Source organism: Monodelphis domestica, chromosome 7 (assembly GCF_027887165.1).
Source record: "Monodelphis domestica isolate mMonDom1 chromosome 7, mMonDom1.pri, whole genome shotgun sequence".
Lineage (NCBI taxonomy): Eukaryota > Metazoa > Chordata > Mammalia > Didelphimorphia > Didelphidae > Monodelphis > Monodelphis domestica.
Window position 1 is genome coordinate 55,419,747 of NC_077233.1, and position 482,468 is coordinate 55,902,214.

At 39.3% G+C, this 482,468-nt stretch overlaps 5 protein-coding genes and 1 long non-coding RNA gene across 23 annotated transcripts; 3 read left to right on the forward strand and 3 right to left on the reverse strand.

Moving 5' to 3' along the window:
- Positions 1-33,834: 33,834 nt before the first annotated feature.
- On the forward strand, positions 33,835-224,550 carry PPARG (peroxisome proliferator activated receptor gamma). 2 transcript variants are annotated; one of them, XM_007500246.3, is made up of 8 exons: positions 33,835-34,146; positions 74,143-74,216; positions 147,197-147,424; positions 149,364-149,533; positions 156,954-157,092; positions 181,789-181,988; positions 201,966-202,416; positions 221,929-224,550. In XM_007500246.3, the coding sequence occupies exons 3-8, from the start codon at positions 147,205-147,207 to the stop codon at positions 222,174-222,176; spliced, it is 1,428 nt and encodes a 475-aa protein (XP_007500308.1). In that variant the 5' UTR covers positions 33,835-34,146; positions 74,143-74,216; positions 147,197-147,204; the 3' UTR covers positions 222,177-224,550. The 2 variants fall into 2 exon arrangements, with proteins under 2 accessions (XP_007500308.1, XP_001376147.2); XM_001376110.5 differs by lacking the exon at positions 33,835-34,146 and adding an exon at positions 34,208-35,401.
- On the reverse strand, positions 208,187-305,267 carry LOC103094911 (uncharacterized). Of its 2 annotated transcripts, none has more exons than XR_001623860.2 (5): positions 305,135-305,267; positions 291,341-291,422; positions 277,288-277,434; positions 253,065-253,156; positions 208,187-211,319 (listed from the first exon to the last, which is right to left on the reverse strand). It is a non-coding gene; the product is annotated as an uncharacterized LOC103094911 (long non-coding RNA). The 2 variants fall into 2 exon arrangements; XR_470786.3 differs by lacking the exon at positions 208,187-211,319 and adding an exon at positions 247,397-249,991.
- A 59-nt stretch (positions 305,268-305,326) lies between these two features.
- Positions 305,327-339,547, forward strand: TSEN2 (tRNA splicing endonuclease subunit 2). Of its 5 annotated transcripts, none has more exons than XM_007500244.2 (13): positions 305,328-305,455; positions 306,100-306,236; positions 310,948-311,164; positions 312,235-312,316; positions 315,081-315,117; positions 319,924-320,452; positions 322,039-322,116; positions 325,931-325,981; positions 326,939-327,077; positions 334,206-334,242; positions 334,799-334,910; positions 336,944-337,033; positions 339,360-339,547. In XM_007500244.2, the coding sequence occupies exons 3-13, from the start codon at positions 310,976-310,978 to the stop codon at positions 339,417-339,419; spliced, it is 1,404 nt and encodes a 467-aa protein (XP_007500306.2). In that variant the 5' UTR covers positions 305,328-305,455; positions 306,100-306,236; positions 310,948-310,975; the 3' UTR covers positions 339,420-339,547. The 5 variants fall into 5 exon arrangements, 4 of the variants coding, with proteins under 4 accessions (XP_001365981.3, XP_007500306.2, XP_056660651.1 ...); XM_056804673.1 differs by having other exon boundaries at positions 305,407-305,478; XM_016424494.2 differs by lacking the exon at positions 305,328-305,455 and adding an exon at positions 305,590-305,799.
- A 3,626-nt stretch (positions 339,548-343,173) lies between these two features.
- Positions 343,174-352,872, reverse strand: MKRN2OS (MKRN2 opposite strand). Its single transcript, XM_003341739.4, has 4 exons — positions 351,107-352,872; positions 349,420-349,469; positions 345,742-345,904; positions 343,174-343,967 (listed from the first exon to the last, which is right to left on the reverse strand). The coding sequence occupies exons 1-4, from the start codon at positions 351,322-351,324 to the stop codon at positions 343,745-343,747; spliced, it is 654 nt and encodes a 217-aa protein (XP_003341787.1). The 5' UTR covers positions 351,325-352,872; the 3' UTR covers positions 343,174-343,744.
- A 10,505-nt stretch (positions 352,873-363,377) lies between these two features.
- MKRN2 (makorin ring finger protein 2) lies at positions 363,378-401,924 on the forward strand. Of its 8 annotated transcripts, none has more exons than XM_007500248.2 (9): positions 363,407-366,243; positions 374,006-374,085; positions 379,482-379,610; positions 382,153-382,337; positions 383,227-383,531; positions 384,254-384,468; positions 386,187-386,297; positions 387,637-387,781; positions 388,061-389,124. In XM_007500248.2, the coding sequence occupies exons 3-9, from the start codon at positions 379,489-379,491 to the stop codon at positions 388,202-388,204; spliced, it is 1,227 nt and encodes a 408-aa protein (XP_007500310.1). In that variant the 5' UTR covers positions 363,407-366,243; positions 374,006-374,085; positions 379,482-379,488; the 3' UTR covers positions 388,205-389,124. The 8 variants fall into 8 exon arrangements, 7 of the variants coding, with proteins under 7 accessions (XP_056660652.1, XP_007500309.1, XP_007500310.1 ...); XM_007500249.3 differs by lacking the exon at positions 363,407-366,243 and adding an exon at positions 366,754-366,887; XM_007500247.3 differs by lacking the exon at positions 374,006-374,085 and having other exon boundaries at positions 363,406-366,243.
- Positions 390,509-456,017, reverse strand: RAF1 (Raf-1 proto-oncogene, serine/threonine kinase). 5 transcript variants are annotated; one of them, XM_056804678.1, is made up of 17 exons: positions 455,789-456,017; positions 420,509-420,741; positions 418,951-419,063; positions 413,724-413,826; positions 413,268-413,425; positions 411,896-411,994; positions 408,950-409,103; positions 405,891-405,918; positions 405,660-405,787; positions 405,058-405,175; positions 401,755-401,839; positions 401,123-401,299; positions 399,463-399,509; positions 393,264-393,382; positions 392,242-392,373; positions 391,978-392,112; positions 390,509-391,721 (listed from the first exon to the last, which is right to left on the reverse strand). In XM_056804678.1, the coding sequence occupies exons 2-17, from the start codon at positions 420,713-420,715 to the stop codon at positions 391,581-391,583; spliced, it is 1,944 nt and encodes a 647-aa protein (XP_056660656.1). In that variant the 5' UTR covers positions 420,716-420,741; positions 455,789-456,017; the 3' UTR covers positions 390,509-391,580. The 5 variants fall into 5 exon arrangements, with proteins under 5 accessions (XP_056660656.1, XP_001366041.2, XP_056660655.1 ...); XM_001366004.5 differs by lacking the exon at positions 455,789-456,017 and adding an exon at positions 455,356-455,492; XM_056804677.1 differs by lacking the exon at positions 455,789-456,017 and adding an exon at positions 454,591-454,989.
- Positions 456,018-482,468: the final 26,451 nt, after the last annotated feature.

The following is a 482,468-nucleotide window of genomic DNA, read 5'->3' on the forward strand; positions in this document are numbered from 1 at the left end:
CCTACACAAGGAAATCACAGCTCCAGACCTAGTTTGAAAAGGATCATTAGTGGATAATTAGCAGTAAGGAATGATTCCTTGTTGTTCCTCTCACAAAACAAGGATTCCTTTGCTGTTGTTCCTCTCCCCACTCTCATGTAATGTATTCACTGGCTGGCTCACTGGCTATCCTACATGCCTGGAATGTTCTTCCCTCATCTCCACTTCCTGACTTCTTTGACTTCCTTCAAATCTCAACTAAAATCCTACTTTCTACAGGAAGCCTTTCCTGATTCCCCCTTAATGCTAGTGCTTTCCTTCTGTTAATTATCTCCAATTCATCCTGTATGTGCATTTGGTTTATTCATAGTCATTTGAAAGTTGGCTTTTTCATTTTTCTTCCAGATCTCTCACTGGTGACTGTGAACTACTTGAGAGCAGGAACTGGTTTGCTTTTTTCTATTTTCTGTGTTTGTTGCACTTGTTGCTATTGTTTTGTGTCTTTGGATCCCCAGTGCTCATCATAGTGCCTTGTACATTTAATAAATAAATGCTTATTGATTTATTGAGTTGAGTAAAATAATCTTAATAATTTTCTGATGTTTTTATCCATCGTTTTCTATTATTTCATTGTTTTGCAAGTAGAAATAAATTGTGCATCTGATTACAAGGATGACCTAATCCACATGGCATTACCAATTTTGAAAACTAACAACAAAGCTGTTGCTCACATATAGCATGGGGGGAGGAGGGACAAAGTGTGGTCCAAAGGGGGCAGAATTGACATCTCTAGCCTCTTGCTCTCATATTCTTCTCCAAGGAAGACTTTATTTCCTCCAGAGAAGGCAAGCAGGAGTTTGGGACCAGTCTGCTCTTCTCAGAGAGAGTGGGTACCAGACTAGAATTTTACCTATCTATTCCCTGAAACGCTGTTAGTTTAGGAGATATGGTTTTCAGTTCCAAATTAAACCTCTGATCGTTGTTTATTAAATGGAAAAGGAAGAGTCAAGCTTCAATCTAAGTCAATCTAAGGTTTGACCCCATTCCCACCAAATACTAGTTCCACAATGAACATGCATAGCCAGTAACAAAGAAACACATTCATCCAAGTCAACAGCAAAATAGAAATCAGGGAGAGTATACCTAGAAGAATACATACCCAACAGTATAGAATGAAGGAGTATCCCGATGGGAGCAAGGCCACTGAGCTCAACCAAGGGAGAGTCCCAGATCTAACCCAAGGAGAAATTTCCCAGTCTCTAGAGAAGCAAACTGGGGATAGAGACATGATAGAGACCATTAGCTCTTCTTGTATCAGCTTATTCGCAGTCTTCCCTTCCCTTTAGCAATCTGAAGAGAGATTGGCATCAATCCATCTTCTCTCTCAAAGATGGAAGTGAGACGGACCTGAAAGTAACTACAGAACTCGAAGAGACTCAAACATGAAGAAAACTGGAGAGGTCTCCCATGTCCTGCTCTCATCAGCTCCATCCTGTGAGGGATATTCAGCTCCAAGAGTCTATCAGTGATTCCTGTGGTCAGTATAGCCCCCACCTCAACCAAGTTACTTGGTATTTATTTCTATTTGTTCATCTGTAGAACTTTTGTTTTTACTTTTGTATTTATTCATCAGTTTAACTTTCCTTTCTATTTACTCATCCATCTAACTTTTGTTTCCACAAAGTAGAATGTAAATCCCTTCATAAGAGGTTATTTCTTATGAGGTTTGGGGGTTTTGTTGTTGTTGTTGTTTTTTGCCTTTTTATTTTCACTGTCCAGCAAACAGTGCCTGATACCTAGAAGATACTTGGATATCTGAACTTGAACATTGAATATGAAGTTGGGTAGAACTGAGTTCAAATCCTGACTCAGTTATCTTTATAACTCTCAGCCTCAGTTTCCTTATCTGTAAAATGAGGATAATCATTGCATCTGTCTCACAGTCATTGTGAAGATCAAAATAATCCGCATATAAAATGTCTTGCAAACTGTAAAGTTAATTCATTACTCTAAAGCCACCCCTCCATCCACATGACCTATCTGCTCTACCTCCTGCTACTACACTACTCTGCCTAATCAACTTTCTTAAAGCACCTTCCCAACTGGAAAAGAGACAGATTTACCAGTGCAAAGCATGCTGACAACATGTAGGAGCGTGTAAGGAACCTAGATAATGACTCTTCTGGTCCTTGCCCTGACATTGACTACCATTGTGATTAGAGTCATTTCTCCCTAAGCCTTGGGTTTTTTTTTTCCTTTGGCAAAATGCCTGTAAAAACCAGATGATCTCTAAACTCTGTGATTCTGTGACTCTCAGGGTCAGAAATTCCAGATTTTAATTTTAGCACTGATATAGAGAAGCTATATAACTTTACTAACTTAATAATATTTTGGTTTCATCCAAAATTTTACAACAGAATATATCACCTACCTTATGTCAAATATCATAGATTACATTCTTCTTTTTTAAACCCTTATCTTCTGTCTTAGAATTGATATCAATTAATTAATCAATTTTAGAATTGGTATAAATTCCAAGGCAGAAAAGTAGTAAGTACTCAAGCAGGTAAGAGTTAGGTGACTTGCCCAGGGTCTCAAAGCCAGGAAGTATCTGAGGCCAAAATTTGAATCCAGGATCTCCTACCTCCAGGTTTAGCTCTATCCACTGAGCACCTAGCTGCCCCTCATAGACTACTTTCTCTGAAAAATAAAAAGTATACATATAACATACTCTTAAATTTAATCTGCATTGTAACAATGATCAATTCTGAAAGACTTAGCTACATTGATCAATTTAGTGATCCAAGACCAGTCTGATGGGTTTATGATAAGAACGCTATCCACCAGGGGCAACCGGGTTGCTCAGTGGTTTGAGAGCTAAGTCAGAGATGGGAGGTCCTAGGTTCAAGTCACTTAATCCCCACTGCTTAGCCCTTATTGCTTTTCTGCCTTAGAACCAGTACATAGTAGTGATTCTAAGACAGAAGGTAAGGATTTTTTTAATGCTATCCACCACCAGAGAGAGAACTGATAAACTTGTTCTGCAAATTGAAGTGTATTTTTTCACTTTTTAAATTTTTCTTGCCTTTTTTTTGGCCATATAACTAGTACAGAGATACGTCTTGCATGATTTCACATGTATAATGGGTATCATACTGCTTTACCTTCTCAAAAGGTAGGGGTGGGGCTGGAGGGAGGGAGAGAATTTGGAATTTGAAATTTTTACAAAATGAAAGTTAAAAAAAGAAATGTAACCAAAATGTCAGGGCAATTAAAAAAAAAAAAACATTCATCCCCATTATTAATGTTTGCCTTCGTCACTTTCTTAAGTCTAGGCAATCAATAGAACAATAAATCACACCCTGATTTGTGAATTTTTGAGGCAGAAAAGCTCACCCAGAAAATTTAACAATCAGTTTTTGGAAAGGAGGTAGGGACAGCTCCATCACATTTCTCTCTTTCCTCCAAGAATGGCCAAGTCAATTTTCTGCATCTATATAGTGAAGGGATTGGACACAATAATCTCTAAAGTCCCAGCTAGCACTAAAGGCAGGATCCTCAGGTCCCTTCCAACTCCAAAGCACAGGAGCCTCTAAAATCTTTACACATTCTAATGTATATGTTCTAGCCATGATTCATGGTTAGTCTCTAACCATAAAGAAATCTACAACTACTGTGTGTGTTGTGGATATCTTTATAATGCCTGGGACTTTTCGCAATGAAGTTGTGGAAAAGGTTGCCCTGACCTTTGCTGAAATGAATAGATTACTGCCTGAATGACTGCTTGGCTGACCCAGACAAATCCTCCCAACTACCCAGAAGTTCCCTAGTCCAGGTCTTTCCTGCAAAGACAGAATAAATAAAATCCACATAACATGAAGAAAATTCAAGATAAGACAATTCTGATTTTTAAAAATAAACTAAGGGGGATTTACAGGGAATAATAGAAAGTTGCCATTTATGGAATAAATTTAAACTCAAATTATTGAGAGATCATTAAAACTTTTCTATATAATTTACTACATAATCCATTATGATAATCTCTGAAATATATTGATCATTTTTTTAAAGGATCTGATTCCCATAATAATGATTTCAAGTTTTTGTTTGAATCAGGACCACTTTTTGTTGCTTGGGTGATTTTTGTAATGGTTTCTCCTGTCATGATTTTGTCCATTTTAAAAATTTAGCATCATTTTTAAATCCCATTAATTTTCATTTGGAATATACTTGAGAAGATGACTACTTCCCTTGAAATCACTTGAATTACTTTGAGATGCTGAAAAATCATGGTAGGGAGTGACTATTCCAGGTAATTAGTGTAAGTAATGGAATAGCTTTGAAAAGAAAGTAATTTCTATACCATGACTACAACAATGTAAATGGAAGTATGTTGTTATTTTTCAGTGCTATCTGACTTTGCCTCTCCCCATTTGGGGTTCTTCTTGTCAAAGATACTGACGCAGTTTGCCATTTCCTTTTCCAGTTCATTTTCTAGATGAGGAAAATTAGGTAAAGAGGTCTTCCTGACTCCTGTCCTGTGTTCTAGTCACTATACTGCCTAGCTGCTCCAAAGACATGAAAGTGAATACTAATCATAATGGCCAACCTTGACTTTGGAGAAGAGATAAATAAATGTACCTCCCTGCCTTCAAGGTGTGCAGCTAGGTGGTATAGTAGATAGAGAGTCTGACCTGAATTCAAATCCAGCCTTGGATGCTTCTTAGCTCTGTGACCTTGAGCAAGTCACTTAACCCTGCTTGCCTCAGTTTCCTTATCTGTAAAATGGGCTAAAGAAGGAAATGACAAACAAGCCAGTATCTTTGCCAAGAAAACCAGAAATGGGGCCACAAGAGTTGAACATTATTGGGAAAAAAATCTGAACAACAAACAACAAAGCCTTCATGGCCAAGGTTGGGAACTCTGGCTATAGAACATTGTGTGTACAAATAGATGCAGTCAGTGTGTTGGTTAATTTTGCTGAAGTTTTTTTTCCTTTTCCTTTTTTAACTTTTGTTATAAGGGAAGATTCAGGAGGTGTGTGCGGTAGAGCTGGAGAGTCCATTTCCAAAGATGTACCCATTTAGGTTATGGGAATTCGAGTTTCATTTGAGAGTTTGACTGTAACCTGTGGGTTGTTTTGTGAGTTTGCCAAGGCTGTTTCCCATCACTTTTGTAGAGGCAGCTGAGCCCTGCAGAAGCTGAGCTGAAGCGACTCCATCCTGTTCTTCTCTCAGGGCCCTGCTGGGTTGCTCGTTTCCAACAGGGCTCATCACCACACCTTGCTCCCTGAGATGGAGAAAGTAGTCCAGTGCATGTGCTCCCAGGCTCCCTCACCTCATCTGCTGCCTTTCCACAGAACCTTAACTTGTTTGGCCAGTTCCATCATTCTGATTGTTTTCCTGGCTTTCTTTTGCCTTTGTTGTTATGACTTTGTTTTTAATGAATGAAGAAAAAGTCTCAATTAAGCACTAGGGAAATGTTGAGGATGCAAACAAAAAGAGCAAAGGCAGGCCCTGCCCTCAAGGAGCTTTATAATGGACTTGGGAGACAGATCTCTGGGAGTGGTGGCCAGGGAGCCATTGGGGAGTTGAGATTGCTACTGGCCAAGGAGTGGAGCCATAGAGGCACTGCCACTCCTTTTCCCAAAGCTAAGAGAGTCAATCTACTAACTTTTTTAGACCCTTACTTTCAGTCTTAGAATCAATATTATGTAGTTGTTTAAGGCAGAAAATCAGTAAAGGCTGAGCAATCAGAGTTAAGTGACTTGTCCAGGGTCAGATCTAATCATTTTTTACAGGTTAATAGTTCAATTACATTCATGGTATTAATAAATGCTTTATCTATCAATCTACTAAGTGTCTGTAGCTATTCATTTTAAACCTCAGGATGCATAACACCTGTCTAATTTAAATGAAGGGTAATTGCATTTTTTATTAGCAAAAATTCATTCCATGAGGATTTTTTCAGGAAGGATTTTACTCTGTAAGGTGGGAAAGACTGTCTTGGAGATGAATGTGATGCAAAAAGAGAAAGGAAGGGAGAGAGAAAATGAGGAAATAAAGGAAGGAGGGAAGGAACAAGGAGGGGAGAGAGGAAGGAAGGAAGGAAGGAAGGAAGGAAGGAAGGAAGGAAGGAAGGAAGGAAGGAAGGAAGGAAGGAAGGAAGGAAGGAAGGAAGGAAGGAAGGAAGGAAGGAAGGAAGGAGAGGAAGGAGAGGAAGGAAGGAAGGAAGGAAATAAGGAGAGGAAGGAGAGGAAGAGAATCAGTTGCTTTTTATATCTGATTGTGTATTCAATACATTCATCATACTGTCCTTTAGGGAATGAAGTTAAACCAGAAATCCATGTAATGGTGGCAAAAAGGAGATATTGCCAAGGCATGCTAGCAATAAAGAATCTTCATTACTCTTCCTTTTCCCTGGCCTCTACTGCTACTAGCAGTCACACAATATTTTACATAAATACATCAATAATAATATAGCTAAAATTTCTATAGTACCAACTCTGTGCCAGGCAATTATTACTTCATCTGATCCTCACAACCCTGGATGGTAGGTGTTATTATTATCTATATTTTAAACATGAGGAAACTGAGGCAAACAAAGCCTAAATAACTTGGATAGAGTCATACAGTTAGTAAGTGTCTGAGGCCAGATTTGAACTCAGTGTGTCTGACTCCAGATATTGTGTCTTCTAGTTCCCCCAAGACAATTTACATTCAATTTACCAGCAGCCCTAATGTTAAAAATAAAGAGGAAAAGTTTTGTGGTTAAATAACAATAACAAAAAATTGACCCCAAGTGCAAAGTGCCAGTCCCTTTGAAAAATTCCAAGTAAGAACTCCATCCTAGACTCCAGGACAATTTTACCCTCAAGAGTCAAGTTCTGGTAAACTGAATGTTGAGAATAAACATGTTCGAGTGACCATGGAGGAAGTCTGCTTCCAATTTTGTTCACTTTCTTTATTGAGTTCTCTCTCTCTCTCTTTTTTAATCCTTACCTTCTGTCTTGAAATCATTACTAAGTAACAGTTCCAAGGCAGAAGAAAAGCAAGGGCTAGGCAATGAGGGTTCAGTGAGTTGCCCAGGGCCATACAGCTAAGAAGTGTCTGAGCCTAGATTTGAATCCAGGACCTCCTGTCTCTCTCTGGGTATGTATCTCTATCCACTAATCAACCTAACAGCCTCTTTCCACCAAATTCTTAACATGGAGTCCATGGATAGATTTCAGGAGGATTGGAATGGGAACAAAAATTACATAATTGTTTTTATTAATTTTTGAAATCTAGCTTTCCTTTTAATTAATAATTTAAAAAACATTATTCTGAGAAGTGGCCCTTAGGCTTTATCAGACTGTCAAAGGGGTCCCATGTCCTAAACTACTCAAAAAATAAACACTCAAAAGCCTAAAAGATTCTTAGATATACTCAAGAGAGAGAACAGCTAGGTGGTTCAGTGGATTGAGAGCCAGACTTAGAGATAAGAGATCCTGGGTTCAAATGTGGCCTCAGACACTTCTAGTTGTGTGACCTTAGGCAAGTCACTTAACTCTCATTGTCTATTCCCATTGCCCTTGCCATTCTTCTGCCTTAGAACAAATAAAAAGTATTGATTCTAAGATGGAAGTAAGGGTTTTTAAAAAATAAAAAAAGCTAGTTGAGACAGAGGGAAGAGAACAAAAAAGTAAAACTAAATTTGGAATCTTGGAAACAAGAGGTCCAAGGTTCAAATTTGGCCTTAGGTACTTCCTAGATGTGTAATGTAAGGCCAGTCGCTTCTCCTTTGCTTAGCCCTTACCTCTCTTCTACCTTGGAACCAATACTTAGTATTGATTCTAAGACAGATTCTAAGGTTTGATTTGTTTGTTTGTTTGTTTGTTTTAAGTAAATTGGGGATAAAGAGGAATTGGCAAATTTCCTTAATCATACTGGTGAAAAACTCAGCTCCCAAGATTCCTCAAACTCAGTCTTCTCAACCTATAAAACCTCCTACATGGAGAGAGTGCATATTCATCTATAATTGTTTGATGTAGCAAGAGCAAGGTTACCACATTGAGCTAAATGTTCCCAAGCACAATTGTGGCCAGGGAAACGTGGATATAATTGCTTTGAGTCACAAGTTAGAGCCTGTGGCTACCTGAGTGTGGCTCCAGTCAGCAGGTGAGCCTGGGAATAAGTATCAAACATGTCTGTGAGTATAAAGGATTGGAAGCCCAACACACATCTGGGGAAGACAGAGGTTATAGTGCTGGATTATCACTTTAGTTTTAGCTATAAGTTTCCATCAGAAGCTATTCTATTTGTAAGTGAGCAATGGTAACTTGGTTTTGTTGGGTTGTTAGGGTTGGAAGGAAGGGTTAAACAAGATATATGTAAAATAAAAGTTTATTTACCTAAAGTGAGAAAGGAATGGAAGGGGATGAGGGAGTAACTTATTTCTAACCCACCCAGTTAGAAATCTTAAACTTTTCTAACTAACTTAACCTAACTAATTAAATAAGTGATTAAAGATAAAAAGGGATTTGTAAAGTCAATAGGGCCCAAGATCCTCATGACACCAGAGTCCTCCACTGAGTCACACAGCAGTCTCAAGTTGAAAGTCCTCACAGGATTTTAGGACGGGAAGGAGTATTAATACACACACTGTCCACCAGTGTGGGGTAATCTCTTACTCAACCACTCCTTGAAGATGGTCCAATTCCCTGGCAGCTCCAAAGTTGTTTTTCCTCCAGAGAGAGATACCTCCACTCCTCTGTCTTCTTCCAGAGAGGCAATGTCAGTTAGTTCTCAACTGCCTCTCAATGCCTTAGAATGTTGACCCAGTCCTTGCAAGCTCTGTGGAATCTTGGTTTTGCACCATCCCGTGCTGCTAGCTTTCCCTGCTAAAAATCCCTTACTATAGTCCCCCCTTTGCACAAAGCCAAAATTGTGTTGAGAACACTATTTTGGCATTTGTGCACTAGCATACTTACATATTCCTTAAACTAAAATAATAAACAACCTACACTCAACTATCTTATCCTATCTTTAGAAGTATTCTCTCGGTATCCAAGAATGACAATTGTCTTTGTGCGTTTTCATCTACAGTGTACCCTCATATGGCTTTGAAGTCCAAAGACTGAGGCGCAAAGATTGTGGCACATGGGGCATGGAATGCCAGTTGTTACAGGAGGTGCAGTTGTTGCCTGGTGTCGGCGTTCATGTGCAGCGGCAAGACGTCGGCGTCGTTCATCTTCAAAGGTGGTGGTGGCATGGTTAATGGGTTCACCAGCTGCTTCTGACAGAGGCAGCAAGTTCTAGTTGCTTTGGTGTAATGCCAGCCCACTTCAAGTTTGACTTTGGCTGATCCTTGAATCTTTTCTTTGGTCGATCTTATTTCCTGAGTCCAGCTGACAGTTCACCATAGAATACCTGTCTTGGTATTCACTGTGGGTCCATGCAGATGACGTGTCCAGACCATCATAGCTGAGTTTTGAGGACCATGACTTCGTTGCTGGTGGAGTTGGCTCTGTCAAGGACTTCCTGGTTGGTGATATGGTCCTGCCATCAGATCCTCATCATTGACCGGAGGGAGCGTTGGTGGAATTTCTCCAGCTGTTTCATGTGCTTCCAGTACAGTGTCCATGTCTCACAACCGTACAGGAGCGAGCTGAGGACCACTGCGTTATACATTTTGAGCTTCGTCGCAGTGCTTACACTGCTGTGTTGGAGGACTTTGGAGCGCAGTTGCCCGAGTGCCTGGCTGGCCTTTTGGATCCTGGCATTGATCTCCTGGTCTAGGGACCCGTGTGCTGCCCAGGTACTTGAAAGTGTTGACATTAGAAAGCTGCGTGCCATCAATTTAAATGCACGGCTGGTTAGTTGGCCTCCCTGGTGCAGGTTGGAACAGCACCTCTGTTTTGCTGAGGCTGATAGTCAGGCCAAACAGTTTTGTTGCTGTAGAGAACCTGTCCACAATGGTTTGGAGATGATTTTCTTGGTGGGCAATGAGAGCACAGTCATCTGCGAAGAGAGCTTCCAGGATGAGTCTCTCTGTTGTCTTTGTTTTTGCAGTTAGGCGGCAAAGGTCGAATAGTGAGCCATCTAGTCGGTATTTGATGTAGACGCCCAGGTCTAGATCCATCACAGCATGTCGTAATACTTGGGTGAAGTATAGGTTGAATAGTACCGGAGCGAGGACACAACCTTGTTTCACGCCATTGGAGATGTTGAAGTGATCAGAAGTCTCTCCACCAGATAGGACTTCCCCTATCATGTTGACATGAAAGAGCTGGATCAGTTTGACGAATTTTGCTGGGCAACCGAGCTTGCTAAGGATCACCCACAATGCGTCCGTGTTCACTGTGTCGAACGCCTTTGTCAGGTCTATGAAGACAATGTAGAGACTCAGGTTCTGCTCAAGGCATTTTTCCTGTATTTGCCTCACCGTGAAGACCATGTCGATGGTGCTGCAATCTGGTTGGAAGCCACATTGTGATTCGGGCCGGTTCTGCTCTGAAACAGATGACAGGAGTCTGTCTGTTGAGTATAACACGGGTGAGGATCTTTCCAGCAGTGGAGAGCAGTGAGATGCCTCTGTAATTGTCACAGGCTGCTCGTGTGCCTTTCTACTTAAATAGGGCTACGATGGAGGCATCTCTGAGTTCTGGGGTCATGTCTTCCTTTTCCCATATGCTGGTCAGCACTATGTGGAATGCCTGGAGCACCTTTCCATTTAAGGCCTTGTACACCTCGGTTGGGATCCTGTCTTTACCGGGTGCCTTGCCTGCACTCATTTGTTTAATGGCTTTTTGGACTTCCTCTATTGAAGGAGGGACGTCAAGTTGTTCAATGGTGCGGTTTTGGGGTATCTGGTCAAGGCGCTTTGGTCGACTGAAGAAGGTCGGTTGAGAAGCTGACTGAAGTGTTCTTTCCACCTTTTGTTGATGCCTTTTTTTTTGACATTTGAACTGCAACTTTATTTTTTAATTATTTAATTAATTAATTAAGAATATTTTTCCATGTTACATGATTCACGTTCTTTCCCTCCTCTCCTCCCTCCCCACTCCCAGAGCCAGTGAGCAATTCCACTGGGTTTTCCATGTATCATTGTTTTTTTTTAATTTTATAATATTTTATTTGATCATTTCCAAGCATTATTCATTAAAGACAAAGATCATTTTCTTTTCCTCCCCTCCACCCCCCATAGCCAACGCGTGATTCCACTGGGTATCACATGTGTTCTTGATTCAAACCCATTGCCATGTTATTAATATTTGCATTAGAGTGTTCGTTTAGAGTCTCTCCTCTGTCATGTCCCCTCAACCACTGTCGTCAGGCAGTTACTGCTTTTCTTCGGTGTTTCTACTCCCACAGTTTATCCTCTGCTTATGAATAGCATTTTTTCTCCTAGATCCCTGTAGATTGTTCAGGGACATTAAACAGCCACTAATGGAGAAGTCCATTACATTCGATTATACCACAGTGTATTCGTCTCTGTGTACAATGTTCTCCTGGTTCTGTTCTTCTCGCTCTGCATGCTGATGCCTTTTTTATCTTTTATGAGAGTGTCACCGTCAGAGGATAGCAAGGGCGTGGTAGTGGGTTTTAATGGCCCATAGACCGTCTTGAGGGCACTGAAAAATTGTTTGTAGTTTTTCGTATCAGCAAAGCGCTGGATTTCTCCTGCCTTTTTTCCCCACCATCGGTCTTGCATTTTCCTGATCTCACACTGTGCCGTGGCTTGGAGAGATTTGAATCTGTTCTTTTCTAGGAGCAGAGTTTGGGTTATTTTGCCACTCCATAAAGGCTTTGTTCTTTTTGCCCAATAGGTCTTCAATAGCAGTGTTGTTCTCATCAAACCAGTCCTGGTGGTTGCGTTGTTTGGGGCCTAGGACTGCCTTTGATGTTTCCTTCACTGCGTCTCTGAACTGGTTCCATTTCTCGGTTGAGCTTCCAGTGAGTGGTCCCTTGACAGACAGCTTGTCGTCCAGGCAGAACTGGAATGTTTACAAATAAGATGGATCTCTGAGATGACTCACGTTGTAAAATGCACGAACTGTCTGGGCACGTTTTGGATGGCGAGGCGCAATATGCATTTGAAGAGTCGCTCTAACCAATCGGTGGTCTGTCCAGCATTCAGCTCCTCTCATGGCTCTGGTGATTTGTACATCCTGGATGTCTCGCCAGCATACAATGATGTAGTCAATGAGATGCCACTGTTTTGATCGTGGGTGCATCCATGTTGTTTTATATTTGTTCACCATTCTGAACACTGTTCATGATGGTGAGTTCGAACTCTGAGCATTTGCTGAGTAGCAGTAGGCCATTGCTCATTTTGCCCACACCGTGTTTGCCAAGCACTCCTTTCCATCTTTCATGGTCCTGGCCAATGCGGGCATTGAAGTCTCCCAGTAGTATCAGCTTGTCATTTGTGGGCACTGAATGCAGGACGGCACTCAGGGCACAGTAGAACTGCTCGATGGTCTCCTCTGTGCTGGTCAGTGTAGGGGCATATGCGCTGATGATTGTGGCATTTTGATTTTTATGTTGCTTGTTTGTTTTGCTTTTGCAAATGAACAATTTCAAAGTTCAAAATACAGATCAAACATGCAAAAGCAAAACAAGAAAGCAACATAAAAATCAAAAGACAAACACAAATGCATGCAAAACATTAAAATAAAATCATAAAGTACTACTCTTATCAACTAATACAGAAAATTCTACTACTTTTACAATGCATAAACAGCAGAGAAAATTTTTGAAAATTACAATAAACACAACATTGCATAAGTTTTACAAAAAATTAAACCAAACCATCAAACTCACTTATGAAAATATATTTAACAATAGATAAAATTAAACATAAGTGATCTACTTACATAAGTTTTACATATAATACATATATACAATGTATACACAAATGCTATATACATATACACCTCCTATTTACATGTATGTTACATATATACATACACTGTAATACAGTTAATTTTACAATCTTAACTATAATGCACACTATTTACATATATTTACATTTTTTGATATGTGATGTTATATGTCATGTGTGCTATGTGTAAATCTTGAAATCTCTCAGACTTGTGAATGTTAAAAATTTCCCCATTGGGGAATTCTTAATTGGAACAAATTCCCTACTGAGAAACATTCCCCATTTTGATGTGAGAACTCGCCAGGATCAGAAATGGGAGAACCTCTACTCTACCCATACTTAAGACTGCTTTAGGAGGGAAAACTCCTTGCTAAACAATGAAAGTACTTAGACCCATGCTTATAATAAGGCAAGGAGTTCTTTGAGCCAGGCCTGTTTTTAGAATTCATACAATGGGATGCTAGGTACCTAAAAGGGTCAGGCAAGTTTTCTCTTGATGAGATTAGTTGACTCAGCTGTGTTTTCTCTCGTTCAGACTTACTGAGGAGATTGGCCGACTTAGCAGGAATTTAGATGGGCAGTCCTTTGGAAAGCATCTACAGTGATTGGTAGATGTAGGGACTTAGCGGAGGTGACATGGGAGAAAAACCCCTATATAAGAAAAAGCAGAATCTCTTGAGGAGATATCCTTTTGGAGAAATCCTTTTGGAGGATCTCTGATGAGAATCGCTTGGGAAGAATCTCTTGAGAGAGGCTCTGGAGAAGGGAAGCTCTTGGAGGACAATCTCTAAGGAGGTCTCGCTGGAGCTCCTCTAAGGGGACTCTGTCCCTCTGGAGGCTCTGGAGAGAGGCCCTTTGGAACAGTCTCTGGCTGGAAGGCTCTCTGGTGAAGTCAGCTGAGATGGAGCTGGCCTGGTGTCACTAGAATCCTTGTTTAGGCAGACCTTGTGATGACTGTTAAAAGACTGACTGACTGATTCTCTCTCTTAAGACTCAGGTCTAGGCCATATTGGCTTGAGGCCCTTCATAATTATTCCTTTCCTACTCTTTCTCTAATTCCTCATTATATTATTAATTAAAATCTCTATAAAACCCAGTTGACTTGGGTATTTGAATAATTGGGAATATTTCCCTGGCGACCACCTTATATTTGATTTAAAACCAAGACACTGTAGTGAAACATATTTTCTGCGGTCAAATTTACTCACCCTCTCTTATATCTATCACAATTTATATCTTCCACCATTTTAACTCACTACAGTTTAAGACATCAACCATTTTAAATCTTACATATGTAATGTATGTTATGTATGTTACAATGTATTTTGTAGTGTAAGTCAGTATCTTACCTTATCTTATTAATCTTAAACTCTAATCTAGCTATCTAATAACAGCCTTATTTCCTAAAATATCCTAAAACTAATCTCACCTACCTATATATTCCTATACTAAATCTTATACTTAGTAGCTAACTATTTTTGTTAATAACTAACTACTTTATAGCTAATTATAACATTGTTAGTATCTAACTATACATTGTTTCACTCATTCAACTAGTGATTCAATGTATCCTAACCACGTTTATATTTTTGTGTTTATGTTTTTGTTATGTTGTTATTCATGCTATGTTTTGTTATTTTGTTAATGTTATGTCTGTGTTACTGTTGTTAGTGTTGTGTTATTGTTGCATGCAATATACTTAACCAAAACTTCAGATTATTATTCCCTTTCTTTTCAATTTGATTGAAGAATTCTTCCTCTCCAAAATTCATGGTAGTAAAATGTATTTATGAATGCTTATGTGAATATATGTTATGTTGTTATGTTATGTTATGTTATGTTATGTTATGTTATGTTATGTTATGTTATCTAGCATTACCCAAATTCCTTTAAACCATTAATCCATTAATCACTTGATCTTCTTTGTTGAAAATTCCCTTCAAAGTCTTTATCTTCTTAATATTTATAATTCTTTCAGTCTTTTTACAATGTCCATCAATTTTCTGAATCCTCCTCTTCATCTGCAATGTCATCTTCCATCTAAATGTCCTCTTCGACCTCCTTACTGATCTTTTTGACTGCAGACTCTATTTGACTGATGAATCTCAACTTTCCACGATCTCTTCTTCTTCATTTTCTTCTTCTACAATTTGTAAATTTTCATTATTAATTCCAAGAGCTAATTTTATATGTGAACAATGATACCATGAATCTCTCCCTAATGCTTTCATTTACCACAGTTTGGACATCTGATTAACTCAAATGCTTTGATAATCAATTATCCTTACAAGATTCAATAAGCCAAACATCTGAATACAGTTTCTGTTCAGTGCTTAGGTGTCTCTAAAGAAGAAGAGGATAGCATCTCTACCTCTCCCCCATTTACAGTCTAAAAGGTGGTCTAGGGGACAGACACACTTAATTCACAGCAGATCCAGCAACTCATCATTGTGAGTATTCATTGCCTGCAATGATGCATATCTCCAGCTCTCCATCATTTTTCATCCCACAATTATTATCCATTTCTTCCCCTGAGTTTTAATGGGGATTCCACCCACCATGTTAAAGGCATTACAAGAGTATCAGTGCAGTGCTCAGGGTTGTCCATCCTTTACTCTGTAAGAGTTAAAATTAGTTTCTCTCTGTCAAGGAGTATTATATTTTATGAGGTTTATTAAAGGTTAAGGATTAAAGAAAATACAGAATAAGAAAGCATGTGTCTAGGCCCAGAGAGGCCTATTCAATTTCACCTACATCATGAGAGACACTTCTGCTGGAAAGCAGAAGTAGGAAAGAGACCTCAGTAGGCAGAGAACTCCTTTAAATAATATTTTGTGATCTCACCCAAATGAGAATTCAGTGTGATTACAAAGCATTCTGGGAAGTGAGCAAGGAATTCTGGGGACTGGAGTCCTGGGTTCAAGTCTCCATTTTTTACAACTCTCACAATTTCCTTCTCTGTTCATGTATCACCTAGTTGATATCTTTTCTGAGGCTCATTATATTTGCCATCCTTTATATTATGTTGTACCCTATTTATGCTCACCATACATCTTGCATTGCCTTCTGGGTTGTCTAAAATTTAAATTCCTTAGAAATTGTGATTTAGAGACAGTAAAATGCTTGTTGGTCTTGGCATTCCATGTTTTTCTGCAATATAGAACATCACTAGGAAAGTATGGTGTTTAAAAGATGGGAATTTCAGGGAACAGATTGGGATCACTGAAGGCACTATACAACTTCTTAAATAAAATCCACCCTTCTCCCACTTTTTAAACTAACCCTAGTTCTTTGTCCATCTTCAGTATCTATGTGACATAAATGTTGAACTGAGGAATCACTCACTGGGCTGTTGACCATACTTGAGAATCTATACAATAGGTATTCTTCATCCTTTTGGTTTTTTCCTATACATACAGATAACTGTAATTATAAGGTATAATAGGAAGGCGTGTTAAGAGATACAAAGTGTTATGGCAGGACAGAGAGTGGGGAGAGGGAGAAGAAGTAGAAAGAAAGGAAAAGGGAAAGAAAAGGAGAGTGGGACAGGGGGACAGGAAGAGAAGGAGAGAGAGAGAGAGAGAGAGAGAGAGAGAGAGAAACTTATAGCTGAGAATATCAGGGAGGAAATGGAATTTGAACAGGGAATTTAAGAATGGTTAGAAATTGGGAATATATACCTTGGTGAAAAACTGTCCAGAGAGAAAGAATAGATAGCACTAAGGCACAAAGATAGGAAAAAGGAAGAAGAGAAAGGAGTATGTTCAGGGGAAAACAAGTAGTACAATTTAACTATATTGTAGGATTTTGATAGGAGAAAAAGACTAGAAAAGCATACACTAAAGTCAAATCAAGAAGAACTTAAACAGATACAAGAGATCAGATTTTATCTGGTAAGACAAAGTCATTGTAGGTTTCTGAGTTGAGGGAGTCATACAATCTTAAATATGATCCAGGAAGATGTAAAAAGAGTGTATAGGAGAGATTAGAAAAAAGAGAAATTAAATGTATGGAAGCTAGTAAAGACAAAGTAAGGATTATTTTTTAAAGATTTTGGGAAGATAAGTGACATGGTCAGGGCTATTTTTTAGAAAGATTCATTTGTAGCAATGAAACTTTTCCCCAAGAAAATTATAGTATTGTGTTTTCCCTCCTATATTTTTAATAGTTTCATCTTCCTCTTCCCACCTTGTAAATATTGGCATTCCCCAGAATTCTATTTTTTGCTCTCTTCTTTTCTTTTTCTAAAGTCGTTTTCCTTGGCTATCATGTAGATTCCCAGTATTCAACTCTCACCTCTCCACAAAAGATTTATGTCTTATAGATCCTGATCAAGAAAGACTGGCTGAAAATGGAGAGGGATAGAGAAAACCACCAAGAGATTTCTACTAAATCAAATACGGAAGAGAGTAAGAAGTATAACATTAGTAGAATGGTAGTAGAGAGGTCCTTTAATTCATAAAAATGATATCCAACAAGATAGACAGTAATAACATTAATAGCTTTAGCTCACAAAAGCCCAAGATGTGTTTTTGTTTGGTTTTTGATTTATTTGTTTGCTTTTTTTTTTTAGTAAAGCAGACATCTTAACCCAAGGAAGTAAATTCTGCCTCAAAAATGTGACTGAGAATTAAGATTATGAGATATAGAGATGAAGAAACTTCAGAGATCTAGTATAACTCCTTTACAAGGGATATGACTCATTACCTGACTAGAGTGAAGAAGCATATATCTTAATCAAAAGGGAAAATTAGATTTTAAAAAATAGTAGACTGGTATATTGTCCTGTGAACAAAAGAGTGGTAGAATTTGGTTGAGATTATTTTGGTGATGGCTAATGAAGTGATAGTTTGATGGAAGTATACTAGAGACTACTTTGTCAGATGGAGGAATTGGATGATGATTCCATTAAAGGTATAACAAGAAATAGGAGAGATCTACTAATTTAATATTTGCTAGAGTGCTATGATCACAGCAGGGGAGTTGATAAATTCTTGATTGTCCTTAATGATAATTTTATTCTTCAAAACATAAATAGTTAGAGAAAATGCTATTCTTTTTTTAAAAGATTTGATTTTTTTGGATCACTTTCATTTTCAAATATATTCCTCCCCCTTCTTCTACCCAGAATACTATCCCTGATGATAAGGAATAAAAAAAAAGGAAGAGGAAACAAAAGCAGTTTAGCAAAACTTAAGCAACAAAACAGCTGGGTCTGGCAGTATAAACAATATTCCACACTCTTAATCCCCCACCACTGTAAAGAAAGAGGAAGGTACATTTTCTCATCTCCCCTTCAGGGTCAAACTTAGTCAATATTTTACACTGCATTCACTTTATTTGCTCTGTTTTGTTGTACATCTATGTTATTGTAATCATGTGCATTGCTTTTCTGGCTCTGCTAACTTCCCTTTGCATTAGTCCACACAAGTTTTTTTTATGCTTCTTTGAAATTCACATATTTGTTATTTCTGATGACACAGTAATATTCCATTATATTCTTGGAACTGCTGTTCTAGATCTAATCCTGACCAATAAGGAGGATCTGATTGTCCATGAAGAAATGTCTGATTTCCTTTTGAGGAAACACTATCTTAAGAGTTCCTGACAGATAAGGAGAGGAAAGCTGAGCATAGCTTAATATGTAATATCCTTGCTTTTATGAAAGTGGATCTCAAAAAGGTCAGAGGAAGTATAAATAGGATGCCATAGCTTAATATTCCAAAGGAGGAATCAGTCTAAAGTTAATTGGATACTCTACAGAACAAGTAATTCCAATTCCCATGCCAATGCTACCACTTCTTCAAGGCTTCTTCTATGTCTACTCCTCAGGCCTGGAATATGCTCCCTCCTCATCTCTGCTTTTTAAAATCTCTATGTTCCTCCAAAGTATAATGGGGGGAGGGGAAGGGAGAAGGGGAAGGGGGGAGCGGGGCAGGGACAGAGATAGGATGTTCAGTGGATAGAGAGTCAGGACTAAAGATGGGAGATCCTGTTCAAATGTGACCTCATAAACTTCCTAGCTGTGTGGCTCTAAGCAAGTGTCTTAACCTCCATTGACTAGTCCTTACCGCTCTTCTGCCTTGGAACCAATTAATAGTATCGATTCTAAGACACAAGGTAAGACTTTACATATATTTCAGGTGCCACTTCTTGAACCCTCTCTCAATAAGTAACTAGTACTTTCTTTCTTTCTTTTAAACTATTAATTTTATTTCCTAAAGTGATCAAGGTAAAAAAGAAAAGAGTCTGTGTTCTAAAATATTTATACCAGCTCTCTTTGTTGTGGGAAAAAAAATAGAAACTGAAAAGATTTCCCTCAATGGGGAAATCGTTAAACAAGTTGTGACATGATTGTAATAGAATATAACTATGGTGTAAGAAATGAAAAACAGGTTAATTTTATAAAAACATGGAAAACTTATATGAAATTATGAAATAAACAGAACCAAAAGAACATTATACACAGACACATAAATATAGTTTGAAGAATGACTTCTGTATATGCATCTCTTTAAATAATTTGAATTATTGGAACACTAATGCATTGCTGGTGGAATTATGAATTAATCTAGCCATTCTGGAAGGCAATATGGAATTATGTGCAAAGGACTTTAAAATAATACATACCCTTTGATCTAGCAATACCACTACTAGGTTTAGACCCCAAAAAGATAATAAGGAAAAATTCTTGTACAAAAATATTCATAGCTGCACTCTTTGTGGTGGCAAAAAACTGGAAAATGAAGGGTTGTCGCTCAATTGGGGAATGGCTGAACAAATTGTGGTATATAATGGTAATGGAATACTATTGTGCTGTAAGGATTGATGATCTGGAGGATTTCTACATGAACTGGGAAAACTTCAATGAACTGATACAGAGTGAAATGAGCAGAACCAGGGGAACATTGTACACAGAAAGCGAAACATTGTGGAACAATCCAATATAATGGACTTTGCTCCTAGTAGCAATGCAATAAGCCAGGACACTCCTGAAGGACTTATGGGAAAGAACACTATCCACATTGAGAGAAAGAACTGTGGGAGCAGACATTCAAAAGCAAAACATATGACATCACTTATCACATGAATATATGGATATGTGATTTGGGGTTTAGACTTTACAAAATCACTCTATAGCAAAAACGAATAATATGGAAATAGGTATCAAGTGAAAACATTTGTATAAACTAGTAGAATTGCTTATTGGCTCTGGAAGGGTAGAGAGAAGAGGGGAGAGAAAGAAAATGAATCATGTAAATATGGAAAAAATTAAAAATTAAAATTAAAAGTAATAATAATAAAATAATTTTTAAAAGAAATAATTTTAATTGAGGGCAGAGCCAAGATGGCAAAGCAGAGAAAACTAAGCTCTCCCATATTCCTTTCTGAATACTTTAAAATAATGCCTCAAATTAAATTCTAGACTGGCGGGGCCAAAAAAAGTTCAGAGTGAGACATTCTCCTAGCTGAAAACAATACAGAAGATCAGAAAGAAATATTTTTGACATGAGGGTAGAGGGGAAGGCTGGCCTGGAGCCCATGAGGATGGAATACCAGTTGATGGAACTGGGGAGTGGTAACAGAAGCAGCAGTAGCTTCCAGAGCTCTCAAGCCAGAGATGGTAAGGGGACCTGGCAATCTGTCAGAAAGAGATTATAGAAGCCCCTTGTGCTAGCACTGAGAGAGAATCCAAATGCCATTTGGCAACTCATTTCCCTATTCCTACTTCTGGGTGATAGGTCAAGGAGGAAGTGGCAACCCTGGGGGCACCTGTTTGGCAACTCCATTACTTATACCCACTTCTATATGTTAAGAGTAAAGATTATCACTTTCAATCAAGAGGGAGTGGGAACCCTGAAAGACAGTACATTCAGTGCCAAGGAATCTTGGGTAAGGACCAGAGTGCAATTCAAGAGAACAGTGACCCTACCTCTTCCCAGATCACATCACCTTGGAAGCACCCAAAACTTCCAAACTTCCAGAATGGTTCTGAAAATAGCAGTGCAAAAAAGCCTGGTGCTTCAGACAGAGTCTTTCCCCACCCATATACTGGGAATAGAGCCCAACTTTAACATAAACTTTTAAATCAAGGGTAGAAACGTGAGTAGACAAAGAAAAAAGAACCTGACCATAAAAAAAAAATACAAACTCGGAAGCACAGGAGAAGTCAAAACATCCATAAGCAAATCTTTATCATGTTGGGGCGGGAGAGGGGGGATGTGAATTGGACACCAGATCAACAAGAATTCTTGGAAGAGTTAAAAAATTATTTTCAAAATCAAATAAAGTGGCAGAGGAAAAATTAGGTAAAGAATTGAAAGCAAAGGGAGACAGTCATGAAAAGATAATAGCTTGATGAAGAAGGCACAAAAATACTGAAGAAAACAATATGCTAAAAAACAGAATTGGTCAAAAGGGAAAAGAGATACAAAAGCTCCCTGAAGAAAATAATTTCTTAAAAATTAGAATTGGGCAAGTGGAAACTAATGACTCCATGAGACATCAAGGAACAATAAAACAAAGTCAAAATAATGAAAATGGGGGGGGGGGGGGGATGTAGAGTATCTCCTTGGAAAAAACAACTGACCTGGAAAATAGATCTATGAGAGATAATTTTTTTTCTAATTAAATTTTATTTTATTTTTCCCCAATTACATGTAAAAATAGTTTCTAACATCTTTCAAAGAATATTGAGTCTCAAATTCTCTCCCTCCTTCCCTTCCAAATACCTCCCCATACCTATTGTGATGGTAAGCAATTGGTGAGAGAGAACTTAAGAATTATTGGATTACATAAAAACCATAATAGAAGAAAGAACCTAGATATACTATTCCAAGAAATTATCAAGGAAAACTGCCCTGGTATCCTAGAACCAGGTGGCAAAATAGAAATTTATAGAATTCACTAATCACCTCCTGAAAAAAGATCCCAAAATGAAAACTCTCAGGAAACTCCAAATTCCAGAGTTCCCAAGTCAAAGAGAAAATGTTTCAAGCAAGAATAAAGAGATCATTTAAATACCATGGAGGCTCTGTCAGAATCATCCAACATCTAACAACTACCACATTAAAGGAAATGAAGACTTAGAATTTGATATTCAGAAAGCCAAAGGAGCTAAGGTAAAAACCAATAATAAACTACTCAGCAAAACTGAGTATAATTCTGTAAGAGAAAAAAATTGATATTTAATGAAATAAAGGACTTTCAAACATTCCTGAAGAAAAGACCAGAGCTGAATATAAACTCTGGCTTTCAAATACAAGACTCAAGAGAAGCATAAAAAGGTAAACAAGAAAAAGAAATTATAAGAAACTCAATAAGGTTAAACTCTTTACTTTTTCTTAAGGAAGATGATACATGTATCTTCTAAAAACTTTTATCATTATTAGGGCAGTTAGAAGCTTTCTCTGTGTAAAGACAGTGTGGAAATGAGTTAATTTTGTTGGAATGATATAAAAAATGGGTAAACAATAAAGTAGGATGCTCTAGGGGGGAAGGGAAGGGAAGAATGAGGAAAATTATCTCACATAAAAGATGTAAGGAAGAGCTTTTATAGTGTGACCTTGGACAAGTCATTTACCCTTGGTCTGATTCGGTTTTCTCAAATGAAAAATGGGGATCATAACAACACCTACCTCCAAGGATTGTTGTTAGGATTAAATGAAATAATGTTTTTAAAGCACTTAGAACAGTACCAGGCACCAAATAGGAGATTAATAAATGTTTATTTCTTTCCTTCTTTCTAACTCTGATAGTTACTGTCCTATATCTCTCCTCTTTTTTCCCAACTATATTTCTTGAGAAAGTTGTCTACACTTACTCACTTCTCACTGAATTCTAAAGTTAAATGGCTTGTCCAAGGTCATACTATGAGGAAGTATCTAAGGCAGTGTTTGAACACAGGTTCTTTCTCAGTCCAAGCCCAGAACTCTATCTACTATATCACTTAGCTGCCCAGTAGTATCCTAGTAGGATCCAGTTAGGGATTTTCAAAGATAAGGGAGACAAAGGCATGTTTTTAAGTAGCAGGGAAGGAGCCAGTAGATAGAAAGAGATTTAAGATAAAAGTGAAAAGGATTGTAGAGGCAATTCACTAAGGAAGTGAGGAAGGGATGATGAGATCAGTGGCATATTTAAAACAGTTAGACTTAGAAAGAAGAACAACTTCTTTATCCTAGACCAGTGTGAAGAGAGAAAATGGTTGGGGAAGATAGTCAAATGATTTGAAATGAGGAGGCAGGAAGGCAGAGCTCTCCGCAAATGTCTTCTATTTTTTCAATGTAGTTTGAGGTAGAGTCCTCAGCTGAGAGTCAGGGGAAAGCTACTATTGAAAGAAGAGACAAGATCTGGAATAGCTGTTGTGTAAAGCGGGATAGTGAAAGAATTCAGGAGGAATAGAAGATTCACCTTGCTTCAGTGAAGACCTAATTGAGATTATGTAACATACATTTATAGTAAAACTAGTTGGCAAGGTTTTGTGACTGTCCCCAGCTACATTGAATAGGTCTGAAGGAAGCAGAGATTGGGGAAGGATGCAGGTTTGGGTTTGGTAAAGCATAACCAGTAATAACACAAGGAGGAAAGAGATTCTAGGATAGAGAATAGTGTCGAGTTGAGTTGGATCACCCAACAGATCAAAATAGGAAAGGGATGACCATGCAACCAGTGCAGCAGGGATGGCTTTGCTATGTTGGATTTGCTTCTGCTTCTTTACTCTGTATAAAATGGAATTCATCCCCTTTCTGTCTAGCTTTACCTCTCTCAAAATTCCATATTTTTATTGAAGACACTACCATCCTGCCAGTTGTCCAAGGTCTCAAATTTGGAGTCCTTTTAGATTTTTCTATTTCCTTCCCCCATCTTCACTCTACCATACAAATCAGATGATAGTACTTTCTTTTGATTGGAACATTGAGTGCACAGGTGGGAGTAATATGAAATAAAACTGGGAAGTTGTTGCTCCCAAATTACAAAACACCCTCAATTCTGAGTTTGTATTGTATTTTGAAGGCAAAGGATAGCTCCTAACACTTTTGAGAAGGGGAATGTATTATCAGATAATATGGCAAGTGCATATCCAATATAAGGACAACTTTCAGTGCCCCAGGAATCACTCTGAGACTTTAAATTGTTGAGGATAACTACATCACTTTGCAGATTGTAAATGCTTTTGGGCAGTGACCATGTATTCTTCATCTGTGAATAGTCTGTATTTTTAGTGCCATTTCTTTGTTTGTTTATTTAGTTTTAAGTATTTTTCTAAGGTTACATGATCCATGTTCTTTTCTTCCCCTCTTCCCTCCCAGAGCCAATAAGCAATTCCACTGGGTTATACATGTATTATTGCTCAATACTTATTTCCATATTCATTTTTGTAATAGAGTGATCTTTTAAAAACCACAACTCCATATCCTATACCCATACAAACCAATGATAAATCATGTTTTTCTTCTGTGTTTCTACTCCCACAGTTCTTCCTCTGAAGGTGTATGGCTTTCTTTCTCACAAGTCCCTCAGAATTGTCCTGGATCATTGCATTGCTGCTAGTAGAGAAGTCCATTACATTTGATCCTTCCACAATGTTTCAGTTTCTGTGTACAATGTTCTCTAGACTCTGCTCATTTTGCTCAATATCAGTTTGTGGAAGTCTTTCCAGTTCATATAGAAATCAAGCAGTTCATCATTTCTTAAAGCGCAATAGTATGCCATTACCATCATATGCCACAATTTGTCCAGCCATTCCCCTATCAAGGGACACCTCCCCCTCCCCCATTTCCCAATTTTTTGCCACCACAGAGTATGGCTATGAATATTTTTGTACAAACATTTTTCATTATTGTCTCTTTGGGGTACAAACATAGTAGCTGGTATTGCTGGATCAAAGGATATACATTCTTTTAGCACCCTTTGGGCATAATTCCAAATTACCTTCCAGAATGGTTGGATCAATTCACAACTCCACCACGCAATGCATTAGTGTCCCAATTTTGCCATGTCCCCTCCAACATTTATTTTCTTTTAACTGTCATATTGGTCAATCTTCTAGGTATGAGGTGGTACCTCAGAATTGTTCTGATTTTCATTTCTTTAATCAGGAGGTATTTAGAATACTTTTTCATGTGTTTATTAAATAGTTTTTATTTTTTCATCTGAAAATTGCCTATCTTATCCCTTGACCACCTGTCAGTTGGGGGAATGGCTTGATTTCTTATAAATTTAACTTGGTTCCTTATAAATTTGAGAAATTAGACCTTTGCCAGAGATAGTGCCATTTCTTACACATAGAAGGTGCTCAGGAAATTTTTAAAAAATTAAAATCATGAAGAAAACTTTAAAGTAGAAATTTAAAATAGGTTAATGCCAAAGTCTGAGAGTTACAAAGTCACACCAGTAAATACTGATGTAGTGGGTGTACTTAGGCATCTTCATCTCCTCACCAAAAAGGAATTTGTTCTAGCTTTGTTGATGTTTCCCTATGAAGAGGTGATACTATCTGGAAGTGGTTAACTCCTTGATAAAGTGATAATTCCTTTTCTAGTCCAGGGTCTTCAGGACACTACATTGTTAATGAGTTTTACATTATTCATACCCAATTCATCTCCTCTCCTCCAGTCACACCCACAGGCTTGGCCTTTGAGAGGGATCACAGAAAGAAAAGAAGAACTAGATAGGAAATATCCTAGAGAAAGATACTTGTCAGATATGAATGGACTTGTTCCCCTGGGGTTACGCCTTTGCATCCATGAAGCTCCTCTAGGGAATCATAAGTTCTGGAGAGCAATGTATATCAGGGAATCACATGGTCTCTCAGAAGAAGGAAACCAGGTAACCTAGAGATTGCAGCTGATGGAGAGAAGAGTAGAAAAGTAAGAAGTTTATGAACCAAGAAAAAGCTACAGGCCAGGAGCAGCAAATAACAATTATAAAAAAGAAAAAAAAAACAGACCTTGCATTTTAATTGTACTGTGAGTCATGTGGACTGTGTAGATATAGAGTAAAATAGTAGACTATCTATCAAACTCATATGATTCATAGATCACCCAGGAAAATACCATAAGTCCAGAGAATTATATGGATCCTGAGAAGGTAGTTGTCACTGAAAGGAAGGAATGCTTTACTCTCTAGTAACCTAGAGTATTTCCCTTTGTTAGAAACCAAAGGAGGAAGGTATTTAGTGCATTATTATAAGAAATAAACTTTTTACCATTTGTTTTAATATTAGATTAGACACATATTTCAAAATTGTGGAAAGTATAATTAAAATGAGTAAATAAGAAAACCATAAAAGACACCATCTACTTCAATATCAAAGAAATAACATTAAAGAAATAATATTTAAATAGTCATTTTATATTACTTCCAAAAGCCTAGGGTAGTAAGGAGGACATCTGTGATCAGCTGATTTTCCTTCTTCAGCCCAGAGCCCAATTGATAAAATCACAGAAGATAAAGAAAAACTAACCAAGACTCCAAGGTGTTAAGGTATTAAATTAAGTACAAAGAGGAATTTACAGTTTGTCACCCCTTTAACAGAGGTGTGATCAAAATTGTTGAAATTCCAGAGTGATAGCCAATTGAAAAGCTAGACATTCTCTACGAATCCAAAGTCCCTAGACAGAAGATAGTTTTAAGGAGTGACCTGAGGTCACTCACAAATAAGTGAGTCAGCCATGGCTGTGGATAAGGTAGAGAGAAACAGGTATAAGGATCTCATTTGAATGACCTGCCCCAGAAAAGAAGCTGAGCCTAGGGTGAGCAGCACTGTCACACCCAGAGATAGAGGGAGAAAGGAAGGAAGAAGGAAGGAAGGAAGGAAGGAAGGAAGGAAGGAAGGAAGGAAGGAAGGAAGGAAGGAAGGAAGGAAGGAAGGAAGGAAGGAAGGAAGGAAGGAAGGAACGAACAAACGAACGAAGGAACGAGGGAAGGAACAAAGGAAGGAATGAAGGAATGAAGGAAGGTACGAAGGAACGAAGGAAGGAGGGAAAGTTGAAATATTGTGAGAATTACTAAAATGTTACACAGAGACTCATCTTGTGAGCATATCTCACTGGAGAAATGGTACCAATAGACTTGCTCAAAGCAAGGTTGCCACAAACCTTCAATTTGGGGGAAAAAACAACTCACAATATCTGCAAAGTGTAATAAAGCAAAATGCAACAAAATGAGGCATGCCTGTAGTCAGAAATAGAACTAAAAGGGGAATAATTTGAGTTCTGAGTTGCCTCCACCAAATAGATTCTCTCTGTGTGCCCAGTCTTCCCACTAACATTGTGTGTGGCTATGAGAGAAGGTGCTAAAGGGTTTTGAGAGAAATATTTTCTAGCTACTACCCTTATGATGACATCTTAGCTTGATTCAAACTAATTGTGTCTCCTAGCTTGAGAATTTAAGGTAGCCATACTGAAAGGGTCAAATAAACTCTAGTTTTCAGATTGTGAACCCCATGGTACCTTATGAGAAAGATTCTTCTAATCCAGAAAGCAGGGGTCTTATGGAGCATTCGAGTTATTTTATGAGTCAAACAAAATCTTAATTTTACTCTATCTTGTCAGGCTCTTTTGGAACAGCTATATATTTATAGTGTTATTCTCATATGATGATTATATTTAATGCAAATCACAACATTGCAATGTTCTAGAAATGCCTTATTATTTATTGGTAACTGTTAGGCACATGTAAAAACTCACAATTGGGAACAATGAAGTGACTCAGTGAACTGAGAGCCAGGTCAACTGAGAGGGAGGTCCTGGGTTCAAATGTGATCTCAGATTCATTCTAGCTTTGTGACTCTGGGCAAGTCACTTAACCTCCATTCCCTAGCCCTTAGTGCTCTTCTGCCTTGGAACCAATACTTAGTATTGATTCTAAGTCAGAAGTTGAAGTTTGTAAGGAGTAAAAAAACAGAGGGTGAAATATAAAGGGAGAAACCTTCATATGAAAAATAAAGATTTTGCACATTACTCTAGAACATGGATTGCATTTAGATATTTGTCACTAGCCTCTCATCTGCATAAATTTCCCTAAAGAGGCTGAAAATGTAACTGACTAGATTACAACTGATCATAAACCAAGAGGCAGTTTAATAGTTCAGTAAATAGTGCTGGGCCTGGAGGTAGAAAGACTTGAATTCAAATCCAGCCCCAGATACTTACTAATTGTGTGCCCCTGGGCAAATCACAATCTCTCTTTGCCTCAATTCATTGGAGAAGGAAATGATAGCAAATTACTCCAGAACATTTGCCAAGAAAACCCCAGGACACATACTCCATGGGGTCAAAAAGAGGCAGAAATGACTGAACAATAACAATGACCAACATAAGCCAATGGGAGTACTTTATGGAAGGAACTGGCTTTGGATGAGGAAAGGCTGTTAAATGAGAAGAGTTATCTCTCCTGCCTAGAGTTAACCTATCTCTGCTCTGAGGGAATCAAAAAGGAGAGATTTCTTCCAATTCCAGCTGAAAGTCATTGACCTAGCTGAAAGATCATGGTAATATGCAGTTGGTGAATTAAAAATTCATAAGAGAGGTCATGTTCGATTATATAGTTTGGGGAGTCATCTATAAATGAAAGGGCGTTGAGTCAATGGGATCTGATGAGGTTATGAAAGCTAAGAATGTAGAAGATAGCAAACTCCAGGAAAAAGCACTGGGGGATGCTCCTTTTAGGGGGTAGAGGGATATGATGATCTAGCAAAGGAGGCTGAGAAAGAGCAATCATACAAGAGAAGAAAGAAAAAGATGTGTCACGACAGCCAACAGACCTTGGGGGGCTGAGAAGGGAAGGAGAGCATCAAAAACATAAGATGTCAGAAAACAATTGTCAAAAATTGTTTCTACATGTAATTGAGGGAGGAAAAAAAAGCTAAAGGAGGCCAAGGGATCTAGAAAGAAGACTCTGAACTGCCTCAGAAGCTGAAGAGAGGCTAAGATGAGGACAGGGAAAAAAAGGCCATTTGAATACAGCCTTGGAAGCCTTTGAGATAACCATTTCTGTAGAACAGTAGGATCAGAAACCAATTGGCAAGAGACTAAAGATTAAGTATGTGGTGAAGAAGTAGAGGCTAAAAGCAGAGTTTAATTTGACTATGAAATCTGGAAAGACCTGAAAGACTAACCAAGAATAGAAAAGAAAGAGAAAAAATAAAGCAGTTGAGTAAAACAATCATTATATCAGCATTGCCTATTATTATATGCAATGTTTTACATCCATAGATACCATGCCCCCTCCTCCCACAAATCTCTGCAAAGAAAGGAAGTATGTTTTCATATCTATTTTTCAGTCAGGCTTGGTTTTTATAATTATTGTTGAATTTGTATTTTTGTTGTTTTTTCTCTTTATATTGTTGGATCATGTATATTGTTTTCCTGGTTCTGCTTACTTCACTTTGCATCAGTTCATATAAGTCTTTTTTTTAACTCTCACTTTCTGTCTTTAGTAACAATTTTAAAAGAGAAGGACAAGGGGACAAGGGCTAAACAAATGGGATTAAGTGATTTGCCCAGGGTCACAGATGTGAAGTCTGAAGTCAGATTTGAACCTAGGACCTCCTGTCTCCAGGCCTGGCTGGATATCCATTGTGCTACCTAGCCATCCCTTATGTAAGTCTTCTAATCCCTTTTTTATGATGCAGTAAGATTCATCACACTCATGTACCATAGCTAATTTCACCATTCTCCATTTGCTGGGTATCTACTGTTTCCAGTTCTTTGCCACTATGTGTAACCTGGTTTTACCATGCCCACAGACTTATTGCCATGGAAATGTGATGATGGGTATTTCCCTGCTAGCCAGGCAGATTACCTGAATTTCTCAAAGTTCTGATAGTCTTGGTTTTTATTTTGAATGGACTTCTGATGACTTTTGGGAAGAAGGGATCAATACAGAGGTTGCCTTGAAAGGAACCAGAAAGAATCTATCCCTTCTCCTTTTTACCCACAGAGTGGGTAGCTCTTCCTGGCTCCATCACCAGCCCTCTTTCACACAGATTCTCTGTTACAGAGGCCAAGAGTCCCACCAGTAGCTGCCCTTTAGTAAGGAACCAGAGCACATATTCCAACAGTGGAAAGGGCCAGGGCAGACACCTCCAGGCTTGTTCATGGGATGATCCTTGCTACTTACAAAAAGAATCTTTGAATTTATACTGTCAATAGGTCGACAAAGGACATTTTAGCTAAAAAGAAGGCCGTCGTCCCTGAAAGAGATGATGAAATAAGCCTCTCTCCTATCAGTCAGGAGATAAGCATAGGAAGTGTCTTGAGCTGACAGGTATAGTGGCTATTTGTATTGGTTGTTTTTGCAAATAAAGGAAAATTCAAAGGGGTGGGGGGGGAGAATATTGAGAAATGAGTGTGGTATAAAAGAAAACTGCATCAATAAAACTATAAAAATATAAAGAGAAGGAACAAGTATAAGCACAGCCATATAGCTTCCATAAATGATTGGCCTGAGTAGAAGAATATTCATTTTCTTGTTCCTTTGCAGGCAAAGTAATAAAATACTTTAAAATAAAATAAGTGTTAAATTGTTCATATACTCTTTTTCTGAACCCCTGTCTGAGTCACCTTATTTGAAGAAAGATTCTACAGATTTTTTTTTTACACACAGCATTTAAAGAAATCACTGGCATATTAAAATGTCTAAAGTCTTTTCCCAGTGGAGCCAATTTGAGTAGGTTCAGAATACTATGGAAATCAATCCAATTACAGTCAACCCACATTACTAGACCTCCATTTCCTCCCCACATGGCATGAATTTTTATTGCGCAATTATAAACAGAAGGGACAAAGTTTCTTTAGTGAGAAGGAAAATATGTGTATATATAGATATATATGTATAGATGCATTATATTGATTTGAACTCTCTCTATTTAAAACACATACATTTATTTGATGTGTAGTTGTGTGTGTTTGATTTGAGTTCCAAAGAACTGCAGCCTAAAATACAAGGTGTTCCAAAAGTTTTAGTACAATTTAGGCTTAGTCTAAGACTTTGGGGGGCATCCTGCATCCAACTCAAGATCCAATGGAAGTAGCAGAGTGGGGAAGAATGGGTGTTAGCCCATTAGTAGAAGAAAGGGGAAAGTGAACAACCATCAAACCCAACAGATAATTTCAAGTCATTAAGCTCTGACTTGGAATCTTGGCTTTGCCACTCACTGTCTGAGAACCTTGGACTAGTAGCTTAAATGGATTTCAGCATGTAAATGTATAAAATGAGGCCCTTAGATGATTCTAAGATCCCTTGTAGCTCTCCACCCATGATAGTGATACCTAATTCGAATTCATTATCACAAGGGGAAAGTAGCAGTCCCCACATAATAGAAGGACATTTTCAAGCTCAGAGGTACTTTAGAGTTTGTCTGGTTTTACACTCCCAAGTGGTCTTACTTATAAGTACTCTAGAACTAGAATCCCCTCCATCTAGACTTAGGCTAGTGGCACTTTTCCCATTTGAAATTTTGATTTGTAGGAAAGAGATGGCACAAAAACTGAAGTGAGATGCCCTTCTGGTTGGGAAGAGTTTATACATCATTACATAGATGAAAAGGAGTTTGGGTATCTTTTGGTCACTGTACGACTGTATGGTCAAACTGGAGAACTGTTTATTTTTTATTTCTTAATTTATTTACTTTGAAGTATTTTTCCTTGGTTACGTGATTCATGTTCTTTCCCTCCCCTCTTCCCTCTCCACTCCTGGAGCCAACAAGCAATTCCACTGTGTTATACATGTCTTATCCCTCAATACCTATTTCCATATTATTCATTTTTGTAATAGAGTAATCTTTTAAAACCAAAACCCCAAATCATATCCCCATATAAACAAGTGATAAATCATATGTTTTCTTCTGCATTTCTACTTCCACAGTTTTTAATCTGGATGTGGATAGCGTTCTTTCTCATAAGACCCTCAGAATTGTCCTGGATCACTGCCTTGCTATTAGAAGCAAAGTCAATCACATTTGATAGTCCCATAATGTTTCAGTTAACATGTACAATGTTCTCCTGTTTCTGCTCATTTCACTCTGCATCAGTTCATGGAGGTCTTCCCAGTTTTTAATAGAAATCAAGCAAGAACTGGATATTTTTTTAAAACCCTTACCTTCCACTTTAGAATCAATACTGTGTATTGGTTCTAAGGCAGAAGAGTGGTAAGGGGTAGGCAATGGGGATCAAGTGACTTGCCCAGGGTCACACAGCTAGGAAGTGTTTGAGGTCAAATCTCTGGGCCTGACTCTCAATCCACTGAGCTGCCCAGCTGCCCCCAAGAACTAATTATTCTTAACACCCTTGGGATGTGCTTTTTGGAATAGAGTAAAAAAAAATGTTCCCACATGGTCATAAACTGGGAAATTTTGTGATTGAGATGTGTTAAACTTTGCCAAATCTCAGCAGCTCTAACATACTTTCAGTTGAAAGGGGGTACTAAAGTGGGGGAAACAGAAAGAGGCCCCAAGACAATGAAGATACCACCAGATGGGGCCATATGGCTACTACATGCCAGAGCCAGGATTGAGCCCAGGGTTCTTGATTCCAAATGTAGTGTTCTTTTCACCCATCCTTACTTGGCTCTCAAAATGTGTGATACTTAGAGAGGGGGTATTTTTAAATGTCATCTATGGCTCAGAGGAGACAAGATTTGGTGGGAACGGAGGGAAACAGGGTTCACAAATTTAGAAAAAGAAACAACCTCAGAAGCCAACTAGACCTGCCCCTTAATTTTACTGATGAGGAAACTGAGGTATCAGGATGTGAAATGATTTCACCTGTATTTCAAGATCTTACAGGTAGCAAGCATGAGATGGGATTAGAACCCATGGCCTTTGTCTCCACATCCAGAATTTTCCACAATGTCCCGATGCTAGGGAGATGTGAGTATATTTCTCAATGGGTTTCATTTCTGCCTGTTGTTTCCAAATGTCTGTATACTAGTAGTGCTTGATTGGGTGGGAGGGACTGGGGAAGAGGAAGACCTAGCGGATTGATAAGTCACTCTCAGCTGAAAAAGTCTATGAAGCTCAAAGGAAGACTAGTTTCATTTTGGATCTTAAGGGTGGGGTTGAGTCCCTACCCCCCCCCCCCAAAAGACTGCGTGTGTATGTTTTTAAGTTTGTCCCCCAGAAGTTTCCCGTCGGTCTAATCCCCTGTTCTCAAGGAACTTCTAGTCTAACCGTGAGTTGCAGGAGTGTAAAGGGAAGAATGTCGCTGAAAAGATGCTAGTCTCCTGGCTCCCAAAGAGTATGCCAGAAGGAGTTACACCCAGGGCCCAGGGAAACTTTCAGAACAGACAATAGCATTAGTAAGTTCTAGTCTTCCTTAAATTGTATGCAAGAAGCCCTCACAAGCCTTCGCATTTGCTTGATTGCACGTGCACATCCTCGAGTCTCGACCCCCCTCCTTGCGTACCCCCCCTAACACCCCAACCCCGCCACTTCTCGACCCCCGCCATGTGTCTCAATACAAAGAAAAGCACGGTGCTGGAAGCCAAAAGTTTGGGAACCACAGCTCAAGTGCAGGCCCGTCCTCAAACAGCTTCCAGTCTATCAGTCCCCAAGGGGCTTCCAGCTCGCCCACGCCCACGGTAACAGAAGGTCCTCAGACTTCAGTAGCCGAAGCGCTACGGGCCCTGCCTTGCCTTTCCCTCTCACACGCAAAGCCTCTCCAATGCCGCCTGGCCCGCTCCCCACCCCCAGGACCCTCGGAGGCTCTTTGGGCTGATCTCCTGGGTCACTGCTCCTGACACCCCGACTCCAAAGTTACTTTCAGTGGGGAGAGGGGGTGTCACTCCTAGGAGGCCGTGCGGGCCGCGGGTGAACTCCGGATGGCAATCGCTCCAGCGCGGACGCTGGGACCGCCTGCGGGCTGAACAGGGATCAGAACGCTGCCCCGGCAGTCACTAGGATAGTGTAGTGTAGGAAGTGGCTCCCTTTGGGAGCAAGCGAGCCAGCCAGCAAGCAGAGAGCACGCCCGGAGCGCAGGTCCCAGCGCACCGCCCCCGCCCCCGCCCCCTTCTTCCTCCTCTTCCTCCTCCTCCGCCCCCTCCCCTCCACTCTGCTCCCTCCTTGCCCCCTCCTGGTCCAGGCCCAGGCCCCTACCCCTGCCCCCGCCTCCGCCCCTGGCCCCAGCCCGGGCCCTGGCCCCGGCCCCACTTGGTTATCCGGCAGGAAGACCGCTCTGACACTCTGAGACAGCTCTGACACTTCGGAGCAGCAGCCGCCGTCACCGCCACCGGAGCTGCCCGGCCTGACTCGGCTTGGCTGGGACGGACACCGGGAGCCGGGGACGCCACCGGCGTCAGGTCAGAGCGCCCTGGCCGGATTGGACCGCGGGCCCCCGAGGGGTGGATTGGGGAGGGGGCTGTTCTGTAGAGCCTGGGGCTGAGTGCCTGTGGCCAGGAGCACTCCTGTTGCCGGGTGTCCCGGAGACAGGGGCACTCACGCGGCTGAGTGTCCCAGGGCCAGGAACACTTGCGCGGCTGGATGCCCTGGGATCAGGGCTCCCTCTTTGGCCATTGTATCTCGGGCTATGGGGGTCACGGAGTTGGGCGCCCTGTGATAGAATGTCACAGGCGTGCCCAGTGGCCCGAGTTTAAGGGTATGTGGGGTTGTGTGGGCTAGGGCCACTAAAAGGGACTCGCAACTTGTGTGACCCGAGCTGAGGGGAACTCTGGGCCGGGAGGACGCCGCAGGGTGCGTGTTCTGTGGCCTGGGATAAGGACCTGGGGTCTTGTGTCACGGAAGAGAGGAGACCACTGAGGCTTGGCTCCTGGGCTAAGGAAGACAGGGGCCGAGTGTCCTTGGAGAGGGGTCACAGAACTTAAGTGACTTGGGGTCAGAGGGAGCTGAGTCCAAAGATCTTAGAATAAGGAAAGTTGGGGTTGTGGATCGGTGTCCCCTGAGACTGGGGGAGAAAAAAGTTTTCTGGGAGACAATCTGCCCCGTGTGAAGAACGGACGCCATGCAAGTGACTCCCTGGGGCCTTGCCGAACTAGTCATGGGGACAGAGCATCTGTCTTTCTGTCTGACCGTCCCTCGGTCCGGTCTGCCCTGGAGTTGTAGTGCTGTGAGGGAACAGGTGATGACAACCCCCAGACCTGACCTACTAAGGGGAGCGTACACGGGGCAGGAAGAGCCCAGGGATGCCAGCCTGCTTCCGAGCAGCGGGATGAGCGCTGGTACTAGAAGCTCCCAAGTGTGCTGGGTGCTGCCAAGCCGCGTCCCTCGATGCTATGTGGGCAGGGAGCTGGAGAGACAGCAGCAGGCTCTCTGCTCTTCTGGACTCTTGGGGAAAACGAGGTCGGTCAGGCAAAGACAGATGACAGGTCCCCTTGGTGCCAGGGGTGGAAGGTGGGTGTGAGTGAAGAAGAGAAATGTGGTACTTTGTGCCTTGGCTTGTGGGGAGGGGCCAGGGAAAGAGAGCCGGAAACTGGGAGTCACCAAGCCACGGCTTTTATATGGGGTCAGGTAAAGAGGAGGAGCAGCTGCTCCTGTTGGATCCGAAGGGGTAGGAGGGCTGCGTCGGCACCTTCAACTTTACTGACTTCTACTACTTGGGTGAGTCAGCTCACTTCAGCGACATTTGCTTGCTGTGCCTCGGTGAGAAGGTTTGCGGAGCATTTGGGGTTTGCAATAGTTATCGAAAGCTGAGGTTCCTGAAGCCCAGGACTGGCACTGCTGAGACCACTAACCCATCAAATCAGTGAAGGGCAATAGACGGGCTCCGGTCATGCTGAGCTGTAATACTCTTTAGACCTGTAATATTCATTATTCTGATCGGAAAATTTTAAGGACTTTAAAAAATGACTGCCTAATGAACTTAGGGCCCAAATGCATTGACGCATGTACTCCTTTTGGTAATTTGCTTACATTAATCACTGAAAATAATTGGACAGGGCAATGGTCTGTCTTCGGGCATATTTTAATTTGAATGTATTATTTTATTGCCAAGCTACTTTTTACTTCTTGTGTATGTCTTTTTTTCACAAATGGGGTGGGGGAAGAATGCTTCACTCTGTGGGGAGATCAATGAATTACTTATTCATAAAAGGGACCCTGGCTAGTGGATAATCGGGTGCCCTGTCACTCTCCTCTTGTCCATGGTATACTGATTTTGCTATGGTCTGAAAGCACAACTATGCGGCAATGTAGAATTATTCTCATTAGGAACTGGACATGGGAATTCATAATTGGCTTTCCTAGAAATTTCAAGTGAAAAATTAATTTTGAAATAAGTAATAAAGTTTTTGGACAAACAGCCTCAATATCTGAGGTCGCCACACCCCCCCAAAAAAGACTGATAAGCTTTTCTGATTATACATTTTTGAGTAAATAATATTAGACACACTTCAGAATTTTTCTTATTGATGCAATAAAATGAGTTTTCTATTTTTGTGAATAGCCTCAGCTTTAGCTATCATACAATAATATACATTTTTACATGTGCAATTAGATATTTGTTATTGCTAAATCATAGGTTTAAAGCTGGAAGGGCAATTGAGAGAAGTTTTAGAGAGTTAGAGTTTTAGACTTGATGTAAGAACAAAACTTCCTGATACCTTAAGCCAACCCAGAGTAGAATGGGCTGCGTTTCCCTCCCCTGGAAGTCTCCAGGCAAAGGTTGGATATTTGTCATGTATGTTGCAGAGGGGATTGTTACTCAGGTCCAAGTAGGTCCAGATGACCTCTGCAGTCTCTGCCCACCCTGGGGATCCGTAATGCTATGACTATGTACTTACAGAAATTTTCTCACTTAAATCATGATTATATTTATATATGATTTAGGATCACTCAGTCCGGTGTAGTGCCCACTTTTTCCCCCAAAGTCTATCGACAGTCAGTGCTTAATTCAATCCATAACATGCCACTCAAAGAGGAAAATGCAAAAACATTACTACACATTTTCTGTTGTCATAACATATACTTTACACAAATGATTTTCTTCCTTCTTTCTTTAAATCATATGATATATGATATTCAGTTTGCTGATGATAACTTTAAAACCAGATGGGTATATTAAATTTTAAGACTCAGCTGGGGACTAGCATGGCTTTTTTTTTTTTGCTACATGATATAGGAAAAACCCTACTTCTTTTGCTCTGATACCAGATTTTTATCAAATATTCCTCTTCAGCCTTTTGTTTTCTAGTTTTTAACCACAAGCACAGTAAGACCAGCATTATTGAAACTAACATTGGCATCAATGGAACAGGAAACTGCTCAAAGTAGAAATTATATTCTATAGTTTCAGAGACAAAATGACCCCTTTTAGGAAAAAAAAAGGGGAAAAAAGTATTTTTCTAAAATTGCTTATGTCAGATTCCAGCCTGACCATCTTGGGATGGGGAGAGACTGCTCAGATTCTTTAAAAGCCCAAAGAACCCCTTAACCCATCCGGAATTTTCTTAAAACTGGGACCAGTGTCACCTCTTTCAGTGTCACCAAGATCTCCACAAGTTGGCCACAGGGAAAACAATGTTTGGGATTGCAGTTTTAAATGAAAAATGCAGCTTTTTTTTTTTTTTAAGAAATAGTTTCCTGTTCTGTAGAAACTTGGTCTCTGCTGCTTTATATTTTTCAGTATTACTTATTTTAAAAGAGTGATAAATTACTCAGAGAAAAATTACAGTGTTATTTTCAAAGTCCCTTGAAATTTATTTCCTGATTAAAATAAGTTTGATTTAGGGGTATGAATCAGAAGTACATCATGATGCTGGCTCTCTTTGCCCATAAGCTGTGTGAACACATACCTTGTCCCGGTTCTCAGAAGTGTGTTTGCAAATTCTCTTCTTAAGCCAGCTAATTTGTTAAGTACTTAGAGTTGAATTAGAGATAGTCTATATTTTTACGTAATAAGTATTATTATTGCAGTTCTGCTACTTTTAGGGTGCAAACAGTATATGGCATTAATAACAGTGAAGTCTTTTGTGAAACAAAAAAATTATAACACTCTCCAGTTTTTTCTATATTGAGGCCTATACTCATTGCTTGAAATCAGCATCCTATTTATATTTGTGTCCGTCTCTTTATCCATTCCTTTTTCCTTCAACTGGGTTTATATATACTTAGTGATTAGGAAAGAAAGATTCCCTCATCCTAGAACTAGAAGTACAATTCAGACTTTGACATCTTGGGAGCCATCCTACCCAGCTGTTGTAAATTGGATAGATAATCCTTAGGTCTCATCTTATTTTGTTGGGTGAGAACTAGTTGAATTTGATTTAAGTCATTAGCCAGGAAGACTAGATTTGAACTTCTACTAAATGAGGCTGTCTAATATCCTACAAAAAAGTTAAAATTTTAATATAGCTTATTTCATTTGGGGAGTATTAGTGTGGATATGATTTAAATCCTAGCCAGGATTTCAACTTCTACGAAATGAGGCTCTCTTTCATAACCTACAAAAAAAGTTAACATTTTAATCCCTTTGCCGTAGCTAAAAACCTATTCATTTATACTAGTGAAGTAATGAGATGCTAATTAGCCCAAATTTGTGCTCAAATTTCGAGGTCATTTTATACTGTTCTATATAGTTTCTCTTTTAATCTTGCCTTACTCTTTACTGGTCCACTTAATATCAAATAAGTGAATGCAATGGCCTTATTTATTTGCAAAAGCCCTATCAATCAGAAGTCCAACTTTTGATCATAAACAACAGTAGAATCCATGATAACTAACATCCATCTTGGCAACCATGGCTAACCTGGGTATATCACAGAACTTTTGTTAATAGGGTAGCAAGATTGATAATATGAATTGAGAGATGTTAGAAATGGGAATTCGTAAAGCTATCTGATTACAAAGTCCTCCATAACATTTTTTTCTTGAACATTTTCACAATTTACAGAAACGGATTTAGGTTACTTTTGGAGGAAGTGTTTCTTCTTTTTTTAAACCTCACTTTTTGTGTTAGTAACAACTCTAGGCTAATAGGGTTAAGTGACTTGCCCAGAGTAACATAGCTAGGAAGTGTCAGAAACCAGACTTAAACTCATGTCTTCCCTACTCTAGACCTGGTGCCTTACTCAGTGTACTACCTAACTGCCCCCTTATTATTCATTTTAATACAGTGACTTTTTTTTAACCTCGATTTTTCAGGAATGATTTATTTTTTTATTTAAGAGAACTAATCGAAGGCAGGTCTATTGGCTCATCACTGAAAAGCAAATCATTTTCAACTTAATAGCTTATATTTTAGGTATAATTATGCCATGATTTATAGAATGTCCCAAAAATCTCAGGGGCATTTCAAGCTATAATAAGCCTTAGTGTCATTTTAGGACATATAATAAGTTGAACAGAGCCCTAGGACTTCTGGGACACCCTGTATTAGAAGTAACACTATCTTTTTGCCTCTAACAAAAGATATCTTTATTAAGCATAAGTAATAAAGACATATTCTTGGTATTTTTCTTCAATGCAATAACTTTAGCAAAGCAACCACATGAGTTCTTAAATAATTAACTGTTCAAGTTATGAATGTGAGATGTACATTTAAGATGTCACCGGTGTTTTTAAATAGACTTATTTTGGCAATTCCACAATCTGTGAAACTTAAAATATTGTGTTGTGCAACTCACTCAATCTTCACCTTCCTCTTCCTGTTCATTTATAGGCTGGAAAAGAAAAATGATCTTTCCTGCTTTTTAAATGCCCAAATGATTGCTTAATTTAGAATAAATTAATTCCAAGGAAGAAAACATTCTACATCTGCTAAAGAAAGTGTTGTTGAAAGTCAAATGACCATTTTAATAGTCCCTGATGAATGTAGGTGCTTAAGAGGCTTCCTTTAGCTCTTGGGTGTGACTTTCTTTAACACCCCCTCAGCAAACATTTCTTGAATGGTGTGACCTTGGCCCAGAAATTCATTACATTCAGTATTATGCAAAGATGCTTGCAGGGTCCTCACCTTAAGTCAGCTCATTTCTCTCTGCTTAGAATGAATTCTGTTACTAAGTCCTGACATCAATTAACAAGAAGATTTGCTAGAGCTCGCCAGGCAGGATCTGGCCATGATCATAGAACTTTACTGGAAAGTGTGCCAAATATTCCCCGATTGGAATCTACATTCCCCATTGCATTCTGGCATTTTGGAAAATTGATTATCTTCAAATGAATGCTTTGTATTTGATTCTCACACAAAGGATTTTAATCAGTGATTTTTTTTTCAATAGTGATTTTCATTCATCCTTATGAAGAGTCCCAAAGATTGTGCCTTTGTCACGATGGTCTCTTTCTACAGCAGAAACTCCTAGAAGGAAAAGACTACATTAGATTTAACAAATATTTAATTTTTCTTTATGTGTCATAAAAATCATTTTAATATCAAAGGAACTTTAAGAATTGCATGCAGCAAGAAAAGGGGAGTGTAGGGGGTAATGCAGTATGTGAGATGAGGCAGAGGTTATGCAGCTCCCTAAACCTTCAGGAACTTCCAGGTAGAACTATAATATGGGGGAAGGGAGGAGAGAGAACAAATGAGTGAGGCTGAAATTGAACCACTGAGGCCAAGACTAAGCTATTCTTGCTGTTACAACCACCTGTACTTTGGAATAGTGAGTGCTATTTAACTGAGATGAGCCAGGATAGAAAGGGAACAAAGGGAGGGAAGGGAAGGTATATGATGGAGTGAAGGAAAGAGAGAAAGGAAGGAAAGAGAAGAAGGAAGGAAGGAAGGAAGGAAGGAAGGAAGGAAGGAAGGAAGGAAGGAAGGAAGGAAGGAAGGAAGGAAGGAAAGAAAGAGAAAGAAAAAGAAAGAAAAAGAAAGAAAGAGAAAGAAAGAAAGAGAAAGAAAAAGAAAGAAAGAAAGAAAGAAAGAAAGAAAGAAAAAGAAAGAAAGAGGAAGAGAGAGATGGGGAGAGAGAGGGAAGGAAGGAAGGAAGAGAAGGAAGGAAGAAGAACAGAAGAACTTATTAAGCACTAACTATGTGATTCTGTGCCAGGGAATGAATGTCATTTCATTTAATCCTCACCACTCTGGGAGGTAGCTCCTATGATTATCCCCATTTTACATTTAAGGAAAATGAGACAGACAGGTGAAGTGAATTCCCCAGGGTCACCCAGCCAATAGTTCCTGAGGCCAGATTTAAACTAGGTCTTCTTGACTCCAGCCCCATCATGCCATCCATTGTGTCATTTGATTGGACAAGTGCTTCACTATTCTTCTAGTGTCCCTGATATGAAACCTCAGAATTATTCTACATTCTTCCTTCTTCTTCCTCCTCTATACCCAATCAATTGTAGGTTCTGCTTTCATAATTTCTCTTGCATCTGTCTCCTTTCTACTTCCACAGTGGAGAGAGAAGGGAACCATTGCCAGAATCTCTCAATTGGTCTCCTTGCTTCGTCTCTATTTCCAATCCAACTTGCCTCCCAAATAGAGGTTGCTAAAGCGTAGATCTGAGCATCTCCATGGCTCCCTATCTCTCATTTGGCTCTAAACAATTCCAGTAAAATCCAGGCTATATTTACCTCAGTCTCCCTCAGGCACTGCATTACTGAGAAATTGGCCCACACTTCATTTCTTTTACAAGATGTTCCAATCCCTCCTGGGATGCCTTCACAGACACAATTCCCCATTCTTGGAATGCTCTCCCACCTTCATGCTGCTTCTTGGAAACCCTCACTTCCTTCAAGACTCAGCTTTATGTTCTCTTCTACAGGAGTTATTCCCCCACCCCACCCCACCCCATTTACTTTATATTTACTCTGTCAAGATTGTGCGCCTTTATCTGTATACAGGTTATTTTCCCTAGTAAATAAATGCCCTGAGAGCAGAACCTTCCCCCCCCCCCCAATTTCCATCTCTAGCACCTAACACAGTGCCTCTGGTACATAGACTCCTAATAAACATTTGCTTATTAAATCCAATTGTCTTAGCTGTGTCCAAGGCTCCTGTAGCCATTGGGCCATTTTGGACTTGAGCCAGAGAATTCTGGGAGGGAAGGTCCTTTCCTAAACTTCTGAGTACCCTCCTTGTGACAGGAAGAAATGATCTCACCACCTAATGCTACCCAAATCAATACAAATAGAAATGAACATCTGAAGCAGGAACTTGAATCATATGATAGCGTGATTTGATTTATAGGCAGCCTGGTGAATTGAACCGGGTGTACCGAAAAATGTCTTGGCTGGATTGTTTTAGGAAATGGATCGGGTTAGTTCTAGTTTTAATTGATTCACTACGCACTTAAACTTTTTTTTGGTTTGGTTTGTAGTTCAGTCAAATAATTAGTATTGGGATTTGATTTGGTTTACGGCTTAGCAGAGTAATTCAGTTCCTTCTAGTTTTTGCTGTGCGGTTCAAGGCAGTTTGGGGCCCAACTCTGAAGTAATATAGCAGGCTCTCTGGAAGAAGGGTTGGAAATTAGGCTTCCTGAACCCAGCTCTTTGCCTTAGTAGGCAGAGCTCATTCTCATATATACTTGAGGAGGGAGATGCTAGGAAGGTGGAGAAATCAGGAAACACCCTGAACTTTGTCCCAGCCCCCATAATCTTTAGGCAGGCACCTGGCTATTAGAGGGCACATTTTAAGATCTGTGGTGTGTTCTAAATACATTCTCTGATTCTAGCTGCACAAAAGGCGCCCTTTAAGGTAGATGATATTATAACTCCCATTTTACAGATGAGGAAACTGAGGCTTATAAAGGTGAAGGGACATGTCCAGGGTCACTCAGCTAGTGTCAGAGGAAGGCCATAGACCCAAGTCTTCCTGATTCCCACAGTCAGCTTTCTGTTCACTTTGTCCAGTTGCCTCTTAGGGAAGCTACCAGTATAAAACTGGACTTCTAAGAATAGCTGATGCTTATTACATTTAGGAGATTGTAGCCCCTCGAGGACAGGCACAATTTGCCTTCTGTCTTTGCATTCTCATCACCTTGCTTGTTGCTTGGTGTAGTGACTGGAAATGTCCTTTCGTTAGGAGAGGGAACTCCCAGAAAAGGCTATTCCCTCTACAAGTACAGGTTAGCTCCTTCTCGAAATCTTTAGAGCCCTCAGAAAATAAGTGACTTGCCCAGAGTCACACAGCTAGCATGTGATAGAAATGGATCCTGAACTCAGGCCTTTCTGACTCTTTCCAGCCTGCTGTCTATCCACTGTTACACTGGACACATACTAGGTGCTGAATAAATAAATGCCTGTTGATTGTTATTCGATGATAAGCTACCCAGAGGAAGGACTGGATTGTTTCATTTTTGTATTCCCAGCACCAAATTAGATGACCTCTAAGTGATAGGCACTTGTCAGATGGGAACTGAACGGGATTTCCTCACCTGCATCTCAAAAGTGGGACCCTCCTACCTCTGTTTTGTGACCTCAGTCACTTCCTACCTATGTGACCCTGGACAAGTCACTTGACCCCCATTGTCTAGCCCTTACCACTCTTCAGCCTTGGAACCAATACATAGTGTTGATTCCAAGAGGGAAAGTAAGAGTTTTAAAAAAAGAATGAGCTATAATAGCTAGGTGCCTGCCTGGGCACAATATAGTCTCTAGATTGTGGGGGCTGGGACAAAGTTCAGAGTGTGTTTTCTGATTTCTCTACCTCTCTGCCATCTCCTACTCAGTTACATAGGAGTCTGATCTCTAATTTACATCAAACAGTTCTCCCAGAAAGCCTGCCATGTGGCTTGCCCAAGGTCACATAGCAAGTATCAGCCAGGATTGAACCCAATCTTTAGACTTTAATACCATTTATCTTCTATTACCCAAGCTAATTAAGGCTCTTCAGGATTTAGAGACAAAATAGTGGTTGTGAGAGTTGGAGAAAGGGGGAAGCTTTCTTTATTTAAATAATTTTCCCTAGGTCTAAACTTATAAGTCTATTGAAAAAAAAATCATTAGATTGTAAGTGCCTTCTATGGAATGTAATGGACTTCTCTACTAGCAGCAATGCAATGATCCAGGACAGTTCTGAGGGACTTATGAGAAAGAACATTATCCACATCCAGAGGAAGAACTGTGGGAGTGGAAATGCAGATGAAAAACAACTGCTTGATCACATGGTTTGATAGGGATATGATTGGGGCTGTCGACTTTAAATGCAAGTAGTATTGCAAATAATAATAATATGGAAATGGATTTTGAACAATGAAAAAAGAAAGAAAGAAAGGGTAATAGCCATTAACAACAACAACAACAAAGATTGTAAGTGCTCTGAGGACAAGGACACTCCTTTGGCTCTTTTTATATCCCACAGTTAAGCACCATATTGTTGTTCAGACCCTTTGCAGTTATGTCAGACTCTTTGTGACCCATCTGGGGTTTTCTTGGAAAAAATACTGAAGTGATTTGCTGGGGGGTTTTTTCTTTAAAAAACAACTCTTACTTTCTGACTTAGAATGAATATTGATTCTAAGGTAGAAGAGTGGGAAGAGGGGGTTAAGTGACTTGCCTAGGGTCACACAGCTAGGAAGTATCTGAATCCAGATTTGAACCCAGGACCTTCCCTCTCCAGGCTTGGCTTTCTGTCCACTGAGCCACCTAGCTGCCCAACCATTTCCTTCTGCAGCTCACTTTACAGATGAGGAAACTGAGGCAAACAGGATTATTGCCCAAAGTCACGTAGCTACTAGGTTTCTGAGGCAGGATTTGAACTCGGGAACATCAGTCTTCCTGATTCTAGGCCTGGTTCTCTGTCCACTGGGCCACCTAACTGCCTGCCTGGCACAAAGTAGGAAATGTTTGTTGACTGAAAAGTTTGAGGGGTGAGGGAAATTCCTTTTCTCTACCCTCATTTTTTCTCTCATGAATAATAGAAGTTAGAAATTTTATCTTCCAGCATATTTTCCCCCCAACATCTGAACACACACAGTTTAATATTTCTTAGTATTAGTTTGCTTAAGAAATATTCAATTTGGATTTTTTGGACTAGTGACGAATGTGTAGAGCCATCTCTGTTTCTACATTTTACTTCTGCCCTTTGCTTTTTCCATGACCTTAAAGAAAATATCTCTGTACCTTCAACTTTAGCTTTTCTAATCTTAAAAACAAAATAGCCCTCTTATGAACAAAAAATGGGATATTATTTTAACCCTGTCCAAGTTTCTATGATGGTAAAAGGTATGGCTATTGGTACTATCTTCTTTTTTTTTTAATTTTTGAGGAAGTTTGTTGTTTTTTAACTCTTTTTGTCTTAGAATATCAAGTATTTTGTTAAGAATTCTGTTAAGAAAAGTGTTAAGGGCGGGCAGCTGGGTAACTTAGTGGATTGAGAGCCAGGCCTGGAGACAGGAGGTCCTAGGTTCAAATTTGACCTCAGACACTTCCCAGCTGTGTGACCCTGGGCAAGTCACTCAACCCTCATTGCCTAGCCCTTACCACTCTTCTGCCTTGGAACCAATACACAATATTGATTCCAAGATGGTAGGTAAGAGAAGAAAGGAAGGAAGGAAGGAAGGAAGGAAGGAAGGAAGGAAGGAAGGAAGGAAGGAAGGAAGGAAGGAAGGAAGGAAGGAAGGAAGGAAGGAACGAACGAACGAACGAAGGAAGGAACGAAGGAACGAAGGAAAGCACTAAAGCTGGGGTTAAGTGACTTGCCCAGGGGCATACAACGAAGAAGTATCTAAGGTCAGAATTGAACCCAGGACCTCTTGTCTCTAGGCCTGGCACTCTATCCACTGAGCCACTAGTGGACCCAAAGAAGTTGTTTGTTTGTTTTTAAGAAATTTTTTATTCCTTCCTTTTTACCTGAAAGCATGAAGCTACTAGTAATATTTCCTTCTTTTTCCCCTCACTTTTTTCTTTCTTTCTCATTTCTTTTCTTTCCTTTCTTTTCTTCTCTGTGATTCTGTTATCAGCAAAATTTGCAATTACTAAGTTGTTCCACTAAATAATTACAACATTTGCTTTATTTATTTTCCCTTGGGTATTTCGTCCAGGGACTAGAGCAAATCTCAGTGCCTCTTTTAAGTGGAAACTAGGCAGTTCCCTCCAAAGCAATCTCATTTTTGAGAATCAGCTAACAGATTGTATGTTAGAGACAGGAATGGGACACCACCTTCCTTCGTGACTAAGCATAAACTTGCTAGTCATTCTGTTTTTACACTTTAAAGCCTATAAATCTAAGACAAAGAATCCCAAAGTCCTGTGTTGCTGAACTGACAGGTAATTGTGCTGCCGGATGATAATTACCTCTTTTTTAAAACCAGTCTTAAAAATCAATCTGCAAATATGTGCATTATGTTATACATTCATTCCACATTTATTAAATGTCTCTTGTGTTCTATGGCACTGTATTGGGGCTATAAAGTCTTTCCTTCCCACCTCCTCATCCACCACAGTTGCTAGTGCTTTCCTCTCTGAGATTACTTCCCATTTACTCTGTGTGTGTATATAAATGTAATATATCTATCTATCTATATCTTGTATGTAGCCAGTTCTTTTCTTTTTTTTTTACTGTTACCTTCTTTCTTAGAATTAATACAAAGTTCTAAGGCAGAAGAGTGATAAGAGCTAGGCAACTGGGGTTAAGTGACTTCCCCAGGGTCACACACAGAGTTTGACATTTCCTTCTGCAGCTCATTTTATAGATGAGGAAACTGAGGCAAGCAGGGTTAAGTGACCTGCTGAGAGTCATAAAGCCAGTAAGTGGCTAAAGCTGGACTTGAACTCAGGAAGATGAGTCTTCATGACACCCCTGTGCCACGCAGCTATCCCGTACCCAGTTATTTTCTCATCTGTCTCTATTAGAGTGTAAGCTTCTTGCAGGCAGGAATGATTTGGCATTTCTTTGATCCCTAGTGCTCTGTACTGAGCCTAGCACATACTAAGCACTTATAGTGCTTATCAATTTATTGAAACAATCCCTGCCCACAAGGACTTCAGTTCTGGGCTGAGGGGGAGGTCAAAGAGAAAGCAACCCCATATACATATAAGTAAATATATAATGCATATGACATAAATAAAATAAAAAGTAATTTCAGGGGTAAGGAGATCAATAGTGACTTTAATAGAGAGATGATCAGGATGGGTCTCTTGTAAGAGATGGTCCTTGAGCTGAGTTTGAGAGAAAGTAGAGATTCTAAAAATGTATTTCAAGTATGGAGAGGGGCAGAAAAGTGGCTCAGAGAGCCAAGCCTGGAGATAGGAGGTCCTGGGTTCAAATCTAGCTTTAGACACTTCTTAGCTGTGTGACCCTGGGCAACTCCCATTGCCTAGACCTTACTGCTTTCCTGCTTTAGAACCAATACACAGCATTGATTCTAAAACAGACAGTAAAGGTTTTTTTGAAAAATGTGGAGATGAGGCAGCCTATGTAAATATTAACCTATACATGTATGAGAAAGGTAGAAAGCAAGAATGATATGTAAATCCATGACAAGGTAGATCTTATCAAAACAAATGTGTTGATCTGCTGTCAAAGATTGAGAACATATCTAGGTGTGTTGCAGGCTCATTTTATTCTACCTTTTCCTAATGCATTAGGAACTACTTGGAAATATGATTCCATACCATGGGCACCTAGGTGGTACAATGGATAGAGTGCCTGGGCTGAAGTCAACAGGACCTGAGTTCAAATCTGACCTCAGATACTCACTAGCTTTGTATCCCAAGTCAAGTCACTTAACTTTGCTTGCCTCAGTTTCCTCATCTATCAAAAGAGCTGAAGGAGGAAATGGCAAACCGCTCCCATATTGGCTAAGAAAACCCCCAAAAGGGTCACAAAGAGTTGGATGTTGCTCAACAACAACAAAAATTATTTCATGTGACAATTATACTTTGGCACTTTAGTTTTCATTGCTTAGTATCCTTATGTTATTTTGTTATTTATGGTCCTTTTTTTGGCCAGAGCAATACTAGAAAGGTGAGTCAATGGCAATTCTAGAACACATGTCTGGGTTGTAATTGATGAGTTCAGAACTCATCCTTTATAAATGTTTTGGTTCTTTCCCACTTAGCCTGACATCTCTGTCCAAACTTGGTTGCCATTAATTTTATTTCTTGTTACACAAATCTGGCAGCAATCATGACATAATTTTTCATTATCTGGAAGAAATGAGTGCAGAGAACATGGGGAGGTGAGATACAAAGAGGGAGGTACCATTTAGCTGGTTCCTAAGGCACAGCCTCCTAGAGTTTTGTATTTTGGTGAAGTGACCATGGAAAGGTTCTAGGTTCCCAGCTTTTCCAATTTAGGATCTTGATTGTTATCAATTCACTTTGAGGTAGGTATCAGGCACTGGAGAATTGATTCTCAGTAAGAACTCAGAAAATGCTGATTTCTAAACTGGGAAAGCATTGTATTTATAATGGGATGAATGCCTTCCCAGTGACGAGAATAGACATGTGGATAATTCCAAGCACCTCAGAAACCAAAATGGTAATCTGAAGGCTTTTTGGTGAGCCAGGAATCAGATCAAAGAGATTCAGATGGCCTTGATCCTCCAGGATCAAATAGATATTCTTCTATTTCTCTTTCAAAGCCCTTCATAAGCTGGCCCCAGTCTATCTTTCCAGCTACATTGGACATTATACCTCTTCCCAGACCCTGGGATCCAACCAAGCTGTCCTCTTTCTATGTCACACAAACACATCATGTCCAATTTGCCTCTGCACGGTCACTCCTCAGTGTCTGGAATTCACTCCCTCTTTACTTCTGCCTCTTAGAATTCTCCTCTTTCAAAATCCTGGTCAAGCATGATCTTCGAAATGTAGCCTTCTCAATTTCCCCAAATGCTAGACTCCTTCTTACTAAACTACATAGTATCAATTTACTCACATGCTTGTTTTCCTTCCCACTGGAATAGCAGCTCTTTGAGAGTCAGGATTGTTTCATTCATGGTATTTGTATCCCAAGTGCCTAACACAGATCCTGACACATAGTAGATGCTTTATAAATCCTTGTTGATTGATTATAGTGTACTTTCTCCAAGGAGTGGTGGAACCAGATGAGCTAAATGTGTACGTCTCTAAGTGACAAGCATATGTTTCTGCCAGATGTAAGGACCTCTTGCCTTTGGACACCACTGGTTCCATATGGATAAATGCTTACTCTTTGAAGATTGTTTTTCTAGACTTTGGTGTAGACCAGTGAGATCCACTTCAAATAGAAAGGAATCCTTGTAGCCCATATATTGACTTGGAAAACCATAAATTAGCATTATCTGTTGTACTTTTTTGGTTGTTAAACATTTCCAATTTCACTTTAATCTGGTTCAGCAGCAACGCTCACTACTTGGGAGTTTTGTAGCTACCTGCCTCCTGGGGCCTCCTATCCAATACCTCTTATATAGACCACTACCTTGTAGTTTTACTCGTATTTAGTATCCATGAAATAACACTTTCTTTTATATTTGTAACAATTTAAGCCTTTCCTTGAGTTGTGTGAGACATCCTAGTCATAAAATCATAATATTTATATAGATATTTATGTTTATATACAATATCAATCCAAAGTTCCATATAAAAATTAGGTCTTAAACATCTTTTGCACTTATTTCCATTCATCTCGTTCCTCTGACACAACTAACTCACCTAATTTCCTTTCTGTTAGGGCCACCAGATTGGTAGATCAGGGCAAGACTTTTGACAGACTATTTTTAGACCATAAATTCCATAAAGATATGGGTCTTGTCACATTCTTCATTATTCCTATTGTATCTGTCAGAGTGCTTAATAAATATTTATAGGTGATCAATTAAAAAGATTGTTGAGATTTCTCCTTAGCATCATATTGTACCTTAAATGAAAAAGTGTGTGTGTGTGTGTGTGTGTGTGTGTGTGTGTGTGTGTGTGTGTAAGTCTAGGCTACTGAAAGAACTTGTAGATGTATAGAAATCATTGTTGATGATCACTGAGGAATTATGGAAGGGAGAGGATATGGCATCAAATTGGAAAGTGTGACAAGGGAATCACTTTAAAAGACTGATATATATTAATTTAAGGTCACCAAGGAATCAGCTATGTAATTCCTAAATGAAAAACTCAAGTCAGCCGTCAGCCTTTTTTGGAGTTTAATTACAATAGGAGTAAGAAGGGAATTAGAGATAGAGAGATAGAGGGAGAGAGAAAGGGGAGAGAAGGGAATAGGGCTTAAATACCCCTTCTGTTTAGGCTGGGCCAAAAGGCCCAAGCCCTTAGATAGCTGGGGCAAAGAAAAGAGATCAGTCCCTATTACTCACGTGTCCAAAATGGAGAAACAGTCTCAGAGGCCCCCACCTTCAGCTTCCTTCAGAGCAAGCCTTCTCAGAGCCCAGGAACCACACCGACCAAAACCTCAACCACCTCTCAGTCTTCAGACCCTCCTATCTTTAAGGAAACCCTCCAAGTTGCCTCCCCTCAGTCCTCACATCTACCAATCCCTGTTCATCAATTTCCCTGTCAATGGAGGCTCTAGCTTAACCCAGGACCGCCCAGAGGTTTCTGGCTTTTGCACATGTCTGTTGAAGGTCATATTTTCAAATGATTAAATCTTTACTCCTTTGCTACAGCCGTTTCTAAATCCTGTTAACTTGAGTAGGTTAGAGATTGGAATAATTAAATTTTGATCTAGGCTGCAGCCCTTACTCAATCCTATTAGGACTGAATAGGGTGGAGATTCATTCCAAGTATCTCCATTGTATCAATTCTAAAATCAATCAAGACTCAAAGAAATTCCTGTTCTATGCTTAAGCATAGGTCAAAGTCCTTTCCATTGTTCAGCAAAGGGTTTCTGTCCTAAAGTAATCTTAAGAAGGGAAGAGAAAGAACCTCCCATGCCAATGGGGTTCCCATTCCAATAGACTATCAGTAAGAAATTTTCCAAGTATGAAATATCCCAATGGTGAAATTTCCAACATTTATAAGTCTAAGGAAATTTGAGGTTTACAAAAGATGCCAGTGTTGACCTGATTTTCACAGAGTGGGAAAAGAGTGAGTTTCCTGAGTTATAGACTAGTATCCTTGAAGTTAAGCCCCTCAAAACATACAATAAATAATTAAGCAGTTTGTTTATGAACCCTTAGAAAAGAAAGCAGGGAACAGAAATAAATGATATGCTTTCACTGATACACAGCAAACTAACTCATCTGATTTCTTTTTTGTTAGGGGCAGCAGACTGGTTAATCTGGTCAGAGGTTCGACGGATTATTTCTAGACAATAAATTCCATAAAGACATGGGCCTTGTCACATTCCTTATTAATCTTTTGTGCCTGTCATGATGCTTAATAAATATTTATAAATGATAGTTAATTATAGGATATCCTAAAAGTCATATAGTTTTATGCTCAAAGATTTTTGGGATGCCCTGCATTTGCTGATTGAATAAACCAATAATTTAATTAGTATCTTGAGCATAGAATGGATAAAGGTAGACTGGACATCCCATTTAAGTAATCTAAAAGCTGGTTGAAAAGTCATACTCAGTTGTGAAGATCCAATCACTCCTGAGGGCAATTTGGAACTATGCCTAAAGGGCTATAAAACTGTGGCTACCCTTTAGTCCAGTAATGCCACTACTGGGTCTTTATCCCAAAGAGATAATAAAAAATGGGAAAGGACCTACTTGTACAAAAATATTTGTAGCTGCTCTTTTTGTGGTGGCAAAGAATTGGAAATTGAGGGGATGTTCATCAATTGGGAATTGGCTGAACAAACTGTGATACATGTTGGTGATCCATAAAAAGTGATAAACAAGATGATATCAGAAATAGCTGGAAAGATCTGGATGAACCGATGCAGAGTAAAATAAACAGAACCGGGGAAACATTATACACAGTAACAGCAATATTGTACAGTGATCAACTGTGAAAACTTGGCTACTCTCAGCGATGCAATGATCTGGGACAAGAACTATTGGAGTCAGATGGATGCAGATCAAAGCACACTAGCTTTCACATCAGTGTATTTATCATTTTATTTGGGGGTTTTGGTTTTGTACAAGTGTACTCTTATAACAATGACCAATTATGGAAGTGTTTTTTTCATTATAACTAAATTAAAAGTTAAAAAGAAAAAAGAAAAATCATATTCAAAATCATAGAGTCTCAAAGGAACTTCAAGGACCTTCTGGTATAATTCATACCTAATCAAGTTGAAGGAAACCAGGATATTAGAGGTTATATGGCCCAGTGAGATGATAACTGAATTTGGAGTCAAATACCTGAGTTCAAATTGCACCTTTCAGTTACAAATCGATTAATATTAAATAATTAAATCAAATAACAAATACAAACAAATTAATCCTCTGGACCTCAGTTTGCTCATCTGCAAAATAAGAGGATTAGAGTAGATAACTTATAAAGTCACTTCTACCACTGAATCTCAAGTCTTTTGATTATATATTGGGCACTGAAAAGGAGATAATTTAGGAGAGGACTGTGACTTTACACATCACTTGTTTTGCAAACTCATCAGTGGGGGTATTTGCTATACCAATACAGAATTCTTCTCTTACCCATTATCCAGGCCTTCTCAACCGACATAAACTTATCCATATTTGTTTATATATCTACTAGAAAGGATCAATCCAATTTGTTCTGGATTTCCCTAGCTATGTAACCAGAAAACCTCTTTTTTTTAAATCAGACTTTTCTTAGATGAAATTCCTAATGCTAAGTTTTGGGTGTATGTCATATTCATATTGAAATATGCCATTGTCTACTTGCACCTATCAGTTGCATTTCTATTTCCCTTTGGGTCACCTGAAAAGGGTGGACAGTCTTCAAATATTTGAAAAGCTGTCATGTAAAGAGGGATTAGGTTTATTCTGTGCAACTCAAGATATCACTTTCAAGGATTCTAAGTGACAAAGCAAGTGCTGATCTTCCTTGATAAGGGAAATTTCTTTATCAGAAATTCCTTATACCAATGAAATCATGAGTCTGATCCCCCCAAAAGCCCTAATCCGTCCAGAAAACTGAATCTGGACCAATGAATGAAAATTACAAGGTAACATATTTCAGGTTAATATTAGAGAAAAATATAGTCAACTTCCTACCAGAGCTATTAAAAATATCAGATGAAGTAATAAGTATGAAGTAATAAGCTTCCCATCGTTGCCGGTATTCAGACAGAAACTAGATCACCACCAGTTAAAACCAATTCATCCATTCATTCACTTTTTTGTAACCCCTCTTTTTTTAGAATCAAGACTAAATATTTCCAAGACAGAAGAGCAGAAAGGGCTAGGCAATCAACCTAGGAAATGTCTGAGGCTAGGTTTGAACTGAGGACCTCCCATCTCCAGGCCTGGCTAACTATCCACTGAGCCACCTAGTTGTCCTGTTCATTCACTTATTGATCAGGTATTAAGAATCTATGAGGTCCTGGTGGATCAGGAGAGAGATACAGCATGAGACCTATTTCTTGCCCTCAAAGCTTCCTGGTAGTAGGGCAGCTAAGATTTACATGAATAAAATAAATAAAATAAATATAAATATGAAGGTGTGACCAGAGCAGTATATACAAAGTACAATGAGAGTTAAGAGCTAGAAGAGAGAGATTACTTTAGTTTGTGGGAAGGGCACATGAATGGGTAATATTTGCACTTCTGTGTTTACAGAGTTAAAGAGAAGGGCTCCTACATAGAATTTTTTTAAACGCTTACCTTCCATCTTAGAATCAATACTGTAAATTGGTTCCAAGGCAGAAGAGTGGCAAGGGCTAGGCTGTGAGGGTTAAGTTACTTGTCCAGAGTCACATAGCCAGGTAGTGTCTGAGGTCAAATTTGAACCCAAGACCTCCTGTCTCTAGATCTGGCTCTCAGTCCACTGAGCTACCCAGCTGCCCCCTCCTGCACAGAATTTAAAGGGCATTGAACATTTCATTGTTTATCTTTGCATTTGCCCAATACAACATTTGTACATATTTACTAGTCTTTATATGGGTTATTTACTTGTGAAACCATCCTTTCCATTCCCCTTCCCCACTCTCCACATTTTGACAACTCTTCTAACATTAGATGGCTTTGGTTTTCCTCTCTCATTTCCTCACGTTGAACTTAGATTCCTAATTAGTGACCAATAAAGAGCCATCACAGATTTTAGGGTTCTTTTACAAATGACCATTAGGAGGCCTAGATACCCTGTTGTATAGTTTGCAATCATAACCTAACAAATTAAACAAGGGTTTAAAATAGCATGAGAACAGATGTTTCCCCAAAGCCCTCTCCCAGCAACCTTGGTTCTCTGTGTGAAAATTGTAAAACTGCCAGAAAAATATTTTTTAAAATCTATATAAATAGCTTTTGAATTAATTCAATTCCCGTGCCCCCTCCCCTTTTTCATTGTACTGTACAAGAAATCCTAAAGCAAGCCCCAGGGAGTGCTTGGATTTTTGCTTTTCTCTTTCTTTGGGACTTCTTTGAAGAATTTTTCATTGCTTCAGAATTGGAGGATAGCTTTTATTAAATTATTAAATTTTATTATTTATTCATGCATAAACATGAATAATCACCCTTTCAAAAGCTATTCTGAAGTTTTTTATGTTAGTAGCTCTTCCTCTCATCTTTTCCCTCTTCCCTCTAATTTGGCACCGTTTGTTTAATTTGTAAGTGGGGTTTTTTTCTCTCTATACTGGGCAAAGAATAGGCTCTCAGTGGGAGAGATAATAGTGGCATGGTGGAAAGAGCCCCAGGTCTGGAGGGAAGGGACTGACTTGTCACTTATTGCCTCTATGACCATGGGCAAGTCACTTTCTGGTCTCATCTATAAAATGAGAAGATTGGACCAGATGATATCTGTTCCAGTCTTCTCTTTCCATGTAACTGACATTCTCATTCTAAATAATGAAAAGTCACTTCCAACTTGAAAAAAAAAAAGGCCATCCATAATTCAGGTATTATGATCTCATAGTTAATATTGTTTTAGACTAGTGGTTTTCAAAAGTTTGGGATCCCCTGGGGGTTTTGCTTGTGTTCTCTGGTTTTGGACTCAAGGTACAAGTATATTTCCTTGCCCTAAAAAATGTAGCCCTGGAGATTTGGGATGCTTGGGTATCTGCCTGTGATTCCTAGGATAAGTGTGGGTACAATTGGAGAGGAGCACCCTCTGAGAACCACTGGTTTCAGCTAAGTTTCAGCTTTCAAAATATACATAGCAGGACTCCAGATTAAGAAACAAATGGGGGCAGCTGGGTAGCTCAGTGGATTGAGAGCCAGGCCTAGAGATGGGAGGTCCTAGGTTCAAATCTAGCCTCAGACACTTCCAAGCTGTGTGACCCTAGGCAAGTCACTTGACCCCCATTGCTCAGCCCTTGCCACTCTTCTGCTTTGGAACCAATACACAGTATTGATTCCAAGATGGAAGGTAAGGGTTTAAAAAAAATAAAGATACAAATAACTCGCACAGAATTTGATTAAAGGATTCTCAGTGGGGAAAAAAAAAAACAACTGCTTGATCACATGGGTTGATGGGGATATGATTGGGGATATAGTCTCTAAACTATGACCCTAGTGTAATTATCAATAATACAGAAATAGGTCTTGTTCAATGACACATGTAAAACCCAGTGGAATTGTGTGTCAGCTATGGGAGGGAAAGAACATGAATCTTGTAATTATGGAAAAATAGTACAAATTAACTAATTAAATAAAATTTTGCAAATTAAAAAAAAATAAAGGATCCTCTGGGGGAGGAGGAGGAGGGAATCATTTTAATGAAGTCAACCTGAGGATGATGGAAATTGAGTAAATCCTGGTCTCTTCCAAGCTGAGTTGTTAGTGGTTGTAGAGGCAGCTTAGGAAGAGGTAGCAAGTGTTGTCTTGGGTACTCCCTTCTCTGGTCAGGCAACCCTACCCAATGGGAGCGTATCCCCTCTTTCTCCATTTAGGACCAAGGGAGTTTACAGATTGGACTCCAAACTGGATATAGCTAAGGAGCCACAGGAAGGAATGCAAGAAAGGGTGCAGTGTGATAAGGATGAACATCCTGGAATCATTCTACAAGGATTGATTAAGCACATCCTATTTATCAGGCTCAGGGTGATAACAAAGATAAATAAGAGATAGTGTCTGCCCTCAAGGAGCTTACTTTCTATCAGTATTTACCCATGCCTCTAATAATATTTCTAGCTGGGTGTAAGGATGGGGAGGGGGAGGATTTGGAATTTTTTACATGAGTTAAGGAAATGTCTAAAAACTGGAATGTATCATTAAATATGTTGGCTACATAATGAGAAGACAGGACTCATTGGAAAAGATCCTTATGTTGGGAAAGATTGAAGAAAAAAGACAGAGGGGATAGCAAAGGATGAAATGCATAGATGGCGTCTTAGAAGCATTGAACATCATCTTGGACCTACCTCAGGACATAGTGGAGGACAGAAAGACCTGGCATGCTATGATCCATGGGGTCAGGAAGAGTTGGACATAAATGAACAACTGAGCAACAAAACAACAGAAATTAGAATGTGGTCTCTTTATTAATAGAGTTGGCATAGTACATGCAATTTGTGGAATTAGATTTTTTGACATAGGTCTTAACGATTAGAATCGTTCTAGTTAGATACAATCAAATGAATCAGTCCTTGGCTTATTCAATTCACTTCAATATGTGTTTAGGACTTGGGTTTCTAGAATATATATTATATATACATATGCTAAATTACTCATATATACATTATATATATGTATATTACTTTACATATATACACAATATATTAGGCATTTTAAAGTATTTTATGTAAAGAATATGGCCAAGGGGATGATTGGTACAGGTGGTCTTTGTTTCAATATAAAGATAATCTTCCTGTGTTCAAAATGTGGATTTATGACTTCATCAATTTTCATAGCTTTCTCCAACAATACATAATTGAGCATCTGTCTGGGGTGACTCTTGCCCCCATAATTTCCCCCATAATTTCATCACATGAGTCCACCCAAAATGATAGAGGCCTTCCCTTTTTCTCCTGACATCCCTAAAGGCACCAGTGGAGGTCCATTTCACCCTTGACATGTGACCTAGACACATTTTTTTCCTATTATAATTCCTATTCCTATATTATCTTCCCTATTACATTGCATTCTTTTTCTATTATTCTATTTGTCCTTTTCCTATTATTTCCCCCATTATCATATTATATCTTTTTTTCTATATGTATTTCCCATTTTACATATTCCTATTATACTTCCTATTTCCCATTTTTCCTATTTCATATATATTCTTTTTATGCTATATATTTTTCCTATTATTCCTTGATGACATTTTACTCCCGTTCTCTGAAATGTTGCATGTCACTTATTATCTCCTGGATATTTCCCTCTGGGTTCCCCATACTCCTTCCAAATTCAGTATGTCCCAAACTGAAGTCATTTTGTTTTCCTCTGAGCCCATCCTTCTTCATAAATTCCCTATTTCTATTGAGGGCACCCATATCTTCTAGGCATTGAGTCATTGTTAACCTCTCAGTCTTTCTCACCCCCACATCCCATCAATTGTCAAGCCTTGTTGATTCTACCTCCACACCTCTGAATTCCACCCCTTTCTCTCTGAATACACCCTATTTCTTTGAACTCCCAGGCCAGGGCTATCACCCTAATCTGGCCTTCCTTGCCTTTTCTCCCTGCTTCCAGCCTTTCCCCTCTTCAGTCTAGTCTTCACACAGCTGCCCTATACCTTTGTTAAAAACAGATTCAAATAGGTTTCCCTGACCATCTTTTTTCTCTGCTCCAGAAGCTTCAGCCATTCTCTATCTCCTATAAGATAAAATACGCACTCCTGTGTTTCACATTTAAGGCCCCTCACTCTCTAGCTCCAATCATCCTTTCTGTGTTTATTTCATATTATTCCCCACTCACATATTGCGAGCTTCAACACAAAAAATGTCCTTCTTATTCTTCTTTGGACAAGACATTCTGGTAATCCCCAACCTACCTCCTTTGCACAATATTTACGAATTGACATTTATGTTGGAACTCTCCCGTAGAATGGAAGTTCCTTGAGGGCAAAGATTATTATTATTTTTTGTCTTTGTAACCTCAGAGCCTAGGGAGATGTATTGCATATCTCAGATGTTTTATAAATCCTTATTGAAAGAATGATGGCACATTTGGAACTGCTGATGGCTCGTTGATGGGGTGTGACACCACATTGAGGTTGGTTGAGTCATGGCATTTGGGAAAATTGATTGAATCAAGGCTAGTATATATCTGAGCTACACCCTTAGACTTGACCTTAATAGAGGAGTAGAAACAGATGTGGAGTGGAGACAAAGACCAGAACTTATTCCCCACCTCCCCCTCCTGCCTCAAATTGAAGTCTTCATTCTGTATAACCCTTCTCCTAGCTATCACTCAGCCTTACTCTCTGATCATAAGCTCTACTAATGATTTAAAAATAATACTCTGTGTCTAGAAATTATGTTCACATTGACCTTTTCAAGAACCTTTTTGTTTTCATGAAGCAAAGGTATACTTTGACATTCCTTAGGACCTGGAATCATATGTTTTAGGCCATAATGGTTGACTAGTGAGTTCACAGCTCTGCTTATATTTGTGCAACCTTAGAAGACCTTATCTTAATTGACCATATTTTTGGTCATATCATTTCCTCTGCCATAGCAACTAATAACTGTACTCCCATCAGACTGGTCAGATCATTGATTCAATTTAGTCGTTAAAGCAACAGAAGATGTTTAAGTGACCAGGTAAAAGCAGATTTATAACCATGTGAAACATTTTTTTGGGGGAAATTAACCTTCCCTTTAAAAAAAAACAGACAAAAAAGGTTTTTTAAGGAATCCAGATGGAGTCAAACTAATTACTGACATATACTGCTTGGAGATTTTTTTGTATTGCCTTACCAACATGGTCTCATTTAATGTGCACTCAGATCAACCTTTTTAGGTGGGTTCTATAGGTATTATTAGGTACATTTTACAGATGAAGACCCTGCCTGAGGGTAGTTCAATGACCAGCCTGTGTTCCAAGCTCAGAGGTGAGGATTTGAACCCAGATTTCTTGACCTGCCTTGGATAAAGCAAATTGTTTGGTCTTTTGGTACCAGATCTGGATTCTTGACATTGGTAGGACCCACTCACAAAGATCAAATTAGAAATAACCAAAGGATTCAATTTCATTTTTCATGAATTCATCTCAATTGAGCCAATTTGCATTGACCTGTCTTATGATTTATTGAGTTTCTATGATGTATTCAGCACCAGTCAGTCAATGAATAAGCATTATTTTAAGAACCTACTACAGATCAGAAAAGCACGATGGGATACTCTAAAAGGAGCATAAGATATTGTCTTGTTTTTGAGGAATCTATGATCTTCCTAGAGCTGACAAGGCTAAAACCCACATATGAAAAGCTAACAAGAAACGGTGATCGTCATGTACATGGTAAGACAAGAGTTTCCAGTTCCTTGGCTCTCATTGAGTTGTGTAGGTGACCACAAAATTTCCGAGGGATTGAGTCTTCAAACCACACCTCCATCCAATGGTCACACAATGTTGGGCAATAGTTCTCAAGGTCTGACAGCTTCTCGACAGATGAGTGACCTAAAAGTGGGATGGGCTATCTCGGGAAATAGAGAGATGTCACTAGTGGGCTTCAAGTAAAGACCTGATGACCACTAGGGTGCTAGAGTCAGGAATATCTGAGTTCAAATCTAGCCTCAGACATCTACTAGCTGTGTGAGCCTAGGCAAGTCACTTAACTTTTTTTTGGCCTCAAATTTCTCAGCTATAAAATACAGATAATACTAGTGCCTATCCCCTAGGTTGTTATGAGGTTCAAATGAGATAAGATTTGTAAAGTATCCCTGGCACATGGTAGGCACTATATAAATGGTAACTATTTATTATTACTATTATTACTGTTATCATTATCTCTCATAGGTCATCTTGTAGACGAGCTTCTTTTTGGCAAGTGTTGATTGGACTAAATGGTCTATGTGGTCCCTTTCTACTCTGAAATGTTCAGGTTCTATGACTTTAAGTCTTGGAATGACCTTTGACCCATAGCAAAAACACTGAACATACAGTTAATTTTTGGTTATTCACAGTAAATTTTTAATCCCTGGATGATTTCCCCAGCCATGTAGCACAATTATGGCCTGCCCTCCCCATCATCAGTTGATATGTTATGAAAATATAAACTAATTTGGAATTAGTCCATGTTAAATATCAGTAGAAACATAAATTTGTCGATATGATGCCTCCCATGTTCTCCAAAGTCATAGAATAGAATTAAACAAATCCTGTGAACTGTTAGTTCAACCCAGTAACAAATATTTGCTAAGTGTCTACTATGGTCAAAGTGCCAAAGCTGAATTAATTTCACAGTTGGTTGAAGGAGACTGAGGGAAAACATACTAGATTTAGAAGTGAGAAGATTTGCGATTAAATTTTGATTTAGCCACTTTGTAGATTTGGAAACGTCAACTTTTTGAAAACTTCGGTTTCCTCATTTTTAAAATGAGAAGCTAGGATTTGATGGCTGATAGGGTACTTCTAGAGTTAGTTCTGTTATTTTGTAACTGTATTCTCATTAACTCTCCTTCCCATAATTCCCTTAATTTTTATCATCTTCTATCACTGTGGAATGATTTTACGTGCATGAGTATTGGACTCCCAAAATTCCTAGAGAATAAAAAGGTGATCATATACTTCTTTTATATCCCACCTGATAACTTACCTTAGTTCTTGGCACTTAGTAGGAACTTGGTAAATATTTGCTAAATTGACTTGCTTCTAAACACAGGTGTGGAATTTTCTTTTTTTTTTAAGTTCCTTTGAAATAACTGTGTTTCTTCCACTCTCCTCATTGACACGAGTATGAAAGAGACTTGATTGAATGTCTTTCTTTTATTTGAAACACTCTTATGAGAGTGGAGAACCGCAGTGGTTTAAAACCCATGCCAGAACCTTTAGTTTTCTAAAGCAGGCAAAATGGGATATGAAAGGGAAAAATGTTAATTATAGGCTTTAACTTTCTACCTTGGATCTTTCGTTGTTCTGGTCAGAAGAACAGGTTTTTACAGCCTAAGGGCTCACGCTGAATATTACTGTTCTGATTTGGAATCTTCCCATGGCAAATGTAACCAATTCTGTTGAGGGCTATTGTCCTGGAAAAACTCCTAATTTTCCGCAATCAGCGCTATCATCCTTAGTGGCTATGGGAAAGGATGAAAAAGAAAATATCTTTTACTTTCACATATAGTTATTTGCTAAGGATCACGAGCTCTTTTTTTAACAATGATACTATAAATACGAATCAATTGACTCACCCAGCTGTTCTCTATGATCAAGTTGTTTCCGTATAGTATTGAACAGTTAAGAAGCCCCAGTGCTGTGATTAACATACGTTACACAAGACAGCTATTGTCTGGGATTTATAAAGCAACATCCAATCAAGATAGAGGAGAAGGATGGTGATTTATGTACATACAAGGGAAACAATTTAAGGGACCAGTTTTTCATATGGCCTTATGAAATCCACACCTACTCTTTCTCTTTAAGAATTAATCTATTGATGTGGGAGTCTAATAAGAAAGAATAACTGTAATGAGTTTGTACCCTGTTCTCCCATGGGCAGCCAGCCACCCAACTCCTACAGTTGCACCTGTTCATCTGTTGGTGTAAGGAAAGAACTTATTGTCAATCAATTGTCTTCATCCTATCTGACTCTCCATAACCCTGTTTGGGTTTTCTTGACAAAGATGCTGGAGTTGTTTGCCATTTCCTTCTCCAACTCATTTTAGAGATGAGGAAATGGAGGCAAACAAGGTTAAGTGACTTGCCCAGGGTCTCATAGCTAGAGTGTCCAGGCTCAGCACTCCTAAGCACTGTGCCACTAAGCTGTCCAAAGAAGGGCTAGCCATGTTATCAATAAATAATAATTATAGAAGCTCCCATTCCTGTTGTACTTTGTAGTTCATGGGATGGTTTCTTCATAACAAACTATGAAGGGCAAATGTTATCTCTATTTTGCTGATGAGAAGACTGAGACTTAGATGATAGACTGAGAGTTAGATGATAAACTTGACCACACACCTTAAAGTAGCAATGTTAGGAATAGGAGTAACGTCTTTTGATTCCCAGCCCAGTGCCTTTTCCTGTTAAGTTAGTAATGAGTTAGGATGTTCTGAGAGGAAAGGAAAAGAAATAAAGAAGTGATTGAGTTATTTGAGTTGATGCAATTTTTCTTCATTTACTCAAAAAGAATTATAGAAAGCACTAAGGGTAATACATCTTTAAAAAAAAAAAGATGATAAGGTCTTCCAAGAGCCTATAGCCAAGTACTGGACAATGTGTGAATCAATGTTAAAATGAGTGGAGGCAGCACTTTGGGGGAAAGCATTGAGCTTGGACTTGGGAGACAGGTTTTGTTTCATGTTCTACTTTTCCTTATTGTTTAGTTGTGTCCGACTCTTCATGATCCTTTGGACTATAACCTATCAGTGCTGTCTGTGGGGTTTTCTTGGCAAAGATACTGGAGTGGTCTGCCATTTTCTTTCCCAGTGGATTAAGGCAAACAGAAGTTAAGTGACTTGCCCAGGGTCACACAGCTAGTAAATAATTGTGCTAGATTTGAAATTGGGTCTTCCTGACTCCAGGTCCAGTGCTCTATTGATTTAGTCACCTAGCTGTCTGATAGGCAAACGAGTTAAGTGACTTGCCCATGGTCATACAGCTAAAAGGTATTTGAAATTGGATTTGGATTCAGGTTTTCCTGAGTCCAGATCCAGTACTATCCAGCTGCCTAGCTGCTTACTGCTTATTACTAACATGACCCATAAGCAAACCACATAATCACTGTCTTCCTCAGTTTACTCATCTATAAAAATAATGATAACAATAATAATAGCTAGTATTTCTATGTCACACTAAGGAATACAAAGTATTATATATTATCTCATTTTCTCCTTGAAACATTTCTATGAGGTAGCTGCTATTATTATCTTCATTTTACAGGTAAAGAAACTGAGAATAAGTGACTTCACCAGGGTCACATAGTTAATAAACGTCAGAGGTTGGATTTGAACACCAGTCTTCTTGGACTCCAACTTCACCATTCTTGCTCACCTAACCCCTCACATTTGGGAAATGATAGAGATGGAATAAATTATTTCTAATGACCTAATTGCTCATTTCAACTCAGAATATCATAATCTTGTGAAGAAGTAAATCTAAATAATATAACACATTGAAGATGTTATGAGGTAACTGCTAACTAGAAATAAGCCAGCCATGCTGTTCCTTTTTTTTTTTTAACCCTTTTCTCCTGTTTTAGAATCAATAGTATACATTGATTCCAAGGCAGAAGAGCGATCAGAGCTAGGCAATGGGGTTAAGTGACCTGCTTAGAGTCACATAGCGAGGAAGTGTCTGAGGTCAGGTTTGAACCCAGGACCTCCCATATCCAGAGCTGGCTTTCAATCCACCGAGCCACCTAGCTGCCCCTAATTGCTCCTAATTAAATAGCAGCAAATGTTTCTATCAGTCAGTGACATTTTGTAGACTAATATCTATGCAGCCCAGTTGTCCTTAGTACTACCACTGTATTTTGCTGCATGATAAACCTTTTTATACATTTCTGAGATTTTGGTAAAATACAAATCTTTACCCTCTTTCATGTGTTTAAAATTGTTTAATTCAAGTGTACCTTCTGTAACATAAATTAACACTAGAATGTATCACATACCTCCCCCCCACCAAAAAAAAAAAACCCAAAACACCCAAGAAGAGAAAGATCAATGCTGCAGTACTTAATGGCGGCCTCATGAAGGTGATGGGACTTGAGATAGACTTTGAGATATAGGTGTGAGACCAAAAGGCAGAAGAAATGCCAAACGCATTCCAGTGTGGAAAAGTGGTATGAGCAAAATTAGGATGGACATTCCAAATGGCGGCCAACTGTCCAGCTGCCGGGGGGAGCTTTGTTTTAGGAAGCAGTAAAAAAAGAAAGTTTAAGAGGCAGATGGAGACCTAATGGCTATCCAAACTAGAAGTAGACTAACTTGATAACTGATCAGCCCTCCTTTGTGGGAGGAGTTCATGCATTGGCTGGGTGGCCATCCATCAGAGAGGCTGGAAAAGGGATTTTTTTTAATTGGATAGTTCATCAAGCCCAGACTGGTTCAGGCTAGTGTAAGGCTTCAGGTTTGAGACTGGACCAAAATGAGAAGCCTAATGACGTTCTAACAGTTAAAAGGAAGTCTACTTAGCAAAAGCAGGGAAAGGATATGTAGCGAGGATACAGCATACAGTTTGGTGAAGCTTCCTTGCCTTCACATTTACCATAGATGTATCTGAAACCTGATAAAGCAGCTCTTGACTTCCCATGTTTGATCTTTCACATAGCCTACAAGGAGGCTGAATGAGTGGTTGGAAGCTTAGTTCTGTGGGTCAATTAAGTCTGGAGGATGGTTTCAGCACTGTTTAAGGAAAATTAGCTTCAGGGCTAGAGCCTCTGGAAATGCTAGACCAGCCTATGTAGCTGGACCTCAGAAAATAAGTGATTCTTTCACAGATGGGATGTTAGACTGAGTGTTGATTGAATGATGGAACAAGTGAGCTCTCTAAGGCGCTTTAAGATTTTATGATTCCCTAATCCTATTCTGGAGTGCTACTTTGGCAGAATGCATTTCTGTTTCTTCCATGAAGAAACTGATATCAGTGTCCTCTGCCTGAATTAGAATATGCTCTTAGTTTTGTCCTTTTTCAAAAAACTTGTCATTAAAGGCAAGAGTTCTTAAACTGGAGTCTGAATTTGATTTTTTAAAATATTTTGGTAGCTGTAGTTTAATATAAACATTTCACATATAAATATAAATAAATTTCACATAGACAGATAGATATAGAAAGAGGGAGAGAGAAAGGGAGAGAGAGTTTTATATTTTATTTTCTACCTCTAAAAACATACTGTGAAGGAGTCCTTAGGTATCACCTGCCTGCCAAAGGGATCTATATGACATATGAAAAAAGTTAATGAATTTACTTTTTATGCCTCTGCCATGTGTCAGGCACTGTGCTAAGTGCTGGGGATACAAAGAAAGGTAAAAAATAGTGTCTACTCTAAAGATGCTCAAAGTGGGGAGAGAACATGCAGACAACTATGGTATTAGATAAACCATCCTGGATAAGCAGTAAGGGGAAAAGGCAGTAAACATTAAAGGAATCCAGAAGGGTTTCTTATAGAAGGTGAGATTTTAGTTCTGTAACCTGGGACTACACTAACCTACATCTGACTGTTGGCTTGATTGATGTACATTTACATACATACATATACATTCATAGACACACATCATCTTAATTATTGACATCTGAGGCAATACACATTGCAGTCTGTTGTTTTTTTTTTTAACCCTCACCTTTTATTTTGGAATCAATACTGGTTTCAAGACAGAAGAGACGTTAGGTCTTGGCAATGAGGGTTAAGTGACTTGGCCAGGGTCACATAGTTAGGAATTGTCTGAGTCCAGTCCCAGCTCAAGGCCAGGCTCTCTGTTTACTGAGCCACCTACCTTCCCCTTGGGTTTTTAAAGTATATTCTTTTTACAGATGATTCCATTGTTGTTTTTTCCCCAAATGGCTTATGGTTTCTGCTTATAAAGCAGATTGCTACAGAAATCAGTTACACAAGACAACATCACAAAGCAGCTGATCTTCCCACTATTTCTCTTACTTCTTCTGTGACATCGTACTGTGTTTGGATGAGACTGAGCATTACACTCCATGAGAGGAAGCAGGAAGAGAGCTGTATTGAGGATGCTATTTTTCTGTGGGTTAAAGTTCATACAAAATCTCATAAGGCATTATGCCATCAAAAGAGCCCTGAATTGAAATAAGAGTGGAGAAAAGAGGACAGAGGAGAAGGGAGGGAAAGATCCTTAATTCCCTGTGTGACCTTGAGTCTCTTCCCTTCCTTAGACCTTAGTATTCTAATCTTTAAAATGATATACACATTTATTTATATATATATAGGTCTTAGCTTATATATATACGCTCATGTGTATAATAACTTTGTAGGCATGCATATCTTTAAGATTTGCAAAATACTTTGTATAACTATCTCATTTGAAGTTATTTTTATCCTAATTTTTACAGATCAGGAAACTGAGGCTCTGAGAGAGATTGTCTTCATCTTTAAAAATGACAAAATGCTGGCAGTAAAGTGTTTCCGGACTGCAAAGGATCAAGAGAACCTTTTGAAGGTTCTTTTTTTAAAAGAGAACCTTTTAAAGTCCCACCCTCACCATGTATTTGGGGAATTCTAGCATGCCTTTAATTCAGAGAAGGGACATTACTTTAGTTTTACACGGGTTATTATAGCCTTTGTGCTATCAGCTGAAGGCAAAGATTAGCATCAGAACAAGATCCAGTTTGGATAAGCAAAACAAACTTCAGTCTGGGCATTTCAAGATCCACAGTTTTCTTGGGAAATTATTCTCTACTTTGGAAGAAGATATTAGGAATCCACCCCTTTTTATGATACAGTCTTCCATCTGTTTCTGTTCTGAGCTAAAAACAATGGTCCTTATATTTTGAGAGATTTTTTAAAGTGTAATTTTTTTCTTGAAAACTGACCACAGTTTTGAAAAATTCTAGAAAGAGAATTACACTAGATTCTCATCCTATCTGCAAGTATTACCTGAAAACTAGTCCAAAATATATATATATACACAAAGAAGATAGGGAGCTAAAAAGAAGTTGCCTTCCCCGTGACTGCTTTTTTTGCCCATGAAACCAGTTTGTTCAGTTTTTTTTTAAGTAATGTGGGAAAATGGAAAGTGGGCTGTCTTTGGAATTCCAAGACCTGAATCCAAATTCTGACCACTTACTATCGGCTCTGTGGCCTTGAATAAGTCATTTAACTTTCATGGGCCTTCTTTTCTTTACGTCTAAAAGTTTTGGACTAGATGACCTCTCAGGTCTCTCTCTGCTGTAAGTCTCTGATCCTGTGTACAACTGCAGATTTGAAAGAATGCTGGTTGCAGATTTTTGAGCTCTCATAATCTCTCTTCAATACGATATGCCAGAGGACAGTGATAATTTAGTCTGATTCTCAAAATCCAAGTGGAAATCTCATACAATCGAATTTGAAGTTGGAGGATCTAGTTTGAATATCAGCTCTGCCATTTATTGATGATATAACTTTGAACTTCAATTTCCTCATCTGTGAAATGAGAGGGTTGGACTAAATAAATCCTAACTTCATGTTTATATAAAATAACTCACTTGCTTTAGAATGTACTGGTTCTTTCTCTCCATTCTCCTTCTTTCTCTTCCTTTATCCTCTTCATTTCTTTCCTTTTCCTCACTACTTCTCACTTTGTCTCCCTTTATATGCTTTTCCTTTTCTTTTTGTCTGTCCCACAATCTCTCTGCATCTTCTCTGTCCTTCCCTTGAATATTCCCTCTTTCTTCCCCTTTTTTGCCTCCTTTCTCTCTCCTCCTGTCCTTTTGCCATTTAACTCCTATCTACTTGACTCTTTTTTCCCTCTCTCTCTTTTTTAAACTTTAACTAAGGTGGAATAGAACAAAATTTCTGTTTCTTATTGAATAGGGTTTGTATTTTCTTTTCTCAATTTTAAAAGCAGTCTAATGAAATATTTTATATTTTACTTTAAAACAAATTAAGTTGCTTGTTCCATGTGTGTGGTTAACTTGCTTATTTGCTTTTGGGAAGAGAAAGTGTTTGGTAGTCAATGACCCTTGCCACTGGGTTTGGGCTGAAGTTGGTTCATGACAACTTCTAAAAGTAGCGTTTCCCTGGGAAGTCAATGACCATTGGGTTTAGGATGAAGTTTCACGGTGACCTCTAAAAGTAGAATTTCCATAGGTTGTGGAAGTATAAGATACAGTTGCTACCCACAAAAGAGTGTCCCATGTATTATGCACATGCATTCCTAGGTCCCTGACTATCAGGAACTTACAATAATAGAATGAACAGTTTCTTTTGAAGTACACATATGTATGCATTTATATTGAGACTCTGTATGTGTGAGTATATCTACATGAGTTTTACACTATCACTTCTAAATTCTCCCATACAAAACACCATCCACCGTCAGAAAATTCTTACTTGTTTCACCACTTCCCTCACATCGTTAATGTTGATATATATAGGGATCAACTGGTTATCATCTTCTAACTAACAGCCATAGGCACGATGGCAGATTCTTTTCTTGGACTGAATCTCCTATGAATAAATCTGTCTACAAAGCTGTGATCTAAAATTTAATATACTTGGTCGTACACATCTCTTTGAATCTGCACATAGTAGGTACCCAAGAAAAATCTTTTGAATGAATGGAACTCATTAATTGTTTTTTCCTCACTTAAGCTAAATTACACAGATTTCATCTCAGTATCAAAAATGATTTCTCTAAGTTGTCTATTTCTATTGAAGTATCAAATTTTTCTTCTTATGTTTTAATTGAGAAAGCCTATTTCATGGTTTTTACCGTTAGCCAGTTTGATAAATGTGAGGTCATAATTCAGGGTTGTTTTAATATGCATTTCTCTAATCAATAGTGATTTAAAGTATTTTTTTCCTATGACTTTAGATAGTTTTGATTTCTTCTTCTGAAAACCACCGTTTCTAGCCTTTGACTATTTGTCAGTTGAAGAGTGGTTCTTATTTTTATGAATTTGACTCAGTTCCTTATATATTTGAGAAATGAGGCTAGGGTTATTAAAACTTTTAAACTAATACGAACACCTAGATTACTAATGTATAAGACTAACAAGAGTTTGGAATGACCTGAGTAGTTTTTAATGTAAAACATCATTTTTTAAAGTTGCTTATAATCATAATAAAAATAGATTTAAAGAAATCCAACTACCTATTTGGGTCAAATTAAGTGGGCTGATGCAGGCTAGAGGAAGAAGGCTAGATAATTTTTTTTTATACCTGTTTCCTTCATTTCCTTACTTGTAGCCCCAAATCTGGTTTCAACCCTTAAATTCAACTGAAAGTCATCAGTGGCCTCCTTCTTGCCAGATACAGTGACCTTTTCTTTATTTTCTTTCTTCTGGCCCTTTGTCCCAGCATTGGACCACCTTGATCGCCTCTCTTTTCTTCAGTCTCTGCTCCCCTGGTCTTCAGGTGCCAGGACTGGACTTTTCTCCCCTACTCTATGGATTCTTCTCTCTTTTGCTGCCTCCTTTTCTTCCTCTGCCTTTTGTTCTGTGTCCTTGTCCATACCCATGAAGGTATAATCCTCTGCCTTTGCTCTGGATCCTCTCTGCACCAATGAACTTATTCATTCACAAGTTCTGATATCTTCACATTGATGACTCTCAAATCTTTATCTCTTGTCTCAGCTTGGAGATCAGCTTGTCAGTCAGTCCATCAACAAGCATTTTCTTAGTTTACTGTAGGCTAAGCACTAGGCTAGGTAATGGAGATATAAAGATCAAGAACTTGAGATGACAGCATAGCCATATATAGATGTATACACAATAGAAACAGACCAATTTGGGGGAAAGGGCACTAGTCTGTGGGAAGAAGACTTAATCCCAACTTCTCATTTAACAGATAAGGAAACTGAGACTCAGGAAAATATCTTGCAGGCAATTAGTGACAGAACCCGGATTCGATTCCAAGTTTCCTGCTTCTTAATCCATTCTCTTTCTGCTTCATCATATGACCCTTTCTTCATCCTATGTCCAGTCTTAGAGCTCCAGCTACCTCACAGTCATTTCTACGTCTATCACATTAAGTTCAATATGTACAAAATTGAACACATCATCTCTCTCAAACTGGCTTCCCTCTCTTGACTTCCCTTTTTCCATAAATAACACCACCATTCTCCCAGTCAGCCAGGCTCAGAAAATCTCAGAGTCATCTCTGAAACTTCCCCCACATTTCAGTCACCAAATTCCATCAATTCTTCCTTAAAATCTTCTTGAATCTACCCCCTTTCTTTTCTATCTTCACTGTACTGCCCTATTTTAGGCTCTTATCGCTTCATGCTTGTGTTCAATGATCTACCCATGAGTTTCTCTCCCTAACAACCCCCACCTAATCCATCTCACATACTACCATCAGATTGATTTTTTCTAAAAACACTAATTTTATCATACTTTTTTCTGCTCCCTGTTGTCTATAGCACTCAAGGATTTCTGGAATCTGATTCCATCCAACTTCCCCATCAAACCCTTTTCTTCCTTCATTATCAACCTATTGTTCTAGTATGAACTCTCTCCTCATTGTTCTAGAATCCATCCTGCTCATTCCTTAACCTGAACTTTTGTATATACTCTTCCCTACGTCTATCTCTTCAAAATCTCCTCATTCTTCTGGGCCTGTCTTAGGTCCAAACTCTTTCCTAAGGACTTCTTGACCACTCTGTCCTACAGTAATGTGTCTTTACCTCTAATCACAATTATCTGGAATTATTGTTGTGATGCTTAGTCAATTATACATATATATGTATTTATGTGTATATATACACACATAGTTCTCAACTGTAGAATCCATTTCAGATGCTGTCATACTAGACTAATCAAGTTCCAAAGCCTTGTAGAACCTCTCAAATAAATTCCACGATCACTCAAAAAAGTTTGGTTTATCCACAAAGGAAAAACCAACTGGATGAAAAAATATGCATTATCCCGATATATAGTTGAAAGTGTGTGTGTGTGTGTGTGTGTGTGTGTGTGTGTGTGTGTGTAAACATTTATACATTTACATCTATCTTGGGTAGGCATTTTAAGTAAGTAATGAATTGGACTCACAACTTAATAAGAGGAAGAGAATAAACTGAATTACATTTGGGAGTTTCAAAGGCTCTCAAGCTTCAACCTGGAAAAAAAAGTCATTTAAATATAATAATCCCCCGTCCCAATAATGTCATAGATCTACAAATGCCACAATCTCTGAGGAACAAAAAATTGTGAATCATCCAAAGGACAATGGAGAAATGCAGAGTTGGTATAAGTAAGCTACAGCATTTGGACATGAAGGTTTTGAACAAAGTGTCAGGAAACAGCATCAAAGCATTTGACAGTGTCAATTGCTCTCTCCTCCTCCTCCTCCTCCTCATTTCTCCTTCGGCCTCTATGTCATTGTTCTCCGAGTTCTCCTTTCTATCAATCGTTCTTTCTCAGGCCCTTTTTCTGGATCCCTTTTCTCCTCCCACTTCATGAGGCTTCCTCTTTTTCTCTACTTTCTCCTTTGATGTTCTTATCAGTCTCCATGGGTTCATTGATCATCTCTGAATAGATGATACCTAAATCTATATATAAAGTACTATTTATCTACTAAATTCAAGTCCTTCATTAACAATTGCTTTAGGACATCTATACCCAGATGTTCTATTGACATCTCAAATCGTGTTCAAAATTAAATTCTGTTTTTTCCTCAAAAATTCATCCTTTCTTTAAACTTCCCCAATTTTTTTTAAGGCTTAACCATTTTCCCCATCAAGCAAGTTTGCCACCTTAGAGTCTAGTTTTAGCTCTGTCCTCTTCCTCAACCTGTTATCCAATAAATTGACACTTTTTAGTTTTCAGTTATATTGGTTTCATATTTCATATGTTTGTCTTTCTTATATATTTAATGGTAAAATATATGTTAAGTGCTAAGCAAACTTCAAAAAGCTATATCAATTCTAGGTATTATTATTGTGAATGATAACTCCATGGACTCACAGTGAGTTAGTGATGTAAACAAGGAGAAGGTCTCCTGATTCCTAGGCAAATGCTCTTTTCATTAGAATTTTACAGAATTATTTAGACTTGGAAAGAACCTTAGAATTATTTAATTTAATCCTAATTTAATTTAATGATTTAAGAATTGAGCTTAAAAAATTTTGTTGGTTTGCCAGAGTCATAATCATTTTTATGGTAGAGCTGGGACTGGCGCCCTGGTGTCTTCAAGCTCATTACTCCTTGTTCTTTTTGTCTCATTCAGTATTGAATGCATTAATGAACAACTTTAGTTTCTTTTCTTTTCTTTTTTAAACCATTGCCTTCCATATTGCAATCAATACTGTGTATTGGTTCCAAGGCAGAAGAGTGGTAAGGGCTAGGCAATGAGGGTCAAGTGACTTGCCCAGGGTCACACAGCTGGGAAGTGTCTGAGGTCAGATTTGAAGGACCTCCTGGCTCTCAATCTACTGAGCTACCCAGCTGCCCCCTCAACTTTAATTTCTTGCCATCCCTGATGATCCAAGATTCTGTGACCACAGTATCTTCCTATACTAGAAGGGGTAGGAATAAGGAATTCTTGAATTTTAAAGCCAGAGATTTAGTGTGCTGTTTTCTCAAATTTCAGTTCTCAAATATCTCTTTTCCATATCTGTGTTGTAAGAAATCTAATCAGCATTCCTTTAGTAAGCAAAGTTTCCTATGATGTCATACCTCTAAGGATGACTCTTCCACCATCACACTCCAACATGTTAAGCATCAAGAGTCCACATTGCTCTGTCACAGGGTTACAGGATCCTAGATTTAGATCTGGGAAAGACTTCTGATAGAATTAAGTCCAACCTCTTCCTTTTACAGATGAGGCACAAATGGAAGTCCAGAAAGGCTATTAGTGACTCATTTCTAAGGTCACATAAATAATTAGTAGCAGAGTCAAGGCTTGAACTCGGGTCTTCCAAAGCCAAATCCAGAATTCATTCTACTACACTGTGCTGCCTCCTTGTGGACTAAAAACTTTGTCCAAGGACCCAAGAAAAGCGAAAACCACCAAAAAGTTAAAAGCGATCTATCAAGGTCCGCCAACTCTAAACTCTAGAACTCCCAGCTCAGCTCTAAAAAGCAGTGCTTTGTTGTAATTAAAGTAAGGACAGTCTTCTTATTAATAACAGCACCCAACACCAACCCAGCTTTTCATCTTCAAAGCCAATATCTGCCATCCCCTAAAGGGCACTAGATAATAACTATATAAGGAAAACTTGAAAAGTTCCTTGAGACTGTGTGGTACTTTTCAAGATCAGGACTGGCTTGACCTCTCACATGAAGGATTGGTTCAATCCTGAGGTCTTCTGCTTCCATGGGACACACTGAGGAAAGGAAGTATGAGGTTAGATTCTATAGGTGTCAGACATTGTAAAGAAGAAAGCTCAGAGTTGATCTGTAAGTCGTAGTGTGCAAAATGTTCTTTGATTGGGTCCTGGGACCACAAGGCTGAAGCTGATATGATTCTTGGCACTGGCATTATTTTGTCTTCCCAAGTGGACAGCGTCTGCCCTTTTCATAAAAATTAAGTGCGTAGGTCCCAACTCTGTCTCTGATTCATTTCGGAAAAGTGACTCTCCATTTTTCTTTTGCTATTTTAAAAAATTTGCTAATATTTTTTTGCTAATAATAATACCATAAAATAAATATTTTTATTATTTGCTATTTTTATCTTCTGAAAGCAGAATGTGTCTTCATGGTTTTCCAAGATTCTTTGTAGTATATGGGTTATACCCTCAGCTTCTAAGTAATAGCCATATGCCACTGATATACAGTAACATAAACCCCAAGATATTGTATTTAAGTAGCCTTTATTTTATTTTATTTTTTTAAGTAGTCTTTATTTTAAAGTAACAAGTGCTTGCTAGACTCACGATGGAAAGGGCAGTATCCCTGAGCCTCAGTTCCCTCCTCATTAAAATGAGGTTGGAATCACTGGACTAAATATCCTGTAAGCTCCCCTCAAGCTCTAAACCTATGATCCTATAACTTAATAAATCTATAGGCTACCCTGGGAAGCAGATGCCAGTATTAACTCCATGTAAAATGGACAAGGGAATAGAAGAGAGACCCAAAAGGCAGGAGGACCTGAATTCAAGCCCCTTTTCTGGCATATACTGGTTAGACAAGTTATTTAGCCTCTCCTTTTCCCATTACCTTCTTCACCAAACAACTCTCTGAAACTATTAGTTGCAGAGTAAGTACAGAGTAGGTTTCCACAGGAATCCCTGAAACAATGAAATCACAGATTGAGTTAAAAAAAAAAAGAGGTAAATAAATACTTCACTGATGAAAGGGATATAGGACCCATAATAAAATCAGTGGCAGAGAATGCAAGGCAGTGAGGAGAAATCAGGAGGTGCCTAAAGTAGGAACTGTTTTATTTTATTATTTTTAATTTTTAGACCCTTACCTTTCATCTTGGAATCAATACTGTGTATTGGTTCCAAGGCAGAAGAGTGGTCAGGGCTAGGCAATGGGGGTTAAGTGACTTGCCCAGGGTCATCCTGGAGGTCAGATTTGAACCTAGGACCTCCCATCTCTAGGCCTGGCTCTCAATCCATTGAGCCACCCAGCTGCCCCCAAGAACTGTTTCAGTATGTTCCCCTGGGCTGCCATGATGTACCATTATTCTCATGGGCTCAAAACTGCATGGGTTTAGGACAACATATCTAGCTTCTCCCTAAAGACCTTGTGTGGGATCATATATTAAAATCAAGTTTCTCTTTCCTTTTTCAGATCCGAAGGGGGCAAAGTTGAAAGCACATTTATACAACGGGAAGACAGTTTTCTAGATTGAGTCAACTTAGAAGGTAGGTGAAAATGAATTTGGATAGTGAGACCATTTTTAAACACGGCTTCATAAGGAGCAAGGCATTTCTTCCATATGTTCTTTTCTACTTCGAGAGTTTTATTTTGACTATCATAGTTTTTTCCATGATATTATTTGCCATCCCACTAAAGGAGGGAAGAATAGCACATTTTTCCGAAGACAAAACAAAGATAGGAAAGTGACCTAGGGATGGTGAAATACACAAATACTTAAAAACAAATCTCTAATCAGTTTTCTAAATTAGTCTTTATTTTTCTACTGTTAATAACACATGAAATAATTTTAAGTTTTTAAGCCTTCTATCAAGGGGTAGTGTGATGTAATTGGTAGAGGAACTTTGAAATCAGGAAGACCTAACTGACGCAGTGGTCACATGACTATGGACAACTCACTGAAACTTTCAGTGACCTTGGACAAAAGCAAGATTCTTAAGAAATAGATGAGTTGTTATCTACATCTGAGAAGGAGGTTTTCACACTATGAGGTCCCTACCCCAGTGAAATCATAAGTATAGACCAAAACATACACACACAACCAGTTTGATAAATATTTTGTAATTATTTAATTATAAATTAAATTAAAATTATTAAGCTGTTTTGTGTATGATTTGTTTTTTCTTGTTATTGTTGGGGTTCTTGGTCTATACATATGATTTCATTGGGTGCAGGGACCACATAGTGTGGAAACCTTTATAGATATTGATTAAGATGCTGAAATTGATCCTGCCCCATGTATTATAGGACAAAAATCCTCTAAGCATATAGACATTCTCTCGTTTCTTCTTCATGTTTAGCTCCAAAAAGAAAAATTACTCACCCATTGCCAGAAGCCTATCTATTAGAATAGAACCTTCCCAGGGTTGGATTTATGACTGGGTGTGGTAGCCAGGCATACATATGATGAGATTTAAGGGATATCAGACAATGTCTCCTGTCCCCAAATCTGTCAGTGTCTGAAATTTTGCCTTTCTAGATTTTTTCTCTTTTTATCTCTAACACAAACAATCATTACTTTTCCTTGTAGCACAAGGGAATAGATCAGTACCAAGTCAAAGGTTGCCCACTGTAAGAGATGTATCAATGTCCACAGCTGCGTCATTCTGCCAAATCCCTTTAGTTTTTTCTAGGAACTTCAGGGTAACTCCAGGAAGCCCCAGGACTCTAGGTCCAGGTGGCAGGTCTTTGACACAGCCGTTCCTAAAAATCATTAGGCATACAAGCTTCTACTTGAAGGGGGCGTCAAAAATCCATGAGATTCATTTGGAATGTCAACTCTTTGAGAATAAGGATTGTTTCCTCCTCTGGATTGACATCTCTAGAAATTGCACATAGTATGTGCATAATAAATGGATGATGATCTATCTTGAGGAGCCCTGGTAGTATTTTCCTAAAGTCATTCATTAGCACAATAAACAGAAGCTACAATGACTGAGAGAGGAATTGTCCAGAGTCATTATGGAGTTGCTTGCATCAGCAAGCTTCATTTCCAGCAACTTACTGTATCTTAGAGTGAGTTTCAGTTCTTCTACAAACCATAGAAGGACAAAGAGAATTGGAAATTGAATCTAGAATAGATCTTTTCTTTTCTTTTCTCTTCTTTTCTCTTCCTTTCCTGTCCGGTTCTGTCCTGTCCTGTCTCAGAATTAATACTAGGTACTGATTCCAGGGCAGAAGAATAGTAAGAGCTGGCCAATTGAAGTTAAGTGACTTGCCCAGGATTACGCCAACTAAGAAGTATCTGAGGTCAAATTTGAACCCAGGATCTCTCATCCCCAGGCCTGGCACTATTCACTGAGCCACCTAGCTGCCATCTAACTCCTTTTAAGTTCATCCATCACTTAAAAACAGAAATTCAGCATCTCTTCAGAAGATCTTTTTGTATATAGCCTCCTTTCCACTAACCACTCACAAAATTTTTAAAGGGTGCTACTTAGTCAACGAGCCTTTATGAAATGCTCTCCAGGTTCCAGGCACTATATTAAGTGTTGGGGATACAAACATAAAACTAGGGGGGAAATGGTCCCTCCCTCAAGGAACTCATATTCAAACAGAGGAGTCAGCATGAAAATAATTATGTAAATACACAATATATGCAGTATAAATAGGAGATAATGTCCGAGAGAAGGTGCTAGTAGTGGGGGGCAGAGGTGAGCCTTGCAGAAAATGGGATTTGAGCTTACTCTTAAAGGAGGCCAGGGAAAGTAGTAGGTAGAGATAAGGAGGTGGAACATTCTAGGCATGGAGAACAGCCAATACAAAGATGTAAAGTCAAAAAATGGAATACAGGGTGTGATAAACAGTAAATAGACCAATGTAACTGAACCATAGAGCATGTGGAGGGGAGTAAAGTATATAAGCAGACTGGTAGGCAGGGATCCGGCTGTGAAGGGCTTTAAATGAGAGATGAATTCCAAAACACCAACTCAACTGTGCGATCTCTTTTGCAAACCCTCCAGTTTTGTTTTTAGAGTTCTAAGCTGCATTGAGCCACGTGGAACCTAATCAGAAGACTTGAATTTGATCAGTAGGGTTGGGTCTATAAAGGAAGACCTACAAAGAAGAAGCAGCTGCAGTCATAAGGGCAGCTAGGTGACACAGTGGATAGAGTGCAGAGCCGAAAGTGAATTCAATTGTGGATTTGAACACTTATTAGCTGTGGGACCCTGGATAAGTCACTTAACCTATTTTTTTTCCTCATCTGTAAATTGGGCTCGTGAATGAAATGGCAAACCACTTCAGTATCTCTACCAAGAAAACCCCAAATAGACTTATGAAGAGTCAGAAACAATTAGATAACAACAACATGGTCATTTGAAGTCCTAAGAAAATTATAGTATTAAATCGATTAAATGAAATAATTATTTATTGAATATCTCTTAGGTATAGGATGCTATGAGAGGCACTGATAGGAGCACAAAATTTAAAACGAACTCCTTGTTTTCAACATAATTGTAAAAAAAGACTAAGACAAGTATACAAATAACTAATAACACAAAATAGAATAGAATGGGTCAAATGCAATGGAGGTTCAGAGGAGGAAGAGACCACATTTGGTTGGAAGTTTCAAGAAAGATTTCAAGAAACAGGTACCATTTAAGCTGAGCCTGAAAGGATGCATTTATCCATAGGTATCCTTATATTCCTATACAAGGGTAAATAAAGGCATTCTAGTGTAATATTTATAGGGAAAGATGGGGGATTGAAAAAAACAAGGGATACGGAAGGTTTGTAGGCAGAGCATGTGCAACATGTGCAAAAGCAGAAAATAGTGGGAATAATAAATAATATTATCTGACTTGATGCCTGTAAAGGAAAGGGGTAGGGGGCACCCTAAGGCTGGAAAGACCAGTTACAGCTGTGTTGTTTAGGATCTTGTGCAGAGTTTAGACTTTTTTTTCCCCTTTAAGTAGTGGGGAGCCATTGAAGGTTTTAGAGCACTATAATATGAAGTGGGCTTTAGGAAATTTTACTTGGAAACAGAGTGGAAAGGGGTAGGGGGCACCCTAAGGCTGGAAAGACCAGTTACAGCTGTGTTGTTTAGGATCTTGTGCAGAGTTTAGACTTTTTTTTCCCCTTTAAGTAGTGGGGAGCCATTGAAGGTTTTAGAGCACTATAATATGAAGTGGGCTTTAGGAAATTTTACTTGGAAACAGTGTATATAGGTTGAATTAGAAAGTAACGAAATTGGAGTTGGGGAGTCTAGTTAAGAGATTTCTGTGTTGTCAGCTAGCTCTTTATTGAGGTAGAGGTATTAAGAATGGAAAGGAGAAGAGAGAAATAGGTAGAATGAACAGAACTGAATAAATCCACAAATATCTGGGAATGGAGGGGACAATGACAAGGGAAGAAAAACAATCAAAGATCAGTAAGTTTTTCAGCTTGGGCAACTGAGGGAATTTGATGAAAATAGGGAAATCCAGAGATAAGCACTAAGCAATGTTGGAAGTCCTGGTGGGATAGAATATATTTCACTGAGAAATTAAAAAGTTTTCATTTTTTTGGCAAAGTAGAGACCATTTACAACAGAAATATTAAATTTTCAAATCTGAAAGACAAAACCAAAGACCTACATCTGACAGCTTTGACTCTGCGTCTTTCTCTTGGTTTCTCTGCCTCTGTTTCTCTGTTTAGATACATTTATACTATGAATTCTCACACACAGACACACTCACTCACACCTTTTTAAAAAGAAACTTTGGATTTTTAGAAGCAGCTTCTAAAATTCCAGCACTGTAACTGAATTCAGAATTCATACTTTTATTTTTCATGGTGCACACTTTTACAGGGAACAAAAAGTCCCAGAAATCCTAAGAGACAGCTCGCTCTCTCTCTCTCATCCCCTGGGAGTGCCCCCACTGTTCCTTTGTCAGGATGCCCCTCCCTGATCTGCAACAAACCTTTGGGGCACTTTTCCCACTCAGCTCCTTCCTGGACATTCCCTTCCCACTGTCCGCCATTAAGAATGGCTCTTGCACCATAAATTTTCTAACTCTGAAACTTGGTACACAGGAAACTCTGGAGCCCAGGCAGCTGGGAGAGTTGCTTGTGGGGTTAATTTATAACCAAGACAAATGAATCTATAAAAAGAAGGAAAGGTCTATAAGAAATATGTTAACTGATGGCAAGGGTGGGGGAAGGGGCTTAGATAAATGATATCTGAACTTGTTTGGTCCCAATGATTTTATGGCTGTGGAATTCAATTATAGGTGTGCTGGGTGCAGCAAATCACAATTCTGTAAATTACTAATGGGACACAAAGATCTTTATCATTTTCTGTATGTATCCACACGCAAAGTTCAGTCCTGCCCTCTGTAAATAAATTCTGATGCCTACTCTATACTGCCATGCCTTGGGCTCCAGGGGTTGGAACATAGATAATGTAGACTTTTGAAACCTCGTGGTAAGGTATTGGGCATATTTAGAAATGAGATTAGCAAAGAGGGCGGACTACTTTTCTTTTTAGGATGGGGACCCTTAGTTTGTTTCATTTTGCATTATTAGACTTTGTGGCATTTTAAAATGACTCTATATATTGGTTAGCAAATGCTTTTTTTTTTTTTTTTAAATCACCAAGAATTAGAAATGCTTTTAAGAATCAGTCTCAGGTCTTGGAAATCACCCCAGAGGCTATTTAGTTCACCGAGTACCTGTACAGAAATACATGGATGTGGCATTCTTTTGAAGGGTGGGGGGAGACCCACCTAATAGCTTAGGTATGGACTGACTTTTTATTTGACCAAGTCAGGCAATTATAGATTATTTCCTGAAGGGTTTTGTAGTCTATTTTCTCAAAGGTCTCTTCTGGCTCCAAATTGACACTAAATTTAAGTCAAAATTTAAAATCTCAAGTCCCATCTTCTTCCAGAAGGCTTTCTTGATTCTCTTTGATGCTAACGTCTTTCCTCTGAGATGATCTCCCAGTTTCTCCTGTCTATAGCTTGTTTATACAGTTATTTTTATGTTGTCTCCTAATTGAACTGTGACTCCATGAGGGAGAACAGAGGGCCTTTTGTTTGCTTCATTTCATTGGGGTTTTTTGCCCTTTTTGCACCTTGCTTGGCATATCTTAGGCGCTTAAATGACTGTTGACTTGACTTTGTTGATCTAAGCTTTCATTTCTTTGCTGGCTCCTAAAAGGCATAAGAAAGGCACTTCTTCATATTTGTCGTTAGAAAGTACTGTAATTGGCACCGAACAGGCCATGTACCATAGGAGATTAAAAAAAAACCAATGGTTTCTTAAAATGTTATTTAAGTTACAGAAACAGATTTCAAACTGAAAGAGGTCATAGAAATCATCTGGTCTAACCCTTTATCTCTAGCCTCCACCCCAGTTTTACAGAGAAGGAAGAAGAGACCAAGAGAATCTTTCAGATTTGTATAATTTGTTTAAACCTTTTTTTTAGGAGAGGGGAGTTCATAGAAAGATAATTTTAATTTTAAATGATGAAGCTGAAAAATGTTATCATGAAATAGGAATTGTGGATTCTCTTTACATAGTAAAATATGCTCTTATTCTCTTTTTTGAAAAGTTTATGAATAGGTCACAACGGGCCATGTTACATTTTTAGCTATTTTTTCTTGCCAGTATTCTCAACATACTTAGTACAAAGTTCAGTCATTAATTATGAACCTAAGTACCAAATATTTAATGATGACATGAGAATTTAGCAATCTTTTATCCATAAAAGTTTTATAATAAATTTAAGTACTCAAAAACACATAAACTTACTGATGAAATTTATTTTTAAAAATCAGTCATTTAAGTATCCCCAAACTACTGAAAGGATAACCTTTTAATAGCAATAGTTTTATGCAGAATGATTTTTTATTTTTATTATTATTTGGACTATAGTTTAAATTGAAAAACCACTTTGGGAACAAAAAAGGCAGAAAAGTTTGCTTTTCTCTTCTAGTTTCAGGAGAAGCTTAAAAAAGAAGGTGAAGGGGGCAGCTGGGTAGCTCAGTGGATTAAGAGCCAGGCCTAGAGACGGGAGGTCCTAGGTTCAAATCTGGCCTCAGACACTTCCCAGCTGTGTGACCCTGGGCAAGTCACTTGACCCCCATTGCCTAGTCCTTACCACTCTTCTGCCTTGGAGCCAATACACAGTATTGACTCCAAGACGGAAGGTAAGGGTTTAAAAAAAAAAAAGAAGAAGGTGAAGGTTGAATTAGCTACAAAACACAGTTTTTAAATTCCCATATTGTTGGCTAGTTTGAATAGACAATTTTATTTTCTTTAACTGAAGCAAAATTCAACTTTCAGGTTGATAAGTAAAATTGTAAAAGATTTTTAAAATAAATGTTTATGTTTAAAAAATCATATATTTGTTATTGAAGAAACTTTTGAAACTACAAGCTAATTGCTTAGTTAAATAAAGCCATTTAATGTCACTTGTTTTGGGTAATAGCAATTCTGTCTAATAGGAGGTGACAAGAATTCCCTTTGAATAAGGCCAGTTTACTTCATGGTGATTCACCTTCCCAGGACTGCAGAAATGCTTCCTATCAGCTTTGGTAGTACTTGAGTTTTCCAGTTTTTTATGGTTGCCAAATTAATCTGAAAAAATTCAAGCAAAGCACTACTTGGAAATCTATAGTCAATATCTCCTAATGAGTGAAATCTTGATCTCTTTCTGAATTATGAAGAATGTGAATGAGATTTCTATCATATTACTTGCCCTCTCAATGGGAGGAGAAGGGGCAGACTGGAAGGAGGTAATTTGAAGAAAAAAAAAAATATATATATATATATTTTTTTTTTTTTCAAAGAATGTTACGAGGCAGCTAGGCAGCTCAGTAGATTGAAAGCCAAGCCTGGAGATGGGAGATCCTAGGTTCAAATCTGCCCTCAGACATGTCCTAACTGTGTGAGCCTGGGCAAGTCACTTAACTCTTCCACCTTGGAACCAATGCACAAAATTGCTTCTAAGATGGGAGATAAGGGCTTAGAGAGAGAGACAGAGAGACAGAGAGACAGAGACAGAGGCAGAGAGTGTTAGAGGAGGAGGCAGCTAGGTGGCACAGTGGACAGAGCACCAGACCTAGAGATGACCTAAGCCCGTTTGCAATAATAGCCCTTGCCCTTCTGTCTTAGAGTTGTTACTAAGACAAAAAGTAAGGGTTTTAAAAAATGTTAGAATGTGATTGAAGATTTTACTAAACCGTAAAAAGCTACTTTTCCAAAGAAAATTATTATGCTGAAGTTTCTTGATCTGATTAGTAAATGAAGCCTTGTCTTCTTGACCAGCAATTCAATCAAGCTCTAAATCAAATCCACATGGAAATAAGGCAGTTTCTTTCCAGTCAGCAAGTATTTATTAAGCACTTGAGAGAAAGACAGAGACAAAGAGGCATAGTCCTTCTCCTATAGGACTTTTTATTCTACTGTGTAAATTATACTTAAGTCAATTTTTAAAATTTCCTAATCTTGGCTATTTGCAATGCAATCCCACTTCTGCCATTGACCACCTCCACCACCGCTACTCCATCTTCATCATCATCAAAGGAGCCAACCTACAGAGTAAGATAGTAAGCAGTAGACTGGACATTGGGGAAGGGAAATCAGATAAATTTCTTATTCTTTTTTTTTCTCAAGGGAAACCAGTTTTTTTCTATTCCTTACATCTAGCAGGTTTCCATTGCTCTGTCATGTCAGAGCATCCAATTTTATACTCTTAAATTTATTGCAAACGGATAAGCCAGAAACGTTGTACGTGGCTTCATTTTTCTTGTGCTCACAAAAGGGATTTTTTTTCCCAAAAGGATACTTTTCCTACACAAACCAAAGATTTGTTTTCTCCTTTTCTCAAGGGCCATTAATAATCTTTAAGATCTTTGATTTACTATGTTCCTCTGATGACCTTAAAGGTAACGCAATTGTTGTCTCTTTTATGTTATTTTTGGTGTCTTGATAGAATGCTCACCCTTTTCCTTCAATCTAGGTACTGAGTTCCGAAAGAATTTAAATTGTTAAAAGCTTGTCATTTTCAGCCTTTTCTATCCCCAATAGAACACACATAGGAAATATGGTGACGTAAACATCTTCATTAATCTTTGACAGTCACAAGACTTGGTTGTTGTGACAAGAAACAATTAGGAGTAAATTTCAGGGAAATACCGTAATGCTGTTGCTTTTGTTTTCTTTTGTTAACAAGCCACATGGCTTTCCTCTCAAACCCGAGGAATACAGAGTATGGACTTCTTTCAAGAACGCAGTGTCATCAGCATCTTTGGAATATACACTTTCCTAACTAAGTTTGTTCCCTATAGTTTGTGATTGCTATTTTCCTTATCTTCGAAGGAAGTACAGCAACTCCCACTGGGGAAATACCATGTTAACTTGATCCTAAAATAAATCTAAGGGAAAGGTCACATCCTAATAACTTGTGCAAATCTAAATTCCCAGGGAGATTGAAAATCATTTTGTATGAGTAGGGCATTAACAATGCACTGTTGAACTTCTTCCAGAGAGTGTCTTAGAATCTAAGAGCACTTTGTGTGCAAGCGTAAGCATCAAAATATAGATACAACAGGCAAGGCTAAATGTTTTTAGTGTTCTGTTGCTATAAATATTTGGAGAAACTTAATGTGAATAATTAATCACAATTGAAAAAAATCCACCACCACTACTCACTGGAAATTTAGGAGCTATTACTAAGCAGTTTTTACAGTTAACATATGCTAATATTGAAAATGGCCCTATAGGACTTTTCTGGCAATCACAAAAATGCCTTCGTAAATAACCTTTCATACAAGTAAATTCCTAATCATACGTTGATGATGCGACAGGGTTGAAGGCACATCTGGGACTCTGGTGATGGGAAGCCCCACGATTCCCTAGAGGATGTCTCCTTCCACTCCCAATCCTCCAGATGATGTAGAATGCGCTCTGTGTTGCTCAGCTCTCCATGATCTGTCTTTGGCATTGTTTTTTGGAGGGGGATTTTCACCCTCATGTCTGTTTCTGCAGTTTTGTAAAGGCTAAGCCCAATAGAGGAGCTTATATGTATATGAACCATAACTCATAGCCCCCAAAGCCTCCATAAAGCATCTCCAATGTGGGAGTCAGTGAGACAACACCATCAAAGAAACATGAAAATTCAAAATGTGACATCACTAAATATGTTTATACCTGGGCTGGAGGGGCATCTGTCAATTCTGTGAGCCTCAGTTTTCTTATCAGTTCAATGGGATTAATAACTGCCCTGCCTATTTTATAGTCTTGTTGTGGGAGCAAAGTGGGATAATGCACATAGCAATGCTTTGAGCAGTTTAAAAAGCATACATGTACATGGTACTACAAGTCAAACGGGCTTTCATTCCCTTCTGTTTAATCAAAAGAGTCCCCTGCCTCCAACTCCCTTTCCCTTCCAAACCATCTATCTCTAATAACAATCAATTCTCTAATGCACAGTTGTTATCGCCAGTTCCAAAAAAAAACTTCAGTACTGAAAGAATAATAACTACTTATATCTAGAGTTTATAAATTATAATAAGAAGAAAGTCTGACATTTATATAGCATTTTTTAGGTTTAAAAAAAAAGCCATTAGATGAGTTATATCATTCGTTTCTTGTGGTCCATTGTGGCAGCTCCCAATGCATTATTAACCTTGTTTCATATATTTGATCATTGTCCTCAAATCCAGCCCCCTCATTTTACAGATGAAGAAACTGAAGCATGAGAAGGGTAAAATAGTTGGTCCTGAGTCACATGGGTAATTAATGTCAGAGGCAGAATTTGTACTAGGTCCCTTGGCTCCAGCACTATTTCTCTTCTCCTCACCACCCCCTCTGGAGGATGTAGAATTTGAACCCAGATTAAGTCCTTTTCTGGATCCTTGGCCTGATATTCACGTCTCCTTGACTTCAACCTACCTTGCCAGCACTGATTTTATGTTACTCATCTTCAGATAACTCTCTCTCTCTCTCTCTCTCTCTCTCTCTCTCTCTCTCTCTCTCTCTCTCTCTCTCCCCCTCCCTCTCCCTCTCTTTCCATCCATCAATCTATCACCATAGATAAATAGATTAATACCCTAGTCAAATCAAAATCATTTTCCCCACTCCATGTCTTATTTATGCTATATTCTTCTAGAATGACCCTACCACCACAATCCTCAAATTCAGTAGAAATAGCACTAGAATTGGAGTCAAAGGTCTTTTGTTCAAATAGTGCCTCTGACATTCATATGATATATTAGACAAATCTCTTAAGTTCCTCAGGCATCAGGGTTTTTTTTTTTAAATTTAATTTTGAATATTTTCCCATGCTTACAAGATTCATGCTCCTTCCCTTTCCTCCCCCCCCCCCCCACTCCCATAGCCAATGCCCAATTCCATTGGGTTTTACATGTGTCATTGATCAAGACCTATTTCCATATTATTGATATTTTCACTAGGGTGATCGTTTAGATTCTACATCCCCAATCATATCCTCATCGAATCATGTGATCAAGCAATTGTTTTTCTTCTGTATTTCTACTCCCACAGTTCTTTCTCTGGATGTGGATAGTGTTCTTTCTCATAAGTCCATCAGAATTGTCCTGGATCATTGCATTGCTACTAGTAGAGAAGTCCATTACGTTCGATTGTACCACAGTGTATCAGTCTCTGTATACAATGTTCTCCTGGTTCTGCTCCTTTCACTCTGCATCAATTCCTGGAGGTCATTCCAGTTCACAATAGTATTCCATTACCATCAGATACCACAATTTGTTCAGTCATTCCCCAATCAAAGGGCATCCCCTCATTTTCCAATTTTTTGCTACCTCAAAAAGCATGGCTATAAATATTTTTATACATATATTTTCCCCTATTATCTCTTTGGGATACAAACCCAGCAGTGCTATGGCTGGATCAAAGGGTAGGCATTCATTTAAAGCCCTTTGTGCATAGTTTCAAATTGCCCTCTAGTTTGTTTGGACCAATTCACAATTCCACCAGCAGTGCATTAATGTCCCAATTTTGCCACATCCCCTCCAACATTTATTTCTTTCCTTTGCTGTCATATTAGCCAATTTGGTAGGTATGAGGTGGTACCTCAGTGTTGTTTTGATTTGCATCTCTCTAATTATAAGAGATTTAGAACACTTTTTCATGTGCTTATTGATAGTTTTGATTTCTTCATCTGAAAATTGCCTATTAATGTTCCTTGCCCATTTATCGATTGGGGGATGGCTTGATTTTTTTGTACAATTGATTTAACTCCTTGTAAATTTGAGTAATTAGACCTTTGTCAGAGGTTTTAGTTATAAAGATTTTCCCCCATTTGTTGCTTCCCTTCTAGTTTTGGTTGCATTGGTTTTGTTGTATAAAATCTTTTTAATTTAATGTAATCAAAATGATTCATTTTACATTTTGTAATATTCTCTATCTCTTGCTTGGTAGACATCTGTCTTTTCAACTGTAAAGTGAAAGTTTTGGACTAGATGATCTCCAAAGTCTTTTTCTTTCTCCAAATAATGTAATATCAAAGCCAGTCCTTTTTACCTTTTCCCTTAAATTAATCAGTCAGACAGTTTCCACTCAGCTAGCAATATTATTTTCTGAAAATAGTTGCCTCTAAATGATGACCAGTCATAGTAATGCCCAATCAATGTTTAATTTTGCTCATATCTGTGAATGTGTTATATATCCTTCCAGGAAATGCAAGCTCCTTGAGGTCAGAAACTATGTCTCTAGCCTATGTCTGATACATTTGTGTTTTTTTGGTTTGGACCACATACATTATTGGCATAAGAAACTCCTTCTGACAATGCAAAAGGGCAACTATATTCTGCAGTTTATAAAGTCTCTCTACAATTGCCTGAGACATTGATAAGCTAGGTGACTTATCTAGGGTCATCCAGCCAGTATGAATCACAGATGGAACTTGAACCCAAGACATCCTGACTTGAAAATCTGGCTCTCTATCCCACCCTATGCCATGATGCTTCTTGAATGGAAAACAGAAGATATTTAATTGATACCTGTTGACTGACTATTCTAGTAATTATCCTTATTTTCTCCAAGTAAGAAGCCCAGAGGAGAGAGATGTGTCTACCTCCCCTTCAGGTAAAAGCTCTGGTCCTAACTTCTATCACTGGCTTCCTCTTTGTGCCAATAATTGCTTTCACTACAGCCTTTATTTAAAAGCATAGAATCTTGATTTTTTTAGCTACAGAGACACTCCATTTTACAGGCAAGATGGATGGCTTCCGTAAACACAGTTAACCTTGTCTGTGGTATGCTGCTGAGTGCCGACATGTGTGTCTTTTAGATGCTTGTTCTAGATTATTAGTTCCTCCAGGGTGGAGACCTGGTCTTGTTTCCCTTACAATATTTTGCATAGTACTTTTGTATGGGAGTTTTGTGCTCAGTAAATATTTGTTGCTGTTTTCCATTTGAATTTTGCTTTAGGGCAGAGTGGCTCCTCATTCTCAAACCTCTCCTCTTGTGCTGCCAATAATGGAAGCCTGGAATGCTCAGTTTGATTTTTTTTTTTTACATGCTACTGTGCATTTCCTTGACAATGATCACTTGATTCAGTACCTCAAGCATGCGTTTGCACACTTCAAGAGCATGTAAGCCTTACTGATTGGATGCCCTGACTGATAGGTCCCAACCTGCAGTCTCTTTGTATCAGGGACCATTTGTTGAGTTGTTGGAAGTTTTCCTTTTCCAAGAATTTCAGCTTCAGCCACTCCTCTAACATTACTTCACAATAGGAAGTAAATATGAAGCTACTTTTTGCTTTTTTACAATTTTCACAATTATTCAGGTGATACCTGCATAGAATTTCCAGAGCTACCTGGTTATTGTTGTTTGGTCATTCATTTTCAGTTGTATGTGACTAAGGGACTCCATTTGTGGTTTCCTGGGCAAAGATGCTGTAGTGGTTTGCCATTTCCTTCTCCAGCTTATTTTACAGAGGAGGAAACTGAGTAAACTATCCGGTACCTTTTGTATATGTTTTCATGAAAAGGAATATCCAGCTGCCTCATTTTACTTGTAGGCTCCATGAGATTCATCATTCATCCTCTAAGACAGACCATCAGACTAACTTAATTTCCTTTTTTGATAGAGTTATTAGACTGGAGCTCAGAAGAGATAGTGTAGATAGTTGCCCTAGATTTTTAGCCAACTATTTGACCAAGCCTCTCATGCTGCTGCTATGGGTAAGATGGAGAGATATGAGCTAGACCATAATTCAGATGGGTAGATTAAGAACTGGTTGACTGATAGCGCCTGAAAAATCAACTTAAAAGGAGATCTCCAGTGAAGTGCCTTTGTTTGCCACTATCAATGACTTCATAGAAGGTGTGCTTATGCTACCTGCAAATAGTACAAACCTAGGGAGGCTGCCTAGCACAGTAGGTGGCAGAGTCAGAACTGTACAATCTAAAATTATATCTCTAATAAGAAAATATTATATTTTATGAGGTTTATTAAGGATCATTAGAAATAAGAGGACACAAAATAAAGACCACGTGCCCATGGCTGATTAGCCCATTCAAAATCCTCGTGCTTAGCTTACCATAATACTTGCTGCATTATGCAAGAAGAGAGAGTCAGAGGCCAGTTAAGTACCAATAACGTGATCTTCCCAACATGGAGATGCAGGAGAGATTATAGGGAATCTTGGGAAATACTAAGGACTTCTGGGGAATGAAGTCCAAAGGTTCAAAATCTCCATTTATACAGAACCACAAGATCTTGGCATGCTCAAATGTGGGACAGAATGTAATAAAATCAACTAAAAAGGAATCATGTACATTCATATTTTAGATTATGATATATAGGTACAAGGTGACAACTAGAAATCACCTAGACAATAGCAGTCGCAACGATAAAGGACTTCAGATCCATACTGTAGAGGGATTGGTTGAAGAAGAGAAGGTGTTTAGTCTGGAGAAGAGAAAGCTTAGAGAGGATGTAATGGCTGTTTTCAAGCAACTGAAGGGTTGTCTTATGGAAGAAGTATGTGACTGACCAACTGACCTGTTCTATTTTGCTCTCGAGAGCAGAAGTAGAAACAATAAGTTATAAAAAGATAAATTTAGGCTTAATTGAAGAAAATAATTCTTAAGCATTAGAGCAATCTGAAATATAGAATGGGATGCCTAGAGGTATTGAGTTCCTAATGGAGGTCTTAAAGCAAAGGGATTCATTCTCACTTGAAAATACTTAGGTTAGATGGCTATTGAAGTCCTTTCTTCCTCTGAAGCTAGAACATCCTGACTTTATGGATAAAGATATTGAAACAAAGGGGCTCAGTCATTTAACTTGGCTAAGGATTCACTAGGCAGCAGGCAAGAAAAGTAGAATTTGAACTGACGTTCTAGAACTCCAAATTCAGTGTAATTTCCACTGTGCTGCACTGGGAGAAAGGGAACGGGTGGAAGGGAAGAAAGAGCAACCGAAAGATGGAAAAGAAGCATGAAGAGATCAAGTAGGTTGGGGTAGATCTAAGAGTAGATGGGACAGCTAGGTGGCTCAGTGGATAGAGAGCCAGACCTAGAGACTGAGGTACTGGGTTTAAATGAGACCTCAGACACTTCCTAACTTTGTGACCTTGAGCAAATCACTTAACCCCAATTGTCCAGCCTTTCTGCCTTGGAACCAATATTTAGTATTGATTCTTAGGACAGAAAGTGTGTAAAAAAAAAAAAGAATAGATGATAAGATACCAAGTTGATGGCGAGGGAGACACACTAAAAATTTATTGAACTAAAAAACAACCACAAAGAAACCTGATTTCATTGGTTAAATGCTTCCAAATAATGAAACAGAGGCAACATGGTTTAATAAGAATAGCCCTGGTTGGGAAGGAGAAGATGGGGTTTTTCTTTGAGATCCTAATAAGTCATACCACCTCCGTGGAACTTTTGTTTTCTCATCTGTAAAATCAAGGAATAGAACTTGATGATGAAAATAAATATGAATATCTCATATTTATATCATTATTCAAGACTGAAGTTCTCTGAATGACAAAATTTCTGGGACACTGTCATTGGTTTCAGGGTTACTTCCAGTCCTGACAACTCAACAAACACAAGGCAGTCAGAGTTGCCAAAGGCATAACTAATAAATTGATCTATAAAATTATGTAATTTCTAAAACTTAAGTCATTTCTGCACACATAAGCAAATTTTTCCATATTTACACAAGGAAATGAGCCTTCATTTAAAACAAGGACTCTTGGGGACAGCTGGATGGCTCAGTGAATTAAGGGCCAGGTCTAGAGATGGAAAATTTTACGTTCAAATCTGTCCCAAGACACCACCTAACTGTATGACCCTGGGCAAGTCCCTTAACTCCCATTGCCTAGCTCTTATTCTTCTGCTTTGGAACCAATTCACAATATTGATCCTAAGACAGAACAAAAGGGTTTAAAAAAATAATAAAATGAGAATTTTTTGGATCTTGGACCTCTTTCTCAGGCTGAAGAAGTCTGCAGACCCTTTCTTGGAATAATGTTTTTAAGTGCATAAAATAAAATAAAATAAAATAATAAATAAAAAATAAAGTTACAAAGATACCTTAATGAGTTATCAATTTTTCCCATCCAAATTCATGGATCCCCTTGAAATTTATTCACATACTCCTTGATTTAAAAGAATCAACTTGAATATTTGGAAATAAAAACAAAAAATTTGCCCCATTCACCAGCAGCAGGTAATAAATAATTTTGATCCCTGTTATCCACAGCACCAGTGAGGTACATGTTTGGAACCAATTTATTTATTTCCTACTAATAGACTCAACTCATAATCCATTAAGTGTCATCCTGTCTCCTTCTCCATGTCTATCTTTTCCTTTCTCACTTTGGATGTGTTTATCTGTCTCAAAGTGTGTGGCTTTCTATTTCTACTTCCTTATCCCTCTGCCTTTCAGACACACCTTTACATACTTTTAACTGGTTATAGTATAGAACTGGGCTATATGTGTTATCATTGGTTGTGTTGATTCCTAATTTGTATTTATTCCTAATTTTAACAAGACTTTTGCTTTTTTTTCTATAAAGAAATTCATTTGTTTTCTTTCTCTAAAAATTTTTGAAGTATATTTTTTTATTTCTACTTAGTTCTTGATAGGAAAAAAGTTTCCTATTCCTGAGGATATGATTCTGCCTGAGACAGGAACAACATTTATAATCTATAGGAAAAAAAAAAAACATTTGGACTCAGCCCCAATTCTGTGTCGTTCCTTCTGATCCCTTGTAAATTGTAAAATCAAAGACTTCCCAATGGAAAGAGTCCCCTTCCCTTTGCTGTCAGCCATATTCTTCTCAATCCATCCATCCATCCACCCACCCATCCATCCATCCATCTCCCAATATGTTCTTCCATTCTCTTTTTTTAGTTTCACTTTATTAAACTAGACACTACTTTATTTACTGACTTATTTGGGAGTCATCATATTAGGCTTGCTTCATTGACATCTTGGGAAAGAGAAACTGAAGCCTGGAAATTAGCTAAAATTATCATTAGAGTTTTTTTAAATAGACATTTGGTTTTATAGAACTTTAAAATAGATCTGTTTCTTTCAGTTTCCCATCTTGTTCCATTTTCATCGTATCAAATATTTTTCCTTTGTTAAAATATTTTTTAGATTATGGAAAAAATTGATGCAGAAACAGCAACAAAGAGAGCTATTTCTGAGCAAATTTTGTGACACCAAATTGCTTCATTGCATAAAAAGCCACAGTAAGTCATCCCAAATTTAGTAATCTAGCCTGGCTGAAACACATGATATGAGCTGTCCGTGGGCTCATTGGAAAGGTTACCAAGAGTCACCCTAAGAAGTTTTGCTTCCTCATTAGGTTCTTGCTTACCCAGAAAATAGCCTGAGTTGTAAAAAGTCTGAAATATGACAGTCTAATTTATTGCATTCTTAGGAGTATTTTGCCCAAGAGTTATGAGGAACAAAAGGAAATTTAGTTTAATTTATAGCAGCCCAGTTTCTAAGTATCCCGCCAAAGCACATTTTCCAGACCATCCCATTGGCAAGCCTGGAACAGTTTTTATCCTTCATGTGATAGAAAAGGCATAGCCAAACTCAAACCAACTTAGACCCCAGTGGTCTATATCTTTCTTTCTTCCTTCCTCGCTCCTTTCCTCCTTCCCTCCCTCCTTCCCTCCCTCCCTCCCTCCCTCCCTCCCTCCCTCCCTTCCTTCCTTCCTTCCTTCCTTCCTTCCTTCCTTCCTTCCTTCCTTCCTTCCTTCCTTCCTTCCTTCCTTCCTTCCTTCCTTCCTTCCTTCCTTCCTTCCTTCCTCCCTCCCTCCCTCCCTCCCTCCCTCCCTCCCTCCCTCTCTCTCTCTCTCTCTCTCTCTCTCTCTCTCTCTCTCTTTCTTTCTTTCTTTCTTTCTTTCTTCCTTCCTTTCTTCCTTTCTTCCTTCCTTCCTTCCTTCCTTCCTTCCTTCCTTCCTTCCTTCCTTCCTTCCTTCCTTCCTTCCTTCCTTCCTTCCCAGTTTCTGGATCTTATTGATAAAGGGTTGGGGGCAGAGTTCCTGCATTGTGGTATTAGTAGATTTTATCTCTGGTGACCAAAGGACTGAGAGACATCCCTGGGACCTTTCTGATACCTTCCCCTCCCTGGCTCACACTCTTAAAGATGGAGTTCTCCTTGGGCTTTTTTCCCCCTATGGTAGATAATTTGATTTTTTCTTAGATATTTATCTCTAGGCTAGATAGATTTGGAATTGTGGGGGATAGCAAGGGCAGCTTGCTGGTGGTGTATGGGCAGAGAGCCCTGGTCTCAGAGCCTGGAAGAACTGAGTTAAAATCTTACATCACCCACTTGATTTCTCTCAAGTCTTAATTTCCTTATGTGTAAAATGGAAACAATAATAGTAACTCCCATACAGCATTGTTGAAAGAATGAATAAAAATAATGTTATATAAAGCACTTTACCTGCAATAGTACAACTGGACCAAATTGGGTCTTGTGATCCAGAAGGAAATGGAAGAATTATTCCAGACTGAAACTTTTGGCTATGCCATATCACACACAAATAAATTCCCACTTTGTGTATAGTGGAAAAAATATGTAAATATTTATTTGTTGCTGTTGTTCAGTCTTGTCCAACTCTACCTGACCCTTTTTTGGATTTTCTTGGCAAAGATACTGGAGTGGCTTGCTATTTCCTTCTCTAGCTCATTTTATAGATAAGGAAGCTGAGGCAAACTTAAATGGTTTATCTAGGGTCACAGAGCTAGTCAGTGTCTGAGGCCAGATTTGAACTCAGAAAGATGAGTCTTCCTGATTTCAGTCCTTGTGCTCTGTCCACGCTGCTACCTAGTTGCCATATTTATATAAATATATAAATGTGAGCTGTTATTATTTGGGGGGGACAAAAGAGAGCCCACTGATTGCTACTTATGCTCACTGGGTCCTTAACTGAAATCTAAAATGTTGAGCATGAGCTTGAAGTTAACAACTAACTAAAAAGAACCATCTCTACTCTCTAGGGTTTCAAATCAAGATAGTAAACAATATCACATGTTTGTGTGATCTGTTATTCCAGGAAAATGTGGACTTGGAGGTCACCAAAGAAAATGACAGTTTCCCCCCATTTTCTCCCCTAAACTCCCCCAAATATTCACTTTTGTAATCCTGGTTTTCTATTGCTACATGATAACAGTGAGAAAACAAGTATGGCAAGTCCATTGAGCCATGGGGGCTTGGCAGAGGAAAGCTGAATAATTATGTCATTTAAAATATATTAAGGGATGGGTATAAAAGGAATATGGCAGAAAGGAGAAGGAAACTGAAGCATATGGCCAAATCTGTTTCTTCCTCTTCTTTTGGTTTGCTGTGGTATTTCATTTGAGCTGTTCTATTCACACTTGGCTAATCTGTTGTCACCACTTACATCACAAACTCCTGTATTCAGGGAATTTTAAATCAGGCCTCTGAGTTTTCCTTCCTTCCTTCCTTCCTTCCTTCCTTCCTTCCTTCCTTCCTTCCTTCCTTCCTTCCTTCCTTCCTTCCTTCCTTCTTCCTTCCTCTCTTTGTTTGTTTGTTTGCTTGTATTGAGGGCATTTGAGTTAGATTAGAAGTCAGTCACTAGGGCCTTAAGATACAAGTCACAGCAGATGTCACTTTGCTCCAAGTCAGGGACTGGATCCCCCCGAACTTGAGAGAAACTAAAATCAGTGTTTCTTATTTATATGGCAAGCTGATGGAAAGAGAAGAAGGAGCCTTGGCTTAAATGGACTAGAGGCCTTAGCAGAGAAAATCATCCTTACAACTGACTTGAGTTGAACTCTCATTGGCAGTATCAAGAGAGGCTCAGAACCCAGGAGATCCACAAAGATGGAAGCTGTAAGGGGGAAAAGGTGTTAATTTTAAAAGGGTTGGACTTGTTTATTTAAGAGTGTGGTCGCCAGGAATTTAATTAATTCCAAAGAGATTTTATTTACAATTTATTTACAAAATGTAGAAAGAGTGAAGCAAGAACTCAAGAGATAGGATAAGGTAAGATATCTAGCCTGAGCGTTAAGTTATTTACTCCCAGCCCCTCCATACAGGGAGAATTAGTTTCAGCCAGCTTTGGCAAAGCCAAGGAATCAGGAAGTATCTCTCAAGAGGTCTCTCCAGAGGATAGTTTTTTCAGAAAAAAATCCAGCAAAGCACCATTCTTTTAGCATGGATATGGGGAGGCAATGCTCCATAGAACAGCCCAGGTATATCTGAAAGAAAAGAACAAACTTTGAAACACTCATGATATAGTGAAAAGAAGGCTCAGTTGGACTCTCTGAGACCTCAGTTCTGGGTCCAGCAATAGCACCAACTGGTCTAGCTTTGCTGGGTGGTCTTAGTTAAGTTTCTGTAAAATGGCGGACTTAGACCTAGATCAATGTCCAAGGAATACCCTGTTGAGACGCAGTGTGAAAGTCTGTGTAAACAAGATACTTTTATAAAGTAATGGTATTTGCTCTTCTGCCTTGGAACCAATACCCAACATTGATTCTAAGATGGAAGGTAATGGTTTTTAAAAAATAATTAAATTAAGTTATGGTATTTTTCAGCCAGCATTATAGTTTTGCATCACTAAGAATCATCCTTTTTTTTTTTTAACCAAGAATCATTTTTGAACCTGAAATTTAACTATAGCTAGAAACCAAATAAGCCAAATATCTCACTAATAGCAATGTGGTATTTGTAGTTGTGTGCCAGGAAAACTAACATTTATCTGTTAAAATGTAAACGAGGCTCAAAGATCTCTTCCAGTTTGAAGGCCTATGTTTCTAGGCTACAACAGCCAATGGTTAGGCTGTTTTTTCTTGTTATATAACATATGGAGCATCAGGATCAGTGATAAATGGCATTAGTCAGCTCCTGGCCAAGCAGTTATCCATTAGCCAGCCTTCTCATTTCTCCTTTTTTCTTACTGGCCTCTACGCTACTTAATCTCCATTCTTGCCTCCTCTATAAGGAAAGAAGGATAAAGCAGATAAGGCTCATTAAATCCACTGGGAGTGAGGAGAAGGTTGAAACTACCATGTTGGCCAAAAAGTGAACCTTTTTGATATATATAATTTTCACTCACCCTTTTGATTCCTTTTATCCTATAAATAGCATAGCATAAATAGCATTGTGAAATAGATACTCAAAAAATCTTTTGAATTAAATTGAGATAAGTGAAAGTATATTAATTTTTCCTTTTCTCAAGGAAGGTGGCAGTTTCATCCACAGCAGAATAGGAATTTAGTATAGCTAAGAAGACTTCTCCATGGTTCAAAAGTCCATCAATGGAGCCAATGGAGAGACGTTCCAATGTTCCTTATTCTCAGGACCCATCTACCCATTGTAGAACAAATTTTCCATGTGTCAATAAAGGTGTGTTTTGATTTTTCTCTTCACTCATTGGCATGTTTGTAATGTAAATGTACAACCAATAAATAGAGACAAGATCTCAGAGCTGGAATGGTCCTCAAAAGTCATCTAGGCCAATCCCTGCCTGAGGAAGAATCTCTCCATCTTTCCAAATAGGCTTCCTATCTCTGCTTGCGGACTTCTAGGGATGGATGCATTTAATGAGGACCTGTTACATGTTATGTGCTGGTAGTTCAAGGCACTGTTTTAGCCCCTTGGAGGAGATTCAAAGAAAAAAAACAAGCAAACAAACAAAAAAACAATCTTTACCCACAAGGAGATTATATACTACTTGGGGAAAGTCACATATATGCAGCAGGTTAAATCTGCTTAACTTATGGAGAGAGTAAATATAAATTAATCTGGGTGGGGGGGTGGCAACACTGAAAATTGGTAGTGGGGTTAACCTTTTGGAGAGGACATCTGAGCAGTCTTTGTGAGAAGCTAGAGATCTGGGAAGCGGGAACAAAGAGGAAGAGCAAGAACTAATTGTTAGGAAGGTTGTTCTTCTGCCCATCCTAAATTTCCCTTTTTTTGCTTCTGACCCATGTTCCTAGTAACTTAAAATATTAAATTGGATGTTCCTACAACCATATCTCACACTGAGACCATTCAGAAAAACAGAAAACTCTAAAATTAATTTGAAATATCAAAAACAAGAGCCTCTGAATATTCTTTTCCAAACAAAATATATTAGCATAATTTCTGTCTTTTTTCTGTTGTTTTTTTTTCTCACACCACAGTGTAGTGAAAGAGTCAATTTCCTTTGAGTACAATAACATATTTTGAACACCTTTGTGGTATTCAGAGCCCCAGGGAGAAATACACAGACCAACTCACTGCAAAAGTTGCTTCCATCCTTTTGCTAAAATTGATATTTGAGAATCCCTTCTTTTTTTGTTGTTCTGGAAAGTTTCCCCTCACAGACACCATGATTCTGTGTCATTTTTTCAAACTCCATTTCAAATATCTTACATTGAATAACACTTATATGTTGCACAGATGATCCCTAGAGAGTGCATTACATGAAGGGAAACTATGTTCATTTCCCTAAGATGATCAGTTTGGGGAGCCTTTTGGATTAGCAGTTCCTATTCTGAGGTCCGTGTTTTTAAAATATTTTGTTAACTATATTTCATTCTGATTGGTTTCCTTCATAATTCTATTTTTCTCATCTAACAGCATTCTTTGGAGTAGGATTGGGGCCGTAGTTTTCACCTCATTGCCAGAGAGGGATCCATGATACCAAAGACAGCTGAGACACATGCCTCCAAGATTCACTCATTCATTGAACTGATTCACATTTATTGACTATCTGTTTATCCCTCACCAGATGATAGCAGTGGGACCCAGAAAGCCATAACAACATATAATATTGCCCAGAAAAGCAGGGAAGAGATCCCAGTTCTTCTAACTTGCAGTCCAGCATGCTTTTTACTATTAATGAAGCTTGCTGAAACAAATGCCAGACTATCATAAGAATGCTAATAAATTTTAAAAGCTCCATATTTCTACAATAGGAACTCTCACATAATGTGATGTCAGTCAAACATAAATATTTTAGATGTTTTATTGTAATGAAAATGGGCTATTAGATGTTAATTGTCTGATCTAAGATTTTTGTCCTTTAGTTTTGATTTTTTCCAAGGAATGAATTTCTTTAGGCCAATCTGTGATTTTTGAGTTTATTCTTAGTTCCTAGAATCTCTTTTAACTTAGGGGAACAGCTGGCTTCTTTTCAAGACATATTATTCCGTTCTCCATCTCTATCTTCTTACTGAGCGGCTCATCACAATTGGCTCTGGACTGAACTGAATTGATAGTGAATCTCCACAATGTAGCTTTAATAGTGGGTATATGTAATATTTATAACTTGCAAAAGACTTGGACTAATGACTCTACAGTAGGGGCCAGGACCCCTTTAGGCATCACTGCCTGAGCCCAGGGGGTGTTTGATCAACCAGTGGGAGGGTGAAACAATGGGGAGATTCTCCCTCTCACCTCTTTAGCCAGTTGTGTGGCTTTCTGATATGATCATACCTACTCTTATCTTCAATTCTCCCAGATTCTGTCCCATTGGGCTTCCCCTACCACTCCCACTTCCTAGGGCCAACCCCTCAAGACAATTATAATCCAACTACTACCTGCTGCCCCCACCACCATTGCTACATATATTTTGAGAACCTTCTGACTTGTCCCACCAACATTTCATGGCTATAACAAGCACCCCTTGAAGTAGCTTCTATGTTTGGGGACAGTGACCCATAAAGAGATCTACAAGAGACAAAAGAAGAGCTCTACCTCCCCCTTTATATTTTGGGTAGCCATCCAAGATATATCACAGACTCCTTACATTATCTTTACCCCCAGAAACATCCCATGTACATATTTCTGTGTCACTGTTGAGGGCACCGCCATCTTTCCAGCCATACAGATCCATACCAAATCAGTGTCATTTTTTAACCCTTTTCTTCTGTTTTAGAATCAATACTATATATATATACATATATACTTAATTAGTAAGTATACACCTGAGGGCTTTCTAGGTGGCACAGCAGATAGAATATTAGACCTGTAGTTAGAAGACATGAGTTCAAATCTATGTGACCCTGGGCAAGTCACTTAACCTTGTTGGCCTCAGTTCTTCATGTATAAAATGAGCTAGTGAAGGAAATGGCAAGTCACTCCAGTATCTTTGCCTAAAAAACCCCCAAATGAGGTCACAAAGATTTGGACATAATTGAAATGACTAAACAACAGCAAGAATATACACATATTTATGGTGGTGATGGGGGGAGCAGTGCTGTAAAGTTTGGAGACCATTAGGGTAGATCACAGGGAATCATTTGCAATTCCCATCACCTTTAGAGTCAGGGTACCCCAAGTAAGTCAGGCCCTACTGGTAGATGCTGACGTCTTTGCTTGATAGATCCTCCAGGCTAGGTCTTGCTAGCATGTAGTACCTTCTCTGAGCTTTGCCATGGTTTAGAGTGGGGCCAGGCAGTGCACTTCTGCCCAGGGTCTTGACTATCCCTGAACAGCATGGACTCATACTCAAAGACTGAATCATCACCCCAGTATTATCCATTCTCAACCCCTTCCTTTCTTCCAGTTCCAATTATTGTTAGAGTTCTGGGTGGATTTCAAGAAGTCCATGAGCTTAAGTTTAATTTTCACTGTTTGCTGGTGTAATTCCATGTATTTCATTGTGTTCACTTCAAAACATGTTTTCTGAGAAGGGCTTTATTGGCCCCATCAGATTGCCAGAGGGATCTATGACACAGAAAAGGTTAAGAACCTCTTAGCTTAGATGAAGGGTCTTTGGATTAACCAGAAAAGATAGGAGAGAGGCCTTGGAAGGTACTGTTAGCACTTCATGTCTGTTCAAAGCTAAGTCATGTGAACCTATAGCTGTTCTGCCCTTCTCCTTCTCCCTCACAGCCTCCCATCCCATGATAAACTGTAGATGTATGCTTGAACTGACAGTATATGCTGAGCTTTGGCATATAGAGTGAGAAGAAAGGCACCATTGAAGAAAAGCAGGCAAGGGGAGAAGACTAGACCTCAAGAACTTAATCATCAATGGGAGAAAATAATTGTTTTTTTCTTTTCCTTGGTGACAGTGAAGAGTTCGTCCTAGATAGAATTTCATTACAAATATACCTGAATTAGACTGGTTCAGTCATTGTGTGAGTTGATCCACCCACGTTATGTAGAAATATTTTTTAAAATCCAAAGGAATTATTTGTTTTGATTAAATATTTATCATGATTATTCCTTTTTAAAGCTCAAATGAGTCTGGTTAACTTGTTATAACATTTAGCCAAGCAAGCATATTAGGATAATCCGTGTTCCCAGATAAATCTCAGGATGGTGTGACAAATATCAGGAGTTACCTTCTCTTGAATGGCTGCCAATGTGTGATACAGATCTGATTCCCTAAGATGTCCAAATAGTGTCTCTGAACCCAATCTAGAGGCTGAAGTATCTGACTTCTCCCAGTTCTCCCAGAATCACATCAAATAAAACTGATTCACTGCAATGCTTAGTGAGTATGAGCATACTGCTTAACACTGGTCAACTAGAGCAGAAAAACCTTTTGTTTTCAAATTTTGTTGTCAAAAAAGATTTTTTCCCCCCTGAAATGCACCAGTCCTCATTTCCTGCCTCACTCAGGAGAATATGATTGAATCTTTCTTTGCTAATTTAGGATCTTGAAGCGTCCCAAGGACATCATCCTGAACAGTCTTCCTTTGACCTCAGATGACCATTTATATCTTCCTTTTTTCCCATATCATGTTTAGTTTTCATTAGCATTAGCATTATTTTGTCTCCTCCCCACCCCCAGTCATAACATTGTGTGTTTATTTAAAGCTTTATAATTAACAAAGTGCTTTCCTCATGACAACCCTGGGAGGCAGTAGGAGAATAGGTGTTATTGCCTCAGTTTTACAGATGAGGAAATTAAGTCTCAGAGAACTGAAGGGACTTTCCCACAGGTACACAATTGGGTTCAGACCTTGAATCGAACTGGTTCTTCCTCTATTGGTTCTTCCATTGTATCATGTTGTTGTTCATTCAGTCTTTTCAGTTGTGTCCTACTCTTCATGACCCCATTTAGAGTTTTCTTGGCAAAGATTTTAGAGTCATTTGCCATTTCCTTCTCCAGTTCACTTACAGATGAGGAAACCGAGGGAAATAGGGTCAAGCGCCTTGCCCGGGGTCATACAGCTAATAAGTGTCCATGACTAGATTTGAACTCGGGAAAATTAATCTTCCTGACTCCAGGCCTGACACTTTATCTATCCTGCCATCTATCTGCCGCATTGTTTTATATGGGCTTCAAAACTGTCAACTCCATTAGGACAAGAACTCTCTGTCCTTCAGCAATGTGCCTCCTGCCACACCAAACAGACTGCTCAGCACAGAGTAGCCAGTTAACAAAGAATATATTGAATTTGTTGGCCTGGATCAACAGTTGTAAAAGACTGTAGAAGAACTAACTAGAGCATGTGCTAGAAGATGGAGCTAAATCTTTATTAACCAGGAAAGATGTCAAAAATTGCTTGGAGGGGGAAAAAAATCAGGGATCCATTTGTTTCCTTGATATTTTGTTCCTTCTTTTAAAAATGACATAGACAAAATTCTAGTTCCCTTGGGGTTCAAGCTTCCATGGAAGAAAATAATTGCTTTTTTATCTTGGTTAAAGTTTTTACTTTTAAAAATGTTTTAGGGGGCAGCTGGGTGGCTCAGTGGATTGAGAGCCAGGCCTAGAGACGGGAGGTCCCAGGTTCAAATCTGGCCTCAGCCATTTCCTAGCTGTGTGACCCTGGGCAAGTCACTTGACCCCCATTGCCTAGCCCTTACCACTCTTCTGCCTTGGATCCAATACACAGTATTGACTCTAAGACAGAAGGTAAGGGTTTTTTAAAAAAAATGTTTTATACACAGCTTTCTATGGTGTCTCTAGGAGAATAGTTCCAATGTGGCCATAAGCCTAATAATGAGGATATAATTTGATGTATTTTTAAGATCTTTCTTTTCTTTTTTTATTTGAAAATTTTTATTTAATTAATTGATTTAGAATATTTTCCATGGTTACATAATTCATGTTCTTTCTCTCCCCTCCTCCCACCCCCTCCCGTAGCCAATGAGCAGTTCCACTGAAAGCCCTTATTTTCTGTCTTGGAATTGATACTAAGTAAGAAAAGCAGTGAGGGCTAGGAAATTGGGATCAAATGACTTACTTGCCCAGGGTGACACAGCTAGGAAGTATCTGAGTCCAAATTTGAACCCAGAACCTCCCAGCTCTGGGCCTGGCTCTCTAAGTACTGAACTACTTAGCTGTCCCCATTTGATACATTCTTTCCCTCTCTCCGTAGTGCCCATACACATAGTGGACCCAGAAAGGGTTTATAGGTTTGAAACTGGAAGAGGCCTTAGAAAGTATGTAATCAAACTTTCTGATTTTACAGATGAGGAAACTGAGACCCAGGGAGGTTAAGTCATAGAGATGGTTTAATGACAGAGACAGGATTTTAACTCTTAATCCTGTTCTTTCTGCTGAATCTTGCTCCATTCACATCCAATTGTTGACTTGATTTGATGTTGGCAAGGTAAGATTTTGCAAGTTTGCAAGGCACTTTTTTTCCCCTTACACAGTTCAGTTCCATTCAGGAATGTATGTGTCAGGGTCAGTGGCTTATGTGCAATCCCATTCAGTTTCACTTACAAACGATTATGGACAAAATATATGTTAAGAGAACTGGGCCATAGTGTCTGGAGGAGACAGAAGATGCCAAGATATATGAGACACAGACTTTGGCTTCATAGAAATTATGTCCTAATAAAGGATTATAGATGTCTACTTCCGTGATGTTGGTACAAAATAGGACATGATAATTGCCTGTGAGAGACAGAAGCAACGAGTGTCATGTGGTCCTTGCAAAAATTAGGGATAGAGACTAGCCTTCTGTTTTCACTGATCTAAGGAATTCCCTTTCCCAATACGGTCCAGCCCCTTTTCTGCTCCCTCAGGATTCAATATCAGTATGAGCCAGAAACTGATTTCAAACCCAGGTCTTCCTAGCTCCAAAATGGAATCTCTATCCATCATGACACAGCTGCCTCTATTAATACAGAGACAAGAATAAGGTAAATGCAAAGTGATCTTTGCAGAATTAATTCTCCTTCGTGTTCTAATCCAAAGTGACCAAGATAATGCATTATCGGAGAATGTGTTCGATTGCTTAAATGGCTGTCATGCCTCCTACAATCATCTGTCTCTTCTTTATCTGATTTTCTTTTATTATACTCTTCTTAGTATGCGTTAGCCTCTTCTGAATTCCCACGATTGACACTCATCAATGATCCTCTTCTCATGACTTTCATGAGACGTTACTGGTACAATCTTGGTCAAATGATGCCCATAGGTAATATACAAGTTCATGTCTGAACTCACTGCTGATTTCTTGGGAGATTTTCTGCTTGGTTAGACTCTCTGTCTTCCCCGTTTTTAGTGTTGCAAAGCTTCTTAACCACTACATTGTTTGACTTCGAAATATCCAATTATGCAACATAGAAGCAATACAAGTTGATGCTCTAAATCTCTTTTCAGGCAGTAGGTTGATTCTCTTGATTGTAGTTTGGGGGTTGATTCAGTGGGCAGATGGCTACAGATGATCAGATATTAAAATATGATTGGATAATTATTTCATAGTACCCCAAAAGCATACTAAAATCAGTATCACCAATCTGTGGTCCACTTGACTTTGGGGATGTCGGTCATAGCCAAAAGATTCTGTCATTCCAATCATTGTGGCTTAGGACTCAAAAGAAATTCAGTAATACTAAACCGTGAGCTCCATGAGATCAAGGCTGCTGTCTGAATTAATGTTTCTATATTCAGCAGCACTTAACAGTAATACTAGCTCTAGCATGTATATGGTCCTTTAAGGTTTTCAAAGTACTGCATACCCCTCTTAGCTCTTCTCTCCTTACAACTGTGTGAGGTACATACTGTGGTTATCCCTATGTTACAGATAAGGAAACTTAGGCTGAAAGAAGTTCAATGACTTGCCTAGGGTGATGCCGTTCATGAGTATCTGAGGTGGAATTTGAACTGAAGTCTTCCTGACTCCAAGTCCAGCTCTCTTACCCACTATGTCTCTTAGCTGCCTCTAGGAATTTAAGGTGTGTAGAGGTGAATTCTGGGTCTTCTACAATTCTCAGATCTTAGAGTTAGTCTGTTCAATTTTACCGACTCAGCCTTCCTGTGTCGGATTCTCCTGTAGTCAGCTAGACTTGACCTTCAGCTTTTAGTTTTCTCCACAAGAACTGACTCTTTGGGAGAGGGGGATATGGCCGATCCCATCACCTGTCAGCAGCCCAGATACTTATACGTACAGTTTGTGATTCACCTGGGCATTGGTTATCTCCCATCTGGTTGTTTGGTGAGAAGTTGCCTGATGCAGCTGCAAGAGAGCCCGGAGCAAAAATTGTGCCGTGCCAGTTCTCACCCTCCTTTGCAAAAGAACTGACCTGTCTGAGTCTTTAATACTTAAAATAAATAAATAAATAAGAAGGTAGATACATTCACACACACACACACACACACACACACGCACGCATGCACCCCATAATATTCTAATCTGTGGGTCCCAAGGGAAGCGGTGGTAGCATTATTTCTTATATATGGTGTTAGCAATTAGTTTGTAAGAGGGCAGTAGGTGAGAGTGAACTGGGCCAGTCAACCTACAGTGGAGTGTCAACATAGCTCCTGGCTTTAGAAACCCACACTTCCACTGTGAAGCATTCTTTATTTTTTTTAACCCTTCCCTTCCAATTTAGAATCAATACTGTGAGTTGGTTCTAAGGCAGAAGAGCACTAAAGACTAGGCAATGGCAGTCAGATGACTTACCTAGGGTCTTACTCACAGAGAGGGACTATTTGAGGCCAGATTTGAACCCAGGACCTCTTGTCTCTGTGCCTGGCTCTCTATCCACTGAGTCACCTAGCTGGCCACCCCCTCTCCCCACTGGGAAGCACTCTTATCTCAAAGAACCCCCTTGTGATATAGGAAGGAGCTATAATCAAAAGGAACAATTATCAGCCAGCAGCCAGTGTGCTGAGACAAAAGCTAGTTCTGGCATTTCATTAAAGGCATCACTGCTGATAAGCACTCAAGAAGAAGAAGCAAAATGAAAACTGGTCCAAGCTCCGGCTCCGAGTTGCATTATGAATCAAGTGCGCAGACCACAAGATTTATTAGATTAGTGACTGCTGCTGATTTGTGGGACAGTAATAAGGTCAGGAGTTTGCAGCATCTCACTGATGTTCGGTACGATGCGGGGCTTCCGGTGTGAGGATGTCCACACTGAGATGATCTCACCTCTTGAGGGGCTGTGAGTACTAGAGATGCTCAGTGACATCTAGCAGAAACCTTTTGAGAGGAAATAAGAGATAAAAGATAGTGTGACTCCTTTTTAAATGAAAAAAGGCTTACTTAAAAACAGAGGTTCTTTCCTTTTGGTGCGTCGTGGACCTCTTTGGCGGTGTGATGAAACCTTTTTCAGAATAATATTTTTAAAGATATAGATACTGAGTATTACAAAGGAAATAGATTATATTGAACATAGTCATCAAAATATTGTGAAAATAACAAATCTATAGACCCAAGTTAAGAACTCCTGATGTTAAGGAAGTTTAGCTTAAAATCAAGTTCAGACCTGAAAAAAAAAAGAGAAAATGAACCTCTGAGACAAGAAATCTGATGATGGAGCCATTGCATGTACTATCAGACTTAGCTGAGAGTTTGGTTTTTCCAAATTGCTCCCCTCTCTTTTTCTCCTCTTTCTTCTTTTTTTTTTAAACCCTTACGATCATCTTAGAATCAATATTGTGTATTGGTTCTAAGGCAGAAGAGCAGTAAGGGCTAGGCAATGGGGGTCAAGTGACTTGCCCAGGGTCACACAGCTAAGAAATATCTGTAATTTTTTTTTAACAAAGAATGGCTCTCTGAGTAGGGGAAGGAGAATAATATTGGAAATGAAGGTGGTTGTAAAAAACAACACTATTTTTTAAAAGAAGCATAATATAGGGGGTAACTACATGGATCAGTAAGAAAAGCCAGGTCTGGGTTCAAATTTGACCTCATCTAATTCCTACTGTGTAACCCTGGGCAAGTCACTTAGCACCATCTGCCTAAACCTTACCACTCTTCTCTCTTAGAATCAATACTCAGCATTAATTCCAAGACAAATGGTAAGGGTTTTCAAAAGAAGACATATGGTATGTTTACAAAAATATAAAGCATGTAACCAAGTAGTTCTGTTGGGATACCCATAATATCCTTTGATTTCCGTAAAAAGATTTGATCTTGATATTTTTCCCTTTAAGGTTTTGACCATAGGGCCAGGGGGTCAATTCTTCATGATCATTTTCTACATGTACATTCATATGATTAACTTTCCAAATAAATGTATTTTAAATTAAGCCCTTCACTTATTAAATTACAGAATAATGCTTTTGCAGTCCTGGTCACAGTGTACACAGTCTGAGAGAATAAAAAACAGCAAGGCTTCCACGTACCAAAAAATAGGGCCAGATCCCAAGGTGGCTAGAGAGTAGGGAAGGTCATCACCTTCCCCTACTGCATCAGCTGATGCAGTAGGGGAAGTGCTGACTTTTGAGTCAAAAGACAAAGTTCTGATATTTATGACTTGTGTGACCTTGGTCAAGTCACATAAATGTACCAGTTCTGAATTTCCCAATTTATTAAATTATGACTTTGGATCAAATGACTTCTAAGTTGCTTTCCAAGAGAAGATAAATGCTCATTTAACAATGTCCTTAGAAGCAGCTAGGTAGTACAGTGAATAGAGGGCCAAGCCTCGAGATGGAAGGTCCTGGGTTCAAATCTGGATTCAGACACTTCCTAGCTGTGTGACTCTGCACAAACCACTTAATCCCAATTGCCTAGTCCTTACTATTGTTCTGCCTTGAAATCAATACTTAGTATTGATTTCAAGACAGAAAATAAAGGTTTAAATATATATAATATGTATTATATATAATATAACATAAAAGTTTAAATATATAATTCATATTATATGATGTAAAGTTTTAGATATATATAAATCATATATAATTAATATAATATCATATCATATATGATATGATATGATATAGTTTAAATATATATAAATTTGGGAAATATTTAATGGCAAAAATACAATAAAATGTAGATGATATTCACTATGCAGCTGGCAGGAATCTTCATGTGCAGTTCAGTGGCCCTTCCCCAATTTCTATTTGAGTTTAACTTTGTTGGTCTAAAGCCATGTTGGTGATCCTAAGGCTCATGTGCAGGAGGGGGCCTGCTCCCTTTCCCCTCTCTACACACACCTGAAGACATTTCTCATATGACCCACTCCTCCACCCAGGAACCCAATGGGAGCACTTATTCCTCCCCTGAGTGGAGTGCCTGGGCTACTCCCTTGCTTTCTCCCACTCCTGTCTGGGGCAAGGGGGACACTCAGTTTCTGGGGAGTCAGGGCATGGCATGTGGTGTCCAAAAGGTTCACCATCACTGATCTAGTCCAACCAATACCTGAAAAAAATACACTAAAATGTCCAATAAATGGTCATCCACCCACTACTTGAGGACCTCCAGTGAGAAGGACTCCGCCACCTCCTGATAGAGACAGCAGCCCTTTAGGCCACTTTCCCCCTTATAGCAAACTTAAATTTGCTTCTTTGCAATTTCTATAGTGCCTCATTCTGCTCTTGGTGATTAAATAAGATATTATTTGAAAAGCACTTAGCACAGTGCCTGCACATAGCTGATGTGTATGATTGCATATTCCCCTATCAGGGACACAGAAATAAAAGCCATGTTCTATAATGCTAACAGTGTATGGCAGTTAGGTGGCATAAAAAAATGCTGGATCTGGAGTTGGGGAGATCCAAGTTCATATCTGACCTCAGACATTTACTAGCTGTGTGACCCTGGGCAAGTAACTTAACCCTGTTTGCCTCAGTTTCCTCATGTATAAAATGAACTGGAGAAGGAAATAGCAAACCACTCCAGTGTTTTTGCCAAGAAAACCCCAAATAGAGTCACTAAGAGTAAGACTAAACTAAAAAAACAATAGTTTATATGGGAATCAACCTGAGCATTTGCAGAACAATTAGTTCTAAACAGATATGTCCCAGATGATGCTATCTCACTGACATTTGGTAGCATTGCTATTGCTGTCATCAATGAACCAGGGGAATCATCTCAGAAATGCTGCTGTAGCATATTTTGGCACATTCCCTGTTTTAAAACGTTGTTCCCATAGAATTATCTCCCCTAGTAACATTGTCTTAGCAACTGTTATGTTTTTGAGGAACAAATTAACATTAGAGTATGCTTATGGGATTTACCATAAATCAAGGAGAATTTCTTTAAAAGGAGAGATCCTGGCGGCTTGGCATGATTGGAGGAGTCAGGCTTTAGGTTAGATCCCAAAGAACAGAACTGAGATAAATGGGAGGGTTCTGACTGGTTTAGCTAGTTGTTTTATTATTATTATTATTTGTAATTTTTTTCTTTAAAAAATTTCTTTGTTATATAATGTGATTCTCTGGGAGAGGGTGAGGAACATAAAGGGACATTATCAAATTTTTCAAGTTTAAAGATAAAAGAGAAGGACAGTGTGAAGAAGAGGAGAGGAACAAGAAAAGACAAGGATGACGGGGTAAATAGAGTCTAACTAGAAATGGAATTTGCAAATTGGGGAGAAAAAATAATTATAGAGAACCTTTAAAAGTTAAATTAGGTTTGGTATTCCCTGGACATTACATTTGTCTAGAAGAGCTCTTAAGGTCCCAAATTGATAGAATCTATAGAATGTCAAATCTGGAAGTGAGTGTACTTAGAAACCGTTTAACCCAATCTCTTCATTTTATTAATTCGAGCAACTGAGAACTCCAGAGGTCCATAAAGGGCAAATGACGTCATATGTGTATAGGTCTTTGTAAATCTTTAAGTGCTAAATGAATGCGATCTATAATTACTATTATTAATCTTCTCTTTTCCCATGGAGTTTAGATAGAAACAGCATTGGAACCAAGTCACATTTCTTTTAAATTTAATGTCTTATGGCCCATTGCAAAGCTGACCAAATAACTGCTTTTTTCGGTCATTAAATGAGTATTGAGATATAAGCTCGTCTTCTCTAGATTCAGCAAAAGCATTCTTCGGGACAGCCCCAGTAGGAGACATTTGGCAGGGACACTACAGCCTTCCTCCTGTTGCCACATGCTTTTGATTTCTTTTACTGGGTCCCTGTGTTTTGAAAGCTTTTAATTCCACACAGAGTAGAGACTTTTGAGTCTTTAGGATGGCAACATTTATTATAAATATTCTTGTTTGTTTGTTTTTATAAATCAATGTTCTATCCCAGGCATTGTGCGAAAATAGTTCAGAGTCTGTGATAATACACCAGTTTCAGGAGAGTTTCTGGATTGAGTTCTCAATGACATTTCAAGGTTTGCATCTGTAGTATGAGGATTTACCACTTACTAGTCAACAGAAGACTCATGACGTACGATTATAGCCATCAGGTCAAATCTTGTTTGGTATTTGTTGACGAAGAATTTTTGCTGCTTTTGCAATAATGTGTTGCCTGGTGAGTTTGCTGTTGTTGCTAATAATGGCAGAGCCAGATCTAGAACCCAAGTCTACCAACAAGCAATCTAGGACTTTCCCCCAATACGAATTTGTATCTCACATCTTGATTTTGGTTCAGTAACCATTTTCCAGCCTCTCCTTTGCAGGAGACAAAGTATTTAAAACATATTTTCTCATTTAATTTTCATAAGAACCCAGTGACCCAGGTAGGCAAATATCATCATCTCCACTCCCCTTTACAGATGAGAAAACTGAGAGTCAAAGAGATTAAGTGTCCTGCCCAGGCACATGTATAGTAAATAGAATAGCAAGACTCTAATTGGCGTTTTGACTTCAAATCCCAAGCTGTTTCTGCTACAGTACAAAGCACGTTTCATCTCACATCTGTTGGCATCTTGTTTACACAAGACCTGAAAAATCCATCTTGCTAGATGTGACGCTCTCTTGTCATCCATTAGGAAAAGTATTTCTTGTCCTTCTATGCCCTGGTTTTGCTTTTCAAATCAATCCCAACCAAGAAAATTTCTATACACCTTGAACTCCATCACTAGCAAGTTGTGTGACTTGCCATCAGCCTCATTTTCCTTATCAGTGAAAGAAGTTGGAGGAGATAACCTCAGACAAACTGTGATTGTACTTTTTTTGTGTGTGCATTTCTTTTTTTTTTAACGCTTACCTTCTCTTTAGAATCAATGCAGCATATTGGTTCCAAGGCAGAATAGCCATAAAGGTTAGGCAATTAGGGTTAAGTGACTTGCCCAGGGTCATGCAGTTAGGAAGTGCCAAATTTAAACCCAGGACGGTGTGTCAAGGCTGGCTCTCTAATTACTGAGCCACCTAGCTGCTCCTGCTATATTTTTTTAAATGAAAAATGTATGACTTTGAAATATCAGAAAATAAATTTTGAGTTAAAAGGAGGCTTACCGTCAAGAGTAGTTATTAGGGCTCATGCCTAAAGTCACACAGATGAATAAGAGGCACATGCTAGGATTTGAACCTGAGACTTCAAGCTTCAGATGTAACTACTGTAACCGTTGCCCTTTCTAAGTAATTATCAAAGTTAAGAATCGATTCCAAATCTCCAAATTCCAAATCCATTGTTCTTTTATATTGTCACCTAGAGGACAATGGGATAGATTTCCTTTGCTCTCCTTCCCAAAGTTCCTTTTAGGTGCATGTATATTTTTCCGTAAGTCCTTGATCAGTAATGTATATTGGTCCCAACTTGTAGCCCATTTGCAGGCACAATTCCCTAAGTGTTTATCTGAAGTTCCTTTCTAGGGTGAATGTGCCCAGGGCTATGTTCTCATCCTCTGTAGCTCTCTGTGGAAGTTCTCCCACCGATAACATACACTTCCCCCTTGAGGCAGTACATGAAGGAAACAATGGAATTCTCCTACAAATTTACCTGGGCTGAGAACCTGGCCCATTGTTTGCCTATCTGCTGCCTGAGGAAGAAAATGTACTCTTTGGATCCTGGTAGAGATTATTGGCATGTCCACCTTCTTGGATTCTGTTAATTTACCACAGCATCAATTAGGCAATCTGGACTTCTTCCCACCACTCATTTCAATGTATGGGATCCTTGTATGTTTGCCGGGAGTGACTTGAGGCCTTTTGGGGTGTTTGTTCACCTGACGGTGTACAACAGTTATCAAAATGCCAATGATGGAGAGTAGAAAGAAAGAGCATGAGGGCATACAGATGGATCGCAGAAATTGATGGCACCTGTAAGCAGAGATCCTTACAAACAGGACCCTTCATTTTCATAAATAAATATTCATTAATTTAGTGTCCTTCCTTCTGGAATGCAGTATGCCTCCAGCAAAGCTTCTGAGTTGTAGAAATAAAAAACAACAAAGGTGGGATGGAGGGAGCCCACAAACCTGTCAGGAATTTCTGGCTTTCTTCCCCAGGCTGGGCTGATTTACCACCCAATCTTGATGCGGGACTGAAGGGAGACTAGTTATGTCCCACGATTTCAGGAGTAAACTACACCCTCAAAACAACTGAAGTTCCAGCTAATTAAGACTGTGGAAGAAAAAATTGAGCGTTGTTTGCATAGTGTGAGATTAATGTGGATGAATAATTGAAAAGGAGTTCAATGGGTAGAACAGAGAGAGAAAGGATAGAAATTAAGTCACAATTCTCAAGAGGAAAATAAAAAAGAACACTGATTTGGTGTTTAAAAGTTCCTTAAGGTGTGGCATGCATTATTTCATTCTGCTTCACAACTCTATGATTATTATTATTATTGGTAATACTTTGAGTATCATTGTCTCCATTTTACTGATGGGGAAACTGAAGTTCAGAGAAGTTAACCAGCTTGCTTATGGCTTCATAGTGAGTAAGTTTCAGAGGCAAGATTTGAACCCAGATCCTTCTGACACCAAGTCCAGAATTTTATTCAGTACATTATTCTACTGTTCATTTTATTACATGAATGTAGGAATTGATTTAACTTCCATGGATCTCAGTTTCCCCCTCTGTAAAAATAAAAGGACTGAAATGGATGACTTCAGAGACCCTTCTTGCTCTACATCAATGATCCTATGAATTATGAAGAGTATCTCCCTGCCTACAAATGCCATTCAGCAAGTGATATGTGATATTTATATTATGGTGTCCATTTTTTAACATTCCTGTTCTCGCAGCCTCATTTTTTAAAAAATATTGAATGAATGATAACTGCCTTCATTAGTCCACCAGAATGTTCATTGTGAAGCCTGCCAAAAATAGTCCATGTGTATGGATTAGCTCTTTTCTTTCTCCAAAGCTAAGTATTTGAGGTGGGCAGTGCACTACCATTTCTGTTACTGTTAACAGGAAACTCTTGTGTCTTAAATAATTATTAATAACAGATCAAGAAGCTGCATTTTCTAAGAAGCAATGCCACCAAAAAAAGAAAAGAAAATCCATTTATGGCTTGGGAGTTAACCCAAGAAAATTATTTCTGAAAGGAAGGCATCCGTAAACTTTCTAGAGGTGCCCTCAGTTTTGTAAGTTGGGTTTTTTTATCCCCCTGGTAGTGAGAAGTGCCTTCTTGTGACAACTGGCTCTTAGGAGCCGATCTTGCCGATCCTGCAGCTTTCTCAGAGAAAGTCTAGAGTCTGGATTTCTAAATGATCTCTCTTAAGCATTCCACCTTCAGGAAAGCAAAGGTCTTAGTCTGGGCAAAGACCTGCTACTATTGTGAACAGCAAATGTAATATTGTATGTAGGGAAATTTATATATAAATATGGATCAAAATTGTATGTGTTCTGAATGCGGACGATTTCAAATGTTATTGCTTTTGAAGCCTGTTCCCTAAAGCAATACAAAATCATCATCTTTCCTCTGAGTCGCTTAAAAAAAAGTTCAACTGAAATTATTTAGGTAATCGTGAAATCTGCTCTCTCAAAATATCATCAGGAACCAGAAAGCATGGCCACTGTGATTGTTACTGGAAATCTGTGAACTTTTTTTTCTGGATGTGCTCTAGAATGTAGAGCCTAGAACATTGAAAACCTGTCCTCCTCCTGGAAAGCACCAGACATGGAACCAAATTTCTCATACTAGAAAGTACCATCTTTCACTAGGCAATCATTTGACCCTTCTGAACTTGAGTTTCTTCATCTGTTAAATGGGAGATTTCAAATCTGAACTTTGATACTAATAGCTGTAGGATGTTGGGTACAGCGTGTAAGCTCCTTGGGATGAGGAACTCCGAAATATTTTCGCCTTCGTATGCCTAGCAGGGTGCCTGGCACATAGTAAGCCACACACTGAAGTGAAACTGGGGATGGGGGGAGGGAAGAGTAAAGCTCTTTAATTTCTCAGATATCAATTTCCATATCTGTAAAATTGTGATCATCCTCCTACCACCAAGAAAAGGGCTTTATTTATTTTTATTTCTTTTTTCAAGTCCAATTACCTACCTCATCTCAATGAAACATCATATAAATATGAGCAATTCTCATTTCTTCTTAGCAGCTACAATAAGGATAATAGCTCACTATACAGGTCTGTTGGATGTTTGTTGACTTGCTGAATCACAAGTTAATTCCCAAACATTATATTGAGGATAAAAGTAGGGATTCACTGCAGTAATGACCTCATGGCTTCAAAGGGATAGGTTTTGTTTTGTTTTTTAAATGAGACCATCAATTGCTTTTATGTGTCAGCATTGAACCAACTCAACTGAAACTCTGACTGGTTGATGAAGCTTGTTGGGAAATATATGTTGCTTGTTTCCAAATTTCCCAGGGTTCAGATATCATGAAAAGGTGGCAAATTTTCCACATTTGTGAGATGTGTGTGTGTTATACCCTTCACTATAATCACCTATTCTGTGTCAGAAAATCTTTTTCATAGCCAATTGTAGTCTTCAATTCTACTGGCATTTATTAAGCACCTTCTATGTGTCAGGAGGGCAGGTAGGTGGTGGAATAAACTGAATGCTAAATCTGAAGTCAGGAAGATTCTTCCCGAGTTTAAAACTGGCTTCAGATACTTACTAGCTTTGTGACCCTAGACTAGCCACTTAACCCTATTTACCTCAGTTTCCTCATCTGTAAAATGAACTGGAGAAGGAAATGGCAAGCGATTCTAGTATCTTTGTCAAGAAAAACCCAAATGGGATCAGGAAGAATCAGACATGATTGAAATAGTCACACAAGAACAAAATGTGTTAGTCACTTTGGTAAGGACTGAAGATACACAGAAAAGAAAGAAAAAAAAACAATAACAATAATAACAACAACAACCAAAAAATAACCAGTCCTTGTCCTTAAGGAGATAGACTCAAAATTGATAACCATTATATCTTCATATTCACTTTTCCCACAATACCTTTGTGCATTTTTATTCCTGAAGGAGATATGTAAGTAGTCTGTTAATAAGGGAAGTTTTCTAATGCCTGAGTGACAGCTTTATCAAAGGACTGTCATCCTCAACCATTTTGGTAAGCAACTACCACGTTCAGGATGTGAAAATTTGAATACGAAGAAACAAATAGCTTCACTGTAAACAGAGTACAGCTACAAACTGTAAACCAATTTTTTTTGGAGTCTTGTTTAGTAATCACTAATATTTTCTTACTTTGTTTTGAATTCTTACCACCCAGGCATTGCACAAGCATCAGAAACAGGAAATGGTAAATTCCAAACAGTAATTCCATTATTTTTGGAGCAACGTGAACTATGTTAATTAAAAAGAAACCCTAACCTGGTACTATAGGAAACAATACTTTTCAAATATGTTATTTCTCATCAGAAGTACCACAGTGTTTTGTTAAAAGACCCATGAATGTGAAAGAAAAAAAATCTATTTCTAGAGCTAGATTCCTGAATTGATCTCCAAATAATAGATGAATTTGAGAGCTGTAACTTGCTTTAAAGTATGGTGTTTTCAGAGGTTATTCATTCACTTTAAGGGAAATAGTGTGATATAATGGAGAGGGCAATAGACCTAGAATCATAAAAACCTGTATTCAAATCATACCTCAGATACTTACTGTGTGCCATTTGGGAGAAGGGAGCAAGTCATTTAACTTCCCTGTGCCTCATTTTATACTTCTGTAAACTGAAGGGGCTAGAATCAGTGAATTCTAGTTTTAAAATCTCTGATCCTAGATGTGAATAATTGTATAGATGCTCTCATGCTAACCAAATTAAATCAATTTTTCAAAATCCAGTTAATGGTCATGTTTTGATAAATTTCAAATGATCCATATTTTTTCATTCCATAAATTCTAAATACTAATTAAAAAAAATTCCCTACCTTCTGTCTTAGAATTGATACTAAGTATCAGTTCCAAAGCAAAAGAACAGTAAAGACTAGGCAGTTGGGGTTAAGGGACTTGCCCAGGAGCACACAGCTAAAGTGTCTGAGACCAGATTTGAACCCATAACCTGCCATCTCTAGGTCTCATTCTATCTACTCTACCACCCAGCTATCCCAAAACTAAATCTTCATTATAATAATAATAAGTTTTAGAACTGAGGTTATTCTTTTTTCTCTTATTAAACCTAACCAATTTTCAGCCCTGTGACTGAGGTCACCCTTCTATAAAACATTTGTAGATTTCACAATGTAACTAACTCACTGCGGCCATGATGGGGACATAACAGGTCTGGGTGGAATTTGTCTTCTTGGAAGATTGATGAAGCCAGCTAGAAAGAGGCCTAAATACAAAATGTTCTCCCATAACATAAATAAGGGTTAGGTGACACGATAGTTCTGTTTACTTTATCAGACTAGAAACTAAAATCACTGGAACACTTCAAATATTTAAGCCAATAGAGTACTATAAAAACATGAGTTATATGCAAAGACGAGTTAACATTTGATAAATGATTTGGTATGTTTTTTTTTTTTTAGGGGGGATTGTTGTCTATTTGGAGAGTTGCTTCAAAAATCATTTTAAATGGCTCCAGTAAATCCCTAGGAAGTGATTAGACTAGAATTAATTTTTCTTTCCAGTATTACTGGCAGGTACTACAGGTAGGATTGCACCTTTCTTTGTTTTTATTTATTATTTTAATTCATTAAAATGAGGAAAGTTTTCATTTAGAATTAATTTTTAGGTATTTCATTTCATATTGGGTTCAGTTCAGTCTTTTTCTTAGTCATGCTTGACTCTTTTTGACCCCTTTTGGGGTTTTCATGGCAGTTTTCTTACCATTTCCCTCTCTGGCTCACATTTGACAGATGAGGGAAACTGAGGCAAATAGGGTTAGGTGACTTGCCCAGAGTCACACAGAGCTAGTGCCTGAGGCCATGTTTGAACTCAGGAAAATGAGTCTTCCTGGTGAAAATGAGTCTATCCATTGTGACACCAGCTGCCCCTTTCACATTAGGTATTCAGCTCCAAATTACAGTTAGGAAATATTGTGTCTGTCTTCTACTCTATTCCCTTAAGGGGAGTATTTGTTAGTGCTGCAGCTGGAGCCAGGAAGATCTAAGTTCAAATCCAGCCTTAAACACTTAAACAGTTGCTGTGGGACTCAGGCAAGTCACATAACCTTTGATTGCCTCATCTGTAAAGGGGCAGGATAATAACAGCACCCAGGGTTGGGGTAGGATAAAATATTTGTACAGAACTTTGCAAATGTTAAGGCATTATATAAATGCTAGCTATTGATACTAAAACCATTTCTTTTTTTAATGTATTACAAGCTTAACTTCCTAATAAAAATGATCCTTTCCATTTTCAGCATAGAATGGAGTCATTATTGAAACTGAGATTTCTATTAAGAACAGTCTGCTTTTCTTTTTAAATATATGATAAACATGTAAATTTCAAACTCATCCTGCCTTCTGGTGATTCCTTCTGGCCTTTTCTTCATTCTCACAAGTATTTCTTCTTAACATTGACATTTCCCCCCAACCAGAAGTTGATATTCCCCCCAACCAGAAGTGCATTTTGCACTTGGAACTTGTCTCACCTTGTGTTTATAATCTGCTTTGTATTATAGTTTTGTTGTTGTTGTTGAGTCATTTTTCATGACCTCATTTGGGGTATTTTTGGCAGAGATACTAGAGAGGCTTGCCGTTTTCTTTTCCAGTTTATTTTACAGATGAGGAAACTGAGGCAAATAGGGCTAAATGACTTGTCTAGGGTCACACAGCCAGTAAGTATCTGGGGCCAATTTTGAACTCATGAAAAAGAGTCATCCACACTTCAGGCTTGGCACTCTATCCCATCCACTGTGCCACCTGCATTATAGTTATTTCTGTAAATCTGTTATGTCCCCTACTAGGGAAGCAAGGTCACTTAAGGATGAGAGTGCTAGATTTGGAGTCTAGGTACCTGAGTTTGTTTATGTGCTTGTCCATTTACTATCTGTGTGAGCTTGGATCATTTCATCTCTCCAGAAGCCTGCTTCCTCATTTGCAAAATGAGGAGGCTTAACTAGACAATTTCTTGGGTCTATTCCAGCTCAAAATTCTGTGATTCCCGTAATTAATCTATGAGGGCAAGGAGGGTGGTTTACTGCCCTTTGTGTCTCCCGAAGTACGTAGCACAGGGCCTTGAACATAAGTGCTCAAAAAATCTTTGTTAAATATTTTTAGAATATAAGGAATTTCCTAAATAATCAGATGTTAAAGAGAATCATGGTCATGAGATACAAACTCAACTATAAAATAAATAATCCCATGTCACTTTGCCTGTAACGACTGAAGACACCTTGTTAAATATCTTTGAATAGAGGTAAATGTTGATTATTAGAGCAAGAAGAAGCCTTACATGGGCAACATTCCCCTTCATTTACAGATAAAGCAACCTGAGGCTTAGATACACATCCATAGGACCAGAGATAGAGAAAGAAGACAATAGAGCTAATAGAGATATAATGCAAGTCAAGTCAAGATAGCAGGCATACATCAAGTGTCTACTATGTGCCAGGCACATAATAAGGACATAGACCCCCCCCAAAAAAAAAGCCCTGTTGTTTAAGAGCTTACAGTTAAATTAGAGGTCATCTAGTCCAACACACTCATTTTAATGATGAAGAAGCAGTCACCTAAAGGAATGAAATGACTTACCCAGGGTCAAACAGGGAGCCATAGAACCAGAATCAAATGACTTGTCCAAGGTCTTATAGCTAATTAATGGCAGAACCTGGACTAGACTCCCAAGTCCTCTGGTTCTTGCTTCAGTGAATGTTCTATAATGCTGTGCAACTTAAATTGGGAGATGGGAGGAGAGGAAAGAATACTTTCTATAGCTTGATTTAGGGGTAAAATGTGTAGCATATCCTGAGAGCCATCAATGAAACCATGAACCTTTCATGTGCTAATTAACCAAAGCATGATAGACACCAAGGCTATTAATCACTAACGATCACTATCTTTCTCTTCGGAGAGTCTGAAGGAACAGCAGTTTTAGAGAGCACCTCAGGACTGCTCTTGCCCCAAGAATTGGCAGCTCCAAAGTCAAGTCAAGAAGATACCCAAATTGGCATGGTCGTAACAAGTTTCTTCTTCCCTCTCTTCCTGTGGGAATGTCCAACTGGTGGGTGCTGGCTGGTAGGTGCATTTGCATCTAGAGTGTAGATTTATTTCTTCTCCTAGAATTCATTGAGCCCACTGTCAGTGGATGTGAAGAAACCTTGGACTGATGCAACCCTTCCTGGAGGCTAAGGTTGAGGGCCAATTCTCCTTGTACTGGAGAAAGACAGCTCTCTTGGGGAGATGGAGAGACAGCCCAGCATTTGTTCCAGGCATTAGCAGCTAAATGGCTGGCCTACATCAGTAGGTACACCATGGGGGATTGAAGTTTTCCTGTTGAAACATGAAGACAACAGACAGCGTTCTCAGTCCCTTGGGTCTCTCTCATCTTCTGATTGTAAGACACATGAAACAGTGTGGCAGGTAGCTAATCTTTCATTGTAGAAAACCAGTAAATCTAAATAAAAAATAAAAAAATACACCTAATGGGCTATATTGCTTAGGATTGTTCTGAGCAAGTTTACTTACTTTAGGCAGCTACATTGTGTGATACAAATTAATAAGCAGAGAGACAGAGATAGACAGTCAAAGAAAGACGAGAGAGAGAAAGAGAGAGATACAGAGTCAAAGAGATACAAGGCAGAAAGAAACAGAGACAAGACTGTGAGATAGAGAGAAACAGAGACAGATAAAACTGAGAGACAAGACAGAGACAGAGAGTCAGAAGCTCCTGGCTCAGGAGTTAAGGGAACCACAGTTCAAATCTTGCCTCTGATATTATTACCTATGTGACTTTGGATTTTTTTATTTATCCCCCCTGGGCTTTGGTTTCCTTATCTATGAACTATGAGGTTGGACTTGATGGCTTCTGAACGTCTGTCTTTTTCCTCTTCTCTGTCCTCCTTTCCTTCCCACCCTTCTTACTCACTTTCCCCCTCCAGAGAGCAAACTTTCTCTATCAATGAAGATGGGTCCTGTCCTACAAATTGTAGTCTTAAAGAGTTTGCCTGGGGCAGTGGGAAGAAGAATGATGTGCCCAGGGGGACACAGGGGTTTTCAAAGAGCCCAGTAAGAATTTGGACAGTCCCCATTCCTTCTCACTGCTATGTAAATTTCCAGGAGTCTTCCTTCTTGAATTTTCTCTAGGCTGTTTCCTTCTGGGACAGGAGAGAAGGATAGAGAACTTATACTACAAATCATTAAGCTACATGGAACATGTTGGACAAAACCCTGGGGCTCCAAGAGCACATGTACCAATGGAACTCCCCCTTTATGTTTTTGTATTCATAACTATTACTTAGACTTTGCCAACATAAAAAATGTAGGGTGTTAAGGAATTGCTTTTAATCAAACAACACTAATAACTTTTACCATGCTTGCTTTGTAGCACCTTCGTGAAGGTCAAATGAAATAGAAAACATACAGAAAGCATGACTTGGAGCAGAGAAAGATCTTTGGCTTGACCTTAGGTGACTAACATCCCACCTCTTATTTAGCCATGTCACATGGACATGTCACAGAACCCATCACAACATCAAATTCCTCATCTAAAATGGGGGCCCAAATCCACATCTCCCACTTTCTAGATAGGTCACTGTGGGGGGAGAACAAGGCAAGCAACATGATGTGGTGGGAAGAATGTGGGTCTGGGAGTCAAGGAAACCTGGGTTTTACATTCTGGTTCTGCCACTAATTTCATATACTATTTTTTTTTAACCCTTACCTTCTGTCTTGGAGTCAATACTGTGTATTGGCTCCAAGGCAGAAGAGCAGTAAGGGCTAGGCAATGGGGGTCAAGTGACTTGCCCAGGGTCACACAGCTGGGAAGTGTCTGAGGTCAGATTTGAACCTAGGACCTTCTGTCTCTAGGTCTGGCTTTCAATCCCCTGAGCCACCCAGCTGCCCCCAATTTCATATACTATTAACAGAGGCCAATCTCTTGAGCTGTTGGTGTCTGTTTATTCATCAATTTATTGATGGGATTGGTCTGCTTGATTTCAAAGGTCCCTTCTAGGACTGTACTTTATAGGGTTTGTGAATGTGAACCTTACTATTGGAAGATGAATGTACATGACTATAATGAGCTATATTCTGGCTTTATCCAAACCTCCTTAAGAATTTCTAGAGCAAGAACTATAAAATGCAGTTCTGGCATACTCATCACCTTGGCACAAAGGTCTTTCCATGTTTTGCAGATCTTCTCGTTTAAGCCTTTAGGTTGATAAATAGGTTCACACTCAATTTGTAGATAGAAAATGTAGGCAAAGAATAATTGTGAATTCTCACATATTCAGATGTTTCTGGGCATATTAATAATAGGTCCAATTCCAGGATGCCTTATTCCTCCACATTTCTCATAGCAATCCACATTTAATAAGCAGTTGATGATAAATTCAGGTTACATCTTAGCATTTATAATAAAATTTGAGGAATAATCATATAGTGTAATGAGACTGAGAACTGCAAAAAAGGATAATGAGACTCAAAACCTTAGAGCTGATATGATCCAGTTCCCTCATTTTTAAAAAAATGTTTTTATTTAGAATATTTTTCTATGGTTACATGATTCATGATTTCCCACCCCCACACTCTTTCCTCCCCCTTCCGAAGCTGACAAACAGTTCCACTGGATTATCAGTTCCCTCATTTCATAAATGAGAAAATCAAAGATCAGATATATCTAAGTCTTTAGTAATAATGTCCAGTTTCTTGTCCAAGAAAATGCATTGTTTCTGGTATACATATACTCTTTGCACTTGCATATCTGTAGGTTAATTAAGCTTCAGTTCTAACCAATTTGTTAGTCTATATGTAGTTATTACATTGTGTTACATATAATATTTCCATTATTCTATAGAAAGAGTACATATGTAAATAATGGGCAAAATATTGGCAAGCACAGCTTTAATCTCCTCCTAACCCAAGACCAACTCAGAAGTTAAACCTTAACCCCACGTTAGAACATATGTGGGTTTCTGAATGCTCAATGGGAAAGGAGCAATTCCTTTCTAGCAATTTCCAGGTGGGAGTTGTTCTAAGTGGCTCTGATTACCTGGGTAACTGGAACAGAACAGATACTTGCTTTGACTTGAGTTACCTCTAGAAAGAAAGGTTGAGTTTTTGTTATTGTTATTGTTGTTGCTGGGGTTGGAGGCTTGTTTAGGTTGTTGTTTTGCTTGAAATAACAATATAATGAGCACACCTTCCACTTTCTTCTGTGTTTAAAGCCCAAGAAATAATGTTTTCGCACTAAACTACTTCTCTAGAATAGGAGACTTTCACTAGGCTCTCCGAAGGAATGATGGTGTCACCCAGTGTAGATTAGCCAGATTTATGTTGGGGGTGCTAGATGAAGTGCGATTCAGAGCAATGTTGCATACAATTTAACCCATTCAAAGAGATCTATATTGCGAAGTCTTAAATATTTTGCCATCTGATATGTAGCCTTATGTGGGGGTATATTTTTAAATCAGCAAGTCACTGCAATCCTATTAGGCCACTTATAGGACAAGAGGAGGCCTGCTCCCACATTAGTAACTTGGCACAGTGAGCTTTTTTCCTTGCCAAAAAGGGCAAAGGCCTTGAGCAAGAAGACAGCTTTTCCTGATTACAAAACTGACCACAATTCCTTGCCAACCTATTAGTGTAGAAAACTTTCTTTCCTCCTTTCTTTTTTCCGTTCCTTCTTTTTTTCATTCTTTTTTCTTTCCTTTTCTCTTCTTTCCTTCCTTTTTTCCCCCCTAGGAACACATAGCCTTTCCGAGAGTAAGAATTCAGATTTTATATCACATCTCTCATTTCAGCATCAGATGATGAAACACTGCTGCATTTTTATTGATTGATACAACTTAGTCAAGTTTTACAAAGCCAACTCTGACAGGACACACAAAAATATTTGATCCAGAAACATATCTCCAGTGCCTTAACTAATTAATTTTGTAGAATTTTTTTTTTAAACTCTTACCTTATGTCTTAGAACCAATACTAAGTATTGGTTCTGAGGCAAAAGAGCAGTAAGGGCTAGGCAATTGGGGTTAAGTGACTTGCCCAGGGTCATATAGCTAGGAAGTGTGTGAGATCAGATTTGAATCCAGGACTGATTCTCTAGCTACTGAGAAACCTCGCTGCCCCTATAGAACTTTTTTGACATTTTGAACTCTATAGAGGAATAGAATAATTATTCTTTAATATTTAACACTCTAGTGTTTTCGTATTTACATATAGGATTTAAAATATCAATTTATAATCCTGTCCAAAAACATTCATTAGAGTTTGAAAGCTTGTCTCCTAAGACAAGATACAAGATACCACTTTTCTTCCTTTTTTGTTAAAGTTGGGAATTATGTGGGTGCGGAAAATGTGTATACTGTGGGATTTGTTTCCTATATTTGTTAGTTTTCCCAAACTATTTTCTTTTTATTTCTTATTATAAGAAGAAAACTCTCTGAGTAGGAGAGGAAGGCTATATTAGTGTAAAGAGGGGGTGACTTCTTGGCTATCCTGAGTATAGCCCAAAATAGCCTTAGCGTTTTCCATGAGCCTGTCGAGGTATACAGAAGGATGCTCTGTCTGCTCATGTCTCAGTCTATCAAATTTTCTACAAGCATTTGGTCTATTGCAAAAACTTTTGATCACCTCCAACAAATCTTCTCTTGTCTTTTTAAAAAATGTCACGTTTAATGGTCTGGAAAAATCAAAGTCCTCATAATATCCTGGCCAGCTTGTCAGGTTATCATCCTCTCTTGTACTCTTAATAAATTGTGCATGTTCCTGGGGGCTAAATAGTTCTGACAGTAAAATTTCTACATCTTAGAAATTTGGGTCATATAATTTACTCTTTTCAGCTCCCTCAAACATGTGAATGGTTCTGAGCAAAATTTTGGCATTCTCCATTTCAGGGAATCCAAGTCCTGGATGCTAAAATACTTATGTACCTTCATATGGAGAATGCCAGAGTCTGGGGCAAATAGCATAATCCCTGAGAGGCATGCTCTTTTGTGCCCCTGGGACTTCCTCAGACTCAATGTTTGTTTGTTTGTCCACCATTATTTTCTCAGTGCACACCCCCACTGTTAGAGTTGTTGTAATAGGTGTCTCAGTGTCCTTGCATTTGTCTTTGTCATTATCAGCATCCTTAGTATCCTCCCCTGTAACTAGCTCCTTTCCCTTCTCCAGTTTCTCATTCTTCTTCATTGTGAATTCCTGGCACATCTCAGTGATTGTTGTCATTTGGGAGAATAATAGTTCTAGTCTGTTATCCATGTTGTTGTTGATTATTTTTTTGCCCATAATTATCTTCATTCCCTTCTTGATGTTGCTATATAATCGCCAGAGAACTACCATGGCACCATAGCCAGCTGGGAGGGTTAGCCATTTTGTAGATATTTCTAGTGATAGCTGATCCCAATATTTTGTAATGCTGACTTCTGCCTCTATCATATCATTGATTATGCTAGTGATGGTGCTAAATATAGAGTAGTACTACTAGTGTGTTAAAAGGGCTACCACCAGTAGAGTCCATATCACTTTTTGAAACATATTATCTCTTTCCTATATCTATCCCTCTTTCTCTTTTTTGTTATATAGGAATTAAGGTGTCTGCCTTTATCCTGTATATAATTATTTTAGAATCTGTATGTATGGCTGCCTTACATAGTCTCTTCCAACTGCCAGTCAGTGACTATTGATGATGGATTCTTTTGTATTCTGGGGTGCCCTCTGTAATGCAGGGAGAAAAATAGAGTCTCCCACCACTGAATTCAGGCCCAGAGTGTGGTATAGATGGAATGAAGCTAAGAGGTGGAGAGAGGGGGGATAGATTGGTTTCCCTCTCTCTTTCCCTAGTAAACCCCATTCTGGTTGCCTTCAGAATCACAGGTTACTGTTCCCTCTGAGACTTGGTTGAAATAATGTACAGGACAGCCAGCTTCTCCCTCTCTGAGGAGAGAATGCAACTTTCCTCCCCCCAAACTCCAAGTCTCCCTTCTTAGATACTATGAAGCAGACACTTGATCTAGAAAATAGCTATTTATTCTAAAGGAACACTTGAAAGGTAGGGCAAATGAGCCCTAGGGAAAAGGTAATGGGGAGGTGGGAAACAGGAAGTCCCTAAAGATAACAATTGAACCCCTTCTCCCCAAATCCTGCAGGTCAGGCTTTGCCTGCCTGGCCTTCTGGGGTCAGTTGTGACAGCTGTCCTGACTCCTAGCTGTCCTAGCTATGATATCAAATTCAAGGCTGTCTAGAGGGATTTAGAGGAATTCTTCTTGTGGTGAATGGCTTTCTGGCAAAGTCCTATTCGCTCTGGTTTCTCTTCACTGGATACTAGGGTCTGGCTTCACAGGAGGATGCTCCAGGCTCAGAGGTTCGCTCAGATCAACCTCCCTGGTGGGCTTCCCAAAGAGAAGTGAGTTCAACTGTTTGGATCTTCTCAATTCCTCTGTTCCTTCTCTGGAATTCTCTCTCCTTCCTGCCCTTTCCCCCACTCAAGATGGTCTGCCAGCACAATAGTCTGCTTTCCTCTCTTACATTAGGAAGTAAGGATGATATAAAACAAAGACATCCCTTACAATTTTTTTAAAGAATGAAAAGAAACTAAGGTTAGATGTCTATTTGAATAAGGAGATCTAGAAAAAGCCTCATATAGTTAGGAGTTTGAGAGCTTAAAGATCTACTCCACCCAACTGATACATCCCTTTTGGCTCCAGGAGACTATGATTTCTTGAAAATTAAGTTAATCTTGCAGTTTGTAACACAAGGACCTAGAGTTTCCCCTTTTAGGAAACAAGTGACTATTGAACTATCTCCTGATTTAGAGAATTCTGAATCTCGATCTCTTCCCTCACTAGACAGCATGTGGGTCACCAGCGGCTAGACAGTGTGGCAATGTTTTCTCTGTAATAGCCCCTAGAGTTGCAAAAGCATCAGGCAACAATATGACACAATGTCTTCAGTCAATAACTGGTTCTCCAGCACTGGGCAATCCTCTTCAACCAGTGATTGGGCTTTGAAATTTACCATACTCCATTCTGCTTTTATTCCTGAATGCAAAGAACTACTTTCTTATATGTGTGGTATTTCCATTTATTTTATTCCTTCAGGGTTTAGAATTGGGTTTTCTTTTAACTAATTAATCATTTAAAGAAAAAAGCCAAGAAATCACTATTTTACAGTCTCTCCCATTCTGTGTGTGTGTGTGTGTGTGTGTGTGTGTGAGAGAGAGAGAGAGAGAGAGAGAGAGAGAGAGAGAGAGAGAGAGAGAGAGAGAGAGAGAGAGAGAGAGAGATCAGGGAAAACATAGGGAGATTCCCTTAATGACACACAGAGATTCACTTACTGATGCACAGGGTGAAAAAAGTTCACAAGATAAAGTTGACTCTTCAGGAAAAGGCTGTGGGGAAACATTTTTGTTCTGTTAAGAGATTTGTCCTTCTGTCCTATTTTTAAAAATACGAATGTGATTGGTTGGAAGCCAGCAATGTTCACTATAGTATTGAACTGTATGATTGGTCTGTTCTGTGTCTGCGAAATGTGTTCAGCAATCCTAAATGAAACCCAGTCTGGTCCATACAGAGTATTCCAAAATTCTTAGTGTGCTGTTTTAAGCTTTAGTAGCTTAAAATGTCCCCAAGACTTTGCACTGGCTGTTATTTTATCTCCCTTTATCAATCTCTTCCACCTACTGAACTTACGCATGAATAGGAATTTATATCTAAGAGGACCACTATTCATTTTGATCATTTGCCTGGGTGCACAGTTCCAAAAGGTGCTCAGGGCTTTAGATAATTTGTTTTGAAAGGATGACTACAACTTTTGTTTTTTGTTGTTGTTGTTTTGTTTGTAGTGAGTATACACACATACACACATCTCTGATGAATGAACCTTGTGTGTTTTTTTTATGGTCATTTTCATTCATTTCAATATATTTCTAAATGGAACCTGAAAAATGTATCATATCTGCTTCTCCATTTCATTCTTGTAAAGATCCTCATCTCAAGCTTATTTTTTTTTTTTTGGTCATAACCTCCATGTAAATATCACATGTGGAGCAACTAGGTTGACACAGTAAATAGAGTGCCAAGCCTAGAGTCAGGAGGACCTGGGTTCAAATTTGACCTCAGACACTTCCTAGCTGTGTGAATTAGGGAAAGTCGTTTAATTTCAATTACCTAGGCCTTCTCACTCTTCCTTTAGAACTGATACTAAGACAGATGGTAAGGGTTATAAAAAATAAAAATAAATATCACATGTGGTAAGTCTCACACTTTAAAAATGGCAAAGCTAAAAACATTATGGGGTTAAGCAGCCTGGTTGTTAAAAGAAGAAACAATAAATATGAAACCAATTAACTTTACAGAGTATCCACCATATTGGTGTAGTAATTACAAATTTGGGAATGGAAAGGAATTTACTGGAAAATGCTTAAATGTTTTGTAAAACACTTCTATGAAAAAAAGATATTCTTTCAAGGAATTGTGGTCACTTCAGCCAATTCCTTCTTTAAACCATTACCCTGGAGCTATTGTGTTTTCATGAGTTTATAGAAAATGATGGTATTTAATCTATTTTTGCAAGCCAGTTAAGTTGTTGCTATTTTTTCTCTGTTGTTAACATAACCCACATTAGGGCAGGATGTCCTGGCTATTCAGTGAAATAGCTCTTAGGTCAAAATTTGATAGTTTTGTCTGTTTCCAAAGAATATGTCTAGAATGCAATGTAATACTCCTTTTAGGTTAACTAAGGGCAAGTACTGTTTACGGTGGGGGATATTTATGTGATCTAAGTTATTTTCATTCTCTGCTAATCTCTTATGTCTTACGTTTACTCCATGTTTAAATTTTCTTTCAAATCTTTAATCCACTTGGAAAGATATTTATGAGTTTTGGAGGAGGGGATTTTGTTTGAAAGATTAGAATTGTTCAAAATGAAAATACTAGTTAGTCCTTGGTTATGAACTGTCTGCACTATTCTCTGGTGGTTTCTTTTACATAATCAATCAAAAATCATCAAAATATATTCATCAAAATATTAAGGTAACAAATAAAAACACACGAGATTGTTACACATAAAGTAGTTTGAGAGATAGTAGTAGTGGTGGGCATTGGGAAGACTATACAGAAGAGAGAAGCTGAACCTCATTCTTTTTTCTTTTTTCTCTTTAATTTTAATTTATTTATTTTTTCCATTAAAATTATGACATCTCCCTCCCCTTTCTTCCCTCCTCAAGCAAGAGAAGGCATCATTTGACACAAAGATATATGAATATATAAAACTAAGTCTTGCTTAATTCTATCTATCATTTCCTTCTCTGGAGCTGGACATATACAAGTCATTCTTCTAACAATATCTCTGTTGCTGTATATAATGTCCTCTTGGTTCTGCTCATTTCACTCTTCACAATTTCATGTAAGTCTTTCCATTTTTAAAAAAATTAACCTGCTCAGGGACAGCTAGATGGCTTAGTGGATTGAGAGCCAGGCCTGGAGACAGGAGCCCAGACTAAAATCTTGACTCAGATACTTCCTAGCTGTGTGATCCTGGACAAATCACTTCACCCTCATTTTACTTTACTGTTCTTCTGCCTTGGAACCGATACCCAGGACTGATTCTAAGGAAGAAGGTAAGGGTTTGGGTTTTTTAAAGTTTTTAATAAATTAGCCTGCTCATCATTTCTTCTGGCACAATAGTATTCCATCCCAATCATATGCCACAGCTGCATCTTAAAGAAAGAAGGATCCTCTGAGGGAGCGAGAAGGACCAAAGGCATGCTAGGCATTTAGCACTAATAGTGCAAAGGCTTGGGGTTGGAGATATCAGGTCCTGAGTGAAGAGCACAGAGAAGGCCAGTTTGGCTGGATTGTAGAGTGTGAGAGAGGGACAATAATGACCTTTGACACTGGGAAGAATGGTTGGAGCCAAGGTTGGATAGGGACAAAGTAGTAATTCAAGTTTTAGCAGATACTAAGCTAATTCAGGCAAGAAAACGCACCATTTAATCAACTTAAAATGCTTTGTTTTGGTTTTTTTGTCTGCAGGGTCCAGATTGTGGGCTATAGAGCTAACATTCACTAGCCAACACTTCACTTTGCCTGTGTAGACATAGCCCCAATGACTATAGAGCTCATTAGTTTGCCCTTGGTTTCCAGCATTTTGGGTTTCTCTTCTTTTTATCAATACAAACATATCAAACAACCCTCAGTAACCTTGTACTGGATCCAAAGCCATTTCCACAAGTCAGAATTGGCAAGGGCAGGCAAAGGCAGAAGCTTCTGTCAGTAGAACCCTCACTTCTTGCCTCTATCTAGTGCCAGATTCAGGTCTGTGTGAATTTTCTAAATTTCAGACTGTTGCACCAGGGCAGGTGATAATCTTGATGATATACTCATCCTCCAGAGTGTTGAGCAATAGAAAGATGCCTTCCAGCCAAGATGAATGATAAAGGGGGCCACAGAGGCTGCTTCCACTAAGAGACTCCTCTGAGACAGGAAGCCACTCTTGGATGCTGTTTTCTTTTAATATACTAGGGGAATGTCTACATAGCACCAGGGATGGATACTTGGCAGCATTCGGAGGTTGGACTAAATCGTTTACTCTTCCAGGTGTTTGGTGGAATAGAGATCAGAAGCTATTGGTATATCCCAACACAAAAATTAAAAAGATTCTACAGAGGGGGCAGTGAGGTGACTCAGTGGATAGAGAGACTTAGAGACAGGTTCAAATGTGGCTTCAGACACTTTCTAGCTGTGTGATCCTGGGCAAATCACTGAACTCCCATTGCCTTGCCCTTACCACTCTTCTGTCTTAGAACCATTATAGAATCTCAAGTCTACGACAGATGGTAAGAATTGAAAAAAAAGATTCTAAATTGTTGGGAGAAATAGACCATAAAGTCCTTGCTATTATAAACTCAGTGGCTTGTCTAAATTGGATCTGGCTTGTGATTGACTCTCATCAGAATTGCAACTAGGATAGGACAATTGGGGCTTTCTCTAGGGTACAACCATTTAGAGGGGTACAAAGTCTTACCTTCTTCCTGCCATCCCTTCACCTTTTAGTACTCTTTTGGCTCTATACCACTAGCTTGTGTCTTCAGTGTGGCAGCTTCCATTCCCAGTTCCCCCAGAGGTCAAGTGCCATGACTACTGTTTTGCCTTGCTCTCACCAAGCTCCATGCCCCAAAGCATGTGGTTGCTCATTAGCCAAAATGGAATCCTAAGGCCTTCCTGAATCCCCAGCCCAGTTCACCCTTCTTCCTGTCCTCTTCATTCCTACCCCACATGGATTTTGACACATTTGCCCCCAGCACCAGAACTGCTAGTGACTATTAGTCAGAAAACCTGGACTTTGGCTATATATCTCTATTTTCTGACTGCAATGTTGGAAGGCCAGTTCTCAATCTACTATTCCACAGCTATCTCTAACTTAGAGAAATGAAATCATCTTTATAGCTTAGATTACTTAAGGGGCAGTTAGTTATTCTCCTACTATTGTCATGATCATGTATCCATAAAATTAGGTTCTTTATTGGCGAAATAGCTTCTTCTTTTAATATTGCCTAAAAACTGCTGGGCTTGACTTCATTTCTTCTTTCAAGGAACATTTATTAAGCCCAAGTAGAGTACTTTGATGATTGGGTATGGAAGGAGAGGTATATAGCCAAAGGAGAAAGGCACCATTCTTGAACTTAAGGAGCCTACATTCCAGGTGGGAGATAATAATGACTATGCCATCTAGTGGTTTTCTTCCTAGAAGCATTATGGGTAGGCAGGTCAAGGTGATGGCATATGAAGGAGAAGGGGAGATATGATTTAGATTTAGGATTATTAACCAGCTCAGTAGTTGTCCTTGTAATAACATCTCTTTATTTCTCTTCAAAAGTTCACTATTGGGAATAGCCATGTGGCTCAGTGGGTTGAGAGCCAGCTCTAGAGATGGGAGGTCCTGGGTTAAAATCTAGCCTCAGGCATTTCCTAGCTGTGACCTTGAGCAAATCTCATAACCCCCATTGGTAGCTCTTACCATTCTTTTGCCTTGGAGCCAATACACAGTATTGATTCTAAGACGGGAGGTAAGGGGTTTAAAAAGAAAGTTTACTGTTCTTGTTCAGTAGTTCCAGTTGTGATTTTCAGATGTCTTCCACAAGTGACTACTAATGTTCTCTCTCTGCCACCTTTAGTAATCAGTAAGGAAGATTCATGGGACATTTTACAAGTAGTTTAGCATCACTCGGGAGTAAAAATGTTGCATGAAATGGCTCTAGAATTTCTCACCCTCTGGAATGCTATTGTGCTGTAAGGAATGATGAAATGGAGAATTTCTATAGGAAATGGAAAGGGCTTCATGAACTGATGCAGAGCAAAATGAGCAGAACCAGGAGAAGATTATACACAAAAGTGAAACGTTGTAGAACGATCCAGTGTAATCGACTTTGCTACTAATAGCAATGCAATGATCCAGGACAACCTTGAGGGATTTATGAGAAAGAACTGTAGGGGTGGAAACAGAAGAAAAACATATGTTATATCACTTGTTTATATGAGCATATGATTTGGGGTTTTGGTTTTAAAAGATTACTCTATTACAAAAATGAATAATATGGAAAGAGGGTCAAGTGACAACACATGTATAACCCAGTGCAATTGCTTTTCAACTCCAGGATGGGGGAGAAAAAGGTGGGAAACAACATGAATCATGTAACCATGGAAAAATAGTTAAAATTTAAAAAAAATTAAAAAATAAAATAATAAAATCTTTCACCCTCTCCCTAATGATTAAAATTATTGCATAGAGAATTTCTTTAAATAGGAGGGATCCTACTTCATCATTTTATAGATGAAGGAAGTGAGGCCCAGCCATTGTGTGACTTTCCTAACAAATCCCTGTCTTCTTGACTCCTTACTCTCCTCTTTCGGTTCACCCCTGGTTTCCTTCCCACCCCCTCTCCTAGCCCCTTCTCTAGTGATAGCAACTGTGCCAATGAAAATGGAGTCAGTGGTCAGGGAAGAACAGGATTGGTCCAGAATGCAAAGAAGCAATTGGCAAGAAAGAAAAAAATCCTATTTCCGATTCCTTTAATCTCCCCTCATGCCCAGTCTTGCACCATTATTTTTCAGAGAAAACGATTTCAGACTCTTGAGATCATCCTATACCACCAGTTGGCAAACCCAGTTTCATTTCCACTTAAGTACTGACCAAATTGGAAAATTAGACAAGAACACCTAATGGAAGATAGAGCTTCACATGATGGAATTGGACCAGTTGACCTTTTAGAAAGAACAGTGAACTTGGAGATAGGAGACCTGGCTGACACTTATTCACTGCATAATTATAGCAAATCATGTCACCTCTTTGAGTTGCCATTTCCTCATTTAAAAATATAACACCTTAAGTTTTGCAAAGCACACTAAAAATATAACTTTTTATCCTCAACAACTCTAGAGGTAAGTCTCATTACTTTCCCCATTTACACTTGGGGAAACCAAGGCAGAGATGAAGTGACTTGCCCAAAGTCATACATCTTATATATGTCTGAAGTCAGCTTTGAAAGATCAAGTCTTCTAAGTATCACACCAGCTAGCTTTTTTTTTTACAGAGATAATGTATACAATTTACAAGTATTATGAAAAAAGTGCTCTGTAACTTCTAAGTACTACATTACTAGGATTCACAAGTCGATTCTAAAAATTATTTAATTATTTAACTGTGTTTTGAGACTTTAGAGTATAGAACAGACAGCATTTGTCTAGGATTCTTCTAGGAAGACCATTTCCTTTTCCATCTTTGTTTCTTTCTACGACCCTTCAGGACTGGAATTGAAAGAGAAATGAACATTAGAGAGGTGGCCCAGTCTGGTGGATGGAGAGCCTTGGAGTGAGGAGGAGCTGAGTTTGAAATTCGCCTCTCTCGAACTATCACTTCCCTCTCAGTACCTTGGGCAAGCCTCTGTAGAACAGGTGCTGACTGCATTGAAAGAGGGAATTTCCTTACCTGGCAGTTCCCTCTAGTTCCCACAGGATGGGACCCCCACCCCCCAAAATGCCATGCTTGTTTGCGTGTCAAATATGGGTTCCTGATAGAAGGTGATTTGCACATACCTGTTACCGAGCTTTATGGTCAAGGAAGTCATATTTTGGTCAGCCTCTATAGTAGGGATTTTATAGTATTTCCCCCATTTAACTTAGGAATCTGCATGGCACGTGGAAGGGGGGAAAGGAAAGAGGGCTTATTCTTTTCCATGAAAGAGAAAGCTTGGTTATTTGGGCAGTGAAGGCAACAGAATGTTCCAGAAATTTCTGTCTTCATCTCTGATTAGGCTACCCTCTGGTGTTGCTTTTCAGCCGTTGTCAGGTACTGAACATGCCCTTTGGTCATAGCACAGACTTCCCTAGAACAATAGCGCCCAGTCATGGAAGCCTCTTCAGTAAAGGGTGATTCATATTCATTTAAACAGAGCCAAGTTATCTCTAAGCTGCCCCCAGATTACCACTTCTTGTGGGTGCAGTTTTGCACCTGCACCAAGTTGGAGATACAGAAATTGTACCTGATTGCATCTGCCATCTACCCCTGATGACCTGAAAATTGGGCCAAATGGCTACCAGAGTTCTCAGTTATATATCCGTGTGGTTTTTATATGATCTAAGAATTGCCAGCCCAGGATTCCAATGCTCACAGTTCCCACAAATGGTAGGTGGGACTCATGATTTACACCAGAAAGCAAATTGAATATGGTTAACTGTCAATTACCTACACATGGATTATTCCTCGTACCTCATGGTAGGTTACTGCAATAGCTTCCTAAGCTGACCTGCCCAAGTCCAGGTTCCTTCCCCCTTCCTCCTTCCCTTTTCCAGGCCTTCCTATATATTCCTCCTAAAGAAACCTTATTCAAACACTGCCCCTTATTGAGCACCTCCATTGTGCTATGTCTTGGGAAATCGATCAACTCTGTGGATGTCAGTAGTTCTACCTTTCCTATGGCATCTTATTTCTTGTCACTCCTTTAAATCACCTCTTCTGCTCTCGAAAGCCAAATGTATCGCTTCCCTAGCCCAAGATCCATCCAAACACATGCCCTTGCTCATACCTAATGTTTTTCCTTTACCTCTCCAGTCGTCTAAGTTCTTCCTATAATTCGATGTCCATCTCAAATCCCAAGATTTCTTTGATTCCTGCAGCCTTAATTGGACTCCATCTTTTCCTCCAAATTTCATATCCACTGTCTTCCATTTTTAAAATTTAAATATATTTATTTATTGTTGCATTAAATACCCAGACAACTCCCTCCCTCCCCCCAATTAGAGAAGTTGACAAAAAGATAGAGGTATATATAAAATCATGTCTTACTTTTTTTATTTATCAGTTCTTTCTCTGGAGGCGAATATATAGAAGTCATTCTTCAAACAAATTTCTGTTGCTGCATACCATGTTCCGTTGGTTCTGTTCATTTCACTTTTTATGATTTCATACAGGGCTTTCCGTGGTTTTTTTTTTTCATTAACCAGTTTGTCATTTCTTACAAGGCATTAGTATTCCATCACAATCATATGTCCCAACTTGTTTAGTCATTCCCCCATTGATGGCATCCCTTCAATTTCTAGTTCTTTGCAAAGGAAAAATCAAAACCAGTGCTTGGACAGAGGATCTTATTCCTTGTGAGAAACTTCATTAAAAGTATCAATTCTGGGGCAGCTAGATGGCTAAATGAATAGAGCGCCAGGCCTAGAGTTGGAAGGTCCTGGGTTCAAATCTGGTTTCAGACACTTCCTAACTGTGGGATCCTAGACAAGTGGCTTAACTCCAGTTGCCTAGTCCATATACTTACCAATACTTAGTATCAATTCTAAGACAGAAGGTGAGGGTCTAAAAAAACAGTATAGGTTTTTCTTTTCTTAAAAGCCACACAGCCTCAGAAAACCTAATGGGAATGGTCATTTTGTAACCACAGCACTTGCAGTCTGTTCTACATCTTTACACATTTCGTTGTTTAATTAGCAACCTTATATTGGTCTTTGATCGTTTTGTTAGTGGCCAGGTAGACGGAGCTCTGGTTGTGGAGTCAGGAAGATTTAAGTTTAAATGCAGCTTCATACCCTTGCCAACCTGGAGAAGTCACTCAACCTCTACATGACTAAGTTTGTTCATTGGAAAATGAAGCAATGAGAGTACCTACCTCCCAGGATCATTGTCATGATACAATGGGAGGATATTTGTAAAGTACTTTGCAAACCGTAAAGGGTTTTCTAGATGCCGGTCTTCATTATTATTGTTGTTATTGCTTAGTCTTTTTATAACTCAGTTCTATGTTTCATACACTTTCTAGCCATGGTGCCTAGTTAAGTGTTGAATGTGTTACAGATGCCCCATGCTTGCTGTCTATTTATTGACTGATTAAATGAGGTGGATGAAGGCCAGTGTGGTTACTTAGATCTACACAGAGAGGGGAAAAAATGCTCCCGGATTTTGTTGCCCTGCACTTAATTTCTAGCCGCAGAATACTCATCACCTAAACATGGGCTGTTGGTCATAAAGGTAGAACCAAAAGGGAAAAAGGAAATGGCTCATTGGTCATCCATCCCTGCTATAAAAAGAATGCTGTGTTTATCTTTCATTAGATGAAAAAATTCTTCCTAAAATCCTTTTGAGGAAGAAGAGAAAAGGGACACATTTCATTGCACTACATCAGACAACAAGAGAAGGTGATGCTGGGAAAACAGTCTCGGGCCATGGAAAGGGTACTAGCTCTTGAATTAGAGGTCATTAGTTCAAATTCTGCCTCTCATTACCTATTGGAATTAATTTTAGCATGTCAAATAACTTCCCTTGATTCTCCATCTATAAAATAAAGGAATTCAACTAAATTTCCTCTGGAGTCCCTTCCAGCTCTAAGTTTCTTGTCCTGAGAGTAATTACTTTGAAGATCCAGAATTTTGTCCATGTAGATGCTCCATAACCAGAGAGCACACCTGTCTTCTGATTCCTAGTGTTTATGACTATCTTTATCCCCAGGTCCAAAAAAAATTCATCACCCTATGGCTAACCTCGCACTCGTGAGTTTCTTGGATCTTTAGTTAGACCGCTCCTCTGACAATAGACAACAATATTTTGCCAGATCCCTCTTTCAAGTTTGTCTAACTTAGTAGGGTTTGCCAACACTTCTTTTACACCAGCAAAATCTTCAAAATCTCAGGGTCACCTTCATACCACAATGAGGCACAAGAGAAGGATTTCAGTCACTGTTCATTTCTGGCCACTGGTCAACATGAGAGTGCACACTAACAACCAAAAGGGGGCTTAGAATTAGTCTCTAAGCTTTTATTAAGCACCTGCTGTTTGCCAAGACACTATGCTAAGTGTTGGGAATACAAAGAAAAACAAAAGCGAGACCCTGCCCTTAAGAGTTCATAGCTTAATGTGGGAGATGACATGCAAGCAACTACATACGATTAAGTTGTATTTGAAGGATAAATAAGAACAACCACCCAATTGAAGGCATCCAAGTTAAGAGGGATTGGGAAAGGGAAAGGGTGGGCAGGCATGGATGGATTGTGTTCCTCACTGTCAGACATTGAATAGTCAGTAAATATTTGTCAAGCACTTTCTGTGGACTAGGCACTTTGCTAAGCTCTGGAATTGTTGGAGGGAACTTCTGAATCAATAAGATCACAAATTCATTTAAGTATGGTACAATGATTTTTCTACTCAAATCTCCTCCACCTTTCCAAAGACCCAGTTCAGTCCTTCCATCTGCAGCGATCACTCCCTCCTTGGAATCCTGTTCTACCATTTATTTTTAATGCATTTGCAACCTTGTACTGTTTTTTTCACTCACATTTATTTTCATTCTGTTTCTCCAACTAGGTTCTAAACTGCTTGTGCTTCTTCATAGCCTCCTAAGGGACCTCCCACAGTGCCTTGCATATAATAAGATCTCAATTTCTTCATTGATTATTTTTTAATCCCTTTCTCTTGGAATTGATATGAAGTCAGTTCTAAGGAAAAAGAGGGGTGAGGGCTAGGCAATTGGGGTTAAGTGACTTGCCCAGGGTCACATAGCTAGGAACTGTCTGGGGCCAGATTCTTGATTGATTTTTGCCAGATGGACCAAATATGTAGTGTGGCAGGAGGAATACTGGCAAGAGATAAAAAGGAAATGTATGGTCCATGAAGATAAAGCCCTTTGAAGGCTTTGATGTTACTAGCAAGAAGTTACCCCCCCCCAAAAAAAATATGAGGGAACTTTCCCTTTGGAGGAAGGGAAGGGACAAGGCTATCATTCATTTGTGTTTATACCTCTTGGGGAAAGATTTCTAAAGGAGGCTAATATGTTTACATGAAGAACAGACAGTGATACCACTGAATTTGTCCATTGGAAGGATGTAACCCTCTGAACTTATTCGGTGCCAATGAAGCACCTCAAAACACTGTTGGATGATCCAAGTGAAGACTTGATATAGGTGTTAACAATTAGAACAGGAATTCTATAACTGGGATCTATAGACTTGTTGGGTTTTTTGTTTGTTTTAGATAGATTGATAGATGGACTTGGCTTCCTTTGTAATCTTCTGTATTTTACTATATGAATTTGAAAACATTCTGAGAAGGGTCTTTGGCTTCTCTAGAATGCCTAACATCCATAACACAAAAATATTAAGAAACTCTGATTTAAACTCCAAGTTAAACATATTACTGCACATTGTCCTCTAAAAGGTAACTATCTACCCATAAAAGCCAAAAGATCTGGCTTAAATTAAAGCTACCATTTTTCTTAATTCGAAGAGACTGCCATCACACCAGAACTGCCAGATCATTTCTTTTCTTAAAGGTCTGATTCACAATTTCCTTCTCACTGTCTCTTCCCAGCTTCCCCAAAGCCTTTGCTAATGCTTAAGGTGGTGGAAGAGAACAAGAAAGAACCATCTTTGGTTCCATTTTCAATGACTTTAATTCCACTACCCCATTTCTGTGCCAGTGCAAACTATTCTAGGGTCTCTTTTTCTCTTCTCCTGTACCTCTTTCTCCATTTCCTCCCCTTCCGCCATGACCAAATGAAAACCAATGTGGCAGATATGGTGAAGGATAGCACCATCTCAACTTCTTCTTACACATCTCCTGCCCTGCTTTTCTTTTAGTGTAAGTGTGTTTGCAAAGAAGGACAGGGAGAGTGGGATAAAGCAAATAATTACTTCCACAGACACCCAGTCAGTCCTCTTTCCTTACCAGGTGATTTGTATTCCCTTCCTTTAGAAATACAGAAAGTCAGTTTTGGCAAGAGGACCAGCCTTTAATCTAGTTTGCCTGTCATGGGAAAGATGGCATGAAGTTCTAGCTAAGGAGGCAGAAATTAACATGCATGAAGGCATTATCCTCTAATCTTTGGGTTTTTTTAAGGCCCCAGGATTGAGTTGTGCAAGTTATCAACACAGAGACTGGCAGGCAACTCATGCCAAGGTGTGGCCTAGGCCAAATGAACTGCAGTCAAAGGAAGCATAAAAACAGAGTCATGATCTGGGAAACATTCAGTAAGCCCTGAAGAAAATCAAATTTGAGGTTTTTCAGTGAGTACCTTCTGATTTAATGGAAAGAAATGAATACATGAATGTGCACTGGAATTCTTTGGCTCTTGCCGGAGCCAAACTCAGAAGTACACATAGGGGAAATCAAGCTGCAGAACCAAAAAATTTAGTTTTCTGAGCTTTATGATATTGCAAATGGAAAAGAGTATGAAATTGTTCTATTCTTATATTGTAGAAGGAAGATTGATACTCCAAAGAATTCTATGAATGTATTAAGGATTATTATCATTATTAAAATTCATGAAAACCTCTGTCATTGAAAAAGGAAATGAAAAAAGAAAAATAAGAAGTGAATTTCTTTGAATAAATTGTTAGATTACTCTTGTTCAAGAATAGTTGGATTTTTCCTTTCTTTTCTTAAAAAATGTACAAATGAAAAATAACTCTGCTTTCCCATTATTTGCATGTGATTCCCTTTATGAGACCTGTAAAAAGAGACTCAGAATATTTTTGTTTCTTCTGAATAGAAGACTCAGGGATTTACCTGTTAATTTTTCAAGGCACTTAAAGTTAGCAGTTAAGGGAGCCAGCTCTGAACTCACTGCTTTCCCAAAGGACTTAGAAAACTTGAAATATTCCTCCTTGGTGGTTGTTGTTTTTTTCCCAACCAACATAATTTCTTGGCTTTAGCTATTCCATATTTAGAGTGGTTGAATGATAGCTTAATAACAGTCTTCAAGGACCCAACAGTATATGGCAAAGGGCAAATATGCAAAGGATGATAATCAGTTTAGGGAACAGAGGGGGAAGGGAGAATAAACTGCAACTCAGAAATTAGAGTAGGTTTGGGAAAGTTTCTCTGAACTGATGCAGTTTGAAGTTAGTAGAACCAGAAGAACAATTTACAGGATAACCGCACTGAAGAATTGAAAGACTTCAGAACTCTGATTAACGCAACAGCCAATCTGGATTGCAAAAGACCATTGGTGATCTTGCCTCTTGGAAGAGAGGTGGCATATTTGATATGCAGAATGCAGCATACCTTTTCTGACATGGCAAATGTATTTACTTCTTTACTTAACTATCTTATTTATTATAAGACAGAGTTCCAGGGGAGCAGGATTGAACAGTGGTTTTTTTTAAAAGAACATCAATAAAGCTTTCTTTAAAAATTACTTTAAGCCTAATTAATTTTTTGGACAATTAAAGTTGTTTAACCCTAAAATGGATGAACAAGGAAGATTGAGAAAGTTCCTTTTCTCAGAACCTTTAATGGTTTTGGTATCCATCCTACCTAAAGGTCAAGAGAAGACCTTTCTGGTTCCTTTGTTTCCCCTCTACCCCTGCCCCCACTGAATGTACACAAGGGCCAGCTCTTCTGCTCTTCTCTCTTAATACACCTTTTCTCAATCATTTTATTCATTCTCACGATTTCCACAGTCACCATAATGGGGTGATTCCTAAATGGATCTCCCTATTACTGCAGCTCATCAAGCCTGCTTTCTTTCTTATTGACTTTGTTCTTGCTATTTCCCCTCTTGCTTAGAATGCCCTCTTCCCTAATATTTAAATTTAATTATCCTTCTCCTTAAGGCCTCTTCCATGTCTGAATGGCTCTGTCAAATTAGATCACTTTAGTAAAGTACTTAGCACAGTACCTGGCTCATAGAAGACATCTAATAAATGCTTGTTCTCTTCTCCTTCCTCCTCCTCTCTAGTGTTCCTCTTCCACTGGCTCTAGGCCACCTGCCTTCTGCCTCCCATGAATTTCTGTGGCATCTGTGACTATGACTCTGCTCGTGATTAGTGTTTCATGTTAGTCTAATCTTTCCAACTCAGTTGTGAGATTTTGGGGGCCAAGGAATGTGTGCCTTCCCTTAAGGGGACCTTTTTATTTTGCATAAACTAATAATGGGGATGATGGGGGTCATAGTGGTGGTGATTGTGATTGATAGCCAGCATTCCTGTAATAATTAAGACTTAAAAAGCACTTTACAAGCATTATTTTATCCTTACAACACCCCTGACAGGTAGGTGCCATTATGATCCCCATTTTGTAGTTGAGGAAACGGAAGCAAACAGTGATAAAATGATTTGCCCAGCCTTCACTCAATATAATTCAAAAAGGCACTAGGGATATTGAGGCAAAACTCCAAAAGCCCCTTACGATGTTGTATTTTCGGGGTGGGGGGAGAGAAATACAATCTATACACAGATAAAATAAATACAAATTAACTTGAGAAAGGAGAAGAAAAGATTATAGAAGATGCCACTTGAGCTGAGATTTAAGGAAAGATGAATATATTTAGAGGTAGAAAATGAAGAAGTACATTGTTGACATTGAAGTAGTCAGTGTGAATTCATGGAGGTGGGAGGTAGAACACAAGGCTCTTTGACAGCAATCTATTGTACTGTACTTATTAAAGAAGGAAAAGAGATTTTAAAACCCTCAACTAACCAGAAAGATCAATTATTCAGAATACTACCATTCCGTGAGCATTTTGGTCAATCTAACATCCAATTTTTAAATTTTTTTAAATTTTAAAATAATAAATAATAACTTGTATCAATACGCTTCATAAGATTATGTAATTGTAAGGTATAATTTTTAGTTTAATTTCTATTTTCATGTGTAGTAAATTATGTGTCTGGGATATTTGGAATCCATGTCATATGAATACATGGGGAAAAGCTATATTCAGAAGACTCCTCTGTATAAGTAATTGACCAGTCAGGAGTTTAAAAGTGCCAGGCACTGTGCTAAGCACTGGGATACAAATAAAAAAGCAAAAAAACAGTTTCTGCCCTCAAGGGGCTTATATTGTAATGGGGAAGACACTGTGTACATAAGTCAGTTGTTCAGCCTTCATTTTTGAGGAAGACTAATGATACCACTGGAGAGGTCTTGCCTTTTATTGAATTGGATTTAAATGAGGCATTGTTGCACCAAGGCATTAGGCATTTTCTTTTCCCCACTCATTAATGTCCAAGTGGCAAGACAAAAGTCAGGACTAGTGATGGCCCAGGTTACAGTGATGACCTTGGTGCTTTCGATGTCTAACCAAGCTTTGAGTGCTCCACAGCACCTTCTTCTACTGCTTTCATGGCTGTTGGAACAAACTTAAATCAAGACATAGAAGATAAATATACAGTAGAGGGAAAGTTGACTTTGAATAAGAAGCTAGCAGCTGGACTGATAGGACATAAGGATGGAAGAAAAGTAGAAAAGAGGTCTTCATGGATGGCAAAGCCAAGTCTTGAACCCTGATCTAATAACTTGGGTGCTAACCCTTATTTTGCTATGAAGTATATCATGGTATATTCACATTTTGGGTTTAAATTTGAACCATTATTTGGGAAATTTCCATTTCCTCATATGAATGCTGACAAGACTAGACTTTAAGAACTCTGAACTCCATTAGAATTCTCTTTGTATCAACTTACACCGTGAGAGAGGACCTGGACAGTTGGTACTGAGCCAGTTAATGGTTTGGATAAAGCTAGAATAAGTTGGAGTTGGAGAAATGAGTGTGCTCTCTATGAGTACTATTCCATAAACCAATTTTGAGTGTGCCAGGAAATGATAGAGATTGAAAATTAGTGGGATAAGTGATTCCTTATTAATTGAAAAATGATAAGAACAAGTGGCTCCTTAACGTCACTTCTCCTGGGTTTGGAAGTGGAAGTCACAGCTATTTTTTTTCTCTAGCATGCAATTCTTGCTCCTGTAACAAATCATCATTTTGCCCAATACTTTCTAATACAGATTACCCTGAATTTATCAACAAAAGAATTAACTAAGAATGTGTCTTTTAATACTATGAAAGTACACCTAGCAGATTGGCTAACATGACAGCAAAGGAAAGTAATGAATGCTGGAGTGGATGTGGCAAAGTCAGGATATAAATGCATTGCTGGTGGAGTTGTGAATTGATCCAACCATTCTGGAGGGGAATTTGGAACTATGCCCAAAAGGCACTAAAAGACTGTGCGCTTTGATCCAGCCAGAGCACTGCTGAGTTTGTACCCCCAAAGAGATCATAAGGAAAAAGACATGTACAAGAATATTCATAGCTGCACTCTTTGTGGTCACAAAAAATTGGAAAATGAGGGGATGCCCTTCAATTGGGGAATGGCTGAACAAACTGGTATATGTTGGTGATGGAATACTATTGTGCTAAAAGGAATAATAAAGTGGAGGAATTCCATGGAGACTGGAACAACCTCCAGGAAGTGATGCAGAGCGAAAGGAGCAGATCCAGGAAAACATTGTACACAGAGACTGATACATTGTGGTACAATCAAACGTAATGGACTTCTCTACTAGTAGCAATGCAGTGACCCAGGACAATTCTGAGGGACTTATGAGAAAGAATTTTAGGAGTAGAAACAGAAGAAAAACAACTGCTTGATCACATGGTTCAATGGGGATATGATTGGGGACATAGACTCTTAAGTGATCACGCTAGTACAAATATCAATAATATGGAAATAGATCTTGATCAGTGGCACATGTAAAACCCAGTGGAATTGCACATTGGCTATGGGGGGGGGTGGAAGGAGGGGAGAGAAAGAACATGAATCATGGAACCATGGAAAGAGTCTCTTAATTAATCAATTAAATAAAAATTTTAAAATAAATAAAAATAGTATGGAAGAAAAGGACTAGGTACAGATATAAGATTCTGGAAAAATACCTTTAATTCAGAAAAGAATCATATTTTAGTTTGTTCCCACAAAGAAACAAGAGCAAAATCATGATATTCTGGGGCTTAATCTCCTAGTTGATGTACTGTTCTTTTCCCCTCTCTACACCTGCCTGCACCCCTGCCACCTCCATTCCCAAATTCTCACAAATGATGATAGTACTTATCAGATTGGAGAATCTGTTTTAGTTTTTACTGGAAATTAATCGTATCTTGCAAAAAATCTGCTCGTTGGCTATTAGATAGCTTAGGGCCAAATTTGGTGGTCTAAGATTAATGTTACAAACCCACACCCTTCGTTGCAAGGCAGAAAAAAAAGGTTATTTTCAGTCTCCCTGCTTGAAACACATTGAAAGGTTGTGAAATGCTGGGCAATGCCCTGATGCAACAGGGCTGTGTAGCCCAGCTGGAGAGTTGAGACATGGTTGCATGTCCCTGAGAAAGGGGCCTGTTATTCATGCAAATATTTTGTTCATTTGTCCTTTCATGGATAATTGCACTGAGTAACAGAAAACACCTACTCGACTTACAGTTTGGCAAGAACCAGTAGCTTATGTTTTCTAGAGACCAAATTAGAAGCAGGCTCCTTGGACCCTTCTCTAAATCAAAATAAAATAAAAATGTCCAGGGAATCTCTGTGCCTCTCAGTAACTGTGGTCCGTGGTGTAATATGTTTAGGTCAGGATGTCCCAGAGAAAAGAGGAAGGGCTGCATGGGGAAGGAAGAAGAGTGAAAAGGCAATTGGAGGGAAATGTCCATCTAGGAAGAATTTCTTAGAGGGAACAGAGGGTGGACTATTTTCTTTTCTCAGCTATGTAGCAAAGCCAAAACTGTTATGTTGGATCGTATTCTTATCTAATGTAGAGACCGCCTATGACTGTTTGAGAGACTAAGAGTACACATTGATGGTGGAATTTTGCCCCAATTCACATTTTATGTGTAAATATCAACTTGATTCTTATTAGGATGGCATGAAGTTGACTTTAGTTTCTCATAGACTGTGACAATGAAACACAAGTCCTAGCCAAGTTCTTATGAGCCTGGACTCAGTCCTCTTCCACTATCTAGACAGTGGATATGGACTGGAGAGTGAATATCTAGATTTTTTTTTGCCAGATATTTTTAATGACAATTATAAAACATCAAAAACATCTTTTTATCTCCACAGACTGCCTTCTTAAACAAATTTTTTTTTGCTTTTAGTTACAAATACTGTATGACAGTGCTTTTCCCCCCTCCAAAACTAATACAAGAACAATTTTTGAACAAAATGACTAATTTTTTTTAATTCTTTGGGAATGGGGGTTGTGATGGGATAGAGAGAAAAGTCTGATCTTTTAACATTTTTAAATCCAAATTTCCCCCTAGCCCCCTAAACAAAACTGATTTGAGGACATGAATGAATTGTTTTTAATCTAATCTTTTCTCATCTTCCACTATCTACATAGGGGAAGAGGGCTGAGTCCAGATGTCAGAATCCCTGGATTCAGATACTGGCTGTATTCCTTACCCCTCTAGGTCTCAAGTCTCCTCATCAAATTAATCAGGGTTAGACAGATTGGGCTAAATGATCTCCAATATTCTTCCTAACTTAAAATTCTATTATGCTCTGAGTCTCAGCTACATTTACCAAGTGTCATGTACTGTGCCTAGGACCTGGTACAAAGACAAAATGACAAGCTTAGGTTTTACAATGGTTCCACCTTTTCTTGACTTTCAACATGACCATGAACATATTTGACCCTGATGTTCATGAAACCATCCACAACGGCATGAAAACATTTTCATCCACACTGGGAAAGTCCTTATTCCTTGAGCCCGAGATCACTGTTGTTTTGAAGACTTGAAATACATACATACAAAAATACAAAATGAATTAAACCGGTAGAAGGAAGACATATAGGAAATGAAGGCAGATGGGTAGAGGAACTGGAATGGTCTAGAGTTTCTTAGCTTTAGGCTCCATTGTGGAAATGAGTTTTCAAAGAGGAGATATTGTCTGATGTCATCATTTAGAAGATTGACTTTTCTCTGGATGTCATTGAGAAAAAGAGAGATGACCTTTAAGCCATCACCAACACACATTGCCCTTTCCTGTAGTGTTTACACTGTAACCCAGATAACTTGGGGTTGTTTGGGTTCTTGTTTGTATAGACATTCAGACATGTGAACAGAGTGAGTGCCCAGTATCCCCTCCTGGGACCACTGTAGCATGTTCAAAGTTCCTTTCTCTCTCTCTCTCTCTCTTTTAAATAAATGTTCACTGGGCACTTTGTTTATTTCATAAGACTCCTGATTCAAACTTATTTTAGTTTGACTCTTCTCTAACCTTTCAGAACTGGTCCTCTGCTCATGAGATTGAAATCAGTCAGAATAGGGAGCGGAACAAGGAATCCTGCCTATTTAAAGCAAAAATCAGCAAGTCCATCTGTCTCAGTTTTCAGATAAGAAAGACCAAGACTCAGAAAAATGAAGGGACTTGTTGAAGGTCACAGAGGTACTTAGTGAAAACAAGGTTCAGAATCCAAGGTATTAGACAAAGGTTCTAGATCTGGTTCTGTCTGCACTCGATTGTCTTTCCTGCTAGACCATGATGTTGTGTCCTCTTTGATTCCATGGGAGAAGGGTCTATGGCTGATTTCCTATCTGTTTAGATCCTAACCGGTCCAGATGATGCCAGATATGTGAGATTTTACTCAGCCAAGATTAGGGAATACTTCCTCCTCTCCCTTAAACCTCTTCACCGCTGAGGAAGCACAAGGAATATGTTCATTGCCACTTAGTGTAGAGCAGAGATTCTTCACCTGGGGTCCACATACTCGGGGCTGTAATTTGGAAAACTCTTCCAATTTAATTGACTTCCTTTGTAATTCCACATTCTTATTTAGGGCATTTAAAATATCTCAATAGAGATCCATGGGCTTTACTATATTGCTGGGGGTGGGGGTCAGCTATGAAAGAGCCTTTTATGTAGAGACATCCCACTCTTGTTCTTCCCAGTCCTCTTCTGTAGCTACTAGCAATGCCACCCCTGAGCACCCATGCCCTCTTCGCCTCCACTGTCAGTCCTCCTTCATTTTCAGAGTGCCAAAGCCCAGCTCCCCCCTGAGATATCTGATAAAAGAGTTAAAATTTAAAGTTTGTAGTGACTGAATTCTTTGGCTGCACTCCTGAATAGTATGAGCTGGCTCCAAGTAAACCAAATCAGACCGATTCCTCTTATATAAAGGTTTAAAGTCTAACAGACTGCAATGAGTGGGTCACAAGTCCACATTAAATACTCCGAATCACGCCTACCTCTGTTTTTTTTTTTACTTCCCCAGCAGTGATTACCCATCGGAGACTTAGAAGTCTATGTGTCATCCAATATCCCAAGCAGAAAACTTTGGAAGGCAGCTCTGTTCTGCCTTATTTAAATAGCATTGCATCCCAGGACTATTGGAAGAGCAGCAATTGCTTCACTGAGAAGTTTCTTTGAAAAATGCAGGGCTAGATTTTTATTCTTAAGAAATCTCAATTCTCATGACATCTGTTTCCAATGCGCCCTAACAGTCTACCATATTTGATCCACTTGTCGGAGGAAAGGCAGAACTTAGGAGACAGCCAGGTGGTAGAGTGCAAAGAATGCTTAATTTGAATAGAAGATCTGAATTCAAAACCTGCCTCAACCACTTAACCATGTGACCCAGGAGCAAGTCCCTTGACCTCTCTAAGCCTAAATTTCCTCATCTGTAAAATGGGAATGATAATAGCGCCTACTTCAGTGGGTTGTTGTAAGGATGAAATGAAATAATCTATGTAAAGTGCTTCTCAAACATTAAAGTTCTAAAAAATACCAATTATTATTAGTCATTAAAAGGAAACTGATCTTACATTTGTGTTTCTTTTTGTGAAAGCTAGAGTCCACATTGCAGAAATATTAGGGAGTTATAAGAATTCCCATTTATAGAATGCTTTCAGATTCCCAAAGTGCTTTCTTCACAGCCAACAGATAAGCTGAGTGGTGTAAATATTATTGCCCCCATATTACAGGTGAGAAAACTCAAAATAATCTGCTCAAACAAGGATTGTAGCCAGGATTACACTCTGGGTTTCTCTTCTAAATTTCCCTAATACTGTCAAGGGTAAGGGCACCACTATCCTTCTAGTCACCTAGGCTCCTAGGTGCCATGATCAACTCGTCATTTTCACTCAGCCCACATAACCAATCTATTATCACATCTTGTCATTTCTCTTTTCTCAATATCTCTCATATGCCTCCTTTCCACTCACACAGCTGCCGCTCTCATTCAAGTCCTCATCACCTCTCACCTGGGTGATAGCAATAGCTTTCTAACTGGGCTCTCTGCCTCAGGTCTCTTCCCACTCCAGTCAGTTCTCTACTAGACTCTTTATAAAGCATTCAGTTGATTCTACCCCCCCCCCTCTCTTTCTCATACATGCTTTCTCTTTCTCATTCCCTTTATTCCTCTTTCTCTCTGTGTCTCCTTGTGTCTCTTGTCTCTATCTGTCTGTCTGGATTTCTCTCTCCCTTTTTCAGTCAACCAGTGACATCCAGGATCTCCTTATTGCTTCCAGGATCAAACTCCATTTGGTATTGAAAATTTGTGATAATCAGGCCCCTTTCCATGTTTCTAGTCTGGACCATTTTAAAGAATTCAGTAAATTTTTATTGACTGACTGAGTCAAATCTAGCCCTCTTAGGAAAAGAGTTCCTGAAAGGTATTTATTTATTTAGGAGGAGATCTAAATAGTATTCTTTCTCCATGATACAAATAAAATATGACTCAATTTATTAAAATGCAAATTATGCTCACTTCAAGACTATTATAGGTATCAAATTAGAAACTACACTAATCTACCTTTTGCAAGCTGAGGAGATATATTTAGGACCTTCAATTTTGAGAATCCAAAGGAGATTCTAGATACAAGATTGTTATTATCAATATTCATGCATGGCATTGGATGGAATGGGAGAAATTGTAATCACTTAAATTAAATGAGAGCAAGCTGTTTGTGAAATGCTGTACAGAGAACTGTTGTTCCAAGATTGTCCTGAGACAACAATATAAAGGTGTTGCTCCTTTTTCTTACAGCTCAAACAAGGGAAATTGTATTGATAACAGGTTCCTGTAGATGAGACTTCTATTATTGTGTTTGTCTAAAGAAGATTAAACATAATATTAACCATTTCACCAGTACACTGCTTTGCTCTAGGTCTTGGTTCTAAACTTCATGCCTATTATTGTTGTTCTTCTTTTTGATTCTAGGCATTGCCATGGTTGACACAGAGATGCCATTTTGGCCCACCAACTTTGGGATCAGCTCTGTGGATCTGTCTGTCATGGATGACCATTCCCACTCCTTTGACATCAAACCCTTCACCACTGTTGACTTCTCCAGCATTTCCACCCCACATTATGAAGACATTCCATTCACAAGGGCTGACCCAATGGTTCCTGATTATAAATATGACCTGAAACTCCAAGAATGCCCAAGTATGAACTTTATTTCCACTTTTCACATTGCTCAGATGGTAATTATACTAGACTGTAGCTAGAATTTTATAGTCCATAGACAGACACAATAGAACAAGTAGCAGAACTCCCAGTGTCAACTCAGCTCAGAGTTGGAAGGGAAAGAAGTCTGGATAAGATGATAACTCCATTAGGAAGATATGATTAATGTAACTTTTCCAGATTTTTAAATATGATTATCATTTTAAAAGAGGAATTGTTAATTTAGATGAATCTCTAAATAAGGGATACTTCCCAATATGCTTTACCTGTTTATAGCTCCTTCTTCCCACAGTAGATGGAAGATAAAGGTGTCAGAACTTCATTCCTCACTTTTGAAATCATTGACACTTACTAAGGCCATACTTTCTCAGATTCTCTTAAGATCAATCAATCAACATTTATTAAGCACCTTCTATGTGCCAGGCACTGTGCTATGCCCTAAAATCTATCTTGAATTTTCAGACTCCCTTCATATACCTTTTTAATCCTTCTGACTGGTAGCAACCTTGGCCTTAAATCTAGTTGCATTTGAGTTCAAGGGAACCTAGCCTCTGAGTTTCTTCATTTAGATGTTAATAAATGAACAATTCTAGATTCCAGCAACATCTTCTTTTTCCTATTATTAATATTGTGTAAAGTTGCCCATTTTCCCTGTATTCGTGCTAAAAATACTACAGGTCTCATTTAAATTATATTTCCAACACAAATATAAATGTAGAAGATGTTGGGATGTTGCTGGGTCTTGAGTTTTTTCCAAATTGACTTTGGGATATTATTAGAATAGACTTCTCAAAATGAAGTACATTTCCTTGACTTTTCTTTATGTACACATCTTATAGGCCAGATTTCCAAAGGCATGACTGCAACTGGCAGCTCTTTCATTTCAGATCAATTTAGCATCTTCAGGGAATTAGTGAGAATTCAGGAGCTTATGCTTGGGTAGATTTATCTGTGGGGCATCTAGTTAAATCTTAAGGTTACCATTTAATGGGCCTGTTTCTACTGGTGAAAAGGCAATAAATTGCTTACTCATTAGAGGAACTCTGACTCTTAGAAGAATCATTTTTTAAAATTATTTCAGCTAGTGCAACAGCTGGGAGCTGATTGGTCTCATGTCCCTCCAAGACAAGCACACCTGCTCCATTCTCACTGGGAAACCCATGGAGTAGATCTATTTGGTTAGTGTGATTTAGAGCTACAGCTAAAGAGCAAAATCTTATCAAGATTTATCAAAAAAAAAAAAACAACTTGGAACTCTAAGGAACTTCAGATGCCATGCAATCCAGTTTATGGCTGAACAGCAATTGCCAACCACTAGAACATCCAAGTTTCTCATTAAACACCTTCAGTGATGTGGAAATCACTAGGTGAAACCATTATTCTACTTGTAGATCTACCAGATCTACAGATCTAATTGTTCGGAATGTCTTTCTTCTACTGGACTCGAACTAATCCTACTTCTAATTTCTGAGCCTGGGTTGAATAAGTCCAACCCCTTTGCCTATGACTATTTTTCATATATTTGAAGATTAGCCATGAACCTTCTAACTTATTCCCAATTTCAACCCCGTCCCTAGTGCTTTCCCAGCACTATAGTTCCCCAATCACCTATTGTTACTCTCCGGAGCAACACTCCCACACTTCCATTCAATGTTCAAAGTCCAATTCTCAGGAATTTCAAATCTTCAAAGCCTATATAAGGGCTAGCTTCCTTGCCTCCAGGTTAACTGAATCTGGAATCTATGTTAGTAGAGTGACAAAAGACTGATATTACCCATCTGCAGCAGGATCACCTTCACCATTCCTATCATTCAGCCTAACTTTGATGTTAGGCTTTGGGATCCCCAATGCCTGTGACCCACTCAAGCATTTGCTTCCCATTAAAAACTTGGTCTTTTCAATGTTCCTCCAAACACAGGTGCTATCAAAGTGGAACCTCCATCCCCTCCTTACTATTCTGAAAAAACTCAGCTCTACAATAAACCTCATGAAGAGTCTTCTAACTCCCTTATGGCCATCGAATGCCGAGTCTGTGGGGATAAAGCTTCTGGGTTCCACTATGGAGTGCATGCTTGTGAAGGCTGCAAGGTAAAAATGGCGTCCTCTCTTGTCTTGCTCTTCAAAGACCTTGCCAATCATTTCTTTCCTCTATTCACATTCCAGGGGATGGCTCAGTGAAAACCTTGACATGGTCACCTATAATAGTCTTTTTCCCAGTTCCAATCAATAAATCTTTAGGCAGACCCATAACAGTAGTTATAATTATGGCTAAAATATTTATTTAAGTAGAGAGAAAATAATGAAGCAATATAGAGAAAAAGGAAAAGAGATTTTTTTTAGTAAGAATTTAGAAGTTTCTTAATCTCTCAAATGCAGGATAAGCACATTGGTCTTGGTTTTGCATTGAAATCTGAAACTCAACTTTTTTTATTTTCATTTTTTTATCCCTGGCACTGGAATGGGATATAGGGATTCTGCAAGGAAAGGAATCATAGAATTATAGATTTTGAGCTGAAAGATACCCCAGAAGTCATCTAATCCAATGCCCTCACTTTTTAGATGAGGAAACAAATTAAATTATTTGACCCAAGTCATACAGGGAGAAAACAGTGACAGAATTTGAATACAGGTTCATACTTCCCACACCAAGGAGTTATGTTTTGCCATTTGTCTTCCTAGTTGCAAATGTTTTTCATAAAGACCTTGTTTTCTCAGTTTTGAGTGCTTTACAAAGAATAAAAACATTGATTCATCCATTGGGGGAAATATACAGAACAAAAACTTTATTTTTTTCCTTCCAAGTTTAATATTCATTCTAACCATCTCACCTCCATTTTAGCTGTCTAAAACAAGTAATCTTCTGGCTCCTTGTTTGACAAGCGTATCAATCCAGCTACATTTCAGTATGTGCATTCTTTTGCAACAATCACTCATGGAAATATTCTTGGAATAGAATAACTCAGAGAAAGACAATGATTTGCACATATACCCCTTGTCAGTGTTTGGAGCAAACTGAATATGAATAAACCCCCTGTGGAATAAAGCTGTTTCCCCTGTTCTTCATCCCCCCACAAAAAAATCAAAAGCATATTCTATGCAAAGAAAAACAAAGAAACTGAAAACTTAAACATTAAACAATCAGGCTGACATTACCGGGCATCAAATAAATTGGGTTCTAGTTCTAACCTCACTACTAGCTAGTTTTATGACTTTAAGCAAAGCACATTATTTTGTAAAGCCTCACTTTATTCAACTGTGAAGTGAGAGAATTGGACTATATAGTTTCTAAGGATCCTTCCAGCTGTTACCTTCTATCGTACAGAATGACCCCTTGAAATTAACTTTGTAAAGGAATATAAATTGATGTTTTAATTGGTTTCGATTTTTAAGAACATTTAAACTATTAGCTTAGCCCTACTGTAAGAATGAAGAAGAAGAAGAAGAATTGTGACTCAGGTTTCTCTAGGACTTGAAGGTTTACAAAGGGTTGTTACATGGATTGTTTTCTTTAATCTTCACAACAGTATCTAGAAGGCAGATACTTTTATTATTCCCATTTTCCATCTAGATGAGAAAACCAGCTTAGAATGGCAGAGTAGACTTTTCCACAATAATACAGCTAATGACTGAATTTGGATTTGAATTCAGTTCTTCCTCACTGTAAGTCCACTGTTCTGTTCACTATTGTAAAGGAACAATCTTCTTATGGTTTCATTGGCATCCTTAAGTTTTTGCTTTAGTTCTTTAATTTGGTCTTCTTTTTCTCTTTATTGCTCTCTATTGGTATCATACAAATAGGATGCAGATTCCCTTAGCTCTTCCAGGGTCATTGATTCATATTTAGAGCAAAATTGTTTGAAAAATTGTTTGATTGTCCAACACTGTGCTACTCCAAACTGAAGTTCTGTGATCCTACCTAAAGTCATGTAAAAATAGAGTTGGTCCTAAAGGGAAGAACTAAGAGCAATTGTTAGAAGATAAAGTTTTGTTGTTCAAACATTCTGGTCATGTCCTACTTTTCTGTGACCACAGTTGGGGTTTTCTGGGCAAAGATACTAGAATAGTTCGCCATTTCCTTCTTCAGCCCATTTTACAGATGAGGAAATGGAGGCAAACAGTGTTAAGTGACTTGTCCAGGGTCATACAACTAGTAAGTATCTGAGGCTGGATTTGATCTCAGGAAGATGCCTTCCTGAATCCAAGCCCATCACTTTGTATGCTGTGCAAACTAACTGCCCTGGAAGATAGAGAGGGGTTGAATAATTTTTGATGTCAGGAAGAAACCTCCTAACAATGAGAACCATTCAAATGTAGAATGGAAGGATGCTAGTAGTCAGTTCCCCCCCCCACATCCCCCCACTGAAGAACTTTGGGCAGAGGCTGGATGACCACTTATCAAGAAGTTATAATGGCAATTTTTTTTTTCAGGTATGGACTGGATGAAGTTGCCATTGAGCTCCTTTCTAATTCTTAAGAGTCTAAGAATTATATAAGGCTTCATTAAGTAAACGTCAGCTTTTATTGACTTGAAGTTTATAGCATTATTGAATGAATGACTTAAATGAACTCTCGCTAGAATCTGATCAACCCGTCTACATGAATTATTCCATTTTGGTCATCTAGGAAGTTTAGAGTAATGAAAGGGTGTGGCTGGCTAGTTGGAGTTTAACTTTTCTATAATTACTTTTGTGTGTGTAGATAGTAAAGCTTCAACAGCCTAGTACTTGGAAAACCAGAGGTCTTAAGCACCATGGCACCATAGTACCAGCCCCGCAGTGAGCCTGTGGTTTGGGGGAGCACATAGCGTTTGAATAGAACCAAAGATGTAAAGTTTAAAGAAGAAGCACTGTTATTAGTTACTTTTATCCACTGAAAGAAAAAAAAAGCATTATAATTGTTTGCTAAAACTTATGTAGCACCCACTCTTAGCCATACCCAGATTGGGAGTACTTGTTGGGTCTTCATTTACTCAGAACCATAACTGGAGTCCCCACTGATTCATCTCTATGCCAGTGAGATGTCTTCAGCAGCAAGTCGTTTGATTAAAACCGAATGGCAAGATAAATAACAATGATTAAATTAGATAGTAAACATTCTCTGTACACATATAAAAATGACTGCCATCTGCCACATATCCACGGGAATACTAGTCAACTTCCAATTTAATCCTTCAGGAGACATGCATAATCCATTTGACTTACCACTAGAAGACTAGATGTATCCTAGTGAAGAACAATTAGTTTGTCATGAAATTATACAATATTTTTTTTCTTTTAGAGATCTAATTCATTCTTTTATTTAGTAAACATCTAAGTGGCATCTGTTGTGTGCAATATGCTAAGGTACATGCTGGCATAAATGCAAAGAAAAGTCAACATGGGCAAATAATTTTTGATTGAAAATTTTTAATTAATTAAGAATATTTTTTCCATGATTACATGATTCATGTTCTTTCCCTCCCTTCTTCCCCTCCCAATCCCTCATAGCTGACATACAATTCCACTGGGTTTTACATTTGTCATTGATCAAGACCTATTTCCATATTATAGATATTTGCACTAGGATGATCGTTTAGAGTCTGTATCCTCAATCATATCCCCATTGACCCATGTGATCAAGCAGTTGTATTTCTGCTCCCACAGTTCTTCCTCTGGATGTGGATGGTGTTCTTTCTCATAAGTCCCTCAGAATTGTCCTGGATCATTGCATTACTGCTAGTAGAGAAGTCCATTATGTTTGGATACAATTCACTTTTGTTTAATCTGTTATTAATATCTTCTCCATCACTTTCTTAAGTCTAGGCAAAACAATAAATCAAGCCCTAATTTGTAGCATTTGCTGATTCTAGAAGTTTAAATACTCACACTAAAAATTTAACTGTCAGCTCTCAAGATCAGGGTTGGCTTTTCTCCAGCACAGCACTGGCTAGAGGTGCCCCAAAGTGGAATGGAATGGCTCAAGAAGTCCTGGTGGATGTCTTCCAGGGGAGGCATGATAAACACTTCTCAGTTTGTTGAAATGAGCATTCTCCTTTGTGATTGGTTCATTTTGAGGTGATCCTTTCTAGCTCTAAAGTCTGGAATTCTTTGGTCATCCCTGGCTTTGCCTGAAGACCTCCAATGAAGGGGACTCAACCATCCCCTTAAAGCCCATTCCACTTTAGGATAACTCAGATTAAGATTTTTCTCTTTTTCTCAAGCCCAAATCTGCCTCTCCTCAGTTTTCACCTATTGTCCCTAGTTCTGCCCTCTGGGGCTGAGCAGAAAAAAGCTAGTCCCTTTTCATTTGACAATAATCCTAGAGTGATTCTTTTTGGAAGATCCATCACAATAATAAAAGTAACATTCATTTAGTGCTTCCTATGTGCCGGGCACTGCATTATAAGGACTTTATAACTAAGATCTCATTTAATTATTACAATGACCTTGTGAGATAGGTGCTGTTATCTCCATTTTGTAGATGAAGAATTGTAAGATGAAAGGATTGGACTAGATGGGCTATAATTTCCCTTCCAGCTCTAAATTGAAGATCTTCTGACCTTTCCTCTGTATCTATCAAATTTTAAGTTATAGTTATCTGTCTTATTCCCCCCCCCTTCCTCCATGCCCCAACTAAATTATAGCCACCCTAAGCAATATGTTTCATTTAATTTTTCTATCCTTGCCCAATGATGGGTATCGAAAATGTTTGTTGAATTGAACTGAGATCACCTCTTTTTAATTTATGCAATCAAATATGACATGGAGCAAAGAAGGAAACATGTATTGATTTGTCAAGCACCCACTATGTGCCAAGCACCATGCTAAATGCTTTACAAATATTATCTCATTTGATCCTCATAACAACCCTATCTGGCAGGTGCTATTATGATTGCCATCTTACAGTTGAAGAACCGATACTAAATATTGATTCCAAGACAGAAGAGTTCTAAGAGGTAGGCAGTTGGGGTTAAGTAACTTGCCTAGAATCACCCAGCTCATAAGTATTTGAGGTCACTTTTGAATCCAGTTCCTCCTGACTCCAGACCTGGAGCTTTATCCATGGTGCTACCTCGCTGCCCCTGAAGAAAGAGTTCTTACAGAACTGTAAGCAATGTATAATATGAACATGAACATATATATTCAACCCTTACTGTCCCAGTATTTTGGAAACATCTGACTTCATCTGTCAACCATATCGCCCCAACTTGGAAAAATAATTCTTATAAGTCATCACTTGAAAATAAACTTGGCTAGTTAAAAGCTGCAAGATTCCTCTCTTGGTTTTTTCTCCAGGATCATTCAGATTCCTAATATTCTGTGGGATTTTTGGCTCCTTCCTATTAATGCTTTTCCTGAGCCAACACCTTCCACTCCCACCACCCCCAATTACTGCCACCTCCTCCCCCAAATTGCCTTTCATTTTATTGTATATATATATATATATATATATATATATATATATATATATATGTTGCTTCTACTTATGTGTACATGATCTCTCCCCAAGATAATACAAGGTCCTCATCCCCAGAAACAAACATGCACTTGGAAAATAAGGTTTACCAAATACTTATAAAATTTAACATTTTTTGCATGTTGATACAATTTTTAATAAACATGTTCTGACATTTTGCCCCCTTCCTTGATATGACAGGTAGCACAAGTGTTATCATGAAATACATATTTCCATGTTCTTTATGTTCTGAAAAATGACATATATCACTTACACTAGAGAAAAATTCATGGAGGAAATTAAGTGAACAATGGCATGCTTCCATCTGCATTCGGACTCCACCAGTAAATAAATATTTATTGATCCATTGCTTGGTTGATTGGAGTTCAAGGGCCACATATTAGTCATCTGACTATGGGCAAGACACTTAACCCTCCAGTGAGGAAATCTTTAAGACTATATGTTTCAGGAGAGTCACTATTCCATTTTGCCTCATTGGATGTGGTTTTTTTCATCAGCCATTCCATAAACCGATGAACTCACAGGACTGTACCAAGTGCATGGAGATCTAGACTAATCAAATTTTAAAAGAGGAAAGGTCTTTAGAGATCACTTAGTCCAGCCTCACCTGACCCCAGAGCTGCTGAAAGTTTCCAGGGGTTTCACTCCGAAACTTGGCTTTGGTCTCCATGATAGCGCTAGGTTTCCCAGGGAATTCTGTCAATTCTTAAATCTTGTTCTCTCTTATGCTCTTATGCCTGTGGGCTACAGTAACTCGGGGCCCTCCTTAAACTGCATAAATACATGAAATGAATTTCTGCAGGAAATTATGCAATGTGAAGAATTCCTCAAAATTATCCACATGTGGATTTTTATTGGTCCCGATCACAGCTTCAGATGGAACCACTCTAACCTTGCCAAACCGCGCAATGCAGTTGGGAAGGATGAGGCCTGTGGCTGAAATGATTTGCAGGGAGGTTAAACTGATTACATGGTGGTTTATTCTCATTACATTGAATCCAGAACTCTTCTCGGATCAGACTGAAAACCAAACAGAGACTCAAGTTAGAATCCATTAGGCCTGTGTGACCAGATGAATGTGGTCATAGTCATGAAATCATAGAATTAGAAGGATCTTGGAAAACATCTGATCCAACCCACCATTTTATAAATGAAAAATAACAATAACAACTAAACGACTAAGGCCAAGACTTTGTAGGTAATAGCAACAGGTCACATTAATTTAATGCATTTATATTTACAATAGCTCAGAGAGATTGGTAGTCCATCTATTATAATCTCACTTTGGTAGGGAGAAGGAAGGGAACAAGTATTTATTAAGTACCTACTATATGTCAGGCATTATGTTAAATGGTTTACAAACATCTCATTTGAGCCTCACAACAACCCTAGGTTGTTGTTGTTTGGTCATTTTCAGTTGTGTCCAATTCTCCATGATGCCATTTGGGGTTTTCTTGGCAATGAAACTGGAGTCGTTTGCCACTTTCTTCTCCAGATCATTTTACAGATGAGGAAACTGAGGAAAGCAAGGTTACATGCCTTGCCCAGAGTCACACAACTATTCAAGTGTCTGAGACCAGATTTGAACTCAGGGAGATGAGCCTTCCAGATTCCAAGATCAGTGCTCTATCTATTGTACCTGAACAACCCTGGGACATAAGTGCTATTTATGATCTTAATTTTACAGTTGAAGGGTTAAATGACTGGCCCATAATCACATACCTAACAGATATCTAGAGCCAGACTCGGACTCAAGTCTTAGAGATTGTAGACCTAGCACTATATCCAAGGGGCCACCTAGCTGCCCTATTTTAGGGCTCGAGAAACTGAGGCTGAGCTATGTTTCGGGACTGACTCCTGCTCACATAACCCAAACCTGGACTTTTTTCCCCCCTTTGCTTTCTTTAACCTAAATGGGCATTTGACTAAATTCACATAGCAAGTTAGTGGTGGGCTTGAAGCTAGCCAGTGTGTGACCCACTGTACCAGGCATCCCCCACGGGCATCCCCCAGGGGCACTTTATATGTGTCTCTTCTCTCTGTCCCTTTGCAGGGTTTCTTCCGAAGGACAATTCGTCTGAAACTCATCTATGATCGGTGTGATCTGAACTGTCGGATCCATAAGAAGAGTAGAAATAAATGTCAGTACTGCAGGTTTCAGAAGTGCCTCGCTGTGGGGATGTCCCATAATGGTGAGTGTATATATATATATATATATTTTTTTTAATAACACAAGACATTTACTACATAGGAACTATTGAGTGAAAATTGGATCAAATTGGTCAATCAGTAGGTCAGCCAAGAAATTTATTAAGTGTTTGCTGCATGCCAGGCACTGTGTTGTATAGTTGAAAAATCTTGAACCCCAGGACTGTGTTCCCCAGAATTCCTTCTGTATCTCCCAGCATCCCTTTCCCTGCATCCTCATGTTTGTGTGGTTACGTGATTGGTTATAAGTTTTCTGAAGCTCCTCCCTCTCTTCTTCGATATCGTAGTCGAGTTAGGTTTTACTCTAGTTTTTTTTATTTTAATAAATCTTATAAATATAATATTTGGAGTATTGGATATTAATTTTTTAAATCTACAGTGTGAAGCTGTGGGCATACAGAGAAAGGCAAAAAAGATTGTGCCTGCCCTCAAGGAGTTACATCCTTTTTCTTTTAAACCCTTACCCTCTATCTTAGAATCAATACTCTGTATTGGTTCCAGGCAAGGGCTAGGCAATGGGGGTTCAGTGACTTACCCAGGGTCACACAGCTAGGAAGTAAAGTGTCTGAGGCCAGATTTAACCCCAGAACCTCCTGTCTCTAGGTCTACCTGGCTCTCAATCCACTAGGTTTCCCTAGAGTTTACATTTTAATGGGGGAGGCAACATGTGAGCAACTGTAAAAATACAACATATACAGAGTAGCCAAAAGGTCCTCTCAGATAGCTGGCAGTAATTGCTAAGAAGCTGTGGCTGGGGAATGAGAAGGTCCTCCTGAAAAAGGTGCGATTTGAGCTAAGTATTGAGGGAAGTCAACCAAAGCTGGCAAGCACAAGGCTGGGAGGAAGCATTTCAGGCATGGAAGACAGCCAGCGAAAAGGCAAGGTGATTAGAGATGGAATGTCACGTCTAAGGAATAGTCACTGTTGCTGGTTCACAGACTCCATGGAGGGAAGTCAAGTAGAAGCAGACTGGAAGGTCAGAAGGCAGTAGGTTTTGAAGAAATCTCAAGGCCAAACAGGATTCTTAGATTTGATCGTAGACCAATTAAATTTATCAGGTGGGGAGTGGGGGTGAGGGAGAGGATATCTCCGCCATCAGGAGACCTGTGCTGCACTGGAGGGAAATCACTTTGGCAACCAAGTGGGGAGAACTGAAAAAAGGAGACTAATCAGAAAGCAGTTACAAATTGTCTAGGCAGGAGATGATGAGAACTTGCTTCAGGGTAGAGGGTCTATGGGAAAGGAGAAGATGTTATGCAGCTATTTGAACTATTAAAGCTTAAAACTGCCTTAAGCCTTTTGGGACACCTTATATGTGAGAAAGATTGTGAAGGTAGAAACGGTCAAACCTGGCAACAGATTGCATAGGTGGGCTGAGTGCAAGAGCAATCTTGAGGAAGACACTGAGGTTAGGAGCCTGAGGTTCTGAGAGAAGGATTGTGCCCTCAACAGGAAAAGTTCAGAAAGTGGGGCCTGGGGGTGAAATAATGAGTTCTGTTGTGAAGTTTGAGATGTCTACCGAGCATATAGCTCAAGGATATCCAAAAGGCAGTTGGTGATGCAAAAGTGAATCTCAGGAAAGAGAATAGCAATGGATATATATAGAGAGAGAGAGCTCTATGAATCATTTGCATATAGATGATAATTGAACACATCCACCAAGCAAAATAATATACAAGGCTAAGGACAGAGCCTTTGGGGGATCCCCATACTTAGTATGACCTGTATGAATGCCCAACAAGAGAGAATGAGGAGGAATAATCAGAAAAGTAGAAGAAGAACCAGGAGGAACAGAGTTACCAAAACCCAGATAGGATCAAGTATGCAGAAGGAGGTGATGAACTTATATCAAAAATTGAAGAAAGATCAAGAAGCATGAAGATTGAGAAAAGACCATTAGAGTGGGCCGTTAAGAGATCACTGGTGACTCTGGAAAGAATAAGTTCTCTTCAGTGATGAGGTTGAAGTCAGATTAGAGAGTTTAGAGTCAATTGAGAAGAAGAGCAGGAAGCAAATGTGTTTTGCTTTCTCAAGGAGTTTAGCTAAGAAACAGAGGGCAGATGGAGTAGTAGGGTCAAGTAAGAGTTTTGTAAGAATGGGGAAAGAAATGGACATGTTGGTAGAGAGCAAAGGAGCCAGCATATAGGGAAAGAATGAGGATGAGAATGGAGACTATAGAGAAGGCAGTCATCTCCTGGAGAAGATGAGATGAGATGAGATGAGATCAAGAGGGATTTGTCTCCACAAGAAGAATCCCTTTTTCATGGGAGACAAGGAGGAAGTAGAGGGTAATGAGGGAAGGTGTTAACAAGTGCTATGAGTTGAGAAGAGGGAGTTCATATAAAATGACTTTAATTTTTCAGTGAAGTATGAAGAGAGGTCCCAACCTGAAAGAGTCAGCATCAAGGAGGGAGGGAGAAGGGATGCTATGGAATGAAAAGATTTAGAATAGCTGCTGTGGGGAGTGGGAGAGCAAACTAATCAGGTGGGTATACAAGGATTACCTTGCTGCAGTGAGGACCCAATTGAGGTTGTGTAACATAAATTTGTATCCATTTGTTTGGAGTTGGAAGAGACTTCATGGGTCATCTATTTCAACCTCCTCATTTTACAGATAAAAAACTGAGGTCCAAAGAGGCAAGGTGATTTGTTCAAGGTCACACAGATAGTCAATAGTGGAAATGTAATTTAAAACAAAGTTCTCTGATTGCAAACTCATTGTTCTTTTCACTGTATCATGAAGGGGCTTGAGACCATTATTTAGCACTATGAGCCAAATTTAAGAAATATACACATACATACCTATGTATGCATATCAATGAACTTAGAGTCAGAACACTTTGTGTTCTGCATGTAACACTTTGTATCAGAATAGAATGTGACACTTTTCATTTGGGCAATAGTCAATAATCTATGTATGTTGTAAACTCTTCTTTCATGGTATTGAAAATGTGTCTAACATCTTTGGAAATTCAAGGATTTCATATTGTCACAGCTCAAGTCCTTTGAGATAGAGAATTTAATTATCTGGTCTATAAGTTGCAAGTGTCCTTGAGAGATTTTCACAATATCTCTGCAGGTAACAAGTTATGTTCTTTGCCTCTTTAATATGGTGAAGTGATTGGTCTATGCTGGAACCATAAATTCCCATTTAAATCAAAATTTAGGTTGATTGACTCTTTATAGTACTTTTTTAAACATTAGTACTGACAATAACGTCTCTCTAAACCTGTTTGCATAGGTTGTTATAATGATACCAAATTCTATATCATGAATACATTTCCAAATGGTTTCATATTTATTTTTCCATTTTATCTTCACAGCATCTCTAAACAGAGGTAGGGTATATATTAGTATGTTTCTCTGATTGTGTGTTACCTATCTCCAGCACATAGCATAGTTGTTTATTAAATAGCTAAACATAGTTCAATTCCATAAGCATTATTATGTCCCTACTATGTGAAAGACACTATGGACATTAGAGATATTAAGACAAAACAAGCCCCCCAGATCCACTACTATCAGGGAGCTCACATTCTACTGAGAAGTTCAAAATTAAGATGCTTATAATGGCTATTGAATTGAGTAAGATCAGAGGTAAGTGCCTCAGATCTCTATCAGTAATCTATTCATAGATAAAGATGTAAGAATCAATTATGGAGAAGTTGCTAGGTGACTTAGTATTTAGAGAGCTAGACTGGAGACAGGAGGTCCTGGGTTCAAACATGACCTCAGATACTTCCTAGCTGTATGACCCTGGGCAGGTCACTTAACCCCCACTGCCTAGCCCTTACCTCTCTTCTGCCTTGGAGCCAATACACAGTATCGATTATTTGAAATAAGGTAAGAGTTTCATAAAAATTAACCATAGATTGGTGACAGACTCAGTACAGATTGAGACTTTATTTTTTTTTTAACATGGCCAGTGGGGTGATTTGTTTTGCTTGACTATATGCATTTGTAATAGGGATTTTGTTTTCTTTTCTTTCATGATTAGGGGAAGAGGGAGGAGAGAGAGTAAAGGCAATTTTTGTTGATTAAAAAATTAAAATTTAATTTTAAAAAAGGATCAACTGTACTTTTCTTATTAATAAGAGCAGCCTGAATTCAAAAGGCACAGAAATAATAACTGTACTTATTTGCCAAGACTTTTCTCCTATCCTTTACTCCCTTTGTAAATTTAATCTGATCAGGTGATGTTTCCAGTCACTAATCTGAACTCCATCTATCTCAGACGAAAACATCTTCTACTAGGTGGGAAAAAAAAATGAATCAGTCCTTTTTTAAAGTATTTTTTTCTTTAAGACTCTGGGCATCCAAATATATGGGTGATGCTTTTCCCCCTCCTCTTTCCATCTGAATACCCAGCAAGAAATCAGCACAAGCTTTCAGTACCCTTGGACCCTAAGGGCAGGCTCAAACTCAGCTCAGTGCCACCAGGGATGCAGGGAGAGGAGAAGAGGTTGCCTCGGCTTAACTTGTCTTCACAATGGACTACAGCTGCCGCACAGGGGTACACAAGCTGGCTCTGGTTACAAAATAATTTGCTGATTTAATTCCATCAATTTCCTCTTGATTTGTAGACCTCATAAAGCAGAAAGTCCTAGTTTCCAAGTCAGGGGTTATATTTCAGGTGATGCAATCAAGTTGTTATAAAGTTATATCATCTTTGTGAGGAAATCATTGACTTCAAGGTCATTATCACTGAGACAACTAAGGAATGCCGGCCAAGACCCCTTTTAATGTTGTTTGGTTTGGGATTTTTTAAAAAGCATGTCATCTGCATGTTCGTGGAAAATCTATCTCCACTTGCTCGAAGGCAAACAGTATTTAAAACCCAACCTTGGTAGAATTTGTGCTACAATTTTCTTTTTCCCAGAAAAGTCAAAGAAAGTTATTATGAACTTGAAAGTCTGGTCATTTTATGACTTCATGTGAAAATACTCACTTCAGAATCTCGGAAGAGAGAGACAGAGTCATAATGAAGAGTCTTCCCTCATTCTTCTTGGCAAAGTCAAGAGAAAAACAGGAATTAAATGTCATAACATAAAAGATTTACGTAATTCGGCACTTTAAAGATTACAAATATATCTGAGAAAATGAATTCTCAGATTCCTATAACAATGTCTTTGCTGTACAGAAAAGGAAACAACTGAACTGAGTCGTGCACATGAAAGTACCTCTAGTCCTTAGGCCCTCAGGACATTCGCCATAGCATCTTGATAATAGAATAACTCCCTAACAGATTTCTAGAATGCTACAGAGTCCTTCAAAAGTACATTGAGATGGCCAATGGGCTGCCATTTGACTACGATTTCAGGTAGACAGTGGTGAAGTGTTGATTGTCATCTTATTATGAAAGCATTTAGATATTATTTCCCTAATCAATAAGCCTTTGGTGGCTTCATGGAACCTACCATTGAAGGTACACACTTTTCCTCCTGCCATTTAAGATCTTCTATCTGACAACATCTCTATCTTTCACTGTTTCCCTACATGCATTCCACACTCAACCCAATAAGACTATTTTAGCCTTCTCCATACATACAGTACTTTCCCTCTTGTGTACTTTCATTCACATTGTCCTTTTGTTTGGAATTCCTTGTTTGCCCATAGAAGGTTACATGGGGTCTTCCCCATGAGACCATAAACTCCTCCAAGCAGAGCCTATCTTCTGCCTTTCTTTGTATGCCCAGTACTTTCATCATTGTTGTTCAGCCACTTCAGTCATGTCCAACACTTCATGACCCCATTTGGTGTTTTCTTGGCAAGGATACTGGAGAGATTTGCTATTTCCTTCTCCAGCTCATTTTACAGATGAAGAAACTGAGGCAAATAGGGTGAAATGACTTGCCCGGGGTCACACAACTATTAAGTATCTGAGACCAGATTTGAACTCAGGAAGTTGAGTCTTCTTGACTTCAGGCCCAACACTTTATCTATCTAGCTTCCCCACCCCGAGTTCTTAGCCCATAGGAAAGGTATAATCAAGGCAAAATGTAGAGTACATACATATGGGGAATGGTGCCTGGCATATAGTAAATGTTTAATAAAAACTTATTGGCTGACTGGCACAATGTAAAGTTTGGCATTTTCAATGTTTGGCACTATTTACATTATGACCCAAGAACCATACAGAAAACCCTTTAGAAACTTTAGAACAGATGTCCTCAACCTTTTTATGCTATGGACCCCATGGATAATCTCAATGGCAATGAAGCCTATAGACCCTTCTCAGAATATTAGGGGTTTGTGTGTGTTTTTAACTCTTACCTTCTTAGAAATGTAAATATGGAGATTTGAACCCTGAACTTCAATCCCCAGAAGTCCTTGGCACTTCCCAGAATTCCCTATAATCTCACCTGAGTCCTCACCTGAGTGCAAGAACACAATTTAGTATTTAAAGGGCTCTCTGCCTCCCAAGCTCTCTTCCTCTACTAACTGTTACAGAATCAATACTAAGTATTGTTCCTAAGGCAGAAGAGCAGTAAGGGCTTAAGTGACTTGTACAGAGTCACACAGTCAGGAAATGTCTGAGGTCAGATATGAACCCAGGACCTCTCATCTCCAGGCCTGCGACCTAGCTGCCCTAGAATTCCTTCATGAGGTGACTGACTTTTCTGCATTTGCATCTGAGATTTGGGAGACCCCCGCACTGCTGGGTCACACAATTAAGCCACTGGTATTGTTTTTCAGTTACAGAAAATTACACACTCTCATGTCGACTCCATGAGGATAGGTTGACAAAGCAAATGACTGCAAGTCCCAGAGTAGTCCGGTTGCCTAGACTTGTTCAGATTGGTTCCCAGTAGCTTAAACTTGTGCTCACTGTTTTGGTGTCTCTTCTGTGAACCTGCCTGTCTGGACGCAACAAACAGTCCACCTCCAGAGAAAGATCTGGAGGACCCTGAGTTCAGACTGAGTTATGCTTTTCTCACTTGCTTTCGGTTTCTTGCTTTGTGTTGTTTCATTTATTATATATTTATTTGCAACATGGCTGAAATGAAATAGGTTTTGTATGACTTCACGTGTATAATTGATATCATATTGCTTGCCTTCTCATTGAATGGGAGAGGATCAGAAGGGAGAGAGAAAATTTAGAACTCAAGAAAATTTTTAAATGAATGTTTTTAAGTTGTTTTTTTAAAAATCAGGAAAAGAAATGAAGACAACAAACAGAACTTCTTTGTCATGAGGCCTCTCAGCTTTTTGTGTGCTGAGTTAGTAATTTCCCACAAGATGAGTGATTTTTAAAAATGCGGCCATAAAGTAACGAGACTAGTTTGAGCATTTAATTTAATAGACATAGAAAGTAAGCAGTGTGGGGCAGCTATGTGGCTCAGTGGATAGAATTAGGCCAGGAAAGGGGAAGCCATGAGTTCAGCCCTGGCCTCAAAACATTTCTTAGCTATGTGACCCTGAGAAAGTCACTTAACCCAATTGCCTAGCCCCTACCACTCTTCTGCCTTGGAACCTATACTTAATATTGATTTTAAGACAGAGTGTAAGGTTTATTTAAAAAGAAGAGGGAAAAAGAAAGGAAGAAAAAAGGAAGGGAAGGAAGAGAGAAGGAAAGGGGAAAAGGAAGAGAGGAAGAAAGGAAGGAAAGGAAAGGAAGAAGGGAGAAGAGGAAGAAAGGAAAAAAACCAAAGACTCTTCAGATTTATTCCTTTGAAAGCCTATTCACTGCTCTTGGGATCACTTTCTCACCCATACAGATATACCAGTCATGTTATTTTACATTTCCACAAGGCAAGAATAACTGGTGTTGAAGGAAGGAAGAAGGAAGGAGAGAAGGAAGGGGGGGAAGGAATAGAGGAAGAAGGGGGGAGAGAGAAACAAAGCAGGGAGGGAGGAAGGGAAACCAAGAACTTTTAGACTTATTTCCTTGAGAGTCTATGCACTTAGCCCCCAGCAAGGCTACCATAGTGCAGGACACTACCAGAGCACCTCATCCAGAACTTGTCTCAGGACCACTTTCTGACCAATGCAGAAATGCCAGTCATGTTATTTTACAGTGCCATAAGGCCAGATAGGCTGATGTTGATGTAGAATAGATAGGAGATCTTTTGACCCTCATCCCAATTCTGTGAGGCAGATACTACAGGAATTATTGGCTCCATTTTATAGATGAGGAAAATCAAGTTCAAAGAGGCTTTCATTAGCCAGTCAATTAAATGCCTACTGTGTGCCAGACATTGTGCTAAATGTTAGGAATGCAAAGAAAGGGGAACAATGTCTGGGATAAATTGGAGATAATCACTAGAGAGAAGGCACTAGAATGAAGGGGGCTGGGGCAGCCTTCTTGTAGAAGGTGGGGTTTTAGCTGGCAAGCTAGGGAAGGCAGGAGGTGGAGGCAAAGAGGGAGATAATTCCAGGCATGAGGGGGCAACCAGAGAAAGTGTCCAAACCATAGACAGAGCGTCTTATAGGAGGAACAATAAGGAATCCTCCATCACTGGCATCAAGGAAGGGAAAGAGCGAAGGCTAAAAGATGTTTTTAAAACAGCTATGAAAGTCAAGGGGGGGATTATGAGGAGTCTGGTGCCCATGGTCTCACTGCTATCAAGTGTTACAGGAAAGATTTTGCCACAGATCTGCCCACTGCACAAATCTTGTATGTATCTATTTATCTCCATCCTGTTACCACCATTAGAATGTGAAGATAAGCACTATTTTTGCCTCTTTTTGTATTCCCAGGGCTTAGCACAGTACATGGCACACAGCAGGCATTTAATAAATGTTTTTTGGTTCATCTGATTGACCTGCTAATTCTAAATCCAGCCCTCTTTTTATGTTACAAAGCATTATATATTAGTACATCCAAGGGAACACATTCCCCATTGAATCTGACCCCGTACTTTGTAACTATTTTCCTCGAAAATGTGAATCTCACTCCCATAGTAGTCAGTTAATGAAGACTGGGGCTTCAAGGCTATTCGTGTTAGAGTACAGTAGGGCAGGAAGGTAAGGTGGGAAAAGGAAAGTTGAGAGAGAGACACAGGCACGTATCTAGAGATGAACAGAAAAGATAGGTGGGGGAAAGAGAATCAACAGAAGACTCAAATATGTTATTTGAAGGGGATGGAAAGGGAATGAGCATTTATAGCATCTATTATATGCCAGGCACCATACTAAATGTCTTCTTGTAAATATTATCTCATTTGATCCCAATAATAACCTTGCAAAAAAAGCAAGGGTTGTAGTTGGCCAACCCCTGCTCTAGCCCCACCTGTAAGCAAGTTGTAAGGAAGGAGTTGAACCCTTGCTTTTGTAGATCTTTTCTCACTTGGTAAGCCTATACCATTGAAATCCCAGGTCCAGTCCCTAGACTTTTAAGAGATTTTAAAGTGCTTTCATTTCAGTGATCCTATGAATTGGGTACTTTACGTATCATCTACCTGAATAGAGTGGATGGAAATGGGAAGACTATTACAGTAGAGTGAAGGACAATGGGAAAACCACTTCAGTATCTTGGCCAAGAAGATCCCAAATGGGATCACGAGGAGTTGGACACTACTGAAAATGACTGCAAAACAACCAAAATTTGACCAGAGAGATTCAGTGACTTGCCCAGGGTGGGTCACACACTACTCAAGTACCAGATTCTGAAGAAAGATAATATAGGGAGATAGGGTGATGATCAGGGTAAGTTTTATGGAGGAAATAGAAGGGAGAAATTTCAACAAAGTGTTTTCTAGAAATCCATAATAAACTTGCAAAGGAAGGGAAGGAAGGAATAGGATTGGGGAATAGAGAGGAGCTCTTTTTTGCTGTTATGTCAAGACATGGATTTGTACAAATTAAGTCTGAAAAGGCAGATTGGGCTTAGATTGTGGAAATGTATACTTTCTATTGTAGATAGTGGGGAGTACCCCTCAAGGTTTTTGAGTAGAGAAATGGTATAAGCCAGCAAGATTACTCAAGGAGCTTTGTGAAAAATGGGCCAGAGAGAAAAGAGACTAGAGGCAGGAAGACCAGTTGTGTGGCTGTTAGGCAAGAAGATGTTAAAGCACCTGACTGACTTACTGGCTCAACTTTTCAATTTCTGAGCCAGATGTTTTTGGTGCCACCTAAATGCAATTTCTGTGATCAAATCAGATTGGCAACCCTCAAATTGATGTGCAACTTAAGACCTGTCAGTTTGGTAATCATGTAGAACTATGGCTTCCTCAGCCAAACAAAATACAGATTGGTTCAAGGAAATAGAACTTTCATTTGGGTCTGATTGTGGGTGGGGAAGCCTCCCAATGGGACTCATGTTTTGACCACGGCCCTCAATTTAATTCAATAAGAAGAAGATATAATTAATTTGATTTAATGAATAGTCTCTTGTTACAATCCTGAGTCCAGAAGAAAGAACACGTTTTCTCACTAGAAATCTACCCCAAAGCTTTTCTTCAATGCCCTGATTTTCTTAGTTTGCCTTACTTTTTGTGGTGTAATGTAAGAAGAACTTTGGATATGGAGTCAGAAGACCTAGGTTCAAATCCCAGCCTCTGCCAGTTGCTGAAATCTTGGACAAGTCACTATCTCTTTAGTTCTCTTGTCAGAGCAATAAGAAGGATGAACTAAATGATCTCTAAGATCCTTTCCAGTATTTTATACCAACCTCTCTACTATCTTGAGTGGTACCTGCAACAATAACAAAATACAGGGGTCCTAAGAGGTGGATTTCTATTTATTCAGCATTCAATGATCAATGATTAAATGCCCACTGTGTACAAAGACCTTAGCTAGGAATTGAAGGGAAACAAGGTCAATAAAGGCATATGAAAGATGCCTTATTTTACATTTTTTTAATTTTTTATTACTATCTTTATTATAAAATGAAGGAAAATAAGCATACCTTCAGGACCCTAAAAATCTAGTTGGACAATTAATACGTGTGCAGTCATTATTAAGAAACAATTAGGAGGTAAGAGTATAAGGGGGACACTAACAAACTTCTGTAAAAGCTATGGAAAGTGTTAAGAAGTGTAGGATCTAGAAAGGGAGCCGATAATCTCTATACTAGATCCACATCAGGCTACGGATAAAGTGTTGGGTTCAGTTTGAATGTCATCTTTTAGGAAGAGCATTACATTAGAGAGTGTCCAGAGGAGAGCAACAAGGAGGGTGAAGAACCAGCATGCCAGATGAAGGCTTTTGCTTAAAAAGGGGAGACTTTGAAGGATCCTGATGGCTATTTTTCATCAAATATTTTAAAGATTTCCATGTGGAAGGAGTTGACTTGTTTTGTTCAGCCCCAAATGAATGAAAGAATAAGTGAATGAGCATTTATTGTTTACTATGTTCTAGGTTTGGTGCTAAGCACTAGCGATAGGTACCAAGAGAAAAGGAAAACGATCTGTGCTTTTCAAGGCTCATTCTAAGTGAGGAAGATTAGACATATAGGTGAGTGGTGATCAGGGAGAGGTATGTAAAAGTTACAGAGGTGCAGATTTGGCCATAATAAGGGGGGAAAACTTGACCGTTGTTCTTTCCATCCGATGGTGGAATTGTTTGGAGTAGATTGGAGATAGTGTGGTCTCACTTACTAGGTCAGTAGAGGGAGTGGGTCTCCACTTACTAGACAAAGGTAACCACTTGCTGAAAGAGGAATTCCCATTCAGATATAGGCGGGACTGTGTTTTTGAGTCCTGTGCGATGATCTTTTCCAATCAGGAAAGCTTCATGGAATGTATTGTCCTTTGAGCTGGATTATATAGAACGGGCAGGATTTCATCAGGTAGGGAAGGGAGTAAAGGGTTGGTAAATGAATTACTGAACTTGTCTGCCTTCAAATGGATGTGTAGATAATAAAGAGATAGATGCAGCCTAAGAGGATCAAAATAGCCATATCTCTTCTGACTATGTAGGTCACTTGGTGGTCAATCAGATTGTTTGTGAGATAGACAGCAACTTGCTAATCTCCCTAAATCAACCCAAACATAGTACATTTAGTGTCTGTCATAGACACAATCTTTTTTTTTTAACCCATACTTTGCCTTGAAACTGATACCTAGTATCAATTTTAAGAAAGAATTAGAAGCAAGTTTAAGATAGAAATCTTAAAATTGATACTGAGTGTCGGTTTCAAGGCAGAAGAGAACCAAGGCGAGACAATTGGAGTTAAGTGACTTGCGGAGGGTCACACAGATAGCAAGTGTCTAAGGTCAAATTTGAATTCAGGACCTTCCATCTCCAAGCCTGACTGTCCACTGAGCTACCTAGTTGCTTCTCCCTGACAATCTTAAAGACAAAAATACAGTAAAAACTGGAATTGAATTATTGAGTCAGTGATAAACTAACTGGTTTGTGAGGCTTTTTGGTAGGAATTAGAACACCATAACAAATGTGATTTACCTTATTCTTGTGACACAGTGTATACCTCTTGGTGAGTTATTGAGTGTCACCCTCTAAGCCCAATATTTTGGGCTTTTAAAAATAATTTTTAAAAAAATTTTTTTAAATAATTTTTTTTAATTTTTTAAAATAATTTTTTTTAATTTTAAAATAATTTTTTAAAATAATTATTTCGTATGGTTTAGTGCAAGGAGCTCTGGATTGGAAAATTAATGGATCAGGGTTTGAATCCTGAGTCTGATACTGCCTATCGGACATTAACCAAGTCTCTCAAATTTTTTTTGCCCTCTTTCTTTATTTTTTAAAGGAGAAAGTTGGACTAGATGACTCTAAAGTCTCTTCCAGGTCTAAATCGGTGGTCCTCTGATGAGCCGGTTCAGTGTTCTGGTGGATGGAGCCCTGGATCTGAAGTCAGGAAGATATGAATTCAAATCCAGACTCAGACACTAGTTGCGTGACTTACCTTTTCTTTTTTTTTTAAACATTATTTTATTTGGTCATTTCCAAACATTATTCATTGGAGACAAAGATCATTTTCTTTTCCTCCCCCTGCCCCCACCACCTCTCCCATAGCTGATGCACGATTCCACTGGGTATCACGTGTCCTTGATTTGAACCCATTTCCATGTTGTTGGTATTTGCACTAGAGTGTTCATTTAGAGTCTCTCCTCAGTCATGTCCCCTCCAAGTCAAGCAGTTGCTTTTCTTCAGTGGTTTTACTCTCACAGTTTATCCTCTGCTTGTGGATAGTGTTTTTTAGATCCCTGCAGATTGTTCAGGGCCATTGCATTGACACTAATGGAGAAGTCCATTACATTCAACTGTACCACAGTGTATCAGTCTCTGTGTACAATGTTTTCCTGGTTCTGCTCCTTTTGCTCTGCATCACTTCCTGGAGGTTGTTCCAGTCTCCATGGAATTCTTCCACTTTATTATTCCTTTTAGCACAATAGTATTCCATCACCAACATATACCACAATTTGTTCAGCCATTCCCCAATTGATGGGCATCACCTCGTTTTCCAATTTTTGGCTACCACAAAGGGCGCAGCTATGAATATTCTTGTACAAGTCTTTTTCCTTATTATCTCTTTGGGGTACAAGCCCAGCAGTGCTATGGCTAGATCAAAGGGCAGACAGTCTTTTATCACCCTTTGGGCATAGTTCCAAATTGCCCTCCAGAATGGTTGGATCAATTCACAACTCCACGACTTACCTTTTCTTAGCCTCAGTTTCTTCACCTATAAAATGGGGCTAATAAGAACACCTACCTCCCAGGGTTGTTGTGAAGATTAAATGATATCATATTTGTAAAGCTTTTTGCAAGATTTAAAGTGCTACATAAATGCTAGCTTCTATTATGTAGCATGAAAAACTGGACCCATCCCCCTCTGCCTGAATGTTAATCAGATTTTTGAAATATGTATTTTTAATGGTTTTTTAAATAGAAGAGCTTATCTTCAGGAGGCTTGCATGATTAATGTTATGGTGTCGAATATTCATAGCTGTTTTTCATTTGTGAATTAGGGGGGGAAAGCTTAAGCTATAATTGCATTTTGAAAAATAAACTTAAGCCCGTGTACTTAATCTTTACATCATACTGGCAATGTGAGAGTAGGACCTTTTGCTAATCCAAAATATACTTTTAAAAGAAGTAATTTATAGGCATGTTGCTCACATGTCAGTCAGATAGGTTTCACCCCAGTGCCCCCCGGGAATTGAGTCAAAATTAGATTATTCATAAATGCTTAAAAAAATGAATGCAAAACTCAGCTTTCCTGTGTAGGGGGCCCAGTGAGGTGTATAATATTTTTCCTGGAACTTAAAAAAAAAACTTTGAGAGGAGAGGGGGGGAAATCAAAGACTTCATACAAAAAAAATCAAAAGTAAAAATTTTCACTTATTTTGTTGTATCAAGATTTTGTTTGATGAATTATTGCCTTTGCTATTTCCAACATCCATGCCCCTTTCTCCCCTCTTGCCCTCCCTCCGCTGCCGCCTCCTCCCCTGAGGCCCAGTTCTAATGTATATTTGTTGGGGAACAAGGATTAGGCAGGAAGAAGACAGTAAATTAATACATGAAGAAATATGGTTAGTATTTTTTAAAGTGACTTTCTATGGCACAAAAGAAAATGATAAAAATTTAAAACATTTTAAAATGGATTAGAATTCAAAGTTTTATGAATTTATACTACCTCCACCCCAATCATGTAACTACTTAGTTTGATTTTAGACTTTTTTCACAAGATTTTCAGTAGAGCTATATGTCCCAGAGGCAAACTAATGCCCATTTACTGGAAAGCTGTCGCCCGTCCTTTGAAAACTTGGATGAGTGATTTGTTTCAAACACTTTAATCCTTCAAAAGTTTTACTTTCTGTGACTCAGGCCACACAGGAGTGAAGGTTTGCTGTTTTTGCGCTTTGGGAAAGGCAGCCATGCCAATGACTTCACCCGAGAAGAGGGCTGAAGAAAAATTTTTTTTTCAATTTGCATCTAGGGATCAGCAGCATTTCCTCAAGCAGTTACTTAGCAGGAAATGTGACCAAAATGTTCATTTAAAACATATTCACGTGATAACACTTACCACTAAAAACAAGAAACAGTTTCCCAGCAAGAAACTCAGTCCACATTTTTCAGAAGTGGTTTTTGACTCTTAAAAAATCTCATAGTCATCCACAAGGGTCCACGTGAATCAACAATCCCTATGGAATATCTCCTTACCCAAAAAAAGAAGAAAATAGGAAAGCTAGCAGTTTATCTTGTGATTAATGACCCTACAAATAGTTGTACCTCCAAAATACTAGTCTCTCTCAGGGTCCCTAATACTTGTTTATTTTTAATCTTACTTTCTGTCTTAAAATTAATACTGTGTATTGGTTCTAAGGCAGAAGAGTGGTAAGGCTAGGCAATGGGGGTTTAGTGACTTATTCAGGATCACACAGCTAAGAAGTGTCTGAGGCCAGATTTGAACCCCCAAATCCCTCATATCCAGGCCTGGCTTTTTGTCCACTGAGCCACCTACCTGTCCCCCCCCCCCTGCTCATTTTAAAAGCAAGTGAATAAAGGAGTATAGAGGGGAAATATGGGAAGTAAAGACTGAAGACTTACTTCCACAACCATTTCCCAAGCTATTATTTGATTATTTGGCAAGCCTATCTCTGATTCTTAGAGCTTTTTTGTGATCTCCCTAGTGGTCTTGGACCCACTAAACCTGCAAAGGAAAAATCATAAGAACTGAAACAAAATTTCAAGGGAGAATGGGGGCAGATGCATTCATGAATTCATAGTAAGATTGGTTTCTCTTCCTGGCTTTCCCACTAATCTATGGCATCACGATAGGCAAGTCACTTGAAGTCTTTTGTTCCCTTCTTCTAGGATGCTATTTGGTGTAGCAGATAGAGCATTAATCTTGAAGTCAGGAAAACCCAAGGTAATAATAGTACTAGTAAAGCTCTAATGAGTCACTTAACCTCAGTTTTCTCATCTGTAAAATAGGGATGAAGTAACCAAATCTACTGTGTTTCACAAGATAAGTGTGAGGACAAAATGAGCCACCTTGCAAAACCTTAGAATACTATGTAAGTGTTAGCTATTGTTGTTATGGCTGTTCATCAGAAAAACAAGAGTTGAGGTTTCTGAAAGGTCATTTTTTTCTGCCCTGACATTCTCATGATCCAATAAGGAAAAACCATTTCTAATATCACACTGATTCAACTGTGTCACACCTCCCTTCCATCTTAGGCAGAAGTTCTCAGGCCAAAGGGCTTCAAACAGGACAGAGATGGCAGTCCCAGCTTAGGATACTTTACTTCTCAAACTGATGTACACAGATGGGGAGATATACCATATTTGTGACTTTTAAGAAGCGCTAGTGACCAGAGGACTTAATTTCATTATCATTTATTTTTATTAAAACAGGAATGTGCCATATTATCCACATGAGCCAGTGTGGTTTTCTTTTCAAGGGACAGGGAATAGAGACTGGATCTTTGATTTTCCTTAGTAGAGGGAATTCCTAGATGACAAGGTTCTCTGTAAGGTACCCTCTTGGCAATGTTATTCTAAGAAAGTTGCCTAGAGCTCTAAGAAGTTAGGTACCTTGGCCAGAGTCATGGAGCCAGTATATATCGGAGGTGAGACTAATGAGCCCCTAAGTCAACTTTCTACTCAAGAATCCCATCACCTGGGATTTCCTACCTCTCAAATCATGTCAGAGACACTATTCATGACTTCTTTCCATTCAACCACATCTCCAGCCCTCCTTTATAAATTCTGTTATCCTTGCTTCTGTCTACCCCTTTAACTTTAAATGGCATGATTGGTCATCAATAGTTGTCAAAGCCATCCTCAGATTTTTACTAGGGTCACTTAAAATATCTTTCCAGTCAGATCAATAACTTGTTTTATTTATTTTATTTTATTGATTAGTTAAGAAAATTTTCTAATTACATGATTCATATTCTTTGTCTCCCCACCCCTTCCAGTAGCCAAATCACAATTCCACTGGATTTTACATGTGTCATTGATCAAGACCTATTTCCATAGTATTGATAATTGCACTAGGATGATCGTTTAGAGTCTACATCCCCAGTCATATCCCCATTGACCCATGTGATCAAGCAGTTGTTTTTCTTCTGCGTTTCTGCTCCCACAGATCTTCCTCTGGATATTGATAGTATTCTTTCTCATAAGTCCCTCAGAATTGTCCTGGGTCATTGCATTGCTGCTAGTAGAGAAGTGCATTACATTCAATTGTGCCACCATGTATCAGTCTCTGTGTTCATTGTTCTCCTGGTTCTGCTCCTTTCACTCTGCATTACTTCCTGAAGATCATTCCAGTTCACATGGAATCCCTCCAGTTTATTATTCCTTTGAGCACAATATTATTCCATCATCAACATATACCACAATTTGTTCAGCCATTCCCCAATTGAAGGGCATCCCCTCATTTTCCAATTTTTGGCCACCACAAAGAGTGCAGCTATGAATATTCTTCTTTTTCCTTATTATCTCCTTGGGGTATAAACCCAGCAGTGGTATGGCTGGATCAAAGGGCAGACAGTCTTTTAGCACCCTTTGGGCATAGTTTAAAATTGCCATCCAAAATGGTTGGATCAATTCACACAGATCAGTAACTTATAAATGACTAGTTTCTTAAAGAGGAATGTATCTTATTAGACTCCTTTTATTATTCTGAGAACTCATGAACTCTTTTCTTTGGAGGCAGGGGGAGGGAATCAGATCTGTGATTTTATTGGTATAGAAAATTCCCAGTGTGGAAATGCCTCCCACCAATGCAGATTAACAACTCATCTGCAGTTGATCATCTTAGAGAATTTCTTGGATCACTGAGAGTTTTATGTGACTTGCACATTTTCATACAGCATGTCATAGAAAGTACTTGAACCCAAAGCCAACTCTACTGTGTCATGCTGGCTTTCCATGAACAATTAATTACTGAAATGGGAGGAAAGGGGGAAATTAAAAGAGAACCGGGGATAACAGAACTTTTACTCAAAAGTTTAGGCTTTGGAGTTTCATTCTCCCAAATACCTCCCTCTCATATTTCCTATTGCTTTTATTCTGTGAAAAATGTACTTTACTTTTAAATTGCCTGGGGGTAGAGAAAGTAATTGCTTAACTGAAACTTAAAAAATTAAACTATGATGAGGAGGAGGGGTCCAAGTTGTCTTGTTAACTATCATTTGTCTACCCCTCTCCTCACAGTTAGGCAGAAGCTTTAAACATCAGATTATTTGTACTCTCCTTGCAGCTGTCTAGACCAATTCCCATTGTACCACATAGGGCGGCTAATAGTGATGAGTTTACAAGGCAAGGCAGTACTACAGCTACCCCTTTTCTCTTTCCAGAGCCAGCCACTAGATATTTGAATGTCCTCCAGGAGAGTCTGACCTTGCCCTTAACCCTAGAGCTGACCATTGCCTTCCCTTGAAGAAAAATGTTGTGTCCCTCCTCCTCACCCCTACACAAGAAAAATATCATGTTGGTGCTGAAGTTGCTTCTCAATTTATTTTGTGGAGGAGTTCGGAAATGAGACCTTGTTGACTGCCAAATCATGCAAGGCTTCATTTACACTGCATCATCGACTCCCAAGTTTCTTTCTCAAGAGAGAGAGGTGGAAAAACATAGCTTATTGGCAGCAACTCTATGAACAGCACCAGAGCTCTGCACCAGCGCTGTGTTTGCACGATGAGGCTATTGCAAAACAAACATATGTAAAAAGGGGACAAATTAATCTTGGGACACATCCCTATTTATTGTCAAGTATCTGTCACAATTTCAAGTCCACCATTTGGACTGGCGTACTTTAATACGATTGTTTCCTATTGCTCCTGTTCGATTAAGAATCCACTTTAGTTTATTAGCCTTCCTCTTCCTGGCTCCCCTCACAAATAGACAGGAGTCGGAAACATTGGCCATTTTGATCCTTAGTATAATATCCAGACCCAAAAAGCACACAACCTAATTACGCTTCCCTCTTGGAGTTTGTGTGTATTGTATGAAGTATATGAAGTCTGTCCCTGACCAATCATGAGCTGGATATGTTTTGTTAAGTGTGTACTATATAACAGGGTCTGTGTGTGTATGTGCACATATATACTCATAAGAGATTAATGACTTATCTATTAAACCTATTCTTAGCTCACCGAGCATACCAATATTGACTCTTTTTTTAATCCGGGGTAAGTAAAATATTCCTGGGTAATTAATAATTACTAATAAGAAACTTCTGGAATCTTAAACCTAGATTCTGACCTTGCTTATCAACTGTTCTTGGGTGATAAGAGGAAGACCCTGAAGCAAATGCCATAATTTACTTTTCTCTTTCTCCCCCATAGCTTATGGCTATTAGGAGTAGAAAGCATTTCTCAGGAACAATACCTGTCAGAATTTTAACACTGGAAAAACCTTAAGCAATAATCTTGTCCAATTCCCCCATTTCCCAAGCAGTAGGGAAACTGGAGCCCAGAAAGATGAATTCACTTATCTACCACTAATTAGCAACAGAGTTGAGCCTGGAATTCCAGTTTCCTGGTTTCCAGTCTCATCGCTCTGATTCCTTGGTCACCTCTCCTTTCAATGTCTACCTAGTAAACCTTATTTAAGCCAGTGGAATGAGGTCAGAAACATTTTCACTTTCATCTCAGTCAATCACACTTATGTTATGGCCAATTATTATGTGCCAGATGTCTTTCTACCTCCAGGTCCTTACACATTGTAGGCTCTTCATTAATGACTACTGTAATGTTGGATTGATTCAAGTTAAGGCTAGGAGCATTTTACAGAATTCTTTGAATCATAAAGCTCAAGCTAGAAAGGATCTTCAGTCATCTGGTCCAACCCCCTTCATTTTACAGGTAAAGAAACTGAAGACCAAAAAAATTCATTGACTTACCCAAGGTCACATAGGTAGTGACCAAGGTAAGATTTGAATCCAGGACATCCAACACTAAAGCCAGTGCTGGTTCAACTATACCATGTACCTCTCATTTCTTTGCCCATTAGTAGACAAAGAAAATGACTTCACTCTCTCTCTTGACATCTAGGAATTGATCAGTTTCTTCTATCAGTGTCACAGCTTCCACTGTAGATTTGCACAGAAATCCAATGTAAAGAACTCCCAAGAGCATTCTACCCTTTGCCACAGTGGTAGAAATGGGTATAAGGTCAGATCCAATACAGAATTGCTTAAGTGAGAAAGTCAGTTTCATAAGTAGCTTCAGGGAGCATTTGGGAAGTATTCTATCAGGTGGGCAGAAACTGTAGCTGTACTCCTGAGAAAATACTCAGGGATGTGCATACACCATAGTTTCCTGCCCCTTCCACCTCAGAGATGCACTAAAACCTAGGTGATTGCACCTGAGTCCTGCAAACAAAATTGGGAGTAAGGAGGGAGAAGAAAGGCATTCATCATACCACTTCTTCCAAAAATGCTAGAAGATTTTGCAGTGAGAGTAGGTCACCTTTTGTCCCGTTTTGCCTCTGGAAAACTTATTTCTTTGAAGGAGTGACAATATATTTTCAAGGAAAGCAAAATAAAAAATAATATTTAGAAGTTTAAGAAATCTTATCTTTCATTTCTCCCATAATTTCAGAATTCTTTCCACTTGGGATATAAACTGAGTCCTTCTAGAAAGATGCATAACCCTGTCCTGTAGTAGGTTTGGGGCTTGCAACACTTCAAAATTATACCTATATTTTACCTACAGATAGTTCACAGATCATAGAATATTAGGATAATAAGAGATCTCAGGGATTATCTAGCCCAGCCCTATCACTTAGCAGACAAGAAAACCAAAGCCTGAAAATGTTAAGATACTTGCCCAGGGTTATAGAGGGAGTTGGTGGTAGAGTCAAGATTAAGTTAATTGAAGTTCATTTGTTGCATAAGCATTTGGAGGAATCTTAGTCAATGTTGGAAAGGCCCTCAAATGATCTTACCCAACCCAATCAAGAATCCTTTCTACCCTTTCCCTAACAAGGGGTCCTCCAACCACTGCTCAAAGACCTCCATTGAAAGAAAAACCTACTAACTGTCTGAAGCAGCCCATTCCACTTTGGGAAAGCCCTAATTGTTAGAAAGTTTGTCTTTGCATCAAGGTAAAATTTATCCCTTTGCAATTCAATCCATTGCTTTAAGTTATTTCTTCTAGGTCTAGCAAAAAAAAAAAAAAATCCCTTTCCACAAGACAGACCTTCAGATATTTGAAAGTGACTATAACATCTGCCCTAAATCTTCTCTTCTCCTAGCTAAACATCAAATGGACCTATATGAAATGATCTTGATCCTTTTGGTCATCCATCTCTTCATGTTCTCAAATAGGTCCATGTTCTTCCAGACCTGAACCCGAGACTGAAGATGTGGTCTGACCAGGGCAGGGGACAGTGGAGGAATTGCTTCTTCATTTAGTCTGAGATTGAAATCACCTTTTTGGCTACCATACAACATGTTTGACTAACATTGAACTTTCAGTCTATTGAAACTCTCAGATCTTTTTTTAAATAACCTCCTTTATCACTGATAGAGAACAAAGCTGATGGGTCAAAAAATCGGTGTACTAGGATTTCATGTTTTTTAAGAGAGGTCAACATACAAAAATTCATGTTGATAGGTGAATTATATCAGTTAAAATAAGTACTGTCATATCCCAGTAATTAAAAAGAAATAAAACATCACCCTTTTTTTTCATCCATCCAAAAAAACGATCACTTTGGGGAAAGTAGCATGAAAGCACTCCCAGAAACGTGTAAAATGCCTGTAGTTTTGGCTGCTGCTAATGCTGACTAATAGGAAGCACCTTGGGAGTCAGGAGACCTAGGTTTTAGTCCAAGAAGCCAACAATTAGCTATGTGATCTTGGGTAACTCAATTAACCTCTCTGGGTTTCAGCTCCATCTTTTAAAAAACAAAGGGCTTAGTCAAGATGATTTCTCCAAAGTTCCTCCCCAGCCTAAATTCAAGAAGTCCATGTCAGATTTATTTCCTCTTTAGTGGCATTTTAGTAACACCCTTTCCTTTTTCTACATGTTATTCTCTGTTATTCTTAAGTAAGCCATCCTAAGACTACTATTGGAATCACAGCATCATGAAAACTAATAAGACTGAGACTTCTTTCTATTGCACAACATGAGCCTAGAAATTACCAACAGTAGGTCATCCTGACCACCATTTACTTGCTATATCACAGCCCTGGTTGGCAGTCAATTATAAAACTTTTTTCTTTTTTTTTCCTAATGTGAAAAACTCTTCCATCAACACATTTTGCTCCTTTTCATCATCATCTTCCCTACCACATAAATGTAGTAGTGTGTATAGTGGGTGGAAAGAATCAGAGAATCTCATTTCAAATCCTTTGCTTTACTACTCCTACTTTTATGACATCAGGTCTTTCCTTCTCTAGAACTCAGTTTCCTCTTCTGTAAAATGATTGGATCTGATGACCTCTAGGGTGATATCTAGTTCTCTAGCCCCTATGACCTTCTCCTCTTACAATAGCATTTTCTTGTTTCACTCTTGTGAAATTTGACACCTTAGTAGGACCGATTCTTCAATACTCATACTGTACCATCCTATTGGGCATTTCCCTATCTTCAAAGGAAGACTTATCCACCCTCTGGGATCAAACAGGAAGGGAGCAAAAAAATTGGTCCATATATATTTATCAATTGTCTGTGGACAAATTTATCCTTAAAGTAGCCATGAGCAGAAGACATGCTGGGAAATGTCCAACATCCACGATTATCTAAATGATCTCAGCAATGGAATGAGTTTCTCTTTGGTCTTGGCTTTTCTCTTCTTATGAATTCAGAAGATGTAAAGGAGGTTTCCAAAAGAAATAGAGCTTATGTCATGAGATGGCTAGAATTTAGAGCTGAAAGAAGCCTTATAGACTATCTATCTAGTCTCAGCTCTCTTGTTTTCTTGATGGGGAAATTAAGTCTTAGGCTTGTTCCAGATTAGCTAGTACTAAGCTTTCAAGATGAAATTGTAGTCAAGGGGGCTTTTTCTTTAAGGAGAACCCTATAGTAAAAACCATTGGGCAATGGTTTTGCAGGGAACCATAGAGTAAAAGAGCTAAGAAGGCCCTCAGGAATCATCCAGTTGAGCTCTTCTTCCCTCAACTTATATGGAGATGCTGAGGGCAAAATGATTTGACCAAAATTACAGAGATCCTCAATGATAGAGTCAGGGACCAGTTCAGAGACTCCTTGACTCCTAGAGCCCTCTATTCTTTCCACTCATTGCATGTCTTAAATTATTTTCATTCTTGATGGAAATGCTATTTCTGGCTCAATAGAATGTTGTAACAAGAAGCAATCCAAATCTCCCTGCAACAGGAACAAGTTGCATTCCAAAATATGCACCCCCAAACTGGCAGTTAAGAAATGCTGTACAAGGGAAGATCTTACAATGGGAAAAGTAGGTACCAGAAGTTGGAAGAGTTACAAATGGATCATTCTGCCTCTAACCCAGGCCCCCACTTCCTCCCAAATGGCTCTTCCTTTCTTTCTTCTAAACTTCCTCCCACCCCTGAAAAAATATACTGTTACTTAACCCTAGTGAGTGTGCCCAAATGTGAGCAGAGAAATAGTTGTTTTAGTGTAGGGAGTTCAGTGGTAGGACCAAAGAACAACATTAACAGTTGAGTAAGGATCCATGGACTTCACTCCCCTTCTAGGTTCTAAGTTCTGTCAGAGCTCAGGATAATGTCTTCAACACACACACACACACACACACACACACACACACACACACACACACGGGGGGGGGGTGGGGGGGGGTATAACACCTGGAGGGATCAGAAAAAGCCTCATAAAGAGAGTGGGATTTGACCTGAACTCAGAAGAAAACTAAGGATCCTGAGAGATGGAAGGAAGGAGGACATTTTTTTTCCAAGCATAGGAAAGCGTTTTTACAAAGGAATGAAAGCCGGAAATGGGCTATGTGTGAGGAGCAGTAAGGAGGCTTTTTTGACTGAATCGTACAGTGTGTATGGAAAAGGAAGGGGCTGTTATTGGGATGGGAAGGTAGATGAGAGCTGAAAGATTTTAAATGCCAAACAGAAGAGTTTGTACTTGACCCTTGAGGTAAGCCACACAGTGGAAGGAACACTGGATTTGGAGTCTGAACCTGGATTTAACTCTCTTCTCTTCTGCTTCCTACCCTTGTGACCTTGGGCATGAGACCTCAGACCCCTCTTCTGTAAGATCAGGGAGTCACACTACAGTGTCTCTAAGGTTCTTCCTGACTATGGATCATAGAAAAGAAAATGTTTTTTCTTTTGTGTTCTCTCTCACTTTCTCTCTCCCTTCTTCTCTGACTCTCTCTCCCCTCCCTTTCTTTTAGTCTATCTTTTTTCTTTTCTTTCTTCTCTCTTTCTCTTACTCTCTCTCTTTTAATCTCTTCCTCTTCTCTCTCTTTTCTCTCTTCTCTCCTCCCTCTGTCTCTTCCTTTTCCCACCTGTCTCTGTCTCTGTCCCTCTCTATGTGTGTATATATGTATGCACACATATATGCACATATAATATACAGTAACAATTGTTGGACTTATTAACTGAATTCACATTTATATAAACATGTATATACTACATGCATATATATGTATATATATATGCGGGGGGGGGGGGGTCAGTTAACAAATCCAATAATTGATCATTACTTATTGTCTGTGGCACTCCAGTGAGATATGGCGATTCTGGAAAGACCATTGAAAGAAACCAGAACCCAAGATTTGGGGGTTATGAGGGGAGGAGAACATTCTGAGCAACAGGAACATAATGATTCATTCTGTCATTCCTTCTTCCTCTGCAGCGATCAGGTTTGGGCGGATGCCACAGGCCGAGAAGGAGAAGCTGTTGGCGGAGATCTCTAGTGATATCGACCAGCTGAACCCCGAGTCTGCTGATCTCCGAGCCCTGGCAAAACATCTGTATGACTCATACATAAAGTCCTTCCCTCTGACCAAAGCCAAGGCGAGGGCGATCTTGACAGGAAAGACGACAGACAAATCAGTTAGTTCTCTTTTGCTATCTTCATTGGTGGGGTGGCTTTTCTCTTTCCTCTGAGTAAATGATTTACCATGCGCGCGCACACATACACACACACACACACACACACACACACACACACACACACACACACACACACTACCCTCTGCTTGGCTGTTACATACTTCAGACTGAATCTGAGCACAGGAAATGTTTTTAGCTAGAGTAAGTAAACACACAGAAAAGAGGAGAGGGAAATCCAAGTTTACCTACTAAAACTCTTGAGAAAAGACCTAGAATTCGTAGGTCACCTTAACCTTAAGGAAATAATTCCAGTCCATTCATCCCGCCATCCCTCTTTTTCAGTAGATGATATATTCTTCCCTTTCCCTGAGGACAAAAAACTTAGCTACAACAGCCCTTTAAAGCAAGAGCACCTGAGCAAGGACCTTGGACAGGCATTCAGTCTACCTTCCTCCTCCCAGGAGAGAGGTGGTGGACTCCAGGTACAGAATGAGGCATGTGTTGTCAGATGGGGCAAATACATTGACTCATTTTGCTTGATTATACTTCCTTGTTACATAGAGGAGTTTTAGTAGGGACAGAGGCAATCCTTGGGTAGTAGCAATGCTATAAAAAAGAATTGCTACAATATCTTAAGGACACGTGTATAAAGGAGAGTTCCATAAGAGACTGAGAGAGAGGGAAATGGAGTTGATATAAAAATAAAAGATATCAATAATTTTTGCAAGGCATGCATTGTACATCACGCCTCTAAGAACTGGAATGGCCCAACATCAAATATAAAAATGAAGTGTAAAAATTCCTAGGCCAGCTGGATGGCTCAGTGGATAGAGAGCCAAGCCTGGAGATTGGAAGTCCTGGGTTCAAATTTGACTTCAGACATTGCCTAGCTATGTGACATAGGCAAGTCTTTTAATTGCCTAGCCCTTTCCACTCTTCTGCCTTGGAATCAATAATATCAATTCTAAAACAGAAGGTAAGGGTTTAAAAAAAATACTTTCCACCTTTCTTGCTACCGTCTATTCCATGGGGTCCCTCATCAATTACGCCTGGAAGACTCGAAGCCAGAATGTAATTAGGAAAAGGCGTTAATGTTTAGAGGCTGGAAACATGGAATTAGGCAGGAAATATGATGTGGTGAAAAGAGAACCTGACTAGGAAGTTGGGATTCCTGAGGTCTAGTCCCAGGAGTACCAAACAAATCATATCTCCTTTGTGGGCCTCAGTTTCCTTATCTGTAAAATGCAGGGGCTGAATTTATAAGATTCTAGATTTCAAGCTGGGAGGGACTTCAGAAGTCATGTAGTATAATTCTTTCATTTTGCTTTAATATATCTAGTATAAATCCTTCATGCATATGGTAACTAAGTCCCAAGGAGGTTCACATGGGAAGAAAGTGACCAAGGAATCGAGGTCCTCCAACTCAAGAGTGAGAGTTTTTCCCTCTTTTATCATCTTGATTTAATTATCTTCAAGCTATCTCCAAGCTCTAACTTCCCATGACAGTCTACAGACTTCAACCCATGGCCACCAGGCCACCGAGGCACGTTTTCAGTCACCAGAAAGACTCACTTTCTCATTGCCTCAATAACCCAGAATGGAACTCATGAACAAGAGGAATGTGGAGATTAAGTAAGATTCCCCAAGAGGCAAAGCTGCTTCCTAGGATTAGCAAGGAGCAACCAATATTTGGTTCAATTCCATTCCATTCCACAAACTATGCTGAACACATCCTAGTGTAGCAAATAGGTCATTTGTCTTCCTACAGCAAGGCCATACTCAGTAATGTCATAGGACCTCAAGAGAGCTAATCAAACTATCTCAGTGTCTAATTTGAAACCAGATGGCAGCCAAGGGAGAACAAAAATCTCACCAACTCCTGGAGTAGTTCCTACATGCTGGACTTGCTCATCATGGTAAATTCCATGTAGCATCCCAACCAAAAAGTGACATTTGAAGACGACTCTCTTTAGGTCCATTTATTTACAAAACCTTTGCTTTCTATCCTAGTAACAACTCTAAGACAGAAGGGGAAGGGCTAGGCAAAGAAGAGTTAAGTGATTTATCCAGGGTCTAGGAAGTTTCTGAGGTCAGATTTGAACCCAACTTCAAGCCTGGCTCTCCATCCCACTGTGCTACCTAGCTGCCTGCTAGGTCCATTTATCTTTAAACATAAGCTCCCAGTAGACCAGGGCATTTCTAGCTTGGGTGGCACAGTGTGGTATAATGGGAAAAGAGGGAGGCAGAGGATGGATTAGGAGAAAGGAAACCTTGGATATGAATCCTGGCTAGATACCACTTAAATGCTGTGTGACCCTGAGCAAATCTTCTGATGTCTCTGAGCCCTGGTTTCCTCATCTATCAAAGTACTTACCTTACAAGATTATTTGGCAACTCAGACAACATTTCTGTAAAGCACAAAATGAGCTATCATTATTTTATCTTAGTGGGTATTTTTTTCAATACATCTCCTTGAGGTGCTCATGAAAATGACTGTCTAATAGACACAGGTCCTAGAGCCCAATTAGAGCCAGGAGCGTAGAACAAAGAAGTGTGGAAACCACGGGGTAATTGATGATGGACTGCATTTGGAGTTAAAGGACCTGGATTTAAATCCTGGCAGAATTACTGATAAGTGGGGTGACCCTTGACTAGATGTTATCCTTTACAACTTCTTTTGGATATAGATCCTTAAATTCTATGGGGCTGGAAGGACCCTTAGAGATTTTTTAGTCTAGTCCCTTCATTTAATAGATGGGGAAATTGAGGCTCAAATTAGAAACATAACTTGTTATCGACTTATGACTTGGTTCAAACCAGAAGTCATCTTCAAAGGAAAAGTAACCTGTAATTATAAGGTCATTTTGCCAAGAGAGACAAAACTAGTGATTGGATTGACCAGATTGATTATGTAAATAGGTACGTGCTGATGTATTCCTGTGGGGAGGGGAAGATCAGATGTGAAGCATCCTTCTGTGACCAAAACACATCTTAATTCCATTTGGGTTTTCCAAGACACAACACAAGCCTGATCCAAACTCAAGCCATTGAGGTGTTCCATGGACATCACTTTTATACATCTGATACTTTGGGACAATATCTCCAACATGTTGGGTTTAGGGTTGTGGTTGTTGTTTATATGTAGCCATAGGAACAAGGTTTGCTGATGACAACATCCCCAAGACTGTGCAGCCATTCTGGGAGCATAAATGCATCTAGGGGATTCATTGAACTCACTGCAGAACATCTAGAAAAAGGCTACAGTGATCTTTTGAGGACTGAATAGATTTGCCTCTTTTTCTTAGGGTCTAGAAGTGAGCCAGGAAAATATGGTTAAAAAGAGAGCCATACCCCATGCCTAGCCCTCACCACTCTTCTGCCTTGGGACCAATATGCAATATTAATTTTAAGACAGAAGGTGAGGGTTTGAAAAAAGAGAGACCAGCCATACATTGGGGAAATTTCCTGATGATTTCTTATCAATGATGGAAAAGCAGAATTTGTCCAGTTGTAGTGTGCCTAGAAATAAGCATCAAGGGAAGCAAGACCAAGAAGTAGTTCCTTCTCCTGCTTCCTTGCTTTCATTGAGTTAGTAACACAGGATGTGGATATATTGTCCTTGGCAAGCATGAGATTTCAGCATAGAGGTGACGGGGAGATTGTGCCTATCTGTGTGAAATTAACTGAGGCACAGCCATCCCCTTCATTTCAACCTCTTTCACAATGGAAGCTTATTTCCAACTAGCTGAATTAGCTATGGTGATAGGTATTGACTGGACTAAATATTGGATTCCCACAGTCTCAGTAGTAAAATTGGACTGGCACAACCAATTCATATGACCTGTTAAATTTACATCACAAGTGGTCATTCGTTTAATCAAAAACAGTTTCATTAAATGGATATTTAAATAATGGAAATTCAGCATATTAAAGGACATGCTGAAAACTAAAAAAGACCCAGAAATAGATATCTGGACATTCTACTATCTAGCCATCATGGGGGGGGGGGGGTACTCTTTTTATTTCACATTTTTAAAAGGGACTACTTTAAGAAGATTTAATTCAAATTCCAGAAGTCACTATTAAGAGAATCAGCAAAGGGTGGCTAGGTAGTTCAGTGAATAGAGCCCCAGACCTGGAGTCAAGAAGACCTGAGTTTGAATCTAGATTTCATAGAAATGTGACCCTAAGGCAAGTCACTTAATCCCTATTGCCTAGCCTGCTCTTCTGTCTATCTTTGATACTAAAAGAGAAGATAAGAGTTGAGAGAAGAGACAGATACAGAGAGGAAGAAGGAGAAGGGAAGAGAGGGAAGGAGAAAGAGAGAAGCCCTGGAGTCAGAAGGACCCATGTTAAAATCTGGCCTCAGATACTTCCTAGCTGTGTGACCCTGGAAAAGTCACTTAACCCCATTTGTCTAGCCCTTCTCTTCTGTCTTAGAGTTGTTACTAAGAAAGAAAGGGTTTGGGATTTGTTTGGGTTTTTGTTTTTTTGTTTTTTTGGGGGGGGGTTGGTTTTTTAAGAGGAAAAAATAAAGAGAAAAGGCAGCAAATCAATTAACCCTGATATCCTTTGGTGTCTGGCCAGGAAGTGAGCTGACCCAATGTTTTACACATATTTGTTTTCCTCCTTATCCCATCCATAACTTTTATCCCCACGTCCCTTTATCTTCTTCCCTCTTCTTTCTCCCACTGTATTGGAATTCTAGAAGGGCCAGCCTAGAGTGACCATTGTCATTCCAAAGACACTGGGTCGACCCTCTACAGAAAATTCTCTCTCCACTACCTGTCACAGTGCCTGAAATTCGACCATTAGAGATCTGTTGCATCTAGAAGAGTTTTCCTTTGAAGATGTTTGTCTGCCCTATGAGATGCCATTTTGCTTCTCTTTGATACCTTAGAAGAAATGATCATAAGTCAATGATAGCAAGGAGTTCAGAGTGGAGAACCAGTAACAGGGAGAAGGCTGCTCAATAGGGTGTTAGAAAAGCCCAAAAGAAAACTCCATCTGCTTTATAGATCTGTATAGGACCAGACTGACTTCAGAAGCCCCAGACTCTTCCACGGCCATCCATCCCAGACCTACTAACCCCATCCACAGTCGGAGAGAGTCAACAGTGTCTGGGAGAGTGACAGGTATAAAAGGTGATAGCAGTGCTAGGAAACACAGCATTGGGAAGAGGCTAGAACTATACAGGGAGTCAGGAGGAGCTGAGTTTGAATCTACTCTAGATACTTACTAGTTATGTGACCTTGGATCATTTACTTAACTTATTAATGCCTAGCATTTATATAGCTTTTAGGCTTACAAAACACTTCTCCCCTCTCCCCCTTAAGCCCTTACCTTCTGCCTTAGTATCAGTTCTAAGACAGAAGAGCAGTAAGGGCTAGGCAATTTAAATTAAGTGACTGGCCCATGGTCACACAGCTAGTAAGTGTCTGAGGTCACATTTGAACCCAAGTCCTCTTGACTCCAGTTCTGGCATTCTATCCACTGTGCTACCCAGTGGTGCCCTTGTAAAACACTTTACAAATATCTCATTTTGTCTTCATGGCAGCCCTGTGATGGTAGGTACTGTCCTATTTTTATCCCCATTTTGCAGATGAGGAAATTGAGGCAAACAGAGGTTAAATGACTTGACCAGGATGTGTCTAAGGAAGGACTTCCAAATCCAGCACTTCATCCATCGTAATACTAAGAGTTGCCTCTTCTTTGAACCTTGGTTTCTTCATCTAGAAAGCTGAATTATATTACTTGTAGGACTTATTTCATGGGGTTATCATGAGAAGATGAAACAATATATGTAAAATGCTTTTGAAACCTTCAAGAACTAGATATATGCCATTTATTATTGTTATTGCAGCTTGCTCAGGCATCTAGAATTTCAGCTTATACAACCGGTTGCTTCCCACCCCCCACCCCAGCTCACAAATCCATTATTGAGGGTTACACAGACCAGACCCATCTCATTTCATTTTTAAAACTTGCTCTAGGTAAATCCTTTGGCAATGAACCACTGCAGACAGCTTGAGAGAGTAGTGGCCTGTGCTGAGCTTCTCTTTTCATGGCAAAAACTGAAAACCATGGCTTAGCCCTTCAGAAATCTAGGACCCAAGCCGAGGAGCCTTGGCATCTTCCAATCAAACTCCCATCAGGAGTGCCCTGATATGGGGAGAGCCTGCAAGAGAGGAGGTCGTGGAAGCAGAAGCAAGGCAATCCAAAACTAGAAAAGCCTATTCCCCAGACAGCCAAGGCTGAAGTAAAGCTCTTTGGCATTTTATTTTCTTGATATCCTGCAAAATCAAATTAGGCAGCAGGAGGATTGAAGTAGTTGCAGAGGGAGGAATATGGGAGAGAAAAAGCAGAAAAGTAATTTCCAAAAAGACTAGCAGTTCATTCTTCATTGACACAATCATGTTGTTCTTTTGGTAGAGTGTATCTCGAGGGTGTTGTTCTGTTATCTTTTGGCCAGGACTTATGGAAGTAGGGATCGCTGCCTAGAGAGGGAACAATTTGCAGAAGTCAGGGCTCCTAAGTGGGTGGAGATCTCTAAGAGGTGGTTATAGCTGGTGTGGTTGGAGCCGTTTGAATCCCACTACACACCCTATTGGGACTGACATCATTGCTGCTGCTCGGGCCAGAACAAGAGAAGCCTGCTCCCATAACCCAGAGCCCCAGGAGGAGGGGAAAAATTAAAGGCACTTTCTCAGAGGGGCCATTTTTTAAAATTGACATTATTGCTTGCTTTCCCATCAATGGTCATGACCCATTTTAAGAGATCCTGTTGATCTTGTCCCTATCAGTTCTGAATTTTTTTTATTATGAGATTTAATCAGACCAAGGATTGTAAGAGTGGGACAGCTGACTTAGGAATTAGAATTTGTGTCCCAGCTTTGCTCCTGAGAACCTTTGTGAACTTGGACAAATTGTTTTCTCGCTCTGCACCTCAGTTTCCCCATCTGTAAGATGAGAGAATGTTCCAAATAACAACCTCTCTCATTTCTAAAGCTATAAACCTGTGATCCTATGACCCAGAGACAAATGTTTCCCTACATCATCTAATCCAACCCTTGTTTTATGAATGTTGAAACCAAAGCTAAAAGGGGGAAATGCCTAGTCCAAGATAACACAGGCAACGCAGACTAGGATTCTGATTTCACATCCGGTATTCTTTCCGTGGCACCAGGCTGGTTCTCAGCAAATGCAATCAAGCATTCAGATAAAAGTACTTTTTAATTGATTGGGATTTAGTGTTGCTCTGAATCACTCACCTGTGCTCTGCACATATATACATTTGCCCAGTTACAACCCCTGAGCAAATTTGTGAAATGGGCAAGGTGTTGTTTTCAGCATTTTCCCCCTCTACAAAGCAATCCCCGCTTTCCCTTCTTGGGTCACCATCCAGACCTGAGCCTGGCTCCTCTAGTTTACATTCCTGCTGTACTTTTGCCCTGACCCCTTCCTTCTTTATCCTCTACCCCCAAACTGCTACATCTTGGGTGTATCGAAAAGAACCTAAGTGTATTCCAATACACTTATGTCATTGAATATAGGAAAGAATACTGAACTTGGTGTCAGGACACCAGGGCTTTCTGGTTGTGTAATGACATCGTTGTCACCTTAGTGCTCTGAACTTGGGTTTCCCCATCTGTGAAATGGGGGAGGGGGGACTCCTCTCTGCCTCCCTTTATTTGGTCATTGGGAGAAAAACAGTTTTTCAACTTAAAGCCATAGAAATCTGAGCTGTTTGTTATAGGATCTTGGAGCTGGAGGGGGAACTTAGAGAGTATCTAGGATATTGCGGGCATCTCTCCCCAAAAGACTATGAAATGTGATCCTCTAGCTTTTGCTTTTGTTCCTCTTTTAGGAAGCAGTATTCCATCCCTTGAAGCCTTCTATTGCCTCACCTCCCAGATCAGGGGTCCCTGAACTTGAATCTGTAAAATATTGCAATGAAGTATCTATATAAATAGATGAAATATCAATTGCTTGATAGATAACTGCATTTAAATATAATTGGTTTCTTTGTAATCCTATTTCATTTTATGCATTTAAAAGCATTAGTCTTAGGAGGGATCCAGAGGGATCCAGAGGATTAGTCTTAGGAGGGATCATTTCACTGCTAAAAGGATCCATGACATCAAAAGGGTTAAGAACTTCCCTCTGTCCAAAAGACATGATAACTAGCTAGTTTGATAAACAAATGTGTTTATCAGAGCAAAAAGGTTGCCGTGTCCTTTTAGGGAACACAAACCTAGGCTATCTTCATTTTAAGATCAGCATTTTGAGTATAATGTACCCCTTTTGGGTGTCTAACTAAGAGCACTGCTACTGTAAATTTTAAGCAAAGGAACTGAGAGCTATTCCATAGCATTCCATTAGGACAGATATTTGAGAGGAGACTGTCTTTCCAGGAGCCTCTTCCAAGTGCTCAGAGTAAGCAGTCATCCATGAGGATAACTCAAGTGTCCCCTGACAGCTTGTCCATTAGCAGAGGTCTCTCTGAACTCTGACAGTCAGAGAGACTGGTAGAAGAACTTTGGTGCTCTGTTGCATGAATGGCGATTTGATAACCAGCTGGACTTTGGAAGTGCCTCATGTTTGGCTACTACCCTGGGGTGATATTCACAGAAGGTATATCATTGTCACATGATTCTGTGTTTGTGGATGAAAACAAACAGAGGGCAGCTTTCAAAAAAACCATTCTCAGCACCCTGGTTTGTTATAAAACAATAAATAAATAGACAAACCCTTGGGTTCTGCCTGCCAACTTTTCACGCCATATCTAAGAGATGGCGGCTGTGCTCTATCTACAAATAGTGAGTAAAACTTTTTATACTATTTGTACTATTTTGGACTTTGAGCTCCAGAGCATTACACTGTTTACTATGGGCACATTGGAAGTTATGCTCTTTTCTTTTTAATGGAAGGAGCTATTGTGTTCACCAGAAAAGCAACTGGTTCTAAGCAGTATCAGAAATACAAAACTACAAATGAACTCTTTTTATGACCTAAAGTTTATCACATTTCTTGGGGATAGAAATGTAAGGTTTGGGTTTGGAGGGGGAGGGATAGGAGGGTTGTAAATCTAAGGCTCTTTTTAGCACTAAGTAATGGGATCATGAATTTATAGATGGAAAAGGACATTAGGAGTTATCCAGTCCAACCCCCTCATTTTATAGATGAAGAAACTAAGACCCAAGGAGATAATATAAATGAGTAGGAAATCCCCCAAACTCTGATCAAAATGATGTCATCAGTCGAATCTTAAAGTCCTAAAAGAGAAGTCAGGAGAACCTGAACAGTAGAACAATGATGGTAGACAAGAGGGCTGCCCAAGAGACTTCTTGAGTCATTAATCCATGCAAATATGACTATTAATATATATTTTTAATATCCTTATTGCCAGAACTTTTGAAAATAGCTTTGACCTGTTTCCAGATTAGTTGCTAAGCTAATACATCTTGGGTTCAACTAAACAGATGTTTAAGCACCTACTGTGTGACAAACACTATAAAAGGTACTGAGATAAACAGATAAAAATGAAGCCATGTCTCCCCCGGAGAATTTGGGGAGGGAAATCTAAGGCCATTTCTATTGGAGGATGCAGAACCAAGAAGGAAAAGTTAAATAGGAAAGAGATAATGCTAACAAGTTGGGGCCACTGAGAATCCTTATTGGAAAGGGCATCCATCTGTCCTGAGCCTTGGAGAAGGACAGGGAACATGGAACTGGGGAAGCCATGCATTCCCTCACGCATGGGGGAGGTAGAGGAAGTTGAAAAGAAAAGCCCATAGTCAACCACTCATAGGCCAATTCAGCCAAAACATCATCTTCAAGGCAAGTAAGATGAAATAAGTCCAGAAAGGTAAATTGTAGCTTTTTTTATGTAGAATATTTAATATTAGACTGAAGAGTTTATATTTCATGAAGAGCCATTTGAGAGTTCCTGTGGGATTTTCAGCCAGTCGGTAAGCATTTATTAAGTGCCTATTATGTGCCAGACTGTGCTGAGCACTTTTGAGTTGGGGAGTTAAATAATCAGATTTATGCCATAAGGAAATTATTTCAGCTACTCTGTAAAGGATGCCTGAGAAGAGACATAGTAGAAGCACAGGAGACCAATTCAAATTCTGTTAAGTGTGGATCAAGGAGGAGCAGCTGGGTGGCTCAGTGGATTGAGAGCCAAGACTAGAGATGGAAAGTCCTAGGTTCAAATCTGGCCTCAGACACTTCCTATCTGTGTGACCCTGGGCAAGTCACTTAACTCCTATTGCCTACTCCTCACCACTCTTCTGCCTTGGAACCAATACACAGTATTGATTCTAAAGTGGAAGGTATGGGGAAGAAGAAACAAGAACAAAAACAAAGGAAAGGAACCAAAGGCCAGAATTAATAATAAAATGGTGGCTCTGTGGTTGAAATGAAACAGATAGGAAAGATGTTGTAGAAATAAAATGAATAGATCTTGGCAGAACATTTTCGAGAGCCCTGTTTTAACATTCGCACATCTTTTAAAAAAAATAAGATAACACACTCTATATAGCTAATTAGCAAACTACTTGGATCATTTGTTTTTGTTCAATTGTTGGGCCAGTGTTAGTGTTTATGCCAGTTGAGTGATGTTCAATTGGCATGAATGATTTTAAGAGTTGAGGTTATATATTAGTTCATTGGAAGGCGGGTAGTTGGAACTATTAAATTTTTTGTTTATTTGTCTCTATTTATTTAAGTCTCTAAAAGAGCCAGGAAAAAAGAAGTTGAGATTTGATAGGCGTTCATGTTTACCTCTGTCTAATACAGGACTAACCTGGCAGCTGTAGGACCTAACGGTTCCTAGTTCAAAGGCACCACTCCTAAAGCCCCAGGTTTTGAGAACCTCAAATAAATAGACCTGACCTCTAAGGTAGTCTTTGACCAGGAGGCAGGAGACCTGAACTCTAAACTTGGATCTGTTTCTATCCAGCTATCTTTGTGAACTGGAACCAGTTCTTTTCCTTCTCTGGATGTGTTCCTTCTCTTTTCTGTAAAATGTGGTGTGAGTGGGATGGGAGAAAGTGGGATTGGTATGGTAGTAGATCAAAGAACCGGTCCCCAAGCCAGGAAAATTTGAATTCAAGACCTGCTTCTGACAGATCCTATCTTGGTGAGCCTGGATGAGCCACCTAATTTTCGAAGCCCCAGGCAACTCTGTTAAGACCAAGTTGCAGAAAAGGTGCCAACCTACAATGATTAAAAAAAAAAAGAGTTCCTGTGCCATTGAAATCCTAGGTCTAATTCCTATTCCTAAAATAAAGGGTTTAGAGAGGCAGTGAAATATAATGGAAAGAACACTGAATTTGGAGACATGGGACTGGGTTTTGATCCCAGCTCTGATATTTTCTATCTGTAAGACCTTAGGCAAGGCAATGGACCTCAGTTTACACAGCAGTAAAAATGACTGGTTTAGGAAGATGACCTTTGCAATCCCTTCAAATTCAAAATCTCTGATCATCCTGTGAGCCTAAGACTATGTAAACTCACAGGTTCTTTTCAGCTCTCTACATCTAGGATCAAAAACAAGAGAAAGAAGGAAAAATTGGGAGTAGAAACCAGCAAGGGGAAACAAAGAACATAAGACAGCCAAGACAATGCTTGGGGCTTATTGTCTTTAGCAATAGCCAACCCAGGAGAACCATGTGCGATTTGGGCAGTGGAAAACAGAGCCATGCAATCAGAAAGAGGAAGAACAATAACCAGCCAAGACATTTTTAGATAACATAGTGGACCACATTATAATATGTGATGGGAAGTCAGGATCACCTCTATCTGGTGATCTTGGTAGCAGAGGTTTTGCTGTCTTCCTAAGAGGCAGTTTATGCAGAAATAGAATTGGCCTTTTAGACATCAGTCTCTGGGAGTCTATGGGAGATAGCCCCTGATGTCTTGTTTATCCTTTACAACCTTGAATGGATGCACGAATTTATCAGAGTCATTTTTGAAGGTATTTGCATTATCAGGTGTATCACTCCTTGAGGTAACAGATGAATTCCACAGATTTGCTGGCCACTGCGTAAAACAGTATTCCCTTCTCTTTGTCTTGCACGTATAGCTTTTGAGCTTTGAATAGTGTCCCCATGTGGTAGAATACCAAGATTTGGCAAACAGTTCTGGGTACGTGTTTCCCATTGCCTTCTTTTTTCTCCAAACTCCTTCCAGCTCTCAATCTATGACCCTACATCCTTGACTTCCCAGATTTCTTTGGTTTGTTCTTAATCAGCATCGGGCCCCCATATAACCACACACACACACACAAATCCTTGATGGCTTCATTAACCTCTTGTTCCTTTAAACCTTTCTTGAAGCCTGGCAACCATAATTGGACACAGGATTCCCAGGTGTCCAGCTGTACCATAATCTGTACAAGGGAAAGATAATGTGTACCGGTCAGTTTCCTGTCAATTTCCTGATGATGCCCAGAATTTTATTGACCTTTTTTGGCTGCCACTGTACACTGGGAGGATATTTCAGGGAATGGTTTTCAGTGATTTCCCATTTTCCCTTTCCTGGGTCATAACTGGGATGTTGAAACCCACAGTGCTCTCAATATAGCTCAGCTTATTTTCCAACAAATGTATTATTTTTCAATTGCCTCAAGCTGATCTGCTCTCACACAGACCCATGAGAGGCACTCAGTCTACACTGGTTGATTTTTGCTGTCTGTCCCCATAGGTGTGTCATTTCACACATACACCCCCAGAGAAGTTTAATATTATCTACACACTTAGAGATTTCCTTCTCACAAATCATTTATGAAATCTCAGATACAGAGGGGTCCCTATGGTTTACATATTTCTATGCCTTTATCCCTACCCTTCATTTCTGTCTTTAAACTGTAACCTTGTCCTCTCAAAGAGCCCCTATCACCAATGCTGACTCATTTTTCTTACTGGCACATAGTCTAGGACATTTCTGAAAATCCAAGCCAATTACCTCCATGGAATCCAAAGGTAAATTTCCTTCACCTTGATCCCTGGTAAGTTAGCCAGTGATTGTTTCCCCTTGTAGAAACCATAATGCCTCTCCTACAGTGGGTTATATTTAATTTGAGGTGGTAAGATTTTTTGTGGTTGTTCCATTCTCGACATTTTCTTTTCTGTCTGTTTTCTCTCACTGTATTTTACTTTAAAATCAAGTTTTTCAGGGCAACTAGGTAGCTCAGTGAATAGAGAGCCAGACCTAGAAAGGGGAGGATCTGAGTTCAAATCTGCCCACAGATACTTCCTAGCTGTGAGACTAGCCTATGCTTCTCTTCTATCTTAGAGTTTTCACTAGGACAGATGATAAAGGCTTTAAAAAATAGTTTTGCATTACATCAGAAACCTTTGTGTTTTCCATCCATTCCATTTGGGTTGGGTGCAGCTCCCAATTTGCCAGCCTCTCTTTTGTAAGAACCAAATTCTGTGTCAAATCTTGGGGCTAAATGTAGAGAGGAGAGAGTTTTGTAGAATAATAAGGCTGCAAATGCTATTGTATACAGTCCAAGAGTGATGTTAATGATATATTGATTTTAACTATAGAGAGGATAACAGGGAATATTTATTGGATGCCTATTATGTGCAAAGCAAGCATGACTGCAGCCCTCAAGAAGCTTACAGTCTAGTTTGGAAAGTTATGTCCACAAGCAACTATAAGTGCAAGATAGGAGCTAACTATAAGAAAAATCAAAAATATTTTGATAATTTGGAGGAGGGAGAACTCTTATGGTGGAATCATTAAGAAGACTGCTTAGAGGAAAGTCTGCTTAGATAACTCAATGAATCAAGTTCCAGATTTGGAGACAAGAGGTCCTGGGTTCAAATATGACCTGAGACACTTCCTAGCTGTGTGACCTGTGCAACTTGACTCCAGTTGCCTAGTCCTCACCACTCTTCTGCCTTGGAACCAATACTTAGTATTGATTCTAAGACTGAAGGTAAGGGAAAGAGGGAGGGAAGGAGGGAGGGAGGGAGAGAGGGAGGGAGAGAGGGAAGGAAGGAAGGAAGGAAGGAAGGAAGGAAGGAAGGAAGGAAGGAAGGAAGGAAGGAAGGAAGGAAGGAAGGAAGGAAGGAAGGAAGGAAGGAAGGAAGGAAGGAAGGAAATATACATGGGGGAAATGACACTTGAATTGAGACTTTAAAAGAATGAAGAGTATTTTTATAGGCAATAAGATAGTGGATAGGAAAACCCTATGTGGTGTGGGAGATGTTCATTTGTCCAGTGGGACTGGCACATGGAGTGCATGAAGGAGAATTAGTTAGATAAGATTGGAAAAGCTGGTTGGGAGTAAATCATGAAGGCTTTGAAGGCCATACTTTAATTTTTTATGGTTCAAAAAAATGCATATGATACACAGAACAGTTAAGTATGCTTTATCAAGGAAAACTTGGCTCAGAGGTACATTATTAATTCAGTGATTCAGGATGAATTCTACAGGCCAAATTCCACTTTCAGTCATAAGAAATCAGCTCTCACTAACAGCAAATGGACCGCTATCTTTTCACTTAGTTTGAAGATAAGGAGCAGATTTCAGCATTATTGCTTTGTGTAAAAGTGATGTACAGTTTAACTGTTTACAATCCATTGATTGGTGGTAATTAATTACTCATTGGTACTCATACCGCCTCACAGCCCCTAAAAGGCAGATTTCCCTAGAAGGCAAATATCCTAGGGCACGCTGATCATGCTCATATCGACAAATTAACAATCAGAATTTCCACTCAGAGATCAAAAAGGCCTTGGTGTGTATGGATTTCCAGAGTACAATGAAAATATCCTAGCCTGCCTAGCAGCCAAGATAAAGTGTTGTGACTAAAAGAAACAAGGATTTCCATGGTCAAGTGGGTTCCATGTGGCACTCATTTGCATGTAAATACCCCAAATCCTCTTCCAGCTCAGCACCATCCGCAAAATTGGCATCTGAATTGCTGAAGGGGGAAAAGACTGAAATGGCTTTGGATGGGGGGGTGGGGGTTGGGGAGGTGAGATTCTTTTCTCTGTCCTTGAGTGTTTATTGCCAGGAAATCCTGACCACCATTGATTGCCAAGGGGTTAAAGACACATTGTTGTTAAATAGGGAGAAAGAATTAGCAGGGTTTTTGTGCCCAGAGTTTAACTATCACCGAGTCTCAAAAACAGGAACCAAGAGCCCTAGTTGGAGGAGCAGGGGAAGAGCAGAGTCACAGGGGTGAGCTATTAGGGCATGGTTCCAGACGAAGGACTCTGTGCTTATCCTCAGGACTGAGGGGCTGTGCCATTGGGCAGAAGTATGTTCAAAAGGTGAAACCAGAAGTTTCATATATGTTGTTGCCTTATGGGAAAGGATGTTGGTTTTATGGCCATATTATATACAGTGCAGCAGCATCTTAGATGTTCTTAGATGATCTGTGGCAGCCCATTCTAGAGGTACTAAAGAGAGCTGATATTTGACTAGCATAAATTCTGATAGACCATAAACTCCATGTGAGCAGGGGCCATACTTTGGCTTCTATCAAAGCATCACCAGCCACCCATTGCACAAGTGGTCATTGAGAAGTACTTCTTTTTTTTTTTTAACCCTCATCTTCTTCTGTCCTAGCTTCAATTCTAAGACAGAAGAATGACAAGTTGGTTTAAGTGACTTGCCTGGGGTCACACAACTAGGAAGTGTGTGAGACCATATTCAAAGAGAAGGCAAGGATAAAATAATAATAATTGCTTTAAGATTCTTCTAAGATTTTACACATAAGAAAATGCTTTCTTCTTATCAGCCCAATGAAGGAGATAGGGCAAATATTATTCTACCCATTTTACAGATGAGTAAGCAGAAGCTCAGAGAAGGACCATGACTTAAGACAGAGAGTTAGGAAGTCGAAGAGACAAAAATGGAACCCAGGTCTTATGACCCCAAGTCCAGTTCTCCTTCCACTATGCCACATGGCCTTTTGAAATAGTTTTAATTTGAAACTTTGATTTCACTGGCATAGGGAACTCCTAGTAAGGAAATTCTTTTTACTGGAGCAACTGCCCTGACACCTGTAGAATGAGAGAGTTGCCTGAGGGTGATAAAGGTTTTACATGATTTGCCTGAGATCAAACAAGCAAATATGTATCAGAAATGGGATGATGAAAAGTCTCCCTGACCAAGACCAAGCAGAAAATCTTGAAATCTCTTCTTGGATCATCTCTACAACTCAACTCCCAACTTCACTTGTTAGGTTGCCAGAGGTTCCAGCAGGGAAAGAATTCCAGTGAAGCAACATCCCTTTTCCCTGTTCTGTGCTCACAGACTGCTGCCTCCCAAAAAAGAATACTCTGATACAACAAATATTGACTAAGAGGTATGCAAAACTTAGATAGGAAATGGTCCCTGCCCTCCAAGATCCAACACTGAAATAGGGAAGTAAAATACCAATATATTGAGCTGTCATGTACAATAAAACATGCTAAGTATATGAATGACTTTTTAAAAAACCCTTACCTTCTGTTTAAGAATTGGCACCAAGAATCAATACCAAGGCAGAAGAGTGGTGAGAGCTAAGCAATCCAGGTTAGGTGTCTTACCCAGGGTCACATAGCTAGGAAATGTGTCTGGGGTCAGATTTGAACCCAAGACATCCCACCATCTCCAGGTCCAGCTCTCTATCCCCTGAGCCACACTGGCTGCCCCCATGAATGAATATTTTTTTAAAACAAAAACAAAGTTTTATATGATTTCCAAAAGCGATGTAGATTCAAGGGCATGTGATACATGATGTAGTGGGAAAGGCAGTTAGCCCAGTATCGGGCACATAATCAATCCTTAATAAATACTTATTGATTAATTGTTGATTGAGTGAATGGAAAGTGCATTGATTTTTGAAGTCAGAACACCTGTGCTTGAATCCCAACTCTGTTAACAATGATGTGTGTGGCATTAGGTTGATCACTATCCTCTAGGCTTTGGCTTCTTCTTCCTTTGTAAGATGAGGGAGTTGGGTTAGAGGTTGGGCTCTGAGATCCCTTCTAGTTCTAAGAGTGTGATTCCCCCAGGATCTTGAGCAATAAGTCACAATAAATAGCAGTCTGAGATAGTCCATCCTCTGGCATTCTCCTCTCCCTTCCCATAGTAACATCATCTCTGAAGAAGAAATCTGAACACCAGCTTCTCTCCTGAAATCATCAAAAGTGCCTGAAAAATGGAAACTCCAGATTTGACATGGCAGAGCAGCCTGTATCTTAGAAACCCAGGAGGAAGCCCTGCTTTTTTAAAAAATAGAAACAAACCCAGAGCATACCATTTATTGTTATTAAAATACCATAAAAGAAAAATCAAAATAACATGTAAAATGTAACTAAGCGAATGTAACTAAGAAAAAAAATGTTTGGTTTTCTGAGTGTCTCCTGACTTCTCTGACCATATACTTCTAGTTAGAGACCCTTTATAGTAGAGTAATGTTGTCTCCTTTTAGCATGATCCAGCCAAGTTGTTTTCTCAACTATGTTTTAGAGTGAATCTCCTCCGCATCATCCTATACAAGATTCTCATATATATTCATCGAAACCAAGGCAAGCTTACTGCCCTCCAGAGCTCCTGCTTCCTGCCAAAGGCTGAGGTAGAGAGAGGTACCATGAGCTGTTCCAGGACCAAGTGACTCATCCTTGTCCTGTTAAGCTCTTTGCTTAGGGTTCCTAACAGCATCACTAAACTGAATTGTTAGAGAATGTCCTTAAGCGATCATGTTAAATAGAGTTGAACTAATTTGGATGGTCAAGAAATTGGGACTTCTAAAGACTCATAATGCCAGTACTGTTTCTCCAAGTGAATAATTGACTTGCCCTAGGGCAGCTAGATGGCATAGATAGAATGGATAGACTCTAGGCTGGACCTAAAGTCAGGAAGACTCATTTTCCTAAGTTCAAATCTCACCTCAGACATTTACTAACTGTGTAACCCTGGGCAAGTTACTTAATCCTCTTTACCTCTGTTTCTTCTTTTGTAAAATGAGCTGGAGAAGAAAATGGCAAAGCTTTCCAGTACCTTTGCCAAGAAAACCCCAAATGTGGTCCACAAAGTGTCAGACACAACTGAAAACTACTGAGCAAAAACAACGAATACCTGATTAAGTCTTCTGTTGATAATGCTGGAAAAGATCAGAGGATTAAGAGTTGGATGAGAGTTTAAAAATTGGCCAGTTCAATTTCCTTCATTTTACTTAGGGAGTAAACTAAACTCTTAAACGTCATTCTGGTCTCCTTTCAATGGACCAGGATGTAACAGAAAATTCTGAAGTCTTTTCTAGTATTATCTCTAAACCAGTTGCTGCCACCATGACCCCAACTTCACATCACAATTCACCAGAGGTCCCAGCAAGGAAGGAATTCCACTGAGGTGGCCTTCTTTTCCCTGCTCTGTACTCATAGCCTTAACTGGGAACATTCTTCCAGCTCTTCCAGGGATGTTACTCTTGACATCATCTCCCCTTCACCATTCATACTCTTAACCATCAGTCAAAGATTCAAATTTAGCTGAAAGATTTAGAGGCAGTTTAGCCCCTCATTTTACAAATAAGGAAACTGAGGCCTCTAGAGATCACAAGATCATAGATTTAGATCTGAAAGAGAACTTAAGAGTCATCTAGTCCAAAATCCTCATTTTACAAATGAGTAACTAAAATCTAGAGATGCCAAGTGACTTTGCCCAAGGTCACACAAGTGCCCAAACCATGATTCAAACCCAAAGCTTCTGACTCTTTCCATTTCATTCCTTTGGTGGATCTTGGACTGGTACTCAGGTCACCTGATTTCCAGTCCAGTGTTCTTTCTTTGCACTCTACCAGATCCCTGACCATATCTGCATGATGCTGTAATGAGTGAAGAAAAGCCAATTACTTTTCAAATACAACTTGCTTTTCCCAAGTAGTCTGAAACAGACCCACATAAATGATGCATGTATTTTGCTTGATAATTTGTCCCTTAAGGGTTCACATTTCTAAGATAAATTCAGACCTTTTTTTTTTTTTGGCCACTTCTTTTTGCAGTTCTTATCCAAAGGCCTTACATCTGTTCTTTCTGAAACCAATTGCTTCCAGAGGTTTTAAGAAAAAAATAGACATTTTCTTGGCCTTGATTTTTCTAATCTGCTTTCTGACTGATTTATTATCATTTAGTATATTTCATATGCAAACTTTAAAGTCTTTGAGATATCAGATTTAATCCCAAGTTACAAAGTGATCTTTTTAGTTCAAGGGGAGCTTTTCATGCCCAAGTCGATCCATTGATGGTCATTTTTTCAATGAAAGAAAGTTAGAAGTTTGTTCTGTATAAACAGAATGGCTAAGGTAAACAGTTGGTTTTGTACCATTAAAGCCAACATCAAGAAGCAAGGTGGTACCATAGATCAAGGTCTAGTGTTAGAGACAATGTCCACGGACATTTACTAACTAGGGGAACCTGGGCAAGTTACTTAATATTCAGTATTCCAAGGAACACTCCACCACTATAAGTTACCAACAAGGTATTGATGTGTAAGTTCATTAATGGCAAGGACTGACTTACTTTTACACTTATATCCCCAGTACCTAGGACAGATCCTGGCACGTGCACATAGAAAACACTTTAATGAATGTTGGTTGATTGAAAGGGTTATCACACCAGGCATTTACATCCCTGAAATAATAGATTCAAATCCCATCCTTTAAAAGCCCAAAATAATATATACTGCAAACATGAAAGATTGTCTCAAAAAATCTGCCAGCCACAACTGAAGGGTTTAAGTATAAAGGGGAAAAGACTGAAAAAGATTAAGCACGGTTGGTTCCAGTTAATTATTTAAGTGATTATCAATATAAGAGGAGTCTTTTATTAACAAGTGTGTCCGGCTTTGAGGATTTCTGTAGGAAAAGCAAATTTATGTGAAGAAAACTTTTTTTTAAATTTAGATGCTACAGTACTCTAATTAAAATTAGCTTAACCCCATCCACTTCTCCTTTCTGTTTTCAGCCATTTGTTATTTATGACATGAACTCCTTGATGATGGGAGAAGACAAGATTAAGTTTAAGCACATCACTCCTCTGCAGGAACAAAGCAAAGAAGTAGCCATTCGTATTTTCCAGGGGTGTCAGTTCCGCTCCGTGGAGGCGGTCCAGGAGATTACAGAGTATGCCAAGAGCATTCCAGGTTTCATCAACCTTGATTTGAATGATCAAGTGACCCTCTTGAAGTATGGTGTCCATGAGATCATCTACACGATGCTGGCCTCCTTGATGAATAAAGATGGGGTTCTCATATCCGAAGGCCAAGGATTCATGACAAGGGAGTTTCTGAAGAGCCTGCGAAAACCCTTTGGTGACTTTATGGAGCCCAAGTTTGAGTTTGCTGTCAAGTTCAATGCACTGGAATTAGATGATAGCGACCTAGCAATATTTATAGCTGTCATCATCCTCAGTGGAGGTAAGCTTCCCTTATGACTTTCCATAGAAGGTGGGCTTGAGGGGAAGAGGGGCAAAGAAATGATCAACTTCCCTTTTCTATCTTAATGAACTTCCTTCTTGCTCACCCCATCCCTGCTGGAGTCTATGGATGTAAAATACCAATGATTTGCCAAGTGGTAGAATTACAAGCAGAGCACCAACTCATGGTTATAGATTGGGTTTCCATGAACATGTGAGGGTGACACAGGATTTTTTTATTGTTCTTTTTTCCAAATACATCTTTACCGCTAAAATCCAAATGCTAACAGTTCCTTCACCTCCTACAAAGCTTTTCCTCCTCCAGTTTTATTTCATTTTAATAATAATGCTATACTTCCTAAAGGGGTGGAGCTGGTGACCCCATCATCAAGCAGGGCAAGCCTTTAGTTGTTTTCCCAGTCCCCTGGATGAATTATACCCCATATCCACACCCTAACTTGGTTAGTACCCACTTGCCCCACCCAAAACTTTTTTTAAGTACACTTTTAAGAGAGACAGCTGGCTGGGTTAGCACATTGAAAAACAAGCTCGTTTGTTTAGTGATCAAAATTGTGCCCTTCATCCTGCTAGAGCTGTGATTCCAAATGAAAGGGCCAATCTTCTGGGTTGTCTATACTCAACAGATATTTTGAACCAATTAGAAGCCTTCTGGTTGGGATGGGAGAAGGGGAAGGTTGATGGTAATTCCCATTTTTCTTTTTCTTATTTTTTTCTTATTTAATTTTTTTCAAGTCATGAAAAGGTACCTTTTCTTCTTCCCAATTCCCTCTTGTCGAAAAAGAAACACAAATCCCATGTAATAAATATGCAGTTACCTCCCATCTTTCTTTCAAGAAAATTTTTTTAAGGATGAATGTACTGCTTAGTAAATTGAAGGTCTTAGGGGATTTCTATAGGCTAACTACCAGCTTCCCTCTGCTTAAGGACATCAAAACTCTGGGAGCCATATGAATTAAATGATAGAAATGAGAGACAGGACTAATTGCTTGCGCTAATGACTTCTCTTTCCATGTGTTGAGGTTTGAATGACTTTTCCCAGGTGTTACCTGCACCTTGGGCTAGTTCCACAGCATGGACAATGTGTGTGAAGCCTTCCAGGTTCTTTGGAAAGAGGCCATGCACTGGAGGTCATTGTCAAGCACCATTCTTTCTGTCCATCTAAAAGCAGAATTCCTGGGGGCAGCTGGGTAGCTCAGTGGATTGAGAGCCAGGCCTAGAGATGGGAGGTCCTGGGTTCAAATCTGGCCTCAGATGCTTCCCATCTGTGTGACCCTGAGCAAGTCACTTAGCCCCCATTGCCTAGCCCTTACTTCTCTTCTGCCTTGGAACCAATACACAGTATTGATTCCAAAACAGAAGATAAGGGTTTTTTTAAAAAATAAATAAAAGCAGAATTCCTCTGGAATCCAGGATGTAATGCATCAGAACAGAACAGAAATCCTACAGCCTCTTCACATCTCATAGTGGTTTAATTGGAGTCCAATTGCTTGCTTTTGGAGGCACAAATCTCATTAAAGTTACTCCATAAGGTTGAAATTAATTTAAAAGTAACTTTCTTGCATTGGGTTTCATTTACCAAAAATATATACTAGAGGATATTAGCATGATTTATTAGTCTCCCCAAAGCTCTTTCAAATAAGCTCAATTCCCTTCAACAGTCTTTGTTCAAATTATTAAAGCAATCTTTAACCCCTGAGAATTTTAATTAATTCAGTAAAGAGGAATATGAGTCCAATTTATTGTGGTTCATGTAAGAAAGTATAGACTTTTGACAAAACCAATCAATTTTAGGAGGCACGTTATCTAATATTTAGAGAAAGTGAGCAGCTGGGATATGGGCCAATCGAAGCTTTCTGGTCCTAATTCAATGGGGGAGGGGTAGAAAGATGACCAGGGCCTCCATTGTTTTGATTCAGAGCTTTGTGAACTTGGGCAATGTTATTTTATAAGATTGGACACATGACGAGAATGAGTAATCCCACATTTGTGGTTCCAGAAGTAGAGTCATCAATAAAAAGATTATGAATGTACCCTGCTGTACTTCCCATCAGCAAGATTGTTTTAAAAAGTGATTTATAACCTTTTTTGAAATTCATTAATTAGTCTAGAATTAGCCCCCAAAATGGTCTTAGATGAATATCAATGAATACTGTTGTAGTAGAATGGATTCACTAAGCGTTAGTTTTTCAGATCTGTGAGAGTTATTCTAAAGGTGGCAACTATCTAGGTTCTAAAATGTGACTTTTCACATAAAAGAAAACCTTGTGATTTGTCTAACACAGTAATAAACCACATTTATTGAGCGCTTTTTTTTTGTTTTTTAAATAAACCTTACTTTCTGTCTTAGGATTGATACTAAGTGTTGGTTCTAAGGCAGAAGATTGGAAAGGGCTAGGCAACTGGGATCAAATGGTTTGCCCAGGGTCGCACAGCAAGGAAGTATCCAAGGTCAGATCTGAACACAGGACCTGGCTCTCTATCTACTGAGCCACCCAGCTGCCCCTGGAGCACTGTTAAGGGTTACAAAATTACTTTTCTCACCAATCAAACCCATCTTGTGAGTTAGATAATACTACTATTTATTATTACCATTTTATATTTGAGGTACCTGAATCTCAGAGAGATTGTGACCAACTCATAGGTGGTATTTATACAGCACTTTAAGGTCTGCAAAACATTTTACAAATTTTTCATTTGATTCTCTCAAAAACACTGGTAGGTAGGTGCTATGAATATTCCCATTTTATAGATGAAGAAACTGAGACTGACAGCAGTTCAGTGAACTTGCCCAGAGTCAGGATCTGAAGATGGATTTGAATTCATATCTTCCTGACTTCCAGCATTCTCCCCATTGAACCACCTAGTTGCCTCTGTATACATTCTGGCCATTATTTTTAGCTGGGTGCAAGAGCTAACCCTGAGGCAGTGTGGCATAGTAGATGAACCTAGACAATTGCAAAATTACACAAAAATAGCCTTCTTGATTTTTTATTTAACTTCCACCATCCGAAATAGGTGACTGAATGAATTATCTTAATAAATTTGGTGAAGGAATTGCAGCTTAGGAAAGTGACTGGAGAACTGGCTTTAGAATCGGGCAGATCTGCTACCTGGGGCATCACTACTGGCTATATGGCCCTATGGGCAAGTTACTTAACCTCTCAGATCCCCAAGACAACTCTCTGATCCAAGAGTTCTTATCATGGACTCTGGGCAGTCTGGTAAAGCCTATTAACCTCTTCTCGCTACTATTTAAGAACACTAAGATTAGTGTGTTCTTAAACACATAAAATAAAATAAATTCGATTATATAGAAAACTAATTGGAGTGAAATCCAGTCATCAAAATAATAAAAAGAACAATTCATAAACCTTAAGTTAAGAACCCCTGTTCTAAGACTAAGCTGCAGAAGAGGGACCAGTCTGCACTGGGCAAAGGAGTTTTCTTCTCACTGGGAGATCCTTAGATCAATGAAATTACAAGTCCTTCCAAAAAAGTAAAACAAATATGGAGGCAGGAGAAGCCATTTATGGACAAGGGCTAGATAAGCACACAACATTTCTTTTCTATTTGGTTGCAACTGTCCAGATGAATACTGAAGGATGCTATCTGTTATATGGATGTTTCCAAGTATGCAAGGCTTTCATATGGCACAATCAAATATTTGTATTCTTGATGGATTGTTTCTATTTTCCTCCAGTTGGACAGAACAGATTCTAGCTGGTTGAGTTTAACAGCCCAAATTACAGTTGGTTCAAGTAGGAATCAAGTTCATTATTCCCTCTTTTAGTTTACAGAATGGGGTATGGAATTGTGGGAGGGAATCCATGCCTTACTTCCAATCAGATCTCTCAACTCAGTCTTAGCAACTGACAACCTTATCCTCTTTGGGTTCCCCTGCCTCAATGATTTTAGAAAGAAAAACTTTTGGCAGGGATCCAGCTGACCTCATTCTGGTTAAGGTACATGTGTTCCTCGTCTAGGTGAAGCACAGAAATGGAGAGGCCCCTTGGGGAAACAAATGGCTGGTTGGGGATTTTTGGATGTCAGATATCTGATTTGACCTAACTTGGTATTTAGCAGAGTGAGAGAAGTGACAGGAGCTGGGGGGAAGGAGAAGGGATGGGGAAATAGTGCTATAACACCCAGATCATTGTTATTCAACATTCTGTGCCCTAAGAACTGATGACCCCCTCAGATTAGGACTTAGGTTGGCTTCCCTTAGAGCATCTAACAGTCAGTTCTTCTAAAACCAGGTTTGCTGAAAAAATGACTCAGTTCCTCCCAAGATTTGTTCCTAGTTTACTTACCCTACTTTCTTTTTGGTGTAAGAATTGGGCTAATTTTTTTTTAATCATTCAAGTAGAAGCTATTTAATAAAGTAGGAGGAACAATTTAATGGACTGAGTCAACCAGAATCACTTGTAGACCATGTCTAAGCCTCTACCTTGATTTCTTCTCATATTTGAACCCACCATCCCTAGCTCTGAGGTAATCCAGGGATGTTTGTTTCCTCAATAATTTCTCAGTAATTAATGAAAAATTACCATGTCTCTGGGGCAACAGGTACTTATTAAATACTTACTATTTTCCAGGTACTGTATTAAGAGTCAAGGATACAAAGAAAGATGGGGGAGGGGATTGTTTGTTCTTAAAGAGCATCCATTCTAATGGGGGAGATGGCATGTAAACATCTTGTTGTTTATTTAATAAACTGACAAAACCTCCTTTCCCAATAATACTCATAGCTGTATATATGTGAATATATTCACATATTAAATCCTTTAATCATCTAAGATTTAAAAAATATTACTGCCTATAAATTACTGAGCATAGTTTATTAACAGCAGCTTATATTTATATAACAATGATGGCAATATGAAAACAAAGACATTGATAATTACTTATCAGCACAACCACAGTTACCTCAAACCCTCACTGTAATGGCAAATGACTTCATTTCAGAGAACTGTTTAGTTCCCCCACTGTTTAGTTCCTTCAAGATAGCAAATAAAGCCTCTTTACAATATAAAAGTTGAGTTCTCTCAGGAAATAAGTCTTTCTAACCTCCTTCTTTCAGTCTTCTCTAGATTCTCCCAAGTCATCATCACTTAATATTCTCTCACCAAACTTCTCTTAACAAAAATTTCCTCCTATTACTTCATCATAAAATAACAATTAATGCAGTTCTAATGAGAAAGAAGTTTATCCTTCTCCTTTCTCTTCTCTGGGTTCTCCATAGTTTATCTCATAGTTCCTTGTAGTCAAAATTAGACTCACACAGAGGGAACTCAACTAGGAGAAGCTCCTAATAGAATGGCAGTAATAACTGTAAATCCAAATTGTTCTTTCCACAACATTCCATTTGGCTCTTAAATACACAATACCGGTGTCTGTAGTATCTCCAGAAATGCCAACTGAAGCAGGTGTTAATAATAAATAGAAATGGGGGTAGCCAAATGACTTAATGGATTGAGAGCTAGGTCTAGAGATAAGAGGTCCTGGGTTCAAATCAGATCTCAGGCACTTCCTAGCTGTGTGACCATGGGCAAGTCACTTAACTCCTCATTGACTAGTCCCTACTGCCCTTCTGCCATGGAACCAATATATAGTATTGATTCTAAAACAGATGCTATGGGGTTTAAATAGTAATGATAGCTTTTTTAATATAGTGATTTGTACTTTTAGAAAGTAACTTCATATTTGTTATATTATGAGGATGAGGATGATGATAATAGCTAACATTTATGGAATATTTTATAGTTATCTCATATCCTCATAACAATCCTGACAGGTCTATGCTGTCATTCTCCCCATTTAACAAACACAGAAACCTAGACTTCCCAGAATCACATAGCTAAATCAGGGTCCCTAAAGCAGGATTCAAACTCAAGTCTTTACAAATCCAAATCGAGCTTTCTAGCCACTGTACTATCTATTTCTCTAAATAGCACATGCACCATGACAAAATATGAGTTGATCTTATTTGGTCCTCATCATTATTCCTTGCAGGAGACAGTGCAAGAGTCATCATGTCATTAGGTGGATGAGAAAATAATTACAAAGAATTCCAATCATTTGTTCAAAGTTCCAGACTGATGGAGTCTGGTATAGAACCCACTGCTCCAGACCCCTCTCTAGTACTCTTTTCAATGTGCACCCTCCTCCTTCTAATGGAAGCTCCTAGAGCATGATTGGACCATCTTCTTGTTGTGGCAACTAGCACCTAGGACAGTGCCGGGCATAGAGTAGTCACTCAATAAATGCTTGTTATTGACTAAAGGAATAAATAAACAAATGAATGGAAAGAAGATTAAGCATTGTTCTAGATATGGTGTATGGAAGCGCAAATGCCAGATCATTGAGTTTTTCTCCTTGGCAAACCTACCACCATCATTTTGGGAATATGGAATAGGGAAAAGAGCATTGACACTGCAGTCAGATGACCTGAGTCTGAATTCTGACTCTGCCCCTTATTCTTTGGGCCTCAGTTTCATGTAATTAGAATTTTGTACCCCAGGACTCCATTTCCCAGAATTCCAATTTCATCCTCAAGTTCTATCCTTATGTTTTATAGTTAAAACTTTCTGTAACTCCACCCTCTCTCTCTTCTCTTCCTGATGTGACTTTGATGGAGCAGTTCTTTTAAACAGACAAGGAGAACTTGGGCATGTGACTTTATTTTGTTAGATAATTACCTTTTTATTCCTTTACTTCAAGTGATTATTAATAAATCTTATAAAACACTTGGAGTTATTGGATATTAATTTTAATCTTAAATTTCCTTCATGTATAAAAGAGAAAGCTGGACTAGAACCCTCTATGATCTCTTCTACTTTTAATATGTTCCTATGGTCTCACCTACAAAGATGTTCATAGCCAGTGACAGAGCATTGTTGATGATAACCATGACCCACAGCACTCTGAAATTACCTCCAGCACAAGCACCCTCATGGCTGGCATCATATCCTTGCCCCAGCCAAGCCAACAAGTCTCCTTAGAATGTGCCCAAAAGATGGAAGCCAAGCGGCTGTGTTTTCTATTTCCACCTCAGCAAAGCTGACAAGCCCTTAGCCATGATATTGGACACACGGCTCCCTTGAGTGCTTGAGCTTGTGCTGTGTGGCGAAGGAAAGCAGGTGAGGCTGCCAGTTGGAAGGAGCCCACACCAAAAAAAAAAAAAAGGTCCTTTCTGTGAATTCAGAAGTTTGGAGTCCAGCAAAGCTCCTTCCCAAACTCCCAAGTCATAGGGGTGTGAAAAAAATCACCATTTTTTCTTATTTTTGCAATTTATTTCATGAGGCAAAATGCCCATCATCGTTTTAACAACAGGGAGAAACTGAAAAATTAACTGCAGTGCTAACAAATGGGAAGTAACACGACCTTCCCAGCTACCCACTCAGGCTTGAGCTGCTTTAGGCAAAGTCCCAAGAGCCAGCTCGTTTATTCCCCATCAATCCTGGCAACACTTTTTTTTTTTTTTATCACTAACATTAAACCTTCTGGGTAGGGCAGTTGTGAACATTTGCACAATGTACTGGGGCCAAGTGGAATGAATGTTCCCCTATCCACACATTTGTTTGTGTATGGATGGCGTCACCACCCCATGACAATTGGGCAATACAAGCCCTCGTGCCTGCCCACAGGTGAAATGTGCTCATGTTTCTTTCTTTCTTGGAATAAAAGTTCCACCATGTGTTGGAGCCCCAGTGAATTCCACCAAGACGTGAACATATATCACGTCACCAGGGATATTCTCACTCCAGCAATCAGACATACCTGTTTTCCATCCTGTCTTAGAAAAACTTCAAGGGAAATACTTAGTTATCTCTCTCAATCCTCTCATCCTTTCTTAAGAGACTATTTGAGCTGAAAAGCTGAGGGAGGAGGAGCTCTCTGATTACTGCCTGAGATCAGATAGCTAGCTATCTGATGGCTAATGGTAAAGAAGCCATTTGCAGTGGGGGAATTGGTAAGTGAGATATCAAGCTTTGCTTCATATTATTAATTATACAGTTATAATTTATAATAAGGCATTAAATGATATAATTATTATATTATTATTCAATTTATTATTATTAATATTGTCACGTTTCAAATTCAACACCTATTAAGAAAAACAACAAATAACAAAACAAAACTGTTCCTGATCCATGTGTTCTTCTTCAGTTTTGCTAATGATTTGGTCCCCAAAAAAGTGAGTGTGAAATGTCTCTGACACTATGTCACTGCTCTGGATCAAGAAACTCAAATAGCTCCCTAGTGTGTATAGAACAAAATACAAATTTCTATGTTTGGCATTTTAAAAAGCCCTCACAGTCTGGCTCCAGCCTTCTTTTCCAGGCTTCTTCTACCTTACTGCCTGTCACGAATTCTACATTGAAAGCCAGACTTACAGCTTCCAGTACAATATATAGCATTTCCACTCTCGCCTCTGCCTTTGCCTTTGCCTACCCTCCACGGCTGAAATACTCTCGCCTCACTGTATTTCCTGAAATATCAACTTCCTTCAAAGCTAAGCTTACTTAACATCTCCCTGATAAGGTCTGAGCCCTTTAGTTCCTAGTGTTCATACAGACTGTGTCTTTACTTTATGTATATTTTTATTTACATATACGTATACATATATATATACCCCGTCCCCCTAAGGGGCAATGAACATAAGCTTCTTGAGAGCAGTGAATATTTCTTCTTTGTCCTCATGTCTATCCCAGTGTCCAGAACAGGGTCCAGTAAATAGATCGCTGCTTAATAAATGGTTGTCAAATGAATGAGATGTAGTATCTTCATCCCTGGTTATGGAAACTTTGCTTGACAACTCCTTATGAGCCAAAATTGCCTTAACTATGGAGCTGTTCTTTTTCTTCTCAAGTTTTCAGGCTTCTGGGAGGATAAAGAAAAAGAAAAAGGTTTTTTTTAATTATGAAATATAAACTAAGACAAATAGGACAGTTCCCATCCTTTGCCCTGAGAACATGTTTTGTGACAGGGTTAGTTAAGGGTAATACCCTTAAAAGGAATTCTATCAGGATAGCTAGGTGGCATAGAGGAGAGAGCAGCAAGCCACTTTGCCTAGAGTTGGGGGGCCCTGGGTTCACATCTGGCCTGAGAGAGTTCCTAGCAGTGTAATCCCAGGCAAGTCACTTCACCTTGATTACATGGTCCTTGCTCTGTCTTAAGGTTGTCAATAGAACAGAAGGTAAGAGTTTATTTTTTAAAAATAAAGGAAATCTATTTCATTTTCTGAATTACAACTACTGGACTCGCTCTATTATTCTGTAGCCTCGTAGTAAAGGGGTGATGAGAAAACAGATGTTATAAAATCAGCTCTTACAGGTACAACCCTTCCTGATGTCTCCTTTTCTGCTTTTCCTGACATTAGCCAGATTTGGATAGGATCATGTTTATCCTGCAATACCAACACAAGTTTAGGCAAGTGAATTCAAAACTTCTCCATTTCACACATTATCAGTTAAATGCTAGTAATGATGAGAGGCTCCCTCCAAATGAGACGCAGGCCATTGTGTGAAGCAAAAGAGAGACATTTTGTTGTTGGACTTGGTTTTCAGACACCCAAACTGACAAAAATCTCTCTGGTTCCCTCCAATATCCATGTCCAGAGGACCCAGTTGGTGATCTAGTTTTGCAACTTCTCCCACAATTTCTTAGAAGAAGAAAAGGCAGGTGATGTGGAGAACAACCTAAGGCCGCAGTCTGCAGAATGGGACAAAGTAAAGAATGAGAGAGAAAGAGTTGGGAGTGGGGTGCACTACACAGTTAACTTGTTGGGAAATGAGGCACATTGCAGAGTTAGCTGTAGGGGAGAGGGGCACATTACGGGGTGAATTCTGTAACAAGGCTAAGAAGCCAGGAAAGTATTCCAAGGGTTTGGGTAAAGGACTAAGAGAATGAGGAGGGGACTGAAGATCTCAGGAAGAATGACAAATGGGTTTAAGTATCATGAAACAGAGAGAGAGATGGAAAGAGATTTTGGTGATGATGAAGGAGAATTCAAGATCAGGAAGGTAGAATAGTCTGGGCTGTGATGAGGCTTAATATCCGACCACCCCCGTGGGTGGTTGAGATCAGTACAGAGACAATGTAGGTCATGGAAGCTGATGAAGTTGATGAACCAAGAGGCCAAGTGACTTTTTGAGCAAATGACGGACACCAAGATCTAGAGGATCGTGAGGCTCCCCAGCCATCCAGTGACAGAGCTAGGACCAAACTACACCATTGTTCAGTAAGGGTAGCATTTCACCGTAACCACCCTGCCCACAACTGATTGGAATACTCTACCTGGTGGGTGAGTTGAGTGGGAAATGACTCACTAGACCAGCGTAACTAGAAGCATCCCTGGTGTTTGCTCTTAAAAACATTTCTTCCTTTGCTTCAGCTAGGGCCTAGCCATGGTCCTGACAAGCATGGCAGAGCTTAGGTATAACAGAATTTGAACATGGCCCATATTGTATGTAACTGTGAAACATTTAATTAACCCCGACTGCTGCTGCTACAGAAGAAGATGCCCATCTTAGCAGCCAAACCTGACAGTCTGAGAGAAGTTACGTGAGCAGACAGGCAATCATCAACTGTGGGATGTGGTAGACAGGAGACTCAGAACCAAACTACTGAATCATTCCCCTCACCACTGTAGGCTGTGCTCTGCTGTACTTGATCATCTGGGATTCATGCAACGTGTGTTTAAACTCTCCATGACCCTATGCAGAGATGGGGCATCCTCCATCCTGGTAAAACATGCCCAGATGTCCAGACAGTCTTCTGTTAGTAAGGAATAGTGCAATTCTTTGCTAGCTCTAAAGACACTAATGAAAGTCACCAATGAATAGCTACAAAATGGAAGTGGTTGTGGTAGATCAAAGATAAAGGAGAGAGAAATAGGGGAGACAGAGACAGAGAAATTGAGAGAGAGAGAGAGAGAGAGAGAGAGAGAGAGAGAGAGAGAGAGAGAGAGAGAGAGAGAGAGAGAGAGAGAGAGAGAGAGAGAAGGGAGAGGGAGGGAGGGAGGGAGGGAGAGAGACGAAGAATCGGGTTCTCAGAATTTTCTGCGCATCATGTGCCTTGCAGTCCCATTCGAGCATCACAGTTGTCTGTCTGGGGATGGCAGACCTCCTTCATTGGCATCTTCTAACACCTTTCCAGGGAGGGAAGGGCAGGGGCCATCTCTGGCCAGGATGAATTTTATCTGCTGCCTTTGGTTTCATTTGGGAATTACCCAAGTTCGAAGGAAGTAGGAGTTTGTTTTTGTTCTTCTGCTGATTTTAATTCTTTTCCTTCCTTCACTCCCAAAAGGTCCAGAATCCTCAGAGATGAACTTCTTACCTCCTTCAAGCCCTCTCCTTCTCCCTTTTCCCCTCCTTTATGCTTTCCTAACTCTCTCTCCTCAAAGGCCAGAACAGGAATAGTGGGGATGAGGGTATCCCCTTTGGTGCTGGTGGGTAAGTCAGTATAGTTTTAAGTTTTGTCATTAATAATTAGTTATTAAGTCATTCTTTTGTAACCCCATTTGAGGTTTTCTTGGCAAAGATACTGACGTGATTTGCCATTTCCAAATCTAGCTCATTTGATAGACGAGGAAACCAAGACAAGCAAGGTTAAATGACTTGCCCAAAGTCCCACATCTAGTAAGATTATGGGGTATGACTTGGATGGGGGGGGGAGGGCAGAGGGGGAGAAACTCTGTTTTATTTTAATTGCCTGATAGTCACCATTTCACAGTCATTCCTTTGGTAAGTATATGAGACTGGATTTGAACTTCTATCTTCCTGACTCCAGGTCCAGCCCTCTATCCATTGTGCCACCTAAATGCCAATAATGCCTAATGCTCATGTCTGCATTCCAGGATGGTAGATTTAGAGCTCTGCTCCATCCTGCCTGCCTGTAGCTTTCTTTAAGTCTCAGCTCCAATCCCCTCTTCTTCCTGAGCCCTCCCCACTCTCCAGCCCTGCTCCAGGGATGCTGGGGTTTACCTTCTGTCTCCCCTCCATGAACACACTTTGTGTGTTTCCAGTCACTGACACGCCATCTCTCCCATTCGACTGGGAGTTTTTTTGAAGCTTAGGCTTTTGCATCCCTGACGCTTAGCACAGATCTGCCTCATGGTAGGTACTTCATTAATATTTGTTGACCTGACTGAGTCCTGGCCCTGGCCCAAAGAAAAATTATGGGAAGGATAAAGAGGTTAAAAACTAATGATTCCAGGGAGTAGTTAGGTGGCTAAGTGGATAGAGAACCAGACCTAGAGATGGGACATCCAGGGTTCAAATTTAGCCAAAGACACTTCCTAGCTAAATGACCCTGGACAAGTCACTTAACCCTTCCTGCCTTGCCCTTGCCACTCTTCTACCTTGGAACCAATACACAGTATTGATTCTAAAAAACTGTCAATGTGGGGCAGCTGGGTGGCTCAGTGGATTGAGAGCCAGGCTTAGAGACGGGAGGTCCTAGGTTCAAATCTGGCCTCAGATACCTCCCAGCTGTGTGACCCTGGGCAAGTCACTTAACCCCCATTGCCTTAAAAAAAAGAAAGAAAGAAATCACTTTCCTATTCTGAAGGATGGAGAATTGAGAACTGGTTCTCAGGAGGGAATTATCAAGTGCAAAGAAGGACTTAATTCCTGAAAGAGAAAGGCACCTAGTAGGCATTTGGTAACTCCTTATTGGAGTCCATTAAATTATCTGCCCATCGCTGGCCCCATCCCCTTCTTTTAGCTACCAGCTGTGTATGCATGTGTGTGTGCATGTGTGTGTGTGTGTGTGTGTGCGCGCGCGCGCGCGCGCGCACTTAGGAAATTAAGGCCAATTATCAGGGCATTTTAGGGAAGGGAAAGGGGGAGGTGAGCATCTGAGCTGTGTGAAGTGTAAGAAGGACACTTACTACTTAATGGAAGAGTAAAAATAGGGACTTCTTCAGCCTGGCTCTCCTGTCCTGTCCCTCCCCTCCCCACCCCCATAATTCAAACAAAACATAATCAGGTATTTTATTTATAGACGTGACTGTTACTTGGACGGGGCCCAGCGCAGGCATTAATAGAGCCCTTACTATAACAAGGAAAATGTTAACATGAGAAGCCTACTTAACAGTGAAGGGCCTTGGCAGCAGTTTTTGCCTTTAGACAATGAATGTGCAGATTATAAACAAATTTTTATGTGTGCGTTAAACACTTAGGAGACTTTTTAATAACATTGTTTTCCTTTTCCCTGTCAGCAGTTTTATTTGAGAGTAATCAATTCCCTATAATGGATAGTGTCCTATACTTAGAGTCAGGAAGACATGGGTTCAAATTCTGCCTCTGCCATCTACTCAAGTGATGTAACCTTGAAGCTCAGTTTCCTCATCTGTAAAATAAAGGCGTTAGAATAGATACTTCTCAGATCTTGACCAGCTCTATAGCTCTGCTCCCATTGGCTTCTGAGTATCTTCTCTTCTTTAAGCCCCACTTTTGATTAATTCAAACCAACCACCCCCATGCCCAAAGTCATCCACCAAGGACAGAAAGTCAACAACTGAATGTCTAAGGGAAGAGAGATTTAGAAGGAAAAAAAAGAAAGACAGAAAAGAACCTAGAGGGAAGAAAGTGAAAGGCAGATGGAAGGGAGAGGGATGTAGATAAGAGGGAGATAAAGGAGGGCCATGGGGAGATCACAAAAAATCAAAGAGACAGGAGAAAAGTAGGGTGTGTTCATACAAGTAGTTAATTAAAATGCTGAAAAGAAAATTATATGAGAAATTACTCTTCCCTAAAAATAAGGGATTTGAGAGGAATTCAGGAGGAAGGGATGACCATAGCAAGGGATGCAAAGATAGAATTTGCTTGGGTCATTGGTTAGCCTAAGACTCCTACTTTTAATTGGCCAACCAAGATGTGTCTTCATTGTCTCCCTAATGTTCTCCTACAGAATGGTGAATTCTTGAAGCACAATCCTCCGTGTTCTTGCTTAAATATCTCTGCAGTAATTTGCCAGGTCTCAGCATCTGTCCCATGTTACACAAGCTCCCTTCTCCTTTCTTCCTTTATACCTATTCTCTGTTCTTGGGAAAGGACTAGCTTAAATGGACAGATTGCAAAATGTTCAGAGAATTTGGATCTACCTCTATCAAGCACCCTCATGACTAACCCGGACATGGGATCGGAGCCCTTCTGGATTCACCCATAATTGACTGCTCTCTAATCAGCTCCAGGGCTCCCGGCATGGGGATAGGGAGGATTTCTTTCCCAATCCTTTATAGTCTGGGGAATGACAAATCAGTAATTGACTCCAGGTTCTCCGGGCCACTGCATACTGCAGTGTATAAGTCACAAGGTTTTCTTCCAAATGGGCCTTCTAGGAGGCCTGGCCTCAGTATGGGGCCAGTGGAAGTTTGGGGGAAAGGAGGCCTTCACCCTGATCCTAGGCTGGACCCCAACTTTAATCCTCTTACAGGAGAGAGGTTTAGAAGAGTCTCCTTATTTGGGACAATATTTTATCCAGAAATATGGAGGAAGCTGAGGAAAAGGAGAAGCAGGGGCATGGCAGATATAAATAGAAGAGGGAGCATGGTTAGTGGATGCAGGGGAGAGTATATTTGGAGTTGGGAACATCATCATTCAAATCTCTTCATGATACTTAGCAGCAGCATGGCCCTGGACAAGTCTAGTCTCAATTTCCTCATCTGTAAAATGGGTATAAAATTACCTGAAGCACCTGCCTCACAGGATTGCTTGAAGACTCAAATGAGATATTTTTTGTAAAACACTCTAAACAACTTGAAATCATTTTATTAGTATTTATTATATATTAATATATATATTAGTATCTTTAGATAATATTTTTCTTGAGATAATATGCTGCTTAGAATATGGGGGAAAGGCCCCTGTGGCCCACTAGAGGACTAGAGAGACCATTACTTTGCTACCTGGAGACTGAGGAAGCAGGATGGAGGCATTCTAAGGTGTCTGAGAGAAGAAAACAAATGGGAAAAAATGTCACAAGGTTAGTGCTAGAAGGGATCTTAGAGGTCATCTATTCCAACTTATTTTACAGATGAGGAGACTGAGGCCCAAGGAGATCATGACATTCTCAAGATCAGAATGGAGTAAATGGCAGAACCAAAATTTGGCTTCCCTCCCTTAAAACATGGGGCAGCCAACCATGGAATAAAATGTCAGACCTGAAGTCAGGAAGACTCATCTTCCTGAGTTTGAATCCTCAGACACTTACTATCTATGAGATCCTGGGGAAGTCTTAATCCTGTTTGCCTCAGTTTCCTCATCTGTAAAATGAGCTGGAGAAGGAAATGGCAAACTACTCCAGTTTCTTTGCCAAGAAAACCCCAAATGGGGTCACAAAGAGTCAAACACAACTGAAAATTGACTGAACAACTTTGGATCATAGATCATAGGTTCATAAGATCATAAAAGAATAGCTGATCGGATCCTCGGGGGTCATCTCATCCCAACCCTCCATTTTATAGATGAGGAAACTGAGTCCCAGGAAGATTGTCTCACCCAAGGTAAAATAGGCAGTGAGAGGAAGGAGGGGGATTTGCACTCCGATACTCTGTCTCCAAAGAAGCTTAAAACCAGAGGAACCTGAATAAAAGGGATAGCTGGGTGAGAGGGTTTTGTTTTGAACAGAACACCTAGAATGATATTGTATGAGATCTAGAAAAGACCTTAAGGCTGCTATCTAGTCCAAACCACATTTTACAGATTTGGAAACTATTGCCCAGAGAGTTGAGAGACTTGTCCAATTTCACCCAGGTCGTTAGTACCATTATTAAGAACCCATGTGATTCCTGATTTATCCTTGTGAGCCTGGCATGCACCTTTCTGGAGACATTTTTAATTTTCCATTTTTATTCTATAAATTATGCTGGGAAATAAGTGCCAAATAATAAAGCAGCATTTGGGAGCAAAAAAAGAACTCCAAAGATTTTAGAGTGGGACAGGACCACAAGGGCATGTCATCCAACTCCTGCATTTTCCAGACAAGGGAGGAGAAGCACTTTGCCCAATTTTTCACAAGTGGTAAGTGATAGAGCCCAGATTTGAACCCAACGCTTCTGATATGAGCTTCCACTCTCCTCCACTGCCTGTCCTCATATGTGATACTCTCTCCCATGGGTTATTTCTAGAAGTGAGCTAACTGGTCATTGGAGAGAAGGTACTTAATCAGTGGCCACAAAAGTTCAGCCCTTTAGCCAAGCTTCCTCTATCACATCATAAAGAATAACCCTCCAAATGGGGATTTGAAAATCCAAAACAGATCCTCTTCTCCCTTGGCTAGTGAGACCAGTTCCATTACCAAGCATTAAAGCCAAATGTTTCCAGCAAGGTCGATCAGTTGGATCAGCCAGAAGGCTCTGGGTTTGTTGGTTTGTTTTTGAAACTTCCAGAAAAAAACTAAAATAATTGGATTAAAGCGACAACTTCAGCGAGTTTAGACCTTATTGACTAGCTTCTATGCTAGCTCCTAGAAAGGGAGGCTTCATTTGTAACAGCTACTATCTGAATGAATAAGATACTCTCCAAGAGAGGATTATGTCTCTAGGCATACCACTACCAATACCCATCCTCTTGGGCTCTGCCCAGGGACACCCCACCAAATCCCATCTTTATAGAAATGGCAGCCATTTGTTCAGCATCTGCTATGTTTATGCAGCCAGTAGGCTTGGAAGTGGTGAGCCTCCATTTCTTGGGTTTGGTCTTTTTTAATCTTTTTTGATGCCTTTTGCTTTTTACCTCACAGTCGTTTTGGGAAATATCCTCTGCTCCCCAGGCCTCCTCCCCCCATTCCACTGATCCCTCCTTTATAACAAAGAAAACCAGATGACTACATCTGCAAATGTATACAGTATTCTGCCCTAGAAGTCCTCCACCTTTCCATGTCTTGCAAAAAGGCAAATCAAGACATCAGCACACATGAAGTCCAAAAGGCATCAGCCCAGAGTCTGAATTTGCTTACAGCCTGGATCACTGGTGGTTTTCATTAGTGCAAAGTAACTGTGGGAAAAGGACAGCTTTTCCAGGGGCATTCATTACTCCCTTGGCCAGGACTAAATCATTGCTTTCTTTCCTAGAATCTGAGATCGTTATTATTCCAAGCCTAAATGCTGAAATCCCAAAACCACCAATACTCAAGTCAAGAGGGTGTGTTAGAAGAGCTAGAGAAAAAGTAGACTAGCTTCTTCCTATGCTGAAAAAGTGAAACCAAGTCTGAGCCTCCTTATAATTCCAGAAAAAGAAGGGACCTTGGAGATGATCTAATCCAACCCTCTTGTTTTATAGCGGTGGCAGTTGAGGGTAAATGACCTGTCCAAGAACACCCAGAAGTAGGTCCTACAAGAAGTAGGAGACCCCAAGTTCGAGATTCTTTCTGTTACACTATAGGGCTTAGCCCCTGTGCCTGGCACATAGTAGGTGCTCAATAAATGTTGATTGATTGGCTTCCAGAAATGGAGCCAGAAAGCCTGGGGTTTCCACAGGCAAAAGTTGCCAGGGTTGCAATCTAGTTTATCAATGGCTACTGGCAAAGCCTCCATGTTAGAGTCAGTGACTTAGTCACAGCTGCATGATTCAGGCTTGCTGGCTTAACTCTCTCACTCTCACACTCTCTCTCTCTCTCTCTCTCTCTCTCTCTCTCTCTCTCTCTCTCTCTCTCTCTCTCTCTCTCTCTCTCTCTCTCTCTCTCTCTCTCTCTCTCTCTCTCTCTCTCCCCACCCTCCCCTCCCTCCCTCCCTCTTCTCTCTTCTCTCTTCTCTGTAGCTTTCAAGCCAGTGTTCCAATCTGAGAGGGACTCCTCCATTGAGAACCCTGTAGCATTACCCAAGGCAATTTAGTCAAAAACACAGAAATGCTGTCATTTTACCCAAATGAAATTAAGAGCTGAAAAAGACAACGGGGAAGTATTTTCAACAAGGGTCAGTGGGGTTTGGGGATTACTGCTAGGAGGATCGAGGGGCTCTGTCCTGTTTAAAAGCCAGCCCAAAAGTTTAAAGCTCTATAAGGAAACTACCTGGTAATTAGGCTGAAAAACTATTGCATTCTTTCACTTGCAAATTGTGCTTAAAATAAAAATGATTTTTTTAAAATTTCAGGTTTGAAAGAGATTTGAAACTACTGAAAAACTGTCTCTGTTGAAACAGTGCCTGGCCCAAAACATGTAATAAATGCCTATTGACTGAAAGTAGGTAGAGGATATTATAGAGTGTAAATTAAATGTTAATAAAGAAAATAGCGAACTGCAAATAAATTCACTCAAGTTCAGTAAAGAGGTCCAAAGGATGCTCTTTGCCTGGGGACAGAAGAGTCATAGAGAAGACATTTTTAGTGACTTCTTATTGCCCCCGAAGTTGAGACTCCTTTGCCTACAATTCAAGCCTCTCCCTGGTCTGCCAGCACCCACTTTTTCCATCCGTTCTTGTTATCATTTCCCTCTACACACTCTGCAGCCCAGTCCTGGACAGTCTCTGTCCCCCAAATGGTCTATAAACTCTCCAGCCCCTTTGCCTTAACTTATGATGTCTCCTTTCCCTTCTTCACCCATTGAATTGTTATCCATCCTTTCAAACAAAACTCAAATCCCCCCCGCCCCCTTCTCCATGAAGCCTACCCGTTTGGCAACAACTTTCCTTCTGAGAGCTCATGTCCTATTTTGTTTTATTCTTCTCTGATGAATTTACTATATAATGTTGGATATCAATCATCTGTGCATCTATGTTTGCCGCATGTGATCCTAGACCATAAGTTCTATGAGAGCAGGGACTATCTCTTAGCTAAGATTCAGATCTTTCCCCAGCACACATTCTCTGTGGTAAATGTAATAAATGTTGAATGAATGGGATAGTAGGGAAACTGAGGCACCCAGGAAGAGTAAATGATTTAGTTGCCTAAGGTAAGCATCAGAAGCAGGATTTATATCCAGGTCCTCTGACTCTGGCCAGAGTCAGGGGTCTTTCAGCTGGGCAAGAAGCTAAGATGGTCATAGTCTTTTGGTATCATTTTCAGCTGACTATAAGAGGCAAGAACACAAGCAGGCTGAGACATTGTTTAAATTCTCTCCCTCCCTCTGTCTCTCCCTCCCTCCCTCCCTCCTTCCCTCCCTCCCTCCCTCCCTCCCTCCCTCCCTCCCTCTCTCTCTCTCTCTCTCTCTCTCTCTCTCTCTCTCTCTCTCTCTCTCTCTCTCTCTCTCTCTCTCTCTCTCTCTCTCTCTCTCTTTCTCTCCCCCTCTATCTCTTTTCTCTCTCTCCTCTCTCTCTCTCCTCCCTCTTCCTCTCCTCCCTCTCCTCTCTCCTCTCTCCTCTCTTCTCTCTCTCTCACTACCTCTCTGTCTATTTCCCTCTCTCTCTCTTATTAGGTTTGTTGTTTTGGTTTTTTTAACTCAACTCAATAAGCTTTGGGTTGCTTCCTTGGCCAAGGATGCCTTGGGAAGCCATTTTCACAGCCACTGTGTTGCCCATCCCCTAACATGTTTTCCATTCTTGTACTCTCAGACCGCCCTGGTTTGCTGAACGTAAAGCCCATTGAGGACATCCAGGATAACTTACTACAAGCCTTGGAGCTCCAGCTCAAGCTGAACCACCCAGAATCCTCCCAGCTCTTTGCCAAGTTGCTTCAGAAAATGACAGACCTCAGACAGATTGTAACGGAGCATGTCCAGCTGTTGCAAGTCATCAAGAAAACAGAGACAGACATGAGCCTTCACCCGCTCCTACAAGAAATCTACAAGGACTTGTACTAGTGAAGGAGTCCTAGCCCACTGACATCTTGTTCCTTCTTCCAATTGCACTATTTCTTTGAGGGAAAAACATGAGATGCCTAAGAAATTACTGTGAAAAAAAAAAGCATTTTAAAAAGGAAAGAGCTTTAGAATAATAAGATCTATTTTATGCATATTGTTTTTAAAGACACATTTACAATTTACTTTTAATATTAAAAAGTGACTATATCATGAAATTGTTGGCAGTATTTGGAGAATGAGTCTGGTGTCCTGGGGTTGTGTCTTGTTTCTGTTTTTATTTTAGCCTTTCTTTTTTTCAGTATTCTGATTTTTTTTTAAACTATGGATGGCACTGCCCATAAATCTTCATCATAAAATAAATTAATTTCTTTGACTCCATCTACAGGAACCATTCTAAAACATCTGATATCACGTGTTCCCGAAGTCCTCTGAGGATTCCACTGCAGACCTTTCTGAATTTGTATTTCTCAATCTGGATTTGATTAAAAAACAGGGGTAGGTTCTGTCCCAGGATGCTTGACTTCATTAAGAAGCAATCCTTCCATGACCCTGTACCTAATTTCCAGTGCTATGAGATGCACCCAATATATGCATCCTGTGCATGTATTATAAATGTATCCCATGATCCTAGGGCTGGAGCTAAAAGGGACCTCAGAGACCAACTAGTTCAACTTCTTGTTTTCTGGTTGAGGAAACTGAGGCAGATAAAAATGACTTACCCAAGATTATATAGGAAGTAAGCACCAAAGGCAGGATTTAAATCTTGTCCCTTTGCCTCTGGAACCAAATGCTCTTTCAACTGCACCATATTGCCTTCATCTCTGTCAAGTATTTATTGAATATCTGTTGTATACCTGAAACTGAACTAGGCACTGTGGGAGACCTGAATGCCATAGTCCCTGCCCTTAAGGTCAGAGTACCTTTGAGAAGACAAAACCAGCATTCATGCACCAACTATTTGCCAGGTACCATGCTAGTTGCTGAGGATACAAAGAAAATGAAAATGTCCCTGTTCCAAAGACCTTACATTCCACAAGAGGAAATAAGATGGGCTCAGATAAATCACTAAAAAATAAATTAAAAATACAAGGAAATTCACAGAAGAGAATATACTAACAACTGAGGAGATGGGAAAAGGCCTTGGATAGGAAAGGGGTGTTAATCTGAGAATTAAAAGATGCTAGAGAGGCAGCAAGGTGGCACAGTAGACAAAGCACCAGACCAGGTCATAAAGACCTGTGTTCAAATTTGACCTCAGACACTTCCTAGCTGTGTGATCCTAGGCAAGTCACTTAACCCCAATTGCCTAGCCCTTGCCAATCTTCGTTCTTAGAACTGATTCTAAAAAGAAAAGTGTTTTAGAAAAAAGAAGAATTTAGAGATCTAAGAAGCAAAAGTGAGGAGGGGATTAATTCTAGGCAAGAGGGACAACTTTTTTCAAAGACTTAGGGGTAGGAGATGGAATGTTGGATACAGGGGACAGCAAGTAGGCAACTTGAGTTAGAATGTATACTGCATGCAAGGGAATGAGTGTAAATGGCCTGGAAAGACAAACTGGAGCCAGATTTTAGACAAAGGAATCAGTGTTTTTTGTCTAGAGATGACAGAAAGTCAGTGAAGTTTCGCTAGCAAGGGAATGACTTGATTAATTCTGTGCCTTCAGAATATTAATTTGATGGCCAAGAGAAGACTGAGATGAAAAGAGAAGACTGGAGATGAAACCAATAAGTAGGCTATTAAAAGAGTCTTAAGTAAAGGAAAGTGAGGGACTAACTAGAGTTATGCTTGTGGTGTGAATGAAGAGAAAAGAACACATAGGAGGAATATTGAGGAGGCCAGTCAACAAGACTTGGAAACTGAATCATTGTAGGGATAGGGTAGAGAGAAGAGCCAGGAAAATTCTGATATTACAAATTGAGGTGATTGAAAGACTAGGGATGTCCTCAGAAGCAGGAGAAAGGAAAAGGAGAAAGAGGATAAGTTCTATTTTGGACATGTTGAGTTTTGGATACCTATGGGACATACATGAAACAGCTGAAGACTAATTGGTAGTGTGTAATTAAGTGCCAAGTGAGTGGTACAAGCCACAAGAGGAATCCAAAAGGAGGAAAAGATCAGTGAGAACAGGAAGAGTCTTGAAAGGCTGCTGGAGTAGATTGGACTTAAGCTAGACTGAGGACAGGAGTTTTTAACCTTTCTTTACTTCCTGTGCACTCTTGGGTGCTTGACACCATACCTGGCTTGGTTTTTAACCTCTGTGGGGAGGCTGGGAGGGGTCATGGACCCCTTTGGTGGTTTGGTGAAATCTATGGACCTCTTCCCAGAATTATGTTTTAAAATGCATAAAATAAAATACATATGATTACAAAGGAAACCGATTAGAGTGAAATATATTTGTCAACATATATTTTTTAAGAACAAATTCATGAATCCCAGGTTTAAGAACCTTTGGGGGTGATGGCTATGATTTGTGTAGAGAGCCAAATATGAGAAAGAACTTAGCAGGGTAATGAAATAGAAGAAATAGAGGTGCAGAGATAGGAATGACCTTTGTGGGAGATTTTAAGAAAACTAACATGGCCCATTAGGTTCTCCTAGTTGTGACCACTCCAAGGACTAAGACCCTATAGTTCATGTTTATGTCCTAACTATATTTACCCTAACCTGTCTTCTTCCTGCCGCCTTCACATATCCACTGTGTGTTCTGTCTCTGAACTCATGGCTTTTATTATCTCAGTCATTTATTGAGTGGCCCAATCAGGGGTCATGACTGCCTATCCAAGCCCCTGCCTCTTGGTGCCCTTTCCGTGCCCCTCTCCAATCTTCTCTCCCTTCTCAAATTTTCCTTTGACATTTTGGATCTCTTCTTTGTCCCTATTACTCTCTGCCTTGTATTATTATACTTATCTGAATTGGGGATGGACATGTTGGGGATACATGCTGTATCTCCTCCCCCCATAGATTGGAAGCTCTTTGAGAGCAGGAACCATCTTTTTTTTTTTAATCTTTGTATTCCCTGCACTTAGCGCAGTGTTTTGCACAACAATAAATACTGAATTTATTTGAATTGGCACTAATCACACATTGAATTATATAATTACCTCTACACATGGATCTTGTCCCCTCCACTCCCAACTAAGCTGTAAGCTTTTTGGGAAAGGGACCCTCCCATATTTCTTAGATCCTTCACAGAACCTAGCTCAGCACTGAGCTCAGGAGATGTGTTCAGTAAATCAATGCAGATTGATTGATAGTCATCTTAGCTTTCACTGGATCTCATAATCTCACCATCCCTTGGCTTTGAAGAGATCTTTATCATAGCCCTACTGTTTTGGAAGTCTTTCTTCCCAGGAGCTGAGTAGAAGATGACCATTAGAGTCCTGCTCAGTGCTAAGATTTTTCTATTCTAGGATTTATTCATTCATTCCTCTCAACAAACATTTATTAGTGCCTTCTGCATGCCAGGTATGGTGCCAAGCACCCAAGAGGGCACAGGAAGTAAAGAAAGGTGCCCTCCCTAGTGTCCAGGAACCAATAGGCTTAGTAGAGATGATAAATACACATGTGCCATCAACTATAATGAGACTATGCTTAAAAATAAGTAAGTTACAAAGGGCTTAGATCTGATTTAAGAGAGATCATTTCCTTTTGGCAGCAGTAAAGGGGGAAGGAGCATTTGAGCTCAGCATTGAAGGAGTACTTATCTTAACCAAATGAGAGAATAAACGAATGGGCTTTGAAAACTCTAAATGTATTATGAAACTATAAGAGTTTAGAATTACTGCCTCAAACTGATTATCTATCATTTCTTCTAATAGTCATCTCTTGGGGGAATCTCCTTTTCCTGACTATAGTTTTACTTAAGAGAAGTTCAAATCTATTCATTCAATGTATATTTATTAACAATCCCAAAGAGAAATAATAATAAACTAAAGCTCTCTAAGCGGCAGATGCCCTCATCATTATATTGAGTTGATATACCTCTGATTATAGCCAAAGATAGAATCCTATCTCTTAACATCTATAGATATAATAATTCTGCTATCCTGTCCTAACTCAGGGTACAGTAAAGTCCCTTATTTTAACTTCCACAGGCAACTCTAGAAAAAATCCTGGACTTCTAAACTCTTAAAAACCTAGCAAAAACTTCAACTGCTCCTGATGAGCTGTGTGTGACCTGGGGTGGGCCACCTAATTCCTTTGAGCCTGTTTCCCCATCTGTAAAAGGAAGGGATTGGCCTGAATGATCTCTAAGGGCTCTCTTCATTCTAATAATTCTTTGATGCTATGATATACAATATATCATAGCTCCACTCATTGCACTTTCTCCTGAGACTTTATGGGACCTGATACAGAGACTCTACTTGACAATGAAACATCTGGAAGAAGTGACAAAGTCAATCAGTCAGCTGGATCGCCTAGGTTTATAGGATGCCAAACATCTGGATGTTTTGAAACATCCGGATGGCTGACTGGAGTTTTCACTGTCCATCTGGGTGCTTGGTTCCACAGGGACCCAGCCAAGGAGACAGAACATGGAAGAAGCAGACGGGAAGGTAGGGGCTCTACCTCCAAGGGAATCGCTTGCTTTTTACTGGATTTCTCAAACAAGAAGCCTTTCATTTCAATTCATTTCTCAGAGCTGGTTTCCCATCGACTCTATTCAGCTGTGTCCAAGCTCTTTCCACATTATCAGAGCTATCCTTGCCAAAGTAAGAAAAGGGGAGAGGAACTCTTCCCCCACCCCAAGCTCTGTTCCTTGGCACTGAACACTAACATTCAATAGCTTTCAAACCCTGGCGACTTCTGAATTCCCATCTTTCCCTCTCTTTCCCTGTGGTTTGGATGATAATTTCCTAAATATTTTATGACACATTATGTCCCTCTTTCAGAGCTCCAGCTCCTCTCCCCCCAGGATGATTCATATATTCATCACTAACTGTATCATCATTTATTTGTAGGATTTTCTCAAGGCACATAAACACACTAGGGGATTTGTCCTAATGAAAATAGGAAGAAAAATAACTTGATTCAAAAGGCAAAAAAAGGTTTCCAGGCTTCCATAAATGCCCTCTCCTCTTGTTCCGTCCCTTAAAGCATGGTCTGAACCCTCTCCCATTTCTCTGGGTTCCATATGGCCCAGGAACCAGCTGTTACACCCCTCCATGGATGGGAACATGAAAAATACTGCATATATCTAACCTCATTAGAAAGCAAAGTGAAGCTAATTTTATTATTTTCTGCCCCCAACCCACCCCCACTTCACCTCTGATCTTGGCTGAGGATCTGCTGGATTCTTTAGGAAAAACTGGACAGGCTTAGATAGGCTTAGATAAACTGCCTCAATTTAGTCAACCAAGCTAATCTCTGAACTACATGCTTGGAGGAGAAAATGGAAGGAGGTAGCTCTTTGAAGGCACACCAATATCCTATTAGTGGACCTATGAAATGGATCCAATAGTACTGAAGAATATTTTGGAATTACAGTAGACAAGTCACTAAGTTTTTCATACACAGCCTTTTCATTCTTGGTCATGTGCCCCAACGAGGTTTAAGGCAAAAATAAAGGTCCCATATGCACCAAAATAATCAGAGCAGCAATTTTTATGTTTGAAAAGTTCTGGAAACAAAAAAAAAGGCATCCATTGATTGGGGAATGGCTGAACAAATATATGGTATTTAAATGTAATGGAATATTATTGTGCCTTAAGAAATTCAGAAACTTAGGAAGATATGTGTGAACTGATGAAGTGGACTAAACAGAACCCAGAAAACAACATGCTCAATGACTGCATTGATACAACTGAAAAGGACATTCAAATGAAATTGAATGGTATCCAGTTGTAATGACTAATCTTGGCCCTGGTGAAAGAGACAAGACATCTCCTTTCTTTCTTTGGGGAGGTGGGAACTATGGGTACAGTATGTCACTTGCTTGACAAATGAGTTCGCTGTGATGGTTGGTTTGCTTAATTTTGTTACAAAGAAAGGATCATCATGTTGGAGTGTGCCCAGAAATAACTGTAATATAATAACCAAAGACATCAATAAAACATTGATTTTAAAAGAAAAAGGGAAAGGAGAGGGAACATGTCTCCCTTTTTAGGGAAAAATGAAGAAATGAAATTTGTGACTGGACCAAATGAGGTCGGCTTGATTTCATTAGGAACTTTCCATTATTCCTCCTGGAACTACACAACTTATATCCTTTTTGCTGGGGAAAAGACAAATTCCTGGAGAGCAAAAATATTCATCTCCCCTAATGCTTGGTGTTACAAGGAAGGGTATAATCTAGGGGATGGGAATTAAAGAAATTGACCCTGACTTTGGGCCCTGAAGTTTGGGTCTTCCTACATGACCAAGCTCATGAGTTGAGCCAAATCTTTTCCTTCAGTAACTTGCTCATGTTGTCTGCTTTCCCAAAGGGGATCAGGTTTATTATCAAGCCTATGACTTAGGGACTATTTGGTGACAAGCCCAAACCACTCTGGAAATTCAAGGCTGCAGGCGGGAGAATTTTAACTGCAGGGTCTGGGGCTAAGGCTCAGAGCCTCAAATTAGTTAAAGCATTCAATAAGAAGGCAATGGTGACGAGGGAAGAGAATTAAAAGGGGACTCACCAGACACAAGGCCAAATTGCCTCAACTTTGAATTCTGCTTCTGGTAGTTTTGATCCAGCCCAGAGAGGATGGCTGAACTAAAGGAAATGGTATGACTTTGAGCTAAATAGACTCAAGATCCCATCAGGGGTTTGGGATGAGAGCAAGAATAAAGGTAGACCTGGTTTTCCCTACCTAGGGATGGAAAGTACTAAAATTGTATGTTTATGAATTTTCCCCACTCCCCACATGCCTACTCCCTTGTTACTACTCCACTATCTACATTCATAGGAAATAGATGCCAGAAAGGCAGTACAGTGCAGTAGAAAGAACATTAGACCATGATCCTGGAGTCCTTCTGGTCCAGTCTTTGCCACTAAGTCACTCTGAGGTCATAGAGAAAACACTTTCCTTCTCTGTTTTCTCATTTGTAAAACTGAGTGAGCTGGAATTGGCAATCTATAGACAGGGCAGCTCTCTGAACATCTTTTTTCCCCATACACCCTTCTTAGCAGTTGCAAACTACTCCAGATGACTTCCATTCCCCACAAAGGACAGAACATAACAGAATGTAGCCTTGAATGCCAGGATATTGGAGTCTAAATTTTATTATGTGGGCAGGCTTTTGATATAGTCAATGATGGGATAAGAGATGTGCACTTAGGAAGATCACTCTGGCAGTTGTTCTATAAGAGAGAAGCCCACACCCTCCTTGTTCCCTGTGTCTCCTCTCCTCTCCTCTATTATTCTCTCTTCTCTCCACTCCTCTTCTCTTCTCTCCTCTCATCTTCCCTTCCCTTCCCTTTCCTTCCTTTCCTTTCCCTTCCCTTTTTCTCTTCTCTTCTCTTCTCTTCTCTTCCAGTTGCTAACATCCAAGGTAACAAGAAGATGAAAGGATGGTCCTATTGGGAAGATCTGTTGGGTTTAGGTTTTTATAATTTGGCATGACCTGAACCTAGAGGAACCTGGATGATCTAAGATTGGAGACTTTGGATGAAGAGTGAATGATGAATGAGACTAGTGGGGAACATAACTCATAAATACACTTTAGGATCTTCCAACTCCAGGTAGATTCAGAGGAAACTAGGTCTACCTTTATTCTTGCTCTCACTGCAAACTCCTGACGGGATCTTGACTGTTTCAAAGTCCTTTCCTCCCAACACAGACTTCCCTTTTAGATTAGCCACTCTCTGTGGCCTCAAACAAGACTATCAGAAACAAAAGTCACTTGACTTTGTGACTGCTGAACCTCCTTTCAGTGACCCTCTCTTGTGACACCATTACCACCTTCTTCAGGTACCAGTGCACCCCTCCAAGCCCTAAAATGGTGGCACGACCCAACACTTTTGTTTCCCAACTTTCTCTCTTTCCACTCTCTCCCTCATTAGATTTCATCTACTCTCCTGGTTCCAATGATCACCTCTATGCAGACTCACATCCATGTCTTTAGCTCTACTTCTCTCCTGAGCTCCAGAGCCTAATTTCCAACTTTCTGCTTGACATTTTCATTTGAAAGTCCTGGCAGTAACTCAAGTATAATTTGATTGGAGTAGAACTCTTTCTCCAAATGATTGTTTTCCTACTGACTTCCCTCTTTTTGTCACTAGCCGTAAGCCAATCTAGCAAATGTGGAAGTACTTGCTATGTTCAAGACAAGGTGTTGGGAAATAGAAAAACACCCCCCACCAAAAAAAAAAAGTGATCCCTGTCCTCAGGAAGCTTACATTCTCCCAATATTCTGACTTCAAACACTATTGTTTTTGACTCCCTGTCCCAGCCACCTCTGAAATCTAGTCACTCAATAAGCACCATCCACCCCTGCCAAGCACTGTGCTAAGTACACTAGATTTCTATCTTTTTTAATTCCACTGTACAGCTCTAACCCATCTCTTCTCATGTCTGCCTTTTTATTACTATTGCTGTCACCTTAAATTCAGGGCCTCATTATCTCTTGCCTAGAGAGATGGTACAGTAGATATCGCACCAGTCCTGAAGTCAGAAAAACCTGAATTCAAGTCAAACCTCAGACACTTGTTGTGTGACCCTGGACAAGTCACTTCACTTTGTTTGCCTCCATTTCCTCATCTGTAAAAGGAGCTAAAGAAGGAAATAGCAAACCACTCCAGTATCTTTACCAAGAAAACCTCAAATGGGATCACAAAGAGTTGGCCACAATTGAAACAAAAACAAAGATAATCTTAGTAGCTTCCTACTGTTCCCTTGGGCATCCAGTTTCTATCTCTAATGTATCCTAAATTCCCCTACCACAGTCATATTTATGTACAGTTTTTATCCCATCTTTCCTCTTCTCAAAATCCTTCAATTGCTAACCAAATCCTAACCCTCAGGCTGCCATTCAAAGCCCTTGGCAACCTGGTCCCAATTTACCCTTCTGGCTTTATCTTCTACCAATCTCTTCTAGCCAACCCAGACTCCTCTCTGGTCTATGAACACACTTCACACTAAATGCTTGCATTTACTCAATCCAGTCACTACATGTGGAATGCCAACTATTGTTCAGTTGTGGCCAACTCTTTGTGACCCTGTTTGGGGTTATTTTTTGGAAAAGAGACTGGAGTGATTTGCCATTCCTTTCTCCAGTTCTTTTGGCAGATGAGAAAACTGATTCAACAAGATTAAGTGACTTACCCAAGGTCATATAATTAGAGGCTGGATTTGAATTCAGGTCTTCCCAACTCCAGGCTTGGCACTCTATCCACTGCACCACCCAGCTACCACCAACTTTCTACTGAAATATTAGCCATCTTTTAAGATTCAGCTCAAATGCTGTCCACAAAATCTTCCTTGATCACCAGAGCCAGATATAAAACTCTCCGTCCTCTGAAGGCCCATAAAACTTGGCATATCTCTTATGCACTTAGCACATTCTGCCCCATATTCTACCCAACAAGCATTTACTAACCACCTTCTATGTCCAAAGAACTATGTTAAATGATGGACATATAAAGAGGGGGCAAAGGTTCCAGATCCCAGTACTGTAGCTATGTCATCTCTGGGAGGGAATCCCAGAAGAGGCAAACCTAGCTAATGGTGAGATTTCAGGCACTGTGACTGGCCAAGGGAGGTCTTTGTAGTCAAGAAGGAGCATCTCGTTGGTGTCCTTCAAATAAAAGTAACTTGGTGACAGATAAATAGTTAATAGAAGAAGAAGGAGAGGGGGAGAGGGAGAGAGGAAAGGAGAAAGAGAGATGGAGAGAAATAGAGAGATGGAGAGATGGATAAATAGATAGAGCACTTATTAAGCACTTACTCTTGCTAAGCACTATACCAAGGCATATGGGCTGCTAGATAATATAAACCTGGTCAGGAAGACATGAGTTCAAATTCCAGCCTCAAACACATACTAGCTGTGTGACCCTAGGCAAGTCGCTTAACCCTGTTTGCCTCAGTTCCTCATCTATAAAATGAATTGATGAAGGAAATGGCAAACCACTCCAGTATTTTTGCCAAAAACAAAAAACAAAAAACAAAAAAACAAAGGAGTCATGGAGAATCAGGCATAATTTGAAAAATGACTGAACACCATGCTATGCCCAAGGCAGCCTGCCTTTGATTTCCTAAGGATTTTAAGTCCTAAAAAAGAATTCCATCACAGAAATGAAGAGCCAACTTTCTTGAGAACAGGATGAGAACTTCCCCAGTTCTGTGCTGGGTCCTGATAGGTATTCAAAGACATTCAACCTCTTTTGAACTGAATTGAGTTCAAAGCATTTCCAATCCAGGCATGCATCTGAATAGAAAAATTCTTATTTCAAAAGTAATCACCGTGTCCTGATTTAGAATAAATGATCAACATAAGGGTATAAAAGCATTTTCTCCAAAGGCATTGGGGTTTTTTTAATTCTCTGGTGACTTATGTTCCTAATTTTAGGTTAATTTAACATATTTTAGGTTTCCGGTGGACGGGGGAGGGATGGAAGTTATAAAAAATAAATAGGAAACTTGCTAATTTTGGTTTGTAGTGGATTGTGCTATTTCCAATCCCTCTTTCCCCACTCCAATCCCAAGCTCCCCTCTCCCCCTTCCCAGGATTCTATTAAAAAGATTTTTTTCCCAAGTTTTAGGCCCATTGGTGCTCTAAAGAGTTTCGATCCTGAGATTCAGCCCTGTTTGATGTTATAATCTCTGAGAAGCCTTTGTGATTTTCAGGAGCACCAGAGGACACCAGCTCCCTAGAGCATGTCCCAATCTGATGCCAGCAATCTCCAAGAGAAAAATGCCACCTAGCCAAAGCTTGAGCTTATCTAAGTAATTCATGCTGCAGAGTCTAGCACTTTATTACCCACCACCAAGGTTAATTTTATTTCCCCAACTAGAATAAAAGTTCCTTGAGGTTCACAGATGATCACACTTTCTATTAGGGAGACATCTAGAAGTGGAAGGGATCACAGAAGCCTTCTAGTGCAATTTCTTCATTTGAAAAATAAGGAATCTGAGACCCAGAGAGAAGAAGGGGTCTTGCCCAGTCACACTGAGTCAATAGCAAAGCTAGGACCAGAAACCGTCAGAGACTGCTAGATGTCCAAGTGGATAGAACACTAGGCCTGGAATCAGGAAGATAGGAGTTCAAATGTGGCCTTAGACCCTTACTAGTTGTGTGACCTTAGGCAAATCACTTAACTTCTACTGCCTCAGTAAATGGGAATCCTAATAGCATCCCTGTCACAGGGTTGTTTTAAGAATCAAATGAGACTAATGTCTGTTAAGTGCTTGGCACATGTTGGTGTTCCATCTTTTTTCAGTTATGTCCAAAACTTCATGACCTTATTTGGGATTTTCTTGGCAAAGATGCTAGAATGGTTTGCTGTATCCTTCTCTGGTTCATTTTACTGATAAGGAAACTGAGGCAAACAGGGTTCAGTGACTTGCCTAGGGTCACATAGCCAGGAAGTATCTGATGTCTTCCTGACTTCATGCTCAATATTCTATCCAATTGTGATACCAAGCTGCCCTATTGGCACATAGTAGGAACTTAAATATATTTTTCCTCATAATTCCATATTCTTTTTTATGCCACTATCTTAAAGTGGAAATGTGTTACCTAAAAGGTAATATAGTAAAACAACCTATGACACATTAATGTACATAGAAATGTGTCCAGCCTATGGAAAGAGTTCTAGAAATGGGAATCAGGAAACTTTAACTCTGTTCCCTTGCTTACTGCTCATCAGTCAATCAACAAACACTTACTATACCCCTGTAATATGTGGAGCACTTAACTACTTGCTGACTAGCAAAATTGAGACCTACCCTGAGACTCATTTTCCCCCTCTGAAGGACATTGAATTGGATGGCAGCCCAATTTGCTCTAGTTAACTCATATTTGACAATGCAAATGGCTCCATGAGTGGGTGCCATATTGAATTCCCTGCTACCCAGTGTAAATGGAACAGCATAAGGGTACTTGGATCCTGGAAATCAAGGGTCACTTTAAGCTGACTCTACTCTAAAGTGTTCAGGCTTCCCCATCTGCTCACTTACCCTGTGACTCTGGGCCTGCCCTGAGCCTCAGTTTCTCCCATCTATAAAATGTGGGGTTGAATTAGATCATCTTTAAGATCTTTTCTAGCACTCAAATTCTAGGATCTCCCAGGAATGGCTTCCCCCACCCCATCCCTGGCCCGACCTGACCCACCCCCACCCCCAGCGACCAGCTGGTTGGGAAGCCTGACTTGGAAGGCCCTTCCAGTTTTCTCTCCCTCTCTCTGAGCCGTCCAGGGCCAGGCAGCAGCCAAGACTCATTAAATGAAATAGTCTTACCCAACCAGGCCAGGGCCTCAGAGGAGGAAGGGATGGGGGAAAGGGGAAGAGTGAGAGACCAGCCAGGGAGAGCCACCTCCCTCTCCAGAGAGGGGAGGGGAGGGAGGAGAGGCCAACCCCCAGCTCCATTGGCTCCTGACTGGGGGAGCGAAGCTGGGCCACAGGCCCTGCTGCTACTTAGAGCACATTGTACTGAGTCAGCACTTTAGCCAAGCTCAGGCCTGGGGCTCCCCTGCCTGCCTGATGGGCCTGCCAGATGAGCCAGAGCCAGGAAGGCCTCAGAAGAGCGCAATCTTGGGACATTACAAATGATGCCATACTTTGAAATGTTTCCTGAAAAAGCCTTTTCCCCAATCAAGCCTCTCCATTCCTTCCCCCAGAAGGGTTTTTTTCCTCTGGGGTAGGGGGAGAAAAGAGGAAAATGAAGGGGAGGAAATGGGGAGTGGAAGGGAAGGGGTATCAGCAAGATCCTACTCAATGTCTCCCAGATCTTCTAAGCCTAGCCCTGCTCCCCCTCGGCCTACGCTGGGGGCCAAGGGTAGAAGCACTGTTCTAAAGGAAGATCCTTAGTAGAAATGAAGGGTGGGGGCCATTGGGGGTAAATAGGAATGAAGAAAAGATTGAAGATTTAGGACCATGACCCAAGAAGAGTGGAGGAAGTGAAATCTGTGGTTCCTAGAGATATATTGAGGGACTGGAAAAGATCACAGTCATAGTGCTGGAAAGAACCTTAATGGCCACCTAAGCTCAACCTCCTTATTTTACAGAGAAAGAAAACTAAAGTCCAGGGAGAGAGAGAGATGGTATTCCTGGAGGAGAGCAGAAACTTGAACTCAGGTCCTGTTACCCCAAATTCAGCTTTCCTAGTTAGGGCCTTTTTTTACTACACAATAGGAGAGAATGTTTCCCAGGTTCCAAGGCTAATTCAGTTCCAGTTGTCCCATCCCTTCATGTCCTCGATGTTCCATCCTCACTGTTCCATGGTCCCTCCAAACCCCTTTAATCCTTCCTCATCAGTCTCAGTCATTATCTTCTGAAGACACCTAAGCTAAAACTAGCTCTCTAGAAGTGAAGCATCTCTTTTCACACAGATCTGAGATAAAATGAGCTGAGCTCCCAATGGCCACTTCTGGAGCCTCGTGGACACTGGAAGACTCTGACAGTTTTCAACAATCCCTTCCTTGGTCTCTGTGATCACAGCACAGGGAAGAAGAGGCTCCATCAAAGTGAATTAAGCATTGAACCAAGAAGAGCCACTCACTCAGTAGCCCCCTTGCCCTCTCCCGCTTCCGGTCTGTCCAACTCTGTGAAGGCTCTCTCTTGGAATTTCAGAAGGGGAAATGCCTTGTCCCTTGCCAAGAAATTCATGAAAGCTGCTTGCGCATCAGAGCAGACACCTGAGGCTGAAGCATGGGCCTGTGACTATCTGTTCCATTTCTGTCTCTAAGCAAAGGTGACCAACCAGTGGTCCTGAGATAGATGTTTTTAGCTTAGAGGCCACCTCCTGAGTTCAAGATTTCAGGAGCTCCTGGGTCCCTCTGTGGAAGTTGACTGGCAACAGAAGTTTCACACACTTAAACACTCATTGAAGGATATGATTACCAATAGGAGGGGGAGCCCCACGACATAGCTTGACTTGCTACAAGATATGGATCTTGAGGAGGTTGTTCAGACAGAACAGAGCCAAGGTGGAGGTGAAATGTGTTCAGCAATTCCATAAAAATATTTCATGTTTTGATGTTTTAATGATCAAGTTTCCTGGAAGAGCATGATAGGAGTTATGAGTTATTATTTTATATTTGAGTCTTTATCAATACATGATTCTGAGACTTTGTGCTTTAAACACTTATTTTATGTAGAAGAAATAAATAACTGTCCTATATCTGAATTAAGTATATTCGTTCCTATTACCTCCTTCTGGAAGACACTAGACATAATCCAAACTTAAGCCTCGGTTTACCTAGCATTCTGGAATAAGGGTATAAAGGGTCCAGGGACCAAAAAGAACCTGACTCCTCTTTTTAGCAGTCAGGCTCCCCCAGGAATGAACCTGGTCCATGTGTGTCCAGAACTGAAAGACTCCTTCCTGAGAAAAGCATCTCTTCAAATCTCTTCGACTGAACAGAAACTCTGTTGTTACAAATGCTAACTTGCTACAAAGAATAATCTAAACCCTGAATTACTTCACCACTCACTCATTCAATCTGGAAGTTGGTCCTTAACTTTTTGGGTGTATCTTGGACCCCTCTGACAACCTGGTCATGGACCTGTTTCTCAGACTGTTAAATGGATAAAATGAAATCCGTTCATTACAAAAGAATCCTACTGAAATACAGTTGTCAAAATATTTTTCAAAACAAATTCATATTTAAATTAATTAATTAAATAAAAATTTCAATTAAAAAAACAAATTCATAAATTCCAGTTGAAAACACCTGATTACAGTCTAATTTATGTTCTCCAAATTTTACTAATATTGAATAGAGACAGCCAGATGGCCCAGAGGATAGACCGTTACAGAATCAAGACCTAACTTCAAATCCATCCTCACACACTTTTGTTCAAATGTAAAATGAGGAGGTTGGACTTGATGGACTCTAAAGTCCCTTCCAATGATTCCATGACTATGAATAAATTTCAGGAGTACCAAACTGAAAAGACAGAAATGGGTCTGGGCAGTGAGTAGGACTTCCAAGGAATGGATCAAGTAATAAAGCTCCAAGAGAGAAGACAAAAGAAAAGAAACATGGCACATAAGAGTCAAAAGAGCCAAGCTCCAATCTGTCTTAGTATCAATTCTAAGAGAGAAGAGAGGCAGGGGCTAGGCAATCAGGGTTATGTGACTTGCCCAGGGTCAGATTTGAACCAAGGTCTTCCTGACTCCAGATCGGGCACTCTACCCACTGTGCTACCTCACTGCCTGTACTTTAGTTAATTTTTTCAAACCCTTACCTTCCATCTTAGAATCAATACTGAGTATTGGTTCCAAGGCAGAAGAGTGGTAAGGATTAGGCAATGGGGGTTCAGTGACTTGTCCAGGGTCACACAGCTAGGAAGTATCTGAGGTCACATTTGAACAAAGGACCTCCGATCTCTGGGCCTGACTCTCAATTCACTGAGCCACCCACCCAGCTGCCCCCTTATTTTAGTTACTTTAGAAAAAGGAAGTTGCCGTTCAGAAATCTTTCTTGGGGTTCTACTTCTGATCTCCTCAGAGAGGAAAAGGTTGTTGGACCATTTCCCTGACTGCTTCTTTTTCCCTCAACTGGTCATTTCAGAAGTCCAGGTTCCAGTGCAGTGATGCCACTCATAGCCCCAGCCTGTACCCTCCAAGTTCTGTCTGCTAGGGTCCTCCAACCACCATCACTCACCAGCCATCAGGGAACCCGCCTCCCTCCAGTGGTCAGCTGGATAATGGGGAAAGGCAGGTGAAACCTCTCTCTCTCTCTCTCTCTCTCTCTCTATATATATATATATATATATATATATATAAATTTAATTTCCTGTTCTTCATCAGTTTCATGGAAGGAGGAGGGGGAAAGGAGGTTGGGAAAGGAGGTTCCAATCCAGCCCAGGGCTTTCTTCTCTTTCTGTGATTGATGAGCCTGGGGATGCGTTTCACCTTCAATATATTGAAAACATATTTTCCCAATGACCCCTGCTCTTGGATTTTCTTTTTTCCCTCCTGGAAACCAATAATGATGCTCTGGGAGGATGCCCTGAGTTGGCTGACATGGCTGAGCTAGAAAATTCCTCAGAGCTGGGGGGGAGAGGGGGAGGGGAGCCAAGAGTGATTGACAAGGAACAGGGGGTCCCAGAACCAAGACAGGCCCAAAAGATTGGCCAAGGGAAGCATGTCCCTGGAAAGCTGCTCTCCTGGCCCCCAGAGGGAGAGAGAGGAAGAGGGGGAACAGAGACCAAAAAATGAGTCAAGGCCTCCCTTCCCTCCGCCGCTGCCCCCAGCTCGGCCTTGGGTGTGGGCACGGTACCACTGGTACAGGGGCAAGCACAGGTGTAGGCCATCACTCATTAACCAAGGCAGGGTGGGGTGGGTGGGGAAATAGCGAGAAGAGGGTGGGGAAAGAAGACAGAGGAGGAGGAGGAGCTCGCTCTGAGATCCAAGAGGGCTGGACTGGATTGAACCAACCTGACCTGAGACAACCAGGGGGCCTGCTGGCCATTTTCTGCAATTTTGCAGAAAAGTCTGAGGCCAGTGGCAGGGGAAGTGCCCACAGCAGGGGAAGTGCCCACTTGGACTCAATTCCTCCTGTTCTCCCCAGAGCTTTCTTTTGACCCTCCCCCAAACATGGCGGGGCTAGCCTGGGATCCGGGTTTAGAGCTTGGGGTAGAACAGTCCCCTCCCCATCCTTCCCTCCGACGGAGGCACCAGGGCATGATGGGGAAAGCCCTAGATTTGTGGCCAGAGGGTCGCCGCTTCATGCCTTGGCCAAATCTCAATCCCCCAGGACTGTTTCTTCCTCTGTAAAATGAGGGATGTGAACTAATGATCTCCTTTCAAGCTCTCTCTCTGTGAGCCTACATGCTGGGCAATGCCGGTGTAAGAATTGTCTTTATGAATGACAGAGAATGGCAAGACTGAAACCTAGTGAGGGCTTCTTGAGTTTGGGAGGATCAGCAGTTTTAGAGGGGACAGATAGCTGGGCCTGGACTAGCCTCAGATCCATCCTAGCTGTGTAACCCTGGACAAGTCACTTAATACTGTTTGCCTCAGTTTCCTCATCTATAAAATTAATTGGAAAAGGAAATGACAAACCACTCTAATATCTCTGCCAAAAAAAAAAAAAACAAAAACAAATGGGTTGGGATTTTGTTTTTAATTTTTTGTTTTTTAAACCCTTACCTTCCATCTTGTATTGGTTCCAAGGCAGAAGAGTGGTAAGGACTAGGAAATGAGAGTGAAGTGACTTGCCCAGGGTCATACAGCTAGAAAGTATCTGAGGTCAAATTTGAACCCAGGACCTCCCATTTCTAGACATAGCTCCACTGAGCCACCAGCTGCCCCTCACCCCCAAATGAATTTTAGAGAATCAGATACAATCGAATAACAGATTTTTGTGTGTGTCATGGACCACTACAGCAATCTGATAAGGCCTTAGGGGATCCCTTCCCAGTATCAAATTCAAAGAATTACCAAAGGAAACCAATTCTATTGAAATATAAGCATCAGTGTTTTGTTTTTATTTTTGGAAAAACAAGCTCACAGAGAGATACATGGTTAAGAGCCCTGAAGAATCAAAGTCTTTGAGTCTCTGACTCCTGAGACTATCACATATTTGTGACAAAAGCAAAAAAAAAAAACCACCTTGGATTTGGAGATGGGAAACCTGGGTTCAAATTCCAATTCTAGCTTCTGTGAACTCATCAGTAAAAATGAGAATAACATAAGCTTTTTAAAATTTTTATCAGTTTCCTCATCTGTAAAATGTGGGCTTTCCATCTACCTCTCTTTCAAGTTCCTCCCAACTCCAATTCCCTTTATCCTAGCAGGGCCATTGACCAGGCCCACAGACGGACAGACAGACAGACAGGCGCCACAAAACCTGCTTCTGGGCCTCCTTCCTTCCTTCTCTCAAAAAGGCAGCCCATGCCACTGCACTCCAGGGCCTCCAGGGTCAATGCTAGGCTGCCTGGGTGAAGCTTCTGAAATAGGAATCCTCTGAAGCAGGGAGGGCCAGACGCCAGGAGGAGCCCAGGGCCAGTCACCCAGGCTGCCCCTTGTTTATCCAGATAAAATCAGATTCAGTGAACACCAGGGCCAGCCTAAAGCTCCAAAAGGGAAGACAAGCATATTCTCTCTGACCAGGGGTGAGGGGGTAGGAGATCTGGAAAATGGAGAGAGAGAGACAGAGACAGAGACAGAGACAGGGACAGAGAGACAGAGGGAGAGACAGAGGGAGAGGGAGAGGGAGAGGGAGAGGAGAGGAGAGGAGAGGAGAGAGACAGAGAGACAGAGAGAGAGAGAGAGAGAGAGAGAGAGAGAGAGAGAGAGAGAGAGAGAGAGAGAGAGAGAGAGAGAGAGAGAGAGAGAAAGAAAGAAAGAAAGAAAGAAAGAAAGAAAGAAAGAAAGAAAGAAAGAAAGAAAGAAAGAAAGAAAGAAAGAAAGAAAGAAAGAAAGGAAGGAGGGAAGGAGGGAAGGAAGAAAGAAAGAAAGAAAGAAAGAAAGAAAGAAAGAAAGAAAGAAAGAAAGAAAGAAAGAAAGAAAGAAAGAAAGAAAGAAAGAAAGAAAGAAAGAAAGAAAGAAAGAAAGAAAGAAAGAAAGAGAAAGAAGGAGGAGGAGACACAAGAAAGGAAAGTCCTAAATGCCAAGGGTTAGCCCCAAAAAGAGGGAGGAAGAGGAAGGGTTTCATCCGCTAAGGTTATTAGTCAGACATACCACAGCACACCACGTGGGAGGGGGAGGGGGTGGGGTGGGGGAAGAGACCAGCATCCGGAATTAGTAGAGGCTCCCTTCGGACCCTCCCCAGCAGCCTCTGGGGAACCGCTCAATGGACAAATATTTATTGAGTGCTGACTCCACTCCCAGAGGTCTCTCATCAGGTTTCACCAATTTCCTATTTCCTTCTTTTTTATCCAGAATATCTCCACCACCACCACCACCAACTCATTACATTTCATGCCTTTGGTACATGTCTAGGTTGTCTTCTCTGTAGACTCTAAGTTCCTTGAGGGCAGGGACTGTTTAATTGGATCTTTGTACCCCAACTTACCACAGACCTGGACTGACACCCCACCCCAGCTGCTGGTGTCTCCACCCCACCCCCAATTAACTTGTACTTCTTTGTTCCTTTTTTTTTAATGGACCAGTGAATTCATCTGGATAGAGAACTTCTGGGGAGAAACTTCCTTCTAGTCCTTTAGAGTTTTAGAAAGTTGCTTTGCTGAGGGTGACTGGCCCAGAGCCTTCACATGCCAGAGCCTGGTCTTGGGTTCCAGGGTCTTCCTGACTCATGGGGCAGCTCTCTTATCTTCTCCATCAGAATATCCCTCTTCTTTGATAATTATTGATGCATGTTGTCTCCCTTGAACAAATGCAAGCTTCTAAAGAAAAGGGCTGCTTCATTTTTGTCACTGTTCACCCAGCATCTTGTGCAAGCAAGGGGCTTACCAGTTCAATGAAGACCTTTTGATTGATTGGATAAATGAAGGAAGATTTGAACTCAGGTCTTCCTGACCCCAAACCCTGGGCTCTATCCACTGTATTGCCTAGCAGTCTCTAAGTGACTGGCCCAAGGCCACAGAGTTGATGAGTAGAACTAGGTGATAATTGTCATGGAATCAGGAAGATCTCAGTTCAAATCCTCCCTCAAATACTCGCTATCTGACCCTCTGTTTTTGAAGGGAGATAAGGAAGGCACCTTCCTCACTAAGTCATCCTGAGACTCAGCTATGTAAAGGATTATTATCATTCCTCCTGGGATCCTTCCTGATATACTGTAGCCCCTATGGATAGCAGAAGCCAAAAGAAGAAAGTGGCCTACACACACACTGAAGTGTGTCTGACAGCAAACAGGCTCCTGCTTTCCCTCAGCCCCTTCCCTAGGGGAAGAGAAATCGATAGCCGCTTTCTCCTTACAGATAGTGTTTTATTGCAGGGAGAAAGGTGAAAGTTAGCCAGCAGAGCCTCAGAGAGCAGAGTTCCAGCTCATCTCTCTGGGGGTGCTCATCCCCTGTGGACATTTACCCTCTATTTCCCAGCCTAGAAAAAGTCTCTCTCCCCAGCCTTTGCTGGCCGGGGTCCCACTCCTGCCTAGGAGGAGACGCGGCCCACAGAAGACCTGGCCAGGGCCAGAGCCAGGGTCAGAAAATGGATTTTCATTTTTTAATTAAATTGTGACACCCCTTTCCCCTCTCCTGTCTGCCTGAGTCCTCTCTAAGACCTACTTCCTCTCAGTCCTGGCCAGACTTCTCTGGGCCCGCATCCCTGGGTCTCCTGATGCCTGACCCAAGCAGATGCAGAAGAGGGGGTAACCTGAGCCCTGGTTTGGACCCAGGCCTGGACCTGGGAGGACACACAATTAGGATTGATTCCCTCATGCCATATAACCCTCCCAGGAGGGAATAAAATTTTACCCCAGGAGCTGTAAGGGTTGCCGCATCAAACTCTCCAGCCCAGTTTTTATGAGCTCAGGGATATGGCTTTATCCTATGAATAATATCCCATCCTGGGGCTCCTGGGTTGTTTCTACCTGCTGGGCAGGAAGTCGGCAGGGCCACCTCAGCCTCAGAGTTCACCTCCACCTCCACATGACCCACCTCAATGGCTTAGCTTTACAGTCATGTAAAGCTAGTCCTCCTCAAACTTTACTATCTCGGGGCTGGGAGAGATCGCTGATAATGGCTAATGGAGTTTGCTTGCTCCCACACCCTGGCGGAGTCCTGCCCTGAGTCACGCAAGCCCCAGTGCTGGGACGGTCCAGGGGATGGGAACTAGAATCACACATCAGGACCTGCCCTGCCCTTCCCCTACACCCCCATTTACTACCCCCCCAATAAAAGTCAGGAACTAAACCCTCATCACCATGTAAGCAAGCCCCAGGCCTTGGCCCCCTTCCCCATTCCCTTTCTACACCTATTCTATACTTTATTGGTAATTCTTCAAGTAGGGGAGTGGGGGGCCCTGAGAAGAGATGGTTTAGACTTGCACAGCTGAGGTCTTAGATTGGGGCTCCAAGCCTTGTTTACCTTTCTCTGGAGCTTTAATTCAGTACTGAACCTAGAGAGGGGAGAGAACCTAATTCATTTATGGTGTCTCTGAATATGCACTCTATCCCAGAAAAGACCATGGGGGAAACTGAGGCAGCAATGGATTCTCCTTGCTCTACTCTTGCTCCACCATGGTGGGAGGGATGAAAGGGAAGAGGTCATCTTGGCTTTTACTCAGGAATATATACTACCTGGGACAATAGAGCATTGGCTTTGCTCCCAAATCTAGAAACCTGTGTTCAGATGAAGAAATTGATTACTGATTGATTTAAAAAGGAGGAAAAAATACCTCCTCCAATTAGAGTCAAAAGGACTCAAGTTCCACCTCTGATACTTCCTGGCTTCAAAGCCCTGGCTACCACTTTATCCCTTGATGTCCTAGGCTACTCTCTAAGACTATAAGTTACAGAGAAAATACCCTGAGCATTTTTTCATGCAAAGTTGAAGAGAAAGCATATTATACATAGAACAGCCAATCATCATTTGATTTTTTAAAAGCATAATGGAACTTTTTTTTTGAAATTTACCTTTTGTCTTAAAATCCATACTAAGTATTAGTTCTAAGGGCTAAGTTACACAGGGTCATACAGATAGAAAGTGTCTGAGGCTAGATTTGAACCTAGGTCCTCCAGACTCCAGGCCCAGAATCACACATCCAACTACCTAGCTGCCCCATAACATAACTTTCAAAGCTGTCCCATTTGTCTGTTTCCTTCTGGTCTGCCCTTGTTTTCTTCCATATGTTGCAGGGGGTGGAGGGAGGTTAAATTTTTTTTTTATTTTTATAATGTATTTTTATATTATTATATTTACAAATAATGTAATATTAGACTATATAATGTATTTTAATAATGACTATATTTTTAATCCATTTCTTAACTCCCACTGAGAAAAAGAAAATTAAGACAAAACCCTTAAAACAAATAAGCATAGTTAAGCAAAACAAATTCCCACATATGCCATGATGAAAAATGTCTGTCTCTTTCTTCACCTTGAGCCCATTGCTTCTATCAAGAGGCGGTTAAATCTGCTTTGCCAGTGGTCATCATGATGGCTCACTTCATTTATCAGAGTTTTTCAGCCTTTCAGAATTGCTCATCCTACAATGTTATTGTCCAAATCATTCTGATTCTGATTACCTCACTTTGCATCAGCTCATACAAGTCTTCCAAAGTCTCCTGAAAATCATCCTTTTCATGATTTCTTGTAGTTTTTTAGTTGTTTCAGTTGGATCTGACCCTTCCTGACTCCATTTGGGTTGTTTTTTTTTTTTTAATGAAAGATACTGGAGTGGTTTGCCACTTTCTTCTCCAGCTCATTTTACAGATGAGGAAACTGAAACCAACAGGGTTAAGTGACTTGCCCAGGATCACATAGCTAGTAAGTATTGGAGGACAGATTTGAACTCAGAAAAGAAGAGTCTTCCTGACTCTAGATCTGACACTCTATCCATTGCACTATCTTTTGATTTCTTAACACCCAATAATTTTTTTGGCCATGTATCAATTGATGGGCACTTGTTAGTTTGTTCTAAGAAAAAGATATGAAGAGAATATTTTTGGTCATGTGAGTACCTTTCCTCTTTTAGGAAGAAAGAAGCCTCTCATTTTATAGATGAAGAAACTGAGGTCTCAGGAAGCTAAGTGACTTGCTTTAGTTCATGACACATAAGAGGCAAAATTTAAACCCGTCTCCTCTTACTGGAAAACCAATGTTCTTTCTATTCTCTAGAGAGTTGGAGGTACATTTCTAGAAGTTTCTGCTAAAGATTAGGATAAATCATTTATGCTAAGACTTAATGTGCATTCTGCTCCTTGGATATATTTGCCTTTTCATTGGATACCCTGCAGTGAGAAAACAATTTGATGCCCTATTGTTGGAATTGTAGGCATCAAAGGGGAAGCTGGAATAGGGATGGATGAACTCCAAGACCTGTCATATCAACACTGTGTAGACAATCACCAACTCCACTCTTCAAAAACTCAACTCTCTTCTCTTGTTCTGAGCCAGCAGAAAAACTGCTCTCACCCTGCCCCAGACTTGAGAGCTGAGTCATGATTTACAAAGGCTGCTGAGAACTGTCATTTGGAAGGAGATTGGGGAAAGGAAGGAAGGTCAGATTTTCCAAATGTAGGCAGTAAAACTAATAAGAGCAGGGTTTGAAATCAGCCTGTTCAATTAGGATTAAGCTATCAGAGCTATTAAAGTCAGAAAAGCATAAAGGCTTTCAAGAACAGAGTTCAAAGTCAGCTCTGAGGGCCCGCTAATAGTTTTAATGATTCTGAAACATCCACTACAGAAAGAAAAAATAATAATAGCTAATGTTTATATTGCACTTACTATGGGCCAGGCACTGTGCTGAATTTCTAATTATTATTTTGCCTGATCCTCACAACAACCCTAGGAAAAAGATGCTGTTATAATCCCCATTTTACAGATGGAGAAACTGAGGCAAACAGAGGTTAACCAACATGCCCCAACATCACACAACTAGTAAGCTTCTGAGGCTGGATTTGAACTCTAGATCTTCCTGACTCCAAAGACAGTGCTCTGTCCGTTGTGTCAACTAGATTGGAAACATCTTGGAAGCAATGGATGCTTTGCTTTAATCCAATCTAATCCAGCCCTCATTTCTTGTGTCCACAGTGTGCCTAGGGCTGTGCTAGTGAATCACTACTAGGGTGATGATGTGATAATAACAATAACGTCTCACTCCACTCTGTTGCTAAGAAGGGAAGTTCATCACCAGGAAATATTGCTTATAACGTCAGATTTTCTTGATGTATAGGTTGCCTTCTCTGAATTTTTCTTTTTTTCTTTAAAAAAAACAATTATACTATAAAGAATGGCTCCCTGGAAAATAGAAGAAGCACTGGCATAGGAGTCAATCTAATTGTGAAAACAAAAGATGTATCTAACCTATTTGAAAAGAAACAAATAATTTTCAGATAAATAGACATTTGCTGTGATGATGATGAGTAGAGCTCACTGGGCTAGGAGGTAAGAAGGTATGTGTTGGAATCCTGACACCAAGAGATCTGGGGGCTGAAGGGGACTATGGAACTATTCTTTTTTTTTTTTTAAGTTATATTTGATCATTTCCAAGCATTATTCATTAAAGACATAGATCATTTTCTTTTCCTCCCCCCTACCCCCCCCCACCCCCCATAGCCGACGCGCAAATCCACTGGGCATTACATGTTTTCTTGATTTGAACCCATTGTCATGTTGATAATATTTGCATTAGAGTGTTCATTTAGAGTCTCTCCTCTGTCATGTCCCCTCAACCACTGTATTCAGGCAGTTGCTTTTCCTCGGTGTTTATATGGAACTATTCTAATAAACTGAGGCCTGGAGCTTGAGTAAATGACAATCCTAGGGACTCTAATCTGGGACTCTGGCTCTTTTCTCTCTGATTTGTACTATTTTCTGGCTCTGTAAAATGATAAGGAAGGAGAAGATAATCTCTGAGCTCTCCTCAGGTCAATTCCTATGGTCCTAATGCTATTGTTTAGGAATGGAAGGTGGAAAAAAAACTGTGATTTCAGTGATATAGGGACCTCCCTCTACCACTGTCAAGGTTTTATGCCTCTCATCCTCCTCTTTCCCAAGAAAGTAATGCAAATAAAATCACCCCCATTTTACAGATGAGGAAACTAAGGATTGGTTTACATGGCTTGACCAGCATCATATGGCTAGTGAGTGGTACAGCAGAGACTCAAATCCAGGTCTCCCAACTGTTTGTCCATTCCTCTCTCAATGACACCTCTGTATGTCATGGTCCCTATCCCTAGAACTTTTTCATCTTTACAGGACTCTCAGTTTCCTTATCTGAAAAATAATGAGGTTGAATTTGATGATCTCTGTCTAGGATCTTGTGAAAGAACATTGCAGAGACTGAAATTACCCATATAAATTAGTACATTGGAAACTGGATTAGGTGAACTATCCTTGCAAAAATCAGAATCTCAGGTCTATCCTGAAGCTGATGGAGAATACTCTCCACAACATGCATAACAAGTGGTCATTCAACCTCCAAATGAAGATCTGCAGCAAGGAGAAGCCCACTCCTGCCTGGAACAATCCATTCCACTTTAGGATAGCTCTACTCATCCAGAAGTTTCTTCTTGTTTCTTTTCAACTTCTTGGAGCCAAGAAGAACAAAGTCCAATCCCTCTTTCACATAATAGCCCTTCAACTATTTGAAGACAGCTCTCATGTCCTGTCCCCCCATTCGTAAGTCCTCTCTCTAAGTTAACCATCCCTGGTTCCTTCAACTAATCCTCATATGGCATGATCTCAAGGCCCTTCAGAACCCTGGTCATTTCCCTAAAATCATAGTCATAGATTTTAAATTGGGAAGAACTTCAAAGGTTTCTAGTCTAACCCCCACCTTTCACATGAGGATGATAGAGGGCCAGAGCTATTAAATGATTCACCCCAAATCTCATTGCTATCAGTAAATGTTCCAGGCAGAATTCAAACCCAAATCTTATGACTTCCAATCCAACATTCTTTCCACTATGGCCAACTTCCTCTCACTGACTTCTAGTTTATTATATATCTCTGAAATGGGACCCCAAAAAGTGACAATAATACACCAACTATGGTCTGACCAGAGCAGAATACAGTAGGACAGGTTAAAAGTCACAGATTTAGAATTGGAAGGGAACTTAGAAGTCTTCTCCCTCCTTCTGAAGGCTATACAATGCCTTTTTTAAATTAAGTTTTATTGTTTTCAATTAACAAGCATTTATTTTCTTCTCCCCTCTCCTACTAAAAAAGAAAAAATCAAACCCTTGTAACAAATGTGCATAGTCAAGCAAAACAAATTCCCACATTAGGCCATTGTCCAGAAAAATGCATCTCATCATGCTTTTCATATAGCAACCTAAAATTGAATCCCTATTTTTTGCCTTTCATAATGCCCTATTGACCAATACATGTTTCTGCTATCTGACCACCCTTCTTTCCTATTTTCCACCAGAAATCAAGCCTGAGAGGAGCTAATTCTGCACTGCCTGGGATCATTCCACCATTCCCCTATTTAGTAGTCTCCCCACTTTGAATACAAACTCCTTAAGGACAGGAACTCTTTTTATTTTAAATTTATATTCCCAAAGTTTAGTACAATACTTAGCATATAGTAAGAACTTAATCGAGGCTTTCCATTCATTTATCCATGTCTGGCACCATGTCATGGTGCCAGGCACATACTTAATAAATGCCTGTTGACATAATTACTTAAAAAGTTCATTTTTCAAAGACAAGGATACAACTTTATCATAAGAACTATTCGATTTCATCTTATTTGTCCTAATTTATGGAGATCTTCTTGGATCCTGATTCTGTTACTCAAAGTTTTTCCAGCTTTGGAAACATCTTGGAAGTTACCAGTTGTCCTCATCCACCAGTTGGAGAGTAGACCATCTATGTCTTTATCCAAATCATAGATATAAGCTGTCCAACAATATGTAGCCAAGTACAAATTTCTCAGTAACTTCAATGGAACCCTCTCCAAACTGACATCAAAACATCAATGTCTACTCTTTGGATCCATCCATGAAAAAAGAGAGATGCTTAGACAGTATTTGGCCTGTTTTGGGAGGCAGGATTCACAGATGAGCCTTGGTTTTCTTGTATAATATGAAGGAATCAGTCTAGGCTATGAACATGTTTATCATTTAATATTTTACATTATAACTCTCTGAGTTGATATCTTCTCCTCCCTCAGTCTGTAAGCCTGGTACTTATATAGTAGGGATGTAGGGAGAAAGAAGGAGTACAGGGTTTGGAGGCAAAGGGCCTGATTCCAATCCTGATCCCTACCATCAGGGATATTGGGCAACTCACTTTACTTAGCTTGACCTCATTCCTCTCATCTGTAAAACTGGTCTCATTCAACTCTAAATTTGTGATCCCATGATCCTTAAAGGCAAGAACTACCTCTGATTTCTGAACTCTGTATCTCCCTGGCTTATCACAATGGTCAGAACACATTGAGAAGTTAGTAATTGTTTATTATATTTCTCTGAAACCTTTTTCCAGCTCTAAGATTCAATGAGAGTTTAACTCTTTTAGACAAGAAGAGTTTCTGGCCACCGATTAGATTTGTCTTACAACATGCATCTTGTAACATGTGGCCTCACCCTTAGCAAGCTCCCCATGTGCAATGGTTCAGAAATTGCCAGCTCTGGGGCAAGGGGTAGTAACCTGGTCATCATCTCTTGGCCAGAACCATACTCCAATCTAAAGGGATGAGTCCAGTCGTCACATAGAGTGAACTCTTGGAGAGGAGGGAGGCTGCCATTTTAAAATCAGGCCATAGGTACTCCAGAGACTTCAGCCTGTGTTGCAAGTTGCCATGTGATGGCAATGTCAGTTTTGCAATAGTCCAAGTCTTTGCCATCTCAAGTTGTTTTTGATGTATGGTTGCTCCACTATATGGACCCATGTTGTTGCCTCTACTAGGCAAGCACCAAAGTCTCTTTCTTTGTGATTTTTATTGCTGCTCATAGTGACAGATGTTGGCATGTATCCGAAGTTTCTTTCTCTTGGTCTGTCTCCTACCTGTTCTTGGAACATAGATGAGTGTATCTTTGTCCTGGACAATAAATAACGAGTTGCTTCTCCTTCCTCTTCACTGATGAATTTCTCAGTGACTCCAATGGACCCCTCCCTTCAAACTGACATCAAACCATCAATGGGGCACTATAGGGATAGAATATTGCATTCACTGTTCAGATGTGGTCAAAACATCTGGTTGTTTTTTGTTTAACGTTTTTCTTTGCTACAAGAGGAGTGGGATAAGTATATTTGGAAATTACCAAGATATAAAAATTAAAATTAAAAAAAAAAACAGCAGCTAAATTTACTAAGAAAAGAGGGGAAAAAAGAAATGTCTTAGACATTGGCTATAGATTGATGACATAGCCACCTTCCAAATGGACTATATCATTATTATAGGAATAATAATTATAATAGTTTACATTGACATAGTTTTATTTATTATTTATTTATTCATTTTAAACCTTTACCTTCTGTTTTGGTATCAATTCTAAGATCAGCAAAAGTTAGGCAATCAGGGTTAAGTGACTTGCCCAGGGTCACACAGCTAGGAAGTATCTAAGACTAGGTCCTCCTGACTCCAGGCCTGGTATTCTGCTATCTAACTGCCCCCATTTACTTAGTTTCAAAGGTGTTTTCTTAACAACTCTCGAGAGGAACATTAGGCAAAAATTAATATTATTTTACAGAGAGAAAAACTGAGGCATGGAGAGGTTAGTGTGGCTTGTTTACAGGCATGTAGTTGGTGAATGTGAGAGCTAGAGCCTTAATTCAGACTAGGTAACCTTCATTCTACTACCCAGCTTCTCTCAAAATAGATGTATTAGATTGGGACACCTTTTGATATAGAAGAAAAACCATATGTATTTTTTATGAAAAATAATATTTGAAGGACTATATATAAAGTGCCAGTGGCATGGGGAAGGGGTTCCTTGGGCATATTTCCCTCAAGAGAATCAGCAAGCCCTTTTCATGAAGAGGGCTTAGAACAGTCTTACTCAGTCCATATCTGATTGGGAGAGTCATTCTCAGGTAGGCCACTAGGGATGTAGTGTTGCTAGTTGATAATTAGTCTGGATGGTTGGGATTCTCAATGAACTTTCTCCATTGTAGTGGACCAGTTGGATGAAACAACAGCCAGAAAAGGAACCACCATCCCCACCACTCCTAAACCTAACAAATCTATCCCCATAATAAATTAGGACTTATTTTTAGTTTACAAGAACACATTCTCCAAACTTTCCCCAGAAAGTGATCCTTTGCCTCCATGTGATGGCTCTCCCCAAACCTCCCTCCTCCACTGGGTTTTTATGTCTAAGCCCAGGGGTTCCCATGGGATTGTACTCAACTTACTTTCTATATCTAACGTGCCCCCCAAAAATCAAAAGCCTGCCTTCCAACTAATAAACTCATATCGCCATAGGGTCTTTTTGGTCCTCTTGGTTCCATAGCAAGTACAGACAAATCTGGGGAGCGTGACCCTACTCCTGACATTTAGATTCTGTAAGATCAGAGGATGAGAGGAATGGGTTCTACCCTTTTTTTTTTTATCACTTCTGATGTTTCCAAATGTAGATACCAGAGGACTGACTGTTTAATCTTCCCTCCAGGTTTTATTCACCAAATCCACAATACCTGCCTAGCCCAAGCAAGGAAAGATATGGTGATGCCCTCAAGGTTATCCAGGGAACCAACTACAGGCATAGGACTAGAATCAGTATCTCTTATCTCCCAGGTCTATGCTCCTTCTATCACCCCACAGAATAGAGGAAAAGTTCCAGATTTGAAATCAGAACCCCTGAGCTCATTTTTTAGCTGTGTGCCTTGAATAAGTAATTCAGCCTCTCTTAATCTTGGTTTCCTTTTCCATAAGACTAGGGTCATGGGGCAGATAGGTAGCTCAGTGGATAGAGCACCAGGCCTGGAGATGGGAGGTCCTGGGTTTAAATATGACCTCAGACATTTCCTAGCTATGTGACCCTAGGCAAGTCACTCAACTCCAATTGCCTAGCCCTTGCTGTTCTTGTCTTAGAATGGATACTAAGATAGAAAGTAAGGGTTTAAAAATTATTTCAAATAGTAAAAAAAAAAATTAGGGTAACAGCAGGTTACCTAGGTAAGCAGATATGAGTTATTATTATCACACAATGAAACATGGTCCCACACCCCACTGAGTACTATTGAGATTTGTTTGCTGTGGGTGGCTTATGTACTAAGAAATATAGACCAGAGTCTGCTACACATTTGGAAATGCTGAAACACAGAAGGAAGGATGGAACAGCCCCAGTCACTTTCCTAATAATGAATGCAAAACTGCTTGGGCAATTCCCAACAGATTGCCACCAAATAGGATAAAGCTTTATTTTATGATACCCTGGAGTCCAGAGAATTCCATGGAATGAGACCTTGCACCATGGTCTTAGAAAGCTGGCATTTGTAAAAATGTTTCCTTTGGGAGACTTAACTATGTTCAGTAATTTCGGTTTTAATTCCACTTATGATATCTAGATGCTTCTGTGAAATCACAATGCAGAAGGGATCTTGAGATCTGAAGGTCAAATTTGTTAAAGCAAAGTGTGGCCCAATAGAAAGAATACTACATTCAAAAGCCCCTTCTTAGGGGCAGCTGGGTAGCTCAGTGGATTGAGAGCCAGGCCTAGAGAAGGAAGGTCCTGGGTCCAAAATCTGCCCTCAGATACGTCCTTACTATGCAACCCCCCATTGCCTATCCCTTATTGTCCTTCTGCCTTGGAACCAATAAGCAGTATTGATTCTAAGATGGAAGGTAAAGGTTTAAAAAAAAAGTCCCTTCTACAGCCTACCTATGTGACTTTGGGCCAGTCGTTTAATATCTCAAGGTCCTAGTTCTTCCACTGGAACAGAAGACAGCTTATAGGCTAGATAGCCTAGAAATTACTTTTGTGATCTGAATCTATTCTCCTATTAGCTCCATAATGCTGGAACAGCTAAGCAGAGTCAGCCAATTATCTGATGTTCCCACATCATATAAATCAGCATAGTACAGGAAAGCATCCCAGATTGACCACCAATGAACTTTGTGATCTTAGGTAAGCCATTGAACATCTCAAAGTCTCAATTTACTAATCCATCAAATGGCCACAGTAATTCCTTATTCCTTTTAGGGGAAAGAAGAGAGGATTTGGAAGCAGAAAACCAGGACTCAAATTCTAGCACTGAAATTTATCTCTTATCTTACCTTGAGAAATCACTTGGTCTCTTTGATACTCCATTTCCTTTTCCATTAGATGGGCCAGTTGGGTTAGGTGACCTCTGTTGTCTCTCCCAGCCCTGACACCATGATCACAGAATTATAGCAACAGATTTGTCACGAGGGTCAGTTGACATGAGGTGGATGAAAGCATTTTGAAAACTGTAAGCTTCTACCATTTCTCACACGCTTCCATCTCTTCAAGTCTCACAAAGTGCTTTCCATAGATCACTTCTTTGGACACAGAATAGTTCTGTGAGTTAGGTTCCATAGATGTTGTTATCATCCCCATTTTATAGATAAGGAAACAGACTCAGAAAGGCTAAGCGATTCAGCTACCTTCACAAGCCACATACTCTCCCATTGTCTCTATCTTCTCCAATCATCCCTATTCTGATGTGTATCTGATAGGATACTTTGTGTAAATACTGCAGAGAAAAGTCTGGGGTTATAACAAGTTTATACCCAATTCCCAGGAATATAGTTTGGGTCTGGGCTTCAGACAGGAATCTTGTACTAACTGGGCCCAAGAATTAGTCAAGAGATCAATGAAAGTATAAGTGGATGTAGGTGGAAAGACATGGAATGGAAAGGAGGCTCTAAGGTCCCACTTTCCATGCCTACATTGGCCAACCCATCAAACCAATAAATTCAGGGTTGGTCCAAGAGAGAAGTAGTTCCATTCCTCCTCTTTTCCTGAGAAACGCAAAATTACCATACAAAGAAATTATCACCCACCAGAAAGAAGTCAGTTCAGCTTCAAAAGAAATAAAACTAATTAGAAGTAAATAATTGAACAATTAAAATGGAAAATAAGCTTTCAACTCTGGCCTTACTCAAGCCCATTGCTATTCTTAATAGTTGCCAGTCTTGGAAAGTAGAAGATATCAAATCCAACTACAACAAGAAATATTGAGTGAGCTCCTACTGTGTTCCAGTCAGCAATATCAACTAATCAACAAGCATTTACGTGTCTATTATCTGGGGACAGAGAGCCAAGCCTGGGGACAGAAGGTCCTGGGTTCAATTGGACCTCAAACGTGTCCTAGCTGTGTGAACCTGGGTAAGTCCCTTGACTTGACCCCAAATGCCTAGCCTTACCACTCTTCTAACTTGGAACCAATTCTTGGTATCAATTTCAAGACAGAAGGTAAAGGTTTTTAAAAAAATTGTTTATTCATATGTAAAACGCAGTGAAATTGCTCATTGCCTATGGGAGGAGGGGAGGGGGAGGGAGGGAAAGAACATGAATCATGTAACCATGAGAAAATATTCTAAATTGATTAATTAAATAAACAAACTTAAAAAAATGTCTATTATCTACTCCATACTGCACAAAATGCTGGGGATAGAAAGGAAAAACAAAACCAATTCCTGTCCTCAAAGAGTTTATATTCTATTTGGAAGCAATGAAGCAACTTGTACATCTATAAGCATATACAAAAATAAATGCAAAGTGATTTGGAGCTTGGGGAAAAAACCAATGAGCTGGGGAGAGTAGGAAAGTATTCATGGGGAAGGTGGAATTTTAAGAAAATTCAGGATGAGAGAAAAAAACATGAGAAGTACAATCCCTGACTTTTCTAGAGTTTCCAAGATCCTCAAAGAAGCATAATCTTATTTAGTGCCATACCCATTGAACTTCCAAAAAAAATTTTTACTGATTTAGAAAAAACCATAACAAAGTTCATTTGGAAGAACAAAGGATCAAGGATATCCAGGGAAATAATGAAAAAAATACAAAGAAAGGGGATCTTGCAGTCCCAGATCTCAAACTATATTACAAAGCAGCAGTCATCAAAACAATTTGGTACTGGCTAAGAGACAGAAAGGAGGATCAGTGGAATAGACTCGGGGTAAGTGACCTCCGCAGGACAGTATACGACAAACCCAGTGACCCCAGCTTTTGGGACAAAAATCCACTATTTCATAAAAACTGCTGGGAAAATTGGAGGACAGTGTGGGAAAGATTAGGTTTAGATCAACACCTCACACCCTACACCAAGATAAATTCAAAATGGGTGAATGACTTGAACATAAAGAAGGAAACTATAAGAAAATTAGGAGAACACAGAATAGTATACATGTCAGACCTTTGGGAAGGGAAAGATTTTAAAACCAAGCAAGACTTAGAAAGAGACACAAAATGCAAAATAAATAATTTGGAATATATCAAATTAAAAAGGTTTTGTACAAACAAAACCAATATAACTAACATCAGAAGGAAAGCAACAAATTGGGAAGCAATCTTCATAAAAACCTCTGACAAAGGTTTAATTACTCAAATTTACAGAGCTAAATCAATTGTACAAAAAATCAAGCCATTCTCCAATTGATAAATGGGCAAGGGACATGAACAGGCAGTTCTCAGCCAAAGAAATCAAAACTATTAATAAGCACATGAAAAAGTGCTCTACATCTCTTATAATCAGAGAGATGCAAATCAAAACAACTCTGAGGTATCACCTCACACCTAGCAGATTGGCTAACATGACAGCAAAGGAAAGTAATGAATGCTGGAGGGGATGCAGCAAAGTAGGGACACTAATTCATTGCTAGTGGAGTTGTGAACTGATCCAACCATTCTGGAGGGCAATTTGGAACTATGCCCAAAGGGCGATAAAAGACTGTCTGCCCTTTGATCCAGCCATAGCACTGCTGGGTTTGTACCCCAAAGAGATAATAAGGAAAAAGACTTGTACAAGAATATTCATAGCTGCACTCTTTGTGGTGGCCAAAAATTGGAAAATGAGGGGATGCCCTTCAATTGGGGAATGGCTGAACAAATTGTGGTATCTGTTGGTGATGGAATACTATTGTGCTAAAAGGAATAATGAACTGGAGGAACTCCACGTGAACTGGAACGACCTCCAGGAAGTGATGCAGATCGAAAGGAGCAGAACCAGGAAATCATTATACACAGAGACTGATACACTGTGGTACAATCGAAGGTAATGGACTTCTCCACTGGGGTCAATGCAATGTCCCTGAACAATCTGCAGGGATCTAAAAAACACTATCCACAAGCAGAGGATAAACTGTGGAAGTAAAAACACCAAGGAAAAGCAACTGCTTGACTACAGGGGTGGAGGGGATATGACTGAGGAGAGACTCTCCACTCTAATGTAAATACCAACAACACGGAAATGGGTTCGGATCAAGAACACATGTAATACCCAATGGAATCATGCGTCGGCTATGGGAGAGGTGGGGGGGGGCGGGGAGGAAAGGAAAAATGATCTTTGTTTCCAATGAATAATGTTTGGAAATGACCAAATAAAATAATGTTTGAAAAAATAAAATAAAATAAAAAAGAAGCATAATCTTACAGAGATGTAAAGAGAGAGACTGGTGAGCACCTATCAGTCTGATGCCCAGCTGATGTAATCCCCCATGTGGAAAAATATGGCAGCATGAAATGGAAGAGACCTCTCTTAGAGAGATCTGGAACACTCACAACAAGGGGCACATCCCAAAGGCACTAGAATAAGTTCTATTGTAGTGGGTTTTTTCTGGACTTGCTGGCATTGGAGGAGATGCCAAGGACTTCCAGGTCTGGGAAAGATCTCAGGTCCTCTCTCAACTGGAGCCAAGATGAAGCCAAGAGCTCATTGTCTTGCTGGGGTTTCTGTCTGTTATAGACCCTTCTTTCCTGTATCTAGATGGAGATGGAAAATGGCTATGACCTTGGGAGCTTGGAGAAAAAGACATCAGGATTTCCAGAGGAGAGCCCAGGTTGGACTTTGCTGCCAAGCAGTCCAGTATCTAAGCCTAAAGAGATTTATAATTTTCAGATTGATAGCTGAGACAGGGACAAACCAGCATCCATATTGCATTTCAATGGGACCATATGAGACCAATATTATATAGAACCAGTATCATATGGACAATATGTTAAGTTTGAGTCCATTCTTCCCAGAAAAAGAAATGGTATACGGGATAATATATTTGCAATGAGTGGGAAGAAATGTTCGTATATGTCATCTTGCTATATTTTTAAAGGAATATCTATTTGTTAAAACTAATTATGTTAAATTATGTTAAATTAAATTATGTTAAAACTAATTCATTTGAATTAGTTAAATGGAACTGGGGTTTTAATTACTGGCACAGTGGGAGAAGTGTTATAGACACTCAGAAGAGACAGAGGAAAAGAACATTCAGTCTGGGAAAAGACATAGCAGAATGAGGGATAACTTCATTTAACAAAATAATCTCTCTGCAAAGATATTCATTTTAAATAATAGAAGTCTTTAAGACCACTGGGGCAGCTAGGTGGCTCAGTGGATAGAAATTTAAGCCTGGAGACAAGAGGTCCTGAGTTCAATTCTGGCCCCAGACACTTCCTAGTTGTATGACTCTGAGCAAGTCACAGTAAGCATTTTATCCAGAGCTATACAGTCAGTGGGCATGTATTGAATATTCATTTTCAGCACTGTGTAATTCAGAGAACATTGGATTTGGAGACAGGACATGGGTTTAAGGTCTACTTATATACATGTAGCCCCAGGAAACTTGGACCTCTGTTGCCTCAGACACAGAGTATTTCAGAATTGGAGGGAAGCTCCCAGGATATCCAGCCCAAAACACACCTGACCAAGAATCCCCTCTACATTTCATACAAATGGTCCCTACTTAAAAACTTCCTAGAAGGGAAAGCCATAACCTCCAGTGGCAGGGGCCAGGAGGCAATTCTAGATGCCAAGAAGTTTTTCCTTGCTTCTTAAAACCAACTCTCTGAAGTTTCCACCCAGTTGTTCATAGTTCTTTACTCTTAGGGCTAAGCGAAATGTCTAGGTTCTCTTCCATATAATCGCCTTTCAAATGCCTGTCTCTGTTTTGTTTTCTCTTCTCTAGGTAAAACATTCCTACCTCCTTCAATTTTTCCTCATCCACAGGCAGTTAGGTTAACACAGTGGGTAAGAGTACCACACTTATCATTTGGAAGATCTGAATTCAAGTCCTGCCTCAGACTCTCATAAGCTGTGTGACCCTTGGCAAGTCATTTAATTGCTCTCAGCCTCTGTTTTCCCATTTGTAAAATGGAGATAATAAATAGCAACTACTTCCCAGGGTCGTGAAAAAAAAATGAGATAGCATCTGTATAGTTTTACAAACCTTAAAATACTATGGAAATGCTAGTTGTTATTGCTGTTGCTATTGTTGTTATTATTATTACATGGCATCATCTTAAGACCTTTTGCCATCCTGGTTTATTTTGATGAGACAAGATAAAAACTGAGGTATTTCTAAATTTTTTTTTATCTTATAATTATATTAAATGGTACCTCACATTTTATCAATTAGAATCCCAGGATATCTTAACACTGTTCCCTTCTCCCCACATTTTACAAAGAAGAAGAATAAGGTTCAGATAAGGCAAATGTCCAACATCATTCAGTCAGTGGGAGAGGCAGGACTAGAACCCAACTCACATAGTCCAGTTTGGCCAGGTTCACTCTTACTAGAAGATCCTCATCCCCCTAGCCTGACTTGGACTAAGTCAGCATAGGTTGCCTTTATCCAAGCCACATAGAGAGTAACAGTCTCATAGGCAAAGTCACTTGAGGGACTGGATATCATTGTCCAAGGTGGAGATAAGCTTCAGAAGAAGATGGAACAGTTCCAGAAATAACTAAGAATCTAGTTCTGGCCAGGACATGGGACAAGGCCCTAAGCTTGTGGATCTCCCTCACAGTTTTAAATCATAGAGAACAGGGGAGTAGCTCTCCCTGGAAACTCCCCTCTCGTACCTTTTTAGGGGGTGGGCATGTAAACAAGGCCACAGCAAACTTTCTGCCGATTAGGAGTACGTGCTTGGACACACAGAGACCACAAAGAACACCGAGAATAAAACTTTCACAGGCAACATTATCATATTGACTCACGGCAGACCCATCCATAAAACAAACTTTGAAATAGCAAGAAATACCTGGGGCAGGGCCCTGGGAGCTGGAAGTCTCAGTCACCCACTGTATGATATCCCCAGCGATATCAATCAGGGTTCATTCCTTGTAACCCTCAAGACAGAAGGAAGTGTACGAACCTGAGAAAGAGGGTGGGTGCGGAGACCAGTTTCCCTTGGGCTGTTCCTACAGAGGCAAAGTCAAGTGAATTATTTGGGGAAAAAAATCACGAAACTCTAGAGTTTCTACAAAGTCACAAGGAAACTATGAAAATCATAGAAGCAATAAAGATTTGAGAATTATTCCCTATGTCATTGAAGAAAACATTCCAAAGGAGTATTTGTTTAATGAATAATAATAGTTATGAATAGCTAGCATCAACACAGTAATTAGTATAATAATTAACTATTAATAGCTAATTAGTTATGAGTAATTAATATAATATTAATATTAATGTGCCTACTGCTTTACAAATATTATTTCATCTGATCTTCATAACAGCCCAAGGAGTTAAAGACTATTACTATTATTATTATTATTATTATTATTATTATTATTATTATTATTAAAATGAGTTCCCAGTCAAGGAAACTGAGATGAATAGAGGTTAAAAAATGGCTTGTCCTGGGTCACACACCTAAAAAAGTGTCTGAGGCCTGATTTGAATTCAAGTATTCTAACTCTAGGACCAGCACTCTATCCATCGTATCACCTAACTGCCCCAAATAATACACGTCAATTTTGTATAGAGACATAGCAGGGAGAGAGAGAGAGAGAAAGCATAGATAAACTATAGATAGATGATTGATAAAGACAGAAAGAGAGAGAAGGATAGGTAAACTAGAGATAGATGAGAGAGAAGAAAAAGGAAGAAGAAGAAGAAGAAGAAGAAGAAGAAGAAGAAGAAGAAGAAGAAGAAGAAGAAGAAGAAGAAGAAGAAGAAGAAGAAGAAGAAGAAGAAGAAGAAGAAGAAGAAGAAGAAGAAGAAGAAGAAGAAGAAGAAGAAGAAGAAGAAGAAGAAGAAGAAGAAGAAGAAGAAGAAGAAGAAGAAGAAGAAGAAGAAGAAGAAGAAGAAGAAGAAGAAGAAGAAGAAGAAGAAGAAGAAGAAGAAGAAGAAGAAGAAGAAGAAGAAAATAGAGTATTGATTAAGAATTTACTAGGTGCCAAGTATAAGAGAGAAAGGCAAATTCATCATCCTGGAAGACCATCTTGAGTGGGGGAAAGGGCAAGAAGGAGAGATAATTCCGGAGAAGGAACAGAGAAACTGAGAAGATCCAGACAGTTGAACTCACTTCTCTTTGGGAAGCCCACCAGAGAGGTTGATCTGAGCGAACCTCTGAGCCTGGAGTATCCTCCTGTGAAGCCAGACCCTAGTATCCAGTGAAGAGAAACCAGAGCGAATAGGACTTTGCCAGAAAGCCATTCACCACAAGAAGAATTCCTCTAAATCCCTCTAGACAGTCCTTTGAACTTGATACTAATATCTATGATAGCTAGGAGTCAGGACACATACACAGTCTCACAGTTGACCCCAGAGGGTCAGGCAGGCAAAGCCCAACCCTGCAGGATTTGGGGAGAAGGGGTTTAATTGTTATCTTTAGGGACTTCCTGTTTCCCACCTTCCCATTACTTTTTCCCTAGGGCTCATTTGCCCTACCTTTCATGTGTTCCTTTAGAATAAATAGCTATTTTCTAGATCAAGTGTCTGCTTCATAGTATCTAAGAAGGGAGACTTGGAGTTTGGGGGAAGGAAAGTTGCATTCTCTCCTCAGAGAGGGAGAAGCTGGCTGTCCTGTACATTATTTCAACCAAGTATCAGAGGGAACAGTAACCAGCAGTTCTGAAGACAACCAGAGTGGGGTTTACCAGGGAAAGAGAGAGGGAAACCAATCTATCCCCTCGCTCTCTACCTTTTGGCTCCATTCCATCTATACCACACTCTGGTCCTGAATTCAGCGGTGGGAGACTCCATTTCTCTCCCTCCATTATACAAGTAATGCAATAAATGCTGGGAATACAAACAGTAGCCAAAAGAGATAGTTCCTACCTTCAAGAAGCTTATATTCTTTTTTTTAATAATATTTTATTTGATCATTTCCAAGCATTATTCATTAAAGACAAAGATCATTTTCTTTTCCTCCCCCCCCCCCCCATAGCCGACGTGTGATTCCACTGGGTATCACATGTGTTCTTGATTCGAACCCATTGCCATGTTGTTAGTATTTGCATTAGAGTGTTCTTTTAGAGTCTCTCCTCTGACATGTCCCCTCAACCGCTGTAGTCAGGCAGTTGCTTTTCCTCAGTGTTTCTACTCCCACAGTTTGTCCTCTGCTTATGGATAGTGTTTTTCTCCTAGATCCCTGCAGATTGTTCAGGGACATTATACCGCCACTAATGGAGAAGTCCATTACGTTCGATTATACCACAGTGTATCAGTCTCTGTGTACAATGTTCTCCTGGTTCTGTTCCTCTCGCTCTGCATCACTTCCTGGAGGTCGTTCCAGTCTCCATGGAATTCCTCCACTTTATTATTCCTTTTTGCACAATAGTATTCCATCACCAACATATACCACAATTTGTTCAGCCATTCCCCAATTGATGGGCATCCCCTTGTCTTCCAATTTTTGGCCACCACAAAGAGTGCAGCTATGAATATTCTTGTAGAGGTCTTTTTCCTTATTATCTCTTTGGGGTACAAACCCAGCAGTGCTATGGATGGATCAAAGGGCAGACAGTCTTTTATCGCCCTTTGGGCATAGTTCCAAATTGCCCTCCAGAATGGCTGGATCAATTCACAACTCCACCAGCAATGAATTAATGTCCCTACTTTGCCACATCCCCTCCAGCATTCACTGAAGAAGCTTATATTCTGATGGGAAAAGATAATATATAAAAGGAAGCTGGGAAGTAGTCAGGGGGAGCACATTCCTTGGCACATAGAAAGTGCTTAATCAATATTTTATCTCCTATGTATCTATTTATCTTTTCTCTATACATATAAGAGGAAGCTGGAAAGTAGTGGGAAGGGGTTCAAGAGTAGAGCTGGAACAGAAGAGTGGATGGATGGCTTGAACTCTTCATGGAGTCATGGTGCTGGGGAAATCACCAGTCATAGGAGAGGCTTCAGGAGCAGAGGCATCTTTATAGTAAGAAGGCTGTTGGTGGAAGTCAGAAGGAAGAGAAAGGTTTTTATATCCTATAAGAACTATGCAGGACATAAATTCACATTTAGAGCTTGAATATTTACAGAACACTTTTCTCACATTAACATAATAGATAGGATAATATCTTTGGTGTCAGGAAGAAGTGGGTTCAATTTTTGACAGATATTTAATAGCTGTGTGACAAAAGCAAATCCTTTGACTTTTCTGTGTCCATCTGTAAACAGGAGGTTTGGATTTTAAAGCCTCTCAAGTTCCATCTAGCTCTAAATCCACAATCTCATGATCCTATGAGCAAGACTGTAGAGGACAGAAGAAAGAAAAGTTAAGCAAACGAGTCATAGAGAACAGGAGAAATAAGGACGCAAGCCCATGTTGGCACAAAATCCTATGAACTTATGAATTTTTCTGATTGTTGAGACAGCCAACACCTGGGTTCTAGGCCTAACTCAATTTGTGACCTTTGCTTCTCTCTTGTTTTCTCCCAAAGGACATAATATCATAACACATTACCAACAGAAAATTGCACAAAAGTGGAATAAAGGGTTTCTACATACATATGTATGAATGGAAGAGAAAATGGGCTAGTCACAGGTCAAGAGCAAGAGATAGCCAATGGGCAGCCAGATGATGGGTGCCATTGTCATCAAGTACTATCATGAGAACCAGGGGATCATGGGGCCATCAGTTTAGAATTCAAATGGTACTTGGTGATCCTTCACTCTAAACTTCTCACTTTACAGATGAGATGTGCCAGAAGATTGAAAGAATGTGCCCAACTTCATCCAGGGAGTAGGTCACAGAACTAAGATTTGAACCTGATTCTAGATGCAGCACTGTTTCTACCATGGCTGAGGAGAATTTTCTTAGCATGTAGATAAGCCATCCAAAAACTTGAGAGCATGGACTGCAAACTGCATCACTGGAGGGAGCACCTACATGGAGGAAATCACAGATCCATCCAAATATGAAGAAGAGGAGAAGGCTACCTGTCCACAGAGAAACTCCATAGGGAGCTACTCTGCCCACTGTAAATGGGGACACAGAAGGCCCTATTACTTCTGTGGAAGGAAAAACAATGGTCATGTGGCTAACAGAATGAAATCTCTCTCTACTCAAAGAGTTCATGGGACTTGGGCCATGTTGCAATATTGTCTGAGTGGCTGCTCTTTCTCCATTGCTGTGAACTCCTGGTGTCCTAGGGTCTGGCCCCAAGAGGAGAGAAATGTTTATATTTTCCAGTGGTGAATAAGTAAGTAAATGTCTGGTTGCTAGGGCGAGTTCTGCCATGGGCACAGAAATCTTTCTGCTTTAGGTCTCTACTGGATTTGCATCAGGAGTATTTCCCCACCCCTTACCCCAAGCAATGACTGGATCCACATTTCTACACTGACTATTTATTAAATGCCCCTGGCATGCACTTACTCAAGCATAAACACTGCCCTAACTTTGTCCTTCTGGGCTCAGTCCCCAGGCCTCCCACTGGCAGAAGTCACTCCCTAGTAGAATAAAAATCACTCTGAATCTGGGATTTGAAGATTTATTTTGAACCTCACTACCTCTGAGACTTTAGAGAAGTCATTTCCCCTCTCTGAAACTTTAGTTTCCTCCTCTTCAAAAGAAAAATGATAATATCTGTACTAACTATTCTCACAGTCATATAATCAGAGATTTAACATTGGGTCTTCCAAGGTCATCTAGTCTAGGAGTGTCAAATTCAAATAGAAACTAAATCATACATAAAGACTGCATATTGACTTAGAAAACCACATATTAATATTATCTGTGTGCTATTGTATTCTTATTTACTTTGTTAAATATTCCCCAATTACATTTTAATCTGGTTCAGGCCAAACTGGGGAGTGTGTCAGCCCCAGGGCAGCCCCATTGGACATCTCTGATCTAATCCATTCCCCCCTTATTTTAAAGATGAGACTAGTGAGACTCAGAGAAGTTTTGAGGTTAAATACCTTGTACATGGTCACATGGGGAATAAGTGGCAAAACAGGTATTTGAACCCACTTCATCTGAGTCTAAATCTAAGGTTGTTTCCATCCTAGAGGGATGAGAGTCTAGCATCTGAAGATGAACTCATTTGATGTAATCAGGGACTTTGTAGCCATTGTTTTTTAAAACCCTTCCCTTCTCTCTTAGAATCAATACTATGTATTGGTTCGAAGGTAGAAGAGTTGTAAGGGCTAGGCACTGGGGGTGAAGTGACTCACCCAGGGTCAGACAGCCAGGAAGTATCTGATGCCAGATTTGAACCCAGGACCTCCTGCCTCTGGGCCTTGCCCTCCATTCACTGAACCACCCAGGTGCCTCCCCTTTGTAGCCATTAAATCAAGAAAAAATGTGACCGGGTGGATAAAATGTTAGACCTAGAGTCAGGAGTGTTGGGTTTGAATTCTGCCTCAGTTTCCTTGCAGTGTGACCTTGGTCTTCTCCCCATAATTCCTATGAGCTATATATAATGAGGAGAATACATATATAGCCAGCCATGCAAGGTTGTCATAAGGAAAGCACTATATAGATAGGGGCTGTTATTCTAGCTTCCTTTCAGGCACAAGGTAAATGCCACCTCTTACCCAAGAGCCCTCTGGATCACTCCAGCACTTAGTAGCCCCTCTCTCTTAAATTTCCTCTGTATAACTGTATATAGACTCTTTAATTAACTGATCTGTATGCATCCTGCAACTCCCCAGAAGAATGTAAGCTCCTAGCTTTGTCTTTGTGTCTGCAGCACCAAGCACAATGCTTGGCATTCAGTTAGCATTTAATAACTGTTTGCTAAATTCCTTTTGAATGAAATTTGAAAAAATACATGAATATAAATAACTATATGCCCAGTTGTGTGACCCTCGGCAAGTCACTTAACCCCCATTGCCTACCCCTTACCACTCTTCTGCTTTGGAACCAATACACAGTATTGATTCCAAGATGGAAGGTAAGGGTTTAAAAATAAAATAAAACAAATGACTATATGTTTTGATTGCGCTGCTACTCATCCCTTTCCAAAGGGATGAAAGAAAGAAAAAGAGAGGAGAGACAGAGACAGAAACAGAAACAGAAGCAAAAAAAAAGAGAAAGGAGAGAAGAATGAAAAAAGAGAAGAGACAAGATGGAAGGGGAGAAAAGAGAGGAGATGGATAGGGACAGAAAGAAAGAGAGAGAGAAGAAAGAAAGATAATGTGAAGGAAAGAGAGAAGAGACAGAGAGAGATTGATGAGGATGAGAGGGGAAAACTTGCATGTGGTACACAAATTATTTGTCTAGTTCTGGTGTACAAAATAGGGGATCATAGATTTAGAGGTCCCAGGGACCCCTCCTAAGAAGAAAATGAATCCTAGAGAAGGGGAACTACTTGCTCAATGTCACAGAAGTAGAAAGTAGCTGAGGCAGAATTTGAATCCAGGTCCTCTGACACCTGATCTGCATCTTTCACACCAGGATCCACAGCTGCTTCCCATTGGTCTGAAGAGCTGTCTTTGGCCCTGGCAGCTTACCTCTCAAATCATAAAGAATAGAGAAGGAAAAACATTCTGAATAAAATACCAAAGAAATTACAATGTTTTAGAGTCCACCTGTCTTCCCCTTTTCTGTGTCCTTCCCTCCTTTGCACACCTTTTCTTCTCCTCCTTTCCAGATACCCAGTCTTTACATGTTGCCTGTCCATGCACTCAGGAATCCTCCTTCCATTAGGACATGGATTGAGATTAATCCACCAAGTATTCCAAACCCTCCATAGTCTGACCACCCTCAAATCCAATTTAATTTTCTCTTATTCTCTAGCAGGAATCCTCAACTACTGTCCCAGCTTTTGCTACTAATTTGGGCCTAGGGCCAACCTCAAGTACAAAGCAAGGTGTTTGGACAGAAGGATTTCTGATGTCGTTCCAGTTCAACCTTCTATGATTCCATTAGATTGTTCTCCCAACACTCTTTACTCTTTGCCATCTCTGGGCCTTTGTTCACTCATTTCCTAGGAAAACCTCCTGCGCTTCCATTTTCAAAGTCATTCTTAACATTCCTTCTCTACCCACCAAGGCACATGGACACATAGTAAGGGCTGAATACATAGAATCATAGGATGTCTGAATTAGAAAGACTCTCCCATCTCATCCAACCTCCTTGTTTTACAGATAAACAAACTGAGGCTCAAAAAGGGAAATGAGCTACCCAAGATGATACAGCTAAGAGGAAACCCAATGCCTTCCCTTCCCATGCTGCCATGATGATTCACTATTTCACTGAAGGATTTTCTATAATGTTGCTTCTTTTTTTACTCTCAGAACTCTGGCCTCTAAGTCAGATTGTCATTCGCTAGAGAATTGTCATTCTCTGAAGGAGGCCTGGGCCTCTCCCAGACCCCTGAAGGGGTTCAGGGTTTGTCCAAGGGCTCCTTCAAAAAGGACAGCCTTCACCTTTCAGCTTCAGTAACTTGTTTTTCCCACAGAGAAAACAGAAATGGATCTGGAATGGCGTACACTGATGTTTACTGATGCGTATCCCACATATAAAAGTTTTAATGTGTAACTGTTTAATTCCTTTCAGTGAGATATCTTCTGGGTGATAGAGATATTTTGTAAATAATATACTTATTTAGTGTTTGAGTCAAATCAGAGTATGAAAAAAACAAAGCACGTGGGGGGAAAAATTATCTGGGCAGTATAGTAAATAAGGTTACATTAACTAGAGACAAACAGCATTTTGAAATTTATGGGGGCCACATAGCCTGGCCAGAGCAGTCTTGGCCACTTCATAATAAGCCTTAATCTCTGTAAGTAAAGAAGGCCAAAGAGGGAGAAAGTGAGATTCAAAAGTGTAAATGGCTACAAAAGGACCCAAAATTCAGAAGAAAGCCAAGGGTATTTTTTAGTTTTCCCAGACCTTTCTTCTCTCCCCCACCTTCCTATCTAAGCCTGCTTTCAGTTCCCTTCTTGGTCCATCTTCCTCCCTACCCCACCTTCCCAGTTCATCTTCCATCCACTTTTCAAAATCAAACCTATTTCTAGCTCTTTCATTCATATTGACCTAGATCAAATCACTTCAACCTCCTGGGCATCAGTTATCTCCCTTGTAAAGTGAAGGAGGTGAACCAAGGTTGAGGGAGGAGGACAAGGGAATTTTTAGGTGGACTAAATAAGTTTCAAGGTCTGTTCTGACCCTTGAATCCATATAAGTCCAAATGTTTACTTTCATGGATGTAAAAGAACTAAAAAAAAAAAGTAGGTGTCCATTATTTGGAGAAGATATATAGTAGCATAGAAATATAGGTGAAGAGATGGAAGAGACCTCAAAAGCCATTTCATCCAAATAGCTCATTTTGATGAGAAAACTGAGACCCTGAAAGGTTAAGGGATTTGCCTTAGATCACACAGGTCATAAGCATCAACAGTGGGATTTGAACCCAAGGTCTTTGATTTAGAGGGTTAGTGCTCTTTCCACTGCACAATGATATGAAAGTTATGAAATATTTCTAGAACCATAAGAATGAAAAAAAAGTGAATTCAGAGAAAGTAGAACCAGAAGAGCAATACAACCAATGCCTACCATAATATCGACAAGGATAAGGCCAGACTTCGTTTAAATAACTAACTTCAGTACCAGAGAACTGATGTGGAAACACATTTCCATTCTGTCAGTAGGAAGGTGATGGATGTGGATGTAGAAAGTTGCATGTGCTATTAGATATGTGTCAACTGAATTTTTCCTTTGTTCAATACATATGGTAGATGCAGGAGAGAGAAGGGGAATGAAGAACACTGGGAGACAGTCATGTTGTAATAATTAAGGGTGATAATTTTAAAATAATTTTAATTAAATTGAATCAATGAAAAATTAAATTTCCCTTATGATGCTAGTTGCCAATGACTAAAAAGAAGATAGGTAGAAGTGTCAAGCCTTTCCTTGGGGTGATTTGTTTCTTTCCAACCAATCTCCTATTCAATCTACTCTTAAAATCTGCCCTGGTTAAAAACTCAAAGTTGGGGGAGGAGGTAGAAAGGAACCACAGACTTTATAGACCTTACATTAGTCCAGATATTTGCTGAAAAAAAGCAAACAAGCCTCAAATGCCAGTGCACCAAGGAGCTGTCTGATTACTACATTTTTGACATTTTTCCTCTAAAGAGAGACAGCATGATGTTGGGGAAAGGGCACTGGAGGAGGCTGTAACCTCACAGCAGGGACTATGTCTAATGCATCTTTGAATCTCCCTATGGTGCCTAGAATATAGTCAATCACTAATAAACGGTCTTTGGATGGATGGATGAATGAATGGACAGGTAAATTTACAAGGTTATCTTCTTACTATAATTTATTTAAAATATGTCTTAATATATTATGTAAGTGGTAGCCACTATTACTATTATTTTTTAATTATTTTTAAGAAAAGACCATACAAAATTTTATTCAACAATTCCAAAAGATACATTTTTCAAGTCTTTTAATTGGATATCAAGATTTGCATATATATATAATTTTATATTATATAATATAATGATCTTATATTATATAATATCTGCTATATAAGCAGAAAGAACCCTAGAGAAGAATTGTCATCCCAGCTATGTTCCTTACTTACTATGTGATATTGGGCAAAATATTCATCTCTCAGGGCCTCAGTTTCCTCCTCAATAAAATGAAGAGATTAGTCCAGAAGATCTAAGGTCTCTTCCAGTTCTACTAGACTACAATTTTAGTGACATCAAGAAAGGAGAAATGAAAAGAGATAAGCAAAGATTAATGAATGGCGAAAGGGAAAGAGGAGAGAAAAAGGTTACATTCCTATCCATGCCTCAGCCCTAGCTCCTTCCCCTTCTGTCTTGCTTCCCCTGGAATACTGAGGAACTTATCTATCATATCCAGCTTTGTTTTGCTGGATCTAAAAAATGAAAATAAGGGGGCAGCTAGGTAGCTCAGTGGATTGAGAGCCAGGCCCAGAGACAGGAGGTCCTGAGTTAAAATCTAACCTCAGACACTTCCTAGCTGTGTGACCCCGGGCAAGTCACTTCCTGTTGCCTAGTCCTTACCACTCTTCTGCCTTGGAACCAATACACAGAATTGATTCCAAGATGGAAGGTAAGGGTTTTTTTTTAAATAAATTAAATTAAATTAAATTAAATTAAATTAAAGATGAAAATAAAGTCTATAATCATACTCTTCAATTTTATGTAGATCCATATATCCAATACTAATTTTGCATCAATGCCCTAGACCAGCATCAGTGAAGATTTTTCAATTTTGCTTGGCCAAACCAAAAATCTGCCTGTGAGCCCCCCACATTACTCCAGAGAGCAGAGGGAGGAAGAGCTTGCTTTGGGTGGCTTGACAGAGGAGCAGGACATGCAAAAAAAGTCCTTGGGTGCTGGGAAGATGGGAAATGGAGCAGCTCCCCCTGTGCAGGCTGGGCACAAGGACCAATACTTCACCAATGCTATCCTAGACCCATATCTTCAACTGCCTTTTTTTTTAGACTCTTACCTTGCATTTTAGATTCAATACTAAGTATTAGTTCCAAGGACAAAAGAGAGATAAGGGCTGGGCAACTGGGATTAAGTGGATTGCCCACATCACAGGGTCACACAGTTAGGAAGTATCTGAGGCCCAATTTGAACCCAAAACTTCTCATCTCCAGGCCTGGCTTTCTATTCCCTAAGCAACCTAGCTGTCTCCTTCAACTGCTTTTTGACCACCTTTGTCCAGATGGTGTCTTAGCATCTCAAGCTCAGCATATCCTAAACAGAGCTCATCTTCTCTCCTCAATTAGCATCTCATAACTTACCTTTTTTTCATTGAACGCATCACCCTCCTTCCAATCAAACCCAGCTGGAAATTTTAGAGTCCCCCTCAACTTCTCCCTCAATTCCATATCCAATTAGTCACCAACTCTTGTCGATTTCAATTGTGGTAAAATCCTAGATCTTATTATTAAAGATGACTGATAAACTCAGATGACTGATCGAAAAGGAAGCATCAATAAAGCAAAGCCAAGATAGCTTCATTGAGAACTGCTCAGGCTGGACTGACTTTATTTCCTTTTTTGACAGGGTTAGTAAACTGGTATCAAAGAAATTATATAAAGTTTACCTAGATTTTAGCAATGCATTTGATAAAGCCTCTCATGCTATTCTTGAGTAAAAGATGGAGAGGTGTGGTCTAGACAAAGGTAGGATAAGGTGTTTTCAGAATTAACTGAATGATCACAAAAGGATCCAAAGGGTTCAAAGTCAATCAATGATGCCATGTCAACCTGGAAGGCATTTTTCAGGAAATCTGTGGTTGGTCTTTTGATGTTTCACATTACTATCAATGGAGACATTTAATACTAATAAATGGAAAGTCTTACACTTAGGCTCAAAAAATCTACTTCACAATGACAAGATGGCAATAGTAGAGATACAGTATAGGCAGTATAGATACAACAGTGTATCTAAAAAGGGGCCTGAGACAATAGGTACCAAAAGTGAGATAGGGTAGCTTAGAAAGTTAATGCTATCTTTAGTTGCATTAAGAGAAGTCTAGGGAGCAACTAGGTAGCTCAGTAGATTGAAAGCCAGGCCTAGAGATAGGCAGTCCTGGGTTCAAATCTGGACTCAGACACTTCCTAGCTGTGTGACCCTGGGCAAGTCACTTAACCCCCATTGCCTAGACCTTACCACTCTTCTGCCTTGGAACCAATATATAGTATTGACTCTAAGACAGAAGGTAAGAGTTTGGGGCGGGGGGCGCGTAGAGAGAGAAATCTAGTGTCCAAGAATAAAGAGGCAATAGTCTTGCCTGGTCAAAGAAAATCTGAAGCATTACTAGATTGAGTTCTGGTCATCTTATTTTTAGAAAAATGTTGATTAATCTGAAAAAGATCCAAAAGACCAAATTGTCAAAGGGAAGGGAGCTCATGCCATATAAGGTGGATGTTTAATCTACAGAAGAAAAGACCTGGAGATATTGTGGGGAGGGGTGGAGAAGACTATGGACACCTTCAAGTATCTTAATGTGGAAAAAACTTGTTCTTCTTGGCCACAGTAGACAGAATTAGGAATAATAAGTAGGCTAAAAGGAGAAAATATAAGTTTTACACAGGGTCTCCAAAAAGTCTAACTGAAATTTGAAGTTTTAGTAGCATGAATTTGGAGTGAGAGTTAGTTTTAATAATTTTAAACCCCAGCAAGATTTTGGGAGGGTAGCTAGATGGCACCATAGTGGAGAGAGTGCCAGTCTTAAAGTTAGAAAGACTCATTTTCCTGAATTCAAATCTGGCTTCAGGCATTTATTAGCTATGTGATCCTAAGTGAGTCACTTAACCCCATTTTCCTCTGTTTCCTCATTTATCAAATGTGCTGGAGAAGAAAATGACCAAACACTACAATATCTTTGCCAAGAATATCCCATATGGAGTCATGAAGGGTCAGACACAACTGAAAATGACTGAACAACAACAAAAGTCTTTAGAGAGACCCCATAAAAGAACTTCTTAACAATTAATTACATTCAATTATTGTGCTATAAGAAATGAACAGGATGGTTTCAGAAAGAGTTGGAAAGACTTACATGAACTAATACAGAGTGAAATAAGCAGAACCAGGAGAACATTGTACATAGTAACAGCAATATTGTGGAATGATCAGCTTTGATAGACTTTGCTACTCTCATCAATACAGAGATCCAGGACAATTCTGAGGGACTTGGGACAAAGAATGAGATCCATCTCCAGAGAAAGAACTGTTGGAGTCAGAATGCACTTTTGAAAGCATACACAGTTTGGGTTTTTTTGGGGGGGGGTTGGTTTTATATGATTATTCACTTACAAAAATGAAACAATATGGAAATGTGTTTTTCATGATAACATATATATATATATATATATATATATATATATATATATATATATATATATATATACACACATATATATGTATCCCAGATCAAATTGCCTGCTAGCTCTGGGAAGGGAGAGGAAAAGAAAGAAGGGAAATAACTTGGATCATATAACTTCAGAAAACTTAAGTGAAATTTTGTTATTACCTGTAATTGGTAAAAGTAAATAAATTACAAACAATTAAATATATTCAGAAGTTAAATGAGCTGCCTAGAGAAGTAGTGAGTTCCCTCCTCAGTTGAGGTCTACAAGCAAATGTCTCTAAGATTCTGGCTGTACTACTAGGTGGATTCTGAAGTCCCTTCCCACCCTGATCCTAGGAATCTCCTTCCACAATCTCTCTCACCTCTGTCCCTTTTTTCTCCTTTTATTTTAACAAAAATATCCACATAGTTTAAGTTCTCCTCACCTCTCAGCCAGATCATTCTATTAGCCACCAAATGGTCTCCCTGCTTCTAGTCCCTTCTGTCCCAAATCTTTTTCCCCCCAAGCTACCCAAATGATCTTGTCTTGTTCCGGGTCTAATCATTCCATTCCCTTTCTTGACAGTAGGAAGTGGCTAGAGCCTCAGTCATGTTATGTGTAAGGACTTCTTCCCCCTGTCTTTAGCTTCCATTAGTCTTTCACCCATTCCACATTCCAACTCAATTGGATTAAGTCCAGGCCTCTGCTCAGCTGTCTCAAATACACTCTTTTCTCTTTACGTCCTCTCAATTTTCCCTTCCTTCAAGGTTCAATTCAGGTACTACCTCCTATTAGAAGACTTCCCTTATCTCTCCAATCAATTGTTAGTACCCATCTCTCTTCAAATAACTTATTTGTCAGGATATGTACTACATTCTCTAATAGGATGTAAGCTCTTTAAGGGTAAGAATTGGCTTGGTTTGGACTTTGTTTTCCTAGTTCCTGGTCCAGTGAATGATACTAATACACTAAAAACTAAATTAATTTAATTCAATTAAGTATTTATAAATTCATGGAATGTTAAAGTCAGAGATCATGTATTCTAATCCATTTTTTTATTTTTGTGGTTAAATTATGTAAAAGAAGTAGCCCTATACAGTAATAATATTTAGATGGCTCAGTGGATAGAGTGCCAGGCCTGGAGTCATGAAGACTCAGCTTTCTGAGTTCAAATCCAGTCTCAAACACTTAACTAGCTGTGTGACTCTTGGCTAAGTCACTTAACCCTATTTGCTTCAGTTTCCTTATCTGTAAAATGAGCTGGAAAAGAAAATGGCAAAACACCCAAGAATATTTGCAAAAAAAAAAAAAGCAAATGGGGTCATGAAGAATTGAACACAACCAAATAACTGAACAACAAAATTTAGTGTTTTTTGTACTAATAATAACTAGAATTTATATAATCCTTTAAGCCCTTTGTAAATATTGTCTCATTATATGTTATATGTATGTAATAGACCTGTTAATTTTACTCTGTTAAAGTAATAAAATTATATATTAATCAATTCTTAAAATATAATAAAGAAATAGATTGTTGTCTCTATTATATATTATGGAATAAACATTTCCTATGATAGATTTTTTTCTTCCAGACCTTTATTGTGTGATGACTGCTGTGCTAAGTTTTTGCCTCAATACAACTTATAATATAATTGGAGGAAAAGACAAGCTGTGTGACCCTGGGCAAGTCACTTCACTCCCTCCTTGTCTAGCCCTTACTGCTCTTCTGCCTTAAAACCAATACACACCATTGATGAAAGAAAGGCAGGAAGAAAGAAAGGCAGGAAAGAAAGAAAGAAAGAAAGAAAGAAAGAAAGAAAGAAAGAAAGAAAGAAAGAAAGAAAGAAAGAAAGAAAGAAAGAAAGAAAGAAAGAAAGAAAGAAAGAAAGAAAGAAAGAAAGAAAGAAAGAAAGAAAGAAAGAAAGAAAGAAAGAAAGAAAGAAAGAAAGAAAGAAAGAAAGAAAGAAAGAAAGAAAGAAAGAAAGATATGAATGTGAACAATAAGGTCAGGCCAGTGAATCTTTCTTGTTCAGGCAAATTACTTTGCCCATTGGTTTCTTGGAAGTCAGTTATTTCATTAAAAACATTTTTAATGATAAATGATGTCCTGATTACAAAATGTCATGTGTCTATGACGAAGGAAAGAAGGAAGGAAAAGTCAGATAAATATTATTGTATTACCTATATAGTAATAATATACATCCCAAGAAATAGCTGTTTATATGGGGTTGCATTAACTCAGACCACTATGGTAGCATTTAATGATGTAACAGTTCATTAAATGGTGTACTTGAGCCAAAATGATTATACATTGCTATAAAGATTTGTAAATATGGCCCTTAAAAAAACCTATTTGCATACCTAGTAGCAAGAACAGGTTTCTTAAACCTCTCAGAAAATCTTAACACTTCAGAAGATCTTATAAATATTAGATTGTTTCAAAAAACCCTTTTACCTCAATCTTGTACTGAGTGAACTTCATTTTGAGAGATAAGAGATGAGTGCTAATGAAAAGTGTTTTTCCAACTTGGGTGAAAGTATCAGTTCCCCAGAATGACGACTGCATCTAATAATTATAAAATTAAAAGTTTGAATTAATAAGATTAGCATTTTGACAAGAGGGTTTTTTTTTTACAGCTTTCATAGTGCTTTTAATACATTCAACTACAGACTTCCCATTGACTTCAAAGTATGCACTGTGTTGAGCTGATCTTCTGAGTGTATGAAATAAGATGTTCCAAGACTACATCAGTCATACACCAATATATATTCTGACTTTTTATTAACAAAGAACTGTGCCTTTAGTTATTTAGTCATACAGAGGGTATATGCAAGCTTGAGGGGAAAAAACTACCTTAACCACTATAGATTCAGACCCTACTATTTTAAAATAATACCAACGATTAGCCTCTGGTGTGAAACTCTTCACTTATGCAAGCTGTCTCCTTCATAAACCTTCTCAGAATTTAGTTTGTTTCAGAAACCTTAAGTTTTTGAGTGAAAGTGAGCTAACAACCCTCCATTGGGCCCTAAAATAACAGTAAACCACACCTCTGACACCAAATGAAAATGCCAAAAGGATAAACTGCATCATGTCTGATATTTTCATTTCAACAATCTTAATAACTACTACAGATCAACATGATTGATTTAGCTAAGACAATCAACATTGATTACGAACTGGACAGAAAAGAATAAATTACACAAAAGGGAAAAGAACTAGAATAATTGAAAATATTAGCTTTCTTGTTTGTTTGATCTCTGTTAATGTGTATGGAGAATTCATGTCTTCTCTTGAATAGTGCCTAGGATGGTGTCTTACACGTATAGACACTGAATTAATGTTTGACCTGAATGACTTTGAACTAACACTGTCAAATTCAGTTTCCACAGATTCAGTTTTCATTGAAGATAAACTATAATAAAAAATGTTTTGCTATAACTAAATTTTAGCATTTTTGGAAAACAATAGCTGACTAAAGAAAATTGATAAGAGAACACGGTATTAAACATCTTTGAAATGTGTAGTAAATGTTGTTTGTAAAAAATGTTAATAAAAGAATGTGAAGAAAAAAAAAGAAAGAAAGAAAGAAAGAAAGGCAGGAAGAAAGAAAGAAAGAAAGAAAGAAAGAAAGAAAGAAAGAAAGAAAGAAAGAAAGAAAGAAAGAAAGAAAGAAAGAAAGAAAGAAAGAAAGAAAGAAAGAAAGAAAGAAAGAAAGAAAGAAAGAAAGAAAGAAAGAAAGAAAGAAAGAAAGAAAGAAAGAAAGAAAGAAAGAAAGGCAGAAAAGAAAGAAAGAAAGAAAGAAAGAAAGAAAGAAAGAAAGAAAGAAAGAAAGAAAGAAAGAAAGAAAGAAAGAAAGAAAGAAAGAAAGGCAGAAAAGAAAGAAAGAAAGAAAGAAAGACAGACAGACAGACAGACAGAAAGAAAGGCAGAAAAGAAAGAAAGAAAGAAAGAAAGAAAGAAAGAAAGAAAGAAAGAAAGAAAGAAAGAAAGAAAGAAAGAAAGAAAGAAAGAAAGAAAGAATAGACCCATTAGTTCCCAGAGGCATTTTTGTCTCCTTCCAGGGAAAGCCAAGACCAAAGGATTAGTTAAGGAAGAGGGGTCTGGGACTGCTCATAACATAGGCAGAAGGAAAAGTGCTATGTTAGGGAAATTCTAGTATATATTAGTCCTATCACAACCATCATCATCATTGTCATCAGTATCTCTGTCAAAGGGCAATTTTCTTCTCAAATACTGGCCTCACCCCCAAACCAACCCATCATCCATGCCATGTGGGTAGGCAATTGCAAATGGCCAAAGTGATAGACAGCAGGGATTCCATGTTTCCTGAAACCCTTATGGTAGTTGAGAAGGCATCCCAGGTACCCTGAAATGTCAGCCATTGGTCTCTGGAAATATCACTGGTTGGGTTGGTACCTTGATCAGCATGATTAAATGGCTTGTAAAATAAAATTGATGGTTTGGCAAAGAGGTTGCAATGTGATCCTGCTCAGAACTGTCATGATGATCAACTTGACACATAGCATAGTAGAAAAGTGTAGCTCCTTCTTGTTCTAGTGCCAGAATAAATCAGAAATGGCAATATCAATTCTCGGCCCTCTATCTGCCTAAAATGGCTCCATGCAGATGGCTCTGACCACAAAAACTCCAACCACAAAATCATGAATGAGTATTAAGGTGACTATGGAGATGAGTGCTTTCCTTAGGTACAACTGCTTTAGACTAATACGCTGGAAACAGCTCTTGCTCCTTATAGGGGAAGGGCTTCATACTGCTACTAGTCAATAGTAACCTCAGTTCTAAGCACACACTAATATATCACACATCAGTGGAGAACAGCCAAAAGATATTACTTCATCAGACTTACATGAACTGATGCATGGTGAAGTGAAAAGAACCAGCCACACACAATAATAGCAATATTGTATGATGAGCAACTGGGAATGATTTAGCTCTTCTTAGCAATACAGTGATCCAGGCTATGAATTAAGAGCTGAAATAGAAGACTTACTAAAATATGCAAAAGGAACAAATTCTACTGAATAATGAAATAGAGAATAAAACAATATCAATGTCTTAAATGATTCTTAGGTAAAAAAGACAAGTACATTTGGACTTGAATTTTGAAAAGCCTTTTTTTGTTTGACAATATGAATCTGACCAATACACTCAACTATACCAAACAGATATCAAAAAGGTGGCACCTGCTATAACCATCCCAACCAGATAACAATGTCCCACCCCTTCCCCCATACCTTTAGTTTGACAAAAAAGTGAAAAAAATATTTCTACTTACACACAATGTTCATTACTTCAATGTTTTGGGGTTATTGATTTGGGAAGTAAAGACCAGAGGAGGAAAAATGGAGCCATCAAGAATTTTGCCCAAGGTTGAACATCAAATCCCACCAAGGGAGAATAGTTTGATAAAACATTTGAAGACCTGCAGAAAGATAAGTAGACTGGTAGTAAGCTTGAACACTACATCATCCAATTAAAGTCCACAGAAAAAAAAAGAAACATATTCATTGGAATCTGGGCTACAAAAGTATATCAGAAATGTTTGATACCCTTAATCAGCAACCAAAAGTAAAAGCCAAAAGGTTAAAGTAATACAGATGGTCAATGCAGGGGAGAGAATAAGATAAATAACTCAACATCAATCAAAAAGTATACTATGGGGTCTATTTTTTTAAACTCTCACCTTCTGTCTTAGAATCAATACTGTGCACTGATTCTAAGGCAGAAGAGTGGTAAGGGATAGGCAATGGGGGTTTAGTGACTTGTTCAGGGTCACACAATGAATGGCAGAATCATTACAACAAAGGTGAGATAAACTCTAGCTTCCCTACAAAACTAGAAAATGGTGGGATTGGATAACAGTCATAATTATTGGTCCAAAGGTTTTCCAGAAGCATGTAATTAGCCCACCAAGCATTTTCCCAGTTTTTTTCTCTTGTATAAGGTTGATCCTATATTTCTCAACAGAAAACATCATGTATTTGTCACCAAAGATGAAAACACCAATGACCCCTCCAAAGAGAGGCCAATGATGTATTTAGGTACTCCATATAATGCCCTTATAGTTTCATTCAAAGCAATCTGTAAACATTCATATCCTGATAATTTCTTTAATTATAAAAGACAGTCATTTTATCTACCTGTGTAACAATATTTGGAATGCAAAGTACAAAAAAATAAAAGTAGGATAGTGTCTTTTTTAAAAATCATTACTTTCTGTCCTAGTAACACCTCTAAGACAGAAGGGCTTGCAATCAGGGTTAAACGACTTGCCCAGAGTCACACAGCTAGGAAGTATTTGGTTGGGATCTCTTTGTGAAGTCCATCCAGAAAGATGAGAAAATAATCATAATCATTACCATAAAAATTACTAACATTTATGTAGCACTTTGAAGTTTATAGTACATTTTGCACACATGATCTCATTTGGTCCTGACAACAATCTAATGATGTTTTATTTGTTATTATTTATATTTATTTTATAATTCTATAATAAACTTTATAACAAATAACCATTTATGATTATCCCCATGATTATCAATGGATTGAAGCTTAAAGAGGTAAGCACATCCAATATATAGCATGCATTTAATAAATTCTTATTTCTTTTCATCCTTCCTTCCTTCTGAGATGGTGAAAAAACTAGCAGATAAAATTTCTAAGCCATTGCCAGCGATCTTGTGGAATGAAAGAAGTACCATTGGATTGGAGAAGAACAAATATTGTCCTGATTCATCCTGTGTCCAGAGGCACACACAACTAGTATATAAGTGATCATCCTAATTCTGTTAACAATAATAATAATAATAGTAACATTTGCTACTGAGTCACTGTGTGATCTTGAGTGAGTTGAAAGGAAGGAGATAACATGGTATGATTGAAAGAGTAGTAGACTGGGAGAAAAAGGAAAGAATCATTTATTAAGCCCCTACTATGTGTCAGGCATTGTGCTAAGTGTTTTACAAATGGTAATCTCATTTGAGATGATCACAACAGCCATGGAAGGAAGGAACTATTATCTTCCCCATTTTACAGTTAAGGAAATTGAGGCAAACCAAGGTGACATGACTTGCCCACCCTGGGAGGAAGGTACTCTCATTTTCCACACTTTGCAAGTTGAGAAAACTAAGGCAAACCAAGGTAAAGTGATTTGCCCAAAGTCACACAGCTAGGAAGTGTCTGAGACCCAGATTTGAACTCAGGTCCAACACTCTATTCACTATACCACCCTGCTGTCTCTGTGGAATCAGAGAACCAGGTTTTTGAGTCCTAGATGTGTCTTTCTTCCAAGCATGGTGGCCAAAATGGCTAAAGTAGATTCTCTCTAAGACCCATTAATGTCAAGAGCACTCAAATTCAGAAAGAGCTGAGAATGGTAAGGAAAGCTAAAAACAATAGTAAGAGTATTTTTTAACTACTTTGGAAAAAATAAAGTAAAAGCTACATTGAAGAAAAAAGGACTAAATAAGAAGGAGTACAGTTGATCATGGTAGGCAAGACGATACTGAGAATGAAGATAAAAGGGAGAAGGAAAAAGATAAATTGGGACAGCAAATTTGGAGTCAAGAAAACTTGAGTTCAAATCCAACCCCAGACTATTACTAGCTGTGTATCTCTGAGAAAGTCATTTAGCCTGATTGCCTACATTTTCTTAGCTGTGAAATGAGGACATTAATTGTACCCCCTCCCAGGGTTGTTGTAAGGATCAAATGAGATAATATTTGTGAAGTGCTTAGCATAATGGCTGGCATGTAGTAAGTGCCTAATAAATGCTAGCTATATGTATTATAATTATTATTACAAATATTGAAAAAAGCCAGCACAGCTTGATTCTTCCTTTGCTTCTGTTTTCTCTTCCAAGGAGAATGATTTTTAGATTAAAAAGGATAGAAGAAAATGGCCCATGGGGAACTAAAACCTTGAAATCACTAAAGTGAGGGTAACAGAGACCCTTGTGCCCTTGAAGAGTTCGAGTCACCAGGCTAAGACTAGATTAGACTAGATTCTAAGGTCTAATCACAATGCCTGGCACTTAGTATGTATTTAATAAATTCTTATTTCCTTCCTTTCAAAGTGCTGAAAGATTGCTGAGTCAGTGGTCTTGTAGAAGGGGAGAAGTAGCATTAAATGGGAGAAGAGCAGATACTGTCCAGATTTTTATTAAAAAAAAAAAAAGAAGAAGCTGTTCACTATGGGCTAATTAGTTTGATTTGTATCCCTGGCAAAATTCTAGAACTGTGTTATGTAATATGTTATTTATCCTTGGTTATATGTGGCAAAAGAAAATCTCTAAAAAGAAGAGTGGTAGAAGGTGAGTCTGAGAAGTCACAGTGGTTTCAGCCAGATAAGCTTTCATCAGACTAACCTCAATGGGGTTACTAGATCAGAAGAATGCTCAAGATAGAGTTTGCCTATACTTCAGAAAAGTATTTGACAAGTTTCTCAAACTATTTTTGTGGAAAAGATGTGGGCTAGTGAATAGTGCAATTAAGTGGATTCAAAACTGGTTGAACAACTCACTCAGAGAATAGTTATTAATTGTTGTAACTCAGTTGGTTTGGTCTTGTTTGACTGTTCATGACTCCATTTGGGTTTTGTTTTGGGCTTTTTTGGTGAAGATACTGGAGTGGTTTGCCATTTCCTTCTCCAGATCATTTTATAGATGAGGAAACTGAGGCAAACAGGGTGAAGTGACTTACCCAGGGTCACACTGCTAGTAAGTATCTGGAGCCAGATTTGAACCCAGGAAGAGGAGTCTTCTTGAATTCAGACCCAGCACTCTATCCACTATGCCACCTAGCTGACCACAGTTATTAATAATTTGATGTCCATATAGAAGGAAATATCCTATAAAGTGCCCCAGAGATTTGTTCTTGGCCCTGTGCTGTTTAATATCAACAATAGGGATTTTCATGCTCCTCAAATTCACAGATTTCTCAAAGCTAGGAGGGCAGTTAGCAAGCATACTGTCAAACTGTGTAAGGATCCAAAGATATGGCTAAGCTGAGTCAATGAAATACTGGGTAGAATCTAATACACCTAGGTCCTGATAAGCATGAATAATAAATCCCCCGACATGGTCACATGTTTTAGAATTCACACTATAAGAAATTATAATTATTTGAAATATGATAGGTAATTGGTTCCAGGCCACTGGAAATGTGCAGTGCAAATCTGAATAATGGGGCCATGTAAGGGATTCATTATTCACACTCATCATGACCTAACTATAACAGAGACAGGTGCCTAGAAGGACAAAATTCATTTTTTGAAAACTTTATTGTTGTATTTTGCATGAAAGCCATTTCCTATTAATTGCCTCCTTATCCCAATCCATTCCTAACAATTGAGCCTTCCTTTGTAACAAATAAATAAATAACAAGGAAAAAACAAAAGCAAACTGGCTTCATCTGAGAGCACAGAATACATTTTGCTTACATTGTCTCATGGCTCTCTACTGAATCCCTGAACAAAATGAATCTTAATAATATAAAAAGTCTTCCATTTAGATTCAAAAAACCAATTTCACAAGGTTAGGACAGGTGAGTCATGACTAAATAGCAATATATCTGAATAATAATAATAATAATATTGAAATACCTAACATTTATTGAGTGTTTACTATGTGCTAGGCACTGAACTAAATACTTCACAATCATTATTTCATTTGATCCTCACAACAACCCTGAGAGGTAGGTGCTATTATTATACAATTTTACAGATGAGGAAACTGAGGCATACAGGGGTTATGTGACTTGCCCAGAGCTACACAGCACGGAAGTGTCTGAGGACAGATCAGAATGAAAGTCTTCCTAACTACAGGTTCAACACTCTACCCACTGGGCCACCTTAGCTGCCCTGTACACTTTAATGGTCTGATGCCCAAATATGTATAAACGGTGTGATCTACAGTCCAAAAAAGTTAATGAGATCTTTGATTACATTAAGAGGCACAGTGACCAGAACTAGGGAGGTAATGGTTCCATGATGGTCTACCATGGCCAGACCACATTGTGTTCTTCTTTGGATTGTTCTTTGTTTTCAAAGAGGACCAGTGACATCACAGGGTGATGGCTTGACTTGTGCTGAATTGGGTTTAAGTAAGACAGAGGTGCACAAAGTCATCCACCTCACTCTCTCTTCCAAAGTCATCTAAGTCTAGTGGCAGGACAAAAGTCAGGATGATTGGAGGTGGCCCAGGATACAGTGGATGAGTGACATCTTTTGTGTCTGATCAAGCTCTAAGTGCTCTACACTGCCTACTTCAGCTGTTGGAACAAATTGCTCTCATCCACCCATTCCACCAGCAGAAGTCTTCACAGGCTTGGAGTAGATATCCCCCTAACTCATCAATGGATCTATGGCCTGTTGGTTACCCTCACCCTGGTTTATTCTGTCCACCAAGAGGGTTTTACTGGGGTATGACCATTATCCATGCTACAATTTCTTGAAGTCACAAGTGAGAGTTGGGAGAAAAGTAGACCCCAAAAGTGGATGAGCAGCCTGTAAAGACCTCAGCAAGCTCTCACACTAGAGTTGCTAATCCTCCTTGAATACCCATACACCCTTCATCTCACTTCTGGGTAAACAGTTAGGTAAGGAGATTTGATAGCCTGGAGATTACCAGGAAGAGGGCAACCAGAATGGTGAAGGATCCTGAAATTAAACTGTATGAATATGGATTGGATGAATTGGGAATATTTAACTAAAAGATGACTTATGGAGTCTTTTATAGGACTTATAGGACTATCCTTACAAGTGTTTGAAGGGAGGTCAATTGGAAGAAGGGGTAAATTAATTCTTCAGAGATTAATAAATAAAATAAATTAATCCTTCAGAACCAGGAACAGTGGTTGGAAGTTATGGAAAGGAAGGATTGGAATTGACATAAAGAAAAACTGGCTAACGACAAGAGCTGTCCAAAAGTGGAATGGGTCACTTTGGGGAGGGAGTAAATTCTCTCTCAACAGATATTTTCAAGCAAAGGTTGGATGGTCTCTTGTGATGTACATGGAATAGAAGATTCTTCTCAAGATGTGGATTGGACTCAATGGCTTCTCAAGTCCTTTTCCAATGCAAACATTCCAAGGTCCTCTGAAACCCCATCCAAGCCATGCAATTGGCTAGCTACAGTGGACATAGAGATGCTAAGGAGATCTCCCTGGAGAACTAGTAGAGCCGGGAAAGGGAGGCAAGGAGGCAGAGTGGAGACCATTAGATGTGATTGTTTGCCTTCCCCCACTTGGAAAGACTCTCCAAATAAACACTCTGTTTCCTACATTACTACAGGCTGTGGAATGCAGACCTTTTTTTTTTCCTCTCCTGGTTTTTTTTGCTGATTAAGTTCCCCAAAACCCCCTTAAGAATTTTAATAAGAAATGTAAAAATCAACAAAAGGCATGCAAACCTTTTCCTGTTATTAAATAAACGGAAAGTAAATATTGCAAATTGGACACATTTCACAAGAGGATGTTTAGTTTGGGTAAAAGAGAGAAAGAAGAAAAGGCAATGCTCATTCTGGCAGCAAATACATTTCTTGGCTGAATTTTGGTTTCTAACTTGATGACTAGGGCATTATTCTTGGTTTGCCTGGAATTTGGGCCTTTTGACACTGAGGTACATAATCTCAGATAGGCAGGAAACACAGATTTCGGCTAGCCCGTGGCTCTCTTCCCCTCTGCTCCACAGTCTGAGTGGACCTAGGTTCGTCCTGACCTGCACGTGGCTTTCTCCAGTCAACAACTCAGACCATCATAGGTTGTAGAATCAGAGTTAGAGCTGGAAGGACCTTACAGGTTATCTAGTCCAATCTCCTCATTTTCCAAATGAGGAAACAAATGAGGGTGGGTACGGAGGCCAGTTTCTCTTGGGCTGTTCCTACAGTGCCAAAGTGAATTATTTGGGGAAAAATATCACAAAACTCTGGAGTTTTTACAGTTACAAAGAAACTATGAAAATCATAGAAGCAATAAAGATTTGAGAATTATTCCCTATGTCATTGAAGAAAACATTCTGGAGGAGTATTTGTTTAACAAATGATAATAGTTAATAATAGTCAGAGGGGTGTAGTGATCAATGGCAAAGGAAGTGTCTACAGCTGGATAGGGAAGAATGGTCACCCAAAAGTGGCTACAGTTTGAGGAATCCCTTGTGATGGAGAAGAGTGTGGGCCTTACACTACTTCATGAGGTTCAACATAGAGCTACACCTATGGAAGCCTCATGAGGATTCTGCCACCAGCAAGTATTGACCAGGAACTGTGAGGCAATCTTTGCTACCTGTGTTCTCCATTCATGGACTTCACTCTCATTTCATTATAAGCTTGATCTCACTCTTTCCAGGGTCTTTGTATGTAAAAGAACAGAGTGTACCCCTGGCTTGGAAGGAATGGTTTTGTACTGATTGTTTTTTGCTATAACTTCTCAGTAAATGAATGCCCTTTTATAAAAACTAATAAAGGGGGCAGCTGGGTGGCTCAGTGGGTTAAGAGCCAGGCCTAGAGACAGGAGGTCCTAGGTTCAAATATGACCTCAGACAATTCCTAGCTGTGTGACCCTGGACAAATCACTTTATCCCCATTGCCTAGTTATTGCTCTTCTTTCTTGGAACCAATTGGAACCACTACATGGTATTGATTCTAAGACAGAAGATAAGGGTTTTAAATTTTAAAAATCTGTCAGACTGATAAATCAATGGGAAATACACCAAGAGCAGTTATAAGAAAAGATGTTAGAAACTCAGACCCTCCTAGAACACTGAGATGAGAAACAATTTAAGGACCTCTTTTTGTGAGTGGACGCACCCAACTAGGGGAATGGCCCCTCTGCGGATGCTACACATTCAGTTAATTGTTTCTGTTGAAACTGATCCTAAAAAGTAGAGGTTACCACCAGATGTTTCATTTTATAATGAAAAAATCAGATGGAATTATTCCAAAGACCAAGTCTAGTTCAAGTGCCATAGGTTACCTTCCTGTGTTCTAATCAATTCTGCTAAAGTGAACAAAGCAAGAATTCTATCCAAAATCTACCAGGATGCATATGTTCTATGGGACTTGCCATGTTTCTAGGGAATGTCAGCAGTAATGCAGAATAACTTGAAAAAAATTGAGGTTTCAGGCTGAAATTCATACTAATATGGAAGTTTACCCTCATTCAGAAAGAGTTTGAAAGCAGGAATATTTGAGAAAGGCAATGCAAGCTGATGGATAGAACATCAGAGTTGGAGTCAGGAAATTTGTGTTTAAATTAGACATGAACTGGGTGCTATGGACAGGTCACTTAACCATTAGGTCTTTATTTTCCTATATCCATAAAATAGGCAAAATCATGCAGGGACTGTCGTGAGGAAACAAGCAACATTGTCCATAGACAAACATAAATCACTTTTCAAGTATGAGTCATTATTAAAAGATAACCAGCAAAGCTATTTCCTAAGTGAGAAGATTTGTGTCCAGCATCTGAAGCCAAATATTGTAGACCAGTATTTATGCCATATCCCAACTCCTTGCCTTTCTTCTAGATGCCTGGAATGATCTTTCTTTTCTCTTTATGAGAGAAGAAATGGAATTTTAAGCTCTTTCCCAGACTCAGCTGAATTGCCACTCACAAAGTGAGGCCTTCATTATCTGGGCTTTCCCCAGAAATTACTCTGTATTTGTTTTGTATGTGTGTTGTATTTACATACAGATATTGTATTTCTTGCAAATTGAAGGTTTGTGGCATCCCTGCATCAGGTAAGTCTATGAGTGCCATTTTTCCAACAGTGTGTTCTCACATGGTCACATTTTGATAATTCTCACAATGATTCAGTGATCTGAGATCAGAGATTTTTTTATGTTATTATTGTAATTGTTTGGGGGAGCCATAAAACCATATGTAAGACAAGAAACTTAATTGATAAATATGGTGGATATTTGGACTGCTCCACTGACTCGCCATTCCCCATTTCCCAGGCCTCCCTATTCCCTGAGACACAACAATATTGAAAATAGGCCAATTAATAACCCTACAATGGCCTCTACGAGTTCAAGTGAAAGGAAGAGTCAACTATGTGGCAAATTTTATTGCTATCATATTTTAAGAAATTGCTGCAACTAACCCAAACTTCAGCAACCACTACCCTGATTTGTCAACAGCCATCAACTAGCAAAACCCTCCACCAGCAAAAAGATTACAACTCACTGAAGGCTCAGTTGATGATTAGCATTAAGGTATATCCATCATTTTCTTAGATATAATATTTTTGCAAGTTTAATAAACCATAGTGTAGCATAAACACCACTTATTTGCACTGGGAAACCTAAAAATTCATATGACTTGCTTTATTGTGATACTCACTTTATTGAGATGGTCTGGAGCCCAACCAGCAATATTTCCAGGGTCTGTCTGTATATGATAGGGTTTTTTTTTTTCTCTATTAGAATATAAACTTTTTGAGGGATGGGGAAAGGGGAAGAATTCTTTGCATGCTCAGTGCCAAGCACAGCATTTTTCCCATAATGGGTATTTAATATATGCTGGTTGAATTAAATTGAATTATTCAATCCCACTGGCTGGTTGTATCCCAAGCCCTTTCAGGAAGGGATTATCTGCCACAGCCAGTTGGACAACACTTCCCCCACCCAAAGATTCCTTCTTACCACAGGAGCCACCCAGCCTGCTCCCTGCTGTCTGGTCACTCATCTTCTAGTTCACATTAGTAAGATGTTTATCCAAACCTCAAAGGGCTACTATTAATCTTAGGGTGACATGGTCCCAAAAGCTCTACTAGAAAGACACTTTTAAAAATTAAGTTCCAGGAGCAGGTAAATGGCACAGTAGATAGAGTAAAAGGCCTGGCATCAGGAGGACCTGGGTTTAAATCTGGCCTCCAACACTTTCCTGCTTCACGACCCTTTGCAAGTCACCTAATCCTCTTTGCCTTTGCAAGTCACCTAATCCTCTTTGCCTATCCCTTGCCGCCGCACCCCACCCCCCATCTTAGAGTTATTATCAGGTCAGAAGGTGAAGGTTTTAAAAAAAAATCCATTCTAATTCAATTGCTTTCACTTCATTCATTTATTTAATCCAATTTAAAAAATGTGTGTGGAATAAGAGCAGTGACCTGGAAATCAGGTCATCTGGGTTCTAGTCCTCACTGTCTCATTTCCTAGCTATGTCATCTTGGGCATGTTGCTTCATAGAATACCAGAGCTGGAAGTGACCTCAGAGGCTCTCTGCTCCAACTTGCACCCAAGCACACCTTCTACAATATACCTGAAAAGTTACTATATGGTGTTTGCTTTGAGACTTCAAGGGAGACAGTCTATATGACCTTGGTCAATGGTCCATCCACTTCAGAAGAACTAGCATCTTCTCTAAATTTGCCTTATTCAATTTCTATATATTATTCTTAATTCTTCCCTCATTTTTGCAGAATGATTATCTTCCCTCTTTTGTGAAACAGACCTTTAAACACTAATTCATCATCAGAGACCTATCACTAGAATGGATCTCCAAGGGCAAAATTTCCACAATGGTCATGTCCACAAAGATGTGTCTCATTGATTTCTGGGATTGCAGTTAGTCACTGCTTTGATGGTTTCTTTTTGTCTCACCAATATTTTTATTATTATATAAATTATTCTTCTTGTCCTGGTTGCTTCATTCTGTTTTAGGTCATTCAAGTCTTCCCAGGTTTCTATGAAACCATCCCTTTCATCATTTCTTATGGGACAACCAATTACATTTATATAATAATACCATCATTTGTTTGATCATTCCCCAACAGATAAATCACTGTCTAGCAATGCCTGTACTCCTTTTTATAACTGTAAAGTTGATTTTTCTTAATCCAATTGTAAAACACACATTTATTCCTATTAAATTTCATCTTTTTAAACTCAGCACAGTGTTCTAACCTACCAAAATCTTCATCCCTCAGGTCCAGCCTCTGTTTTTCCTCCTCTATAAAATCAGGGTGAGGGGAAGAATCTCATCTAAGTTTTTCAATAATCTTTCCTACTTTCCTCTCATCCCCCAAGCACATTGGAACTAGTTTTAAATGCTGGTTCTAAGAATCTGCTGATACACAGACACCTATTTGAGGGGGACAGGGAAAGTTCCCAGACCAGTTATTTTCCTCCTGCCTCCCAGCCCAGTTTACAAAATCACAGAAGTGGGCTGGTAACATATACGACAATGTCTTCAAACAAAGTGCAAAGATACAAATAAGGATTGTTTCATTCACTGTCCTTATATTCCCAGCATGGTGCCTAAGCATATGGTAGGCACTTGATGAATATTTTTGATTATGTGTAGATCTCCCCATTATTCCTTTCCAGAGTATGAAGAAATTTCCCTAAAGGAATTAGAAGCATTACAGTGTCTTTAAAAGACAAGTCTACCAACACTGAACTGCAATTGGGAATGTCATAGGCAGGGAGCAGCTTCATGACCTGTATCCCCCTACCAGCAAGCAGAAGAAATGAGGAGTATTTTCTCTCCTCCCTCTCATCAGCCAAGGCTTGGATGGCAGCAGAGCCATTGACCCTGGAGGAAATACCACATCAAGCAGGGAACAGATAGAGACATAGACACACAAAGATTAAAGGGCAAGAAGTGGCTTCCAGGAGGCAGCTAGGTGGCTCAGTGGATTGAGAGCCAGGCTTAGAGATGTAGGTTCTAGGTTCAAAGATGACCTCAGACAGTTCCTAGATGTGTGACAAGTCACTTAACCCCTATTGCTAGACCTCACCACTCTTCTGCCTTGAGACTAATTCTAAAAATTAATTCTAAGATGGAATGTAAGAGTTAAAAAAATGTTTTAATAGCTTCAAGCTTGACTTATGGCAGCAGAGAAGAGAGTGGACTATGGATTCAAGAGAGAACTTACCCTGGCAGTCAAGAGTTGAGATTCATAGAGAAGTAGTCAGGGAACCCAGCTGAGAAAGCCACCCAAGAGAGATACCATATACCCAGCCAGGGTGAAGCAGCATGAGAATCACAGCCACACAGTACCTGAGGAGAGAGTCGCCATGGCCACAAGTCTCCTCAGAACACGTGCCTTACTAACCTTGGACTCTAAATTTGTATCTAGTCTTCTCACAGTCACTATGTATTTGTGGGAAATTATGCTAGGAGGTAAACATATTGGAGTTACTGCTCTTACTATACCAACCCAGGATATGCCTTTATTTCCAGATGTTCTCTAATCCTTTATTGATAACTCTTTGAACTTAAATATAATCTTATCCCCTACATTTGATAGAGGAGAAACTCTATTCAGCAGTATGAGCCATAATACTTTTAAGGTTCTTTTCTCTCTGGCCTGCCCCTCCCATGTAGCCTCTCTAACTCTTCTGGGTTTCCTAAGGATTGCCTAGCAATTCTTCCACAACAGGCCTTAGTTCTGGCCTTCAGCTGTGGCTGTCTTTATGCCTTTGAGCACTCTCTCAATTCAGGCCACTGCTCCGGTCTCTGGCTTTCTCCCAGTCCTGAAGAGGTTCCTTCTTCTCTCTGGTTTCTCTCTCCCACAGGACTTTGCTCTGTAGCTTTCTTTCCTTTTAACTTACTGCTCTTGTGGGTTGGGGATACCTTTGGGAAGCACTTAGTCAACTCCTGATTAATTTTTTTTTTCATTAATAGCATCTCATCTCTCTAGGTCAAGATTTTTAAATAGCTATTCTCGGAAGGTCTTGTGAATACTAGGCAGATAGAAATCCCCACAATTACTATTCTATTCGTTGAAACATAGGATATTAGAGCTTGACGAGAACTGTCTTTACACATCCTTTTCCCACTTTGGTTGCTGAACTTGGAATTAGGAAGATCTGAGTTAAAATCCCACCTCCTGGCAATTTGGAACTATACTCAAAGAGCTATAAAACTGGGCATATCCTTTGATCCATTAACACCATTACTGGGTCTTTATCCCAAAGACATAATAAAAAAGGGGAAAGGACCTACTTGTACAAAAATATTTCTAGCTGTTCTTTTTGTGGTGGCAAAGGATTAGAAATTGAGGGGATGTCCATCACTTGGGGAATGGCCGAACAAACTGTGATACATATTGTTAATGGAATTCTATTGTGCTATAAGAAATGATAAACAAGATGATTTCAGAAAAAGCTGGAAAGATCTGCAGGAACTGATGCAGAGTGAAAAAAATAAGAATTAGGAGACTATTGTGCAGAGTAAAAGCAATAGTGGACAATGATTATCTGTGAAAACTTGGCTACTCTCAGCAATGATTGCATTCTGGGACAATCCTGAAAGATTTCTGACAGGGAATGTTATCCACCTCCAGAGAAAGAACTGTCGGAGTCATCTTTCACATCAATGTATCTATGGTTTTATTTTGGGATTTTGTTATGTATGAGTTTGCTCTTACAACAATGACCAATATGAAATTGTGTTTTGCATAATGATAAAAAATGAAAAATAATTTAAAATAAAATAAAATAAAATCCCACCTCAAATACTTAGTAATTGTATGATCCTAGGCAAGTCATTTTAAATTCTCCATGCCTCTGTTTCCTCACATATAAAATGGGAGGATTGAAATAGATTCCCTCTAAAGACCCTTCTATCTCTATGATCCTATTTTTCCTTCTATATAAGTCACACCATCCTAAGGCCAACTTGAGCCCTGTCTGCTTTTTTAGAGGTCCAGTCAACTGTAATATTTCCTTTTTCTTATCTCCTAAAGTATTCATTATTATATATGCTGGTCATTACATCTAGCTCCAAACACCTTGAGGCCAAGAACTTTTTCCTTTTCATTAACTATAGAACCTCATGACTCACAGGATGGGGCTCCCTGAGATGGCTACCACAGGTTCAAGGATATTCTATGGGTCTGCATTCACTAAAAAATATCTCAGGAGCCCCCACTAATATATTTACCTTTGAGAGTCAGCCAAAGGCCATAACCAATTCAAAGTAAAAGCATCTAATGAAATGTCATGGTAAGAAAAACAACAATAAAACCCTCCCCCCCCCATAAACCCAGAAAACTTGGCTACAAATACACATAGTATCAGTAGAAATAGCAGATATATGTAGACCACATATGTGGAGAGGCACACAGGTAGAGAAAGTATGATCAGGGTAACTGGATAGTGTTATACCTATAGGGAACATATGCAAGAAGGGTACACATATAGATGGGCAGCTCATGGCTTCCAAACTACAGGACCACTAATGTCTCCTAGTGATAGGTATCACAATGCTCCCATGAGCTACTCTCAGGTGGTCTTCCCTGGACATATGGTCTCTTCTTATAGCTATTTGCTGGATGATGCTTTGCTAAACTAATCTACTCTTTGACAGCAAGATGTTACTTACAATGGATGGAGCATTGGGTTTGGGGTCAGGAAGACTTGATTGCTGGATGGGTCATTTAATCTCTCAGCCTCGGTTTCTTCATCTGTAAAATAGGGATAATAATGGTACTTATTTTGAGGATCAAATGAGATAACAAACATAAAGTGTTTTGTAAACCTTAAAGTACTATATAAGTTCTAGAAATTATTATTCAAGCATGGCTCCATCGGATATGAAGTTAGGGAGATTACCCTCTGTTTTCATTTTCTGTCCTCTCCTGAAGTCCTTAGCCATTGTGCTATTTTCTTCCTCATAAAAAAAAGGCCTCTACAATGTTTTATTGTTCAAAGCCAGAGAGATTGGGGGCAGGGTGAATATTTAGGGGGCTAATACAAGAGTGCAACTGTGTGGTCATAAGAGCTTGAATTAGGGTGCCCAATGTGTGAAAGAAAGGGATAGATTTAAGTGAAGTTGGTAATGATTTGGCAACTAATTGTTAGGAAGGAGAAGTCAAAGATGACTCCCAAATGTCAAACTTGATGACCAGAATATAACTGAGTATAATCAATAGAAATAAGAAAGTTGGGGGGAATAGAAAGGTTTACAGTAATAAGAAGATGAATTTAGTTTTGAATTTTGGACATACTGAGTTTGAGATGCCAGTGGGACATCCAGCAATTTGTGTTGTGGAAATGGAACTCAGTAGAGAGAGGGCTCTGATGCCATTTATTAATTTAAGAGATATCAGTGTATGAGTAAGAATTGAAACCATGGACTCAGATAAGATTATTTTAAAAACAGAGGAAAGAGAGAAGAGGACACAGGATAAAATTTCTGGCCTTTTCTTTCCTCTATGGACCATGGCAACTGTTGGAAACCAAGAGTCTGAGGACATGGAAGGCTTTTGAAATTTACTGAAACATTGACATCTACTGGCAGTAATCACTCACTGAAAATTTCTGATGCCAATTGTGTGAGCCTTCACTCAGGCCACCTTGAACAGAGACTTTCAATGGCTCCTCACTGTCTGCAGGATAAAGTCCAACTCCTCAGTCTGCCATTCAGGCCCCTCCACAATCAGGCCCCACCCAACTTATCAGACTTTATCTCCTCCTACTACTCCCCCATAGGTTCCAGCTGGACTGTCTCCATATTACTGTCTACACACGTGTTCCTTACTGCCTTTGCTTACTGATGTCCTCCCCTAACCCTCTGCCATTCCAAGTCCTCCCTACCTTGTGACTGGAAGTTGGGGTAAGGCCCCCAGAGACTATACAAATGAATGGGAAGGCATTTATGAAGAACTTACTATGTTCTAAGCACTGTATCAAGGACTAGGGATACAAAAAGAGAGACAATTTCTGATTTCAAAGAGTTCATACTCCAATTAAGGGAAACAACCCATAAAACAAATTTCAGTTGAAGATTTGCTGGAAAAACCCAAAAGTCTTTTTTTTTTAAACCCTTACCTTCTGCCTTAGAATTTTTTTTAATTTCTTTTTCTTTTTTAATAAACCTTTACCTTCTGTCTTAGAACCAATATTGTGTGTTGGTTCCAAGGCAGAAGAGTGGTAAGGGCTAGGCAATGGGGGCGGGGTCACCCAGTTAGGAAGTGTCTGAGGTCAAATTTGAACCTAGGAGCTCCCATCTCTAGGCCTGGCTTTCAATCCACTGAGCCACTCAGCTGCTCCCCAAAAACCCAAAAGTCTTAAATGTGAAGGGATGGTTCTAGCAAGACCTAGAGGTCTTTAAGATGCATAAAGAGTTAAGATGGCAGCACCAGGGACTTAGAGGGTAAGGGTAGATGGTAAAACCTGGTGGTCCTCCATCTATCATCAGAAGGAAGGATCTTGTTGCCTCCTATCTCATTCAAGCTCTGGGGACAATCAAGCCGCCAGGGCAGGGGGAAATGTAAGAGAAGGCAGCACCCCACAATGGGGGTGGTTCTTCCTGCCATCCAAGTATCTGGAATAGATTTTTTTTTAATTCTTATTTTCTGTCTTCGATTTCTAAGTATCAATTCTAAAGGAGAAGAGTGGTAAGGGCTAATCAATTGGGTTTCAGTGATTTGCCCAGGATCACACAGCTAGGAAGTCTCTGAGGCCAAACCTGAACCCAAGACATTCCATCTCCACTGAGCCACCTAGCTGCCCCACATCTGAGATAGATTCTGGGATAGTTTGGGGCTGAGAGATATATAAGGAGGAAAGACAAAAGAAAACACAAATCCTAAACAATTGGCACAAGGCACTGAGCATTCAAAGATAAAACTAAATAGCATTTGTCTTCCAAGAGCTAGCATCCTATAGGAGAAGATAAGTAAAGCATTATGGGAGCAGATGTGAGATCCAGATAAAGTTCTCAGCTGAGGTGACCAGAGAAGGCTTCAAGAAAAAGGTGGCAACTGAGCTGGACTTGAAAGAAAAGAATCCTCTGGGTTGGATATTTGAGGAAGGAATGCATTCTAGATATAAAGAACTCTGGGCATGGTGAGTAAGAACACCACCTCCTAGTAAGAGACCTTGGCTTTGGACCCAAGCAGGATAAGTTTTTGACCTGGGTGAGTGTACTGCCCTCCCCACACCCCAAAGCCCAAGTGAAATTTACTTGAAGTCTAAGTTTGGTTCATGTCTAGGTCTCATCTAAAGAGACTGACAGATCAGGGAAAGGACAGCTATTTGTTCTACTACAGAAGAAATGTTTAAAACATAAAGGTTCATAGGCTTGCATCTAACTTTCTGTGACTTCATTCGGGGACGGGAATCTTCTTTTTTTGGCAAGGATCCTGGAGTAGTTTGCCATTTCCTTCTCCAGCTCAATTTACAGATGAGGAGCTAAGACAGGGTTAAATGACTTGCCCAGAGTCACAAAGCTAGTAAGTGTCAGAGGCCAGATTTAAACCCATAAAGATGAGTTCTGTGCCACCTAGCTGCCCTAACTAAACATACCTTAGCAAATACCTAAAACATGAAATAGTATCCCATAACTTTGTGAGTCTAAAAACATTCTTCTAAAAGATGAATACTTCAAAGAATAAAACATGAAATACTTTGTTGGACTGCTAAATACACATATTGTCTCCACCTCCACTCTATATACTGTCTAAACAACTCTCTCAAGGTTCATATGTTCTTGCTTGACTTCTATAAGAACAGAAAAGACTTCCATGAACTAATGCGGAATGAAATGAATAGAATCAAGAGAACATTGTACACAGAAACTGAAACATTGTGGAATGATCAAATGTAATCGACTTTGTTACTAATAGCAATGCAATGATCCAAGACCACCCTGAGGGACTTATGAGAAAGAATGCTATCCACATCCAGAGAAAGAACTATGGGGTCCAACTCTTCATGAACCAATTTGGGGTTTTCTTGACAAATATACTGGAATGGTTTGCCATTTTCTTCTCCAGTTCCTTTTACAGATGAGGAAACTGAGGCAAAGAAGGTGAACTGACTTGCCGAGAGTCACATAGCAAAGTGTCTGAGATCACATTTGAACTCAAATCCTCCTGATTCCACGTTGAGCACTCTATCTACTGTACCATCTAGTTGCCTACTGCTGTTAGTGAGTATTTGCCAGAGTAGTGTTAGGGGGAGGAGGGAGAAGAAAAATCTCTTCCTCAAGGCAAGTCCAAGGAGAACTATTGGAGTTCCAAGTCACATGCTCTGAAGAAAGTAGAAGACATGATCTCTACCTTCAAAGTCCCCTACATAGTAGACTCTTCTGCTCAGTGGCCAGTTCTCTTAGACCTAGTCTCCCATCAGAAGAGGGAGTCAACATAGGTCCCAGTCAGGAATCAACTCCTACTCTGATAAATAAGAAAGCTTTCCATTTCCTACATGGGCAGGTTTGTCCTTCCTTGAGTACCCTAGACTCATTCCCCACCCCCTAGAATCTATTCAAGGGTCCCTTAGGGATCCAGAGAAACAAAGTGAAGATCCTATGTCCTAAACTTTTAAGATGGTAGGACCACCCAGAGAGAGACAGAGGTCAAGTGATAAAAGTTCATCCACTCCCTGTGAACCACAAAACCACTGGTATTTCCCCAGGACTTCTCACTAGGATGAAAAACGTAACCATCAGAGAGATATGGCAGTCTCCAGTAACATCCTTCTTGAGGAATAGGATTATACTGCTTTCTAGCAGCACCACCTTGTGGTTAAACAACTTGAATTTGTTTATACAAAGCAGACTATTGTACATGAAATTTTCTAATAATAGCAAATTAAAGAGGACTATAGATATAAAAATAGGAATGCTTTAGCTGTTGGAGCTTTGGAAGATAAATATTACTGTATTTATATTTGTTTTCTGGCTATAGTAAAAATGTAGTCATTATATTTAAATATAAAATATTCCTAATAAAAGTTAATATCTTGTTTAAAATAGTAGAATTTAAAATTTTAACACTTTTGTGGGGGAAAGAAGGTCCCACAGGGACATGTCCTACAGGAACCAGAGAGCTATAATTCCCTCCTTCCTCTACAATTCTTCCTTTACCACTACTACCACCATACACACACTGTGTGTGTGTGTGTGTGTGTGTGTCTGTCTGTCTGTCTGTCTGTCTCTCTCTCTCTGGAATTAACTTTGTGTCAAACAGACGATACTGACCAGCTGAACTCAGACTTTGTGATGCACTGATTATGTTTGTTGATTCAGGACTTTTCCTGGTTCTTTCTTTTAGCTTCTCTCCTGATCTGTAGAATGAATGAGGGACTTCCTAATATATGAAACACTGAAATATGGTCCCCCAGGGAATAAACTGAAACTTTCACTTATGGGTCCAAAAATGGGTGCAGGCTGCCAAATGTATCCTCTTTCTATATTCCAGATCATCCCATCTTTCTTAAAAGTAGCAATGGCTTAAAAACACTTTTGACTTCTCTTTTCTCTTTTTTCATATTAAATTTTAAGTTGATTAAGATAGACAATGGTTAGCCATACCCTTCTTGGTCTCTAAAACAATCAGCTAAAGAAATGGCCATCCATGGTCTGCCCCCTCCCTTTTTAAGACAATGAATAAGAGGGAGCAGTTGCTTTCATTCTGAAACTATGAAATTATTCTTTTCAGTAAAAAACTGAATAGGAATATTGGTTAAAATATGTAATATAATTATTCAAATTTGTATAACTCAATGATAGTCCTACCCAAATCATTTTATATATTACATGGATATAACTATATGAAATTTTCTTTTTAGTTAAGAGGCACATTTTTCTTTTGCTGAGAAATGCAAGAGTGAGCCATGGGCTGATTATTAAATTTTCAGTGTGAACATTTGCATCTTGGAAATCAGAAAACACTACAAATCATGTCTTGATTTACTGTCTTCTTGATTGCCTAGACTTAAGAAAGCATGGCAAAAAATGCTAATAATATGCATTAAGCTATTAAACTTAAAAGTGTGTCATGTGTACCGCCACCTCCACACACACACACACACACACACACACACACCGCCCCAAGAGCTGGTTGTTAAACACTTAACAACATACTTTTGACCAAGGTCCCCACCTTCCCAACCCCTAGAAAGAAAAATACTAAAAATTCCTGCTTTTCTGATTTGTCTTGTTAGAGATTTTCCTCTGCTTTTTGATAAACCAGTATAAAGCCCAAGAAAAGCAGACAATCGATTCCTCTTACTTAGAGACATTTTTTACTATAAGTTACTACTAAAAGTAGATCAATTCCTTGCTAAGTATTCTACCAGTTAATTTCCTATATGTCCTTTTGTGTATATGCTTTATTATTTGTATTTTAATCAGAAAAAACATTGTAACAAATGTTTGTATAAATATATACAGATGTATGTGTATATGTATGCATGTATATGATTATTTCTATAGACTTTTTTTTGGTCCAAAAATTCCCCAATTTCATCACTGGCCTTGAATTCAAAAGACTGATCTACTGTGTATTTGCTCCACTGCTTGACAAAAGCTATGAGTTCACCTATACAGAACTCATATTAAAAAGTATCTTTCAGGGGCAACTAGGTGGCTCAATAGATTGACAGTCAGGCCTAGAGATGGGAGGTTCTGGGTTCAAATTTGGATTCAGATAATTCCTAGCTACGTTACTCTGGGCAAGTCACTTAACCCCATTTCTTGGCCCTGCCTTGGAACCAAAACATAGTATTGATTCTTAAATGGAAAGTAAGGGGTTAAAAAAGTTCCCCTTTTCCCATTTTGCACTTGGTCAAATAAAACCATCCTTTCCCAGATCCAGGCCCAACAACTTTTAAGTTTAGTCTCTGATCTCATAAGCTCCATGTGCTATAGATCTTAGAAGCAGGCAAGACTGACAGGAAATTCATAGCTCCCAGGATGAAACAGGACTCCTTTCTGTATATGAAGGAAGACTGAAACCCCATCTTCAGGCAAGCTATGGACTTGAAGGACCTACTCCCAGCCCTACTATCAGATATTAGGATTTTCAACAATGCCTAAAAGCTAGAGAATAGCCCATGCCTTATACCCCAAATCCCCAGGTCTGAAGAGAGTGATCTGAAATTAAAGCAAATGTGTTTCAGTACATATGCTTCCAAGAACCTCCAAATCTCATACCAATTCACTTGGCCTCAGATATGTCTGTTTTGTGAATGGGCTGATTTTTTCATTCCTCTGGTATTGATTGCTGCTGAAGACATCCCTTTAGAGAGTATTTGCTTCTGAGTGCTAGGAAAGACCAATAAGTCCTTTTGTTGTTCAGTCAAGGCAAATTTCATGACCCTCCTAAGTGTCTGAGGCCAGATGTAAATTCAGGAAGATGCGTATTCCTAACTCCAGGCCTCCATTCTATCCCTTGCACCCCTAAGCTGCCTATTAAGCCCTATAAGCTCAAATTTATTTAGAGAATAAACTAGGAGCTGAGATCTACTCCCAAAGGTTAAATATAGAAAGTTATGGCCATGATCTGATGAGAAAAAGATGTGGCAGATTAGACCAACACAAATTTCTAAAGGACTTTAAGGTTTATAAAGGACTTCCCTTATAATAATCTTGTGGTATGGATATTGCAAGCTACAAACTGACATTCCCAAAGGATGAGGAACCCAAAAATCAGAGGTTAAAGAATTTCCCTAGGATCAGAGAGCTAGTATGTACCCAAGACAGATGTTACTATAGGTCTACTGACCTATATGGGGTTCTTGGGGCTACTATATAGGCTGATACAAATGAATACAGAACAAAAGTCTGATTTCTCATAAAGGAGGATATGAGGACAGTACCTAAGTTCTTATGTGAAGGCTAGATTGCTTTTTCCTTTAAATTATTTGGAACTGTCTTCAATACTGAATTGGCCCAAGGTACAAAGGCTTGAACTACTGCTGTATTGTCCTGGTGGCCCAAATACAAAATCTAGCACAAGAGAAATCAGGTTCTCATCATTCAGGCAGATAGACAAGACACAGAGGCAGAGAAGGAAAAAAAAGAAACAACATTTATTTAGCAACTATTGGGTGCTAGGCACTATACCGAGTACTTTACAAAAGTCATCTCATTTGATCCTCACAAACAACCATAGGAGATAAGTGCTACTATTATCCCCATTTTACAATTGAAGAAACTGAGGCAAGTGGTAATCAAGTGTCTTGCTCAAGATCCCATTGTCCGAGGTCATACTTGAACTTTGGTCTTTCTGACTCACACCCATCTACCTGGCTATGCCCAAATGAATCAAGGCTATATCTTTACTGAATATCCTTTTCCTGCAATGGCTAAGTAAATCTCTCTTTGTTAACTCTTAGGTGCTCTATGAATGTCTCATTTCATTCTCATTTCAAACCCCAAACATCAGACTGATTGGAATAAGGTCCATAGTAGTGATGGTCAAAAGAAACCAAGAAAAGGGGGTTCCAAATAGCTCCTGAGTGTTCAGTGAATTTCTAATGGTGAATCTGAAAGGTATTGCCTCAGAGGGATTAGAGAGTAAAGTATCTGTGGCCATTCATTTAATAAAGACAAATATGAACATTCAGCTAAAAACTAACTCCTGAAGATAATCAATGTTGTAAACTGTCTTTTGTGAAATGTATATAATTTGCATTTTTGAGAGAGATAACCTAAAATGGACCTTCAGAGTAGGCAATATATGCTTTATGTTGCTCTCATTCAAGAGAATTTCAAGTTACATTATTTTTAAAGGACAGCTGCTATGAGTAAAAAGTATATACAACACTCATTTAACTACCAAAGCACCTTCTTCCATTGGCCAAATTGGACATCCTGAAATTTGGAAGAAATTGAGACAAAACCTTTGGCATTAGTAAAAATATTCTAGAGGAATGATGTGCCGTAGCTGATATCTCTCTCATTATTTGAATTAAATAGTGCCTGAAAATGTGCCTAAAATGCCACTCTTAGGAATCCCTTCAATTCAATTTAAAAACAAAGGGTACACATAGCATCATGCTGTGTGTTAAAGTTAAAGGATAGGTGCAAAGTTTAGATAAGACTCAGCCTCTATCCTTTGTAGCTTTTAAATTCCATATTAAGGACAGGCAGATAAGACACCAAAACAGATAAATTATAATATACAATGTTATAGGGTCACTGCAGCAAAGAGGGACAAAACCAAGTTATATGAGGTTGGGATGAACTTTAAAGCATGGGCCTTGGAGCTTTCTAGCTTCTTTTATTAAATCCAACTCACGCAAAGTCAAGACATCACTCCATGATGTCATTGGTCCTCTTTAAAAACAAAGGATGGACAACAACAATTATTAACAATTATCATTAATTCTTATTTAGCACATTTGTAAAGTTCTTTATTATTATCTCATTTAAATCTTAAAACTACTTAAACAAGAATAACTGGTACCTTCAAGTTTAAAAAGTGTTTTTATATTTTACATCATTTGACTCTCACAATAATATTGTGAGGATGGGGTTTTTTTGGGTCCCTACCAGCGAACTCCCAGTGCAGAAACTCCTTCCAGGAATCAAGATGAGCAATACACTTGCAATTTATAGTCCTAGAATGTTGCCTAAGGTATCCAGCACAGAAATAGTACATATCAGCAGTAGAACTTGAACAAAGTATGTCTAATACTAAAGCCAGTCCTCACCATAATGAGGTAGATAATATATTATTAGACAGTGAAACTGAGTCAATAAGAGTGAGAGAGGAAATTCAAACCTGTATCTCACCTAAGTCCAAATACAATAGGGCAGCTAAGTGTCACAGTGGATAGAGTACTGGGCTTTGAGTTCAAATGTGACTTCAGACACTTAACCAACTGTATGACCCTGAGTAAGTCACTTAACCCTATTTGCCTCAGTTTCCTCATCTGTAAAATGGAGGAAATAATAGCACCTTCCTCCCAGAATTGTTATAGATATAAAGCACTTTGAACAGTGTCTAGCACAAAGTAGGTACTACAAAAGTGCTAGCTAGTACTCTTATTGGGCAGTTAGAGAGCACTGTGGAGAGACAGTGGACCTGGAATCAGGAAGACCTGAGTTCAAAGCTAACCTCAGAAAATTACTAGCTGTGTCACCCTAGGCAAGTCACTTGACCTGTTTGCCTCAGTTGCCTCATCTATAAAATGAGCTGGAGAAGAAAATGGCAAAGCATTCCAGTATATTTGTCAGGAAAACCCCAAATGGAATCACAAAGTATTAGACATAACTGAGCAACAACACTATTATTATTCTTTCTACTGTACTGGATACACAGGTTTAGGGACAGGTTAAAATGACTTGCCCGCATTCATACAGTATCACAGGTGGGATTTGAACTCATGTTTTAATGACTGCAACCTTAGAACCCTCCTGACTATACCACACTCCCTCCCAAACTCCAATTAGAAAACTCCTCTCTCCCTCCTTTTGGATTCCAAATCTCATCTCCTCTAAAAGCAGTCCTTATCCCACCACTTCCTTTCCTTGAAGTCCTGGGGTACTCAGTAGTTTGGACAAGGCAGATGAGAGTTTGACTAACATTTAGCAATTGCCTACTATATGTTAAAAACAAAGGTAAGATGTCAGAAAACTGGCTTTCAAAGAGCTTACAATCTAATGGAGGAGGGGTAAAGAATATATATATATATATATATGCATAAATATATATATGTATGTACATATATATTTTAAAAATATAATCATAATGCTGATGTGAAGGAAAATGTGATTGATTGGCATGGGGAGATCCAAAGAAAGTGCCACAAGGGACAGGTAGTATGGGACAGTGGCTATAGAAGCAAATGGAATCTTTATCTGGCTCATTCTCCTAACTTATGCTACTTTTAGAAACCAGGTTGTCAAACACCATATAGTTATCACAATCATGCCTGACCCTGAAAAAGAGATATGAGAGCCAATCTCCCTTCCCTTTTGGGGGAGTACTATGGTGATAGAATACAGCCTATGCAACTAGGAATGATTAATATTAATATTAATGAACTAAATACTTTTCCCCCTCTTCCTTTTTTATTGTTTGTTTTAAGTAATGAATGTATATGTTGAGAAATGAAGATGATAGAAAATCAAATGGTATTTTAAAAGTTAGTAAAATGAAATCTACATTATAAAATCAAGTTGTCAATTAGCAGGAGTATAGTCTGTGATTTGGACACCAGGTGGTGCTATCCTCAGTCAAGTGGATTCTTCAAAAAGTATTCAATGAAAAAATAGCAGTCATTCCCCAATGGATCATTAAAGAATTGTAATTTAAAACAAGGCTGTGATAATACTTCACACTTTTTGGATTGGCTGAGATGACAGAAAAGGAAAATGATAAATGTTGGTGGGGATGTAAGAATATAAGGATATAAATGCCCTATTATTTTGAGGGATTTGGGCTTCTTTTTTAAATCCTTATCTTCATATGTTCTTGCTTAGAATCTTAGAATCCATACTGCACATTGGCTCTAAGGAAGGAGAGTGGTAAGGGCTAGGCAATGGGGGTTAAGTGAATTGTCCAGGGTCCCAGAGCTAGGAAGTGTTTGAAACCAGATTGGAGCCCAGGAGCTCCAGTCTCTGGGTCTGGCTCTCTATCCACTGAATCACCTAGCTTCTCCCAACACTAATACACTGTTGATAAAGCTGCTGATAAAACTAATCCAGCCATTCTGTAGAGCAATTTGGAACTATGCACAAAGGACTATCATACTGTGCAAACTCTAACCCAGCAATATTGCTACTAGGTCTATATCCCAAGGAAATCAAAGAAAAGGAAAAGGATCCAAATGCATAAAGATATGTATAGCAGCTCTTTTTGTAGTGACAAAGAATTGGAAACGGAGGGGATGTGTAGGATTTAAAATTAGGGTTGGCTAAATATGAGAGTTATAAAAGTAAGATTGTGGTCGCCGTTTATAAAATAGTAACCCTTAAGTCAGAAAAACTGTTAGCAGCTTTTATTTACAAGGTAAAGGTATTAAAGTGGGAAATACCGGAAGGAGGTAGAGAATTTTCTGGCCTACCAGCCTAAGTGCTGATCCAGTGAAGTCCAAGTGAGCTCCTGGCAAGGGCTCCCTCAAGTCTTGACCTCCCTGTAGAAGTCCCAGTGGTGTCTTCAGCCAGAAATCCACCAATGTAAGCCTCTTCCTTCAGCCTGAGTCACTAACCCAGCAAGCCTCTCCAGGACTGAATGCTCTAGCCCAGGATGAGTCCAGAAAAAAGTGACTGCCTCCAAGAGTCTCCCTTCAGCCCCACTCACCAACACAGAGTGATTGAATCAGTCCTTGGGCTTGGCCTTTTATATCCCTTTTTCCATGTCACTTCCTATCTCTCCCCCACTTCATGGCAACCAATTGAAGTCTTTCCTAGCACTGGGGAGGGGGGTGGAGAAGGGGGTCAGTGACCTTTGGAGGTGTGAGATTTCTAATAAGTGATTTGTGAACTCTCTTATTTAATGGCTAGCTAAGTAGGGTCACTTCAAATTCTTGATTTGATTAACTTAAAATAGACAAAGGAAGAGTTAATTCTATCTTTACAGATGCCTATCAATTGGGAAATGGCTGAACAAATTGTGTTATATAAAAGTAATGGAATACTATTTTACTGTAAGAAATGATAAGGGGAATGGTTTCAGAAAAATCTGGGAAGGCTTATATGAACTGATACAAAGTCAAGTGAACAGAACCAAGAGAACACTGTACACAATAACAGTAATATTGTAAAAATAATCAACTGTGAAAGACAATAATTCTGATTAAAACAATTATCCACTACAACTCCTTTGACTCATGATGTAAAATGTTATCTACCTCCAAATGGATTCTGAGTTCAGACCCCTCCTCCTTGTTTTTCAGTCATGTCTAACTCCTCATTTGAAGTTTTTTTGGCAAAGATACTAGAGTGGTTTGCCATTTCTTCCTCAGACTCATTTTACAAAGGAGGAAATTAAGAAGCAGGATTAAGAGCCTTGCCCAGGATCACCCAGATAGTAAGTGTCTGAGTTCACAGTTGAACTCAAGTATCTCTGACTCCAAGCCTGACCACTCTATCCATTATGTTATCTACCTTCCTTCTGCCCCTCAATTAATTCCCAGCCCCACAGATTCCCAAAAGAAGAGTCATATTGATTCCTCACTCCCCCATATTCAATATATTGTCAAGGTCTTCCAATTTGACCTTTTCAATATCTCTTCATTATGTTCTGTTTTTTTCTCTGATGCTGTTACTTCTTTAGTACAAGTCCCAATATATAATACATATAGGTTGCAATAGGTTGCTTGTGAGTTGGCCTGCTCCCAGTTTATCCCTGCTCTAGACCATTCTTCATTTAGCAACTAAAGTGATTTTCCTAAAGGGGATTTTCCTAAAGGTCTGATTTAGACCATATCCATCCCTTACCCTATTTAATAAATTCCTGTGACTCACTATCACCTCCAAGATCAAATACAAAATCCTCTGTTTCCCATTCATTGTAATCTAGCGCCCCATCCTACTTTCCGGTCTTCTGACACCTTATTCCCCATCCCGTAGTCATGGATCCAGTAAGCATCCTTATTGCTCCAAGAATAAGACACTCCATTTCTCTGCTCCAGTCATTTTCTCTGGCTGTGTTCTCCATGCTAGGAACACTGCATCTTCATCACTGTCAACTGACTTCTTTTAAGTCCTAACCTTTTAAGTCCTAACCAAAACCCTAGAGTGTACAGAAAGTCTTTCCCAACCCCTCTTAATTCTAAAACCTTCCCTCTTCTAATTATTTCCTACTTATCTTATATATAGGTCGTTTACATGTATTTGTTTTCTCTCCCGTTGAGCTCCTAAAGGCCAGGATTGCCTCTTTTTTAAAAAATCCTTACTTTGTCTTGGAACTCACATTGATTATAAGGTAGAAAAGAGGTTAAGGGGTATACAATTGGAGTTAAGTGACTTGCCCAAGGGTACAGCTCGAAGATTGTCTGAGGTTACAGAATTATTTTTTTGCTTTTTGTGCCCCTAGTACTAAGCACAGTGTCTGGCACATGCTAGGCACTTAATAAACGTTTGTTTATAAATTGATTAGCTAAAGATAATCGATCAGGCAGCCAAGAGCTTTGGGAACGGGACCTAAGGACATTGGCAAAATGTAGCAGACTCAAAGAGAGATAAGAGACCCCTTAGACACCCCCTTCATGGAGGTGGAATGTCCACCGCTGTGGTTTTAAGACACGTCCAATGTATTGATCATTTGTATTGACTTTCTTTTCCTCTAAAAAATACTATTTGTCTTTTAGTGCGGCTCTCTGGAGAGGGGGGCGAGATTCTTTAAATAACTGAGACATAAGAAACAAGAAAAAAATCAATGAAACTTTTTTTAAAAAGGAAGAAAAGGGAAGGTGCTCCAGCTTTCACTTAACTTACAGCTGACTCAGGGTCAAAGTCAAAGCCCCACCCCGGCGACGCCCCCGAGCTGACGATTTACCCACGTGAGCAAGCGTATTATTCTCAGCCTCGAACTTTAGGATAAGAAGGCGGAGCATAGGGTGGAACACCGCGCGTGCGACGAGAAAGATGCCTTCGAGGGGGTGGGGCTGAGAAAGTCTCGGTCCCGCAGGTGACGCAGACACGTGAGCGGTCCCGTGAGCCGTAACCGGCTCTGCGCCTGTGCAGTAGAACGACGGGACGTGCTTGACGGTTGCTGTAGTATCGGGTTGCCGTGGTGATGCGGGAGCGCTTGGACTGGTAGGCGGTTGCTTAGCTAAGGGGTGAGGAGGTTGTTGAGGGGTCCAGGAAGCAAGCGGTGGGCGTCCCCGAAAGGGTGGTCGTAGAGCACTCGCGGTAGTTCCTAAGCGGAGCCTCCAAGAAGAGTCCAGTGGGCGTGAATGGGCTACCGGGGTCGAGCCCGGAAGTCAAAGCAAAAATAGAGGAAGCCCCTACTGGGGCGGTAATAATAGCTGCAGCGAACCCACCACGCGTTACGGCTTACCAGAGCTTTTCTTATTTTGTTTCGTGGGCCTCGCCACCTTCCTGGGAGGCAGAAGTGCTCTTTTTGTCTGTTTTGAAAATGGGGAAACTGAAACCCAGAGGTGAAGTAGATGACTTCTGAATCCTCAAATCTTTCTGACCCCTAGCCCACCTTTCTGTTCAGCTACCTCAGTTCTCTACGTAATGCGGGCCCTGCCCTCCAGTTGCTTTCCTTTTCTTGGGTGGGCAAGTCTAAAGGTGGAATGGAGTGATCCCGGAGGTGGATCTCCCCATCCTTAAAGGTCCTAGTTAATCGGCTGTATTTACTAATTAATTTGTTAATATTATTTATTAAGCACTTATGTGTACCTGGCACTGGTGACGACAATACAAAGAAAAACCAAAACAATTCTTGCCCTCAGGGAACTCACGTTCAAATGGGAGAGGCAGTAGGCAACCAACCATGTACAGACGAGATATATGTACCGGATAAATTAGAGATCATCACAGAGGAGAGGCACCAGCTTTAAGGGGGACCAGGAAAGGCTTCTTGCAGAAGGTGGGATTTTAACTGAGACTGATCCATCATTCTCCATTCAAACACTAAAAGTAATTTTCTTAAAGGGAAGGTCCTATCATAATGTAACCCTTTCAGCTTTACCAATGTAGGTCAGCCTCTGCTTTGCAACATAAAGTTTCCAGGGGCTCCGAGAATTTAAGTGATTTGCCCAAGTTCCCCAGACAGTATGTCAGAGGCAGTGCTTGGAACTGTATTCCTTTACTCTGCAGTTCTTCATTCCTTATGCCAAGCTGCCCCTCAGCAAACTCCTAAAGCAAAATAATAACTCGAATTGGCTTCAAGTTTTAAAGTTTGCTAAATATTTTCCTCATAACTGCAAAACCAGGAGATTTTGATTTGATGCTTGCAAACTACCTTTGTCACTGGGCAAACACATAAGATGACCCTGCCTTGTCACACATAAACACATAAGACGACTTTGTGCTAGGCATTGGGGGGAATACAGGGATGAATCATCCAAATTTGCTGGTGCAGGTAGAATTCTCAGTGGAGTAATACCAATAGCTCATAATGTCTCACCAGATCTGCAAAGCACTTCACATATATTATCTCTTATAAGTTTTATAATAGCCTTGTGATGTAAGTGCTTTAGGTTCAGTAAACCCCATTTGATACATAAGGAACCGGATGTTCAGAGAAATAAGTAATTTACCCACAGTTTCTCAGTGTCTGAGATGGGGTTTAGACTTTCCAGCCCTCTATTGCCATACTTATCCCTAAGGATAAGACATGTACATACATGCTTCCAATTCAAACCAGAATATGGTAAATTCATGTGGAGAATATAAAATACCCAGATCAGATGAGGAAAACTTTACTTCCAGGTAAGGAGACTAGGAAAAGCTTCCCAGAGGAAAAAGTATTTGAATTGGGTCTTAAGGAATGGGTACATTGGGAGATTCTAAAAGTATAAAGCTCTCCTGGAGCTGCTGGAACCAGATTAAAATGTCATTGGAAAAATGTTCAGCTGTAAATAAAAATACAATAAAACATAGATGATATTAATTTGGAGTTTTCTAAGTAAGTATGGGGCCCACAGGAATCACTTCTGTTTGAGTCTGACACCTCCAGTGCAAATGAACCATAGCTATTCCCTAAATGCAGAAAAGTCAAATTTTAGTGCTAGGTTCTCAAGATTGAATGAGGGTCAGAAGCATGACAGTCTTTTAGGAAAGGAGACCACTTTATGGGATTATTCTAATCATCAAACAACACAATGGCTCTGTGCCCTAAAGCTAAATACAGAGTTAGTATTAAAGTTGCTCCTTTAGCTCTGCCTGTGCCTAACTAGATTGTTTTAAATATTCAGGCTCTTCAAGCAATGGATAATTAAACCATGAATTTAATGGCCCTTAATGACTGCTAGGTGAAGTAGAATGGTAGCCTAATCAGGAAACCTGTGATTTTTAAGGCTTTTTTGCCCACCATCTATCCCTCTAGTCATTAAAAGTTCAATATTTACTAAGTGCCTATTATGTGCCTTTAAAGCACTGTACAAATTGACTAGACTACAAAGATAAAAAATGCACTATCCTTTCAAAGAGCTATACCTCCTTCCTCCCTAGCAAGTATTTTAAAATTCAGTAGTCACCATTTTTTTCCATTTGTAAATTAAATATACCAGACTGGGGTTTGCTGCCCTGAAGACTCGAATCTAAATACTGAAAAATAATGTTTTGGTCAAGGGATGGAGAGACTCACAGAAGATAAAATGGACAATTTTAATTACATACAATTTAAGTTTTGACTCTTTTGGGAGAGATTTCTCTGAGTAGTGGGTAGTTGCTCTTGTAGTGGGTAATTGCTGCCAAATATATATTTACCATAAATCAGAAATTATGGAGGTAACCTAGATTTTTTAATTATGCTCTTTCATAAGTTTCAGGCCTCAGGGAAAAACTGAACAATCATGAAGATTCTGACAAGATTTCTTCTAGAAAAAATTAAATCAATGATAGAAAAATAATTCATCTGCATATTGCAATTTTGAACATTTCTCTTAGGCCATAAAAGTTAAAAATAGATCCACAATCCTATGCTTCCTTCAATGTAACAAATAGAATCATAATTTCATACATCCCCTAAAGAAGCAAACATTGTCAAACAATAGAGAAACTAAATTAGGTTACAGAGTAAACTACATTTAGAGGATTCACAATTAGGTTGGTGGAGGAGGATTTACTACATGTTGCCCAGGAGTCAGGGACAGTTGAGATTCTTTTGACTGCTTATCTAAGGAATACTTAAGTCTCATCAGTAAATTTTTACATTCCATGGAATGGATTTTGCTTGGATGAAGTTAATATTAACCACAAGATGCAGGAGGAATAAAAGGAAATTTTACATTCCCATAAAATGGTTAAAATGGAAAAGAGGGGGAAACTGTTAACTTCAGGGGGAAAAAAACTTTGCAAACAGTTCCCCTGATATAGCTCCATGATGTATAAGAACCAGATAGAAATACATGCAGACAACAGATTCCCTCAATAGTGGATGGTCAAAAGATATGAACAGGTGAGTTTTTTATTGCAAATGTGTTACATGTTTTCTGTCAAGGCATGAGCAATATGGAAATATATATTGCCTGAAAGCATTAGGATAACTCATATGAGACTACTGCCTGCAGGTAGGGGAGGGAGAAAGAATCTGGATGATAAAGTGTCAGAAAACAATTGTTAAAAGTTGTTTCTACATGTAATTGAAAGCATAGGAATAGGTAGTTATCAAAGAATAAATATATTAACAGTCATATGAAAAGCATTACAAATCACTAAAAGTTGGAGAAATGCACATTGAAACACTATGGTTCTGCCTCATACTCATCACATTATCAGAGAACTGATAAGGCATACTACTTACCTCCTGGCAGGGAAGTGATATACTCAAGGTGCATAATAAGACATATTTGGTTTTTTTTCCCCCCAGGCTAGTGCAGGGATTTGTTTTCCATAACTTTGCATATTTGTCACAAGAGTTTGGGGTTTTTTCCTTTTTTGTTGTTTTTTCCCCCCAATGGAAAAATTGGGGTATAGATAATGTCATCAAAAAGAAAATAATGTTAATTGAATTTTTTAAAATTTTCTTTAATCAGTCAATTTAGGATATTTTTCCTTGGTTACAAGAATCATGTTCTTTCCCTCCCCTCCTCCCACCCCTTCCCATAAGCCGACACACAATTCCACTGGGTTTTACATGTGTCCTTGGTCAAATCCTATTTCCATATTGTTGATGTTTGCACTAAGGTGATCATTTAGAATCTACATCCCCAATCATATCTCTGTCAGCCCATGTGATCAAGCAGTTGTTTTTCTTCTTTGTTTTACTCCCAGTTTTTCTTCTGACTGTGGATAGTGTTCGTTCTCATAGATCCCTCCGAATTGTTCTGGATCTCTGCATTGCTACTAATAGAGAAGTCCATTACATTCGATTGTACCACAGTGTATCAGTCTCTGTATATAATGTTCTCTTTGTTCTGCTTTCACTCTGCATCAATTCCTGGAGGTCGTTCCAGTTCACATGGAATTCTTCCAGTTCATTATTCCTTTGAGCACAATAGTATTCCATCACCAACATATACCACAATTTGTTCAGCCATTCTCCAATTGAAGGGCATCCCCTCTTTTTCCAATTTTTGGCCACCACAAAGAGTGCAGCTATGAATATTCTTGTACAAGTCTTTTTCCTTATTATCTCTTTGGGGTACAAACCCAGCAGTGCTATGGCTGAATCAAAGGGAAGACAGTCTTTTAGTGTGCCCTTTGGTCATAGTTCCAAATTGCCCTCCAGAATGGTTGGCTCATAATTGAATTTTTTTTAAATGAACAGAAGGAAACAGCAGGAGAAGTTTAAAAGTTTACATAATTAATTATATACTTAAAAGGAAAAGCAAACTCCATATAGAGATTTGTTGTTTCATATATAATCTTTTGTTCTACTTTGCATATGGAAATGTGTTCTTCATTTGGCATCATGTTCAAAATAAAAATAACACTTAATTATATTTAGTACCTTCATTAACCATCTACTTGAAACACTAGAAAATGGCCTCCACTGCAGTCTTGTCCTCTGATTTGTTTAAATTTCTGTTTTTATCATTGTGCTCCAATTCAGAATTTACAGTGGTGCTTTATGCAGGTGAGTCTAAATTCAGCCTTTTATTCAGTGCCCTACAGTATTGTTTCACCCTTTTGTATTTTTAGCCTTTTCACCTAATATTCTCCAATGTAAACCCTCTATACCATTTGGAACGAACCTTCATTTCATCTGTCTCTTCCCTGACCAAAAGCCAAATATTTTCTATCTATGCTTTTCCCTCTGCCTGAAATGCTTTACCTTTTTCTCTAAAACCTGTATTTCTTTCAAAGCCTACCATAAGATTCATCCTCCATGAAGTAACGTTTCTAGACTAATGTCATAGAAAGACAGCAGGTAGGTGAAAAGTCATTATAGAGACTTGAAGTCAGAGGATGAGTTTGAGTCTGGAGTCTCATTTATCAATTGTGTGACTGAGTGGACAGAGCACTTGAATTCTATCACTCAAATTCCTAAACATTGACGAGGGATCATATTTGTACAAAACAAAAAATAGCAGGCCAAATATTAGGGATAAAATGATCCAAATGCCATCTTTGTGTTTTGTGCAGTGATGCTGATTAATAAATGTTATTGATTGTCTCTTCTTTCCTTCTAGTTATCCATTGTTTTAGGAACTTTAGAAAATGGCAGAAGCAGTCTTCCATGCCCCAAAAAGGAAAAGAAGAGTTTATGAGAGTTATGAATCACCATTCCCCATCCCTTTCTGTCAAGAAGTTATGCTTCAAAGAGATTTCAAAGTATACCATGCTGAAATTATCAACAATAATGTAATTGTAAGGAATGCAGAGGCTATTAAACAGTTGTATGGTAAGGTAAGTATTCAATGTTTTAGTTCCTTTAAACAAATTTCATAACCTAGCTATTTTGTGGCAGTAACCAGTTTGAAGATCTATCTTGTAAAGGTTTAAAGAGCTGTTTGGTAGGGAATTCCTGCTTTATAGAGTCTATGCTATTCTTTTTGGTTGTTATACTAGTAAAGGTGATGGACTTGGGCCACATACATAATCAATCTCCCTTTTCATTGTGACCTGTGGGTTTTCATCTTCCACCTGTCTTTAGAAGCAGATGATAAGGTTATATAAAATAAAGCTTTTCTCAGAAAAGCTAACTAGTCTTTATGAGAATTGAAACTGATCTTGTTCTCATTAGAACTTCAAATCAGCTGAGTACAAGGAAAGACTGCTTACCCATGAGAAATAAATAACCAATGACTCAAGAACATCACAAGTAGACATTTATCTCCTTTGAAAGCTTATTATTATAGCTGTGGTCTAATGCAGTAGCTTATTTCAAAGTTTAGATTTAAATTTTCACATGTGATTTTTACCTAGATATTGACTTGTCATCTATAGGGATTAATATAAATTCAAAGCATACCTAAACTTGGTAGTCTTTTGAGAGAAAGATCAGCATGTAAACGGCATTGCTTCCAAGCTACATCATATTACAGAATGCTTATACCTGTTTCCTGCTTTTAAGTAAAGAATTTCTCATAACTCATATCTTAAAGCAGATTGCCTAATGGTGAAATTCTGAGTTTTATTTGCTATTGTCTGTGTTTATTTGTATTTCAACAGAACCATTGAAAAAGAGGGCAATTCCTAACTGTGTGACCCTGGGCAAGCCACTTACCCCCTTATTTTTGCCTAGTCCTTACTCTTCTGTCTTAAAGCTATTACTAAAGGAGAAAGTAAGGGTTAAGAATTAAGAGGAAGAAAGGAATGTAGGTAAATATAGTATGTAGTGAAGTGTTAAGAAATGGCAAGTGTGTGAAGCAGCTCAAGTTAGAAACTGCCTATTTGTGAAAGCATGTTTGTCAGTTGTTCTATTTTAACTAAACAATAGACAATTTAATATGAATTAATATTTCTTTTCCTGGAAGGGTTATTTTGGAAAAGGCATTCTATCAAGAAGTAGACCAGACTTTAGTATTTCAGATCCTGTACTGGTTGCCAAATGGAAAGGTAAGTTGCTCATTCTTGAATTCATTTAACTTTTATTCTTAAGATTCATTTTACTTAAATCTATTGTTTATAAAATATTAGTTGCAATTTTACTGCCCCAAAAAAAGCCGACTATAAAAACAGTTTTGCTAAAGAAAGTAGGTACTTGTAGGATTTTGCTAGAATTCTCATCATCATGAAAAACATTTTTTGCCATTTTAATCATAGTTCATATATCCATAATTGGCACAAAATAAGTAATTAATTGATTAAACATCTACTTGTGATGTTGTTAATGAGCTGGATAATATTCTTCTTGTCTTTTCTTTCTTTTTTTTTTAATTAAAACCCTTAACTTCCGTCTTGGAGTCAATACTGTGTATTGGCTCCAAGGCAGAAGAGTGGTAAGGACTGGGCATGGGGGTCAAGTGACTTGCCCAGGGTCACACAGCTGGGAAGTGTCTGAGTCCAGATTTGAACCTAGGACCTCCCGTCTCTAGGCCTGGCTCTCAATCCACTGAGTTACCCAGCTGCCCCCTCTTCTTGTCTTTTCTAACAGTAACTTAAAACATAAGATATAAGCTTTGATAAGAGGATGGCAGAAACTCATTAAAACAAACTTTTATATTATGTGTTGTTAATCATTCTTTGATACCCTTTTCTTTTAATATATAGAAGAAATATAGAAAGAGCATTTGTTAAGTGTTTATTGTGTATCAGGCACTGTGCTAAGCTCTGAGGATACAAAGATAAGCCAACAAGATAGTCCTTACCTTCAGGAAACTTCCATTCTAATGAAGAAAGACAGCACATAAAAAAGTGCTGGAGGAAAGGAAGATGGAGGGTGCCTACAAGGGGGCATGGTAAGAAGATGGGCAGGAAGTGACTTGGAGACAAGATAATGGCTCTATCATGATTAGACAAAGGCTCTTCCATCAGAGCTAAGTTGATATATAGAGTGTCTGTTTCATAGGAAAACAGGCATCCCTTCAGAGAACCATGATAAGTTATTGGTTATAAACAGTAGTAATCTTCCCTATACTTATAAATACTTCTTTGACTTATGGAGTATTCTCATTTTTAAACTTTGGGCAAATTAGTTAGAATCTGTTTATGCCAAGGTGAAAAAAAGTAAAGTTGTCAGTCTAATGAACCACATCAGATACTTTCAGTAGTAAGCAACAGGTGCAGCAGTTTCCCAGTACAAGGGAGCTGTGGCTCTGAAGAAGTTACTATTCCCCGTTTGGATGACAAAAAGCTCTCTTTCATTGAGTCTTTGCATGGAAAGAGGGCTTAGGGGTCTTCTATTCCAAAGACTGGCAAACCACAGACTACAAGCTGCCACCTATTTTCATTTGACCTTTGGGCTAAGAACAGTTTTTATATTTTTTCAACAAAGTTTTATTGGAGTTAAAAATATAAAAATTCTTCATAGCATGAAGGTTGCACAAGAGCAGGCTATTTGTCCTCACTCCCTGATCTATTTCTAACTCTTATTGATCTGAAAGAGATTAAAGTTCTTACCCAAGTTCACACAGCAAGTTAGTGAGAAACCTGGGACTAGAATTTTGATCTCCTGACTCCTAAACCTTTATTTACTCTTTTTGATTTTATATCAGATTAATTTTAGCACTTTAATGTGGATGATAGGTATTTTAAATTGGACTAAGGATGTATTAGTGTTGATAGAGCATGGTATAGGGGGAAAACATTGAATTAAAGTCAGGAGACACAGAAAGAGGGACAAGATTTAGAACTGAAAGAGGCCTTCAGATTATCTAGTTCAATATTATTTTATAGATGAAGAGACCTATAGAGGTTAAGTGATTTGCCCAGGGTCAGAGCATTTATTTAGCAGGCTGAGATTTGAACACAAGTCTACTTACTGAATTCAGTACATTTTTCTCTCTGTACCATATACTTCCTTTTCTATATTCTAATCTAGGGTGATAGATTTTGCTACTAATAGCAATACAGTGATCCAGAACAATTCTGAGGGACTTATGAAAAAGAATGCTATCCACCTCCAGAGAAAGAATTCTAGGAGTAAGAATGCAGATGGAAGCATATGATTTATCACTTGTTTATTTGGGATATGTTTTAGGGTTTTGGTTTTATAAGATAATTTACTTATAAAAATGAATAATATGGAAACATTTTGCATGATAATACATGTATAAACCATATTGAATTGCTTGTCAGCTCTGGGAGTGGGGAGGGAAGAAAGAAGGGAGACAACTTGGATTATATAACTTCAGAAAATTTGTTATTAAAATTGTTTTAAATATATTCTAGTCCAGCTTCTGCCTTGTATCTCTAAACTTCAGCAAATCACTTAGCCTTTATGTCTCAATTTACTCCTATAATTCAGTTTAATTCAACTAATAGAAAGTACTAATTGTATGTAGAATAGTGTATTGGGAACAAGAAGAGATCTAAGGTTACAAAATACCAGACCTCAGAGGCTAGCCCTCAGGGAGCTTACAACCTGGAAGACAATTACATAAATAATTAGAATAAAAAATAATGGAAGTTTGTTAGAAAGGTAGGAAACAAAGTGCAGAGATCTTTGGGGAAGAAGATGAGTAGGAATCCAACAGAAGCAGCTAATGGCAGGAAAGCATTCATCACTCAATAAGAGAAGAGAACTAAACTCTTGGTTATTTCCAGTTTCATCTCACACTGAGACTAGAAGCCTATGAAGCTTATTTTTCTTATCCTTTTTAGGTTGTATTTCTTAATACAAAAAATTGCATGTAATTATTATTCTAACATGTTATTACAGATACTACGTTGGGCATGCCTATACTTACATCAAAGAGGTAAGTCAGTTAATTCCATCATATTGATGGTTTAAATGTGTTTTTAGTTCATCTTTTTTGAAATTGAAGCAAGAGGGAGGGTAGTTAGACTTCTTGGATTTATAACATAGACTTTATTCATGCTCTTGAAAAATATGTCTGAGTTGAAATTGTTTAAGTCAGTTTAAATGCCCTAGCACTATGTGTATAATAACCCTGTGGCAAATCCTTTAGTAAAGTTTGAATTCTCTTTTAACCTTCTAACATATTTTATAAGTTCCATATATTTGAACCCACTATACTGGCAAACCTTCCTATATACCCCCCCAAAAGTCCTAACATCTTTTTCTTCTCCTTTAATTACTTTCAAAGTATGAAGCCACAGGTGTTTCCCTGCTCCCTTATTTTCATCAGATTAATAACAATAATAACATTTATATAGCACCTATGATGTGGTGGTTAAGTTACAAATATTTCATTTAATTCATACAACTCCATGAGATAAGTGCTGTTGTCATCCCCATTTTACTTTGAGAAAATCGAGGCAAATAGTAGGGTCACATAACCATTAAGTGTCTAAGGCTGGATTTTTGAACACAGATAATCCTGACTCCAGGTGGATTGCCCTATCTGCTGCACCACTCAACTGCCCAACAGTTGGTTTACTTATTATCTACCTCAGGTATCATTTATTCCTGCTTTTCTACCTAAACTCCTGCAGTTTTCTCTGTAAAACAATCTCTCCTTTCTTCTCAACCCATCCAAATCTATATCATCCTTTGATGCTTAACTCGAGTCTCATCTTCTTCATGAAACCTGTGAATTTTAATTTAGATTTTTCAAGTCACAATGCTAAAATTATCTTTACAAACCTGAGAATTTCATCTCACATTGATTTACTCCTTGGAACTCCCATGGTACTCATAGCCAAAGCCATCTAGCCTCCTTCCCCCTTTATTATCTATAGTAACACCTTTGTTGTCTGCATATTTGAGGGAATGAAAATTTATTGAATAAAAATTGACAAATAACTGAAGACAGACTAACATTAACTTAAAATGTTGTTGAAATCTTTCTTAAAATATATTACATATTGTTTGCCTTGGAAAACTGCATTATTGACCATAATATGACCTTTTCTTAGTAACATGGGATGACTACTCTATGTTCATTGATTGTAGGCCTGGGCAGTCATGGTGTCCTTTGAGGATATTGGGATATGTGGCCTCCTACTCATATGCCTCCATTTTTCTGTCTTGAGGTTTTTTCCTTTCTACTTGTGACCAATTGCATTCATTGACTTATAGGATTTAAAGCAGAAAAGGCCCTTAGAAACCATATAGGTGAACCTCCTTCACTTTACTTTTGAGAAAACCAAGGTCTAGGGACATTAAAGCATTTGCCTAGTCATAGATCTAATAATTGACTTAGTCAAGATTCAAATCCTGGTCTTCTGACTTCTAATTCATTATTCTTTGAATGAACTTGATTCTCATAATCCCTCTATGCCACTTCCTAATTATATTTTTCCCCCTTTTTACATTTCTTTTTGGAGGAAGTTATCCTTTTGCTCCTTCGGTACTTATTACCTGGAGTTGTAAAGTCTTGGTTTTTGCAGATTGCAAGAACATTCCTTTCTTTCTGATTTCTGATTCTGACTTTTTTTTAAACTCTTACCATCTATCTTGGTGTCCATTCCAAGACAGAAGAGAGGTAAGGGCTAGCTGATGGGAATTAAGTGACTTGCCCAGAGTCACACAGCTAGGAAGTATCTGAGGCCAGATTTTTAATTCGGGTCTTCCTAACTCCAAGCCTGGCTCTCTATCCACTGAGCCACCTTGCTGCCTCGTGATTTGTTAGAACACATCTTCTGCAATCTTCTTTCTCTTTTCAGCTGTTTTTGTCATTGTTACTCTATCCAAAGCCTTCATTTACTTCCAAAACTGTTGAAATAGCTGAACAGTTGATGGCCAGTTATGGTGGATTTTACTCTTATATTCTGTTGTTTCATTGTTCATATTACTAGTCTGGTCTTCCAAGCACAGTTTCAGATCTTCACTGGCAGTGGTTATGGGCTTCTCTTTCTCTTCTTTCTGTTAACTTAATACAGTTCTTGGCATGTATTGGGAGCTCAGAAGAACTTGTTAATTTTTTTTAAATTGCCAAGATAGTTATAATTGACTAGAACATCTTAATGAGCATGGCACAGTGGAAAGGGTACCAGGCCTTGGAGTCAGGAAGATCTGAGTTCAAATCCAGCCTCAGACACTTTATTGCTGTGTGACCCTGTGCAAGTCACTTAACCCATTTACCTCAGATTCCTCACCTGTAAAATGAGAAGCAAATGGCAAACCACTCCAGTGTTTTTGCCAAGAAAATCCCAGAAAGGGGTTATGAAGGGTCAGATACAACTGAAATAATTGAGTAACAACAAGGAAAGTTGTTGTGGGCTCTTTTTGGCCTCTATCTTCACCATAGAGGGATTAGGACAGTGTCCATCATGCAGCTGTGTATATCTGTATCTAAGCTCTGCACACCCTCAAGGTGAATGACCCAGACGGAGGCACATATAGCATCCCTAAAGGGCATTGCTCTAATGGATCAGTTCCTACTTCTAGGTGGCTCACCTTCTTGAGGAAGAAGCCATCTTGGGGTGATGTCCCTATCCGTTCTGGAAGCAATAACTCCATGGTACAAGGTAATGTCCAGGGCTTTCTAGTCATGACTGAAAAAGTAAGGAGTTAAGACTTCCACGAGGCCAAGCAAAAGAACAAAGTGTACACTAGCATGCTGAGAGGCAAAGGGAGTATAACTGATGCTTTGTTACTGCAGTGCCCAGGCAAAAAGAAGGGCCCCAAGGCCAACTTCCTGATCCCCACACAGTTTCCTTGTCTTCTCAGTAGAGCTGCTACAGCTATGAAAAAGAAAAAATAATGTCATGACAAATCTAGTTGGACTGGGCAAAAACCAGATCAAGCTAAAAAATTATTGGGGAATATTTTTCTGTCCTCTATATCTGAGGAAAGGGGTTATGCTTATGCCTTACCTTTAGTTTAGTAAGGCCCTCGAACACTGTCTCTTCTTTTGTATGCTCTCTTAGTACTTATGTAGTATGCTACAGAGGTTAAGTATTGACTGACTGGAAGCTGATCCATTTTAGTCTTGTGGCATCAAGAGCCAGGGAATAGAGATTGTTTTCTGGTGGTTTGATTGAATACTCCTGAGTAAGAAGTGGAAAAAGGGAAAATATCACTTCTATGTATTCCTTCAAGACATCAAACCCTAACTGTCCTCTGCTTCAGATACCTAGAGAAATTGTTATAAAAATAGCATGGTTCTAAGCAGACTCAGAGTGACAGACATCAGCTCCAAGGGTCCAACTTTATTTCAATCAGTAACATTCAATCCATTTTGTTTGTATTTGCTATATCACGAGTTAGAAGCAGTGCAGGGTAGCAGTAAGAACAGTGGGTTTGAAGCCTGGCTCCTCTTTCTCATTATGACCTCAGCTCATCACTTAGTCTCTCTGAGCCTGAGGGGTTTGGATGAGACTGTCTTTAAGGTAAATCTTATGTAGTGCATGATTAGAGGCTGTAAAACATTTACTAAAACTTCAATACGTTGAGGACTCTGTGATCTCATTAATGTGAATGTGCCCTCCAGTGGTATAGGTCACCACTGATCCATACCAGCTCATCCTATTTTTTCCTTGACCATGTGTTCTCCCATAAGTCTTCCATAGGAGTCTACCCAGTGAACTGGGAAATTTCTCTGGAAATTAAGTGGATTGCAGAGGAGCTAAACTATCCGTTATTGCCAGTTATCACTCTTAAGTGGAGTGATATCTTTAGTGTGCCTGTTCTTAGCATCCCCTCCAACAACTGTCATTTTCCTTTGCCAGGCTGATGGGAGTGAGAGAGGGAACCTTGGAGTTTTTAAAATTCAACTAAACTCCCATGTTTTCCATGGCCTTTGGAGGAATCTACAGTGTTGATTGTCTACAGATGGTGGTATTCCATATTTTATAACTATCTAACATTATTGGAATAACACTAGTGCTAAGGGAGGAGGGCAGGCAGGAGATGTTTCATGGAGAATCTTGAGAATCATCCAAAGGCCTCTCTGTCTTTCTCCTATTCAGTTCTAGGGTTGGGTATCGTGAACTCTCCATCCAACTGCATAGGATTGCAATGTGTGGCTTTTTTTTAATTTTTCAAAGCATTTTTTGCATATATAATCTCATTTTATCTTCATAACTCAGTGGGATAGGAAGGACAGGTGGTGTTATATCTCTTTAACGAAGGAAACCAGATACAAAAAATATAATTTGCCCAAAGTTTCAGTGGCAAGTTCAGAATAGAACCCAGGTCTTCTAGCCCAGTTCACTTTCCCCCATATCACACTGTTCTTTTCTTTTTATAGCAGTTAACAAATATTAACTGCCTTGCATCCATTGAATCAAATTATTTTAAGTCTACTTTTTTTAAACTGCATTATTCTTTTTTTAATTATATGAGGAGAACAGTCTTTGGTATACTTTATCTTGGATGCTAAATCCTCAGCTCAAATTGGAATTATTACAGAGCTCTTAGAGATTTTAAGTTATAAGTTAACTTGTAAAGAACAATATCACATTTTTGTATAGTATCCAGCTTCAAGTCACTTTAACAACCACCTTCACTTAATTGTAAACTTTATTGATCTTATTTCAGATGGGAAGGCACACTACTAAATAATAAGAAATCATGACAGTAATGTTATTTGTTTTGTTGATTTTTCAAGATTAAAAACTTCTAGCATTATATTAACAGTATTTTCATCATGTAGGTACCAGCGTGGTGTAACATGGGCTGCAAATCTCATGCAAAGACAAGGGCAGGAAGAAAGTTCAGTCCACAAAATTCTTGAGGATTATACAAAACCACTTGAATTTCCTTTTGTGCAAAGAGATAAAGGTCAACAAAACAATGAATTTAACCATAAGTTAGATCTAGAAATAGAAAGGGTAGAACACAAAGCACAACTTTTAGTCCCAAATGGAGAATCTATGAAGCTAGATGTAGAAGATCAGAACAAAAGCTCAAGCTCTGAGAACATGGGCTCAAAGGAGTGTTCTGTATATGACCCATTAATTAACCATGGTTCTGATGAACAGAAGGCAAGGGACAGTGATACTTTTAGTCAAACACACTATCTCACACGTGGAGATTTTGTCACACTGGACTGTCGGCCTGAAGATGATGTTGGACAGAAGCATCTAATGTCTGCTGCAGGTGGAGAATGTGATCATGAGTATGTGCTTGTTCAAGAAACAACAGATTGTTTAGATGGTGAAGAGAAAACAATAGATGAGAAAGTAAGTGTGAGAAGAAAAAGTATTTTCTTTGAACTTTTCTGTTACCAATTTATTTCTTAAACCCATTTAAATTTTAGAGGCAGTATGGAAAAGTTTAGACTAGTGATGTCAACCTCAAATCGGCATTAGGGCCATTGAGCCATTAAGCCAAACAAGGATTCCTGCCTGATTGGCATTGCAATCCTGCAATCCTGCAGATTGATTTAGAAAAGCACATATTGACATTATTTATGTTCTAATGTATTTTTATTTATATTGCAAAATATTTCCCAGTTTCATTTTAATTTAGTTCCTGCTGCACTCAGGTCTGTTGTGCGCTGGTGTCTGACACCTCTGATTGAGATAAAGAGCTGGCCTAAGTCAGGAAGGCCCTGGTTCAAGTCTCATCTCTGATATATACCAACTTTGTGACCCTGAGCAAGTCATTTAGTCTATCGTGGCAACTCTCTAAGATTATAAGTTAATAATAGCTAGCATTTATAGAGCTTTAAAATCTCCAAAGTGCTTTATAAGTATCTCATTTTATCTTCACAATGTCCCTGGGAGAGAAGCACTATTATTATCCCCATTTTATAGATGAGGAAACTGAGGCAGACAGAGGATAAGTGATTTGCCTAGGGTCTCAGACCTATGTCTGAGGCTGGATTTTATCTCAGATCTTGCTGGCTCTAGGGCCTGCACTCTATCCACTGAACCCCTTAAGGCAGAGAAGGTGCCAATCTGCATTGATATAGGTATTGATGATAACCTGGTCAGTCAAAAAAAAAAAGTGATCTTTCAGTAGGGAAGAACTTACATTAATTCAACACTATATTTCACAGACATGATTTTATTTGATCTATAACAGTACAAGTATTATTCCAGTTTTACAAATGAAGCTTGGTGAAGTGGACAGATAATGGTACCTAGAAGCAGGAAAACCTGGGATTCAAATTCCATCCCATCACTCCTACTTCCCTAGGAACTCTTTTTGATGTGTGACTCTGGGTGAACCTTCACCTCCCTGAGCCTCAATGTCCTCAACTGTAAAAGAAGGGGGTTGGATTGAATAATCTGTGAATTCCCTTCCCTCTCAGGGCCCCAGACCTATTAAGTGTTCATTTAGGAATTACATAGCTGAATTCCTTGGCGACCTTAAATTAATATATATCAGTCTTTTAAAGTGATTTCCATATCACATTGTCCAAACCAGGACTCAGACCTAGAGCTCTTGATAGCAGTCAGTTTTTTTGCTGTAGCTTTCTTCCTCACTCTTCCAGTAAAGAAAGACATGATAGATGCCACCTATTCACAGTGTAGGAAATGTGGTGCACAACAACCAAAAAAAAAAATAACCCCAGCCTCAGTGACTTTTAAAACAACTTTAACAGGTAAATATTATAAAATAAGTAAAGTACACATTTGTGTACTTACTTTGTTGTTTTTATAAATGCACTTTTAAAACTTATTTGTAGTGAAATAATATAACAAACCCAGAAGTTTAGGAGAAAAATATCTAAATGAAAATATTGAGTTCCTCTTGTGTGATAGTGAGCACGTGTTTAAAATTTGTCAGCATGTAATTCATATTATTTCATTATCTTCAGGTGGTCAAAAGAGAAAAGCTAGTGTGCAGAAGGAATCCATATAGGATCTTTGAATACTTACAACTCAGCCTGGAAGAGGTATTTTTTTTAATTACAATTAACAATTTTACTATTCTATATTGGACCTTCAGTATAATGCTATTTCTGGAGTCCATGCTGCAGAACCTTCTTTTGTATGGGCTGCCTCAAGACAAACATTCCTTTAGAGTACTTGCCATTTCCCACCTGGCTGTACTACTTTGAGATTTTTCTGATTTCTCCATTAAGCCCCAGTATTGAGTACTTTCCCTTCACACACTCCTTTTTAGCTTCCTTTTGTGTGCTATCTTCCCCCATGAGACTATAAACTCCTTGAGACAGGCACTATCTTTTTAAAAATTGGTATCCTAAGCACTTAGCACAGTCCCTAGCACATAGTAAGTACTTTAAATATGTTTACTAATCATTGATTCCTGCAGTTAACTAAATGCACTTGTTTATTTAGTATTACATTTTCATTCTAAAAAATTAATTGTAAAGTGCTTTTCTCTAAGCTACATTGGATTCTCCCATGACTAGTTCTTTCACCATCTTGTGATCAGTCATATGCTTATTGCCACTCCAATGTCTTTGATCATGTTGAATGTATACACTTCACTATTGCATTCTCTTCTCTGCCCACTTCATAATCTAATTCAGTTCCATTCTCCCATCCTGCCTCAACTAAATCTAACTCAGGGATAATCCTCACTGAAAGTGCTCTAGCACTTAGCATGTCATAACCATTTTTAGTGTCTGGTTTGGTTATTTATGTGATCATGTCTTTATTCCTTAGTTATGTTATAAGCTTCTTGAATACAAAGAGCAAGTCTTTTACTTGTCCCCCACAGTGCTGGACACATAATTAGCATTCATTACTCACTGAATTAGTTTCTATTAATAGGCCTTAGCCCTAAACAACTCCCAATTCTAGATTTTCCTGGTGCCAGCAAACAAACTTGGTATTGGAAATGGAAGGCACCTTAGAGATCATACAGTGTAGTGGCCTTCTCGTTCCACAAATGAGGCCAATAACTACATTCTGGAGAAGTTAAATTACTTGACCAAGGTTACATGGAGTTGAAAATAGAGTCTAGGTTTCCTGGCTCAGATCAGCCTTCTGATCACCAATGCTGATTTCTGAAAGCTCTTAGAGTGATCTGAGAATAGGTGATGAAATATTTCTGCTTGATGGCAAGAAATGTTCATTTTTCACTTGAAGTATGATGAGATGAGAGCAATAGCTCCTGCTTCTTTTCCAAGAAACATCTAGAATGATGGGAACCAGTTTTGTCCTGCTGTTCAATAGGAGATGGCAACAGCTAGAGGATTAAGTTGGGCCCCATTCCTGGAAGCAGTCTTTTGATAGTATTCCTCTAATATTAGTCTTATAGAAATATATTACCAAATCCATATCTATATTTTTAATTTTGTTGTGCAAATTTCTGACCCATTATATATAGCCCACCTGTATAATATCATTTGTACAGCTTAGAGTTTCCCAAAATGTCAGCTGAAAATATAATTATCCCTGGCTTGCTGTAGTGGTTTACTGACAGTTATTTATGAAACAATTTGGGAATTATACTGATATGGTTCCAAAAGCTACTTAGAATAGGAATAGGAAGAAACTCAACATTACACAATCCATGATCACAGTGGTAAAGTGTAAAACCTGGTAGTAATTTCCTATGCCATTCTGAACCAAACTGAAGAATATGCCACTAATCTATATATTTCTGAAAAGTATGGTTTGCTTTTGTTTTGATTTTTGCTGAATAATACTTGATTCTCTTCAAGAGGGTCTTGGTAGAATGAAAATTGAATTTTATTTGAAGGAAAGTCTTAAGACAAAGAAGTAAATGTTACTTTCACTATCACTTCAGTCATTGTAGAATTCAATCTGCTCACACTACCACCACCCTAGTAAAGGCCTCAATAACTGTGAATAAGTTTTCTTGTTGATCTCTACTTTTCCATTCCAATCCATTTTCCACTTAGCTGCCAAGATTACCCCCCCCCCAGGGAGGGTGGGGCAATAGTGTTAGGTACAGGGTGATAGGAAGAACATTTATTTTATATAAGATGCAATGATTTCGCTTTGAGGAAGCAAGGTGACCATTCTCAGGATTTTGTTGATTCAGGTGACTAGGAATATAAAAAGTTCTACCTATTGGGAGTTAAGAGTTTCTAAAGCCCAGTGGGAATACCTACTTATCTAGGGAGTCTTTTTCATCCAGCATTGTTGTCCTAATGAATGAGGGAGTGGAAGGGAATAGCATCTATTTTTAGTACAATAGGACCTCATTTTATCTAAACTCAATACACACAAATTCAGGTATAATCATATAAGCAATTGTCAATCCAAAAAATAAAGACAAAAAAAATACAAAGAATAAACATTTTTAATCACACCCTGAATCCACACCACTTTCTCATGTAGTATAAAGTTTCTCAGCAGTTCACCTATTCACTCTCATTCTCAGTCTGAGAAGCATTAGTGTGAGTTATTCCATTGTTTTGTGCCAAACATTAGCTCCCATATCCATCTTTGCCTGGAGTTCTTGCTTGTAACAAGTCATATCCACATCAGAGCAGTTTTTTAAATAACTCTATTTAGTTATTAATAATGGTCCCAAAGTACAAGAGTAGTGATGCTGGTAGCTCCGATAAGCCAAAGAAAAGTCATAAAATACCTAGGTATGTTCATATAAGAAATACTGTTATGCATGATTTTTCAACTTATGCAAAGGGCCTTAGAATGTATTGGTCTTCTAAAACAAAGTCCTGCTATCACTATCACTTTTTAGCCTGTGGCGATATAGCAATGTATTACTACAGACCACATCTGGAATCATCTGTATGCTCTCCATCCAGGGAATTCTCCAGTGTGAATGGTCTGAAATTTTCTTGGGTTTAATATCCCACTCTTTAGTTGGTGGACACTATGGCCTAATCATCATCACTGTGGTTGTAGACATCAGTACCCTTGGGAGTGGAACCTTTTTCAGTCAAGTCTGTCCAATTGTGGTACTATGGGAGATTCAAGTTACTCTTAAGAAAGAGAAAGCAGTCCTGTGCTAGGGATACTAACTTGCTAAAAATAGGAAAAAAGAAGGATTTGGCAATTGACTGGATGGAAATGGAAGTGCGCGGACTACAGACTAATGTCAGGATTATAAATCTGGGTGACCAGAAGGATTGTGTTACCTTTGAGAAGTAGGTAGGTTTGAAAGAGGAAACTAGGTCTGCCAGTAGTTGGTATGCATTTATAAAGTCTTTCACTTAGAGCCATATTTGTTAGTTTTTAGGTGCGTAAAAATGTGGCTCAGATTTAGTAATTCCTGGGAACAGAGGTATATTTGATCATTTCTGAAGAACTCTTACATACAGGTAGGTAGCTCTTGGTCCTAAGCTTTTCCTGAGAAAGAATTGAACATTCATCATGTTGTATGTACTGCTATCTTTTCCAACAATACTATAATAAACTTGAAAAATCCTACTGGTCAAAAATGACTGTGGAAGGAGTACAAAAGAAAAGACTTGAATATTCTAGAAAAAAACTTTTTCTTTTGTCTTCTTGGATATCCCATGGAACTTTCTGTATATTTGACATGAAAAGCAGTATTTACTTATGCTAATTTGTAGCATGTGAAGGGAAAGAAACTAGTATACATTTTTTCTCTGTGTAAGTGAGCTTATCTTCCATGAATTCCTCTTTTTGTGATCTGATTTTTAACTTACAAAAATACAGCAGTTTTGAAGGTGATTTGGGGCTTTATATTGCATTTGGACTTAAACAGGAAAGAACATAATTTCTAAGAACTTAAAAAGTTATATTTTAATTAATCTCTTTTATCTTCTGTGTTTGCAGGCATTTTTCTTGGTCTATGCTTTGGGGTGTTTAAATATTTACTATGAGGAGGTAAGGTGTTTCTTGCGGTCTTATTATGCTTACAATTTTCATAATAATAAAAGCAAGTTCACTGTTAATCTTCTTATTGGTTTTATACAATCTTCTGTCTGATTTACATTTTATATTCTTGGCATTCCTTCCCCTGGAGCCTTGAGTCTGAAAACCAAACTTTGATATCAGAAGCTAATGTGGGTATTTCAGGCTCTTTCTGATTCCCAAGAATTGAAAAAAACTTTCTTATCTAGCAGTCCTAATGATGGCCTCATAGTAGAGAGATTTAACTTTTTTCAGAAATAAAAATCAGGATAGTAGACCAGGAAAGAAGTTATCATTCTGTACCTCATCCCTAAAAAAATTTATTTTATGAATCTTTTTTTAAAAAACTAAACTAGTGGTATACAAATGTACTTTTGTGCCTCTAAACAATTTGTACTTTTAGTGTTAGAACTAAGATTTAAACCATAAGCCAATTAAACATCGCATAGTGAACCCCAGAGCAAACTTCAATATCATAGGCTTATCCTGAATACTATAATATAGTATTAATTATAGTATGCTTAATTTATTTCAATTCAGTAAACATTTATTAAGTGCCAGGCATTATGTATTTGTTTTGCTGATGCAAAGTTTTTGTTTGGGAGTAAAACTACCTCCTGAGTGTACATATTTTCTAAAACTCTTGAACCAGAAGTATATAAGGTATTGTACATTATAGACCCTACCAAATATCTGAATAAATAAACCAGTACAAATCTGAAGTAATAGAGCATTCTGTGTTTCTGTCCAATCCCAGAAAACCTAATTGTAAGTATACATGTATTGTTTAGGTAAGCATTTTGTTCTTGTGAACTTTTTTTTTTTACAATGACAGCATTTTTATAAATAGTCAGCATATTATAGACCACTTAAAAATATTTAGTTATCATTATGAGAAAATTACATTAATACCCTTTATTTTGGTGTTAGGAGCCCTTAACAATATTGAAACTCTGGGAAGCGTTTCATCTAGTTCAGCCAACGTTCAGAACAACATATATGGCGTACCACTACTTCAGAAGTAAGGGATGGGTGCCCAAAGTAGGACTCAAGTATGGAACAGATTTTCGTAAGTACCTTTAGATTGACTTATTAAAAAAAATTTTTTTCTTGCCAAATAAAGGTTATCTAAGACTAAAACCAAAGTAGGTTATGAAATGTTCTTCCCTGTAATTTACAGATAGACACCCCTTCTCCCACCTATCACCCCATCTCCCTGGGTTGATTAAAATGTAGACAAGCACTGCCTGGATTTGTCTGGATTGAGATGGAAGGAGAAAAAGCCCTAGCAAGAGAGAATAAAAGAATGTGTATTAGAATAAGGAGCTCAGGACTTGGGATCCAGAGACCTGCATTCTAGACCCATCTCTGGCATTTACTAACTCTCTGTCTTTACACAACTTGCTTTAAATGCTCCAAGACTCAATTTTCACTTCTGTAAAATGATAGTATTTACAAAGTTGTGTGAAAAGTTCTCTGTAAGCCTTAAGTCATCATATGTACCCTCTCTTTGTGTGCTATATCTAATCTTGTACAAATCATTTATCCATTCTGTACTTCTGGGTGGTAGAGATTTGTTCTGAAAGAAATTTTAGAGTCTAGATAGTCCATCCCCCAAATTTTTACATCTAAGAAGACTGAGTCCCAAAGAAATGATGACTTGCCCAAGGTCACACAAGTGGCAGAGTTAAGATTCCAGTGCAGATTCTCTGACATCAGATCTAGCACTCTGTCTTTCCATTGACTCTTCTTTCAAATGGGGATTTTGTTTCTTACAGTTCTGAGACTTAGGAGTCTTTGACAAGTCATTGAAACCCTCTAAGTCTTAAGTTTCTTGTCTGTCTAATGAAGATAATAATTTACAGTTATTTCTGTGAGTCAACTACCTAATGAATGTGAAAAAGCTTTCAACTTTCAAAATGTAAGACATTATGGTTTCTTGAGAAGCCTCCCCACTCAGTCACATAGTTCTGGCATATGTTAAAGACTTAAAAAGTTCTTGATTCTCTCCATTTGAGTGGTGAAAATGCTCCTTTTGGCATCTTTTTTATGAAATATGATTGTTTCATAAGCTCACTCTTTTTGCATCCTCACTAGATTTTGAATTACCTGATGTAAGTTTGCCTTTTGTTTTCATCACATGATAGATCATATTTAGCTTCAGATTTGTTTATCAGCTTTCCAAATAATTATGTTGGCTGCAAGCTGTCTAATTTTAAATAGTTGATGTTTTGATATCATTGGCCTTCACTGGATTACTGCCCATCCTCCTGTAATTTAAACTCTGTGCTATACTTGTATGTCTTAGTCTTTTCAGTTGTCAGTGATTCTGTAGTTTTGTCAGTGAACTGGTAAAATTTAAAAGGGATTTTTCCATCTGATAAAGGGAAAGATGATCAATCAGGAACTTGCAGATATTTAGATGCAATATCCAGCTTCTTTGTGGATGATTTTAGACTAAAGGAATATGTGGAAAACCCAATTTGAGAACCACATGTGTAATATATATTGTATATCAAATAGCACAGATGATCTTGACTCTAATTATGGCCTGCCTAATGACTTTAGTGCCGAAGGATCTTTTCAGTAGCCTTTTCAAGTGCCTTTCTACTGTTTTCCTGAGGACTAATGTTGCCGGGCCTCCAGATAAAATCAAATCAACAAATATTTCAGTGCCTATGGGCTGTTACTCTATCTGGAAGTAAATAATAATAAATATATAAGTTTCAAGTTGCCTTCTAATCAACTGAATAGACTTGGGTTTTCCCTGATATTCAGGTTAGGCCCCACTGGTTCATTTTTAATGCCAGCTAACTGTGATGGTTTCATGGTCCTGTCTTGTGCTAAAATACTATCATGATGGATATTTATGACTTGTTCCCAGGCACCTTTTCTGTATTCAAACTTTGATTGGTGAGGTTTACTCAGTTTGATTTGATCTATCTTCAGTTAATAAAAACACTACTCCCCAACTGTACTGTGTCACTTAAACAAGGCGTAACATATACTGACCAATTATTAACTCTTATGAGTTTATTTCCTGGTATAGTCAGCTCTTTGTTATTTGCAATAACAAAAAATATCAGGTAAGTATAGTAATATGACTTATTAAAATATTGTATTCCACATGTAAATTATCTTCAACTATAAGCAGGGAGATAGATATTTTGCTTTTTTTTTTTTTATTCTGGTTTTTATATCTAACTGCATTTTGCTTGAGTGGTGATAAGTCCATTTAAAATGGGCCATATAATAGAAATCACTAGAGAAGCAGAACCATGGTGGTGGATAAGTGGCAACAACCCAGCTGGACTTTTTCAACATTCCCCTCCAACCCAGCTGAATTCTCTCAACATTTCCTTCCAAGCCAACTGAATTCTCTTAGCATTGCCCTCCAAACAACAAACTCCTCAAATCAAATTTTGGAGCAGCAAAGCCGACAAAAGTTCATAGTAGGTCATTTTTCTAACCTAAGAAACTTAGGAGGTTTGTAAGAATGGTCTGTGGCACCAGGATGCAGGCCTGTCTGGAGTCCACATGTGCTGAGGCAATGGTAGCAGCAATGGCTTTAGGAGCTCTCAGCACAGAGACAATAAGGGGTTTGGACAACTGGTTAGAAAGAGATTACAAGGGACCTTTTGCAGTCATTGGGTGCAGCTGGCACTGATTGGCAACTCTGTTACCCATAGTAGTTCTGATTCACAGTTCTTAGACAGAGAGGGGCACTGGTGGTTGGTCACAAGGGAGCAGGGGCCCTGGTCACTGTTCTGTGGCCAAGAGGAGAACTAATACTTATGACTACAGGGCATCAGGGGCCCTTCCTGGGAAAAGACAAAAGTACAGACCAGAAAAGCAGTGACTACACCTCTCCCTTGATCTTACTACTTTGGAAGGACCAAAAATTTTATGCTTCCAGAACCAGCTCTGAAAGTAGCAGTACAAAAGAGGCTGAAACTTTTGTCTTCCCATTCCTAGGTGAGCAGAGCCCAACTCAGACATTAAAGTTCATTCAAGAAATAGATGGGAAATATGAGAAAATAACAGTAACAAAAAAATAACCATAAAAAGCTACTATAGTGTCAGAGAAAACCAAGTCAAAAACTCAGAAGACAACAATGGGAAAATAGCTACAAGCAAAGCCTCAAAGTAAAAAATAATAATTGTCCACAAACTCAACAAGAACTTCTGGAAGAGAAAGTTAAAGAGAGAGATTATGAAAGTAATCAGAAGGAACTCAATAAAGTTAAATTGTTTATATTCTTGTGTGGGAAGGAAACCTATATCTCCTAAGAACTTTATTAGAGATAAGATCATTATTAGGGCAGTTAAAAGAAGTTTACATAGACAAAAGGCATGGATGTCAGTCAATTATGTTGGAATAAATCTCCCAAAAAAAATGAGGGGATGAAAAAGAGGGATCCAGTGAGAGAAGAGGGAAGAGAAAAGTAGAATGGGAAAATTTTTCTCATGCACCGAAGGACTTTAAGGACTTTTACAGTGGCAAGGGAAATGGGGAGAAAATGCTTGAACCTCATTGGAATTGGCGCGCGCACGCACACACACACACACACACACACACAGAGTTGTGTATAGAAACCTGTCAACCCAAAAGAGACATAGGAAGGGAAGGAGATAAGAGAAAAGAGAGGATGATAAAATGGAGGACAACTTAAGGGGAGGTATTGGTCAGATGCAAAACACTTGAGAAGGGATAGGATAAAGAGAGAAAGAAGAAGAAACGAAATGAGACAGAGGGAAATACACAGTAATCATGTGACAGCTGAGTAAATTAGGAACTAAAGTCCAACAATATGTGGTTCACAACAGACACATTTGAAACAGAAAGATACATACAGAATTAAAGGGCTGGAGCAGAATCTGTTATACTTAAGCTGAAGTAAAAAAGGTAGGAGTAGTAACCATGATCTCAGACAAAGAAAAAAAAAACAAATCTACTTAAATAGACCCATTCCCCAACTGATAAATGGTCAAAAGTATGAAGTCAGTTTTCAGAAGAAGAAATCAAATCTATCTGTAATCATATGAAAAAATATACTAAATCACTATTGATTAAAGAAAGGCAAATTAAAAGAATTCTGAAGTACCACCTCATTCATCAGAAATGACAGATGCTAGAGGGAATGAGAGAAATTAGGTACACTGAAGTTATAAACAGGTAGAACCATTCTGGAGGATAATTGGGAACTAAGCCCAAAGGACTATAAAACTTTAACAAAACAATATACCACTATTAGGTCTCTGGGTCTGAATCCCAAAGAGATCAAAAAAAAAAGAAGAAGGATCTATATGCACAAAATTATTCATAGCAGCTCTTTTTTTGTGGTGGCAAAGAATTGGAAATCAGGAGGATACTCATTAGTTAGGGAATGTCTGAACAAGTTGTGGCATATGATTGTAATGGAACACTGGTGCTATAAGAAATGAGTGGGGTACTTTCAGAAAATAATGATAATCAACTATGACAGATTGTTTGCTACTCAGATCAACAGAATGATCCAAGACACTTCCAAAGACTCAAGATAAAAAAAAATGCTACCTACCTTCAGAGAGAACTGATGAACTCTCTGTGCAAATTGAAATGTAATTTTCTCACTTTATTCTTCTTGTTTTTAAAAAATATGTATTTATATATATATTTATATATAAATAAATAAAATATATATTTTTTTATTTTAATATATAGGCAAATTTTTTTTGCATTTCACATGTATAACTAGTATATTGCTTGCCTTCTTAGTAGATAAGGGAGAAGTAAGAGGGAGAAAGAAAATATGGAACTCAGAATTTAAAAAGAAAATAAGTAGATAATTTTTTAATTTTTTTAAATTGCTGTTTAATAAATGTGTTCAGGGGCAGCTGGGTGGCTCAGTGGATTGAGAGCCAGGCCTAGAGATGGGAGGTCCTTGGTTCAAATCTGACCTCAGACACTTCCTAGCTGTGTGACCCTGGGCAAGTCACTTGACCCCCCATTGCCTAACCCTTACCACTCTTCTGCCTTGGAACCAATGCACAATATTGATTCCAAGACAGAAGGTAAAGGTTTAAAAGAAAAAAATTTTTTAAATAAATGTATTCAGACAGTTGGTTCAGCATGAATAAAAATTAAATTGATTCCATTCCCTGTGTCATACCCTGCTTGAAAAAAATTACGTGTGGATCCAAGAGTTAAACATTTTACTATTTTAGAAGAAAAAATTTAAGATTTGGGTAGCAATTGAATTAAATGACCTCTGGCTTCCCTTTTAACACTTTTTGATGGGGTTTTTTAAAAGCCTGTTTCCAATGAAAAAAACTTTAAAACATCAGAGTGGATTCAATTAGAATCAAAAATAACTGAGCAATAAACATAAATGATAAAAATCCTACATTCAAAACATGAATAGAATACATAAGATAAAGAGCTCAGTGCTGTTAGCCAAATAGTCAAATAAGAAATATTTTAAACTAACAAAAGTCAATAAAAATTATAAAGCCTAATATTGGTAGCATTTGGGAAACAGGTACATATTTCTATATCTGCTATCACTTAAATTGATTCAGTGGAAAACAACCTGGTAGTATGTAATCAGATTGTTCACAACTTGTGATCTACTTTGTGGAATACATAAAACTCAAAGAAGTAACTTTGTCCTTCCAGAAACAATGTTGGCAACTACATGGCAAAGTTGAGTACTTGCCTTTACAGACTGGAAGATCTGATTTCAAATCCTACCTCAAATTCTTAGTAACTGTGACCCTGAGTAAATCACTTAAACTTTTTAAACTTTAACTTCCTCATCTATAAAATGGGTAAAAGAACAGTACTTAGCTCACAAGATTATTATAAAGATCAAATGGAATAATACATGTAAAAAACTTTGTAAACCTGAAAGCATTATAGAAATATTATTAATTTAAGCAAAAATGCTTATAGTGTCATGACTAATAATAGTGAGGGAAATGTAGGCAACTCAAGTGCCCTGAAGTAGGAGAATGGCTAAATGAAGTCTGACATATTAAAAAAAAAAAAAACCACATGACAATACCGTTCTTCACAACCATGACCTGGAAATACATCTGTAGAGTAATAATGATTATAATGTAAAAATAATGTTTTTAATCCACAGACATTTGCCTACTATTCTATGTAAGAAAATAATAATAAAACAAAAGTGTTTGAATGATGTCAATAACTAACATTTGATGTTCCAAAGTTTACTTTTTTGAAAAATGTTGGGTTTTGATACTTTGAGGCTCTTTCATTTCACATGCATTTTCCTAATGTCTGCATCTCTGTCTTTCTTTTGCCTTCTCTCTTTCCCTTTCTTGCTCTCTGTTTCTTCTCTCCCCCTTCCCTTCAAACTGGGTCTGAGTCTGGCCCTTGTTCTAAGCCTTTTCATCATCATTTAGGACTTTCCAGAATTTGCTTTAATCTGGCACAACCCTCAGGTGTTGAGAGTCATCTCCATATCAAGCTAAGATATCAGAGTAGTGCTTGAGTAGAAAGTTGATTTTTATATGTCTGTGTATAGTGTGTGTGTGTGTATTTGTGCGCGCAAAGGCTGCTAGGTGGCACCAGGCCCGAGGTCAGGAAAACTCATCTTCCTAAGTTCAAATCCAGCGTCAATCACTTATAAACTATATGACCCTGGGCAAGTCACTCAATTGTATTGACCTCCATTTCTTTATCTATAAAATGAGTTGGAGAAGGAAATAGCACTCTAGTCTCTTTGCCAAGAAAGTATGCTATTATGTGTCAGAGACAAGACTTGAACCTGGGTCTTTGCTTTCTTGCCATTTCCCATGCTATCAAAATTAGGCATAGTTAATCGACAGTCAGTGGTCCACCAGTAAATAATCCAGGATTGACCTTGGGGCAACTAGGAAGCAAAGTAAATAGAGTGCCAGGCCTGTAGTCAGGAAGCCCTAGACTCAAATCTGACCTCAGACACTAGCTGTGTGACCCTGTGCAAGTCATTTAACACTTTGCCTAGCACCTACCCATCTGTCCTAAGAGTTGTTAGTAAGACAAAAGGTTAGGATTTGTTGTTTTTTTTTAACTGACCCCTCCCCTCCCAACCCCAGAAAGGAAACAAAGTATCTGTGACTTTACAATTGAAAGCAGTCTATAATCCTGAAAAATTAGGTCAGCAAACTAACATGCTTATGGTAATATGTGTTCTTTTTCTTTTTGTAGTGCTGTACCGAAAAGGCCCGTCTTTTTACCATGCAAGGTTTGGAGTTCACAGTTTTGAAAAGGCTGCATTGTGGGATTACAGAACGAGGAAATTGACAGTAATTTTAAACTTTGCTAGAGAAATTCTACTTTGATAGTTGATATTGTCTGGCTTTTTTGGTTTCACTTAGAGATTCCAAATGAATTCATCTTGTTCCAGTTATTCCTTTAGTATTAAAATTCGTGTTTTAGATTTGAGCATTATATGGGAGGGGGGTATAAGTTAATGGTCTGTTAGCCATTTTATCTTAACTTTGACCAGTACCATTTTCTAAATTGTCAAATGAAGTCACAGCTTCTTGTTTCATGTAGGAAAAAATATGTTTTTTTTTTCCCCTAAGAAAGCAAATGTTAAAGTCAATGTGAAAGATTATCACGTAAAGTTGGTAAAAGTTGATGCTCTCACTGATGATCTAACTTAACTGAAGATTGGATGATTGTAAATCTATTTAATTTATGAGAAAAAGCAATAGTATTTTCAGTAGATTCATTTCATGATTTTTATTTAGAAATATAATTTCCATTAGTAAAAATCACCCTTATATGTTTTCCAGTTATTCTGTCATTATTGAGTTGGTTAATGAAAGTTTTGAAGGATCACTTCGAAGACCTTTCAGCTGGAAGTCATTGGCTGGGTTAAACAGAATTACAGCTAATGTCTCTAAGGTAATGAAATGTTTATAATGCAATTCGTGTATGATTTAAATGTGTTCTTATTCAGGTTGGTTAACTAATGATAACTTTACAACGTCTTGCCATTTTGATTTTTAGAGGAATTTGCATCTTTAATAAGTTCCTTCCTCAGGGGTGCCTTTTGAAAGGTTAGTCTCACAAAATGTGATAAAAGACATTACCTGAATTCTGATGGCATCATTTCTTTCTTCAAAAATAAGCCAAAAGGCCAATTAGGTGGCCCAGTGGATAGAGATCTAGGCCTGGAAATAGATGGTCCTAAGTTCAAATCTAGTCTACTTCCTAGAAGTTTGTCCCTGGGCAAGTCACTTAACTCCAGTTGCATGCCCCTGTAAGATTTAAAATTAGGTTTGACTAATGTAAGGGGTAAAATTACGGTTGGATATTTAAGAGTATGGTTGCCAGGAATTAATTACTTAATTCCAAATTAATTACTCAAGTCAGAATGATTTTCATGGTAGTTTATTTACAAATAGAGAGAGTGAAACTAAGGAAAATGAAAGAGAGAGAGATAGCTACTCTGGCTTGTTCCGAACCAGGAAGGGCTTCAGAGGCCCCAGCAAAGTGGGGCACAGAGGTTAATTAAACAAGGCTTCTACCCACGAGACCTCCTCCAAGACAAGGGGCCTCTCCAGAGGCTAATACCTCCAGAAAAGTCAAGGAAAAGGAGTCAGCCTTTTTCACTCACCCATGTGTCGGTCCAAAGAAAAGCCATCTCAAGCCTGAGCTCCTCCAAGGCCAAGTTCAAAGGGGAAGAAGCCCCTTTCACAGGAAGTTCCCACCATCTTTAAAGACAGTTCTTTGCATTACTTCCTGTGCCTTTGGTCCACTTTTATGTAGACCAGTGGCAGCTTTAACTTTGCTTCGGACTGCCCTGGGGGCAGTCAGTTGTTTTTGATTTGTCACTCGCTAGCATATGTGGGTCATAGACTTTCTCGGCCCCCCCTATTTGTAGCCACTCTTTGTAGAGGGCCTAGCAATTAGAAAATGACTAATCAAATGAGGTCATGTCAGTGGTGAAAGGAATTGTTTCACAGAAACCTCAGAAGATGTTTATGAACAGACTGAAGTTTTCAGAACCAGGAGAACAATTTATAAAGTAACTGCAGCACTATAAAGGAAAAATTTCACTGATCAGTACAATGACTCTTGTTCAGAAGACTGGTGATAGAACATGCTGCCCACCACCTGGCAGAGGTGAAGAGTTTGAGGGACAGATTGAGACACTTGGCCATAGTCAATGTGTGAATTTATGTTCACTTTGCTTATTTGTGTACAGGAAAGGTTATTTAATTGAGAGGTTTGGGCAAAAGAAAAGAAGGCAATCAGCAATCAAAATACCCAGAAAAGATAACTGGAGCATTTTAAAACACACAGAAGAGAACAGAAGGAAGCTCTGACAACTAGGACAGCTTTGAAACTACCCTTGAATTTAATTTTTTTTTTTTAATTCAAGCTGAATGATAGGTGCTTTCATATACAATCCTCTTTTTCTAGTCTCCATGTATGGAACTCCTCATGTTTGATGTTTGTCAAAAACATAACCAATAAAAGTTTTAAAAGAATTTATAGATGGAAATGGAGTAACATTGCACTAGATAAACAATGATCCACTCAGTTGAAGGTAGTGCCCACCTCATTGAGGTCATGGATCTATTGACATACACTTGATTGAGGGAAATTACTACATACAGTATATTTCCATTTTTTTTTTAGGACTTGGAGTATAACTTTGCTATTTTAAGTTATTTATAGTTGTTATATCTTTGATTTTGTGACATGTTGTTTGAGTCATGAATATCAATTATTTGAAGTCATGTTCTTGGCCAGGAAAAATTCTCCCAATTTAACGTTCCCATGATTCACTGTAGGGTGTTCCCTTTTATGACAATATGGTCACATTATGATAAAAAGGAGAGATTTCCTGTATTTGTTAAAAAATCATCTTAAGTTTGTAATACATTGAATACTTTTTGAGTTGTGGAGTTTGTTTTGTTTTTCAACAGGAGCTTATGTTATGCTATTTGATTAGACCATCTAATATGACTGACAATGAAATGGAATCACCAGAATGTCTTAAAAGAATTAAAGTTCAGGTGAGTTGATTCAGATTCAAGTGATCACCCAATGATGGGAAAATAGATGTGATGTCTGTTACAGAACAGAAATAGAAAAAGCTTCCTTCTCTTGCATCCTTAATCTCTCACCAGTGCTTCTTTCCTTTCTGCCCTCAAACCTATATGGATCTTCCCCAACTTGAAAATCCTTTTCATAGTCTTTCAGTCCTTCTTGGCTCTTTTCTTAACCTCTTTTCCTTTGCCAGACTCATTGAATAGGCAGTGTTAGACTGCTATCCTGACGATTTCATCATACTTTTCAACAGTCTCATCTAGAAATCGGGTCCCTTCACTCTACTGAAACTGTTCTTTTGAAGGTTTCCAATAACAGCCTACATGTCAAAACTGCAGCCTTTTCTTACTCATTCTCTTTGACTTCTCACTTATATTTGCTGCTGTTGGGCCCTTTAACTTTTCTTTAAAATTCATTGTCTTTGACTTCTTTTGACTTTGCTTTATTTAAACTTTACCTGTTTTTTTTCTTCTATCATTTTTCTGAGATTCTTTCTCAGCACCAAATGATTTTCAGCTTTGTTTACATACTCTCTTGAACTTTATGATTATTTCATGTGTTTTATTTTTGTCTCCTTGTTGGTATTGTATACTAGTTGAGGATGAAGTGTAGTATCTTTATTGAGCCAAGTCTTAGGGACAACTCTTGTTGTCACTATAGTGACTAGTAAAATTGGTGCAAGGTTCTCTGTCATGTTGTATTCTCTACTCTAATGCTCCCATATTTTAGCTCTGAAATTTCAAAGTTAACTCAGTATTACATGATGTATCTATTTTTATATACACACTTCTTATCTCAGCTCAAATGTATGAAGTAATGGCCTGGCCTTTGTACTTCTAGTGTTCTCTCTGAAAAGGTGGAGCGCCCTGACAGATCAGATCAGTGCTGGATTAGCAAGTTTACTTCAATGGAACACTTATTTGCACTGCAGATTGTTTTAGTTGAATTTATGTTTTGTCACATGTTCAGATGGAAGCATTATTTCATTTTCTTCAAGTTTAAGTTGCAGCTCATGAAATCATTTCCTCCTTAGAAAGGTCATTGTTTGAAAAGCACCAGGTTGTCAACAAGTTTGAGGGCATTAACATTTTCTAGGCTCTTTCTAATGAAAGGAAAAATAAAGATAAAAAAATGCAAAATGTTTGGGGGGGTTTGCTTTTGAGGGTTTTTTGGAGATAGTCAGTAGTTAACTGATTTCCCATCAACTATATCTGATTTCATTTTGGATATTTAAACTGAATATACTTTAGTTATTTCACTCAATATGTCCAAAACTAAACACCAACTCACCCTCCTTCCAAACTTCCCTAATTCTCTTGAGGGGGCCATTAACTTCAGTGTTATCCGTGATTCTTCATTCTCCCTTGCCTCACAGAGCTAATCACTTGCCAGATCTTGCCATTTCCACCTATACAACATCTCTGGAATCCAACCCCTTCTCAATTCTTTTCCAACCCTCCACCTATTTCTGTCTCTCATCACCTTTTGCCTGAACTGTAAAATATCATCTAATTTTTCTCTCTAATTGTCTCTCCTCTTTCCAGACCATTATCCATATAGCTGATTTTCAAAGTGGCAGATCTGACTATGTCACTCTTTGGCCCAGTAAATTTGAATGGTTCCCTTTGCCTCCAGAATCAACTCTTAGGATTCTCCATTTAGTTTTGTTTGTTTGTTTGTTTTCTGTTTTTAAAACCCTTACCTTCTGTCCCAGTATCAATCCTAAAATAGAAGAGTCTTAGGCAATTGGGATTAAGTAAATTGTCCAAGGTCACTCAAGGAAGTGTCTGAGGCCAGATTTGAACCCAGGTCTTCCAGACTCCAGGCCTGGCACTCTATCCTGTTTAATTTTGAAAGCTCCTCACAATCTGGCCCCAAGCACTGTTCATCATTCCTGTTTCTGCACTTGACTGCCCAGCCAAACTGCCCTTGCTCTTCCTCACTGATAAAGTCCACTTCCCCCTTTGCTCTTCCACTAGCTCTCCTATTCCTAGAAGGTACTGTCATCTCCCGTGGTCTCTTCAAATCCCATGTTTCCTCTGAAACTATGCATAAGTGAGTTCCAGAATCTCTGCTTTTCCTAATTCTTCCAGCTGCCAGTACCCTCCTCCTGAAAACTCTACCTTGTCTGTGTCTTTATATTTTGCTTATAAATGTATATATTGAATATAAACTTCTTTAGGACAAGGACTATTTCACTTTGTCTTTGTATTCCCAGCCCCTAGCACTAGGTAGACACACTCAGTAAGTGCTTGTCGAGGCTGATTGGTTGCTTTTTTGTTCTTGTTTCAGGAAGTAATCCTAAATCGTTGGGTTTCTTCCCGGGAGCGAAGTGATCAAGAGGAGATTTAACACACAAGCCCAAAATCCAAATTCTTGATTCTCACTAACAAGTATTTCCAGAGCACCAATTATATGCCCAGACCAGGGCATAGTAAAAATAATCTTGTGATCATTCATTAAAAAGTAAAAGCTGAAAAGGGGCCTGTTCTTTTATTCCCAATATTCCATCAACATAAAGGTCATATTAGTATCCTAAAAGCATAAGCTTTGGATGGTGTAGGAACAGGAATCCTGTATTCCAATGATCCAAAAATCTGGGTTCTGGTACTTGTCTCTATACTAATTTGTAGTCTGACTTTGGGCAAGTTATTTCCCCTCAGAGACCTCCTAGAATTCTGTAATTCTCTACTCTTACTTCAAGCCACAGAATGTCAGAACTTGAAGCCACCTTGAAGATCTTCTGGTCCACACCTCTCATTTTACAGATGAGAAAACTGAGGCCCGGTGCTGTAAAATTACCTCTCTAAAGTCACAAAGCAAATGAGTGGCAGAAGTGAGATTAGAATCCAGGTTTGGGGATTCTTACTCCATTTCTTTACCTTCCACACCAAAAAAAAAAAAAAAGCCTTGACCTTACAGGTAAGGAACCTTCCTTTCAATCGCCCCTCAGCAACTCTTTTAGAACTTGTCATCAGAGTTTTCGGGAGTAATGAGAGGGCGAGGGGACCTGTCCAAGGTCACATGCTCAGTGGGTGTCAGAGATAAAACTTGTACAAAGATCTTTCTGATTTCAAATCAAGAGTTCTGTCCTCTGCTTAGCTGACCCTTTTAAAAAAAGAGAGAAGCTCTGGATTGTGCCAGGGCCTTCCTCATGGAGTGCCCCATGAGGCACAAGTATTTCAAGTGATATTTGTTTGAGGAGGAACCCAAGGCTCATTAGTGTTGAGTGATTAGCCAGAGATCACACAGCTGGGTAGAGCCAGGATCTGAACCACTGCCCCTTTTACTAAGTCATATTACCCCACCAAAAGTGCCAAGCCACTCACAGGATGCCCTGAAAATATTAATTGAAGTAGTTTCCTCAAGTCTCACTTATGAAAAGAGGTATCTTGACAAAATATTTCACTAGATAGGGGATGAAAACGCCAGAGGAAGTTAACAAGCTCTTTAATTTCCTTCTCAACCAAAAAGTTGACAAATCACTCTGATTTTCGAGATGTGTTAATGGGAATAAGTAGTCCAAAAAGTGTTGCAGTAATAGAGTAGCTAAGTGCCTCTCCCAAGTTCCTAAAAGGAACACAGCTACTATATATGTAGTATATATACATACACTAGCTGAGTGACCTTGGGCAAGTCATTTAACTTTGCCTCTATTTCCTCAAGTGTAAATGAGCTGGAGAAGGAAATGGCAAACCACTCTAGTATCTTTGCCAAGAAAATCCCAAATGGAGGCAGAGTTGGACACTACTGAAAAAATAACTAAAAATAACTAAAAAAAACTCCACGTTTAATAAATGAACTGCCCTGAATTGTTCCTACTAACTAAATGGCTACCTTAAAGGTGAGGAAATCAATGGGACTTTTTGTGAATATTCCCAGAACAAATTTCTCAATCATACCTTACTTTTATGACACACAGAGGACCATCAGAATTATTTTGGAAAATGTAATTGTCATTTCTATGAATGGCTTGCCTTTCCCTTCAGGTATATAAACAAATTCAATATGTAATTTAGCTTGTCTCCTATGCAATTTTTTAAAATGTTCATTGATTCTTTTCTATTCTCCTAAGCAGTATTTCAAAAACAGATAACAAGGTGCTTGTCCTGAAGCCACTCATTACCCATGTAACCAGAGCCATTCCTTTAAGAGTAGAAGAAAAAGTTGTTTTTGTCAAATTAGATCTGCTACGTTGCTTACAGTTTGGAGATGCTTTTGACGAGGACAGGCTTAGAGCCTGAGTGGTCAGTATATCAAATAAGGTATGTGTAAAGCTTGACAAATATTCAGCCGTCATAAAAACGCTAGCTAGTATAATGGTGTTAGAGCCTGGGGCTCCCTCTGATATCCAGACTGGATAGGCAGCAGCCAACTCACTAGACTGCTCCCACCACTGGCTGATTCTGACCCAGGCCAGCTCCCCCCTCCTGGCAGACCCCTGCTTCTGGGGGTCTCACTGTATTAGTCCAGACTCTTGATCAGCTGAGCCCTCTGAAGCTCAGAACTCCTAACTCTGTTATATGTTGATAAATGCATGAAATATATAAATTTTATATGTGTGCATATGTACACACAAATGTATATACACGTAAATCCTTAGGAAATATGGTTGGTCCCCAGGCATGAACAGGTTTTATCAACCTGTTGTTTGGAACCAGGAATGCAGAGAGAAAAAGACAGCGGTGGACTATTAGGTCTGGAAATAGGAAGACTGTCTAAATTGGACCACAGATACCTACCCACTATGAGGCTCTGGACGAGTCACTTAATCTCTACCTCAGTTTCCTCAACTATTAAATGGGGATAATAATAGCACCTATTTCCTGGAGTGTTTGTGAGGATTGATGGAGATAAATACAAAACACTCTGCCATCCTCAGAATGCTGCTATATAATTGTTTTATTCAGAAGGCCATAGAAAAATTGGCTTGTTTTATTTACAGCGTAATTCCTTTAGAATAAAGTATTTGTGCAAGGCTAGTTTGTAGAATATTTTGACTTTCAATAGTTCTACCAAATACATATGTTAACAAGGATGACCCACAGTACCTTTTTCGTTCTTCTGGACTCATTACTCATGTCATTGATGTGGTGTAAAACCCAACCCATTTACTCCTTCCCATCTTGTTAATGTCTTCCTATAAATGTCTTCCCCAACATGGACTTCCTTTAGATCTCTTGATATTCTCTAAATAGCAATATTACAAATGGGCTATCCATCATTCCCTCCTCTTATTCTATAAGCAGCCAAAGTGAGCAATTTGATGTTGGAAATACATTGTAGTCTTTTTATGCCTACCATGTGTCATTGCTTTTGGATGCCCCATCATTTTGATTCCTTAGAGACTGTGGTATTACAGGATTTCCAGTCTTATAAAAAGGCCTACTCCAGAAATATAACTTTCTGCTTCTGGCATAAAGGTGTAGAGGCTATGAGAACAGAATGATAACGTACTTTCAGAAAAGAATATTAACTGGATTGTTTTTAACTTTTTATTTGCTAAAAGGTAAAGTTCAGACTGAAATGATGAGATAAGAGAAGTCACCTCCATCTATGCACTTGTGAAGGTGAGAGGTCCCACAAGTATTATACATTGCATATGGTTCTGGACTTTTTCAATGCATCAGTAAATTATGCTGACTTTTTCTCTTAAAAAACAAAACAAAACTTTGTCATATGGAATGGTACTGTGGGACGGCTAGGTAGAGGAGAAATATTTGGAATGCTATGGAATACTAAGAAACAAAATATAACTTTTTTTAAAGGTACAGTTCAATGCTATTAGGAGCAATAATGATTGTTATAGAAGTGTATCAACAATACAATTTAAAATAAAGATCAAATTCTAATGACCTCACCATGGCAGGGAGGTTATTCTAGATTCTGAAGGATAGATAAAAAAATCAAGAGTTCTGGCAGGTTACGCCATGCAGGATAGACTTCAAATATGGTACTGGTGGTTGTGTCTAAGGACTAGACTGATCATAAGAGGGCTCATCACCAGTAGGCTGGTCACCAGATGTAAGGCTCATCGCCAGGGTCGGCCAGCCCTGTGTGACCTCACTTGGGGTAACGAAATGAAGAGTAACGAATGGACGCTATATGAAAATGCATAGCGACAAAGCTTTATTGGTTTCACACAAAGCATATATAGGTTAAGACACACAGGAAGATATGATGTTACCGCCCAGCAACAGCAGGAACCAATAATTGGGCAGATTCATAGGAATACATGACGACGTTACCTGCCAGGCACAAGGAAGAACCGAGAGGATTCCAAACAAGCAACTTTCCCACAGTCTCTCACAACTTCTCACAAACCTTATCAATCCTCTCTTTGCTGGCTACTCCAACCTTGCAGTTTCTTTCTCACAAACCTTATCAGTCTGATGCTACTCTGATGCTACTCCAACCTTGACCACACAGCTGGGCAGGTCGTACACAGTTCAACCCACAACCCTGACTATGCAACCCAAGCAGGGAGAAGAGGAGGGCTTTAACCCTTACGGTTCTGCCTCAACTACAACCAGATAGTCAATTCTTCAGTCCTGGTAACCCAATATGCAGAAGACTAAATGCTCAGGAAATCAATCCCTTGTATAGCTGCTCTCCAAACTTCATCTTCCTTGTTGGCAGAGATGTGCATTTAAAAATTTCATCCATAAATTGTTCCCCTAAGAAAGGTTTGTATCAGAATTAAGGCGATCAGTAATATAGAAACCGTGTTCTTCTATTGCCCGATAGAGAGTAATGTACTTAGAAGCTCTCCTTGACCTTGGTACCACAAATTTCTCAGTGAATTCATCTCTGTTCAATTGATGCTTCCCTTCTGTTTTCAGTATATAATTAATGAATGTCAAGGCAAAAGTATAACAGTTGTGGCAATGTTCTTCATACCTTTGAAAACAAATTCAGTCATTTTTAAAGGGTTCAAAAGGAATTTTATAGGCAAAATCATGGGGGCTGTCAAATCACTGGCCTAAAATGTGGATGCATCCTTCCTACTTCAATCCTACAACATCTTAGGGATGCATTGACATTAAACTTAACCAGGGTGATCCAAAAGAACATTGGGGGACTTCCATTTGCTTCTTCATGCTTGGAAGTGGACAATTAAAGGGAAAAAAATTGAAACTTGGAAAGCAGGCATAGAAACTGTACACTTCTTATAAATATATAATAGCATAATGGACAGAAGAATTGAACTTGTTACTAGCTATGAGACTCTGGCCTAAATGTCCCTGAACTTTAATTTTATCACCTGTAAAATAGGGAGAGCAAGAACACTGGCTCACAGGGTCATGATGAGACTAACAAGAGCTTTGCAAACCTTAAAAGTCCATATAAATGGAAGCTATAGTTCATTTTAACTTAAATTGCAGATTGTAATACTATGATTCCTGGTCTAAGTTTTTTTGAATCATTACAGATTCTAACTATGGAACTTTATAACTTGAAGGGACCCTAGAAATAATTTCGTTTTTAAGAGCTGGGGAAATAGACACAAGGAGATATAGGAACTTGCCCAAGGTCACACAGTTAATGGAAGGACTTGGAGCTCCCAAAGCAATTTCTTTTATATTTCTAATATTACTTTGAAGATGTTTCAGGTCCATTTATGTCAAAGGGCATTTGAGAAAAAATTTATTTCATAGATCAAGAGCTTAAAAGGACCTCAAATAAATTCTGGGCCAGCCCCCTCCCTTTACAAAGTGAAAGAGATTAAATTCACACAGGTAAGGTTCTTCAGAGGTGGGATTTGAATCCAATTCTCTGACTGCTGAGCTAATGCTCTTTACTCTGTACCAGGCTGCCTCACTAAATTCATGGTTAGTTTACAGGTCATACAGATGAAAGTAGCAGTAGTAGAGGTCATGAAAATCATATTTGTGTGTTTAAGTATTGAGGTCACTAGTTACGAAATTTGCCTGGAAATATATGAAAAGAAAAAAATAGTAATTTCTCTGATTCTGACATTTGTATAGATAACCCCCCCCCCCCCGATTAATTCAATCTGAAATGTACAGCTTTGGCTATAATTTTGTTCATAGAAAAGAATCTTTTGTACTTTCATATTGCCCTTGTTTATAGAAAATTCATATGTACCCCAGTTGGAATTCTGTTAGATACTGTGGTACTCTGAAAAACCTATTTTCTGGGTGCCTCATCTTATGACAGATTGTCTTTGCTCTAGATATGCCCATTCATGTCATGCCACCCTGCCCCTTTTTTAGAATCCCAAATGTCTGAAATCTTCCTTACTAGAAACTTTTAGCCTCACTAAATGTCACCTTCCTGCTTGGTGAGAAATCCTTCAGACATGCCTGTTAAAAACCCCACCTCTTAATTTATCTTCTATGCTGGGAACAGCTGTTGTATACAACAGAACCCTGCCTTCACCCAAGTACTAAATGTCAGGTCAGGGGGTGCCCCTTACTATGCCATCTCTTAGGAGGTCTGATCCCCACTTCCTCATGACCTTGTCACAAGTCACTTGTGACCCTATCATAGATCTTCCTTGTTTGAGTTAAAACTCATTTATATCCCTGAGAAATCTACTAATCCTGGGGAAATCAATCTCTAAAGTCTCACCAAAAAAGTAACTTTTGGGGGACCTTTTAACACCTGGAGATGATTCTGTTATCCTATTAGATTCTTTAGTGCTACGTACCTGTTTGGAGACCAGGCATCTGTTGCAGAGAATTCTTCCAGATATTTGTCCCATTGGTCCATCAGTCCAAACATGTTGGGCTGTAATAGTGGAATACTTATACTCTGTTCCCACCCAGCTTCATCTCTGTGGACACCTTGTTCATTGTAATTATACACAATTCCTATTTTTAAAAAATCAAATTGATGAATCATGATTATGAATTCTGTTTTAGGGGAAACATCCTGGAAAAGCAACTACAAAATTACTTCACACATAATCAGAATTTACAAACAAAAACTTTACAAATACGCATTGGGGAGCAGTTAGATGGCTCAATGGATTGAGAGTCAGGGTTCAAATCTGACCTCAGATACTTCCTAGCTGTGTGACCCTGTGCAAGTCACTTGACCCCCATTGCCTAGCCCTTACCACACTTCTGCCTTATAACCAATACACAGTATTCATTCTAAACCAGAAGGTAAGGGTTTAATTAAAAAAAAAAAATAGGCATTGGTCAGGTATCATTGGTTGGGTTTTGTCCTTGAGTGGAGATGGGGGTGGGGGGAGGGGGAATCTTCCTGGTAACTGTCACTAAAAGCACAAGAAAACATTCAAGCAATTCTGGTTCCTATTTTCTCCAGGAGAACACAACTCTACAAAGAGCATAAAGAAAACTTTCCAAATTCTTTGGTTGAAATAAGTTCTACTTTGTAGGCAAGTTTATCCAATTTCCTTAAAGAAAAAATCTGCAACAAATTTAAAGTACTAAAAGTTTGTCATCTGATTGACTACTTTTGTGGGTAGACTTTTAACCTATGTTCTTCAGTCCTTGTGTTTGTATTCATTTTTTGGCAAAGGGAGAAAGGAGAACCATATTTTTTTTTAATCTGAGTATGATATACACCAAAATAAAACCCAATGATAAAAAAAGACTCCCAGAACTGCTTCACTGAAGATATGGATCCATAAACCCAATGCTTAGCCTGGCATATAATAGGTGCTTAATAAATACTTGATTCAAATCCTTCACACACAAAAAGAAAAAAAGTTTTCCTATATTTAAGGAGAAAGGTGAGTTTAATAAAGAAGGTAAGAAAAGTTTACGGCTACATCTCCCCCCTCTAGTTTGGCCAGGTGAAGTCCCAAGGTGATTTTGCATGGACCCAGACCAGTGACCAGGCACAGAGGGCCTTCTCATTTTCAACATCCTGGCCATCCACTTATCATCCTTCAATCTTACCATATGACTAGTCCATCTTCTCTTTCAGTTGTACAGTTTTTTTAATGCATCCTTCAGTACTGTTCAGAGGTTCTTGTTTTATTTACCATTACTGTCTGCTTACACCAAGCGTGTGCTTTTCCATTGTCTTTGTGATGTTCATCTTTTGGTTTTTGGAGGGAATCGTGTATCTGATATCACTGCCCATACAGCAGCACTGGTAAAATGTTGGTATTGAAAAGAAGGGCCGCCTTATCAGAAGCTTGTGATTATTAAAAATGCTTTGCAATTTCCTGAAGGCAAGTCAGCTACTCTTTTCAATTGAGCCCAACTCATTATTACAATTGGACACGCTTTGTAAGAAATCCATTCAGATTATGTTGTAATCTGGGCAACGAACATTCTTCACCCATTTGGTCTACCTGTGCAGATGGCCAGACTAATTTGAGTGATTACAGATCTCTTCTACAATGTGTTGGAGCTTGATGTAATCCACACAATGTCATCTGCAAACAACACGTCTAGAGGACCTCACCAGAGGTCTCCTAGAATGGACTCGACTAGATCTCCATCCCAGTGGCAAAATTATGTTGGGTTTCCATCTGCACGTTATATGTCTTGCCTGATGCTTACTATTAGACCATTATACAAGGTTATTTCTGGTGCTGTCTTCCAAGAAATCCTGAATGATCTTAATATGTGAATGGGAAAAGATTCTGTAAGGGAGCATTTTGTGCCAACAAAGCACGATAGGATCTTGTATCACTCCATCTCTCAGTCAATTGTGAGTTGGTACAGAGGTTGAGAAATACCAAAAAGAAATATTTCCTGCCTAAAGAAATTTATATTCTTTTGGCTAATGTCAGAGAGAGCTAGAACGTGCATACAGATGAGTATAAAATGAGACAAAATGAAGTAAACAAAATACATCTCATCTCACATCCATCCCCTTCTAGCCACCAAATGTCACCTTCCCTGTTAAGACCTTCATCCCAACTTAACTGCACTTTTGTAATAGCCTCCCAATGTGTCCACCTGCCTCTAGTCTCTTCCCATTGCAACAATTTACAAGCTGTCCCTTCAATCTTTCCAAAGTACGGGTCTCTCAGTGTCATTTCCTTTCTGTTTCTAGTACAAACTTCTTAGCTTGTCACTGAAGACTCTCTACAACAATCTGGCTCCCTTTCTAGCTTTATTTCATATTATCCCTCTTGTTCCAGCCAAACCGACTGGTCACTGTGCCTTGAACTCCATCCCTGACATCTCTGCCACTGTTGCAGGCTATCTCACATTCCAAAATGCACACCTTCATCTTTGCCTGTTATACTCTACCTTCTCTTAAAACTTATCACAGGTGCTACTACCTCTATGCATCCAGTGATCTCCACAGATGAAAGCATTCCTTCCCCTCTCGAATTATTCATTCCCGATCTTTCCATCATCCTCATCACTGGCTATATTATGTTTTCAACAGGCTCTAGCATCTATCCCTTCAAGCTAGCATTTTATATCTCTCCTCTCTTTTCTTTCCCAGCTAAACTCTCAGATGTACATTCATTGCATCTGCTTCCTTTCCTCTCACTACTGCTGGTTTTAGTCTGCCTTTTGAACTGACTTCTCCACTGAGAAACTCTAATGATCGCAAACCTCATGATCTCTTTGCAACAGTGGATAGATATCCCTCCTAAAAATTCTCTTCATATTCCGCTTTGGCGGCACACCTTTCTATTGATCCTCTCCACTTAACTCTGACCACTCCTTAGCCTTCTGATCTGGGTCACCATCTAATCCCATCCACTAAAAAATGTCCAACTATTTCCCAAGTCCTCTCTCTTCCTTTCTCCCTCTATATACTCTCTCCTCTTATCCTATCCTCTCCCATAGGTTTAGTTTTTGCCTTTATATAGATGACTCCCAAATGTACACACTGAGAACTCTCCTAAGTTGTATGCATATTCAACATCTCTAAGTGATGTCCAAAATGGAACTCGTTTCTTTCCAGTTTGACTGGCCTACTTACTGTTCCATTTCCCATCTCTTTCATGAACTGTTCCTTACGCCTAAATGTATATATCTGCCCATTAGAATTCCCAGCTTCCTTTCCAGACCTGGCTCATGTACAGAGGGAATCCTTTCCTGATTTCCCCCTAGTTATTAATGTTTTTTCATTCCTCAAATTGTCATGAATATAGTTTATCTAGTTATACGTTATGAATTTTTTCCTCTCTCTTCCCAGGGGGAAGGACAGCTCCTTAAGGCTAAGAATCCCCCTAACTTCACCCCTCTCTCCCAGCAGGGGACGGCCTTCCCTTTTGTCTGTATTCCACATACCTAACGCCCTGCCTTGCACATTGCAAAAGCAAGAAGGACTGCAACAATGTGCTTGATTCTTTGAGGTATTCTCAAGTAAAATTTGGAGAACTGAATCTAATTGAAACTGGAAGAACAGGAATGAGAAAGTAGAGAAACTGTTTTACCATATGTATTGGTTATTCCAACATGGAGATCAGCATTTCCATCATAGTCCCTGAAAAAAAAAAACAAAAAAAACCCTGACATTTTTCATAATTGTCTATACATCACTTCCTTTTATTATTATTTTGTAAACCGTTATCTTCCATCTTTGAGTCAATACTGTGTATTGGCTCCAAGGCAGAAGAGAGGTAAAGACTAGGCAATGGGGGACAAGTGACTTGCCCAGGGTCACACAGCTGGGCAGTGTCTGAGGTCATATTTGAACCCAGGGCCTCCCGACCTGGCTCTCGAGCCACTGAGCCACCTAGGTAGCCCCTGGAATAAAATGTCAACTGTGGGAGACTAGCCTATCTATTTTATCTTCACGCATGCCTGACATCCAGCTAGCCACTGGTAGTTGTGAATTTGTTTGCCCATTGGAGAGACCCAAGGCTCTGGGCACTACTTTGGGGAGCAAAGCCCTGGAGTCAGACGTTCAAACCCCTCCATGGGGCGCCCCTTTCAGAGAGGACCACACATGCGGGGCTGGACTGCCTCATAAGCTGGTCTGAGTTCCTCCTTTTAGAAGTCCAGGCCCAGGAGGTCCACATCAGGGATGGGACTGGATCCCCAGATCCTCTGATTCCAAAGAGGTCTTCCCACTTTACCATGCCCGCCTAACCTTCCTTTCTGGGCCTCTGTGCTCCTGTTTGCAAAACAGGGACAGTCCCCATCCCACCTTGTCCCAGAGTGAGACTCCAATAGGACAGTGCGAGTAAAACACTTCCAGAAGTGCCATAGAAAATGAGAGCCACGAACACTCAATTCGCAAACCTTAAGGTGGCTGAATGGATAGAGTATCAGGAGGCCCTGGGTTCAAATCTGGCCTCAGACACTTTATCACTAAGATTCTGGGCCCATCACCTAATCCCAATTGCTTGACTCTCACCACTCGTCTGCCTCGGAATTCCCACTTGGTGGGATTCTAAAATGGAAGGGAAGGGTTTAAAAAAAATCTGGCTTCCTGGCGATGGGGCCTTGGGCAAACCTAGGCCCTTACTGCTCGCCTGCCTTGGAACCCATATACAATATTGATTCAAAGATGGAAGGTAAGGTTTTAAAAAATACCTGGCCTCAGCCACTTACAGGCCGTGTGACCCTGAGCAAGTCACTTAACCCTGTTTGTCTAAAGGTCTCTTCTGTCCTAAAGTTGCTACCAAAACAGAAAGTAAGGGGGAAAAGACAAAGAGACAGAGAAAGAACCTTAGGAAGGAAAGAGGGAAGAAAGGAAGCTTTATTAAGTATCTACTTTGTGCTAAGTGCTGAGAAAAAGAGGCAGTCCAGAGAAGTGAGTAGAAAATGGGCAGGCATCAGAATCAGAAAGACCCGAGTTCAAATTCAACCTCTGACATGGGACTGGCTGTGTGACCCTGGGCAAGTCACTTGACCCCCATTGCCTAGCCCTTACCACTCTTCTGCCTTGGAACCAATAGCCAGTATTGACTCTAGGATGGAAGGTAAGGGTTTAAAAAAAAAACCTACGGGCCCACCGTGTGTTGGTGGGAGAAGTTTCTCCTTCCTCGCCTGGAGGAACTCCTAAGTGCAAAAACATTATCGCATCTCCACAGAGGGAGGGAAGCCAGAAAACGCGGCCCTTGTTTCAGAGGAGGAAACAGCGGACTAGTCGCGGGGCCTCTGGCCGCCCCGTACCTGAGGAAGGTCCCTCGGGTGGGCCTGAGCAGGAAGGCGCAGCGCTCTCGGTGCCCGCTGCTCAGCGGGGGGGCGATGCTGACAGGGGCCTCGTCCAGCTTCCCGAAGTTCAGGGGCCGCCGGCACACAGGGCAAAGGTCGGGCACTCGGAAGCCAAAGACCTCCTTCCCACAGTGGCGGAATTGGACCACGGACCGGCCGGCTTCGGGCGGCTGCATCCCGGCCAGCTGGGTGAAAAGACCGAAAATGCTGGGACTGTGCCAGCCTCCGCCTCCTTCTGCCCCTCCTCCCGGAACACCGCAGCCCAGCCTAGGCCACAGTCAGGACCACGTGAGCCGCCATGACGTCACTCCCATGGGCGGTCCCCTCAGTCGGACAGCTTGGAGCCGCCCCCAAGTCCTGTACTTAAAGAGCCAGCGTCGCCGGGCTGCCTCTTCTGGGCTCAGATGCGGGATGTCCAGGTCGTTCCGTCATTTCTTTTGATTTAGGGAAAGCGAGTGGGAAGATCCCGGCTCTGCGAGGTTTTGGCAAAGTCATGTCGCTGATCCTCTGAATAATGGATTTTTGAGCAGTAAGGACTGGACAATGGGGGTTAAGTGACTTGCCCAGGGTCACACAGCTGGGAAGTGTCTGAGGTAAGATTTGAACCCAGGACCTTCCCTCTCAAGGCCCAGCTAATCCACTGAGCCACCCAGCTGCCCCATTGATAGATAGTGGATCTCGAAGGCCGCCTTCAATCTCTAAAGTTCTTTAGCTCTAAACTCAAACTGGATCCTTCTAGAGTGAAAGTTCCACAGCTTTATTTAGAGGCGGCAAGAGAAGCTGCAATAACTATATAAGTTGTTCAGTTGTGTCTGACTCCTTGCAACCCTATTTGGAATGTTCTTGGCAAAGATACTGGAGCAGTTGGCCATTTCCTTCTCCAGTTCATTTGACAAATGAGGAAACTGAGGAAAATAGGGTTGAGTGACTTGCTCAAGGTCACACAGTCAGTGAGCATCTAAAGCCAAATTTGAACTTTCTGAATGCAGGTCTGGCAAACTATCCACAGCACCACTCAGCTGCCTATCCTGTAATTAGAAATCGGGTAAGCCCAGTTGTCTAGCCCTCACGGCTCTTCTGCCTTAGAACCTATATTTGGTAATGATTCTAAGAACAGAAAGTAACAAAAGAATAAGGAGAGGGGGCGGTGTGGTGGTTAGCTTGCTAGCCTCTAAATCAGGAAAAACTGGGTTCGAGTCTCGCCTCTAACATCTAATGGCTGGGTGACCCAAATGGTAGTACCATCAAAAAAAAATAGCAGAGAAGCAGATAAGAGTACGGAACTTGAAATTTAGAACTCCTAAATTCAAATCTTGCCTCAGACACACACTAGTTATATGACCTTAGGCAAGTCACTTACCCAACCTTAGCCTCAGTTTCCTCATCTGTAAAATGGAGATAATAATAGTATCAACATTGTTATGAGTATCAAGTGAAGTAACATGGGTAAATGAAGCACTATATGAATGCTAGCCGTTATTATTCAATGGCTTAATGATCTCATTCATGTTGGTACTCCCTCTTAGCAGTTTCATATCCCACCATCTCCTCTTATCCAGGCAGTCCATCTCACCATCTGTCTAGCACCACTGACTTGCTCCTCCCCAAGTGGACCAGCACCCTCTACACTGGACTTGGGACCTAAACTTCCCTACTCACAATTTTCCTGAATTCATACCTCAGTCCCTGGGGAAATTAATCCCCTCACCTTTGGAGCCCACATTCTAGGACCCAGCCCAGTTTATGGGTGACTCGGTATGTGCTAACAAGTCCATTTAGCCCACGGTGTCTACTAGCTGACAACATTCTTCAGGATCACACTAGATTTCAGCCATCCAGCCACCCATCTTACCATCTGCTATTTCTGTGGACATATTTCCCCCGACTCCATTTGTACCTTTCCAGAACAAAGTCCCCTTCCCTAGTCTTCTCCCCAGTACTGTAAAGGTTAAAATTATGGTTGAGACTGAATGTAATAATTATTTTGGTCACCAAGGATTTTATTTATAAAATCCTAATGAAACACCCAAGTCAGCTGGAAATTTTATAGTGATTTAATTGATAGTAGAGGAGATTAAGGGGAAGGAAAGGAGTAGGTTTTCTCCCCTCCCCCCCAACCTGGCTAGTACCTAGTGGGGAGATTAGGAGATAAGGTTTGGAAGGAGGAAGGAGGAAGGAGTCAGTTTGAACTCCTTAAAGGAAAGGGCTAAGCCAAGATGCCTGAACCTGAAATAAGCTCCAGGGCAAAACTCACCTCCAAACCCAGACAAAATAACTGCCACCACTCCAAAATTGTTGGAACGCCTAGCAAGCTGCCAGCCAGAGTCACCTCTCCAGGCAAAGAGGAAGAGAGAAGAAGTGACGTGCCATATATAGACGGTTTTACATCACTTTCCTGCTTCTCATCTGTACCAATGATAGCTTAGCTTGACTTAGGACAGCCCAGGGGTCTGTTCGCTTTTTCTGCACGTGTCTGTTGAAGGCCGTTTCCTCAGATAATTAAATCTTGAGTTTGGTGCAGACCTTCCTAATCTTGTTAAACTAAGGAGGGTGGAGAAATTCAGGATTCCCAAGACCTGATTCCGTTAGTTCAAGTATCTCTATTGTTTATTGATTAGTAAATAGCTAAATCAGATCTTCTAAAGTACAGTCTGATTAGGGTGGAATAGTTTTAAAATTCACAGGACACAAAATGAGGTTTTCTTTGACAAGGAAAAGAAGCACTTCTTCATGTGAGACAGGGAGGGATCCAGGAGAAAATACCAGCAGAAGGCACCTGAATGATATATGTCTGGCCTCACCCCCTTTTCTGATCATATCATTCCACGATGATATCTTTTAAGTCATTTCTTGAATATAAGCCATGATTGTGTCCACCATTCCTCTCTTCACCCATGATGGTTTTCCTATCACTTGTCATTTTTATTTTTCAGAGATTGTGACATTTTATTAATTCACAATCACATATCATCACTGGGAAAATCCCAGAGTCAAAAACAAGAGGTTTTGTGTCTTATGAAGCAGTTTGAAAATGCTATACAGCTTCACAAAGGTAGTTCAGATTACCCTTGTCTTATTATTATTCAGTCTCTGGGCGTACCTTTGATTTTACCATCATCAACAGCAAAGGCACCACTTCCATCTTCATGAATTCTGAAATTCCCTTCTCTGATTAATAATCTGTTGTTATTCTACCTTCTCCCTCTGCCTGACAAACCCAAACCCTGTTCTTTGCCTTCATCATGACTTCCAATCATTCCACCCCTCTGTTCTTTTCCAGGCAATCTCCCTTGCTCATGCCACACTCTTCTTTCCCTATTCTGACCCCCTTGGTGAACTAGTTCAACCCTGCCCTGTCCACATCCCTTGTTTCCTTTTCCTGTCACTGGTCCTGCTCTGCAAAGCCTTGGTCTTGGATAACTTCTACTATCAAGAGCCTTATGCCCCTGAACAGACCTGGAGAAAATTCCAGAAACCATGCTAACTAGGGCCACTATAATTTTGCTACATCATCTCAACTGAGCCCTCACTATGACAATGCAATCCTCATTTGCCCACTCATTATTTTTTATTTAATTTATTTAAATTAAATTTTTCAATGATTGCCCAATCATTATCAATATTGACTCACTAGCCCACTCAAGACAGTGGTTTTTCCAAACCTTTTCATCCCTCCTCAAATCTCCCATATCTCTTCCTTCCCTCTCTCCTCATAGTTAAGAACCTTGCCTCACAGTTCACTGAAAAACAGAGGCATTTCTCTGAGAGCTTCCTCTTCTTCCTCGTTTTTTAACTTAAAAAATTTTTTAACAATTCTTATCTGATGTTTTCTGATTCAGATTCTCTCCCTTCCTCCCTCCTCTCTTCTTTCCCCAAGGTAGTAAATAGTTTATATCAATGCTGCTAGGCAATACATATTTTCATATCCCTCATGCTGTAAAAGAAGGCACATATACATACAAGAAAAAACTCATGAAAGAAATAGTGAAAAAATGACATGCTTTGATCTGCAATCAAACTAGAATTCCTTCTTTGGCTGTGAAGAACATTTTTCTATCATGAGTCCTTTGAGATTATCTTGGGACCTTGCATTACTGATAATAGTTTAGTCTTTCACAGTTGATCATCATACAATATTTCTGTTACTAGATATGATGTTCTCCTAATTCTACTCACTTCACTTTGCATCAGTTCATATACGTTTTTTCCAGGTTTTTCTGGACTTATCCTGTTCATCATTTTTCACGACATGATAGTATTCCATTACAACCATATACCTCAACTTGTCCAGCCCTTTTCTAATGGATGAACACCCCTTCAGTTTCTAATTTTTTGCCACTACAAAAAGAGATGCTATAAATATTTTTGTCCAAGTAAGTCCTTTTCCCCCCATCTTTGATATCTTTGGGATATAGATCTAGTAGCAGTATTGCTGAGTCAAAGAGTACACATAGTTTTATGGTCTTTTGGGTGTGGTTCCAAATTGCTTTCCAGAATGGTTATATCAGTTCATAGTTTCACTAACAATATATTATTGTCCAAATTTTCCTACACCATCTCCAATATTTATTATTTTCCTCATATTAGTCAATCCAGTAGGTATGAGGTGGTATCTCAGAGTTGTTTGCATTTCTCTAATCAATAATGATTTGAAGCACTTTTTTCATATGGCTATAGATAGTTTTAATTTCTTCATCTGAGAACTTCCTGTTTATATCCTTTGGCCATTTATCAATTGGGGAATGCTTTATATTCTTATGTTTATATTCTCGACATATCTGAGAAATTAGGCCTTTGACAGAGATATTTGTTATAAAAAGTTTCCCCCAGTTTTTTCTCTTCTAATCTCAGTTTCATTGGTTTTGTTAGCACAAAACTTTTTAAATTTAATGTAATCAATATTATCGATTCCATTTCCTGTAATGTTCTCTGTGTCATGTTTGGCTATGTTAAATTTATGGTTGGATTGAGTATATCTAATTGATCACCAGGAATTTAATTACTCAATCCCAAAAATGAATTAGTAAAGTCAGAATGGAATTTATTATAGTTTATTTTACAATAGAGGGAAATATTAAGAAAGAGAGAAAAAGAAAAAAAAGAGAGAGGAAGAGAGAGTGCTCCAGATTCCTGAGTCAGGTAGCAATTCTAAGGCCCCAGGCAGGGGAAAGGAGTCTCAAGAGGAGGGGTCTTTCTCCAGAAAGGAAGTCAGTCTTTACACTCACCACGTGTCAGTTCAATCAGCAGATTCTTTATCAGCCTCAACTCCAATAGAACTGCTTCTTACAGGAGACTCTACTCCAAGTGTGTCTCTTTCAAAACTCCCAGAAGAACAACCTTCAGGCCCATGTCTCTTTCTTTTAAAGACCTTTTTTCTTGTGTCACTTCCCCTAATTCCACATCTACCAATCACAGCTGACACTCTGCACTAGGACTGCCCAGAAGGCAGCTAGTCGATTCTAATTTGTTTGTTACCCACTATTGCACAGGTGGGTCACAGACCTCCCACTTCATGATTAAGTGGGATATTTACACCTTTGGTGATTAGATCTAACAGGGGCAGATCTTCCCACTCAACTTTAAGTATTGTGTTTGCATTTGGGGGGATTAAATCTAAAAAATAGACAGGGGATTACAATTTAATCTTCACAATCAAGGAAGAGCTAAGTACCTTCATTGTTACAATCAAGGGAGAGCCAAATCAGATCTTCACAGCCATAAACTCTTTCTTATCTGTAAATCACAAGATGTTTCCTAGGATTCTGCTGGTTCAGAGAATGGCAGATTAGGAAATTTATGGAAAATCATATAGAAGGAAGTTGGCCTAATACAAATTTCCCTATTACCAAGATGCCAAGAGGATACTGGCCCCATTTGGATTTTCTAGTTACTATGATTAGTGAAGACTCATTTGTAGGTGACCAGATAGCATAATTAAGAACCAATCATAATCTTAGTTTGGGGGCACTTCTGGATCTTATGTAACCACTAAACTATATAAAAGAATCTATTCTATGTCAGGCACCTTTAGTTTAGTAAGGACCATTTACCTCTATTATTGGTAACTGCTAGCCTTGCCAATAAAAAGACTAAGCTCAGCCTTTTGTGCCCCTATCTCTCATTATTACAAATTTATCCTGACAAGGGGATGGGTTTTTAAAAATAGAATGGACAAATCAAAGGGCCTAAGGCAATACTGGCAAAGTATTGACACAAGTGTCCAGCTGACTGGGGTGGGGTGGAGGAGCTGCTCCATTCCCCCTCTTCCCAGCACCTGGGAGCATTTTTTGCATGCCCCATCCCTCTGTCCAGCTGCCCAAAGCAAGCACTTTTCCCCTCCACTCTCCCATAGCTTGAAGTTGTATTTTGGGCATTAGAACTTGAAAACTTTCCCCAATACTGGCCTAAGGCAATCATCTCAAAAGCAGCTTTCTTTCCCTTCCCCTACCAGAATTGCTAGCCTCTGTTCCTTTGTCACCTTGGAATCTTGGTCCTTTATTTTCTACTTTGGGAGGCCATATGAATATATTGTAGAGCAATCAACAAATATTAGTTAAGTACCAACTATGAGCCTATTGTGCTAGGGGTTGGGGATACATAAATACAAATAATTAAACCATCCCTACTCACTAGGGGCTTACATGTTATCAATCAAATCAATAAACATGTATTACGAGCATAACTATGTTCCAGGCACTCTCAAGGAGCTCACAATCTAATGGAGGAAAGAGGCAACAGGCAAACAAATATGTACACAGAAAGCTAAATACAGGATAAATTATTGTTTTGCTTTTGTTTTCCAAGAGGACCAATGGCATCATGGATTGATATCTTGACTTTTGCCTTGAACTGGATTAAGGGAAGCAGAGTCAGACAAAGTCATCAATTTCATTCTCTTTTCCACAGTCATCAAAGTCCAGTAGCAAGACAAAAGTTAGGGTCACTGGTGATGGTTCAGTATGCATTGGATGACTTTGGCATCTTCAATGTCTGACCAAGCTCTGTTCTCCACAGTGCCTGCTTCAGCTATCTTTATGACTTTGAAACATATTGTTCCCATCAACCCATTCCGAAAGGGGAAATCTTCACATGCATGGAAAAGACATCCCCCTAACTCAAATGGGTCTGTGGATCACTGGTTACACTCAAACAGATACAAAGCAAGCTAGATACAGGAAAAATAGAAAAACAAACAGAGAGAGGACTACTAGAATGAGTTTGGAAAGGCTTCCAATAAAAGATAGTACTTTAGTTAAGATTTAAAGGAAGCCAGGGAGGTAGATCTATAGGCAGAGATGAAAGAGAATTTCTAGGTAGGGGGAGAGCCAGATAAAATGTTTAGAGTAGTGAAATGGAGGGTTTTCTTCATGGAATTGCCAGGAAGCCAGTGTCACTGGATTGAAGAGTACTTCACAGGGAGTAAAATGTGAGAAAACTTGAAAGAAAGAAGGAAACTAGGTTATAAAGGGCTTTGAACACTCCGAACACAAAGGATTTTGTGTTTGATCCTGAAGGCAATAGGGAGCCAATGAAGTTTAATGAGTAGTTGGGTGACATGGTGAGACATTTTAGGAAAATCTCTTTGGTAGCTGAATGGAGGATGGATTGGGTTGGAGAGAGACTAGAGGCAGGTTATTCCAGTAGTCCAGGTGTGAGGTGATGAGGGCCTATTCTAGGGTGGGAATAGTGTCAGAGCAGAGAAGGGGTAATATTTGAGGAATGTTGCAGAGTTGGAATCAACAGGTCTTGGCAACAGCTTAGATATGGGATGTTAGAAATAATGAGGAATCCAGGATGACTCTTGGGCTGCAATGGACCCTGAAGATGGTAATGTCCTTTTGAGTAGGAGGAAAGATAGGAAATGGGAAGGGCTTAGAAGGAAAGATAAGTTCTGTTTTGGACATGCTTAGTTTAAGATGTCTCCTGGATAGAGTTCCAGATGTTTGAAAGGCAGCTGGAGATATGAGATCAGCAGAAAGAATGGGGCAGGAAGGGTAGATCTAAAAATCAAAAAGCATGGAGATTAAATTAAAATCCATGGGAAATGATAATAACATTAATTAAAGTAGTAGAGAAGAAGGGCCAGGACAGAACCCTGTGGGTCACCTATGGTTAAAGGGGGTGACCTGGACAAGGATACAACAAAGAAAGAGTGGTCAGGTAGGTAGGAGGAAAACCAGGAGAAGATGATGTCCCCAAACCTAGAGAAAAGAGAGCAATTTCTAGGAGGGGAGGGTGATCGTGTCAAAGACTGAAGAGAGGTCAAGGAAGATAAGAATTGAGCAAAGGCTATTGGATTTGGTGATTAAGAGATCATTAGTAACTCTGGAGAGAGTAGATTTGGTGGAATGATAAGATCAGAAGTCAGAGGGTTTTAAAAAAAAAAGTGAGAAGAAAGAAAATGGACACATCTATTGTAGATGTCTTTTTTGAGGAGTTTAGCCACAAAGAGCAGAAGAGAAATAGGAAGACAGGATGAATTGATCCAGTGAGGGTTTTTTGAGAATGGAGGAGTCATGGGTAGGTTTGTAGATGGTAAGGAAGTAGTCAATAGAGTGAGAGAATAGGGATGACAGAAAGCAAGAATTTGTTAGAGGAAATGGGATGGGATGAAATAACTTGGACAAGAGAAGGAGTTAGACTTGGCAAAGAGTAAGGCCATCTCTTCAAGTGAGACTGGAGTGAAGGAGAAGAGGGTGGAAGAATGATGTGAGATGAGGAGGGGGGCTCACAGTGAATGACCTCAGTTGGCAGAGTAAGGAATGTTCTGAGCTTGCCCAAACCCTAAGATGGAAGGTAAAGGTAGGGAAAAAAAAAGATATCATTATATCCCAAAGCAGCCAAGAAGTTACTCATTCCCCCTGTGTAAGATAAAAATGATGACTCATGCAAATAAACAAAACCTGGAATCAGAAGATAGTAGTAAAAAGAGGCAGTTGTTTATTTCCCTTGTTAACTTGTAAATAACCCAGAACTACCAAAGTAGTCAGAAAAAAACACTTTTTAATCAGGAAATAGGGATAGGCTCAATATTTTGGACACCACACTGAGCAAAAGGCTCTGACACTCTGGGAACTGTATTACTAGGAGAAAGCACTGTGCTAAGTGCCAACTCCCCTGGGAGAAGATACCATACTAGATACCAACTCTAAAAAGATACTGAATCTGAGAGTCTCTTTATACCCTTTTGGGAAGCCTACAGAGACTAACCACAAAAAGGTGCATAAACCTCTTTGCAGTGTAAAAATTAAAATTAGATGTCAATAATTAAATATTATATTTTAAAGATTTATTAATGATCATGAAAAATCAAAGAATAAAGAGGATATAAAATAAAAACCACATGCCCATTTAAAATCCCCATGTTTAGTTGACCACTGCCACCATGTTCACTGCATCATGCCATATCCTCGCCTAATATCCCCTGTCTATAGGAAGTACATAATGACAGGAAGTCAGTGGGCTCCTGGGAAATGTAGTTCTCTTTTTTTAGGGTAACAGATTTTCAATTATCCAGCAGTCAATAGCTATGGTATTAGGGAACAATAAGCTGTAACAAATTAAAGGCAAAGGTCAAACTGGGCTTCCTGAGAAGAAACTTTAACATAATCAAAGAAGCTTAACATTTCATTATATACAAAACAGGGATGCCTGGCACTGGGGGTTCCTCAAAAGGGCAGTGGTAACCTGAGGCATCCAGATTTCATGTTGACACCCTTCATGAAAAAGAACACTTCAATGATGGGCTAAGAAGTGCCTACTGACTAGGCAGCAAACTGGCAGGATATACAAGTTCCCAGTTCAAAGTTCCTCTCCCCTCATCTGTCAGCTTCCCCCACCCCCCATTTACAATCTAAAACACCTATGATTGGGTTGTAGATTCTTCCAATCCAGTTCAGATGAGATAAGGGGAGCTACCAAGTTGTTCATTGCCCTTTCTGTTTTTCATCAGTCTCCCTCCCCAGCTTGTCTCTGAGACCTCAATCAACAATCTAAAAGATAACAATCTAGCTTTTATAAGGCAAATATTTATTCTGAGAATAACACACTCAGTTCTGTTTTACACACACATAAACCCAAGTGCTGGATTATTTATCATTCTTGAGAGTTCCTGAAAGCATTGAGGGAAATTTCATTATGCATGATTTCCCCAGAAAGCCTCTATAGAGCAATTCAACCTCTACATGATGAACAAGTTAAACCAGTTAAAGAACAAAATAATATTTGAATAAAGTGCTACACATATTAACAAGAGATTTGAGAGAATGAAATACCTTGGGGACATGGCTTGGAGCCTACTTTTCCCAGATTTTCCAAAACTTTTCTGATTTTAATTCTTCCTTTTCAAAATTTATTTAAGACCTTTACATTCTTAGTATCAATTCTTTCTTTCATTTTTTTTATTGGTCATTGTAAGAGCACACCCATATAAGAACCAAAATCCCAAAATAAAAATAACTGATGTGAAAGACTGTATGCTTTATTCCACATCCATTCCACTCCAACAGTTCTTTCTCTGGAGATGGATAACATTCTCCATCATGTGTTCCAGGACTGTCCTGGATCACTGCATTGCTGAGAATAGCTAAATTTTCACAGTTGATCATTCTACAATATTGCTGTTACTGTGTACAATGTTCTCCCAGTTCTGCTTATTTCATTTCACTCTGCATCAGTTCGTGCAGATCTTTCCACCTTTTTCTGAAATCATCCTGCTTATTTCCTATAGCACAATACTATTCCATCATCACCAACATATATCACAATTTGCTCAGCCATTCTCTGATTGATAAACATTTTCTCAATTTCCAATTCTTTGCCACCACAAAAAGAGATGCTATATATTTGTACAAGTGGTCCTTTCCTCTTTTTTAATTATCTCTTTGGGATACAGAACCAATAGTAGTATTATAGGATAAAAGGATCATAGTTTTAGAGCCCTTTGGTCTAGATCAGTTCACACCAACAATGTTTTAGTGTCCCAATTTTACCACATCACCCTCCAACATTTGTCACTTTCCTTTACTGTCATATTGGCCAATCTGATAGGTATGGGGTAGTACCTCAGTTCTGCTTTAATTTGAATTTCTCCATTTCAGAACATTTTTTCATATGATTATTGATATCTTTAATTTCTTCATGTTAAAATTGTTCATCTTTTGACCATTTGTCAACTTGGGAATGGCTTGTAGTCTTATAAAGTTGATTTAGTTCTCTATAGATTTGCTTAGTATCAATTCTTAGATATAATAGTAACAAGAGATAGGCAATTAGGGTAAATTGACTTGCCAAGGGTCACACAGTTAGGCAGTATCTAAAGCCAAATTTGAAGCCTTCATTATTTTCTCATTTTTTTCCTTCATTAATTTCTATCCAAGAACATTTCTCTCACATTTTAAGGGGTCCTTAAAGAAACAGCTTTCTCTGATTCCATTTAGGTATGAGAAAAATTTCTCTTGGCCTTTTTTTACCAATGCAATTTTTCTCCATCCTCTTCTTTATCTGTAAAATGAGAGGCTTGAACTATAGACTACTTAAGGTTCCTTTTAGCTCAAAATCTATGAAACTATGAGTCTTTCACCTGCTGTCCCCACTCCCCCCAATCCCCTAAAAAAAAAGCAGACAGTGAGAAGAAATATGGGATGAAGAGACCTAGATTTGATGGAACGCCGTCCCCCTATTATTTACAGAGTTGGGATGGGGTGATAGGGCTAAGGAAGGGCTCTTGAGACAAGGGGAAGAGATGGAAAGACAGTTTGGAGAGGTATAGGTGCTTGTCAAGGAAGATCTGGAAGAGAGAAACAGGGAAAAGGGGGAATTTGAAAAGGATGAGAGGGGGATTTGGAAAAAGAAGAGAGGATGGGGATAAATGGATCACTTTCCACCTAGTTTCCAAATCCAATCATCTTCATCCTGTTTCCTTTCACTGTGTGCTTTTTTTGTGGTGGTGGATTTATAGTTTCATAGATTTTGAGCTAAAAAGAGACTTTAGGAGTCACCTAATTCAACTCTGTCATTTTACAAGTGAGGAAACTGAGACCTATGAAAGGTTAAGTGCTTTACCCAAGGATGCAAGTAGCAAAACTCAGGTCCTTTGACTCCAAACTGAATGTTTTCCATTACACCATACTGTCAGCCGGGTTCAAGAAAGCTGAGTAGAGATTATGGAATATAGAATTCTAGAGCTGGAAGGAACCTGAGAGATCACCCAGGCCAATCCCCTCATTTTATAAATGGGGACAGTTGGGAAAGGGAGGGGGCTGGGGAGGGATAGTTGGGAGGGTAGGAAGGGGCTGGGGAAGGATAGTTTGGACAGGAGGAGAAGGTTTGGGTCGGACATCTGGGTTGAGACGAGGGAATAAGGAGGAATTGTTTGGACGGAGGGGATGAAGGGGAACAAAGGGGATAGGGACAGTTGGCATGAAACCAATAGAGACAGTTGGAAAAAAATGCCCCCAAGAAAGGTCAGTTGGAATGAAAATCACTTGACAGAGATAATTTTGGATGGGGACAGTGAGCCAGTTAGGGCAAATCAGGAAGCAGGAAAGATTTCATTAGAAGAAAATTTGGATGGGGAAGTATGGGACAAGGACAGAAGGCAGAGTTTCTATTGGGGAAATGAGCTAAGGAGGGACAGTTTGGAAGTTGCAAGGAAACGGATGAGTAGTAATTTAGTTGGTTTGGAAAACAGAGGATTTTGGACTGATAGTCAGGCCAGGGACAGGGGCCTGGGAAGGCACAGTTTGGACTGGAAGGAGCAGGAAAGAAATGAATGGGAAAGAGGGATGTGTTTGGGGAAGGGCAATTCAGAAAGGGACTTTGGGTTGGGGAGGGACACTCAGGAAAGGGGGAGAAGACTGAGAAAGGAGAAACGGGACAAGGGCAGAAGAATGAGTAAGGATACTCTGAATAAGAGAAGGCTCAGAAGGGACAGTTGGGACAGAGGATGGGAGTCAAAGGGCAGTTGTAACAATTACAGGGGAATGAGGAGAGACAGTTGGGAGAGGAGGTATCTGGGGAGAGGCAATTTGGACAGGATGATGAAAAACAATTGGGAAAGAAGGAAAATACTAAGGAAAGACAACTGGGATTTGAGAAAGCATCCCATGGACACCTGGGAAAGGGGTAGGAAGCTAAAGAGGGACAATTTAAGAAGGAGCGGATTGGAAGACAGTTGGGACAGGAGGAGGAGATGGAAGAGGAATAGTTTGGACAGGAGGCGATGGAGCTGGGATGGGGCGACAGGGCTAAGGAAGAACTCTGGGGACAGGGGGAGGAGATGGAAGGGGGATAGTTTAGACAGGAGGAGGTATGGGGCAAGGGGAAACTGGGACAAGGTGAGGGGTCCAAGGAAGAGCTCTTGGGACAGGGGGAGGAGCCAGAAGCGGACTAGTTTAGACAGGAGTAGGTGTAGGGCAAGGGGAAACTGGGATAAAGTGACTGGGCCAAGGAAGAGCTCTTGGGACAGGGGGAGAAGCCAGAAGCGGACTAGTTTAGACAGGAGTAGGTGTGGGGCAAGGGGAAACTGGGATAAAGTGACTGGGCCAAGGAAGAGCTCTTGGGACAGGGGGAGGAGCCAGAAGCGGACTAGTTTAGACAGGAGTAGGCACCTATCAAGGGGGAGCTGTAATGAGGTGACAGGGCTAAGGAAAAACTCATGGGATAGAGGGAGAAGACAGAAAGGAGCTAGTTTAGATAGAAGGAGGTACCGGGCAAGAGGGAGCTGGGATAGGGTGGGGAGAAGAAGGAAGGGCTCTTATGACAGGGGAAGACATAAGGGATTAAGGAAGGAACTGAAAGAGTTAAGAGAGATGAATTATATTTTGAGTAGAGGTTTACCATTGAGGAGGGACAATCTGGAGAATAGGAGGCTTAGGGAGGGAAATTGGGGCAAGAAGAGACAGCTAAGGAGGGATACCTGGGAAAGAAACAGGAGCCCAGAGGACAATTGGGACAAGGGGAGAAGGCTAAAGAAGGAGGATTTATACAGGAAAAGGCTTATTGACAAGATGAATAAAATGAGAGTGAAGAGAATGGACCATTTGGGCAGGGTGTGGGAAATGGAAGGGGGCAACTGGATTTGTGACATGAACCAGAACAGATGCTTCAGGAAGCTCGGCCAGACCCATTTGGACAGAGGCTACCGGGATACCGACAACTGGGAAAGGAGGAAAGCTGACCTTCAGGATGAAGAAGAACATGCACAGAGGGAGATTCATTATGACTTGGGGATGAGAAAAAGCCGGCATGCCAGGGACAGAGACAAGGACGATTGGGGAAGACCAACAACGATGCAACGGGGCAGAACGAAGGGATCGAGGGAGAGTAATTGGGATAGGAGGAAGGAGTTATCCATTCCAGATGTCCATAGGGGTCTGCAGATTTCCACTGGGGCTAAGATGGTGGACAAGAAGTCTTGGTCTCGGGCGAACCAGAGAGGTCAAGGGGAGTTGGCTGGGCAGGATGAGTTGCATGAGAAAAGAGCCCAGGTGGAGCTCAACAGTAGAGCTGGCCAGTCCCTACAGACCATCCAGCAGCCTGAGGATGGGGAGGAGTGGCCAGGGTCCCAAGGGGCTGAGGAAAGGGAAATGGAGCAGCAGAGGTAGAGGTTGGGGTTAGATGCTTGGCTGGGGGAGAGCTGGGAACAGCTGGGGAGGCTTAAAGGGGTGAGGGTGAGAATGCTGCTACTGGAGAGGACCAAGCCGCGGGACGAGGCGAGTCTGGGTGCACGTGGAGAAGCGGGGCTATGCGCACGCGCAGCACCCCAAGGTGAGGCTGGGAGGGCCTCCTCTACCCAAGAGGAGGAACCAATTGTGACGGCGGCGGGTTTCCGGCCGGCGCTACAAAGGTGCGGCTCGAGGGGGCGGGGCGGAGCGGAGCGGAGCGCCCGGTGACGCAGCGGCTCTACGGGGCGGGGCGGAGGCACGGGTCAGAGCAGCGGCGCCCCGGGCGGAAGAAGCCTAGCGCTCGGGAGCGGCGGCGGCGGCAGCGGCAGCGGCGTCGGGGGTGCGCGAGCGGCCGCCTCTCCATCCAGCCGTCCGTCCTTCAGTCATTCACTCACCCTCCATCATGAGCACCAAGCAGGTCACGTGCCGGTCAGTGAGAGGGAGTGGGTACCGGGGGAGGGGCTACCCTTGACAGGGGGAGGGGGAGTCCGTTGCGGAGCTGGGGGAGGGGGAGGAGCCGCCACCTTCTCATCTGCTTACTTTCGGTCTTTCGGGCGCTACCCAAGTGCTTGTGGAGTAGTTGAAGCCCCTGCTCAGTGAGCTGGGTAGACGGACGAATGAGCGCGCGCTGCTTTTCCTATTTCGAAGGAAGCAGGCTGGCTCGACGAGGGCAAGGGCAACTGAGGTCTACTGACCCGGGATAGCAGTCAATGAGCCCCAAAGTTGGGGATCCCGCACCCCTACCCCCTTTCGATGTCCTGCGAGACCGTAACCTGGCCAGCGTCTTAAAGTACTAGTTCTGCGTTAGTTATTGGTATAATGATAAAAAGTTGGAGCGGCCCTTCCCCGAAGGCGCAGTCTTCCACTGGAGAGATCCCCTCCTCTTTTCCAGGTCCTGCTCTGGGATCACGTGAGGTAACTTCTGGCTAGAGCTTTAAAGAGCTACTAAGTGGTGCTGGCTATTGTCATGATTATAAAGTTAGAGCTCCGAGGTCTTCTTTCCTAGTCCAGCCAACTCCTTCATACCATTTTATGTATGTTATCTCATTGGATCCTCCCCACAACTTTGTGAGGTAGGTGGCATTATTATCCCCAACTTTTGAGAACTGGATATTGGTATCCCTAACTTTGTGAGGTAGGTGTGATATCCCCTTTTTGCAGATGAGGAAACTGAGACCCAAACAAGGAAAGTGACTTATTTGTTCAAGGTCAAGCATCTTGTCAGTGGCAGAAGAAGGATTTGAGAGGTAGCTAGGGAGTTCAGTGGATAGCGAGCCAGGCCTGGAGTCAGGAGGACCTGAGTTTAAATGTGGAGTCAAAAGACATTGCCTACCTGTGTGACCCTGGGCAAGTCACTTTTAACCCCGTTGCCCAGCTCTTGCTGCTCTTCTACCTTAGAATCAGTATTGATTCTAAGACAGAAGATAAGAGTTGGGAAAAAAGGATTTAAATCTATCCAGTTCCTCTAGACCAGTTTTCTTTTATCACCAAGCTGAGCCTCCCCCATGTAGGTAGGTTTGTCAGACCAACCCAGGACCCCACCAAATGGTCATCCAGCCTCAACTTGAAGACCTTGCAGCATGATGAATTCACTATCTCCCCTTCCTCCAGCACACCTTTCAACTCTTATACAACTCCTATAGGAATATTTTCTTGATGTCAAACCAACACCTGCCTCTCTTTCAGACTTTATTTCTACCCATTGAGGCTTAAGCAAAACCACCCTCACTATCCCCAGTTTACTTGACATTTGTTCCTGTACTTCTGGATGGCTTTTCCTTTCCTTCTAAAGATTCTGCCAACCCAAGCTGTATCCTCTTGAGGATCCCTGGTTCCTCCTAGGACATGATTTCCACTTGGACCTAGATTTCGCCTGTAGTTCTGTGATCTTCCTGTGTTAGTGTCAACCTTCACAACCAGATTCATGGCTTGTTCAGAAAATCATTTCTGATAATGTGGTTAATGTCATTAATCCTTTAGTAACATGAAGCTTACTTCCTTTCAAAAACACCACAAATAGAATCTTGAGAACTCTAAAGCATTCTTAACCTTTCCATGGAGTGTGAATTCATTTGTAATTGGCTCTTTGTTAGAAATGCAATTATTTTGATTGACCTGAAATAGCAATGATTGGGGTGGGCCAGTTTTAACTCTTTCATGTAAAAACTTGGCTTGGACCCCACCCCATCTTTTCTGACACACCTTCTTTGGGGACTACTCAGTTTGCCTCTAGGACTTTGCTCTATTTCACTTGATATGTAGACTAGTAGAGCATGTTGGCCGCCTCACTCAGTGGTCATCCTTTGCTCTTCTTCAAATGAGATAACATTTTTACAAAATACTTAGCACAGTGCCTTGTGCATAGTAGGCATTCTATAAGTACTTATTTCCTCTCCTTATATGACTTGCCCACCATCCTTTATAGTCCTAGCATCTCTTTGTTTATTCCTTTGTCTATGCTGTTCTGTTCACCTTCTCATCATTAGGGATGTTAAAACTGACTCACACCAACCATTTGCATCCCTCCCTGTTGTCCTCTGGGTGACCTTCAACTTGAATTTTTCAGAGAATAGCTTCTCCTCCTTCTCCCTTCCCTCCAGTGTGGGCTTGTTGAAATCCTACATGTCAGCCCTTTCTAAGTTCAAATCCCACCTCCATGAGCAATTTTTGGGATGGTTTTATAAAGGATCTAGAAGTATTTGACCTAAGGAAGAGATGATTTAGAGCAGTGGTTCTCAACCTTTCTAATGCTGTGACCCCGCAATACAGTTCCTCATGTTGCAGTGACCCCAAACCAAAAAATTATTTTGGTGGCTACTTCAAAACTGTAATTTTGCTATAGTTATGATTCGGAATGTAAATACCTGATATGCACTATGTATTCTCATTGCTACAAATTGAGAGGTTGAGAACCACTGATATATAGGTTTCTAGTGTCTCTTCAGATTTTAAAAGATTTTTTTCCTGGAAGAAGAATTAGATTTGTTCTGCTTGGACAGTGAGGGCAGAATTGGAAGCAAAGGGGATGTTGCAGAGAAGCAACTGTTATTCTGCAAAATAGATTCTTGATTTCCAAGCAGGAAATGACCAGAAGTTGCAGTAGTAATAATAATCATAGCTAGGATTTGTATGTCAGCTTAAGGATTACAAGACACTTTATAAATATTATCTCATATGATCCTTTCAACAATCCTGGAGGGTAGGTGCTGTTATTATCTCCTTTTTACAGATGGTAAAACTAAGGCAAACGGAGGTTAAGTGAAGTCACCCAGCCAGGAAGTTTCTGGCTAGATTTGAATTCAGGTCTTCCTGACTTCAGACCCCAAATTCTACCCTTGTGTCACCCATAGTGCTCACATGTACTAGTATCACCATACTAGATTGAAAACTTTACATACAGAACAAGCAAGTGGTCTATAATTTCTGGTCTTATGTTGTCCAGGTGCTGAGTTTAAATGCTCTGGTGGTGCAGCTTGTGTGTGTAAGGCAAGACTGGATTTGAGGCTGTTGTTTAAGTCACACTTTCTGTGCACTTAAAGCACTTGATGTCTATTGATTTGAAAGGGGATGAGAATTAAGGATAAAAATAGCTCATATTTGTATAGATAATTGGTGGTATCCCTACTATACTCATGTGGAAGCTAAAGACTAGAGTGATGAAGTGACCTAATTTGGCGTTCCCAGCACCTATGTTCAGAGACAGGCACTTTCATATTTTTTCATGCAGCAAACTTGTTAATTGCTAAAGGCCAAGCCCTGGGGATAAAAAGAACAAAAAAAAACAAGTTAATGTCCTCTAGGAGCTGGCTTTCTGTTGTAGGGAAAACTTTAAGCACAGATAAGTAAGTGCAAAATAAATATAGTCATTTTTGGAAAGAAACTAGCTATGGTGGGATATGGGACCAGGTCTCTTGTAGGAGGCAGCACCTCAGCTGAGCCTTGGCAAAGCCAGGAATTCCACAGATTAGGGGTGAGTGAACAGGGGAGTACATTCCAGGGGTGGGATGCAGCAAGTTAGAAAGACATGTCCAAGGGAGATGTCATCCTCTCTGCAGAAATCAGCAAATAGGCCAGTTTGGTTTGGTTGAAACATCAAGTAAGTGAATGATAGTAATGTGTTCTGAGCCAGGAAAGGTGGGCTGGAGATAGATCTAGTACTAAGATCCTAGTACATAGTACTAAGTACTAAGATATTTTAGAAATAGCAATTGGCAGCTGTGGGGAGGGGAAAGTTTAGAGCAGCGGTTCTCAACCTCTCAATTTGTAGCAATGAGAATACATAATGCATATCAGGTATTGTAAATGTAAATGTAAATACATTCTGAATCATAACTGTAGCAAAATTACAGTTTTGAAGTAGCCACCAAAATAATTTTTTGGTTTGGGGTCACTGCAACATGAGGAACTGTATTGTGGGGTCACGGCATTAGAAAGGTTGAGAACCACTGGTTTAGAGGGAGGAGACCAATAGGGGGGTTAGTGCAATAGTCTTGGGGAGGCAGGATTTATAGTGAAGAATAAAAGGATGAAGAGTAGGGCTGTAACTGGGTAAGTGAGGGAGAATGGGATAGATTCAGGAAGTGATTTAGAGGTAGAATTGACATTGAATGAGAGGAGTGTGGGGTAGAGGGTGAGAAGAGTGAGTCAAGAATGACTTAAAGATTGTGAGCTAAGGGGACTTCTTAAAAAGATGGTGATCACCCCCACAGAAGTAGAGAAATTGAAGGTTAGCAGCATTTTGGCAGGGATGGGGGTTGTTACAGACTAGAGATGAGTTATTTGAAAATGTTGAGTCTAGATTACCTCTGTGAGCAATTTGTAAGAGATTGGAGCCAAAGAGAAATAATATGTAAATCATCTGCGTAGAGATCAGTTGAACCAGGAGACTGATGAGGACACCCCTAGAGTGTAGAGGGAAGAAATTGAGAAGGTGGCCAGCGAACCAGTCTTGGGGTATACCACTTTCACAATAGAATCATAGATTTAGAGGAATAGAGTGAAAGAATAGAAATTAAACAGTGTACAAAGTGACTAGAGAAGGTTTTTGATGTATAGTATCTGAGGGAGATACATTCTAAGACCTACCAGGGATGGCCAAAACCACAGATAGAAGGAACACCTGCTTACTCCATCCCCCCAAAACCCCACCCTAAGAAAAGGGAAAGAGAACAGAACTCCCTTAGAGACTACCAGTGGAGGAACTCAGCTTCATCTGGGAAGGACCTCAAAAGGGCAAAGGACTATTGTATAGAGAGCTTGGTGTAAGGGAATTAATAAAGAGTCAGAGTGAACCCAAGCACTGTGAGGGCTTCAGAAAGCCAGAAAACGTTTGTTTTTTTAGAGCTCCTCATTTTAGATTATAGGGGATCTCTTCATTCTGAGTTGAAGATTTGAAATGGAACTTTTTGCTTGGAGCAAGAAATAATACTGATTTCATCATCAACACTGTTAGCTTGTTTGTGTCGAGAGCCCTTTCCATTCTACATTCAGAGTCCTAAAGGGAGGCTGAGACACCAAACCCACAACCCAGCACTTTGCCAGAAATTGGTTATATAATAGTACAGTGTACCTCACCCCTACCCCCCTCAGAGTAAAACAGCAAAGCTTTCGAGTTCTAGTTCCCTGTCTGTCTGGGTGTCAATTATCCATTTGTCAGGAATCCCAAAACTTTGTTTTCATTTTAACCAAAGGAAAGCAAGCAGGTGGGGGGGCAGGGAGAGGAGAGGATAGGGAGTGGGCCTTTAGGCCAGCCATTCGGGAGTCATTCAAGTGTGGTCTCTGAGATGGGTTATTTGAGACAAATCCAAGCAGCTCTTCCATTCAGAATCCAGGTAACTCCTCAGACTTAAAGTGGGAGAACAGTTAATTGCCTTTCTGGATAGGTGAGAGAGTTCTTGGTGCTTCCTAAATGCTATCAAAAATGAGACTAATGTGCTAGAAAATATTTTTTGTTATTTGAAATAATTTTATGTTAATAATTGATTGTTTTCATGGTATTAATAATCATAATAAACCACCATAATAATAAATATAAGTAAAAAACAAAAATAAAGCATGAATTTTTGAATTTTAATCTGGCATTGCCATTTTTACTACCTCTGTGTCATGGGCCTCAGTTTCCTTATCTGTAAAATGTCTTCAATGAGATGGTCTCTGAGGTACCTTCCAGCTTTACAGAACAGATGTTCTGTGATCTCAGTTAATCTTTTAGCAGCCATGGGTTAAACAGGCCAGAATTATTCTCATTTTGCAGATGAAGTAATTGAGACTTAAAAGATAATAATTGATTTGTCCAACCTTAGTAAATAGTGGATGGGGGGTTCAGTCCAGGCCTTTTTGATCATTAAGTCCTAGTGTTTCTTCACAAGACCATGCAGGATTTCTTTGTTGGATTTGTGATCTCATTTGGCTGCCCCTGGCTATACAGAGATGTCTGTCTACTGAAAAATCTATCCTTTTACTTAATTATAGACTCTCCTTTTGTTAACAAGCTTGGTTTGATCCATTTTGCAGAATTCTGCTTTGTATCTTTCATTGACAATTTTCTTTGGACTTACTAAGTGGTAATTTTAACAAACATTAAGGGAGAAAAAGAGACTAGTTAAAATCCAGTCCCTGTTTTCTTACATGTAGCTATTTGGACAGCAAACAAGGTAAAGAGATCCTAAGGCAAAGAAATAAATTCGATCTCATAGGTTTCAGTGCTAGCATTGTATAGTAAAGTATACTTGTGATGAAATGCAGAAAATAGAGTGAGGAAGCATAGCAGAGACTTGTATTTGGGTAAGATAATGTGAAGAAAAACTTTCTAACTATTGAAACTCCCAAAGTGGAAAGGGTTGCCTCTGGAAGTAGTGGGCAAGGGGATTTTGTTTTTGTTTTTTAAAGAAAAGCTGATGATCCCTTTTTGGGTAGGACGGTAAGAGCATTCATGTTAAGGTGTGTGTTGGATTCTGTAGCCTCTGACATCTCTTTCTTCTCCAAAATTTCTGTATAATTCATGGTTCTGGACAGGCCAGGAGAATTTTGTTCAGTGACCCATTGCCCACATTTCTGGACCATGTTTTACATGATGCAACAGGAAGAAAAGTGAAAACCAAGGAAGGGTTACTTGTGGGGTCTTAGAGATTTGGTTTTTCAGAAGCATATAGGCCATTGTAAGCTATCAAATCTCCCTGTTTTCCCCTCTTCTGAAGCTGTGATAATTTTTTGTTGTCTCTCTCTCTCTCTCTCTCTCTCTCTCTCTCTATATATATATATATATATATATATATATATATTTTTTTTTTTTTTAATGGAGGAATAATGGTTGCTTTTTAGAGAAAAATGCCTTGTTGATTCCTGGAGAGTAGAAGAGAATCAAAGGTAAATTGTTATTTCTTAGTCTAGCTCAAGCAGGTGTAACTTTTTCAAGGGAACAGCCAGTGAGGTTCACCATTGTTGAGCACTAGTATTCAGAATACCTGTGTTCTAGGCTCAATTTTGTCTAGTGCTCTCAATGCTTGCTCTTGGGTAGGTCATTTCCTTCTCTGCCCTTTAATTTCTTCATTATAAAATTAAAGGGTTAGACTAGATTTTTCAGCTCTAAAAATCTATGAAATTCTTCTATTATTGTCTGTGTTTTCCCCCTCTTACATGTTCTTCCTCTTGGTTCCAGGTAGGCTCTGATTTGACTCTCTCCAGCCCTAGTGCATTCCTCCTCTCATTTCTCTGGTTCTGCCCCCTCATGCCCATTAAACTGTGCCAACCACCTCCTTCCATGACCATGCAGGCCTCTTCCCACCTGGCTCCTTCCCTCCCTTTCTTACATCTGGGGGCAAATTCACGTTATGTAAAAATAGCTTTACATAGAGGTCTTCAGAACAGTCAACTTATATAAAGTGAGAACTGTTTGTAATTGGAAGTTGGCTGGCCTGCCACCTCCACATTGTCCAAACCACAACTCCCTCATCTGTTTGCATTTTCCTTTCTCCTCTCATCCCTCTCTTCCTTTCTTCGTTTCTTTGATGATGCCACCATCGGACCCCAAATCTGATGGATATTTAACTTCTCAGAGCCATATCTGGAAAAAGGAGGGGGGTAGAATAGCCCCTATCCCTCAAGAGCTGTTGTGAGGACCAAATTAAATTATCTCATTTGCATGTGGAAAGTATGTTTCATATTTTAAAGTGTTTTGTAACTGTTGTTGCAGCTGTTGTCATTCTAAGAATTGGAGGGACTCTGTGGTCGATCATTCAGCTTTACTTCATCCTCCCCACCAGTTTGTACAGAGTAGGTGCTTAACAAATGCTCATATTAAATCAACTGTTGTTTATGTAATGTGTATTTGTTGGTATTATCTGGAAGGGTAATGGGTGGAGACTACAAAGTTTAAAACTTGCTATTAAGATGACATTCTTAGGCCAACCTTTCCCTCCCGATTTTGTATGGTCCAGCCAAGAATAGTTTTTACATTTTTAAATGTTTGAAAAAAATCAGAAAGAAAAATAATGTGTTACATGAAATTATATGAAACTCAAATTTTAGTGGCCATAAAGTTTTATTGGAACATAGCTACACTCATATGTTTACAAATTGTGTGACTGTTTTTGCACTACAATCAAGCCAAGAAGATCTGTAGTGCTCCCCTAACTCTGCACTGCTGCTCAGCCACTACAAATTGTAGAAGCATTTTCTTTTTTATTTTCAGTGCATGCTCATTGTGTCAAAATGAGGAAAGAAAAATAGATTTGAATGACACTTTTAAAAACACAATGGAGTATGGATTATGTTATTTTTTAGTTAGATGACAGCATTTGTTTCTTAACCAGTGACACTGTAGCTATTCTAAGAAAATACAATATGCATCAACATTAACAGTCTTAGTGAACATTTAATACAACAAACAACAGAAAATTTTAAAGAGTATTAGCAGAATTTTCCTAACCAAAAAAACCAATCTTTTAAAAGGAAAATAAGGTTACAACCAAAGTAAATGTCCAAGTATCTCATTTGTTAGCTAAATAAAGAAAGCTGATGTTGAGTTAATTAAATCATATTTGATTGCAACAGGTGAATAAATATGATTTAATGAGACTATTGGCCTTCTTACTCAATTAAAATCATATGTTCATGGTGGGCAGCTGGGTGGCTCAGGGGATGGAGAACCAAGCCTAGAGACAGGAGGTCCTAGGTTCAAATTTGGCCTCAGACACTTCCTAGCAAGTCACTTGCTCTGGGCAAGACTCTGGGCAAGTCACTTAACCTCCATTGCCTAGCCCTTAACACTCTTCTGCCTTGGAACCAATACACAGTAGTGGTTCTAAGATGGAAGGTAAGGGTTTAAAAGAAAAAATCATATGCTCACTTTTGATATCAGTATTTTGCAGTACTTATCAACATGAAGACATTTTTATAGATGAAATACATGTAATCTTTTTATAGATTATATTAAGAGATGAACACTTAAAATTGATTTTTGATGATAGGGAACAAAACTTTGAACCCTAATTAAGTGAAATTTTATAACCCCCAAATTCAGTTCTTTTCATGAGTAGACTTGTATTTTTTTTATTGTGCTCAGTTAATATTATATTCTGAACTTGGTCAATTAAAAAGTGTGGAAATTTGTTCTCCCTTGTTATATATTAAATGCCTGCATAATATCCTCAGTTTTACTTATTGGCCTGGGAAGTTGAAAATAGTTACTTTTTGGCTCTTTACAGAAAATTTGTTGATCTCCTATTCTAGACCAGTGGTTTTCAGCCTGAGAAATTTGCAAATACGCTGAGTTTATTTATTGAAAGATATTGAATGTTTTCTTTTGTTCCCAAATAAATGTAAAAATAATTTTAATAGCCATTTCTTAAAATTTTGAGTTCCAAATTCTCTTCCTCCATCTCTTCCCCACTCCTTGAGAATTTGAAATTTGAATTTGGTATAGGTAATACACATGCATCATGTAAAACATAATAACATATAAGCCATGTTATGAAAGCCCCCCCCCTAAAAACAAAAGAAAAATAAAGTTTGAAAATGTATACTTTGATCCTACAATCAGATTCCAGCAATTCTTTTTCTGGAGATGGATTCCATTTTTCATTGTAAGTCCTTCAGAATTGCCTTGGATTGTTATATTGCTGAGAATAGCTAAGTCATTTGCAATTGGTCATCATACAATATCACTGTTCCTATGCACAGTGTTTTCCCAGTTCTGCTCATTTCACTTTGCATCAGTTTATATAGATCTTGCCATGTTTTTCTGAGAGCATCCTGCTTGTCATTTCTTTTACAGCACAAGAGTATTGCATCACAATCACATAGAGCAACATTTTCCCAAGTGATGGACATACCCTCAATTTCCAATTCTTTGACAACTCAAAAAAACAACTGTTTTGTTTCTCTTTCAGATGCATATCTCATAGTGATAATCCTGGGTTAAATGCTTTATAATCCTTTGGGGCATAGTTCCAAATAACTCTAGAATGGTTGGGTCAGTTCACAGCTCTTCCAACAGTGCATTAGTGTTACAGTTTTCCCATATCCCCTTAACTTCTGGCATTTTCCTTTTCTATCATATTAGCCAATCTGATAGGTACCTCAGTTGTTTTCATTTACATCCATCACTAGTGATTGTAGGGATTATTTCATCTGAAAATTGCCTTTCGTACCCTTTGACCATTTATCAATTGGGGAATTACTTGTATTCTTATAAATTTTCCTCAGTTTTCTATGTATTTAAGAAATGAAGCTTTTATCAGAGAGACTTTTAAAAATTTTTTCTGTGAATTAATAAGTAAATATATCTTCTGAAGATTATCTCCCATATTTGAGAATCTGCAACATCTTTTGATGTTGAAACAAGGTCTTCATACTCTGAAGTTGGAAAGCACAGTCTTGGCTAAACTAAAATTTTCTAGTAGTGGTTGTGTTTAATTAAGACTTTTAGGTTGTCCCTGGCACTTTTTGAAAAAAAAATTCTTTAGAGTTTGCTTTTAGTACTAAGTATAATAAAATGTTATTTTTTAATTATTTTTTTCACATATATACGCACAATTCATATAAAAATTTGTGTACCCATACATGTATGTATCATACATTTGTGTATATATGGAGTATGTGTGTCCTGAGGTAATATTTTTGAATTTTCCCCTGCTCAAACATCTTCAGCATCCCAGGGATAAAACAGAAAAGGCATTTGGCATTTAGAGTTGTCCATAATCTACCTCCTATCTACTTTCCTTTTCTTATTTCACACTATTCCCTTTTATACATTATACAGGGTTTCTTGGAACTCTATATTTTGCTCTTTTCTAAACTGGGCATTCTCTCTGTGGTCTTTGTGCATCTGGGAGTGCTGTCCCTCATGTGGCATGCATGTATACTTCACCTCTTTTACAATCCTTAGTTTCTTTCCACATTTAGTACAGGTATTAGCTCCTCCTCCTTTCCCCGGGTTGTTAGTGCATCCTCTCTCCTTATTTTGTCTTACACTGTATGTAATTATGTGTCTGTTAAATCCTGTATACAATTTAAGTTGCTCAAGAGGACTTTTTTGTCTATATGTACCCACAGAGTACCTTGCAACTCAGTAGGTGACTAATAAATGTTTGTTTGATTGAATTAGATAATATAAAATTGTGAAATTGACTTAACTCATCAATCAGAGTTTAGTGATGTGAGTATTATTATCCCCTTCAAAGTCATTGCCTTGAGAGACTACCTACTTATTCTAATATTTATCTGGCTTTAAAATATCTTTTATAGAAAGAAGGGGATCATGGTTGTCCTTTCCTGACTATAGTCTCAAAAGCTTAGGGCTGGTTTAATCCTAGCTTCCCTTAATAAATGATTAGAGGAATGTGTGAACAGGTCCTTAAGCCTTTTTGATTTATTTTTATTCTCAGCCTGTATTTTCTCATGGTAGGGTAAGTGGTCAAATCTAACTTTTTTCCTTCCAAGTGAAGAAGCCCTTTAATTTGGTCCAAGCTTTCCAAACTTCTTCAGATTCCTGAGGGGAAATGGAGTGACCTTTTATTTTGGCAGATAAGGATTTGGTGAACATCTGCAATTACCCTGACAAACAAGTGTGAGAGAAGGCTTCTGGATCACTTCTAGAGGTGATTTCTAGTTGGAAAGACTTTGTGAAGGAGATGGGATTTGGCATTGGCCCAGTGGCTTCCCCTCTCAGATTCTGTTTTCCTTATCTATGAAGTGAGATGGTTAGATGGCGTTAGATGGAGAGATAGAGTGACTTGTGAGGTTCCCTTTCATTTCGAATTCTAGAGATTTGAGCCTCAGCTTTTTTTTGTACCAAGCTCAAATCTCTATCTTTTTTGACTGCCATAATAGCAACTATTTCCTTTCCTCAGGCCTCTCACAAAGTCTTATTTTTTTTAGTAGATATTATTCAGTCATCCACCAAATACTAGTTTGGGCACTTAGAAAGGTATTGTGGTGCTGGATGCTATGAGTTGAAGAATCTAAGAGACAAATTAACAAGAAACATTGGCTTGTCCAGAGGAGAATAGATGTTTGTGGAATTGAAGGTAGTTGGAGAGACATAAAATAAAAAGAAAAGTTTATTATATTTTACATGTTTCTCTAGAACAAATTTACAAGGGCAGTCACTATAATAACTGAATGAGTGCTACAAGTTCTGGAAAGACAGAACACTGGTCTAAGTCAACAGTCAGTGAGCATTTTATTAAATTACTTGTTATATGACAAGCCTTGTGCTATCTGCTAGAGGTACAAATAAAGCCAAGTAATTGCCCTCATTTGCTTAGGAGGGAGACAACATGAAACTGGTCATACATGCAGAGATGGAAAGTGATGTTATAGGGAAAAGGCTTCAGGGTGATCAAGAAATCATTCCTGGAAGAGTAGGGATTGAAATTGGGCTTTGAAGGTTTGTAAATAGAGAGGATATCTCCAATGGGAGGTTTGGATTTTTTTAAAGAGCAATAAGGAAAGATTAACTCACTGACTCTGAATATCATGTGATGTCTTGTGTGTAAGTGTGGCTTTGTCTTTTAAACTGGCAAATATAATTTGGATTCTTAAAAGGTAACACTTGTGATAGGATTTCTTTAAATAGTAATCTTTACAATGGTTGGATTTAAACTGATAATAGATGATATTAGATGTTATTAAATTCACATTAGATGTTATAGATAGCATTAAAAATTTTATTTTTAACTCTTACCTTCTGTCTTAGAATCAATACTGTGTATTATTTCCAATGTAGAAGAACAGTCAGGGCTAAATAATAGAGGTCATGTAACTTTCCCAGGGTCACACAGCTAGAAAGTATCAGAGGTCAAATTAGAACCCAGAACCTCCTATTTTCCAGGTCTGGCTCTCAATACACTGAGCTGCCCCCATTTGAAAATTTACATAGTTTCTTCTTTACATCAGATCACTGGAGTCATATAATAGCCCTTGGAGAGAGGTATAAAACAGTTCTTATTATCCCCATTTTTACAGATGAGGAAACAGAGGTTTAGAGAATTAAGTGACTTATTTCTGGACATCTAGTTAGTATGTGTCAGAGGCTAGACTTAAGTCCAGGTCTGCATGACTTTGACTGCTGTCATTTGGAAATTGCCATTTTACACATGAGTCAAAAATGAGGTAATGTGTGCTATATGCCTCTACTATATAGTCCTTGGTTTTTGTCTCTGCAGATATTTCATGCATGGTGTGTGTCGTGAAGGGAGCCAGTGCTTGTTTTCCCATGACTTATCAACAAGCAAGCCATCTACAGTCTGCAAGTTCTACCAGAAAGGCTATTGCGCCTATGGATCTCGTTGCAGGCAAGAGCATCCTGATATGTCCAGCACTTCTTCTTTGTGTACTCATAAAGCTTTAAGTATGAAAGTGCCCATTCACCCTGTTTGTTACCAGAGAAGGAGAAAGGAACGGCAGTCACTTGAATCCTCCTAGTGGACCTGAGTTGGGCTGGTAGAGGTAATGGATTGGGGGTCCTGACAAGCAAGTGCTGGCAACTTTCCACATTTTCAGCAGCATTCCACTCCCCTTCCACTCCTTAAGAGGTGTGGCTGATTACATTAATCCTGTTGAGAACCCCTTTCTTGAAATGTTTGAACTAACTGCAATTGTTATTCCCCAGACCATAAATATTAACCATTATTTTAAGAACGTAATCTTGGGACTTCCTAGCATATATATTCCTGTAGAAAGAAACTTTATAATAGTTCAGGACTTCCCAAAGTGTATATCATTTTGTAGATAGAAACTTTCCATGGTAAACTTTCTTGTTTTTAATTATTATTCAAATGTACAAAGATAATCAGATTGAGTTTATAGGAATTTTTAAAAATTCTTACTTCCATCCTAGAATCAATTCTATATATTGGTTTTAAGGCAGAAGGAGCAGTAAAGGGTAGCTAGACAATGGGGGTTGAGCAACTTGCCCAAGATCACACAGCTAGGAAGCTAGGCCACATTTGGACCCAAGATCTCCTATCTACGGACCTGGTTCTCTGTCCACTGAGCTACCCAGTTGCCTCCAGGCATTCTTTTAATCATGGAGAATTGGCTTCAAAGTGGCTTACTATTTTGTGTGCTTTTGTTACTTAGCAAAAGTGGGGTGTATCTCTTCTCTGCATCTTATTTATTTTTAGGTAAAAGCACTTTTATTTCCAAAGTGGTTTTAGGTATATGTTATTTTGTATTTATAAACATCTATGAGAGGTAGATGAAGGTGCAGAGATGGTGATTTGTAATTTAGAGATGGGAAAACTGAGAAGTAACCTAGTTAGGGTCCATACAGTCTGGATCAGAACCCAGCTCCAGGCCAAATTCTTTTTGTTTCCATTATATTACATGGGCCCCAATGAGTCAGTACTACAGAGTGGTGAATGTACCCCCCTTAAGAGGAGAGCTTGAAAGCATATATGTCTTCAATCCATTAGCAGGCATTTATTAATCACCTACTGGGCTTCCAGGTACAATAATAGCCCCTATTCTTAAGAAATTTTACATTTTGTCAAAGGAGATAACAAGGGTGTGTATACAAATATACACAGTAAATGCAGGTAGGTAGAAGGAGAATCAGTAGCGTTTGATGAGGGATCATGAAAAATTTTAGAATGGTTAGTCTGCCTTTTTAAAAGTAAGAGTGGAATATTATGAGATGGAGGAGAGGAGGAAAGAGGAAGTGAATTCTTAAAGGAAGGGACAACCAGTGAGTGATAATCCCCAATGAAGTCTTTTAAAAGTAGATAGAATCAGGAGCAGTTGAGAGCTAGGCCTAGAGATAAGAGGTCCTGGATTCTAATTTGGCCTCAGACACTTACTTGTTGTAGGACCTGGGGCAAGTCACTTAATCCCCCAATGCTCTAGCCCTTAATGCCCTTTCTTTCTTGGAACCAATACATAGTATTGATTCTAAGATGGAAGGTAAGGGTTTTTAAGGAAAAAGTGGGTAAAATCCTATATCTCATCAGGTTGGATAGGATTGGAGATAAATACATATATGTGTGTGTGTATGTATATATATATACACATATATATATATATGCGCTAGCTATTGATCATAGGATCATAAAATTAGAACTGTAATCCAACTCCCTCCTGTTTTACAGATGAGGAAATTGAAGTCCTGGGAGTTGAAGGGACTTGTTCAAGGGGACACTAGCAGAAATCAGGCCAGATTTAAACTCAGATCTCCTGGATTCAGAGTAATTGTTCTTTGAATGGCTCATTCTATTGTAGGACTTGGAGATTTATAAAGCTCTTATCTCATCATAGCCCTGTGATATAGGGAGGTTATCACCCCTATTTTATAAATAGACAGATAATCTCAGAGAGGCAACTGCAGACCTGGCACTAGAGTAGGGGTCACTGACCCTCCACTCCAGCCCCCATAGGCTCCATGATTCTGTTTCTGGTGATGAATGAGTGAATAATCTCATGGCTGTTTTTGAAGAGATAGTCTTTCATGGTTAAGGAGTTTTTTGTTTCTGTTTTTAGATGTAGCTCAACTTCAAAAATTTCTTCTTTTTTCTTTTATTTTTAGAGTTTTTACTTCTTTTTCCTTTTAAGTGTTTAATTTGTAGCTCAGCATACGTAGGTTCTGTTGAGGTTCTTAAGTGGAGTGGCTCACTCTCTTACCTGGTCACCCTTTTCCCCAATACTCTCATAACATTGGACTTCCCAACCGTGGCTTTGTACAAATGAGGGAGCTGCCAGCAAGAATGTTGAGCACCCGCCACCCTCTGTCCTGGAGCCCTTGACCATGCACTTGTGATCCACAGAACAGCCTTCAGCAGTCTACGTGAGTGTGTGACGGAGGGTGACCAATATCCGTGTCCCCTGTGTTCGCTGTTTCAGATACGACCACATGAGGCCTGCGGCGGCGACCAGTGGTAGCGCTCACAGTGCTGGGCCTCCCAGCTTGCCTTCACCGGTTTTCCACAGCCCACACCCTCCTCCTGACCTGACTGCGTCAATAATGAAGAGCAGCTTGCATGAGCCTGGGAAGCGTGAGAAGAGAACGCTAGTACTTAGAGACCGGAGTGAGTGACAGAGCCAGCATCTGCCCTTGCACTCTCCTATCCTTCCTCTTCTGCACTACCCTTCCTTTTGTATTGACTTTCTGCACGTCTGCTTGTTTCGAATTGGGCGTCTTTTACGGAAGAGACTGAGGAACTTTGTTCTTCTGTGGGCTTCATCAGGAGGGCCTAGGACCAATTTCTCCTCTGTATCTTCTTTTAGCTTTCCTAGATAGGAAAATCGTATGGTCAGGGAAATGTAATTGAGCTGTGAACTACAATCATGCATTCCTGCCTGACATTCTGCCTCTAGCTCAGGAGCTTAGTTTGATCTTTAATTCTCTCCCTCTGATTTTATCATCTCCATAAAATAAAATCATGACCTATCACAATTGTCATGTCACTTGACTGTCATTGGCGAGTAGTCATCTTCCTTTTAACAGCTACACTGTCCTTATTTAATTCTTCTCTTAAACTCTTGTTCTGTAGTTGGAATTTATAGTTTTAGATAGCTTTCTAGTTGGAATATAGTTACATGTTTGGGGGCTATTGGAAGGTAGTCTATAGAAGAGTTTGCTTGAAATCTTGAGAGGGAGAGAAATTACATAAAGTGTTTTTAAAGGGTGGCACTTAGCAAGTGAAGGGGTTTCTGGAACAAAATAAAAGGAAAGAAACTTTCTCATGGAAATAAACAGTAATAAAATGTAAAATGTTACCCTGGGTCAGACCAGGGGTCACCAAAGTGCATGTATGGTGGGGGAGCCCAAGTTAAGGCTTATGGAGAAGGGATTTCTTGTAGGTTAGCTCAACAGTGACATTGACTTCAGGGAATGGGTTCCTAAGGGCTTTCTTCAGATTTCTGGACTGTTTTCTGCTTTTATATGTATGCCTTGGTGTGTTTTTGTGTGTTAAGATCTGTGTGGCTTAACTGAAGAAAAGGCCAAGCCCTGCGCTGTCAATGACCCAGGAGGTTGCAGTGACTCAAACGATAGTCTGGAGATGAAACCTCATTCCTACTTAGAAGCAATCCGGAGTGGACTTGATGATTTGGAAGCTGGAAGTTCTGATAGTAATGAACAGCAGCTGTGCCCTTATGCAGCTGCTGGCGAATGCCATTTCGGTGACGCTTGTGTCTATCTCCATGGGGATGTTTGTGAAATCTGTAGGTTACAAGTCCTGCATCCTTTTGACTCAGAGCAAAGAAAGACACACGAGAAGGTAAAGATTAAAATCCACTATGCTCTCCATTCTCAAAAAAGGGCATTTCGAACTGCAATAAGTAATATAAAGTTGTTGGCTTCCCCAGGTGCCCAGGCAAGACACAAGACCAGAAACAGGGATGCCTCTGTTGTTCTGCTTTAGGATAGGTGTGGAACAGTGACAGGAACCTGTTCTGAGAATGGGCATTTGACTAGAAATAACATGTAGACTCTAGGGCTTGTGCAAAAGAGTAAATTTTTAAAAATATATATTTTTACTTAGATGGCTTGAGAGTCAGGTCTAGAGAACAGGTGGGTCCTGGGTTCAAATGTGGCCTCAGACACATCCTAGTTGTATGATCCTGGGCACGAATTTAACCCCCAGCTCTAAGCCCTTATCCCTCTTCTGCCTTGGAACCAATATGCAGTATTGTTGGGGAACGGGGGTACAGTCAGTGTGATAGAGGAGCCTGAGAGACTCTGCATCCTCATTGTTTGAACTGATGATTGTTCAGGCCTTCTGGCAACAGCCTTAGCATGATGGAAAGGATGCCGTCAGAGGAGGCGGGAGACCAAAGCTCTGTGCCCTGTTCAGCGGCTCATTAGCTAGGTGCCCTTGGGGGCCCAGAGTGTTAGGGGTATTCCTAGGGCTGGCAGCTCTTAAGGCTGCAGTGACCCCACAGCCCGAGTCTCCTCACTGTAGACAACTCTAAAACCCTCTCCCCCTTGTTGGTGCTGCAGCTTTGCATGGCGAGCTTTGAACACGACATGGAGAAAGCCTTTGCTTTCCAAGCAAGTCAGGAGAAAGTGTGTAGCATCTGCATGGAGGTGGTCTATGAGAAACCATCAGCCTCGGAGAGAAGGTTTGGGATCCTCTCCAGCTGCAACCACACGTACTGTTTGTCCTGCATCCGGCAGTGGAGGTGCGCCAAGCAGTTTGAGAATCCCATCATCAAGTAAGTATCATCCCCCACCCCACCCCAGCCTGCCTCGAGAGCTCCTCTTTTTTCCTGTGTAATTCATCCTTTACAGACCATCGAGTGTAAGTAGTCAGAATTTGGAAAACACGAGTTCAAATCCTGCCTCAGATGTACACTAGGTTTGTGACCCTAGGGAGGCCATTTAAGCTTTTTGCCTTAGTTTCCTCATGTGTAAAATAGCGATAGTAATGCTGTCTACCTCATAGGGTTATTGTGAGAATAAAATGATATTTATAAAGCACTTTGCAAACTTTAAAGCTCTGATATAAGTGCAGGCTATGATTCTGTTTTTGTGTAAATTTTATAATATACAAAATATAACAGCACAACTCTGGGAGGTAGGTACTATTGGTATCCATCCCCATTATATAGATGAGGAAACTGAGGTATATAGTTAGATTTGTATACAATTTATAAATAAATATGCATAGTTGGGGATTTCTTGCTCCCAAATGTTTTTTTTTTTGGGGGGGGGGTTATGTTTACTTCTGTTTTCAAGTATTTTTTTTTCTCTCCTCATCCCCCAAACTGTCCTGTCCTGTATTCTAGACTTTTCCCCCTTTAGATAGCTGAAAGCACAAGTGAGAGGCAGGCAGTTTGATGGAATGGAACGAGGACAGACTTTGAGGTGGGATCACTGGGGTCCAGCATTTGAGAGCTGCATAGCTCATTTAACTTCTCTCTGAACATCATTTCCTTGTTGTAAAATGGGGATAATGATGCTTGTGTACTACTTACCTACCTCCAAGGATTGCTGAGAGGGAAATGTTCTGTAAATATGGGCTAGTAAGAATAGGACAGTAATTGCTTTAAGGGTCTTCCTCTCTCAGGAGTATTTGCATCTTTAATAGAAGACTACAGAAAACCCTCTAAAGGCTTTAGGATCCAAAGGACTAGATCAACTAATGCTTTTTCACTGAAGGAATTGAGGGTGTCTTAGTTCAAAGACAAGGATGTCGGGGAGGGGGGGATGCTGCTGTGACCTGAAGCACCATCCTGTCTGTCCTGCAGAAGAGGATGAGCTTGAGGAGCTTTCCTTATCTGGAAAATGAGAGGGTGGACTAAGGTGATTTCAAAAGGGCGCTTTCAACTCCCTTCTCAGATCTCTCAGACCTGGGACCAATGTGGAAGCAGACTGCATCTCTCACTGTAAGGAAGAACTTTGTTGACATAGAGGGGGAAGGGACTAGCTCAAGAGACACAGTTCCTTGTTACTTGGGGCTGTTCAAGGCCATTTGTCAGGAATCCTGGAGAGGGCATTGCAGGACCAATGGCACATGTGATTCCCTCCACCTCGGAGATTCAGGCTATTCTATGAGTTTGGGCACTGATGGAGGCAGGAAAGGGAGATGGTTCTGTTAGGAGGCTTTGCCTTTGAATCTTCAAGGTCTCTCAAGAATTTCATTTGTCCTGGGGTTTGGTAACTTGTTTCCCCACTGGATTGTGAGTGTACGTAGAGGGTAGATAAATACACATTATTGTAGAGTGCCCAAGATAGACAGTTGTGAATTGAGGGAAGATGTTTGAGCTCATCCTCACCAAGCAGCTTTCCCCTGGTTCTTGTTACAGTAATATATTCTGGTTTGGCTGCTTGGAGGTAGACAAAGTAACCCCAAATACCAGTCCATTTACTGCTTATCTATCATTGTATTTATTTATCCTGGCTTTTTTTCTTTTTTTAATGCTTATTTAAGGTCCTGTCCAGAATGCCGTGTTATATCTGAATTTGTCATTCCAAGTGTGTACTGGGTTGAAGACCAGAATAAGAAAAATGAACTGATTGAAGCATTTAAGCAGGGAATGGGGTAAGTACTGTAACTCCCAGGGCTGTTGCTGCTTGGTCACTGTGAAACAGGGAGTCCTAGGAAAGCCTTTCCAAAACAGATGGCTTTGAACCAGGGCCCACACAGCCCTGGCCCATTCAGCTCTGCTGCAGCTTGGAAGCAGTCACATTTGATGAGGGGGAGACTTGCCAGGTAGGAAAACACACTGGATTTCTTTCAGGAAGGGTTAACATCATGGAGTTAGCTTGGCTAGGTTTAGTGACCTTGTGGGACAAGGAGTTTGATGGTGCCTACATTGGATTCCAGTTTACCTGAGGTCTTTAGTGATGAGCATTTCTATACACTTTGTGGCTCTCTCTCAAGGCCTGAGCTTTACCTTCAATAACCATCTAATAATCTCTGAGCTAAAAAGCTTTAAGTTCAGTTGGTGTTGGAATCTGGAATTGGGTTTTAGCAAATAAATACTAGTCACAATGGTGATTGATTTTATCGCTCCTATCTCATTGGATTCCCACTATCCAGGCCTCATTGGGCTCACTTTCCCTAAATATTTGAGAATGGGTCATGATTTCCAGAGGAAGATGGAGATGAAAAAAAAGCAGATACTATCTGATATGATCTTCCCCCTTTTCTGCATGTATGTGCATTTTTACACATGTATGCTTAGAAGGACCTCCTTGATTTCCTAATAATTGACTTTTCCTAACTCTGGAGCAACTAAAAAACTGACTTCTAAGTATTGTGGTTGCGCCTATGGGATAGTGCACTGGGGGTTGCTATCAGAATAAGAAGTAAGGCTTCAACCAGTAATTTAGCAGTCTGATGGAAGGACATGTTGTGGAAAGATCCTCAGGCTGGAAGTTGGAAGACCTGGGGTTCTGGTCCCATTTCTGCTGCTAACCCAGTGAGTCATGGGAAACAAGCTCCTTCCCCTCACTGGCCTTAGGGTCCTTTTTTCTGATTATAAAACATTTCAAAGAAGACCTCCTCTGACTCAATGGTGTCAGACTCAAGTGGAAGCCAGATCTCAGATGCTGCATATCAACTTAGAAACCCACAAATTAACATTATCTTTGTCATGTGTGCAGTTTTATTGGACTGCCCCCTGTGTTTGGCCAACCCTCTGATCCAGATTATGTATAAGGTCTCTTCTAGCCTTAAGATTCTTTGAAATATTTTTTAAAAAATTTAATTCGCAATTGAAAGAAATTCTAAATTTCAGTTCAAAAGTTAGTGAAAATGTTTTTTCCCATCCAAACTGAATGACTCCCCAGAAATCTGGAACCAGATCATCCCATCCTCCATTCTAGACAGAGCAACCCAGAGAATAATGACCCCTTTTTTGCTATCTTCTCTCAAGGAAAAAAGCATGTAAATACTTTGAGCAAGGCAAGGGGACCTGCCCCTTTGGAGGAAAATGCCTTTATCTCCATGCTTACCCAGATGGGACAAGAGCTGAACCTGAGAAGCCTCGGAAACAGCTCAGTTCAGAAGGCACTGTGAGGGTAAGGAGCTGCGAGGGTGGCAGGTGGCTGGGCTGGGCAGTAGCTTTTCAGAATGCAGCATATTCCATCCACGAGGGCCCCTCTGGATCTAGACCTGTCTGGGAAGCCAGTATCCAGAGAGGAGCAGAGGCACAGAAAAGTTCTGGAGAATGGGCTTCTTGTCTTCCTCCCTCTTTCAAAGTTGGGCTTGAATGGCTCCTTTAGTTAATAGGGCTCCACTGTGCGGTTATTTCACTGATGAGCTGGAATGGTTTGGTTCCTTGGCTATGTGTTTTGCAGTTCTTCAATTCTGTCCGGCTTTGGGATTTTATTGAGGACAGAGAAAGCCGGCACATCCCAGCTACTGAGGAAGATGATGTAACCGAGCTCGGTGACCTTTTCATGCACCTTTCAGGAGTGGAAGAGTCTGCCTCGAATCCTTGAGTGAACTGAAGCCCCCTCCCCATCCCCTACCCCCTTACCATACCATACCATACCATACCATACCATACCTAGGCTCTCTGCCGGACCAGGCCTGTGTGTTTAGAGAGGGTGTGCTGCAGAGTTTTACATTGACTGCAACAGTAGTTGGTGTGTCACTTGGATTAAGTGAGGTTGTGTTAAACCTTTGTCTGATCCAGTCTCCATTATTACAGCAATGGAAACATTGAAGGATATCAAATAAAAAATTAACAGAAGTCTATGTAATCTCCATTTTCATGGTTAATTAATTCTTCAGTTACTTTTAACCTCTGTATGGCTGTCACCTGAAGACCAGACTAGCTAAGGTTGGAGAGATTCATCCCCAGGTCGGCCACAGCATCTCTTGAAGATTATCTACTAAGTCAGAAAGGGGTTGTGATCTTCACGGGCAGAGGAATCAGCCACATTGATGAAATTCCAGATCCTTGAGAGAATCCAACCAGTCATTCATGTGCTTGGTCCATGCTGGTTGGTGACTTCCTGCTGGGAAAAGCACAAGGGGGCAGCCAGTCTGATAGAAGGACTGTTGTGGAAGAGATGGTGGCCTTCTACCTAAAGGATACCCAGTGACCAGCAACAAAGGCTGCTTTTCAGCTTTCCGCATCCCTTTTCCCTTCATGGGATAGTCCACACAAAGGTGTGGCTGCTCTCATAAGCAAAAACCCAGTATATGAAAAGCCACCTTTACAAAGTAAACAATGGGGCAAATTCTTTGCTTCTCTCTCTTGTGCCAGCTCCTTTCTTTCAGGCATTTTCAATTATTTGAATGTCAAAAATCTGATTTTACATCTTTTCAGGCACACAGCATAGAAAATAAAGTATTTCTGCAGTGTAAAACCTTAATTTGAGTTTGCCTATTAAAGCTGTTTTGATTTCTCAGGTATGGTCAGTCCGTCTGAGCTTATTTTGAGAGTGCTATCTGTTTGAATCTCACTGCACTACCAGATGAAAGAATCCACCAGTGGCCCTTTTGTGGTGCTAGGGTTTCTGTTTTGGCTGGAAACAGAACTGAAAATGGCTACGAGGATTCTACTTTGGAAATGATGTTGTAGCGGGGATAGTAAAAGTCAAAAGGCGGACATCCCACCCCTCACCTCCCTAAACAAGCTAGACCATAGAGCGCCCCCATCAGACAGCTCCTAACTTTAACAAGTTCTGGTAACGTTGCTGTTTACATTCCTACTAAATTAAGAGAATTCCCATCTCACTTTAGAAAGGTTTGTTACTTATTACTAGTGCCATAAGTGTTTATAAGAGTTGTCACAAGTCCCACTTCTCAGGTTTTTTACCCAAAGGCACAAGTATTTGATAACTTTTGGTAGAAAGTTTTCTCATTTTTATGGTTGAGGAAAAGATGGCTTCCAGAGAGTGGAACCTGAAGATAATGGGTATTCTCCCATTAGGCCAAGTTGCACTGCTGCACAGATCAGCTCTTATGCAAAGTCTGTCCAAAAGAATATGAGGTTTCAGCACCTGAAGGCAGTAGGGAATCCCTGCCATGTGGAACTGTGAGCTGGTTTGTAAATGTTTGTTATCATTTATTTCAATTGCATATTCTCTTATTAAGCAGGCTCTATACATTTTAATTGCCATAATTACAAAATTCAAAATATACTAAGCTATTTTTTAAACCTATGAATTGAATGGCATGAACTTCTAAGGGATGGAGGTATTAAAGGTCTGAAAGCTCTTTCCCTGTTTGCATCACCAATAAGATTAAATATAGACCTTACGTTGGAAAAGGGACCGTAGATGTCATCAAGTCCAATCATCATTTTCTGTATAAGGAAACCGAGGACCAGAGATTAAGTTGTTTGCCAAAGATCATATAGATGAAGTTGAAGTTGATGGCCAACTAGGTTTGAGGCAGCTAGATGGCTCAGCAGATAGAGCCAGGCCTGGAGACACAAAGTCCTGGGTTCAAATCTGGCCTCAGACATTCCTAGCTGTACGGTTCTGGGCAAGTCACTTACCACCTCCATGCCTATCTCTTACTGCTCTTATGCCTTGGAACTGATGACTTTTTGGAAAAGTTGACCTAGACTTAACTCCTGCCACAGATACCTACAAAAGTCCAGATTTGTATTCAATAATCCATGCTGCCCTCCTCCTACCCCAGTCATGTATTGCCATGCCTTAATTTTAGAATGAAAATAACTTTACCAGCTTTTTTATTGTACCTTAGAAAATAGCCCAAACACTTTGAAGCATCAAGTTCTAAAATAAGTCTTCCCATAATAAATGAAAAGGGAGGCCATTAAAACCTAAATTTAACTTATTTTATTAAAATAAGATAAATCACTAGAACCATGGCTTACAATAAATTCATTTTCTCAGGAGCAATGAAAACAAAACCCAAACCATCAAGAAAAACTGCATATACTCAGTTTCCTTGTTATATAAGGTATGACTATAAAGTGACAGGTCAGACTTTATTTTTTTTTGGAGGGGCAAGATACAAATGAAATCCATCTTTATAGTCATACCTCATATAGTGCATCTCCTGGAAGACAGCTTCAAATGGGTAGGTCACTCTGCTTGCTGAGAGTGGAGAAATATACTGAGAGGAGCATAGCAATTCCTCATTCAAAAGACCGTCATTCCATAACTGGATACCTCATCAGGTGCAAAGAAGAAGTCTATTAAGTACCAAGGTACCACTGATCCTTGGGTCAATAATTGCAGCAAGGCTGTATGTATGGCCCCCATTTGAGAACAGTACTATGGAGAACAGTTTATTCCATTCCTTCGCATTCATGTTTTCTATGTGCAAAACTATCAGGTAACTTGCCGTCTTTTAAAATAGAATTAAGATTCCTTGGCATGATCAGCACCCTTAGCAACTTGTTCAGAAAATTCATTATCCTCTCCCCTCTCTGGAGTTGGACTGCCATCTTTGTCCGGAAACATCTTCTAGGACTGGAACAGTTCAGGATCCCCCCGCAAAGAATTTTAGCCATTCTTACTATAAAAATACTAATTTATCCAACAAAAATGGTCAAGAGAAAATATTGCCAAATAAGCACGGCCACCTCTGTGTAAAGGAAAATAAGGCTCATGGGCATCTATTTAAAAAAAATCTTGATTGTATTGCATCTTGTCTGTTAGTTATTGGTAAAATGACACCATTATGACACATAAAATGACACTAGTGGAAAACTTCTCGCCGGGAAAACAAACAGTAGAAAAAAGGCAACATGGAGTGATGCCCCTGTAGTACGTGAATTGTAGAAATCTGTAGCAGCTTCTTCAGAACAAAAAATTCACCTCTTCCATGAAGGTAAGAAAAGCAGAACTTTGGGGACTTTCCTGTGGGGGACAATGGTGTAAGATGTGCCTAGAAAACCGGGAGTCTGGTGGACGTCAATGTGCATGAGTTTATGTCCTCTGTGTGGGCTGCACGGTGCAGAGATGGTTCGGAAGCACTGCGGTTGATTTTCGGTAAAGAATGTTGTAGTAGTTCGATGGAAGACAGTATCTGGAAGAAGATAGCAAAACGGTCAGATTTCAGATTTCCTTCAAAATGATGTGACAGGATGCGAGGGCCCAGAATACATCCCTTCTCCAGCCTTAGAGAACAAGAAAATCTAGCGACTAGGGATGACAGAGGAGGGATTAGGGAGGCACTTTCCAATCTCCCATCTCCTAGGGGTGGGGTGCACCCTTGGGCAGGTCCTCCAGCACCTTAAAGAACATAAACCCAAATGGTACCCAAGCCCTCCAGCAGTTCACACCTGTGGGAAAAGAGGTCTTTCTTCCTTAACTTTCTTCACACAATCTGCTACAAGCCTCTTCATAGCTTTAGGGCAATTCTTGTATAGCTTACTGAGATCTGGAGATGCGTACCCTCGACCAACCATAAATATAATCTAAATGAAGAAGAGATTGGAAGGAGTTACTGCCACAGGTTACCTTTTACTTTATTAAATCTGAGCCCCCATCCCAAGACCCCAAGTCAACTGTTAAAAGTGATCTTTCCCATTGCTGGCAGCACTCACCTGATCTCGGTTGTTGATATGTGAATATGGTAGTTCCCCTGTCATCAGTTCATATAGCACAATGCCATAGGAATAGACATCAGACTGAAAGCTGAACGGATTATTGTCCTGCATGCGGATCACCTCTGGAGCCTAAAAAGGGAAAAGACATTAAGCACCTTCCCTCAGCATTATTTGGGGAGAAGTAAAGGACTAGATTATGTAAGAAACCATTTTTGCTTTATATTTAGTTCCCATCAACCATCAGAGGAGGCTGAAGGCAGACTTCTACATCTCCCTTACAGAGTAGCGGTCTTTTGGGGATTGAGAAAAATAAAATTTAGGCAAGAGGAAAAAAAGAATGAAGCTTATCTGAAAATGCTTAAACGCTTGCAAAAAAAGTTACACATATAGAAGGCTTGATAAGAATGCAGTGAGAAAGGAATTTACAATTTTGAACTTGCACACAGTACATATTAGGAAAGTACTTGTTGGTGAATGGAGAATGTATCCTGCTAGAAAGAGTCTCCAAAGGGGCCATTTTTAGCCAACTGGATTGACCTATTTCATCCACAGCCTGATAAACAAGGGCTTTGTTGTGGTTTTCCAACATTTTAAAGTCAGTAAACCCTATCATCCAAGACTGGTAGGGTTGAACCCATTGGGCAGATTTAAACAGTGAAAAAACAGCTATCAATACCTCCATGTGGGCTGACTCCCTCTCCTTCAGGTGCCTTCTACTAGATGAGACAATAGAAAAACTATGATCATCAAGCCAGGAACCATGACTAGGCAGATCACTACCTCTCTGTGCCTTGCTTTGTTGAATGGGATAAAAAACACAGAATGAAGATAAATGGGGTGTTCAATTTGTAAAATGCCATGGCTTTATTTCTTACGTAAGTGCTGAATTTAAATATGTACCTGCAACTAGGGCATTTATCAGTCTTAGTTGGACTATATGGTAATTGAAGATGGGCTAGGAGCTCAGGCTTGATCAGGTGAGTAAGAAAGCCACAGCGAAGTTCAGATTATTTCCTTACCATCCAGAGAATGGAGCCTGTCGGCTGTTCCACTTGTTGAGAGCCACTCCATCTAGATTTCACTGTTGCCAAACCAAAGTCTCCTATTTTCACTGTCAAACCTTCATGAAGAAATATATCTAAACATGTTTGTTAAGGAACCCATTTTCAAAGAATGATATAGGACATGGATTGAATTGGACCATCTGCCTAATACATAAATAAAACCCTCTCCATGACATCTTCAACAAATAATCAAGACCTTTGGAACATTTTCAATGATAAGGAATTCAATACCTTATTGAGGAGCCAGTTCTTTTGTTGGAAATGTGACCCTAATTTTCCTCTCTTGGAGCCAAACAAATTAGGCTTAACCACTTGTTTCTTTTTTTTTTGTCACTTCAAAGATTTGTCTGTTTTTAAACCTAGTTCATTTGCAGTCTCTTTTTGTTTTGTTGTTCAGCCATTTTTCAGTCATGTCTGACTTAGTGGCCCCATCTGGAGTTTTCTTGGTAAAGATACTGGTGTGGCTTGCCAATTCCTCCTTTAGCTCATTTTCCAGACAAGAAATCTGAGAGAAATGGGGTCTAGGTCCACATTTGAACTCAGGCAGATGAGTCTTCCTGATTCCAGGCCCAACATTCTCTTCACCCTACCACCTAGCTGCCTTAAACAAACCCACCCACCCACTTTGTATATATATTTTCTACAACCAAAAGTATTGGAGTTGATCCGGGGTACTCAAAGATAGGTGATGCGGGTTGGGAGATGGATGAGTTACCATGGACCTCAAGTGGTGGTGTCTTATCTGCCAACCAGTCTAGCTAAATCTGGAGAAGCTCATTATCAGGTTGGCCTGAGTTTTTTTTTTTGTTTGTTTGTTTTGGCCTTACCAATCTCCAAAGGACTATCCTACCACATTAAAGGATTTAAATAGGAAACTGTGTGAAGAGTACCAATGTACCAATAAATGTGACGTTCCTTAACTATTCTTTTCTACATGAGTTTTGGAAAGCCCTTCTTCAATATACCCTGGCTTCCCCACCCCTTGTCACCATACAAAGTTCATCCCCTGCAAAACTCCCTTCACAAGGTGATCCAAATTTGATCCTCTAAGCCGTACTATATAGAAGCCAGTAGCCTACACCAGTAAGTTGTCCTGCTCTTATGTCATCTACAAATAGGAGTGCCCTGAAGGACCTAATCTGCCACACACCAACAGCAGTAAATGCCTAGGGTAGATATAGCTTGGCTATATGCTCTCCTTCATACTGACAACCAAAGAACTGAAGAATAAAGCTTTCTGTAATTATACCTCTCAAGGAATCTCATATGGTCTTACTAACATATTCAAAGGATCCACATAATTGGAGCAAAGTACTTAAGACTGCATTTTCATCTCCCTAACTAGTGCTTTAAAAAACCAAGAAACAGTATTCTGTACACCTGAGATGCCAAACATGCCCAAGTGCAAATGTGATTGGGAAATACTTAACAAATAAAAATACATTACACTTTACAATGAAATCAAGGATGAGGCCTTTAGGGCTTCGTATGTCTGGATTGGTAGCCTCATTTCCTATTTGATTTTGACAGCATTGCTGTATTCCATTGTTAACCACTACTGTAGATGACACTACTGTAGATGATAATGTTTATGAAAATGTGCCTGTCAAAGGAAGTATGAATAAATGTAATAAGAACAAAGTATTTTTTAAAACCTCTGTTCCCTTAATAGCCAATAATTCAATAAAAAGAATAATAATAGGAATCATAAGGAAAAGAGACAGAAGCTGACAGTGATAACCTGAATCAAAAAAGAAATCAGAGAAACAATTACCAAGTACATAAAAGAGAATAATGACACAACATGCTGACATTTTGGGGTATGGCTAAAAAGAGTCAAAGGAAAAATCATAGATTTGACAACTGTAGGTTTACACAGCCACTATTTGTCAGGTCTTACTGACTGAGGCTAGCCCTTCATTATTGAAAATATACATTAAGAAAGTTTAGGAAAAAGAGGATTGATGCATTGAACATGCAGTTTTTAAAAACCACATCAAATTAATCCTTTAAAAGAAGCACAAATTAAAAATCAATCTTGAAAATTGGAGAAAGAAAAAACTAAACAAAAAGGACTTCTGTTGCCTTTAAAAATCTAACAAAACTTTTAGTTAACTTGATTAAGTAGAAGAATCAAATTACCAAACTATAGCAATGTGAATTCACAACAGAACAAAAATAATTATCAAGGCCTGTCTATTGTACAAGAATTTATGCTAGCAAAAAAAGCAAGAGTTGAAGGGAAATAATTGCCTACAGAAAAAAATGTTTTAAACCTCAAATCAATGTAACATGATAAATAATCTAATCTTAAGACTAAAAATGAACAAGCCCTAAATGGAAGGGGAAAAAAGCCTTAGACCAAGTGGCTCTTATAGGTGAATTCTGGCAAGTGTCTTAAAGAACAATTAATATGAATATGACATTCTGAGTAACTGAAAAAAGAAAGTACTTTACAAAATTCCATTCATGATGAAAATATTAAACTAATACTTAAAGCAGAGAGAAAACAACTGAGAACCAAAAACTGTCAATTGAGGGGGGAAAAAATCTTTGTATCAAATATGCCTGGTGAATATACGAATAAATAGGGAGCTTTAACCCAAATATATGGGACCAAAAGCCATTTCCTAAAAGAATCTCAATTTAGTAACAGCTAAATGAAAGATTGTTATAAATCGCTAATAAGGAAAATTCAAATGGAAGCAACTGAGATTTTCACTTCACATCCAGAAAACTGGCAGAAATGAGAAAAGCTGGAAATAGAGAGAGACTGGCCATGGAGCAATGAACTGGCGCACTCATTTTGGAAAAGCTATTAGAATTATGATAAAAAGTGATCACAGTTTTCCATGCTCTTTAATCCAGAGTCCACAAGGCCAGATATCTACCTCCAAGGTTCTATATACACCCAAATATTTAAACAGCACTTCGTTAGCAATGAAGTGAACAAATGCAGAATGAAGCCAGGAGAACCAGGAGAACAATGTGCACAAAAATGACAACAAAGAAAGAAGGAACAAACAAAATGCATCCGACTGGTGGGGTAGCGGGCCTCTGCACTCTTACTGGAAGTGGGGGCAGAGGAGGGTAGACACTCTCCAGCACAGTCAATGTGTTTGCTGGACACAGTGAGATGTCTTTTTTAAACCAAGAGAAGCCTCATTGGGTAGAGTGGAGTGATGATATATTCAGAAATGAATGTAGATAAAAACAAAACTTGTAAAAATATGGGCTCCATAAAAACATTTGAAAAGGGGAGAAAATGTACTTATTACTTTCTCATTTTCATAAACATCCTCATGAAGTGGGTACATGGTTAAAATAGTTTCCTCCCCAATTATCAAGATTCCTCCCCCCACCCCACTTCTCCATCCCCTGCCCCCAACCACTGAGAAACAAAAGCCCTGTTTTGTTTTGTTTTCCAAACCCTCACCTTCCATCTTAGAGTCAATAACCATGTATAAGCTCCAAGGCAGAAGAGTGGTAAGGGCTAGGCAATGGGGGTTAAGTGGCTTGCCCAGGGTCACACAGCTGGGAAGTGTCTGGGGCTGTGTTTGAATGTTTGAACCCAGGAACTCCCATCTCCAGGCCTGGCTTTCAATCCACTGAGCCACCCAGGCACCCTCACAAAGCTCTTCTAACAAAAAAGCATTGTTGAACATAAGGAAAAAAATTTCATAATGGCTATATCCAAAAATGTGCCTTATTCTGCATCTTAGCCTATCACTTGTCAAACAGAATCCTGGTTTATCAGTATTCTTATTTTCCTGTTTCTGCTCACTTTCCTTCTGCATCAGTTCCCAAGTTTCTCAGAAATTTAATTTCTTTCATCACAAATTACAAGATCACACAAGATTTGGTAGCTGCACTCTGGGAATACGATGTTCCAAGGGGCAAAAGATAGTTTAAAATCAAGAATAAATTACTCAGCCAAATAGAGCATAATCTTATTGGGGGGTGGGGTTTGGCCTTAAATAAAATAGAATGGGGAAAGTAGGTGGCTCAGTGGATCATAAGATCCTGGGCAAGTCATTTGATCTCAACTGCTTAGCCTAAATCACTCTTTTGCCTTGGAACCAACACTTAATACTGACTTTTTTTTTTTTAATTAAAAAATTTTTTTCCCATGGTTTAAAATTTTTTTCCATGGTTACATGATTCTTGTTTTCTCCCTCCCCTCTGAGTTGACAAGCAATTCCACTGGGTTATATGCATGCATTACCGCTCAAAACCTATTTCCGTAGTATTCATTTTTCTAATAGAATAATATTTTACAACCAAAACCCCACATCATACACCCATCTAAACAAGTGATAGCGTTCTTTCTCATGAGTCCCTTGGGATTGTCCTGAATCAATGCATTGTTATTAGCAGCAAAGTCAATCACATTTGATAGTCCCACAATGTTATATAGTCTCTCTGTATAATGATATGGTTCTGCTCATTTCACTCTGCATCAGTTCAAATACTGACTTTTAAATGGAAGGTAAAGTTTTAAAAAACCCTCCAAGACCAAAAACAGAGGAGGCAAGATAATATAATGTGTAAAATAAATGGGTAAATACAAGTGAGTATCAAGAAGAGACCATAAAAGATGAATTATTGACATCACAATAGAGGAAGATGATCTAAGTGTCCCCTCAGAATCCTAATATCATCAGAGGTTATAGATAGACTGAAAGAAGACCAAAGACTTGGGCATGACAACTATGTTCTAAAAAAATCAATCTCCATTGTAGAATGAAAGGAGTAACAGAGCATGCTGAATGTATTCCGGCTCTGAGCTATTTTTAATTAAATCCATGATATCATCCTTTTTTAGGGGGGAGGGGAGAATGTTTTTCTTCCAAAAGTAGAGAATGTAAAGATTAAAAACTTCCCAAACCATTCAGAATTTGCTGTATCTTACATTCAAATAGGATCCTCATCTTATTTCTCCCATTGGAAGACTACAGAAATGAAGATAAATCAGAGAGGCCTATTTTAGCCTCATTTTTAAGGTTAAGGCAATGCCCTGGTAGCACTTCAGATTCTTCCTGGAGCAAAAGTCTCTGCCTAACTCCTGAGCCTTTCCTTCTAACAGGTTCTCAAAGAATTGCCTCTTTCTTCGGTGTTCATTTTGTTATTTGCTCTATTAGATCAAAGTATTCATTTTACTTGTACAAAATCATTTTCTGGATAACGAATCTTATGCTTCAACCCAAGCAGAAGCTCCCTGCCCTGATGCCCCATTTCCCTTCCTCCATACTTTTCTCCACGCTGTCCTAGTCTTTGCAATTCTCCCATTGTTCAAAGCTCAGCCTAAAGGCCGTTTCCTTCACATGATCCTCTTGGATCTCCCCATCACAGATGATCTTTTCCTCCTTGGCCAGGGCACTCGGTTCTGTGACAGTTTTCTCCTCCATCTTCCTCAGTACCCAGCCAAGTGTTCTGCACACAGACAGCCCTGAGGCACTGGCCGCTACACTGAAATGCCCAGGCACGTCACTAGAACTGAGGCACATGCCCGTCTGCTAGGGAACAACTAGACAAATGGCTATACATGAATGTCAGGAAGGCCTACAGCAGTGACGGAAGCCTTGTGGAGGCCCTTACAGAGTGTATGAGGGCACCCAGCCTGTGGGGAGGAAGCCCTGAGACATTGCTGACTGTGTGAGCCTGAGCAAGTCCCTTCCTCTGTCTTTAATGATAACAACCAAGCCTGGCCTAGAGAAAAGGCCAAGTCAGGAGGCCATACACAGAAGATCCTGCAGGTGATGTCATTAGTGTTACAGAACTGCATTTGGAAGGGGACCTGGGAAAGGCGGGTGAGGGAAGAACAATGTAATAATCAAAATTCATTTTAGAAAACGAAGATGACCAAGGTCAGCCCTCGAGTGGCCCCCTGGGAGGTGGGGGTTGTAGGTCAATATTGAGGGACCAGTGAGTCTCTGGAGCAAGCAGGGGGAAATGCAGATGTTTAAAAAACAAGATGGAGCAAAGAGAAATGCTTAGACTCAAGGCTACCCAGACGAGAAATGGAGGAAGCCCTGGAGACCCAGGCCTGGGCTCCCACATGGGGGGGTCCAGGAGAACTGACAAAGGACACAGGGATTTTCCTGATCCTGACACCTTCCAGAGATGCTGGTTATATAACACAATTAAAGGATACTATTTGATTTCATGTCTCTGTGGATGATGTTTTTTGCATGTAAATAACTGTAAAAGAAAAAAAAGCTTGTAAAAATGTGTTCATCCATCTGTGGGCAGCATTTCCAGATGACCAAAATGCACTGAAAGAAGCAGGCCAGTTCCCTCATTCAGTTCCTTTACAAGGTGCCTTTTGGATAATCAAACCAATTCCTTCAGGGTTCATGACCTCCCCCTTCCCCACCTTGTGCCAAATGGGGTCACAGAGCAGCTCCAGCCTAAAGAGAGTAGGGAAAGGCTATTGACACCCAGGAGGACCTGAGAGGTCATCTAGGCACAGCTATCCCTTTAGAGAGGTTTCCATGCAGTATTTATTCACAACGACACTCAGAGAGAGTGGACATTTCTATCTACGTGGGTCAGGAACCCCTTTGTTGCTGTTTAGTCACATCTGACCCCTTTTGGGGTTTTCTCAGCAAAGATTCTGGGGTTTGCCATTTCCTTCTCCAGCTCATTTTACAGATGAAGAAACTGAGGTAGAGTTAAGTCACTTGCCCAGGGTCACACAGCCATTAAGTATCTGAAGCTGGATTTGAACTCACGAAGGTGAGTCTACCTGATTCCATTCCCAGTGGTCTATCTGATGCACCACCCAGCAGCCTGTCTTTATTGTACACTGGACATTAAAAAAGAATCTCAAACCCAAAGTCTCACTCCTACTGTTCTAAAATAAACACAAGCAATTAAAAGAAAAAGTTTAGTCCAGCTCCATTAAAGAAGATCCTGTGCAATGATCACAGATCTAGAACTTTAAAGGCTGATCTCATTTTAAGACTGAGAAATCTGAAGCCCAAGGAGGGTCAACATCTGTGAGCAAGGTCAGACTTTCCCTTGTGAAGCAAATAAAACCCAAGTTCCTACTTCAACAGACACTCGGTCTATTCCAATAATGCCTGCATGGATTTCTCTTCTTCGGCTTGAAGTTTCTCTGCCTTTCAGGGGTTGTTAAGTTTCATATCTTAGAAATGGCCAAAGTTTTGGTCTTTCCAGATGACATTAAATTAGTCAACTGTGACCAAAGCTGTGGCTAGACCCGCTCTTGGGGCCCCTCTGAGCTTGGGAGGTGGAGATGTTGAAGATGAAAAGGCTTATCTTGGGATCAGGATTGAACTCGGGCTCCAAAGCCTGCAAAGATAGCATGTGAGTCCTTCAGCCCTTCTGAGATCTTTCAAGTGGAGATGACAGTTATTTTGCCACTGCACAGGCCTGTCCTAAGCCAAGCGCTCTGTGAGGACTAGTGACAGAAAGAGGAGTTTCTGTCATTAGTGACCGGGGAAGGGGGGGGGATGGCACAAAAAAGATCTGAGTGGCCTTCCTCAACACCGATGTGGCACGAGTACAGGGCTTCCAAAGAGCTCACAGTGGGGTTTGCTGGAGTTTCTGTGACAGTTGATGTGACACTGCAGTACTCGGGGTGGGTGAGAGGGGTGGAAAACACATAAATCATGGGGTTCATGTGCTCTGAGTCAGCTTAACCTTGAGGCCGAGTCATAAATACAATTTTGTCCATATTACATGTAACATAAATATTATACATGCATAAACATAAATACATATTAAATGTCTTTTCGGCACCAGGAATATTCTGAACAAGTCAATCTTCAGACTCCTGAAGTACTTACTCCATTCCTTGTGCTGTCTGCCGGGCAATATCAATAAGCTGGAACATTTGAAATTTGGTCTCCTGGACATGAAGGTGTTTGTAGAGGCTGCTCCCCTCACACCACTGGGTCACAATCGCCAGGTTATCTTTAGTCATATAGCCCATGAACAACAGAATGTTAACATGCCTTGTTTTTCTGAAGAAAAGAGAAAAAATAATCCCCATGATTAACAAAAAAAAAAAAGGAGATTACTGACAAATTTTAGGGAATTCAAAGCCAGTGCCAAAGCAGCCAAGGCACTGTGGTCTAGTTAGAAAACTTTAGCTTAAAAATAGTCTCTCTGCTTAACTTCTCTGAACTTGGGCCTATCAATGAGTGTGTTCTAGGCTTTCTGTTCCTTACGTGTAAAATGAGAGATTAGAAGTTTCAGCACTGGCTACAAGGCACCATCTAGGGCGCTCTTGTCAGACTGAGCCTGGCCCCCAGCAGTGCCCATCACAGTGGGGCACCAGTGGCCCAGAGAGCTGTGAGAGGAGGGGCCCCATATGCCTGCTGAGATGACTGACCTCTGGAATGTTTTCACAGAACAAATAGCACCCCCTTGGCAGAAAGGGCCCCGAAGCAAGAGCCCACAGAGTATCTCAGCTCACCTCAAGACGGCCACTTCGTTCCTGAAAGCCTGAAACTGTTCTGGGGTTGGATCGATGACCTTTAATATCTTCACGGCAACATCTCCTGCAAATTTACTTAAAGTCAGCATGACAGAGTGGGAAGTGCCCCACAAGGAGGCGGGCACCAAAAATGCAGACTCTGCAACAAACGCTTCTTGTGTATGATTTTCCCACATCTCCTCACTGTGTCACCCTCACCAGTCTTCTACTACCTCTAAGATCTGATGGGATGTCCCTACTTAGCATTTACAGTCCTCCAGGACTGGACACTCAGCTCATTTTCACACCCTCTGACCCCTGACCAGCGGGTGACTACTTTTGCTGAGCTCTTCTTTGTGCCCACTTAGCAGCCTGCAGTTTCCCTCAATAGAAGGCAAAGCGCCTTGAGGACAGGGGCTGGCCATTTGCCTTCCTCTGTACTCTGGGCACCTTGCAGAGTGCTTGGCTCATAGGAAGCACTTGAGAATGCTTTTGTGCCAGCTCAGTTCTTCTCCCACCGAAAAGGCAGACAGTGTGCTTTCTCCAGCTCCCTCAGCCCTGAAGCCTTCCTGAATTCTCCACCAAACTCCCAACCATCCCTCCTTATCTGTGAGCTCCCAAAGCACTGGTATCTAGTGCATACCACTAATATTGTGTGACCTGGGCTTTGGGGGAGAGAGAAGTGTCCCGTTTCCCCTACTATATTAATAGCTTTATAAAGGCCGAATATGTCAAACATATTTATACCCCTGGCGTAAGCCTGGTACTTGGTAAGTCATTTGTAGTTACAGACCACATATTTATAAATGCAAGTATATGGTGTTTTGTTTTGTTTTTTAAACACTGGTTAGAAGGAAGCCTTTGGAAAACTTTAGGCCTTCCATCTCATGGGATGTTTTGTGTTTTGAAGAAACCAAAATTTTACATTCCTTTTGAGATAGCAGAAATTTGTATCTAAAGAATTTTTGCATTAAATATAGCCAAATCTCCCTAAAATGACCATTTGCTTATAAAACAATACACAGTACTAGCAGCTGCTTTCCCCCCCCCAAAGGATACCAATTAAAATTATAGAATTTGCAAACTCATTCAAAGCCTTATGAAATGAATCTGAATCAACCAGTCAACAAATATTTCCTGAATGCCTACAATGGACAAGCCCTTGCTCTTGGAGCTGCTATTTTCTATTTCCTTGGCCCAATGAGGAAGAATGAAACTGGCATAGGAAACCAGTCAGTCATTTCAGACAACTTCTAAAGGACCCATGGGATCTTGGGTTGCTGAAATGTCTAATTAGTTTCTACTTAGTGTTTGCCTTATTCTTGGGACCCAATTCTTTTTTTTTTAATTCAATTCAATTTTATTTTTAGTCCAAAACTCTCTCTTACCTCCAATGAGAGGGCAAGAAAAGCAAAGCTTTGAGGTCTAATTCTAAGCGCATTCCATATCAGTGCATGGTCCTACTAAAAAAAGATCAGTAGCCATGGAGCCAGAAGGTTTGTCCTGGCATCCCAGTTCTCTCTGTTCAAGCCGTGGACACAGGAAGAAGTCTCTTAATTTCTTCGAGCCTGTCCACTTTTCCAGAAAGCAGAACCAATGATTACTGCTCTGCTTACCTCAAGGTTCTTGTGAGGAAAGCATGTATACAGCAGAAAATGTAAGCGGTTGCTATTCCTTATTAGCAAGGATAATAGCAGAATAAAACCCAATGAGAACTCACCCCTTGTTTGCTTTACTCCTCCCCCTCCACTAAGTGCTGTGCCTACACTTCACTGTGGACCTTGGGCTGGGAGAGTCAAGGAAGGCCTTGGCAGCTCCCCACAGCTGGAAAGGCCTCAGGCAAAGGCTCTGTAAGGTCTGGGCAGATGAGTCGGGAGAGGGTCACTGTTACCATGAAGTCCACGCTGGAATATGGTTTTGGGAGAAGGGTTGGAGGGGAACATAACTCATGAAGCTGATCCACTAAAGCGAAGAAAAGATTTAAAGCTGGGCTGCTCAAAGAACTGAGGTCTGTGAAACCACAGATCCTTGGGGGTATTGAAATAAGTAGAACCTGGGAGTCCTCCTTATTCTCACAACAAATAAAGGTTCACCAATACCATCCCTCCACCCCTCTCCCATATTAATATCCTCCTGCACTCTCAGCATCCTCTTCTAAAATTATACTAAGCACTCACCATGGCAGGATTTTGAGCAAAAGCCATGTTTGTGCTTTTGGCATGATAAAGACAGCAAGTTAAGGGGATTTTAAAAAAAGAAATTTATATAGGACAGCTCATAAGGAAAATTAATTATTCATTATGAAAACTGAACTTGGGATCTCTAGATTCAAGACTCATACTGGACCACTATTTAACAGTATGGTCACCTCTAACACTGGAATCTAATATAAAAATAAATTATGATTTATTACTATAGAGTATCAATTGTTTTTTCAATTAACCTTACCTTCTGTCTTAGAATTGATATTAAGTATTGGTTGACTTGCCCAGGGGATCTATTTGAACCCAGGACTTCCTGTCTCCAGGCCTAGCTCTCTATCCACTGAGCCACCTAGCTGCCCCTATCAGACTTTTTCAAAAGTATAATGTTATGGTGAAGTTTTGCATTTACATTCTATCTATCTTTGGTCTCATTACTCCAACTGGAATTTGAAATTCATATCTGAATTACAATAACACTTCACTTTTCTAGAATAGGCATAGTTAAGGTGCTTCTTCAAACAAGAGAATTTTTCAATTTACTGAAGCAGACTCCTTTTCAGGAGCAAAACATTTTATTTTAGTTATTTTGGATGGATACTTATCTAAAATATTATACACTTCCTTGCATTCTTAAACACAGTATATTAAATAAATCTATCTTTTTTCTTAATGACTTTCAACCATCATTTTGAACAATAATTTTCATAAGCAAAACATTTTTAACCTCAAGGTGAAGTTTGAAAATTGCAATCTCTATGCATCTGTCAAATAGAGGCAATGAATCTTCACCACTCAACAATACCAAAGAAAGTTCTCTGCCATGGCTATACAGTGTTAAGCTTTGGAAATCTGTACATTTATACAAGGCTGGTTGCTTTTTCATGTCCCCAAACCAATGCTTTCAGAGATTGCTGCCCACTCTGCCTGCTCCTAGCAAGGGCAACTACCTACTCCAGCATAGAATTCTGTGCTTGAACCCCTTACCCTCCCTTGGGTCAGTCTCACCTCCTAAAGAAGCTGAATGTTTCAAAGGTATAAAATGCAGGGGGGGGGGGGGGGGGGGGGGGGCGGGGCGCGCGCAAGATTGGTTCCTACTTACCATGCCATTTACCCTTGTACACCGTCCCAAATGAACCCGACCCTATTCTGGTGGATAGCATGACTTCACTGGCTTCGATTTCCCAGTAATAACTTGAATCTCTCTGTCCCCGTGGCCTCTGGAACAAGTAAATATATCAGAATATAGCCTGGGCAAATAAGCCCATGGAAGACTGCCAGCATACAGCTTTTTTTCAGAACCAATGAAACCTCAGTCTCTTCATCCCAACATTACAAAAGCCTTCAAATTAAATTATTACCTTTTTCTTTTATAGCCTCTATGCAGGTATTTGTCCTCCTCCCCCTCCCACCAGAACTCTGGACTCTGAGCCTGGGACCTCTCTGGACTCCAGCAGCTAAGATTTCCCCTTACCTCTTCTGGGCCCAGCCCCCAGTCACTTCCTGGCCATTACCCACACCATGCATTCAGATTTCTAGCTCCCCTTTATGTGCCCTCTCCCTGGGGTTCTTCCTCTTGGTAGAATGTAAGCTTCTTGAGGACAAGGACCATGTGGCTTTCTTCTACTTTTATTCCCAGTGCTGGGCATATAAAATTGTTATCATTCACTCTTTTCAAACACTAAATCCAGTTTACATACTTACAATTTTATTTTTCTCTTGTGTACCGGACCCTGGGGCTCTTTCTCTGTGTGCTGGAACAGGGGTTTTGGGCTGAGACCAGCCAGTTGGACTCAGGTTGTTTGGACTACTGGACAGAGCTGAAGGTGAGGCTTAACATATAAAGATAAATGTAATCAAGATCCACACAAGCCAATAGGAAATGCACAGAGTAAAAAAAAGGAAGCACTGTTGTGATTTGTCTACATACAATACCTGACTCACTGTGACTTCGAATTGCATCCTAAAACAGAAAAGAAAAAAGGATTAGCTTTTTACCCTAGAAGAGACTATCTAGTGAGAAGGGATGATATGTAAAAATGGAAAGAAGATTGTGAAATATCTAGCAAAAATTTAGAAATATGAAAACATAATTTGAGTGATTTTCTTTTGACTAAGTAGAGCAAAGATGGCCAAGATATTCTACAAGCATTTTATTACAAGAGTTGGAATGTAAATAAAAGCATACCATTTTTCACTCATTTATTTGGGTTTTGGTTTTATATGATTATTTACCTAAATAATGACAATACGGAAGTATTTTTGCATGATATGTACAACTCAGATCAAATTGTTTGCCAGCTCCTGGCAGGAGGGAGGGAAGGGAAGGAGGGAGACAATTTGGATCACAGAAAGTCTTTATGTGGAAATTTGTTATTATGTGTAATTGGAGAAAAATAAATATCCCCGCCCCTCTGAATTTTATTCCAGGGAGTATGGTTAGGAAACCATTTTCCCCCAACAAAAGACTGCTGAAACTTTAGCCAAGTGAGATGGCCTCTTTTTTAGAGAAGATAGCAATGTTCTAGGCAGGTTTTTTTTTTTTCCCCATTAAGTCCTAGTTTTGCTGGGTTCAGTGAAATAAGGTAGGATCATGATGCAAAGCCATTACTGACTATTCTAAGTCCATTTGGCATCCTATGAGTCCAAATGTAGATTTGGAAGAAGAGAGGAACTACATGAGAAACATGACTTGGCCTTGGTCACACAAGACAGAGTCTGGCCTGTACTACAACAGGTTTCCTGCCTTCTAGTTCAGTCCTCTTTCCGCTGCACCAGGGCAACCTCCTCCAGCTGAGGTACAAAGAGCCACCATCCAGAATTCTACCATAAAGACCTCAAGGAGTGAGTGGTTCTGAATCCTGTGGCACACAAGCCTTTCTTCTGAAGGACTGCTGCTGTGACTAGTATGAAGGCTAAATGGCAAAAACTGCAATTTCCAGGATGACACAAGCTCCACTTACTTCTCATTCTCATCTAAAATGACTTCATTTTTCCCTTGTAAATTGGCACTGCTGATAACAAAATATTTTTATTTTATATATGTATTGATAATAATAAGTGGTCCATTTACAAAAATCCTTAAAATTACTCAGATTTTTGGCCAGGGAAAGAATTAAAAAGGAAAGTAAGCATCTTTATATGATTCTAATAACAAAATCAAAGATAGCTTTATATTCTTGGGTTCTTCAAGTTCTCTTAGCAAAATGCTTTCAGATGTTTCGAGTTTGGAATTCTGTCTTTACCAGACTATCACCTGTTCCTTGATCTTCTAATAGCTGACCTCACTATAAAACCAATCTAGTGATTTTTTTTTTAAACCCTTATCTTCTGTTTTGGAGTCAATACTGTGTATTGGCTCCAAGGCAGAAGAGTGGTAAGGGCTAGGCAATGGGGGTCAAGTGACTTGCCCAGGGTCACACAGCTGGGAAGTGGCTGAGGTCAGATTTGAACCTAGGACCTCCCATCTCTAGGACTGGCTCTCAATCCACTGAGCCACCCAACTGCCCCCCAATCTAGTGATTTTAATGAACTAAAACCACAGCAGATGTCCTATGTGCTAATATGAGTTTTAATCTGTTGCTTGCCTTCCTTTCCTTGACCTCCATATATGCTTTATCTTAAGCCAGCAGATATTCCCTAGATTATATTGCTTTGTCCTATAAAAAATTTCCCTTTCAGAGTCTGTCCATCCAAAGGAATTTTAAGTACTAAAATTTAAACATCACATATACTGGAGAAATTGTAAATAACTAGAAGAAAATAGAAACCTAAATCTTGATTCCAAAGTACAGAGATGATTGAGATTATTATGACAGTCATTTATTAGAATAGAAATACTTGAATTTTCCTCCTTTGAAATTTTCCTCTATTACTAAACACTTATCATGGAAAAACATAAGTAGAATGAAAGGATCACCAGTTCAGAGGCACAAGTTTTATTGAATGGGGAGGGGCTGGTATGGGCAAATGATCCTAAAGGTAATTAATTCTTTGGAAGCAGGGACGAATAAATTGTCATTCAAATGGAAAATGCTTGCCAAGAGTTTTCTATTATTGACTGACCAAAATGAAGCACCAATCAAATTGTCAATGAAAAGATAAGACATGGCTTATAAATGAGATACAAATCATCCACTAATGCTATTAAGACCAATTAGAGAACTAGAATTTCCAGTTAAAAAAAAGAGAGAACATAAATGACATGTGTCAGCTACATGTAAACTGAAACAAACAAATCGCAGAAACAATTAACTCTATGGCAAAAAAAGGTCCCTACAGTAACCTTTCAATCCCCTATAGGAATGTAGAAAGTCGTGGAAACCAGTTCAAATTCACTACTATCTCGAGACTATGCTGTACCACACAGTCTGGGCAATCCTGGTCATCCCAAGGAAGCAAAGACAGGAAGAAGAACGCCTACTCTCACCCTCAAACCTGACCGTCTGTACTACGACCACCCTGAGAGAAGTGTTCTGGCTGCTATTCTAGTCCAAAGCAATGAGAAATAAAGGAGAAGAAAGAACACAGGGGGCATCTAAAGGTTTTCAGTTGCTATGAAAGAGGAACCAGAAAGAAAAGGAACCTCCCCCACTCACCCACCCACTAGGAGGGCAAGAAAAGAAAAAAGCATCTGGAAGGCACACATTGAGCCACCCAAATGCTGACACTTCAAATCCTGCCACTTGTTCCCAGGCTTTTAACACCATGGTCACCTTCAGGCCCTCCAGAACTGAAGGCCCAAAACACTACTGCCCTTTCCATTAACAGGCTTGGAAGAGAAAGGCTCAAAGGCACCATGGCCTCTATCTCAACATTTCCACATACCTCCCTTGACCAGGCAAAAGATGTTTTGAAGGAATGGGGGAAACTTCCGACATAAAAGGAAATCAGAAACCATCTGAAATCCAGCACTGAAATCTAACTTAGAAAATAAAATCTCTTACTTGATGAGTCTAATGCTAAGCGATTTTTATTTTAAGTAGTCCCATTACCTCTATAATCCTACTGTCCACTGGCATGGTGGTGCTGACCATATGGACATTCGGGGTAGATGTAGATCTTTGCCTCTGGGAAAGGGACCCCTCTGAGGATGGAGGTGACGTGCTGAACGTGAAGGCGTGGGGCGTAGAATACCTGTGTTGGGAACTAGTAAAGAGGAAAAAGAAATTAAGTCATATTTAAACTTCCCCATTTGTAAAATACTTTGCATTGCTTTTCTCACAAAAATGTGTAGAAACAAACCACAAGATTTTTTTTTTACTGACTTGGAGCAGCTGGGTGGTTCAATGGATAGAGCACCAGGCCTGGAGACAGGAAGTCCTGGGTTCAAACCTGGTCACAGACACTTCCTAGCTATATGACCCTGGACAAGTCACTTAACCCTAATAACCAAGCCCTTGTCACTCTTCTGCTTTGAAACCAAAACACAGTATCAATTTTAAGACTGAAGGGAAAAGTTGTTTTGTTTTTTAAAGATTTTATGTGGACTCATTGCTCATTCTTACAAATGGTCAAGATTAGTTTCTTTAGCAAAGTTTTCAAGTGGAGTATACAATGACAATAATTTTTTCTTATATAAATTGTTTTTACTGATTAGTCCAGAATATTATAGCATCTTCAGAAAAGGAGAGAAAAATATTTGCTAACCTATTTAGCTAGTCGAAGCTTGCCCATTTTAATTTAGAGGCTAAATTAAAGGGCTTTACAGAAGATTTTGACAGTAAGAGGTAAGACCTGCCTAGCATGTTCAGGAAAAAAGGCAAGGGCATTAGGCATTATTTAATTTCTTACTCCCCTCCTCCCAACAGGCTTTCAACTTAAATTAACTGCTAAAACAGCTTCTCAGTTGGGATTAAGAATGGTGAAATCATTGTCAGAGCCCTTAAAACTAACCACTTTCTGAACCCCCAACAGTTTTTATGAAGTACAGCAGGAATTTTCATTAGTTGCTCTAAGGATTAGTTTGTGCTCTGTTCAAAGTAATAAAATAAATCCCCTGTCAAACAGTAGTAATCATAAAAGATAAAAAACAATTCTAAGTTTCCTTTAGAAAAACTGCCCTTTTTGCATAGAAAAATTAATTACCTAAACACTTCAGATTATTCAAGTTAGGCCATCAGAGGGCCATGGTCCCTTAAAAGGATTCAGTCGACCAATGCCCTGTCAAAAGATTGGTTTCTCTTGCTTAGTCAAGTGAACAGTTAATATTTTGCTTAAGTATAACTCCATTCTGAACTGGAGTTTAAGACATTATACACACTTGAGCAGTACTTTGATATACTCAAACCTATTCTGAGTACAAAATTCCTGGCACCCAGAAAATTTTCCTGTTAAACAACATCAATAACAACAAAAAAAACCAGCACCCATAATGAGGAAAGAAATATTCCCAAGGGTCCAGTGCCCAGTGCCCAGAGCAGAGTAGAGGTATCATGAAAGCAAGTCATGCTTCAGATTCTATTTTAGACTCCTTAATTCTTCTGATCTGATAATAAGAAGCCCTAGCTTTACAACATACACATATATAAATGAACAAACTTACAGGAATCTCATAATGAATAATAATTTTGAAAGGTTAACTGCTTTACATTTATGCATAAAATATGGCCCCATGGCATTTAGAAACCTTTAAAACAAACTTTTCTACTATTTGAGGATGCTTCATATTCTGCATTAATTTTAGGTAATTTCAAGGATGAACTCTCTATTACTGTAAGTATATGTCTCAAACTCTTACAAAACTGGATTACCTTTTCAACACCCAATCACAGTTGAAGAAACTATTTGTCACCTTCGATGGGAATCAGTAACTCATAAGGCCAATAAAGTAGAACACTGAGAGCGAAGTCTTTGGAACCATGTCCCAAAGGAACAGAGTACAGCCAAACTAGGGTTGGACATTTCTGGGTTTAAATGTTGGTCTCAAAACTTACTAGCTCTGTGTCTCGCCAAGTCACTTAATCTTTGAATCATCATGGAGATAATCCTACTTATGTTAACTAAGTTATGGCTGTGATCTAAAGAGTTTTATAAATTGTGAAGCACATATAATAAATGTGTACAAGTATGACTTTCTGTATGTTATATAAATTATCTATAACCATGTGAAAAAAATGCTCTAAATCACTAATAATTAGAGCAATGCAAATTAAAACAACTCTGAGCTACCATATCACCCTCCATCAAGATTGGATGAAATGACAAAAAAAAAAGAGGAAAAAGACAAATGCTGGAGGGGATGTGGGAAACAGGGACACTTATGCATTCCAATCAATGCAGTCTAATCATTCTGGAAAACAATTTGGAACTATGCCCCAAAAGCTATTAAAATGTACGTAGCCTTTGACCCAGCAATATAACTACTAAGTTATACCCCAAAGAGATAAAAAAAGGAAAAGGACTTAATTATATAAAAAAAAAATCTAGCAGTTCTTTTTTAATGGCAAAACTGGAAACTGAGGGGATGCTCATCAATTGGAGAATGAATGAACAAATTATGGTATATGATTGCAATAGAATACTATTATCCTATAAGAAATGATGAAGACTTCAGAAAAATTTGGGAAGACTTGTATGAACTGATGCAAAAAGTAAAGTGGGCAGTAATAAAGGAACAATTTATAAAGTAATAGCAATAATGCAAAGATAATCAACTTTGAAGGACTTAGTAACTTGGATCAACCATAATTCCAAGGAATTCATAATGAAGTATGTTAACCACCACCAGGAAAAAAAAAAAGATGGACTAAGTATGAAGACTGAAGTGTATTTTCTTCTCTCTTGGCTTTTTTTTTTTTTAAATGTGGAAATTTGTTTTGTATACAGATTTCTAATGAGTTTTGCTTTTCTTGCCTTCTCAGTGGGTGGAGGAGGGAGAGAATTTGAACTGAAAATAAAACTGAATTTAGGAAAAAAGAATAAAAAACAAAATGACTTACCTAATAGGGATTTGGGAAACAGATTCTCGCATCCGACGCATTGTTAGGGGAGGTAGTGCTGGTACCCCACTATCACCAACACTGGAATTTGGAAACAATCTGTAAAAAGTTAGATAAAGACAAATTTATATACTGCTGAAATGTACTGAAAGACTACCTTCCAACTGATTTAATATCTCTACTTTTTGCAAAAGTACTATAAGTACTTTAACCCTTAAAAAGGACCCAGCCACATTCAAATTTTTCCAACATTATTTAAAATTTCTGCAAAATGAGGCCCATGAAGCAGCTACAGTGATATATACTAGACAAAACAGGAAGGCAGCTGTTAGTATTCTGCCAATAAACACCACAAATCTGACATCAGACAACCAGTGGGCATCCTTAATGTAAAAAAAAAAAAAGACCATTAGACAAAAGACAATCATTTGGAAAACTTATAACTAAACTCAAGTTAGGGCTTTGCAGAAATAACAGTCTGATCACCTCTTTGAAGCCAGTGACACAATGCCCAAGTACACATTTATCTTTAGTCCAATCTAAATGTACATATTTTAATAATATCAATTGATATTACCAATTTATCTAAACACTACTCTTAAAAAACAAAAGTAAGTAAAAAACAAAATACTCATTTAACTAATTCTCTTGTTAGATTTTCCTATCAGCCAAATTCAGCACCAAAATTTTGAATAATAGGATGGACTGGGAGAAAATCATTCTTGAACAAGAGGCATACATATACATGAACAATGTAATTTTCATAGTCTAAGACAAGGATTTCCAGCTTCTTCATTTTGGAGGTATCATCCAATGCTTGAAAAATCTCAGAAGGTAAATGCCATGGGTTGAAAGCTCAACAGACCTACATATACATGTTTTTACTGTGTAATTGAACATCTCAGGAATGATCAATTCCCATCTAGAAATGAAAATCATTTGGTCACTACTGTTCCTACTGCTCCTGGTGTGCTTACACTATTCAGTTATGTGAATGTCGCCACAATTTTCTGTCACATCTTGGAGAGACTGGTTTCTAGGAGGGGTGTATTGCTTTATGTTCAGCTATTCTTTTAAATGCAACACTGTGCGTCTTCCAAGTATTTCCCATTTAGAGTATGTATATGGGCAGAGTTGTTTTATTGAACTGAATCATATCAACAGTCTACTGACTGGTTATGTCTGTGGATCTGAGAAAGCTACAATGGTTTGCCCCTAGGGTCATTGGCCCTCTCTTTTGCAAATATTGTTATTGATATGGGTTGTTAGTTACAAAGCACTAAGAAGCCAGTTAGACTGTTAGACTGATTTTCCAGGACACTCTTTACTTTCCCTCATTATTCTATACATTTTAAGAAAGAAAGATCCTTACAAGAGCTGTCTGATGTTACTCCAATCCACGCACATCGTGGGGACTTTAGTGCTACAATGTTCATGAAACTTGTAGCCACATGTCTGACATCGAAATCCATTCAGCAGGAACTTCTGACAAATATCACAGAAGGCAAGCTTCAGGAAAGTTTTTCGAGCCTAAGAGAGGGAGAAGATGAGAGACAATATAGACTATGTAAAATAATCAGTAAATGAAAAAAAAGTCAGGTGGCTAATTTGTATGAACCAAAGCCAAAGGATATATAGACTATAGGAAATCCATAATTAAGAAATTTTTAAATATATTTTTGACCAAATAGCACTGCATTATAACCTATATTATAACCATGGCTTCTGATTCAATGGCACAAGTGCTATTAAAATAAGAAATTCTCAACTTAGGAATCTAGAAAAATGCTCAAATGCATCACAAAGATAAAAGGAAAAAGCAACTTACAAAATTGTGTGTTGTGAGGGGAACATGATCCAGAAAATCTACTTGAAGTTCTTCTCCAACCAAAGAGGCTGCATCAGTATTCCAATCTAAACGTGTTTTTTTCCTAAAAAGAATTTTAAAATGTATCAAAATAAAATTATATTATCCATACTAACAACTCGTTAACTATTTATTACTAACCCTATTAGACCCTTTCGAGGAATCCAAAAGGTCAAAATTATTTTCATGATGATATTATAATGTTATTTGTCATAAAATATTTCTCCCTTTTCCAACTACATTATTTTTATAATACCAGGTTTTCCTCAGATACTTCAGCCAAAATAACACCATAACAGATTTTATGCAGAAGCAAATACAAGAATCAAACACTTTTGTGAAGCCATATGATAAATTTGCAATAATGCTTAAAAGTATCACCTCCTACTAATTTTTAAAAAATATAACAATATTCATTGAAATGTTACTTATGATAAAAAAAAAGACTACATATGTATGGCTACTAGTATTGAAAATGTCACTCTGAAATAGAAAACTCATTTTTTGCAGAAAAGTGAAGAAGTTAGAATCCTATGCTAATAATTTCTAAGTTGCCATTAAAGTTTGTACTTGTAGGCTTATTATTCATAATAAAGTTTGCTAAGCAAAACATTAAAAATGCATTAGGAGGTTTTGTGAAATTCATACTTTTAAAATTCAACTATAAATGAGTTGGAGGATTGAAGAGCAGTGTTAGTTGGTAATTTCCTTCTCAGGGTACTAAACCAAATGTTTACTGGTCTAACAACAACAGAGAGATCTACTGTCTATCTAGGGTATGTATACAAGACTAAGAGAAAACCCTTGCAAACTTACCAAAACAAATGACTATTTTTTAGAGAATTCAAGTGGCCACAAAAATGATACTACCAGATGTCCTTTACAAATATCAAATTCAATCATCATGTGATAACCAGAAATTTTTTGTTTATATTTTTTAAATGGATCTTATCAGTCAACCTCTCATAAGAGGTAACACAGGAAATAAGATACATAAACATAATCCACTGTTTTTAAAAATAATCCTGACCTTTCAGTCTTAGAATTGATACTATTGGTTCCAAGGCAGAATAGCCAGTGCTAGGCAACTGAGGTTAAAGGACTTGCCCAAAGTCATATAATTAGGAAGCATCTGTGGCCAGATTTGAACCTAGGACCCCCACAACCAGGCCTGACTCTATCCGCTGAGCCATCTAGCTGTCCCCATAATCCACATTTATTAGATCTTTCCTGAATAAGCTCCACCTCATCCCATTAAAGTTATTTGTGGGAGGTTGGCAGAAGGATACATTGGATTTAAAATCACAAAACATGGGTTCAGACTCTGCCAATTATTAGCCAGGAGACTTTAAAAAGGCCCCCTAACTTTTCCAAGTTTCCATTTCCTCCATCAAATGGAGACAATAAGAAGACTTACATTAACTACCTCATTTATTACAATGATCAAACAAAAAAAAATCATAATGGGCTAGAGAAATGTCTATTATTATTCAAAGGCTATTAAATGTAAGTTTGAATTATCAAACAAGCATTTATCAAGGGTCCTAATGTAAGCTGATGGGACTTGAATTATCAGTAAATATGTATTTATTAAGGGTCTATAAAGATGAAAATGAAACAATTCCTGCCCCTGTAGCAATTTACATTCTATGAGGAAAACATATACATGGATAAATGTACAAAGATATGTACTAGCTAAGTGGGGTGTTGCTTAAGCTGAGTTTTGAAGATACTTGGGAGATTCTTTTTTTTTTTTAACCCTTACCTTCCATCTTGGAATCAACACTATATATTGGTTTCAAGGCAGAAGAGTGGTAAGGGCTAGGCAATGGGGGTTTAAGTGAATTGCCCAGGGTCACACAGCAGGGAAGTATCTGAGCCAATATTTGAACCCAGGACCTCCTGTGTCTAGATCTGGCTCTCAATCCACTGAGCTACCCAACTGCCCCCAACTTGGGAGATTCTAAATGAGAAAATGAGGAAAACTTACATTTCAGGGACTTTGGGCAGCCAGCACAAAAGCCTGGAGAAGAATGTTGTATGAGAGAAACAAGAAGGTCAGTCTGGCTAGACTACAGTGAATAGGAACATGAATGATGACTAAGACAGGCTAAGCTGAGAAGAGCTTCAAAAGCCAAAAAGAAAACTTTATATTTGATTCCAGAGGGGCATTTTATTGAGCAGGAGGGTTACACCTATGGTTTAGGTGAAAAATCCCATTAACAACTTGTTAGAAAATGCTTCCATCTTTCTGAAGAGTGGGGTGATTATTTTGAAGGCCTGCAGGAGGCCTGAGCCAGATTTCCACCATATGGATATCTCCTTGGAGAAAAGATTAAAAAAGCTTCAGATTGATGAGGTCCTGGGTTCAAATGTGGCTTCAGCCCCTTCCTAGCTGTGTGACCCTGGGCAAGTCACTTAACCCCCATTTCCTAGCCCTTACTGCTCTTCTGCTTTGGAACCAGTACATAGTACTGATTTTAAGACAGAAGGTGAGGGTTGGGAGAGAAAAAAAAAAGTATTGAACTAAGCTAATGGTATAATTAGGCAGCTGGCTTTTAGACTAGACCAGAATTCTGGGAAATCTTTCTACCAAGCTGGAAAGGCTTTGACTACTTATGTTTTAACAGAGAGTACTATGAAGTTCAGAAAGCCTTCCTGCCAGAAAGCTGCCATCTAGTTCTGAAATATGATAAAAGATGATTACGGGGGGAGTAGTGGAGGGTGGGGGGGAAGTAGGTCCCACAGAGGGATTTGTTAAGAAGAATCAAGAAAATTCAATCTCATAAAGATTATCATGTGCTTTTAAAGAGAACATACTATGAATAATCCAAAAATTATAAACCAGTTAGTTGTTTTCTTTCTAATTGTTTATAGACTCTGTGAATTTAAAATTTACTCCACCCTGCTTAGTCTTTACAATTCTAGCAACCAGGAATGTATACACCCCCCACTTAAGGATTAACTGTGAGAAAGATGGACTATGACCGACATGTGCTAGCAAATGACAAATCAGAAACAACTGACTGACCCCCTGGGCTGTCCTAAGCCAAGTTTAAGCTACCATTGGTACATGTGAGATGCAGGAAGTGATGTAAAGAACTGTCTATATATTTCACGTCACTTCTGCTCTCTTACTTGGAGATGTTGGGCTCTAGCAGTTTGGCGTTGGGAGCTCGTGGCAGTATTCTTGGCGTGCTTGCGGGTTTTTTGCTCTGTAGCGTGGTTTAGGTGAGGCGTCTTCCCTGAGTGACCTTGGTGAGTGGTTAGACTGATTCTGATTCCTCCTTTCCTTAACCTCCTAAAGGCACTATCCTCCAAGGAAGGCCCCTCATCTCAGGGAAGACCTCGTGGCTGGAAGCTGAGCTAGATTTGATCTTCTGAGAAGGTCCCTTGGCTGAGGCCTCTGAACTTCCCTTGGCTTAGGCTAGGCTGGAGAAATCTTATACCCTTTTCTCTCTTCTTCTTCTTCTTAATTTCTTCCTACTATTGTAATTAAACCACCATAAAACACAACTGACTTTCCTCAGATGATAGTGAAGCAGATGGGCTAGGCTAGCCCTTACCCTTTTTCTTTCCTTGCACATAAATCAGGAAGTCTCATGTTCTTGGGAGAAGAGAGTAGAAGAAGGTCCTAGATTTTTTCTATAACATCAGTATCCTGTGCTCTTTCAGATATTTTCAGTACTGGTCTCTCATTGCTCTTGGCATGATTCTCTTCTGTGTTTATTCGATCTAGTCCAACTGCTTTTCCCAGCTTTGTTTTCTGTGGTGCCATTTCCCCTTCCTTGGGCAGCCTAGTCGAAAGTTGGTGGCTCCATTGCCTATTTTTTCCTTTTTTATCCATATACGTTATTGTCACATGATCTATAATTTCCCATTATATTACTTTCTCCTCCAGAGGGAAATCCTTTTAAAAAATGGGGATTGGGGGGAGTAGGGAGAGATGTTTAGTAAAAGAAACCAACATGTAAACAAGTCCAATGTCCTATTTCATGCCCATTATCTTCCACCTCTGCAAAGAGGGTAGAAAAGGGCAGCTTCTTTGAGGTCCAGGTGGGCAGGGTTTGCAATTTCACTGCATTTGGTTTCCACTGATTTCCTTTTATCATTCTTCCCGTTTTCATTGCTAAAGTTGCCATGTATCATATTTTCCTGGTTGTGCTTACTTCACTTTGAGTCAGTTCATAAGCCTTTCCAAGTTTAATACTTTATCATAGTCATGTATATTTTGTTTTCACATCACTTAAATTTCTCACTATCTTTCTCCCTCCCAAGAGTCAGCCTATATAACAAATTTCTTAAAAGAGAAAAAGACAAAAAAAAAGAGCAAAACTGATCAATATATTGAGAAAACCTTATAATATATGTATAGGTCTCCCACATCTGCAGAGGAGTGGGAAGAGATGTCTTCCCATAGCTCTTCTTTGGGGCTATGCTTATAATTTCACATTTTTCCCCAGTATTTTGTTTTGTGATGGTGTGCTTTCTGTTTTAATTGTTTATTGTTTCCTCAGCTCCTCTTCACTTTCCTTAAGTTCATGTAGGTCTATCCATGACTGTGTTCAACACAGTTATCATCTCTTATAGCACAGTAACATTCCATTACAATCACGTACCACAATTTTTCTAGCCATTCTCTAATCTACTGTCATCTACTTGGCTTCAGTTCACAGCTACTACAAAAAGACAAATATTTTGATGTATATAGGACTTTTTAAGAATTACCTCCCATGCATATATGCCTAAATGGACCCAATTGTCCATAACAGCAAAGAGTTTGTTGTCAAAAGTGTATCATTATTGTACCATTTCTCTCATTTGTTGTGGGTCCCCTTAAATGTTCTCGGGATGATAAATACTCATCTTCTATGACTTCCTCCAAACTTTTTTAAACTCCCACTACCCTTCAGTTTTATGAGGCAACACTGCTCATAATCTACCATTCTTTTCCACAAGACTTTATAGGCATAATTTTATAGTCTAAACCAGTGTTGCCCTTGGCTACCACAGCTGTCTGCTTGGCAGGAAGAGTCAAATGGTGGCAGGCTTTGAATAAGGGCAAATACTGTTTTGTAGGGAGGAAACATTTACTGACAATAGAAAATAGTACAGTCATCTGAGTCTGTGAAGTACTTTTTGGTCATAGTAGCTGACTTGCTTATGTGTTCTTTTTTAAGGCTCTTACCCTTTGTGTTCATGGAGAAGCCTAAAAACTGCACAACACTCTGGCTGGAGGCCTCGCACTTTAAGAGCTTTCATAAGACAATCATGTAAGCTCATTCCATTTCGAACATTAACCTAGAAATAAAAAGGTAGTTTTAGAATAGAACACAATGCTTTATTTTTTAAAGTATATGTTTAACTTTTAATCATCAAAATTAAATAAACATCCATAATTATTTTTATACTATAAAAAAAAGGATTTCTATGTACAATATATCTATAAAAAAGTTTGTTACTGATCCTGTATCTCATCCCTACAATGTTGCATTTTTAAAAATAGGTGACTTCATTTGAAAATACAGGATAATTCCAAAATTTGTTTGAAACTGACCTGTAATTATCATTAATTTAATCTACTATGTGAGTCAATCAAGCGCACAAGCAGGACTGAGTTTTTTAAAAATACAAGAATTTGGGTTTTGGTCTATTCTCATTGTATAGGTTCATCTCTCAAACACAGATGAGACAAACCTGCTTCCCAGCCAAACATCAATTTGGGCTCACATTGCTGTCTCCTCCCCTTGACCCATTATTGTCTGTATCATCCAATGGAATGGACACTTGATCATACAGTACTCTATTTTGCTCTCTGTTATAAGTTCCTAAGGGCAATACTTATCTTGCTCTGTGAAAGATGCTTCTGTATAAAATCCTAACTGTACTACATTACACAACTGTTGTGGGATTTGATAAATCTTAAAGTCTGAAAGAAATGTTATGAGCAGTAGTGAAGTAGAAAGAGTCCTAACTCCAAAATCAGAAAATCAAGGTTTGAATTCTGCTTTAGCTCCATACACATTCTGCGACCTTTTTCAAATTATGACTATGGTAACAGTTGACATTTATAAGCATTTTAACATTTATAAAGCACTTTAAATATGTTGTCTCATTTGGTCTAAGTCTTATCACACTGAAAAGTAAAGTTGCGAGGCTGAATGAAAAAAATCTGACTAGATGATCTGTGAGATCCATTCAAGACCTAAATCCTGTGGTCAAAATATCAATCTTACAAGAGTAAGACAATGGGGAACATTGAGAACCAGTCCTGGAGAGGAAAGGTTCCAATCTCAAATCTGGCCTCAGACACTTCATTGCCTAGTCCATACTATTCTTCTGCCTTGGAATGCAAAATATTGATTCTAAAATGGAAGATAAAGGTTTAAATTAAAAAAAAAGGGCAATAAGGACTAGACCTTGATTTGTGAGAGGAAGGGAATGGATTATTATGGGCAAAGGCAAAAGAAATATAAAAAGAGTGGAAACTAGTGGAAATACGAAATGGAAGGGCCAGAGACCAACATGAAGGGACCAGAAGGAAGCTGATGTTAAAAAGAACTGTGGAAGATGGTCAGCTAAGCCAATTCCTCCATTTTACAGAGGTTTAGAGAGGAAGTCATTTATTCAAAGTCATATAACTAGTTAAGTTGGAATAATAGAATAACTATATCAGGATGAAAATATTTAACTTCTGCAAAACCAAATCACATCTCCAAGTTTTATAGTAGCTCCTATAAACTTACCACAGTCCTTTGCTTGTTTGGCAAGAAAACTCGGATAGTGTTACTTGTTTTGGAGGAATCTGTAAGTTTGCCATCATCTGATGCCCGGCGCTGATAGCCAAACTGCTGAACAAGAGTAGGAGATATACAGCCAGAGCCATCAAAGACTGAATCTTTGAATCCAAAACCATTACTGATAGTCTTCCAAGCTCCCTGAAAATGCTCCATTGATGCAATTTAAAAAGCAGTTAAACCTAGCAAAAGAAAGAAACAAGATAACTATAATTCTGAAATCATTGGATTAAATAGAAAAAAATGAAACAAATAGCAAGACCCTGGGCAGCAAGGCCCAAGGTCACACGATGAATTAATGGTCAATGAAGAACTCGAATCCAGATCTTCAGTTTCCCTGTCCAGAATTCTTGCTGATACATCATGTCATTCTATTGCAATCCCAGTTTACATTGGTGTAGCACTTTCTACCACGTTAAATATTTGTTAGTTATCAATAAGAGCAGCTAGGTGGTGCAGTAGATGGATGGCTGGGCCTGGAGTCAGGAAGACTTATCTTCCCAAGTTCAAATCTGATCTCACTAGCTGTGTGACCCTGAGCAAGTCACCCAACCCCATTTACCTCAGTTTTCTCATCTGTAAAATGAGCTAGAGAAGGAAATAAACCACTCCAGTATCTTTGCCAAGAAAACTCCAAATGAGGTCACAGAGAGTCAGACACAAATGAAATGACCAAACAAGTTATCAATAGTCTTCTGTTAACCTTTCAGTTATACTCGTAGTGATAATAACTAATAATCTTCAGTGAACTTGCCTTAACATGACTGCTTCTCACCTTCAGCGTGTATGCTACAAATTACAGTCATCTGATACTCTCTTTTGCACCCTGATGCAGTGGAAAAAGTCAGGGAAATAAATTTTAATATTCCCTCTGACCTTTTAAGGGGGACAGCTTGGTACAATACAGCCAGTTCAAATCTTGTCTTTAAAACAATAGAAGTAATCTTGGAAAATTTGCCACCTCGCTGGGCCCTGGATTTTTCTTCTATAAAACAAGGGAAAGGACTAGCTAGCCTGTGAGGCCTGCCCCTTCTCGCTCCAGCTCTATGCACATACAATATTTACTTTTCATCTTTCCATCACCAGATCTAAGAATGTCCCTTTTCTTGGCTAGATTAGGTCTTCCCTAATCATCTGTGAATGTTATTATAATTATTGATTTTGGATTCCAACATTCATTAGGTCTGAAAACTATTACCAAAAATATGGTCTCAGGAAAATCAGTATGCGTAAGGTAGCAGTTTTTTGTTGCTATTAATGATTGCCCTGGCATGCCCTGTCTCTGTGACCTTGGGCAGATAACTGTCCTCAAGGCTTGTCTCCTGGTCTGTACAATAAGGGAGCTGGCCTGGCAGACTGCTCCTAAGACCCCTAAACAAAGTCCAGTCTTTGATAAAAGATAAGGAATTGTATATTAGAAAAGAAATGGTGAGTATCATACAAAAGAAATGGCCCACCTGCAAGAAATCCTTCCACTGGGGGTTGGAGAAAAAAAAAGAAAAGTACATTCACAAGAGTTAACCCAGAACATTATACAAAGGTACAAATAGTTGTACCATGTGCATGGCAGTTTCAAGATGCCACTAAATGATACCTGAAACAAGTCAGGCTGAACCAATTTCCACAAGGCATCTCTGTGTGGATATGTCATTAAAATCTGAATGGGTCAGAGAAATAGCAAGGTTACCTATCACCAGCCATCCTTCTATGGCCATCTCCCACGTTCAGCATCCCAGTGGTCAATACTGTTTCAATAAGAAAAGAACCTTGACTGTCTGACTTATTAGAGCCACTGTGATAGAAAGGTAACCAAAGGTTCTTTAAAAAGCCATGGATTGGGCTTCTTATGAACTCTTAGGGTTCCAGGCTGAATTTTATTACTTATTAGTTGTATGACTTTAAACAAATCACTTAACCTCTTAGAATCCTGATGTCTTGTAAAATGAAGATAGTTACTGCTCTGCATATATTATGGTTATCACAAAGATCCAGTGAGAATGAATGTGGTGTTCTTTAGAATTCTCTTAAGTAGATGGCAGCTGGGTGGCTCAGTGGATTGATAGCCAGACCTAGAGACAGGATTTCCTGGGTTCAAAGGTGGCCTTAGACACTTCCTAGTTGTGTGACTCTGGGCAAGTCATTTCATCCCCATTGCCTAGCCCTTATTGCTCTTCTGCCTTGGAACTAATCCACAGTATTGATTCTAAGATTGATGATAAGGATTTTTTAAAAAATTCTCTAAAAAGATCAATGTGAAAGTACACTGAACTCACCAACCAACTTGTATTTTTAAAAAGCATATACAGAAGATAGAAAAGGAAATAAAGTGAATAGTATTCTCTTAAAATGTATATTTAATCTATAATATAAAAGGAATAGACACATAAAAATAAAAATTTTATTTTTAACTTGCTCAGCAGAACAGCTTAACAATGATTATAATGAGGCTCCTTTATACCACTGCACTTCTTTTCATTTTTGCACATTTTGCACATCTTCATTTTACAAGACATCAGGATTCTAAGAGGTTAAGTGATTTGTTTAAAGTCATACAACTAATAAGTAATAAAATTCAGCCTGGAACCCTAAGAGTTCAATCAAGACTAAAACCACTATCACAATTGTGAAGTTATTTAAACACAGGAAATATAGAACAGTATTTTGAATGTGGGGCATTGATTTTAAAGATCTTTTTTTAAATGCTGGGAATTTATCTAAAAATATCAGGTGCATTACAATGTAAGAAGCAAAATTCATCAAGTTCAACGCAGTCCCTTACCTCAAAGGGCTTATAATACACAGTAGAAAATGAAGTCAACAAGAGGGGTCTGACAAAGTGTCAAAAGAAGAGATTCAAAGAGAAGAGATGACTTCTAGCTGGGCAAGGAGAAAGAATAGGCAAGAGAAGATATACATGAGTTGAACTTAAAGGAGGATTTTAATAGGCAAAGTTACATGGGAAGGGGAAGGATAAAGGAATCATTTCCAGGCAATGGAGATTTTATGTACAAAGAATTCGAGATAAACGAGTGGCAAAAAGTTTGGCTGGAGAATAAAGTATACCAAATTATGTTCCATAAAATAAGGCTAGAACAGTAGGTTACAATCAGATTGGGAGAGCTACAAAGGCTAGTTTATATTTTATTCCATAGGCTGTTGAAAATTTTTCAACAAAGAAGGAAAGATTTTGTCAATAGTGTTAAGGAGTGAAATGCAGAGAAACTAGAGACTGTGGGATCCCGTTAGGATGAGTTCAAGATTCAGGACTAGAAGAACCTTAACAAGGATGTCTAATCCAACTCCCTCATTTAACAAATGAGAAATGAGACCCAGGGAGGTAAGTAATAGTGTGAATGTAAATCCAATTTTTCTGATATATCATCTCCAATGTTGTCACAATCATCCAGGTAAAAGGTAATGAGGTCTTAAACCAAGCTGATAACAGTGGAATGATATAAATACAGGAAAAATTAAAGGGTAGAATGTTTGAGTAGCATATAGTAATCACTATGTAAATGCTTGACTGATATCAAAATCATAACTCTGTTATGAATGTGAATTTGAGATGCTAATATAGAATGCAGAAGAAAGTGGGAACAGTGTTATAAGAACTCAGGTGGAAGATAGAACCGGAATCAGATTCAGGAGTCATACAATTAAAAGTAATAGCAGAAGTCATAAGCATGAACGAAAGCGCAGAGGCAGAGAACATGGGAAAAAAAGAGAAAGACTAAGACAAGATTAAAATGGGTCAACTCGGAGCCACTTCAGCCCTCTGGTGAAGCCTATGGAATTTCTTTCCTACATAATTCATAATCATAGTTCATAATCATACATAGTTCATAATCAAAAGAAATGTTAAATTTTATTTAGAGAGTAATGAAAATAAAGATGTAAAATTTTCCCACTCAAGTTCACAAACCTGAAATCTATCCAAAGAGGATCTATGGAGCTTGGATTAAGAACTCCTGGGTTAAGAGAATAGATATTATTAGAAGGCAGGAAGAACAATAACCAGAAATGAAGAAATCAATTGAATGACAAGCATTGTCTATTATGTGCAAGGTAATGTGTTATTATGAATAAAAAAATTAATCTTGGAGAACGTATACTAATTTTATAAGTATTTATTAGTAAAGAGAAAGAAAACAAAATAAGGTTTCCAGTCTTTCTATCAAAGTAAGGCCTTGGCTGAGATACTTCTGCTCCATCAGGCCCTAGATTCTCCATGAGCCTTGATCCATTTCAGAAGCAGGGACCAGGAGGCCCAACAACCTACATGGTCAGGCCAGACAAATTAAGGCCAGCCAAGGAGTGGGCTTGAGTTCAGGAAGTAACCAGAGCTCAAGAGATTGAGTTCCCAGATTCCAACCACCACTGCTTTCCAGAGATGGCTTACATACAGAGATAAGCCAGAGGGCTAGGAGAGAGAGAGAGAGAGAGAGGTCCTTTCACAAGCCCATAGAAATAGAAAGCAAGAGCCAGAGAGCTCCACACTGGCTTTTCAAGCTCAGCTTTAACCCTCCCCCAGGATCCTTCAATTGGTCCAAGGTTGAAACTTCAATTTCATACATCACATCCCCTGACTTTCTGCCTGATCAGGAATCTTGCCTGCTACACTGGCAAATAAAGATACATGATTCTGAGGCTCCATTGGTTACTTACTGAAGTGAGTCTTCCAGGATTGAACTGGGTTGAAGGTCCCCCAGATAGTTAATTCACACAGTGCTAGATAACAGATACAGAAAAACAATGGAAATTCCTGTCTCCAGGGATCTCACAATCTATTTATTATTCTACAGAGAGAGGGTACTACCTAGTTAGCTAGCAGTTATATAGAACTTAAAGCTAGTAAAATGTTTATCTCCTTTTACCCTCATAACCACACTACGAGATAAATGCCATTTATACTCCTATTAATTAAGAAATTGAGGAAGATAGAGGTTAAGTGCTTTGTCCAAGGTCATACACAGCTAAGAAGTGTCTGAGGCCACATTTGAACTTGGGTTTTCCTGACGCCAAGTTCTCTCTACTATGCCAGCTAGCAGTCAGTCTACATATTGCTTTGTTAAACTTAAAGAGGCAATGATGGGGAAGTAGAAGCCCCAAGTGTAGTATATTTTTTCTAGATTAACAGGACAATAGCTTGAAGGAAGAAGTAGGCTGAGTTGTCAAAGGAAGGTGGCATTTTTTTGTTAGTAAGGGGGAAGAGGGAAAGCATCTAAATGTATTTATAGGCAAAAAAGTAAAGTAACTGGAGAAAGAGATAAGTTGAAAAAGGGCCAAGAAGGATGATCCTTAAAGAATAACTAATCTAGCTAACACTAAGCTATTTTCATTTGCTAGATATAAACCTTGCTTTTAAACAAAAAATAGCATCAATAATACACTTAAAATATTAGAAGAGAAGAGAAACAGGTTGATTTTATTACTAATTGTTTAAATTTGATATAAAATGTTTTTTAACTGAAACAAAAGTCGACATTTTCATATGCTATCCTATTTGTTGTTCTTTGTCTGAGGTTCCTAATGAAAAAAAAAAAGAAAGGAAAAGAACTGGAAACAAAGTGGGTCCACCCACCAAATGGGGACTGGCTAAACAAACTGAGGTATATTATCACAATAGAATATTATCATGTAGTAAGAAAGGACAAATATAAGAAAATTTGAGAAACATGAGAAGACATATAAATTGACATAGAATGAAATAACCAAAAGAGGAAAACAATATCAATGATCAATATATAAAGGAAAAAAAAACACTTCAAAGAGAAATCCTGGTCCCAGAGATCAGAGTATGAAAAAAGAACCTACTTCTGACAGATATTTGAACAAAATGCTTCATGCTCTGTCTTATACTGATGTTCTTTTTGTCTTAAGAAAGACAAAAGTTTTTCCATTAAGTGACATCAAGTAAAAGTCCATTAAACAATGTTTCTCCTCAAATTTCCCTTCTGTGGCCACAGGCAAGTAAAATAATCTTGATTGGACTTCTTGACCTAAGATTTTAAGGCTCTATTACTATGATAACTTGGGCAAGATACTAGGTTGGTTTGGGTTTGGGTTTGGGTTTTTTTCCCACTCCAAAGGTGTGCCAGAACTATTGAAAAATTATTCAAGGTCCCTTAGAAAAAAGGCTTTGGGCTCCAATTATTTTAACAGCTATATGTCATTATCCAAAATTTCTCTGTTACCTGGGAAGGGTAATTTCCCTCTACTAAATAATGTGCCCTTGAATAAATGAAAATGAATATTCTACATAATTCAAAGAAAAGATTCTAAAGAAAAAAAATCAAAGCTACTGAAAAGAGCATGCAACTTCATCTTTTTCCACCTGCCTATCACTCCCCTACCATCTAACTGATCTTTTGAAATTACTGACTTTAAACATATGTGAGACGTTTTATCAAAATCAATTGAAATGTTTCCCTTTCAAGAAAAATACAAATAGTCTTAAAAATTAACAGGGAACATTTGTTATTTTTTCAAAACTGACCATAATACTCATCAAGTTATTTAGTCATAAGACTAATCTTTTAAAACAAAAGGGGAAATTCTAACCTTTAGTCTTGGTGTCAACATCTACTTGTAAAGCCTTTTCCTCACTATTCTGAAAAGACATCAAACACCTGAAGCACTATATTGTAGCATCACTTTTTTTCTTTCTTTTTAAAACCTTACTTTCTCTCTTGGAAGATTAGTGAGTTAAGTGACTTGCCCAGGGTCACACAGCTAGGAGGTGTCTGAGGTCATATTTAAGCCCAAGTCCTTGTGATTCCAGGCCTGGCACTCTGTCCACTGTGCTACCAAATTGCCTCTACAACCCTATCACCTCTTAACCCTAACAAACATTTCACGGTAAGTTAAAGACACTGACAAGGAAATCTTATCAGAGCTAGACTACCATCATCTGAAGGATGTCACAAAAGGTGAGAATTCAAAGCAAATGAAATAATGGTTTTGTTCAGAATATGTTTTGACATTCTGGTTCAAAGGTTTAAGAACACATGTAAGTATGGTCACCAGTCTACTTAACTGAACTAGAAGAGAGGCACTGTTTATACCAGAATGGGTACTGAACACTGATACCTGTACTGTAGTCTTGGTTATATACTGAGAGAACAAGTTTAGAAGCAAGCAATAGCAGTGTGGTATGAACCCCAGGAAAGGAACAGAGCATCAGTTCTAGCCTCCAGCTCAGTCTGAAGTCTATAGAGAAGTAAACAGGGCAGTAATTCCAGTCCAAAAGGGAGTCTGCAGTTCTGGCACTCTGAACCAGCACAGCTGCCCAGGTGGTCAGCAGTGGCTAATTCCAGGTGTAGTCTACAGTTGCTCAAACTTAAACCCAGGTCAGGAATTCACATGGCTCAAACCAGAAGGGAAACAATCAGACTTTGTCCTGATCAGACCACTGCGGAAGCAATGGAATTCTTTCAGGTTTTGAACCCCAGCTTTCCTGAGATCCTAGAACAACACAACACTCAAAACTCTTTAAGAAAGCAGCTCCAGGGCCAGCTGAGACCTTCCCAGGAGAAGTGCACAGAATCCAGTCCTAACTTCAAGTCCAGATGTAACACCACCAAGTCTAAGGTCAGGAAGTAAGCTGGGAGAATAAGCAAGGAAAGAATCCCATCATAAAAAGCTGTTTGAGATGCTCAAGACACAAATTGAGAAGAGGAATCTAAAATTCCCACACGAATAAAGCCTCAAAGAAAAACATGCCTTGGGCATAAACCCAACTTGAATTCCTAGGACGGGCAAACCAAGAGTATTTAAAAGTCAAAAAATAGTTTCAATGAAATGAGAATACTAGAGAGGAAAATCGGAAAAGAAATGAGAGCTACAGAAGAAAGAAGGAGAGAACCAATAGCTTGGCAAATGAGGTACAAAACCTTGACTAAGCAACAAACTCACTAAATATTAGAATGTACTAATGACTCCATGACACAAGAAGAAATATTAAAGTCAAAAGGCTGTCTACATATTCAAATAAATGGAGGTTAAAGGATAAGCCAACATTCTTATCTTTGGAAGAGGTCTGCATCAAATGTTGCCAATGTATGGTATTCCCAACTACGATAGCGCCTGAATGTGTATGGGGATGTTAGAAATAGACTACATGAGCCAGAAGTCCAACATACATCTTTCTGAAGACTAGATTTACAAAATCACATTTCTTTTTTTTTTTTAAACCCTTACCTTCCGTCTTGGAGTCAATACTGTGTATTGGCTCCAAGGCAGAAGAGTGGTAAGGGCTAGGCAATGGGGGTCAAGTGACTTGCCCAGGGTCACCAAAATCACATTTCTTAAACACTGGGGACTACAATGTTGTTGTACTACATACTTCAGTTACAGAGACAGTTCTCAAAACTGCAACCATATTTATCCGCCCCCCCACCACCACCACCAAATAGGCCCAACTTTGTGGTGATAAATTAACTGATTTTGCAATGAGTCAGAGCTACTACTATGGTCCTAGTTTATGACATTAAAATATTCAGTTTGGGCAGTGAGAGAATTCCACTCCTTTATTTATCTCTATCATGTGCCCTTGCAATAGGAAATTTTAGAAGCTCTTTAAGAAATGGTGGGACATGACTAGATGTCTAAAAAAACATTATTTTGGGTGTGGCAGAAAGAAGATTTATGGGAGGCTCTGAAAGCAGAAGATATGTAAAAGCTTTGCAATAGTTTAGCTGGGTAGAAATAGGATGAAGGAGGTGAGGGTAACGGTTAGATAGGAAGGGAAAGATTCATGAGCTGCACTGAAAACTGAATCAGCAGCACTCAGTGTTATTAAATATGTGAGAAGAGATAGAGTAATTATCCCATCTTGGGCACTATGCTAAATCCTAGGGATATAGATACAATCAAGTAGGACTATCTCTGCCCTGAAGAAGCAAGCATGGGAAGAAGTGGGAGTCCAGAGAGTCAGCTGGGAATTAGATGAACCTTCCCAAAACGATGATCCCAAAGAGAGACTCATGCAGTGAAGAGAGGCAGATCCCAGGGCAGAGGCTTCTCAGGGTGGCAAGCAGGTGATGTGAAGAAGGTGGAGTCCAGAGAGCATGAGTAAAGCATGGCTGCAGTCTGTCCCAAAATTGTAAGGAGAGAGCCACCAATAAAGAGACCAGGATCCCAGGGTGGCAGGGAGAGGAGAAAGTCAAAGGTACAGAACATAAATGGAAAAAAAGTTAATGGGTCATGTCACAGACAGAATTAATGGAATCAGAAAGAAATAAGCTTGAGGGAAAAAAATAAGCTCTATTTTAGACATAGGGGGTTTGAAGTCCTAATGGGACATTCAGATGATGTTCTGTCATGGTTGAAGAGAGAAGGTTGCCAAGAAATGATAGCTGAAACTATAAGAGTAACTGAGATGGCTAAGGAAGAGCAACTGGAGGACTGTGGAATTGGAAAGTACCTCACAGAGCAAAAGCTCTTCACCTTTTTCTGTGAAAAAAAAAGTTGGTACTAGGGCACTCTTTCTATCTGCATGTCGATTCTCTTTTCAAGACAGACAAGAATTCAGTGTTTATAAGTTTAGTGTTTGACTGAATGTACTTACTTCAGCTGAAACTCACTCAAGTGCTACCTCAACTAGGCAAAGGTATTGGAAACCCATTATTGCTGATTATAGAACAAAAGTTTATTTCTCTTTATGATAAAACAATTTCTTTGTATTAGGTAGAAATTATCCATAACTACTTGACAATCACTGACAGGACCATGGAGAGGAGAATGGTGGCCTGAGTGGACTGTGATATGACCAACACAAACAGTAGCAGGATACAAACATATCAATGTATGGGTGGAACACATAGATCTAGATCCATTAATACTAGCTGTGTGACCTAGGGCAAGTTATTTAACTTCTCAAAGCCTCAGTTTGCTCATCTGTAAATTGATCTCTAAGGTCCTCTCTCCAACTCCGACATTCTATGACTCAATATTTGAGATACTGTAATACTATAAGACAGAGGTTCAAATAAACATGTAATTAGTTGCAAATGACCATGAACCTTGAGAACAATGGGAAGAGACAGAATCAGCAATACAGGTAGAAAAGCATTAAATAGGCCAAGTAAATAGGTCAGAAATGAAAACTACAAGGAAACTGAAGGGGGGGAGGGGAGAGAAAAGAAGAACCTGATTTTACTATAAGGAAGGGCAAGGAAAAGTCCTCTTACAGAAGGTAGGATTTGAACTGAATCTTGAAGAAAGCCAAAACCTGGAAGTGAGGAGGGAGAGCAATAAAAGAAAGACCACAAATAGGAGTTGGGTTAGCAAGAAGGCCAGTGTCCCTGGATCAGAGTGTGTGTGGAGAGGAGGAAATGGTAAGAATGAAAAAAGACTGAAAAGGAGCCAGATTGTAAAGGACTTTATATATGTTTTGGAGGTAGAATGAACCCCTGGAGATTACTGAATAGGTAGAGTAATAGTTGCATTTCTGGCTTTAGGAAAACTGAGCTTCCCCTACATCAGAGATTCTTAACCTGGGACATGTATATTGTTTTTGTTTTGTTTCATTATTATGATAACTGCATTCAAATAGGTTATGTGTAAAGCCCTTAGCCCCAGTGCCTGGCACATAGCAGGCACTGGATAAATGTTTATTCCCTTCCTTTCCCTCTGGATTGAACACAATAGTTTCCTTTGTAATCCTGTTATCTTATGTATTTAAAAACACTATTCTGAGATAGGAACTATACACTTTTGCCAAAAAGACCCATGATTCCCAAACGTTAAGAATTCCTGCCCTAAATGCAGAGCTAGTTTTAGAACTAAGGGAATAAACCATCTTCCATATATGCCAATGAGATATTCCTAAAGCATAGGTCTGGCCACATCACTCTCCTACTCAATAAACTTTTGTGGCTCTTTATTTAATCTCTTGACCCAAATACAAATTCCTCTGGCAACAAACTTTTCTGGGACTTTGAAGCTTTTCCCAATCTGGTTCCTACATTATTTCAACTCCCTTTAATACATTAGCTGGCCTAGCCACAATGGCCTTCTTGCTGTTCCTCACATCTCAAGGCCTGGCTGCTCCCCACCCCTGAAATGAAACCTCTCTGCTTTCAAAGCTCTCAAGAGCCTCTCCTGATGCTCCAGTTGGTGAGTGGTGGCTTCTTCCCTAAATAATAATAATAATGAATATGATCAAATTACCTTGTATTTATTTTGCATAAACATGTGTGTGGAATGTACACACACACACACACACACACACACACACACACACACACACACACACACACACACACACGACTTATTTTCTCCAACAGAAAGTAAGCTCCTTGAGGGGAGGAGTGGTTTCCTTTTCTTAATGTCCCCATGGGCTAACAGATTTAGTTAGCACTTACTAAATGGGTATGGTTGTGCGCTCAGGTGGCTGGCCATTCCATTCTGTTCCTTCAGCATTGTCTTTCTTCAGTTCTTCCAGGACTGATCTACCCCAGGGATACTGGCCAGCAGACCTCTTCCCTCTAGACTCTGTAAAGATTAAATTTAACTCTCCCCAGATTTGTGAATATTAAATTAACTCCCCTGCCCATTTTTATACTTAATCACCAAAAGTGTAAACATTCCTCTTAAAGATTGAGTGGGGGAGGTCTGTGACCCACCTGTGGATAGGGAGTGACAAATCAGAATCAAACTGATGCCCCCTGGGCAGTCTTAAGCAAAGCTTCAACTGTAATTAGTAGAGGTAAAAGTAGAGGAAGGCACAGAAAGTGACACAAAAGGAAGTGTCTTTAAAAGGGAGTGACAACTTCCTGTGGGGACTTCAACTTTGGCTTCTTCTGGAATTCTGGGTTCAAGTTGGAGGTGGGTGAAGAATCTGCTGACTGGACCTGAGACCTTTCCTGGTGAGACTGTTCTTAAATCTCTCCCTTTGAACTGACATGTGGTGAGTGAAAAGAGCTGACTCCTTTCCTAGATTTTCTGAAGAGACTATCCTCAGGAGAAACCTATCCTCTTGAGAGAGGACCTGTATCCCCAGGTTCTCAGCTCAAAGATGAGGCCTCTCCAGGTAAGGACTAAACTCCCCTGCCTGGGTTGAGCCAGGGGTCAGAGCAAAATACTTAGTGCTTAAGCTAGATATCTTACCCTATCTTCTCTCTGATTTTCTTACTTCACTCTTTTATATTTTGTAAATAAATATCTTTGGAATTAATTAAATTCCTAGTAACCCTATTCTTGAATAATCTAGTCCAACCTTTTTGTAAAAACCCCTTTTCTCCTCCTTACAACTCCCATACCTCAATAAGCCCACCCCGTTATGAGGGAAATTGACCTGATTTCTTCCCTCTTCACAGGAGCTGATCTCAGTAATGTCCTCCCTATACCTGCATCAATCACTCTGGCCCTTTTAAGATTCTTCAAGTGCTTATGATCACCAAGAGCAAGCCATTCTCAAAGTCCCTTCACAACAGTCATAGACAGAGCCTATCAGGAAGTGTCACTACAACCAAATACCCTCAGCTAAACCAGCTGGAACAGATACAACTTCTCTGCAATAGAACACAGATAAAATGGCTTTTTAAAAAAAAATCAATTTTTCGGCTTGACCACTAGCCTATCTAGTACCATTAAGCATACTTTGCATTAGCTATATTACTAGTTCTGGTATCCTTAGTAAATTTAAGTCACTCTGCTGCCATTTAAAGAAGAGTCCTATAGTCTTTCATAAACAGAACACCAATTCTTTACTTACTATCACTTAAGGCTCTGTATCCCAATAACATATTCTAACAGTCAGGAGTTGTTTGTATAACATACAGACACTGTGAACACATATGTCGATACTTGTAGTAAAGGCAAAAAAAAAGCCAATATTGGTTTTCCTCCATGACACTCCCCTTCCTAACTTCACATCTCCTCACTGACTATCCCCTATGCTTGGTATGTTCTCCCTCCAACCCCGACCTTCCTCATTTCTCTAACTTCCTTCAAGACTGCTCAAATACCAGCTTGGGCAAGAGGCCCCTTTCCACATTGATCCCTAGTCTCCTCATTCCCTCAATGCCTTCCTTCCAAAATTGCACTTCATTTATTCTTTGTGTATGGGGTGAGGGAAGAGAATCTTATATGTACATAGTTTTAGGCATGCTATCTCCCCCATAAGAATGGGAGTTCCCTGAGGGGAGTAAACAGGTCTTTAAAAATTTTTATCCTGGGGCGCAGCTGGGTAGTTCAGTGGATTGAGAACCAGGCCTAGAGACAGAGGTACTAGGTTCAAATCTGGCCTCAGACACTTCCCAGCTGTGTGATCCTGGGCAAGTCACTTTATCCCTATTGCCTAGCCCTTACCACTCTTCTGCCTTGGAACCAATACACAGTATTGATTCTAAGACGGAAGGTAAGGGTTTAAAAAAAAATTTTTTTTTATCCCTAGTGATATAAAGCCTTAATGCTTAGTGACTCAAAAATAACTAGAACACATTTCTTATAACTATATACAGAAAGGCATTGATAGAGATCTAGAAAAAAACCACAGGAACCATCTAGACCACTGATTTCTAATTCAAATAGACTTAGGGAGGGGAAAGTACAGCTAAATTGCTTTCTGGTCACATATTGATTTTGAAAACCACAAATCAGGAGCACCTAGATGGCTCAGTGAACAGAGAACCCGGCCTAGAGACAAGAGGTCCTTGGTTTGAACCTGGCCTCAGACACTTTATAGCTGAGTGTCCCTATGCAAGCCACTTAACCCTTATTTCCTAGGCCTTACTGTTCTTCTGCCTTGGAACCAATACACAATTATTGATTCTATGACAGAAGGAAGTTGAGGATTTAAAAAAAAAAGAAAGAAAAGAAGACCACATAGTAATATTATCTATGTTTTATACTATTTTTATATATTTTGTTAAATATTTCCCAATTACATTATAATCTAGATTCAAACTGTGCTGAGGAGTGTTCTTAGCCACATGAAGTCTTTATGTTTGACTCCTCTGATCATTTCAAAGATAAGAAAATTGGGACCAAGAGAGTTTAAGCACCAGATGCTCTGCCTACAGAGTCTACAACAACCTGACCTGAACACATGACTTTAGCCTCTTCTGTATAATTCATCCAGAAGAATATGATCGTTGTAACCACAGTCCAAGGTTCACATGCTTGGGTCAAGTTTAAGAGCCCATGACCTAGAGGAGCTCAGCTCAGACCAGTTAGGGGACAGGATTGAGGGAGGGTTTGAGTGTCCCTAAAATTATGCTGATCAACTTCGAGGAAACAGCCAAAAAACAGTAGACCCCAGACACTGAAACTTCTCCAAATCAAAGGTACATGCACCTACTGATGCCCACCCCAAGTCCTTCTGCCAGTACAATACACTTCTCATCAATTTATTAGGGTCAGGGACTAGATCTGGGATTTCACTGATACAAATGATTCCCAAAAGAGAAAATTCCCTCTTCCAGTGAAGGTCAATACCTTCTCTGCAACTTGAGAAGGTCCAGCAGGTCTTACAGAGAGTACTTAATAGCTTAATACTACTGAGTGGGTAAAAGACTTACTACAGCAACAAGTAGACCTTGAATCTAGGTCCTCCTGACTCCAAGGCCATTATGCTACCCATTACCCCATAGCAAAATGCTGATGCACATGACCAGACAGAATAAGGTCTACTTCTGCAATAAAATTATACCCCAAACAGGAGGGCAAACAGGATGAAATTGCTAAGCTCTAAGGTGACCTGGCACTAACTGAACACACTTCTGCCCTTAGAAGTGGTCTAATCTGAACATCTTACCTTACAAATGAAAAACACTAAGGTCTATAAAGACTGAGTAGTTTGCATAAAGTCATACAGTGAGATAGAACTAGAATCCAGGTCTCATCAATTTCAAATAATAATGTTTAAGGAGAAGCATGGCATAATAGAGAGATGATCTTGGAGCCAGGAAGAAATACATTCAAATCCTGCCTTCCATACAGTCTATGTGGTCCTCTTTAAGACACTAAGTTGCAGAATGGTACAAACCTGCATTGGTACAAAGAGTTTCCTCAACTGAAAATCTTAAAAATCCAAGTCTCTATTCCCATTCCTTAATAATGCTTACAAATGCAACGTGGTCAGAAATGCTGGTATATGTTTCTTTTTTTTTTTTCAAACCCATATCTTCTAAGTATCAATTCTAAGACAGAAGAGGGCAAGAACCAGGCAACTGGGGGTGGGGGTGGGGGTGGGGGGTAAAAGGCCTAGCCAAGTTATACAGCTAGGAAATGTCTTGAGCTCATATTTGAACCCAGGTCCTCCCAACTCCAGGTCTAGTGCTCTATCCACTGTGCCACCTCTGGTATGTATTCCAATAAAAATCCTCAGTTCAGTGGCTCATGAATGGCAATTGGTTCAAGACTACTACCTGAAAATATGACATGACAGTGGGGGGGGGGGGGGAGGTTCAAATCAGGATAGCTTGGTAATTGGAAATCAGTTGACATGAATAGAAGAACTAAAATACCCTCAGTAACTGCACCTAACTAAAAGCCATTAACCTACTTGTTTTTTTTAAAAAAGGAGAAAAGTAGATCATGGGAAGAGAATAATAATGTATTAATTATAACAACTGATATAGTGTTATAATGTTTATGAGGCATTTTATAAATATTACTTCATTTTGTCCTCACAACAGCCCTGAGAGTTAAGTGGTAAGTGACTTGCCAGGGTCACATAAGCTAGGGAGTATCTGAGGCTGAATTTGAATTCGGGTCCTCCTCCCTCCAGGTCCAGCAACTCTATGTACTGCTCCTAGACTAGATAAGCAAAACCTATATGCAAATGTACATATTAGCTCAATTCTTGATAAACCAAAGAACTCAAAACAAGGGAGGAATGCCCTAATTCAGCAAGAACATTTAAAAACAAAGTAATTTGGCATAAAATAGGTTGAGATCATTATTTTACAAGGAAGTACAGAATACTTCACCTAAATACATGGTATCAGATCACCATGAAATTTGAAAACACCTTTCATTTCTATGGATAGGAGAATTCTTAAAATAAGAGATCCCAAAATACGAAATTGATCATTTCAATTTTTAAAAATTCTTTTTTTTTGCATAAAATAAATCAGAATAACTAGAATAAGAAAATAAGCTCTCTGATGGAACAAATCTTTTTATCAAACATATCTAATTTAAAAATTTTCTAAAATATAAAAGGAATCAACAAATATGTAAGATCAAAAGCCATTCCCTAATAAATAAGTGGGTAAATGATATGACCAATTTTCCAAAATTATAAATGCAGATATTATTATGGAAAAACACTCTAAAATAACTAAGAGAAATACAAATTAAAGCAACTCTAGAGATTTCGCCTTTCACTTGTGAAACTGACAAAGATGATAAGGGAGAGAATTAATGTTGGAGGGTGCAGAAATCATGAACACCAATACCACAAATACATGGTGGAATCATGAATTGGTCCAACCATTCTAAAAAACAATTTGAAATTGAAGACATGTTACTCAACTGTTATCATCTGACTTGACAACCACTCTACTGGACATGGAAGAAAGGAAGTCAAAGATTAAAAAAAAGGTTCTAAAATAAAATTATTCATAGGGGTATTTTTATGGTAGACAAAACATGGAAACAATGTGATTTTGCCAATTTATTGGAGAATTTTGTTGAACAATGAAGCAAAACACAAAGAGGCAAACAAACCTCTGTGTTTAAATGCAATATACTGATTTCAAAAGACATTTTTTATATTTAACACTGCTTCCTTCTAAAGATACCAGACGTAGCAGATAGACAGATCAGGTTGCTGACAGTTGGTTTTGCTTGTTTGGGGAGTTCTTTGTGATAGGGGAAGCCCCACTGGAAAAGAAGTTATATGCCAGTGATAGTGAATCTTTTAGGGGGAGTGCCAAGACCCTCTCTCCCTGCCTTTACCTTACCCCAGACAGGGGAAGGTGGGAGTGCTCCCATTGGGCTGCTGGGTAGAGGGGCAGGTGATGTGAGAACATCATGGTTATATGCTGTCAAGACATGATCAATGTGTTAATTTGTTTTACTTAAGTGTACTATTTTATTACAAGGGACAGGAGATATCAGGAAGTATCATCAATGGTCTTTTAAATAACTAATAAAATACTTTAAAAGAAAGGAGTTGCTACATGGGTAAGAAATAGGCCTTGATGTTAAAAAAAAAAAACTCAACAGACAAAAGATCAGCTAAAAAGCAAATAACATAAAACTTGGTTGAAAGTCAGATCCTACTGTTATTTCTCCCCTTAATTATATTCCCCATGGAGGTACTAGTCCTAGACTGTTAAGAAAATTGTGCATAATTTTTTTAGCTCTCCATAACAACTGGCTATATTGAAGAAAATTTCCCATTTCCTATAAGCACACAAGACTATGCTCACTATCTGCCTTGATCAAACAATGCAGACCATGAAGTAGGAAATTTAAGGGAAATCAAAATGGCTAAAAGGGCACTTTATTATCTTAACAATCAAATGGGAAATCACTGAATTGACAGTAGCAAATTAGGTAATACTACACTGAACCTCAAGGTAGAGGCTCTCAGTGAAAGTACTGGAAATTTTCCTGGGGCAGAGATATCTTCATAGCATTTAGAGAGCAACAGTTAGCACTGACATAGTACTTCACTGTGTGTACAGTGTTTCACATAAGTTACATCAATGGAGCCTCACACCAACCCAGGGAGGTAAAAAACATTATTATTCCCCTTTTAGAGATAAGGAAACTGAAGTGAACAGAGGTTGGGTCCGAGTTAGTGCTTGTAGCAGGATCTGACCTTGAGTCTTCCAGCCTCCAAGTAAGCACTATGCCCTTAAGCTGACACAGCCTGATGCCTCAAGTACTTGCAATCAACAGATTATGTCAAAAGTGCCAATAAGCTAAAGCACTCACCTCAACAGCTCTCCCTCGCTTTTGTTCTCATTCTAACAGCCTAAGTTTCAGCCCATTTACAAAAATGCTGCCTGGATTTATAGTTCTTTGTTTGCATCACAGAGGACCACAACGTAGATGGGTTACTTCATTAAGGTACAAAAACCCTTTCTCAGAAACACAAGCAGTGACTAAACCCACCTTTCAAAGAGTTTGGATTTTTCCACATTAAAAATGAAAGAGTATTTCACATGCGTTTGTGTTTACAAATTTTAAATAAGAATTAACATCAAGATACTTGGTCAAATTTATCACTAGAGAATGCAGAAATCCAGTCCTTGCTATTGGTCTTAGGACAGTGACATATCTGGATCATTTAGCCTTTCCTTCTGCAAGTACAATCTTTCTTCAGACCTTTGAGGAAAAAACACCTAATGAGGTGGTAGGTTTGTCATGCTTCCAGAAATATGTCTCCATTCATGTCCCCTCTTCTCCCTTTTGAGAAGCATTGAATGGAGGCCCTATGCCTCAGGTCCATAGGGAGAGCTGTAATAAGTTGGTATGTTCAAGGAGCTCAAAATTCAGTCATGGAAATTAAATATCTGAACTAATAACCTTTAAAGAATTCTAGTGGTATTTACCCATTTTTAAGTAAGCAAGTCAGCTCTGTCTATAACTATTTTACAAACTATCAGGATTGTGTTTTCATAACTTCCCCCAACTGGAAAACCTGTACAAAGCTAAATGGGATTGGGGCGGTAGGGGGTGGGGGAGTTAAAACCCTGCCATTTCCTAGGATCCTGTGATATGAAGCTATAAGCAAGGGATCTGATGGGAATTTTCCCTCCATAACCAAACTTGACTTCCCACTTTTGTTGTAAGGAAATTATATCCAGGAGGGTTACCTTGAACAGCATGCCACTGATGGCTGATAGCTATTTGCAGCAGTGAGGAACATATCAAAACTCCTCCGAGGAATTTTTTTTTTTTAAACCCTTACCTGCTGTCCTGGAGTCAATACTGTGAATTGGCTCCAAGGCAGAAGAGCGGTAAGGGCTAGGCAATGGGGGTCAAGTGACTTGCCCAGGGTCACACAGCTGGGAAGTGTCTGAGGCCAGATTTGAACCTAGGACCTCCCATCTCTAGGCCTGGCTCTCAATCCACTGAGCTACCCAGCTGCCCCCCTCCGAGGAATTTTTAAAAACTTTTGACACAATTTAGTCTGCAACGAATTGGATTTAGTGAGTTACCATCACTTTGCTGTGTGTAATATTTAAGAGAGTGGTACCCAAAGAACATCATCCAATAGCCTGAGGACAAAGTGTGATATTTATAGTTGATTTAAAAAAGGCAACTCGAAAATTGTGTGTACACATACATATATACACGAAGATTTCGTTTTTAATTGGGTCCTAGAGAATGAAAACAACTTAAAATTCTAATTTTAAGCACAAATGCTATTTAGCAAGAATGCTACCTCCTCTAGGGACAAATAATCCATTCTACTCATCATTTTTTCCGCAATGTTTCATGCCCCCCTCCAAAAAAAAACTTGGACCAAAGAGTTTATAAAAGCCAGAGTATATGCCTACTACATTATCCTTCTTGTCTTATACTCTCCAAATGGAAAAGCACTAATTTAATCCTAGCTGTGCCATTTCAAAGGAGGAATTAAATAGGAAAAATTAGAGGAGAAAATTATTTCTCTTGATGGCCTTAGTAGGAAATAATAATATGTGTCAGTAAATAGGATACTTAAAATATGGTAGTCTAAAAGAAATTACCTTTTTACTACCTGACTATTTTCTAACAAGGACCATAAGATTTTTAATTTTTATAAAATATGAAATATCCCACTTATCTGTTTATTAAATAATGCATAATTCTCCTATTAAATATAAACTATATATGTTTGAATAATATACATGGAGACATCAGTTCTATACTATAAGTCAGCCAACTTTATAAAGTTAGGCTACTTAAAAATCCATACCACTGGGGGGCAGCTGGGTAGCTCAGTGGATTGAGAGCCAGGCCTGGAGATGGGAGGTCCTAGGATCAAATCTGACCTCAGACACTTCCCAGCTGTGTGACCCTGGGCAAGTCACTTGACCCCCATTGCCTAGCCCTTACCACTCTTCTGCCTTGGAGCCAATACACAGTATTGACTCCAAGATGGAAGGTAAGGGTTTAAAAAAAAAATCCATACCACTGTATGCATTTTTGAGGAGAAAATGACATACCCAGGGGATACCACTTAATGAGAAACCAAGAAAGGAAATCCTTTCAAATGCTCAGAAACACATGAATCATAACCCTGTTCCAAACTATGTGTCTCTCCTAAGTCTTAGTTACATAATAGCATACTATACCTTTGGGATTCTCAAAATCATCAGTCTGGCAATCTTTCAAATACATTTTCTTCAGTAAATTTATATCAAACAAAATTTGACTTAACTTCTTGATTAAAAAAAATTTTTTCATTGGAATAAGTGAAAATAGCATTGAAAAAAACATGCTAAGAAGTTTTCTCTTATGGCTACTAATTAACATTGAGTGGTTCTCTTTTTATAATGCCAAGTACATGGGGATATACCATAGCTGACCTGAAAGGTGTTCCATTCTTATTATGGACAAAATAATATCTTATGTTAGTGTACATTTTGCCTAAATATGGAACTAGTGGCAAATAAATGTTCCGAAGGCCTTGGGAAATATGGGGGTGAAGAAGCGGGATCTAAAGGAAGGACAGCATTTCTTATAGTGTTATGACAAACCCAACCTCTAATTAAAGTATTTTCCTCTAAGATCTGAAGGAAGGTAGTGCTTATAAAATGGAATAGAAGGCAACATGAAAGAAATCACTACAGTCTAGGGCACATTCAATGGAATGAATAAGTGATTATGTTCTGATGATTACTTGCTTAAGAGCATTGAAAAAGGGAAAGAAGGGAGGGACTGTAGCTCTAGGTCTTCCACAGAAACCAGATGTGATCAAATATGATCAAGTTTCATTTTAATGTCCCAGATGCTTGGAGGTCTCCACAAAAGCATCAAATTGTGTCTTATATCCCAGAAGCAACACAACTCTTAGAGAGTGTCCTATTCCTACCAAAGGAAGGAAGGAACCCCACAAGTGAAGAAGAAAATAGGTATTACAAAATAAAAAGTAATCAACTAACATTTATGAATAATTGTTGTGTCCAGCTTTCTCCTAGCAATTGAGGAGATAAATTATAAAACATCATCTCCTTTCCCTAAGGAGATCATGAGTTATAGGAGAGATGAAACAGTTACATTTTGACTATGCCTAATAATCATGGCAATGCCTAAGTGCCAAATTAAAGGAACAGATAGTAAGTATTATGGGAACACAGGGCAGTTAGCTATTACTGTGGGCTATGACAGTCAGGACAGCCTCTTTGGAAGAGATAATTTGGGCTTGGAGTTGAGCCATGAGACTTAAAGAATAAGGTGGGGAGGCTGAAAGTATATTCCACCAACGAATAATCCAATTTAGCTGGAATAAATAGTGGATACTGAAGTTAAAAGGGGGCTAGGCAGTAGAGGGTCTTGAATTCCAGGATAAGGAATTTGGATTGCCCCCCTTAAGTATGAAACTTGAACCAATATGAACTTAAGAAGAGAAGTGAGCTAATCAATGTGATATTTTAGGAAGATATTTAAATTGATCTCTTAAATTTAAAAAAAAAATTATTTTCCCCTTCCAACCTGCTAAATTGGATGGATCTAGTCTCAAACAAGTTGAAATTTCCCTGAGCCTCTTTGCATCTACTACTCTGGTAAATGCATTCTCCTGTAAATGGCTAAATCATAACTACTCTGATGGTAGCAGGTATCAAGTTTTCAAGAGGTACTACCAAAAGGTTACTGATCACCTCATACTAAGTAAGACTAATCAAGAAAACAATTTATAGTGTCCAAAAAACTAAGTCATGTTTAAGCAGTTACAATGAGTTCCCTCATAACATAAGGAAATAATTCTGCCCTTTACCTATTTTACTTCTTCTAAATGCATAGTTTGTACTTTTAAAATGTTAAATACATTCATTTTGCCCATTTCATGTATCCAAATGTAAAAGCAAAAACCGCCTCTTGGTTATTTTTAACAAATTTTAATCTTTGAACTTCTGGTGTAAATGATGATAATATTTATTTGCCTGAAAGCAAATGAGCAAGAATAAGGACCAACATTTATGTTTACAATACCTAGCTCAGTGTTTTTTCAGTACGTTTTTTCCTTTAAAAGTTTATATTAGTACCCTACAATTTCCACAGATTCCTTTACAATATTTTACTCATATATTACAACTAGCAATGTACCTTTTACCATTCCCCATCTATTCAAGATCCCACTGTCACATAAAGCTAGTTCACATATTGGGGAAAGAAATACATGAAAAATAATTGTGTACATATATTGAAAGATCATAATTTAGAGCTGAAAGGGACCTCAGTAACCACTGAGTTCACTCCTTCAGCCCTTCATTTTATAGACAAGGAAACAGAAGTTGTGATTTGCTCAGGGTCAGCCATCTATCTAGTAAGTACCTGAGATAGAATTGGAACACATCTTACCTTCAAGTCCAATACTCAATGAACTGAAAAAAGGGAGATAAAAGAAAGTGATCAAGATTTAAGGGTGTTAGGACAAGCACCTTTCCAGGAATGGATGTTTCCTAATTAAAGGGCATTTTAAATAAAGGATAGTTAAGACTGTCTCAAATTATGTTTTTATAATATTTTATAAGAAATCCTTGGAAACCATTGAAAATTTCTTGCTGTACACAGACATAAAAATATGCAGAATGCTTAACTACTTACAAAGTAAATATCGGTCAAGCCATTAGAAAATGATCAGCTAGTTTAGAGCACACTTTCTCAATGGCTTAGGTCACTGTGGATTTTGTAAATTGACAGTGTATTATTATTCTAAAATGCAAAGTTTAAAATCTTTTTGAGAGTAATTTTAGTTTAAGAAACATGCTACCTCTCCAAATCCAGAAAGTGAACTGTTTGGAGAAGGCACCATGAAGATGCCTACACAGACAATACGCTGCACCAGAAGATACATAGTGAACTTTGGGATGTGATGATTTGAACTGTGTGGGGTTGAATGCATTTGTTTTGTATGTATACTCTTATGCCAAAGGGGACTACCCCCTAACTGGCTTTTTGTCAATTCGCCTAGCAATCATTGGTTTTGTTCTCTTTTCCTTTTATCCCCAAATTATTGTAATTTAAAAGTTGGTTATGTTTACAGGATCCATTGGAGAGACTAGTCTTTCACGGATCTCAGGGAGGAATGTATAATTGAAAATCTGTTCCCTAAAAAAGAACTACATTTCCCAGGAACCCATTGATTTCCTGTAGACATAGGATATTAGCAAGTGGGTGGCCCTGTTGGAGCTATTTCTTGGGCTTGCAGCCAGCATGGTAGCAGTGGTAAACTAATCCTGGGGATTTTGATATGGCTAATCAGCCATGGGCACATGGTCTTTATTGTGTATCCTCTTTATTCTTTGATTTCTAATGATCATTAATAAATCTCCTAAAATATAACATTTTTATTATTGATGTTAATTTTAATTTTTACAACAAGCATTGTCAACATATAGAGAAATGCTTGATTTAGGAATGCAAACATATAATTAAAAACTATCTTTAAGTTAAAAAATTACTTAAAAGCTAATTCATTTTAAATATATATATGCTCACCCACACACCCACACATCTGTCAGCCCCTTCATATGAGCTTAGAGACATAAAAAACAAACAAATTTATCACTGAGGACGGGGCTGGGAGGGTATGAATGGCCATCTGGACTAGTAAATCACCTGAAAGTTGAAGAAGGGAAGGGAGGTTAAGGAAGGAAAAGAAAATTCTCCCTCCTCACCTTCATTTTATGCCATTAATTTTTTTATCAGAAAGAACATGTCAAATCACTAATAAAAGAAACACAATCAAAACAATTGAAATTTTGCTTTATACCTAGCAAATGAACCAAAATGATAAAAGAAGGAATTAGTGTTGAAAAGGTTACGTAAAGGGGGTAAGTATATTGATGAACTGTTAGTGAGCTGAGAATTGGTACAACTATTCTGAAAAGTAAGTCTTTGACCCAGGCATCTCACTAGTGGATATACCCCAAGAAGGTCAATAATAAAAAGAAAAGCTCTATATACAACCAAATATTTATAGCTGTATTTTTTATCATAGTAGAGAAATGGGATACCCAGATACAAATTGCCTGAGGAATGGCTAATCAAGCTGTAATATAGAAATGTAATGGAAAACTACCATGCTATAAGATCTACTGAGAATGATGAACACCGGTCAAGTGAAGCATATATTAAGTGCTTCCAATGAGTCAGGCACTGTGCTAAGCATAGAAAGGCAAAAACAGTCCCCTCCCTCAAGGAGTTCACAGTATTAATGGAAATAACATGTAGATAACTAGTATGTACAAGATATACAGAACAGATGGAAGTAAATATCAGAAAGGAAGGCACTACTAGTTACAGGAAGAGGCATGCAAATTAATTTATCTTTTGTGAACTGTACCTATAAATCCTTTAAGAATAGCATCAAATCAAAGACACATGTAAAACCCAGTGGAATTGTGCATAGGCTATGGGATGGGGGTGGGAGGAGGAGAGGAAAAGAACATGAATCATGTAACCATGGAAAAATTTTCTTAATCAATAAAATTTTAAAAAGAACAGTATCAAAAAATGAAAAATCAAACATGGTATCACTTATTGCATATATAATATATATATATATGTATACACATGTATATGGGTATGTCATTTGGGGTCTAGACTTTTAAAAATTCGCTCTATAGCAAAAATGGATAATATGGAAATGGGTATCAAGTATCAACATTTGAACAACCCAGTGGAATTGCTTGTCAGCTTGGGGGGTGGGGGGGGAAGAAAATGAATCATGTAAACATGGAAAAATATTCTAAAAAATAAATAAAAATTTTTAAAAAGAATACTATCAAAGGTGGAAGGAAATTATATGAAAGGTAGAATCAGTGAATTTTAACATTTTATTTTTTTTATTCTACAAATACCTGAATTTATATAAGGAGGCAAGACTCTTAGCTTTTAATTTAGCTGATTTACTCTATACATTTAAACCAAAAATTACTTGACCACTCTGTCATGGTTAAGAAATCATGTGACTGGGGCTGCTGTTTATTACAGTGGATAGAGCACCAGGCCTGAAGTATGGAAGTCTTGGGATCAAATGTGACCTCAGACACTTCCTAGTTGTGTGATCCTAGTAAAGTCATTTAAACCCAACTGCCTAGCCCTTACAGCTCTTCTGCCTCGAAACCCATCCTTATTATGGTTTTTAATACAAAAGGTATGGTTTGGGTTCCCTTTTTTTAAATCACATAACAAAATATAATACAAAACAAACAAACAAAAAAGGGCAAAAATGTTATTGTAATTCCTATCCCCAAATTCAACAGGACTTGGCCTTCATTGTCTTCCTTTTTTTTTACCAAGGCTTTTTTTCAAAGACAATTTTTAACAATTGCTTTTTGACCTTCTGCAATCCAAATTCTCTCCCTCCCCCCTTTCCCAGGGGGCAAAGTGATCTAGGTTACTCCAGTGTTGTCAAGCAATGCAAATTTCCCTATTCCTTATGTTGTGAAAGACCTTTAGTTGTAAAGCAAAGGAACTGGACTAGATATTCCTTTAAGATCTCTTCTAGCGCAGAATCCTAAAATGCCTTGTCCAAAACTGACCCCCTCTCCTTTCCCCTCTAAATCAGCCCCTCTACCAAACTCTTTACCTGCATTAACAGCACCACTGTCCTCCCAGTCACCCAATCTTCAGACTCCAGTGTTATCTTTCTTTTCCCTTGGCCTCCATATCTAATCACTTGCCAAGTGCCATAAATTCTATCTCCATAATCTCTGTCCTATATCCATCTGTTCCTCTCCATTTAATACTGTCACTGCCCTAGTTCAATTCAGGTCCTCATTACCTCTCATCTGAGCATTATTGTAAAAGCTCCATAAATGATATTTATGCCCCTAGAATGTACCTTTCATGCAACTGACAAAATCTTTGTATGCACGGTCTGACCATATCCCTTTTGTTCACTTGTCTCTGGTGACTTCCTACTGCCCATTGCATAGAAGATCAGCTCCTCAGCCTACACTCTCTTGCACTCCAGGTTTATTTCACAGCAGTCCCTAATATTCTACATGCCCAACAAACTTTTAAAATAGACTTTTAACTATATCATCCAGTTTTACCCCATACACTCCAACCTCCATATGTGCAACCCATACTGTCCTCCATGTTTTGTACAAGGAGGTGTCCTTTTGATCTCCACCTGTTAAAATCCTTCTCTTCCTTCAAAGTCTTCTCCCTTCTTGTTAGTTGCAAAACAAACAAACAAAAATTTTAAAGAACTTTGGCTGAATTTCTCCTCTAAATACTTTGAATTGTCTACTTTTTGTTATTCATCCTTCTATTAAAATGAAAGCTCACTGAATATTTTGTCTTGTTTCAGAATTGTATCCCTAGAGTAGCATCAAAGAAGTCTTCAAGAGTCAAGAGTTAGCTATTGAGTTGGGGCCCTGAACAATGGGGCAGGGTGATGGAAAAAATGGAGAGAAAAGCAAAAGCCAAGGCTAAGCATAAGACTAGAAAATAGTAAATTCAGTTTGTCTGGAGGACATAAGCACATACCAGAAATTAAAGGCAGATAAATATGGAAAGGTAGCTTGTCACCAGAATGTGGAGGGTCTAGTCTTTGAAGTTTGTTATCTCATTTTTTTAATCAAAGAATTTTGTCTTTTCTTTAGAGACCTCCATGGTCCTTAAAAGACTATTAAACTGGAATTCAGAAGTCCTAGATTCTAGAATGACACTAGCACTAAATAAGTAACCTTGGGGAAAGACACTTAATCTCTTTTAGCCTCAGTTTCCTCATCTGTAAGATAAAACTAAAAGTTTTTTGTACAAACAAAAGTAACAGTTAAAATTAGAAGCAATACGGTTAACTAGGGGGACAAATTTTTTTAATGTGGTTTTTGAAGCTGTTACTACTTGTCTGTCATTTTTTTTCTAGCCTTCCTTCTCTTTTGTGTATTTGTAAATACTTCAGAAACCTTCTTTTCTTCCTTTTTATTTCTTTTTGGCTGCCATAGCACCCTTTTCTTCCCAACCCAATGACAAACTGAAAAAATAAAAAAATTTTTAGGATATACATAAGTATTCAAAATAAATTCTATATAGACAATGACCAGAAATGTAAATTGGGGGGGGGCAGTTAGGTGACTCAGTGGACTGAGAGCCAGGTCCAGAGACAGGAAGTCCTGGGTTCAAAAATGAACTCAGACACTTCCTACCTGTGTGACCCTGGGCAAGTCACTTAATTCCGATTGCCTAATCCATACCACTCTTCTACCTTGGAACCAATACACAGTATTGATTCTAAGATGGAAGGTAAGGGTTGTTTTTTTTTTTTAAGTAAATCTATCACCTATCAGGAAAGTTATAGCTTGCTTCATCAAAAGTCCTATGGAACAATGCCTTGTCAATTCATTGATCATAGGCAAAGCCCTCCAAAGCTGTTTTTCCTTATGTTATTTATTTTTTGTTCTCCTGGTTCTGCCCCCTCCATTCTGCATCTATTCATAAAAATCTTCCCAGAGTTTTGGTTTTATATGAGCAATCTCTTACAACAATGACCAATATGGAAGTATGCTTTGCACGATTATACATGTATAACCCAGATCAAATACCTCGCCATCTCCGAAATAATGGGGAAAGACAATTTGGATCTTGTAATTTTGGAAAATATATGTTGAAAATTGTTATTACATGTAATTTTGAAAATAAAATATATTTGAATAAAAAAAGAGAGGAAAAAATCTTCCCAGGTTTCTCTGAAACTTTTTCCTTTCTTCTTTTCTTATGGGGTAATTATATTCTAATATATCCATATGCCATAATTTGCTCAGTAATTCCCCAATTGGTGGGTATCCTCTTAATTTATACAATTCTTTATTATGACAAAAGGAGCTACTATAATAAACATTTTTGTACATATGAGTCCTTTTCTTTATTCTCTAATCTCTTTGTGGTGTAAATTTGGGAATGATATCACTGAGTCAGGGATTTGGGGGGCTTAGTTCCAAGAATGGATAGAGCAATTCACAGCTTATAGTACTGTAGTAATAATGTACCTGTTTTACTGAAGCAACTCTAATAATTATCATTTTCCTTTTTTGTCAATCTGATGTGGTGTGAAGTTGAATCTCAAGAATTTCTTTAATTTGCATTTCTCTAATTACAGGTGATTTTAAGGATTTTTCAGTCACTCATTTGCCAACTTCAGAGTCCTCAGGTTTTTACCCTCTTCTTCCTCCAAACCCCACCTCCTCATCTAGCCAGTTGTCCAGAATTGTCAATTCTACTTCTATGGCATTTCAGGCAGCTCCCCTTATACAGCAACCACCAGTTTAGGCCTTTACTACAGAAACAACCTCCTGATTGCTTTCTTGGTCCAAGTTTTTCCTTTCTCAAATCTGTCTCTACACAACTGTCAAAAGAAATGTCTATAGCACTAATCTGACAGTGCCACCATATAGGAACTCCTCCCCACTCCTGGCAAACCCATTCCCCCAAGTGGGAAGATTTCTAGGCTGGAGTCCCCAAAGGGTCCAGTTATTACTCTTCTTTCCCCACCACTAGTGAGTACTCTCTTCTGGGCATGACTCTTCCACAGATGTGCATTCTACTGATAACTTACCAATAATCATTCCATGTATTGTCCCTGGCAGTCCCCAATGACTAGTGTTCTCTTCCCCCTCAACTGTGCCTTCTAGTTTCCTGGTTTTCTTCAAGGCTTAGTTTATTCCCACTGTCTGTGAAAACCTTTCCTGACCGTGTGTCCTGTATCTGGTGCCTTGTTTGTACAAAATCATTTGCATGTAGTTTCCCGCAACAGATGGGAGCTCCTTGAGGACAAGGCCTATTTCTGCCTCTCTGTGACTCCCTAGCACAGTCCTCTGACATGGTAAGTCCTTAATAGTTCTTTGACAATCCTCAATTACCTGTAAGCAATAGCATTTACTCAGCAGGTATAGTAAGACATTGGGTAAAAAAGATTCCTTTCAAATCAGAGACAACCGCCCCTTTACATGTGAGGTCCCTGGGGAAAGTAGACAAAAAAAATTCTAGGGATATGATAGTGAGGGGCAATGTGTGGAGAATGCACATGGCAACAAAAGAGCTGAGCATCTTACAGCTCCCTCTGCCCTAATAAAGGTCTCATGAGGTTCCCTTAGGTAAGCACCTCCTGCTGTTCCCTACTGCTTTTAGAATAAAATATAAACTAAAAACAAAGGGTGGGGAGGGGGCAGTTAGTAGATAGAACATCAGGCCTGGAGTTGGGAAGACCGGGGCTTAAATGGGGCCTCAGATACTTCCTAGCTGTGTGACCCTGGGCAAGTCACTTAGCCTCAAGTGCCTAGCCTTTACCACTATTCTATCTTAGAATTGATTCTAAGATAGAAGGTAAGGGTTTAAACAAAAGAATAAAATACAAATTCCTCTGGTTGACATTTAAAAGCACTTCTCATAGTCTGTTTCCAAACTTATTTTATATGATTTCCCTTTTATAAGAGTCTACATTTTGAGCAAACTGGACTAATTTGCCATTATCTGAACTTGATATCATATCTCCAACTTCTATCCTCCTCAGGTTGTTCAGGATACCTATAATTGACTCCCTTCTGCACAATCATCCTATCCTCAAGAATACTTACTAAGGGGCTGTCTACTGTTGGAATCTTTTTTGGAGTCTCTTGCTCCTGAAATTATCTTATATTTACTTTTGTATAAATGTTTTATTTCAGAACAATACGACCTATTTTTCATTTTTGTCTTTGTATTCCCAGTGTATAGCACAATGCTTCATAAAAAACTGTTAAATCAATGCTTCTTGAATTGATCTGAATTTGCCAGAGCAAATTAATTGGTGCAAAAGATTGTCTTGAATAATCTCTTCTGTCTCAATTATAGAATGAGATCCTAAAAGAAGATATGGCATTTATATACATTCTCTATATTCTTTCAAGCTGAAAAAAATCTTTATTGTTCTGAGGCTTATTCTTACAGAACGAAATCTGCTAATAAGAGTTTAGTAGATAGAAATGATGAACCACCTAGGGTCAATCAATAAGCATTTATTAAAAGCAAAAGATAGTGCCAGTCCTGAAGGAGCTTACAATCTAATGGCTATCTATTGGAGAGTGAGCCAAATATCCACCTTCTCCAAATGTTCCTGAGAAAACCTTTCTGAAAGGATAAAAGCTCTCTCTGGGGAAATCCTGTCCAAAATGGGCCAGGTTATGAAGTAGGGGAATATGGTTTAGAGAAGGAGAAAATTCAGAGCTGAAAGGGACTGCTGGAGATCACCTGGTGCAAGTATACAGAGGAGTGAGGACTTATTTTTCTGAACAAGCTCTGCCCAACAGTGATTCCAACATTGGAATCAACTGGTGCACAACAAATTGTACTTTAGAACACAATCATTCTTAAAGGAGAAAAAATTGTAGAACAGAATAGAAAAGCTATTGTAATAGATATTTACTGGAATATATCTATCCTGTTCACATTAACTTCAAATCACAGAAGAAGAAAAAAAAGGAGTCCTTTTTAAAATATTCTTTGCCCCAGAAAAGGGCATGTTGACCTATCCATGCCCAGGAAGATGCCCCATCTAGATAGACCTGAATTATCCAATCAGGAAAGCCAGCAATTCAGATGTTCTTAAACCTAAAAATGAATAACATTTGACTCAGACTCTTATTTTGAAGAAAAAGCAGAATTTTAACCAACTATTATGAAAATGAAAACCTTAATTAAAAGGAAACATTTATATCAATTCCCTACAAGTCAGACAGGTAGAAAGCATAGGAATAACATATACATATAGATCCATCAGGATCTATGAGAAATAATTAGAAATGTCTATGAGGCATATAGTTAGTTCCCCTAAAACAATGATTTTTAAGTCAAAAAAAGGTAAATAAGCTTTCAGATCTCAATTCTATACATTTAAGTCAGTTTTAAGACTAAGTTAACACCACATACCACACCCAGCTAGAGTCAAGGAGGCAACCTTCCTGAGTCTGATCTAAAAATAAAACAAGACAGTCAAGTGTTCTCAAGAAATTCTATGTGCATTGATAGGAATGTGATGCTAATTAGCATACTTTTGTTAGTAATTTGCCAAAACAACAACAACAACAACAAAACCCCAACAACCTTCAGATAGCTGGGGTGTCAAAGCCAATAACAAAAGAATCCACACCCCACTTGACACCTGAATCCACACAAATCTGATTCTAGGAGCAGTACTGTATTAAGAGAAAGAAAAACAGAGCAAGATCTCTTAAATGAAAAATGTTGAAAATTACCCAATTATTCCCATCAGAAAATATGGAACCAAAATGATTCTAAAACACTTCAATATTAAAAGTGAAAGGTTTTAAACATTAAGAAATTATAGTCCATAATACAAATACAATGACTATATTACAAAGAGGCCCATAATGTAAAGTAATTTAACCCAAACTCCTGGGATCTGTACTAGAGCTATAAAGACTAACATATTTGAAGCCTACTTGGGTGAGCAGTTCAAGGTCCTTCTCTTGCTTTCTTCTTCCACTGGGCATATAGGCTCAAACTCATCCTTCCAAATCTATGGTAGCACATCCAGATTTTCAATCTGAAGATTTTCAATCCTATGAGCAGAACTTCTCTAAGTCTATTCAAAGCAGTTTAAAGTTTAAGCTCAGTTATACCTTTTCCACACACTGCCACTGATTGGCAAATTAATCTACCATCTTTCAATAACAATCATTAGGATAAGAATTTTAAGTCAACACTGTGGTATATAATGCTGTTTAGTTAATAAGCTACTCCTAAGACAGAAAGTAATCATATTATTGTAAAACAAAATACACCTTTTCATACAACTTTTTCTGTCATTAAACATCAAATTACTAAAAATATTAGGAGGCCAAAATTTTGTATAATCACAAAGCTGCTATAATTTCAAATCACACACAACAGAATATTTATAGAAGTAGCTTATGGTATTAAATATTTTTAAAATGTAATTGAACTCATGGTTACATTTTATAGAAAGTAAAATTGAACTGAATAAAAATTTATTTACCAAGCAACTTCTATGTAGGTTCTGCATTAGAAGTCAGAGGATAAAAAGATTAATAAAATCTTATCTTCAAAAAACATTATTCCAGAAAACTTTCAGATTCAAAGAAGCTTTAAAAAAAACTGGGGGGAAAAACAGGCAAATGATATTTAACCTTGAGAGAGAATGCGATCTTGGTTTTTAAAGCTCTAATATTTAGTGCTCCGAATTTTACACTATGTTTTAAGATACAAAAGCAATAGATTTGTGACAATTCTAATGAGTCTCAGGTTTAAATTCTGATCCCGAATATTGTCATTCTCTACATCTCTATCTACATTTTTATTATTCCAGTGAACAATCCTCTTCTCACCTCTATTACATTATACCATACCTAGAAAACTTTTTTGGGTGAATTTCACAGAAATCTATTTTAAATGTTAGGAAGACTGACTGCTTAGAGCTACTGAAAACATAAAATACTTGGTTTCTGGAAAAGCAAACATTTCTAATGACAAATCCTGTTTACCTAACTAGATAAGTATTAAACAAAAACAGTAACAAATTTGTTTCAATTAAAAAAAACCTGATTAGCATGTAAGATATTAAATATCAGACTTAAATTGTATAAGCATCACTTACTATAGCAAGCAAGATTTAGAAATTACTATTAACATAAAGGAACATTGTCATCACAGGACAAGAATATTATTGCCTTTCTAACAAACTTGTTAGTGGATATGAAACCTTCTAGGTAGAAAAAATCATAATAATCAGAAAAGGAACGCATTTCAAAGTAAAGAGCAATTTCATTTCCACACTTACCAGTCTTTGATTTGTCCACTCAGTGAACAGCACATGCATTAATTGCATTCCTCAGATATTACTTTGCATCCTTAGATGCTGTTCACCAGTTACACACATAACGAGAATCTAAAAATTAGTCCAGGCTACATTTTACAATCCAACATTTTGCTTTCAAGGGTAACTATAAAAAACAAGAGAACATCATTCGAATGATGCATAAGGACAGGACACCCAACTTGAAAAGCCTAGCAGTCAAGTAAGAAGAAATATTGTTTTAATTTGACTTAATAAAAATAATCTCAAAAGTTTACAGCAGCGAGGGGACAAAAGAACCTGGTTCTCAAAAAGAAAAGGTAATCATCAATTCCCTTTTAAAGGGGCAAACACTAAGTGGACCAATTTCCACATGACACCAGACAATGTTTAACATATGCGCCATGCAGCTGGTCATATCCCCAAGAGACGGACCATGTCCTGCTAACATTATTTCCACAAAAGGAAACTGACCCAGTGAGGTCTGAAATTAAATGAGGAGGATTGGAAAGAGAACCTCTTCCTGAAGAACGCAGAGGTTAGTCAGAAGACACAGGAGGACCAGAATTTCCCAAACCTTTTCTCGCTATCTCCCCAGGCATCTGAAAAGGCTTTGCTGAGCCTTTTAATTTTCGTAAATGAGTTTTTTACACACTCCTGGGATTTAGAACTTTAGTGAATTTACTTACAGCAAAGTCAGCCCTAGTTCCTTTCAACAAAAACTACCCTCCCCCCATCCAGTTTCTCATGCTCTAGGTAAAAGCACCTTCAGCGCCAAGGGACACCGGCTGCCCCAACCCCCTTTTCCACTTCGCAGGCAATACGCACACAAGGAGATTCCGAAATTTTCTCCTACGAATTTTCACAAGAAAACGAGCGGGGAGAGGGGCGGACAGCAGGGATGAAGGAGAGACAGGAGCTCCTGGCCTCCGACCGCACAGCCAAGATCCTATTTGTCCTGACCCTCGCTTCGCTCGCAGAAGCCTTCACCAGTGTTTACCAAATCTCGGGACAGCCAGGCTGGCCCAGCACCAGAACCCTCAACGTTTGCCTCAGTGGCCGATGTCACTTCCCTCCTCGCTTTCCTCACCTCCACAAAGAGATGCTTGTAACTAGAGGGCCTCGGGGGTCTCTTCCAGCTCTAGTTCTAGGATCACCACTCCTCAATGTTCTCATCTGTTCAAAGAGAGGCACGGGGGCCCTCTCCCGCCTCAGTTTCTTCATCTGTACAAGGGGGAGGGATTGAGACCGAGACCTCTTACAGCTCTAGATCCACAATCCCCCCAGGGCTTCAGTTTCTGCAACTGCATTAGTGGGGGGCATCCTTCTAGCTCTGGATCTATGATTGCCTTCCAAAGCCTCAGTTTCTTCACCTGTACAATAGTGGGTGGGTCCTTCTAGCTCTAGATCTAATTCCCTCCCCACCCTGACCTCAGTTTCTTCACCTGTACAAAGAGGGAAAAGGGATGGGGCCCCTTCCAGTCCTAGATTTATAATTTTCTCCCCGCGCCTCAGTTTCCCCATCTGTACAAAGGAGCAGGGTAGACCCGGCCCCTCCCAGTTCTAGATTAATGATCCCTCCTACCCTGGCCTCAGTTTCCTCATCTGCACAATAGTGAAGGGTCTTTCCAGCTCTAGAGCTAAGATCCACCACCCCCAGCCTCAGTTTTCTCATCTGTAGCAGGAGGGGGCTCGAACTCTTTTCAACGCTTCCCCAACAGAGTCTGGGCAAGCCGTGCCAGTCTTCCTCCACCCTCGCTCCCCTGCCGGGCCGCGGCCTCCCCAATCCAGGGAGCCGGGCCTGCCCGTGAGGCCCCGCGCTCGCCTGCCCGGCCAAGCCGGCAGGGCCGCCTACCTGCAGGGCCGGTGCGCGCCGCGTGCGTCCCGTCCCGTGCGTCCCCGCGGGCCAGGCCGAGGCGGCAGCTGCAGCGCGGCGGTGGCGGCGGCACCGAGCACCCAGGCCAGATCAGCAGCGGCGCGTCCCCGGCCCGGGGGAGGGGGCCCCGGGCGGCCCCCGCATCGTCCCCGGGCAGGGGCCCGCCAGCCGGCCGTTGCCGAATCGAGATCCCAGCCCGTTCGCCGCCGCCGGCCCGGCCCGGCTGAACCTCCCTGCCCGCTGCAGCGCCTGCACTCGCGCTCCCGCTCCGGCGCCCGCTCACAGTCGCTCCCTCACTGCAGGCGGCGGCTCGCTGCCTCCATCTAAAATGGCGGCCCCAGCGTCCGCGACGAGGAGGCTCGGCGCTCCTCGGCCTAACCTGAGGCGCCTCCCCCGCGCCACCCCCACCTACCGCGGCCCCCGCGGCCCCCGCCGCCGCCGCCGCCCGCCGCCGCCGCCGCCACCGCCGCCGCTGCCACGGCCCAGGCGCCCATTCATCCGCTCCGGTATCGTTCCTTCTTCCCTGGCTTAGGCCCCACCCCCTGGAAGGCGGGGCCTTGGCGCAGCTGCGACCGCCATTTCGGTCTGCGGGCTGGCGGGCGAGCAGTCGAGTGATGCTGTCGTGTGGAGAGGGGTTCCAGTGTGGGGTCGGGAGACTCGACCCCGGCAGCCCCCGCGAGCTCCCTACTGAGCTGAGGGCAAACCGCCCCAGTCCACGACCATGAATGGATCCTGCGGATCGTGAGCTGAGGAGAGCCGGGGAGGGGGGCCTGAAGGAGAATTACGACCTGGACAACGACGATCACCACAACTAGAGTCACCAGCCGAGCCCCTAATCCGGCAGGAAACAATTAAGTGCCTACTGTATGCCAGGCGCGCTGCCCAGCACGGGTTTAGAAAGAAGGACAAAAGCCAGTCTGATGGGAAAGGGGGCTAGCCAAGCAGCGTCCACCAAAAGTTATGAAACCTGACAATAACAACAACAATAATGCACTTTATAAACCTAAAGACACGCTGGTGTTACCTTATCCCACCCTCCTGACGACTCTAGGAAACAGGGGCCCTAATGTCACACAGGAGGACGCCAATGCTCAGATGTTGATAATAACCAGCATTGATAAAGTGTTAAGTGACATACAGTTGCTGCATATGAGTCCCGGAATCCTCCAAGGGAGCTGCTCTCACTGTGCCCTTCTCCAAACGGAGGCTGGGAAATCCAACACTCCAGAAGCCAGGTGTGCCTAGGCAGGTGTCTCCACACAGATTTGAAGCTGAGAAGAAGCTCAGAGATACCTAGATCAACCCCTTCATTTTACAGAGGAGGACACTGCCCAAGGTTACACTGTGGCCAAGGAAGGATTAGAACCCAGGAACTGCCCTAGAAAGCCAATTTTCTTTACCCTGTATCATACCACCTTTTTGGGCATAAATGACATGCCAAAGATTGTATAGCCAGGAAGCATCTGAACTTTTCTTTACCTCTTGCTTAGTTACATCTGAATTCTTATCTTGTGAGTACAATCTATTCAGGTATTTCTTGAAGAATTACTGTAAGACATTATGAAAGATTCTAAGTAGCAATGGGGTACAGTGATTTAAGGAGAAAAAAAGGTTTCATTTGAAAGGACCTAGATTCAGCTCTGAGCTCCAGAGTGTTTTAAAGACCTCATTTTCTTTTGTTGCAAAATGATGTCCAGGTAAAATCCAAGGTCCCCTCTGGTTCCAAATCTATAATCCTTCGTAGAGAATATTGGACACCAAGTCAGGGAGACCCCTGCTTCTATCACTTTCCAGTAGAATGACCTCTGGCAAATCATTTAACCACTACTGGCCTCAGTTTCCTCATTCAAAAGGAGTGATGATAATACCACCTACCTCACCTTATCATGAGACTTTCCTTGAACCTCTCTTTTTCAATTAATCACATTCTTTCTTATAGTCATTTTGTCTTTAGGTTGTAAGCTCCTCAATAACAGATGGGGGGGATAGGTATTATTGCTCTTCTGTCTTAGAAACAATATACAGTATTGATTCTAAGATGGAAAGTAAGACTTAAAAAAAAAAAGAGCAAATTGGGTGCCTTAGCTGTCTTTGTATCCCCAACAACTTGGAGTAGGCCTTTAATAAATGTTTATTGAAGTAATGAAGAACCAAAGATGTTATTGGTCTAAAAGTAGTGGGGGGCGGGGCGGGGGATGTTCAGGGAGGGGTTGTGGCTTGAAAGTAAATGAGTCAGTGAGTCCTGGCACTGGTATCTTAGAACTCTTCATTAGTTAAGAGGAAACTGAAGATGGGACACTGCCACTAGTTATACCACTTCACTTTTTTGAGATTCACAGATTCTAATTATTGATTGTTACTTATCTCACAAGATGGTTGTTCAGATCAAATGAATTCATGTTTATACAGAACTTTGTAAATCCTAAAGTGCTATATAAATTTCAGTTATTGTCTTAGGGAGCACTGCAAATAGAAATTTGAAAGGATTCTCCCCTTCTTACCCCTCTATCATTTGATCCAGCTCAGCTGCTTTTGGCGACCCAAAGCACTTCGAAGTTTCCAGGATAGTAGCAACCTGATTAGAGCCTGGGGCTGCTAGCTGTCAGATTTAGGAGAAGGTTATTTGACAACAAAGATTAACCAGGCAGAGCTTCATGGGGAATATTAGGGTCAAACCTCAACTGTGTGTAGGTGTCTGTGGCCCAAGGTGTGGCCTTATCTATTTACTGGGTGTGCCTGCTACCCTCTTCTCCAAACTCCCCTAATTGTGTTCCTTTTAATTCCCTATTTTAAAAGAAACAGGATCCTGTTTTCTTAGTGAACCCCTTTTCCCTGCCTCATGTTTCCCTTGTTTTCTTCTCAACACATTAGTTCCTAAAACCAGTTCTCTAGTCAGAATCATATAAAAGCCTCCAGAGGTCACCTAGTCCAGCTTACACCTGAAAAAAGATCCCCTTTACAATATACTTGACAAAGGGTTGTTCCTACTTTGCTTAAAGACCTCAAGTGAGGGAGAAGGCACTTTCCCTCAAGGCAATCCATTCAACTTTGGAATAGTTCTAATGTGCTAGGAAAGTTTTCCTTCTGTCAAGCCTAAATTTAAAATGCTTTTCATCTTCTACCCTTTGCTCTCACTTTTGTCCTTCTTTATCAAGTGGAACAAGTCAATCGGTTAAATGCCTACTGTGTGCCAGCTATTGTGGATAAAAAGGCAAAAATGAAACTATCTGCCCTCAATAAGGTACATGGTATGGAGAAACAACATGTTCCCATCTAAATATATACAAAGTAAATGCAAGGTCATTTCACTCAGGCAACTTTTCCCTCAAAATGGCTTTTTAAAGTGCTGAAACAGATATTGTATATAGCCTACCTCTCCTCTAGGCTAAAAGTTCACAGGTCCCTGACTGACCCAACACAGATCTTTTAACTCAAACATCTAAACTCTTTCTTCACAAACATTTCTACCTATTCCAGCCATCTCTACTTACTTTTTCCCCCTTTCCAGCTAGGAAATATAAGGAAATTTCATTTTATTTAAACCTTTTCTCATCTCCTATACATGGCAGAACCTTAGATGGCATATGACCCTCTAAGTAATTTTATATACTTCATATCTTTCCCATGAAGACTTTGTTTCTGATTCCACAGAACAAGAGGAGTCATCCTTCTTGTCCCATAGTGCCATTTATAGGCCATTTTAACTACTCATCATTTGGAATTCATAATATTTCCTACTTTAATCTTTAAATTCTTACCACTATTTTCTAACAGGATCCATTTCTACCTTTCTAGAGGACTTTAATAATCATCTCACATGTTTTCATTCCTCATAAAAATCCTGTGGTTACCATCATCTATGGTGGCGTAAATGTGTTGATGACCCATTAGCCACTTTAGCTTCATGCTTCCTCTGGGTTGATCTTTCACTTTATCTTCCATTTCTGTGCTTTACTAGGCAAATACAAATATTGTCATATCCTGAATCCTTTTTCTGTTGAACTTTATTCATAAATTTTGAGGACCTACTGAATGCCCAACATTTAATACCTGCAGTGAATAGAAAAGTTTATAGCATAATTTTTACTTACAGTCAATCTAGTTGGATTTAATTCAGTACATTGATGGATCCATGAATTCACTGGAACAGGTACATTCAGCATAAATTTCAGCCTATCCATATTATTTTATTTCCCTCCAAACATCCTCCTATAGAAGATTTATCCAACATGCTCTTCCTTTGGGGTCATTCCCTGGGGTTTCATGATTCACAACCATTCAACAGAAACAGGACAACCTCAGAGCTGAAAAGTTGAGTTGAGTTGTGGTGGTAAGGAACAGTTAAAGATTATGGAAAGTGTCTTCCAGTTTTTCAAATGTGTGCCAGTCTACTCTCTCCAAATTCAGTTTGGGGCTTTAGCCACTGCCTATCTGCAGCTGGGAAAACAATTTATACAAGTAAAGTGCTGATTAGCACAAGAGAGAATAGAATTAAATGCCCAAATATTTGACAGAAATGATGAGTTTTCTCAAGATCCTTTAGAGTCTTGGACTAGGCTTTGAAAGATAGGACTGGAAGGAAATAATTTATTCTGCTCAATTCAGTTGAACCTTTCTCAAGTACCTACTATGTATAGGCACATATTAGGTGCCAGAGATACAAAGACAAAATAAAAGCAGCCCCTGCTCAGTACCCAGTTTTATTGAAGAATACAGCATGAACGAGATTGTAGACTTAGAGCCCAGAAGGAATTTCCAGGTCATCTATTTCAACCTCCTTATTTCACAGTGGAGGAATTTAAGGCCTCAGCAGATTAAGTGGCTTGCTTAAGATTACATATGTAGTAAGAAACCAATAGTGAGGCAGTTGGGTAGCACAGTGAAAAGAGTACGAGGCCTGAAGTTGAGAGGACCTGGGTTCAAATCTGACCTCAGACACTTCCTTGCTATATAACCCTAGACAAGTAATTTAACCCCATTTGCCTAGCCCCTTACCACCCTTCTGTCTTGAATCAATTCTAAGACAATTCTAAGAAAGAAAGAAAGACAGGATTTGAGCCCATGATCTTTGACTCAAACTAGTTTTCCTTCCACCATATGACATCTTCCTCAAAAGAAATTGGTTGATCCTGCTGCCTCTTTCAGGGACCATCTATCTTATTTCTTAACTTCCTTTCATAAATTCTAGTAGCTTAATAAACCAGTTAAAATATATCCAAAGGACTCTAAAAGACTGTCTGCCCTCTGATCCAGCCATACCACTGCTGGGTTTGTATCCCCAAGAGATAATAAGGAAAAAGACTTGTACAAGAATATTCATAGCTGTGCTCTTTGTGGTGGCAAAAAATTGGAAAAATGAGGGGATGCCTTTTGATTGGGGAATGGCTGAACAAATTGTGGTATATGTTGGTGATGGAATACTATTGTGCTCAAAGGAATAATAAAGTGGAGGAATTCTATGTGAACTGGAACAACCTCCAGGAATTGATACAGAGGGAAAGGAGCAGAACCAGGAGAACATTGAACACAGAGACTGATACATTGTGGTATAATTGAATGTAATGGACTTCTCCATTAGTGGCAATGCAGTGATCCTAAACAACTTGGAGGGATCTACGAGAAAGAACACTATCCATATTCAGAGAAAAACTATGGGAGAAACACAGAAGAAAAACAACTGTTTGATCACATGGGTTGAGGGGATGTGATGGGGTTGAAGACCCTAAATGAACATCGTAATGCAAACACAAACAACATGGCAATAGGTTTTGATCAAGGACACATGTAATACCCAGTGGAATTGTGCATCGGCTATGGGAAGGGTGGGGGGAAGGAAGGGAGGGAAAGAATATGATTCTTGTAACCAAGGAATAATGTTTTAAATTGACTAAATAACTTACAATGAAAAAAAAATAAACCATGTTAAAAATTTCTTTATCCTTTCTATAATGGCAAAAAATAAACTGCATGATGGCATCTTATGAGAGATAAGGAGAAAGATGGAGAAAAATTAGAACCCCTAACCAGGATCTCCACTGATCAAACTGAGTAGTGTTCATTTGAGTAAAGTCTGTTTGATTAAATTTCAAAATAAATAAACAAATAAATAAACCAGTTACCGTCACTGCCTTCATATCCTATAAAAATAGCCATCTAAATACATTCAGCCATATTTACTTGTCTAATCTTGAACCTCTGCAATAACTGTACATTGTTTTCCTCCTAAAAACCCTTGTCTCTCTTTTTAAAATTTCTCAGTTAACTTCTCTCTTTCATAGGCTTCCAGTCTCCCTCTTGCCTCCTGAAGACTCTATCCAGATCAACTGAAAGTTTTCTTATCATGCCATTCTTTTTCCTTAGAATGTTTCTACCTCTTTTCCCCCATATGAAATGATTCCTCACTATTTTACTGTCCTGTTTTTTTCTCTTATATCTTTTGTTCTCTATGTTCTATGCCATCTACTTTATTTATTTTTAAACCCTTACTCTTCCGTCTTGGAATCAAGTATATTGATATGGAGGGTATATTGGTTCCAAGGCAGAAGAGTGGTAAGGGCTAGGCAATGGGGGTCAAGTGACTTGCCCAGGGTCACATAGCTAGGAAGTGTCTGAGTTCAGATTTGAACCCAGGACCTCCCATCTTTGGGACTGGCTCTCAGTCCACTGAGCCACCCAGCTGCCCCCACCATCTACTTTAATACTTTAGTGCTTTAGTCAACCTAGACTATAGTGTTCTTTAACTAATAAAATCAAGTAATATTTTTTCTCAGGGTAACTATATGACTCAATGTATAGAGTCAGAAGGTTCTGACTCTATTAACTGGGTGACCATGGACAAGTCACTTAATTCTGCCTCAGTTCTCATCTGTAAGATGAGCTGCAGAAAGAAATGGCAAGACCATTCCAGTATCTTTGCCACAAAAATCCCCAAATGGAGTCACAGAGAGGTGGACATGAAGTTGACTAAAAAAAGGCTTTTTTCATGTATAAGCTCCTTTAGGGAAGGAACCTTTTATTTTCTTTTATAGCTCCTCCACCATATCTAGTCCATTGCTAGGTACCTAGGAAATTTAATAACAAACTATATTATTAGATGAAATTGTAAATAAAATGTGACTTCAGAACATCCTAAAGTAAACTTGCCATTCCTTGACAAGAAGTTTGGTCAGAAAGAAGGATGAGCAATTGAGGAATGGCTGAACAAATTGAGGTATCTGTTGATGATGGAATACTATCATGCTATAAGAAATGATAAGCAGGATGACTTCAGAAAAAGGTGGAAAGATCTACATGAACTGACACAGAGTAAAATAAGCAGAACCAGGAGAACCCTGTACACAGAGTCAACAATATTGTATGATGATCAACTCTGAAAACTTGACCACTCTCCACAATGCAGTAATCTGGGACAATTCTGAAGGACTTATGACAAGGAATGTTATCCACCTTCAGAGAAATTATTGTTGGATGGATATGGATCAAAGCCTGCTATATCTTTCACCTCTGTGTTTTTACGGTTTTATTTTGAAGGTTTTGGTTTCATAGGTGTGTACTCTTACAACAATGACCAATATGGAAGTGTGTTTTGCACAATAATACATGTTTGGCCCAGATCAAATTGCCCACCATCTTGGAGTAGGGTGGAGGGAAGGAGAAGGTTTGGATCCTATAAGTTTGAAAAACATATGTTGAAAATTATTATTACATGTAATTGGAAAAACAAAATATTTTGAAGTAAAAAAAATGAGTAATGAGAAGTAACCTAAATCTTTGGTTATTTATATTTGGTTATATATGAGTGCTGTATCTGCTACCCAGTTCCTGAAACAGAGATCATTTACTCTAGGAATCTTGACTGCCTTCATGTCTTCTTATTCAAAAGAAAGTAAAGAATTAAGACAACTCTCCAATGACCAAACCATAAAAATATGTTCTAAAAATATTTTTAGTAAAGTGACTCATTTTTTTTCATTTTTTAAACCCTTATCTTTTATCTTAAAATCATCTTTTCCAAAGCAGAAAAGCAGCAAGGACGAGACAATTGAGGGTAAGTGACTTACCTAGGGTCACATAGCTAGGTCTGAGGTCAAATTTGAATGCAGGACCTCACATCTATAGGCCTGGCTCTCCATCCACTGACTCACCTAGCTGTCCCTCACTTTTTTATTCTTATCCTTAGTAGCATTTAATAAGTGTTTATTGAATGATTGAATGACTATGTCTACAGAGCTACTGGATCATTAAGGCAAAAGACCTGGTTATTTGTGTTTCATTGTTATTGTTGTCTGGTTTGGACTTCCAGTTATCATGATAATTCTCTCCATTTTCCTATCTGCTTTTCACCTGTAGATACAACCTGTATTATAAAGCATACTCTGGTAGGGACTAGGACTCTCAAAATTGCTCTACACTGCTGTCCTGTACCTACATTTTTAAGGACATAGTGATCAAGTGGTGACTTTCTTATTGGATTCATCTCTGGTGACAATTCAGATTCAGCAAAAGAAATTATCACCACCATGAGTATGTGCACCCTCTCATTAAAATAGCTTCAAAGAATTGAGCAAGTGTTTCTTTCAGTAGCTAATGTTATGTATGTTGCCACAGAAGAGCTAGATTTGTTCTAGCTAAAAATCTAGGCGATCTGTTTATATAAGGCACCCTACAGAGTTCCTTCTGATACTGTAACTTCTGAGAATCTATTCTTTCAGTGGAGCATACTTCTGAATCTCCTATATCTATATTGCTGAAGGCACAGAGAGTGTTCAGTGTTGTAGATACAGTCTAGCCAAGTCACCATCGCTCTCTCAGGGTATTCTTTTCCCAGAAACTTGTTTCAACATGCTGAGATAACTTTGATGTTATTATTAACTAAATTTGCATTCCTGACAAATAGACAATGATGCCTTCTACTAAAGAGATCTCTGAAGAGCTTCAGGGATGGTATCCTTTATTCCTTAGCGGCAAGTGTTGATATAGAATCAAGTCTAGAATGCACAAGAATTGTATGCTCACTTTCTTTGAAATTATAATACCTGTCTTTTAATTTAATTAAAAAAACAAAAACAAAAAACCCCTTCCCATCTGTCTTAGAATCAACACTAAGTATCTCTTCCAAGATAGAAGAGTGGTACAGGTGAGACAATTGGGGTTAAGTGGCTTGCTCAGGGACACATAGCTAGGAAGTGAGTGAGGCCAAATATTTGCCTTTTTTAAAATATCTAAATTTTGGATGAGAGTTTACATAGTTATTTTTCTTTCTTTACTCTTTCCTTCTGATACTATGCTTGGTTTTTCATGTTTATTTCCCTGTTCTCCCTCCAAAACTTTTTTTTTAAATTAAGAATATGACCTGGTAATTCCAAAATCACTCAACATAGAGCTAGAAGACCTAAATTCAAACCTCTTTATTTTAGATATGGAGTTGGAAGGGACCTTATAAACCTCATTGGCAAAGATGTGGCACCCATGCTCCAGCAGCACAGAGGGGGCTGCTCTGTTCCCCCTCTCCACATTGCCCGAGGACAATTTTCACATACCACCCCACCTCTGCCCAGCAGCCCAATGTGAGCACTTCTTCCTTCTGCTCTCAATGGTAATGGGTGGAGGGGCTGACAGGCAGCTTGAAGGTGCAATTTGGGCATGTAATCTCAAGGTTCACCAAAGCTGTTATAAACCATCTCATTCAAACTCCTCAAAAACAAAAACAAAAGGGGGGGAGGAGGGAAGAAAAGAAAATGATCTTTGTTTCCAATGAATAATGTTTGGAAATGACCAAATAAAAATTTAAAAAATAAAATAAAAAATAAAATAAAACAAAACAAAAAATTTTCCTTACCTCTAAGACAGAAGAGTAGGAAGGGCTAGACAATTAAGAGTTATATAACTTGCCTATGATCATATAGCTAGGAAGTGTTTGCGGTCAAATTTGAACCCAGATCTTCCCAACTCCAAGCCTGGTGCTCTATCCATTGAGCCACATAGCTACTCCTTCAGTGGCTTCATTTTAGGAAGGAGAAGTTGAAACCTAGAGAGGCTAATTTGCAAAGGTCATATAGCTAGTAGATTTCAAAGCCATGATTTGAACCCAGTTCCTTGGACATTAAAAACCACCAGTGCTTTTTTTTTTTTGCTAGCTACATGGCACCAGTGGGATGTCACCTAACTTCTCCAAACTTGTTTTCTCATCTGAATAATAGGGATTATTATAACTGGCATGTCCCATCATGCAGGGAAGGCTTTAAATATGGGAGTGGCAACAGACAATTTGTATACCTGAGGGCCAGACTAGTTAAATTCTGAGAGGCCCATCATCATGGGATGAATTTTTGGCCATAACAACTCACGGAGATGTTTACTAAGGTGTAAATGGGTTGAAATCTGTGTCATGGGAGGGAGCACCCACAACAAAGAAAATCAAGAATCCTTTTAGTATAATTGGGATAATAATTATAGTCACCCTAGCTCACAGGGTTGTTGTAAATAAAGGTTTCATAAACTTTGTGAACCACTATATAAGCATCAGCAATTATTATTAACAGACTTATTTTATCAGGAAAACCAATCTATTTTTAGAATTGTTACTTAATTGATTTGAATTGTCAATTCAACAATTTTATACAATAAGTTGTTTTTAATACTGAGGGTACCAAGGATACAAGTGTTACTATTATTGCCTTTCTGTAGTTTATAAAGTAGTTAGGATGAAAAACATGTACAAAAAACTACAATTCACATTTTTAAATTATTTAAAAGTAAGTCAAATAGTGACATGGGAAATTCAAGGAATGAAGGATCATTTCTAGCTGGGCAAATCAGGGAAAGGGTCTTAGAGGAAACTGATCCCCAGCAGGGCCTTGAGGGAGAGGAAAGCTCTCCATAGGTAGTGACAGAAGATAAAAGGTTCTATTTCAGGCATGGAAATTATGTGCTCCTAAAGGCAGAGAGGTGGGAGAGTATAGAAGGTGGTTAGAGAACCGTGAGTACTCCAAATTTCATTGAGTGAAAAAGAATTAAATTAAATTTGAATAAATGAGAATCCTTGCAAAGGCCCTTGAATACTAGACAAGGTAAAATTTGTGGTAGAAACTTTAAAAAAATGTATATATGATGTAGTTACATTTAATTTGGTAATCAATGGGTAGTAGGGGAATAACATCATCAGAATTATGTGTTAAGGGAGATTACTTGGGAAGCTGTGTGTGAAGAATCAGAGAGAGGAGAAACACTGGAGACAAACATCAGTTAAGAGTCACTAAATGCCAGAATCAGTAATTTCATGCTTCTGGTTTCTATCTTTTTCCCAAACAGAGCCAATTGGCTAGCACAGCAAATTTTCATCCTCCTATTCTTGTGATCCCTTGGAATCCAGTCTCTTAGTCTGGTAATAAGCCATCTACTACATGGCTACATGTTTCACCCAACTTTTGAGAATAACGCCAATAGAAAATAAGAAGGGAATAAAGACATACATCTTGTAAGTACTCAAGATTCCTTAATTACCAGTTAGAATACCTAAAATGAAAAGACAAATAGGACGTTGAGACTCTTGGATCCATGATGACCAAACTGCAACAAGAAGGGCCAGGTGGGAGGCTGGACAGAAGTCTTTCAAAAGACTAAAAGTTCAAATGGCAGAGCTGGGCCAATAGAACAGAAGAGAGGCTGAACCAAACTGAAGTTATAGGGAGAAATGGTGTGACTGGGCTCTGCATCCTGTTGGACTGGTTGCTGTGTTAAGAAGCTGCAGTGCTCGCTAGTTACTGTGCCAAGAGGAAATACTGCTGTCTCCAATGCTCCCCATATCACAGGGAAATAGTAATGCTTGCCGAGAATCCCAGCTCACCCAATGCTGCCATTGTGGAACCTAACGGCTGGGACTGACTGGACGTACTGCTCCCAAAGTGTGGTGGAGGGGCTAATTTTGCAATGTATGCCTGATCTGAATTCCTTGTTATTTATTTTGTGTGCAGTTTTAAATAAATGTTTTTGCAATAATGTGATGGATGGTGGTACGTGGTCAATCCTATCGAGGTCAAAAGGATCCGGTAGAAAATTGATGTTCTGGAACAGTCCTTTTAAATAGATGATGGATCCAAACAAATTGTAAGAACCTGAATATGCCCATAGAATACTACATACAAAAGACTACTTGCTGGATATTGTTTTGAAACTGGGAGGGACTTTTATTAATTTTTTTAGTGAGACTACATTAAAATCATGCTAAAGGATATTTACTCTAGCCATTAAAGGACCCTTTATAGATGTTTTCTTTTCTTTTTCTCTATAGACTGCAATTAATAATCCAAAGGATTATTTTTTTCCTACTGAAATTCACATTAACCAATCCAATTGTTTAACTGTTGTATCACCAATTATAGATGACTTGTCATACTCTTCATGTTTGAATAATCACTGAGGCTATGCAGTTATTGGAATATTGGTCTTATTCACAAGTCTTATCGTCATCTAGGGGTATAGTTTGGGGAATAGCCCTTAACTGTGATGACGGATGATGGCACAATGGATAGAGTGATTCTAAGACAGACAGTATTGTTTGTTTGTTTTTAAGACAACTGTTAATAATGGAAGTATTTAGAAATTCTTTCATTAAATGCCCACTGCTGAGGAGGAACTAGTAAGAAAGTTTTAAGCCTTCCTTGTGAGAGGAGTGATTGAAGACAAGGTGGGAAGAATGCTAGTAGAGACAGTAGCTCAGGCTACTCATGCAGAAATAACATCATCTACAACAGCTGATGAGGTGATGATAGAAATATCTTCAGCAACTCAGGATATAGTAACAAAAAGTAGTCCATCATTCCTACTACAACCCATTAGCTATAGAAATCAATGAACCTTTATAGAGGGCCAACACTCCCCACCAAAGGCACAGGGAAAGCATGAGACGGATGCAAAAAACCAAATTATTATCTGAGAACCTGCTCTTGATATCATACACATACTTAATATGCGGTGCCCTGAGGTCATAGTCTTTAAGTGTCTGTAGATACTGTATAACCAGTTTCGTGGTGCAAGAGTCCTGAGAAAAAGCTGTTTGAAGTTTCTTATACCCTTTCAATAAGGAGAGAAGGCTTATGTGATGGCCCATTCCATCTATCTTGAAGGGAACAGACTCCAACATGAAAATCAGCAGACCCTTGGTAAATACAGTGAAGAAATCAGTCTGGCCAGAGAAGGAAATAAAATTGGATAGGTAGAATGAGACCAAATTGTACAGATCCTTCACAGCTAGGTAGAAAAAAACAACAACATGAATTGGCTGAAGTAGGCAATAGGAATCTTTGGAGTGTTTTGAATAAGGGCTGAAATTATTAATGTTACATTTTAGAAAAAAATATGTATATACTTGTGACCTACAGGATGGATTGGTTGCGGAAAGATTCTGAGACCAAAGATTTTGAATCAATAAGCAAAAGAACTCTTGGGAAGTAATAATAGGCAAAAAACATTATGTATATACATACATATTACATATATACATTTTTTAAGGTAATACTTTAAATTTTATTTAGTCAATTTAGAATATTTTTCCTTGGTTACAAGAGTCATGCTCTTTCCCTCCCCTCCCTGTATCCCTCCCGTAGCTGACATGCAATTCCACTGGGTTTTACATGTATCACTGTTCAAGACCTATTTCCATATTATTGATATTTGTACTAGGGTGATCATTTAGAGTCTATATTCCCACTCATATCCCCATCGACCCATGTGATCAAGCAGTTGTTTTTCTTCTGTGTTTCTGCTCCCACAGTTCTTCCTCTGAATGTGTATAGCGTTCTTTCTCATAAGTCCCTCAGAATTGTCCTGGGTCATTGCATTGCTGCTAGTAGAGAAGTGCATTACATTCGATTGTACCACAGTGTATCAGTCTCTATGTACAATGTTCTCCTGGTTCTGTTCCTTTCACTCTGCATCACTTCCTGGAGGTCGTTCCAGTTCACATGGACTTCCTCCAGTTCATCATTCCTTTGAGCACAATAATATCCATCACCAACATGTACCACAATTTGTTCAGCCATTCCCCAATCGAAGGGCATCCCCTCGTTTTCCAATTTTTTGCCACCACAAAGAGCACAGCTATGAATATTCTTGTACAAGTCTTTTTCCTTATGATCTCTTTGGGGTACAAACCCAGCAGTGCTATGGCTAGATCAAAGGGCAGACAGTCTTTTAGTGCCCTTTGGGCATAGTTCCAGATTGCCCTCCAGAATTGTTGGATCAGTTCACAACTCCACCAGCAATGAATTAATGTCCCTACTTTGCCACATCCCCTCCAGCATTCATTACTTTCCTTTGCTATCATGTTAGCCAATCTGCTAGGTGGGAGGTGATTCCTCAGAGTTGTTTTGATTTGCATTTCTCTGATTATAAGAATATATATGTAATTTTTAAAGCAGCTACAAAGTTTACTAATAACTATTTGCTGAATTGAATAAAACTGAACTCTTCCCTTCCCTTCTTCCCCAGCAGGCCCTGGGTGCACAGGTTGAAGAATGTATTTAGGCAAGAAACTGAATGGGCTTTCCTCCTAAAACTTCTTAAATTAATGGGGTTCCATTTCCCTGGAGCATCCCTTCCTTTAACATGTTGTCTATTCCTGACACAAACTTTCCCTCCACTATTACAGATGATGTATGTAAAATGCTTTGCAAACCTTAAAATGCCATCTGTAAATGCCAAACATTACTGTTTTTCCTCCAGAATTTTTAGTCCAGTCCAGTTCAGACCTAGAGTTCATAGTTTCCATTTCATTTCCCCCTTGTCTACTTTACCCTTTTCTTTTGTTCTCTGTAAAATACACTTTATTTGTGAAGAAACACCCCTTTTGCCTCATCCTTTTCCTTATAGTCTCTCTCTAATATGGACCTCAATTGAAAACTAGCTGCCTCTTCATTAGAGATCTTCCCTTTTCTACACCCCTGCAAAGTTTGCTCCTTTCCTTCCCAGTAGAATTCTCTATAATCACACAAAGAAGAATTAGAATTGCTGTGCCTCAAACCCAGGCTCTGAGTTCCCATCTTGGCTCTGTCTACGCTAGCAAACTACTCCTCTAAACACAGCTACACTTAATCCTGAGTCATAACTTGACCTTAACAGAATACTGACGGCCAGTCTGGGCCCAGAGCAAACCTCCTCTCCTTCTCTTATCTAGAATTTTCTCCTTGAGCTTTAAGAGATTGCTTTCATCAAAGTGAAGGCCACTTGTCATCACGACAATTCACAAAATGAATTCACTGTCAGTGATCCAGGCCACAAACACTTTGGGGAACAGCAAGAGTAACCAAACTGATCCCAGCCTTTGACACAGGTATTCCATGCTAAACTCCATATTTATTAAACGGGGGGGGGGGGGGGGGGGGGGAGAAGGGTCTGGCTGTACAAAATTAGTCAGAGTTGCTTGATTTGTAATAACAAAATGAAAAGCACTTTTAGGCCCAAATTGAAGATTAGCTGAATAAATTATATTGTAATAATGCAATGTTATTGTGTTTCAAAAAGAACAAAGATGAAACATATAAGGGGATATGGAAAGACCTCTATAAAGCAAAACAAAGTAACTGTTACAGAATCAGAACTGTGTGTACACTGATTGTGGTTTTATACTGAGATAAACATAGATAGTACATATAGCAGACAAAGAATCTTCTTTGGACTCAGGATGGCCCAGAATTCAAGTCCCACTTGGTTCTTGTAGCTGTGTCCCAGGCAACTCTTTAAGAATATAAATTGTGGGGCACCTCCATTGCACAATGGACAGAGCACCAGGCTTGGAGTAGGGAGGACCTGGGTTCAAATGTAATCTCAAGAATTTCCTAGCTATGTGACCCTGAGCAAGTAATTTTATCTCAATTGCCTAGCCCTTCTGCCTTAGAATCAATACTTAGGGGACAGCTAGGTGGCTCAGTGGAATGACAGTCTCAGAGACAGGAGGTCTTGGGTTCAAATTTGACCTCAGACACTTTCTAACTGTGTGAAGTCCCTGGGCAAGTCACTTAACTCCCATTGCCTAGCCTTTACTTTGGAACCAATGCTTAGTATTCTAAGACAGAAGGTAAGGGTTAAAAAAAAAAAAGAAACAATACTTAAAAGAACTTTTGGAGCCAGAATGCAGATCAAAGCATACTATATAAAAAAAAAATCAAGCCTTAGTATCAATTCTAATGCAAAAGATAAATGTTTGAAAAAAGATTATAAAGTGCATAAAAGTAGCCAATCTGCACTGGTAAAGGTAGTTTCGCTTATAGATATGTGCTTTAAAGTGAAGTGAGCAGAATCAGGAGAACAATGTATACAGTAACAGAAATATAATACAATGATCAACTGTGAAGGGCTAAACTATTATCATGTTTCCAAGATATCCACAGGGGACTCATTATGAAAAAATGCTGTGCTGTCCCCAGCCAAAAAAGGTGATTGAAGGTGATTCCAGATCAAAGCATGCCATCTTCCATGTTATTTCCTTATCAGTTTTTTATCATATATGTGATATGTATCTTTTGTCATGGCTTGAGCAATAAGAAATAGACATGACCTCAAAGCACTGGTATAACCTATATCAGAATAATTATTGTGCAGGGGGAGTGGGGGGAAATCTGAATAGCAAAATGGCAGATAACAATTGTCAAAAATCTCAAGTATAGATATGTGCTTTTTTGTTTTGTTTTGTCCAGACCTGAGATCTCATCAGGGTAAGGAAGCTCCAGAGGAACTTCCCTCTACCAATTTGGGTCATTAATCATTCTGCGATGCGTGTTCTTAAAAAGTAGCCTGAGACACTAAGAAACTGAGGGACTTGCTGAGGATCACATAGGTGGTATGTGTCAGAGATGAGATTTAAATCCAATCACCCAGTTCTCTTTCCCATTCACCCTGCTATCTCACACGCAAAAAGGGGGAAAGAAAGAAAGCCAAAGGCAAAGAACTTTAGATAGACTTGGAAAGAAACAAAGAAAACATATTTTGGTTGTTTGGGAATTCTTTGGATTATTCTTTATAACATTTTCCTTATTATTATTATTATTAAAATAATTTTATATTATATTTTGTATATATTATCTTTGTAATATATTATATATTTATGTTATTATTAAACATATTCTTTATCCAAACATTTATTCTTTATTAAAAGTTTAGGGTTTTAAAAACAGCTGTACTTGTTTTGTAGGTTTATTTACATTTTTTTGTTTGTTGGTGATCATATCTTCTTAACTTTTCACAATCGTTATATTAGTTACTTAAAGTTCATAATAACCTTTTAGAGTTGGTATGAAAACAGTACAAAACAGTGATTACTGTATGCTTTATCAGCTAGTACCCAGACATTGGTCATGACCCTAACATGCTCAGCCCATACTAGAAGAGAGAACTTAACAGGTCAACACAGTCATTCATCTGACCATCCATTCATTTGTTTGTTTGTTATAAATGTTTACTGAACCATTACTGTGCTTTATTCCAGAACCACCAAGATGAATAAAACATGTTCCCTGATCTCATGGAGTTTACACATGGAGAACTAGCACAGAAGTTCTCAATGTGGTCCCCAGACCCTTTTAGGGGATCTCTGGGGTCCAAATCATTTTCATAATAATACTGAATCATTTTAATGTCCAACATAGTAAATATCCCACATAAAAACTCTTTGAGGAGTGCTTGATAATTTTTAAGTGTGTAGGGGGCAGTTGTGGGGCTTTGTGGATTGAAAGTCAAACCTAGAGAAGGGGAGGTTCTGGCTTCAAATCTGACCTCATCTACTTCCTAGCTGAGTGAGCCTGGACAAGTCACTTGACCCCCATTGCCTAGTCCTCACCCCTCTTCTGCCTTGGAACCAATACACAGTATTGATTTTAAGACAGAAGCCAAGAGTCTAAAAAAGTAATTAAGTAATCAATTAATTAAAGGGCCAATCTGCCTATGTAGAAGGTAAGACAAATACATATTTTAGTTGGACTAGATGGCCTTTTAATTCTGTTACAACGCCAGAGATTCTATAATATTGTGATCTCCAGAAAAGATCTACTTGTTAGCAGTTAAACAAAATCTGACTGCTCAGAGCCTGAGAGCTGCTTAAGATCACTCAGAACCCAGGTTAGTGCCACCATTCCTTGAAGGAGCACAGAGGTTAATCAAATGTCGATTTGTCTCTGAATTAAGCTAAGCAAAACTCATTCAGATAGTAAATATTTTAGTATATGTAAATTTACATATAAATTCAACATGGGAAATGTTTACAGTGGACTAAAATTAAATCCACATACAAATAAGTATTCAAATTAAAAGCTAATTTTGACTCCTCGACTTGAAATGCATTCTCAGTTAGGATAAGATCCATTTGTATTTGAAGATAGGTAGAGCTACTTGCAAATAGGGAGGGTTAGCATTAGTACCTGCTAATTTAAATAATTCAAATTCTTTGTTAATGGACTAGGGTCTAATCTGAATGGTATGATTTAATAAGTGTTATATTATTGCCTGATGAAGGCAGAGGGTTGGACCAGAATCATTAGATGACCACTTAAGGTTGTTTCCAGCTCTACATTTTGTGTCCCAGTTGTTAACTGTTAGCATTATTGTTGCTTTTGTACCTCCAGATAGCATCCTCCAGCATCCCAGAGGGCACCGACCTGGTACTTGTGAAATTCAAGTTCCAGTTTTAGTTAAAAACTCTGCCCTTCCATGTGACCTTGGGCATGCCACTTAACTTTCCTGGTTTCGTCTCCTTATCCATAGAATGAGTGGACTGAATTAGATGAACTCAGAGATCCCTTCCAGCTCTGAAAAGTTTTATAGGAATCAGCCAATTAGATCTTATGCCAATCCCTATGATGAAGCTAATATTCAGTCTGGCTCTCCCTTTCCAGGCTCAAATATGCACCCTGTGGGGCCACTGACAGTAGAAAATCCTTCCAGATTATCTACTCAAATTGGAGTTTGTGCTTTTGGCTCCTATACTTTGCTACATGCCGTACTGCATGCCAGTCTGTGGAAGTGATTTATGGAGAAGTTAGGGAGCATTCCCCAAACATATTTACTACTTGCCCCACCCAGGGCCTGCCCAAAATGGGATTCCTCAGGTGGAGAGGCAATTCACCTGAGACTATCTGATCTCTCTATATACAGATTAACCTTTTCTTTTTTTTTTTTAACACAATATGGCTGGGCTTCCAATTCCAAATATTTTAAAAGCATATTACCTTTAATTATATGATGACGTGATGTGATAATTTGGAAAAGAAGAGGAATTTTTGACTCCAGGCCAGAAAACTAGGATAGCTATATTACCTTGTTTATAGACACATAATCTGTGAATCTGAAGGAAAAAAACATACATTTTTGTGATTCAGCCACACGTAAAATACATGTTATAATATAATAAAAGAAAGTGGACCTAGAAACACAGCCACGTTATATAAAAAGGTTAACCTGCCTACAGAGTGACCAGTCATAAAAATAGAATTTGGTTTTGTTGCGACTTGAAAAGATCCAAAAGGCATCAGCTCCAAATAGAGATTTTACTGTTCTGTTACTTTAGTGAGTCTAAAAAAAATCCTCCAAGTAAGTAAAGTATTTTTATCCTAGTCCTCTCCTAAAATAGCAACACCTATTTACTTAAACTTTAGGCAAGGAGATTACCCAACAAGATTCAAGACTGAGTTCTTAAACTAAGAAACAAACTCAAGAAAACACAGCCAGAACTCTCAGAAACAGACTGCTTTACTGTATCTAGTGTTCATTGTGTTAGACTCAGACTCAGAGACCTTTAATAACTCTCCACTTACTAATGCATGAAGTGCAGATTCCCCAAGGCACTTCACGATATGGCCCTAGCTATATTTAAACAAATAGTAACTGCCTACTATGTGTATGCCATGTCAAATGCTGCTGATCCTGGGCCCTTGAACAATGCAACGCTCATGTAACACAAGCCTTAGCAAGTTTTCCCAATCTGGAAGGGCTTTAGGTACAGGCTCCTGATGAACTGTATGTTGTTATTTTTAACTCTTCCCTTCTGTCTTATACTCAATACTGTGTATTGGTTCCAAGGGAGAAGAAAGCTAAAGGCTAGGCAATGGGGGCTAAGTGACTTGCAAGCAGGACCTCCCACCTCTAGGTCTGAGTCTCAATCCACCTAGCTTTTCCCTGAATAAAAATTTTTTAAAAGAAATTCATTCTTCTGGATCTTTGGGATTTTGGAAAGAGGGCTCCTAGACCAGAAATCAAGAGATGCACCAGACTAGTGCTGGCTGTGCCACTCATTTGCTGTGGCCTTAATAATACCATTCCTTTGGCTGTTACTCCTGCTGGTGTTATAGCTGCCCCACTTTCCAAACTCCAAATCAAAGGCCATGCTTGGGAGGAGCATCCCCCCCAGGTCAGAGTCTTCACATTTAGAGCTGTATTTGGTCCCTCCATTTCCCCCTATTTCCCTGGGAACTGTAACCAAATCTCTAGAATGAGTGTATCAGTGGACTTCTCTGTTGTTTCCCTCATTCATCTTTGTGCCTTCCCTGAATAGAGTTCATTTTCTTGGTCAGTATTCCCCTATATTCAGTGTCTCCCCCATTAGAACAGAAGTCCTTGGAGGGGAGTCAGTCAACTAGCACTTTTAAGTCCCTAAAATGTGCCAGACCCTGCTAAGTCCTATGGATACAAGGATGAAAACCAGCCCCCGCTGTCATAGAGGCTACAGTCTATTAGGAGAGACAACATGCATACAGCTTTGTACAGGATAAAGGAGGGTAGGCTCAGGAGGAAGACTCCAAAGTTAAGGTGGACTGGGAAGGGCTTCTTCTAGAAGATGAGACTTTGAGGCATGAAAGAAGCCGGGGAAACCCACGGGAGGCCAGAAGGAGGAGAGAGAATTCCAGGCATGGGAGACAATCAGTGAAAATGCCCAGAGGCAGGAGATGCAGTGATTCAGGGCCAGCACTGTCTCACTCTTAGATTTGTCTGCACCTTCAGTGCTTCTCATCCACTCACCTTCACGTTCATTCATTCACTCACTCAGGAAGAGGACAGCCAAGATATAAAACCTTTACAGATCCCAATTAGCTTAAGCACTTGGCTACTCTAGAACTCTGGGTGGTGGGCCACTATTAAGACGAGTTTGAGAAATAGAAGAATGCAATTGGTTAAATAGTGTGATTTGATGAGCAAAAGGCTCCTCCACTTTCTATTTTCCTGGTACCTGAAATTCCACCATTAAAAAGAGTATTTTTTAAAAATAAATACTTATTAATATGAACATGTTTCTTGGAGTAGTTCCTCTGAGGGATTACCCTTCATGCTTACCAACTAATACCTTAATTAACGGTATCGGTTGACATCTCAGATTCAGGTTGTTCCATCTAGAAGGGACCTCTGAACTCATCTAAAACAGTCTCCTTATTTTATAGAAGAAGAAACTGAGGACCTGAGGGAGAAATGATTTGCCTAAGACAAAGGCAGAACTAAAACTCTGGACTTCTGACTCCTCATTGAGTACTTTTCCACTATACCATCCTGGAAAAAAACAAGGGAAAAATAGGGCAATTATATGTGTAAGGATGGCAATAATAATGTTAAAAATAATAATAATAAAACAGAAGAACTATGTGAAAATGGAGAAGACTGCGGAATAGACTAAATAAGGACGACCCAGAACCGAATGAACACAGTAGCCCAGTGTTTGATAAACCCATGAAAACAAACTACTAGGGGAAGAACTCTCCCACTCAATAAGATCTGCTGGGAAAACTGGAAAGCATGTTGTCAGAAAATAGGTTGAGACCAGCACCTTAAATCATATTCTAAAATAAGCTCTAGATGGGCAAGTGGTCTAAATATCATTCAAAAGCTGAAGAAAAGAACGAGGTATATTTTAGAACTGTGGTATGAGGGATAATTCATAACTAAACAAGGTTGTAAAATTTTTAAAAAGCTTGTGTATAAACAATGCAATAAAATAAGAGAACCAGCCAAGTAGAGGGGAAAATACCAATCAAACATTTCTAATAAAAGCCGGCTACTGGGCAGCTAGGTAGCTTAGTAGAGAGAGTGCCAGGTCTGCGATCAAGAAGACACCTGAGTTCAAAACTGGCCTCAGACAATTACTAGCTATGTGACTCTGGACAAGTCAATTAACCCTGTTTGTCTTAGTTTCCTCATCTGTAAAATGAACAGCAGGAGTAAATGGCAAACCACTCCAGTATCCTTGCCAAAATAAAACAAAACAAAACCACCACTAAAACCTAGAAGAGATCACAAAGTCAGACAACAAATTTACAGAACAACACATTTACATCTCCAGATGTATGACCCTGGACAAGTCACTGGATCCCATTTGTTTAGCCTTTATTTACCCTTTGGTCTTAGAGTTGTTATTGAGAGAGAAAGTAAGGGCTATTTTTAAAAGCCTGTTATCTAAGATATCTAGGGAATTGACATAAATATATGAACAAGAGCTGTTCTCTAATAGATAAATTTTCAAAGGGCATGTACATAGTTTTTTAAAAGAATCAATGAGACAACCATAGATACAGCTCCCAAATAACTAATAAGAGATGCAAATCCAAAGCACTCTGAAATTGTATAACTGTCCATTGGACACAGGTGACCGAGATTGAAATGGTCAGTCTTGGAAGGGCTGAAATAACGATAGGCTCTTTAATACACATCAGTAGTCCAGCTATTGTAGAAAACAATTTGGAAACATCCAAGAAAAATGACTAAACTGTTCATACTTTGGATTCTCATATGCTAGGTTCCCCATTGTTCTACTCCCCATAGGCTCAGAGAAATCTATTTGTGGGGTGAGCCAAGGGTGGTGACTAGAGAGTAGGTGGAGGAAAAGGGAAGAGACTCAAAAGACAGGCAACGCCCATATTCCAAAGGTTGGGGCTAGAGGAATGGAGTAAGATTTCTACCCCTCCCTCCAGTGGCTGTATAGTAGGTAAACTTTTCCACTGTATACAAACAATTTCTCACAGTCACATTGTTACAATAGAATCATAGAGTTTGAAAAGCTAACAAAACAAAACAAAAACCCAGTTTTCAAGGAACTTATAATCATTCATTTGTCCCTAGTTCCATTCCCAGGTTCACCCTGTTGTTGAAAGAGAAACCTTAAAAATATAGAGGGGGGGGGGGGCAGCTGGGTAGCTCAGTGAATTGAGAGCCAGTCCTAGAGACGGGAGGTCCTAGGTTCAAATCTGGACTCAGATACTTCCCAGCTGTGTGACCCTGGGCAAGTCACTTGACCCCCATTGCCTAGCCCTTACCACTCTTCTGCCTTGGAGCCAATACACAGTATTGACTCCAAGACGGAAGGTCAGGGTTTAAAAAAAAAAAAATATATATATATATATATATATATAGAGAGAGAGAGAGAGAGAGAGAGAGAGAGAGAGAGAAAGAGAGAGAGGAAGCCACAAGGCATTTGAGGGGAAAATGAATTTGGGATGAGGATCTGGATTCAAATTCTGACCCTACTACATACCTACTGTCTGTCCTTAGGCAAACCACTTCATATCCCTAGACCTTATTTTCCTTAAGTGGAAAATGAGAAAGTTTTATTAGGAGAATTCCATGATCCCTTTCAGCTCTAAATCCTAAAATTTTGTGATTCCATGGATCTCAGAGCCAGGAGGAACTCCATCCCTGTTCTTACTAAGTGCTCTACACTATCTTCTTGTCCAATTTATTATGCTTAAACATTTCCATAAAGTAAAAGTGAGCTTACTCTGACTTCAAGACAACTTGCCCATTTGGGGGCAGCTCTAATTATCAAGTATCTCTTCTGCATACTCAGCCAAAACCTCTGTGATTCCCCCCACCCCACCTTTAACCCTAGTTCAGTCTGCTGGTACAAAGTAGAATAAATCTGTCTTAAAACTCTTAAAATATTTGAAGTCACGTTACTCTTCAATTCTCTTTTCTGTACTCCACATTTCCTTTTAATAGAACCTCATCTGAGGGCAGCAGGGTTGCTCAGTGGATAGAACACCAGGCCTGGCACCAAGAGGTCCTGGATTCAAATCTGGATTCAGACATGTTCTAGTTCTATGACCCTGGGCAAGTCACTTAACCTCCATTGCCTAGCCCTTACCACTCTTCTGCCTTGGAACCAATACACAGTATTAGTAAGTAAGGGTTAAAAAAAAAAAAGAATTCACCAATGTTTCTGAGCACAAAAATCTTCAGTAATTCTTCATTTCTTATTGAATAAATGATAAATTCCATAGCCTGGCAGTTAAGACTCATCACAATCTGACTCTCACCTCCCTCCCAACCTTATTTTACACTTTTCCTCTTGCCCTTCTACATTCTAGTCAAATTGGACTCTGAATGAGCAAACAAAAAAAGACATTATTAAGTGTTTACTGGGTGCCAAACACTGTGTTAAGTGCTATAAATACAAAAGCGGAAAAAATGTTTGCCTTCAAGGAGACTACCTTCTAATAGGGGAGATAGATAGATAAATAAATAGCCAGACAGACAGAGTGGAGAGCGGGATGGGGGTGGGGAGAGAGAGAGAGAGAGAGAGAGAGAGAGAGAGAGAGAGGAGAGAGAGAGAGAGAGAGAGAGAGAGATGGATAGAAAGAGACCAGAAAGGAATAATGTCTGTCTATCTGTCTATCTATCTATCTATCTATCTATCTATCTATCTATCTATCTATCTATCTATCTATCTATCTATCTATCTGTCTGTCTGTCTGCCTGCCTCTGTTTGTCTGTCTGTCTGTCTAAGAGTAGTGATCAGAGAGAAGTGTTTTGGTTTGGAAAGTTGCAGAAATGGAGAGTAAAATGATACGCCCTTTCCAGTATCTAGACAATATTTATTTGATTATGGGTTTAGATCTGAAAAATGGGTGGGAGGAGACAGATGCTCAGTAACAGGGTGGCTGGTCAGAAGATAACAAAGTAATGCATGACCAAGAGCTGCCTTCATACAGTGGGCCAAGTGAGGCACTCATTTCTAGGGGCAGGGGAATGCCCAGGACAGAAATTCCAGATTACTCTCTATTACTCAATCTTTCTTTTTTGCATTGCTGTTCATGCAAATCTCCATGCTAGGAATAAGATCTTTTAGCATATCCTTCTATTGAAATATTTTTTCTTCTAAGCCTAATTCAGGTGTCACCTGACTCCATGGATTCTTCCCTGATCTTCTAATTCAAAAGGATCCCTTCCTTCTCGAATCTGTAATCCACTTCTTTTTATCTTATTTTATTTTTTTAACCCTTAACTGGTCTTGGAATCAATACTAACTATTAGTTCCAAGGAAGAAGAATGGTAAGGGCTAGGCAATTAAGGCTAAGTGACTGGCCCAGGGCCACACAGCTAAGGAGTATCTGAAGCCACATTTGAACCCAACACCTCCTGTCTCCTGAGCCACCTTGCTTCCTCTCATTTAGTTCCTTACATGGACTGATCACGTGCAAGTATGCATTCCAGTTAGACTTATATGTTTTCTATTATTGACTCTTCCTTCTCTTTCTCTCTCTGTCTGTCTCTGTCTTTGTCTGTCTGTCTGTGTCTCTCCCACAAGCACACACACACACACACACACACACACACACACACACACACACACACGCATTCATACACAAGATTGCAAACTCCCTTAGGCCAAGCATGTGTAACATTTCTCATCTTTATAACTCTATGACCTGGCATATAGTAGGCACTTAACAATGTTTGTTTCAATAAATTGAATTCAAGGGCTTTTTAATCAGCTCTGACTAAGTGGATACAGAAGCAAAAACGTGTAGAACCGCCTGCACCGCCTTTGTGAATATAAACAACTTGAGGTGAGGTAATTTGGTGCAATGGAAAAAAAAATTCTGGCTCTGGACTCCAAAGGCCTGGGATCTGAATCTCAGCTCTGATAATTACTACCCGAGGGCAATCTCTTAGGCTTTCTGAACCTCAGTTTCCTCGTCTGGAAAATGAAAAGATTGTATTAGAAGACTTTTAAAGTTCCCCCTACCCCCACCCTAAGGTCTGAATCTATTCTATGAATATCAGGAACTAATTTTTTTTTAAACCTAACTTACCCTCAATCTTACACTCAATACTGAGTATTGGTTCCCAGGCAGAAGGGCAATAAAAGCTAGGCAAAGGGGGTTCAAGTGACTTGCCCAGGGTCACACAGCTGGGAAGTATCTGAGGTCAGATTTGAACCCAGAACTTCCCCTATCCAGATCTGGCTCTCGATTCACTGAACCACCTAGTTGCTAGCTGCATTTCTACCCCTTACACCCTCCAACCCCAAACTGATTTTTTTTAAATCTTTATATTCTCAGTGCAAAGTGCACTACACAAAGGAGATATCTATCGAATTAAATTGTGAGGTGTTGAACATCAGTTGATAAATGAGAATTATCCTACCTTCTTTTAGCCCCTGGGCTTTCTTTATAAGGCCATCCAGGTTGTTTTAGATGCTTCAGGTCTTGGTGCAGTACTTGGCCTCAATAAATAATTGATGATGGCAAATTCTATAATCCACAAACAAGTTGGCAAAAGACCCCTTTTCCCTCCATCTTTCTCCTTTACGAATTGATAGCATTGCCCTTTCCAATCTTTCCTTCAAGGACATCATAATCATTTTATAGCAATGTAGTAAATCCCTCCTGGAATTGTAGCGGAGGGCCATCCCCCCCTCTAACCTTCATTACTTATGCCCTGTGTGACTGTGGTCCAGTGATTTAATTCTCCAGGCTTCCAGCTGTACCTGATGACCTACGGAATCTGTTCTATCTCTAAAGCTGTTCCTCTATTTTGTTAAATGTCATTGTTTCACCACTGATCATTGGCTTGGCAATGGCTCTTTGATATGGGAGATAATGGTAATATGGATCATTTTAGGAGGGAGACCAGAGATACTATAATCAGGCATATATCCCCCATGCCATCCATGAATTAAAATTATTGGGGGGGGGGGATAGGAAACCTTTTAGCAGGAAGCCTTTATCTCATTTTAAGAACAATTTACTAATAGCTAACAATCCAATTATTTATACATCTATACACATTCACACACACAGTCATTTTTTTTAACCTTACCTTCCATCTTAGAATTAATACTATGT

Coding starts and splice junctions, on each gene's coding strand:
- PPARG (XM_007500246.3), top strand. CDS start 147,205: ATGGTTGACACAGAGATGCCATTTTGGCCCACCAACTTTGGGATCAGC. Junction 147,425..149,363: donor GAAACTCCAAGAATGCCCAA/GTATGAACTTTA, acceptor CTCCAAACACAG/GTGCTATCAAAGTGGAACCT. Junction 149,534..156,953: donor ATGCTTGTGAAGGCTGCAAG/GTAAAAATGGCG, acceptor GTCCCTTTGCAG/GGTTTCTTCCGAAGGACAAT.
- TSEN2 (XM_001365944.4), top strand. CDS start 310,976: ATGGCAGAAGCAGTCTTCCATGCCCCAAAAAGGAAAAGAAGAGTTTAT. Junction 315,118..319,923: donor CCTATACTTACATCAAAGAG/GTAAGTCAGTTA, acceptor TTCATCATGTAG/GTACCAGCGTGGTGTAACAT. Junction 334,911..336,943: donor TTACAGCTAATGTCTCTAAG/GTAATGAAATGT, acceptor GTTTTTCAACAG/GAGCTTATGTTATGCTATTT.
- MKRN2OS (XM_003341739.4), bottom strand. CDS start 351,324: ATGCAGCCGCCCGAAGCCGGCCGGTCCGTGGTCCAATTCCGCCACTGT. Junction 345,905..349,419: donor TGGAATAACCAATACATATG/GTAAAACAGTTT, acceptor TTTTAAAAATAG/GAATTGTGTATAATTACAAT. Junction 343,968..345,741: donor GATGCCTGGTCTCCAAACAG/GTACGTAGCACT, acceptor TTGTTTTCAAAG/GTATGAAGAACATTGCCACA.
- MKRN2 (XM_056804674.1), top strand. CDS start 366,218: ATGAGCACCAAGCAGGTCACGTGCCG. Junction 379,611..382,152: donor GCCTATGGATCTCGTTGCAG/GCAAGAGCATCC, acceptor TCGCTGTTTCAG/ATACGACCACATGAGGCCTG. Junction 384,469..386,186: donor TTTGAGAATCCCATCATCAA/GTAAGTATCATC, acceptor TGCTTATTTAAG/GTCCTGTCCAGAATGCCGTG.
- RAF1 (XM_056804678.1), bottom strand. CDS start 420,715: ATGGAGCATTTTCAGGGAGCTTGGAAGACTATCAGTAATGGTTTTGGA. Junction 401,840..405,057: donor GTACAAGGGTAAATGGCATG/GTAAGTAGGAAC, acceptor GTAAATTTGCAG/GAGATGTTGCCGTGAAGATA. Junction 392,374..393,263: donor CAGGCTCCATTCTCTGGATG/GTAAGGAAATAA, acceptor TTCCCTTTTTAG/GCTCCAGAGGTGATCCGCAT.